The sequence below is a fragment of the Athene noctua genome, chromosome 1 (assembly GCF_965140245.1).
Source record: "Athene noctua chromosome 1, bAthNoc1.hap1.1, whole genome shotgun sequence".
In the NCBI taxonomy this organism is placed as follows: Eukaryota; Metazoa; Chordata; class Aves; order Strigiformes; family Strigidae; genus Athene; species Athene noctua.
Window position 1 is genome coordinate 39,679,227 of NC_134037.1, and position 521,916 is coordinate 40,201,142.

General features: G+C 39.6%; 6 protein-coding genes across 14 annotated transcripts; 3 read left to right on the forward strand and 3 right to left on the reverse strand.

The window, feature by feature from the left end:
* Positions 1–95,146: 95,146 nt before the first annotated feature.
* Positions 95,147–189,764, reverse strand: UBE3D (ubiquitin protein ligase E3D). Of its 2 annotated transcripts, XM_074922699.1 has the most exons (10): positions 189,664–189,764; positions 188,918–189,120; positions 186,701–186,791; positions 178,806–179,037; positions 173,388–173,457; positions 170,847–170,916; positions 169,905–170,013; positions 164,619–164,788; positions 133,599–133,737; positions 95,147–96,717 (listed from the first exon to the last, which is right to left on the reverse strand). In XM_074922699.1, the coding sequence occupies exons 1-10, from the start codon at positions 189,723–189,725 to the stop codon at positions 96,697–96,699; spliced, it is 1,167 nt and encodes a 388-aa protein (XP_074778800.1). In that variant the 5' UTR covers positions 189,726–189,764; the 3' UTR covers positions 95,147–96,696. The 2 variants fall into 2 exon arrangements, with proteins under 2 accessions (XP_074778800.1, XP_074778808.1); XM_074922707.1 differs by lacking the exon at positions 133,599–133,737.
* Positions 189,765–194,951: 5,187 nt separating this feature from the next.
* On the forward strand, positions 194,952–263,422 carry DOP1A (DOP1 leucine zipper like protein A). Its single transcript, XM_074895957.1, has 39 exons — positions 194,952–195,017; positions 207,440–207,631; positions 208,881–209,062; positions 211,257–211,427; positions 213,044–213,233; positions 213,795–213,893; positions 215,029–215,128; positions 217,729–217,811; positions 219,976–220,084; positions 221,692–221,812; positions 222,543–222,662; positions 226,636–226,750; positions 227,180–227,209; positions 227,602–227,835; positions 230,953–231,577; positions 234,594–234,868; positions 235,540–235,692; positions 239,546–239,646; positions 240,922–241,185; positions 241,905–243,890; positions 243,995–244,106; positions 245,056–245,235; positions 247,501–247,626; positions 247,965–248,099; positions 248,641–248,696; positions 249,206–249,310; positions 250,008–250,074; positions 250,388–250,532; positions 250,769–250,848; positions 251,409–251,518; positions 251,682–251,831; positions 253,088–253,149; positions 253,758–253,910; positions 254,727–254,863; positions 256,212–256,267; positions 257,122–257,286; positions 258,836–258,965; positions 260,898–260,957; positions 263,117–263,422. The coding sequence occupies exons 2-39, from the start codon at positions 207,494–207,496 to the stop codon at positions 263,420–263,422; spliced, it is 7,431 nt and encodes a 2,476-aa protein (XP_074752058.1). The 5' UTR covers positions 194,952–195,017; positions 207,440–207,493.
* PGM3 (phosphoglucomutase 3) lies at positions 257,287–275,479 on the reverse strand. 6 transcript variants are annotated; one of them, XM_074895966.1, is made up of 14 exons: positions 275,438–275,479; positions 274,523–274,728; positions 273,717–273,901; positions 273,140–273,207; positions 272,698–272,831; positions 272,346–272,541; positions 269,806–269,963; positions 268,718–268,801; positions 267,906–268,004; positions 267,474–267,590; positions 266,255–266,377; positions 265,274–265,447; positions 264,600–264,692; positions 257,287–257,804 (listed from the first exon to the last, which is right to left on the reverse strand). In XM_074895966.1, the coding sequence occupies exons 2-13, from the start codon at positions 274,724–274,726 to the stop codon at positions 264,606–264,608; spliced, it is 1,629 nt and encodes a 542-aa protein (XP_074752067.1). In that variant the 5' UTR covers positions 274,727–274,728; positions 275,438–275,479; the 3' UTR covers positions 257,287–257,804; positions 264,600–264,605. The 6 variants fall into 6 exon arrangements, with proteins under 6 accessions (XP_074752067.1, XP_074752066.1, XP_074752065.1 ...); XM_074895965.1 differs by lacking the exon at positions 257,287–257,804 and adding an exon at positions 257,830–258,369; XM_074895964.1 differs by lacking the exon at positions 257,287–257,804 and adding an exon at positions 258,814–258,947.
* Positions 275,480–276,189: 710 nt separating this feature from the next.
* RWDD2A (RWD domain containing 2A) lies at positions 276,190–280,777 on the forward strand. 2 transcript variants are annotated; one of them, XM_074922718.1, is made up of 2 exons: positions 276,190–276,878; positions 278,573–280,777. In XM_074922718.1, exons 1-2 carry the CDS (start codon positions 276,681–276,683, stop codon positions 279,248–279,250), a joined length of 876 nt encoding a protein of 291 aa, XP_074778819.1. In that variant the 5' UTR covers positions 276,190–276,680; the 3' UTR covers positions 279,251–280,777. The 2 variants fall into 2 exon arrangements, with proteins under 2 accessions (XP_074778819.1, XP_074778829.1); XM_074922728.1 differs by having other exon boundaries at positions 276,190–276,872.
* Positions 280,778–282,457: 1,680 nt separating this feature from the next.
* Positions 282,458–473,682, reverse strand: ME1 (malic enzyme 1). Of its 2 annotated transcripts, XM_074922748.1 has the most exons (15): positions 473,447–473,682; positions 473,009–473,207; positions 425,752–425,885; positions 418,570–418,719; positions 389,992–390,067; positions 388,629–388,790; positions 364,340–364,443; positions 323,374–323,483; positions 313,245–313,342; positions 311,412–311,525; positions 298,133–298,238; positions 295,004–295,146; positions 292,330–292,503; positions 284,975–285,073; positions 282,458–282,805 (listed from the first exon to the last, which is right to left on the reverse strand). In XM_074922748.1, exons 2-15 carry the CDS (start codon positions 473,108–473,110, stop codon positions 282,647–282,649), a joined length of 1,731 nt encoding a protein of 576 aa, XP_074778849.1. In that variant the 5' UTR covers positions 473,111–473,207; positions 473,447–473,682; the 3' UTR covers positions 282,458–282,646. The 2 variants fall into 2 exon arrangements, with proteins under 2 accessions (XP_074778849.1, XP_074778841.1); XM_074922740.1 differs by having other exon boundaries at positions 473,009–473,682.
* Positions 473,683–510,135: 36,453 nt separating this feature from the next.
* On the forward strand, positions 510,136–519,065 carry PRSS35 (serine protease 35). Its single transcript, XM_074895969.1, has 2 exons — positions 510,136–510,232; positions 516,161–519,065. The coding sequence occupies exon 2, from the start codon at positions 516,176–516,178 to the stop codon at positions 517,415–517,417; it is 1,242 nt and encodes a 413-aa protein (XP_074752070.1). The 5' UTR covers positions 510,136–510,232; positions 516,161–516,175; the 3' UTR covers positions 517,418–519,065.
* Positions 519,066–521,916: the final 2,851 nt, after the last annotated feature.

The following is a 521,916-nucleotide window of genomic DNA, read 5'->3' on the forward strand; positions in this document are numbered from 1 at the left end:
CACAAGACGCAGTGAAGAGAGAGTTATCGAATCAGAGCCTAATCGATGCCAGTGACCATAGTGTAGTTGGAGGCGGGATTTAATTCTCTAATAGGATTAAAAATATTATACAAGCAACTTTAGAGATACTTTCCACCTGTATTTCTCCTGAAATAAGGTATTACAAGATATTCTTACAAATCAGCAGCACATTGTACCAATAACAGTGTCATGTTAAATGAATTAAGATTGGATTAATTAGTAGATCAAAAGTAGCTGTCATTAAGAGACAGGCAATGTAACCAGCAGAGATGTTAGAAGTTCAGATTTGTACAGGACCTTTTCTGACAGTATAAAAGCTGCAATGACGATAAAGTTTGCTGCAAAAACCTCAACCACCTCTTCCAAATCACTGGACTACCCTTTCTCCCCAACTCGTCTTACAATACTGTCAGCACCAAGTTGCTGAACACAGCTGTTTCAGTTTCATATTTCAGTTTCTTTCTTCACTAAATATTTCACTGTTTCTCAGTGCAGCAATACATACCAGGGCTTCTGGGCATGGCTTTTTCTTTCTGGGATCTGCCTCTCTGTCCTCTCCATGCCCTGGCCACAGCTGGCACCCCAGGTGCTGCTTTCCAGAATTAGCTCTCCAAAATCTACTGCTCCAGAATCTGCTTCCAATCCCTTCTCTTTGACAAGCTGGACTTCTTTATCCTTGCTTAGTCACATAGCTTCACTTGATACAGAATTTGTCCCTTTTTTAGTCCAATTTATGTAGAAAACCAGTATTACACTGTTGCATTGGTCAGTGAGGGCATGCGATAGGGAAACATCAGCTGGTCAGTGGCTTGAATCCAAAATACTCAAACTTCATCTCACCTATTCTGTATTTAACCGGTTCCATCTCATTTCTCTAATGCTTAAGTTTCCATCAATAACAGTCTCAAGGTCTCCATGTAGCTCAGCTAAGATAAACAGGAGTTCATATTCTTTAGTCTTTAATATCTGTACTTTAGGCTGGAGCAGGGTGGAGGGTTTTTTTAAATACAGACCACAAACACACCAGGGGTGTTTCTCTGTTCAGAAAGGTCACCATTACCCAGGCATTTACTAAAAATTTGATCCACGGTTTCACAAAGCAGTGCCGCACACATTGTGTAGTCCTGCTACAGATATACTTGCAAAGACATATCTAAAACAAATCCATAGTGTGTTTATTGTATCCCCAGGCTGCATCTGAGAGCAGCAAAGATGACCTTCCACATAAATGTAGGTCTTTCTTTTCCATTTCTTTTTCTGGGAATTGACCAGCATACCTGATCTGATCCAGTTCTGGTTTAGTACCCATGGGCAGAATTGGGAGATGTGTGGGCGCGAAATGGACTAAAATGTTTCCATTTATATACCGTGTACATTTTTATCTCTCTTATACTGCATGGCAGAGTATAGTATGATGTCAAATGAAATAGGACTTTGCCCCCTCCCAATACAGAACAGCTGCAGAGAGGTTAATCTCATGCTAACACAGTACTGCTCCACCATTTAGAGTACACATGGACCCAACAGGAGTGGGTTCTGTTGCTATAGCATCATTCTCAGCTGTCCTGTATATGGCACAGAATTGGGTTTCCAGCCTAATTAATAGGTTATTGCATGGTGAGCAACCACCTCCAGGAGTAACACAGCTTTCTAGAGAACCCCTGGTCTGTATTGTAAGAGGTGATATAAGCAGGACACTAGGATTTTGGTAGAGAGGTGCAAGGATGAGTATGATGCACCAATGAACATTGACACAGTGCTGCCTAAGCTGCCAAAAACCTGTCACATTTAAGAAAGCACAGTCTGCAACTTGATGTTAAGCCACTTTTATTACATGAAGAAGACACCTGATATCCATATGAAACAGGTATGGTCACCACTGGCTGAGGTGCAGCAGGGAGAACTGTGGTTGGAGAACCATTTTACTGACATTTGCTGAGGTGCAAATACCATTAAAGAGCAGTGACAGGGGGCACCCTGGTGCTGAGTGGGTGCAGTTTTGTGTCTTCTGCCATCACAGACATTTGTCTGGTGTTTCTGTCCCTGTTCCTTCCCCCACCACACCACTATCAATGGCCTCCACCCCTTGACCTCCCTGTAATAAGCAAGGTCAGGCCTTTCAGTAGGTAGCCTGCTTAAACAATATTGGTAACTGTAAATATATCATTCCCAGGGCTCTTTCTTGTTTACTTTTAATGGATGAATATATATTTAATTTGTTCTATGAATCAGAAGACTTACTCCCTTCTACCATGGTAGGATGCACGCAGCATGGTATAACATTGTCCCTTTGAGTCATACAGTCTCTTCTAGAAACATATCTGCTATTATTTCAAACTCTTCTTTCATATTAATAACTCACCACATGCTAATTAATCTCATCTTCACCCCATTTCCAGTACAGTAATCATAATCTTTGATTTTATACATGGAGGAAATTGAGGTAACCCTGCCCTGTTTTTGCTACTCCTACCCATATCATTATTGCCACTTTCTCCCTTTCACAAGTCACACAGAGATACAAGAAGGAGAAAAGTGACCAAGACCAAAGCAATTACAATGCCCCCTGAAGCCTCTCTTGCCTTTTGTGGGGACACATCCCACAGAGTTACTCAGCCTTTTCCACACGGAGCAGACATGGTGTTTCAGGAATCTCTTTCCATCTACTCCATCAGCCCCTCTGAGCTCCAGCAGGGAGATTACCTCAGTATTCAAGCTGGTCCTTGTCCAGTGAAGAGAGAAATCTAATACATTTTCATTCATTCCTCACAAAAATTAAATTTTCCAGACATCTTAATTAAGAGCAAATTTAAACACAGAAAGTAAACTGAATTTTTTTCGCACCTTAATTTCTTATTGAAGTGCACGACTATGCAGCTGCTAGAAATCATTTGAAAGTGGTAAAAATAGATTCTCGGTTACTAATTTTAGCGGGATCATCATGATTTTTGCAGTCTGTCTCGCCCACTCTCAATCAGGAACACTAATTTCCTACTTAGTGTTCTCCCTGCTGATGGCTTGATTTATGGGAGGATTTGCAATCGTGAAGGACCTGGACACTTTTTCCACTCCAGGAGTGGCTGTTGGGTGCCAGTCTTTGGGGCTGGAGGGCCAGCCAAACCCCTGCCCCACACTGCCGCTGCTGACCTCAGTGCCACATTACAGAGATTCTCAACTGCCCGCTAAGGTAGCTTTGATTTACAAGTGTGCACGGCTTTTCTAGGGCACACAGTTATTCCTACTCATCTTCAAGCTTAACTCCTTCAAACCCACAGACTAAGGGTACTGCAGATTAACTTTGGTCTTTGCCCAACAATTTTTTTCCCTCACAATGTGAAAAGGTAAAAGTGCAATCTGTTGGCTGTGAATTGGGTGAGTTTCTCAGAGAGAAGACCCATTGGGTATTCCTGAAGCTGTGGGAGGCTTGATGACTGTGAAAATAACTGAGCTGTATTTAAAAGACACTTCATGTTCGGGACAGAAGACCTTTTTCTTAACCTGGAGGGGTGACTATTCCGGGTCAATGTTGAAAGCAGTTGACAGTCTGTAAATAGGCTCTCCTGTGACCCACACCATAGCTTATTACAGGATTAAAATGATTCAGTGTTTGGCACTCTCGGATTATACTCACAAACATTTATTTAATTGCTTCCTCTAGATATTCTCATTGTGTGAATGGAAAGACACATGTAAGAACATTGAAATATGAAGTTTTAAGATCATGGATCTGGACCTGTGCCCTGTGTCACTTCAACTTCTCTGCCTCTAGATCACACATAAGCTGTTCAGTTGCTCAATATATCATATCTAGTCTTAAAGTCTAGACTCACTGCTCCCCAACCTTTAATAGACCCTGTGAGAAATACAAGCACAACTTTACACTCCATCTCAGCTGTTTCCAAAACCCAAGAAACTGTTGCAATAAAGCGAGAAAAAATGAGTTTAAAAGAAGAAAATAAATTGAATATGTCAAACCAAATAGCAAGTGGGCTGGCTGGTTAGGTAAATAATTTTTATTGGCTTTTTCCAACTAATCTGCCTGCAGGATTTATTGGTCTCCTACTGTATCCTCAAATAAAGCAGCTGACTCTAGTTCCACTTTATGCTTTATCCATTAATAATTTTGTACATCCTAGAGAGCATTTATATTATTTATTAATTTTATCTAACCATAATTACAATCATTGCAGCTGTTTAATGAGAAGATACTCAAGGCCAACTTGCTAGAATTCAAATCACATTTTATCATTCTTACAGAGAGAGCTTTTGGGATATTTGGTTTTTAACCCAAGGGCTTCTCCCTGGCCAGAAAACATTATGAAGAGGGAATAACTAGAATAGGTTGTGCCCTGACCCCATGCAAAAGAATAACAGTGCCATGTCTTGTTATTCTATTAGCATAATTAAGTTAGAGTGCAACCACTCTAACCTGCACCATTCAGATTTGCACTGACATCCACACACACTTCTCACAATGCCAGAACCAGGGCAGAGAAGGAGAGAGGAGGCAGAGAGCCACTTCATATCTCTCACCTCTCTGGTTTCTGCAGTAACGCTGAGATCAAAGCTTCTGTTTTCAAGGCTATAGATGCACTCACATCTCCATGTTCTATGGTAATGAGCCAACAAGTACATCTTTATGCAGCCCACTTCTGGGTTGCTCCATCACTGTGAAAATGAGAAGATTGAGTTACATGAAAAGATGTCTTCTTTACTTCTCTCATAGTTTTCCTCTGTGGATCTGTCAGTTTGCTGAAGAGCAGACAATATGTGACTCTCAATATTCAGTCATTCCTTCACACTCTAGTTTTGTCCTTTCAAAGATCTAAGCACCTGCAAACCTTCAGCCACTGGAGGTGAGATGGCACTGAGTGAAATCTTTTATGTTGTTCATAAATCCTAGATTTCATTACTTTGAAGAGGGCAGAAAAAAGTTTTCTCCATCCATGTATGCCACAGGAAGGGTTTCAGTGAGTCAACACTTTGCAGAATAGAAATTACATCGCTGAAGACTACAGGGCAGGGACGAATCCATATGGTACTTTGGCTGCTTCTCCTTATTTCCTTATAAAAACTTACAAGTTGGCCAGACTATTAGGAAAGAAATCTGACCCAGCTTATCTAAATGCAGAGAATCTTCTTCAAAGAAGATCTCAAGGCATCTGTACATGCCAGGTTCAATGCTCCACGAATATCTTTCAGAGAGGAAATTTCCTACTAATAAAAGTCATATTAATCTATATAAGGTAACTAGATAGCATTAATACAAGATTATCTAACTCTATGCAAGTTAAATTCATATACCCCTTTGCTGTTGGTGAACAAGCTGACTTTCTGACCTTTGCCCATCCAAGACCTTAATGATTTCTTGCTTTTCAGTCAGCTGAGCTTTTACTTTTTCCAGCTTTTTAACTTGTATAAGTCCAGCATCAGTCTAAAGTGTTTCTATTCTTTAGTAGTAGCAGTAAGCTGTTCTCTATACTGTGGCCTCAAGATATTTCTAATTACTCATTTTCATACATTAAGGCTTATAGAATGAATTAAGTTTACATTTTAATTTTAATTTTAAATTTGGACCCTGAATTTTAAATTCATGTCTACAACCTTGAATGTTCAAACCAGGGACCTGGGCAAATCATTTATCTGGACTTCCCTCACACAAAACTTCTCAGGCACCAGGAGATGTCTGCTCAGGAGGCACGTGAAAACACTGCTCGCTCCCAAACCAAGGGGCTGGGAGAAGCTCTAGGATCCCAGTATTTCCACGTAACACTTCTCCAGGATCCCAGTGTTTCATCACAACACTTGATTTCATCAATTAAAGGCTGGAACCTTCTTCTGAGATACATAGAGAAGGCAGTCAGGCATTCAGCAGAGCCTAAAAAGGTTTGAAAATATTTGGGTAGGGTGTGCAAATTTAGACATTTGGAGAAAGCTGGAGGTAAGTAACAGACAAGGCCAAGGAAGAGGACAAATAAGGAAATAAACAGACATCAAAAGTGAGCAAACCACAGTGCCTGACCCGGCTGCTTGCAGCGAGATACAAGATTTTGTTGCTTGCTTTGAACTCCTGAGTGAGGGCCAGTGTTTCGGTGCAAGGCCCTGGGGATCGATCAGCTCAGCAGTCCTGCCTGTCCTCCAGGAGCAGGTGGTGATGCCAGCTGTATCCCACTGCTGGCAGCGCCACAGCCCAAACATGCAAGACAGACAGGGTGAGATGGCAAGCGGAGGTGCAAAGACTGAAGAGATTCCCTGCAAGGCAGTGACAGTTCAAGGAGCAGAAAACAAAGCATTCCTGTCCCAAGTATGATTCTATTTAGAAGATGCTGCAATCTGTCATTTTTATGCCCTATAAACCTTGAAATGTTTAGCTCAAGAACATGTGAGCTGTCACGGTAGGGGTATGTGTAGATCACTGTTGTATATCAAACAGCATAAACACAAGTCCTGGAAACTTTTGTATCTTAAGTGTACCTCACATTGCAGAGTAACTGACACCGTAAGGTTGGTGGCCATCTGCAGCTTCTGTGGTTTTGTGCCCCCATCCATCAAGGTGGGTTGTGATGGGACAGATCTTTGGGACTGCTCAGAATCATGGTCCAGGCACAACCACAGGCCAGAGAAATCACAGGACCAAAAGGGAAGAACAACACAGGTAGGATGGGAAAGTATATTATTTGGAAGAAGGAACATATTATGACAGGTTTATTCACCATTATCTTATTTTTCCTTTCAAGAAAATAAAAAAAAAAAGAAAATTATTAAGGATGCTGGTATTAAAATTGGAGAAAGAAAGAGATACTAGCATATGGAAAATAAAGCATATATAGAAATTATAACAAAGGTGCACAATTTCTGTAACATTTGTCAAGTTATAGTTACATTAATAAACAGTACTAAGAGCTTGAACAGAACACTGTAATTTGCTTGTGCTCTTAACTGCTTAGTTCTTTCTCACCTGTTTTAAAATTTGTTTCAGTAATATTTCAGTCATTCTGATGAAATCAACAGGATCAAGAGCACAATCCTGTCTGAAAAATACTACTTTTTTCACACAAGCACCCTGTATGAAAGTTGAGAAATTTAAAAATCAATATAGAATATACAAATGAATATGGTATATATTAACAAAAAATATAACAATATAAATTTCATAACGGCCATTGTACCCATAAGTAACTGTTTCACTAATGCAAACAAAAGCTTGCAAACTAGACATGATCTGAATACAGCTATAAAATGCTGTTAAAGCATTCAGACTCCATGCTTATTTACTCTACAAGGGAGAGAATCTTGGATGAGTAAGAGAGAAATCCTGGGACATCTGATAGCTAGCAAGAGGCAGAGAGAAAGAGGGAGAACAGGGCAGCTCTTATCAAGAAAAAGAAATAGCAGCTGACACAGCTGTGAACAGGCTTATATTATTTTATTTCCAATGTACAAATTACATGCTTAGCAAACATTTCTTGAGATTTGAGGGCTCTATCTGCCAAGCATCACAAGCAGGATGAGCATGGGTCCCCACCACCTCCCACTCCATCTCAAGGTTATTAAAAGAATGAAGATGTAGACATGGATTTAATGCCACTGGAGCCTGTTCAGTCCTCTGGACTGAATTGTATCTAGTCACAGCAAAACCTCTAATTTTTTGCTCAGGGACAGCCATTAAACTTCATTAGTTTGCAGGCTCTACTAACTTTCACCAAAGTCAGAGCTATGACCTGTCCTCAGAGACATCCAAGCCCTGGTGCAGGTGAGTGGCAGTTATTGCAACACAGCTCTGGTCTAAGCTTCTGGCTGTACTATTTCTGCAGTTTCAGTGATTCACATCAGGAGAAGACACTCCAAATTGAATCAATCACTAGAATTTGTCCATCTAAATCTGCTAACACAAAAGATCTGGAAACACTGCAGTCGGGACACAGGGAGTGTAACAAGAGGCGCTGCAGCAGGGCAACACCGCTGCTTCAAGCTGTATCATCACATTTACTATCCTTTGCGTAATTGCTGCCTGGAGTTACAAAGTTGAAATTCCTCCCAGAGGGAGACACTGTGCCAAGTCTGAGGCTAGCACAGTGGAGAAAGGCCAAGATCCTTCATGGACCCTCAATGACCCCTGCAGAAACCCATCAGCCAGCAGGCACATCACCGCCTGCTCGTGCCACCGCCTCTTGCAGTGCAGCAGGTTTTAATGCATGAAATCCATGAGAGACAGACACCCTTCCCGTGGAAGAGGGTTTAGGGTTCAGATTTGACTGACAGCCACAAGCATGGCTGAGGAACAAAGTAAAAGAAGGACCACAGCTAATCTCTTTCAGGTAGCTCTAACTATGAGTTTTGCTTTTCCAAAAAGCAGATGCTGAAACACTTAACTGATGAGAAAAGGACAAGATGTTTTTACTTCTCCAAACTGTATGCTTTTTTCTATTTGTCATACGGTCAGGAATCTCTGCTTGATTTTCTGTCTTTCCAGGAGAGACCAAGTACGCATCAGGAAGTTCACAATGAGAATGGCCATTTTAGTCTTTTAGATACCTCTCTTCACAATGGCCTGTATTATAACTTTGTCTTAAACTTGGCTGCTGCTCTCATTCTTCATATACGTCCTCACCTTCCCTTCTCTTCTGACAGACTGCTATCAAATCTTTCATTGCCCAGCCTTTCCTCCTGCAGGTTTTCCTGCCCTCTCTTCCATAGTGATTTTTCCAGTACTTTGAGTTTTTTCTGTCCCTTTTCCCTTTTCTTGTAGTTAGAGAGATACTCTACATATCTTTTTGCACAAGATTTTCCTCATTTCCTCTACTGCCACGACTCTTGTTCAGAGCCTCTTTCCTTGGTTCCCCATCAGTTTTCCCCCCATCACCCAGTTTGTGTGCTCTAATCTCACACCACACACTTAGCCTACTGCACAGCCCCACATTTATTGTAGGGCTGAACACATCCTTGCACTACTTAAACCCACATGTACAGTTCTGTTAAAACACTTCAAAGGACCTATAACAGCTTCTTTATCATGCACACCTGCAAACAGCCCACCCTCCCCCTCTCTTTGTTGAAATCACATGCTTTCTTCTTCTTTATCTAGCCTCTTTACTGTTTTCTTCACATCCTCCCTGATGATTTAATTTTTCATCTTTGTGTCTTGTCCTCTCACATAGTTTGGACTCTGCCTCTCTTCTCAAAGAAAACAAACTCAGAAAAAAAAAAAAAAAAGTGTTCCTGAAATCCATATTTCCCATTAGCATTTTACTGCATTTCTTTCCTAAGTCACAAAATTCGTTGAACCCTCAGCTGTTAGTTACCCTAGTCTGCAATTATCATTTCCAGCTTCAGCCTGGATCTCTTCCAAGATGCTTTTTATTTTCACCAGTCTTCATGAACCATGTGGAGTTTCTAGCCTCATCTTGGCTATATTCCAGGCCCTGAGCAGCCTCTTGATCTTTCTGCTTCTCCTGCACAGTCATATGTGGCTCCTTCAACCTGTGCTGCCTCCCTGCACCAGGCTGCCTACCACACAGCGTTTCATGGTATTAGTCTCTTCCATTGCTCTCCTCCCCCTTACCATTGACTCTAGTCATGGTACTGGCCAGTCTTCTTGGTTTTCTCCTTCCTTCTCCAGCTTTCTGAGTGATATAAATCACACACGAGGCCTCAGCATTGACATGTGTTCCAGGGAATTGCATTTCCATGTGGGGCTCCTTCGCCCCACTCTAAACCTCTCCATTATCTGTTTCTATTGACAAGCAGTGGGGAAGTTAGGGGAAATTAATGTAATACAAAGCAGACAGCAAATGCATGTAAAAACTGCTCTCTGCTCTGTCTGGGTTTCTTCAGCCTCACAAGGCTGATTAGAGTTCATGGGCCTTGCTGGGGCATCGACGGGCACTTATGGTTGAATAACAGCTTCTGACACAAGTAGAGAGAAACCTGGTGTCCAGAGTTAGGGACAGTATTGCACCCTGTCACTTCTGAAGAGGAAAAAATAGTGGTGATCTGGAATACTGTTTGGACAGCAGAATACACAAAATGACAATGCACATCACATCTTCTTTTCCTCTAGATGTAATCTAACACCAGAATAGGAGAGAAAACAGTTGATATGAGATACAAGTGAAAGCAACAGCATCCTTGGTCTCTGATAATATGTTATGCCAATATATCGGTGAGAGGGAAGGATTAGTTTATGGGAGAGAGCGTGCAATATGAATTCTGCTTCACCAGGAGAGTTTTGCTGTTGTGCTTAAAGGGAAGAATTGACATTTGCTTGTGGCACATCAGGCTGACAGGCATCAGGGTGTTCCTCAGGCATGACTCACAGCAGAACTCACAAAGTGGAAACCAGTGTTTTTCTTTTTGTTATGCAATGGATCCTTTTATTGTCAGGATTCTGGCAAGAATCTTCTGCAAAGACCAAAATGGCAGTGGAGGGCCAAAGGGGCAGTTCTACAGGAGCGGTCTATGGGGAATGTTTAAACTTAAGAAAAAAAGAAATAACAATTCTGTTCTTTTTTGACTCAAATGCAGAAAATACTGATAAACAGGATGGAAGGTTCTTTAAAAAAAAAAAAAAAAAAAAAAAGGCAACCATATTCCAGGAATATCTACATGATATCCTCTTTCCCCTCTTCTGGGAAAGGAGAAACACACCAGAGACTCATAAAAATAAAGATTATCCTACTTAAGTGTATTGGAGGTACCCTTTCCAAGAAGCTAGGAGGTAGCTGACACTATCTGGAGTTTAGATAATATTCATTAACATTACATATAAAAGGTCTAGAAGGAAGGAAAAGCCACAGTCAAATATTCAGCTTCTTGACTGAGTAACATTGATTCCCTCACCCTTTTCTTCCATTAAGTACACACTCTTCAATGACTGCAGCTTTTCCCCACAGCTTTTCCCTTGCTTATTTTAATGTGCCGGATGTCTGGTGCACTGTGATTTTGTAACCATTTCAATCATATTTTTACTTAAACTGCAGCCTTGTGGACCCATCTCAGGTCCAGGACTCATCCTGGATAAACTTTGGCACCATCTTCCTACACTCAGAGACACCATTCTCTTCCGACAGTCTGAAATTCCTACGCACTCTCATATTTGCCTTTGTCTGAGCAGAGGTGACCAAGCACAGATTTCCACGGGCAGCTGAAGAAGCTGTAGCCTGACCAGCTGCTCAGCTTGCACAGCATCTGCTCCCGTATCACAAGAGATGGTCACAATCACACAGAGGCCGTTCCTGCAGACACATGCTTGTGTATTGGAGTCTATGGTGATTCAACTATTTGCTTTCATAAATGAGCTTAGTGAACTAGTTAACTTTATTTTAAATGAAGCATGCCAAGTAAATCCACCAGCTTCTGTAAGTCTTAGTGATAATAGTATTTTCCCTTTATTCCCCTGGCTTATTATTAGTAAAAAATGACACAATTTGCTGACCGTATTCAGCTTAAAGTCCACAGATATGGTGTGGGGAGTTTCAGTCTGGATGGAAATTTTCCAAAGCTACAAGCACCTGAAAACAGGGTTTTATGATGTAACCAGAGTTGTAAGCAACATAACTATGATGCTTCTACAGTTATGCAGCCTGGAGACAACCATTCACGCAAAGTGCAGTGTTTTATATGTACCTTGCTCAGCCATAAATAATTCCATCTGTGGCTCAAAATCAGGAGACCTATTTCCACGATCAGTCCCCTAAACCATGTAGCATCCATGGGCAGGTACACTAGAGAGAAGGGAAGGTAAAGAATATTTACTTCCTTCATAATGTATCTTGATCATTACTGTGGGACTGATTCTGCAAGACGAAGATATCCTAGAGAAGTATCAGGGAAGCCCATGGGAGGAGCAGAGCGTCATTTGACACCGGGAACAGCAGCCACATTTTCCTAATGTGTCTTGAGTTACCGCTGTGATGCTCGAGCTGCTCCATTCCCTGAGGTGCAGGTGATATTTGTGTGGATGCAGATTTTAACCTTTTTAATCTTTACTTTGTTTCCATTTTCAAAAGGCCACAAGATTATTTGTATGATTAGTCAACCTGAGTAGAACAAAGAGAAGGCACACACCAAACAACAGGGAAAAACAAAGAGTTATCCTAGGGCCATTTCTGCCTCCCTGTAACACTGTACGATAGCAGAATATGGCAGAGGAAGGTGTAGGGAAATATTTCTTTCTGATAAGATTGCTACATTCCACAACAGTGAATTTTCCTTTGCAAAAGGAAGTAAAACACTAGTAAAGATAAATACATTCTCGCTAATCTTCCTCTGTGTGTCCTTGGTGCTAATTTCAGGAAAGCAAGCTGCTATGTGGATGCTTTCCTAACACCAGGCTGAACATAACCATGGTCGGATTAATACTGTTACAATGGTGGGTTTGCAAAGGGAAGTGGATTTTCCTGCAAAGATTCAGAATTTCTGTGTCTCTCCCATTATCAAAGAGTTCGTTACAGGGTATGTGCTGATATTACTCTCCAAGATCTTTCAGGCTTTTTAGCAGCATTTTATTTCTTTCAGTCTCTTTCTGGCATAAAAACTGTATCTATCAATAGTAGGTAACCCAAACACTTGATTCCTATGCAACACCTCCAGAAAGGCAGCATCTCCTACATAGTTTACCCTAAATCCCATTATCCACTTGATTCACTTTCCCCTTTTTTGATGTATTTGCATCTCAGATACCTGTCAGGGAATGGGATAGTCAGTCTCCTGCCCAGCACCATGAAGTAAGGGCTTTGTGCCTGGCTTTGTCTTGACCTGCCATCATCAGAAAGGCTTTCCAAACAGTAGGAATGGTACATACATGCTTTTGGTAGACAGGCTGGAAAACACTGGGTTGATGTGCACATTAACAGCTCTGCCTCAGAAACACAGCGGGGCAGGAGATCTTTGGCAGGTGGGATTACAAGTAAAGCACACACATTTGATGGTGGGACAAAGAAAATAATCCAAGGAACATTAATGTTCCTCTGATCTGTAACACTCAGAAATATATACTACCTTTCATGAATTAAGCATCTAAGGAACTACAGTTGCAGCCCTGTTTTGTCTTTTTTGGTCACCCTCAAATTATAGCAACCAGTGCTGCAGTTGAGATGTGTCACTCAGACTTGATGTAATGACCAAAATGCCCACAGGAGAGTGCAGACCGACACATCATGTTTTGCACAACTAGGACGTGTGAGATCATTGCCACCAGTCCTCAGTGCCAATGGGTAAGTAAATGTGGCTGCACTAGACTCAAATGCAAAGACTCACAAGATCACTCACATGGGAAACTCAAGTTTCAATGGCATTTATTCATATGCTTCAGTTTCTCTTCTAAAACCAATAGTTTTAAACTCTAAAGTGACAGGCAGCTAAAAACGAACGATATGCCTTAAAACAAAAGGATGCTTGAATCTGAGGCTCCCAGAGTAGTGGTGAATTTGCTGAAATGAAAACCATTAGGCTAGAGTAAATGAAGGTCTTTTAAGAAACTTCTGCAGGAGCTGTGATTTTTTTTCAAGTGACTCCTACTGAGGTTTTAGAAATGAAAATATGAAACCGCGGGCTGTCAAAACAGGAGATTAGGAATGCATAACCGTAAATCAGTTCTGTTTGGCTGATAAGTGGAACAGCAGGATTTCTACCCTTCCTCTTTTTTTTTTTTTTACACAACTCATAGCTGCGCACAGTAATTTAAATGCAGAGTTAATGCTACCTCTGCCAGGATGTAGTGATGGAGATGGATAACAGAATGATGGAGTGTTGATTCACTGGAGGTTTTTTACAATCCTGAACACCCAGCAAAATGGTCCTACTGAGTAATGGCACCAAACATTCCTCAATCCATATTCATTTAATTGTAAAGTTGACAGTTCTGTTCACATGTACTGTAGTACAAAGCCAGAATATACACAAGCCAAAAAATGCTGGTCTCTTGCATGGACCAGAATGGAGAAACAAATTTCCAGATTCCTACTGGCCTTATATCTCTTCTTTTCAATGGTAATGAGTTTGAGCATTGGCTTAAAAACATTGAACTCACAGACATTGTTCACTTTAGCTTTCTGTTAACTGTTCTAAACTTGACAAAACACATCTCATGCAACAGCTGCACATTCTTAACATTAAAAAGTAACAATAGCCAAAGGGCTTTTTTTTCCTCATCACCTCTCACTGAACTCACAGTGTGAAGTTAGAAACAGGACTGGTAGCAAATAACAGTCATTGTCACATACAGTGAAGTATATGTAACACACAACACAGAAATTATGCTTCTACTCTGTAATTCTGCATGTATATACAGCAATGAGTGTTGCTTCAGCCTGTCCCAATAGGGATACACAAGCTTTGTCTAAATACACTGTGACAGTCCCTGCAATTTCATTTCTTTGGCTGTGGATCAGTTTTCTGATGAGAACTGGGGATTCTCTCATAAGCATAGACTATAGGAACAAGTTTACTCAGTCAGAAGTCCATTAGGTTCAGTGTCTAGCATCTAAGATGTCGGCAAAGGAAAATGGCTGCAATATAAGAGTAGCAAGAAAAAAAAAAAAAAAAAAAGAAGCACATATATTATGTTCCCTCAGTGAAGCTCCAGGACTTCCAGCCCAGTTGCATTTGGTGTATCTATTCCATGATCTTGTCCCACTTTCATTGTAATTCCTTATTTTTCTTCTACAACTTGACTAACACAGAACCAGCTCATTAGTTTGTCTTGCTCCTAGCTCCTACTGGTTTCACCTGATTCCTCCTCATTCCTTATAGGGAGAGAAAACAATCAGTCCATCCTTATCCATTCACCCTCCACCAAGCCTCTTGCATTTTTACAGCCCTCTGTCATATTGCCCTTCAGCTGTCTGTTTTCCAGGTTGACAAGTCCTTGCTGACTTAGCTGCTTTTCATGCAGAAGCTGTGTTGATCACCCTCTTCTCGAGCACTTCCAGTCCCACTGCACCATTCCTGAGCTGGGGAGGATGAGGACAGCACATAGCACTGAAGACATACGTGGACCAGTGACACGGCGCTGTTCTCCCTTCATTATCCCCTCTCTAACCTAGCTGTGATTTAGCACATGTTTTGAAGTCTTTCACCCTGTTATTCTCTCCCCAGTTGTGCCCTTACCACAGTGTGAACATTTCTACTTGAAGTTTCAGTGCTTCTTCCTCCAGCACAAATGCTGTCAGCCCTTTGGTTATGTGGCTGGGGCAAGGTCTCCATCTTACTCTGTTGCTCAGGGCAGAACACTTCCAGGCTCAGGTCATGCTGCTGCCCTATAAATAGTATTTCCACACTTCAGAAGCTTAACGGTAGATAGGACAAACAGAGTTCATGAAGCATCCAATTCACCACTTTACAAAGCCATTCCTGCATTCCCTGCTCATAATGCACCATGATAAAAAAATTTTACAGCTGTTTTCTGAAAATTTGTCATGGCATCAATGTTCTAAGCTTTGGAGAGCAATTCAGGCCCACTGCTCAGGGCTGCCTGGAGTGGTTTTGCTATTCAGGGCCATATAGCAATTAAATATCTTTGTCTGGCAATGCAAAGCTACCTCTCTCCCTTGACTGCATCAGGGTCTGGCAGTCTGAGCTGCTCACTCCTCTCAGCTATGCACTGGCTGCCCAAGTCCACACCAGGCCCACGGGAAGCGATGCAAACCCACCCTTAGCCAAGAAAAGCGTCTCTCTACACCAAGACCATCATGTTTCCTCAGATGCAGTGCGAAGTTCGAGCAAGCTGAGACCTGAGCTCTTGTAAGCAGCAGTGCCCTGTTGTCATACTGCCACAAACTGCCTGTAAAGCATTTTAAATAAAAAATGAATGATGGTGTTAGTGCTCTGCACGAGTGATTCTGTGGACTCAGCGCTCTAATAAATCACGCGCGTGCAGGGTGAGGGCAACTTTCAGGATGTGGAGGGAGGTTTGTAGGTTGCGGAGCGAATGAGGTTTTCTGAGGTATTAAAGAGCACAAAATCCCTTTCTGGGAATGAAGGGGGGGGAAAAGGGGGAAAACAGGAAGAATTATTATAGGCCCTACATCTCTTTGATAAAGGAGGAGATTTTCAATATTTCAGCTACACTTGCGTTAATTAGAAACATATTGGTAGCGGAGAATTGAAGCAGGTTTGTAACCAACCAGTCAATGTAGGCATCATAGCATGAAATCATGCTACAAGCCCAAAAATGTGTTTTGCTAACCATCCATTAAATCTTAATCTCAAGTTTTGCAAGCCATTAAAATTGCAGAGAAACTTTCCACTACAGCCAAGTAAATAAGGAGCAATGCAGTTTCTGTATTTGCAGAAAAAACCCTAGGAGGGGCAATCAGCTCAGAAATTAACATAAGCTTCTCCTCACTTTTCAAGTCTCAGATTTGTATTTTTATTTTAATATGAATATAACTCTTATAAAAAGTGTTGGACTGGAAGAGCCAGAAACAAAGCTCAGAAGTAACTAAATGCTGGTTTCAGCTTTGCAGAATCTATTTATTAACTCCTCTCAAAAGGCCTTTGACCTGACATGAAATATCTAACAGTGCCTCGGACTGAAGTAACTCAGTTTTCTATCTTTCTTAAACCTTATTCTCTCTTCTGAGATTACTGATGTTTACCTTAATGCAGATGGACCAGACAGCTGGCAGAAAATGCAATGTTGGTTCTCACCAGTTAATGAGTCAAGGAAAAATATTCTGGCTTTTGGATAAAAATTCAGCCACTGAGATACTGAATAATTTCTGTCTTTGCTTTTGTGGAGAATCAGTAGAACTGGGCACCACAAGCTTACAAATGGTACTGGATGAATCGGTCTCAGAGAACAAGATTATTTCTTTTTAAAAGGTACCTAATGCCTCATCTGGGTGTGCATAAGTGACTGAATTTTTCCAAGTTCTGAACATCCAGCAGTTTCTGCAGAGCTGGGGGGTCTATGTTTTTAAGCACCCGTTTTTTAAAGCACTTGCCAAGAATCTGTTTCACACCCACCTCCATCGCCTTCAGTTAGCAAAGTGTGAGAACCTGACATGTAAATGACAACGGTGCCGAACTACGGCTGAAGTCGTTACTTTAATTCACTGACATTTCTGGGACAGTGAAACTAAAAATGTCTGAACATTTCAGAAGAAGAGTTTTTGTTTTGTACACTAATAGTTCCCCTTGTTCTGCTTATGCAATTGTCATTTATTCTGATTCCCAACCCAGCAGTTTGGGGTGTCAAGCGGACACCAGGGATGGTGTGGCTCACAAAGGCTGCTCTTTTTCCCTGATCTTAAAATAAAAAGAAACATATGCACTGGCTGCAGCCCCTCCAGTTCTCACCTCCCCAAACCAAGCACTCATTTCTGTTGATGCTGTGCTGACAAGGCCGCCAGCTTTCTGTGGTGAGCCTGTCACAGCAGAGAGAGGAGCTGAAGAGCAGGATGCCTGAGCAGGTCCCCTCTGCCAGCATCTCCTCGCTGTTGCTTACAGCACTCACGGGTCTTGCTGCAGTGATTCTTCCGAGTCATCTGTCACTGCTTCCCCTGCTGCATGTGGAAGTAAACTGACCTCTCTGTGGGGTTCAGATCCCATGATCCTACGAAGTTAGCTAAAGAAAAGAAAACCCAAACAGATGTGAACTGTTCCCCCAAAATCCAGTTGTGTGACTTTGCACATAAATGCAAAACAGTTCCAAAAGTTCAATGCAAAATGAGAAAATGGTAGGAAATGCTTCTAGAAATGTACAGCTTGCAGATGAAAAGGAAAAAAACTCAAAGATGTAATTTATAGTATATTTTAAATCTTACGTATGCTACAGGCACAGTGAAATAGGTGGGCAAGTTATAATAGGAGATATTCTTTTTCATGGAGAAGGCAGAGTTTACAGCATCTACCTTTCCAAACATGGAAATCATGCAGTTATGGATTTTGTGCAGGAATACCTTTTCCCATCCTTTGAGTTTATCCTGCTGGTGCTAAACAGGGAAGCTATTTGTCCCTTTTTCTTAAATGACAGAGTCACTTTCTACCAACACTCTCCAGCTTAAAGGCCTGGACTTTTGACTTTGCAGAGCCTTTCAGCTCCTCATATTCCTTGTAATTTTTTTGATAACACTATCTACTTTAGCCTGGACTAGTACGTTTTATTCAAGACCTTCATCACCCTGCACATAAATTCTCTCCTTCCCTTACTGAAACAGATGTCCCACCACCTGGTTCCCAGACTCTCACAGAACATCCAGTACCTGACTGCAACATGACAGGTGTGCAGAGAGCCATCATGGGCATGCACAGCATCGTAACTGCCCAGCCTCAGCACAGGATGCAATGCCTGCACCAGACCCTGGGTGCAGAGTGGGGCAGGATGCCCACAGTGAGCCCCACATGCCATGGCCAGCTGGCTGATATCCCCACCCAAGCCAGGCACTCTAATGCTACCTTGTGTATCAGCTTTATCTGTCGTAGTCACAACCTTTTGCCCTTCATCGCACAGTCATGGAATGCATGTGAAGCCAAAACTCAAGGATTTAGAGCAAAACAGGATCTCTTACTGAAGATGCTTTACTGCAGGTTTGACTTGCAACACATAGTTTAAAATGAGAACTCAACATTTCTCTCTGTCCCAAACACCTGAACGTGAGCAATGTGGAAACTAAAAATATTCCCAGATGCGCTTCAAGACCAGAGTAAATCAGAAGCAGGTTGATCCATGGGGTACAGCTGGCTCTGCACCAGCTCTGCCTGTGCTGTGGAGTCTCCCCAGACCTCACACCTTCCCACTCATGTCACAGAGCTGCAGAAGTAGCTCTGAGGCTTTCTCAAAGATAAATAATCTTTAATTGTCAATGACCATAGAACTTAATTTTCCTAAAGATGTTTGATTGTGGGGTGGAAATCAGTTACTCATTAACATCTGGATGCACCTTTTAGCCCATGTTCACAACTACTGCTAGAAATTTAGCATGCATCTGTGCTCCCACTGACAAAAATCTCAGATTTATTAGCAATTGTGGATCCTTTTCAGAGAGGGTCAGGAATGCTTTGCTCAATACTTATGAGAGAGATCCAGTAAAGGTGTAGTATAGCAAACACTTAAGGCTGTATGCCTGTCATGCCACAAGCACTAATAAATACAATTGACTTAAAATTGAAGAATTTATACTATTTCATGTACCATGCCACATTCGCACATGCATTACTGGCAATTCAGATGACCTGCTGCAGAGACTTTATAAAAGCATGTCCCCAGCTGCATCTGGGAGGTTGAGGTGAGGAATTAGAGGCATAGGATCGCTGCAGTAGAGGAAGCAGGATACGGGATCTGGGTTAGGAGTCTGCAGGGATAGAGAGAGGTACACTTTTATTTATGTTACTGAAGCACATGGCCCTTATTGTTGCTTTATCACTGAGTGAGGGTGTAGCTTGCAGACAACCTCCAGGGACTGCACATGAGAATAACAGGGGGAGTGTGTATATTTAGAAAGTGACCTGAAAAAACATAATTCATAGTTTCTGTTGTGCTAAAAGTAAACTGAACCAATGTAAATGCTTGTCCTCTCTTCCTTACTGCAGAGCAAGTGAATGTCTGACTCGTAGGGGCTGTTTTGCTGTATAGTTGCACAATTCTTTAAAAGTTCCAAGCTTATTACTTGCTTGAGCAAATCCCTTTAACAGACCTGAGACAATGGGTTGGTAGTTGAGTCATGTGAAATTTCATACCCGTTACACTTTTTGCCAAAGCAGTACTAGTTAAAGTCCCCTAACTGTGTCCCAGCACCCTGCCTTTGACAAAGGGTGACAGAAGATGTGCCCTGCTCCAGAAAACGGCTGCATCCTGCGCCACGGACTGCTCCAGGGCTTCCCCAGTTGACACCATCTGATCAGTTGACAACTAAGGAACATGCTTACCAGGTTACACAACACTTTATTTGCAAATGATGTTTAAAGATGTAAAATAATTAGTTTATTCTGCCATGGGAAAATATTAGACATTTAATTGGAATATTGGAAACAATTATTAAAGAAAAACATGGACACAAAGAAAAAAGAATGAGGAAATAAAAGAACCCTGTAGGGTATGCTTCTAAAACTTGGCCACTTCAAGCTTCATCACGCATCTTTCCCTTATAAAAGATGTCTGCTCTTTTTTGAGGGTAAGGGGAGGTAGCTAGCAGATGCAGACCCAGGGGCTCCAATTGCTTTTCTTCTCCCTTCCCAGGTTGGAAATAAATACTACCCTGTAGTATTTATCTTTTCTTTATGAGTGCCTACCTTCTTAGTCCCTTTGAACCAAGACAAGAACACTATATAGTAAAGGGAGAACAGGTTCCCATCCAGCAGAAATTAACCTCTCATTAGGGTCTCCTACTTGGCGTATCATCACAGTTGGCTTGGTTTTTCTTGCTGCATCTTTTGAAAAACATTGTGCAAAACCTTGCAAATCACAAAACGTGAGAAATAAGCCATTTTATTACCATTTTATATCACCATTTTAGAAGGCTAAAAATATTATTGCAAAAATATTTGCATCTGGTATATATGAAGTGTAGATTTTGCCCATTTGAAAACTTTTTATTTATCCACTAGGTTAGCAATGATGGAAATTCAGAAGTTATGATCAAGGGCTGCATTTCAAGATTAATACACAGGTAGCTATATTGAAGATAATGTGATCTGTGATTAAAAAAAAAAAAAAATCAAGTGAATTTATAAGGAATAAATCATGCCAGATATCTGACTATTGTGCTCAGTGGAATTATATAAAATAAATGGAAAATAAGAATAAGGTAGATAAGTTATTTTGATTGTGCAATGCATGTGGAAAAAGTAGTATGAAATCTACAAAAAGATTACATCAGGATTGACTAGAAGATGAACAAATGGTTTATGAAGAGATTAAAGAACTGTAACAAGGGATAACAAATAGTTTTCACGATAAAATATGTGATGAGATACAGAAAAAATTGCCGTTAGGTATGACAATATTTCCAAGAAACCATGAGTCCTTTGAAAGTCTAGATTTTTATCCTCTTTAGGGAGAAAAACCAAAGAAAATCTCAGGAGACACCTTTGAATCTTTAGGCATAATAATCACATTTCAAATCGAGTGGAATCAGAGCTGGCTTTGAGAAAGAAAATGCAGGAATTTAAAACTAATCAGAAAGTCAGTTAAATTTCCTAGGACACTCAGAAACCTCTGTAAATATTACCAAAGCCTTGTAAAGCATTTTCACTGGTGATCCAGAAAATGCATTACATGTATAGATAGTGCTAGGATGAGAGTCTCGTAAAACTATGCAATACTGAGATGATAATATAATGAGGATCAGAAAGATAATAGCATAAATATTAAACAAATGAAATCTACCTAGGAAAAAAATTGGGTTGCTTAAAGCAAGCAAGATAAAAAAATTATAAACTATACACAGAACTAAACAAACAGTGAACTAAAGCAGGAAAGGACTGCTATGAGCTGGGTCTGTTCATGCAGGTACACAGCTTGAGGTGGGCTGGGACAGTGCACACAAGATGTACAGTTCTGAAAGTCAGTATTTGAATAGTATCTGCAAGCACAATGAAGCCCTGGAAAGAGCAACAGAGGCAAGAATTTTAAAAGAATAAATAAAAACTACACAAAAGGAACCAAAACATAAGGTGGTGTCCATTGAAAGGCAGAAGGTATCTGCTTCCATCAGCCAACCATCTAACCCAGTTTGCCTCAAGGCACGGCTCCCTTTCTCCATTTTTTTTACTACTTTTATGTCCAGGCTACAAATACTTCCTTTATATCACTTGAGAAGTGTTTTAATGCTTTTACTTCCATTTCTTGCCCATAATGAGGGAATGCAGAAAAACAAAACAAAAATGGATGAGAAAAAGTTGACTGAATCTTCCCAAAAATGCAAGACAGGGTTCATCTGAGAAGAGAGCAAGGTTCTCACTATTTTTATTTTAGTTGGAAACATCTGCTTACCCTTAATTGTGATACTGATAAAAACAGACAAGCATGACCTGTTGAACACAATTGGCCCTATAGTATTTTCCAGGTCGTGCAATTAGTAGTATGTCAAACAATGGGATACTGGTGCATGAAGGGGAGATGCAAAAAATATTTCCACATAGTAAGTGACTGCCTACAGGCTGATTTGATTTACTGTACTGAGAGGATGACACTTGTCAAAACTTGTTCACAATTAGAATAACTTTTACCTAAATCATCAGAAAAAAAATCCTGTTCAATACAAAGAATGCCCCTAAGGCACAGACATAAAAATAATGGATATTATCTACTAGCACGCTGTCATGGGGTTTGGAGTTAAGTTAGGGCATTACCAGCACTCTTTTCAGAGAGAGGCAACAGGGTGTTTCACAGTCATAACTACATGAATGTGAGGAGAGTGGACACTTTTGTCGGGAGCAGAAGAGGAGACTGGGAAGATTGAGGAAGTACAAGACTGTCTGAAAGGTCAGATCGTCTGGATGGGATACCTGGTAAGCACAGGACTCGGGGGAGTCTTACCAATTCAAAGCCATATTGAAAGCATAACAGTTTCTCTTTTTTCTCAGTTCTCCTCACCTCGATATCTATTTTGCCACTCTTTTAATACAGAGAGAATATACTTCTATACTTATATATATACAAGTATATCGTATTAGCTCTGTAAAGACATTGATCAGTATTTATGGACACTAAAATATGGGCTGGAAGAATTACATGCAGTGTTTTTATCTCCCACACCTCAATACTTAAAATGCTCAGACCCTTTTTCTCAAGTCTCATTTCAGCCCCTGGATGCAAACATCTTTCATAACATGTAATGAGCCCAAGATCAGGGGGACATTTTGCTCACCCCAGTGACGACTGTCCCTCTGACTGTTGTATCTAAGAGTGTCACCAACTGCCACAGCCAACCACGGACACAATGTGCCCTTCTGCGTGTCATGAATCAGCTTCAGAGATAAGCTGGTATCTTGTCATGTCTTCTTTTCCTTCACTGGCAAAAGAGATGATTTTAAGTATCAGTCTCATATTGCCCTCACTAAACTGAACAGACTACTAAAACTCCTCTGCTCTCTGCCACATTGTAAACTGCTGGTCATTCTCTGCAGAGATTAGGAAAGCTGCGGATGCAGCAAGGAAGGTACCTTCACCTATGGCAAGAGTCATGAATCTCACTTCAGATCTACCTGAAGGTGTAAGCAGCACTTTGGTGGGACGTGAGGGTGAGTTTTATCTATTCTCTATAAAACATGAGAAGAAAGGGTTTTCCAGAAATGGCTGTTCACTTTCCATTGGAAACATACATGTATCTTCAACTAAAGGAGAAAGAGATGCTTGAATGACTAAAGGTGACATCAAGCTGTCCTCCTGAATCATGTGCCATATACATAAGTTGCACAGATATTTCTCAGCCAGACATTTTAAGTATCTTAGTGTTCAAAAGGATAATATGTACATTGCAGTTATTCATCAGCCTTTCTTGAAGAGAATGAGATGAGCCATGCAATAACTTTAACGTCTCACATGTAGATTCTGGGTATAGCAATGGGTTTGCCAGTTGTTTTTCACATAAATAAAAAAAAACATTGGCATAGTATCTTGGTTTGAGCTCACAGGGCAACTGAGCACCATGCAGACGTTCCTCCCCATCACTGGGAAGGAGAAAGTGAAGCAAAAGGCTTAGGAATCAAGATAAAGATGGGAAGGGGTAACTCACTTATTAAGGATGTGAGCAAAAGACAGACTTGCTAGGGGAAGAAAAAGAACACCACTTTAATTCAAACACTAACAAAAGCAACATTTAACAGAGTGGGACAGTGAAAAGTGTTACCACATCTTTAAAACACATCCACCCACTCCTCCCTTCTTCCTGATCTCAGTTTTGTTCTGGGTATCTCTATCTCCTACTCTCAGCAGCATAGGGGCAGAGAAGTGGGGGTTTTTGTTCAGTCACCACTCTTTCCTCCTGGTGGGGGGAAGCACTCCTCCCCATTTCTTCTCCTGCTCCACGTGACTCCCCTCTCACAGGAGACAGCCCTCCACAAACTTTCTCTGTCATGAGTTCTTCCCACGGGCTGCAACTGTTCCTGGGCTGCTCCACTGTGGGTCACTCCGCATGTTGCAGTCCTCCCAGTGATGAACTACGACAGTAGGGGCTTCTTCTTCCCTCAGAGACCTGGTCTCCTTTAATCACAGCTGCCTGCTCTAGTGTGGGGTCCTCACAGGCTTCAGGTCGGCATCATCTCCACTGGTGACCTCCATGGGTGGCAGGGTGGAGCTACCCTGCAGTCTCACCATGGGATACAGGGGGGGGGGTGTCTTTGCTCTGAAGCACCTCATCCCCCTCCTTCTCCTTCCTTCCACTGACCTCAGTGTTTGCATAAGTGTCCTTCTTGTAATACAACCTCACAAGTCTCAGCCCCCTGTCAGGTTCCCCTTCTTAAATATGTTATCACAGAGGCACAACCACCATCACTAATTGGCTCAGCCTTGGCTAGAGGCTGGTCTGAGTTGGAGCTGGGGGAGATTTTGAGAAGTTTCTCACGGGGGATCACCACTGTAGCTCCCTCCCTCACTACCAAAACCTTTCCCACACAAACCCAGCACAGTATAGCTTTGGAAAATTCTCAGAGTAAGCCTATTAACAAAAAAAATCACTAGGAAATAGACTTAGACTTGAAAAGTAAAGCTATATTTGTGCTACCAAATGCAGCATGCCATTTTCCAATTTTCACACCCCCTGGCATGGCATGGCCTATGTCTATGCTGATACTTCAGAACTAGGGGGTGCCTCTAACCTTCCTGTTGGGAATGATCCTTGGACTATGCTGACACCCCAAACATGTAACATGACATTATATACTGTATGGAAGATAAAAATATAATCTAAGAATTATCTCTAGCAAAATACTTTTCTGATATTTTTTTTTTAAGATTTTATAAATACAATTATCGTCAGGAAAGTTAAACTACATTAGTTCCTCCGTGACAAATGGCATCTTTCTATGCTAAAACACTGCCTGATTCCTTTATTTATTCTCCCTCTCAAATCTTCATAAATTTCTTTTGGGCCAAAAAAAGCTCCTAAAGTTCCAGTAATAATATATAGAAGTTCAATAATTATATTATCTATAGGATGATTCATATCAGTCAAACACTTATAAATCCTACTCTTAATGCCAATATATATAACAAGACTGTACATGTTTTATAGCGATATAGAGTTATAGATATGTACATAGATATGATGGCAGTATTCACAATAACACAGAGAAGGTAAGTCTAATATTTTACAGATCCAAGGGACCCATTAAATAATCTTGGCTTATTTCTCAAACAGCTGTTAATAAGAAGTACTTAACTTGTTAATTAAAAATTTGCCACTAATTACAGCTGCAGCTTCCTACCCAGCATGACTGAAATGACAACTGATAATTAATTATTTGAATGTGAAAACGACTACCGTGGTCATTCAGGAACACAGAAGGGTGCAGTGCCACTACTACTGATGTTTCTGCAGTTGGCCTTGGTGAAAAAGGTGAATGGCTGTGCTTCTTGACAGATTCATTCCCATCTGACAACACACACAGGACTTGATAACTGCAGTTTCAATTACTGCTCCTATCTCACCTGACCAGGCACTCTCCCCATCTCCTGCACCTGCCTGGGCAACAGCACTAGCCCTTTTTTAAACAAAGCACAACACAAGACAATGTTATTTTCATGTTAGGTTTTAAAGAAACTCTATATGGGTAAATCTTCTATTAGTTTATTTCTACTGGAGCTTTGCAGACACAGTCTAAGTGACATGATTAGAAAAGGCCACTGGAAAAGAACTGACTGATGAATAAATACTAGGCAGTAACAACATATCCTGTGTGTTTGACATGTGATCACATCCCCATCCATGAACTCTTCAATATGTGGAGGATTTTTTTTAAAAAAAAAAGACAGATGAGACTTAAAGAACAAAACTGTCTGTCTTTTAGATGTTATCAGAGATGGGGGAAACGTTCCTTTGGGGATAGAGGGAAACAGCTGAGTTGCACAAAAGCTGCTGTTATTCACATCACTTGTGACAGGTTCTGTTTCTTTGAAGACAAAGCAAGACAAAAACACACAAAAAGAGAACAGAAAAATCAACATCAAAGACAGAAAAACACATCTCCACATTGGACTGTTTCTCAGTCCTGAGGAAGAGTCACTGCTGGAGGAAGACGCGTCCAGGACTCAGCCTGTTGTACCTTCTGAGCCCAGACAAGTTCGTGTCAATAAGAGGACTTTTTGGGTTTGGGTTCTGCCTTAGTCATAAGGTTCACTGCAGTGTTGCAAAAATTACCAGACTGGTCAGATACACAAATAAAAAGCAAAGAAGATCTGGAGCTTGGCAAACAAAGGGAACTAAAGTCTCATTTGACAAACTGTCTTGAAGCTTTCATCCCCAACTTGGTGACTGTCACATAGATCCTTCTCTGGCTCAGAGACACCTCTTAAACGGGCTTTCAGGAGGAAGGGGAGATCCCATGGCATGGTTGACCAAGCAACCATGATGTTTCTTCTCACTTCTTCTGGGGTCAGTTCAGGGAGGTTGAGTTTCCTCTTGGTTTTGATTAATTGGTTAACACCTATGATGGGTTGACCCTGGCTGGAATTCAGGTGCCCACCAAGACACTCTATCACTCTCCTCCTCAACTGGACTGGTAGAGAAAAATAGACTGAAGGGCTGGTGGGTTGAGATAAGACAGGGAGATCACTTAGCAATTACCATCACAGGTAAAACAAAGTTTGACTTGACGAAATTAATTTAATTTATTGCCAGTCAGATCAGAGTAGCATGATTTTAAAAACAGCTTCCCTCCGACCTCTCCTTCCTTCACAGGCTCAACTTCACTCCCAATTTCTCTGCCTTCTCTCCCTGAGCATCACAAGGAGGGATAGGGAATAGGAGTTGCAGTCAGTTCATCACACATTGCTTCTGATGCTCCTTCCTCCTTAGGGGAAGGACTCCTCACACTCTTCCCCTGCTCTGGCGTGGGGTCCTCCCTGGGCTGCAGGAGGATCTCTGCTCCACCATTAACCTCCATGGGCTGCAGGGGCACAGCTGCCTCACCATGAGCTGCACCACGGGCTGCAGGGGAACCTCTGCTCCAGCACCTGGAGCACCTCCTGCCCTCCTTCTTCACTGACCTTGGTGTCTGTGGAGTTTCCTCTCATGTGTTCTCACTCCTCTCAGCAGCTGCAATTGCTCAGGTTTCTTTCCCCTTCTTAAACACATTATCACAGAGGTCCCACTACCATCACTGATGGGCTTAGCCTTGGCCAGTGGTGGGTCTGTCTTGTAGCTGATTGGCATTGTCTCCATTGGTCAAAGGAGAAGTTTCTAGCAGCTTCTCACAGAATCCACCCTTGTAGCCCCCCCACTACCAAAACCTTGCCACACAAGCCCAGTACAACACTGCATTTATTCATTTCTGTCTCCACACTCCCATTTACCAGGCACTTCAGCACAGTTCCCAAGTTCAGTGAAGATTGTTTTCTTCTTTGGACTCATTAGGTCTCATTTATTTAACTTCTTCTGAAATGCATTTTATGAAATGGGCAGAGCTACTTTCAACAAGTCAAGTGCAGATCTCCATCCAACCAATGACCTAAACTGAATATTCACAAGGAAGCAATTACCTAGAAACCTGATTGTGGTGTGGATGATTGCTGCTTACCAAAGAAACACTACTATGGGGGGGGGGGGGGGGAAATCTCAGGGTTGGGTTGTTTTGTTTGTTCCAAAATGAATGGCTTTCGTTTGTTCCTTTGGAGTGGCTATCTCCTTTCCTTTTCTCTGGCACCTGACAGAGCAGTCTTGAAAAGTGGAGGTCCCATTCTGAGGTAGGAAATTTACTGGGAAAAAGGAATGTCAGAAAAGCTCAGCTGCTTTAAAAATCTTGTTTTGCATATGGGCTTACTAGATTTCAGTGAGGAGAGCAAATAGTTATAGAGTAATTATAAGTGGGAATCACATATTCTAAGATGGCACAGGTAGAATATATTATTAAGTTGTACAGCAGCATAAACAGCCAGATGGGAACCCCTACTAAAAGTCCAGTTCTCAAGAGGCAAGTAAAGGCACAACCATAAGATAGACTCTCATACAAAGAAGGTATTGTGTTGTCCCCAGAAATTGTCTTTTGGGAAATACCATTTCATCACTGAATGGCCATTTTGCCTGATACTGTTCACTTTAATTAGTTGAAGCTATTACTGAAGTACTGTTATGGGAATTTTTATCTTAAAAAAGTGGTGATGAGTCACCTGGTCGATTTAGCACAAATGGGAATTCACTGGAGGCTTTCTGAATGGGTAATGCCTTCCTAAACTCAGAGCTCAATTAAGCAGCTAAAGAGTTATTTCCTTTAGGAGAGCTTAGGCATAGGAAGAAGTAAGAAACATGGTTTGAATAGGAAATTCCAGCCCAGAAATGGTATTGCTGATTTGGAGTTTAACAGGGAACTCTGACCAGCTGGGAGTAATTTGGTTTTATAAGCTGAAAATTAAAAGAAAGTTTCAACGTAATCTTCAGAGGCAAGCTCCACCTAGCAGAGCAAAGGTTTGGGCACCCAGCCTACTCACTGGTCTAGACACAGAGGGAGCTGCCTGTGGGGTCTTTGGGACTCTCCAAAAGTCCCACCAGGAAAGCTCCTGCCCATTACTGGGTTACATTGTTGTGAAGGGGTTTGGAAGTTCAGACACTCATCCTGCCTCACATGGGCCCATTGTTCTAAACCAGACCATTGCCTCCCCTGCCCGGACAAGTAGCTGAGGACACGCAGGGCATCATGCCAGGTGGTCTGGCTGTGCATGCCCACAGCTCCCCTGTGGTTACAGGCATAGGACAGGGAACTTCATCCTTCTGCATGAGGCCAGAAAACAGCTTTAATAGAGTTCCTGCAATTCCTTTCCCTGATTTCAATCTTCTGATGTTTCACCAGCAGCCAGCATAAGAGCAAAACCAGCGTCATGCTGCATCAATTCTTCCTGCACCAGCAACTACAACCTCTCATCTCTGCAGCACAGGTTTGCAGGCTCTCCTGAGAGCAGCTCTCACCAAGCTCTCACCCCCGTCACTGCTGCCTTTAGACAACTCAGAGCAGGGGACATCACACAAGAAGTTTCATGTCTTCCTTGCTAATAAATGCAGAGGCATGGGAGTATTTGTAATGTGCCCTCTCTAATTATGCAAAATCTTTTTTAAAGATTTTTTGAAGCATGGGCTTTTGTCTTCTAAATGGGCTGTGTTAAGGCTGTGGATGCCCATGTGAAATGTTTTGAGGACAACTAGATTTTAATCACATTTTGAAAGATACATTTATGCAATATTTTCTCACTAGTTTTTGGAAGCTTTATCAAACTTTCTAGCTTTAAGGATCCACATACAAAATTAACTTTCTTTTGCTTCTTATTTTCTTTGTTTATGTCACTTGGATGGAATCATACTGTCTATAAAATGTATTGACTGCTGCTATTTCCAAGCAGGGCACAGAGAACTTACAGAAAAAATCTGTTCTGGAGGTGCAAGAAGAGAACTAGCAGTTGGTTTACCAGATTAGCAGAAAAGTACCTTGCAGCTGAGAGGCCAACCTTAAAAAGCTGTCCTTGTTCTGCCAAAAAGTAGGCTGGATGTCAAAAGAGGCAAAGATCAAGACTGGAAAAGCAATTAATCCTTGACAGTTACCTTTCAGGAATAGCATATTCCCTGATGTCACTACCTTTGCATTTGGGTTGGTTTCTAAAAAGATTCAGTATTATTATCATACATTATCACTCTTGGAAAATGCTAAAACACGGTCTCGTAAGGGCTGCAGAACATGTGCCTGGTTCCATTTTGAAGAAGAGACTCTGGGCAGCCAGAGTGTGAATCTTAGACTTGAGGGACCACTTTGATGCCACTAACCTCGGGGGGGAATTGCATTCCCACAGTATTCATTAGATCTAATGGAAGTGGAAACATTGGTTAGAAAGAATGAAGAGACTAAAATAGGATGTGAGAATAGGGGGGTTATTTTTACATTCCAGTGCACATGGAGTGCCCATTAATTTTAATAGGAGCTTTGCACTGCAATTATTAATGGAAGAACGTGCCCTGTTGTATTCTTTTATGGGACTCTGGCCATATTCAGTGACATCGCAAAGGAAAGCTAAAAGTACTGTCGACATGAGGGGGAACGGAGAAAGAAGAATGAGGTGGCTATAGTAAAGAGGTTCATTCCTACAATTTGAAACAAGAATACTTAAGAAATGGGACTAGGGTTGAGGTCAGATGTGAGGAAGCCTCCGATGAGACACTGACCCTAAGGAGGAAAGGTCAGGGAAAGGGACTCTGCTGCTGCAAGTAACTGGAGAGTTCCAGCAACTTCTCTAGATATGCCAGATTAATACATCTAAAGAGATCTTCCAATTATTGAAACACTTAAACATTTCAGGCTGTCGCCAACCTGAGTACCTCGCTGTGTTCATTTGACATTAAGGCTGCTGGGAACATTCAGCAACCTCCAACAAAGGATTAATGGGTGTGCTGGTATGCAGTGCACCCGTGTCATGATGGATGCTTTGTGGCACAATCCAAGTCTCCATATAGGTCTCCTGGGAGGGTCAGCAGAGTCTCAGGAAGCAAAACTCTGCCCTTCTCTGAAGCCAGGAGATGCTCTCAGCTGTTACATTGGGAACCCACCTCACTCTGCCTTTGTTACATGTCCTGTGTATTACTATTACAGCTAATGTTTCTGGAGTGCCATGATGGCATGATCAGGGACTATAAAATTATAGAGCTACATGAAAAAAGCAATCTCAAAAAGCCGAAGATCTTGAATGAGTATAGACAAGATGATGTAAAGTACAAGTGAGCCAACATATCAGGCTGTAGTCATACCACACTGCTAACCTAACAGTTGTCGGTTGCCTTTCCTACATGTTATGAAACATTAACACATAATTTTAGAATCGTTTTTATTTTGTGGAGCTATTTTTCATTAAATTAAATGCTTACAAACATCAGTTTAATTTTGCTTCATTACAGACATTTTCCTTACTATAACAAAGACCTAAAGGAACATAAAAATGAAATTATTTCTAAAATCCTGGCCCTTTTATGCTCGTTAACATTGGCTTTTCTGACTCAAAGAGTAGAAGTTAAGATTTATTGAGTGACATCTGGTTAATTAAATGTCTATTTCCTATGGCATGTTAAAGGAATCATAATGCAGAAAGTCAACACTGAGAGAGTAATTAAAGTGCGCCTAAAGAGCAGAACCAACCTTGTAGTTCACTGTAATTAGAAACAAAATGGGAACAATATGTTTAGAGAATTACCTCCTTTATTAGGTTACCATCGACAGAAACCTGTTTATGTATTTGAAAGCTCATTCTGCAAGCTTCCATTTTACTTTTATCCATCTGTGCAACTTAATACCTCAGCATGGATGGCTATCTCAGGAGTATGCAGAGCTCAGTTCTGTTTTCAAGACATATGCTAGTCCAGGGGCACTGCAGTTACTTGAGTGCAGCATCTCTTTCTAGGTTTTCAGTACATTTTCTTTGGCAGCATTGGCCAGAAATTTAGAAAGTTAATAATAGTATTGCAGTTATTGGTAAATGCCTGCTAGAAAGTGTAAAGCTAACATATCGCCAAAATATACAATGGCTTTTTCCCTGAGTTTCTGTCAAGTTGTACTTGCAAAGCCTCAGCTGCTTTCTCAGAACAGCAAATTTCCAAGTGCATCTGGGTGTGAGGGCAGGGCACCTGAGGTAGTAGGGAAGAAATGAGGTCAAGCTGGTCAGGAGATTTTCTGTGGTGTTATAAAGCAATCATTTCCCTAAATTAAATAGGGACAGGTGATCTGTACAGATCATCAGGTCTCAGCCTTATTCAGTTTGCAGGTGTGAAGGTGGCCATCTAGCTCTTTCACATCAGGTCTCATTGCCCACCCAAGTCCTTGACTCAGAACAGTGTTCCCACTCACTTCCTCCTTTGACTGACACCTTCCTGCTAGCCCAGGGCACCAAATCCTCTGCCAGGGAGGGCAATCTGGACCATCATTTTCAGTATAGCTGGCCTGAAAGAATACAATGAAAATCTTCAGCTGAGATCCACCAAAGTACAAGGAGTGACTGAAGCAAAGTTATTCCAAGCACTCTGAGTCACAGATAGCTTATAATGTGCAAGAAATGGCCAGTGGGTAAATCATGTTTCAAAGCTTTGCTTTTAAAAAACTACTGTTCAAAGTAAAAAATTAAATTAAAAAATCACCTAAATCTAAAATCCATGAAACACTCTCAAGGTAAACTGTGAGCTACTTTGATTTTCTTTTCATCTATGAAGATACATTTATTAAAGGTGTTTGCTTTGAGCCTTCTATTTAGGCTACCTAATGTCATAATTCTCTTTGCCTTGTCAGGCTGTTTACAAAAGGAACTATTTAAGAATTGAAGAGCAGGATTGAGTAAACATTTATGTATACAAACTGCATTTTTATTCCAATGAATGGGAAGAATTTTATTTATAAAGAACATGATTATAACAAGCAAGATAATACAAGGCAGAGCTTGACGTGTGCATGGTGTATTAGGAAGTATTTCTTGCCAGAAGGGGTTGTTAGGCGTTGGAATGGGCTGCCCAGGGAGGTGGCGGAGTCCCCATCCCTGGAGGTGTTTAAGAGTAGAGCTGACATAGTGCTGAGGGATATGGTGTAGTTGGGAACTGTCAGTGTTAGGTTAATGGTTGGACTGGATGATCTTCAAGGTCTTTTCCAACCAAGATGATTCTGTGATTCTGTGTAACCTGGAGAAGTGAGTGTGATCAGGACTGGCACTGTATTGCTGGCAAGAGCTTCCATCTGGTGTGACTACCACAGACAGAATGATGACTGCAGGGGAGAAATACATGGAGCATCAACTTTAGAGCTCTGAGCTACATCTGGAAGATGAGAAATGCGACAAACACAAATCTCTCAACAGCCTAGACTCACCTAACTCCAGTGCCTGCCTACCTGAACAAATAAAATTCCTCAACCTGAAGGCAGTCAAGGTGGAGGCATTTTCCCTACTCCAGCTACCGCCAGCACAGCATGTGTTTGCTTACAAGAGCTCCAAGGATTCAGACACCATGTTTTGCTTCAGGAGAGCATCCATGCCTTTCTTTCTACCCTTTAATTTTACCTAAAAGTCTTGGTGACACTTCCTCCACCACTCTCTCACTGAGCCTCCTGTGCCAGTTGGAGGCCCTGAACTCACTGGAACCTAGGATTTACTATGTAAACTAATGCCATGTCATTAATTTTATATTACTGGTCTCAACTCATTTTTCCAGGTTGACTTGGTTCTTGATATGTACCAGCTTCAGGTTTTCCATGGTCTCTCTTTTCTGATGAAAATTTTGTCACTCACGAGATATTCCTTATTTTTAACAACCATTATGATATGTTAAAAACAAACAAACAAACCACACCCAACCCCCCCCCCCCCAAAATAAACAAACACACACCTACCCCCAACAAACAAACAACAGAGTATTTTGTCCCAGAACAGCAGAAGTGCCATGTGTTTGCTCACAACTGATACTAGGCTTGCAGGATCTATATGTGGAGGCTAAGTTATGGCCATATGCTCTTTAGCCATGCACACGTTGTCATTTCCTATTCTTCATTTTAACCTTGCAAAGCTCCTCTGTTGCCTTTGGAAGCAAATGTGCTAGTTGCTCACCCTAAATCAAGCTCCAAGTCAGCCCACACTACCAACTTCAAAGAGCTCTTTTAAATAAATTAGTCTCACAATAACTTTCTTTGTAAATCGTTAGCATTCCCATTTCAGGTAGAAGATAATATATGCAACACATTAATGCTCTTCGCAGAACCTTTGTGTTTCTTTTTAAACTGAACAGACCTAAGAATGCATCTAGTTTCCCCCCAACTCTTGCATTCTAATAACTTACTTAGCACACTATTACCATATTGTACATTACTTTTATATTACCTTTTTTTGCAATTTTGTTTTCAAAATTGCCATTCTGCCCTTTTCTCATTTCTCAGAAACGCTTTGCACTCTGGTAGGAATTTATTCAAGTAAACATTAAGATTGATCCAAGTATCTTTTTTTTTTTTCTTTTCTCTTTAGCAAGTATAGGGAAAAGCGTATGAAACTAATAAGTTTACTCTCAGTCTTTCAAATCTTTTCAAGCATAGCAGACTTTCTCGTCACCTCACAGCCCATCATAAAACAAGTATCTTGTAAGTTGCTCTGGCCCTGGACTCCATCCTGTCCTAATGCTTCACTAGTTATCCTCATTTACATCCCAACTTTTACATTTTCTGTAAAGCTGTTGTGATAATATACACAGGATATGAGAGATCTCAAGAGGCTTTTAACAGCTCCTTCATATCTAATCTCTTTCAGAATATCAGCAGCAGCACAGTGCCTCTGCTCTTCTCCATGGCAGAGCACTATGAAGAGTGGAAGAACCCATGAATCCATAAATCAGGTCTAAGAATGAGCTATTGCCTTGAACAGCTTCTGACTGGTCCCACGCAGTGAGTATTGGGGAGAGAACTCAAAGCCAGAGTGGTAAAATGAAGTCCTTATTCACGGCAATTGTACTCATTATTAACTAAAACTTCAGTTACAGTGCTCAGATCTGCTTAGATCATTTTGTGCTTACATGGCACAGCAACTTGAAGCATCAGGATCTGGAGCTCTTGGATGATTTCTTCCACACACAGAATATTTCTCTCCACACGATGCAGTCCCAATTTAAAGACTTGGAGTGGCACAAAATCCACCACATACTTAATGGCATTTGACTACGCAGCTACATTCCTCAACCTCCTTTACAGTCTGAGGTTATCTAGGTGTTGTTTCTACCCATTCTATGCTTTAGCTTGTTAAAGAGCTTTCTGCCGTAAGAAGTCTTTCCAGGGAGTGAGGACCCCAGTTGCACTGTGTTGGGTGACCACCAGCTTACAGTCACTCCTGCCTCCTCTGTTGTGGCTCTTCTTGAACAGCCAACAGTACTTTGATATGTGAGTATTACTCAATTCTTCTCTGTCCTATAGTCAAGTGAAGATTTATTAGACTTCAGAGTCCTTACCCAGGAGCCTGGTTCAGTCTGGTTTCTCAAACCACCCCTGGAAGGAAAACTTATTGACACCTTTGTGGTGACAAAATTATTTTGTTGAGAAACTGGGGAAATATTCTCACCTTAAAGCCAGATGAGTTTGGTCTGAGCCCCCAAAACTGTTTTCTGGCTTTTTAATCATGGTCTAATGTAAATGCATACACATCTTACCTACAGCTGTTTGCATCCCCTAATCATCTAATGATTGTAAGTAATGATTGCTCACATCTGCTTCTCCGCACTTGCCCCTTGACTATGGCATTTCCAGATGTGCAATGCTCCAAATGCCAGCAGAGTTTGAAAAGGTGCCTCACTCAGGATAAATTGGGAGAATCTAAGATGAAGACAGAGGTTCAGTCCTCCTTACAGGTTAAGTACTTCAGCTGCTGAGGTATTTTGCAAAAGACAGACAAGGATCTTGCCATAGTCATGTCTGCAAGTAACATATGTGACTTGTAAGCAAACTCCCAGATCAGGAGTGATTTAGGTGGCTTTGGCTCCATTTTGATATTCATCGGGTGCTTTCAGCAATAATATTTAAAATAAAACAAACATTTCTAATTCATTTAACTTTACAGTTTTATTTTCTTTCAGTATCAGATCTTGAAAACCAGACATGAAGTTTGGGGTGGGATGGGTGTTTTCACTTGATTCTTTCCCTGTTTTCTTTCTCTATTACCAAATGCCTGTTGTTCTAATTTCACTTCTTTTTCCCCAGCTCCACTGAACTTCTGAAAACTTTCTCAGGCTTGAATATCAGTTTCAGGAGTGCTAAAATGGCAATCAATCCCATCTCTAATTCTTCTCTTTCATTCTTCCTTCAAGACTTTCAGAGTGAAAGAAATCTAGAAAAGCTGAGAAATTAAAAAGAGGGTAAGAAAAAAAGAGGAAAATTTCTCTGAATCTAATTCATTTTATTGCACTCTGAAAAAAATGTACACACAGCTGGGAGATATGAAGGCTGAGATGGAGAGAAAGTAAAATAATATGGATTTTAAAAGGTCTGGTGGAAGAAAAGTATCACTTGGAAATAATTTAAACAAAAAGAAAAAATTGCAAAATTTTTTTGAAAGTTGTGTTTTTCACTTTGAACGATCTTCCAATGCTCTAGAGGAACTATATCTCAGTAGAAGGCATAAACAGAAACAAATATTCTGAAGTAATCCTTGAATTGTTCGTTTTAATCTGTATTTTGTGAAAAGAAGTCCTAAAGGGAACAAGAGTCACATAAACATCCATTCTGGGGAAAACAAACAAACAAAAAATCAACAGAAAAAAAGGGAAATAAGTGTGTATGCATGGTCACCAAGCCTCTGTCTTGGAGCTGTTATATTTCATCCATTTCAAGGTTTGCTTCTCTTTGCATTCCACTCAAATCATTACATTTTAGAGACAAGTCTACGTCTAAATGAGTAATCTTGTATTCTAAACACCTGCTAAAGTAAATGTCAAAGCAGGTTTCAGTTTACCAAAATACTCCAAATGAAAACTGGATGTGTCTACAAATATTGAAGTGACAGTACTACTACCTTTGCAGCTAGCAATATAGGAAAAAGCTGGAGTATAAATCCAGGGCATGAGAGTCAGTAGCTGAAGCAGACTGACTTTTGTAGTAGAAGGGAGGTTCTCCTTGCACAGGGTGCAAGCTATAGCATTTCGTCCGATGAACCCTTGTGCCAAGACAGTAAGCAACATTACAGACCCTACTGCAAAATTACAACACCAGGTTAGTACAACTGACAGCTACTCAGGAAAGAAGTTAATTGAATTTTGTTGATTTAAATCAACTTAAAGGAAAAAAAAATAAATTATTGCGATATCATAAGTAAAGGTTATTCTACTTACAAATCCCAGCGTTTGTTACAAATCTCTTCCTAGGAAGGAATTACATGAATCAAGAGGTGTTATGAGAAAAATACGGTGGTGCGAGGGTAACAATGAGTTAAACTGAAATCTCCTTAATGAGGAAGGCAAGCAGACTGCATGATAAATTGTTGCTACAATGTAAGATAGAAAGAGCAAGAAGCAAAGCAAATAAATGCAGGAGGAGCTCAGTGTGTATTATTTTTTAAATATGTGCAAGCTAAGAACACACATTGTATGCTTTAAAAATATTTTGCAACCTGTGAAACACACTCATCCATATAATTTCTCTGAAAGAGCTCTACTTATGTATGTGTTGTTCTTTGTAGTAGTCACAGAGCTAGGTGGAAGCCTTGCTTTTAGGCACCCTTTATGAATGGATGGTGTATGGTTGTAGCATCTTGTATTATTTATTTGTAATTGTGGGTGCATAATTTGCACTCAGCTTGAGGAGCTGTGTACCAATTGGCTAGTCTGGCTAATCTTGTTCTTACTGAATGCTGTCGTGCCCATGAAAACCTTGTATAACTGCTCACCAGGATAGGAGCATCCCTCAGATTCAGTGAAAGTCTTTCATTAACTTCAGTGGATGACAAAGCCCAATGAAAACAATGTCATATTCACACCACTACATGCTATGAGCAAAACCAATTACCATAGCACCAGCTGATAGATTACTCTTTCTCACTTAAACTTCTCTCTTCTTCCACTTTCAGAATATATAAATATCTCTATAATTTATCTAAATCAAATTAAGGAAACCAGTAACTTAATTAATTTATATACTTTAAGAGCAGAACGGACCTCTGTGTTTATGTATCCTGGTCTTCATAATGATGATGTGGAACATAATACAGTCACTATTATCAATGTCACAAGGCAATGACAGCACATGTCTTCTAGACAGATAGACACACAGGCTTGATTAAAGACTTCAGGCCATGGCAATCCACGGCATCTAAGGACACTGTGGACTCTGGCTGACTACAGCATGTCAAAAGGAATCATCTTATTTTCACTTGGAGTTTGTGCTGATTGAGCTCAAGGTGCTTTGTGAAATCTTTCACTGTCAAACTGAAGGGGTAACAAATTTTTTTTGCCAGTGTACAACGTTTTAGACTGTGATGAGATGGCCTCCTAAATAAAAAGAACAAGAAAAGACCTGTGTATTTCCAGAAGACAAAAATTAACATCTATAAACCCTAAATTAGAGGGACAAGTTAGTACAAACATTGTAATAGCTTGCATGAAGCCAAACTAACATTCCCTGCTACATTATAAGGGAAAAAATTCTTCTTCTATTTTGCATGAAACACCATTTGCTGAATATTAAAATACTTAGATGTTAAATTCTTATTCCCCCCACAAGGCATTATACAGTAATATATATGCAAAATATGAAAACAAAAATAGATTTGCCTACACATCAGCATTTCAAACGCTCATTAACGCCAGGACAAACAAAACACCATGTTCCAGTCCTCTCTACATCATCTGTCATTTGGATACACTAAGTATAATGAGGCAAAACCTTAATGTTTGTGGGGAAAAAAAGTTAGGTTTACTCTTTCATTTACAACAAACATGATATAAAGTCCATACGTGGGTTAGAAAGCAGAAATCCACATGTCTCGATAATGAGGACATAGATCCAGAACATAGATGCCTCCAAGAAGTTACTTTTTCCTTATACTTGCCAGAAGTTTCTAATGCTTCTGCCACTGTCACTGCTCCTTACTGTATTGTATTTTCTCATCTTGGCTTCAAACCAAGAGATCAGGGGATCTATTGTTCTTTAAGAGCTAACCTGAACAGATTTGTGTGGATGCTCCAGTACCAGAAAATGTACTTTTCAATACTACACACCAAATCTATTAATCTACTGCAACTACAGGTATGTAGACTGGGGCCAGTGGAGATCACCAGTTAGAGACTAGATTTATTCAGAGTGCAGCTTCGGGACATACAGTGTTATTAGATATATTGGGACAGTACACAACAGTGAAGACAAGCTGTGTTTCAAGTATTAGAATGCTCCACAACAGCATGGTTATTTTGTTTTCACACATGTCCAAATAACTTTTGTTATGCATATTTCCTAGAAAATATGTGGGGTTGGTCCCTTCACATGCACAGTCACAGTAATTAATAACTTTAGTAACTAATAATAATAATAATAGTGCTGGGCTGCCCACTACAAGAGAGACATGGAGCTACTGGAGAGAATCCAGCGAAGGACCACAAAAATGATGAAGGGAATGAGCATATCTCCTATAAGGAAAGGCTGAGAGAGCTGGGACTGTTCACCATGGAGAAGACTCGAGGGGCAATCTCAACACTGTATATACATACCTAAGGGGATAGCACAAAGAGCCAGGCAGTCAGGCTCTTTGTGGTGTCTTTCAGTGGTGCCCAGTGACAGGACCAGAGGCAGTGGGCACAAACTGAAACACAGAAGGTTCCCTCTGAACATCTCACTGTGAGTTTAACCAAGCACTGGCCCAGATTGCCCAGAGAGATTGTGGAGTCTCCACCCTTGGAGATACTCAAAAGCCATCTGGGTATGGTTCTGGGCAGCCTACTCTAGGTGACTCTGGGGGTCACCTCTGGGGTGAGCAGGGGGGCTGGACCAGACAACCTCCAGAGATCCCTTCCAACCTCAACCACTGTGGGATTCTGTGAATTTATTTTAAATAATGTACCCATTTAATAAGAAAAATGGATTAAGTATGTTTATGAAAAATAGAATTCACCAGTTCATTTCTCAAGCGTCTTAAGTATTCTGACTAATGACAGGTGAAAAAACTTAAAAAGCAGTAACACAATGTATGCTGACATTATTTCAGATTACTCTTTGTGAGGAAGTTTCAGATGGGACAAGATGGGATCAGAAGATAAAATGTTCCAGAAACTCTGATTCTAACAAATTATATATTTTGTGAGACTAGACATCACACCAAATAATCAATTCACTGCTGTCCTCATCTTTTCCAAAGTAATTCTCATAAGAGTTCTGTTATGACAAAATACTCTGTTGGAAAGGTGTGACATTTTCCATTTATTTTGTGTTAGAATAAACTACATTTAAAAAAAAAAAAATTAAGAAAAAATGAACAATGCTAGAACAGAAGTTTCCAACTGCAAAAGCAACCAACTAAAGATAACTCTCTGTAGAATATTATGGTAATTCACAGCAAATTAGTTTTAAAATATCTAGTTAAATCACCTTTTCTTACTTTTCAGAGATACCTGGTGTAATTTATGTGAAGTGTTTTATTTTTTTGATTCCTTTTTTGTGTTGTAAGAGTAAAATTTTTAATGCTGTCTCTTGATATAAGGAAAAAATTGAACAGAATAATTAGCCTTATAAAAATTTCAAGTCAATAATATATGCATTGGAAAGTTTTATATTCTTTATTTTCTTTCTTCACATAGATTTTGAGCAGCTTTTAAATCCTTTTGTTGTTTCCCTGTTTTTTCCCATTTCATCTATTTGAGAGATGAGAATCTGCTTTGAAATCTGAATGCCATCTGAAAGGTTCAGCAATATATTATCAATTTTCAAAATATATGTGTGCCATTGAGGCATTCTCCCACACAAGATGCCAAGCAGATGTGTATAAAACTGGAAGTTGAGGGTATATAGTTGCTGCTTTGATTTGTAACCTTTTCTTTATGCTTCATTCCTGTAAATCATTAAACAAGGTATAAGTCACCAGAAAAAATCACCACCTTCTTCTCAGATATTTGCCATTCTCCAAGCGCCATCAGCAGATGGTGTTTAACTCAAGACAGAACAATTTTTAACTCGCGGGCATGACAATATAATGATACAGGCATTAAAACAACCTGTTTCCCATAAGCACAGTAAAAAGTGACAGTCCTATATTGACTAACGTGCAGCTCTAGCAGTGGTCAAAGATGATATTCATATGTGTCAAAGATGTGCCGTAAGTGTAAGGGACAGCTGCGTTTGGCTGGTGCACCGCTGTTGCCCTGGGGGTATAGACAGAGATTTTTGAGACCTTACGATCATTTTTATCCAGAACTACTTTCCTTGTTGGCTATGCATGAGTGTCTCCCCTTTGTGTATACCCTAACCAAAATGTAGATGGTCTGTAAAGAACAAATCCCCTGAACTCACTATGCACCCATCTCATTCATGGTGAGACTCTGGGAAAGCACCAGCCTCCAAGGGTGCTTTGCAGCTCAAGCCCAGCTAAGCAGCAGTCATTGAAAGGATGTTTTTCTGGGTTTTACCCAGAAAGAACCCCACTGAATTCCATGCTGACATCATTGACCTTCATGGGAGTTTATTCCCCACATCAGTGCACCAATCTTCCTTGCGCTCTTGCAAAAAATCAAGGTGAGCCTCAGAGCAACAGGGGCTTCACTTTGCCGAGGGAGGCAGCCAAAGTCACCACCAGAACCACACTTCTGGGGGCGGCAGCACAGGAGGTTGGTGTCATTTGTTCTCACCAGCAGTTAAAGAATAGAGAATCACATTTAAGTAACATGCCATCAAAAAGCAAATTAAATACCACTCCCTTCATATTCTAGATGTTTTCAAATGCTTGTTGAAATAAGAAGCCTACTTTTCTCAAAACATCATCTTTCCTCCAGCACTGTTTCTTTTCTATCAAATAAGGCTAAGTGAGTTTGGTGTGTGGCTGATACTTTTATTGCCTGCCTCAACCATGGCAACAGAGTTTTATCACATCTCCTGATGGCTAGAAAATGCTTAAACCTGGTTCTTTCCCCAGGAAACCATTCAGCAAGGACAGTCCCATATTTCAGTTGATTTCTACACTGGTATCCTTGGGTTAAGAGTGATTAATGAAATCCTTGTCTTCATTAAGTGCACCTAGAGCCAGGGAATAAATGAGGAAGAGGGAGGTTGGTTCATTGATGGTGCCAATAACAAAGGCGAGGCAGGAAAGTAAGGGTACAGGAGGTCTTTACAGTCAGCTGCACAGCTGACTCTGCTCAACCACCAAGGAATATTTATTGTATAAATAGTTCCCAAATAATTTTTTGTGTAGGATAGGAGCTACAAGAGCAGTGCTGACTGGTTGTGCACATGCAAGTTCTGGAGAATTCTCAGATGTGGAATTCATCCCTGTGACAGCATTCTTCAGGCAGCTTTCATTAGAAAGGGCTTGTTTGCACTGTATGGCCTCTACTCACAGGAGTTACAACAGAAAGAAATAGACCATAGTTAGTGCAGAATATAAAATGCTAACACCTGATTAGCGTAACAAGGCCACTGAAATATTCATGGCTAACTAGAACAAATTCTACATGACAATAAGGATATGCTGTCAAACAGTAAGGAAAAGTCTCCTAGTTTAAAAGGAGTTTTTTTTCCTTTTTCTAATCTCTGAAGGAGGTAACATGATTTACAAAGACTTTAGCTTTTGCTTATGCAAAAAAATGTGTCTACCATGACACTTCTACTCTGTTCTCATGAGACCCCACTTGGAGTACTACATTCAGTTCTGGGGATCCCAATATAAGAAGGACATGGACTTCGAGCGAGTCCAGAGGAAGACCACGAAGATGATCAAGGGACTGGAGCACCTCCCCTTTGAGGACGGGCTGAGAGAGTTGGGGTTGTTCAGCCTGGAGAAGAGAAGGCTCTGGAGAGACCTTATGGCAGCCTTCCAGTACTTAAAGGGGCTACAGGAAAGATGGGGAGGGACTCTTTATCAGGGAGTGTAGTGATAGGACAAGGAGTAATGGCTTTAAAAGAAGGTAGATTTAGATTAGATGTAATGAAGACGTTCAATACTGTGAGGGTGGTGAGACACTGGCACAGGTTGCCCAGAGAAGCTGTGGCTGCCCCCTCCCTGGAAGTGTTCCAGGCCAGGCTGGACAAGGCTTTGAGCAACCTGGTCTAGAGGAAGGTGTCCCTGCCCATGGCAGGGGGGTGGAACTAGATGACATCTCAGGACCCCTCCAACCCAAACCATTCTATGATCCTATAATAACACATCTTATTTCTCTGGAAACTTTAAATATAATTTCCTTCTCTTTTTATCCATATGCTCCTCCACAGATTAATGGGGCCTAATATGAATAAGGATCAGGTCCTTGTTTGCCCTTTCACTGTGCAGTTCCTCAGTATCCCTCTTGCAGAATCAGGTAAAACCCACTACTTAACAAAGTCCTGGGGCACAGCACTGGGTCATTCAGTGACTTATTATAATGATACAGTTTTAGGTTAGAGACCTGATACCGCTTTAAATTTGAAAATCAAAACCTCTTTTAATAGAATAAGGCTACATCCACGAAAACTTGCATCATATAATTAGAATTTGTTCTCTAGGAACTGCAAACATAACAAACTGGGTCAAAGCAAGGGCAAATCTGTGGTCTGCTTGGGATAAAGCTGAACATGAACTTGTTTATGCCAGGCTGCAGGATGAATGGAATACAATATGACAAAACAACTATGCTGTTCTCACTTGGCAAGTGAAGACAATGAAGTTATTGCAGAGTTTTCAATGGTGGAGTTGGCAATATATTTCATTTTAATGAATTGTATTATATTAGACATTTAATGTGTGTAGAAAAAGTCAGGATTCAGTCCAGTGAGCTATATCATATACTTCTAACACCCAAGAACAGACAGTAGAAAACATTATAAATCTATAAACATATATACACACACATGCAGGTATACATCTGTACTTTACAGAAGAAGCAGTCAGCAGACAGTTGGGATGCCACCTTGAAATGCTGGGGTTTCAACCCCAAGCCCCAAATTAAAGTTGGCATATGGGTGATTCCCACAGCCCTTCACAAAGCGGGGGTGAGTTTGCCTTTAGGCTTCCCTCCAGGGTGGGGCCGGCCTGGCAGGGAGAGCCATTGGGTAAATGAGCCCCGGGTGTCTGCATTAAGTAAGCAAAGGTCAGGTGTCCCACTTGGGGATAAAAGCTGGGGCCACTTGCAGGCAGGGGCAGTGTCTGTCTGTGAGGTGGATGCACTTTGCAGAGTTCCCTGTTGGGGAAGGACCTCCTGTCTCCCTGGGACTGGGCTCCAGTCAGGTCTGGCCTTTGTCAATGTGGGCTGTGTAGAGATTCAGTATGTGGCTTCCTTGGTCTTATGTATTTGGTTCGTTGACTCGGTTGTCTCCCCTCCCTTCTATGGGAGACTGCATTTCACCATTTATTCCCCCCATTGTTGGTTGTGTGGTGTCGTTGTTGGGGTCAGTGGGATTGATGGCAATTATGTATAATCTGACTGACTTGTTTGTACTCCCAGCGCTCACCCATGTACTGACCTTTTTGTATTAAATATAAATTGGCTATTGGTTCATCTTTATGCTAGGCCTAATAATTGGCAAAACACATGTGTATGTGTATAGAAGCTTTCCTTCCACTCCTCCTTGCTTGTCATTCCGGCTTTCTGTCAAATCTTACTTCTGTACCACTTACTTATATAAGCTATGCTTTGTGTAGAAATTTATCTAGATGCCTTAATCCTTGGGATTCCAACTCTCTGTCAACTGCTGCTTTCGCTACTAAATAAACAGAAACTAATGTTGTTCAAGGCTATTGTTCACCTAACATTAATATCAAATATTCACAACATTTTCTGGTATTTGTTAATATGGCATATATAATGTGTGTATTCAGACCAGTATTAGGCACTCCATGTATAAATTTAACCCTGTACATGCATCAAAACAGTCACTTGTTGACAGGTCATGTCACTTGTCAGACGAAGTATTGAGTTTGGAAGTAGCCATGAAACAGATGTAACAGGGACATCAACAAATACACTAAATAGTCTAGCTGAGGTTGTAGAAAGCCAGATCTTCTCACCCACCCGTATGAGACAGGAGAAAGTCTCTAACAAGACAGAAAAAAGGAGGAAAACGTGTTATCTGCAAAGAAGATGTGCTTTTTATCTTGAGTAGGAGCAAGAATGGGAAATGGAGACAGGGCGACTAGAGTTTTCTGATACTTCACAAATCTTATTTGAAAATCCGCTGTTGCTGATACTGTTTCTGCTGTTTAAAGTATTAAGAGGAGAAATGAGTCTTGGTAGAAACACTGGAGCTACCTGCTTTGATTTCTTAAAGATAAATTTGTGACACTAAATTTTAGAAGCAATTCAGAAAAATAGGAGATAAATTAATACAACTCACTTTAAAAGCCTCATGCCATGTTACATTTACTTTTGAAACATTACAGCTGAATTTCTGACAGCATAAGACAATATGTATGCATTCCTGTATTTCCTAAGGAAAATTACTACCAAAAAGCTTCCCTTGAGGTTTGAAAAGCCTGGTGAAACAGTTCAGTATCGAGAGAGGGAAAATTTCTGGAACATAATTTTGTGACAACAAGCCAAAAAATGCCATTGATGGAACAAAGTGACTTCTGTCAATCATGAAAAATAAAATGAGTAAAAAAACTGGGCATATAGGGACCATCTTAGAGATTTGTTTGTTTCTTAAGCAATAACTTTTAGCATCAAAGTTTCTGATCCTCTAATACTTCTTGAGATTGTCTCCTTTCATTGTTTATTTTTATATGTGTGATAACAATAAAGACTGAGGGACTGGGGACTCAGTACACTAAGCCTAGACTTGAGATGCAAGAATCCCTGCTCAGACACATCTTTCTGTCATAGTTTAACCCCAGCCAGCAACTAAGCTCCAGATCGCCACTTGGTCACTCCACCCCAGTGAGATGGGGGAGACAGTCAAAAGGGTAAAAGTGAGGAAACACATGGACTGAGATAAATACAGTTTGATAGGTAAAGAAAAAGCTGCACGCATAAACAAAGCAAAACAGGGAATTCATTCACTATTTCCCATTGGCAGGCAGGTGTTCCAGGAAAGCGGGGCTCCATCACACGTGACAGTTACTTGGGAAGACAAACACCCTCACTCTGAACATCTTTACTTTCCTTCTTCCCCCAGCTTTATATGCTGAGCATGACATTATATGGTATGGAATATCCCTTTGATCTGTTTGGGTCAACTGTCCCATCTGTATCCTCTCCCAGGATCTTCTGCGCCCCCAGCCCACTCGCTCGTGGGGTGGAGTGAGGAGCAGTGAAAGCTCTGACTCTCTGTAAGTGCTGCTCAACAATAATGAAAGCACCTTCATGTTATCAACACCGCTTTCAGCACAACAAAAAACATATCCCCATACTAACTACTGTGAAGAAAATTAACTCTGTCCCACTAAAATCAGCATGCCTTCCCATACAGTCCAAAGCACATCCCACAGGCCTCCCCAGCATCCACTGCCTTGGCCCAGCAGCTGGCTTTGCAGAAGACATATACTGCCAACAAGCCATCAGACAAAGGCACTTTGGAGGTCTCACCTGGAACACCTCACAGGCTAGAAAAAAAGCACACTACACACCTCATCAGCACAATAGACAATCCCTTGCATGGAAAGCAAGAGGAGGGGGTGCACACTGTGCTCCTCATGAAATATTTGATGGGTCAAGAGAGCATGCAACTGTCAGAAGGGCTTGGTAGGGCATCATGGATGCTGGTGGCTGGTGTGGGTCCTCACACCTTGCTGAAAAAGCTCTGTATTTCCCAAGAGCCCCAACTGGATGGCCAGGCAGAAGCAGGACTAATTACTGCTCAGGGAGGAGCATGATAGAAATGTCTACATAACATAGTGTTTAACTTTCTTCTTTTTTAATAGTGGGGCTATTAAAAAAGATGCTTTGTACCTCATTGAGAGTTCCAACTCCACATCTGAGTTTCAGCTCAGTTTTCTGTTCAATTAGGGCTATTAAAGTAATCTTGACATTTGAGAAGCTAAGATGATCTACAGAATACATAAGTCTGAGCTCAGTAGATAAAAGAAGCTGTTTTTTCTTTGTGAGCCTTATGGATTTGATACTAAAAAAAAGGCAGTGTGTCCTACTCAAATACTCCCTGTTACAATGCCAGATGGGAATCTGGCACTAGAAGCTGGAGCTGGCAATAGGCAGGAGTCCTGATTTGTAATGTGAAAGGCTAAATGATACTCAGAAATAACTGTCAATCACTGATAGAGATGGAACCATTTTAGTAAAATGAAGTAGCACATCTGAATAATTTATTGTGGCAGCATAATCTGCAGATTTCAGCTGTGATTATAAGACTCTATTAAAGACTAAAAAGTACAGAGAATAAAGCTCAGAATAAATCAGAATTGTAAAGCCACTGTCAGCAAGAGAAGAGAAAAAGTTCTCAATAGAAACTGACTGGAGTTGTGTGCTGCTGAAGTCATTTCAGGAGTTGCTAGGAATTTGGTCCATGAATTCAGATTACAAGTGAGACATCTGACTAGCATTCTGTTTTTTTCAGAAAGATTTGAAATTCCTTAGGAAGTTAACGTAAATTTTGGGCATCAATATTTCTGATAATCCAAGCATTTAGGAATACAGCTCTCAATTTCACTTCCACAAAATTCAGTGCTCAGATATTGCCACAAAAAGCCTGGATGTTTCTGAGGAAAGTTGTCATCTTTACAGGTTGTTGGGTTTTTGACAGATGAGACTAATGCAGTAAACCTTACTCCTCACTTTTGCCTCTAAAATCTATTATCAGTATTAAATTAAGTTAGATACTAAATAAAATACTGAATACACTGGGCTTTATAAATGGAGAATAATCAGTCAGTTGGACTTAACCCCTTTTCATATCACAAGGAAAGAGAGTTCTACATTTTTACTTCAGCAATTACTTTATGGGATGAGCCCTAACTCACCCTAAAATGCTTTTTATGAATTGGAGAGCTGTATACAACACATTGGTTTTTTTCTCAGAGTTTTGAATGTACAACTGCCTTCAAGTCCACCCCCAAAATAGAACTTCGGAGACATAGCTGTCTCTTTCCTCTCACACAATGGGGCCTTGGTCAATGATAGTGTCTTCTGGGCAGTTTATGATGAGTAGAAAAAAAACGGAGGTTTCCGCACAGGCTCTGAGAAGCACAGGACTGAAGGAAAAATGAAAAAAGCAGGGGTTCAGATTAAAGCCTGATGGATAATGCAGCAGTGATGTTTGCACAGATGTCTCCCAGCGGAACCTGTCTTCAGTCTCTCCCTGTTAAGGTTGTGATGAATGACATGGAAGGAACAAAGACTGTGCTTTTGATCCAGCAAGGAGAAGATGTAAACTTACTTCAAAATTAAAGCAAAACCTAAAAATGTGCTTTCCTCAGCAAAAAGTGATAACTAGATTAAACCTCCCACTGAGAACAGCTGTAAGCAGAGGGAAAGGAGCTGTAAACAAAAGGGTTCTTGCAATTCTCTTCTGGCCATTGCTGAATCTCCAAACACTTCTAAAAGAGAAAGAAACAGATCCTGATATAGATGAAGGCAGCTGAGACAATGCAGACAAATCTGGGCACCTACTTTCAGGCTGCCTCAGCGGGTTTCTTAATTAGCCATATATGCTAAACATGTGAAGATAAAGGAAAACAAAAACAACAACAACAAAAATGTAATAAGAGACTCTATGTTGTAATTCACAGCAATAGAAACATACATGCAAAAATAGTGCATACAAGTAAAGAGCTGAACTTCAGAGTAACCCCCTACGTTTTTGGCAGTGTGTTTTTCTACTATATGTACTTTCAGACTTCTTTAAAAATCTCAGCTCTAATGCTGGTTGTTCCATTCCCTCCACCCTCCGCTCCATGGTGACATACCAAAGCTTTCTGTGCTGTCACCTCTGGCAGAACCAGCAGCTTTGTGTTTTCCATGTTTTAAGGACATAATGCACTGCCCAGTATTTGGTCTCAGCAGTGGCAATAGAAGCAGCTATGTACAGGAGCACAGGAACCTCAACACTTTCTTATACTTTTGTTTTATTAGATCCCTGCATATTCCTGTTACTATCTCTTTATATACTTGTTGGCCATAAATGTGCTTAATCCCTTTTTCAGCCTGCTGACACATCCTCAAGCATGTCCAGTGGTGCCAAGCTACAGAAGCTCACCACCTGCTTTCACAGCAAACTTTCTTGCATCTGTTTTAAACTGTTCTGGCTGTTTCAGTCAGTGGCTCTGTTTGGGGTATTTGATGACTACCGATACCACAGGCAGCACACCTGGGATCTCCATGTTTCTGAAAAAGCCAAGTTAAATTTCCCTTCAGCCTTCTCCTCCCCTACCCAAGGAAGTGACTTTCCAGGAGGTACCGCTGCTTTAAAAACACAGGTTTCATTAATCAAATGCTATTTGTCAAAACTGACAATGATTATATAGTAACGAGAGTCCTTGGAAAGTACAGCAGTCAGCGATGTGAAGTGGCACTTACCAACAATAATTACTATATTTCTATCCCTGTGCTTAGGTAAAGAAAATAGCTGTGACAATAGTTGGCAAATCAAGGCCTCATGATATATTCTATTCCACCAGAAAGCCTGTGCTTATTTTGGTTAGTTCCCTTGCCCTTGACTACACAGCACAAGTAAAACCTGCTCTAGTGTGTAGCAGTTTGTAATTTATCTATCAAAGGTACTTATAGAGCACTAGCCACCAGAGTATTCAGGCTATAGCCCCACTGACATGTTAAAAGAGAGGGAATAAGGCTTATTACAAGGAACTTTTTAAACATTTTTCTCCAGCAAAAGGCTTGGTGAAGCTGCTTGTATAGACCTTCCTTTGAAAAGCTGAAGGTTTTTAGGAAAATATTATTAAAGGAAAAGTTGCATCCTGAATGCAAAAGAACTGAAGAAGAGGAGGTATCCTAAGTTGTACAAAAATATTCTGTTTGAAGTAAAAATGTAAATAAGTTTCAGAAACCAAGAAATATTTTTATATGCTGCGAAAGTTATTTCATATTATTTCAGTTATTTCTGATAGTTCCATTACTGACTGAAGCACCAAGGTCATACGTATTAAAAATCATCCTGATCAATCAAAATCATGTTTTCATCAGTAACACTGGTTGTAAGGTGGGGTCTCCTACAATTGTGATGCAGGAAAATATCATGGAGATTGAAGTCTAGTGAGGAACATGAAGAGCCTTTAGGATTTCCCCCTTTCACAATGCCTTTTGCCTGTCATGCCCATATTCATCTCCTTTGAAAGAGCTGCAAAAGCAACAAGCATGCCAAACCACACAGGATGGAAAAACTCTGGTTTTAGACTTCTTGTGTCCAGCTGCAAGAAGATAAATGAAGAAATGGGTGTGATTTATGCACTGCTCAATACCTCTCTGAGTTCAAACTGACACTAGCAAAAATGGCTCAATGGGAGTCAAAGTCTAATTCAGACATGAGGTTAATGCTGTACATCAGCTCCATTAACACTCAGAAATATTCCATGCAAGAAAGATATATGAAGGCTGTTAGCTAAACTGCAAGGGCTGTGTCTACACATGGCAGGGTTTAAGCACCATCTTGGTACAGGGTGAAGAACTGCAGCAAGACAGCCCCAAGTTACTCCTTCTAGTGTATCAAGCCCATCCAAACAGCTGGAGACATTGCAAACAACCTCCTTCCCTCTTCCTTCTCTCTCCAGAGAGAATTGTCGAGAAGTCTTCCTGGAGGCATTTTAAAAGCAGATGAGATCAAGTGTGCATTTAAGAATAAATATATTTAAAACAACAAGCCCTCAAAAATTAAAATCCATCTGTTGCTGCAGCACATAAATTCAAATACCACTCATACACACTTTAACTCAGTGGTTTTGAGGGAAAAAAAAAAAAAAAAAAAGATTAAGTTGTTTGCTGATTTCTTTGGCAATGTTCATGTGACATCACTCCTTGGGACTAATAAACTGGCTATTTTTCATGGCTGCACAGCACAAAGTGATTCATTGTAAGGCAGGGTCTCCTATAACCAGTGAGGAAAGGGTGAAGGGTTTAAAGACTGGATGTTGAGGAACATTAGCAGGGAGAGACCCAAACAGCCTACAAGTCACGGTGCATGAAGAAGAGACAAAAAGCTATAATAGGATGGAATAAAACAAACAGCCCACAGACAGAAACTGGAGCTCCTTTAGAGAAAATTATATCCTCTAAGCTAGAAGGCCTTGTCTACTGACCAGAAGTGGGCAAGTGGACTCATGGCATCCTTACTCAGCCTTGCTGAATGAGGCAAACAGGACTTTACCTCTCACAGGTGAGAAGTGTGACGTGAAAGTGCCCAGTGTGGGTGCTGCATAACAGAGGATGGGGAAAGAGAGATGCTGGCTGTCCCATGGAGCCAGCTGTACACAGCAGGCAGGTCAGAAATCCGCATGACTTACCAAAGGCATTTTATCTATCATAGAATCATCATAGAATTATAAAATGGTTTGGGTTGGAAGGGACCTTAAAGATCATCGAGTTCTAAATCCCCTGCCATGGGCAGGGACACCTTCCTCTAGACCAGGTTGATCAAAGCCCCGTCCAACCCGGCCTTGAACACTGCCAGGGAGGGGGCAGCCACAGCTTCTCTAGGCAACCTGTTCCAGTGTCTCACCACCCTCACAGTGAAGAACTTCTTCCTTATATCTAAACTGAATCTACTCTCTTTCAGTTTAAAATCATTACCCTTTGTCCTATCATTACAAGAGTCATGTATCATTATTACACGAGTTCATGGTTTTTTTATATAAGAAGGGTCAGAAGGATGATCAGGGAAATTACAGGCCTGTCAGCTTGACTTCGGTGCCCAGGAAGCTGATGGAGCAGCTCATCCTGAGTACCATCACACAACACATGCGGGAAAACCAGATGATCAGGCCCAGTCAGCATGGGTTTATGAAAGGCAGGTCCTGCCTGACAAAGCTGATCTCCTTCTACAACAGGGTGACCCACTTATTGGATGAAGGAAAGGCTGTGGATGTTGTCTACCTTGACTTTAGTAAGACCTTTGACACCGTTTCCCACAGCATTCTCCTGGCAAAACTGGCTGCTCGTGGCTTGGATGGGCACACGCTTTGCTGGATAAAAATCTGTCCGGATGGCCGGGCCCAAAGAGTTGTGGTGAACGGAGTTAAATCCAGTTGGCGGCCGGTCACGAGTGGTGTCCCCCAGGGCTCGGTTTTGGGGCCATTCCTGTTTAACATCTTTATTGATGATCTAGACGAGGGGATCGAGTGCACCCTCAGTCAGTTTGCAGATGACACCAAGTTGGGTGGGAGTGTTGATCTGCTCGAGGGTAGGGAGGCTCTGCAGAGAGACCTGGACAGGCTGGAGCCATGGGCTGAGGCCAACTGGAGGAGTTTCAATGAGGCCAAATGCCAGGGGCTGCCCTTGGGCCACAACAACCCCCAGCAGCGCTACAGGCTTGGGGAGGAGTGGCTGGAGAGCTGCCAGTCAGAGAGGGACCTGGGGGTGTTGATTGACAGCCGGCTGAACAGGAGCCAGCAGTGTGCCCAGGGGGCCAAGAAGGCCAATGGCATCCTGGCTTGTGTCAGCAATAGCGTGGCCAGCAGGGACAGGGAAGGGATCTTACCCCTGTACTCGGCACTGGTGAGGCCGCCCCTCGATTCCTGTGTTCAGTTTTGGGCCCCTCACTCCAAAAAGGACATTGAATGACTCGAGCGTGTCCAGAGAAGGGCAACGAAGCTGGTGCAGGGTCTGGAGCACAGGTCGTAGGAGGAGCGGCTGAGGGAACTGGGGGTGTTTAGTCTGGAGAAGAGGAGGCTGAGGGGAGACCTCATCGCCCTCTACAACTCCCTGAAAGGAGGTTGCAGAGAGCTGGGGATGAGTCTCTTTAACCAAGTAACAAGCGACAGGACAAGACGTAATGGCCTCAAGTTGTGCCAGGGAAGGTTTAGACTAGATATTAGGAAGCATTTATTTCTGGAAGGGATTGTTAGCCGTTGGAATGGGCTACCCAGGGAGGTGGTGGAGTCCCCCTCCCTGGAGGTGTTTAAGAGTCGGGTCGACATAGAGCTGAGGGATATGGTGTAGTTGGGAACGGTCAGTGTTAGGTCAATGGTTGGACTGGATGATCTTCAAGGTCTTTTCCAACCTAAATGATTCTGTGAAGTGGTGATGATAGACAGTGTTACCTGCATCTGTAAACCCACCCTCTGCAATCAGTAGCCTTTGATCCTTTGTAGGTGCCTGCTGTCCTGCATACAGCAGCTGGCCATCAGCGTAATCTTACCACAGATCGGAGAGGGTCTGGGATGATTCCCATACTAAACCAGACTGGCTTCTCTCTCCTCCATAGCCAGAGAATGAGGGAGGTCCTTGATGGAGGCCCCGGGTCAGGTCAGCAGAGACCAAAGCTCCTGGATTTGCTCTTGTCTCCCCCTTTCTGGGCTGGTTACCTCCTGTCAACGTTGGTGCCAGTAGCAGCACGCTGGTGCTCAAGGACTGTCTCTTATTAATTTGATGTGATGCTGAGGCTTTCCAGAAGAGTACCAGTGAAAGAAAGGAACAGTAATTTTACAAACTGTACCTCAAATAATTATACATGAATTTTCACAGGCAGAAGTGGAGAGGAAAATACATTATCTACCCCAAGTACTTGTGTTCAGCTGATAATCTCAAAAACTTGACACAAACAATAGAGGGTGTTGGACTTTCTTCTAAAAAGTCTCAAAAGAGTTTTTATAATAGCACATAATACTCACCCTAAATATAGGGTTACTACTCACTTTCCTATAAAAAGGCAAGTATAACACAAGTGGTACCTGATCTGAAAAAATGGACTATTGAAACTGAATGTTCAAAAGAAGATTTCTCCCCCGTGATCTTTCTGTTTAGTTAATAGAAAGCAAAATATGAATGGACACTATGCTGGGCATTACTTTTGGTCAAACCACTTCCTACGGCTTCCTTTTCTTTCTTGCAAGCATTTTCTGGAGGAAAAAAAAAAAAAAAAAATCAAAACCACCCAAACCTGAATTAGAAAAACTCCCACAAGAAACCTTTGCAATGCAGGTCTTGGAAAAAAATCAGAAAGGACCAAGAAGGGCAGTAGTAATCCCAAGATTAAAAGTAATGGGTTATGAGAACAAGTTAGAAAACTTCTTTCATAAGTAGGGATTTAATAGAAGTGACCAAAATCATAAATAACTGAGATAACAGAAGCTTCTTTTTTAGCTTCAGTGCAGAAGGTTGGATAAGGAGAACACAAATGGAAGTTAAAGAAAAATAAATTTAAAGTAAGCATTAAAAAAATCACTTTTCATGTCTGATAGCAGTAAGCAGGTTAAATGACCTGCTGCTCAAAGTTGTGAGGTGGTGACCTTGGGATTACTCAGGACAGAGACTGGACTAGAGTGTTGTAAAAATAAGCAAACTGCACCAAGTGAAATAGCTGTTATTTGGTGGTTCCAAAGTGTTCTGTTTTCATAAAAAATTTTGCTTTAAATATCATCTACTTGTGCTGGTAAATCTAATATTCTTTGATTTTTCAAACTTGCAAAAATACTATGTATCTATTAGATCAAGAAAGTGACAAGTTTCTGTAAGGACTTGATACCTAAGTAACTTGATATTTAGGATGAGCAGCTAAGCATCATTCTTATGGTTTAGGTGCATGAGAAAACAAACACTGCATCATGATCTCTGAATACATAACAAATGCAATCATGCTAATGAACAGGAATCATAACACAATGTAAATGTTGAGAAACAGACCCATCATGTATATTCTATTTATGCTAAAAGGGAAGCTTTCTTCAAGCTAAAATCACTGTGTGAAAAGCTCCTCTATACTGTTAGCATTACATGAGAGCCTGGAAAGATCATCATGCATTAGCATCTCTTTGGTGTAATAGGAATCACCCACAACCTGCATGAAGAGGTCTGTCTATTTTTAGGTTTCCTGAAGAGTGGTTCTTCATGGCAGCCATGAACGACCAAAGGCAAGGCTGATTTTATTTAGCCCTTCCCCTTTCTTGCCTGCCATATTAATTTAAACTTAGATTCTAGCTCGCAACTTCAGGAAGGCACCCAGGAAGGCATGTTTGCAGTCCTGCTGAAATGAAGTCTGAGACACTGCTCCAGAGCCCAGAAAAATCAATGCCTGCATTGGATTTTGGATCAGAGCAATTTCTCAAGCAAAAGCTGGTGTGGTTTGTGTTTGGGTTTTTTTTTTTTCTACTTTTCCTCTATTATATTGCAGCAATCCATGGCCTAGCATCTGAAGTGGAACAAAAGAACCTGAGCAACTGGGGAAGAAGTAGACCAGAACTGACTCAGAAATTGGGAAGGAAGACCAAGTTTCTCTCTTGCCTTTAGCACTCAATCTGAACTCAGGCTGGTGTGATTCACAGCCCATCAGCTCCAGACTCTGAGGGCAGAGCAGTCCCTTGATGCTGTCAAACGGGAGTCAAAGTATATAAGCCTCTGTGGGAGAGGAACGTCCCTGTCAGGAGGACACGGGAGAAGCACACTGCCTATTGCAAGATGTTTTTAAAAGGAGGGAAAGGCTACTCTTTGTGGAGTCTATGTGATGGGTAGGAAAGACACCTCAAATGTTCATGGAAATGGAAAACTTGCAGTTGAATCCTAAGTGTATGAATCTCTCTCACACTGCAGTAGGGCTTTGGATCACAGTGTGCTGAAAGGGAATCCCAGAAGCACAAACACCTATTTCCCAAATACACACAATTCTCATTGTGTGGCTAAAGTAGTCTCAATGCTGGAATGGTGATAAATGTCCTTAGCAGATGGTCTATGATATCATCAGGGATTACTAGAAACAGTGTTACTGTAGTACTAACATGCCACAGACATGGTTTAGAAGTTCTTCATGAAGGGTGTTTTTACAAACATTGAATGAAAAAGCAGTCAATGCACCAGAATATTTGCTGTGCATAGACCAAAGCACTCATGTACACCATAAATGAACATAAGACTAGAAATACATTCCATGTCTGGATTAGTGAAAGACTTTCTTCATTATTTTTTCATGTCTATTGTAACACAACTTTTCATTATACTGAATTGACCATGCAGCAAGAATGGATAGGAGCTACTTATACAAAAGTTTTGCTTATCAGAAGAATCTAAATAATTAACCAACCCACTGGTGTAATATGCCACCACAAGAAAAAAAATGTCCATAGCACACAGTAAACACACTTCTAATAACTTTGATTTTTAGAACAGTTTTTTCTCAAAGCTATCTTATATACTAGGTCTTAAAAATGAAACGTGTGTTGAAACTGATCTCATAAAACCTGAGTAATCTTAGTTAGAGATTTATGAGAAATGTGTTTTTCACAAAATTAAGGGATGTTCCATTTTAATAATACTGCAAAGATTACTTATGTCATCTGCTCTGAATTGACTGCATCTTCTTTGGGCAGAGAATGAGACTTCTGTGATGAAGGGCAACACTACTAGCAGCTGCTCCACCAGCAGGGGCTCCCTTGCCCTTCTCTCCTCACCATCAGTTCCATCCAGGCGCCTTGATGTTCTTCACAAAGATTAGGCAAGTCACTCTCCCTTTTGAGCCATGTCTAGATGTTGCAGAAACTGAAGTAAGTGTCCTTTAGCCATGAGAGCTCACATGCACTAATGGGATTAAATCATGGCAATGATTTGATAACATGCATCAACATGAACCACTCTTCAAAACAGAAGGTGAATCAATACTGCCTGGTAAGTGAAGTTTGATTGTTATAATGCAATTCTCCAAGCAGAATAACCTTAAATGTGGCAAGTTCTTAAGATTTTTCCAGGTGTTTGAGGAGGATCTTTTGTTTATTTCTTTTTTTTTTGAGGGGGTGTTGTGTCTGTCTCATAATAGAGCTGGTTTAACTGAAACTAGTTTCCTCTCTCGCGCATTATTGCAATAGTAGGTACACATAGGTAGGAGTGTAGGTAAGAAGTACAGAGGTGATGGTGTCAAAGAGAACATCTCCTGTTGTGGACTTTGGCAAACACAACTTAAGATTTACTTTTCCATTGGGTTCTTTCACAATGACCTTAAAAAGTTTGAGATACTTAATCAAAGTCATTAGACTGACCTAGGAAAAAGCAAGATTTTTAGAGCAAGATTTAATCAGCCATCTCCTAAACCAGTGACAGACCTGTACTTAGGTTTGGGGTTATTTTACATTACTTTTCAATTGCACATCCCCAAAAGATTCTTTTTCAACAAACTTCTATCCACAGCTTTGATTTAATTATGCAGGTAATGAATGGTTGTGAAACAGAGTTACCTGTTCTTCCTTCGATCAACTATTAGAAGTGTATTTACAGTACTTTGATCATATATGTGAAAGTAAATTCAGGACATAAAGCATTTTAAAAAGGGAGGTCCATTGTATTTTCTTGAAACAGTCAAGATATCATCTATTAAATTTTTCTGTCATATAAAAAGTTTTTAAGACCCATTTATTAAACATAACTCAGACAGTTTCTGCTGTTAATATCAAGGAGAGGATAAGGTATCCAGATCAAGGTGCTGGCTCAGCACTTGTTCAGGTTCTTTGAATGACTCCTCAGAGATGCCTTCATCTTCCAACATGTAGAAATGCTGATGAATTTGCACTCCTGGTGTCCGTCCTTATCACTCCCTGGGAACAATGTGTAAAGGAGGAGAAGCACTCATCCATGGATATGGCCTTGCACAGAAAGGAGAAATGGAAGGGCAGCATTGTCCTCCCTATCCTGCACTCCCCACAAACTTATTCCACTAATTCTGTGTTTTAAGGGAAATTGGCTAGTAGAGACATGCAAGACCATGCACGACTCTTCTATGTGCCTCACTTGGTACATGGCTCTGTCTCAGGGTTTTTGAAAGTCCTTCTTTGACAGCTGGCACTCTCCTATTTTACATAGGAGAATTTTTGTTTAAAGAGTGACATGTGAGCAGTCCATGAAATTTCTCATTGTTTCAAACACGTTTTAGAATCTCCTAAAGAAATAATTACTGGTCCATAATTTCCAAAGCCATTATTATTGGGGTTTTTTGTTTGGGCTTTCTTTTTAAATGAATAAGTATTCAGCATTTGCCAGTCCCCTGGTGTGTAATATTAAAGTCTCTACAAACTTGCTAGGAAGATCCTTAAAGCTTGGATTAGCACAGTCTAGAAAATGGACAGAAAGTGTATGTCAAGTTCAATAGTTTGACAAGCACATCTTCTCTTGACATGTTTTATCTCTAAGAGTGAGTCTGTTCTTTCCATAAAGTAAAAGACTGGGCAAGCCTCTTCCTGGCATCTTCTGGTGACAATGGAGGTGAGGAAATCGCCTTGTTCCTGTGCTGTGCTAACATGGCATTTATCCCACTTGCTCTCATACTCTCCAGCTGATCTCATCATTCTTTGATTTCAGCCTCCAATTTTCATAAAAACGCTGTCCACTGAGGTAAACAGGAGAGACTGTAGCAAACTGTCTGTGCAGCTCTTAAAACCTGCAGTTTTACTATCACACCAAGGTGTTTAGAAAAATCAGCACTTTACACAGAGGATATAGTTACTAGTACACATTACTGCAGGCAAGCTACTTGAGAGGAAATTAAGGACATTTTCAGTTTATGCTTTGATTGTTAAAGCTTAAAAAACTATTAAACTCCAAATTAATATTCACCCTCACTGAAGTGACATCTGAATTGATTTTGCCTTGAATTTTGCAGACATGGAAATGCATACTTTTAGCAGCTTAGTCTTTAAACATGTAATGATGTAAAAGGTACTTCATGTTAGCTTGAAGGCTGTGTTACCAGTCTTGCCTGTTTGCTTAATGTTGATGTCAGTAGGGAAGGGTTGCTATGCTCTGCTTTCTGCCTTCTCAGGGACCACTCACTGCAGCTTCGCCAGCTGCATCTCCTTTGATCAAAGCCAACAAGTGCAGAAAGCACAGTCATCCCCTCATCTTTTCCTTCTCTCCTCCTCTTTCACATTTTTCAAGCTTGTTTTTACTGTTAAATGACTTTGGAATGATTGCAATAAAGACTGTTTCAGTGTTCTGTGGAATGGCTCAGCATCATGCTCATCTGTTCTGGGTCAAATTCCAAATTCCTCAGTCAGACAGGACACCTGTGACCTGAAATGTTTGTCCTGACCTCTGCAGCCCAAGACGGACACCTCCAAGGGATTGTCTTGACCTCGGTGTCTTGTCCAGAAGTCATGTATTGCATTTCCCTTTGCAACACATGCCCACCTGGGTACTGCTCTTCCCCTCTCTGCAGCAGAAGCAGAGGGCATCCCACTCCCCACCTTGCCACAGAGGTCACAGGACTTGCTCCACAGGGTGGATGCTGCCACCCCTTCTGCTGCAGGAGGGCAGAAGCTGGAGAATTGGGACAGATCGCCTCTGGACTTGCTCTTAGATCCACTCCCAAACGGCACGAACACAGATTTTTTTCACAAACAAGACTTAAGAAAGAGAAGGAAAGCAGTTCTCTCCCTGCCTCCGCTCCTCATCCATCCCCAGATTTATCCAGATTTTATTAAAACTTCTCCCCAAAGAGAGAGGAAGAAGGGCTGTGTATCTTCAGTCATCTGTGCCCTCAGTATTGTCATCTGCACAGAAATGGCAGAAAGAGTGAAAAGAGCATTAAGTCACACCTGTACCACTACACCTCCAAGAATCTGCATGTTTTAAAATTACAAGTTTAAATGAGAAACATCAAATATAAATTTGACAGATGCTTACTGTTTTCTTTATTCATCTGTATGAAAATACTATAAACACTTTGCTCTGATGGTTTTTTTCTTTTTTTTTTTTCCTGAAAAATGAACAGAGCTCTTCCTGTTTGTTCACAGCAATAAAGAAATTACATACATATACATAATTAGCAGTGATTTAAATATAGAAGCATATGGATACATGAAGGAAAATATTCCCATATGTGCCTATTTCTGTATTTCAGTGGGTGTTTAGGTTACTCTGATAGAATTACATTAGAAAGAGAGAACGTATATAGAATTTTGTCAATTCTAATGCAGTTATTTGACTTGTATAATGGTACATAATTATGTAATTGGGGTAAATATACTTAGTATTCACAATATGCAACTATCTGGCAAAATGTTCTTCAGAAATGCCAGCACATTGTAGTGGCATATACAGGCTAGCTGAAATAAGACAATTGCAAAAGTTCTCCTTTGTTCCATTTCTCACATGAAATTCCCATTTGCTAACTGCACTGCACCTTCACCCTTGCTCTTGCTGGCTTGCTTAGATTCATGTTTACATTTCTTTCATATTCACTGGCATCTTCGTATGTTTCATTACTAATAGTTTTCCTCTGTCAGGAAGTAAGACATCAGAAATTTTTTGGCATTTCTGATCTTATCTAACCACACACTGCTTATCTAACCATGCACAGCAAGCCTTTAATTTTCCAAAGGTTTCCATTAATTTTCTGGGTGACTGTCCAGCACGAGTTGAGAGACCAAAACCAGTGCTGACTTCTGGATTTGGTCCCAGTTCAATAAAGCACAAAAATTGCCTTTTCATTACAATGGCATTACATTGGGTGCAGGTGTCAAGGTGTTGGGGGCTGCAGAGATAGCTCCTGTGAGAAAGTGCCAGGCACAGACATTTCCAGCTGGAGAAAGGAACTCCAGAGAGGAGCAGTTACGGACAGACCGCAGTCCCCCATTCCACATCTCCCTGCACTGCTTGGGGGGTAGAGGACCAAGGGAGAAGCAGTGAAGTTCAGGAGGGAGGGAAGGTGGTGTTTTAATGTTTGTCATTTTGTTTCTCACTAATCTATTTTAATTGGCAATAAATTAAAACTAATTTTCCCCAGTCAAGTCTGTTTTACCCAAAACAGTAATTCGTATGCAATCTACCATCTTTATCTCAACCCATGAACTCTCTCATTCATATTTTTTTTCCTATTCTCTTCCCCCATCTCACTGGAGGTGGTGAAGTGAGCAGCGGGGTGGGAGTTTAGCTGTTAGCCACGGCTAAGCCGCTGCAAAAAAATTTTGTTTGGATGTTTGTGTTCTACATCTCTTAGACCTAAGAGACTTTCCATCAAGTCCAAAAATTTCAGAAATGAGACTTAAGCCTTGCCTAACCTCTGCTTTCGTTTATTCCAGTTCAGTCAAACATTCAGCAATCCATTTAGATGCATTTTAAGTTTTAACACAGTTTTTATTAAGCAAAGCACTTGAGCAGGATTTGGGCATTAGTGATTAGAAACCTTCGTTTCCACAGCTGAAATAAATACTGATTCAGTTCTCTTTCTGCCAGTTGCTGGAAGGTCTCCAGAAGTGTGCCACATTATTCTTACTTAGCTTTTTTCCTCAGAGCACTAAACTGGCCCATATTTCCAACTAATGCATAGCACTTTTTATCCCAGCACATTCCTTCAGATCCAAGCATTGCAAAAAATTCAAACTTGCATAAGACAGAGCCTGTTCTTTTCCCATCACAGAGCATAGTACCACAAAAAGTGCACCCATTCCAAATTCACATTTGAAATACTTCTTATATTTTCAGGAAAAAAAAAAAAAAAAAAAAAGATAATTTAGAGCACATCACAAGAGAGAATAAGGGACAGGCTAAGTGCCTTAGCAGCTGCAATCAACTGTTATGACATATATGAATTTGGTGATATGTTTTGAGACACCTGAGGTATGAAGGCTAATTTGGCTCTGAGTGTTCACAGTGTAACTCCCCCACTTCTCCTCCATATTGTAACTAGGCAGATGCCAGGGGACACACACAGGTGAGACACAGGGCACTGGGAGGGCAGTGTTATCTGCCTTACTCTCCTCCCAGATCTTCTCCAGGAATCTCTGAAGTAAGGAGGGAGATAGGCGAGTGCGCGCACACGCACGCACACATGAGAAATATACAGTGAGACATAATTATCCATCGAACAGCTGCTAATGGGAACCATTTACTGGAAGATTTAAGACTAGTTTTCACAAGCAAGAAATGCTACTGCTGCACTTCCAGGGACTGCTGCTGTTCTTGGAGATCTGGGCTCCCCGACCTCCAGTTTGGGGCCCTTAGTTCTAAAAAATTGTAGGTTTTATTTCAATACAGTATTCTGCGATTAATTAGGCATGTCATTAAGGGAAACAAGGCTTTGCTATCTAATATAATTTTTTAAAGAGTGTGCCATGTGACAGGCAGTAACTTCTTAAAGGGAACATGATCACCCTTGCTCTGAAACTCAGAAAGTTGCTCTTTAACATTGCAAGCACACAGAGAGAGCTAAAATTTATATTTTCTTATCTGCTTCTGCTGTGGACAATTCTGCACCTGCAGATTTTTACAATGTAATATATGAGTTTGCTCATTACTTTCCTAACTCAGAAGCCCCAGTGTCCTTTTAAGGTCTTGAAAGGATATCATTACCAAATCTGACAGGTTTGTGCAGTGAGCACGCTTTGAGTACATTTTAATACAAACATTATTAATTCGACTTTGTTAAATACAAATTATCATCAGGAAGAGGTACATGACGCAAGAAAGTAACTGTCATTTTAAATCAGCTTCATATTGTAGTTATAGATTTCTAATATCCATTTAATTATAGTGATTACAAGCCCTTATAATTTATCAGCTAGGTCTTTGGGAATATCACTCACTTTATTTCACTCTGCTTTAATTCATTGTTCCTAAATAGAGGACAATTATCATTTGCAGCCAGCTGCTCCTCAAACACACTGGAGAAAAGGGATTTGTTTCTGAAGCTCTTTCTCAGTTGTTTCTCCTTCTCTATTTTTTTATGCAAGCACATTTCATGTGCTTTCTCCTTTAGGCCAATGCATGGACGGACCAGTCTTATGGACTTCCAGGACTGGCCATCACAAACTTCTGAGTTTAGAAGGCCTTTTAATGGATGCCGGGGACATGCCCACGAGGACCTAGGTGGCCAGTAATGCCCTGGTCTCTGTCTGGACAACTGAACCCAAGTCTGCCCAGGATGGTAGCTGGAGAATGGGTCCCTGCCTCAGAAACTGTGAGATCCTTGCACTCACCCAGTCAAGCAGAAGGGGGCTTGCAACTGAGACAAGGGAAAAGTGAACAGGAATTAAATGAAATGGCAATGTGTCAGAGAGAGTCAAAAAGGAGTTATTTACTTGTCTTCGCTATTAGTCAGTCTTCTGGACTGTTCTGTTGTAATATAACAGAGAGTAATAACATATATATGTATGTATGTATTTAATCTGTTCCATATTTAGTTAAAAAGGAGAGCTTTAGGCCCAGAGTCTCAAAAGATGCCAAGTTGAACTGCAGAAAGTTCCTCTCCACAATTTTAGGTGACATGGCAGTATCATGGCCCCACCTGGGCCAAGAGCTGAGCACGGCACAAACAGCCTGAGCTGACAGGGCAATGCAAACCATGGCATGAGCCTTACGTGGGCCATGGACCAACACCTGACAGGAAAGCATACCTGAAATCATCACAGAGCTGTAGCAAGAGGTCATCATGGCCAGAGGGGCTGGCAGCCAGTGCTATACATGGTTATAATGACCCTCAAGGCCAGTGACGAGGGCAGCAGTGTCGCATGGATATCCAACACCACTTAGCATCCAAGCTGGCACCATCACATGCTGGAACCAAGCCACTGCCCAAAGCTCACCACTAGGACCACCTGGAAGGAGCATCACTAACTCATTGGAGAGATAAGAGGGACAGATCTTGGTTGATGGAGATGTCTGAGTGCATAAAAAACTGTCTCTGGCAGAGCCTGTCCCTTGCTTGGCCTGCTAAATTAGACTGAGCTTTGCAGCATCACATCATCTGGTGTTTCTCTTCCACCCCTTGGCATTAGGTAAAGCACGTCATAAAGATTTGCAAACTTGGAACATTCATTAGAAAAAGACCCGTGAATATTTTATCTTTGTCCTCATAATAACCCTAACAGAAAAAGCTCCTGAAAAGTTCTTATTACAATTTTAAACTTAAATCAGCATAAAGGAGCAGAAAGAAAGTTGAAATAGCTGTAGCTAAAAACTTATTTAGAAAAACAAGCCACAGTACAAGGAACACAGCTACCAGTCCCCCTCAGGGTAACAGGCAATGCTTTTCATGAAGTTTTGTTGACACAAACAGGACTGCTGTGAGTGAAATAAGGAGAGGGGTAATGAATCAAGCTTAATGTAGCTTTATAAATTTCAGTGCTCTGTAAGAATTAGAGTTAGGTAACAGATAGCAGGACTGTGACAGGTGTCTGTACGGCTCTCGTTAAAGATGCCTTTCTTTGCTAGAGGACAGATAAAAGAGCACTGTAAAATACTGCACTTTTAATGACGGATTAAAATCCATGGTTGCTTTGGGGCAGAACACTGTTACTTCCTTTTGCTTGCAACTGACGTTGGTCTGCTAACCGATGGACACTTGATTGAATTTATTCCTTTGTTAAATGCATAGGAAATTGCACAGACAACCCAAATGAACTTTATTAGCAGAGTCTTAATGATTCAGCCGTATATCAGGCAGAAGAGAGGAAGGTAGAAGGCATCATTTTTTCACAAATATACAAGATAATCATGCAGCAGAAAGCTGGGTTGACCCTTTTCCTTTAGTTTTTAATGCTCCCCCCACTCACTGCCCTTTTGCAAGTGGATATCTGAAACAATAGGTAGTAGAGCTACTGCTAAGGAAAAAAGCTAACCAGTTCAAGATGTTTTTTAATCTCAGGATCATACCTCTGAGACAATGGTCCTGTGATCCCTAGTGCTTATCAGTGTGCTATCAGGTTACTCAGTAGTAAAATATGATCCAGAGCAGGCACAGGCAAATGGTCATATTTCTGTTGAATAACCTCCACGACCAGCAGGGAATTTATTCCAGCTTTATGCAATCAGCAGCACTGGCTGCAGAGGAGAGCTGAAACTTGATCTTGTGTAAAGCTTCTCAGTACAAAGTTAGCCCAACTTGTCTGGAACAAATCTGAAACCTCAGGGTGAGTTCATACCATGTCACCCCACTGCATCATTTTGGGTCCAGTATCAGGGGCCCCGCAGCCAGATTTATCAGACCATACAACCACAACCTTGGATCCAAAGTCCAAGCAAGACCCTTCGCAGTCTCAGAAAGGTTAATTCACTCATGCATGGACTCTTTTGAAAGTGTGTTGGCTGTTGACTCCGGGCTAATTATATCAACACCAACTAAGGCTTAGTCAACAGTTTAAAAGGTTTCTAATATATTAGCACTAAAACAATCAAGGTTTCTGATGCACGTTATGCAGTATCAGTATTGCATGCAGTCCCGTCTGTATGTAACTAGCAACAACAGAAGGGACTTAATGGCCTGGGCAGAAACATGAGCTGTGACGTCCTCTGCATCCTCACACTGTGACCTCCAGGATGGAAGCACTGAATGACACAGCTCAGGTTGAGGTCTTGCAAGCCTCCACCATGGTTTCATTGCACGCTTGCTTGTGCATGCTGTTACATGTGGCAGTGTGCTGATACGGGGCTGGTGGCAGCAAGGGAAGCCACCACAGTTACCTGAGCCTAAAACTTCTAATGTTTAATTACAGTGTTTTAAGTAAACACCATTCTTGCTTTTGGTGGCCTTTCATGGACTTCTGCTTTTGGATTAGTAGCATGTATCTGAACTTCCCTTGGCCTTTTCACCACTGGATGATGCAAGTTTGCTTGAGCGATATATTCCGTTAGACTTGTACGCATCTGGGAAGAAATTCAGTTAGCACAATGCCTCAGAATCGCATATATTTCTCTATAACCCAACTTTGCTCATTTTAAGAGCAAAATAGAGACGTAAATACTACATTAACACCCATACCAGTGTGATTTTCATCACTCTCCCACAGATGATCTAAACTGTGCAGCAAGCATTTTGCAATGCACTTTAACAATAAACACAAGTGAGTTCTTTACATTTTGCCTTACTTACCTAGTTGCCTTCTTTCAGCAGGATTTTTCCTGGCTCCAGGGAGAGCAGAGATTAATAACACAAACCTAATATTAGAAACGTCTTCAGAAGAGAAGCATCCGTGGGTGTGCTCCTCAAATGCCATGTCCCCCCTGGCAGCAGGCAACAGCACCCAGAGCATGGTGCTGGCCCACCCACAGTTGTGCACCGGCAGATGTGAATGCCCTGGCACTCACTCTCTGCTTGTGATAACCGTATCCCTTGCAAGTAATTTGGAAGAAGGAGAGGGATATAATAATGTTTACATGATTACTTTCAGTCACTGGTATCTTAAGGGTAGATTAAAATTGTTCTCAGGTTTGAGAATAATATTTCTATACTGTTGCAAGGCCTAAGGAGCTACAGCAGCTTGAAAATAAGGTAGATATTACTTTTTCTTGAGTATTGGGCTCATCTGAAAGAGAGTAAACAAGTCTGACAATAGGAGGCTGCAGTTTGCTACATGACCATGGAATTGTATGGTTCTCATGGAAGATATTTTGAGCTGTAACATTACCAGCACTCTTATCTTACAGTACATGGTCAGGTACATATAGAATTTTGCAAGTTTAATATCCAGCCCCACAAATCACTGAGAGGAGACTTATGTTCCTGTCTACAGGCATTTCACTACTGCCAAGATCTAGAGAACGGCATTTTCAAGTAAGACTATTTGTTCATGAAATGTAAAAATGGCTAAAAATTTGTTTCTCTCACCTCTTGTTTCACAGCAGGAAAGACAGCATACAGTTTTGTAATAGCTATCTAATGCCATGACAAAACCAGTATCCAGATGTAGCAAGGTTATTTTTTAGTCTATTCAGTTTTCTGTGAGACATTATCTTCTGTCAAGACAGTTCTTAACTTCTTAGCAGCATAACATTCTCTTTGCACCTTGTTCAGCTCCACTTCCAATGCTTAAATATGATTTGATAAAAATAACTGTTTCAGAAACCACACAAATAGCATTTCAAATGGGTAATCCGTGTTTGACTTAAGGCCAAATGGCTAATAATATTATATCCAGTAGTGTCTGGTGACCAAAACCCAACCAAGAAAAGGGTTATCTCTTAGGGTGCTGGTCAGCGCAAACTATTGCCGCTTCCAGAGGAGGCTGGCAAGGATGGAGTACAAAAGTTTTCCCTTCGCATACACCAAATTTAATGCAAAATGCCAAGGATTTTCCATAGAGACCATTCAATATCTCTAATGCAGACAGTGGTGGATGGGGAAGGAAGTGGGTAAATCTAACCTCAAGTGTAACTTTCAAACTAAAATTGACATACGACTTACAAAAATAATGGGATCTGAGTTGTTTCTAAGAGTAGTACCTCCAGTTAGTGCAAGGTTACTGGCTGAAAAGTCATTTTCTAAAAAACAGATGCTAAGACTGGCAGGGAGTCCTAAAGAAAGTGGTGTAATGACAGTAGCCAATTCAGTGAAGAAAAAGAGGCTAAATCCTCCCTTCCCATTCCCTGTTTAATTTGAAGAAGTCAGGAATGACAGACAAGTTCAAAAAACTAAGACGCAATCAGAACAATCTCAAGGAAGACTGAATGGCCAATAAACCTACCATCCCATTAGCAGCATCCAGCACGAGACTGGATGAGTAAAGATGAAAAAAAAACAATAATATGTTTCAAGGTTATATAAGGTGAGAGGAGAAACCTCTATGAGACTGAAATCTGCACCTCCCTTATGTACAAGGAATGGGTATATTAATCTCAATTTACTCTATTTTTCCATCAGATACACAGAGGGTGGGGAAAATAGTGCCTTCTTTTCATAAATCAGATATCACCCAGTAGCGCAGGCAGAGCCTTGAAATACAGTGGAATGCATTTGATTTCCCAAATCTCTATTACATTTGCAATAAAATTACAGAGAGGCAGAACTGCTTTGTGCAAATAAATGCCTAGCAAAATTGGAAATCTTAAAAATGCATTTCTAAAATGCAGGAAATATACCCATGCTCACATTACCATCACCATTCAGGCATTTAAAGATTTGCTAGACACACTCACCACGCCTGCGTCCTTTTTTACCCAAATATAATCTCATTAAATGAACAGCAGGATAACATTTCTGCAATTACGCATAACAACACAGGGAAATATGTTACACCTGACTCTCAGGTTGTTATTCCCAGTGTAAATATTGTCCATCTTTGGTTTCTCATCTGTATTTTTAAGAGGATGGATAGGAAGACAAGACACAAAATAGATCTCTTTAAGTTCGCACACCTAAAACTATAATATAAGGACACAATATAAAACATACAACAGTACTGGAGTACAGTACAGATGGAGGCTGAGGGAGTCTTCCAGCTCAGGCAACACCTTTAGAAAAGGCTGCAGAGTAAACCAGGGGCCTTGCCCAAAAGACTAGCAGACTTGCCAAGAAGGAACAAATGGTGAGGGGCAAGTTGGAGGAGGACATTGCTAACAACCCTTGCCTGTGTCCCCACTGTAAAAAATCTGTCCCCCAGTCAGGCTGAGGGACCTGGTGGATGCTGGTCCAGTCTTAAGGGGTTTTCGGAGCTGGATGATCCCCAAGGTGCACTCCAACGTAGGCAACTCCGTACATCTAGGATGATGATCACTAACAGATCTTTTGTTACCATCTGGCTGGGTTTTGGAGAGGATGGGGTGTAAAGGAGAGGCGGGGTAAGTTTTGGGCCCTGGAATGGTCTGACAGGTAGCCGTAGGCAGAGAGGATCCCTTAATTCCACCAGCATCACTGGGCAGTGCCCTCTTTACCTGAGGCCAGAGTGCATTTTTCACCAGGGTTGGTCTGCCTATTACCATTTCTGGCCAGTCACTTGGGGACAGATATCTCTGTCAGACATACTGACACTGAAGTAAACATAACCTCAGCTGCAGAAGGGTGGCCATTTTCATTCCCTTTGCGCTGCTATTACTGTCTCAAAGAGCACTCTCTAGGAAAGGGATTCTCCCTCTGTCATCTTCTGGGCTGGGAGCCATGCCTGGGACCCGCAATGGCACTGCAAACACTGCATTCCTGAGATACAGCACATTATAATGTGATTTCAGAAAGCTTCACAGGGGAGAAATAATGCTTTTATTTTACAAACAGCATATAGAGGCATGGGAAAATGGCAGTCACATAGCAGATCCCAATTCTCCTGATTTCTAATTCACAGTTTTATCCAACTCACTTTCTTCAGCAAGATATTGTTCTAGTTTGCACTGTGCCAGAGACATCAACCCTTGAGGTCCCAGATCCTCAATAAAAAGTAATCTGCAGCCCAGAGACGCCCTCGAGCTTTAAACCATACAAGCTGAGCTCCCGACTCACCTGCTGGGAAACCTGCCAGTAATTGATCTGCAACACTTCATCTTGCAGAGAGATTCACTGACAACTTGGGATGTTACTGAATTCCTAATGATATTAAAGAGTTTATATTACCACCACTGTCGTCTTCTTTTTTTTTTTTTTTTCCTAATAGTTTCTTTAACTTTCAGAAAAATCACTTCTGCTAGAGAGAACATCATCATAACTGGCACAGGAAGGGAAATGAAGATGAAGATTAGCCAGCAGATAGCGTCTGTAGGTAGTTTCTATGGATGAGGAGGGGAACAGGGTCATTTCAATTCTGGAAGCAATTTGGTTACTGAGGCTTGTCTTCATTTACATTTAAGTGGTTATTGCATCCTGCTTATGCACTTATGTCTGTTGTTTAACTTCAGACTCCCAGATAGTCCATAGACAACCTTTATGCTTTTTTAATCAAAGACTTCTGGAACATTTTCCCTGTATTCTCTGTCCTATAACTTAAGCTTCAGTGATGCATATCAGTTCAGGAGACGTATTTTCTGCTGACTGGATTTTTTCAAGTATTTCTGCCACATCTTTATTCAGCTTTTCAAGAAAATGGCCAGCTTTCTTTTTACAGGGTTCTGAAATCCTTCATAGGAGTCCATAAAAGAGAGAGTTTCTCTCTTCTTTGCAGAACAAAAACTTTAGACATTTTCTTCAGTCTTCTGCAGGGTGAAGGTCCCGAAACAAATATAAAGTTATTTTCCTTAACAGCCTTACAAGACTAACATCAATGCTTTCTGTGGAACAGCTCTCACTGGAACAGATTTATGTAATCCCTGGGCCTCAAAAAGATATCTTGCAATTATGCCAAATCTTTTGTGAAAAACTCAGGAAGTTTTAGTGCATCGCTGAGCAGTTAACATCTGTGATTTCCTACTGAGTTCTGAGGTTTAAATCAATTAGCAGTAATTGGGACTGTTTACAGTGGCCTTTCATGTAGAACAAGCATATGCTGGAATTTTAAACTAAATATTTAAGTTCCTGCACCAAGTGGCCATACTGCAAATTCTAAAAAATATTTTGATCCTATGCTGTGCTGTTAGCTTAGTTAGCAACTTGTAGTTCTTAGCAGAAGCTATTTCTAGTCTTTTAAACAAAACTGAAATCATGATGTTTGGAGAAAAAAGTGATTTTCACTTTATGTTCTCCATTTCTCAACATCTAACTGTTTATGCTGCACTAAAATCACATGAACCTGAATTAATTAAATGTAACAAAACAGCTAATTTTGCATGGAGTGGTCTTGAAAACTTTCTCCTGCCTACTAAGGTAATAAACCTACCACATCAAATTACACTCAGAAGTGCTATATGCAGTTTTGGTAAGGGATCCAAGCCACTGGTAACAGTAGTTAGTTGTGCAGAATTACACTGCACAGTTTTAAATAAACTTGCTGATCTTTCAGTATGGAGAAGGTATCACATCAAGAAGTTAGCTGAGAGTTTGCTGTGGCAGTTCCCTGGTCACCTGGAAGCAAATTTCCCAATTAGTCCCTAGCTAGTGCATCACAAGGAGAGAAGGAGCAACACACATTCCCAAACTTTCCATGGTTGGGAGCTTTCCAAACCTTCAAATAAGAAAGAAAAGCAGGTTGATCTTTTAGAATCTGCAAGTTCTCGGTGTCTTTAAGTGTGTTTGCCCGTGCTAGCACTTCTGAAAACTGTCTTCATGGGTGAGATTGAAAGTAGGTGCCAATCCATTGCAGATGCCTCAACACCTTGCAGAGGAAAGGAGATGCACATTTGCACTAGTGATACAGAGGAGCTCTTTCTCCTTTACACTGAAGGGAAGGCTAGACAGTGGCTGTTGATGTAAAAATTACTATTGCATGTTAAAACTGAAGCAGAAATGATGAATACAAATGCTTATTTCTATACTGTTATGTTGCCAGGGAAATCTATAACAAATACAATCATTATTGGAGAAAGCCAGTTCAACGGAGAAATGCTTTTTAAAAAATTGAAAGTTGAAGGGAGACACAATTATATTCTGTTCAGGACAACAGGTACTTTCACTCAAGAGGACAATTATTGAATATCAAACAAGAAGATGCAAAGCCATCATTACTCTGTAATGAACCAAGCCTAGAGCTAGTTTAGCAGCTATAACCTGAGAACAGCACCATCAGCCATTTGCCAGTGATTTTTTAAAGCTAAATAAATGTTTACATGGAGAAAAGCAGTGAAGGGTCGAAGTGCACACAGCTTCTTTGCAAATACACATCTGAATTTTCAAAGAGTGCTCTCTGTCCCCATTGTTCCCTTTGCAAGTCTCCTTCCCTGGGGCCAGGAGTAGACACGAGGGCCTGGAAAGCCACCAGTCCCCACAATGCCTTTGCAAAAGGGGCAGTGCCAACAGCATGTTTACTCCTCTTCCAAAGACAGGAGCCTGCTAGTTGCCTTTTCCCCGTGTCTTCAGCCAAACGGCACTTGAACTCAGCCCTTCCTCATCTGGATGTTATTTATCCTGTTTCTCCCCCTCCTCTTCAGCCCTCTGCACCCATTGGCCATCCCAGAAGCACTCTTGCCTCTGCACCCTGCTTTGGGCCTCTTTGCCCTTGGCATTTTACAGTCAGAGCACACAGCCACAAAAGGTTTGTCCTGTTGAGCATGATGTCTGCAAGGTGAACAGTTCTTCTGGATTTGTCCAGGAGATAAATTCAGCAATGCTGTTACTCCAGCTGTAAAGGACTGTCCTCTCAGAATCAGAGTGGCTGAAGTTGGAAAAGACCTCTGGAGGTCACTTCATCCTAGATCCAGTGGCCCAGGACTGTGTCCAGACAGCTTCTGAGTATCTCTGCAATCTCCCTGGGCAACCTGTGTCAGTGTTTGTTCACCCTCACAGTAAAGAAACATTTCCTGATGTTCAGACGGAACCTCCTGCATTTCAGTCTGTGTCCATCACCTCTTGTCCCATCACTAGACACCACTGAAAAGAGCCTGGATCTGTCCTCTTTGCACCCTCTCTGCAGGTATTTATATATACAGGTAGATTCCCCCTAAGCCTTCTCTTCTCCAGGCTGAACATTCCCATCTCCGGTGAGATGCTCTGGTCCCTTCATCATTTTTATGGTCCTTTGTTGGACTCTCTTTAGTAGCTGCATGTCTCTCTTCTGTTGGGGAGCCCAGAATTGGACACACAGTGCAAGTGTGGTCTCACCAATGCTGAGTAAAGGGGAAGGATCACCACCCTTGACTTGCTGGCAATGTCCTGCCTAAGTAGCCTTCTTGGTGGCAGGGGCACATTGCTTGCTCATGGTCAACTTGGTGTCCACAAGGACTCCCAGGTCCTGTTCTGCCAAGTTGCTTTCCAGTTGAGCGGTCCGGTCTGTCCTGATGCCGGGGGTTGTTCCTCCCCAGAGGCAGGTCTTTGCACTTCCCTGTGCTGAGTTTCATGGCGTTCCTGTCAGCTCATTTCTCTTGCCTGTCCAGGTCCCTCCATATGGCAGCACAAACATTTGGCATATCAGCCACTCCACCAAGTTTCTTGTCATCTTCATTACTCCAACCCACCTCACCTGCAAGGGAAGCCCAGGAGCACAGCCAAAGCTGGGGTTCAGCCCGGAGCCCCACTCCCAGATCTGCCACGGGGAGCAGCCAGATGCCAGCAAACCCATCCTTCACTGCTGCTCGGTCTCTCTCCAAGCGGCCCTCCTGGTGCAGAGACGGCTGGAGGACACTCTCCTCCAGAAGGCCATGTCCCTGGCCCACCAGTGACCTGAGTGACTATTTATTTCACCCTGAGTAACTTGAACCATTTAAATCCTGCCTGCACTGCTCAGCATGTGAATGAATGCTGTTTGTGTAATTATCTTTCCATAACCTAATTCTGCAGAACGTGGTTCTCATCTACATCATGTCTCCTTTCCACTGCTCTGACATTGCATTGCTAAAAGGGACAGGCAGTTAAATCCGCATCAAGAATCTTTGATCCAACAAATACAGCAAAGCAAAGGAAAATGAGGCTTACAGGCTTCCAGAAGTCTGACTGCATGTATTTTCTTTAACTGCAGCAGACGTTCCTTGTTCTTTCTTCATTCACATTACCTTTGACTTTTTTTTTTTTTTAATCCTATCTGATCTCATATCGCTCTCCACGAGCTTTCTGGATATAAGACAGGTGATGCAAATTTAGAAATTTGTCCTTCCAAAATTTGTCACAGTTCAATTCTTTCACTTTGTTTTCCATTTCAAACCCAAAATATCTCTAATTTGGAGAGCTGAGTAGTCTGTAATGATTAGGGTGATGACAGACTAGGACAACTGATGGATTTTTTTGTCCTGACATTTCATCTCATTCTGATTTTTAAAAAAAGTTCAAATTGCCTTTAAATATATACTTTGATATTCAAGCTTCATTGTCTTTACATTAATATAGTGATATTGTAATGCTTTACAATCATTTATAGGTCTTTATTTTTCATTGAACAACACAGGCCTCATATTAAACAGTTTCAAGTGTATTTGAGAGACGAAAGGTGACAGAACTGGTAATTACCTCATTTCTCATTAAAGATGACTTAGTACCCCAGGGATCCATATTAGAATAAATATTCTATCTCCTGTTTATTAACCTTTGTTCTTTAAAATGGTGAATGAGTGCTGATAAAGCTATCATTATTGTGACTGCCTCAGGAGCTGATGATGTTTCCCCAGCTCCTAATATGATTTGGAGTCACCTTACCAAAAATAAACAGAACTTGACTCTATTATGCTTCAGACTGGCTGTATCTCTAACACATACTTTAAACCTAAATATACAGCCAATATCAGCTGATATCTCACTATCTAATATGAATGAAATCTACTATATAACTCTTGCATAGTTTTATATATGCTAAGCTGTAGTGAAGCAAGTGCAGAAATTCACAGAGTCCCTAAGTTTCCTTGGTCAATGTTTATTTTGGAGGGTGAGCTCTTTTTGGTAAGGAACACAAACTTTCTTATGTTGCATGAGAACTGGCATCTGCCTTGTTTCCAAGAGATAGTAGCCAGAGCAAGTTGCTTCAAAAGGAAGTTCTCAAAATCCTAAATTTGGCTGTTATAGAGCAACTTAACTGCTCAAACCCAAGATAAATGTCCTGAAGCAAGAGAGTTTATACCACTTCAATAACTGATAATTTTAGATCTGGCAATTTCCCCTTAATGCCAGCTCTAATGAAGTATTATTATTTCAACTGCAGAACCTTAAAAGAAACAGAACAATGAGGAAATAGAATAAGCTTTGATTAAATAACAAAACAGGACTGTGCCTTGATGGAGAATAGACAGCTGCGGTCAAGAAAAACAGTGGAATATCTTGGTGCTACCATGTCATTTTGGACAAACTGTGTAGGAATAAGACCAGTAAGTATAAGAAACAAGGTAACAGGAGTCAAGAGGACTAAACTTTCAATGGACCCAGTCACCATCTTCAGAGTAAAGTAACTTGGTAGCATTTATTATCCTTGTGTTTATTAATATTTTGGGGCTCAGTGACCAGAAAACAAAAAGATGTTCCTTCATAGTTCTATCATATTTGCATAAAACTTTTTTTTTTTTTCTTTTCCCAATTCAACAGAGCATCAAATTGGATGTCCTGTTAGGACTGAATTCAAACATCCTGCTATGGATGCTAGTCATGGGCACTGAAACTATTTTAGTCATTGCCTGTCTAATAAACCATGACCATGGACACCAGACTGAATGTCTGAATGCTCTGAATCACTCATTCAATTTCCAAACACTGCATGGGGGATGGACAGTATATGGTTCTCAAACACGCAGCCTCTACCAGCACTAATGGATTTGGACAAGAACAAGTTTTCACTAGCATTAAAAAATCTCTGGAGAAAAAAATCCAGCATTTATATAGCCTCTTTATTTTTTGCAATAAAGATCCCCAAGAACAATTACAACCATTTTTTATGAGAACTGGAAGATATACTTAAGACTCGGTTACACTGATTGCTTTGTTACCTTTTAGCTTCTCTGCCTGATGGTCACATTGAGAGGTTTGACACTTTATTTAGTGGGGATTGGTAGTAATACCTTCTTGGCTAGATGCTTGACACCTGCCTCGCCTTATTATTTTTTTGTGCATTTCCTCCAAGGGCCAATTCATTTCAGTAGCATTTGTTGCAAGCAGAACCCATTGGAGCACAAAGTGACAGATGAGAATATGAAGACTTTCAGTTATCCAGCTCAGCACTCATAAGTGATACAGGGAGCCATGCCAAAGGCAGGCAACCAGGACATTTACTCATGTTCCTCAAAACTGTATGTGTTATTGAGTTTGGAAGGGAACACTCAGCTTTCCTAGTTTACTTATTAATTGAAGATTATACAATGTGAATCAAAACACAATCAATCCTACATTTCTCTGCTTGAGAGACCTAGCCAATTCTCCTAGACTGCAGAATCTCAGTCTTACTGTATATGACAGGTATACCACTGAAATGAGCTCAGTGTGATTTCCAATGAAATAAAAAATACAGTGGTAAATACATGGCAAGAGAAGAGAGTCTCTTCTTTCAGTGGTCTTTTCTAGATGATCATCTCAACTACGAGCTGAATAGTCCTTCTCAAGCTCAGGAAATATTTTATAGTTCTGTGAGATGCTGAGCAGCTTCAACAGGTGAGATCATAAGTGGCACACCTGGGTCAGTCCAATCAGTCACTGATGCTCAAGGAAGGAGGTCCTCCTTTTCAGCACCTTTGTCTTCCTCTTTTTTTCCCCTTCCAGGAGAAACTAAACCAACAAAACCAAGGTGAATGTCTTCTGCTTAGTGAATTGTAGCAGTGTGCTCGTAAAGTCACCAGAGCTGGCATGAAGCAGAGGGCAGAACTGCATGGCTGGCACAGCAGAGCCACACCTGGCACTGAGCCACTAGATGACATCGCTGAGCCAGCCCCATATCTGGAAAGAGCCCTGCCTTAGATACCCCACGTCCTGGTCATGAGTCTATTCATCACACACTGATGGTCAGATCCCAGATATCATGCAATGTGGGATCTGAATCTACGTCTTCCACAGCCTAGATATGTGCTCTGCCCACTTGGTTGGCATTTAAAACTGGGACTTCTGCTTCTCCACTCCTGTTAAAAAGGAAGCCTAATATTCAACACTCATTTCATTCCCCCAAAAAAAGAAAGAGAATAGCACTTAACTACGGGAAAGGGTTCAGAGTTGTTGAGACGCAGGTGCCTGTCTCTTGAGCACCTCCCACTCACTAGCTTAGGTGGCTTCTTGCATTTTTCCTGTCCCTGTGACATCCCTGTACCAAGCCCTGTGCACAGCGTGGGCTTGATAATTCCACTGGGCTGCTCCACCAGTCCCACATGCCGCAGTGTCTTGCTTTCATTTGTCAAGCTCACTTGCAGCATGCCCTCAGCCTTAAAATGGTTGCTAGGGAGTGCTGCTTTTTGCTTGGGAAAACAAAAAGAGGAATGTGAAGAGAACTGGGTAAATACTTATGGGCATGTATTATTACATCTATGCCTTTGTCACCTTGCTGAAGAGATGGCAGAAATAATTCCCTTTGCTGCTTTTTGACTTAGAAGTGGGAGTATGATGCTGACAAATGTTCTGATGTGATTGCTGGTAAACTACTTGCACCCCCAGCAAACTAGGAGCTGCTCATGAACAAAGGAAGAAATGGAGAGAGACAAATTCACCTTAACATGGAGATTCTCTTTCAGAGAAGATTAAAAACACAGTATGACTCAAGTGCACTGGTGACAAATTCCCTCAGGAACACTGAGATACAGTTATGCTCACCAGCATCCTGCTAAGAGCCTCCGTAGCAATTCCTCACTGCAGGAAGAGGTGACTTCCTCTCCTCACCCCTAGGAGACCATCTCCCCGGTTGCCTATTAGGGCTGCAGCGGCCTTCAGCAAGGAACATCTTATTTGTAACCAAAAGTACTTTAACTCCAGCTGGGTTAAAGCAAAATCCAAGCAGGAATATTTATTTACAACATTCAAAATAGATACCACACTAACAAAGGGGCCTTAAAGCATAAAATAATCCGCTTACAAGAGAAAGTATAAAAGGTCCTTTTTAGTCAGTATCATGCTCATTTGCTGCAGATGCTCTCCTGACATGTCAGGGATGCTGTCTCCCTGTGTGTCACGTGTCTCAGGCTGCACTTGTTAGAGAGAAGCCTTTCCTCCACATCAACATCTATAACTAATCTCCTTTCCAGGGTCTCTGAGCAGATTTAATTTTTCCTCTTGAAACTTTCTTTCCATCTGAAAGTTACTTCCTTCTAACTTACTCAGCAGATGATCTTGACACTTCCCCAGTTAAATTAAGAAAGTCTCACTTCTCTGGAGATGCAAATGTCACTTTGTCAGACCAGCTGTCATCCCCTGTACTTTACTAGCCAACAAGCACCTTCTTGACAGAGTGCCTCTTTACCTGCTGAACCTCTCCTTCCCTGCTATGGTGACTCAATTGCTTTTAATGTGAAGGTGTCTCCAGGCACGGGAGTTTGTATTTAAAATCAGCTAGAATATTCATAAACACCCCTGGCACAAACATCTACTGCAACAAGTGAACGCAGTCATTATCATCCCCTGAATGAGATGGTAACGCTGGGCTTAAGGCAACTGAAGGACATAGAGAAGAAAACCTTTCTTCCAAATACGCCATGAAAATATCACAAAGCATTGACAACAGAATAGCCCTTAGCACTTATAACAGATATTTTCCTGAAAAATGTCATAGTTTCAACCCACATTAACTCTCTATGGAATGGGAGGCAAATCTAGTACAAATAACGATCGAAGGGAAGAGTCCAAGCTATTTTGCATGTACATTTGAATAAGGGTCAATTTTATTACAAGAGTCTGCTCTTGGGATGACCTGTTTCCTTTAAGGCTTTCTATGTGTTTCTGGATGGGATGACAAGCAAATAACAGTGGAGCTGACAGCTCTATTAGCTGCAGAAACAGGACAGGCGAAAGCTGCGTTGTATCACCTCTGGATAATGAGCTGGATTTTTGAATGCAGCCCAGATTCTTGAAGGACAAGCCACAATGTGACAGGTTAGTGGTAGATAAAGCAACAGAACCCAAGGACTTCTTTTATATCCAGGGCCTTTACTAACATACCTACTATATATAGTCCAAAGAAGGCAGGAAAAGTCCGACGTAAGAGATCTAGGCTCAGAAAGCAGATATTTGCAAAAGACTTGCCAGACAAACCTTTGAGCAGGATGCTATGGGTGTAATCATCCCAATGTTTTCCCCTGGCAGCTCTCCATCCTTACATGTCTACAGATCAAGTTGCTTAATCCTCACCTTTCCCTTCCCACATGCTCCATGGCTCAGGGGACCAGAGTCAGTGGCTGTAGGATTGCAGAGAGAGTCGTTGTCTGTTTCTACTCCAGGATCTTCCTGTTCTCTCACTGCAAATCAAGAAATGCAAGACAGGAGTCCTAGGAAGGAGCCAGGCTATGTTCCTATATCCTGGCATACTTCAGGGATGGGGGCAGATCTGTGTGTAAAGGCATTAGTGTGTGATGATCAAATGCATGTATACCACAGCATCTCCGTCAGAGGTGGTGTTTGCCTGCAGCCGGGAAGCTCTCTGTTTGGGAATTCCTGGTATTCAGTGCATTCAAACCAGTGTTGTTTTTCCCTTATTAAAACATGAGCTTGAATCATAACAAGCCATCCAGACATGGGCTGTTGCTAGGCTTGTCTGAAACATCGGCAGTTGTTCTTTTTTGTCTCAGCTTGCTTGATTAACTGTTGTAGAAACTTGCTTCTTCCAAGTTTTTCCCGAGAAATGCTTAACTGTGGAGAAATGTCTTCCCTCTTCTTCCCTTTGCCTGTGAAAAAACTTGTAAATAAGAAGGATTTAAAAGATGAGAAAGAAAAAATATTTTTTTAAAGAGCACACAAAACCCCCAAACACCAACATTTTTGTTTTGATTCCAAGTTGGTATTGAAAACACATTTACTGGGAAAAAAAGTGAAAAACATCTAAGAAAATTAACATATTCCAAGAGATATTTAGGCTATTATCTTTGTGGAATTTATTTTTTTTTTTGTGGAAAAGTTTTAAACCTCTTTTATTGGGTATTTAGTATATGGAAAAAGCCAAGAAAGGAACAGAAAAAAGCTTTCTATTATGTGGAAGCATAGAGACAGACACACAATAGGCATAGGGACAATATTTTTTGCTGTATTCCTAACTCAGATCCTTGTCAGTGCTGCAAGAGAGTGAAAATCCTTGTAGGATTCTTTACATTCTTTCATATAACATATCTCTCTGCACCCATCCTCTCCCTGCATTAACACTATTCACAACATGTTCAACCAAAAAAAAGTTAATTCCACTGTTTAGTTTATAACTTAAACCCAAAGACACAGAAGGGCCTCCATTTGTGAAGTGGTGGAAATAAATTTAATGGGGAAGCAGGAAGTGTTACTGGTTACATTTCAACTATTCTCATATTGGATGTACTAAATATATTTCTCAAACATACTTTCAGATGGAAAGTACTGGAATTGCTCTATCTCTGCAGAGAAAGAAGAGGGGGAAAAAAGCATGTTGATCTGAGAAAAGCAGATACGGAAGGTGATCCACAGGACTGAAGAGTGACAAGAAATTCAGAAACTGCAAGACATTAATGAGATGTATTGATTTAATTAGCCAGCATAACATCATTTATCATGCTAACTACAAGAGACGTGCCCATAAAAGCTGGTGTTTGAAGGTCACAGTCATATGTAACATACCTGCTATGCTACATGAATGTCCAGCTGGAGAGATCTGTTTTACTTAGACTTAGAAAAAAGTTATTGAAAGACAATTTTGAAAAGCCTCATATGAATAACACAGTGCTATACATTGTAATCAGGTCCATTTATTCTCTTAATAATCTGAAGTTTCTGGATTCCCAGTGTTTAGTGGATTTAAATATCAGAGGTAAACAATAAGGACTTACTTAAACAATGGTATCTGTAACAAAGTTGGAATCCTCAAGTTTCCGGACACTTCATTGTTTTATAACAGCAGGTTCATGCCTGCCAGTCTTTTCTCCCTACTGCCTCTGCCTGTTCATTATTCAGGAAAGAACTTAAATAATGATAAATCTCTGAAAGACTTCTCAGTAGCAAAAAGCTTCTTAAGGGCTCATTTATGGTCTCAGCTACATAGCGGTAAGACTCAAGTACCCTGACAAAGTGAAAAGAGTTCCTGGGGATACATGCCAGCATAAATGAGAGCTTAATTTGGCCCTAAATTAGAAACTCTCTGTCAGCTGGGGGCTCAGATGGCCTGCAGCATTCAGTGCTGTCTCTCTGACACTGGGTATTTTTCTAATTGGAATTTCCTTACCTTAGTGTGACGCTATTAATATTTTTAATTACATTTTTTATGCCATTTTTTATTTTGTTTCCTCACTTATAAAGTTTGTGAAAAGTGTTTTGCAAGTGTTTATATTTGTTTCAGGTTTAAGTAGTGCACGGAGCTGTTATGCTTTCCTAAGCATGTACTTCTTTAATTGAAACCCCTATTTTTAAAAAGGGCATAATAGGATCTATGTTTATTAATTTCCTCATCCACCTTCCCACTAGGAAGAATTAGAAAGGCACCCCCCAGCAGCATACACCTTCCACACCCTCTCAGTGACTTCTGCTTGCGCACATTTGGGATGCCTCAGAATTGAACAAGGATGTTGGAAATTAGGGCCTACTCACAACTTTTTAACTTTTTCAGTAAGTCCACTTCTGCTATATTTAAACTTCCTTTACAGTGGCTGCACAGGAGAGCCAGTCTGAAGGATGCTTTCTGCTACAGAGAGAAGGGGGGTTTATGTGGTTTTGGGTCTGTTACGTGCAGAAAACAGACAGCTGAAGTCTTAATATAGTTCTTATATTTCTTCTCTCTTTGACCCTTCACCCCAGCTTGTTACCTTTTAGTTTCCTTCAGGGTAATTTAAAACATATTTTTTAAAAATTAGTGCGGTACTAAAGGGCTATTTCTAGCACAAAATGGCCAAAGTAATTGCCCAGGGAAGCTGGTGTTACTTTCAGAGGTTAGCAGGTTATGTTCCTACTGACATTAAGAGATACAGGCTGCACAGACATAGGAGTACTCACATGGTGCATTAAAAGAATGAAAGGAAAAATCTTGTCTAGTAGGTTTTTAGTGAGAATGCAGCCAGTCATCAGGGCTCACTGAAAGAGTTCAGCCTTTACCCTTCTAGCCTGTTTAATGTAATATTTTCTTTAGGACCCTGCCTTACTCTTCGGGTGTTGTTTCTCTTGCAGGACATTCAAGTAGCAAGGGAACGACAGTAAATACGTGAATTTTTGTCTGATACTATCTGTATGAGGGACAGGGCATTTCTTTGCCTGCAACTCTGATAAACCTTCCTATATTACATACCCTTCTTAATGTCCCATAGGATGTTCAGCCCAGATAATACAATGAAACTCAAATTATACAAAGACAGCACATACTTGAGAAGTCACCTCTTACTCCTCAGTCAGTAGCAACAAGACAGCATCCCCCCTAGGTCTTAGCAGCTACCTGTAAAAGAAGGGACATCCTTGACAATTTATCTGAGCATCTGGAGTGCAGCTTTTCCACTTCAGAAAAGGGGCCTCCTAGAATCCCTTGCAAAGACAGGATTGTTCTCCCTTCGGCAAGACAAGCATTAAATCTGGATGGCAGAGGTGGAATTACATCTTTAAGGCTAATCCTTGCTCCTTTATCCAAGGCAGGAAATTCCAAATCTGTCATCAAAGCAACACACATAATGAGTAACCCATTTAACTTGTTTTTCAAACAGATGGATTAGAACAAAACAAGCAGTGCACGTTTTAAGAAGACTGGATACTATTAATGCCGACTCTGTGAGAGTATAAATAAGCTGCTGCGGTTTAACAGAAAGCAGAATTTCCTAGACTAGCATAAACTAATGGCTCATTGGCTAAAATAGATCTGCAGTCTCTGTTTGCTGTGGAAGCCCGGCTAGTCTGCTGATCTCGATGAAAGAATGATTACAACTACAATAAACACCCAGGATCTTGAAAAATATGGGAAGATATCAGCTGCTGTTAAACAGTGTAGAAATAACACAGTAGTGAAACTAATAAATAAATACAAACAGGTTTAAGGCATCTTCTTTAGAAACACTGTTCTATGGGTTAAAGTTCTGAAGATTTAGCTTTTAACAGTTCTGGCATACAAGGAACCCATCCTCTCCCCTGTGTAACTCCTTCAGTCCTTGTTCCTGGCTACATAAATCACAGGCAGGGTAAACACATTACAAGTTAAGAGAAGGAAATAATATGATCTCCTAGCAGACACTGGGAGCAACAGCTTCTCACATACGTGCCAAAATGCCATGCAACTATTAGTGTGGAACAAGATACACCCTCTTTTACAAACAGTCTACAGCAAATTCATATTTTATCTACTGAATCCTTGACAGCTTACCCAAAACTCACAGTCTTTAACAGGTTTCTCCTCATAACGTCTCTTTCAAGTCTAGACTCTGCTTTTCTCCTATTTTATAAGTGCAGATGAGAGACATAGCTAGAGACAGGTACAGATGCACAAAAAAGAACTCGGTGCCCAGATCCCAGAGTGCCAGCCACAAAGTCCAAGGATATCCAGTAACACGGGGCAAAAGCCATGGTGCTGAGCGATGAAAAAAGTCTCTGCTCTGATATAATTTGACAGTGAAGAAGAGTTGACAGAAACCATAGATGATCCTGACATATAACAACTCCCTCAGGATAGTGGATATGCCTGAAAGTGGGACACAAACAGATAATACAACACTGACCACATTGTCCACATTTTGTGATCACAAATCAGTTTTCTGTTGACAAGGCTCATTTTTCACAGCAGCATCTTCATCTCAGAGCCCTTGCCAAACAGTTATAACTTCATCAGTGCATCCGGGAATACATTTAACAAAATTGCCTTTTGCAGAAGTGAGATAGTACCAAAGCAATGAAATGCCGAAAAACAACAACACAGAGGGAAGGAGAAAAGCTATCTGGAAAAACTAGTGAAGATGGTCCTCAATTTCCTAATAAAACACCCCAGTGCATTGTTGCTTGCCTATTATTCTCTTTATGAATTACAGTAAAATGAAATTACCAGTTTTGCAATGTGTGCAACACCATTTCATTAGAAGGATAAGTCAAATTGTGCTTTATTATCAACAAACTATCTCAGTACGCAGACTGCTTATATGTGACCTTTAATCTCAAAGCCTTCATAAAATCAGATGCACAAGATATTATTATTTGAAGTAGTGAGCTCAGTCCCTGAAGTTGCATAGGAGACTGTGTCTAAACATGACAAGCTCAGAATTCCTTAATGCTTTCCTCCAAATAATCAAAAGACTTTTCATACACATCATCAGAAACTTAAACCCATGCTTAAATTATATGACAAAAAACTTCAAGGAAGAGAATACCAAATGTAAACTTGCATGTGTTCTTTTGTGCATTACTGTATCATCTTTGATTAGAGGATCATATTACATTAATAACTAATAATAGCCTGGGTTATCTTCTGCAGCTGTACATATGGTGTTGTTCCTGTGCATTTGTTGTGCGTGCATTAGGGTAATAAAGACCATGATATGTTTTAATATACAAAACACGTTGCTAATCAGACAAAAATTCCTGCAGAAACTCTACTCATTCATCCATCCTTCCCCTCATAAAGCCAAGCCACTACCATTAGTGGCCTTATGTTTGAACAACGCTAGCTTTGACATGAATTGATACTTGAAACAGACTTAAGCAAGACAAAACACTTCTAGTCGGTGGTGGTAGGCAGAGGAATGCAGAACACCATGGTAACAAACCAACCAGAGTGTGGCTGATCAACCTAGCCTGCATTTTAGAAACATTATTAGTGACATGGCGGAAATCATGCAATGTATGCTTAACAGACATTTTTAAACATAGTTTGATGAAAAAAAGTTCTTTCCAATTAAGTTTCAATAAAATATGTCAATGACCTTGCACTCGCTGTCTGTGCTGCTGTCTCATGGAGCTTTGAATCAAGCCCATGATCTCAAAGTCCTCTCTTGAAGATACCTGGAAACATGGACTCAGGACAGCTATTACACTTGCCACAAGAGGCAATTTTTTCACAGTGGCCTCTCCAGTTATAGAGGGACCTCACACAGAAACTCTGGACGGTGACAAAAGCAAACACCTTCTCCTCCGAGGCTTGCTTCTGTTGCTCACCTCTTCTAACAGATACACCAAGCAAGACATACATTTAAAACAAGAAAGTGACTGTTCCTTATGCACCCCATATCAAAACAACAGGCATATTGCACCTCCCCTCTGCAGCGAGGAAGGGTAAGTCACACTTGGGAGGTGCTATCTACCTTACGCAACACACAAAGCTGCTCTGACACTAGAGCGATGACAAACTCACAGCACTCAGAATGGCAGATCCAAAGAGTGTGCAGTTAAAAAAAGCTTATATAGGATATAGTGCATTATTATTAGCCTGGAATATAAATAACATTTTGCATGGAAAAACTAAAACACAGATCTGTCAAAAGTCTGTCAAACTTCTTTTTGAAAGTTTATACACTCAGTCAGAAAAAGTATGAATCTCCCAGGTCCTGCCTATAGTCACAAAGCTATCAAGGCTAAAACGTTGAGCATCCAAGCTCAGAGCAGCAATGCCTTCCATTAATGACTGCTGGAATTTGACCAGTGTCCTGCTCTTACTACTCTACGTTGGTCTCAATTTATCAACAGGCTGTTGTGTTTGGTATTCACAGTAGAAGCAAGGGAATATAACACTGATTTTGCAGAAGCATTTGGTCACTGGAAAGACATTCTCTTTGTACCAAACTGCTCCAGATTTTACTATGGACAAATAAAACAAACAAACAAAAAAAAAACAACAAACCAAAACACCTAATGTATCAGCTAAATAAAAACAAGATAATCTGCAATTTTTACCTAGTAGCTGAAATATGTAATTCACCAACACCTGCCTACCGCAGACAGGAGGACTCCATTCACTTGAGCATGCATCTTGCATGTATGGTCAGGAACTTCCAGTGGGTGTCCCTGGCACCTGAAGGGCAAATTTTGCTTGGTCAATCAGGACTGGCATGAGGCTTCGGATGACAGCATTGAGATCCTGACTCCTGCTGAGGTCTGAGTTGAACCCCCGAGTTTCAAGCTCTCAGTGGAAACCAGAAAGAGAGGCCAGAGGGAATAGTAGTTCTGTCTATGAACCAAACTTATGAAACATTTTCACTAGTGACTATGGCACAGTGGTATGGTCCACTAGAAATGTTTTAAGAACATTTGCTGATGTGGCAGTCAGAAGCATCACAAATAAAGATGTAGATCAGGAAACCTAAGGAAAGAATCAAACATACAAAGCACAGGGTCATGCACTTATAAAATAATGAGACTTTTCTGAGAAAGAATAATGGCATTCTTTGGGTCTCCACAGAAGGGAAGAAGAGCTGGGGTGTTTGCTATAACCCACCAGTATGCTGCAGACGTGAATAAAAGTGAAGCATTGGCTAACGCATGAATTGAGGTGTTCTCAAAAGCAGTAAGGAAGCATTAATGTCACTTTGCTATGATGCACATCTTGTGCACAATTTGTTCACCCCTGCACGAGGGAGATTAATTCAAAGCGGAACAGACACAGGACCTGAGAGAATGTAAAGTCTGTCTTTGGGAAAGAAACTATTAATAAAATGAGCTCCAAGGAGACAAGACTATTGCCTAAAGATGGAATGAGGTTTAAGAACCCAGGAAGAAAACTACCTACCTACATTAAACAATGCTGTTACCACAACAACAAACGGGTGTAAATTAGCCAGAGATACACTTACCCCAGAAATCAGAAGATTCCTATCAGAAGAGTGAAGCTCTGGGTCAGGTTTCCAGTAAGAACGGCAGGACAAAAAAAAAAAAAAAAAAAAAACAAACAAACAAACAAACAAAAACCACAACAAAACAAAGAAACTGATTAAATTTAGGGTGGATCAGGATATGAAAGGAGTCATATGAGACAGCACCATGTGGAAGAGTGCCAGCTGTAACAGGAGATTGGGTTTAAAGGATGGAAAAGTCTTACAGGTTCTGAATTCCAGCTCTTTCAAAAATACTTTATAATTATGTTCTGCAGCCCCAATAAAAATGATTAATACTAATAATGGAACACTTGTCTAGTAGAGTAAGAGACAAAAATCCACTTCAAAATGTGAAATAATACAAAACAAAACAAATAGCCCATGTGAGGCCGTTTTTACTTACTAGTCTTACGGTAACTATAACAACAAATTGCCACTGGTTTCTACTTTAAAGAATATTTTTCTAAATTTGGTCAAAGCTAATATACTCTTCTGTAAATGGTGACTCTTGCTGAGCAAGTGTCAAAATCTAGAAGAGGAGGAAGGTACAGATTGTAACACATGCCCTAGTAAATCCACAGATAATTAGAAATATTTGTAAAATAAATCAGCATTACTATAAGACAAAATGTTCTTTTGAGTTCATGTGGTCATTGAAAACTCCAACAGGCTAGGAAATACATTTTCATTTGCAAATTATGACGCCAATTCTAAAACCCCCAACCCACCAAGATGTTTCTTCATATGACTGTGGCAATATAAAGAGCACTTTTAAGGACAAGAAAAGATTTCCTTCAGGCACATTGTTAATATATTTTCCCTCTAAGCATCTTATAGAGCCTTCTGTTGTGCTATTCTCTCCGTCTTCTGCTGGGCTTGCTCATGCCTTGTTTACTCACCTATGGGGAGAACTGCCAGAGCTGGCAGAGCTGTGTTTGCTGGATTGGAACAGACAATGCTCTTTGTACTCTCGAGATAAGAGGTTGCAACAGTCAAGCCATGTTTGTGCATCTCAACTACAAAATATGATCTTAATAATTACTTGGAATCAACTAAAACAACTCGTATCTTCTTCTCAATAGCCTTTCATTTAAAAGGCACTCATAATTTAGTTCATTTTCATTTTGCTTCATGTGTTGGAGAATATTTATTCAAACAAATTTACAAAACCCCTTCTCAGCAACAAAGCACAAGCTGTAAATTGTCCCATACCTCAGTTTTCTTTCAAAGATCAAACAAAGGACTGTTCTTGCCCTTCTCTTATTAGGTCCACATAAATCAAAGCCTGGTAAAGGGCAAGTCTAATAATCTGAGCAAACAGCCTACACTAACTATATAACTGGATTGTTACATGTCATGCTTCCCATTAGTCACAGACAGAAACTTTTGACAAAAGTTTACAAAGAAGTTGAGAGCACAGCCTTTGCGTCACGGATAAACTCAATAGGCTTATTAATGTAGGACTACATCATGCAGAGCTGATAGAGCACTGACTGCATTTCTTTCTCCCCTCTTCTTGTTCTACAGTCAATGTCCTTCTACTGCATTTTTGCTTGTGAGCTGTGCTGAACACTCCCTTTTCGATGGCACAATGATGTCAACTGACTCCATGTCTGTCCGGACATGGTCTCAGGCCTTTCTCAGACATAGCCAGCCCTGTTTCTATACATGTGCCAACTCAATTCTGTATTCTGAAGTGGCACTGACAGGGGAAGACAAGAGACTTCATCTCCCTCCTGTCCACACTGCGCATCGTTGGCTGATGTAAATTGGCAATGGCTCCATTAAAGTCAGGACAGCTACGGCAGCTTTATCTCACTTGACGGTCTGTCCCTCATCGGTGTAACTCAGTTTATGGCCACACAGGACTTCTTTCCCAGATGCACCGCTGAGCAAATGACCTTGTCACTGATAGGAGGGTCATGACATACAGTCATAGTTTTAAAAGTCCAGAAACACATGCAAGTAAGAGACATGGCCAGCCAGTTGTGGTTGTAATTATCTGGTGTCAGTAATGAAGGTGTAATGTCTGTTTCACAAGCCCTGAGCTGATGGAGCTGCCAGTGACACAGACACATGGCAGAGCCCATCTGCAGCTCCGTCTTCCTGCCTGCACTACAGAAAACTCAGTTACCGCAGAAAAAGATAAGTAACAAAATAAAATGCTTTGCAAACTTGAGGAAGTGATTAAAAGCACATAAGTTAAAATGACATTTTGAAATAAAACAGCTTTCTATTGTTTACAGTGATAAACTGATACACATTTATATCATCGCTGAATACAAGCAGGTAGAAGCAGCATCTATCACTAAAGATGCAGTACACAGATCTGCACAATCCATGTGTAAGACAACTGGATGGGAACAAAGCATGTGCCACTGGACACAATATGGCAGTGAGACAACATTACTGCAGTGTTTAAGAGAACACCATCTGAACATACTGAACCACAGAACCATGGGATCTGAACACAGCACTTGCTCTCCACAGTAAGAAAAACACCACGCTTTCATGTCACAATCAGATATCGGAAGACATATGTTGCTACTGAGCCGTCAGCATGTGGACCTGCAAAATTCCTGATATTCTGTGAACACTGCCTAATGCTCCACAGCATCTGCTATGAGACAATTCAGCCTGCTCCAAAATAATAAACAAAAAAATCCAGTAAAGACAGAGCTGCTCAATGTTTCTATAATTTGTCCATCTGCAGATTTTGTAGTGCTTCTATGACAGTGATACAACAGTAGCAAGAAAACCTGTGGAGGAAAACTGAAAGGAATGAGGCTGATGAGCTAATGCAGTACCTCAAACAAGTTACCTGTCATTTATAATGGAGCACAGTTGGCTAGGAGAGAAATGAAAGGATGCAAAGTCTAAAATTGAAACCACAAAGTGATGTTCTGGAGGAATGAAAATGAAGGCAGCAAAACAGAAAGAAAATTACTGAAAAGCATTTGCATTTAAACCCAGAATGTTTGAGTGCCGAAACATCTATTGTAAATTTTAATTAAAGTTCCTGCTATATATAACAGTTTCTCTACACAGAAAAGTAAAACTAAAGTAAGCTAGAACTTTCCCTTCAACTCACAGGGTAATACCAATAGAGCTCCCTGATCAAACCATTTGTTAGCACTATTTAATTTATCCTAACCTACTCTAGCAGGGATTTAAACTAAGTTAGAAAACCACCTTAATTTTGGAATGAAAATAACCCCATTGGGACTCAATTTGGTATGCCAATTTAACTATCCCAGCTAAATGGCCAAACTTGTTTAAAATAAGTAACAAGCCCTACACTAATATAATCACCCTGTGACCCATTAATGACAGAAACAAAATCGTTCTCTGTTGTTGCTAATGGAGAGAACGGTACTGATTTGACAGATAGGCACGTCTCCTGCACCACACCAGTAGCCATCTTATAACCTGATAGCATATGAGAATTAAAGCTGACATTTTTAATATCTTCTTGTTGCCGTACACTATTTGGAAACCGCACATTAGGAAAGGATGCACATCCATCTCAGTTAATGTGAGTTGGGGACTTCTTAACGTCATTGCTGATTTATTATTATTACTTTAAGACTAACACTGTACTTGGTGCTATAGAAAGCAAAAATTAAGACACTTTCTGCAGTGAAAATTGCAGACTGTAATGGACAACAAATGCTGGGGAGGAAGGGCAAAGGATGAGAAGGACCAAACATGTTCTAAGAACACAGCTTCTAGGCCAACTATACTATCCTCGGGCAGGCTTTTCCATCTGCATGGACATACTGTCTGCACACTTCAAAACTAAACAAGCTTTCTGTTATGAATGTATCCCAACATGGTATTTAGACTAGACAAAAATGTACTGCTAACTCTGTATGCTAAGACAATAACACAGTAACTAATTCTACTTTGTACTTACACAACATTTCAAAATGCTGTTGTCAACAAGCAAATGGTGTCATGCTATTCACAGACAGAGAAATGGAGGCAAGAGCAGCGATAGACAAAGGTCAGGGAAAGAGCCTTGAGGGGAACTTAACAGGCTTTCTGAATCCAAGTCCACTGTTTATGAGAGCTCACAGTTCACTGCTAAAATAATCCTGAAAAAATAGCTAAGTTTCACTTTTATAAAGCAGTTAGAATGCAAAAAAGTATCAAATTAAGCTGCCACACACCAGATCCACTACTGCTCAGTAGGAAAGATCACATAAGAAATAGGAGGGCAAAAAAACCAAGCCGAGAAAGTTGTCTTTAAGAACCAAGAGTTCTGAATAATGCATTGCCTAGTGCCTGGGAAAGTATCAAAAACTTTTTTTGCAGAACAGGACCAAAGAAATCTATTTTCAAATGGAAATCTGTCCAAGACATTTATATATTATCATATGTGGTCTGATATTTTCCAGATAATGTTAACGGTTAAATGTTAACAGAGGTCTCAAAGCTAGAACCAAGGGAAGGGAAACATGATACTAAGTGTGTCAAATTGCCCAGCCCCTCCTACAGACACAGACAGGCAATTGTGGCCATCAGGAACCTGGGGAAGGAAAATGTCCCCACATGGGAGAGCAGCTGGACCAGAAAGATTTATTCTTTTTCTTTTGGGGACCTCAAAACATCTGCTTCAAACTATAGTAGGTCAACCCTGGCTAGCAGCTAAGCACCCACTCAGATGCTGACTCACCCCCTTCCCCCATTCCTCCACAGCATGATGAGGCAGAGAACAGAAAGAGGAAAAGCAAGAAAAATTATGGATCAAGAGAGTTTAATAAGTGAAGAGAAAAAACAAACAAACAAACAAACAACAAGCCCAAGTGATGCAAAGGCAATAACTCGTCACCTCCCGTATCACAGAATCATTTAGGTTGGAAAAGACCTTGAAGATCATCCAGTCCAACCATTAACCTCACACTGACAGTTCCCAACTACATCATGCGCCTAAGCACTATGTCGACCCGACTCTTAAACACCTCCAGGGATGGGAACTCCATCACATCCCTGGGCAGCTCATTCCAACGCCTAACAATCCCTTCTGGAAAGAAATGCTTCCTAATATCCAGTCTAAACCTTCCCTGGTGCAATTTGAGGCCATTACCTCTTGTCCTATCACTTGTTACTTGGTTAAAGAGACTCATCCCCAGCTCTCTGCAACCTCCTTTCAGGGAGCTGTAGAGGGCGATGAGGTCTCCCCTCAGCCTCCTCTTCTCCAGACTAAACACCCCCAGTTCCCTCAGCCGCTCCTCGTACGACCTGTGCTCCAGACCCTGCACCAGCTTCGTTGCCCTTCTCTGGACACGCTCGAGTCATTCAATGTCCTTTTTGGAGTGAGGGGCCCAAAACTGAACACAGGAATCGAGGGGCGGCCTCACCAGTGCCGAGTACAGGGGTAAGATCCCTTCCCTGTCCCTGCTGGCCACGCTATTGCTGACACAAGCCAGGATGCCATTGGCCTTCTTGGCCCCCTGGGCACACTGCTGGCTCCTGTTCAGCCGGCTGTCAATCAACACCCCCAGGTCCCTCTCTGACTGGCAGCTCTCCAGCCACTCCTCCCCAAGCCTGTAGCGCTGCTGGGGGTTGTTGTGGCCCAAGGGCAGCCCCGGCATTTGGCCTCATTGAAACTCCTCCAGTTGGCCTCAGCCCATGGCTCCAGCCTGTCCAGGTCTCTCTGCAGAGCCTCCCTACCCTCGAGCAGATCAACACTCCCACCCAACTTGGTGTCAGCTGCAAACTGACTGAGGGTGCACTCGATCCCCTTGTCTAGATCATCAATGAAGATGTTAAACAGGAGTGGCCCCAAAACCGAGCCCTGGGGGACACCACTCGTGACCGGCCGCCAACTGGATTTAACTCCGTTCACCACAACTCTTTGGGCCCGGCCATCCGGACAGATTTTTATCCAGCAAAGCGTGTGCCCATCCAAACCATGATCAGCCAGTTTCACCAGGAGAATGCTGTGGGAAACGGTGTCAAAGGCCTTACTAAAGTCAAGGTAGACAAGATCCACAGCCTTTCCCTCATCCAATAAGAAGGTCACCCAGTTGTAGAATGAGATCAGCTTTGTCAAGCAGGACCTGCCTTTCATAAACCCATGCTGACTGGGCTTGATCATCTGGTTTTCCCGCATGTGTTGTGTGATGGTACTCAGGATGAGCTGCTGCATCAGCTTCCTGGGCACCAAAGTCAAGCTGACAGGCCTGTAATTTCCCGGATCATCCTTCCAAGATTTCTTACATATGGGCGTCACATTGGCCAATTTCCAATCTGTTGGGACCTCCCCGGTCAGCCAGGACTGCTGGTACATGATGGAAAGCAGCTTGGCGAGCACCCCAGCCAGCTCCTTCAGCACCCTCGGGTGTATCCCATCCGGTCCCACAGACTTGTGTGTGTCTGTGTGATGCAGCAGGTCACTGACTGTCTCCTCCTGGATTGAGGGGGGGTCGTTCTCCCAGTCTCTGTCTTCTGGCTGAGGAGGCTGGATTCCCTCAGTACAACTGGTCTTGTTATTAAAGACTGAGGCAAAGAAGGCATTAAGCATCTTAGCCTCTTCCTCATCACTTGTTACCATGTTTCCTCCTGCGTCTAGCAGGGGATGGAGGCTCTCCCTGGTCTTTCTTTTGCTCTTGTCACACTTAATGAAACCTTTCTTCTTATCTTGACTGCTGAAGCCAGCTTTTCTAGCTGGGCTTTAAACCTCCTGATTTCCGTCCTGCATAGCCTCACAGCGTCTTTGTAATCATTGTGAGTGGCTAGCCCTTTCTTCCCAAGGTCATGAACTCTCCTTTTCTCCCTGAGTTCCAGCCAAAGCTCCCTGGTTAGCCAGGGTGGCCTTCTCTGCTGCCGGCTTCCCTTACAGCATGTGGGGACAGCCTGCTCCTGTGCCATCATGCCTTCTTTCTCAAAGAGCGTCTTGCCTTCCTGGACCCCTGGACCCTTCAGGACCATCTCCCAAGGGATTCTGTCAAGCAGGTCCTAAACAAGTCAAAGTCAGCCCTTGGGAAGTCCAGGATGACAGTTCTGCTGCCCCCTCTCCAAGAATATAGAACTCTAGTATTTCATGATCGCTGTGCCCTGGTTGGCCTCCATCCGCCACATCATCCACCAGTCCTTCTCTGTTCACAAAGAGGAGGTCCAGCAGGGCACATTCTCTGGTCAGTTCACTCACCAGCTGTGTCAGGAAGTTATCTCCCATGCATTCCAGGAATCTCTGGGACTGGTCCCGCTCTGCTGTGTTGTATTTCCAGCAGATGTCTGGGAAGTTAAAGTCTCCCACAAGAACAAGGACAAGCGATTGTGAGATTTCTCCTAAATGCCTATAGAATATTTCATCCACCTCTCTGTCCTGGTTAGGTGGCCTATAGTAGACTCCTACTACAACATCTGCCCTGTTGGCCTTCCCCCTGATTCTAACACAAAGACACTCCGCCCTGTCTTCACTACGTTTGTGCTCGAAGCAATCATAATAGTCCCTAACATACAGCATCACTCCACCACCTCTCCTTCCTTGCCGGTCCCTCCTAAAGAGCTTGTAGCCAGCAACTGGCACACTCCAGTCACGGCAGACATCCCAACATGTTTCTGTAACAGCCACTACATCATAATTTTCGTGCTGCATCATGGCTTCAATTCCTCCTGTTTGTTATCCATGCTGTGTGCATTGGTGTAGATGCACTTCAGATGGGCTGATGTCCCCAGCACCTTTTTGCATTCAGAGGTCCTAAGTCTGGCCTGACCTTTCACAGGTGTTACCACAGCGACTGATCCATCAATCTCCCTTGTATCTTTGTTGTGCTGCATGTCTCCATCCCTTGTCTCCACTGGGATGGCAGGGTGAGTGTCATCGCTGGCACAACAGCCCACAAGCTCTGGTAATCTACTCTGGGGCTTATGGCTAGGAGTTCCAGTTTTGTTCCCTTCCCCCTTCAAATCTAGTTTAAAGCTCTCTCAGTGAGTCCAGCTAACTCCTGCCCCAAGATCCTTTTCCCTCTCTGGGACAGGTGCATCCCATCTGATGCCAAAAGATCTGGCATCCTGTATACTGACCCATGATTGAAGTCCTGCTGGTAAAACCAGTGTCAGAGCCACAACTTCATTTGTTGAGTTCTCCTGAAATCTTCTTCATCTATTCCTGCAACTGAAGGGATGGAGGAGAACAGTACTTGTGTCCCAGACCCCTTAATCAGTTTCCCCAAGGTCCTGAGATCTCTTCATTGATTTAGGATTTTTCCTGGTAATGTCGTTGCTACCTACCTGAAAAATCAAGAGAGGGTAAAATGAACAATGCCCAGCTATTCTCTGAGCAACCACCACCTTGGAAGACACTCCTCTCCCCCTTTCGTCCTCTAACCCCAGTTTTTACTGCTGTGCCTGATGCTGTATGCTACGGCATATCCCTTTGGCCCATTCAGGACAGCAGTCCCCTCTGTATTCTTCCACTCCTAACTTCTTGCCCATCCTCAGCCTACTCACTGTGAGGAGGTGGAGGCAAATTGGGAAACAAAAGAGAAGGTTCAGCTGTAGTCGAACCATTGGTGTGCTACCAGCACTGTTGGAGCCACAAATCCATTGCACAATACAGGCCCCAGTCAGACCCAGTTCTCCAATGTATAGGGTAAAAAAGAACAAGGAAAACCTTTAAGCATATGTGGGCAGAGGACAAGCTCCTAAAAAGTAAAGTTTTAAGTGTACACACTGGGCTTTGCACTCTCTCAGGATTTGCTTCCTGAGCCAGCTGCAGTACTGCCATTGTAGTAGCATGACTGGAGCCACTAGCTCCTACAGGTGAGTGAGAGACCGGGCAGGTTGGGGTTGATTTGCATTTCATCTCTGGGAGGGTTTTTTTCCCCAAAAAATACTCCCAGTGAAATGTCTACACTCATCACTCTGAAACCATGTATGTTACCAGAGGCAGATTAACACTTTATGGCCACAGTACCAAATGAGGCAGGACATGACAGAGATTGAACCTCAAAAGCATAAATATTCTCTGGTTTAAGATTGCTCCATATGTGCAAAATCACAGAGGGGTCAGTAAAATAGATTGGAAAGGACATTAAAGTTGGAGTATTCCTGTGTGATACAAATGTCTTCCATCTGCAAATTGCTCAGTCATGTTCTGGAAGCTTAAACTGTCACAGAAATTAAGAGAACAAACAGTAATCTGATTTAGAAAATATATTTTATTCATAAAATGACTAAACATTGGTGCATAGACAAAATATCCTGGAGATAGATAACTTAGTCCATGAATACAAAACTCAGAATATTTTTGTTCTTCCTTCAATACTGAAAACTAAAATAATAACAGAAAAATAAGATTATACCCAGACTGGGTGCTGGGAGGCCTCAGCTACTTGTCTTTGGATGTGTAAACCCCACAGAAGGTGTCCAATACTTTGCAGGGTCACTTCCTACTTTATGATCATTTCGTGAGTAAAGGGCATGTTAAATTTCCTTGAAATTCAGGAATTTTCAAAGAACTCCTCTAACAAGAATATTCTCTTCAGAATCCATTCTCCCAATGGTGATGGACTTTGAAAAACCCAGCTGACATAAACAGGCTCTCTCCTTTTTTCTCGGGGTTTTGGTTTTTTTTTTCAGTTTGGATACCTTTTTGTATACCTTTTGAGGACACAAGAATTGTCACACTAGGTCATATGAACCATTCCAGTACCTGACTGATTTGCCAGAGCAGTTGTTTAACCAAAACTGCAGGTAAGTGAGGCAGATATGGGATAAGACCCTGGAGGGATGAGGGGTCCAAGAGAGATGGTTGATATTAAAGGATTACCTCCTTCTAGCTCAAGAGCAGTCCATCCCAATGAGCAGGAATTGAGGCAAAAATGCCACGAGGCAGCTTTGCTGCTCCCTAGCCTATGCACTTATACCATCCTGTTCTCCTGGACAAGGAAAAGGAAAAATTGATGTTAACTGAGCAATCCACTCTGAAACCGAAAATGGTAACAGTTTCGATGTTCCACAGAAATGCGCTATTGCTCCAGGGAAAGGCAGCTGAGCATCCACAACAGTTAACGACCCTTTAGGGTAGCTGCATTGACTTGCTACAAGCATATTCCTCCTCCAGCAGTTTCTGCAAGGTCAGCCTTCACACACCTGCTCTTTTTTTGGAGTTGAAGGAATAATTATTCCAAATAACCATAAAACCTTGATTCTCCAAAACATTATCAACTTAAAAAAATTCTATATGACTTGTAGGAATACAGAAACTGTCTTCCTTCTCTCTCAAGAAGGAAGGTAAACTTTAATGTGGAAACAATATATATGATAAACATGTAAATTTGACAAAAAACAGATTTTGTATTTTAAAGTTGGACCTCTTACTTTACCAGAATAAAGCAAGAACCTATGTTAGCATCCATGACATTAAATATTTTTAAACCTCTCTTTGCTACCGTTTGTGAATTTTCCTAAGGTCATACAGGTCACTATCAAACACTGTCTGATAAAGGTAGTACTAAGATACACAGATAATTTCCTTTTGGCAATGAAGAGATGGTAACAGTCATCCCAGCTGGATGTAACAGGAGTGGCAGGTAAGTCACTCTTAGAAAGACATCTAAGAATGTACTGGATGCAAAAGTTAACTCCGTCTTTGGTTTTGAAACACATCCAGATGTGAAGAATCACATACCACACCCTCATTTTGTTTTGTATTGCCAGTTGATTTTTTTCTGAAAGTTATCTGCTGAAAATGATTTTGAGAACAGTTTTCAACATGGATTATCTGCATTCTTCACATCTTCAAAAAGGCAACCTGTAAAAGGAAGCAAAACCAATACTATGATTAGTCTCAACACTGCAGGTAAAACAAAGATGTTTCATTGTATTAACTGAAATTACATATTATAATAATCTTTTAACTTAAAAAAACCCACACTAACATAATTAGAGAGCAGAGGCTATATTTGAGCAGTGTTACTTTCCCACCACTTTTCTACTTAACGTCTCCTAAAAATCCCCAAGCTTACTCTTTTTGCAAGCACTGCACCGCACTTGTTGATGAACGACATATGAAAAACTTTTTTTTTTTTTTTTTTTCCGAGAATAACAAAGCACAAGGTGTTTATCCTAACTTAAAAGGCTATTTGACAGTATTTTGAAACTAGCTTAGACTAAATCTTTGATGCATTCCCTGGTTTGCCCGAATATTAGACTGTCTGAACAGTGCTGCTGCTGTAAGTGAAATCCTGATTCCAAAGTTAGGATGAAAAATCCCAATGAAAAGTCCAAAGTCATAAAGAAAAAATGCCTTGCATTTTAAAATTACCACGAACCAAAATCCTGCCCTAGGGGAGAAGACAAATGCATATAATGAGAAGACAGCAAATGGGGTACCTCTTCTTTTAGTGCACTAAGTAGACTGTCAAGTCTAACATCTATTTAGAGGGAAGATGATCTATCAAATATAAGACACCTATAGGATTTCTGATGTCCCAGCTCATTTGTTCTTGGTCACACGCATGTGGCAGTTTCTCCTGCATGGTTTTGGTTTTGTTTAGCCTTCCTCAAAACCTGCAGGATGCTGACGCAGAAAGTTAAGTTTGCTGACTCAAAACACAACTGCATGCTCAGATTATCATGTGCCAAGGAGCTTACTTCAGATATCCAGTTGGGAACTTTGCCGATCACAAGGACAGAAAAAAAGATGGACAGATGCCACCAGAGAAGGACAAAAAGAAAAAAGAAGAAAAAAGATTACCAGGTTACATAACAGTCTTCTGAAAATATAATCTTTTTCTCCTATACCATGAAAAACACACAAGAAAAAAACATTTGAGACATACACGTCCCCTTTTTTCTCTCCAAGACCTTTCAACAGTCACTTAAGTGAAGATTCAAATTACCATGAATTACCACTTTTGATTTTCAGAGCTGACCCTCAATCACCACTCTACTTGATACTGTGACTAAAGAATGCATGAAGTATGATCAACCAGAAGGAATTGAATTAAAGCATAAAATATCACTGAGTATTCAGAGCAGAGGGAAAACCAGAGCAAAACATTTATTTTGGATCCTATGCCCAACGTTTAAGAGAGAGTTATGTCAGCTAGATAGGATGCAAAAAGTTATGCAAGTTTTAACAAATCTAAGAAGCTCAAATGCTGGGGTTTCAACCCCAAGCCCCAAATTAAAGTTGGCATATGGGTGATTCCCACAGCCCTTCACAAAGGGGGGGTGAGTTTGCCTTTAGGCTTCCCTCCAGGGTGGGGCCGGCCTGGCAGACAGAGCCATTGGGTAAATGAGCCCCGGGTGTCTGCATTAAGTAAGCAAAGGTCAGGTGTCCCACTTGGGGATAAAAGCTGGGACCACTTGCAGGCAGGGGCAGTGTCTGTCTGTGAGGTGGATGCACTTTGCAGAGTTCCCTGTTGGGGAAGGACCTCCTGCCTCCCTGGGACTGCGCTCCAGTCAGGTCTGGCTCTTATAAATGCAGGCAGTGTAGAGATTCAGTATGTGGCTTCCTTGGTCTTATGTATTTGTCTTGTTGACTCAGTTGTCTCCCCTCCCTTCTATGGGAGACTGCATTTCACCATTTATTCCCCCCATTATTGGTTGTGCGGTGGTGTTGTTGGGGTCGGTGGGATTGATGTTGCTTATGTATAATCTGATTTGTTTGTACCCCCAGTGCTCACCCATGTACTGACCCCTTTGTATCAAATACAGTTTGGTTATTGGTTCATCTTTATGCTGGCTGTGTATGCTAGGCCTGATAACTGCCAAAACAAAATTGGCAATGAGGATGGCCCTGTCTGAAGTTCCTGGTTGGGAAGATCCTGTGTATAGTTCACTGGCCCTTACATGGATTAAATTTGGGGGACTATGTGAACAGTGGGAGAAGTGTTTGGTGAAGGCTGAACTGCAGGATGTATTAGGAAATATTCAAAAATTCTCCAGTAAGGCACAGGATGCTGTAATCTTTAGGAGACAGGGATGGATCCTGTTAACAGCATTTAAGAAACAGCACCAGCAAAAAGATCACTTACTGGCTGAATGTTCCTGTATGCGAGCTCAGATTATGACATTAGAATCTGTAAACAAGCTCCTTACTGATAAACTAGACAGTTCTCAAACTGTACCTGAGAAGGATACAGTACAAGTTGCATGGTGTAAATGTGGGAAGAGATGGGGACAATGTAGTCATAAGGAGGTCCACTCAGAGGTTATACAGGTGGATGTACACTGTAATCCTGATGACTTGGATGATGATATCTGGTACCCTGCAGAGTCTGATGGGGCTGGTGCCTCAGATGACTCTGCAGATGTGAGACCAGTCATCAGGAGGAAGGTGGAATTTTCTGAGTGTGAGCCACCAGTAAATAGACCTACAATGGAAGATTTCACACAGCAAGAAATCAGTGATATTCTTAAACGGTTCAGTCAGAGGCCAGGAGAGCCCCTGCTTGCCTGGATGGTATGTTTATATGATCAGGGAGCATCAGGGGTTAGCCTGGATAATTTTGACTGCAGAAAGCTTGTAACTCTGAGTTCAGACTTTCTGGTGCAGGAAGCGTTTTGGACTAATGATGATGGTACTAATCTTTTGGCTTTAACCGCTGTGGGGTGCAAGGTAAAATACCCCCTAGAGAATTCCTGGCCATGTTCTGACCAGCCATGGTACACTCTGTGGGATGGTATACAGCAATTGAAGGAAGAAGGAATGAAACTGGCCATTCATGTAGGCCATGTTGATGTATTGATGCAGCTTTGATTGTCTGTGCCTATGAGAAATGTAAACATTAGAACTGCTCCACTGGCTTATAAGAATGTTCTTGTAACTCTCTTACTGAGTGAAACAGGAAATCCCATTAGAGATGTACTTGGGAAAATGCATCAGCTAGGTGACCTTGGAGAATGGACTCCTCAGGAGCGTCAGGGCTATTGAGATTTCCAACATCAATGGGGCCCCTGGGAGTATACACAGAACCGAGACACCTGATGTGGCAATAATACCAGACGTCAGCTGTCTCAAGGACTCTTGTTTAAAGCTTTACTGAAAGATGGCATACCTCTCGCTAAAATTAATGGTCTTGACACCAGTGAATTATGGAGGTTGTACAAACTGAGAGGGTTACAGAAACCCTGTAGAAAAGTGCAGAATTACCAAGCACACTGGTCAAACTGTTCAGCCTACAGCACCCCCTCTGGATCCTCAACAGGATCCAGCCTTTGCTCATGGTGGGCCCTCTGGGAGAAGTTTGGTTGTTCTGGGGAAGAACCACGAATGGCATCAGTATTCTGACCTGTACCCCTCAAGAGACAATAGGTACTGTAATCCATACTGAAATATTGGCCAAGCTCTGGTACATTGGGTGTGGGACGACTGATGACCCCATGTGGAGCTACAAATATTCTGGAAAAAATGGTCCTCTCAAATAGTAAAGGCTCTAGTAGATACCAGAGTGGAGGCCTCCTTGATTTATGGAAATCAAAAGAAATTTAAAGGTCAATCTGTGATTATTACAGGACTGGGTGGAAAACAAATTGAAGCAGTACAAACACAAATGGATGTGAAAATTGGAAGTCTTCTGAAATGACAATATACAGTCATGATTGTTCTGATCCCAGAGTATATAATTGGAATAGATATTCTAAAGGGATTTACTTTGAATCTTCTTGATGGTCATTATCAGTTTGGGGTAAAGAGTTATATCACTGAGTGGTTTTAGTAGGGAAGATAAAGATGCCTCTGGTTCAGATCCCAACTGCAACCAAGGTAGTAACCATGATACAGTGCAGGATTCCAGGCAGTCATGAAGAAATTTCCCAAACAATCAAAGATTTACTGGCTGTGGGAGTTTTAGCACCCCCCCTTGTGCGACAGCTGTACCTGATATGTTCACTTTAATAGCAAGAGTTCAGAGGCATCCTGGCACATGGTATGCTGTCACTGACCTGGCCAATGCATATTTTACGATTCCAATTGCAGAAGAGCATTGGGATCAATTTGCATTTACATGGCAAGGATGGCAGTACACCTTTACCAGGATGCCTTGAGGATGGGTGCATAGTCTGACTATTTGCCATAGAATAGTGGCTGAGCACGTGAATGAAGTACAGCTCCCTTCTCGTATGCAAATGATCCACTACATTGATGACATCCTGATTCAGGGGACCAATGAGGGTGACTTATAACAAATGCTCGAAGTGCTACTAACGCATATGAGGCAGAAAGGTTGGGAGATTAATCCTACTAAGATCCAAGGTCCATCTCAGACAGTTAAATTCCTAGGAATACACTGGAACTGTGGTCATCGAGAAATACTACCTAAAGCTCGGCAAAAGATTCTTGACTTTGCTATACCACAGAATAAGAAGGAGGCGCAGAGATTTATTGGGCTGTTTGGTTTCTGGAGACATATTCCACATTTAGGACAAATTCTGGCCCCATTATATAAGGTCAATCACAAGAAGCATGAATTCAAATGGGGAGATGAGCAGCAGGCTGCCTTTCAATTGGCAAAAGAGGCTATTCAAAGGGCTTTGGACTTATGGCCTGTGCAGGATGGTGAAGTAGAATTGAACGTACCTGCAAATGGGTCATATGCTAATTGGAGCCTCTGGCAGAAACAAGGGAAGAGAAGAGTCCCCTTAGGATTTTGGGGAAGAAGGTTACCAGAGGCAGGGCATAATTACATGCCCTTTGAGAAATAACTGTTAGCCTGTTATTGGGCCTTGATAGAAACCGAGCAGCTCATGATAGCCCACGAGGTGGTCCTGCGCCCTGAAAACTCTATTATGCATTGGGTTAAAAGCTCCCTGAAGACTCACTGAATAGGGCATGTGCAAGAATCAAGCATTATGAAATGGTACATCCGGGACAGAGCAAAAGTGGGACCTGGTGGTGTTGCTTCCCTCCATGAGCAAGTAGTGGCTGCCCCCATGCAGGATCAAGAGGTGAAGCCTGATCCTATAGCTGAACAGGAATCCCCTGTGCGATGGGGGAAGACTCTGGATCAGCTGCTACCTCTTAAAAGGGAACTTGCATAGTTTACAGATGGGTCAGCTAAATATATAGGAGGGAAAAGGTTTTGGAAGGCAGTGGCTTATCATCCTCATTCAGGGAAATTTCTGGACATCACAGGAGAAGGGGAAAGTAGCCAATATGCTGAGTTATATGCAGCATATATGGCTTTAAAACAAGAGGATTTAGGGGAATGTCACCTATACACTGATTCTTGGTCAGTGGCAAATGGATTGGCTACTTGGCTGCCAACATGGGTAGCCAACGATTGGAAAATTTATTCTAAAATGGTCTGGGGAAAGGCAATATGGAAAGATAAATGGGAATTGGTTCAAAGAACCAAGGTGACAGTATTCCATGTAGATGCTCATAGTAATATAAATTCACTTGAGTGTCTTTACAATTCCGTCACTGATAACCAAGCAAAGATTTCCCAAGCCGGACTGGAGTTCCCTCAGGCAGGAGACCATGAAGGCTTGGCAAAATGGGCACACAAGAAATGTGGGCATCTTGGGGAAAAGGCCACTTACAAGTGGGCCCAAGAGCGTAGTTATGTCACTGGATATGATAAAAACAATTATTGCCCAATGCCCTGTGTGCCAGCATACTCGTAAGTGCCTGGTACCAAATATCGTAAAAGTGAATTGGGAAGAGGGGAAATTGCCAGGACAAATCTGGCAGATGGACTATATCGGCCCTTTACCCCAGGACCGAGGGTGCAAATACATCTGCACTGCAGTTGACACATGTTCAGGATATTTGATTGCTTATCCCTGCAGAAAAGCCACACACCATAGTACTACCTCTACCATAGATATAATGATCCTATACTATAGCATCCCCTTACAAATACAAACTGATAATGGGTCCCACTTCCAAAATAAATTTGTACAGCAATATGCAGAGCAGCATAACATTCAGTGGATCTTTCATATCCCATACTATCCACAGGCTGCAGGATTAATTGAACAAATGAATGGGCTTTTAAAGGAGCAGTTAAAAAAGCTGGGAAATGGAAACCTATCCCGACGGAGCGCATCTGTGAGGTTAGATCTCCACACCCTCAACAATAGACACATCAGGGAGATGGAGACACCCTTGATGCATATGACTAGGCCCAAGCTGCAAATAAAGCCTCTAATGGTAACTGAAACTTTAACCTATGGGAAATGGTTCCAGGTGCAACGGCCCCCTACCAGGCTACTCCAGAGGCTGCTGGGCTAGATCTTTATGCATTAGAACTGGTAAAGATAAATTGAGGCCAGACAAGGGTTATTAACATCAGGATAGGAATCCAAATTCCCCCAAGACACTCTGGCTTAATAACTGCTCACTTAAACCTAGCCCTAAAAGTCATTCATATAATGAGAGGAGTGACCGATGCAGACTACCAGGGAGAGATCAAAGTAATCCTGCTGAATAATGGTGAACAAGATTTAGTTATTCAACCCAATGATAGAGTAGCACAGCTATTAATATTACCAATTTTGGAAAAAATGGTGAGGAAGGGGGACCCACCCCAAGTCACCACTGTTTGTGGAGACAAAGGATTTGGATCCACCACTTTAGTAATGGGGCAAAAGCATGGGTCCAAGGGCTGAGTGGCCCCCCTGAACCAGCTGAAGTAATAGCTGTAGGAAAAGATAACACCATCCTAATCATGAAGCCTGGACAGAAAAAATGGGAACATGTCCCTGCAAATAAGTGTTATTTGTGGGAATAATGATGGTCTAAGGTTTTGTCTTCTAGATCTTGTGTGGCACCACCGGGAATATGAAATCACTCCTGTGACAAATGTATTTGACCTGAATGGGCAGCATGCGGTCTGGAATACAAGTTGACGCTGAACTGTGCTGAGCAGATGACATCAGCTTCAGAGCCACAGTCACACTGATCTTCCAATGAAAAAGACCACAACAGTGAAGAATATGAAGAAACAGCTGAAATGATTGTGGCAGTGTCTGTAGCGAAATACAAGATAAAGATGTCACACTTAGAGATTGTGTGAGGAATGTGGTCCACCCATATGTCAAGGGGCTGAGTGAAATGCTAGGGTTTCAACCCCAAGCCCCAAATTAAGGTTGACATATGGGTGATTCCCACAGCCCTTCACAAAGGGGGGGTGAGTTTGCCTTTAGGCTTCCCTCCAGGGTGGGGCCGGCCTGGCAGGGAGAGCCATTGGGTAAATGAGCCCCGGGTGTCTGCAGTAAGTAAGCAAAGGTCAGGTGTCCCACTTGGGGATAAAAGCTGGGACCACTTGCAGGTAGGGGCAGTGTCTCTCTGTGAGGTGGATGCACTTTGCAGAGTTCCCTGTTGGGGAAGGACCTCCTGCCTCCCTGGGACTGGGCTCCAGTCAGGTCTGGCTCTTGTAAATGTGGGCTGTGTAGAGATTCAGTATGTGGCTTCCTTGGTCTTATGTATTTGACTGGTTGACTCGGTTGTCTCCCATCCCTTCTATGGGAGACTGCATTTCACCATTTATTCCCCCCATTATTGGTTGTGCGGTGGTGTTGTTGGGGTCGGTGGGATTGATGTCGATTATGTGTAATCTGACTTGTTTGTACCCCCAGTGCTCACCCATGTACTGACCCTTTTGTATCAAATACAATTTGGTTATTGGTTCATCTTTATGCTGGCTGTGTCCTTTATGCTAGGCCTAATAGTTGGCAAAACATAGGCTTCTCACAAAATCATTCATACAAAGGATTCAAGTCTAAAATAACATGACCATAAGGCATGAATGAGACAGGACAATAGCAATTCTCAGTTAGGAATGGGAAAAAAAAAGTAATCTCACTTCCTGAACACCTCTTTTCCTATTGCAACACTTACAGCAGTAACCTATTAGAAAGTTGCAATTTTACTACATGAACGGGTTTGTACAGACACTACAACTGAGATCCCCAAAAGCTTCTGCAATTCTCAATTGTGCTTTTCTTCCAAACTGCAACTAAAATTCAGAAACAAGAATTTTCATGTAGAATATACATTTTCAGAAGTGTCTGTAAGCAAAGCTAGCCAGCAAATAGCCAGCTGGCCAGGGTGTAAATCTGCTTGATTTCCCATGAAAATCTCATCACATGGACATATTCCCACTGAGTGTTTTCATTCAGTCCAATCAGTGTTTTCCAACAGTAAATTGCTACATGAAAAACTTTTCTGTCAGCTCAACCAAGGGGTGTTGTAAAAGCCACTCACCATGTAGGGAAATTTATCCACTAGGCCAAAGACCCCCACTCTCAAAGACATAAAATTAAAGGAAAATCAATATGCCTGTCACCTTTCTCATAATTTAGTCACTCAGATGAATAGAGACAGACTCATAATTAATAGCAAATGTAAAATCTTACCTATGTGGAAAAGTCGTAAGTAATGTAAGTTAGGGATGAAATCCTGGCACCAACTGAGTCAAAGACAATACACATTGACTTTAACAAGGTGAGAAATTTGTCCTTGCATTGCAAGGAATAAAAAGAAAAATCAAGAAAAGCAATGGCAATCTCAAAACACAAGATTTAAAATTTTAAGCAGATTTTTGTACCCAAGATTGCAGGTTCCTTTGATACACAATTCTGAGGTATTATTAGAGGGGATATGTTTGTTTAATTTGACTACTTGTTATATTTTATAATGTATGAAATACACATTTTCACTCCTTTGAGAGGATTATTTGCAACATAATGTTTCCCTAGACTGCCAGGCTCCCCTACTGCCCAATAAATTGAAAAACATCAAAAGGAATAATTTATCACTGTCTGTATTTATATTTACTACCAATGTGAATAGAAAGAGCACATTAGATCATCCCCATAGTTGACATAGCCAACAAAAAAAAAGGAATAACACATGGAACTAATAAGCTGTTGGAAAAACACCTGCAACACATGAAGATATTTGAGAACAACACCAACTGAAACTAAACCACTTAGGAAGTTCCATCTTATGCAAAGTTCAATACAAAGCATATGAAATATTTCTTTATCGTAACTGCTACTGTAGATGCTCCTGGATCTCTAAACAGCAGTAAACTATATACTCTACATAATAAATTAATTACTATAGGTTGAGAAAGTGGTACTAAATGGTTCTTCCCCAGTTCTCCATCTATTAGGATACTTCATCTGCAAGACAGAGAACTACTGGCCTCTTCCAGGTCTAGCAGCAGGTCTTTCAGCAAAGTCTGCATATCCAGTATATCACTGTTACTAGTGCACTTTGAGAGAAAAATAACATGCAGAACAGCTATCTGATCTACAAACTAAGGTTTATCACTAAATTCAGAATAAAAGTCAGCTCTCTAACCACTTTATTCAAGGATTTTTTACTGACCTTACCACAGCACACTCTCCCCTTCTTAAAGCAATCAGGATAACTAACATTAATCCATCATTAAGAACTGATTTTTGTACTCTAGCATCCTTACTTCTATGACAGGAGACATTGTTTCTTCATTTTCTCTCAATTATTTCAGAAGATAATAACCTTATTCTATCTCAGTGTATGAAGTGCAGCTCAGCACTCTACCCCATTAGTTTACGCAGAGCCAGAAGCGGCTAAGACCTCTGCATAATGAAAAAACACACACTCTGCATTCTCAAGCATTTTACTGATATCATGATATCATGATCATGATATCAATACAGAGGGAGCAGCAGAGCACCACAGATATACAAATGATGTATCTTACAGAATCTCTTTTCTGTAAACAATAAAGCAGCAACAATTTTGTTAAAAGCTTTCACAGCCAGGGCAAGTTAAGAAATCCAGGTTGTAATGTTCAGTCCTAGAAGATGTGCTCTCTTTTCCTAGGAAAATGGGAAAATGCAAAACGTCAAACTGTTAAGCATGCTCCAGACTACATAGGAATAGTACTAAGGATTAAGAAAAGCATCCTGATAGAGAGTTTACTTATGTGATTAAACTTTGCAACAGGTTGCCCAGAAAAGTTGTGCAATCTCCATCTGTCTTTTGTGTATTCCAGACCTGACTGGAGTCTGCCAGGGGCACCTGGCTCTGGCTGACCCTGCTTGAGCTGTGAGGTTGGATGGGGTGGTCTCCAGAGGTGCCCTCCAGCTTCAGCCATTCTGCAACTCCATGAACATTTTGTACATACAGACACACAGGCAAGTGAAACAGCAGCACTATGCTGGTGGAAACTCTGTAAGTTACAAAAACAGAGGCTGGCAATATTCTTTTCTCAGTAGGAAGAAGGTAGTTACGGAGTTACAGGTTTCAGTCTTTCTGAAACTTTCTAATAACCCTTTATTCTTATGAAGTGCTGGTTTAGATTGTACATAAGGAAGAATTTTTTTCTGATGAGGGTGGTGAGACACTGGCGCAGGTTGCCCAGAGAAGCTGTGGCTGCCCCCTCCCTGGCAGTGTTCAAGGCCGGGTTGGACGGGGCTTTGATCATCCTGGTCTAGAGGAAGGTGTCCCTGCCCATGGCAGGGGGTTAGACCAGATGATCTTTAAAGGTCACTTCCAACCCAAACCATTCTGTGGTTCTGTGGTTTCATCAAGCTGTGCCTCAAAGCATTTTCCTGACTTCATATGACTTTAAAATCTTGCAGAAAACAGAGGGGTAAGGGCATTTTCTACTGAAATGAGCCTCCAATCACAGAGTCAAACACTGAGGAGTAACAGGTGAAAGAAAAAAGTTGTAATTTCAGAAAATATTTGTAAAGCTATGGAAACCTAATCAACTAGGGAGATAGAAGAAGGCAGAAGCTCCTGGAAAGAAATCTCTTCTACCCAAGCAGTAACACTGGGTGAGCAGGCAGAGCAGATGACTGCTGTAAGAGAAGCAGAAGCATGACTAGAGGCAACTAAATAATATATTTTAAAGAAATGCAATCTGCAAATCCAGTCCATACAATCTGTCTTGTGAAGCTGACAACAGATAGAGGAAACACAGCATTAAGAGAAATTATTTTCTCAGCTAAGTAAAGGGAAAGCAGTTAAATCTTTCCATCAGCTGCAAGAACCAGAAAAGAAGCCAGATCCTTTTTTTCGACAAAAAAGGAAAACAACCTGCATGCCAAAAGATGCATTTCCATGCTCTAGCATAAACTTTTAGACTGATCTTATGTTCATATTCTCTTTAAAGACCAAGTGAATTGAGTACAAATAAAGATCTTTGGGTATGTCTCTCAAAGTTGAAGACATAGAATTTCTAATACTGACATCTCTCCCAGGAGCTAAACAAAAGTAGGCTCAAAACTGAAGCTTAAATGCATAAAAGACATTTTATTGCTTTTTTCTTTGAACATTAGACCAATTTTTAAATGCTACCACACAGAGTTCATAACGCTGCATTGTATTTTAGAAGAACACAACTTACACAGCAACTTAAATCTTAAATCACATCTACTGTAAACAGACAATCTGTACATAAAGATACCCATGCTTTAATCCTTCACACATGCTGGTGTGAAATCAGGCATGATTGAATGACTGCAGAGGAAATGTTGATTATATACCAATGAGGCTACAGCCTACAATCAATGTCAAATGCTTTATTCATTTCCACTCAAGGCTAACAGGTAATCAAGCAATACCATCCATGTGCTCAGGAAGAGAAAAACCTTCCCAAAAAGACATGGACAGCTCTGGGCAGACCTCTGCTTCTAGGTCCAGCTGCACTGGTGGAAGACAGTAACTTCACAGACTCAGTGGTATTCCTCTGCTGCAAGTTACTGTTCCTCTTTCCCCACAAAACACCATTTCAAGCTTTCTGCCTACTGTCTGGTGAAATCAGACTGGTATGCTAAACTCTGGTCTGCTCTAACCGGATTGATTTATCCTAGAAACAAGAAAGGGAATGCATGCACAAACAATTCTGCCCACAGATCACAGGGGAAAGACTAGGCTCTGGTGAAAACAAGAGTGAAAAGCTGAGATTAGTGGGGTTTTCCAAGTGGGCACATGGATTTGGAAGATAACATAGCCTCAAAGTCTGACCAAAGTCTAATTCACATGTAGGTTTGTATTGCCACAAAAGCTATGGTTAGTGCTGTGTTACGGTTTAAGCCTTAATAATTACAGCCTGTACAACTGCTTGGGTGGTTGTAATTATAGTGCAATCAAGATGCCTTGTACATAGAATACACCTCTACCTTGAAAAAATGAATAAGAGAAAACGGTATAAACATGTTTGTGTGAATATAATTGAGCCTACATGTAAACCCCCTGCTGTATTTAATAATGCACTGGCACAACTACAGCAACAACGTGCATACCACATAGAGAAGGCCATTATCCTGCCTGATACATTTCTCACTCCTGTAAAATAGAGACAGATCAAGGAGTGGGAGGATTAAAGCATCTGTACCACATCTAGGTCCCAACTCTATAAATATCTGATTTCCGATAAACTCTGCTTGAAGTTTGGTGTTCCCACAGCTGCTGATGAGGGATGAAGAGGCAGCGGAATCCTGCTTTCTCCAAGGTGCAACAGTGCTCTGCCCATTCCCGCACCACCACCAGAAGCAGCAACACCTTATAGCTGTTACCATTACTCTGCGCATTAGCAACAATTGGCAATGGCTGATTATAAATAGCCACATTAAAACTGTCTGCCTGCCTACCCATACTGCACAGTTTACATATTCACTCACACCTAACAGTCAGGGACCAAGTCTGCTGATGCACAAATAACCTGTTCCAGAAATACGTTTTGGCACCAGTGTGAATGAATGGACACAAAGCAGATGGCATTAGATGAGCAGAGATGTGAGAGAACATTAACTGCTATATTTACACTCGCCCCCACTGAATCCACAGACCCATAAAAAGGCAGCTGTCTCTTCCAGACTGAATGATACTAAGCTGTTGCATATTACCCCTACATTTCTGAGGCTGCTCCTGGGAAGTGCAAAGGCATTTTTAGAGGAAACTGGAGAAGAAAGCAGCATATTTATTACTACAAGAATGAGGGGAGCCAGAGATGTCCCTACCTTGATAGAGTAGGATTTACTTGCCTTAAGATGGCCTCCTGGTAGCCTGCAAACTCCCTGGCTGTGCTCCAGCTGCAAAGTTGCCCTCCATTACACTAATGATTAATTCTCTTTTTTTCCACACTTCATGCTCTTGGGATGATAGCTGAACATTACGTCACTGTATGCCCGTTTCCCTTATGCCGCAGAGGGCATGTAAGTAGATGTGGCTGCTCTAATATCCCCTCTATGGCCAATCAGTGGCAGTCACTTGTCACATGTCAAAAGTAATTGTTTCAGGTTCTCTCAAGATAGGTAGAGTTTCCCAGCATGCTTTAAATGCCATGTACTGAGAAGTCTGGTTTAAGTATGCATCAGAATGTGAAAAAGTGTTTATATAATAACCCTTCCTTGGCATATTTGGACTAAGCAAACCAATGAACCACCAGCCTGTGCACATAGCAGCAGAACTTAACACCACTAGGCTGGTAAGTCTTAAATACTTTACTATGGAAAATGAACAATTTCAAACAAAAATGTCACTAGAGGAATAGAAGCCTCTTGAAAAGGTCACTAAAACAATACTACAATACCACAGATTGAATGAACAGATCCAGTTAGATGAGCTGAGTTTCAAATATTTAATCAAATAAGAAGCTACAACACAGGGTCAGTATAAAAGCCTTCATGATTTTCACAATCATAGTTGAATTCCAATGGAGACAGAAACTAAAATATATCCAGAATATTCCCACAGTCAAACACAGCAGCAGCACTCTGTTGCACAGGACTATGTGGTGATGGCAATAATGACGTCAACAGAAGCACAGGTTGTGGAACTATGTTGTCCTGACAAACTAAAACCCTGTAAATTGGGTTGAAGAATAAGGCTATGTGGAATGGCAGCTTTGCAATCTGACCCACTAACGCCAACAGTGCTCTGATTTGGGTGTAGAGGAGAGGAGATTTTGTGAAGGACTCTTACCTCACACTACAGGAGTCAAGGTCATTCTTTAGCCTGTGTATCTGCAAGGAATTTCCTATCTCAAAGAGAAGCTGTTTCAAGCAGCTCTAAGGTCTTGTAGGAAACATATTTTTGGTCAGTGCCACACTACAACATAAACAGAGGAACACAGGTGGCAAGAAAAGCTGGGGAGAACTTGACTTCAGTAGACCTATGATCTAAACAGTCAAATTCCCCATCACTTCCAGGAGAAGGCTACAGAGAGGCAAGTCCTCTCCCATACAATGTGAAAGGCACTGTAGATCTGTGGGCTTTCCAGTCTCCACTGCAGGAAGAAACTTATTAGGAGAATGTCACTCTGATAAATCACTTTCTTCTTCTGTCCAAGCTAGGGAAGATATAAAATATAACCAAAACAACAGAGCAGAAAGAGAATTAGATTCCTTTCATTCAATTGCTAGTGGAACTAATTGTAACCAAAGCAAGGATTTATTTTTTTAAATATGACTTCTCAATCTGGTAATGCCCTTTCAGGATTTACAAAAGAAACCCATCATGCATTCTTTCAATTAATCCTTCCTAGAAGTATTAATTTCTTATAAGAATGAAGCTGGATTTGAAACGTGACAGAGATAGATGAGAAAAAGCAAGAGATTCCTCCAAAGTCCCAGGCTGTGCATGTGCAGTGCAAGCTATCTTTGCTAACGTAACAGTTGCACGCTGAAGCTTGCCCAAGCTTTAGAGGGAAAACTGTAAGAAGGTGCAAAACCAGCACAAAATAAATCTCCACAAGTTTTAATTTTATACGAAGACAACCTTTTTTTTTTTTTTTTTTTTAATAGTTCAGGTCAAGTAGTTCTCTGTGTGAAAAAGGAAAAAGGTTTTGGGGTTGGTTTTTTTTCAGGTTAAGTTAAGAATGCCATTAATCTTTTGTTTCTTTACACCTAGATATGAAAAGCCCCAAAACTTCACGGCTTTGTCTTTTGCCAAGCCTTCCTCATCAGCCTATACTACTTTTATTTCCACTGCAGATGTTACTTCTTGTGGTACCCATCATTAAGACAGGCACAGAAACAGCAGTATTATTTACCTTTATTAGTCCTAAATACAGTCTCTCTTGAATGCAAACCACAGTGGGGGATGGAGCTCAGTATTAATGTTGCATTGCAATTACTGATCCAAAGTGAACCAGGCTACAAAACCCAGGGAATTCAGGATTTTCTTGGACAACACCAGATGATGCTTTTTTTTTACTGTAGTAATTACCATGAAAAACTTCACACTAATCAGGCAGTCGAGCAGCACATATTTTTCTGCATCAAGCAGTTTTAAACTTCTGTAGAAAAGACATTTGTTTAAGCACATACATGTATAGGTAGTTGGGATACACATGTTAACCTAAACCAAACAAGGCAGTGCAAGCATGCTAGCTGCATCGTAAAGCTAGAGACACATGAAGAAATTAATTCTTGGCACACCAAACTGGAACATACGATGCAGCTCCTGAAAACTTTTTAGTTGCTCTGAAAGGTGTTGCACAAGGCAAGGGAAGGTTGTGTTTGCCACCTTTCCAAAGACAAGCACTCCAACGCACAGCTCGCCATTTCACACTTTCACACACACAGCCTGCTGTCACAGCAGGATTTGTTCTGGGCTGATTTCCTGAAAGTCATGTCAGTCTAAGGCTGTTGTATTTCTGCAGTTCTTGTACCACTAGATTTCTCTGCACTCGTGGGAATCTGTTTCAACTGACCAGCATCAACAATACCCATGCATGGCTGTATCTTCCCCAGAAAGGTCATGGAGTGACATACTGCTTCTGCTGTAGTATCCAGCAACTGTACCTCTTAGAGTATTTCAGCAATGAGAAAAATAACTGAAGAAAGCCCAGAACAAGGCACTATGAATAATCTCACGTCTTTTAAAAGAAAGCTTGAGAGAGAGATAGATATGAATTTATTTTGTTGATCATGAAGCAAGTAAACTGGATCTAATTCCAGGGGGAACAAATAAGGCCAACTAAGCAGCAACATAATCTCTCTTCAATACTGTCATCAAATCACCTCTCAAAAGTAAGCTGAGAAGGTATGGTGCATATCAGGTGTGAGACTGGAGATCAATCAGCACACTATGCATTTATTTCTTTGATGAGATACTAGCTTACCCACATGTGAGATGTTCTGGTCATTTGCATGGCTGTTGCTCTCAGTTGGATGCTCTTTGGTGGTATTCGTGGCAACATAACTTATGAAGCATCCTATCTCAACGAAATAACCCTGTTACTGTATTCCAATGCTATTATGACTTAAAGAGGGAAGCACTAACAAATGTGAAAGAAATGCACTGGTTTTAGGTCTTTACTACACAATAACACACCTGGATTCTAAGCTGGCAAATGTCTCCTTCCTTTCCCTCCTTCTCCTGTCCCTTTAGCCATGAAGTATTGTAACAAACTCTAAAACAGGAAGGTGACTTTCAAGTACTGCATCATCCAAACCAGAAAAATGTATAATATAGTCTTCTATTATCAGCTTATTTTCCAGCTGAAATGATCCCTTCACCATAAACTAACATTTTCTCTATTATTCTCTAGTATTGAACCATTCACCACTGATTCAAATCTTCTTTCTCCTATTTTTAACCACTACCGCTTTTAACTACATTTTTCTCCTCACACCAATCAATCCTTCTCCCCTAAACCCTCACAATACACCTTAAGTCAGATTTACCTCCAGCTGTGCCATGGCTCATATACTACAGCAGGAGACAAAGTCCCCATGAAGTCTTTCTCACACTGTTTTCATAAGAAAAGCAAGATTACCACAAAAATAATTATTTGTTTCCCAGCTGCAGCAGTAAAATCTGCAGAGCACACTGCGATGTCATGTTGAAACTGGTGGGATATCTTGTCACGTATGCAGTGTTGCCACAGTGTAAGACATGGCCATCTCCTGTGTGCACACTTGTTTCTGAGTATACTAAAGCCAAACACCACCTGAAGTACCATTAGAAATACCAAGAAGATGTGGGGAGGGGGCAGATGGAGCAAGACATAGAATGGATGCATTAGAGAACAACAGAAATAGAACAACAGAAATAAAAGATATCTTTTAAGGAAAGGTATTTGATTATGTGCTCACATTTACATGCAATTAATATGTCCCAAACAGTCAATTGACAATAGCTCAAAAGAACAAAGTAGAGGAGATTATAGGAGAACGTGGCACTGTTAACACTTTGAAACTAGATAGTTTGAACAGGTGTCTTCATTGGGTTATCTTTTGAAAACTTTATGGAAAAAAAGTAAATTTGCAAAATTAGCTGCTTAAATTCTCTCTCTTTGCTTCCTGGCAGTTAAAACTGGAATGAGAATAAATACCTCCCTGCATGAGGTATGAGGATTAATTTGTTTGTGTATATAAATGAGTATTTAACTATCAACTACTATTTTATTTTTAACACCTTATTGGGACTACTGCATTCCTACCCAAATTCAGCTTTTGGCAAGAGATTAGGATTGAGTTAAAATGGGAACCGGTGCTCGGAAGATTATATGGCTGTAATAAAAACACTAACCAAGAAGATGAAGGGGAAAATAATATAAATACGGCATTCATTTGTATCCTGTGAAATAGAGAGACACCCAAAAGATAACACAAAATCATGACTATGGAATATATAGGAAAATGTCTTTGCCTACTGTGATAATGCATTCACAGTCTGAGCAAGGCTGTCCTTTGGTCCCAGGTCATCCTGTTCTTGTACAGTCTCATGATGCCTGTTGAAAAGCCAGGCATTCAATAAGCAATAGTTTCACTGCTTAATGCTGGTTGGGAAATAAAACATTTGCAAAGCCTCAAAAGCATGTGGGAGTTTAAGGCCACTATCAGTGAGATTTAAGGTCCTAAATTACATCAGGTATTTTTACAGTGTGGATTTCTGGCCTCTAAGATACCTGCAGCCATTACTAGCTCAAACTGATTTTTATTTCTAGGGATTGAGCACATTCTTTTGCTAGCCGCAGTCAAAAGAAAAGCTAAAACAATCTGTTTCAAGGCTCAAATTCATGAAAACAGAAATTTTCTTAGTAAGAAGAGTTACTGACCTTGAAGCTTCAGAAGAAAATACAATATTCACCATTTTTAGGATATCTTTCCCTCAACAGTAAGATAATTGAAGATAAAAGCTTTCAAGTGTTTTTTTGAAAGCAGACTGTGCTCCAACCCCAGTTCTGCAAGTTAAACCTGTTCACATCAAGATGTACTATTAATTTCATACAATAGTAAAAAAGCAAATAAAGCAATGATTTTTAAAAGCAAAGGTTTATGGGGAAAGGTGTTGCAAGATGTATGGTGTTTATTATTACTTTGTTTATTGCCATATTCCATAATGGTTTCTTATGAGAGTAGGACATAATGTACAAAATAAAATTTAACTACGGAGATACGGGCAAGACTCTCCATGTGCAGCATGGGTCCTCAGCTGTGGGAACTCCCAGCATGGTTGACTCTCAAAAGTCAGAAGTTAGACTGAGAATATCAGAAGAAACTAAAATGGTTGTCTGGACTATACAGAAGTCCCTTAAGTCTTTCACTGTGAAAAGCTTTCCTGTGGCCTGTGGAACAACTGACTGAAGGATGTGGCAATGTAATTTCTATATGCTAGATGTTTATTTTGCTGGTATTAAATGATTTTTGCATTTTAAGAAGGTTTAATACAATTATCTTTGACTTCAGTACATTTAAGGTGCATCCTTTCTAAGTATTTCTTGTCAGTAGTCACCCATGAGAGACTCAGTCTATTAAATTAGCAAGACAGTAATAAAGGTTTTAAAATGACTGATGACAGAGGATTATCTCTTTGAAAACAAAACTGAAGAAAACAATTTTGACCTGAGACAAATTCACATATCCTTTTGATTCTAATGACTTCATCAACAAGAACATGGTTATTCAGAAGCTGAACTTGTCCCTGTATCATTGATTCTGTACACACATTTGAACAGCTCTGAGCAGCTCGATTTAACTCAATTGTCCAAGGAAGGCAATTATTCATGTGGTGAAGTGATTATGGGAGTCAAACTAGACTCATAAATGGCTTATGGATTCCCGCCCCTGAGAGGGATCAGACAACTCTAAATACTTACTCTCTGTTGGGACGTAATTGGAACATTTTGATGAATGCATCAGTTAATGATCATTTCTGAAGCCTCTGGAAGAAAATGAATTTGCCTTCCAAAAAGAAGGGTTGTACAAGGAGCCAAAGAGATTTTTAAGAGATGGACCTTGACTAATTGATGATACATGACATATTACCTGCAGTAGCAGGGGACTAAGTTTAATGAAACGCAAGAGTTCCATGTGATCCTAGATACAAACCACAGCAAATTACTGCAAGTCCATGGGGTAAAAACTGATCACAAAAGCTAGGAAAAACATCTTCCAGCATAGAATCCATAGCTAAACTGTTTCTGAAAGAGTCTTTTCATAACATTCCCATCCCAGCCTGCCAATAGAACAGCATCAGTGGGAAATGCAAGCTAATGCTCTGCAAGCAGAGGTCAGACGGACCCCACTCTCTCTGGCACCAAGACAGTAATCTCTGTCTGCAGGGGCAAGATTGAGCTTTTGAGACAATGACCTTTTAGAAATCCTAGCATCACCAGAAGATTCTGAAGCTCAGAACCTCGACATCCTTCCTCTCAATAAACCACCATTATCAAAAACAGGAAAAAATCCCACATACTCATTTAATAATTCAAAACCAAACCCCTCATTCCAAAGCACAGCCTTTTTTTCTCGCCAAATGAAATGTCAAAGGTTATACAAAGACCCTAGTAGCCTTCACTAATGTACTTATCCAGAGAAGTATGCATTTTTTTGGTGGCAGTTTAAGCACTAAGCAAATGCTCTTGCAATCTTCCCCCCCTGCTGTGTTGGCACAGCTCCATAGTCACGGGATAATTTGGAAGGAGCAGAGGAAAGAGACAAGGTGACATGAACAAAAGGCCAGGGGATATGGAAGGGCTACCTTATAGGTTGCTGCTGAATATAAAACCACCACCCTCAACACCACAGCAATGGGAGCTAATGTAGAGGTTATTAAATAGTCAAAATAAAGCTATAGGCAATGTCATGTGAATGAACACTGAATGGACATGGTATTAAAATGCCTGGAAATACACTCTGAAAGCACCGTGTCCTGTAGACAGCTTTTCAGGTCGTTCAGCCTTATCCAAAGAAGTCACATAAGCAATACAGAAGGCAGCTTTCTCTAGTATATCATATTCTGTTACTTTTGGAAGTTCCCTGACCTCCAAGTGACACTGCCTAGAAACCCCAGACCTTTGCTCACTTCAAGGATCTCCGTTATTTCTTCTAAATTGGGAAGGAAGAATTCACATCCTTTAAGATGTAAAATGTAAAAAAAGAAAAGCAAACAAATAGAAAAACGTCAGGCATTTACATACATTTAATCAAAACCACGAAACTCATCTCCCAAGAAAACCCTCAGAGGGTTGGATTTATGAAGTTGAGTGCAGGTTCATCTCTGCACCCTCTCTTCTTCCACCACTTGTACTTATCTACTTCACTGCAAATAAGAATGTAACAGCTCTGAAACTGAAGACTCTGTGTCCATCATCTACCACAGCATATACCTGCACTGTGATGGAACCAAAAGCTTCAACAAGAAAGAAATTACTGTGAATAATAGCCATCTCCCTTCACAAGACAATTTATGCAGCTCACAAACTGCTCCTCCAGTATTCATCTTCTGCATCCTCTCTTTCCTGTCCACTTTTGCCATGCTTTGATTTAAATTTTAAAATAATCTCCTTGGATCATGCACCGTGCTTTTAATTTTTCGGCCAAGTGCTACGCACAGCTTTTGTCTGTAATAGTAACAGATTGCCCAAGGACACACACAGTGAGTCATGGAAAGAGTCAGCATTTCCTGGCTCTTAATCCGATGCTCAGACAAGGCCTCTCATGTTTCCAATTTTCGGGGGCCTGCAGGTGGAGGGAAGAGAAAAGAAGAGAAAGGAAGGAAAAAAAGATGGAGAGAAGCTCTTTTAGATAAGCGAAATAGACAAACAGAAAAAACGAACACAAGCTGTTTCCCTTCTCAGTTTCAGATGACTGATGTAACAGTAATTGCAAAATCAGCTGAAGAACTTAAATCTGGTTTTAAAAAAATGTAATGGATAGAACAGAGGAAAAATATTGACAGGCAGCAAAAAGACACAAAAATTTGACATTTCCTAAAGCAGAAACAACAAAACCAGTTTGCTCAACAAGCCTGGAAACAGAAGAGAAAATAATTTACATGCTTTCAGGGCAAGGGAATTTGGAAAGCTTGCTCCCAAAAGGGCAGGGTAGGTAGCAGCATTAGTGAATGCCCAACCCATAACTGTAAAAAGTCTGAACGTTGTGAATATGCAAGTAGGTGACATGAATCAACTCTCACTTGAACACACTTCAAAACCACTCTGTCTGTTACACTAGTCTATTTAACTTAGGAAGCCAGTTCCCTCAAGACCACCTATAATTAGCAAGAAATGAGGAACATTCAAGGGACAAATATAGATCATGCAGAAGTGATGTATCAGCAGCCTGAAAATAATTAATAACCATCCTAGTAATGCCACCTACTCCAAAAGGCTGTGCAACAGTTTACAAGACCCATAATGTCACAAAGGAACAGGAAAATAATTTTTCATCCCCACAAAAGTAGGCCACCCATCATATTCTGAAAAGGGATCCAAGCAAAAAAACAAATGGAATTTGAGACAAGTTGTACTCATTTATCACTGCAAAACACAGCTCACACGTAGGTTTTGGCAGCACTCTGGCTAACTGGCTGAAATGAGACCCATTTCAAAATAAAATAGATGTTAAAACAGTGGTGCCAGTAAAAGACATTAACTGCAATTACACATATATGCACACATGTATGAGATATTTAGGGACTGCTTGTCTCAGTGGGCTGGGATAATGAGATTATTTAGAGACTACTGCCTCAGGATACAGGTAACACAAGGTTCATGCATTTTGTTACTATCTGTGTTACAGCAACAGAAAAACGTCTTGCTCTATTTATGAAGAATACTTGCACTCCCAACCTAACCCTCATTGTAGAGATCTAGAGCAATATCTAACAGATACAGTCAACCCTACATTGTGGGAATGGAGATGGCTTCTTTGGGTCCCTACTTATTCTCATTAAATGATTAACTGCAACAACAGCCATCACTAGGAACAGCAAACCATTTTAGCAGAGGATGAGAACCAAGTGAGTCAGGAGGTGGTTATTTTCAGATTGTCAATGAGACACAAGCAGTAAGTGGCACTGCATTAAGGTGTATTCCTCCACATGCCCTGCTGACAAAGGACACAGAAAGGCCAAAAGGACACAGAAATACCCTCTTCGCTTCAGTCTTTACTGGTATGACCAGCCTGCAGAAATCCCAGATATGTAATAAGATTTACCTTTGGTGAAGGAGGACCAGGTTATGGAACATTTAAAGTGGACATACATCTGCATTGAGAAAAGTGTTGCTAGCAAGTTTAGGGAGGTGATCCTTCACCTCAACTCAGCACTGGTAAGGTCACATCTGGAGTGCTGGGTCCAGATCCAGGCTCCCTGGTACAAGAAAGATATGGACTTAATGAAGCAAGGTAAGGGCTAACAAAGGGCTAACAAGGGGCCATGAAGATGACTAAGGGACTGGAGCATCTTTCATGTGAGGATAGGCTGAGAGCTGGGACTGTTCAAGCTCAGACTGGAGAAGAGACGATCCAGGGCGATCATATCAATTTGTATAAGTATCTGATGAGAGGGAGTGAACATGAGAGCGCAAGATCCTTCCCACTAACAGCGGTAGTACGCACTAACAGGACAAGAGGCAATGAGCACAAACTAAAGAGCATGAAATTCCTTCTGAACACAAGAAGATACTTTTTTACTGTGAAGATAGTAGAACACTGGCACAGGTTGCCCAAGGAGGTGGTGGAGTCTCCATCTTCGGAGATATTTAAAATCCAACTGGACATGGTCCCAGACAACCAGTTATAGCTGACTCTGCTTTAGCAGTGGGTTGGACTAGATGACACCAAAAGATTACCTCCAACATTAATGACACTGTGACTCTGTAAATACTCTATTTCTGTTGCATGCATTTTTGAAGTGAACAAGCTCATTTACAAAGATTGGTCATTAAGGCATCCTTCAAGACAAACCATTCCAATGTTTTGTAAAACCTCCAATCTGACTTTTTCCACTCTGCTCTTTTTTGGGGGTGTTAGATGCCATGCAAATTTCACACTCCCTCTTCAGTTTGCTCCTAAGCTTCCTTTTATGTATCAACTTCTTTCATTCATTTGAAAGATACTTTAGTCAAATACTGGACAGAAAATACTTCTAAATTAAACATTATCTTGCAGTTTTGGTTGACTCTTGTCCTTCTCTTGTCCTCCCTCTTCCTTCACACCCTCTTTTCTTTATATTACAATTTAGTATGAATCTGTCCTTCAGCTCATAGTTCTATGCAATCTGTATTATTCCCTCCAAGCTTCTTTTTTTCCTCTCTTTTTCTTTGGCTGTTTTTCAGCCATTGAACACTTTCCAGTTTCAGATGAAAATAACAATTAGGTTTTATTATTATGAGACCTTTTCTTGTACTGATAAAAATCTTATTATCCAAAATAAAGCTAGCACTATTTCTTTAACAATGAGATTTTCATGTTCATTTTTTATCTACTTTTTAGAAAACATTAATGACCTTCAAGGAGAAAAATTTTTCCAGCTTCTTTCCTTCTATTCTTTTTCTTATTTTTTAAATCTAATTTCACCATCAAGGACAAGTGTATATGAACAAATTATACACTGAAGTCATAGCTCCCTTGAGGTATCATTTCGGATTACTGAAGTATAATTATTATAGGGCATCGGTCTGCTCTAAGACTTCCAAAATACTGTTTAAGACTCCTTCTTTAGAGCAAGGCCACTAAAAAATATGCTGTTAAAACCTAATTACATGCATTCTAAAGAAATTTAGCACTTCAGAAAATTCAATGAATAATAAACTAGCATAAGTTAGTAGAAATGTAGACAGATGATAATCAAGAACACAGTTAGAAATGTGCAAGATCCAAAGTTGAGGATCACAGCATGACCTTAAGACCTGAATGAAATAACCTGATGTTACTCAAAATTTTATCAGCTTTGTAAGATAAACATCAAGAACTAGCACAGACTAAAACCAGGAACTTAACATTTCTGTGTCAAAACCTTTAATTCAGTTGTACTGAGTTAGTGAAAAAAAGAAAACTGAAAAAATGTTGCCTCAGGCTTTAAAAAGAATCATTCTCCTGGACTTCTCACACTAAACCCCTTATTGCTTAACAGACAATTTGAATAGATACTTTTTATTCACTTTGAACATTTTGTTCATTTTGTAGTCTGAATTCAAGCACTTTACACAAATTCCTATTGTATTGCACAGACAAATAGACTCAAGAAAGACTAAATCCCTTCTATTTCTTAGTAAGCCAAATTAAATTAGCATGGTTGTTTGCATGTGCAAGGACTACTTTTATAATGTAACTGATACTACCTACCTATTATTTAAAATCATTCATCTTCCTTTAGCTGACTTTTTAAAATAGGCTTTCTGGTCTTTAAATCTCAGAGATCATTCCAAATACCTAATTTTTCACATTATCTATTTTATGCACAGTCATAGATACATGACCATTGTGTTTTACACAAAGTCTGAGTAAAGAAAAAAAATGCTTTGCACTTTTCCTTTTGTTTTATTTCTCTGGCTGATCTTCTCTTCCCTACTATAAAACACAAACAGAGCCTGTTTAAAAGGCAGACAGACTGAAAGACAGAAGGAAAGAAAAGCACAGACTTTGAACAGCAGGAGCAAAATTAAATTAGTTAACTGCTAGAAGCATGAAGCATTAATGAAATAGAACTAGAGAATTTTCCCCTTATGAAGAACATTTATTCAGTGTTAATTAAATTCTTTTATTCAAAATCTATACTTACCCAAGCGTAAAAATATTACATCATATCAATAACTGCAGAGTGCAAGCAAGTACTACACTATAAGCATCTTTTTCCCCATCTAGTGGAGTGAAGCCTTTAAACCATTTATACCATTTTAAGTCTTCAAAGAAATGACAAAAATAAGAGAAAATCCTCTGAATGAACCAGCAGCCACAGTTATTAATTCACTTGTCTAACGAATACCTATCAGAGACTAGCTCCAAGCATCTGCTTGCAAAGTTCACATGCAATAGTATTAATGAGGAACTTTCAGAGAGTCTGCAATAATTATTTCTCCACAATATATCCAGCTGGCTGGTGTATTAATTTGCAGTCCAGTTCTGCACCATTGAAACCAAAGAGAGTTTTGACATTAACTTCAATAGGTTCAGGTCTTTGCCTGCAATGTTGAGCTATTATCACACATGCTTCAGGTGAATTTCTATAATACAACACAATTAAAGGAAAGCTGCAACTACTAAAGGACCATCTCTAGCATTTTTAAGCTTACAAGATGACAAACAGGCTCCTAAATCTTCAGGTGGACACCCTAAATAGATTGCTTGTCTTTCAAAAGGACTCACTATTCGTTCATTTGAATGAGAACTTTAGGTAATCCAAAGTACCGGCAATTTTTATCGGAATGGCCAAAAATGGCCTGGCAAGTCAATTTTGCATAAACAGAGCAGCATGTAAGACTCAGATAATGTCTTTAAATGAAATTCTTTTTCTTGTGACTTGCATCTTCTTCAAGACAATTACCTTGTAAAAAAACATTATGGAATGTTTTGAGAATTATTTTGGAAGATTTAATCAGGCACTCAGCTGTTTTGTAAATGATCTGAATGTAGGTTGGGAAAGAAGTATAATCCAAAAGCAACATTTTCAGGTGTTAGCATTTGCGTTTTATTAAGTATCAGTACCGTTGTAAGAGAGCCACACTTTATTTCTGCATTGTTTTGTATTGGGAATGCATGCTTTGCCTTGACAGGAAAGGATGACATAAAATTATTTGCTATTAAGTGTCTCCAGGGTTTTCTTCAGCATCTGAGCTACACTTAAAAATATGTAAACAGGGTCTCACTTCTGACAGTTTATTTTAACTATATCACAGGAGCACAGTAACTTCCAGGTGGAATTGGAGCTCCGCTTCATCTAAAACTGGTGTGCTGGATACAAACTTATTGAATGCTACAGTTCTCAGAAGATGGTCCAAAAACCAGGCAAATGGGAGAATGGTCTCCTCCCAAACTCCTCATGCAGGAGCGGCTTAAAAAATACATAGAACAAGATTCAGTATCTCGTTCAAAACTGATGTTAGCATTAAGCCATATAGCTCACCATTTCTTATTCACCTACATCAAAATTCTGTTTCCTGTCAAATCTTGGCAAATTTTGGCCTCACCACTATCCTGGCTCCTCCTAGGAGAATTCAGAGAAGCAGTATACTGCTGAAGCAGTGGAGTACTTCTCAAATTCCAGTTATCCAATAGCATCAGCACTTGAGCAGACTAAACTTTACCTGAAATTCATATTTACTTACACAGTTGAATTTCAACCCCTGAGGATTTATTAGCTACATGGGATGTCACATGGATTTAATTTTGTTTGCTGCTAAATTTCTTTTCAAAGAATTCTAGGCTGAACATTTCCAACTGAAAAAAATTCTTAACCTTGTTCACTGGTCCCAGTATTAAGTCCAGGTTTTAGAAATAACACTACACGAGAAGGCAAAAAATGGGTAGAAAATAAAGAGCAGAAGAGGCAAGTAAAAGCTTCCAGAACAGAATACAGTAAGTTTTACAGACAGCATTTAGTCACATTCTAAACATCACCTTAAAATAGAAAAAACACTCACTTAATGGAATATGTCCCCAGGATAATCATGCAGAATAGACATTTCTGATTAATTTAACCAGTCACTAGCTACTGCTCTATAAAAAATACAGCTGAAAATGCATTCCCTTTTTGTGGAAGCAGAGAACGCAACCTGAAATATGATTTCTGTGTGTTCAGCAGACTGGACTTTTTTTTAATAAGAAGTAAAGTTGAGTCTACTTTGTTACAAAGAAGATCATAAAACCCGGTTGCTCTCCTCCCACTCTCAGTTTTTCCACCTTACCTGAAAAGAGGCAAATACAACTAGATAACTTTAAGTACTAAAACGTTTCTAACCAGTGAAAAGGTGTAAGAGAATTACAGGGCTGTTGGCTCATAAATGGTCTGGAAACAAAGTAAATTGGTATCTAACAGACACAAGAAAGTAACATGGAAACTCATCAGTGCAGAAAATCCAAAGTGGTCAACAAAGAGGAAAACAAGGCAGTCATAGAGTTTAGTTTCTTAAAACCTGGCAGATGATGAGTGGAAAAGACTTTGTATGAAAACATGAACTAAAGAGCAAGCAGCAGGCTCTCCAGTGACTTAAAAACAGAAATGTGTTACCTAGTCACCCCCCCATCACACAATGATATTTTTTTTGATTTGGTGGGACATCTACATATGAAAACAGAAAATGTATCAAAGACTGAAGAATCAACAGCAAGAAAAACTTCTATCTAAAAACTGAATTATACAGGCAAATAGTTATTGAGAAGAACCAGAACTAGGGTTCACCAGAAAGTGAGCTGTTCAGATGTACAATGTTCAGTCATTTTCATCATACTTAGGAATGCCAGCCATTCTGGAAGAACTTGGAAGTGGACTGAGCAAACAAAATAGTAAGATTAGAATAACATCCTCACTTGTAACAAGTTTCAGGTAAGATCCTTTTTCATATAGCCAAGGTGTTTAATACTCATTTTTTCTTCTATTTTCCTTATAAAACTTAAGCTCACTAAAAGAAACAGAAGGAATATAGCTCCCTGATCTGTTTCATCAATTCACAATGCCACAGCTCACAAAAATAATGAAGACTGAGAAATGGCATTTTAAAATAGTTTCCTTCTATATAGACTATGCTTTTATAGTTTACGTTAGTGATATGGGAATAATATTTTTATATTCTTTTTCCATAAGGCAGAATCACTTCCTATTTTACTTGTCAAGCTGCCGGGAGACAGATAAAGAAACATTAACCAGAATACCTGGCGCAAATCCAAAGAGCAATCACATTCTGCCCACCCAACACTCTGTGATCTCACTCGGCTATGGCATCTTCAGATTTCTGCAAGTTTTTCTACATATTGTTAAATGGTTGCCAGGTATCACCTCAAGGCATAACAGCTTTCTGTTGAAGGCTAACTGGTCTCCTTATTCCAGTAGGTTGTGTTAATGCTTACACACCCTTCTGCCCCTCTCCTTCTTCCTGTAGGAGTATTCCAGATCTTATTTTAGGAGCACTATAGAATGCATACGCTGAGGTATCTCCTCACACACCCATGTGTAGACCAGCTTCCTTTAATTCAAAAGCAGTAGAACTATAGTACAAACAAATATTTGCACAACTGATCTTTTTTACTGGTCAAAGCAGCAAACAATTTAAGAGATGATGGAAATAATCCTACCCTCCTTATGGTCAGTCAGAACTGTGCTGGTGTATGTCACTGGGAACAGCACCAGCCTACTGAAGGTGGTCTATCTCATCTCTTAAACTTCTCTTCAAGTCTTTCCCAGTCTCTGCACAGACAGTGATCTGACCTGTTTCCCCACAACATGTTTCTGCCTATTCTAGCTTTCTGGAAACCCAAACCTAAAGTATTCTTCCTTAACAAGCAAGAGCTTTCAAGCAGTACAATTTGTCATCAGCCACCATCCCCAGATCAAAGACCTGAGATTTAGAGCACACTGCTCTTTTTACTGGTATCGCAACAGAATGATGGACTTCTACTTTCGAGGGAAGGCAAACTGTATGTTTCTCACTGGAGGCACTACTTTCTTTACCAAAAGATCCATTCCAGGCTCATTTTCAACTGACAATAAAAAAAGAAGAACTTAACAACCCTCTTCCCTTTTGTCCACCATGTACTTTATCATAGTCAAGACATCGATTCAATTATTATGCTCTGGCTTTGCAGCCAGACTTCTGTGTATTTGTCCATTTGTCTCCTTGAAGACATCATTACTGTTTCCAGTTCTTTAATACGTAACACTCCGGAGCTACTGAGTGCCTTGGCATGTTGCCCCATCTGCTCATACAGTGCTAGAATTCATTGACATCTTCCTTCAGGATCCCACAGAATTTTGTAATCTGTGATAACATCACACCTATTCCAGCCTACAGCTGAAATCCAATATGGTTGAATCCATCTATTTTTAAAGCACCTGTAAATCTAAGAAGCACCCATAAGCCTACTAAGAAGCACCCTTATACGTACATCTTTTTTCTGCAGAACTTTCTGGACTTCCTAAGTAGCTTCAAAGCTGCTATCCAGACTCTTAATGGAAATGAATAGCATTGTAGCTTCCCATAACAACACCCATTCACAAAGCATAACGACATGAATCTTTAAGGAAAAAATTCTATTATAGAATCATTGCTATCCAATGACCCCATATTATTTTCAAAGCAACAGCACACTATCTAGCTCTATGCAGCTGATAACCAGATTTCTGTACTTTGTTGGCTAGGAGGTTGAAACTTACTCCTCACATAAGTCAATCTATTAATTATGACCTGGATAGAGCTAAGATTAACTTGGAGAAACCAAGGTTTTGGAGGGAAGCAGTCCTCAAGAGATAAATTACCTACAAACGATGTCAAACATACAGCACAGGGACAAATATTTCTTCTGAACAGAGCCCACTTCTCAGTCACAAAGGCAACCCACAGTTAATAAACAGAAATAGAAGTTCTAAAAGTTTATCAGGTCACTCATAAGACTCTTCTTTATGTATAAATTCAGGTAAATAAAACACGGGTATTTGTCTGGTCTCTTTCTGTAACACACTCACAGTGTGGTGCCTGTTGATAAAGAACACAAACTCTCAGTTTGTATTTAATAGCACATTATGGACACAAGTACTGGATAATTAGGATATAACCGCTATACATTTAGATTTCAAAATTACTTGGGAAAAGCAGAACGTTCACAATAGAAGCAAACAGGAAATAAAATGAGTGGTATCAATCAGGCATTTTTATTCCCAGTTAGTTCTGTCTTCACCCCTTTCAAGCAGTTGATAACATGGGCTATACCAGGCTATCTAAACTAAATTTCTGAAATCAATCGTACATTCACATCTAAATGGTAAAAGACTGTATGGGTTTTGTGCGGCCAGGTTTTGATAATGGGGGTGGGGCTACAGGGGTGGCTTCTGTGAGAAGTTGCTAGAAGCTTCCCCTACGTCTGATAAAGCCAATGCCAGCCAGCTTCAAGACAGACCTACCACTGGCCAAGACCAAGCATATCAGCAATGGTGGTAGCATCTCTGTGATAACATATTTAAGAAGGGGAAAAAACTGCTGTGCAACAGCAGCCGGAGAAAGAAGCGAGAATATGTGAGAGAAGCAACTCTGCAGACACCAAGATCAGTGAAGAAGGAGATGGAGGAGGTGTTCGAGGCACCGGAGCAGAGATTCCCCTGCAGCCCATGGTGAAGACCATGATGAGGCAAGTTGTGCCCCTGCACCCATGGATGTCCATGGTGCAACAGAGATCCACCTGCAGCCCATGGAGGACCCCATGCTGGAATGCTCGAAGAAGGCTGTGACCCCATGGGAACCCCATGTTGGAGCAGGCACCTGGCAGGACCTCTGGACCCATGGGGAGAGAGGAGTCCACACTGGAGCACGTTTGCTGGCAGCACTTGTGACCCCACTGGGCACCCATGCTGGAGTAGCCTGTTCCTGAAGGACTGCACCCTGTGGAAGGGATTCTAGGCAGAGGGCATTGCAGGCAGAGGAGCTGGTTTCTCTAGCAGATCTCTCTCAAGCAGACTGTATTTCCAGAGGCAGCACTTGCCTCTGTGCTTCATGTATGCTGCTTCTCACTGGGAGCTCATGGGGTTTTTGTAGATAAATCTACTTCTGTTTAGGATATGCCCCAGTTCACTCTCTCTGACGACTTCTCTATTGCAGAACTGTCTTGGACAAAAAGAATCACTTAGCTCTTCTGAAAACTGATGACAAATGTTGAATCTCAGATTAGGACCACTGCTCTCAAGGTCCTGACTCTCTGTCACTGAGCACTGAACTAATAATAAAATTTTGTGCTTCCACAAGTAAACTCAGTCTGCATTTTTCCCATTCATAGCTTCAGTTTAGGTTTGCCTGTGGTTGACTTTGCTCTGTTTCAGGCCAATATAAATGGGCAGCTCCTTCCCATTAGAGGAAATGTAGCTATGCCACATATTAGATGAGTGAGATAATAACTTCCAATCAGCATCTCCAAAGCAGCACCAGGTTATCACAAAACCAGACTAGAAGAGAGAGCCTGTGCTGCAGATACAGATGAGTTATATATAGGACACATAAGGAGGTGCAGGACACTGCTCAATATGCTTCTCTGTTTGCAGAGCTGAACAGTTCTCAACTAGGAGACTTTATATTTTAATAAAGTTTATGCAGAACCAGTAGTATGAAACATTTTTGGTATAGGTTCAACAAAGACTTAAAAATACTAATTATAGTTCAATAAAAAAATTGTTCCGTTTCAGCTTGAGGCACCAAGAGCTAACAAAAGCGGATAGTCTCAGTGTTCAAGAAATACAACTGAACACTCTAGAGATACCTTTAAAAAGCAACACACAGTGAACAACAAGTAAGATAACCTGAATGGCATAATAAAAATCAACTTAATATAGGACAATTAAGTAGTAGACAAGAAAACCAAGACAATACTCTCTTAATTGAACCTAGATTTCTCTATCATTCTGCAAAGAAGTATTCAGATTTGTCTTTGAAACACTCTTTTAATATCACTTGGTCTCATCAGCATTTGTTCAATATGATTCTATAATTTTTTTACAAATTATTCTACAATGTTTTATTAAATGAAGACAAACACAAACAAACCCCCAAAATATACATATGCTATAACTTCTTTTACTTTAAAGTCAATGTAATATTTCTTTGTGTATTTTACAAAACCACATCTGCTTTCCTATATAAGGCTTGGGTACTTATTTACTATTTCAAATAAATTGTTTGAAATCAAACTTTAAAACTTCCACATAATCATCACAATAAACCAGAAAATTAATCCATTCTATGTCATCCTGGCAACCTATCCAAGTTAGTCAAAATTAGAAAAAGCACATAGCAGGCACTTTTATCTGCAAAAATCAAAACACTTTTAGTTTGGGGGAAATAGGAGTAGCCAAAAGAGGCTGACACTAACTATTCTTGGTTTCTTTGCTATAGTTTACATTTTTAAAAACCAGTCATTTAAGGGAAACAAAAATGACTGTATTTCAAGAGAGACTGCAGTGTATTTGCAGTGGTTTTTCCCTATTACTGTCAATGTTCATTTAGAATTTTCAGAGATGTGAGCAGTCCACAAGCTTCAGATAAATATTTTAAAAAAACGTGCCAAAAGCATCCTATGGCATTTTGGAATTCATTCATTGTCTGCAAAATATTACAGACTATACATATTTAAATCTATAATTCATTTTGCGGAGATCCTCAGTAAGCAAGTAATACAGAGCGTAATTTTTAAAAAAGTTTAAAAAGATAATAAGCTATTTTACTGCATAAATGGAATTCTTTATTTCTCCTTTCTGGGATAGTTTAATAAAAGACACAATACTTTGAAAGCCATTCCTCTTGATATTTTAATTTCTTATATCACTACTTCCCAAATAATTCTGAACCAGAGTAGCTCCTTGTCCTGTCTTTGCTGCTGTCTGATAGTGCTCCAAAGGAGTGGAGACCAACTTAAAAGAATCCGTGCGACTTCTACAACTTCAAATCCCCAGAATGGTCCAAAAAGAGGAGTTGAGCGGAGCAGACTTTTCTAAATTTTACTCAACTGTTTGCTTCAAAAAAGATTGTCAGAAAACAGAGGTGAATCTGCACTCCTCTGTCTTCAGCTAACTTTTTTGTGCAATAAACAAGTTTGAAAGTGATTTATATATATATATACAAACACTCATAAAAGTATCAATATTAAAAAACACTGAATATTAAGGCATACTTTAGTTCAGATCATGTGTAGACCTGTGAGACAGCTAGGAATGCTTACTGCAACAACAGAACTAACAATTTTTGTTTTTTCTTAAACCCTGGCTCTCTCTCTCTTAACCAAAGCAGACAGAATGCTGATAAGCTACCAGTGGTGGCATTGGGTGCACCAAAGAATATCAAGGGTTATTTCAAACAAAATTTGGCAGTTCTTAATCACAATCTTCTCTCAATTTCATGCAACTGTAAAAAGGAAAAATAAAACCTTGATCTATTTAACTCTGAGAACTCTTGCTGCAGTCTGTGGCCTTACGAATAGTGCCTTGAGACAGGAAGTAAAATGCCTGGTTTCCCATAATAACAGCAGTCAGAGAATGTGCTGAAGAGCCTCATGTATCATCATAAGCATTCAATATCCAGGACATTTTCTGTTCATTGTACTTGAATTCAGAGAAAGACGAGATAAGGTTAGCAAAACACAGCAGAGATTACTTGTCACTTTAAAGCATCCCCCCATGTAAACTGTTTTGTGTTGTAGGCTCTAAAGTACCAACACATCCTCCCAGATTGCGCTGAGGAGTAGCAGATGAACAGTTCACTGATAAAGGACGCGATAACTCAAGTGGGTGCCAGCTACAAGTACTTGCAAGTATTAACAATAATACACAAAGTCAAGCCCAACCATACCCAAAGCAAAGACCTGACAGCTCAGGTGGGTGAAGAGTCAGCTAGATCAAGAGTGCAATAAGGTAACAGAGGTTTCTGTACGGTGTAACGGACCTGAAGAGAGAGTGTCAAAACAATGCTCAGAGCAAAAGCAAACAAAAAAATACTTCAATCATTTCCAATAGTGAATTCTTACTGCTTTCTGCATTGCTCCAGGATAAATATCAAGCGCCTCAGTCAATCTTATTCCTTTGATCTGAGACATTCTTAGTATGGGTGAGGGATTACAAGCCTGGGAAGGTGCAAGTCAGGGCTGCAAATCCACGTTCTTCAGTAAACCCGGGGCCAGCCATCAACCAGCAAGAATTAGTCTATTCAGTTTAGTCCCTCAGAGTTTCCAGGCTCAAGCTTCCTAGGATTTAACTCTCTACAGTCCACCAGAACGTCAATGGAACTGCACAGGAAAAATCAGAGATGAGACAAAGGGAACCAAGTACCTAGGATCAGCAGCTTGGGAAGCTTAAAAGCCAGCTGCAGTGAGCACCTTAAACTCAGCAGAGAGCTATGTAACATAGTCTGCTGCTGCTCCTCTCTTCCAGGCTCCTCCGGTGACATAAATCACAGTCAAAGATCTTCACAGGGTCAAAATGGAATTGAAAAGTGATTTCAAATACTATGTTAATAAGTAGTAGCACACCACTGAAAAATAAAATGTAATTTATATCTCAGCACACATACAGAGTCTGCTGAACTAGTCCCAGAGAGCACAAAGAACAGAATTTAGTCCAGAGATGATTAGCAGCTAAGTACATTTCCTTCATGTGCTTTTTATAACCTAAACATCATCCAATGCATATGTATACCAACTAAAATTTTGGCTTGTCAACACTGCAATATTGTAATATAATAGGGAAAGAGGGTAAATACAGTCTTAAACACAGGGCGTGGGTGAGATAAATTTTGGCTACCTAATTAAAAAACAATTGGATTTTTTAAACCGTAACTTTTACATCGCTACATACACAGCTGCCTGTTAGATCCATTTTCAAATACTGTAGCAAAACATAAAGAAAAGCACCAGTGGAAACTTCAGCTCCACACCATGTGTTCAGTAGTGGGAACACTTAGGAAAGGAGAAAGCTCTGCACCTTCTGAGGTCATTTTCCTTCTAAGTCCCCCAGCATTCAGATGTCAGCATTCAGTTGCAAGAGTCTGGCCTCTTGCTGAACAAGACTGCCACATGTGGATAACAGGAAACCGCAAATTTTTTTTCAGTTTAAATACAAAGATTATTGCAATATAGAATTAAAATGTTTCCTTTTTTTTTTTTTTTTCTAGACTATTGTCAGATTTAGGTCTACCACAAAATAAAACAAAACTCGTTTTCATCATTTTGTCATTATTCCACTAAGACACATGAAACACCAGTTTTCAATTGAGTGCTGTTATTCCCTGTTCAACTCACAATCTTCACTGTTTTGGATGCTGAGGGATCTTACGCTCAGGCAACAGCACAATTTAATATCAGTCTCTGTACTAGTTGACAGTCATTTATCACTTCCTACCCAGGTATACACATCAAAGCAAATCCTAAATCCACAACCTGGGACTGGGTCCACGCAGAAACATGACAGGACATACAACAAGAGACTCCTATTTAACCTATCATGGGTTAAAAAGCAGAGGAGACTTTACCACAGATTACTGGCAATGTAACGGACAAGCAACACATTCTCGTTGACTAGACAACCAAAATGTTCACTTCTTAACAGGAAACATGGACTATTCAATTGCATGGATAACCAGTACTGTCCAGTCCTTGAAACTTGTAACTTTCGTGATCTCACTCTGTCGGCACCCAGGAGATACTTCAATTTTATGGCCTCTGAATGTACAACCCGGTAACAATTCTGACCTTGGCTATTAAAGTATTGTGTTGAAACAATCAATGGCTGCTGCTGCCATACCCAAGAGTTACTGTACACAGATCTCCTGTTTCCAACCTCACAAGATTCAAAGGGAGCAGACAATGTAGGTGCATATTTATTTCCTAACATATAGATGTGTTTTCAGCAGTTGTACATCAGTGTAACTCTATTAAAATCAATTACTTGATTTTGGTTTATGACCATGTTCTTCCTGATTCCAAAATTCCACAATAAGATTATTTTTCAGTAATTAAATGTGCCCTAACTACAAACTGGGAGTATGGACAAATAGAAGCTACAGGACTTTGTGCTATAAACTGTTTATGACACTTAGACCCAGTAAGATGATCATTCTTCTATAGCTGTCAAAACAAACACTGATTCACGTATGCTCATTGCTCAACAGCTGGCTATTTTAGATTTAGATCAATACACAACCGATGGGCTATGTAACTACAAGGGAAGACAGAAGCATTATAAAAAGGTTGAGTTGGTATGTCGTATCATCATGAATTGAGATGTCTCTGTATTTAATTTGTAAAAATTGTATGTCTTCAGACACATGATAAACACAAAGCACAATTTAATATGCTGCAAAATGTTTTCTTACGAAAATTTCTATGACTGCTGAGAATTTCAGCAGTAACATACAGGAAACACTGGACAAAACTGTGAATGCTTCACTCCCAATTTTGCAAGTTTTCACCCCTGGAAATATTGATTTTTAGCTGAGGATTTTTTTTTTTTTTTTAAGACAAGAGATTTTATACAATGATTCTAGCTACTCCAACCAAAGTTTGATAAAATATCTTTAAATATCTAATCTAATTTAAACAATAATTCACTGTTTAAAAATACAGTGACATTTCCTGCCTTGGTCCACATTTAATACAATTGAAAGAAACTGAGCACTACCAGTTCTCCATTGCTATATTTAATATAATGGAGAATCATGCAACTACAGTAGAGAAACTTCTACTCTGAAAGGGTTTATGGACCACAGTGATCTCTCTTTTTCCTAGAAGTAACACCTTTATACTGAAATAGCTGCTGTTCCTTACCTGAAAAGAGTTCATGAATCGAAGTGAAGGTGGCAGAGAGGTGGTACTCAAACCCAGTATCAGCAATAATTCCAAACATGTTTCTGATGGAAACTTTAGAGGATGAACTCCAATATCATTTTCCCATGCATCAGCAAGGCTATAAAGTTAAAAAAAAAAAAATCATTTTCATTCTCTTAAAATGTATCTAAAACTCGGGTTTCAATTAAGTATTATAATGTGTCATAGTATTGTGATAAAACATTTTCTTCACATCTTCCCTGTAAAAGTCACAGATAAGTGTGTTTTACCAGACATACAAGGTGCATTAAGAGTACATTTCCCGTATCACCAATCTTACAAAAGGATATGTTTCTAATTAAAAGTCTGATTATTTCTGAACCAAAGTTCATCTGCCACTGTCAATTTCCCATCACATGTTTTTACATATGAAGTATTCTATATAGAACATAATGCATCCACTTCTAATTTTGTTTCTAGAAAGAAAAGACAGGTCAGACACTTCCGAAAAGACAGGTCAGAAATCATTTTCAAAATTGATGTTTATAATGCTCTCGCTGGAACCTTACTAACAGTCTACACAAGGCAAAAACTCAATCCCCGTTCATTTTATACAGCTTCCTGCTTTAGATGTTATTAAAATAATTAAGATTTCTAGAGCTAGTCATAAAAACAACATTCTGAAAGCACATTTCCATAAACTGTTCCTGCTACCACATGCTGAAGAAAAAGATCAGCTCAACGAGATTAACTCAAAACACAGAAACGTTCCACTTCCTATTGTTCAGGCTTGTTTCTTCCTTAATGCACAAACTGATTGATCAGTGATGCAGTTAGTTTAATAACCTTATCTGAGCAGCTAGTACCAGACACTCCAGAGCAAGATGAATGGCGATTATTCTCAGCAGGTCCGAGAGCAACATTTTGGAAGACAATGCTTGCTACCCTACCATGTCCAAGACTTCACTATTTCAATAATTTTAGCATCAGCTCTCACTTTTAAATTCCTCCAACTCTTCTGGAAATATATTACTCTGACTGAACCACTGTTCATGAACATATAATCTTGTTTCAGTATCCCATCTAGAAATAGCTGCATTTTTTTAATCACCTAAAAGAGTAGGCATCACCATTCAGCATGGTGCAAACGCAGCAAATACTCTCTTCACAACATCTGTGTCCTTTTGGATGGTTCTCATTCTCTGAAGCCTCTCAAACCCACCAATTCTCTGTAAAGTCCTGCTTCTCAGATACAGGGTTGCATATACAGGTTTTGTACATACACTTCCACTATTAACTCTTCCTAGCACCTTCTTAGGAGACAAAGATGTTCTAATTAGCATAATCTACACATCTATCTTCAAAGAGTGGGTGTATTTTCACTTTCTTACCTCCATTTGTCTGAAACTGGCCTCTTGAATTTTAATATTTCTTTCTTTCTTAATCTTTACATTTTTTTCTTCCTACCTCATTTATCTATGGATATGTAAGAATCCACTTCTGCTTCAATACACAGAAACAAGACACATTAATGCACACAAGGTCAGAGGGGCTTCCATCTCCCTAAAAAAGGAGTGGTTTATCTCTTTTCTTCTTTTAAATCCACAATAAAAGACAAAGATAATTATACCACTCCTAAATTATCAAACGTACCATGTCTTTTCTCAACCCTCACCAAAGTGAGTGGGTCACTTTCACATTAGGAGGTCTAAACTGTACATGGAAAGAAGGAGGAAAGAAATCTGGGCCAGGCACCCTCTGGCACTTCTAATGGCAGTTGCATCACTTAAGGTCTCCACACATGGCTGAGACCATCCATACCAAAGCACAGAGGAAAAAACCTGCTGCCCATGAACAGCCTTTATAACATGGACACTTAAACTGAGCCAGATGGATCAGGAAAAGCTGCTTAAAGCTATCATAAAAAAGCCTGTCTGCTAGGACAGGAAGGTGAGCAGTTTAGAACTGGAGTATTTTCACTATTGAAAGGTATACACCTCTAATGAAGCCCCAAATACTTTGTCTAATTGAAAGGAAGCAGGATTCTTTCAAAAGACTATGCAAATGGACAAGCCCAGCAAAGGCAGCCTTAAGTGGTCCAGAGATTCTGTAAATGCTACAGGAGGAACATCTAGCCTTAGATGATAAGCACTGAGCAGCCAAGGAGTCTTGTTAACTGTAATCCAGAACTGAGTTTTATATTTCATTATAATTTGGTAACTGGATTTCCTCACATAATTAGAAACTTGCCTTTGTATGTTCCTTACTAGGTTTTGTTCTACGTTTTTTATAATCTTGTCTGGTGATACAGGCAAATTTAGGTGAAGCTAGCAAAATTGGGGTTTCAGTTTTTCAGAAATCAGCAAGTCTAAATAAAGCACTGTGCAGCACCTTCAAACACAGAGAGTTTGGAGACTGGGGGTGATATGTTAAGCATCTGGGTCTTGATGAGGTGTTTCCACAGAACAACATCCTCTCTGCAGAGAAACTTTTCAGAACTCCAAGCAATATTCAAAACATCACAACTTAGTTCAGTACTCTGATTCTATTCTTGTGTTTTGACTTGAGGATTTTTTGGAGCTGCCTCCTCATTTTAAAGTCCAACTCTTACAGCCCTGTCATGGCACTGGGGTGGGTTTTTTTTGTGGCTGTTGGCTTGTTTGGGGAAAGACTGTTTGCATAATGACATCTCGCCTAATTATACTGCAATTATTGTTTATTAATGGCTCAGTTACTAGCATTTCCTGAAACAATTCTAGTGTATTCCCTTATTACAAACAAACCATGTGTGTTCTAGCACTTACTGCTCCAGGAACTCATGTTAGGAATTAGTCTTTATGACTTGTCCTTTCATAGCATTTAACCATGTGCTTGTAGGAAGACACTGCTTCATTAGATCACGTCTCTTTGTTCTTCTTTACCCCTATTACTCTTGGGAGTATTTTTCTATAATCTTCATTGTGATGGAATGAAAGAAGAAAAACACCTATGCTTAAAACAAAAGCAAAACAAAACACAAATTCCGCCTGGTTTTCCACCTTAGTTTCACAGAACCTGTCTGTATAGAAGAGTTGTCTCACAGTACAGGAGAGAAGATTGTTTGCTTTCTGTTTACTGAAAGAGGCAGATTGGCTGATAGTGCTTCTCAGAAGAGTGAGCATCCATGGAGGACGTCTCAGCCCATCAGCTCAGTGCTTACTCCCAGACCAATTGCAAATGCCAACAGTCTGAGTTGGCCCAGAGTTTCTCAGACATGTAAACAAAACTGTGTTTTTCTCTCTTTTTTTCTTAAAAGAAAAAAAGAATAATTCAATTTGACATTAAGATAGGGTAAATTGTCAGAAGGAGTTTTTGGGAGGGCTGAGAAAGAAGATGGGAAAGAAACCAGTAGGACTCAAATATGTGCATGGTAACTCTGGATGTAGACAGGACTCTGCATTCATGTGCTTCCTTTCTCTGCTCCTTACTACCTCTACTCATCAATGAATTCTTGATTCTAAGCTTCCCTTGAGAGAAAGCAGGCTGGGACAAGCCTGTTCCTTTTGTGAGTAAAGGCAAGAGCCAGCATAATTCCCAGAGAGCATAGCACAGCTTGCTATGCTTGCTGAAAGGAATAAGGGGAAGGTAAAACAGATTAGCTGGAGGAAGGTGAGGTTAACAAGAGAAATAATGCTATTTTATGTTCTTCCTTCTGCAAACGTTCAACTTTTCCACACTTCAAAGAAGCCTTGAGATTCTGGACTTCCCAGTCTGACAGGAAAAAAAAAAAAATTACGACCCTCAGTATCAAATACAATTCATAAATTCTACACAGATTCCCCAAATCATCACAGGGTGCAAGACTGCATGTACTTTGGACTGACTTTATGACAGGTAAAATCTCACCACACATATTGACCTTGACAGTGTTTGAGGGAGATGTGAGTCAGCTTTAGAAACCAGGCTTTAAAACAGTAAGATGTAGTAAAACATACTCAGTAAAATGGTCTGAACTAGGAGCATGCTCTGAGTTAAGAAAAGGACATGTCAGAGTGAGTTTTTTCCCAGGACATTAAATCCACCTCTGTAAATCATCATCATCATCCAGTTTTGCCTGTCAGTCATCTCACCAACTAGAAACCCCAAATCATTCTAAGCATCCTGTCTGTCACTCTAGCCTTCCCATTTTCTCCCTCTTTTCTTTATCCCCTGCTTCCCCAGAACTTTTAAACTATTTCAACCATATTTTTTTAAGAAAGATCTCAAAAGGGGAAATTTCATGTTTTCCTGAAAATAGGTGTCTGAGTAGTGAGTAGTTACTTCACGGAGAAAAGCTGCTGCTGAAGCTCAGCAACACATATACCAAATGATCAAGTGATGCTTACCTGGAACAATATTGGCATAAACTCAGTAAGATAACATTTCTATCTAGCACAACCAACTACCACAAGCAAAGTAAACACATTCCTCATAGCCTACCATACTCCCTAAATGAGTGAGCCATATTGAAAGACTTGGTGCTTTTATTTAAGTGCACTCAATTTTTTGAGTTCAGAACAACTGGAAAAGAAAACCTCTTAAGTTTTGGGGCAGGAAGAAAGGTTGGTGATAATGGAACTGATTTCCCATAAGAACAAGAGTCAGAACTCTTGCCAGTGTTATCCAAACTTGAGATGAAGCCTCGGCAGATTAAAGTGACACCTCAAACTCACCCCTTCTGTTTCATCTACAAGATATACATTAGTCTCATCCATGAAAACACAATAAACAGACATAAGATTAAAAGATGTAATTAAAGCCTTCATAAAACTTTCATTTTGACAAAGACAGAACTGTATACGATGAATGCTAATCAAACTTTTTGTTTAATGTATTTCTGGCATACATTTCAGAACTGAAGTAGTACTGAAAGTGAACAGCGTAAAATTCTACTCAAAGGGCAAGATACTTGGCTACTGTGCACAATGCTGATACAAAGTAACTATGTGCTAAACTGTCAGAATGGAGCATTCAGAACAGATATGAAATAAAAATGGAAGGCTAGGACTATCTTCCCCCTTGTCCTTCTAAGAAATGTGTTGTTTGAAGGAGAAATCTAGAGCATGATATGGTTGTCAAGTTCCCATAACCAGTCTAAGAATTACAGCTAGGAAAAGTCCTATAGTAGTATGTGAAAGATATTTTAAAAAATGAAGTGGCATTTTCAAAGCTGTTTAGCTGTCAATAATGGGAAATCCAGGGAAATTTGGATTTTATTTTTTTTTTTAAAGCAAACATTATCTGAAATTCAACCAATTAATTCTGAAAGCAGAGATAATAAAAACTTGAAAACAACTACTCAGATAAGACTACAGATAAGACAATTACTTCTCCAGCAGAAGAAATTGATCACAACGTTTTCAGATAAGAACATTTGATTCATTGTGCATCAGAGAATGGTATTTCTCCACTGCTCCAATTGATCCCAATGAATTTTTAAAATGCCTACATAACAGCATTTGAAAATTGTGTCTTTAAAAGCAAAGTTTAAGACACCAAAATCATGCAACACATTTATTTAATAATTCCTTGATAACAGTACTAGCAAACAAACACAGTCATCCATCAGTTCACTAAACCGATCAATAATGTCCTACGTCTTCATAAAAACCTCAATATTCACAGCATTTCAGTGATGCAAGAGAAATCTTTGTATTTGAAAACCAGGAAAAAATTATAAGGATTCTCACAATATTTTGAAAAAGTGGGCCCAACTTCTCACTAGATTGCATTTCTTTCAAAAAAAGTCTCTTGCATCAGTGCCAAGGCCATTTTACCAGTAATAATTACCCTCCATTGTGCATGAGATTCACTTCAAAATACAACTGTCTCAGCAACAAAGTAAGTCTGCTTTTGAAGCGGAACAGGTAAGCCTTTTTAACCTTTATTTGCTTTCCAGAGCACCCCCATCACCACCTCTGATTTACCAGGCTAGTTCTAAAAATAAATACATTAAATAAATACATTAGTCTAAGGTAGTCTACAGCAATCAAAACTGGAAAACGAAAAAGCTCTTACTCAGAGTCCTACTCAGTGTTACTACCAAGGCACTGGATTAACTTGACTTGATTAGTTACGATCTAGACAAATGCGCTCTGCGTTTAGGGCTCCAAATGCTCTGAAACCCTTGAAGGGGATTACTATGTTAGGTATGGCTTCAGTGTTTTGCTGAATCAAGGCCATGCTGAAGAATCCAATATAAAAGCTGACAGAAGCTCAGCCCTGACTCTCAGAGTTCAATGAATGCTGTTAAAGCTGCCCTTTCTGTGAGCTACAACTCTGATATAAGTGACAGATGACTTTACTGAACCAAAGGACAAACCTGCTAAATTAAATAACTATTTGTAAAAATGATTTAATCTAAAACCAATTCTAAATTATGGTTGATGATGTGTCTATATACTTAATACACCGGGAGGCTAAGTTATTTATACTTTTAATTATCCTTGCAGTGATCTAAAAATGACACAAAAATCAATGCATGCTCATTAGCTACTAAACTCTTGCCAAAATTTGAATAATATGCAACACTAACAACTGCAGTGCTTCCACAGCCTACAGCAAATTCTTCTGGAAAAAAACTTTCTTTACAGAATGACTGCTTCCCTCCTAAAACAAACATCTGCAGTCTTGTTCTAATACCATTCATTATTCATCCTCGATAGCTGGGAGTGTCAAGTGTGAATTCTGAGCAAATCTTCCCTGAGATATTTACTAGTTGCATGGTATCCCAAACCAACAGGTATTAAGTCTCTCATAAGAGACAACAGAGGGAAGAACAGAAATTTAACCCACTGGTGTCCTTGAAAGGAAATGATTAAAAAAAAATAGGAATGTATCAAGGGAAGAAGACAAGAGAGCAGTGATCCAGGGACCTAAATGAGGAAGTGCCTTTTTACATTTTTTGCCATGGACAAAGTGTCCAACAACAGAAGCTGCATCTCTAACTTTTAAATCTTCATTTTTTCCAGTGCATCACTATGAAGGTTTCAGAGGATGAAGGTTTCACAGGATGAAGGTTTATCTAACTGAATTTCTTTCTATACATTCAAGTATTCTTAAATACTCTCTCCTGTAAAGCATTCTTACAAGCAAGTTACTGATATATAATCCTTATAATAAAGTTAATTCATATACATAGTATATAGTATATAGTATATAGTATATAGTATATAGTATATAGTATATAGTATATAGTACATATACTTTAATATTGTATATATAAGTATATAATTATTATAATTTATGATGATATACAATTATGCATATTTCAATACATTAATATAAATAGATATAATAGTTGTATACACAAACACAAAACCATTATTAACAGTCTTCTGTCTTTTTTCAAAGTAATACATACTTTGAATGAAAAATTAATGCGCTTCTGAAGTCTGGTCAAAAAGTTATCTAGAAACCCACTACAAAAACAATTTGGTGGGCTTAAAATACCTTGCCCTACAAAATGTAAGTCCTTCTTGAACTTTCTGTGTGTCACCATTTGAAAAGGACAAGTTATTTAATACTAACAAGAAAGGCTTATAATGAAAATTCAAATTTAACCTCACTAGAGAACTGTCTGCCCACTGCCATAATATTTTTCAGAAGGGCTGACTTGAGAAGTATCAATTGTTCCTGTAATATTTCAAAGGGCCTTTTAAGTTAAATTATGCTATTTACTCCAATGAAAGCTTTTGTGATTGAAAATCAATATTCCACATGCATTTCTCATTTCTAATTCTAGCATAGACTAAATAACTCATGCTAAAAGGTACACTAAAAGACAGCGGATTAAATGATTTTGTTTGCATTAGACAACTGCATATGAATCTCAATTACATCTATTTTTTTGTTTTACTTTAATTTTTATTATTATGTTACTACTTCTCAATATGTTTTGATTATTTTAAACTGTTTAAGTGAAGTCAGAGAGAGAAGGAAAAGCTGCCTATCTCAACCTGTAAGTACAGGTTGAATTCTCTTTCTTTTGTTTCACGTTACCCAACATTTTGACTAGACTCAACTGTTCTATATTGACATAAAAGTAACTACAATGGTTTTGATACAGTTATTAAAAAATGCCGTTAGCACAAATAAAGCCTGTGTATAGCCCATAGAATTCAAATTTTTTTAACCTCAAAGTGGTAAAGGGCTGTACTGGGTCTAGCTGAGCTGGAATTGGTTTTCTCTAGCAGCCCTCATGGAGCTGTGTTTTATGCTGGGAGCTGGCAGGGTGTTGATGGCACCCTGGTGGTGTGGCTACTGCTGAGCAGTGCTTACACAGCACCGAGGCTCTTTCCGACATTTCCCCCCAGTGGGACGGGGTGGGCAAGATCTTGGGAGGGGAGGACAGCTGACCCCAGCTGACCAAAGGGATATTCCAGACCATGTGACGTCTGCTCAGTATAAAGCTGGGAGAAAGGAGGAAGGGGGTGGGGTCACCCTTGGTCCTCCGAGGCAACCACTACGCGTATGGGAGCCCTGCTCCTGAGAAGGCCCGACAGCGCCTCTTCATGGGAAGGAGAAAATAAATCTGTTCTGTGTGCGGACCTTTGCTTCGCTTTGCTTATATTAAAACTGCTTTTGTTTTACCTGCAAGGGTTGGTCCATCTTATTTTCTTTCTCCTCTTTGCCCTGTTGAGAAAACAAGGGGAAAGGGGGGGAAGTGACAGAGCGACTTGGTGGATACCTGACATTTAGCCAAAGTCAAACCACCACAAGGGCAAAACCAGAAAACCAAACAACTGTGTTAGCATATTGTGCCAAGACAGACAAGTTTACAAGATTATTGATCTGAAGCAGAGAAAGTTACCTCAACATAATGCAACTTTTTGCATGGAAATAAATCTTGAGATTTTAATCCTGTCCAGGAGTAACTTTGCCTTGAAGCATGCAATTTCAAAGTAATGCTCAACATACTTCTCCAGACTAAAGATTTTTGGGTGTTCACCAACTGCTTTTCTACACTGCCTTCCCTTCTCCAGCTGGCTGCTATGCAATTTCAAAAGCATTAATTTTAAGTTGCAAACCTTATCACCCATAAAATATTTTCATTCCACTGCAAAACAGCACCAACTGCACAGTCTCTGAAGAAGACTTCAGCTGCAAGAATCACTGAAATAAAGTTTAAACATCTGAGGGAAGGATTAGCAGGTATTCATCTATTCTGCAACCTTTAAGTTGAAGATTCATAATATCTAAAATGAAGGCATGAAAAGCTAAACCAAGTGACAGTAAAGCACACATGTTCAATGGGACACCTAGATGTGCGGGTACACGAACACGTTGAAATGTACTAAACTTAAAATTCATTACAGTACTCAAACCATGCACAGATGGTCAATGAGTATAAGTAAGACATTATCCTCTTTATTTAGTTTCAGCACTAGGTAAGCAAAAATAGGCTGATTAAGGAATCAGGAGAAAAGTGAATTTTCATTTGGGGGGAACTGATCTTGGATATAAAGTCCCAAGCTTGCCAGGTGTCCTGGTTCAGCTAGGATAGGGTTAAGTTTCCGCAACGGAGAGGGGGAAGGGATCTCCAGCCAGGTTATTCATACCATGCTGACATCAGGTCTTTTTTCCTTTGTGGCTTTGGTCACGGGGAGCACGGGGCTGTCTGTAACCATTGCGGTATTTCTCTGTATATCTTTTGTCTTGTTCACTGTTATTACTGTTTATTGCTGTTATCATTGCTACTGTTGTTGTTCAGATTGTTTATTACACTGTTGGATTAAATTTCTTCTTATTTTAACCCGGGGTTTGTGCCCTACTTGTGTCTGAGGGTGGGGGAGGGACAACAGCAACATGGTCGGCAGTCCTGGCAGGGCCTAAACCAACACACCAGGTACTTCCCAGGATATGTCCTACCAGCAAAACCACAGTGAATAAAGGTACAGCAGCAGCAACTATATCCACAGAGTCAACCCATAATAGTAACTGCCTGTGCGGAGAGAAATTCTTTCTTCATTCATCTGCAAAATCAAGAGTTTGGGCAAAAGCCGAAGCTGTAAAAGCAGAAAACTACAACAAATTTTCATCAGTTACAATGAAGTTCTGCTTTAGAGCACTTGACAGAGGAATACAAGCTCATGGACAAAACGTCTCCTGATGGACTTGTGATGCTCAAACACATATAGAAATAGTAATAAGAAAACATGGCAAACAGAATTAAACAGATTCACAATATATTTCCTTGAATCTACTTTTTAAAATTCCCTACATCATTTTTGACTAGCTGGGTTCAAGAGCAAAACTCACACGTTAATTTAGAAGTTCTCCTAGAAACCCAAGAAACGCACAGGAGCTGAGCTCTTGCTGGGCGTTGCCTAAAGTCTGCTGCGACTGCTCTTGAACATCCACGTTACACAGAATTGCTGGCACAGCTCCAAAGTACAATGTAATTGCAAGACTTCTGAGCAACAAACCGACGTAGTCCCACTAAATGGAGAAGAAAAATTACTCTCGTGATAACTGCATGGCCAATGCTTTAGAATGTGCTTCTTCACTTTAATGGTTGTGTTAAGGCTTCAAGCTGCAGTTTTTGAATGTCTTAGTGCATCCCAGGTGGAAAGAATTCAAATAATTTTTCTGAAAACAGTAATGATCAGATTGCTGTAGCCAGATCACTGCTACTCCACCGTAGTGGAGGATGGCATTGCTGATGGCCATCACCATCTAGACTAGAAACAGTTCTACTATGACTCTAGATTGCAGCTTTCTTGGATATTCCTACAGCTCAGAATGAAGGGATAGCTTTGCCTGCTCCTTAAAATACTTTTCATCACCTTTAGCACTTCTTGATTCCTTCCTGGATACATCTTACTCTTAATTAGAACAGATGGTTCATAATTTCCCTAATGTATGGCAATAACTGCATACTACTGTGCTGGGGATGGATGCAGAGGACACAGAGTAGTGTGCTATTGACCTATTGCTAAAAGCCTGACTGGTGCCATCCTACTTACAGGGAATATCAAATGTGAGCACCAGCACCACTGACCTAAAAAGCCTCCCTTCCCAGCATGTATCAACCAAGTACTCAAATTCTGAGGTTACTTTTTTTTTTTTAAATCTCCCAACACTTCAGGTATGTAGAAAAATAAGGACCACTGCCCTGGCAAATAGAAGTAAGCCTCCTCTAATAACTCTCATTTCCTGAAGGGTAGAAGTGCACAGTAGGGCTGTATAAAAACAAAGTACTATGTAAAATCTCCTTCACAGCAACTGCTGACATCAATATGGTTGCCCTACAGTAAACGCAAAGTAATTCCAGACAGCTCATCCTTGAAAGATACCTCTAATTTTAAGGAAGCATTTCCACCTGCTCATGAGACTAGTGATGTCTGATGGACTGGCTGCATTCCTCAGCAGACTCTTCTTGCAACTGTTGTTTTCAACCTATAGGTTTTTCTCATCAGGGGCATTAAGGATGGTCTCCTCTATATAGCCACCTGTTTTACAGAAATTGTGGGAAAAGCATCATTCAGACCATTTCTCTCCAAAATTGTCCACTGTGTTCAAAAGTCAGAGGCAGGAGAAGGAGGGTGGGGATAAATGGAAAGGCAGACAGTCACACACACTTCATTTCCCCAGAGAAATAAATATTTGCCTCAGTGTGTTTCTTCCATAAACCAACATCAGGAACTTAAAAGACTCTTATCAAAGGACAATCTGCTGGTTACCTCTATTCACCCTCATCCTCTAGTGAAGCACCATAAACACAGAGGGCCTCCTTCTACTTGTGTGCACACTAGACAACATCTCCTGTACACAGCCTGCCTTCCCACGCAGCGGTGAGACAACAGGCTGTCTCTCAGCCCCTCCAGGAATCAACACTAGGCAGAAACCCCAAAGAAAACAGCAAATGTCTCAGCTTTCTCCTGGGCTATACTTCCACCAAACTCTCATACAAGAATGATTTTACAGACTCTTTTCTCCCTCCTTTCCCTCCCACAGGTTGGAAACCCCAATCAAAATACAGGATGAAGACTAAGGAAGAAGACATATTTATCAATATTGGCATGTTTTCAGTTTTGAATGCCCAGATGCTATCAATAGCACTACTCTCCTGAGGTGCCTTTACAACTCTTCATGAAACTATAACCATAAACTATGATAATTATTAGAAAGCCTTGATGAATGGGGACCTTTGCAAAGAAGAGGAAGTATATTTTCCCATTCACAGTTCCAAGAAAGGTTTCTGACACTGGCAACATAAAATTCACCTTTACTAGAGTACTTCTACCCTTAAAGATTACAGCAAATATGCAGAATTTTTCTTTTTGTGTGTGGGAATTTAAGTCTGAGGACAGAATACCCCACACAATAGGATCTGGACATGCCTGCAGAGTAAGTGAACTCAGTTTCATGAGATTGCAATGTCATTGTGTCTGATGCTTCCGTTGTGCCTCTGGATGATATACAGAACGGAAATCACATATTAAACTCTGAAATGCTGGCGGAGGAGCACTCTTACAGATTTGGTAAAAGAAAGTCAGAAGCAAAGCTTAATTCAAAACAGTAAACACTGGAAATGGCAGAAATTTACCCAAAGGAAAACTGAACGAAATAGTGTAGGTATTTATGAATGTATAATTCTCACAAAAGGAGGAATGAATAATTTCTTGAGAGAGAAAAGAACACATTTAAGTTTCTGGAAACACAGATTGCTCAGGATTTACAAAAGGAGTGAAAATGTCTAAAGCAACACTGTTGCTTTGAAAGTGTGTAACTTAAAACTTTCTAACCACACTATAGCCACTTGTAAAATATTTTTCCTAAAAATATTAGGTTCAATTTTTATCGTTTAATTAAATGGTCTAATTTTACATCACATTTTTCAGTTCTAAGCCCTCAGAAACACTTTCATTTCCTAATTACTGAAAGAAAACAAAAAGGGAGTTGAACATAAAGTATCTCATTAAATACATCCCATTTAATTCTCCTAGAGCTTCCTAGGAGAAGGCAGTAGGGAGATGCTAAACTGAGGTCCCAACAGAGGTATACATGAGTAAAAATTACCTCACAGAGACAGAACAGAGATTTGGGTGCTGAAGAACGAGGTTAAGAAATCAGATTAATTGTACAGGATAATTAATCCTCCTGCTAGGGAATGAGGCAGATCTTTTTCATCTTCTGTTTTTTTCTTCAGTGTTGCAAGTAGTTTCTTTCTAACACTGATAAAAGTTTTCCACTGCAGGTTCCTAGTACACTGAAATGGCCTTAAAATTCAAGAGGAGCCATCACTCCATTTTTCTTTTTGTATTAGTACTTAATAGTAACTTTGGCTTTGCGGTAAAGGGATACAGAGGAAAGAACCTTCATACTTCTCTCTATGATTTCAGTTTTGGGTTTATCAAATTCTCTTCATTTTTAAAGTGCATGGACTGTCTGAAGAGCAGCTTTGCTCTGCATGGCTAAACATAGAAAAGTTTTTGTCTTTAATAAGTCTTAGATAAATAATCCCAAATCCCAGTGGGCCTTGTTAAAGCAACATCATAAATTTTTTACACTTCCTTATGAGTTTGGAAAAAAATAAATTGTCTACATATCAGTCTGAGCTCATGCTGACTAATGTGGCCTTAGGGAAGGGACTGTTGAAATTCATGTGTCTAGCCAGTAGAAATGGATTTATAGATGCAATTATGATAAATCAATATAAGTTTATTAAGTAATGATTAATTTTTTAAAAAAAATTAGTAGCTACAGCTGAAAATGGAAGACATGCAGAACCAATGCTTAGACACTGCAAAGCTGATACGACCTGTTGGTTCTGTGCATTGTGAAAACACTGGGAGGTATTCGCATCACTCAGTTTAGGTACGCAGTGACCTCACTGATGAGCAGGGATGAGACAGTCGATGAAGATACCAGTCCCAGCTGTTGACCCTGCCTGGACATCTGAACTGCTTATCATTCATTTCCTAAACTGCCACGGTTCATGGTGCAGTGTCTTGAAGCAATCCAAAATTGGCAACAATTTACCTTCAACCATACGCTCTAAACTGCAGCAGTTGAGGACTTCACTGTCAAATGGCTCAGATGTCTGTGCTGCAAAAGCAGAGCAAACAGTTGGTACAGTAACCTCAGCTAAGACTGTGACTAAAAAGCAGGGTTGGCTTAAGCAAGACAATCTAAGTTCCTCATCTAGACTGTGCAGGGAGAGCAGTAGAGAGGTGGTATGCCCTATGGACTGGCACCAAACCCAGTAAGCAATGTGGTTTCTCCTTGTCTTGCTACTAGTGATCACACCACAGTCTCCAGTAAAGGCTCTAACCACACAAACCAAGGCAGCATGGCATTAGGCACTATGTAGAAAATACGGCCCATAACCACAGCTCACGGCTGATCTATCCATTATCCAGGACAGAGCTGCCTGCTGAAACTTATAGGCATATGATGTGAACTGTACTCATGTTAGACACCAGTATCTTCTCACCAGGTATCTCCGACTGCCTACTTCCCACTGCTCCTCACCACAGCTGTCGGATCAGCCAGCAGTGTCAATAGCAGCACCGAGTACCAGAGGGACGGTGTCTTTGATACCCTGTCCTAACAGTGTTGAAATACGTGTGCATTCAGGGCATTAGATTAGCAACAAATAGTAACACTTATTTCCTCAGCATAATCAACCAGGCAAGCAGTGAAGAAAAATTATTTTAAAAAAAAAGATCAAATGAAATTAAAGTTGAATGAACTGATGGTCTGTATGATCAGTGATGGCGCAGCACTGCTCCTGCCCTGTACCTAACGCCCTGGGATCCCTGGACACAGCATAAAGCCACTTCCCTGGATGTTCTCATCCAGGTTATTCCTACCAGCTGTGCCACATGAAGATTTGCATATGCTCCATAAACCTTAATTGCCTTTTAAAGATCTATTATACCAAGCAGGAGGCCATTTCTGAAGTTGAAATGGATTTTCAGCGCAACATAAAGATGAAAATGTTTCCTGGCCTCTGATTTTTAAACCTTCGGGTAAAACTAAATCACTTCCACAGTGCTGTTTATATTCCATGTAGAAGCATTCACAAATACCAGGCACTCCAGAACATTATGCCTGAATCCAAAGGGACAAGTTACCCTGCTGTACAAATAAAAGCTGTAATCACTGTTCACAGAAAGCTCTCAGTTTGATGCTTTAAAGCTTTTTTTTTTTTTTTCCCTGATGTACTGACTTCAGAAGAGAAGGAAATTCAGTATTTCAAGATGTAATTACACAAACCTGAAGCAAAGTAAGGAACACCACAAATCACAGAATTGGTTGATTGTGAGAACTCACTGACAGCAAAACGTATTATTTCCACTCATTCAATCCAAACATTGACAAACAAAAGCCTAATTACTAAAATTAGAACTTTACATATGCCATATTTTCCCTTTCTCACTGAAACCATAATTTTCCTGCAACAGTTTATTTTTATCATCATCTTCCCTCTTCACTGATAGGACTGTGGCAAAATTTGTACAGATCCTCCGTCTATGCAGGTATGACACAGCACTGACATTAAAATAACAGGTGTGGCTACAAATCAAATTTAACAAGCAATTAAATCCCAAATAAATAAATGAGTAAAACCAGCAGTCAATAACATAGCTTCCTCTCCGAAAAATAACTTTAAAGTTAATTCAAAAACATAAACTGGCATAGCAATATTTTAGACATAGGTCATAAATGCCCAAACTACCTGATTTTACCTCTTTGAAAACTCACAGCAGATTAATTGCCAATCTGGAAAGATTAGTTCTCCACTAGCTCCTTTTCCCTATCCTCAGCCAGTATGTGTCCTCACGCATCTGTCAGGTTCCCTCTGTGCATGGAAACACTCTTCCATAAATAACCCCTCCATCCTTCACAAAACTGTCCGTAGTTTTAGCACCTCCTCTCCTCAGAGCTAATGCCCAAGTTTTCCCTTTCAATTATTCTGAAGACTTCCCCCTTCTTTATAACTTAAACACGATCTGTATAATCTATGCACACTGATGGAGCCCTCCACAGCACTTACGCAGCTGTCCAGAGTCCGTCTATCCTGCTGCAGACACAGAGCACAACTGGAAGAATCACACAGGCCATCAGCCACCCTTCTGAGCCAGCACTGTGGGGCTGCGCTGCACACACACATACCTTGACACAGTCAGATCAGTTAAATACTTTGGCTCTTTAACTTCATTTTATAAGCTTTCTCAAAATTTTATGGATCAAGGAACAGCGAAACCTAGTCTCAGCATAGAAGCACAAAGAAAGGGAAGGGGAGACATACAGCCTGACAGCTGAGTTCTGGACATGAGCAAGAGCAGAAGAAAGGAAGAGAGAGCGGATTTAGATGGAAGATTAAATCTAGGTTTAGCCAAGTTACATCAATGCTGATGAAGGAGTTGATGCTACAGACATACTAAAGCACAGCTTTTAAAAAATAAAGTAGACATGGAAACACTGTCACAGACACCAGCTCAGTGAGAAGAGAAGCCTTTGAGCAGATGACCTCATTCAAAGAGGAGATGCAACAGTTGGAAGTAAGACAGCTTCAGATAAAGTACTATAAATCCTTTGCAAATAAAGTTAATTAGAATGGACTTCAGTTGCAGGAGAACACATCATAGGTAAAGAAATAATGCCACACTTGATAATTACTAAATTGTTGAATAGCAGCCCAGTAAAGACCATGGTACCACTGTGGCTCTAAACACACATGCAAACTTGTCATTCTGTAGAGACTTCAGAAAGCAAAAGAGGTAGGGTGAAGGTGAACTTGAAAGTCTTTTGGTAGGTCAGTGACAGAGCTGGAAAACTGAACTAGAAGACATTTCCTAACTAAAAAGGTCATCTCCCTGCAAGAACAGGCACTGTGTCGAAGCATTCCTTTTTGCAATTTTTACCATGCTTAACCTTAAAAGTAATTCTCTTCCTTTAAAATGTTATTCTTACTAGAAGGCTCTGCAGGAACCTCACTCTCTGATATTAGAAAAGTTCCAATGTCCAGTCTAAACTTCTTCATAATCAACTAAAACTGTATGTTGCCTCCAATTTCTACTGAAGACAATCAGTGAACATTACAGTTACCTGGTACACACTACTACACTATGTTCTTGAAGACATTTGCTAAGTTAAACTTGCATCAGATATAATTGGTGACACAAAAAACTCACCTGGACAACTGTGTTAAATTAACTATGTTAAAAAAAAGGTCCTACACAAAAAGGAGAGCTGCAGAGGTGCTAAAAGTGTCTGCAGAATTGTGATGTTGGGGGGCAAAAAACAGCTTCTCAGTAACTGATTTTTCATCAGTTTCAGAAGAATAAAATCTAGTTTTCAACAAGATCTCTCAACTCAGACAAGAGTATCAAGCCATGCTTGAAAACTTAGAGGCCTTAATAATATTAATGACATGCAGCCACTTCTGTTTGAAATACAACAGCTGAACAGCAGTTTGCAGCAATAATACGCAAACAGCTGAAAACAGGAGTAGAGAATATTGACAAAAAAATATTTTAGGCATGACTACAACCAGTAAAGCTCACATTTGATAACAGTATTAGATTCAAAATGCACTATATCTTTAAATATCTGATGTCACTTCTTAGAGTCCCATTAAGTCCCTTTTTCAGAAGATGATTCTTTGCATTACCAGCATTAATTCCAGCTGGTGAAAACTATGATGGATTCTTTTTCTTTTTACCAATTAAAAAACATTCCCCAATTTCTGGAGAAGTTTAAAATCTAGAAAAAAAAATAGTGTAAAAAATACTTAGAAATGCTTCATCAGAGTTCTCTGTAGGCCATATAATTGTTTCCATCAAAAGATATCAACTTTGGACAAAAACAAGGAAACACATTATATTGCTCAAGCATATCACTCTGAGAGACACAGGACAGTGGGGGAGCAAGTCAACAAGAAAAAAGAAGTACATAGGAAAGTGCAACTACTTCAGTATTTCCATACTAAAATAAAACAGTTTTGGAGGGTTCAGATAAATCAATGCCTACAGGGGAAAGACAGCAACATCAGGGCCCACATGAGCACTTCAGTGATTTCTGTATTCTTGCCTCCAGGACTACGGAGAACTCCCTAACATCAGAATCCAGCCAGTGTCACTACGGAGTCAGGAAAAATTTGAAGGCTTAACAGCTATTATGGCAATCTGTGCACTCTGACAAGAATGTAACCTAAATTTCATACTCTTTTAACCATATGTAGAGGGAAAATGGGCATGGTCAAGCCACAGCTCACTTTGAATAGATCTAAGAGTCCTGCCTTTAGCAATTATTTGACTGAAATTCTAAAATTCTGAAGCAAGGGAACACCTTCTACCTTTCCAGTCAGATCTCCTCTTCTTCCACAAACATTCATGTCCACATAGGTATCACTTATTATGCCTATTAGTTATCTAAATTATTTCATTTATAGCTTAAGGTCAGTATTCAGAGGAGCCAGCATGAGAATGGCTTGCTCTGTTTTGATGCTACAGCATTCAAAGTAAGCAACCCACAGCAATATCCTATTATTGCCACACACAAATGGAAATATCCAGAACAACTTCACAAAGAGCCTTCCTTGGTCTCAAGTCATACAGTCCCGATTTGTTTTAGACTTACCGATTTAAAAAATATTGCAAGTAAAATTAGCAACCTCAAATGATTTTATTAATCTAAGTATTACTAGTTTACACAGCCTGTCATGAAGACATATAGTACAAACAAGAAAAGCTAATTAATTTAAAACAGCCCAAGGTCCTCGAATTCAGTAAATCAAGTTTTGAGTTTAAGCAGTTCTTGTCAGCAATCTGTCCAACAGGCATTTGTAAGTTTAATTTTTTCACTCTTGGTTCGGTACAGGATTCCTGCCTGCTCAAATGGATCCTGTCATTTAAAAGGCATTATAGGAGTTGAATACTTACAGTTCCCAAGTGAACCCAACAGTCTTTATAAGTCTATGAGAAACAAACTGTAAGCCTTTAAGTGGAAAGCTGCTACAATCTGATGTATGATTATAAAATTATCCTCAAGGGACCATCACTATCGCATTTAGGCTATCTGGCTTTCAAAAAAAGCAGTGTTAGAAGGAAAGCAAAATGAATAGGATAGAGATATATACATGTCTTATAGTAAGACTTGTATAGATGTGACACTGCTGTTCCTCCAGTAAACTGGCCAGTAAATCTGACTCCTAATGTAATCAGCAGGAACACCGCACACTGTAATCCCAGTGTAAACTTTAGGAACCCCACAGCCATTTTGCAGTATGAATGCAGAATTGTTCGTTAAATCCCCAATTGTAGATCTAGAGGCAACTCACTGAAACTAGCAGGAGATCAGTAAAAGAGTACTACACAGCGGTAGTGAACTTCTGGAACTTGCTGTTACAAGAGACTGTAGAGGCAGACAACACCAGTAAGGTCAAAAAGTGTTTATTCAAATAGATGGTCAAAAAATGCATGAACAGATTGTAAAGGAAATAGGCAGGGCTCTAGCTTCTAACATCCTTAATACAACAACTACAGAGCTGAGCAGTACAAGGAAGTTCTGAGGCTCGTATGCTGTTCCAAAGAATGCCTCTGGATGTCCCAGGCAGGGTGCTCAGCTAGATGGTACACTGCTCTGGCCCAGCACAACATTTCTTACATTTTTATCATCCTATAAAAATGGAATTAACTACCTGACAATGCAGTTGTTTCAGATTATACATTTTAAATTAGTTTCAGATAGTCTTGCTGCTTTTAATTCACATTTTTTTCCATCTAACATCACATTTTTCTTATTGCCAACCCTGAGATTCCCCAGAGAGTTGAGCTACAGCAATATGAACTAGACAGACATGAAAACTACTAAAATTGTGCTTACCTGAATTATGTTTCACAAGTAAATATGAAGAAAAATATGGAAAAAAATATACAAACTTGAAATGTATTTTTTGTTCCACCATATTACTTAATCACAAATCCTGATTCAAAAGCGTATTAAATGTGATAGATCATAATAGCATATTTACCTATTTTTTCTAAAAAATTGGAACATAAGAAGTATCTAAGCAATAGCACTTAGAGCCAGTTTCTTATTTTTACATTGCCAATTACTATGTATATAGCATTTAACACTTCTAATGCAGAGTACAACAGCAGGATCTTGCAAGATGAGTAGTGACACATCAGCATCTTTCATGCTACACAAGAAGAAAGTCAGGCTATTGGTCGGATTAATAACAAACAGCTAAGTGATTTGGGACTGCAAATCCATTTTCAAAAAACCAGTCAGAACCCTACCTCTACCTCCTCTGACGTCAGTGCTAAATTTTGAAAGATGAGCTAAAAAGGCAACCTAAGCAACAAGCTCAGCTGGAATAGTAACAAGAGCAAAATTTTTGAGTAAAAATACATTTAGTAGACAAAGGGTTTATTCCAACATTTTTCTCTACTACAGTTAGTGTTACCAAGGTTATTTAAAATTGGAAAGATTAGATACCAAAAATATGACAGCTCTGAAGAGTTGGAAAGATGTATCAGATCTGTGTTTAGGAAAAAGAATGAAGTTCTTAAATAACTACCATAAAAGGATGCTGCACATGGCAGGTCTAGTTTCAATAAACAAGAAAGTCAGGATATTTCTCCTGAAAGTTATACTTAAAAGTTGCATACATCTTTTCCTAGAAGTGGGAAAGGACGTTACCAGTACTGAAGAAAAATCTCTAGCTAAAAATGATAGTTATTAGATGGAGCTTTCATCTCTTCCTCCTAGCTTCAGCCCAAGTTCAGAAGGCTTATAGCTTCCACACATGTCTATCAAACTCTGAAAAGTATTTCCTTCCCTCCTGCCCCAAAGCCCTCACTGGCATCAGACTGCATCTTTCAAAAATCTTTGCCCTATGCTCAGTCAGCTCTTTTAAGGCAGCCCACCCCACCTGTGGTATCAGTTCTCTTAACTTGATACCATGCAAGAATTCAAGAAGGGAACAGAAAAAAAATCTGAAACAGAACAGATCCTTCACACTACATTTACAATCACACCCACTCATTTAATCATTTCAGATACAGCAGAAGTTTATTATACTACAGAAATGACCTTAGAGAGCACAGAACAGCAAATCATTCATTGGTCACTCCTCCATCAGTGAGGTCTCTGTGCTCCCATGTGTTTCCTACAGGCAAGAGTTACTGAAACACTATGAAAAGGCATTCTATTACAGACATACAAAAATCAGTGAAATAGGACACAGTTTGGTGCTTTTATGAGAGGTGAATTACTCTAGAGTCATATACAGAATGAAAGCCATTCTTGGGACAAACAAACAACATTCTGGAATACATCAGCAACAGCTTCATAAACAGCTCACTATACATGGACTGTAATAAAAGCATTGGGACCCAATAACTCCAGGTTTTCAGCCACAAACTCAATTTTCTACCTTATTCTGCCTCTCTAAAGCTAATAAATCAAACAATTTCTGTAAGTCATTTTTCAACTCTCAAATTATAAACAGCAAATTCTTACATAGGAGAAGTCTTCTGCAAAAGTTGTAAACCATTCAGAGAAACTCTAGATACATATAAGAAATAAAAAGCTATCAATGACTTTTTGACAAAGCTTTGCCTAGCACGCTACTATAAAGGGAGAAGTGTAATTTTCCTCTAACTGTACCTTCACATATATTTTCTAAGATCAAGTTATGGTCAAACTTGAGTTATGCCATGTAACTGTATTTTCAATTTTCTTCATACATTTTTACAACACTCTTACTTCAGCAGTATTTACCATTATCACTCCCAGCAGTCAAGGTTGTTTGCATAAGGTGTTATTTGCCAAGAACCTGTTACTTGAAAGGAAGACCTCTTCTGTCTGCACAGCAGATTTGTAGGTGGAGAAAAGGAGCCTTGCTGAGAGAAAAGTGGAGGGAACCAACATAATCACATACACATCATCCATAAATATCTAAGTAAGAACAGAGCAGAAAATGCCATGAGGCATCCTTCTCTATGGGACTCAACTACACTCATAGCATACATAGATGAAAAGAAGAAAGGACAGCATATAATTTCAGCTAATTTGTTTTAGGATTGCTTATAAAGCTCACGCAAGGGCTGGAAGCCTAACTGTAGACAGACCTACCCAGAACTCGTGTTATCACACAGAAGACATACTTAAGTGTTTCTAGCTCTGTTTCTAACTAGAGTGAGATACAAATCCACAACACTTAAAGGCTACCATCAGAAACATTAGAGGAACAGCACTCTCTCTGAAAGGAGAAATGCCAAGAGCTACACTATAAATAGCATTTCTAGATATACCTAAATATGTCTTAACTTCACAGTACCTTAAAAGCTACTTGAACATTCTCAAGCAATGCAGTCTAATATACAGAGAGCACCCAGCAAACAACTGTTAATAATTCATTGCCAAAACAAAGGCATATGGAGAAAGGCTCCATATGATGTGTTCTTAGCTTGGTCCTATTCCATAACTCAGTCCATATAGGGATATATCCCTGAGCCTGGAACAAGAGAGATGCTTCTTTCATGCACAGGTGACATGAAGCTGGGAAGTGCCATCAGTACACCACATGCTGGAAATCAAAATGGCCATGGCCAACAAGGAAAAAGGTTACGAACAAAATTAGTATGTAATTTGACAACGGACAAGTGCACAAAAACAGAGAGGAAGGCTGCTTATTAGACAGCAATCTACTGGAAAGGACCTGATGGTCAACAGAGATCAACAAACTGAACGTGAACTGGCATGTTGTTAATAAAAATGCAGACACCACACAAAGGGTAATCACCTTCTCAGCAACGTTCAACCTAACTCAGAACACAATTTTTTATGCAGGTTTTGGGATCAGCCACCCCCAAACAGCTATCACTCCAAATGGGCTAATTATCATTGCGGCTGGTATCACTCAGCAGCCAGCAATGAACACAAAATGAACACAGCAATGAAGCATCAAAAAAACCCACGGCAAAACCGCAGGCCGAGAACACTGAGGTCCGGGGAACAGGGAGAGCCTCAAGCTGCCTCCCCCCTGAGCAGGAAGAATGAGCTGAGAATGGGGGCAGTGGGGACTCAGAGCGGGTGGAGCCTGGAGTGATGATGGCCAACGCCCCTCAGTACAAGAGCAGCCCCCAGGGAGCCCGAGTGACCAGGAGTGTGGCGAACAGGGCATGGCACGTCACTGTGCGTGGACAGGGCACAGTCCATCTCCTGGGTCTAGAACTTACTTGAGCTAGTTTCATCTTATCGTCCTCCACGAGTAGACTGAACCATGCTCTCCACTCAGGTCAAAACCACCACCAGAAAGAACGTGGTGACCCAGACAGAGCTGCCACACAAACATGCAGTGGTCCAGGTCCCGGGCTGCAGGGAGAGCCTGAGCCTGTCAATCCTGTTGGAGGGCAGCAGGGACAGCACCTGTGTGCGCTGCGATCAACTGGATGAACTACTCAGCCTGGAGACGGAACTCAAAGAAGAGGTTGAAAGATTAAGAGGACTTAGGGAGTGTGAAAGGGAAAATGATTGGTGGAGTAGCACCTTGACACCCCTGAAGCAACAGAAGCAAATGGAGGCTCCAAACGAGGCAGGTGATCCCTCACCCTCTTGCTAGAAGGCACAAAGAGGAGACCTAAGAGATGGGGGAGACTGGAAACAGTTCCCTACTCAGGGAGGCAGGAAAATCCTCTCCAAACCTCCTTCACCTTCCATGGTATCCCTTCACAATAGATACTGGGCTCTGGAATTTTTGAATGAAGTAGGAAAATACAAAGAAAATGAGCCAAAGAAGGAGGAAGATCAAGGTCCATCAAGGCCAGGTCGCTCTAGACCAGGTATTAAAACCAGTTTTAAAAAGAACCCCAAAAGGGTCATTGTCAAGAGTCATCAGACTCCATTCTGAGGGGGGTTGAAGGCCCAATATGCAGACTTGACCAGCTTCATAGGGAAGTCTGCTGCCTCTCTGGAGCCTGGGTAAAGGACCTCATGGCAAAACACACCACTCTAGTGAGATGCAAGGACTACTACCCTCTCTTGGTTTTTCAGGTAGGTAGCAAAGGTATAAGAAGTCCTAAATCAATGAAGAGAGATTTCAAGTCCTTGGGGAAACTGATTAAGGGGTCTGGGACACAAGTACTGTTCTCCTCCATCCCTTCAGTTGCAGGAATAGATGAAGAAGATTTCAGGAGAACTCAACAAATGAAGTTGTGGCTCTGACACTGGTTTTACCAGCAGGACTTCAATCATGGGTCAGTATACAGGATGCCAGATCTTTTGGCATCAGATGGGATGCACCTGTCCCAGAGAGGGAAAAGGATCTTGGGGCAGGAGTTAGCTGGACTCACTGAGAGAGCTTTAAACTAGATTTGAAGGGGGAAGGGAACAAAACTGGAACTCCTAGCCATAAGCCCCAGGGTAGATTACCAGAGCTTGTGGGCTGTTGTGCCAGCGATGACACTCACCCTGCCATCCCAGTGGAGACAAGGGATGGAGACATGCAGCACAACAAAGATACAAGGGAGATTGATGGATCAGTCACTGTGGTAACACCTCTGAAAGGTCAGGCCAGCCTTAGGACCTCTGAATGCAAAAAGATGCTGGGGACATCAGCCCATCTGAAGTGCATCTACACCAATGCACACAGCATGGATAACAAACAGGAGGATTTGAAGCCATGATGCAGCAGGAAAATTATGATGTAGTGGCTGTTACAGAAACATGTTGGGATGTCTGCCATGACTGCAGTGTGCCAGTTGATGGCTACAAGCTCTTTAGGAGGGACAGGCAAGGAAGGAGAGGTGGTGGAGTGATGCTGTATGTTAGGGACTGTTATGATTGCTTTGAGTACAAATGTAGTGAAGACAGGGTGGAGTGTCTTTGTGTTAGAATCAGGGGGAAGGCCAACAGGGCAGATGTTGTAGTAGGAGTCTACTATAGGCCACCTAACCAGGACAGAGAGGTGGATGAAATATTCTATAGGCATTTAGGAGAAATCTCACGATGGCTTGCCCTTGTTCTTGACTGGTGGATGATGTGGTGGTTGGAGGCCAACGAGTGCACAGCGATCATGAAATAACAGAGTTCTCTATTCTTAGAGAGGCCAGGAATGGTGGCAGCAGAACTGATATCCTGGACTTCCCAAGGGCTGACTTTGACTTGTTTAGGCCCTGCTTGACAGAATCCCTTGGGAGATGGTCCTGAAGGGTAGAGGGGTCCAGGAAGGCAAGACGCTCTTTGAGAAAGAAGGCATGATGGCACAGGAGCAGGCTGTCCCCACGTGCTGTAAGAGAAGCCGGCAGCAGAGAAGGCCACCCTGGCTAACCAGGGAGCTTTGGCTGGAACTCAGGGAGAAAAGGAGAGTTCATGACCTTGGGAAGAAAGGGCTAGTCACTCACAATGATTACAAAGAGGCTGTGAGGATATGCAGGACAGAAATCAGGAGGTTTAAAGCCCAGCTAGAAATTAATCTGGCTTCAGCAGTCAAGATAAGATGAAAGGTTTCAATAAGTGTGTCAAGAGCAAAAGAAAGACCAGGGAGAGCCTCCATCCCCTCCTAGATGCAGGAGGAAACATGGTAACAAGTAATGAGGAAGAGGCTGAGATGCTTAATGCCTTCTTTGCCTCAGTCTTTAATAACAAGACCAGTTGTACTGAGGGAATCCAGCCTCCTCAGCCAGAAGACAGAGACTGGGAGAACGACCCCCCCTCAATCCAGGAGGAGACAGTCAGTGACCTGCTGCATCACACAGACACACACAAGTCTGTGGGACCGGATGGGATACACCCGAGGGTGCTGAAGGAGCTGGCTGGGGTGCTCGCCAAGCCGCTTTCCATCATTTACCAGCAGTCCTGGCTGACCGGGGAGGTCCCAACAGATTGGAAATTGGCCAATGTGACACCCATATATAAGAACGGTTGGAAGGATGATCCGAGAAATTACAAGCCTGTCAGCTTGACCTCGGTGCCCGGGAAGCTGATGGAGCAGCTCATCCTGAGTACCACCACACAACACATGCAAGACAACCAGATGCTCAGGCCCAGTCAGCATGGGTTTATGAAAGGCAGGTCCTGCTTGACAAACCTGATCTCCTTCTACAGCTGGGAGACCCACTTATTGGATGAGGGAAAGGCTGTGGATGTTGTCTACCTTGACTTTAGTAAGACCTTTGACACCATTTCCCACAGCATTCTCCTGGCGAAACTGGCTGCTCATGGCTTGGATGGGCACACACTTTGCTGGGTAAAATCTGTCTGAATGGCCGGGCCCAAAGAGTTGTGGTGAACGGAGTTAAATCCAGTTGGCGCCAGTCACGAGTGGTGTCCCCCAGGGCTCGGTTTTGGGGCCACTCCTGTTTAACATCTTCATTGATGATCTAGACGAGGGGATCGAGTGCACCCTCAGTCAGTTTGCAGATGACACCAAGTTGGGTGGGAGTGTTGATCTGCTCGAGGGTAGGGAGGCTCTGCAGAGAGACCTGGACAGGCTGGAGCCATGGGCTGAGGCCAACTGGAGGAGTTTCAATGAGGCCAAATGCCGGGGGCTGCCCTTGGGCCACAACAACCCCCAGCAGCGCTACAGGCTTGGGGAGGAGTGGCTGGAGAGCTGCCAGTCAGAGAGGGACCTGGGGGTGTTGATTGACAGCCAGCTGAACAGGAGCCAGCAGTGTGCCCAGGTGGCCAAGAAGGCCAATGGCATCCTGGCTTGTGTCAGCAATAGCGTGGCCAGCAGGGACAGGGAAGGGATCTTACCCCTGTACTTGGCACTGGTGAGGCTGCCCCTCGATTCCTGTGTTCAGTTTTGGGCCCCTCACTCCAAAAAGGACATTGAATGACTCGAGCGTGTCCAGAGAAGGGCAACAAAGCTGGTGCAGGGTCTGGAGCACAGGTCGTACGAGGAGCAGCTGAGGGAACTGGGGGTGTTTAGTCTGGAGAAGAGGAGGCTGAGGGGAGACCTCATCGCCCTCTACAGCTCCCTGAAAGGAGGCTGCAGAGAGCTGGGGATGAGCCTCTTTAACCAAGTAATAAGCAATAGGACAAGAGGGAATGGCCTCAAGTGACACCAGGGAAAGTTTAGACTAGATAATAGGAAGCATTTCTTTCCAGGAGGGGTTGTTAGGCATTGGAATGGGCTGCCCAGGTAGGTGGTAGAGTCTCCATCCCTGGAGGTGTTCAAGAGTCGGGCTGACATAGCGCTGAGGGATATGGTGTAGTTGGGAACGGTCAGTGTTAGGTCAATGGTCGGACTAGATGATCTTCAAGACCTTTTCCAACCTAGATGATTCTGTGAACGACCAACAGTTATCCTACTCAAATGTTTGTTTCCTCTGCATTGTTAACATTTAGAGTAATACTGAATGTAAGGTACGAAATATATGACAGGGATTTACTGGAGGAAATAGAGTTCTGTTACTCACTGAACCACAGGGTTCACAAGACATAATTCCTAGTTTAAGGGGAAAAATACACTTCCATACCTGAGTAAGAGAAATAAGTATTATGTTAATTATGAATAATTGCAAAACTGTGCTCTGAATAAAGAAGGAATAAAATGAGTTTTGGAGTGAGACCGTAAATTTCTGCTGACACCCTACAGGTCTTGAAAAGAAAGATCGATTATAAAAGCTACTCCACTCCGAGAGAAATATTCAAGCATGTCCCAAAGAATCTGAACCTAGGGGTTATGTCAAAAAGGGGGTGCCTGAATGTGAATTATTAGGCAATCCAAGTTAGGCTCTCTCTAGCAGAGACAGCTTTCCGGGGGAGAATTTCACAAAGCCCGAGACCTAGACTGCTACCATGGAACTGTGTATTTAACTAGTCAGTAGATTTGTACTTGTGTAAGTAGACGAAGTGCAGTTTTTCTTCCATTTCTTCTGTTTACAATGTGTGACTATGCTATTATATTTACATATTACACATAAACGCTTTTATTTCTAAATTTCTCAAGCATCTTTTATTTATTATCTTACAGCTACCCAGCAGATTCTGCAGTGTCCACAGGTAAGAAAAGTGCTTCACAACATCTGATGTGACTCACAACAACTGAAGAGTCTCTCTGACATGCAACAGGATATTAGGGTGCATGCTTATCCCTTGCAGCTGTTGGGGTCTAGATCACAAGCAGACGTGCTGTGTGCTTCCTACACAAGAGGTATCCTTGCTTACTCCCCACTAACAGGGAGCAGACCATGGGCTGTGAAACCTTTGCATTATTTCAAAGGCAGGTGAAACAAGGAATTATAAATATTATCAGAATGTGGAACTTGCACTACTCAAGAAATCAGACATTTTGTTCAGAATTCTTGAAATCATATTTGAGATTAAATGCAAACACATTACATTAAATAAGTTGTACTGGTTTTGATATTTTTGCTTCTGCTGTGTTTACATTCCTCTTCAATACAGAAAGACTTCAGTCTTATTGCACAGATCCTGGCAGTACTTCAAGACAACTGATAACTGAGTTAGTGGAAACAGACTGAAGTGCTAATGTCCTTCTTAGTGACCTTTATTGGAAATATATAAATGAAAAACAATACTAAACCAATAGTTATTTTGGTTTCTGAACCTTAAAAAGACCCCTCTGTTCCTTCTCTTCCATTTTTGCATTTGTCCAGGGACTGGATAGGGGAGATGGCAATTACTGTCAGAGGAGAATTAAAACCTCAGCTCTGCTTTCTGCTCACTGCAAAATCCCAAAGATAAATACAAAGTAATCTTCAGAAACAAGTGATTTGTAACAGTTTGTGTGGGAAAATGGAAAGAACTAAATATAATCTCACAGAAAAATTTTGTGGCTGAGAACTCCATTCAAGAAGAGCATTTGTGAATGTTTTTCTAAGTAGATATGACTTTTATCTCAATAACATGTCAAAGTAACTGAATGTGTGCTAAGGTAATTAAATCTTCTCAGTGATAAAGAATTGAAACTTGAAAAGCAAAACTGTAAGTTACTTCTGTAAGACAAGCGTGGTAAGTGAAGTATCTTTCATTTTAGAGAAGGTAGTGTTTCTTGCAATATCTCCCATTCTAAGAATAAGTAGTTTAAATGATAATACTTCAGATGTATTTTGGATTGCTAAATAACATTTAGATCACAGAGGTTTTCCAATTACAACTTCTGAAGATACTACATTAATAAAGGTATTTTTTTCTCTTACACGAATAACATTAATAATCTAGTATGACCTTTTCTCTAAACATTAGAATTTTGCATTCTCTGCCTATGTCACAGTTTATTTCAGCTATTCAATATTAGATGCTTGAAAAATAAAAAGGATTCTCTTGGCAACTTTCAGGATAAACACTGTGATGAATCACACATTCTTGTAAGGTATGTATTTCTCCTATTAAAATATTTAAGTTCATAGCACATGTTTGTTTGTCTGAGACAACATTTTTGTGGCATTTTTATGAGGTCTTGGGATATAAATTAGTTGTATACTGACTGAATCTGGAGGGATTATCTTCTAAATTTTAAATACATCCATACCTCTTTAATTCTGTCATCTGGTTTCTAAGAATTTAAAGGAAAAACAACAAAACCAAATTACTATTTAAGTGCTTCTATCACTACAGAATCAAAAGCAGAAAATTATGCTAAAATCATATTCTATCATCTGCAAACACTGGAGACACTGTTTAATCAATATTCTCTTATTTCTGCTCTCCAACAGATAAAGACTTTAATAGGTTAGGCAGCATATGTTTTTCATAATGTAAATTTCAAAGCTTGCTGAAATCATGTTTCCTTTATGAGGGCCCCAGTAGATTTGGACACATCCAAGAAAAAAATTTATGTGGCATTGTACTCAATCACCTTCCTTGCCTCTTCTCTTTCCCCTTCTCTCAGGGCTCCGTTTCTTTTTGAAATAATGCCACCACTGGGCCAAAAGCAAGTTAAAAGTTAAACATGGAGAGGTTAATTCGATAACTCAATGAACTTCTGAATTGTATCAAGAAAGGACTACTTTTTGAGGATATGCTGTATGCTGAGTGTATGCCATTATGATAGAGTATTATTCGTATTATTCTGCTAGGCTACATGCATAGTTATCTTTTAACAGCGACACTGTTGGATGCACTGCCGTGTATACAGAGATGGTCATTACGCTAATTTATTGCAACCCATCAGACACCTCCTGGAATACTGACAATAACTTGACTTAAACAAATTCCAGTCCTGTGAACAGCTCTTTCTCTTGCAAAATAAAGCATATTTTTAAGGAAAAAACCATCAAGACTGAAGCTGGAACAGGCAGTTATCATTTGCTAAACTAGTAACTACCCACCTCTACCCTCCTGGCTTGCACCAAAGAGGTGCAAATTCTTTACCAGAGGAGTGCAGAGAGGGTCACTTGTGTAAGTAACCTGACAGATGAGATCAGATTTTCACACAAAACACAGAAATTGAAGGCAAAGAGGGACATCTGGCTAATTTTACACATCATCCAAGAGTCAGCCCATGCTCCTTATCTCCCCTCAATTTTTCCTCCTCCCTGAATTACATCACCTGGAGCTACAACTGCAGAGCAACATGTTTCTGAGACCATATGGACAGAACCCACTGACCCTCCATGAGATTCATGGCACCACCATCTTTCCAGCTTCTGCCTACAGAGCCAGAAAAATGACAAAGCTCTAGAAGTGCAGTGAGCTAACACAGGGAAAAACTGCATAAATAAAAAAGCACATTACTCTCCTGTATAACAGAGACAACTTCTATTTGAATCAATTATCTAAGTTATCTACATGTGCCCCTAGAAACACCATAACTTTTTGGTCTACATTTTATTATTACAGTGCAAAAATTTAACAACCAGATTCTCTCTGGCTGTAACAGAAACTAAATACTACTTCTCTGGCATTTTGCTTAAAAAACCCCTCAAATTAAAAAAAATGTATGTAATTTCAAAGAGATACATCTCTGAAATGAATGGACTGTCCAAAGAACCTCAAAGAAATATTGCTGTCCTGAAATGCAAAACAAATCAAAGATCAGAACATGAGGTGAGAAAAGACTGTACTTACTCCTTATTCTTGCTTTTAATGCATGGCTGGTAAAGGACTTTGACAGCATTCCAGGTCCCCACTGGTCCAGAGCTAGGCATGAAAATATCTCCAAACAACGTAAAAACACTGTGGGAGGAGGAATTTCCTAAAGACTCCACCAGCAATGTGTCAGAATTTAAAAGCCATATCTATAAAATGAAGAAATAATGTATGTTACTCTAGATTACAGGAATTTCAATTTCTCCCTTTACTCAGATCCTATATCTGCTGATAGCAAGCCACATTCTTACAAAGCTTCTAACAAAGTGTTAATAGACATAAATTGACATTTTATTATTCAGCACAGTCTGCACAGCTTCTAGTGGAGAAAAACAGGTTAATAAAATAAACCAATGCCTGATTTATCAGTCAATCTTAAAATCATCATTTCTGTGAAGCTGCATCTTTTTGTGGCTGCAGCACATTTCCTTTGATAGTAACAAAAGAAACAGTCCCAAGTCGTCCGTTTAAGTACCAAATGCATTACTTCTCTAATTTGATAGTTTTTTAGGAAATAGGCAAGCATATGGTGTTGAACTGAGTTCTAAAGACAGGGAACTGAAAGACTACCCACTGGAATTGCCAAAAATTAAGGATTTTTTAAAAAAACGTGATAGTTATGACTGGATGGAGTTAAAACATGCAAGGAAAATGGCAACAATTAATGTGATCTAAAAGGCAGGCTGGGATTTTCAAATGGCTGTAACAGATCCTTACTTGGAAAAAGGATCTTGATCAAATTTGGTAATGGGACTGGAATTCTACAGCATTACTTGCTCACAGCAGTTCATAGGATATTTACCAGGGAGAGTTTTGAGAAATCGGAAAAGTTTGCATCACATTATGGATATTATTTAATCTCTGTGTGATTGTGCATCACTGTTCCAACTTGAATTCAGGGCTTTCATGCTAAGCATTGTACAAAAAAGGCTTTTCCTTTATTCACAGCCTGCAGCAGTGATTTGAGTTACCAATGGAAATAATTTTTTACAAGTCCTGAGCTTGTATGAAATGTTTATATATTAAATATTTATCCTAGAAAACAGGATATACGCAGTGGTGCTCACTAGAGAGTAATCTTCTGCATCTCATGACTGAATGAGCTTCACGTAAAACAAGTTACATGATGTTAGGTAGCAGACATATAATACCCCCTGTGGAGGGAGAAAGCCACTGTTAACAGGACACATAGTATACGTCGTAATTGAATGTGACAGTCACAATTTAACAGAGCCCAAGGCTCAGAACATTACAGTGGAATCTTCATAAAGGAGGAATGAGATATATCGATAAAGATGTCTTGGGAGGGGATGGGAGGAGGAGAATCACTTTAGCATATGCACATAAATGATGACAAGCAACTGCACTTGGCTTAGCAAGTGGCTGTTCATCAGTTTTGCTCTGGTAACTCACTGTACACATTCATAGCCTAAACTGCAAAATACACTTCGTCAGCTAGGACCATTACACATGGTGCTTTCAGCCAAGTGTTAAGAGGTGTGGAGAAAAGGGGGAAAAAAACAGAAGTGACCTATACAGAGAGACCACTGCCAGCTTTGCTTTAACTAAACAGAGTTCCTTCCTTTCAAAATTATTAATATTTCCCTGTGTAGGAGCCTCTTGGGATGCTTTTTAGAAGGGGAATATCCTTCAAACTAGTCAAGGGAACAATGCAGCAACAGCTGTCTACTCCTTTCAGAATCCTTCTGCAATTGCTTTAGAGAAAGCAACCAAACCATTTCATTTGCAACACGGTCCATCTGAAAAGTACTACCTTCTATCTAAGTGTTGATATCATCTGACAATAATGTTCTACCCCTTGTTCAGAGTATGTCTTTGTCTCAACAGCAATGCAACAGATCTGTATCAATAATTTAGCACACAATACAGAGAAAGCAAATGAATCTTTGCGAACAGAAGGACACTTGGCCATGACTAAATCAACTTCTGAACTACATTTGCTTCTTCAGGCAATAATTTCCTTCTTTTCTTCATGCATGAATTATTTTTTGATCTTACTTTTGGTCTGAATGAGCAATCACTCACCAAGACTCTGTGTGTTGACTCAAAGCAGTTTATACGTGATATTTCTGGCTAACATAGTTTTCCATTTTGATCTGTGCTTTCATCTGTGTTACTCACAATGTACAATTTTTCCTTCCTCTCTACCACTTCGTACAGCAGAGCCTGCACAACCCAATTCCTTTCATATTAACTTCAGTAAGAAAAGAACCTTTACAGAAAGAAGAATATATAAAGTTTAGAATTCTTTCGTAGTGCAGATTGATGACTTCTTCTGAAATGACAGCATCAGAAGAAAGTGTTTGGTTTTTTGTTGGGTTTTTTTCATTGTTTTTGTTTTGTTTTGTTTTTTAAATCACCTTGTCAATAGGCTTCCAAGATGTTCCTAGGAGAAAAGCTGCAACAAATCTCAGTTATACTTTATGACATTTGGTTCAAACAGGTGAAATACCGCAATTTACATTCTGTGATCAGTTTCCTAAAATTTCAACCTGTGTCTCCAGCATCAATTTGCAGACAATTAGGCATCAATTCGAATTTAACATGGCTAAAAAAAAGCTGTTGTTCTTCCTTGCTAGTTCTTTCTTAGTTATTGCAGACATTACCATTACTTCCAACATCACATAGGTCAGTAATTCAAACATCTTCCATTACAGCTCCTTTGTCCTCACATTCAGACTGTTCAGGTAAAGATGTGGTTTCCTGATACTTCACAAAGAATAAAGCTCTCTAAGAGAGCTCGGTGGCTAAGTCTCAGCAAGGTACTCATCTCACATCTTGACCACTGCAATGTCCCCATCTCCAACCTCTGACAAATGCAAATTTGTTCTGCTCATGCTCTCCAAGCCATGGTCCAAGAATCAGTTTCTGATTTACAGGTCTCTCTCATCTTGTTACATATTTATTTTCTTGGGGTATCTTCTCATTCCCTATCTACTTGCTCCTGAAATACAAGCTGCCTTACTTCCAAAGCACTTTGCAGGCTAATGCCACTCCAAAAACCATCTTTCATTCAGTACTGAAAGACTGGAGTTGGTATTAAAACACTCCAAACTCTATCAAACACCTTTTGATTTTCACAGATATATCTTTTGGGGTTTTATCAGGTTGATCCCACCCATGGCATGAATTCCCTATCTATCCACAAAACTACTTATTTACCTCTTTCAAATCTATCCTTTTTACGGTACAAAAAAAAAATTACATCTATTAAGATGCTGCTATGCTGCCTAATAATGTACCATTTTGTTTGTGTTCTCCTATCTCACTATCCATTTGCTGTCTCCATCTTATTCTTAGCTTGTAAGCCATTCAACTTCAAGGTAAGGAACCCTTCATAAGAGGAACAAAGAGAGGAGGCAAGTGATTCATCTTCTAGAGAATGTGAAGAGGGCAGAGATATAGTTAGCATAAATAAGGAAATCTGTATACGCCACTTTTCTTTTTCCTGAGACAAAGAGACTTTTAATTATTGTCATCCTATAAAAAACCCCCAGACATAAGTAATATATAACTTGCAGGAACTTGGTTATCACCAACTCAGACAACAGAAATTCATATTATGGTATCTGCAAATACCATAACTGGTAATGCTGATACATGCAGAGGAAATAAGGAAAGTGAGTATACATTGTATTTGTGGTTTAAAAAAATAATTTAAAAAGACCTGTGAGAGATCTGAACTTTAATTATCACATACACAGCCTAAGCTGTGTGCATTCACATATATAAGCACAAACACTATGAATGAGAGTCTTTGGCTCATTGTCAAAACAAACAAGCGGGACAGCTGGTCCATGATGCATCAGTGATGAGACCACTTGTCTAGCCTGGCTGTGTACTACCAGCCTCAAGCACTTACATTTTTTACTCTTTAGCTGTTTGCAATCATTAATATAAACAGTGCTTACATTATGCTTGTGTCCACAAGTCCTCTGAGTCCTAAAACTTAACCCATGACTCCAGAACACCTGCTGGTCTGTACAGAGTACCTAGAACTTCACTCTGGACATGAGTAAGTGCTTTCTGATGTTAAACACACAAAAAAATACTAATAACTCACTAATAAAAAGGAAAGGATGCCAACCAGAAGCCAGTCCCTATGCTAATTCAGCCTGCTCCTCTACTCAACAGGTTGGCCAAAATGCAACTCAGAACTCAATCTGCTAAATATGGTGATTTTTCCTTTAGAAGATAACCAGTTTGTTTTATATAATCTACTAGACAAGCAACAGAGTATTAGGGAACTTGGAAACACATATCTACAAGGAAAAAAAATCACAACCATTTTTAATGACTCCTCAAATTATATATAGTAACAATTAAGGGTCTGCTCTTGAGAACTTACTTTATCACAGCAGAAAAAGTACTTCTCAGTGGTTGCATAAATGTTATCTTGGCACTAAAATTTATTTAAAAGCAACATATACACACTTACCTCAGATCCTGGATGTTCAGAAATTACAGAACTTGGACAATGTATATAGAAAACAGTTCATTTCATTAGATTGCCTACCTCAACAAAGTGCATCTATAAGTTTATCCAGGGTATTAATCTACAATCATGTATTTCTTTATCTTTGTGTCTATGAATTACTCGTACAAATTGCAAAATTATTAATTCTGTGCCCATATTTAGTTAATGAATAAAATTAAACATCCCAGGTTTTACCAAGTGTATGGTATCAAGATAATTCCAGATGAAAATTCCTATCCATCTTAAAATATGAGGAATTTAGCTGTCACTATTTAAATATCAAGCTTAACCAAGTTTAACAGCATTAGAACATTAAGTATAACTGGCAATTTTATTTTTGTTTGCAAGTAGTCTCTGCTGACTTAAAACAATATTTGTGAAAGATTCTACTCAATTTAATGAATTTCTGGTGATTAAAGATAAGCACTGGAGCAAGAAGATGAGATTTATGTTATAAAGTCAAAACTTAAGCTTTCCATATTTTCTGAATACATACAACAGTGTTATTTTTGTGCTACTTGTGGTGCATCTGTAGTACTTTTGTTACTGTATCAATAAAGAAAATTTACATATATACATCTACTTGGATTAAAAATGAGGGGAAATTTCTTACTTGAACAGAACTCTTCAGGACTATTTGAAGAATGTGAATTTGTTAATTTTCTTTAAACATACAATCATGAGCAACATAAATCATACATCTTGGGAGCTGAGATTCATAGGTTTGAACTTTTTCAGAAGGATAAAGATAAAAAAACCCACCTTACCAGAATATAGATTTTTCCATTGTCCCCTTTGACGGTGAATCTAAACGTGCTTTTAGCAGAGGACAATTCCACAAGACACTGAGCAACCATGCCCTGTATGAATTGAGACCTGTTTAAGAATGAACCAGATATTACATGTTTTCATGAGGACTACATGGGCAAAGTCATTCATATCGATGCAGTACAGATCCATACTGTCAGTTTCATTACTTCTTACAATCACTTTTTATTGAGATGGGGCTTCTTTATCTTTCTCTTCCTCAAAACCAGAGGACTTTACATTTCCTGCAACAGGATTTTTTTAATCGATCAGAAGTCTAAATTTCTCCACATCCTTTATTTTGACCAACACCAAATGCCGAATAACAGCCTTTCCCTATCATATTTTACATATATGAACACATACACATACATATATGATATTTCAAAGATAATTCACAAAAGGAAAGAACTGTGACTAAGGCATAGTACATGATACAAGACAGCTAGATTAAGTTCTGTTTCATCTTAGTCCGTAATTCAAGATGAATTACTTGAAAATTCAAAAATCTCACTTCCAATTAAACATTTCAAGCTTTATTTAACTTTATATAATGTAACTTTCAATTTCCACAATTAGTCACCAGACATCATGCAAACTTAAATAATTCAAAATAAATAAGTAATGTATTTTGGTTTATTACCTGGATAGTGAGACACTGTGACATTATACACAATCTCTCTCATGCATTACACACAAACACACACAAAAGACAAGTAAACAAAACTGTACGAGTGGTTCAGACTACATTACTGTTATAACACTTAATTCTGTGATGATTACATAAAATTTGACAGCACTATTATATGTAATTATTCAAGAAACTAAAATGGTAGTGCATTTCTAGCATTCTTTCTAAAACATAAACCTGAGCAAATCACCTGATTCTTTTTATTTGTTACCTTGGTGTTGGGCTGAAACTCTCCTCAGATGGTCGAATAATCACCTCGGTGACATAATACTTAATGGTATCTAAAATGACAAAAACATTTTTCAAGTACAACAGAACAACTAACTTGTTAAGAGTAGACTGTAAGCCACTGCATCACTATACTAATTAAACTTTTGTTCAGCATTCAATTAGGAGGTGCAGCAGATGGTCAAATTCTGCTTTGGTTTGTGGGAGGAGAAGCAACCAATTACAGAAAACATACATTGCCAGAAGAAAACTGCTCTGAGCTAATTACATGATCAGCAATTTCTCATTCATATTGATCCTTGTTTAACTCTGGGAACAATCAACTAGAAACGAAGCAAACAAGAGCTCAAGCCAAACCTGAAAGATGAATTGAAAGAACTTTCCGAAAGCACTGAGATCAGCATAGCTTACGTAAGTATTTTAGTACCCTCTGCTGCTCAGTAATGCTGCAGTGAATCACAGGAGACAGTTTTAATAACAGCACACACAGGGGAATAATTTTCTTCTTTGCTCAAAGAGCAGACTAGAACTTCTTTCCAAAAATTGCACTAACTCAACACTAATGCATATTCTGAGTTTCAATGTAAATGTTCCTCAAAAGCTCCACTAAGACAACCTTTAACACTAAACAGAAGGGTTTGAATACAGAATTTAATTCCGATCAATAAAGTCAGGACAAAGATAATAATATTGAAGCTCTGTGTCCATGCTACAAACACAGTCTAACCAGAGGGCCAGCAGAACAAGTTAAGCATATAGAGTAATAAATTCATCCCACTAAGCCTTAGCATTTGAACAACAGTAAGGATTCATCAGTTTCATGAATTTTGAGGGTGGAGGAGATTGTCTTATCTGTTCTCTGTCCACACACACACACCACTGAAACCGAGTAAAAGCAAGCATTTCAGGAAGACAATTTGTTTTAAAGATTCCAAAGGCTTGATAATCCCCCCCCCCCCTTCTCCAGATAAATACTACGTTTTTTAAATTATCCTCACTGTTAGGAAATTATATGTTACTTCTAAGTTTAATTTTAGTCTGTTCCACACTATGTCTAGTCCTGGGAGACAGCAGGAAAAGATGTCAGTTCACTGTAGCTGTTACCCTAAGAAAAGAATTGGTGCTACTGCTGCAAGGTCATTGGGAATTAAAGAGATGTTTGCTTGCAGAAAGACAGAAGGTGGGATTTCCCAAGAAAAAAGTCATATGAGAACGGGGGGATAGAATTAAGGGAACGAATAGCCAACAAAGGAATTTCAAAGCCAAACCTGGCCTCCACAGCTACACCACTCTAATCAAGTTTTATCCTCAAGGCTCAGGAAGAAGCACCAAAGCATGACAGTCAAGTCTGCTCTCTAGTTTCTCTTCAGAGAGATGGCTCTGTCTAGATTTATACCATACATCTCTGGTTCATTTTTTTGTCTGTTCTTTGAAGTCTACACAAATTTCTTACAATACTGAAGAAGCATGGTCAGAAGAAATTACAAACTTCAGTCATGTCCAGACCAAATCCCTGAACACCTACACAGTATTTGCCTCTTCCCATACCCACTGATCACATCAATTATTGGTTGCTACAACCTTCTGAAGGTTTAAGATTAGGGCATCCATTACTCACGATGATCTGTGAAGCTCTTTTCTAACCACTGCTTTCCTAAAGTCACAACCTGCTTTGTGGGCTTTCAAGCATCTCACCTCAAATGTAATTTTATTAAAGCTTGTACTGTTCAGATCCCTGTACAGGACAATTGGAACCTTCTGTAACAGAAGACTGTTTGTCTTGTGTCTCCTCAAGACATTTCTTAAACAGGCTTTACATTTTCTGAGAAGTTTTTATATTCTCCAGATCTCTGAGCCAGGCTCACAATGACTGATGCAGTGGAGTAAAGAGAGAATGAAAGAATGAATTCTGCTAGTAACAGCCTTATTGCTTCTCTCCTGTTAATAACTGCATTTTAAAAATCACCAGAGACTCATCTTTACACTATTCCAGGTAAACCCTGCTGATTCAATATAATGACAGCTTTTAAACCAATAATCTCATCATCTCAGTGTTGGATGATGATGAGAGATAACCTGTTTCTTTGATGAGGCTTCTTTTCAATGACACCAGCCTGGCTGTCAGCAACCATATCTTTAGCTTCTCGTTCTGTAACGATCAAGTTCTGAGTTAACTTTTCCATTATTCTCTAAGACTGACATCAAAACAACCAACCTGTAATTTCTCAGATCTCCTTTTTAACTGGGATTCCTAGTAAACTGGAATCATGCACTGAGTGTTCCAAAGTTTTGGAATTAGCTAAATACACCACAGAAACAAGGATGAAGAAAATCTCTGTCATTAAGTCACTTTCAAGGTCTAACAGTGGAAGCAACAACCTCATCTGTTTCAGAAGGGAATGAGACAAACACACAGGAATCAGCCCTGCACCTTACTGATAAACTGACTTTCCTCTAGAGTTTTTCACCTCCAGTTCTCAATGGCTGATGCAGTGAAGTCTAGTTTGGTTTGTACATCCCATACCTGATGATACTGTTTCTCCCAGCACTGTCTTGCAGCACTTACAAATTACTCTGGTATTTTCCTCTGATTTCTGTAGGACAAAAAAATATCATTTAAATGTCACTCAGTTATTCTGAAAAAGGAATGTATCATTTTAACACATTCTTCAGAGTAGATAGTGAACTTTGTACTTGTTTCTGTTCTCTTTATGTTTACATACACACAGATTTGCATCCACTACTTCAGGTTTCTACACTTCAACTTGCTTGCAAGTTTCATACTAGTTTTAAAAAACGGCAACAGATACTGACTACACAGCATAACCTGTAACAGCTGACAGGAGAATCTTGAAATATTGAGTGACTGGATGATAAAATGACAAGGTAAATTTGATTTTGATAAGGCAAAATAATGCACAGGAAAAGAAGTATTCCAAAATATATACATAAAATATTATGCTGCAATGTAACTACCATCACTCAGTAAAAAGTTCTAGTCACTGTGGACAGTATTACAGGAATACCAGTTCATTGTTCAGCAGAGAGCAGAAAATGTCCGCAAAGTATTTTGAATTACTAGAAAACAGCTGAAGAACACAACATAGCATGATATTTCAGAAAGGTTCTGTGCAGGCTTATTAACCTGGGTGTAGCACAGTACAGCTCTGGCCTGGAAGTAATATATATATGAAACCACAATGATGTTCCTGAGTTAGTAAACCCTTCTGGAGCTAGAAATCCTGGGAATGTAATGAGAAGACACCTAAATTGGATTTTTACATGTGGTCTTTGTATAATCACCTTTATAACTCTTCATCTTTATAATTGTCCATACAGTATACAATGCATAAAAATACCCATGTGTGATTAAACAACTACTGTTTTATTGGCTTGGTTTATAAGTCTAAACAAGTCACTATCAACTTGAGAAATCATATTGCAGTACACGCCTATCAATTGATCACATCAATTACTGGTTGCTACAACCTCCTGAAGGTTTAAGATTAGGGCATCCATTATTCACGATGATCTGTGAAGCTCTTTTCCAACCACTGCTTTCCTAAAGTCACAACCTGCTTTGTGGGCTTTCAAGCATCTTACCTCAAATTTAATTTTATTAAAGCTTGTACTGTTAGTATTATTTAGCATAAATTAAAACCTCCAAATTTATCTTTTTCTGAAACCTTTGTAAAAGCTGGTGACAGTTCCCATGGATTCCAAGTGAAGTGAACACAGATTCGCTCTTTGGGGAGCATAGTTTTCCTTCATCACCACTACCATACTCCTTAGTATTCAAATTTTAAAATGGATGGATGATGATGATGATGTGTCAGACTGATGTCCAGAACAAAAAATGATGCTCTGTGGCCTAACACATCACAAAATTATTTAAGAAAAAAACCCAAACCAGCATGAAGTAAATCCAATGGCCCTTGATGTGTCAGGTACACTCTTCATCTTACAAAGGTAAGGTTTGAGGTATGCATTACAGGCTGTCTTGAGAACCTGGATTGTGGAATTTCAGACTATGCAGATTTCCAGGTATAATTATCCTAATCAAAAATGGAATAATGCTTTGTTAATTGATTTATTCTAATTCAGGTGCCTTGAAGGATATGGGGTCTGTGATTAGACCAGTGATGAAACAGATTATAGACAAGTCAAGCAGACATGCTGGGCCAATTTTTTCAGTTGCTCTATGGAAAAGTGTAAGTATTTTCTGCTGCAATGATAGGGAAGGGGTAAACAAGAGAGACAGAGGAGTTATACACAACAGTCTGGATCATTAAGCAGGCTGTGCTTAGTCTAACAATCTGCACTAAAATATAGCCAAATGCCAGACCATATATTCAGGAAGAACAAAGCCAGTGATGATGAAATAAAGGAATACATAGTGGAAGAGAGCAAAAATCAAAAGAATTTCGATGATGGTAGCTAACCAAACCAGAGTTACTGATGAGGTGCTACAAAAGAAAGGGCAAATATGATCTCTGCATGCATGAACAACTGAATAGTTGATACAGATAAACAGAAAAATATAACATTTTCAGAATTAGAGAGATAATTATGGCAAAAATGTACCTATAAAGTATGTTAAAAATTTGGTAAATGATTTGGGAAACTGCTACAAAAATGATTTCTAGAAAATAAATACACCTTAGAGATAAAAAGAGATAGAGCCATGCAATTCTTAGTGTGCTTAATTTAATAAGGCAGCAGCAAAGAGTCAGGATGATTAACCACTGAAACAGCTTACCAAGGAATGTAATAAAAGTTTCTATCATCTGAAGTATTAAATCAATACCGGACATCTTTCTCAAAGCTATAGCTCAGACAGAACTGATGGATTTGATGCTGGAAATACCTAACAGATTTCTCTGGTCTGTACTATGCAAATAATAAAATGAAAAGAAGGAACCACTCTAGCTCCATGAAAAACAGAAAGCGTCCTACATGGAGCATGAACTTATGATCACGAAGTTCTGCTTGCTTCTCATAAACGAGGAATCAAACTAAAAGCCGCAGAGAGAGCCCAACAGCCTCTGTTAAAGCTTCAGAGAGCTAAGTTGGAAGTACAGTTATGGAGATCAGAAGAAACATCTGATTCATATACATGCAGTTATCCCCTTTCCCAATTCCTATCTTGCTACTCCTCTCAAACATGCACAATAAAATTACTTGCTTAACATGAAGAGCAAGGATAAGTAGACAGGGTTTTGTGAAAACCGGTTATTTGAGGTTGGTACAAATATTGCACAGTACAAGTATGTAATATACAGCACTTCCTTGAAAGCTACAACTTGAATGTTTTTTTCTGACTAGTTACAAGTGCTAGCTAAGAATCGTGCAGTACAGTACCTAAAAAACACCACTAACTTGTATCATGTTTTAATGGAAAAAGCAACAGTTTTAGCTACACTAATTAAATCAGTATATCTATTTGACAACTTGCAGCTGCTGGCAATCTGCAGATGGAGGTGGATCACCAGCCTAATATTTTCTGTTTCTACTCCTAAGGATCCCTGATACGGTGTTAAGGAAAATATTTTCCCTAAGAGATACTATTAGGATGCTGCAAGACCATGTGACATTTAAAGACTATGTTACACCGGAAGACTAATAGATGTGAAAAATATGTTTGCAATGGACGGATGCTGTCTTGGTCCCACCAGAGGGTGGAAAAGATTGTTTAAGCATCCCTGATACATTCCTGCTACTATTTTGGTCATAGGCAAACACTTTCCAAAGAACTGCAATGCAATTAAAACAGAACTTTCATATGGGGGCAGACTGAAACAATCTTTTCTGAAATGAAAGCATTTATGTCAATATCAATCTATCTTGCCTGTAAATTTCTATTAGTCATATTATGGAAGAATTTTCTGTTTTGGTATGAGGGTTTTTTTCCTCATTAGTCCAGTTTCTGTGGGATCTTATACTTTTGCTCATTTGCTTGGCAACCAAGTGATGCTGGAAATATGCAAACACAGAAATGAGAATTCATTGCAAGTGTGAAAGTGTAGAAGGAGGGATTTGACACAAACAAGGGAAGAATTCTCAACTTCAATGCAAGTTCAAGGAAGCAAACATGAAAATTCATCACACTAAACTACTATTGTATGCTTCTGACAGAAAACAGCCTCCTCCCTCATTCAAAAGTTCTGCAGTTATCCTGGTTTGACCCACATTTCAGTAATATCTTTGTCCCACATCCTTTTATCATGTCTCTGCCTCAAAAACAACCATTTTCTGGCAAACATTCTCTCTGACTGATTGAAGAAGTGTTGGCGGACTGCTCCTCTTTCTCCAGGCTGCAATACGAACTCCATGCACCCTGCCTCTTCCTATCTTTGTTCCCATTGTCCTAAGATCTCTTTTGAGACTACTGAAATGTGAGATAATTCATTTTGGGGGCCTCTGGCAGAAAGCATTGTCCTCTTGGAAATTCGGAATCTTCTGCTCAGCCTCCTTCTTAAGGATACTTGGAAGAAATAATTCCAATTGCCACTGAGTTAATCCAAAGTAATCTGCTTCTCCCATGCTGATATCCTTTCAGCGTATCAGTTCTTATTTTCCCCTCCCCACATTCTGCTTTTCAAAGAACAATGGAACAAGAAACCAAAGGGACCACAGCTGCAAGATTTGCAGATATGGACCGCAGGACAAAACTGCTCCCCAGGCAGATGGCTTGCTTGGATGCATTGCACCAGCAACCGCTGAAGTGCAAGAATCCTGGTGATTTAACTGGGGATAATACAAATCCCTACCGATGATAAGCAGCAGCAGCAGACGGGAATTAGGGTCTTTGGAGTTACTTCTCAACAGATTAAAAGTTTCATGTTGGGTACATAGCAAGTCATCAGCTGTTAGAAGCACAAGTTGCCAAGGCAGCAACGATTCCCATAACTGTAGAAGGATTTCAGTAATCAGGTTAACTACATGGTATTGGATGAAAAGATGGTATGTGCAGCTCCATCCTTTGTAAGCACAAATACAGACAAGTGGTAGATTAACAGAAAAGGCTTTATGGAACTGTAGGCTTTGGTGAACATAGTTCCTGGATGTTGTTCTGGTAGAAGAAAAGATTATTGCTTGAACTTTTATATAAGTGCTAAATTTCCAAGACGAGGAAAGCGTTGAATTTTTTTCTTCATGGGTTTTATCCCATCATTGAAACACCAGTATCCCTACAAATGTTTTTTACCTGAGCAACAATAAATTTTGATGTTTCTAAGGCAACCCATAGCTTTCTTCCTGGAGACTCAGCTGACTGATATATCCCCTCCTGGAACACCTCAGAGTATCAACATGAAGAGGTATTACCTGGGATGGCAGGTCCCTTTCTCTAAACAGAGCAGTCAGACAAACTCAACTTCCTTAGTATATTCAAAGAGTATAAGACAGCCACATCTGAACCCAAAACACACTCTGATTTTTCTAAGCCTTTCTAAAGCTAAAAAAAAAAAAAAAAAATCACATTTTCCTTTGATCATATTTATGGTTATGCATCCAGTCACAGTTCAAGAAAAAAGCCATTGTTACTCCAGTTTCCTCCTCATTTTTCACTACTCTACCCTTTGACAAACACCTAACCCATTACAGTTACTATCTCACTAAATGCTGATGTCCTTCACTCAGGATATATTTGAGGGAGATACCTGGGTTTACATAATTAAATACTTTCCAATTAAGTTTACAGGAAGATGTTCTTCTTGCATATCTAGGTCAATATCAAGACTATGGTGCATACTTTAGAAAATGTAAACCATAGCTTAGAATATTTTCTGGCTTCTGTAAAACTGAATGTCAATAACTCCCTGAGACCTTCAAAACAGCTCTGTAATACATACAAGTTAAATAAACTACTGACAAAAAAGTGTTTTACAATGAAAGCATCCAAATACATTCACTTATGAATTATTCAAACAAAATACTTTACCAAGTTGGAATCACTCTGAGAAGCATGGTGTCCACTCTCTGAGCAGCACACTGGAGATTCAGACACATGTGATTCATTTCCTGAATTCAACAGAAAAAAAGTGTCTCCAAGAAAACAGTCGTCATGCTGAGGGTGCAAAGTGCTTCTGGCAAAGGGGTTAGGGTGACAACACCACTCGTCAACTAAAGCAGTCCAGTTTTCACTTGGTAGAGGAAGAACTCTTCGAAATTTCCTAAGAGGGAAGAAGAATGAATTATTTCAATATATTATATTATTTTCTAAGACACTAGAAGAGAGCTTAGACTCCTTACCAAAAGGGGGGGGGGGGGATTATGGCATTTTCTCAAAAGGAAGTGCTTGACTCTCCTTTCAGTCAAAGGCATTTTCTTTGGATGAATTCTGAGAAAGCAGTTGCTGAGTGTTTCCTGCCAAGTTTGTGATGAAGCATTTCCCAAGGGTGAATCTCCAATGATTATAAGGCAGAACTTGGCATAAACCTCTCTTGAAATGAATCACATGGCAAAAATAAAACAGTTCTATCCAGGCATGAAAAACAGAACAATGGGCATTTTGCAATTAAATTTATTATTTCTTCTTGTAAAGTTCCTTGCACCAAATGCTGATATAAAACCAACAGAAACAGACTGCTGCCACAGCAAGGGAGAGCATGTCCTCCAAAGCTCCTCAAAGTCAGATATCAGACTTTGAAAAAGCTAAATCCTGACAAAAAACACCATAGTACAGCATCATTTAACAACAACAACAAAAAAGGATAATGCAATCTTAATTCAGATTCAACTTTCAGAAGTGACATACAAAACCACCCAAATCCCTTTCTCCTGAACAGCTGTATGGACCAAGGAGGTTGCTCCAGGCAACACCAGACTTTGCTTTCATTATCAGTGTTGTTTTTAACTTACTTTGGTTACACAGAGGATTTTATAAGCCAAGGGTTAGAATCACTGCTTTAAGTTGTAAAATATACTTCTAAAGCCAGAATATATACATGTGGCTATATAATGCTTGGTCATTATGAGTGAGTAGTCAGTAATTTCCTGCCTACAGTTCCTATATCCATTCTGTGGTCCCAAGTGGTTTTTTTAAGAATGTAGTAGAAGTATTGATGAATACTGTCCACATATTTACACTTCCTTTAATCTGTGTTTTCTACAAAACTATTGCACTGGGAAGAAATTCAGTCCCTTTACCAAAACAACAGGTGTTTTAATAGTGTGCACCTCTCCCAACAGTTTTCTAGATGTACTGCTTGTTACAGACCTGTGCTTTCTGCCCTCTGCCTAGTTTCCTCAAAGGCTTTCCTCTTGTTATCTTATTTCTTCTGCTGTTGCCTTAAAACTTCACATAAAATTTATTGATTCTACTTCTTACTTAAAACTTGCAAATACACTTTGCTTATGGTGCTACTTCATAAATAAACACACAGCTGCTAAGCCAACAGTTAGACACCCTCCCCTTCTTGCAGTTCACAGGCTATTAAGATGCCAGTTCTTCCCATTGTAGTTTCTTGTGCCTTTTGTAGTGTTGGGTGGGTGAAAGTAAAATATTTTATGAAAACTTCCTTCTTTCTAGATAGACCACACATTTTAAACTGTGCTTGCCCCACCTGCAGATGGAAGTTGGAATAACTCGTCCTCTGACCCAGCTTTACTGTAACTAAGATCACCTCTCGGCACTACCCATCACTGTCTTCACTCTCTGTGATCTTATATATTTATTGCCTGAGATACAATCACAATTCTGCCACGGTGGATGTTGGCCTAATGACTGATTATTCATCAGCCTTGTACAATTAGTTCCAATGCCTGGACTCACACTGAAAAAAGAAATCTTCATTCCTATGTATTGCTTTTTACAGCAACAAAAAGCTGGCATTGCTCAGCAATGTTTTTTCAAGTGTTACATACAGGGGGAAAAAAAGACAGAGATTACCTTAAGCTGCAGACTAATGCTGTCCAGTTTCATTACATTACCCTTTCTTAACCCTCACAGCCTAGAGCATCAAGATTGTGAATTCTTGCCCAACAAAAGCAGTTGCTCCAACCAGTAGGAATTTCCTAAACAGACCCCTCCTAACTTTGAGCTATACAGAAAATAGAACATTTTCACTATATTTTAAGCTTTTGACATTTATATGTGGTGTGTTGGGCTTGTGTATGATGAAGTTTTGGTAGCAGGGGAGGGGGCCACAGAGGTGGCTCCTGTAAGAAGCTTCTAGAAGGTCCCCTGGCTCCAAGCTGGACCTGCCTCTGGCCAAGGCCAGGCCAATTAACGACAGTGGCTGTGACTCTGTGATAACATATTTAAGAAGGGGAACCTGAAAGGAGGAGGGGTTGTGAGGGAAATACCTCTGCAAACACCAAGGTCAGTGACAGAAAGGAGGAGAAGTGGGAGAGGTACGCCAGAGCAGAGATTCCCCTGCAGCCCGTGGTGAGAGGGCAGGCTCTGCCCCTGCAGCCTGTGGAGGTCCATGGGGGAGCAGATGCCCACCTGCAGGACCCCACGCCAGAGCAGGTGGATGCGCCCAGAGAAGGCTGGGACTCTGAGGGGAGCCCGCCCTAGAGCAGTCTGTTGCTGGGAGTACTGCAGCCCATGGCAGGGACCCATGCTGGAGCAGTTTGTGAAGAGCTGCAGGCCATGGGAAGGACTCACACTGAAGAAATTCATGGAGGACTGTCTCCCATGAGAGGGACCCCATACTGAAGCAGGGGAAAAGCGTGAGTCCTCCTCCCTTGAGGAGGATGAAGCAGCAGAGTCAACGGGTGATGAACCACAACCCTATCTCCTACCCCCTGCACCACTCAGGAGGAAGAAGTAGAGAAATCAGGAACAAAGCTGAGCCTGGGAAGAAGGGAGGGGTGGGGTGAAGTTTTTTTTAAGATTTGTTTGTATTTCTCACTGTCCAACTCTGACTGATTGGTAAATTAAGTGGTGGTGGTGGTTTTCAAATTAAATTGATGTTCTGTCTCTTCCCCAATTGAGTCTGCCCCCATGACCATAATTGGTGAGTCATCCCTCCCCATCCTTGTCTCAATCACCGAACCTTTTGTTTTATTTTCTCCTCCCCAGCCCTCAGGGGGAAGGAGTGAGGGAGCAGCTTTGTGGTGCTCTGTTGTCCTCTGGGCTTAAACCATGACAGGCAGGAAGCCATATTCTGGATCACTAGAACTGGAAAAATGTAACACTAATAAAAACATAGCTTTACAGAAAAATCAACAAAAAAGAAATGAAGTTTAACGGATGCTGACTAACTTGAGGCTGCTAAATACAGTGATAAAAGCTAGCTAACAGGGGAACTTTCTCCCCAGTCTTGCTCCTAATAACAACTGAGTTTCTACTTTAAGATAGCCAGCTAGGCTACCTTCATAGTCAGAGAGCAACAAACAATTCTTAGGTTGGGACCTTTAAGAGAAACTTTCTCCTTCTGACAGTGTCCAATATAGTCAAGCTGAATGGCCTTCTGGAGATCTCTGTCTCCAAACAGAGGAAGCCTAGGTAATTAACTTATTTTTAAAAAGCTAGAAGTTAGGCACTAGTGTAAAAGAGTCCTGCATGACAACGTAATTCTTAGGTGCGCTTCCATGCTAAGGTATCTGGCTGTAAAGCTCCTTATAAGACTGAACTAAGAAAAATAATCTCTAATACCCAGGAACCCAGTAATATCATCCTATCTACTAAAAATTCTGAAAACTGGAAGTAAAATGGACTTTAGACTTTTAAACATATAAGCCTTCTGTTCCATCAAAGAAAGAAGAAAGACCCAGCTGAATTTCTTTAACAGCTGACTTCCTTATTTACTTACTAAAAAATCTTGGACAGCCCAGCTTGACAGTTAATTGCCATGCTATCTATGTAGAAGTGTAATTAGAAGATTTCCCCATCAGATTTTAAAAAGAATACTTATGTAGGACAAATTCATAATGCTTGGACTCATGAAAAGCTTTATTGCTTAAGAGTCAATTTGTAAAATTTATTTTTCACAACATTCAGCCTTCTATTGGGTTTCCGTGCCAAGGTTTTGATAGCAGGGAGCTACAGTCGTGGCTTCTGTGAGAAGCTGCTGGAAGCTTCCCCTATGTTCGACAGAGCCAATGCCAGCCAGCTTCAGGACAGGACTGCCACTCACCAAGACTGAGCCCATCAGCAACAGTAGCACCGCTATGATAACATATTTAAGAAGAGGAAAAAAAACCTGCACAAATGCAACCAGAGAGAGTGAGAATATGTGAGAAAAACAACCCCGCAGACACCAAGGTCAGTGAAGAAGGATGGGGAGGAAGTGCTCCAGGTGCTGGATCAGGCTGTGCCCCTGCAGCCCCTGGAGGAGCAGAGATCCACCTCCAGCCCATGGAGGACCCCACGCTGGAGCAAGTGGATGCTCAAAGGAGGCTGTGACCCTGTGGGAGGCCCACGCTGGAAGAGGCTTCTGGCAGGACCTGTGGACCCATGGAGAGAGAGGAGCCCACAGTGGAGCAGGCTTCCCGGCAGGACTTGTGACCCCATGGACTACCACACTGGAACAGTCTGCTCCTAGAGGACTACACCCCACAGGAGGGACCCACGCTGGAGCAGTTGGTGAAGATCTGCAGCCCATGGGAAAGGACCATGCTGGAGAAATTTGTGGAGGACTGTTGCCCATGGGAGAAACCCCACGCTGGAGCAGGGAAAGAGTGTGAGGAGTCCTCCCCTTGAGGAGGAATTTGCAGCAGGAGACAGTGTGTGATGAACTGACCGCAACCCCATTCCTGGTCCCTGCACTGCTCAGGGGGAGGAGGTAGAGAAGCTGGGAGTGAATTTGACCCCAGGAAGAAGAGGGGGAGGTGGTTCTAAGTTTCAGGTTTATTTCTCATTATGCTACTCTGACTTGATTAGCAATTAAATTTTTCCGAGTCAAGTCTGTTTTGCCTGTGATGGTAACTGGGGAGTGATCTCTTCCTGCCTTTATGTCAACCCATGAGCCTTTCACTTTATCTTCTCCCCTGTCCAGCTCAGCAGGGGGAATGATAGAGCAGCTTTGGTGGGCACCTGGTGTTCTGCCAATTATCAGGCCTAGCATAAAGGACACAGCCAGCATAAAGATGAACCAATAACCAAACTGTATTTGATACAAAGGGGTCAGTACATGGGTGAGCGCCGCAGGTACAAACAAGTCAGTCAGATTATACATAATTGACATCAATCCCACTGACCCCAACAATGACACCACACAACCAACAATGGGGGGAATAAATGGTGAAATGCAGTCTCCCATAGAAGGGATGGGAGACAACCGAATCAACAAGCCAAATATGTAAGACCAAGGAAGCCACATACTGAATCTCTACACAGCCCACATTTACAAAAGCCAGACCTGACTGGAGCCCAGTCCCAGGGAGACAGGAGGTCCTTCCCCAACAAAAAACTCTGCAAAGTGCATCCACCTCACAGACAGACACTGCCCCTGCCTGCAAGTGGTCCCAGCTTTTATCCCCAAGTGGGACACCTGACCTTTGCTTACTTACTGCAGACACCCGGGGCTCATTTACCCAATGGCTCTCCCTGCAAGGCCGGCCCCACCCTGGAGGGAAGCCTAAAGGCAAACTCACCCCCCCTTTGTGAAGGGCTGTTGGAATCACCCATATGTCAACCTTAATTTGGGGCTTGGTGTTGAAACCCCAGCATTTCACCTGGCATCCAGCCAGTCCACCCACCATAAGCCTTTAAGAGTTTCTTCATGACAGAAGTAAAGTCTTAAAGAATTATTTTATACATGAGCTACACTTAACCTAATTGGAAGGTGAGAAAGAAAAAAGAAAGTATCCCAAATCCTTTGCAGCTCTTAAATCATAGGAAAAAAAAAAAATCAAATCACTTCCTCTAATATGGGTAATGTGAGCTTAATGGAGAAGAACCAGTGAGCACAACGCTAAACTCTGAAAAGCTATCAGCTGCATGAAAGGAAACAGACTAAGCCAGAGGATTTTGTATAGAGTCCATTTTCTCGCATCAAGGTAGGATCACTTACATTTAAAACATTCCTAACATTTCTTAATCTAGTCTTTAAAATGATGGCTTTCTATGCAGTCTCTAACAGTAAAAAATAAGCTTTAGAATAGGTTTGGGTTTTTTTTTTCATTTTAAACTAAATTCCTCTTGCTTCAACTGAAGACTACTGCCACCTTCTCTGCAGCAACTTCTTACATATTGGAAGAGTCTCACATCTTCTCCACAGCCTTATCTAAATTAAATCCAATTTATTTCCATTTCTTCTCAAAGGTATAATTTTCTAGAACTCAAGTTTTTCTTATTACAGACCCTTCCCTAGTAATTCACACTTTAGTAAGTTCCTCCTCACACAGTTCTTTAACTTTCCTTCAATCCCACCGCCTGTGTTGCCATTACCATACTCTCCCTGGAGAGACCAACACACAAATTCTGTAGCTAAAAGTACTATGTTACTGTCTTCCTTTTGGAAGTGCTGGAACAGGTGTTGGATACACGGGCAGCTCCCCTCTTTTACCTTTGTCTTAAAATTTTTTTAGTGATAATATTCAAAGGGTTCAGAGGTTCCCTGCAAGGAGAAATGCCAAGCAAAGAGCCATGAACATGTCGGTTTTTTTCTTTCTCAAAAATTCTGACCGTATTATGTTATAGGATGCAGAACCAGAAGACGTAAACTCTATACATATGAATTTAGTGCACTGAAATTCAGGAAAACACCCACTCAGAGATGAAAATATAAAACTGCAATATGTTTTGAAATAAAATGTTACTGACTAGAAATTAGAAGTTTCGTTACTCTACAAATGTGTCAAAATAAGAGTTATTACTAGACTTTCTGATGAGGCATTTCAGAAGAGAAAGCTAGGCAATCCTCACTCACATTCAAGTCAGCCATATATCCATATGTATGTCAAGAAAGTAAAAGGAGTTTACAGAATATACCACATTCATATTACTATTTTGAGTAATAGGAGAGACACGGATCATAAAAGGCTACAAGTGCATCTCTAACAATTCTTATAAATCCAGATGAAGCTGTCAAAATTGTTCATCAGAAGAGCCAGAAAATGCAGCAGCTTTTTATTAAAATTCTCATTCACTCTGCAGACTTTGTAAGGAACAGAGAGGAAGGCCAAGTCACACAGCTAAGAAACATTTCCTCTGTTTCCAAAATTCAGCATCCTTGAACTATGTGGAGGTTGGCTTTGTTAACAGATAGAAGGGATCTGTGGTCAACCCCCCCATTCTGAACAGCCATTCTGTAACTATGGCATGATGACAGAAGGGAGTTCGTAAGAGACTGAGCGGAACTAAAGAGGATCCCTGAAATGTAGAGGAAGAAAGAAGTCTAGACTTCTTTCAGTTTTAATCCCTTCAACATAGCAAAGATGTCAACTACTGAGTATTTTTTAAATCAGTGAAAACTATGAACATTTGCAATATTTTCAGGCCAAAATGTTACAGCTTTTGTTTGTACAGCAAAACCAGAAGCTGTTATGATGCGTGCAAAGAGATTCTGTATGACCAAAAAGCACAGATCTCAAAGCAGAAACATGAGGAAGTCTAGCTACAAAAGGAAATGTCTCACTCAAAGCATAGCAGACAAGCAGGAAAAGAATCCAGATTTCCCAGCTTTCAGGGCAATGCACCAAACTTCCTTTGTAAAGTACTTCTACTCTCCAGCCAGACTGAAATCAAGAAGCAAATGAATAAAAACAGTAAAAAACTGTTTCAGGTGATCTTGCTTTTTAGTTACCCGTAGTGCTTCAAAAATGTTTTCATCTATCAATTTAAAAATAAATGCCTTTTAGCTGTCTCTCTAAGTACACAAAATAACACAAATATCAATCACTATGGCATTTATTGCTATAAATACAAGACACCGCAGTACTCACCGGTCTTTTACTATGATGTCACCACAGGATTGACAGTAAAAGACATAATTCTTCTGGGGTTTCAGGTTTTCCGACAAAGTAACCCCCAAATCTATAGATAAAGAAGACATATTAATCTTCAAAACTGTGTAAAATTTTCAGTCACCTGTACAGAAATGTCCTGCCAAATATCTCAAATCAAAAAAGATAAGCATCTAACAAACAAGGCAAATGCTGATACTTAAAACCTTAATTGAGTTACCTATAGAAGCCAAGTACTTAGATTTAAAAAAAAATTTGCCATCTCCACCTCATACCCTATATTGCTGAGTAGGAATTATATATGTGAATAATTATTTTAAAGGTGCAAATCCTCTCCACAGGGAGAGCTGAAATATTAATATCATTAGAGAGAGATTGTATAAATTAAAATACAGTGCCACTCTTTTGTAATGATATTTCTGCTAATCAGTGTTTCTGCAATATGAGGGTACATCCTAATATGTAACACAAAATAGTTGGGGGGGGAGGTAAGAGAGGGCACTAGTTTTAAATTTTCAGGCAGGTAAGATACCAGCCACTGTGGCACCACTCGAGGAATAGATAGTGAGCAATACCCTCTGCAGGCCAGCAAAGAAAAAGCAGTCTCACAAAAGCCAGCTCAGACAACTTTTCCATATTAGAAAAGAAGCTATAAAAGCCTCCACAAATTATCAAATAGCATTAAGAGGAAGAAAACTAAAACTGTAAGCTTAGCTCTGTGTATGAATATGTTTTGTATTGCCCACTTTCTCAGACTCAAGACTCAAAGTGTATTCTCAGCAGTGGCATTCAGTATTTAAGATTTAGGTTGCAACCACAAATGAAAAGTACTTTAAAGGATTCCAGAATTTCAAATAAGAGTTTTGCACACTAACATAAAACATTAAAGACTAACTAAGGTTATCCAATATATATGTCGATTACCATCTGGTTCACATATACGTTTTTCACTGGTACAACTTTCAAAGTTAAATTTTCAAAACTTCATCTTTGATCTTTTGAAGCATACCTCATTAATAAGACACACTAAATAATTTTTATATAATTGAATTGTCAAAGCATATAATTACAACATCAGCATAACATAAAATCAAGAGTATTCTAACACATTTCTGGTACTGAAGCCATTATTGCACATCATGTACTTTATCGGTCATTTCTACTTTAAAACCACAGAATAACAGGATTGTGTTATTTAATGTATCTTTCTGTGCCACACCCTGTTAAATGAATCTAAATACACTGATCCTGGATGCTAGAATAAAGCAGAGCACCAGCTATACTACCAGGCTTTCTAACTGTGCAATCACAACCTAGACCTGAATTATCATGATGGAAATAAAGAAGGTAACTTTACAGATGTTACCTGCAACACCAGCCTCTGCAAACTGACGCTGTGCGAACAAGCCCCAACACAGAATCACAACCCTTTATAACTAAGTGGTCAGTGACAACCTTACCGTGATAGCCTGGACAAATGATATTACCACATTTTCAGCTGCGAAACATGAAATAGGAGGGAAAGAAAACAATTTTGATGTAATATGGCAAAGCATGGGGGAGGAACTGAGAGCAGTTGTCAAACTCCTACACAAAACACGTCCTCAGCAACCACATTTCCCTTTCACTACACCACTCTGCACTTTGGATTTTTTAAACTGACAATTTTATTAAATCTCATCAGTTCTTGCTTGAGTCTTCAGTTCAGAGCTAAAGAGAGCCTTTTAGAAAAAGTGACAGCATATACACAGAATACACAGAATCATCTAGGTTGGAAAGGACCCTGGAGATCATCTAGTCCAACCGCTCGCCTAGCACAGTTCCCACCTACAGCATATCCTTAAGCTCTAAATCGACCCTACTCTTGAACACCTCCAGGGATGGGGACTCCACCACCTCCCCGGGCAGCCCATTCCAACACCTAACAACCCCTTCTGGAAAGAAATGCTTCCTAGTATCTAGTCTGAACTCTCCCTGGCACAACTTGAGGCCATTCCCTCTTGTCCTGTCGCTTTCTACTAGACTAACAATGCAAACCACGAACTTCCAGCTGTTTGGGGGTTTTGTGCTGGGTTTTTTTGTGCTGCGGAAAGTATCCTTTAAAGTCCCTGTCCGCACGTCACTTAAAACCGTAAGGTTTCAGGGCAGCCTGAGCGAAGCAGCCCGGTTCTGGAGCAAAGGTCCGCCCCGGCTTACCGGCGCGCGGCGGCGGCGGGCGGCGCAGGCGCATGCGCAGGTGCAGGCCCTCTCCGGGGAGGCGGCGCAGGCCGCGGCAGGAGGACGGGGCCAGCCTGACCCCTGCCGGCAGCGCCGCCGCCTCGCAGCTCCCGCCGCTTCTCGCTTCCAGGCGGTCGGCGGCCACCGAGACATCCACCGGCCGGCTCGGGAGGTCCGCCTCGCTGGGGACGCAAACGGACGGGTTTAACCTCCGAAAGGAGGCGTCAGGACGAGCCGCCGCTCTGTGCGCGCAGGCCACAGCGGGCCGAGCGGGACCTCGGCGCTGCGGCACAGGAGCCGGGCTGCGGCTCGCCCCACACGCTCAGCGCCCGCTGGAGACGCGACGCGAAGGCGGCGTGAGGGGGCGCGGGACGCCGAGCCCACGGCCCGGGTGGACCGAGCCCGGGACTGGCCTGCAGCTCCCCCGCGGCCCCGAGACCCCTGCGGTAAACCGGTGTCCCCAGCGGGCGTGGGGAGGAATCGAGCGAAATAAGCCACCGTTCTCAGGAAGCGTTTATTTGGACAGTAACTCGGGCTTTTCCGCGTTGCACGAGAAGGGAGGGACAAGGGAAGGCGCCGGTACGTGACCCGCTCCCGCCCCCGTTTAAGGCTAGGGAAGCTAAAAGCCAGACCCCCGCCCCAGCGCCGCGCCCTGCGCCTCCCCCGCCGGCACCGGCCGCTCCGCACGGCCCGAGCAGCGGAAGGCAGGCAGCGCCCCGCACTACCGGATAACCAGCAAGGCGCTCTGCGTCCCCCGCCTGATCTCCAGCAGGAACCCCCCCGCCATGCCGGGCCTGGCCGCACCGCCGCCGGCCAACGCGCAGGAAGCGACCGCTCTTCCGCCGGCGCAGGCGCGGTGCGGCCGCCCGCCACAGCGCCCCCTGCAGGTCGGCGCCGCGCGGTGGTCGCCGGCCTCTCCGCGCCCTGTCTGTGGCGTCGGGCCGGGGCGCTCAGGCCTGGGTCCCACCGGGTCCCGAAGCCCCGAGGTCGAGGCCCGCACAGTCCAAGGCTCGGCTGGCCTCACGGGCTTTTCTTAAGCCCAGCCTGAACCTCCTGGGTGTCAACAACTGCCTGTCGTTTCCTGTCCTCCTGCCACACCTCCACTGTGAGGATCCTGGGTCTGTCTTCTCAGGCACGTCCCCACAGGCGCTGGGGGCTGTGGTTGGGTCCCCTTCGAAGCCATCTCACCTCACAGTGCTCCAGCCCCAATCGTACTGTTAACAGACACTTTCCCTGCAAGGGGCATGGGGAGAAGACTGGGCACTGTCTCTAGGTGTGGCCTATCACATGCCAAGTAATGGGGCATAATCAGTCTCCTTGATCTATGGGTTCCGCTCCAGGACAGTGTTGGCCCTCGTTGCCGCCAGAGCCAGCTCAGCTCACTGCCCTGGAGACTTCCCCACACAGCTGCTCCCCAGCCAGGCACTCCTGGTCTCTACTGGTGCTGAGGGCTCATCCTTCCCAGGGGCAGCAGTCCCCATGATAACCAGGCTTTGTGACACAGAGACTCCCTTGGGTTGTATCAATAGACTTCATTCACTTTTTTTATCCTGACTGGGTGGTCTGTAATGCGCCCACCAAGGTGTCACCCTCACTGGCTTCTCTTCTGATCCTGACGGACAACCTTTGACCCAGCCTATTGCCCAGCCCATACAAGAGCTCCACATACCCAAGATGCTGCTTCACAGAGAGGACGGTATCATTGGTGCTCATGTGGACAAGCAGTCAGGGGTAGTAGGCTGAGGCATGGGCGAGCCTCAGCAGTGTTCTTGCAACGTGTTAGATCCAAGCTCCTAGCAAGCAAAAAACCCAGACAGCAAGTCAGGTTGGCAGACAGGGTCCTCCATCCCTCACAGCAGGGGATCTCCTTCATCACTCATTGCTCTCCTTCACCACTTTCTCTTGGAGGTGCTCCTGTGTGGTTCAGGCTTGACCAACTGTGATAAGCTTTTCTCCCATCATTTCTACCAGGGCATGGAGCCTATACTCCAGTTGCAGATCTGCAGATGGAGAAACAGCTGTCCTCCTGCTTCTAGATGTCACAAGCTTCCAGCCTTTCCCATCATGGGAAACCCTCAATTTCACTACATCCAACCACAGTCTCTAGCTGCCCCTTTTCTGTGCAGTTTGGGCTGTCACTTTTGCAGGGTCTCTGGGAAGACCCTGTCAAACTCTTTTTCATCTTCCCTGTTACTGCGCAGTCTGCTGGACTGCTCCTCAAGGTCCTTGGATTGGCAATGACTCCTCACCACTGCACGCATCCAGCAAGCAAGGGCACCACCTCTGCAGGGTGGCCCCTGCAGCCCCAGGCCCCTGAAGCTGTAGCCCCCCTACTAGGTCTGGCTGGGATGGAGTTTCCTCACAGCACCTCATATGATGCCATGCTTAGGATTTGTGGCCAAACAGCGTTGATAACACACAAATGTTTTAGCTGTTGCTGAGCAGCATTTGCACACTGTCATGGCCTTCTCAGTGTCTCACTCTACTCCCCCCAGCAAGCAGGGTGGAGGCAGGGAAGAGGCTCGGGAGAGGTAGGACAGCTGACTCAAATTGACCTGAGAGATATTCCAAAGCACATAACATCATGCTCAACAATAAAAACTGAGAGCATAGTCTTTCCAAAGTAGCCATTGCTCGGACACTGGCTGGGCATCAGCAGTCTGCCTGTGGGAGATGGTGAGTGATTGTATGGGGGTTTTTTTACCTTGTTCCTTCACTTAATAAACCATCATTATCTTGACCCACAATTTCTCTTGCTTTTGCTCTTCTGGTTGTCCCCCTGTGGAGCAGTGAGCTAGCAGCTGGCTGGGGTCAACTCACCATGCCTAAGAAGCTCTGCCTGAGCAGAGGCTTCTGGTGAACCAGGGGCAGGCTCAGTGCTGGGGACTGTCCTGTGGCATCTCACAGCACCACCACCCACTCCCTGCCTTGTGAACAACCACCTCTCCACCCCTTCTTGCAACATTACAAGTCTGTCTGAATTCCTCCCAATCCAAGTTCAACCAGCTCTTGACTGATGTCATTTTACACTCATACCAAAAGGGCTGTTGGCACAGGCATATGCTGCTTGGGGGTGAGGCTTCCTACTGCCTCTCAGGAGGTCTTTTATCAAGAGACTGTAAGCCCACCTTGATACCCCTGTGTGACTGCCCCTTAGCTCATGAGCACTGTCACTGCTGCATTCTTCATCCAGCATGCTGCCCTCACAGTATGAAAGAGGCTCTTGACGGTATGTATTCAAGGACACCAAGGAAAGAAGCTATTGTTTTGGAAAAAACAACTCTTTTGCAATGTTGTTTACTTTCTATCAAAGTCATAAGACCTCCTGTGATTGCAAAGATTTATTTTAAAACATGATCTGCAAAGCTTCAAACAAAAAGGCAGATTCGCATGTGTTAATTTTATAGGAATATACCATGTAAAACATGAATACATTGAAGTAATCTTAGTCCTTGGAGTTGGCAAGACCAAGCAGTTGTTTTAGGAGAGTCTCAAAAAAGCAGATATAGTAAGGTTAGATTTTGTGTGAAAAATATGGCAGACAATACTCAGCTAAACTGTCCCAATCAAGTATTTTTTTCTACAAAGTATGAATTTAATATTCTCTTATGCAGACTATGCTCACTATATGCTGTTCTGAGGGTGTTGTTTTGGGATTTTGTTGTTGTTTGGTTTTTTTAAGGAAGAAAATTATTTAGTCCACAGGGTGGCTTTCATTTCCAATTACTTCACAATTTACATATTACAGGTTAACTTGTTCTGAGCAAGCAGGTCACCCTTCAAACATAACATCTGTGTAATTATACAGGAATCCTCTCCTAGTAATAGTAAAAGGGCCTGGGGCCCTGACTTTACAAAAGCTTGCACAAGGCTACAAAGTTACAAGTAAGCTTAAGTATTTGCAGGGTGTGAGCTTCATTTATTCAGAATGGTCTATTACAGGCTTCGCACCATTTCTGCAGAGAAATCATTACACAGAAATTAAGGCAAATGTCCTACAGAGCAAGTGCACCTAGCATCAGTGGTGCATCTAGCCCAGTATTTTGAACATCAGTAAAGGAGATACTATTTAGGAAGAGCTTCCTAGTGTGGTCGCTTCCTGGTACTTCCCCTGCATCTCTCACTGTATTAGGGATGCTGGAGGGTAGATCTCTGCCCATTTCCTTCAGTGTCCACTTACGGATGTGTTTGACATCAATATGAATAATGCCTCCTTGAACCTATGGGGAGCATCCAACTCCCCAACCTCTGGTGGCAATACGTTCCAGAAGTTCACAATCTGCTTTGCAGCAAAGCATTTTCTTTACATGCCTCAAGAACGATCTTCCACTGTTTTCATGAGGTGCCTCCTCATTCTCATACTGTGGATTTAACAACAACTTTGTATCTTTCACGATTTCATAAATCTTGATCAATCTTCTCCCCTGCCTTCTCTCTCTACATTGAACACTCCCAGCCACTATGGCTCTCGCTGTGAGGCTGCGGCACCATCCCTCCTCTGCGCCTTCCCTAACCCCTCTGCAACCTTCCTGAGCCGTGAAGACAAGAACTGATGCAGTAATCAATCTGAGGCTGCGGCAGCATTTTATATAGCAACCAAACAACTACCTCTATCTTGTTCTCAATATTCTTCCTGATAAGGTACAATGTTTTGTGGGGGTTTTTTGATTGCCACTGCACATAAAGTTGAGACAATTTCAGAGAACTGTTTGAGAGCTCTGAGTTGTAACTGCCATTACTAAATTCAGCACAGGGAAAGCTTAGAAATCTAACTGCTTTACAGCACAGGAGCACGTGAAGTCATGTAGTTAGCCACCGAAAGTCCCACCACTTCTGTGAAGATCACTGATTTTAAAGAGCTTCAAAAGCACCACCAACCCTAGTTAAGAATTAAAATCTCAAATGAATTTTTAAGTATCTTCAAAGAAAAATAACTGCAAATGAATCATTTTAATTGGAAATACACGACCTGTACAGTCATACTCAATACCTCAGAAAACCAGTGGGAGTTGTCAGCTTTCCATAAAGTAACTGTTTCTCATCTACTGAATCCTGGAAGAGTTTAATGAGAAAAGGAACTGCATTTCCTCTTTATTGTTATCCCAAGTCTGGAGAATAAAATTAGACTTCATAAAATGTTGGCTGATAACATAAGTCACCAAGTAGAAGATTTATAAATATTATGAGATTTTCCTCTGGCAATATTTCAGAAATATTTACTTGTCTTCAGACAAAGTCTAAAAGATTTATTACAGAAGCTAAACACATTTTTTTTTTCCCAGTTGCTTAAGTCATTTATAACCATAATAAAAGTTTGCTACTATGAAGCCTGCTTAAATTTGAGCACCATAAGGATGACTTTGAAGCTAAGAGATTGCAGTCTAAGAACTGCACCCTTCATGCTGTGGAACTGGCCACTTGAACATCGCTCTTGCAGAAAAACAATTCCTCCAATATCGTCCATGTGGGCACCCAACACAGCTTTCTGTGTAGGAAGGACTCCAGCATACCAATCACAACCAATTTGAGAAAACTATATATACAACTACTACTACTAATATAATCAGTAGTATTTTCTAAAGTACCACCTTCCTTCTATTTTCCCTGCACTATATTTTGTGAACGATGTAAAGATTAGGCAAAATAAATACGTATGCACATATATAAGCCCCCTATTTTTACTTCCATCAGTGCGCATGTGCCCATTTCGCACGTTTTCTCCCTCTGTGGCACGACGAGGGCCCCATCGGCGAGGCCCGAGAACCTCCACACGCGGCGCCACCTCTTCCTCCGCACAACGCGCAGTGGACACCGGGCGGGCGGCTCCCGCGCCAGCGCAGGTGCGCACCTACCCGCGTACCTCAGCGCACCCCCAGGCGCCCCTGAAGGCCCCGGTTCCCGCCCCGAACCCAGGGCGGGTCCGTGCGGGGCCCCGCGCGCCTTTCGGCCGCGGCCCGCCAGGGGGCGCGGGGCGGCGGCGCGGGGCGGCGGGGGAGGCGCGCCGCAGTGCATGCCGGGAGCTGTCAGGGCGGTGCGGGGGTGCCGGTGGCGGTCGGGCTCTTCCGGCTGGGTCGCTCAGGTAACGCCGCTCGTCCCGGCGCCCCTTCCTCTGCCTCTTCCTTCTCCTCTTCCTCCTCCTCCTCATCGTCCTCCTCCCGGCGCGGCTCGGCTGCAGGGCCCGGTGGCAGCCGTTCCCCTCCTCCCTCCCCGCCGCTGCGCTTCTGTTGGGGAGGGCGCCGCAGCCGAGCGGGGTCCGCCCCTGGAGCCGAGCCGGCCCTCCCTCCTCTGCTCTGCTCTCCCCTCCCCACCCCTTACCAGGCCGCGGGCACCGTCAGGGAGGACGAGGGCCGGCCCGGGCCCGAGCTGGCCTGGGAGCGGGGGGCGGGTACCGAGGAGCCTGGATAGAGCGGTTAGCCTGTTAATTGCTCTGCATTAGTTAACCTGTGTGTGGCACCTGTCTCGGCTGCCTGTCGCTCCGCGGTCTGCCCGCTGCTCCCCCACCCCGTAGCGCAGAGCGGCCCCAGGTGGGATTCGAGGCTGCAGAGCCTCTTCCCCGCCCCTCCCGCCCCGGCACCCGCCGCGGGCGCTGCCGGATTTCGCCCTCCGTGGAGGGGCTTCCTTAGGGGACCCCTTCCCGCCTGGGAACAAGCTCGGCGTTGGGCTGCCAGAGCCGCCCTGCTTTAACCTTGAGCGTCTAAGGGCTGTGGGCCTCTTTTGGGTCGGATTCCTGGCTGGCTGGCTCGAGTTGGCTGGCTCCTGGTTGCTTGAGCTGCTGCGTGCGGTGTTTGGAAGGATACAGGGGGCATATGGCTGTCCGTGCAGCGCAGGGTTAAATTTAATCTGTTGATGCAGGGATGGCCTTAAGTCTTGTGATACTTGTGATATTTGAAAAGCATAAATACGTGACGGCTTCTAGTGTTAAATGTCTTTTAGAAGTAACATTTGCATACTTGTAATAATAACAACCAGAAAAGCCTGAACAATTTACCTCTTAAGTACCATAAAATGTACTGGAAATGGAGTGCAGGGTTTGATGAGCTTGTTCTGGGTGACTCAACCCTCGTATTTTCACTGCTGATTAGCAAGAACCCTTACAATCCTGAATCTTTCTATATGCAGCAGTAGTGAATGTGTTATGGTTCTCAGGTTAACTGTGTAATGTGATACCTGAATTCCAGCTATAGATGTGTGAAGTGGTGGGAAGACTCTAAATAGTAATGGGCTAGATGCTTGCAGGAAATAAGGGGCTGTAATATAAGGTTGAAGATCACAGTCTTTCATTTTGTTGCCAAGCCTCGGTCTGTCTGTGTTAAATCCTTATGCTGGCCTGGCTGTTAGATTTGCTTGCTTCTTTTTTTTTTTTTTTTTTTTTTTTTTTTTAAAAAAAAATACTGGTAACTTCAAAACCAGGCTGAAATACAGTAGGCCTTTTGCAGGTCTAATAATAGTGTCATGTCTAAATATTTTGATTATCCAAAATGTACGGTCATTTTTCTTGAACATGGGTGAATGTTATGTGGAGGAATATCTGTTTGAAAACAGGTAGAATGTCAACAGTATAATTCCTGGTTTTGTTTTAATTGAAATGAGAATAGGCACTTCCTAAGCAGCCTGTACATGAGAGATGGGGAAGGAGAAGCTGCCTTTAGAACTGACCGCATGTCCTACTCTCCCAACTTGTTGGTAGCACCTGTGACAGTAGAAGTTTAAACAACATCTTGCAAAGACAGGTTATCCTGTGTCTTCCCCATTAGTGGAGTGGCTGTGCATTCGAGTGAATGGTTATGTTCACAAGTTAGGCTGTGTTTATACTGGTAGTGCCTTTCTTGTGTGAAAATACTGTCATGCTGCACTGACCACTGGAAATACCGCACGCACAGCAAGCTACACGGATAAGAATGCGGTCTGTCTGGTAAGTGGGTTCAGCCTGTGTTCTTCTCCCATTGTTCTCCATTTGAATAAGGGGAGGACGCTTCCATGTGTTCATCACTGGCTTACTTCTCTTGGACAGAGTTACTGCTTTTCGGCTTTAGTGTCTTGCTTTGCTAGGAATGACTGCTTGGGCTGGGCTGACCAAAAATGCTGATTACTATTCTACTTTTGTTTTTTTTTTTTACTTTGATGGAGCCATATTATATTAAATATGCATTCTGTAGAGAACAGAACAGAAGAAGAGGTATGAAGTATGTTGTAAAAAAAACCTGTTTTGAACATTGTTGAGAAAAAATGGAGATAGAAAAGAAACCAAACTAAATGATAACAGCTAAAGCATGAAATAAAAAAAGGAAGTAATTTATTTGTATGCACATAAATTGTCTTTCAGATTAATAATTGTGTTGCCCTGAGTTGTAGCTGAAAATAAGTTGAATGATAGATAGAAGTGGTAAGCAATACGTTTCCCTCCGAGAGCCTGGGAAGAGGTTAACATTGAAGGATCAAACATTTTCCCCCAATAACTGAAACAAGAAATGAGAAGAAGGCACCAAAGAGACTCAGTAAATAATTTCACTAATCAAGACATCCCTGTTTTTATAAGAAACTTGTACTTCTTCAATATAAGCATAAAAAAATTACGTAAAGCCGAGGAATGGTGCTTTGCCTAATTTGGTTTCTATTATCATTTGCAAAAATCAAAGAGAATTATACCTTTTATTTATGTCTTTTCTGGCTTGCTTCTGAGGATATGGAGAGTGAACAAGTTTTGGTCCAGCCGCTGTTTTCAGATCAGTCAGAAAATGATTCTACTTTACAAATACCTTTGAAATCCATCTGCAGAAAATGTGGAATTCAACACATCACAAAATATAGCCAAAATCTAGATAATGCATAGGTATATGTATGATATGTGACACTATTTCAGAATTAAAATCAGAATAAAGTGATAGAAATGAGCTGAAATTTGAAATGAGTGAATTAGTAGTATCTCAGGACCTCAGGGTATAGTAAAAAAGGAAGTTAGACAAAGTCTTGCCCAAATGCATTGTTTTAAAAGTTACACAATAAGGCAAGGATAAGGTTATGAGAACTTCTGACGTGTTTCTGTTTGGAGACAGAATGTTAAACTTGCCTGAAGCTACATATTATTAGAACGATGCGTATGAATGAATAAAAGGTTCATCTAAATCTTCAATTTTAAAGTTACTGTGAGCAAAGAATAAATAAATAAATTATCAGGTCACTTTTAAAAAAAAAAAAAAAATTGGTAGATTCTGTGTTAAACCATGTATTGGAATATTTAGAGATGTCACAATATGGAGGTGTAGCATTACCCTGGAAGCAAGGCTTCTCTCTCACTACAGGAGAGTTCTGCAACCATAACGTAAGACAGTGAAACTCATGTAGGTCGTTTTTCTGTCAACCAAGTTGAAAAGTATTTGGAAGTTGGCAAACTCTCTTTTAAAACAAAGTGTAGTACAAATCTAGGTTTAAACGCAATCATACTGGTTTGAGTTGGTTTCATTTTTATGTTTGCTATGGCTTTTTTGTTTAACAGTTACTATATTAATTGGATTGACCTGTTTGCCGAGAGTCAAAAGTAAACAAGAAAGAAAAAGAATACCTCAAGATAAGTTTTCCTTCAGTAAGTGCTTGGAAAAGATCAGAAGAGTGCCACATAGTTAAAAAGGAATTGTTTTCAGAGAGCGACCATTTGAAGGCATGAAGCTGAAACATGCACAAGTTAAAATAAATTGCAGTTTATTTTAGAAAGCTTGCCTTGTTACTGTGCTCAGACACCTGGAGAGAACTATCTGAAATCGTGTACTTGCTGATCGATCTTTCCTTAAGAGAGAGGGCAGTAGCCTCAAAGCCTAGTTGGTGTGCAGGAGATGGTCAGTTCCACTGCAAAGCGTGTGGTGCTGGCAGGAGGTACAGAAGCCATGGGGAGGGTGCAGTTGCACTCACACCAGAACATGTTCATTTTCTCTTTGCTAATGATTTTTCCAACCCACCCATCTTTTGTGGTTACCACAGATCTAGCTATGCTGGATACATACCTTTACATATTCTGTTTAGAGTAATCCAAACAACCTTATTTCTAATGTGCAGTCTCAGGATCTTTTTACGAAGGTGGGGAAACTGCTAACTGTGTGTGATATTCAGGTTTAATTGTGGATAGCTGAAAAAGGCCTTACCAGCCCAGGGTACAAGTCAACCTTTTTCAGCATGGCAACAGTTTGTTTTGGTTCAGGGAACAGTATGTGATACACTATATACAATCTTATACTTAATTTCTGAGTAAGGATTTTGTGGTTTTGTTTGGCTTTGCATTGTCAAAGTGAATGGTTGACTCCAGGAGGTTACCTTTCTTTTATTAAAAAAAACCCACAAACAAACCCAAGCCCAAAACACAAATGTTATATTCTGCATTTGGGATTGTTGAGATGTCATCCTGGAGACTGAAATGAAGATTATTAAAAAAATGCCTTTACCCAGCTTGTTTACATTTCTTTGACATATTCATTGCTGCTATAATTTAAATTGGGTATAAAGATGGTAACTCTGTGAGCTGAGATGAAGTAAAGTTTGAGGAAACCTTCTGCGAACATGTCAAAAGAGTGCAGGTTAAATTCTAGGTGGTGTGATTTGATTTTTGTTTTCCTTCAAATGTATCATTTGAATAAGAAGGAAATAGTGACCAGTTCTAGATCTAGGTTGAAATATTGGTTGTTCAAAGACAGTGATCAACAAAGGGAAGGAGGAGACAATAAAAGTACTTGTAAGTGGGCACTGAAGGATAACCATAAATTCCAGGAAGCATGTCCCTATTTTTCTCTCTGTTGTGTTATTCTGACTTAAATTGCCATTAGCTTTTTAATAAAACCTGATATTTTGCATAATTTAAAATAAAAGTGGATATCTGGAGTTTTGTTGAATATTTTATTAGATGTAAAATACATGCTGATCAAGTTATAGTAGATAACTCAGGAATAGTTTGTTGCTAGAAAGAGAAGAACATGGGAAAATATTATTTCAGGAAGAAAATATTTTCAGTTAATGGTTGACCTGAGTTACAATAAAGAAGATGCAAATCATAGTTTTTCATTTACTGAGTGACATAATTTCATATCTGTTAAATCTGAATTATTTGATTTCAAGAAGAATATGATATTTTAAAAGTCGAAACTTTAGTGTAAGTAAGATTTTAGCACTGCTGTAGTGCAAGAGGACTTAACTCTAGAAAAGATGATGTCTGTTAAAATATTACATTGTTACTTGAGCAGCTGTTGTATGCCACTACAGTGCTTTCATTGGCTAATACATTTTTAGTTTGCTTTATTCAGATTTTTTAAATTAATTTTTAACTGTTAGATGTGGTTAGAATAATTACTTGGCATTAAGCCGAAGTTTATTTGAACAGAGAAAACCTTTTATCGCTTTATTACAGCAATGCTTTGAGATCCTTGTATTGAACAGGGCTGCTTTTTTCCTTGTGCTTTGCCACAAACAGTAGGACAGTCCTGAGTAGCATGCGGGCACAGTGCACAAGGGCTGAAAGAAAAGAATCAGTAGAATTCTGTTGGTGGATCTGGGCCCAAAATCAAAATTTGTCTGGTATATCAAACTGTTTTGTAGTTCACCTATTAACTGTTGAAAAGATGTAATAAAATAGGAGTAGAGGGATTAAAATGTCACCCTAGTCTCTAAGAGGCAATTGAAAGAGACGAGTATTTACCAACAAGAGCTGGTAAACTTCTTTCTCCTCCCCTCCAATAAACAGATAGACATGGATTTGATACTTTTTTTACTTCTGAAAAATTATGTTCTAAAGCAAATACTGTAGAGATTGTTCATAATTATAAATTTGTTTTCTTAAACAGTGACAAGAGAAGTTGATTACTGAGACAGCTTGTTGTATGTTCCTTATGAATTTTTAAGCTTGTTGCTTATTCGTCTTTATGAACTCATGTCTGGAATACCGTAAAGCAGCCATAGCAGAAAGAACATTCTGTATTTCTGTCAGACTATGCTCAGTGGTAGACTTGCAGTTTTATTCCAGTCGTCTATCTTCTGTGACTTTCTGCATATGCAAAAGAAGAAAAATTGTACTTAGTTTCTTTTTACTGACAATTTGATTTTTGTGTAATAATAAACATAGTTTGTATATTCTAAAGCCAGGAGGGAGTGCATTCAGTTGGGTGCCTAATCTAACATCTATAGTACAAGCCATAGGTTTTCTCTCATTTAATTTTGTTCGAGTGAGAATCAATCTCAGGAAAACGTCTCGTGTTGATTTAGAAGTTGCCAGTATGGGTAATGCACAGATTGTTATGCTGATTTAATTTAATTTTGTCATGGAAAGGATTTTGAACACTTAAAGCAGTGTTGTTTTTCCTGTCAAAAAATATAATAAGCTGTTTCCACTTGTGAATTTTGACTGGGTAGAAAAGTGTTCTGGAAAGTTATTAATCACAATATTAAATCTTATTAAATGCTGTATACTGTTGCAGGATATTAAGGAGACCATGCTTAATTATAGTTAATTATACGGTCTGGGTTGTTTTTTTTGTCTTGTTCATTTGGATAATAAGGGGTTTTTTGCATCTTTCACTACTGTACTGAATAGCATTTCACCAGAATAACAAGCTCAAATGGTTTGTATTCTTCAGAAGACATTAGAGATGCCTCTTCTTGAAAAATTCTGAAATAAGAGGACTCTGTAGAAAGTCAAGTTAGAAAGAGAGTAATTAGCTGTAACTGGAAAATCTTTATCTTTGGTGATAGTGTATTTCCAACATTTGATTTTTATCTTAACAGACTAGCCTGGGATTTGTAGTATTTATTTTGCTATTCATGCTCTTAAATACTTCTGAGAGGAAGCAAGGCATAATAAATTACCAAATGACAAGGCTTCTGTTTTCCATGTATTCAAATCTGTGTTTGTATTAAGTCTATTTAAATAAAAATGTGTTTCTGCAGTTACCAGCTTGGTATGTGGGCACTGCACACAACTTAAAAAGCAATAGCTCAGTACTGTGAAATTTGATATTTTTCTCAGCTGTTTTCTAATTATCTATTAGTTCTTTTACTGTACATCCCATAGCCACAGTAGAAACAGTAAACAATTTACAAAAGCCTTGAAATATTGCAAAGCTGAAACTCTGAGGAATTCAAAGGGAGCAAGTTTATGAGCTCAGGTTCTTACAGGGGACAGATATTGAAAATTCTTGAAGTGACACAATATACGCAGATTTGTGTTCTATAGCAATCAGCCCCTTGACCTGTACCAGAAAGTGACCGTTTCAGTACTGCAGATTGCTGCGAAGAAGCCAAATAGAGCAATTTTGTGAGGTTTGAAAAATGTAAGAGTGGAGCAGTAACAAACCAAACCTGAAGAGGAGCTTTGGGGTACAACAGATACTTGAGAGATTATGAATCGTTGGGAAGTCTTATAATCTTGTGATTAAGTCGAGACAGAATCTAGATGAAAGCTGCTTTTATTAAGTGTTGATGAAGCTGTTGTTCTTCTTAATCAAGTTTCTTTAGCCTCAGTGAAAAACATTTGGAACCTCTTAAACAGGTTTGGTGTTGATGTGAAACAGAAGGCTCTTAGGCACATGAGTTGTGAAGGATGAGCATTTGCTGTGGAAAACACCACTGTAGCACTATCATCTTGACATAACTCAGAGGAAAACTAGTACCGCCTCATTGATGAAGGGAACTGAAGGCTTCTCTGTGAACATGCTATACACAACGCCCAGCAAAAGGAGATCCACAGCCCCTGGTGACTTCATTCCTTGTCAGAGTTGTTACTTGAAGACTCTACAGGTGTCCTGGTTTTGGCTGGGATAGAGTTAATTTGCCTTTAGTAGCTGGTACAGTGTGTTTTTCATTTAGTGTGGGAATAATGCTGATAGCACATGGATGTTTTAGTTGTTGCTAAGTAATGCTTATTCCAATTTAGAGATTTTTTTTTCAGTTTCCCATCCTGTGCCAGCAAGCAGGTGCACCAGAAGCTGGGAGGGAGCACGGCCAGGACAGCTGAGCTGAACTAGCCAAAGGGATATTCCATACCACAGAATGTCATACTCTGCATATAAACTGGGGGGGGTTGGCCAGGAGGGGCTGATCACTGCTCGGGGGCTGTGGGTATTGGGCAGTGGGTGGTGAGTAATTGTGTCACTTGTTTGGTTTTTTTCCCTTCAGTTTTATTTCTCTCTCTTTTTTTGTTATATCCCTTTTCATTGCTCTTATTGTTGTTGTTATTAAATTTTATTATTGTTATATTTTTTATTATCGTTGTTATTATATTTTATTTACTAAACTGTTCTCATCTCAGCCCACGAGTTTTACTTTCTTTTTTTCCTATTCTCACTCAAATGAGAGAGTGGCTGTGTGGTGTTTAGTCACTGGCTAGGCCTAAATCACAACTATAGGCATCCAGGTATATCCTGAATTCTGCAGCGTCTATTTTTTAGACCCCATGAGAAGATGAAGTGGAAGGCAGTAAGCATCGAGACCTAATTCTGCAATCACGCATGAGTTAAATATGGTTTTATGAAATAGTTTGAAAATGTATAGCACTTCTTGGGTAGTTTCTTCCTCATTCATAATAAGCTTTCTGCTCAGACACCCCCATTTGCTTTTTGTCATCCATTAAAAAGAGGCATGGTTATGTAACAGGTCAATGATTACCTATGTCCAGACTCATGAGAGTGGCTGAACCTTCAGTCTGAGAGGCTTGTCTCATCTCTTTAGGTATACCAAAAGGCAAAAAAACCCAACACAAGCAAAGAATGGTGCGCTTCATGTATTTCGATAAATAAAGGTCTTCCAGGGAGAGTTGGCCCTCATGCTAAATGATGATTGTGGAATGGTAAAATTAATTTTTTTATCCTTTGGGCTGTTTGATGGTGTGGCAGAAAATGCTATTTTTCAATTATTTTGATCTATCATATTTTATTATTTATCTCATTTTCAAAGTAGTAAACCATGAAAAAATGAGATAGACATTGCTAAGCTTTAACATCGTATTCAAATATCAGTTTAATTACAGATGGAAAGGAAAGTATCATTAAGAATACATGATACAAACAAGAGAAGATTAAAAACTATATTTTGGGAAGTCTTCATTCTACACAAAAAGTAAGCTTTGTAGGACAAGTATATTTTTATGTATGAGAGCTAGTAAAAATGGGTGTTCCTGTAGTTTCAATGATCTTAGAATAAAAATAGTACCAGGTTTATAAAAATAATACTTAATATTTACATAGTATCTTCTCTGCATCTCTGTGTTATTATGGCTACTGATATGATTTGGAAGATACATTGTTTAAAATAGAGATTCTTCACTGTGGGGAAAAATATGCAAGAAATTAATTCTTTTTCTGTAACCTCAAAGTATATAAAACTTTTAAAGAAAGAAAAATGAGACCATAACGATAGAGTAGTAAGAAAACAATATATTTTTACTTCTCTATACAAAACTTCATAATGATTAAATTTACTGATAACATATGGATATATGTAAATATCAATGAAATGATTAATTTCATTAGTATTAGCTGGTGTGCAATAGACTTTTCTAAATGTATAAGTTATTCAAAGTTGTTAATGTTTTTGTTTTTAAAAGGAAGAGAATATTCTGATAAGTTAGTAAGCCCCCCCCCAAGCTACCTGTTTATTCCTGTCTTCCTGCTGGTTTTGTCTAACCTTTGGTAATCCTGAATTAGTCCTCTCTCAGTTTTTGGGTTTTTCAAGCACTTGAGTAAGACAGAGCCCTGTTTTCCACTCAGCCATAAGTGGTTGCATTTATGCTTCAGCTGCATAACAAAAGGATGCTGATGCTTTCTTCACTCAGAAAGCATTATTTGCTGTGTCAGATTCTGTCTCTGTCCTTTGTGCCTGGAAAAATGAGATTTGTGCTGCTTTTGTATGTTCCTTCTTTCTTCTTTTTTATTCGTAATACTTTATTTTACTTTTGGAGATCAGACATTGGTGGTTGTGCAGCTGTCTCTGAGAAATCTGTTGGCATTCTACAGCTTTTTCAAAGCAAACCTGATCTTTTTCTGGACTTAATCCAAAGAAAGATGGTTATTATAGAATGAAACCATATATAATACTTTTTTTAAATAAAAAGTGAGATCTAAGTTCTTTATGCCAGTGGGGTATCACAAAATCTATCAATTTGGCACCCAGAATATGTTTTTTAAGTAATGGTTTGCACTTCTGTTCTGCCTGGGAGACAATCTGTCATTATTAGTCTGCCATCAGAGTCAAGAGTGCAAAAGGTTTGTAATTCTTGGCCTTTTTATTCACTCCTGCTATCCCAGCTCTTTTTCTGCCCCTTTGTCCATCCCTTTTTTGTTTTTCTACTTTCTTGAAACTTTCCTTACAATGTTGAGAAACCAGGAGATGAGCAATATGAGAGATAGTAATAAGAATAAAAAAAATTATTAATTGTGGAATTTTGATTGTTCTGTAGAAGAAAAGATAAATGTGATGGCAGAAGAGAGATTTGTTTGGCACCTTATGTGTACCCACGCATGAAAGGTGAGGGGTGAGAGGGTTCTTGAGGGTCCCTTTCCACAACCCAGAGTGGCAGTGAACTGTCTCTGACTGAAGCAACACTTTAAAAATGTTCTTCTAGCACTAAAAATAATGAAGCTTGGGAGGATTAAAGATGGGCTCTTAACAATTTGTCCTCAGAAGCACCTGATAATTAAAGGAACAAAAAGAAGGGAGCAAAAATCTACCAGGGCATTCTGTGATAAACTTGTTGAGATTATGATCATGAAATTTTGAGCCTGATTTGCTACTGTCATAATTTGGAGATATTGGAGTACAGCCTCCTTCATGTTACCTTTTAGAATGCTGAAAAGGTAAAACAGTGCTAATAGTGATGTAGTTCATAGATTTTGGGGCTGTTTCAAGAACATGTCAAAGAGCTGTCCTTCAGGTAGCTGAAAATAGTGGCTAACCAGTCATGGGGTTTTATGTTGTTCAGTTGGTGGTAACTTACTATGAGAACTGTTGACAAAGTTATTAAATAGCAGCCTCATAGCCATTTTGGGAAGAACACTATTTGAAGGAAGGGATGGATATAGTACAAATCAAATAGATTTTTGTGTCCATATAAAACATTTTAAATTGATCTTATATCATAAAAGACAGAAAAGTGTTTATGGTTTTGATCTATCTTGCACAACTGGAGTGTGTTTATTACATGAAGTAATACAAGTTGAATTGTTAGTCTTTCCTGACAGGTCTAAAACCAGTTTAAATTCTGCTCAGCATAAAGTTTAAGATAAGTGGTTTTATTATATCCACCAGCTATAGAACCACCAGAAAGAAATCAGTATGTCACTTTTTATTTCTGCTAATTCTTCTGGTCTATTATTTCATAGGCTCTTTTCATTTCAAACTGTCCTGCTATTTTCTCATATTGCTGCTCACTGGGAATAGGGGCCCACAAGTCATGTTTTCCAGTTGTTTTGGAAGGACTCACTGAAGCTGCTGTTTTCAGCCTGACTCTTATTTATTCTACCTGGTAGACAGTTTGATGAATACAGCTTCTTTATCCCCGTTCCATGGTTTGTTTGGGTGTTTTTGTCTACATGCTTCAGCCTGAGCTTCTTCACACAATTTTCTTCCCATTTTCCTTTGATGAAGACAGAAGAGAGAGCACCTGCTGAGTGTGAAGTCTTCTGAAGCCAAGTATCAGAGAGAACTCCCAAAAGACCCCAGTTAAAAGGGGCACAAAAGCTGCTGTTTTCATAGACATGCTACAGTGGGATTGTTTGAGTTGTAATTGCCTGGGATTAAAGTAGCTTTAAAAACATACTTCTTTTTAACAGAGATTGAATTTCAGGAAATAAATAGTGTATGGCCTATAAAAGTATGAGGAACTAGAGTCTGTTAATTATTTGGTGTAGACTGACTACCATGTAATGAAAATATATAGAGCAAATTGCAAGAGCTTCTGATTGCAGAACACTAGTAAACATATTGTGCGTAGATGATAATAATATAAAAACAAGTAGAGTTCATTGCTGAATTAGAATAGCATGTCTTGTAAAAGGAAATATCGATGCATGAAAGTACTCTTGAATAGTGTGTGACTATTGTGTGTCCTTCATTCTGGTCTTCTGCCTGGGAGTGATTCAGAAAGATGAGTGTCTTCTGTTTTCAGAAGAGATGATTTGTGGAAAGGTGGGTTTTTCTGGTGATGGATACAGGCAAGGAAAAAAAGAAAAAAAAAAAATCCCTTTGTTGCATTGCTTAGAATAAAGAGTGCTTTTGGGAGGGCATTAATTTTTCAGGGATTTTTGTTTGGGGATTTGTTTGGGTTTTTTTAAACAGGACTGGATTACAAATAAACTGTTTTGGACATGTGTTAAATATTTGTGTGCAATTAGCTTTTGTTTAGGATATGCTGTACACTGATTTCAGATTGATATTTTGTAATGTCTTTGAGGAAAATGTAGCGCTCTATACAAAATTGTTTTAATAAGTATTTGGAAACAATAGTTTTGGGGGTTTTTTATTTTTTGTTTTGAACAGGTAATGTCTGTACATGAATTGCAAGCTAGTCTCTAGTGGGGACACTGTGGGAGGATGAACACAGAGGAGCTGGAGCTACTGACTGATTCCAAGTACAGAAACTATGTAGCAGCTGTTGACAAAGCACTGAAGAACTTTGAATATTCCAGTGAATGGGCAGATTTAATATCAGCACTTGGAAAGCTAAACAAGGTACGTCTGGCAGGTGCTCTTGGAAAAGATTCAGGAACTGACAAAGGGAACTACTGTAAAAATACAGAAATGCAATGTAAGATTCTTGCAAATATTTAACAGTCTAAACCAAATGTTGGTTGTGTGCAAGGAGCAAACAAATCAAACAGATGCCTTTGAGACTTACAGTTGAACACTTTGTAATTCTAAGTAAAAGGAAAAGTTATTTACATTTCTAGTGGAAATAAATGCAACATCTTTTTTATTACTAACATTTACTTCTAATGTCATTCAATCTTATTGAAATAATGTGAAAAATAGTAGCTAGTATAAATGTCAGCAATATTTTATGAAGCATGAGTTATAAAATGGGGCTTGGATAATTCATTGACCAGAGAATGTTATCATTCTGATTTAAGAGTTAATAAGTTGAATGTGTAGTATCATTGTCATTTTTAATATCAGTTTACAAATGAGTACAGATTTTGATATCCATAAAAATCTTGTTCTAATCAGTCCTTTTTGTTTCTAGGGATCTCCAGTCAGGGTCATAGTTTCCTTTACACACACACATTTTACCAATGTGAGGCTTTGCAGAATTTGGCATAGAAAATGACAGGTCTAAAGCATTTAGATTCCATCCTTTAAACTTTGTGGAAAGTCAAGAATGCATTATAGTTGGCAATGTCAATGACATCATGTCTTTGTGTTAACTGCCATTATTTCTTTCATTTTTTTGATTGTAACAGTTCTTGCTGTACATGTATACAAAGTGAAGGCTATGATATTAGGAAATAAAAACCTAAAGATGTAAATGCAACTCTTAACGTTCCAGTCCTGAAGTGATTGTATGGTTTCAGGCAGTGGTAAAGTTTTGTATGTTGTCTCACTCTGTGACTGTTTCTTAAAGTTGTCCTGTGCTCACCACCCACAGTTTAATAGTCCTCCTCTTTGAGCTACTGGCAGTTGATTTTAACAAATGGAGATAGCAATTTTTGTCCTCAAAAGGATGAATAAAATGAAACGGATAAGCTGGTAATTAAGGAGCCCATTACAAGTCAAGTTTTAAATGTGGCAATTCCATCTATAGCAAGTGTACAAGTGAAAGGCATTGCAAAGAAAAAGCTCCATGGTGAATCTTGAAAGTTTTTTTTCTTGTGTTGTAACTTAGGTATGTGCTGTGTCTTAGGGACCATGTTCGTGTTAATAAAATATGCATTGGATGTTTGACTTGTTTTGTGCTGTTTTTCTTAATGTGTTGATTTATCAGGTACTACAGAACAACGCGAAGTACCAGGTAGTACCAAAAAAGTTGACGATAGGCAAGCGTTTAGCACAATGTCTGCATCCAGCTCTGCCAGGGGGGGTTCATCGGAAGGCACTTGAAACATACGAGATCATTTTCAAAATCATTGGACCCAAGCGTCTGGCCAAAGATCTTTTCCTCTACAGGTACAGTAGTTCAAACAACTCCCTTCCAAAGGAAGAGTTGAGATGCTTTTGGTTTCCTGCATTTTATATTCATAATATTGCTTTGTTACATAGCAAGAATCAATCCGTTTTTCCCTTGTGTTACTGGTGCTTGTGTGGTACTGTCTTCCCGAGTATTGTATATGAGAAGATAAACAGATCACCAGAACTTTTGTTAGGGACCAACTTTGGTGCTAGAAAAGCTGGAATTTATTATTTCTTCATTGAAATAAATAAAGTTTTGTGAATATATATACAGTATGTACAGTAATTGAAGTGTTAACACTTATTTCAGTCTAATCACATTACATTTTCTATTGTTGTTTAAGTGATATTGGAAAAAAATTTGAGTATATTTTCTCTTTTGGAGAAGCAATCAGATCAACAGAACAGATTGTCTGTTTTGTTCAAATGGGAGACAAGTACAAAATTTTTCTCACTGTCAGTCTCTAGAACTGATGATAATGAAAAGGAAGGATGATCTTGAAAAAGTAAACATAGTGAAAATATGCTGATTCCTAAACCTCCAATAGGTGTTTGGTTGGGTGGGGTGAGCAGACATGAAGCTTTTTATTATATAATGCACAGAGGAATGTGTGCATATATGTAGACACATAGTCACACATGGGTCTTAATCTTTAGCTATCCCTGGAGTTTAAAATTTCATCAGTTTGAGAAACAGTGGGATAAAACAGTATTCTGTTCAGGTAGCAAAGGTGTGTATTAATGCTTGCAAAGAAATTGTATGCCTTAACATCAACTATTCTGTCTCACATTGTCAAGATGTTTATATATAGTTACATTTTGTGATGAGGGAGTGTCTGTTTTGTGTTTCCATATGTTTTTAAAGATTCTGTGAACTCATAGCTCACATCTTTTGCTTGTGCAATGATTCAGTAGCTGAAATAACTCATTAACACTAAGTTCTAGGATAGTGGAAGATGCTATCTTGTGTAATGTAACTAAAAGTTATTGTTACTGATGCTTGGGAGAAGACTGACATTCACTTTAAGGCATTATCAGAGATTCCAGTATTTTTCATGAAAGCAGAATGACAGTGTCTGAACATCAGATCTTGAAGGATGAGTAGTAGCCTTACAAAGAGAGACTGTCGGGTAGTGTGCTGGTTATTGAACAAAAAGACATTTTCTGCAGAAAAAAGAAACCTATTGACAGTGGCAAAACAGTAATTCTTCTACATAGATAAAAGCAAAAATAATTAACATTTTTGAACTTTGGAAATATTTTTTCCTCTGGTAATGTTGTATCCACAATGACTGTTTTTTTAATAGTAGATTTGTAGGTGTATATTTTAAGACCCTTGTCTCAAACTTACCCTTCTTACAGTTCTTTCCTTTTCTTCCTCATGTGTCAAAGGTCTTCTGACCTGAGCCCTCAGTGATTTTGAAAATTGCAGTTGTGCTCATATGCTTTTGATTATTAGTACTGTTTGTAATGATTTATGATATTTAGTAGCAATAGCAAAAATGGTTTTAGTATGTAGGTAACTTCTCCTTAGCTGATCACACTTATAACTTCCATGAACTTACATCCATAGTAAACTCAAAGCATACTTCCAATGTTTTCAATCCTTTAAATGCTACATGATGAACAGTGGGTTTATTGCTAGTTTAAGAATCTGTTTTCAGACTGTTTCTGAAGTAAATATGTACTTTGTTGCTACTTAACATTATAAATGTCTTAAATTTTATCTTTAAGCTATCTTAGTGAAGTAAAGCACAATTATCTTTTCTTACAGAAAAGTATTTCTGTAAATTTCCTCAGATGTTCTCATCCATTTTTAAGTGCAAAGACAATGTATTTTTAAATTTTCCTTTGTGATGTAGTTCAATGTGGGCAAAATTAACATTTTTGTCTTGCAGAGATGCTTTGAGTTTGTCATATTTATTTTATTGGTGAAAGACACAGTCATCGCAGGGCCTTCAGTGCTTGCTATCACAATACTAATAAAGCTCATAATATTTAATCTTGACATACCAACCTGGCAATCTCTAAGGCAGTCGTACTGTGTGGTGATCTATGACTATGCAAAATTCTAAGATAAAAACCTGATACTTATAACTACACTGGACATGCCTGTAACAGTCTTATGATATCAGTGAAATCGTTTCACATGAGAAGCTTCCTAAAAAAAGATAAAATTTATTTTTCACAGTTCTGGACTGTTTCCACTCCTTGCCAATGCCGCTATGTCTGTCAAGCCAACATTGTTGAGTCTGTATGAGATTTATTACCTCCCTTTGGGGAAAACATTGAAGCCAGGACTGCAAGGACTGTTAACTGGGATTCTGCCTGGGTTAGAGGAGGGGTCAGAGTATTATGAAAGGTAAGGATATTTATGTTAATAAAATTATATTCTTGATTTGTGGGGGGGTTTTGCTGCAACTTTTCATTAAATACTTGTATGTGGATTTTTTTTTTTTAAATAGGTGGTATTTATTTTCATTCAGTCATTAATTGCAATGGAGTAGTATGATAGAAGATTCTTAGCATTAATTATGAAAAATTAAGTCAGTTGTTCCTGTTAATGCAAGGTAATTAACATTAAGTGGACTTAGTGTTATATGTTGGTCTCTTCTCCGAAGTAACAAGCGATAGTACAAGAAGAGATGGCCTCAAGTTGCCCCAGGGGAGGTTTAGATTGGATATTAGGAAAAATTTCTTCACCATAAGGGTTGTCAAGCATTGGCGCAGGCTTCTCAGGGAAGTAGTTGAGTCACAATCCCTGGAGGTATTTAACAGACACGTAGATGTGCTTAGGGACATGGTTTAGTGGTGGACTTGGCAGTGTTAGGTTAATGGTTGGACTTGATATTAAGGGTTTCTTCCAACCGGAATGATTCCATGATTCTTGTTATGGATTGGGATATGCAACATGTTAGGAACATGCTGCTTGTTTTCTTTCCATGGGTTTCCTCTAAGATAGTACTGCCATATTATTCCTGGTCTAAAATACATACCTTAACTGAATTTAAGACAAAAAACAAGGCTTCCATCATTAAGATTTACTTATTATGATATCTAAATTGTCACTAAACTACCTATGTAAGCGACAGCAATAATCTACCTGTCTTTGTAGGTTATTACTCTTATTTCTAGCAGAGTGGCTTGAGAGGTAAAAGCTCTTATTATCCAGCAAGCCTAAGACCCAGTTGAGTTATCTTGACCATGGTGTCTGGGGTGCTGGGTTAGAATCTTGATATATTAGAGGATGAAGTTGCCGTCCAAGGCTTTGAGTTGTTGGAATTGTTCATATACTTACATATTCTTTATATTTCTGACTTCAGAAGCTAGAATTTTCACGACTTGTATGTGAAGAGCAATTTAACACTTCTTCTATTTACATGTAGGTAGATAAACACAGTGTAGTTGGCATCACTACAACAGGGAACAAGGGCTACTCAGCTTGCCTCCCAGCATCTGCTATAGGGTGTAGAGGTGCTGCCACACAAGTGGGGAGAATTGAGGACAGGGGAAGGGATGGCTTGTAACTTCAAGAAAAAAAGAATTGTGACATTTTTATGCCCTGTTATTGCCAAAAGTGCTCAGTGCAGGGACTGAGAAGGCAAAAGCCATTTGCTTGATTCTTTCCTTCAGTAGCTATACTTCCCTGCTGTCTCTCTGAAACATCTGTCTGTAGCAACACTTGGCTTTAAGTAGCAGATGAGAAAGTTATTTGGCTCTTTGAACACAAGAAGTACATAAGGAGAAGCTGTGGGCAGGCAGAAGCATTTTGCAAGCCAGGCTGGCCCACAGGCTTGCTAGCTGGATCACTGTTCAGGCTCTATTATAAGGTTCATTGTGTAACTGGGGCTTGTCTTGGCCTTTCAGAAGAAAGCTTTGACCTTCCTGTAACAATTTATTTTTGTGTTTTCTAAAACTGGGGGCAGGGGCAAGGGCTGTGATACATGCCCTAATTAAACTGACTTGATTTTACTGCAGAACGAACACACTGTTGGAGAAGGTTGCCTCGGCTGTGGATCAGTCGGCGTTCTACAGTGCTCTCTGGGGTAGCCTCCTCACAAGCCCTGCAGTTCGCTTGCCTGGGATCACTTATGTCCTCTCCCATTTGAACAGGAAGCTTTCAATGGAGGATCAACTCTACATAATTGGCAGTGACATTGAATTAATGGTAATGTTTTGTTGGAACAATGAAGACATCAGTGTTACTTATATAAGTAATAATATACTTCCCAGGGTTTAGATGTCTTCTCTGTCTTTGAAAATAGCCTTTGAAGAGATAAAAGTGCATGCTTATTTTTATAGCTCCGGTTAAGCTTATGGGTTTTGTGCATGATAAAGATGATGCAGTGCTGAGTTAATGTTTCAGAACTGCTTAGGTTTTGTATAAAACTTTACATTCATGACACGCTTCAGTTAAAAGTTATTGAATTTTGTTGTATTTTTTGAAAAATACATAGACTATTATTTTGTCTTAAGATATTCATTCCTAATATAAAAAAGCAAAAGCTTAATGTTTGTATAGTTCATGGAATTTGTGTTGATTATGTGTTTCTGCAGTGATGAAACTTTTTTTTACTGTTTTGTCTTGTTTCATTATTCAAAATTTTTAAATAACTTCATACATATTACTATTTATAAAAAACTGTTCTTATTTTGTGAGTATTCTTATATCGATCCTCTTAAAATAATACAGTAGATAACTATTTCGGGGGGTCTGTTGTTACTTCAGGTGGAAGCAGTAAGCACATCAGTGCAAGATACCAGTGTTTTAGTGCAGAGGAGCACATTGGACCTTATCCTTTTTTGTTTCCCTTTCCACATGAGCCAGGTAGGTTATTAACATAAAAGATGACAAACTCCTGAATGTACTCCACTTAAGTCAGTAGCAGGATTTAGTTGGTCTTCATTAATGATTTTCTCCAAGCTTGAATGAGTCATATGTAAGAGTTTCTCTGATAGGCTTGGCAGTTCTCATGTTGTGATCTCTGCCCTTCTGCTTTTTAACTTGATGTGTTAACTTTGAAGTTAACTTTAACTCTGTATATGCAAACTCAGTATAAATTATGATATTCAATCTCTGCAGAAGCTTTTAATTTGCACTGATTTGATGAGAAAACAGATTATCTGTTTGTGTGCAGGTTTCCAATTCTCGGTGTTCAAAAGCAGCAAAAGTTAATCCTCTTAGCATAACTGATTCAAAACACTAGAGAATTGAAAATGATTATTGGTTTGGGGTGAGTAGTTAGCTCTAGAAATAGTGGGAGATAGACCTTAGAACTTCTAGATAGTTCTTTTTTTACTGCATTTATTGTTAGTCACTTTCTGGTTTTAAATGATCCATTATTTATTTTACTCCCGGAGGAAAACTTATACTAGGTTGATTCTCACCTTGCTAGAAATTATGGAAAACCTGCACTTTCCTGTAAAGAGCTGTGTTCTTGCTTGTGAAAGTAGTTTATTCATATTTATCAGTTGTTATAGGAATATTTGGAGTGTCTCTGTTTAGGTGCTAGAATGGTGAAATTATCAATGTAGCATTTTTTAAATAGTAACACAAATATTTAAAGTAATAAGAGATGGAAAAGTATATAAAACACTTCAGGGTTTTTTGGGTGTTCTTTTTTGTTTGTTTGTTTGGGTTTTTTTACAATTAGAATTTTTACAATTTAGTTGAATTTGCTTCCAAAGCTTTTGCCTAATAAACAGAATGAGATGTGTTGTAACAAAAATGAGCTATTAATGGAGTCAGGTATTTTTGCTGTTGGTAAAGGGTGCATACTGTTACAGTGTCTGTTCCAAATAATCCTATTTTGGTTTCCTAAAAGCAAGATCATGTTTTCTTGCATTATGCCAAATTCAGAAATGTCAGAACACAGAATTAACTATGTTTTAGTGCACATCAAACTGCTAGCAAAGAACAAGTGTTGCTTTTAATAGTTTAATTGTCTTTGTACATTCTTCAGGCAACACGTCCAGACATGATCAGAATTTTGTCAGCAGCCCTTCATGTGGTACTGCGCAGGGATATGTCACTCAACCGAAGGCTTTATGCATGGCTTCTAGGTAGGTTTGCATTTAATTGCATTGTTCACTAAAAGTGGGGAAATGATCTTGCTCATTAGCTGTATTTTGCCATACTGTGGAGAAGAGTTCTTGGAAAAATTAAATACTTGATTTGTATCATAAGGAAGGAAGGGACTATCTCTATCCATGACAGAAAAGATGAAGAATGTCATGCTGGAACTCTTTCCTGTCATATAAATTATTAGTGCACTTTCCTATAGCAGAAATTATGGGCCACATTCAGGGGTAGAACCTGGTGCACTAGGCCCATGTAAAGAGATACTGAAAGGCAACTTTTGTCTCTCTAAAAACTTAAAATGGAGTAACCAGAGAACAGGCATTATAGAGTGTAAATGGCAGTGGGAACACAACAGCATAGAAGGGATGAAAATAAGACAATGTTGAAAAATGTTGATATTATAATGATGGATGCTTGAGTATGAAGACTTCAAGCTTCATTAGATATTTGCATGGTTGAATTAACAAATCACCGATCACTTATGTTCTCCATGCTACTAGAACATTATTTCAGTGCCTTTCTGGGGTAAAGATTGATCAATGACAGGATGCACGCTTTTACTTCTACCAAGTGGCAGAATATCAATATGCATTTAATTTTTGCATGTGAAACCAGTGTGTAATTAGAAGATGGTTGCAGAGAATTAGAAGACTAACTGTTTAGGGAATATTTAGAAAACTAGGAATTAGAAAATTTTAGAAGACATTTACTGTTATTCAGCCTTGTTATTTTAAAGAAATGAAAATTGTGGTCACATGAAACTAGTCTGTTACTTTTTAAAACCACTTTCAGCACACTTTGAGAGAAATCAGGATCTCTCAAGAGTTACTAAGAGTGTCAAGAAACTGGAGACAGAATAGAAAGACAAAGTGGTTTCTCTGCTTGAGGGGAAGACTGTTTTACAGCCTGCTTTAAGCTGTTTGGCTTCCCAGCTCACAAGCAAGCACGTATGTGCTTCTCAGGCTATCCAGGACCCTTCCCAACAGCTCTTGCATCTTTCCCAGATGATAAGACATCAGAGGCAGGTAGCCTGTGGGTGACTGGGGAGCAAGGAAGTAAGTAGTCAAGAGATGTGAGAGAGAGAGAACTGAAGTTATGAAGAGAGGTAGAAAGTTAGTAACAGTGTTTTGCGTGAGGGGATTGGTTTTGTTGCTGTAGGATTTGCAGGGATTTAGAAGATAAATATGAAAAAAGATCAGCTTCTTGAGTTAATAATTTCTCAAGACACTGACTTCTAAATTACCTTTTAAAGAAAGACAGTGAAATGCACTGTCATGCTCCATACCTACATCTTCCAATTTAGGGAAAAAACAATTTTTGGATTAAACACTCCACTAATGTTTCATCTAAATTTGGTGGGTTAGATGTATCTTTTTCTGTCATTGAAAAAGACCTTTTGTTTAAAGATGTGTTTAAAATAACATGCTGGTTTTTTAGTCGTGGAACCTTCTTTTATAACTATTTCATGAGCATAGTCTCCACTGAACGTAACATAACTTCAGAAGTAGTTTTACAGTGACTATTCCTGGTCCTGTTCTATGAATAACTCCATTTGCTATATATTTGGACAGACCTTCTGGCAATATCGCTTTTTTTGCTTGTTTTTCTTTTGACGCTGTGCTGCAGTTATATTATTACGATATTCTACTCCTAATATGAAACATTGGGGGAGGGAAGTCAGTTATGTTCAAAGAGTCTCTGAAGCCTGATGTTCTGTATGGCATTATTTAATTCCAGTGTTAGCTATTCCTTCCTATTGTTTTATAGTTGGGAGTGGTCTATTAACATTCTTTAGGCATAAAAATCACATTACATCTCTTTAGATTCAGATTAGTTTAACCATTGTTAACAGTGGGTGTTTTAAGTTGCTGCTAAAGGGCGTGCAGCTTCTCAGGCTTTCCTTCTATTTTTGTAACTTCAGGACAAAAACTGTGGAAAATGCTTCTGTGGAACAGTGTGATATCCTGATGACTACTTGTTCTGGGTGTTTTTAAATTTTTTTTTCCTTAAGCCTGTTTTTTTGTAGAATAAAAAATTTACTTGGCAAAAGAAAGAAGCAGACTTACAAAACAAAGTTCTATCTCCTTCATGTCATTTTGAATAACAAATTGATTTTGTGTAACATGCCTGATATTCTCTGAGTGCTTTGGTCATGTCAGTGTGTTTTGGTGATCATCTCTTTATATTTAAAATAATGAATTTCATTTTCTTATAATATTAATATTGAAATTTTTTTGTGGGGCAGGTTTTTTGCTAGGACTATGTGGTTCGTGCAGTGTTTGTGAGCATTTGTTTCTTTTGTACAAGAAGTGATTTGGTTAATAACATTGCATAAACCTAAAGTTCGTAATTTGTGTGCACACTGCTTGCATGGAAGTATCACTTAGTTTCCTGTATTAAACTCTGTAAAATCATCTTTCTCTTGCCAACATTACTTGGACTTCATCTTGGTAAGTTATCAGTGCTAGTGTGTTGATTTCTAGTTTAAAGAAATTGGCAAAATATTCTCTTAAGAGACAAATAGTTATTTCCTGTGTCTTTTGTTTGCTTGAAGGTTTTGATAATAATGGTGCCCTTATAGGACCCAGAAGTACAAGGCACAGCAATCCTGAGGAGCATGCCACTTACTATTTCAACACCTTCTCTAAAGAGATGTTAGTCCAGGTAGCTATATGATGTTTTATTGTGGCATATATCTTCATAAATGGATGCTGATCAAAGTTGCTGTATCTTTTATCTTTTGACTTGCCATTTCAATGTGACTGTCTAATTTATGTCTTTGTGGTACTGTGTCCTACTCTTCTAAAACCATCTCAGGTAAAATTAAGACATGGGATAATGTGTTTCTTCAGAATAACAATATGATCAGGACAAACACTAGATTTCTCTCTTTTCCCCAATAAATATAGCATACATGAAAGATAATTTGATTATGAACCCAGCACCCTGGAGCCTGTTCTTCCATAAAATGGAATTGGAGAATTCTCTTCTATTTCTGTAAATATGGAAACTGCTCTGTGTCTTGGGAATCAGAAAAAAATTGATCAGATAGTACTACTCAGAAGGTCAGAGTAAGAAGAGTCTTCCTCCACTCTCTAGCCAAGGGGAACATCTTTTCTGCTGTCTCTTGGCAGTCAGTAACAGTTGAGCAAATTGGCAGTAATACTATTTGACCCTTAAAGCTTTGCCAAGTCAGCTGAGATCACCTGGCCTCAAGAACTGTGTTCCTTCTCTCACAGTAATTAAAGCATACAGATGTCTTTCAAGATGCTGTGAGTCTAATCTTGAGATCAAGAAGACATTTTATCATTAAGGCAAATTGATCAGGAATTTTATGATATTCAGACAGGATTGTGGTGCTACATATGGGAATGAGAGTGGGGATTCCAATATTAGTAGCTGGCAGAAGAATGTTCAGCTCATCATAACTTAAAGCTGATATCCAGCACAGAGGTAGCATTTTCAGTTTTATTTGAAGGTAATGAGATCTGCTGTTCTACTGGTTAGAAGGAGATCCCAGAATGCCAATGCAGCAAGGGCCTCAGTGGCACTCTTTCACCCTTCTCTTGTCACACCCTTCTGCCTCACAGCAGATGATACAGAAATTATCCAAGTGCAGAGGAGAGGTCTGAATGAGATTGTTTTGCACGTGCCCTCTGTACTCAGCTTTTAGCAACAGTTAGGCATTTGTTAACAGGTTGTGGTCTTCCTTTTAAATCTGTCCATCTTCCTAGCTTAATCAGGCTCATTAAAGCTTTTCTGTCTGTAAAAGTGTAGAGTTTATATAGTCTGTTTGCTACAGTAGAATGGAGAGTGGCCATTTTTTATAATGTGCATAATTCACTTGACTTCGGCTTTAAAATTTTTTTATGGACATTCAAATCAGTGGCTTGCTCTACGTAATACAAATTGCAAATGCATTCTGAAACCATTTGCTGTCTTTTGAAAGATTTTAAAAGCATTGCTCTCTTCTGCCTTCTTCCCTAGCAGTCTCTTTGTGTGTTCTTTTATCTTGTCTACCCCTGTCTTACTCATTGATACAATGTACTGAAAATTCTGACCTTCTAAAGGCACATTCAAGTACAGAAGCTTTTTCTTTCAGGGAACTGGCTGATAATACTTCATTTATAGCAGATAACAAGGTCAAACCTGTTTTCCTGCCTCTCTTCTTTCCCATCACTCTTGTTTCTCTTCTTTGTCCTCCTTTTTTAGAAGCTGTAAAAGAAATAAACTAGTTTTGACTCAAACAGCGAAGCCAGCACAGAGAAAAAAACTGAGCAAGATCTGTGACAGTTTCCTTGGGCTTTTTTTAATTCCACAGCTTGTGCCCTAAACTGCTTCTGTATAGAAACTCAGTTTTCCCATTTGTTTTGAAGTTGTCATTGTTATTTAGTCAACTTGGTCAAGAAAGCTTTCCTTTGAATAGGTGGGTGTATCCTAGATGGACAGATTATTAAGCCCTTAATATCTACATGACTTACCTTCTCAAACAATTTCTTCATCGCTTTTCATGTTTTCCCTTTTATTCTTATGAGATTTTGAGTTGGCATCTCTTTGTAATATTATATTTTGTCTTTATGTATATACAAATTATACAAATACCAAGTATTTGTATAATTATGTATGTACATATTATACAAATACCAAGTTCTGTTTCATAGAAATATCCTCATAAGCAAAGTTGAGAGACTGCTTAGGTATGGAATGAGCTGCAGTGAAATCTAGTACTGGTCTCTACTACTGAGAATTTTCCCTTTATATAGCTTTTATTGCCTCTTTGTTTCAAAAACTGTTTTTTGTTTTCCTGATATGCTTTTGCTCTTTGTAGGCAATGGTTGGAATATTACAAGTTAATGGGCATGGAGAAGAAAGCACCTTAATGCAAGACTTAAAGCCTTTTCGAATTCTTATCAGTTTGCTGGATAAGCCTGAACTAGGTAATTTTCATATTACTTCTAGTCTTTAATTTGTTTTATGTGGTTTTACTTTGAGAATTTTTCTCTCCTGTTGATCAAATTGAAAAAGCTGTATTCTTAGTACTGCCAGCTTAGCTAGAATTCTTAGTTCTTCCAAGCTAATAATTTAATGTATTCATTAGATTTACCTTTTATCAAATGCAATTTCTTCTGCTTTCAACACAGGAAATAAGTTAATGTCATAGGGAGAACTGACTGCATTTTGGAAGAAATGCAGATTGGATCTTTTCCATTTCTATAATCAAATAGTGACTTTCACTATTTCAAATGTTCAGCTGTTGCTTTTGGGAATAATCTGCTCTTTCTTCTAATATACACATAAAGTTGAGAGATACTAAGAAAACAGTTTTTTATCACAAGAATTTATTCAGAGGAAGCAAGTATTTATTTTGTGGGTGTTTGGTTTTTTTTAATTTCCCTTTCCCCCTTTTAAAGTGTTTAAATGCACTTTTTAGCAGGTGAGTGGAGAGGACTATGGGACTAAAGTAGATGAAGCAAAAGTATTTACAACAATTAAGTGTAAACCTTTTCCTTTTTCATTGGAGTAACAGTTTGGAGGTGACTGAAAAAATCAAAATAGTTTTTGAAGTCTATTCTAAGATTTGGGGGCGACACATTAAAAATGTAAAAGTACACTAATTAAAGAGTAGAACTTGAAAGGATATGGTTAAGATAGACCACAAAGAACAAAATATCTGACAAGAGTTTGTCATCTTCATGGTAATTGGATTTCTGGGGATCAGTTTAAATTTTCAGAGGCAATGTGTGTTAAGATTTCATGAACTAAGCAGAGCTGTGAGGATTCTTTCAGCAAACTGAGATGGAAAAAGCTAATAAGATTTCTACTTAACTTAGTGAGCACACTCTCACTGAAGGCAGCTCAGGGTAGGAGAAAACATGAAAAAGCACAGGGTATTTCAAGCACTTTGTGAACTCATTTCAAAATGAGTTTGTGATGTTGGGGTTTTTTTCTAACTTGAGATTTAGCTTAAATATGAAAGAGATTGCTATTTCAAAAGGAATCCTGCAGACTGTATCCGGAATTAAAGAAAACCTGCTTCAAAAGAAAAGGAAGATGCTAAAAATATTTTGACTCATATTTGCATTTAAATATTTGAGTATATTTTCCATATAATAATAGTATGAGCTAGCTTATGGGTGGGCATTTGAAACTGTTTGGCTGAAAACTATCTTTGATAAGGAATCTGTGTAGTCACATTAGCTGGGCTAATAATCCCTCAAAGAGTGTATGTTGGCTTGAACATGGGCTATACTGACGTGACTGCATAGCTTTTGAGCTAGGTGTGTCTATATCCAGCCATCACTGTACACACATCGTATGGGAAAAGAACTCCACTTGTGCTGTATATATTCCCAGGCTTTACAATTGCCTGTGTGTATTTCTGGAATGCAAAGGAACTTCTAAAAATGAGGTAGTTCATGAAATTGAACAGAAGGAATTTTATGGTTTTGGTGTGAGCAAAGCTACCTAATGATTTGGATAGTTTTGAGATGTGGACTGTTAGTGGTGTTATAATGCATGACTGATTGCTGATATTTCTCCCTAGGTCCTGCCATCCTAGAGGATGTATTGATTGAAGTTTTTCGAACGCTGTATACACAGTGCAAAGCAGAACTGGAGCTTCAGGCAGAACCTTCTTTCAACAAAGACCACACACAGCTAAGCAGGTGAATAATGAGTATAATGTATTTTGTATTAAATAATATATCTTTTTGTGGCTGAAACCATGACAGTGAAGTCTGTGGGACTGTGGCCTGGTTTCTTCATGGTACACAATCTGTTGACATTAATTGCAACTTCTGTGCTCAATGCAAAAGTCTGAAGGGCTATGGCTTTATTTATTTTTTTAATATTTAGCATATGTTTTATTCTTTATCCATAACAAAAATGCTTGATGCAGCTGGAAATAAGTAGGTCAATGGTACAGATTAGTTGTGGCATTCTTTACATCTGTGTTCTTCCCCCCCCCCCCAAAAAAAAAAAAGTGGACTGATGAGCTTTTTTTGTGGAGTAAAAATGAAGAGTGCCAGAAGACAGCCAGAGAGGGGGATAAAAAGAGTTTCAAGTTTTAAGGTGAATATCTTTAAAGGTGGAGAGAAGAGTGAAGTTCAAAGCCATGAGGGAGAAGCAGCTGTAGGAATGATCATGGGGAAACAGATCTATTAAAAATGTGGTTAGAAGGCAAATACTAAAGAAAGAATGGAGAAGAAACCTAGCAACTGTGAAAAGACATTGATATGAGTAGCCTGACAATATACTGAACCCTAGAGCAACACCCGCTGTAGGGATGAGGGGAGGATAATTTGTCAGTGTTAACTGGCAGTGGGTAAACTCGATGTGATAGTTACATAATTCAGAAATGAAGTGTAAAAATATAAAATGTTCTTTTTCTTTCAGCAAACTTAGAGAAAACAAGAAAACAGCAGAATTGATTAAAACTGCCAATCTTCTTTTTAATTCATTTGAGCCTTATTATATGTGGGATTACATTGCTCGTTGGTTTGAAGAATGCTGCAGGTAGGTTAAAATACGTAATCTGTGTATGTGTAAAGTTGAAGTTGGCTTTTGTTTTAAGCTTTTTTCCTTAAAAAAAGTTAGTCTAATGTGATCATGTTGTCTGTAAGTCTTTTTCTTCCCCAGCCCTTTAACTTTGTTCTTTGGCCAGTTTCAACCAAACGTGATTGGTGGTCTCAACAATGCGAGTTCTCACAAACTCAGTGTCGAGGTAAAATCAAGAGTCAGAATTATCACCTCTTTTCAAGGAAAGACTCAAGAGTGATCTTAAAACTAGTTTGTTTTGTTCTGTCTGTCCAGTACAGGATTACTCATTGAGTGTCTAGAAAATCCATCAACTTCAGCAAAAGTGACTTGTGGAATCTGTTATCTTTTGCCCTGATCTTTTAGGAAAGAAAAAAGTGTGGGAGTCCTGTACATGGCAAGGAGGGTTATGGGAGGAAACATAGTAAATAAGGGAGAACTGAAAATATTAATGGGAGGGAGAGGAACCAAGGGCCCACAGGAGAGCTCAGGGGTTGTTGCTGTGGATAGATGATGTAGGGGTTTCAAATGGAATTTATGTACATTTTTTCCCCCCGTTGCTAATGGAATAGCTTAATAATGTATTATTATATTATATTTGGACACTAAGTTGTCTATGAGCCAGCAGTGTACTGTTATAAGTAAAGAAAATAGTGTCTTTGGGCTGCATTAGGGGGAGCATGGTCAGCAGGTGAAAGGAAGTTATTTTTCCTTTCACTTAGTGTTTCTAAGGTCACATGTGGAATATCATGTCCAGCTTTGGGCACTCTGCATGAGGAGGCGTGTTGAGAAACTGAAGAGGCTCTAATAGAGGACTGCTAAGATGGTCAGTCATAGGATGCTCTATGGGAGGTTGAGGTAGTTGAGTTTGGTTTGGCCTGGCCAAGAGGGGGCTCGAATAGCAGCCTATGACTTCCTGAAGGGCATTTACAAAGTTGATACAGCCATACTTTTGGTAATGGGTGATAATAAAACAAGGGACAGCAACAAGTGTTGGCTCAGGAGTTCAGGTTGGACTTTTGGAAAAGTTTTGCTAGGAACATAGTGCAGCAGTGGAACAGGTTATCCAGGAAGGCTGTGGAGCTTTCCTGGGAGATTTCCATGACTTTGCTAGACAAAATTATGGATGAATTTATCTAGTATTGTTAACAGTCCTGCTCCATGTGAGAGGTCAGACTAGATGAAATCCCTTCCAGCATGCCTGTGACTTAATTTTTATGTACTGGACTGAATTGCAAAAGTAAAGAAAGCAGCTAACAAACAAGTGAGGATTGAGATGATCTGAGATGTTACATGTCGATGTTACTGTAAGCATGGATACCAGATTGCCTTATTAATAAATAAATGGAATCTGGAAAACATTGGTTGTGGGTTTTTTGTCTACATGAGGTGCTGTGTTATGTAAGTTCTTGTCTTCCTGTTTAAAAAGATACATTATTAAGTGGAAACACAACCATTTGATTTTAAACCATGAATTTGTAAGTTGTCTTTATATCATCTAGTCTCATTGCTAAATCACAGTTATTACTTTTAAAGTGATTTACATATCCCTCTGAATTTGTCTTGGGCTTTTTCTTATGATTTTCCCCCACTGAAAATTAAAAATATAATTTCTTGTATCTAGTGTTTTCTCCCATCTAAGTGTTGCTTACTGCTATTGATCCTTCCCTCAAAGCTATTTTTTTGATGAGGGTCTTAGTGAGTTGAATTCAAGTCATCCTTTATGAGGTATTACAGTTGAAAAAAATCTGTAATTTATTAAATGGTAGGTCTTTCTGGGTAGGAATTTACAGAAAGGGACCATTTCACTGAACTGTAAAATAGGCTGCTAGTTCTACGAAGAGAATTATCTTAGAGATGCTGTAACCCCATGGAGGTGTGGGTAATGTAGAGTGCTACTTCTTAAACGTAGATTACCGACAGAATGCAATTCAAATATGATTTTTAAAATATTTTTTTAAATCTTTTGATTAGTTATTTAACATCACTGTTTCAGACTTGGTTTCTGTAATGCTTATTGGATGAGGGAAAGGCTGTGGATGTTGTCTACCTTGACTTTAGCAAGGCCTTTGACACCGTTTCCCACAGCATTCTCCTGGTGAAACTGGCTGCTCATGGCTTGGATGGGCACACGCTTTGCTGGATGGCCAGGCCCAAAGAGTTGAGGCGAATGGAGTTAAATCTGGTTGGTGGCCGGTCACGAGTGGTGTCCCCCAGGGCTCGGTGTTGGGGCCACTCCTGTTTAACATCTTCGTTGATGATCGAGATGACGGAATGGAGTGCACCCTCAGTCAGTTTGCAGCTGACACCAAGTTGGGTGGGAGTGTTGATCTGCTCGAGGGTAGGGAGGCTCTGCAGAGAGACCTGGACAGGCTGGAGTCATGGGCTGAGGCCAACTGGAGGAGTTTCAATGAGGCCAAATGCCGGGGGCTGCCCTTGGGCCACAACAACCCCCAGCAGCGCTACAGGCTTGGGGAGGAGTGGCTGGAGAGCTGCCAGTCAGAGAGGGACCTGGGATGTTGCTTGACAGCCGGCTAAACAGGAGCCAGCAGTGTGCCCAGGGGGCCAAGAAGGCCAATGGCATCCTGGCTTGTGTCAGCAATCGCGTGGCCAGCAGGGACAGGGAAGGGATCTGACCCCTGTCCTCAGCACTGGTGAGGCCGCCCCTCGATTCCTGTGTTCAGTTTTGGGCCCCTCACTCCAAAAAGGACATTGAATGACTCGAGCGTGTCCAGAGAAGGGCAACGGAGCTGGTGCAGGGTCTGGAGCACAGGTCGTAGGAGGAGCGGCTGAGGGAACTGGGGGTGTTTAGTCTGGAGAAGAGGAGGCTGAGGGGAGACCTCATCGCCCTCTACAGCTCCCTGAAAGGAGGTTGCAGAGAGCTGGGGATGAGTCTCTTTAACCAGGTAACAAGTGATAGGACAAGAGGGAATGGCCTCAAATTGTGCCAGGGAAGGTTTAGACTGGATGTTAGGAAGCATTTCTTTCCAGGAGGGGTTGTTAGGTGTTGGAATGGGCTGCCCAGGGAGGTGTTGGAGTCCCCATCCCTGGAGGTGTTTAAGAGTCGGGTCGACATAGCGCTGAGGGATATGGTGTAGCTGGGAACTGTCAATTTAGGTTAACAGTTGGACTGGATGATCTTCAAGGTCCTTTCCAACCTAAGCTGATTCTGTGTGATTCTGTTTCAAATATATCCTTTTTTCCGTCCTAGCATATATGTTCATGAACACTTCCAAAACAGAGGGATTAGAATAAATAACTATTGCTGAAAATGTGATAGTGCCCTCATCCCTCCCCCAAACTCCCCTGCACCCTAGCAGAATAAATTAATTGGAGAAACAAAATATTATTCCTTTATTCGTATCCTTTGCTTATAATATTGTCAGATTGAAGCATGATTTCACAGGGACTTTGTGTTCTGTCTTATTTCAGTGAGCAATAAAAGTCACTAAATACTCAATTCTTGTCAATAGTAAAATGATGCAGTCAGCTGAAATTGGAGTGGACATTTAGAAGAGTCTGTTCTGTTTTCCTCTGGCACAGCTTTAAAGCTTCATGGGCTTTTTATTTCACTTTTGGTTGTCTTTTATCTCAAGTGCCTAATGCCTTAGGTTTAAATCTCTTCAAAATTACTGTGCTTCCAGTAACACTATCCCTTAATTCTGTTATTGGTGCCTATGCTCATATTAGTAAATATTGCTGTATATGGTGGAGTCACAAATGCAGTTTTCTGTAGCCTAAATTTCTTGATTTTTATGAATGAAGACTGGTTTACAGTTAAAGGCTGGTTGCTGCTTTTTCTGAAAGCATGCAATGGTGCCAGATTTGCTTCTTAACAGTAAAATGAGAGATTGTTTATTTGTTTATAGGGATTATCCCTGATGTGTAGAGCTTTGCATTAAGTTACAGAAATATGGTCTATATATCATGAAACCCTATTTGAATTTTGCAGGAGGACATTACATGCCAGACTTCAAACTGGGCCTGGAGGTGGTAGCGAGCAATCTGAATTACCCCTGACAAATTTCTGCTTGTTAGTGGATTTTTTGTTGGATATAGTTTCTTTGGTAAGAATTGCTTTATTTGTTGCTAAAACTGGGATTCTGTATATTTATAGTCTGTATCTGCTTTATTAATTGTTTTCCTGAAAATATATTGCCATAAATTGGTGGACACCCTTAGGAGAAGTTTTGGGTTCATTTTATGATTCTTGATAGACTGGTTGGGTATAACCAAAGTGTTTTTTATAATGCTTATACCTGAAAATATTTTTCTGTCCTCAATTTCTCTAAATTTACAGAGTATTTGTAGATGAGTATAGTCTTTTGTAGCTTGATATGCTAGTTTAGATGTACAGCTTTCTTTTAATGCTCTTTTAAATGTCACGATATGGTGTATCTTCTTTTTCTGTTGGCATTGCTTAATGTAGCAAAGACTGTTGGAACTGTTTTTTCTATACCTGTCTTTCCTCAATTCTTTGCTTTCTCATTTCAAAGCCTACTAGAAGTATGAGAGTGCTGTGTCAGGTATGGCAATCAGCCTGTTTTCCCTTTAGTTCTTAACTTTATCTTTCATTCTTAAACTTTTATATTAAGGTTATTAAAATAATAGTAGCAGCATTCTTTAGTCTTATGTTTTGTAATGTGTTTGTGTAATGAATAAGATGTAAAAGTCCGAAAAAGAGCTAAATGTATTTCTATTTGTTGGTTGCCCAACTGTAAAATTAATTTTGTATATTTTTTTTGTAAGTAAAGCATGTATTTCTTATTCTTGGATATTAAGATACTGATTTTCCTTTTTCCATGTTCCATATGTTTAGAACACAGTTAAGCAAATGATACGTACCACTGGTACAGAAGATAACTTTCAGGGTGGAATTTGGGGTTACAATTAATGAGATTTACTATTACTTTATTAGGAGACTTACATTGAAATACAGACAGAACACTTGCCTCAGCTGTTGCTCAGGATGATTTCTGCGTTGACAAGCCATCTTCATACTTTGCACTTGTCTGAGCTTACTGATTCTCTCAGACTCTGCTCGAAGATCCTTAGTAAGGTTCAACCTCCTCTGCTATCTGCTGGTACAGATGGTATTCTGCAGCTTCCTAGTGGACACAGTGGCTCCATCAAAGAATGGGAAAATAAAAAGGTAACTGATTATGTTTTACAGCATCTTGGAAAAATACTTTTTGTGTGGAAAGGAAAAGTGGGGTTTCTAAGTCTGTGTTGAACCACCTACAAGTCTTCTGGTTCGATTTAGTTTAATATACAATATATGTGAAACTTGGATCATCAAAAGAAATATTCTAAGTGTGCACTTCCCTGTGGTAAAAGGTCTTTATTCTTAAGGGGTTTTATCTAGGTTTAAAATTATACATGTATAAATTACTTCAGATTCATGACCTAAGAATGAACTAATGAACTAATCAACTGAGAGCTGAACGCACTTCAGAAGCCTGATCACGTAGAATAACTTCACTCAAAAGAATTCTTCATTTTGTTTACATATCAGGCATATGTAAATTCTCCTCTCACCCAATTTATATGCATCAGATTAATACCCATCAGTTATCTTACTGTAACTGTTAAGTTCTTAAAATCATTTAATAAAGAAATAGAAGGACCAAACCAGCCAGCAGCTTTCACTTTTTCTTTTAATATTGTCTAGTTTGGTCTATACAACCACAGCTCTGTAAGGTATGTTAAAGTGACATGCTCTGAAATATTTGTTCTCCAGCTGAAGAAACTAGAGGAGCATCATAGAATAATTTAGGTTGGAAGTGACAGTTGCAGGTCAAAGCAGGGCTGACTTTAAAGTTAGATTCTACTTTAAAGCTAGGTCAGGTCACTTGGGATCATATCCAACTTTGTGATGACTGTCTCTAAGGATGAAGATTCTACAACTTCTCTGTACATCTTATACAGTACTGTGCCATTTAATCAGATTTTCCGTTGTTGCAGCTTGTGTTTGTTGCCTCTTGTTCTTTCACTGTGGGTTTCTGAGTGTGCCTCCATCTTTTCAGCTACCTAATGGGAAGTCACAGATAACAATGAAGACAACTTCTCCCCCTCCACAACTCTTAGCTTTCTTAAGACTGAGCAAATCCAGCTTTCTGAGCTTTTGTTCTATGTCCTTTGATGTGGTGGCCCTCCACATTACTTAGTACATCAATGTTTGTTTTGTAGTAATGAATGCAAACTTGGACACAGTATTGCAGATGTGATCTTAAAACTGCTGAGCAGAGGGAACCAATCACTTCCCTTGACTTGCTGGCTCTACATTTTACTAATACAGTCTTGTATGTGGTTGGCTTTCTGCACCAGAAGGATCCTCTGCTGTCTCTCATTCACCTTATCCATTAGGACTTCCAATGTCTTTTATGCAGGATCCTATCCTTATTCTTTCTAGCCAGGTGATACCTGCCTGATTTTGTTCTTTTGCCTTTTTTTGGATAAAGTCTGTTTTGATTGAATGATGCTGCCTTTTGAACCTTCAGTGGCTTTTTTCTTTCTATTACAACTGACTTGTAGGTGGCCATGGCTTCTGTTAAGGGATAGAGTGAAAATAATTACCATGTTTCTGACCTCTTTTATGTTGTATTTTATGAAACAATGTTGCCCTTTATATCTTTCCAAGCTTTTTAGTACATATTAACACGGGAGATAGTGAAAGTTGTCTCAAACAAATTTTCATTTTCATTCATCTCTGGTAAAGCAAGATGTAATCCACCACATATAATGACGTCTCTGTTTTTATTTATTCATGAAAACGTTATACAGATTTATGGATTATGCTCAAATTCTGTATTTAAGACAGCCAGTGATTAGGATGGCAGACAGCAAGACAGTTTCTGGGCCTGTTAGAGCAACATCTGCCATCACCAGTAAGACAGCTAGATGAGAAGTATGTGGGCATGTTCTTTCCATGCATTTACTCCCACTTACCAATGCAATTCTGTTTAAGTTGCTTCCCTGTTCGCCTCACAGGAAGCAGACACTGTACTGCAAGTTACCAACAAGACTATAGGGGGTTAGAGCAGCCCAGAAAGCTGCTATGGGTTATTTCTGAGTAGAAATCATTCATCAGATTTGTGCATATTCTGAACTGAGGAGGAATTAAGATGCACAATGAGCCAAGAAGAACTGTTGTTGCTGGAGCAACCTTTCTTTCTTGTTTCTAGGAGATGATTTTTTTATTTTTAGTTGCAAATGGTTACTAGCTTTTAAATGAAAGCTTATTTCTTTTTTTATAATTTTAACATTGGATTTGAAAGAAATCTTCAACTTCTAAATCTTGGGAGTTGTATATAAAAAAAAAAAGATGCTAGTTAAAGTTGTACCATACATACATCTATGAATTAAGATTCCATCCACATTTAATAGACAATTTCTTAAGTCAGAGCATAAATTTTACTGAGAAATTGAGCTGACTTTATTGGTATACATGTGGAAGTGGGAAAAATTGGGTTTTTTTTAGATTATGAAAGATTTTATTTTTCATTTACCGCTCCACAGTTCACTTTTTTAAGGTGTTTTGACAACATTACAGTTGTAATGTTAAATGGCACTGATCCTGCCTTCCTAATGAGACAAAACCTTAACAGTTGTGATTCTTCTATCAGTAGTGTATCTGGACAGTTACTACGTAAAAATAACAACTAATGAGTTTATTTGCTTGTATAGTGGGAACTTCAAAAGCGTGATGGGAGAAGTGTTGTATACTTTTTCCTACTCTCGCAAGTCTTCCCATTCTTCTTGGCTGACATCTTTTTGTTTCTTTGCCTGCAGGCATTTTTACTCCTGTGTGACTGCAGCAGTTTCTGATTAACACATAAATATCTTGTCCTTTTGTAGAACATTAAAAGAATCTTGCTAGCCAAAGTGACCATAAGTAACGTAGTTCAATGTCCTGCCTCCTGCAGGAAGTGAGGGGTTTTCTTTCATGTATGAATATTTTGGTTTATGATGCTGTATAAAATAATAGCTGTGCCTATGCATTTCAGCATCCTTTCATAAAAAAAGGACATGATTGCGATATGAAGAAAATGTTAAAGGCAATAATAAAGTGTTTTACTTGGTAAACAATGCTCTTTTTTTACATGACAAGCTTACTGAAACACCATCACTTTCCATAAAATGTATTTATATGAATGGATTTAAAACTGTTGAATAAATTTGTTACTTTCCAATGGAGACGCAAATAAATATTTTCTCTCTAGGACCTAAATAATCCATTCTGAATAATCATTAAATGTTTATCTCTCAGGTGCCGTCAGTTTCACTTGAAAATCCCAGTGATGTGTTTGAAGATGGTGAAAATCCTCCCAGCAGTCGATCATCAGAAAGTGGATTCACTGAATTTGTACAATACCAGGCAGATACAACTGATGACATTGATAGAGCACTGAATGAAGGTCACGGTCCGTCTGGCATTCCTATTATTGGTAGCACATCCTCGGAGACTGAGACAGCATCAACTGTGGGATCTGAGGAAACCATTGTACAACCTCCTTCCATAATGACACAGGGAACAGCAACTCGAAGTGGGAAAACGATCCAAAAGACTGCAATGCAGTGCTGTTTGGAGTATGTCCAACAGTTTTTAACCAGATTTATCAACCTTTATATCATTCAGAATAATTCCTTGTCTCAGCCCTTTGGGGCAGAGCTTCCGGTCGACCCCACTAGAGAGCAAGGACAGACCACAAAATGGGACAGAGAATCACAAGTTGATGCTAAGGTGAAGAAAACAAGCAAGAAAAAAACACCAAAAGAATACCTTCCTGCCTTTATTGCTGCTTGTCAGCTGTATCTTGAATGTTCGAGCTTTCCGGTTTACATTGCTGAAGGAAACCGTACTTCGGAATTACATCCTGGGAAGCCTGAAGTCGGTAAGATGCTGTCTTCTTTGCTTTTAAAATATTTTTTTTTTTCAAAATTTTTTTAAAGTAATAGTATTCATGCTTTGTGTGTGTTGCTGTTTGCTGTTCCTCTCAGAAATGTAAGTTTCCTTCTGTATCAATTGCTTTGCTTCTTGGAAACTAAACTATTTTCTCATTGATTTTAAGAACATTGCTGGCATGGGATTTGACACTAATCAATATTAGGTTGACAAATATAAATTATGCAAACTGAAGCCTAAGAGTAGAATCTAGATTTTCAGATGTTCCTTTTTACTGTATGGTTCCATGATGTTTTCTTTGTCATATTTTTGTAATAGCCACAGTTGACATCAAATATGTTTTTAGCTTCATTTTATAAAGTTTGGATTGATGTGCACATCGATCACTTTATGCACTACAAGGAAATTGTAGGCTTCTGTCCAATAAAAATAATACCAGATAAGAAATTAATTTTACTTTGCTCCTATTAAAGTAACAGTTCTTGCATAAGAACTACAATTACAGTTACATTAGAAAGCAAAATAAAAATGCTGGGTTTTGTGAAGTGTGAATGTATTCAGATAGGTGAACACATTGAGATACAGATACAGACATGTGATTATAATTTTTACAGTTTGTAAAGTCATCAATTTGGAGTTCTAATTTTGGTTCCATTTCTGGTCTGTAGCTTGAGGGTTGCCTTAAAATGGTATCATGGTGGATATGCTTGGAGCATGCAAGAAATAGATACAATAATTTTGGCTTCTATCACCGTCATTCTTCTGTGATTTAATTTTTCTAGGAAACTTCATGGTTGCAGTTTTTTATTCTTAACCACATCTTTGAAAATCTATTAAAGCTAAGTGGTGAACACTGCTTGGAGTTTAAGAGTTTTTTGACTTTCTGGAAAAAAACATGTTAAACGAACATGACTGCTTCTTCTATTCCTGTAGTCTTCAATATGTTTTGTGTATGTCTTCATTATACAGTCAGGAACAGAGTGTATCTTTGACTTTGTGAGATCTGGACATATCAAATATTTGTGTCAGTTGAAGGCAACTTTGCTACAGCTGTTTATTAGTTAAGGTTATGGCAGTGCTACAAGGGTGCTACCTTTTGTAAAAGATCTAGCACAGGATATTTGTGCTTCTATAGCATGACCTTGAAAAATGTGATTTTTTTTTTTTTTTTTTTTTCTCACCAAATACTAGCAGCCTACAAATGAGTGTTATGGGAGAAGAATAAAAATATTTTAAGTCATCTGTTTACTTATTACTTTTGTGTGGATATAGTACTTTTCATTATGGCTGCCTTGTAAACTCTAAAGTAGAATGCCTGTAGAGCTTGAGTAGTAGTCCGTTGTATGAAGGCAGTGATTCTAGAAATGTTTTTCACTTTGTTAAATGTCTTGGATTTGCTTTGCTCAATCATCATCTGAACCTTCCCATTGGTGATGTTGCGTTTGCAGTTTATTAAAAGGTGTGACTTTGAGGAATAAGCATAAATTGTAGGTGAGTGAAATCAATGGAACAGATTTTGTTTCAGATGTAAACATCTGTTGTACAGAATGGTGGGGTGGGTGGGAATAGTAATGGGAATGGGGCTGCATAGCTATCCCAGGAGTCCTGCTTTCTGTAACAGAGAATGATGGTGGAACAGAGAAGGGGAAAAGGTAATTACCATAATTCATGCACCAGCCTTTTCTTCATCTGTTGATATGTTTTTTCTACTGCAGAAGAGGCTGTTTTTATTGAAAGGCTCCTAAATTTAGATCATGTTTTTGATGGGTTGCATTACTGATGTGACCCAATTGCCTCTAATCAGTGGTGAGAGTCATCAGTCTGTTTATTTGAAGGAGCCAAATTAATCTGATATTGATAGAACATAATTTGCTTAAATTTTGCTGTATGCTTAATTTCTCAGATAAATGTATGCTATTTTTAATTGAAGAAATAAAAAACCAGAACGGAATCAAGCTCAGAATAATGTTTATATCTGTAAACTGTAGAACTTTGTCGAATTGTTAGGTATAATTAGGTTCTAGTTTATGTTGCAGAATTAACTATTGTGGATATAAATCAGAAATTACATCATCCTTCTCTTCAATCTAAATAGGTGCTGTAATTGTGCCTATTAAATAATACTTCTTTTACTTGTGTCGGATTCTAGAAGCATTTGCCTATTTTAGGAATGTGATCAATAGAATCCTTTTGAAGTTTTAAGAAAAATTACTTTAGGATCTCTGAAATAAAAGGGTGCATTATTTTCTTGGAGAGTTGACTGCACTTGAGAAAGACACTTGCATTATCAGGCTAGTGTATGGTATTAAGTGAGGGGATGGTAAGAAACTGAAAACAATCACCTACAGTGAAAGCAGAGTATGAACTAATAGGATCAAGTTTCTGCTACCCAAAACGTCAGTTTTCACAGATACTTTTAAAGTGTTGCCAGGGAAATATTTTTTTCTTTGTCAGTTTAACTTAGTTTATATATCATATAAATAGTATATGTCAATGATTCTGTATGTATGTGTATTATAATATCTATATAATGTAGCATTTGTATATTAAAATAATATTTTATATATGTAAAATACTACAGAATTATTCCACACTACAAACTGTAATGTTAAGACTTGATTGCTGGTCAAGAATTTACTGAAGGAGGAAAGTGAGTGAAAGGATATGCAAACTACTGGAAGTCCAGTTCTGTGTAAAACGTGAAATGTTGTGGATGCATTTCCATAAAATTTATTTTTCTGTTCCTTATTCAAATTTTCCTAGTTTTTTTGGTTACTAGATGTTTGAAGTGATACAGTATTGCATTCTTAATTAGATTATTTTTAAGATAGAGGTACATCAAGAAGTATCTTTCTCCTGCATACATTTTTCTAAACCCATACAAGAGGCAGCTTGAAATATGGAAGGTAAAGAACAATTGTGCTTATGGTTATAGGATATAAGAGGAAAAAATTGTAGTATTTAAGATTCTTAAATGAATGTATCCTCTGTGATTTTTATTTCAGACTGTGAACAAGTACAGCCTCCACTGTGGCTACAGACTTTAATGAACGCTTGCAAGCAAGCAAGTGATTTCAGTGTTCAGGGTGTTACTATTTCCCTTGTGATGGACTTGGTTGGATTGACTCAGTCTGTTGCTCTCGTCACGGGAGAAAATCTGAACAGTGTGGAAACTGCTCAGCCTCTTAGCCCTAACCAGGGAAGAGTGGCTGTGGTCATCAGACCTCCTCTTTCTCAAGGCAATCTGAGATATATGGCTGAAAAGACAGATTTCTTCAAGGTAAAATGCAGTATCTCGTTGCTGTTTTCTTTAGACTTTTTTCCTGGCTGGTGAAGACTGACAGTTTTGGTCATTTTATCATCCTTGGTATGGTAAACCAAATTTTCTTGCCAAGTATTTTGGTAATGATTGTAATGTGTGTTAGACTTTAAATTAAAATACATAGTAAGTTTTCCCACTGTGATTGTCTTATTGACTGCTTGGGTAAAAATTCTTGTTTGAATGAATATTTTAAAAGTATAAATAAAACCTGATTGAATAGCATCATTAATTAGCAAAGGTATGAAACAGGGATGTGCATAATGTAGGACTCTGGTAAACCACAGTCTGCGTTTGTGTAATTTATGTCAGAAATCATTTACAAAAGACAATCATCAGCAGGGTATATTACATAGTTAATTATATTTCAATTAAGATTTATTTCTGGAGATGCCTGTGAGTTCTGACTCCTAACAGAATTTTTTTATGTAGTAAGTTATTTCAGTGTTTCAAACTGTTCATACGAACATAAGGAACCAAAAAGAACAGTCTCTATAGATTGCCTGTTGGTCATATGGTGTCATCAGGTATACTGTCTCCCACCACTGCATAGAGCTCAGTGTAGTCTAGAGCAAAACAAGGCATGATGCTCATTTACTTCTCTCTCTCTACTTTTATTTTTATGTACAAAGCATATAGCTTTAACTCTTTGGGACCAGCTGGGTGATGGAACTCCTCAGCATCACCAGAAGAGTGTGGAGCTCTTCTACCAGCTGCACAACCTCGTTCCGTCTTCCAGCATTTGTGAAGATGTTATTAGTCAGCAGCTGACTCACAGAGACAAGGCAAGTTGTTCATATAGTTACTAAAAGATGAGTTAAGTATGTAACTATAGAAATATACTTAGAAAAAGGACTTGGTGCTTCAGATGAGGGCATAAACAACTTAAGGAACCACCTTTTTCAATATTTAAGTTAATTGTTTTAAGCATTAAAAATATTCTTATCTTTTACTTGCATGCAGAATGTCAGATTTGTCCAGCCTCTGACACTCTTACTCTTTCCTGTATTACCACTCACAAGAAACCTTAATCTTATGTCTGTAGTAGTTGAATCCTGCTTTCATGATGTCTTGGTGTTTCACAAACCTATAAAAAGTGTTTGAAATGGTACTAATTGAATATAGATTTTCTATATTCCGGTCCAGTTGTCCCAACCACTCTTCTTTCCCTGTACAGCTCCATCGAATTAAAGCACATTTTCTTATGCTGTGTCCTAACCAACAGTAGTTCAGGCCTCTGGTGTGCTCCCTCTTACTTCATCTAATACTTGAATCTTGTCTAGTAATTGGTCCTAATATAGCATCTAGACTTTCTGCTTCCTTTCCTCCACAGAACTTGGAGAAGGAGCAACAGCCAGGTTATTGTCATCACCATGTCTCTGTTGCTCATCTTGATAGTGGGGTTGGATTGCTGCTTTCTTAAGACAGTCATATGTGGTTCCCTTTATCTTTCTAGCCTTCTGCTTTCACTTTCTCTCAGCTGAGGTGTCCCTACTGCCATTCTCTTTGTGTCACCACCTTCTTTTTACAGTTTGAGGTCTGGTTTTAATTCCTTTCCCTTTCTGTGAGACATCTGTATATGAGTCTGATGGATTTGATATTAGTATTATGCTTCAGCCTGAATTCCCTTTCTCTTTTAAGCAACAGCGAGTTGTGGTGTTTTTGTCCTTCTGACCATCTTTATATATAATATGACTCTGGCTCTTCTTGTAAGAGTTAATGTAAATCTAAGAGAAAAGGGCAGCTTGTAATTAGTAAGATTTTATTTCCAGGTCCCAAGAGCTGTGCTATATTTTTGAGCTCCACCTTCTGACACTTGTCTCAGTTAATTATTTCCAGCTAAAGTGTTTCTGTGAGATTCTTTTCCCCTGTTGGGAAGCGGAGGAATTGCAATAACTAGATACTTTGAATGAAGAAGCATCTGTACAGTTCTTCTCTAATCTTATACAGCCCCTCTCATCTCTAGTTCTTTGTCCTTAAAAGATTTGAATTCTTATTCTGCCATGTTTGCTAGTTCTAGAGGGCAACGGATGAACTGCTCTAACTGTAATTGCCAGTTTTCTGTGCATCTGCGTCTTTGTGGGAAATGCGTTTGCCTACGCTGGCTGACGTGGCAGCTGGGTTGTGAGTTGTCTGTGCATTTCTTTGTAGTATGCCGCTGAGGCTGCTCTTTTCTTGAAGGTCTTTACTTTCTATCTCTGTCTCATGTCAAAAGCCATGGATTATAATTTGAGCAGAACCTCTTGAGTTATCAGAGAGCGAGCTGCTGCTTTGTCTCTGATAACACTGTTTGGTTTCTTGTTATTACTTTGTCACTTGTCCTGTCTCCTGTTCTGATACCACAGGTTATAATGTTTGCTTATGACACAACTTGGTGGATTTCTCCCATTCTTCATTGACGCTCAAAGGTTGCTGGCTGGTTTTTTAGAAGTGATCTTTGCTATTAGTTTTGTCTAATGCAATTAAAGTAGTATTTTCAAAATCTCTTGAAACTGGCAGATACACGGATTGTTGACAGTGTTTTTCGGTCTGTGACAAGCCTCTGTAGTTTCATGCTGGACAAAGGGGGATTTTCAGCAGTCAACAACACTTATGTAGAAGAGTTTATCATTTATCAAAACTTATGCTCTGCTTCCCGATATATAAAAAACATGCTTTTTACTATCGCTGGTAGGAGTTCTATTTGTCACGACAGGTACTCCATATATTTTTTTTTTTCTCCCCTCCTCTAGAAATTTGTTTCAGATAGAAGCTGTCAATTTGACATTTGAGTTGAAGCCTTTGCAGTGCTTTAAATTTTAGATATATGAATTGTTTTCATATCCTCAGCAGAATTAATGATGGGGTACTACTTGCTTAGACACTCTGGCAACTCATGGTTGTGTGACTTCAGAAGCAGTTACTTTTTTGTCTTTCTACTAGAGAGTAACCAGGTCAACAACACTGAATGTGAGCCAGTCTGCCAATCAATGCAGTTCACAGCTTGGCATATTGATAAAACTGCTGATGATTTATAGTTTCACTTATTAGACTGGTCTGTGAACTGCTGTGACTGTGGATGTGGTACTTGCTCATTTCTGCCAGCCTTACTGTGAAAACAGTAATTTCTTAGATCTTCACAGCATGGATTGCAAGGGCTTACATGGAGTCATCTGTATGTGTTTGAAAATTGGTGGTTTTAATCTTTATTCAGCAGATGTTAGTGAATTTTTAATTGTGTTACACAATTGTTTACTGTGTAACTATATATTTTGCACTGGTGTGTGTTTTGTTTGGTTTTTTTTTTCTGAGAAACATTTTTTCTAAATGTTACTTCCTTTATAGAATGCTGTTCTTTCTCTTGGATGGGTGTGTTGTGGGGTTTTTTTAGTTTGTCTGATGTGATCTGTCTTGTGTCCTTTCTGTAATTTTTCACTTTTTATAGCTTTTACTAAAATTTTCATTATTATAGCAGATATTGGTTGTGTTAGCTGTTGTAAAGCTTCTTAAGCTGTATGTTGTAAAGTAAGTCTAGAAGTATGCCAGATTGTCACAGTGGCATTAATTGTCCATTAATGGTCCACATTGGTCCCATTTTGATTAGAGGTAAATATACCTACAGTTCATTACCTAGAGCATGTATTTTAAGAACAAACAAATTAAAATCTATGTCCTCTTGTCTCTGCTTATCAGCTAGTAATTTAGTTTAAGGTCTGGTTGTATTTAAAAGTAATTTTGATGTTTTATTCAGTATATAACCATCCTGATTGCTGTGCTTTGTTTGTTCCCCTCTACAACTGCTTAGTAGCTTCCTTGTCTCTTGGTAAAGAGACTAGGTAAAGCTGGTTTTAATACAGGTACCCTTGTATTCATATCATGCCATGGCATTTGCTGTTGTTTACAGCCTTGCTGGAATAATTATTTGCCTTAGTCAGCCAAAGTAAAGAGATAAAGGCATAAAATTTGTTACTTTAATACCATATTCACCATTTAATATTCTGCATATTATTACTAGTCATTAAAAGCCCTTTGGACAGTAAGCATGTCCCATTTGTCCAAATAAAACTCTTTTAAGTTCTAGAGTTAAATTTGGCATGTTAGTGATGAACTCTACATCGTATCTAGCTAGAAAATTATTATGTCTCTTTCTAGTCAATTTATTTTGATTCTAGTCAATTTATTTCCATGGATACTGTGTTTAATCCTATCATTCTAGACTCAGTCTCTAAAAATGTCTCCTCTTTCTCTGCCTCTTCTCTCTGCCTCTATATGCTTGAGTTTTCATATTGAAAAGCTTGCATGTTTCTTTCTGCTCTCTTCATAATCTCTTCTAGTACCTTGATACATACAAACTCACTGAAAACAGACCTGTGCAACTTGGGAGAGTAAAAGAAGTATTGTTCAAGCTATCACATTAAGTATCTAACACTTTTTGAAGCTAAACTGAAACTAAGGCAGTCAAGATCAAGATGGTGGAGAATCTTTCACACTACTAAATTGTTTGCAGAGACATATTGTTGCCTATTAGTGCTTTTAATGTTAGAAAATAGGATTTGAATGCATAGTCAAAAAAGTTAGTTTTAATCATTTCATTTTTTTTTTTCAGTTCTTCAGAAGCTGTTGTATTTTGATAGTTCTAACTTATAATTTGATCCACAGAAAGTAAGAATGGAAGCTCACGCGAAGTTTGCAGTGCTGTGGCATCTCACCCGTGACCTCCATATTAACAAGTCTTCTTCCTTTGGCCGTACCTTTGACAGGTTAGTGATTGCAAGCATGATGCTGTTGAAATACTTTTCCTTCAGAATCTTTAACAACATTATACTGGTAGCGTAGAGTGTTCAGAAATTGGGGAACTACAGTGTAACTGTGAGAGCAATGAAGGAGGAGAAGAAATTAATTTGTTTTAGACAAAATTTTTTTCACGATGACAATTATGTAAGCTGTAATTTTTTCTGGTAGCTGTAAAGAGTAGGACAGGAATGGTCACATGATTCACTGGCTGTCACTGGTTAAAATATTTGTGTATATTGAACATAGTATCTTGAGTTCTTGCTGTGATTTGGTAGAAACAAAAGCAGGAGAGAAAAGTCAACCAAGAAGTTTATTATATGAAAATGGAAAGTAACAGTAAAGCTAAGAAAACAAAATTGCAAGCAAGGACTAAGATATGAAATTTATTTTGTTTAATCTGTGTGGTTTGTGTAAGATGTTATTTATGGTAAGCAGCACCAGATTCCATTCTGGTATCAGACTACCTTCTTAAAAAAACCTGAATGATCCAGACTCTGAACTAGTCTTGTTTTCCTCAGCTAGCACAAATGTTGTAGAAAAGTGCTTATTTAAATTTCCTAATGTATACTTAGCTGTAGGAAGTGGATTTAAAAGATTGTTATTTCTCTGGCTTGATAACTGTCACTCATTGCAGAAGTGGTGATAAATTCTGTATGTTCAGCTAAGTGCTTATGAACGTGTACTACTGGAGGATGTAAAACAGTTGGTAAAATTCAGAGTCCAATATATATATATTGTTCTTCCCAAAGTCTGAAAAGGATTCTAGAGTCTAAAACTATTAACAGAAGAAAATAATGACAGTAGGAAGTGCTGAATCATCAGGTGTGTTTCTCCTCTCTGTTCTTGATGAGATCTTGAATAGTTATCTTCTCTCTTCTGGGCATCTGTGCAAAATGGTTTTTAAAGTTTTGTCTTTCTGTATTGCATTTAGTAGACAACCAAACCTCTTTATGCTAGTAGCTGTACAAATACTTGAATTAAATATACAACTGCAACTATTAGAGTGACTTTCTTAACTTACTTTATTACTAGTTCTTCCTGGCCATTTCTTCATTAGGCTAGACTAAAATATAAAACCTCAGATTTTGCAAAGTTTGGATTCTAAAGAAAATACTGGTTTATATGGAGAAAATATTGGAGTATGTACTGACATGTTGAAATTTATCATACAGCAGATTAAAATGGAATTATTGTGTGAGTAGTGTAGAATTTGTGCTAGGTTGTTCTTCTTTCTATTCTAGATCTTTGTTTATCATGCTGGACAGCCTTAATAGCTTGGATGGTTCTACATGGTCAGTGGGACAAGCCTGGTTAAATCAAGTGCTTCAAAGACATGATATTGCAAGGGTTCTTGAACCTTTGCTCCTGTTGCTTCTCCATCCAAAAACTCAGCGAGTTTCTGTTCAGCGAGTACAGGCTGAATGTTACTGGACTAAATCATCCTATCACCCTGAAGAAGAAAATGAAAAGCACTTTATGCAGAAGTTTAGTTGTGCTGATGGTACGTGCACAAGAATACTGTAGGAAATTTTTTATTTCATTTCTTTATTGATTATTTGAATGCAACATTAAAAACTGAGTAGAAGTTTTTGAGGGTAACTCACAAAACAAAGTTCTGGAATAGGTACTGCTTATATGTGCATTTGTGTGTGTTTTTCTAATTCAAGTTTGGGTGTCTCAAGTATTGTTAAAGTCTTATTGTTCTCCAGTTAGGATGACATGCAAGTATTTTAATGCAGAACATTTTCTTATGTCTTACTGAACTTCAGTAGAACTTAAGAATATGGCTTGAAGCTTAACCAAGAAAGGAAATGCTTTTATGAATTAGGACCACTGATGTGGGGCTGGTTGAAAACATACTGATAAGGTTTGAAGGTGTTTGCATGTATTGTGTAATTTTAGTAACATACTAATAATTCTTTTTAATGAAAACACAAGCAGATAAGACTGCATAAGCTTTCATAGTAGAATTGTGTTGTTTTGCTGAGATCTACTGCTAAAGTAATCTTGCTCTGGTTATGTGGATGTGTGTTGTTTGCATATTAACATTTTTTTTTCTACTCTGAAGTAGAAAGATGCTATTTACCATGCCTTTATAATTTGAAGTGTCAATAATAGTTTAAATTCTAACTTTTAATTCTGAATTCTTACTCTGAAGAATAAAATATTATGTGTATAAATTTTTTTGTGTTTTTCTTTAAGCATTTTCCCATGTGCCTGTAAGTCAAGGACAACTTATTATACCTAAAGAAGGCAATGAAAAACAACTTGCTATGGATGAAATGGAGAACTTCAGCCTGACTGTCAACCCTCTGAGTGACAGGCTTTCCTTGTTAAGTACCAGCAGTGAGACCATACCAATGGTTGTGTCTGATTTTGACCTTCCTGACCATCAAGTTGAAATACTGCAGAGTTCTGACTCTGGCTGCTCTCAGTCATCTACTGGAGACAACATAAGTTATGAAGTGGAAACAGAAAGTCTGAGTGCTCAAGATAGCTCTCAGACTCTGAGAGAAGACTCACCTGATGAAATTGTGCAACAGGTGGTTACAGATCTTATATGCAAAGTTGTAAGTGGTCTCGGAGAAGAGCCTGAACCAATTAAACATAGTCTACGCTCTGAGGATACTTCATGTAAATTCAGTCCTTTGGATAACTCTGTAGAGGTAACAAAAAATGAAGATCAAAATATTCAAAGTAGCCAGAGTAGTTTGCTTAGTAATGACAGCTCCCAATTGCTATCAGCCTCAACTGAGACTGGACTTGAGAGCTTGAGAGATGAAATTTCAAGAAATAACTCTTCGCCCTGCATTGCAGAAAGCCAGCAATCCCTTTCTGACCTCACTCTTGCTTCCACCGAATCGAAGTCCAGAAAGCGAAGCCACAGCAGTATTCAGTTCAGCTTTAAAGGAAAGCTACCAGAAAAAGTATCAGAAAAAGAAACAATTGTTAAAGAGGCAGGTAAGCAACCAGGTGCAAAACCTAAGGTGAAAATAGCCAAAAAGAAAGATGAAGAGAAAAAGAAAGCACAAACAGAAAAGCTTAAGCAAACAAATGTCTTCTTTAGTGATGGTCTTGATTTAGAAAACTGGTACAGTTGTGGAGAAGGAGAAATTTCAGAAATAGAAAGTGATGTGGGGTCCCCAGGAATGCGAAAATCTCCCAACTTTAATATCCATCCATTGTATCAACATGTGCTGCTCTATCTCCAGCTGTATGACTCTTCAAGGACATTGTATGCTTTCTCTGCAATAAAAGCAATTCTGAAAACAAACCCTTCAGCTTTTGTAAGTGCTATCTCCACTACCAGTGTCAACAATGCATACACTCCTCAGCTTTCATTGCTTCAGAATCTTCTAGCCAGGCACCGAATATCTGTTATGGGCAAGGATTTCTACAGTCACATCCCAGTTGATTCCAACCATAACTTTCGAAGCTCTATGTACATAGAAATTCTTATCTCCTTATGTTTATACTATATGCGGAGCCACTATCCAACCCATGTTAAAGTAACCTCACAAGATCTAATAGGAAACCGTAATATGCAAATGATGAGTATCGAAATTCTGACACTTCTCTTTGCTGAGCTGGCGAAAGTGATAGAAAGCTCTGCAAAGGGCTTTCCTAGTTTTATTTCGGACATGTTGTCCAAGTGCAAGGTTCAGAAAGTAATCTTGCACTGTCTGCTATCTTCTATCTTCAGTGCACAGAAATGGCACAGTGAAAAGATGGCTGGAAAAAATATAGTGGCTGTAGAAGAAGGTTTCTCTGAAGACAGCCTTATAAATTTTTCTGAAGATGAATTTGACAACGGTAGTACTCTGCAGTCACAGCTTTTAAAAGTACTTCAACGTCTGATTGTGCTGGAACACAGAGTAATGACTGTGCCTGAGGAAAATGAAACAGGCTTTGACTTTGTCATAACAGACTTGGAGCACATTGGTCCCCAGCAGCCGATGACTTCTCTTCAGTACTTACATTCCCAGCCAATAACCTGCCAAGGCATGTTTCTCTGCGCAGTGATACGAGCTTTACACCAGCACTGTGCCTGTAAAATGCATCCCCAGTGGATTGGCCTTATCACTTCTACGTTGCCTTACATGGGAAAAGTTCTTCAAAGGGTGGTTGTTTCAGTGACTCTTCAGCTCTGCAGAAACTTGGATAATTTAATTCAGCAGTATAAATATGAAACAGGATTATCTGATAATAGGTATGTGTATGTAGACATGTATAATCTTTTTAAGCAGATTTGATTGTGTTGAATTACGTTACAACCAGATTAACCCATTTAAAAAAAAAAATCTATTATTTTAGGCCTCTCTGGATGGCATCAGTCACTCCCCCAGATATGGTTCTTACTTTATTAGAAGGGATAACAACAATAATTCATTATTGCCTCCTGGATCCATCTACGCAGTATCATCAGGTAAACTTATCTGGGTGTCTGAGAGGTTCCTATGCAGAGCATATCAAATTAAGGACTGTGTTTATGTTAGCAGATATGAAGAGCTGAGTGGGAAAAATGCCAAATGTGTTGTCTTAGCTATAAGTATGGTTTTTGTTGGTAATATACCCATCTCAAACAGAGTAACAATTTTCTACTAAATATACTTTTAAGAGAATAGTCTTTGACTTGTTTGGTTTTGGTTTGGATTTGGGGTTTTTTTGTTACCTTGAAATAACTAAAGTAGGAATTCCTTAACGTTCAGACCTCAAAAATGCCACTTTTTAGAGCTGGCTTTGTTTTGTGGAACTTCCCAGACTGCCTATCCTGCTACTTTCTGGCTGGACTGTGTTCATCTTGCAATATGTCAAAACATTCTCTTTCTGCTCCTCCAGTATATTCACAACTTCTCTTCTTAGTCAAGCAGTATTTTTAGATCTGATATTCTGAGTGTAATCTCTGTTAAGAATTTGGCCCAGATTCTGCAAGAAAATTTTTCTTGTTCTCTCTGCAGTCTTGGTTTTGCTTTTTTTCTTACACCCCTTTGCCTTCCATTCGTTTAGAAGTAACTGAAAAGTGTTTATTGTCTGTGCAAGTAAAAAATTTTGGTTTAAAGTATTAGTTACACTTAAAATACTGAAATAATTGTTTTGCAAAGGTGTAGGCAGATGATACAAAATTGATGGCTGTAGACATGAGGCCTCACGTGTTCAGAATTTATTTGATACTGTACAACTGAGTTAAGAATAACATTTAAAGAATATTTTAATAGACTCAAAACCTGTACATACTATAAGAATTATTGAAAAACTATTTGGAAAAAGAGTTAAGGTTGAAAGCTTCCGTGTCCATTAAGTCTCAATTTACACTATTTTACTTATGCTGTTTATGTAGATATTTAATCTTCCTCTCTCCCCTTCAAATCCACTAGCTTTTGGTTAATGTAGATCAGAAGCACTTGATTGAAGCACGCAATGGGATCCTATCTATCTTGCATATGATCATGTCTTCTGTGACTTTGCTGTGGAGCATCCTTCACCTTGCAGATTCTTCAGAGAAAACTACTGCTGCTGCTGCATCTATTACCACTATCAATCTTGGATCAACAAAGGTCAGAATATCAGGGATAATATTATTTAAGTTGTACCTTAATACCTTTGTCAAACCAAATCCAATTCCATTTCCCGAAATGTAAATTGAGTTTTAATACCTTTGTACTCATCTACACACCCGCCCCACAAACAAGGCTTTTATAAATGGGTATGGAAACTGCTTTTCAATTTGAGTGTATCAATTCAAGACAACAATGTCTCACCTCTTTGCTTTCTACAAAGAAAAGGAAATCCATCCGTGAAAAAATTTGTCAGCCTTTTGTGCCTCAAAAGATAAAAAAATTAATGTAAAATCCTAACAAAAGAGAACTTTCCTCTTAAAATATCTAGTACTCAGACACTTATGAACTAATTCCTTTATTCATTCAATTCCCATACAGTGATGTCACTGTGCACAGGGAAATGTCATAGCAGATAGTGAGCCAATGATCATAAAGGACCTGAGAAGGGGTCAAATAGAACTATACTGAGAATGCTGCCTAGCCCTCTTATTGCAAGCAGTTCAAACTTCTTATACTTCATATTATTATATAGGAAACAATCATTTAAATTTGAAATGTTTTAAAATAAGACTTCCTCAGTTGAGTACTTTCAGATACAATTTGTGATGATGCTGTGCTACATCCTTTTCAACTTTTGTCATTCCGATCGAAGGAATTAAAAATAACTTATCTAAGACTCCATGTCTTTGCACAGACAGCATCTATGCTCACATTTGTGCAGCCTGTAAGGCTTCCTACTCACTGAAAGGAAGGGGGTATGTACTTGTTAATGGCCTATAATATTATGCTGCTTCTGTGAAAAAAGGATAAGTTTTTTCACTCTGGTTAAACATTAACTGTTCTGTACATCCCAGATTTTCTTTAATTTGCCTGAATCCATAGTATTCAAAAGAGCATTCAACATGTCCTATATATGAAAAAGCCCAATTTGAATTCAGCTTGTTCAGTGTAACATGAAGACAGGTTATTTTAATTTTCACCTCATTGCTTTTGGGTAGTTCTTTTGTAGCTGCCTTGTATTTGGTGGATGTGGTTAAAAACACGTGTAACTGTGGAACTCTATGGAATTGTGTGTCTAAAGTATAAACAACCTTTTTAAGCTTCAGTACAACTAGGTTGCTTTGGCAACCACACTGTTGGTAAGTGTATAAAGTATATAGTCAAGCTTTGGGATCATATATAGCAGTTTCCTGCAAGCTTAGACAATTCCTACTGGAATATCTCTGATCAAGGTAAAAATGGCTTTCAGAAAACAGGTAGAAAGTGCATTTTTGTCTGAAATCCTCCTGTCATAGAACACAGGTCAAAAAGACAGCTCAGGAAATACATTTTCTGACCCAAGTGTGCCTCAATAACTTCTGACATGCTTAAAAACCACATTCCTAAGAGTTTCAACAGCAAATATTCCAGTCTCCCAGAGTAACATGTTCCTTCTTTTAGGATTTCCCCACCACCCCTACTTCTTTATCTCGCTTGCTACAAAGCAAGTCCATCACTATCTGTGACAGACGTGAACATCATCTTCCTTCTTCGTAATTACCTTGTACACATTTGATAATAACTGTTATCTCTCCACTTACATGTTTTTCTCCTGACTATATACAAACCCATTTCAGCCCCTTCTTGTAAGTCATATTCCATAGCACTAATCTTTCTTTTTATAGTTTGAGTTCCGTTCAGCTTGTGGTACGTTTCTTGAAGTAAGGTGTCCAAAACTAGACATGGTATGTGGTATCTTCTGTCAAGGGAAATACTTACTGTCTTTCACGAGGTGTTGCTCTTTATGAATGCTCTTTTCCCCTTCCTTGCAAAGTCATCAAGGTGAGTGTGTGATCCACTATAATCCCAAGACTTTCTCCTATAGCACCACTATATAAATAGTTTCTCATTCTGAATTGCCAAAGTTGCTTATCCCCACCTTTACATGCAAAGATCAAGCCTATATTGCAGCTTTTTTCCAAGGTGCTTTTTGAGTTTGTGAGATCATTTTTAGTTCTGTACCTTTCTATCGGTTGCTTCCCACTTCATTACCATTTGAAAATTTAACATGTGTATTTTTATCTTCCCTTGTTTAGTCATGAATAAAATGATTGAAGTGTACCAGACGTAGAATAGAGCTTTATGAACCCTCTGAGTGCGTGCTTCCATTTTTATAAAAGTCAGTGGTAGCTACCATCCAAGTATGGCTTTATAGCTGGCTGTTCTAAACATAATGCTGAGGTGCTTACCTAAAGGTGTATGTGTTCTGCTTCTGCATTTCAGAATTTGAGGCAGCAGATTCTTGAACTTTTGGGTCCAATTTCAATGAATCATGGTGTTCACTTCATGGCTGCTATTGCATTTGTATGGAATGAAAGGAGGCCAAACAAAAATACTTCTAGGACAAAGGTATGTTTATCTGAAGTGGTCTCTTCAAGTAGTGGTAATAGCTTTAAGTGATTTAGAAGCAGTAAGGGGAAAATTCAGACATTCCAGGGAAAAAAAATACATAGTATAAAATATGGAGAACTTATGTTTCTAATTAGCAACTGTACCATTAGGGAGCTACCAGTTTATTTTAGAATGGGATAATCTTCCTGAATTCTTCAGGAAAAGAGTAAGTGATTCCAAGTCTCTGGATGAACTGTTAGTTACTAACATTTCAATTCCATGAGACCAGCTGCCTTACTTTTGGCATGGGCATTGTCTGTGATGATAATCTGTGACATACATTTGATTCTTTTTAGGTTATTCCTACAGCAGGTGAAGAACAACTTCTACTGGTTGAGCTAGTTCGCTCTATCAGTGTTATGAGAACAGAGACTGTTATACAAACAGTGAAAGAAGTGTTGAAGCAACCTCCAGCCATAGCAAAGGACAAGGTATGAAAACTGTTGAGAGCCTATTGATTTTTATTTTTTTTTATGTCCTCATACTGAATCTTAAAATGCTGATAATATGAATACTTCATTCACAAAGCTGAGCAGTACAGTGTGAAAATTTTCACAATATCTAACAGAGGGATGAACTTCTGGAGGGAAGTCATACTTCTTCAAGTCATTACCATTTCCTGAACAGCTCTAGAATCCTGTTTACTGCTTCTGTACAAGACACTTTTGTGGGGATAGGCTCCTTACGTTAGGGAAACAGATGCATACTAGCATCAGGTTGGGTTTTTTTGAGTTGGAAGTGAAAGTGGGGAAAAGAGGGAATAAGAGAGAAAACAGAAAAAAAAAAAAAGGATAAGAATAACTTTAGAGAGAGATGTTTGAATAGTTGTTCATAATATTCTGTTACTGAATTAATCAATATCTTCAAACACTGCAGTAACATTATAGCATTGTCAGTTTTGCCCTGGCAAGGGAGGGGGAAAAAAAGTCACTTTTTTCTTCCTGATGACACAGGTTTCATATCTCTTTCTAGAAACATCTTTCCCTGGAAGTCTGCATGTTGCAGTTTTTCTATGCTTATACTCAAAGGTAAGACAAGAAGCTAAATTTTATTTCTGTCATCAAGAAGTGATTGGACAATTTGAATATTTTTACATCTGTTGTTAATCCTTAGGATGAGAATTAACCTGTGTAATATGAATCATGAAGAATGGTTTCGAACTGTAGGTGTCATAAAAAAGAAAGGGACTTTATTTTACTAGGAAACTGAGTTTCCTAGTTCTGCATCATCTTTCTTCCCTCACCTAAAAGTCCTGCAGGAAATCTGTCCCCTGCCCAAGGAAAGCTGATCTTAATTGTGCTGTAACTCATTGGTAGCACTCCAACCTTGGACTGAAATGCATGTCTCTTGAGTACTGGTCTTCTGCCTGCCTTCTTTTCTTAAGGATTTGATGTAGCCACCTAATATTCAGTGAAGAACTAAACAACCTGTATAAATGTTGATTCAACAATACCTGACAGGAAAATTGTGAGATAGAAAGAAAATGGGGAATATGAGGGAGATGATGCTGTTTTCATTGCTGTTGCTGCTCTCTTAGGATTCCAGTGACCAGCTTAGTAGATAGCTGGGCAGCCCTGCTGCTTCTGTTGAAAGATTCCATCCAGGTTGGTCTTCCAGCTCCGGGACAATTCCTTATACTTGGGTAAGTGCTCTTGGTATTCACAATTTCCAAATAAACTCAGATGTATGTGAAATCATACTGAAGTGTTTAGTGTTTTCAAATCTCTATCACTTATTTTTGAGTGATAGAACTATTGCCTGAGTTCTGTGGGTTTTATTAAATTAGTTTCTTCTCTGAGGAATGGTTACATATATTAAATTTTATATTATAATATGATATTAGCTATGATTTTATCTTACTGATTATTTGAGTGATTCAGGATCTTTAAACAGCATGTTTAATTTTCTGATTTTTCTTAGAAAATAACTACAGTGTGTATTTCTTGGGTATGTATAGTTTTGCAGCTCACTGGGAAGGATTCATTCCCAGCATGAGAACTGTTTGTGGAGTGTTAGAAATAAGATGTTGAATATGATTTTCTATATAAAGATTCAAGGACCATTTTCTTTACTTCCTGGAATTTATCTTCCCTAGTAAACTGTCTCAAAAGATACTTCTGTGTATAGTCTAATAAAGCATGTTCTTGATAAACTATTATGGTGTGATCAAAATAAACTTGAAGCGATGTTTACTAGAATATTGATAAATAGCAATGACTGAAGGTTTAGTAAATAAGTATTGCACATGTAAATTTCTCCAGGTTTGTCTTAGTTCTTAATGTTACTGAATAATGTATTGTGAGAAGAAAATCCATATCTACTTCTATATTTTTTTTCAGTGTTCTTAATGAGTTCATTATGAAAAACCCAAGTCTGGAAAATAAGAAAGATCAAAGAGATCTTCAGGTAAGAAATTTTTTGTATGTATGTCTCTTTTTTGAAAATATTAAACCATAAATACTTGAATGTACTAGAATTATCTGATATCAGTTCTGTAGTCTGAAATGACTCATTAGTATCTTCTACTAGTACTGTTTATAATCTGTTGAAAAAGATCTTATTTTCTGTGAGGTTATTAATCACTAATAATATAGAAGTGATTTGAAAGCAGTTCTACACTTAATCAGTTATACAGATCTTTCTACAAATAGAAATCAGGACAACAAATACAGCCCTTCTGCACAGGGTTCTTAGAATACTTGGGTTTTTTCCTGCCCAGGATGTAACGCACAAGATCGTGGATGCCATTGGGGCAATTGCTGGTTCTTCCTTGGAACAGACTACTTGGCTAAGACGAAATTTAGAGGTTAAGCCTTCTCCCAAGATTATCGTTGATGGAAACAACTTAGAATCAGATGTTGAAGGTAGTTTCATTTTCATCTTTATTTTAAACAAAACATTAATTATCAGGCCAAAATTAACAAGGACGACAGCTTTACTATACTTGAATACATTAAAAATGCTTCAGGCATTAGTATCTTACACAGTGTATCTGTCAAAGTCTGTACATCTTCAAAATACATGCTAATGAATATGCTTGTAAGGTAAATAATGGCTTAAGAAAACTAACTGTGGACATTTTTTTATTATCTTCATTTAGATATGTTGTCTCCAGCAATGGAAACTTCAAACATAACTCCATCTGTTTATAGTGTCCATGCATTGACCTTACTTTCTGAGGTAAAAGTCTCCTCAGATATAATAAATACTGTCTTAAACTTTTATATTGTGAAGAGCTTTGGACTAGAAGCTTGGAGAAAGAGATCTGATGGGAAATACTGATGTAAATGTATTCTAGGTCCTGTCATGTAACAATATGTAAAAGATTGTTACTAACCCAGTTTTAAAGATTCAGTGAGATGGATGAGGTGTAAAGCATGGCCTCTCAGGTGTGTAGCACAGGAAACTTTTGGTAGCAACCTTTGTGTGTTATTAGTAGTATGTGTTATTTACTACTGGTAATTGCAGTCAGTCTTTTTGTTTGTTTGTTTTTTGGTTTTTTTCATAGCTTATTCTGTAGAATGCTTTGCCCAGGAGCATATATTTCTGTGTTTTTACCTTAGTTTGTTTTAAAAATGATGGGATCTTTATACTCTGGGTTTTGTAGAGTACCTGAAATTTGATCACTTCTGTCATAAACTTGAACGTTCAGTAAAAGACATTATGCAAAAAAAATGCTAAATAATAGAGAAAAAACAATTTGAGAGTGCCTGATAACATATCTTCCTCTCCTTTTATAGGTTTTGGCTCATCTGTTGGATATGGTTTTCTACAGTGATGAAAAAGAGAGGGTTATTCCTTTGCTTGTAAATATTATGCACTATGTTGTTCCCTACCTCCGTAATCACAGGTATTTTTACAATTTATTTAATTGATGTAATCTCTACAGCCAATTAAAATTTGGTGGGTGCCACTTAAATTGAAACAGGCATGATAAGGGTTACATGTCTGTCAAACTTTCTATAAAGCAATAATTCAAAGTTGTTGCATGTTGACTTTATTTTTTTCTTTAGTGCTCACAATGCGTCCAGCTATCGAGCCTGTGTCCAGTTATTAAGCAGTCTTAGTGGGTATCAATATACAAGGAGAGCATGGAAAAAGGAAGCATTTGACCTCTTCATGGATTCCAGTTTCTTCCAGATGGATGCTTCTTGTGTTAACCAGTAAGACTTTGTCCTGCTTTTATCGATGGCTGTTACAAATTTTATATATACCATTACACTAGAGTAGGTATAATGTTGGACCTAACTTTCATGACAGCTCTCTGAGACAAATACTTTATTATGGGATGTTTTCTGTTTTAGATTACCATGTGAAATGTTAAACTTGTTTGTCTACGGTGTATTTCTATGCACAAGACTGTTTTTTTCAATGTCAAGATTATTTTATTTTTCTATGAGGAAAAAGTGGTTTCTGTGATTTTGTAGAATCAGAATGGGTTGGGATAAAGATCATCTAGTTCCACCCCCCTTCCCCCCCCACCCCTGCCATAGGCAGGGACATCTTCCTCTAGACCAGGTTGCTCAAAGCCCCGTCCAACCTGGCCTTGAACACTGCCAGGGAGGGGGCAGCCACAGCTTCTCTGGGCAACCTGTGCCAGTGTCTCACCATTCTCAGAGTAAATAATTGCTTCCTAATATCTAATCTAAATCTGTCCTCTTTCAGTTTAAAACCATTAATCCTTGTCCTATCCTTACACTCCCTGATAAAGAGTCCCTCCCCATCTTTCCCCTTAAGTACTGGAAGGCTGCTATAAGGTCTCCCCAGAGCCTTCTCTTCTCCAGGCTGAACAACCCCAACTCTCTCAGCCTGTCCTCACAGGGGAGGTGCTCCAGCCCCCTGATCATCTTCGTGGCCTCCTCTGGACCTGCTCCAACAGGTCCATATACTTACTGTGCTGAAGTCTGCAAAGCTGGACACAGTACCCCAGGTGGGGTCTCACAAGAGCAGAGTAGAGGGGGTGAGTCATCTCCCTCAACCTGCTGGCCACACTTCTCTTGATGCAGCCTAGGATACAATTGGCTTTCTGGGCTGCGAGCTCACATTTTTCCATCCACTCATACCCCAAGTCCTTCTCTGCAGGGCCACTCTAAATCCACTCATTGCCCAGCCTATATCCATGTTTGGGATTGCTCTGACCCATGTGCAGGACCCTGCTGAACTTCCTGTGAGGCCCACCTCTCTAGGCTGTCAAGGTCCCTCTGGATGGTATCCCTTATTTTCCTTTGAGAAGGGGGTTTGAGAAATATTATAGATTCAGATCAAATTCACCTAATATATAGTACCTTTGTAGCAGAGAGCTTGGATTGGAAGCCTTAGCCTGAATTAAAAGAGCAGAAAAAGCTCTGTAAATATTCCTGTAAATTCCTGATGGTTTTTTTCTTGCTTTTCTGATTTGTGTACAATCTTCCTGTTTTAGTTGGAGAGCTATTATGGATAATTTGATGACACATGACAAAACTACATTCAGAGATTTGATGAGTAAGTATTTAATAAGATATAGTAGTGACTTTTCTCCAAGAGAAATACCAAAATAAGGGAAAACAAATGTCTTGAAAACATTTTTTTCAGCATTTATTCCAATCTGATTTATTCAATGTTTTTCATGTTTTCTTCAACTACTTGAGATCCATAAATAATATAACTTGAACTGAGAGAATTTGGGACCATCCTGGCACACAGTGAATTTTGCCTATATGGCAAAGTTGATTAAGCAAAGCAGGTGGGGGTGGTTTTTGTTGTGGGTGTTTTGAGATTTATTTTTTTTTTTAGATCTGACACTAACTGCTTAAGGAGAAATTGATTCTGGACATTCCAAAATTCTGAGCATTTATACCTGCAAATTGTGTTTTGGGAAAAAGTTAAGCTTTTTTTTTTTTAAAGCCCCCAAACTCAGCTTGTGTATACTTACAAGTTTTCTTTCAACATGTATTTTAAATTGCTGTGGTTGAAAATACAAATTGTAAAACATGCATCTTTTTAACATCTGCTTTTGAACTACATTAATGCAGTCAGAGTTATTTGTGCCTTAACGGGAAACAGAAGGGAATTCTGAAGTTCGTCTCTGCACTATGCATTTTCTCTTTCAGCACGAGTGGCTGTGGCTCAGAGCAGTTCACTCAACCTGTTTGCTAATCGAGATGCAGAGCTGGAACAGCGTGCTATGCTCCTGAAGAGACTGGCTTTCGCAATTTTTAGTAGTGAGATAGACCAATACCAGAAATACCTTCCAGACATACAAGGTGAGTAAAAAATGCATCATCTGGTGGACTTCTGGACTCTGAAGTTAACTGAGAAATATTTCTATGACAGGGTAACAGCAGGTAAATTTGTCTCCTGGAATATTGGTGTGCAATACCATTTCCTCGGCTGGATGCAAAGTTTCTTTTTTGTCTTTTAGTGCTACCAAGGTGGACATTTTGGTCTCTTCCTCCATATGGAAAGTCAATTGCATCATCTTTCTTGTTTCATTTGTTCTTTGATTATTTTTTTTTTCCCCAGTCAAATCAGTAGCTGGATTTACTATATTCAAGATATCAGGTTGGTTTACTGGTCTGAACTGCTAAGTGCATGTGTTGGTTTGAAAAAAATATTTATGTATCTGCCTCTGTATATGTTGAATGCTTAGAGGTGGTTATGGTTAAATAAGAGCGTATCATCCCTGTGTAAGATCCCATGTACTGTGATGGTGCAGCCTTTTAGTAATAATATATCCTATCTGTTCAGGCTGTTGTTGTATTATTTGGAATCTGTTAACTCCTCTTTTTGTAATGGGCAAAACTGCATAAGGTGAGTGAAACTCCCAGATGCACTACTGCATTTATATGGAGAACTTTAGGCAAATTATGCAACTGCACTGTTTTGCAGTTTCTTGCTTTTGTTCATTGCTTGTTGAAAGTGGTTATTTTTTACACTGACAGAATAAAACTGGCAAAGTACTGAAACAGTAATGTTGCAGATGCTTTAAAAAAGTAAAAATTGAGAGTAAATGAGAGAAGGAGAAAACACTAGTTGGAGTTATTCTGAACTGAGGAAACCTTCTTGGCTTTTTGTTTCAGAAAGGCTGGTAGAAAGTCTCCGTTTGCCACAGGTGCCCACCCTTCATTCCCAAGTGTTCCTGTTTTTCAGAGTATTGCTTTTAAGAATGTCTCCACAGCACCTTACCTCGCTTTGGCCAACCATGATCACTGAACTGGTGAGTTGCAGTTAACGTTCATGATTTGGAAGGCTGGTGCAAATGTGAGGCACCACCTCATTCCTCTTCAACATTTTTAAGAAAACCTCTTCTAGATATTGTGCATGTAAATGTACAATGGACACAAATTAACAGCTGATTTATTTTCATAGTCCTGATGTCTATTTTTCTGCAACCAGGGTATCTGTTGGCTTATGCTTTTTAAGCTGTTCAGATGTCTCCTAAATTAAATTTGCGTTTGCCCTCATTGTTCCCTACAAACTCCTATTTCAGTGTCTGCCTATGTGCACACTCTTCACCATTCCCGCTCCTGCTCTTCTCAGTGCTCCCTGTTTCTACTTTCCTTGTCATTCAGCCTTCTTCCTCCAGCAATAAGGATGAGAATCGACAGAAAGGAGGAGTCAGAATCCAGGTTGTATTGGCAGTTGATGGTCATTCAAATCAAATTGTGACTGAAATTTTATAACCAGATTTATACAAGGCTTGATTTAGCTTTCTTCTTTCTCTTCTCTGTTTTACTCTGCATAACAAGACAGGATAAACATCTGTTTTCAGAGCTGCTACCTGTGAAGTCTCCAATGCTGACTGTTTGCCGCAGTCTTTTGGATTTCAGATTTGGCAGTGGGAATGGAGGAGAGTGCTTAGTGCATCCTGTGGTCTGTTTAGCCTGTTAGCCAAGGAATTCCCAAGGGACTGGCTACACAGCAAATCAGAATCACTGCCGTGACGGGTTTTTTTTCATTTGTAGGCACCTAACCTAGCCCTTAGTTAACCACAGATCTAAGTAATAGAAGGAGAAAAACTATATAAAGTATTTTAAAGATCAAGTGCATTGTTTTAGCAATAGATGCATTTAATTTTGAGCCTGTGAATAGTGTAAATACTAGGAAACTCATTCTACTCAGTGTGGTCCTCCAGTTCCTGTGCTGTCCCCTGGCCTTTACACAGGCCACCACAGTCCTGAATCTACTTTCAGTGGACAGGACTGTGTTACTTCTGTCAATTCACACCTGAGCTTGGCTGCTCTTCTATATGATTCTTTATTCTAATTTTGTTTAGGTCTTGATTTCTTTTTAAGTAGTGGAGGGGATTATCCTCTGTGAGCTTTCATGGCCATAAAAGAGCCAGTTTCTTATGGTCCAAGTAGCACAAGGGCTATATATAAGCGATGAAAGAGCTTTAGGGTGCCAGTGTCCACTCATAGTTCAGGAGGTTATTTCATCATCCAGGAAGGGAAATAAAGTTCCAAACAGTCTCTCTAAGGCTTATTACTCAGGCCTCCCTACAGCATTTTCCTGAGTCACAGTCCATTAAAAAATGGTATTAAAATGCAGCATTTGATCTTCAGGTACAAGTGTTTTTATTGATGGAACAGGAGCTCACTGCTGATGAAGACATTTCCAGGTAAACTTATAAACTTCCCATTTGGATAAATTGATAAGTCTCCTAGCATGCTGATGGGCAGTTGAGTCATTCTTTAGAATAATTTGTCTTAGAATTGACAAGCTCATATGAAGGACAAGTAAAGGGTAGTTCAGTCTGACTGCAGTACCAGAGATGTACTGTTCAGGACAAAACAAAAAATAAAATCCCACTGTCAGATTGTTCATAAACCACTAAGATAAATTATGCAATTCAAGTGTGTTCTTACAGTGTCTTCCTGGCTAAAATGACACTGCTTCTGCAATTAAAGTATGCATGGCATGACTTTATAGATTTTCTGTATCATACACGTATTTAGAATAAGACTGATGCACTTTTCAAAATGTGGTTTCTTCTAGTGTTAGAAAGACATAAAGATGAGGTAGATAATTTTTCTTGTGTTGTCCATTTTTATCCAGTTTCAGTCGGTGCCATCAGTAGAGGCAGGTGTCTCAACAGAACAGGAGAAATCTGCCAAAATCTTGTTCTTCACTTTTTTCTAGATTCTCTTTGTTCTTTTGAAGAATATTTCCCTAAAATAAAGTAATATTGACATGACTGGCAATTTTAAACTTTCTCTGAACTTGGATGTTGGATGGGAATGAGATACAGCATAACATGTTTATTATATATTAACATTTTATCATATCTATACATAGATAAATGATACAGAACTCCACCCATAGCACAGACTTACAATGTTCAGGTTTGTCTTACAGATTGAGGATTAAGTTGATAAATAGAGTTGTGTGTTTGTAAAGGCAAGTAAGAAATATTATGTTCCCATAGTGGCAGAAGGCTATTATAACTCACCTGCCTGCTACAATTGATTTTAGAACTTCTGGCCCATCTGTTGCTGGTCTGGAGACAACATACACAGGCGGCAATGGTTTCTCCACATCCTACAATAGCCAGAGATGGTTGAACCTGTACTTGTCTGCTTGCAAATTTCTGGACTTGGCCCTAGCTTTACCATCTGAAAACCTGCCTCAGTTTCAGATGTGAGTAGAAGACACTGTCATTTAAGTTTTTGGTTGTTTGTCCAAGCCTCTTGGTAAGATTTTAGTGTACAAAAATCTTTGGTTTTCTATTTCCTTTCCTTTTCTGGCCTTCACCCACAGCAGTCCACAGTTCATTTCCTCCCAGTATCAGAGAGGCCCCCAGAGCAAGTGATGCTACACACCAAATGAGTTCAAGCTGGTTTGATTTAGCCTGTGGCAAGAGATTCTCCACACTTGTGAGCTAATCAGTAATAGTAATTTATTCAAGTATTTTATTTTTAAAGTATTTAGTTGCAGTAATGTCTAAGAACTCAAAATACACCCACACGTCTCAGTGACTAATGCATGAGATCAGACAACTGTATGTCATCTCAGCATGACTCACTTAAATTACTCCTGCATGATCTGTCTGGAAGGTGTTGCAACAAACCTGCTTGTGAAGGTGACCCCATAGATTTTTCTTGGTCGGTAGTATTAATGCGTGCAGACTACTTCCTCAGTGCCTCTGTAACTCTGTTCTGTTGGAAAAAAATGAATACAAAACAACTGGCACTTGCTGAAGAACCTAGAAATGAGAGGCCACCAAGGACAAAAAGTATCTTGTCTCTTCCTTTAGAATGCACAGTAGTGACCATGTCAGAGCTGCTGTCCTGGCACAGCTCTGTAGACATTTGGTCGCCTCTAATCTGTTATTTAAAAGATGCTTGTGTGGGTTAGAGGGTGGAAGGACTGGCATAGACGGTGTCAGTTTGTGCCCTGTAGTGTTTCTAAATCGAAAGCTAATCTTGAAGGTTCCTTCCTTCATTTTATTTTCTGGGGATTTGGCTCCTAATTCTTGTTCAGTTCTCTAAGCTGTTCTAATCACCATTATTAGCCAACCTAGTTTTAGTTAGGTTATTACTGTGCATTTCTGGAAGAACAATAGTCATGCTGAATCACACTGTCTTTTATGGCATTCTCATGGAGTCTTGGACTAAAGGTTTAAGGACAGAAACCTTAATTTCCTTTATAATGCAAGTAGCCTGTCCTTGCAGTGCAGCAAGGTTGGGGAAAGGAGGGAATGGTCCACTTGGTCTTGTTGGCCTATGAACAGGTAAAATAAATAGATTTGTTATGAACATGGTATATCAAGAACATTTTGTGTATTATAGTAAACACTGCAAATGTGCCACCAAATGTTTTAATTAACTTACATAATTTATAATTCAGAATTGTTTTCAGTTCACTTGCACCTATTGAAGATGTGAATACTACTGGCTTTAGCTTCTCTGCCTTATCTGGCTCTTGGCATCCTTAAATACTTTAAGAACTCTAAAGGAAAAAGGCAATGCCACATTCTCAGCCATGTTAGTTCCTGCTTTTCAGAACGTGCCTTTCCTCTTCTTTCTTGTCAGGCTAATGTGTTTTGTATGGGTTGGTTTTGCACTTTTTACCCCTGCCTCTTTTTTTGATACTTAACTAGGTTTCTCATCCACTCATATTTTTAGATCTAGCAGAAAAGCCTGCATGTTCTTTAAGGATAATGTCTGCTTGTGTTATCTCATGACAGGTATCGTTGGGCTTTTATTCCAGAAGCATCAGATGATTCAGGCTTGGAAGTACGAAGGCAGGGTACACATCAGAGGGAATTCAAACCGTATGTGGTGCGTCTAGCAAAACTGCTGCGAAAAAAAGCAAAGGTATGTCGCTTCCTTCCAGTTTTGCCTTTCATTGAAAACTTTCATGTACAGTACTGGTTAGTTTTGAATATTTATTTATTTTTAAAAAACAAAGAATGGAAAGGAGTTTATCTGATGTGGAAGATTCCCACTGGAGTAATCTCAAGTCAGCATCAGGCAAAAAACACATGTAGGTATATAAAACAAACAATCAAAAAATAAAACAAAACAAACAACAAAAAAATCCCCAAACCTGCTATGGTAATAAAAAGACTAAGGTCAGTGAGTTTGGAGTTTCCCTTTAAAAGTATTATTTGAGTAAAAAGTAAAATATGCTTCAGTGTGTAATATATTTTAATGTAAAATCACTTTCAGATAGACAGTCATGTATGTAGGTACCAGGTATAGCTAAATACCTTTTGAAGTAGAAGAGCATTTTTGTTAATAATCACATTTAAATATTTAGAAAACTGCTGCATTCCTAAGAATTATAGAACCAAGAGTTTTGAGACTGTGCTGAGCCAGAGAGGGCTGGGTTTCTTCCCTGAAGCAGTTATGATGAATGGAAGAAAGCAGAGAGCAGTAGAAACAGTTCTGGGAAATCTTGCCTGCAGTTTGTAGAGTTACTATGTTGGTACATGAGGTATATTAAAACTCTAGTTTGGGTGGGGTGGAGGCCAGATCCACCCATGAAACTGCTGTAAGCTGGCCGAGCCATGTCCTGGGGAGTTTCCTTCTGCTGCCGTAAAGAAAGAAAAATGCTGGCACATACTTTGCTGTTGCTGCTGTGAGGCCAGAGCCCCCCTGGGCAGGCACTTCACTGGGAAAGGTTGCTGCGTGGGCCAGGGAAACAGGGAGGAAGCTTGAAGCCACATGGGAGAAAGCTTTGACATTTCATTCTTGGTTTTCCCTCCAAATAGATGGCATTGTCAGGGCTGTAACACTGGCAGCTTGCTGCAGCTACTGCATTTACAATTTCTAATCAGTGTTTTCACTGAGTAAAGAAACTCCTGCTGCCATAAAAATGGCTACATAAAATTTAGGGATAACTTAACTGCAGGCAGATCTGAACTATTCAAGCCAAGGCTATAGGGTGTATAGGGGATAAAACAAGTATCTGAAGCACATCTGCATTTTATTGGTTTTGAACCATGAAGATGAGATGACATTTCTCACATGTATAAAGGAATAATCAATTTTAACTGATTGCTAATCAGGCATAGCCTCTAACCCTGATGTTCAGTGTAGTGAACTATACCTGTTAGAAAGTTGTCATACTCCAGATAATCTTTCTGCATGAATTATAATTTACATATGATGTATAAAATACAGACTGGTAAGTACTGTATGTCCAGATAGATGCCTGAAGTCGGGACTTCCGCAGTATGCTTCAGGAATATAGAAAAATTTCTGGAATTTCTGGAACCCCCTAGTCCTGGCAGCAGTTGCACACTGTGAACCATAGCTAGGGCTGTGATGGTGAGATAAACATGAGATAATGAATATTGACTTCCAGGCCATTTCTTCTTTGTGCAGAGGAGAATACTGTTGCTTATAGCTGTGGGTTTTTCTTAAAAAAATGAAGTGTTTCTGAGCAAAATGTTCCAGTGGATCCTAATTTTCCTTCAGGACACTCTGATGCTCAGATTCATGTAGTATGGTGTTGCTCAGGCTGTGTTGTCTGAAGGAAACATGCTTAAAAACCTCCTTCAGCACTGCTGGCAATAAACAGAAGAACAAACCAGAAGTGCCGTTATTAGTTCTGGTGCTGTCACAGTGTCCTGGCCTTGCTAGCTCCAGAGTCTGCCGTTTCTGGACCATGGACTCTTCGGGGTGGGTGATTTTTTCTAGCTGAATCTGAGCACCCAACCAAGCAACTGCACGGCCTTCACGGCAAAGTATTATTTTGATATATGAAATGCAGTCTGAAAGTTCTCCTCTTTCCTTCCACAGGACAAACAGGAGGACTTTAAGACGGTGGTTTTGGAGGGAATGGAGATGGCCAAGCATCAGGTGAGGGTGGCCTTTGATGCTTGAGTTGTGAAAAAAGCTTGCCATAATAATACTGTCACCTCAAGGCCCTGGGCAGTATATAGCCTTCAGTAAGAACTAAGAGATCAGTCTTGTTAGAGGACAAAGTTGAGAGATTTTTGAAGTGAAAGAATCATGAAGGCCCTTTTAGAAATAATTTAAGTTGGTTTCCTACATGAAATACATTACAAAAAGTTAATGTTTTTAGAAGAATTATGATTGCAAATCATTATAAAATTGAATAATAAAATAATTTTTGCCAAATGGCAGGTGTGAAACACACAATCCCTAATCGTTCTCTGTCAAATTATCTGTTGTTTTAAGTATCCAATAAATGAATTAGTGGTGTTTGCTTAGCAGATACTGCCGTGAGGAAATGGCTTGGATGGTTTGTATTTCATTGCTCAGAGAGAATTAGTATTTGCATGTGCACCCTGTTTGGCTGCTGTGTAACACTGACGCTTGTTGCATGCTGGAGGTAGTCCGTGCTTACCGCTGGGGAGTGCTTAAGCACAGCAGAGAACCTCTCTGAACTGAAAAGCCTCTCTTCTGGGAATCCAGTGTGAAGTTTTTGAAGGGGAAACTTTAAAAACTAGTAGCTTCACTAAAAGTAGGGGACATCAACAACTCCGTTGGAATTCAGTCTTCCCTTTGTTCTAGTTTATTATGAGCCTGCCTTTCCTTGAGACTGGTAGGGCTAGAATAGTAGTGTCTGGTGACAGGGAGCCAAACCACCACACTAATATACTAAATAAATTTATATTTAATTTTAACCTAATTGGTTTTTGTGAAACAGATGTCCTGTAGGCTCCTGAATTGCAAGACAGTTGCTTCATTTAAAGGGCAAAAATTGTATTTGCTAAAGTATCATCTCTTGAAGAAAAACTGTTTGCTCAAAGGCTGTGCAGTCAGTAATCCTTCCCTTATACTGTGTTCTCACTGCTCTTCTTTCCCCTTTGTTCTCCTTGTGTTACAAAGCCTGCTCCTCAGGAGCTGTGCAGCCTCGAGGGGTCTCAGTGCCCCGCCTTGGCCAAGGCACTGCCAGGGCAGTGGGAGACAGGCACTGGTCAGAGCTGGACTGGGATGTGGCTTTCCTCAATGTGGCCTTTGTGCTTCTTTTCCCTCCCTCACAGAATAAAAACCAGTATTGCTGGAACTCTACTTCTCATACTCATGGTTTGTCAGTAACAGTTCAAACAAGGTGTTTTTGGCAGTGATACCACCTTATTGTCTAGATCTGAATGCTATTTTGACTCAAAGGAAGAAACGGAAATGAGTGAAGAGTACCATATAAGCAGCTGAATGTTAGTGCTCAGGTATTTTGGTATGCAGATATTTAAGGCAACCTGAAACAGGTTAACAGCAGTGTTCTGACACTGCCTGTGAGCATCGGGTGTGTGACTGCTGCCTTTGCTGGTGAGGTTCCTGAAATTCTCTCCCTTGAAATTCTCCCCACAAAATGGAAGGTGCATAACCAAGGCCTTCTGAGAAGGCACAACGAGTAACTGAACTGTTTCCTTTGAGGACAACGTCATTTGCTGAGAGCCTCCATGTGCATTATTCTTCAGACTAAAGACAGCGCTGCTTTTGCTCTTCCTGAAAACTCTGAACTCTAGCTTCAAAGTAAAAAATGCTTTGTTTCTATTCTAACTTCCTCTAGGGTTAGTTGTCCCCAATGCTGGCAGTAGGGTGAAGCACAAGCATTACCAGAGACCAGCCTGCTTTGGAAAGCAGCTGAAGTATCACACACCTTCCCCAGGCAGCTGCAACACCGGCTATCACCAGCCTGGGGGGCTTACATTAGCCAGTGGGCCGCTGCACCAGGGGCAGCTCTCGGTGCCAGGGCTGGGGGTGGCCTTGCTTCGGGGCAGCCCGGTGCTGAGGCAGTGGACTTCGGTGCCCAACAGCTCTCCCGTTAGCGTTGGGCTCCCAGCCCTTTCCCCTCACCGCTGCGGCAGAGCGTGGTGAGGGGACGAGCGGGAGATCTGCTTCGAAAGCTGCACTCCAGCATGTGTGTATTTTAGTGATAGGACAAATTTTTTGGAATATAGAAAAATACTTTATTTGGCATTAGTATTTAATTTTTACCTGTGCTTTTTCTGTTTTGTCCTGTATTATTTCCTATTTCTCTGTATTTACAGAAAAACCCAGAGGAGGACAGCTCAGGGAAAACACTAAGTTGGGAACCAGGTCACTTGCTTTTAACCATCTACACTGTTCGCAGCATTGAGCAGCTTTTGCCTTTCTTCAATGTACTCAGCCAAGTTTTTAACAGCAAAGTCACAAGCAGATGTGTTGGACACTCAGGGAGCCCTGTCCTTTACCCCAACTGTTTTCCAAGTAAGGACATAAAAATGGAGAACCTCAAGACCTTCTCCAGCAAAGCAAGACAAAAGATAGAAGAAATGGTTGAGAAAGATTTTCTTGAAGGCGTCATAAAAACATGAACCAAACTGGTACTACTCAGCTTATATGTAGTGTAACTATTTAAATGAAATACTGTATCTTTCCCAGTTGTATAGTATTCTTTTCTTACTTTGTATGTAATGAAATACTTAATGTTGTATTTAAGTTAAATATTTGTAAATAAGAGAAAAGTTCTGGATGTGGCCTGAATCAAGTTTAAGTATTGGTGGCTCATATTGATTATGGTGCCTACTCTTTACAGTACATGTTTTGTTGTCTTGAGTTCTGTCTTTAAAAAATCCTGAAAAATACAAGGTGCACATTTTTTCAATTTGTTTCCAGTTTATTTTGTCTTTTTTTTATCCATTGGAAGTTGTGCTTATTTAGCAATCTGGAAAATGCCATTATCCCTGGAGTTAATACAGGACTACAGTAAAAAATACATTTGTTGGAGGTAGATACCCTGGATTGAAAAATGTGGAGGAGGATACTTGTGTATCAAAAACATTACATCCCATTGGCCCTGCCCTTCACACTGCTGGGGGGGTAGTAAGGGCCACAGAAAGTGAACTTGTCTCTGTCCCTTCTCTCTTAAAAGTGATTATATTACTGCAGATTGCTTTCTAAGCAATAATTTCATAAAAGTATCTAATGAAGATGATATTATTGCAATAATACATGATTATTAGCAAATGCTCTTTCATTGTTGTTTCCCCCTTGAACAGCAGTGACCTGAATCTGAGGACCAGTGCCAGCCTCTGCCTCGCACTGTCTGTCTGCAAATGACGTGGTTGCTGGGGGAAGGCAGGGATGATGTTTCCGCAGCAGTGCGCTGTGCTGCAGCTACTGTGAGTGCACTGAGGGTGGGGGAGATGGACTTCAGGCACAAGGTGACAATAACCTCTGAAAGAAGATGGGTGGGGAGCAGAATTCCTTCTGGGCATTCCTTCAGTCAAGAAGTGAGTCACCTCTAAGTCACTTCAGCTCCAGATGTTAGACAAACTCAGGGGGTGGGGGGTGAGGTGGAAGCATTCAGCAGCAAGGTGAGCAGCAAGAGCATCTCGTCAAGAAGTTGCTAACAGAGGTAAAGAGGTAAAGCTCAGTTCTGATTAATCCTTGCTTCTCTCAGGAGGGGTTAGGTATGTCCATGCTAGCAATTAGTAAAGAAAATAATATTAAAAAATAAGTCAAGTTATAAACTTTTAACTGCAGGTGTACCATTTGTTATATAGGCTGGGGTGGTGCTCCTTTTCCACCAGCGAGGTGGTAAACAGCCAGGCTTACTTCATGGGCGAGGGCATCTGCATTCTCCTGTGGAACGTTTTAAAAGATATTACAGTGGTGTCAGCATGAGGAGGTTAGAGCAAATATGTGGTATTTCCTGCAAATGCTGTGTTCCCTATATTGCTCTGTCACCCCAAGGAACCTTCTGCCTCTGTGGTCGTGCTGGCAAGAAGAAGCAGGCAGGAACATGTGAACAGGGAAGAGCAGGACCACTGCTTTTGCTATCAACTTTAAGTTCACATGTGGACTAAACATTTGACTGCTGTTATTTGTTTTATTTTGCCTCTTAAGAAACCATGCCCTTACAGGCTGCTTTGGAAACTTTCTTAACCCTGAGTTCTCAGAAGGCTGACTTTCTTTTCAAAATAATCTAGTGTCAAATCTGCCTTTATAAACATTTAACTTTTAAACATAAACATTGAGAACATTAAACATTACTTCTATAAATAAAAGAAAATCCAAAGACTTTGTGATTACTAAGTTTTTGTCCAAATTTAGCATCTGTTAAGTGTGAATAAATGATCATGTAAACACACTTCTCCATCACCTACTGCTAAGCAGAAGATTAACATAAATACCCTTCATACACAAGTTGTTTAAGCTCTGACCTGTGTGTCTGCTTCAGCGTATATTCTAACGACATCTTCTGTTCCTGATGGACGGACAAATGCTCGGGACAATTTGTAGTTCTTTACAAGTGCATCGATTTTCTCCTGTAGTCCTGGAGGTGTAACCGCACGCCTTTCTGCATCTGTTGTGTCAATCACTCGCCTGTCTGCAACCTGCAGCATCAGAAACAGCCAATTTATTTGTGTGCTGGAGCTGTATGATGAGAGCAGAATGAAAAAGGTTGCATGTAAGACAGAACTTTGGGTTTTGATGTGTTGTGCTGCCTGAAGAAGAGCTCAATTTGGAAGTTCTCTGCTTAGGGAGCCCAAAGTGTTTAGATTAAGATCCCTACTCAGCTACTGCTTGGCACCTGTAACCAAGAAGTCCCGACAGGGCTCAGCTGCTTGATTTGGAAAAAGGGTCAGTTCTGTACCTGCCTCCTTGGTCAGCCTCTGAACTGAAGCTGCAGCTTCTCCCTGTAGATGAGGAAGCTTAAACTCTTGCCTCTGGTGAATTTAGAGCTCAGAGCTCCCTTACTGTGTCTAATAGAATGCTACCACATGGGACCCTGTTCTCTTGAAGCTCTTATCTGAATATTTGAGAAGATAAAGAAGTAAGGACCTGAATATTCAAGTTACACAAAGTGGCACAGCAAGAAAGGGGCCTTAAAAAAATCCTATTTTTCTAATTTGAAAGTTAAGACAGAAATTCTAAGTTAAAATGTGAACTGTTTTGGACAGGTTTTTCCATTAAACATAGTTGGCTATTATTTTATCATTTCTGTAAGTCATATTTTAGTTCAAGTGACATTCTGGTCCCTCCTCTGGGTTGTTTCATGGCTTGCTTGGCCTACTTCTGCCTTTAATGGGCTTTTTCAGCTCTAAAATAGAGCTTATTTAAGCACATATGCAGGCAAGAGATGCTCACAGCGGGGCCCCAAGAGCCTGCTGTAGCCTGAGCCAGCGTGGCATGCAACTCACCTGAACTTTGAGCAGCCGATTCGGAAGGTCAGTGTAGATGGCATCCCACTGTTGCACAGTCAGACCTTTCAAAGCCAGGATTGCTTCGATAACCAACATGTCTGAGATAGCATCACCAACTGTCTGTTAAGAGGAAGGGAAGAAACACTGAGGCAGTCAACAGTGAAGAAACAAAGGCATGATTTGATCAGCAAGCTCCCCGCTGAAGGGAGGGACAGCGCAGCCAGGCTGACTTGTCTCCATTGGGGTAGCTGAGGGTGGTTAGCTGGTTGTGGGGGTGGTGGTCTGACCCTGTGGTAAGGAGAACAGCAGCGTACTCGTACAGCTCTGCCAAGGTGTGTTGGTTTAGGCCCTGCCGGGACCAGAGACCACGTTGCCATTGTCCCTTCCCCACCCTTGGACACAAGTAGGGCACAAACCCCAGGTTGAAATAAGAAGAAATTTAATACAACGGTGTAATAAACAATCTGAACAACAACAGTAGCAATGATAACAACAGTAAACAGTAATAACAGTGAACAAGACAAAAGATATACCGAGAAATACCGCAATGGTTACAGACAGCCCCGTGCTCCTTGCGACCAAAGCCACAAAGGAAAAAGTTCCCGCGCTCCCGTGCCCGGACCTGACATCAGCATGGTATGAATAACCTGGCTGGAGATCCCTTCCCCCTCTCTGCTGGGGAAACTTACCAACACAAGGGCAAGTGCTAGTCCTCGCCTCTCCTAAGGAGGACTGGCACCTCACCTCTGTTCTGGGGTCAGGATGCTTAAAGCTGGCCTGTGGAGTATGATGTGGCACAACCCCAGATGAGTAACGGCTGTGCTAAGCCAGGGAGTCCCAGGGCTGTGTGGACATGGGCACTGGGACACCCCATACTCCCGTACTGTGTAAGTTAGTGAAACAACTCAGATGAAAGTTTACTTGCTGTTGAATCATGACCAAGTCCCATCGCATCGCTAGTTTCCCATGCCGTCCCCCTCCCTCTTTGGGTCCTGAAGCCAGGAGACTGCACCAGATAAAAGCATTCTACATCCACTCATGTGAAAGTACTGCATCTTTCTAAAGAAGGCAGTTCTTGTCCTTTTCTTGTTGGCCCCATCTATCACAGCACCCTGCTTCCTGCTCCAGCAGTCCCTGGCAGTAGCCTGACAGGTACTCACAAGCGGGGTTAGCGCCATGACTGTCAACTTGGTGATTTGTTTCTCTCAGTTTTTACCTGATTAATCAAGTGAATCATGTTTTCAAGCACCTTCGCTGCTTCTCTTTTTTCATCCTCTTTCTCCTCTTTTGCCAGTTGTCTTATTTTAGTTTCAGCAGCTTTACTAAATAATACCTAGAGTAAAAAGATGAGAGCTTGTCAGGATCAGCCCACATCACAAACTAGGTTATGTGCAGCACTGAGGAAGAACTTTTAACATTTAACCCCAAATAACCATCATTAATGTTTTCCACCATGAAGTCCCATCCTCACATAAAACACGGAGGATATGCTAAAGACAGAAGGGGGAAACCAGTCTGTTCTCTAACAAGGTGAGAAAAGCCTTGTTTATAAATGCAAGCAGAGAAGGAAAAGACCTCCTTCTCCAGCTAATGCAACTAAAATTTTGTACATATTAGCTGATCTCACGCATTACATGCTCGTACTTACTGTACCATGTCCATTTGCCTCAAAATAAACACCAACATCAAACTCCTGGGCCTTGTGATGCAAGTGTTTCACTCCTGTTTTGACGCAGTGCACAGGTACCTGCAGCCCAAGGATATGCAGAGAATGTTGAACAGTGTTACAGACTCCTCTCAGTAGACAGGAACTTCAGGTGAAGAGCCACGAACTCAGCACCAACTCTGGTAGACTGTTACAAACTAACCTGGATTTTACAACTACTGACTTCCCAGAGCTAAAATTATTCACTATTTCTGCAGACCCGATTAAAAAGATTTCATTTATTCAAGTGGAAATACAGGCTGAATTAAATAAATAAATTAATAAACAAAGCCCCAAACCAAGAAGAACCTAATTCATTTTCTGCTTTCAGGGAACATACCAGATTTCTATCCAAACCAAAAAACCACAAAACCTTAGCTCAATTTCCATTTTGAACAACATTTAGCCTGTTGAGAAAATTAAACAACCAGGGTCAGAGTATCAAGAAGCCTTTACCAACACACTTCACTGCAAAGCCATAAAGTTCTCAACTTGTTCCAGAAATAACAAGGGATTTTGTTTAGCTTTTGCCAGCCTTTTTTAAAACCAGTAAAAGCTGACTAGAACTTCTTCAGCTTTGCTCTTTTCCATCTCTTTAACTACCATTAATTTAGTCACTCCTGCAGGTTTGAAATTTATTTTAGCCCAGTTTAAATTTTCCTAGCCATCATACTACAGTAGCATTTTTTTTAAATTAAACAAATTTGCAGTAAACAACATTTTCGTAAAACTAACAGGAAAAAAAAACAGAATACCTTCAGTGTTTCTTCAAGGTAGCGTGTTGAACTCCCATTGGCATATGCTGTTTGCACCACTGCCATCTTTAAGGTCTGACCCACCTGAGCAAACAAAGCAGCAAAGTGCTTTACTGTCCAATAGGCACATAGCCAGATGAATAGGATAAATAGAAGGATAATCAGCATTATTAAACATACATTCTGCTACAGACACTTAAAACTCCTGCACATCAGAGAAAGGCACCAGCTCAGAGAACATCTATATGTTTAAGACAACGTGAATTCTGTTCAGGTCTTTGGATGTCATGTTTTTTGTGGCTGACTTGAAGCAGCTCTCCAAGCTTGGGCTTTCCAAACCCCTTTTTCGGATTCAGGAAGCTCAGTGCACTGGCCAGACACAGGGCATTACGTGAGGCCGTATACACAAGCAGTACGGTCAGAGCTTCCAGTGCAAAGCAAACAAGGCTGGTGGCAAGCACAAGTTCTCCTCACTGGCCAGCTTCTCTGCCACAGTGTAAGAAATTAGCTAATCTCTAAGAACAAAACCAGGATACCTTGTCTAGGTTTAATATCATAGACACCAAGTCTAACAGGACTTGTGAAAAAGAAAAGGTTTTTCTCCCCCTCCCTTGTGAGGAGAGGATGTTATGAGGCAGAGAGTGTTTTGGAATGATAACATACAAACCCTTGGACTGCTACAACCAAGTCCTCATGCAAATGGAATGCCCAACCTTCATAAAGCTTCACAGAAACGCTGAGGGAAGGACTGAACCAAAAATAATGAAAACTTAATGAAAGATACCAAAATAAAGAGAATGGATATCAATACTTTGTATACCAAAACTGGAAAAGTTCTCTCTCAGTAAGAAAAGGTTCCAGGTTAAAATATCAGTGCTTAGATTTCTGTTTGGTGTGTGGAATTCACACCTTTGTAAAAACAACATTTTGGCCATATCCATGAGGTGCAGGACTGATTTCTTTTTAAACTGGGTTCACTTTAAGTAGATATGGAGAGACCACATACGTACAAACTAACACAGCTTCCGTAGACAATTTTACACATCACAAATAAAAGTGTCAACATTCATTTCATACATTAGAGTTACCTTGGCAAGAAGTTCTTTAAGGAAGATACTAATTAAAGTTGCTATTTTATCTCCATCAATTAGGTGAAAATGGCCACTTGTGTCCTTATAGTAATAGACAATTCTATCTGCATCGCCATCAAATGAGCAGCATCTCTCATTGGGCTTCATGTCTAACCCTAGTGCACACAGAGTTACAAAGTTGCAACTTAGAGGTAGAAAAAGATACAAAATGTTTCAATTAGTCCCACTGTGGATCTCATGCCTAAATCAGCTCTGTGCAGTCACACACGCAAAACTAGTGCCCTGAAACCAGACACTGCTTTTCCTAAGAGGCTTGCAACAGGGAAGCTGTATTGAATGGCAACTGAAAATTTCATATTCAGATCAAAAATATAAATACTAATATAAAAAATGCAGGTTCTCTAAACATTTATTATGCTACACCTTCTCCCCAGATGTGTACAAAAATGAGTCCCAGAACTACTGTGTGTAGTCACATCTCTAAATTTTGGAAACAAGCGCTGAATGTCAGTCACAGCACATGGTTAAAAACCTTGCAGCAGAAGAACACCCACCCCTTTTCTCACGTCCTTGGCCAGCACAGAGCACACGGACTCACACACATCACCCACGGACAGAGGCAGATGGGACAGGGGCAGATCGCCTCCCCCCGCCGCGCAGCTGAGTGAGCCAGTGTTTGCCGAGTGACAGCCGGGGGCCTGCCGGGCACCGGGGCACTCACTCAGCCCTCCCTTACCACTCGTGGGAGTGGGGCCACGACATGTTGCACACTGAGGCGGAGGGCTGCAGAGCCATGTCACCTACATTTCCTGGCACACCACAGGTCCACTGCGCACTCTTGGTGTAACACTACTATGTGCTTCACCCTCCAAGACACATGGGAATTCTTTTTCCCTTGCATCAAAAATGCTTTTCTTCAGGAAATATTTCAGGTTTGTTTAATTTTATTCCATTCTCACCTAACAGATCTGCATCTCTTTGCTTCCTTTCACAGCAGACAGACACACTTTCCTAACACAAGACAAGCGTGTACCCCCATGCCAGCAAAGCCATCACTGAAGTGGCACGTAAATCTTACCATTGAAAAAACAACCCCGCTCACTCTAAAGCAACCATCACCAAGATCTCACATTGCTGCACAAAAACCACACAAGTAGATATGCTGGCTCATGTTTATTTTGCTTGACGTTCAGTTTATACAACAATGTACATAATGCATAAGGAGTACCTGCCTCAGCAACTTGTCAGGTGTAATGCCCACAGGAAACAGCTAGGAAGCAGTCACCACTCGACAGCAATGCCACAAAAACAAACTGCTCTTTTATTAAGGTACATCTTTCTTTTCTTTAAGATGCTGGCCACATTAACCTCAGGGTCCATTTCTCAGAAACTACAGCTGGCTGCTCCCTAGGCTCATTTCAGAGTCCCTCAGGAACTCAGCAGGGAGCTCCAAAGGACACGCTGCATACTGTAAACCCTTCTTGGAAAAAAACGTTTTAGTACAGAATCAGACAAGAAAACTGGCCCATGTCGCTGATACCGCATCCTTCAGAGCACAGGAAACTATACCCCAAAATTTGCCTGTTTCTTCTCCTGCATGCCTACACTCATACAGGGCAATACATCCCACGGCTGTTGAGGTCCTCAAGCTAACACATGAGGTAATGGCAACTGCAACGTTTAACAGGTTGAGATTCCCTATGACTTTGAACAGGAAGTTGGTCATTTAGTTCAGTGAATGACTAAGAAAACACATTTTCTTTTCAGAACACATCCCTGCAATGGCAACAACCAAGGAGTTTCCCCTCAATCCCCATTACAGCTGGGATCCAGACATGACACACAAGCACCCATCCCGGCAGGGATGCCCGCATTGCTGCCCCTCTTTCTACATTTCTCCAGCAGGCAGGCAGCATGGCTAGGGGGAAACGACACTGTGCCTTGGTGTTCAGATTTGGCTAGCAGCTGCAGTGAGGGTGCAGTTGTCAAACAGAGAACCCAGTTTAGCCTCAAATAACCTAATATCCAAACTAGCCTGCTCCTCCCGTTCAGGGATTTTCTTTTACACACCTTGCAGGAAATTGGTTGAAATAATTTTCCTCACTGGTTTATGTCAGTCAGTCACTCTGCTGGCACCAAGCTGCTCATTATCCCACCTCGTCCTCAGGAACCCAGAAAAGTGTCTGCAACCCCAACCCCCGATGTAAATGTTTCTTGATAATACAAAGGGAAGTCAATAACAGTAAGCCAGTCTTGACTGATCTTTGGACTCCACCAGCTTAACATTCAGACTGGATTGTCAAACATATTTCAGCCAGTCAGAGACACACTGTATTCCTACAATTCAGAAGAATATAAACCAGGGACATGCCAAACCCAGTCATACGATTCTCTTTCCATGGCACAAGCAAAACCATTCATGCAGTCACTTAACAAACAGGGAGCTCAGCTTATCCGAAGATGACACACCATTGCTAGACCCTGCAATTTCAGATCTGGAGAAGAGGTAAAAGGATATCAAATTAATGACTACATACCTCTAGGGGGTTTTTGGTGAACTTTCACAAAATCTGCACCACATAAGTGATTGAGTTTCTCCTTGGTTCCATCATTATACAGGTGAATTAGCACCTCCTCTGGAAAGTAGGACTTCATTTCTGATAGTTTCAGGGCTCCTATTCCATTGGCACAGTCAATCTTCAGGTGCCTCTGACTCTCGCCAGAGCTGGGAGACTTAGCACAAGGGAAGAAGGGGCAAAGTGAACTCATACTCTAGTGAAATCACACCTAGAGGCATAATGAATTTGAAACTTCAGACCCAAACTGGCTAACAAACAGAAGATACTAACTTTGTACATTTGCACGAGGAAGACAACACCTACTACTCACCTGTTTTATCAGTTCCGTAAAAGCTCTGGATAGTTTTTCGTAATAACCTTCAAGTGTTGCTTTCCCATACTGGCCTTGGGTGTTTTGACAGCAGACCATGTAATGTAGCTGTGGTGTTGTCACCAGACCATAGTCTAGCATAAAAGGCACAATATTCAGAAACAGAATACTAAATTAATTCCTCCTTAAAAGTTGTACTGTATTTGCTATTCTACAATGAACAGATAAATACAGTGTAGGGAACCCATATGAAATTTTTCAAGTTCTGTTATGAAAAGATGAAAACCCCCACCTTACACTAAAGCCATACTACTGCCCTGAAAGAAGATGATTATAAACAAAAATGGAAATGGTGTCTGGGCTACTGCTTTAGATCTACATAACAGAATCACATTTACATAAAAACCTGAAATCAGACTAGAATCGCAAAAGTTTAACATACCATGGTACTGGCCACCCAGAACAGAGATACCATCTATTACTGACTGGGAAAGTTTCTTGCTGCTTGGCCTGGAACACAACAAATACAATTGATTACCTTTGCAGAAGAAATTTATGTATGGACTTGGGAAGGAAGCACACATGGAAGAAGACTCTACAAACTTCCTGCCAGTAGACTTCAATTCAATATGAAGAAATCCATACCTTTTTGTATTGTAGGTGCCTCCCAATAAAGAAATTTGAAAGCCACCACCCCAGAGAATCACAAAGACAAGTAAACTGCTGAACACACATGGATGTTACACAGTACTCACAAAAAAAAACAAACCCACAATAAAGCATCCTGTTCAGAAGCAGTGCTAGGAAGGTCTCATAACTATCAGGGAAGCTAATACTGGAACAGCATTGGAAAACTTTTGTTTATTACTATAATCATAAATTAACAGGTAGAAGACTAGGCACACACACACAAAAAAAGCATAATCTGGCTGTGGAGGGCTAAAAATCCAAAAGCGCCCACAGATAAAACATTAGCACCTCCATAAAAGCAGCATACTTCAACAACATTCTGTAATTACCTTGTGTCTCTACCAATAAAAACTGAAGCATCTTTGTGATGGTTCAGTGCTGCTTTTTGGCAGATCTCTGTTATTACTGTCTGTAATTCTCCCTCCTCTGCATTTGCTAGTTGTGTAGCATACTCTTCCCAGGAAGGGTGCAGCATTTCTCCAAGAGGGTCAACCAGCTTTACGCCATTATCTTCCTTAAAGAAAACAGAAAAAAAATTAGTAAGCCCAGAAGTGGCCTAATAAAATCTCTTTGAAGAGAGCTGACACATGGGTCAATCACATTGCTGCTTTAAACACGGCGCATTTCTGGGAAACAATTGCTTAGCTGTTTATTTAAACCACCACCAAGACCAAAAAAGTAACATAACCAGCATACTGCGTAACCGACTTTTCCCCTCTTACAATGTTAGTATGAAATGCATTTGATATTACAATGACATAAGGGGAGATTCTAATAATCTAGAATGTTATCTAGCAGCAGAAGTCTAAATGCCTGATTTGTAATTGCCGCATCTCTATTTTTCAAACTTGCAGATTTTGCTCAAAGGTTCATCTCTACTCAAGGGTACTCCCAGCTTGCCAGCATACAAGTCTCCTACATTACAGCATTTCCACATGAGAGAAAATGACGCTTGTGTATACAGGGAAAAGTAACTTCAAAGATGACAGGGATCATATTTACAGGGAGCAGGCTAAACACATGCTTTAAGCAAGCCCAAGTGCCGTCAGGATCTGGTCTGTCGATACCATGAAAGGCTTTGGTTGCACTGAACTGGTCTCATCTACTTTCTTTTTAAGGAAAAGCTTGTTCTTACTTCAGGATTGTGAGATGCCGTAACCATGACGCCAATAGTAGATATCACAGCTTTGGACCTGAGAACTGCCAGCAAGCCCATGCGGAACATGACGTGATCAAGCTGGTCAGCCTTGGTGCGAAATCCAGCAGTGCCATACTGAAGAGTAAGTCCAGCAGGTTTAGGGTGTAATGCTGAGTATTTTTTAAGGGCTTCAGAATCCATTTCTAGAGAAGGAAGTAACACAGATACAAGTGAGAGAAGTCATTATAAATAGTTTCACATTTTGCACTTTAATTTTGAAGCCCACAGATACCTTAAACCGTTCACATCAAATCCCTTGGCGGGACTGCGAGGGGGACCACTGCCAGAGCAACGCATGAAGCAGCCTCTACATTCCCAGTACTGCACTAGACAAACAGAACTCGACCAGGTTTCACCAGATGACGAAGGGATGATGTGATTTGGGTGGGGACAGGCACAATTCTCAGTCGGCTGAATACAGGGATCCTAACAAAGTTATTGCGATGGGCTGGCCATTTCTCATGGTGACATCATCCCCTCAGTGCGCTCGGCCACGTCTCCACATATTAACTTTGACTCCAGAAGCAGACTGTCCTCCCTCTTCAAGGCCTCGCAGCCGCAGGGAAGCCGCCAGCAGCATCGCCAGGATGTTTTGCTCGGATCGCGGCTCCGCTAAGGTGCCCTGCATGGACCCCACGCGCACCCACCCCGCCCCAGGCACCTGAGCTCAGCGCGGCCGGCCACAGGGCCGGGCCGGGGAGGGCAGGGTAGGGAGGCCAGGCGGGCGCACGCCACCACGGGCGGCTCCAGCAGCCGCCGCCCTGCAGGCAGAGCGCCTCGGGGCCCAGGCAGCGGGGCCACCCGGGGCCACCCCCGGGGAACAGGGCCCCACCGCAGCCCCGCAACACCCACCTGCGCCCGCCGCGCTCCCCCGGCAGCCGGAGCGGCCACGCCCCCCAGCAGCGCTCGCCCAATGGCAGCACGGCGGGCGGGCACGCAGCCGTCACGTAGCGCGAGGGCCACGCCCAGTCGCCAGTCAGGGCTGGGGGCGGGGCCGGGCACCGCCCCGGGCCGCGCGGCGCCGCCGTGGCGCGGGGGAAGCGGCGCGGCAAGGCCGGGAGGAGCGAGCGGAACGGATTAAGCTCTCGGTCACACCAAGTCTTGCACAACCTCACTGACGCCACCACGGACTTCCAACTGCCACCCCAGACACCAGCCCACGGACATAAAACGTTCCGTCTCCATTTTTGTGCTCTTTGGTGCCGGCGCGGCAGCAAGCACGGCTCTGCCTGAGTCTGTGGGGAAGCAGGCGGTGCCACCGCCCCCAGAGGGAGGCCTGCCGTCATTTTATTCCTCCCCTCAGCCACGCCCGCCCTTCCCAAGGCTGCCCAGCGCCCCCCACCGCCGAGTTTCCCCGCCAGGCTTTCGGGAGAGGCTGCGCTGAGAGAGCTGAATTCAGGCGGGAGCTTCAGCTTCGGACTCACGCCTCGACCGCAGGACTTAAAACGGAGCGGGCGAGTAGCGGAGAACGGCGGCTCTGCCGCTGCGCCCAAGCTCCCTGCGAACGAGCGGGGCCCGAGGGGGCGGAGCGGGCCGGGCCGCGCCTCTTCCTGGCCCCGCCCCGCCGCGTGCGCACGCGCGCCTCAGCCCGCCGGCGGCTCGCGCCGCGGCGGCTCGGGGGCCGGCGCGAGGGCGGCGGTGGCGGCGCGGGCTCGGGGGTTGTGCGCGGCTCCCTCGCCTCAGCGGCCCCCGCCGGGGAGGCGGCGGCACAAAGAGCCGTATCGCCCCCCTCCGGTCCGGGTGGTGGCGGTGGCGGTGGCGGCGGCTCTCCTCTGCCGTGGCGGCTGAGACCCGTCCGGCCCAGGTGAGGCTGCCGGCGCGCATGCGCGGCCTGGCGCTGCCGGCGGCCGCTCGCTGGCCGCGGTGCCACATCGCCTTCCCTTGTGCAGCTTGGCTGTGGAGCACGCCTGTAAGGGACTAGCTTCCCCGCGTTTTGTACCTTGCCGTGCTTAATCAAATTCTGCCCTTAAAAGACAGCGGGGTGTCCCGGCGGAGGCCGGCTTGCTCGGTCGCGCGTCGTCTGCTAAACCTGCGTGTTAAACCCCGGGGTTTGACTCCAGGCCTCTTGTTCCGGGTGTGTGCAGAGTACAGTGCAATGGCTGTCGCAGTAAAAGAATGCCTGGAGCTCCAGCTGCTGGAAGTGGAAATGCTCCTTTCAATGTTTCCCAAAAAAGGTGAAATAAATCTGGATGAGGATGCTGTGCCCAGCGTGCAGCGCTACCTGAGAAACACTGATGGAGCTCTGCCCCCGCAGCTCGAATATTCAATCGCTATTGATGTAGGGGAGGCAAAGGTGAGAACTTCCACGTGTTCGTATGTGTTGTTTTCTTTACCCTCTGGTCACACACTTAAAAACTCTGCCCTGAAAAAAGTAGAAAAAACACCCAGTTTCTGTTTGTTGTTTGAAAAGTCAACACTAGCAAAGAAGTCTTGTTTTCTTGTTATTTATTTGAGTCTTAACTTTGGGCAAGAAAGGCTAATAGAACTGCTGATGGGAATAGGCAGCCAGCATCAGTGGCACATACAGCATTCCCAAGGGCTTAGCTAGGGCTGTGCTTACATGAGGGTTGTTAAGTTTACTGGTTTTACAGTGAGTTGTGTGTTACAAAGACAATGCTCCCTGCATGGGAATACATATGTTGGACTTTAAATTATTCTAGCAAAATTGCCCTATTATATCTCCCTCCTACCCCTCATTGATTTGTCTTTACACAGTAATGTAAAAATAGCCCTAAACGGCAGAATACTGTTAATAGTCACACACACTAAAACAAAACCAGCCTATAAATGGGGAAACAAAACTTACAGGGTAAGGTGTTTCGGTAGTATAACCAGTTGAAGAAAAGGTTACACGTGACAACTAATGATGTAAATACTTGCATGGAGAACATAGGTCTGAGTGTATAATAATGCACTGACTGGAAATTGAGAACAAACTCAACCTAGAAGCCATTTTCGTCAGAGTAAGGATAATTAAACATCAGAACAATTTACTGGTAATGAAGTGGCCTCGTGATTATTTGTAAACTTAGGCACAAGCTTAGATATCTTTCTAAAGTGCACCCTTTCACCAGCCTCCAGAGAGAAGTTTTATGAACCGTGTAGCGAGGGCTTGTGCGGGAAGATTTTTTGTTTCATGGCAGATTGTCAAGGGACTTGGAAAGATAGTCATACCACGATTCACTTCTCTCTGCAGGACAAATCATATGATTGTATACTGTAGTGAAAGTCCCCTAATGGTATACAGCAGCCTCAAGCACTGAAGACACATGAATCCTTTTGGGTTCCTGGACCAGAGATAGGCTTCAGTATCCAAAGAACTGGTGCTCCATTTTAAGACATTTTAGGAATAAACAAGAGAAATTCAACAGCCCATGGTTGCATATCAGGCAAGATAATCTAGAGGTTTCCCTGGCCTAAAATGCACATAAATCTTTTTATCCCCTATAATCGTGAGAATGCTACCTCTGTTCAGGTGAATACTTGCTTAAAATAATATTAATGCTTTACATACAATATTTACAGTTTACTGTTTGCTATAACTCTTGGCCTTGTTTTCCTAAGGTAGATCCAGCAACTGGGCTGAGTTCATTGATGAGATGTGGGTTTGGTCAGGGACGAGACTCTCAAAAGCCACTTGACTCTGGGAGACTGGTAGTTAATTGCTGTAGCAACACTGAGCATGTGCTTAGAACATGCACTAGAAATATCTCGGGGGGTAACTGGGTACCTTTTTTCAAGCCAAGGCATTATTTCTGTAAACAGCAGAAGAGAGCAGCCTTGATAACATTAGATATGTTGCAAAAGTCAGCATGGTGCAACAAAAGAAGAGCAGGCAAAAGAATGGGTTACAGGGACAAAAGGAAAGGGGAAGTAATTCCAGTCATCTCCTCGTAATCTGCCTTTGACAGGGAAGAAGAATCTACCATGTCTTTCAATAGATGCAGGATTCATTTTCTGTTTGTGTGTGTGTATTCTGTTTTTAAGGTGAAAGTGGAATTGCAGGTACTGCTGCCTCATATGTATCCTCAGGTAGCTCCTGAGCTTTTTGCAAGGTCAAACGCACTGCACAGACAGCAACAGCTGCAGCTCAACACTGGTCTCACTTCTCACATCAGCTCTCTGGATTCAGGTGAACTGTGTATATATGAAGCTGTGCAATGGGTGAAAGACAACAGCCTGCCTTACTTGGAAAATGGTCAGATCTGTTCTGAAAGTGCTTCAGAAGAAGCCGTAGTTAAAGAAACGTTGCATCGCATGTGGATCTACAGCCATCATATATATAGGCAAGAATTGAGGAAGAAAATTTTTGACTGTGCAAAGAAATTAAATCTGACTGGCTTCTGCCTAACAGGGAAACCTGGTGTCATCTGTGTGGAGGGACTCCGAGAAAACTGTGAGGAGTTCTGGCGTGTTATTAGGTATCCCAACTGGAAGCATATTTCATGCAAGCATGTGGAGAATATAGAAACGGAAGGAAATGTCGATAATCTTCGTCTCTTTCATGCTTTTGAAGACCTACAGTTTCAGGCACATGGTGATTATGGCCTGAGGAATGACTATCACATGGATCTTGGCCAGTTCCTGGAATTCCTGAAACAACATCAAAGTGGACATATTTTTCAGATTTTATTTGGTGTCGAAGGCAAACTTTCAGACAAATAAGAGAAACTGTGTAAGGAGTTCTCATTTTGGACAGCAAGAGATGACACTAACATTGAAATATTGTGCCTGGTAGCTACTGTGAAAAGGGAACCTTTAACATATGACAAGAATGGTTCAAGTAGTTAATCTTAGGTTCTGTTCTGAACTGCCACGTATTTTTAAGAGGCGTTTACTTATTTTCTGAGACACTAAAATTGGCGTTTGTCACTATGAGCCATGCCTCAAAGTGCTTGCAAGGTGATACACATCCCACACTGTAGTATCCTGAATTACACACTTCTGTCTCCTCATCTATACTGTGCTGTGTGTCACTAAGCTGCAGCACAGATCTGTAGTTAACTTCTACGTACAGCTGTGGGATACCAAAGTGGCTGCAGTCACAGATTAATGTAGTTTCCAATACAAAAGCACACCCAGCTCAAGGAAATCTCCCCACTACATTCATGAGTTAGTGCATGCAGTGCTTTTCACTGCTTCACAAAGCAACTGCTCTCACTTGATTGAATTAATCCATGAAATGCAAAGACTTGTGTGTCCAACCACAGGACCAAGTTTTACTTTTAAATAAAGGGCAGGGGGAAGGAGAAAGAAGCCTATATCACCCTATCCACTGTATGCTTTGGGTAGTACCTATACAATTATATTGTTAGTACTACAATTTTTGCAGTCCTCTTACTATCATTTCATTACTGTCTGGTTATGTTAACTTTTCAGCTGCTCAACTCATGGCATATTTACATTGTTAGGCCAAGCACCTTGGAAATTAAAATGTGTAAGATGACACAGAGTTTAGTGTTTCCTCTGGTTTATCCCCTACGTTACATAAGGAAATGCATGTAAAATACAGAAAAATGGAAAAACTGTATTTTAAATAAAAATAATTTTACCAGTCTTTTCTATGTCAGATTAGTACTGAGAAACAATTTTCCAGCAGCTTGTAACAGGAAGTGATATTAATGGCTCATGAGGCAGCGCTTTCCTGTGGGGTCATGTGCTGAGTGTGTATTTAGGTCGTGAATTGCAATTCAGTCGTCCAGTTTATAATGGATTATCATATTTAAAGTCATCAATATAATATGCAAATGAAGACTGCAGAGCCCCCAGTAGCTGTGCCTTCAGAACCAGCAGTTTACCACCTTCCACTTTGTCACTGAGCACCCTAATACGAAAACTGGAACCAAGCAAATAAAGCAGTCTTACTGTTGAGCTGGAGAGGTTTGGCTGTTGGAATCCAAAAACGAGGCCATTTCAACCGCAGCTATTTAAAGACTGTGTTTCAGTACACTCAGCTGACAATTACAAAAATAACAGATATTATTGCAAATGAAACACAAGTGTTTTAATACTCTTCTCATAATAGCAATATATTGAAATACAGAGGATGGCAGTGTCTCTGGTTGCCCAGAATGATGATTAACACACATTCTTTCACTATGGTAAGTATATTGTTTGTATGATCCTAACTGTGGCCAGAAGCACAGTAGGGCACAAAATGCTGACAGGTTCCCATTATGCAATGAAGGAGAAAGTGCCTCTCCTCTTTCTGAATGCAGGACCTACAGTCTGCAGCTGTGGCAGAACTGAGGGGCTGGGCAAGTAAAGTTAATTTTTGGTTTTGTAAAGATAATCTCTACAGCATGATAGTAGAAAAAAAGTTTATGTTCACTTTGTTTCCAGAACTGTCCAGAAAGTGTATTACATTTTTCTTGGAGTGGTAATTCTGTAACAACTAATAAATCTTAAGGGGTTTTTTTAGAACATTGATGTATGAGTGCAATCATGACTCAAAAACAGTTAAACAATTTGCATTCAGTCCTGTTGGGAAGTTGCCAAGTGATAAACTTTTTCCTTTAAAGCAGCAAAACAAACCGGTTTAGAAAACAGGCCTTATCCATGAGATTTCAACCAGAAGGAAATGCAAAAGGAACCACCGGCACAGGTCAGAGAGTCTGTGCAGGAGGATGGTCAGTTCAGAGTTAGAGCTGTCTAAAGCTTTATTCTGAGCACAAGCTTTGTTTGTTCATTTTTTCTAAAGGAAGAAACACCAATAGTAAAATCCAATCGTGTATCCTCTAAGGAAAACTGCAGACCCATGACTTTTATTTCTGGAAATGCTAATTATGAATCCAGAATAATGCAGGTCCCTGGATGCTTCCGGTGAGGTTTGCAGAGGGAATCACTTTTTTGTAGAAGATAAGGGTCACTGCCAGGTGTCACATTTGATAACACGTTGAGAGATTAGAAAGGGTTAAAAAAAAGTAAGAATATATCTTGAAATTATGTGTGTAGATGAACATATTCAGCATGCTGAATTATGAATGGAAGTTGTAAAAACTATTTTAAAGACCATAATGAAGAAACTGAGCTAACCAGACTGTTCAAATAGTAGTAAGCAAGGGAAATAATCCATTAATATAAAAAAAATAATAAAATGTGTTTGCTCCCCCCATAATAGTTACTCATTTGGTAGATGTCAGATGGGTGACTTGGGAGTTTGTTATAAAGAATAATAGTTTTTCACATACAATGTGTGTTTAAAAATACGTTGCCCTCAAATACTATAGGAATTCATTAGGTTTAATAATAAAAAACCCTACCACTAGCCAAGTAACTGATATTTCTAAGAAAATAGTCAAAAAGAAGCCTATTCATAACATTCTGATACTCCCCTTTTGTCAAGAACACGGAGTCCAAGCACTTCTGTGAACTTTAGGCCAAACAATTGCAGCGTATCAGAACAACAGTTATTTTGGTTGGGGAATGAAATCTTCACTCATTTACAGACCTTCAGCTTAGGTAAGTAATATTAAAATATTCTAATTAGATGTGAACAAGAGGTTCTGCAGTTCAGTTCTTGTTAGAAAATTTCCATTGCTTCACACAGGAGTGAGCAGTAAGGCTTTTCGTTGGAGGAAAATATTCTAACCTTACTGTTGTTTAAAGTTTTGGAATTTTTTTTAAATAGTAGCTTGACAATTTATGCAAATTACATTGTGACCTGTAATGGATTTAAGAGTCATTGTAAGCATTTCTTAACTTTCCATGGTACCGTTTGTCTGAAGTTCTCACTGACAGTTTTGGCAAAATTCTCAACTCAAAATACAACCACTTATTTCAATAACAGAAAGATCTGTCAAACTATAGTGTCAGATATCTCAATTAAAATAACAATCAAAATAACCAAACAACACAAATATATTTCTCAGATTAATTTTTATTTTCTGATGAATAGTTAATAATGATTTCTTGATCCGAGTTTCTAACCAAATATTGTAATTTAGAAAAAGTTTTCTGCATCTTAAAAAATCAGCTATTCTTAGGCTTCCTAGGCAGAAATGTTGTGAATATTTTAATGCTTTTTAAGTGCTGCTAGTTTGTTCATTCTTCATTAAATATTTACAGTTTCACTTTCATGGCTTCTTCAGGCCAGGTATAGGAGTCAGCCACAAAGCTGTTATAATCAGTACTGTAAACCTGAGAGCGGATGAAGGCTTCTAGGTCCTTGGGCTGAGGATAGGTGGAGGCAGTGTTATTCCTGTAGGCTGCTTCTGCGATCTAGAAATATGCATTAAAATCCTAATTAGTGCTGGTAAACTATTTGAATACATTTAACAGGATTTAAAATTAGGAATTAGTTCAAAAATCAAGGTAAGACTTCATCTTCTGGGGTGCTGACAGTCACCTATTTGCACACTGGATCTGGGCTACTATGCAGTGAACAAGGCTATAAACAGGCTGATGTTTTGCATTTAAGTGAGTCGCTGTTACAAATACAGTGCTCCTCCTCACCTAGTAATATCTTAGCTTTTACTGTGCAGTGGTGGATAAAATATTCCACAAGCCCCAAGCACTGAGATGCAATATCTGCTTTTCCATCATCAGGTTACCCTGGTTTACCATCTTCTTCAAAGCACAGGAAGAAAAGTGTGATTTGTTCAAAGCATCCATGCTCCCTGCACAGTACATAAGTTTATTATTTGCCATAGTTTGATAATATAATTCTTAAGGTAAACTCATGAGAAAAAATCAGTCCTAGGCAATGCAGAGGTTTAATTCTGGAGATTGTTGAGGAAAATACAAATATCTGCTTGCTTTTTCCTCACCCAGACCATACCTAAGTGAATCAATTATGCATCACAAGTATAGTTGCAACAAAAATGAAGTTTAGAAGAGGCTGGAGCCCACTCAACACATCAAAGTAGCCTCTCACATCTGAAGAACACCTACTTGAGAAATGTGTATCTTTAGACTGGACATTCATCTATGAAACAAAAGAATTTTGACAGACTGCTTTTATGCAGCAGCACTCTGGGAAGATCTGCTTCAAGCTGTATTTGGCAAATTGACAAACACTCCTACTTTGAATAAAAACAAGACAGTCTCCTTCCTGCTCTCCTTAGTTCTCCCCCTTTAAAACACAAATGTTTAGCTTGGTGAGAAGCTGAGAGAGACCCCAAGTTACCAGATTTAGACTTCCTTTCTAGGATTAATCTAAAGTCCAAATGGATTTGACTGAAAAGCACTTTGGGTGCTTGGGTCTGTCTGTGTGATTAATTATCATGGTTGAATGAGGTCTGAATTTATATTCCACGTTTGGTATTCAAAAATATGTTGACAGTGTTCCTCCCCTGGAAAAGGCAGAGGCTGCCGCTAAACCTCTTGGGCTGTACCAGCCAGAACAGGTATTTGCAGGAATAAAGTTTCAACAGAGATCAGGCAGAAAGAATCATTGGGAAACATTCTCCTTTTTTGTATTTTATATAACACACACAAGCAGAGGAGGAATTTCTATCACTGTGTTTCTGCCAAACACAGTTTGATTTAGCCTGAGGAATCTACGTAACATTTTGACATCCACAGAACTGAGTTACTACTTGCCTAAGAAGACATGAAATGTGATAAGGATTTTTTTTTTCTTTTTTTAAATATACAGAATGAGTGAAGCTAGGGGAACTGTTTCACACATGAGGACTCCCTCTTATTCTTTCATAAGAATATGCATTAAGTGGAATTATTCACAGTAAGGTGACCAAGAGAGAAAACAGTAATTAGATCAAAAAAGGTCACAGAAGACCAGCAAAATAACCTCCTAAAATGCTGAAAAAAGTAACTAAAAAAACAGAACAAGGGAGGAACTGGGATAAATACATTATTTGAAAGCATCCTCCTCTTCTCTCCAGGGCAGCCAGATTTCCTGGGAAACTGCAGGTTTATGTCAGTTCCTGAAAATCCATCTGCATCAGTTCTGTATTTGCCAGTAAAACCCAACCACTCAGGCAACCCGTAACCCAAACCTGACCCACAAACAAAAAGCATCCCCTGTAGTTAGTTATTTTGATAGGCCAGAGTAAGGATGGGAACAAAAGGGAATAGTGCCTGGACACAGGGGGCAACATTTACCTTCTTGACACAGAACCGATAATCATGAAGGGCCAAAAGCCTTCAGCTGCGCAGCTCGCATGGCTGTAAGCCTGGGGATCTGCTCCTAACTGATGGACAGTACAGTTTGGGCTCTATGATATAAACACTTGCTATAGTTCCATATCTTCTTGTATTTGGATTACATTTACATTTATGAATTTAATTTTAAAACTGCTACTTGGCCAAGATTGATTGATGCAAACCAGCTTCAGCTTGCATGAAGGTGCGTTAGTTGACCAAGTCAAACGCTCAATTATGTAGATAGTGTAGGAAGAAAAGCCACAAAAGACTGAAATGACTTACCCTCACAGCAATTTTCAGCGACACGTGCTGTATAGTGACTAATGGAGGGTACAGACGACCTTCCTGTAAATTCTCATCTGAAACTTGCTGAGCTATTACCTAGAAATAAAGCAGACATGTTTAACTTGAAATGCAGATGCAGCTGTAGCTTTATTAGACAGTGATCTACACTTAAACAAAGAAATCACAGAATCATCAAAGTTGGAAAAGACCTTAAAGATCAGCCAGTCCAACCATTAACCTCACACTGACAGTTCTCAACTACACCATATCCCTCAGCACTGGGTCAACCCGACTCTTAAACACCTCCAGGGATGGGGACTCCACCACCTCCTTGGACAGCCCATTCCAACAACCCCTTCTGGAAAGAAATACTTACTAATATCCAGTATAACCCTGCCCTTGTGCAGCTTGAGGCCATTACCTCTTGTCCTATCACTTGTTACTTGGTTAAAGAGACTCATCCCCAGCTCTCTGCAACCTCCTTTCAGGGAGCTGTAGAGGGCGATGAGGTCTCCCCTCAGCCTCCTCTTCTCCAGACTAAACACCCCCAGTTCCCTCAGCCGCTCCTCTGTACGACCTGTGCTCCAGACCCTGCACCAGCTTCGTTGCCCTTCTCTGGACACGCCCGAGTCATTCAATGTCCTTTTTGGAGTGAGGGGCCCAAAACTGAACACAGGAATCGAGGTGCGGCCTCACCAGTGCCGAGTACAGGGGTAAGATCCCTTCCCTGTCCCTGCTGGCCACGCTACTGCTGACACAAGCCAGGATGCCATTGGCCTTCTTGGCCACCTGGGCACACTGCTGGCTTGTTCTGCCTCAAAAAATCACGCAGATACTGCTTAATCCACCTAGGCAGTGTTTTTTAAAGTCAGCTTTATCATTAGGAGTAGCTACACAAGAACTAGAAATTTTGGGTGTTATGCCCTTTTCTCACTCGGACAATAAGACTTTTCAAGTCTTGAATAAGTCCATGACACACATAAACTAGCAAATAGTTTACTGTGAGATATAAATCCCAGCCATCAACTGTTGTTAGGGTCAAAGACTTCTAAGATTAAAGAAGCACCTGTTACTCTAACAGTTGTCAAGTCATCCTGTGCAGTGAACAGAGCTGAAACCCTTAAGTGTAAAATACTGTGAACAAAATTACTGGTGTCTGAGCAGGTTTGTTGTATATCCAGCTCATATATCTAGCCTGTATGAGATCATAAAAATACATATGGTCAACCACAGAAGTTGTTTACTGTTTAACTCATTGGCCATTTGAAAAACCTTCTATTACCATGAGATGTGAGGACATTCCCTGCAGAGTGAGGAGAGGAACTGCTTGCAATGTCTGCTTATGGGCTTACTTCATAAACTTTCTCTGTTCCTGCAACAGATACCTTTTAAGAAGCAAAGGGTGCTGGGGCTGCCTTTGGGTCTAATGATATTTCTGCTATCATTAGCTAAAATTTATTTGTCATTTGGGGATCTGAAATAGAAAATAATCTTTCAGGGTGATCCAGATTGGGATTTGCTGAACCTGAGAATCTGCTGATGCCAGTTCACTAACCTGTCTTCTACCTTGTAATCTCTTTGGTAGACTTGAAGGTTTCATTTCTTTAACTGCCCACCTTTCTATCTTCTAGGGAGCTGCTAGTTAGAACCAAATCTAAATACCTTCTAAGCAAACTAAGCATAAAATTCATACATTAAAAATGGTCTGACTTTATTCAGTTTTTAATAGCTGCCTTCACTAACATTCTCAACTACGATTTTCAAAACAAATTATCAAAAAAACATTAAGAGATCTGCATCAGCAGAATCCAAATTTCAAAATTCTCTATCTTGCTTTGGGACAGAAAGGAAATTACTCTGGGGAGGGGATGTCACTTGCCCTTTAAACAGCTAGGAACATGTAAGAGTCACAAGGAAAGGAGGTTCTTTGTACACTGCAAGCTCATACTTCTGAAATTTATTACAGTTTATAAGCAGTTTCCATTGATATTTAGTACATTAGGCTTGCTCCTAGAGTGTATCCTTCTGTTTAGTTTCATCCAAAAGGAAACTAGTCCCCCTTTCCTCCCAAGACCATGACACACTGTGGACCAAGAAGGGATGCCAGGGAGATGTGTTCCAAAAGACCATTCTGATGCAAAATAGAAGAGCAATGTAGCAACATACTTAGTGTTCCCATCCGGAGAAATGATATATTTTTGTGCAATTAGAGCTTAGATAACAAAAGATTAGAACCAAATCACTGACTGATGCAGAAGTGCAGGGATGCTACTGCATGATGTGACCTGTAGGGGTACTCTGTGGATGGAAGGAAAATTCTGGTCTGGATAGCATCTGGTGGAGCCATGTATCACCCAGGAAGAGGTTCTGAAAACACCAGGTAAGTCCAGAAAACACTGTGAAATGAAACTGATAACATGGTCCAAAGAGAAAGCAAGAAGTGCAGTTTTGAGGGAACATACTAGGAAGATACTTGAAAGAGCACAAACTGCTTCCTGCAGTTCCTGTAGCATGTGGGAAATAGGACCATGTGTAGACTGCTTGCAGACAACTAGGACTGCATCAGAAGAGATGCCTGGCTTTCATCCTTTCTGGTAGAAGTATGTAAATAGTTTGAATTACAGAGCAAACACTGTAATAACTTCAGGTTCAGAAACAATGTTCTGCAACCTACCCAGCATGCTGGTAGGTGTAGTTAAGTTTTTCCATTTGGAGTGGAAATTCTAAAAAGACCAACAAGAGATTAAACTCTTGTTGAGCATAAAGAGTAAAGGAAAATTATTTCTTTATATTTCAATCTCATACTGAGAAATACAGCAGAGATAAAAACCCACTAGGGGGAGCTAAGACAACGTGAAATCTAGTTTTTGCTTTCTATGATAGCAACCAGGTTGTTTTAAAATTACATGCAGCCCTTTGATATAACAAGATGTGCATCTGAATGTGTAAAGAGGAGCTTACAACATGAGATTTCTGCTACTAACAGTTTAATGGGGCTCTGCAGGAAAGATGAAATCTGAAGAAATGAAAAGCAAGTTGCTGTTAGTGTAATGCATCACAAAAAAAAAAAAAAAAAGGTTAGGAGTAGAATACTTCCGTTTTGTGATGGGGTTGATAGAAAGCAAGCCACAAAACATTTGGGCAGTGCTTGAAGTGGGAGAGGAAGCAAGCTTAACTATATAGATGCCATGCTATTCCTCCTAACATATTCCTGTAACAGAATTAAAAACTATGAAACCAGAAATAAGCATTTTCAAAGAGAATGACATCTTCTCCATGTGGTCTCTGAAAAACGCTCCTTGAGAACATCAGTTCGGTGGCAGAGGAAAAACTAATGAATCAACATTTGGAATTATTAAGAAAGTAAGGGACAACACAGAAAATGTAATTATACCAATGTATAAATCCACAATGTAACCCTGCTTTGAAGAGTATGCATTTTTGCTCCACCTAAGTCAAACAAGAATGGGATAGAGTCATGAGGGGTATAAAGGATATCAAGGATCATTATTTTTTGTACAAGGAGACAAAAAATAATAAATAGATTTGTGAGAAAAAAAGAGAGAAGACTGACAGAAAATACAAAAGACAACTGAAGGTGAACGTTTCTCATGGCACTATAGGGAACCCAAATCATCAGACAGCAGGAAATCACAGAAGAGTTTCTTTTCCCACAGAACTCATAATTAAATTGTGACACCAATTGCCAAAAGATGCTCAAATGTATAAACATGTTTAAAAAGCCACTAGGCTCATTTATGAAAGAAAAATCCATGCAGGGATAAAATTTCCATCACAGGAAGGCCATAGAGTACAGGCTGCCAGAAGCTGAAAAGCCATCTGTATTCTCCCCTTATTTATCCTCTGTTTCTCAGCTTCTGGTACTGATTACTTTCACAGGGAGATACTGAGCTGTTTGGATCTTATGTCCAACCCAGTATGGCTATTTTAATGTTTTTAATTCTAATTAATTCAAATTTTAATAGAGAAATTAGCTAAGCCTTATTGCAGAACCTAAATGAAAGGCAGTCAAGACAGGACAAATGGCATAAAGCAAGTGGGGGCATTTTGGCTTTTGGAGGATGTATTCTCTATAATTAAATAATTTAACAGATTATTTCTGGCGTAACTTAACTGCAGGTCACACATGCCAAGAATATTTCATTAGTTCGTAATTCTCTTGTCCCTTTTGTTGTGTTTTGTAGGACTTAGAAGAGTAGGTAATGTCTCTTGTCATCACAGAGCAATTGCCTGCAATTAAGAGGTATTACAACTTACAGTACCTTAGATTTATTGTCCAAAATCAAAGTTACATTCTATTTTACTTGGCAGGAAGAAAAGGACACTGAAAGTAGAATTTGTTGTACTTACAATAAGCTATTTGTGACTTTTATCAGATTTAATTGGGGATGTGGCAAAGAAAGAAGACAGGAGTCGCAGGCATGCAGCCTGGGCTGCTTTTTCTTTTTACCTTCTTTTTTCAGGTAAGCTACTGCTACAATCTGCGACGGTGCCTCTGTCTAAAATGCATGGGTTTGGTGCTTTAAATTTTGCAGCATCTTGGGTGCTTCCTTTTCAAATGGAGAATACTAATCACTGTTCTAAAACCCACATGAAACTATTTTGATTTTATCTTTCCATTTAAAAAGCCAAGGAAACAAAACAAAAAGCACATTTGCCTTTCCTCTGTCCTGTAATTTCAGCTAAGGGCCTACGCAGCCCTCCTGGCCTTCACACTCCTGACACTTCTGCTGGCAAAGACTCCTCTGAAATCCATCAGCTGTGGCCTTGCTCAGTAACTGGCTGCTGCTCACCCAAGCCCCAGTCACACACTGCCTCTCACACAAGTAGGGAGACCAGATGTGACTGCTCTTAGCTCCAGCTGTTAAGGTGAGTAGCTATCCACTGATCTTGCTGCCAACATGGACTTTCTATGCAAGAAAAAATACATTTTTACATGTCAAACTTTTCTAGGCATTTTACTAGAGGATAGCAATTATGTAGCAAAACTGTTACCAAAAAAAGTCAGGAGAAAACCTCTACCTCAAGATTTAAAAGCTTCATCACAATTTCTGATACCATTTTACTTCTCTGTTACGTTTCTTTGTTCAGAACAGATTTTTTTTTTCTGACTTAGTGGACTGCCACTTGAAAAATCATTCAATCCATATATGTGTCACCTTTAATCCATCAGCACTCTATATATAGGAGCCATTTCACCCAAACCAAAATGAACCAACTTCTAGAATGCAATAAGACAGCTGTTTAACACAGCAGTTTAGACCAGCAAGTGAGGGATCACCATATCCAACTGAAATTACAGGGAAGGATTTAAAGGGAGGATATAATTATCCAAAGACTTATGAGATGGATCATTGCCCTCCTAAGATGGTTAAAGCCAGTGGAGACAGTCTGGCCTTTTTACTAATTTTAAAGATGGAAATTGTGAATATCTTTCTTATAGAGGGCAAGCTGCTGGCAAACTTTTTTAAAGATGCCACAGTATGCACCTTAAAAAAAGCTTTTAGAAACCTAGCAAGGGCAGTGTGCAAGTGCTCACCCTTTATGAAAGCTTCATATCACATACTGCCAATCACGTTGCCTTTGAGTGACAGTGAAGGGCCATTTTCTTCCCTTTAATCCATGAAGAGGACAGAAGGAGTGTGAATCCTGGAATGCAATATACCTTAGAGAAGCTGCAAGAGTTGAGTCAGGCAGACATTCTCACTTCTGCTAATTAGGGCAACTTTTCTCTTTCTTTTTTAATTGTTCCATAATAGTTGCTAATTGCATTGCTTTGAGGCTTCCTCTGTGTGACCTACGCTACCCAAGCATGCTTACACAGTTTCTTTAAAGATTAGGATGCTGCATTTTTATAAAGTTCTGTGGATTGGAATTTATATGAACTGGACTAGGTAGAAATTACCACTGAAGAGCATCTAGGTTAATTAGAATTAACTTGATAAACTGAACCTGGCCTTCTTCCTTATTTCCATATCCTAAAAGCAACAGGCTTTTAATGACTTTGCACAGACATGGGCAGACCATCATGTACTGCTTAGGGCTCTCTAATCACTGTCTGTACTGAGCCTTGGCTCTCTCTGAGCAGGATGGGCTTGGAAGCACATTCCTGGGAGCAGAGTAGCCAGGAGCTTGAACATCACTGGATATCACATCACTCAGCAGAAGGAAGCTGAGTCCTGTCAGACTCATTACATTGCTCTTGGTGCCAGCCAAGGGCAGAACCAACAGAGGCAATGAAGGAGACAGAAAATGCAGGACAGGGTCAGAAGGAGGTGAGATGGAAAGGGTCAGAGGAAGGAGTGGTAAGGGTGCTATGATGCCATAGCAGATGAGGAGCAAAGATAGTGGACCCAGAAAAGCACAGAAAGTTACAATTTTCTTAAGTGAGAAAGAGCTACAAGAAGACTGACTTACTGTTTTGTAAAAAAATAATAAATTAAAAATGGTGCTAACCATTTCATTTCAACCACTGCTGGTAATTTATTTTGTTTGAATAAGGGATTCTAAAATAATGAAGGCCAGATTCTTCTCCCATACATGTTGAAGGTACAATCCTGTGCATTTACATGTCTTACTGTAAGACAGTGGATGTCAGATTTTGAACAATCACTGGAAGTAGGCGGTGAATGATTCCTAGAATCAAAGTATTTCCTCTCTGTTCATTTCTTGCCCACTGAGCGGAGATAAAGAAGGAAAGATCACATGTCGCATAACGTCACAAAAAAACTGCCTGAAGAAAGAAAAGAATCGATGCAGAAAAGGATAAAAAAGAAAAGGGGAAGAATAATATGGCAACTGTGCCAAACTGTGGTGCAAAGTACTACAAGGCAATGGAACATTTTTGCTGTTGACAAGATAAGTCCACAAAAAATGATGCCAACAGCTTTACTCAAAAAAAAGCAAAAAAGCTAAAAAGCCTAAAGAAATTAAAATAATTTTTTCAAGAAAAACACCCACAAAAGTCACCCCAAAGCTACCAACATCAAAATATAGTTCTTTTCAATCTAAAATCAAACCTATGTGCACATGTACCCAAATTGTACATATGTGCATTCACCTGTGATAATACAATACTGAAATCCTTCTCTTTTTTCCTTGCCAACAAAAAGTGAAGTTTATGTCAGATGACCTTTGGACCAAGTATTACCTTTTAAAAAATAACTTGTTCAAATGGAATTTATAAAAACCAACATACTTTGAAGATAAAGACCTTACACAGAAAGCACTATTTTTCAAATTTAAAAGATAATGTTTAAATATTTCTGTTTAACTGTTCATTATTACCAAGTTACTAAATTAAGGAATTGAAATCATTTTTAATACAGTACCTCAGCAGTTGTGAGGAACACGTCCTCACCAATATGTTTCAGTCCACATGAAATAACGCCAAGAGCAACTCCTGGGAACACGTAGGAATTGTTACCCTGTCCTGGATAGAGAGTTTGTCCGCTTGGAAGAGTGACGGGATCAAAAGGACTTCCACTGGCAAAAATGCCACGTCCCTGAATTATAACAAGAAAGCCAAAGAAAGCATGTTAGTTATGAGGATGCTGTTGAAGCATTTCACACATCCCTTTAAATATCTACCACTGTGGAAACTGGGTTACATTCATTTGCTGTCTCTTCTGAGAAGGTGTTAGAGCTACTTAACTGGTTATGTCTCAAGAGCATCAGGATGATGATCCTAGAGATCACTGTCAATGCTCTGTAACTATCTCATGTCAGAGAGTAACAGCTGGCTTATTCAGGGGTAAAAGCTACCAGCACAATTTAGAGGAGGAGAGAGTGAAAGCCATCACTCCTTATTCACTCTGTGTGTCCATGCCAGCAGAAAGGCACATGGGAAGAAGGTATATACCTGGAGCTGTAACTCTTTAACGTGGACAATACTGTCATGGTAACAACAGGTGATGCTGGATTTTTTTCCCAACAGCAGATCATCCAAAAAAATGACAGGCCACTAAATGTTACACTTTTGGATGTGGCAATTTCTGAGGAGCTATGGGGACAGGCAGAACTCTCTGTTCGTCCCAGTCTTTTCAGGCCCCTGTGCCCAATCCAGCTCAACAGAATGACAGAGGTACAAGCGTTGTCCCAGGAACATCATCTCACGGTACAATCTATAGCGTAACTTGGTGATAGGACCTCCTCTTCTGGGACCTTGTGGCTCCCCTCACTGTCATATACTGAGCAGGGTGAGAGCACCAACTCAGGCCACTGGTGTGGGATCATCCAACACTGCTAAACCACTAGGATGTTTCCCAGCAGATTTTGGGGTAGTGTCAAGTAGCACTGTTGCCACCAGAGCCCAGGCACCATGCACAGACTGGTCCCAGCAGGCAGTACGGAAGTGCCAGCCTGCTTTGGGGAATTAGAGAATTGAGCTGTACAGATAGATACAAGTTATACCATATCACTCGTCCTGAGGACAAGAGAACTGGCTCTAACTCATTTTATGTTGCAGTTTACATGGACCTCTAAATCTCTTCCCAGGACTCAGACACAAGTGTAGCTCCATGCTGGCACACATCAGGCAGCTGTGGGGAGGAACTGAAGCCCGTGGGGTGACCCAGAACTGGCAACAGGGCTCATGTTGCTAATGGCTTAACGTCAGCTAAGCAGAATATTAGGCCTGGTGTCATTCAGTTACATGCACGTTCAGAGTTGCGATACCACTGGAGTACCAAGAGACGGGCTGCAAGGGAGCTGCAAGTCTGATGGAGTCTCACCGTTCCCCTGGGATGAGGAACACCTCGATGTGAACAGATGCTGGCACCATCGAGTGCCAGCACTACTACCCAGGTTCTCCCCAGATCATTCCTGATTCACAGGAAGAGAGAATTAATTTCTACAGCAGGCACAGCAGTCTTGGACTAATGAGGGGAGTGACATTGCACATTGCAGCCCAAAGGCTGGCTTTTCCTTGCTGGGGATGGAGCACACTCAAATTTAAGCAGTAAATTTAGGTGGGGAAGAAAAGCCAGCCTCTATTTCTGCTAGCACTGCTGAAGTGATAAATGTCACTGTTAAATACTTCAGAGGCGCTTTGTATCAGAAATATCTATGCCTATTTTAAAGAACTGGAAACATGCATTGTAAAATACACCACTGTTGCTATTCAGCTTTTCAGAAGAATATTCTGTTTGGTTTGGTGTCATTCAGTATTATCATGGCCAGTTTATTACATGTTTTGGTGACAGATCAAATAGTTCAGTGTGTCTTTTGCTCTGCCTACCAGATGTCACTGCGCACTATAACCAACCTTCACGTAGGCCGCTTCCCTGGCTCTCGCACTGAGCTGTAATTGTGTACTGGGCAGTGGGGAACGGGCATGCTAAATTTGTCTTTTAAACACTGTGAAACTCATTCAAGCTGCCCTGTATTTGAAAAGAAATCCAAACACAATCCTCTATGAAACACATACAGTCAAGTACTCATACATTTAAAATTCTAGACTGAATTACAGGATAATGTGTTCATTAGCACTATAATGCAATAATAAGCAAGCACAGTTCTCTTAATTTTCACCTATGTTTCCATAATAAAAATCTTTGTAAAAGGCATCAATTATCCCAGTTCTTAATAAAGAATTATTTTAAAGATTCTATTTCCTGTACTGAGGTATTATCTTACCCTAAATAGTTATTTATAAAATCTCAAATGAAAAGCATTCCACTGTGTGTATATATTACACAAAGTTCAAAATCAGGAATAAGGCTTTAATGATTGATGGTTACTGATGCTTCAGTTATAATAAAGACTATGAGTCTTGCTTGACACCAATAAAAGCTATTAAATGTTTTTATGAGGGCATAAGCATGTACTGACTTCAGTTAAATTGTCTTGATAAAATCTGAAAAATCTGTTACTTAACTCATTTTACCTACACAGAGAGACATGAATAGTACTTGCTACTCCACCCTCTTTCTTCCTCCCATTTTAAATTTAATTGCAGATTTACTTTTCACCATGTGCACTGGAGAGATGTTAATCTTTGATTACCTCTGTATATTTGTAGCACTGCTCAGCAGTGCATTCTGCTTTGCTGGTAGGATTGCTGAGAGCAAAAATAATAGGACGTTTGTTTAAAGCAGCCATATCCTGAAGAATTTGTTTAGTAAAAGCACCACCAATTGCAGCAACTCCTAAAGAAGAAAAACACACATAACAAGCAGAAAAATGCAATCAGTTCAAGGTAACATATGCTCTTTTAAAAGAACAGAGCTCCTTCTACTGCATACCTGTGTCTTTAAAATGGAATTCAACCTTTTTCCTAACATGGTTAAAATAAAGTTTTGTATAAAAGGTTTTGCAAGAGTGAAACTGCAGCATTATCCCTAACATAAGGTATAAACTATTTACTCTTGTACTTTGGTGAATTTCTCACTTTGCTTTTCTCAGGCCTTTTATATAAAATAGAAATGTATCACCTAACCTGCAGGTAAGTCTGATAAGGAGCAGAAAGGTACAACTCTGTCTCCTAAAGTCTCATGCAACAGACTGGATAGTTTCTCCCAAATCCAGTGTGTCAGATTTCTGACATAACAAATCTCTGACTTCTACAGCTGATCATTCTATCATTTCCAGCTTTAGGTGATGAATAATCCAAATTTTCAGTCTAAGGGTTCCCTGATAGCAACAAATTTTTTTAAGACATCCCTTTCCATCCCATCAGAGATGCTTTTACGTTCTTCACACTGTACTCACAACCAAAAAGGGGTGTGTGTGATGGTTTTAAGATGCTAATACACCTGTATTTCTGCCTAAACTACAAGAGTTGGGAATCCAAGGATCAGATCCTTGTTCTCCACACCTTCAGTGAAAAACAGACAAACAGACCTTGGAGTAAACCTAATGATCTTCATGTCCAGTGAAGACCCTATTACTTGGCTTGTAGAGAAGGAAGCCTCCTTCTTGCTCCGAGTCCCCAGTGCCTGGCTCCCTGTACTGCTTTCCACGTAGCATCAGAGTTTCAACAGCAGGAAAAAAGCTGTTGTTCCCTCTCCTGGGGGAGTCGGAATCTCCCCCAGGAGAGGGTCTCTCTTGGGTCAGTACTCCAACACCTAACCTTTTGGCACTTGTGCACAAATGAACATCCCAACATTGCTCACTCTAAAAAGACAGCTTGTTGTCTGCCTGAGGAGAGCACAAGGTACTTGGAGGGAGGTAAAAGGGGTCCTCACCTCGCACAGCTGTCTAGAAGTTCATACACGCTCCAGGACTAACACTTCTTAAAGGTGTCTCAGAGTATTTTCTGACCGCTTCTACATGAAGCATGGTATCATCTAACAGAGACATTTTCAAGCACAGCCTATGCCCTCAATATGAAGAAGTGGGTGCCCCACTGAAATTCCCTGAACAGTTTTAAATTGAGCTTTCCAAGAGGCCTACTGAAAGCCCAAGCACCCTGTGACAGGTTCTTTAGGTACTCTTTAGGTGCTTAATGTGGGCCAAATAACAACTAAGAACCATTTGATTTTGCAGCTGGCCAAATCTCCTTTATTCTGATCCCTTGGTAACAAGTAAATCAGTGACTTCTCTCAAAGTTTAAACAACTCTTGCTCAAACATTTCCATCACACACTACTATTTTTTTGCAAATCTGAGCTCTCCGTACTTCACCTTCTATGAATGGACAAGGATGCAAAAGCTCTGCTAGACCAGCTGGGTCACTGTGTTTGATGAACAGTTATGGCAGTCATGATTTTGACCCACTTGTATAAAGAGCCTGTTATACACTTTGTTTATGTTTAAGTCTGCAGTTGGCAAATGTTTAATGCCTTCTAAAACTGCTTCTGGACAGCCAATAGTAAGAATGACAACTATCTTCAGATATAGTTAAAACAAAATGCTCTGAACAACCTGACTATTTTTTGGTTTTAATTTTAAAATTGCATTTTCTTACATTTGGTCAAGCTAAATTAAGGCTTTTTCTTGAGCCATCGCAAGTGATAAAATGTATATGAAGATTCACTGAGACGGAGTTAAGTAAAACACTGGGAGGAGTATCAGCACATTTCCCCATGACTCCTGTTGCCCAGGGAAAGATACCGAATGACTAGTCCTCCAAGCCAAAGAGCACCCAATATTTATTTTCATTGTTGTTTCTGTTGGAAGAGCCTTCATTAAGCAACATGGATACAAGAAAGTGATTTTGAGGGAATACAGTAAACATCCATATTTCATGACAGCAGACATTCCCCAAGCATCCACATGCCTTTAGATAAATATCACAGATCATTCAATCTAGTCTTCTGTTCCACTAGCTTTTTCAGCCTTGTATTCCACTAAACAAATTCTTCAGACTACTTGGTCTCTCTCTTGCAGTCATATCTTTATGGTAGCTTAGATAAAGATAAGCTTTATTTGCTTCATTCATGATCATTATCAAGAGCAGATTTTACTGAACAAGGACCACATGGCCCTAGGCATAGTCAAAAAGGTACTCTTAAAATGCAGGATAACTTTCACTGTGGCATTCCAGATTTTTCAGATCTGATGAATGATTTTACTAGCCAGATAAATAACTTTTTTAATATGTAAGACTTGAAAATTCATATAAGAGTACTTGCAGTTCATTCCTGAAACTGACACTGAAATATAATAACCATACTGTAGAGACCAGATCAATCCTTTACTGATATCCCAAATCCTGCAGCTTTTATAAAAGAAAAAGTCTTTGTAAAATCTGTGGTTTGATCTGCACAAAGGACTGGTGGCTAAGGACCTAAATATGAGGGAAAAGTAAATTCAGCTACAGCATGCTTATATTTGCACAGCTTTACATGTGCTTAGCTCAGTTTTCTCAGACTGTTTGAGGTTATTTGTATTACACCATCCACATTAAATCAGAAGTAATTTAGGAAGGTGATAAGGTTCTCCATCAGATGTTTAAACCAAGTCGGATTATTCCCCTTGTGAAATGGATGGCTTGGAGTGAAAGCAGTGTTACATGCCTGGATAGTTACTATTTGTTCAGTCGCCTAATAGAGTCCATTATGCACCCAGTGTTTTCTAAAAACACACAAAGGTAAACTGTTCTGAGGAACTTGATCTTGTCTTCAGACAAAGCCACATCCCCATTTTTTTCCAACAAAGAATAAGGTCATTGCTTAAAAGTAAAAGAAATTACCTATTAGCACAGATGGTTTTATGTCTTTAACAATATCTTCTAGATTTTTCATTTCACCATGTTCATGGGCAAAACGTTGTTTCTCAGATGTTAATGAGGCACGTCCCTGAGTAAGGAAAAAAAAAGAAAAATATATTTATTGTAAGTTTAATGGAACCTAATATCCTGGGATAATCAGTTTACAAAGTATCTGGTTTAACATGTCCTATTTTCATTTCTACTTTTGCATCTGTCACCAAATACCATACCAAAGTTACACTGTGTACAGCTAACACGCTTAGGATAATTTAGGACTAATCTATTTCTATAAGCAGTAGGTAAATTAAATATTTTTACTTTTAAATTCATAACAGCTGTAGAATACCCCTGTATTAACAATTATATGAAAGCATCATTAGTTTCTTCTTTGAAGCATTCTTAAAGTTGTTTTACCTGTTAACATTTGGTCAAATGCTTAAAGGTACTAACAATAAGGCATAAATATATTTATATACCAAACATATGGATGCACAGGAGGAGTGATTTAGCAAAACAAAAATAGGTTCTTCTAGCTTTTTCAGCTTTGCTCTTTTCTAAAAGTATAGTCACTATGTGAGGGGAGTATATAGACTAGGGGAGCCTATATTTTGCTCTACATTTTTCATATTTAGGTTACTCATTCTTAAGGATGGAATAAAAATAATTCTAACCAGATGTCTGATGCACCGTTTTTGCATCAACAAAATTGACTCAGCTGTGAAACAACTTTTGCCCTGATCTACACCAGCAATTTCCACCCATCAATGCCCAAGAGAGTTTCCAAATGGAATATGATTGATGCAGGAAAAAGGGCTATAGAGTATCACATTGACTGGGCTACAAAGAGGACTTGAGTTCAGTGTTAGTAAAGTGGAGTGCAGGGAAAGAAGGGGTCAGAGTTTGTGAAAATTATATTAGTTGTTTAAATGTAAGGACCTCTGTCTGTACACAGGCATCTGAAAATTTCAGCAGATGACTTTAAAATTCGTACACCTCCACCCCTCGTTTTCTTCTCATGCCTGCAGAAAATATCACTGCAAAGGCACTTTTCAAACACAAATCTAGAAGATGGTGCCAGCCCCTCAAACATCTTACAATTTCAGACAGCAAGAAGCAGATTATACAGATAAATATATACACAGATATCTAGGGAAGTATATGAGGAAAACAGAACTCTAAATGCAATTTTTACCAAACAGACAGAACAGATATATATCATCTCCCCAGCCACATCTTTTCCCACTGATAAGATGAAAGTTTCCTCAATCTTTGCAAGTTAATGAAGACTATACTGAAGTACTGGAACAGAATTAATTCCATGATTCTACAAAAGTCTATAAATTTGACAATTTTGGCTCAATCTAGGGCTGCGCACACTACTGGATTCAAGATGGGATTAATTTTTTAATGGCATTTTTGCTTAATTTTAAGAAAAGCAAGCAATCCAATGCTACATTTCAGAACCCAATTCTGCTATGTGGCAACATGTGGCTGTGCCAGTCCTATCACTGAAGACTTCTGCTGGTCCTCATATGGCCACTGCAAGAGCTGGTAGACAGGAGAGAAGACCATTTTTCATTTCCAGCTGCAAGAAAAGCGTTCTCATCCCAAGGGTACCACGGGAAGCCGCAGAAGGCTGTTATGTGGTTGGGGCTGACTGAGCTGGTCTGCCTCGCAGGACGTCAGCTTCTCTTGGCTCACCCATGATTACAAGGAATCTTCAGAGATTTCTTCTACACATTTTTTTACATGACCAAAATACAGTTTTTAAATTAATAGGGTTATGTCTGGATGTGCTTATATGGGTCTTAAGTGTTCTCCTATTGTGATCAGCACGCAAATACTGTGACACAGGCACCTGGTTTCCTTTGTGGGTAAAATGTGAAATTCTCAGCCTCGAGAGAATGCCGCAATATTAACAATTTTTGGCATGTTGACACTCAAATCATTCCACAGTTTGAAGTCTGCCATTTCCCAGCACCCCAGCAGGTGTCCCCACAGTCTACATGCATGGTTTAGATGCATTTCATTTTAAAGGAGAAATTTTCCGTAATATTTTCAGGGAAGAAATACAAAGTTTTCTTTTTAGTCACCGAAGGAAAAAAAAAATCATTTATGACTTTCAGGCCAAAAGCTTCTTGCTAGAAATAACTGAAAATGCTATAATAAAAGCCACTTTTAATTCTAATTGGCTGGTTGGTTGAAATCAAAATGTTCGATGGAACACTTGGAGGCAGGTTTCCTGGAGAGCTGGGAACGGGTGCCATGGGCAACCATCCGATCCCACGTTGCTTCTTCAGTTCATTCCTTAATATCTTATCAGGCTGCTATTGAGGGGTTTTGTTCCTTAATAGCTTATCAGGCTGCAGTTTTCAATCTGGTCTTAAAATCCAGCCACAAGGAGACTGCCCTGGGCTAGCAAGAAAAAAGAAATCACCTCCAAGAGCTATGACCAGCTCATTCTTCAAGGCTATGGCAGGCTGGTAGCTCTGAGCACCTCCAGGATCTGCAGATCTGGGCAGATCTCTTGGGAAAAGTGACCTCTGATTTTTTCCACAGGGCATAACAACTTAGACTCCAGGCTGATATCTTAGTGGAGAAAAATGTTGATAATCTTTCATTTTCATTTTTGATCAAAACAAATAACCAAAATCTTGCATGAAACAGAGTTACTTCTTTATACACTTTTACCCTTGATTGGCTTTTGAGGAGGTACTTCAACATTTTATAATTAAGATAATGGCAGGCTGTTAAAACACTTATTGATGAAACACCAAGGATTCAAAGCCCCATCTCCTACTGACATTGACAATCAGCTGTCACTGAATTAGCTACAATGGAGTACCCAAACAGTACTCTGGATGCAATCCACTGCAACCCCTTCCGGGCCACTGACTAGTGAGACTACTTCTAGCTGGATGGGCCAGTTTAGGTTGGATTTGCTTCTGCCCTACCTTAATTTCTATCTGCCCGTAATTTCACACATGGCATTCTACCATTCTAAAAAAAAAAAAAAAAAAAAAAAAAATCCAACCAAAAAACCCCCACAACCAAAAAAAAACCCCAAAAGGAAACAACCAAAAAGCCAAAACCCAAAACCAAACCCCAAATAACTTAAAATATATAAAATATATTTCTTTATTCAGCTTTGGTCTGAATTAGCTTGGTCCCATTAGTCAGAATGAATCATGTCTCCAAGTAAATATTTTTCTAGTATATTAACTAAGAATGAAATATTAAATTCTGTGGCTTAGCAAAAATAACAACAGCTATGTACATAGAGATCTCTGCTTGGAAAATGCTTGTAAAAGAAATTCTACAGTGAGTAGGGGTTTTTTTTAATATATATTTTTAAACAGATTGTCAGAAATGTATTTTAATTCTTAATTCAGTGATCCTAAAGGAGCTACAAAACACCTCCCTAAAATCTGTGCCAGAGATTTAAAGACCAGCCAGTCGATATGGTTACAGAACTCAGATAATTTAGAGAACAGTGCTTTAGACAGATAGTATTTTTTTCTCCCCAAATTGTCAAATTCTTAAGATCTGCTTCCCACAAAGTAGAGAGGAGGCAGCAAGAGCACGGCTAGCCTTCTTCTGTGCCCTGCCAACAGGGTAAGCAATGACACTTGCAGGAAGGAAGAAACAATTCAGTTTTGTGCATGCTTAACCTCAAACTAAGGGGTTGCCAGTCCATTTAGTACAAGCTTCCAGACATCCGCCCCTGAATGCCTATGGCCAGAATAAGAAATCACAGAGTTTTTGTCAGTCAGCAGAGAGAAGAGGACACAGTCAAAATGCAGAAGTCTCAATTCTGGTTCTGTGTGGTTTTCTGTCTTGTCTGCCTCCTGACACTGGAGACATGCAAAGTGGATAGACCTGTCAGTGCAGAGCTGCTCTGACTAAAAGATGACTTCCAGAAGTGCAGAGCCCATCTTCTGTCATTTCCATTTCCAACCCTGGCTTTTGTACTCTATCTGCTGCTAGGAAATGAGCTGTAGAGGATCAACACAAGGCAGCATAAATCAGAAATTGCTCTGATCTGCTTGTGTCTCCACAATCCTAAGATACTTAAATGGCACACAGCTCACTGATATTTCCCTTCTTCTAATAGAAAAAGGAAAAATTTTAAATACTCCATACTAAGAAAAAATTTGAATGTGCTGTGTGGTTCTGTGTATGAAGCTCTGAGTCTTTTAAGTAGAAACATAATTTTCAGTCACATTCATATTTGTCTTCTAAGTCTTGCTCTTTTAGCATTATAAAAAATTCAATGAAAAGAGCTCAGAAAACACAGCAATCTAAAAATGTGTCCCTTTCAGGATGCCAAGCCTCAATACAGCCTCACTGTTTCACTGAAGAACTTCAATGCTTGCCATGCAAAGGAGAAATTTTTCCAGGGGTTCACACCAAAGGATGTTATTGCATCATTCTTCAAATAGCAGTATGAAGGCTCATCTAGGCCAGACAGCAGCTGTCTTAAGTTTCAGTGTTTTCTATGATGTATAACAACCACCTTTCCTGTATCAAGTGACACTCCCTAAATCCAAAAAGAAAGTCTTTCACACTGAAATCCACGGATGAGCAGACTTGACATGAGCTATTCAGAGGGGAAGATACAAACTCACAAACTCTTTCAATAGAAGGAGGAAGGTAAAGTCAGAAGAAGAGGCTACATATCCTTCCTGCTTTTAACTTCCCAAATGTATTCAGCATCCCAAGAAAGAAATAAGGAAAAGCAGCATCATTCCGTGATATAAATTTTTGCTATGCTATGCATTAGTTCCTTACCTTTTTTTAGAATAAGTAATTTGTTAGGGGCGTTATAAAAAGTTTGCTTGAATAAAAAACAAACCCAAAAAACTACATGGTAAAATACCAGGAAGACAACCGTAGCGTCTTTAATACATATTCAGGCTGCCTGAATAAACTATTCAATACATCTTCACTGGTGAAGAATATTAAACGCACTCAAAAAGATTAATAAACCTTAAGTCCAGAGACTCAGTGAAAATGTCAGAAATTACTTTGGAGAGGAAAAATACTGCCTCTATCACAGTAATATTTTTTACCAAGAAACCTATGGGTTATTTTGGATTTGAACAAAAGAGAACAAAACAACCTGAAAACAGATATGTTGCTATATTAGAAGTCACAGTGGTATCTCAGATGGAAAGTAATACAAGCTAAATTCTTTATTAGCAAATGAGTTACAATGTGGACTGTGTTAAGTCAGCAGATGAAGTACGGAGATAAAGAAACAATAGCAGCATTCTCTGATGGTGACATTATGTATTAAAGATCTTGGCAGTCCTAAAATGTCTATACTCCCTAATGGATGAGAGTCATTGGCATTATATATTAATACAAATAGTAAAACATAGTCACTTGGACACCAGGACATTTTAATTCAAGAAGCAAAAGGAAATAACAGGACTCAGTAGTTAATAGTTCTATGAAAAACTGTATTTTGGTTTTGAACTGTAAGCAGTTCTGAGTTTTAGGGAGGATTCTTAAGTTTTTAGTTTTAGCAGCTGATGAACAGCACAAGAACCAAAGAGGATACTGAGATCAGGCTTCAAGTAAATGTACATCACAGTTTCTACAGAAAGTTACTCATATCATCATATTATAGAACCAAATTGAGGCTCAGATAACAAACAAAAATGACCCATCAATAAAACCCTGAGAAAATTCATAGAAAACAGCTGTAAAAACAGGAGACCAGACTGCACAGCAGACATCTATGTGGGATATTACAAAACAGGAGACAAATCTTACAAATACCACCAATGTGAAGCCTAATGCCATGGCCTGTTTGAGCTGGTCCTGCCGGGCCTGCCCCATGAACCAGGGCTGAAGAGCAGAGCAGCTTTATGTCAGTGAGGTGGGAGAGGCAGGGCTGGAAGCTCTCCAAGATATGCTCTTTCCATCAGCTGGGAGGCAGCTGAGAATAAGCCTGAGGACCCTGATGACTGCACTGTCCCACATTAGAGGCAGCGCTGGCACTTATCCCGTCTCAAAACCAGGGAGGCACAAATCTATTTATATGAACACTCGCCTCCATTTGACTGTGTCAACTGTGGCTTATTTAAACAAGAGAACAGAGATCAGTACACAGATAAATCAATAAATTCATCAGAGGTTCTTAAATACTGAAGACATGAGAACCACAAAAGACATGAGAACTGCAGACCAGAGAGCAAAGCAGTGCATTATTAAGTAGAGTATTTCCAACTGCAAATGTTTTGGTTTTACTTGCATTTTTCTAGTGTTTCCCATTGCAGAGTTAAGAGCAAAACAAACAAAAAAGCAGTTAAAGCATCGAGGAAGAAACAGGAGAAAAAGGGTATTGTTAAGACTCATGGGAGAAGGTGGTGAAACATCTCCCTGTTGGGAGAGTATCTCTACATGGCTTCTTATCTCTTTTATCACAAGTAAATCCCTGATCTAAAGCTTGTTGATGAACCATCTGGAGGGCTTTAGGCAGGCCCTGCAGACAGCACTGGGAGCTGAGGGACCTCTCTGTGAAGTTCCCCAAAAGCATGAAAGGGAAGGGACACGAGAGGCACAAAGAGCGTGCTAGGAGGGGACAGATCAGGGGCTGCCCTCCCTAGCCAGAACTCTGGGAGAGTACTGGTTACAAGTTGCAAAATGCCAAAAAAAAAAAAAAAAAAAGTGGAGGTATGGATATGGACACACTGGTCAGGGGTTACTGAAGCCCAAGGGCTTCCTGTGCTACCTCATTTAGGAACCAAAAAGCAAGACAAGCAAGCCCTCCCAAATTCCGATACTGAGGCCCTAATTATAAAGTGACTGTGCCTCCTCATCAGGCCCATCACCTAACACCTGAAGGTGAAGAGAGGAGATTAAAACTAGATGAGGCAACTTGGGCACAGAATTAAGAAACAGGTTGTTGCCAACTATGTGAAAAACCACAACATTTTCAGGAGATAATGTCGTAATTGTTGGCAGCAGAATACACAATTTAGGTAAGAACTGTAATTCTGGTGTTGACCTTAAAACACATTGTTAGAAGATATGGGCTGTTTATTTAAGTCCCGTAAAATTTATAAAATACCCTTTCCGTGTAAATAAGCACACATGGTTAACAGGCAGGACAAAATTTATAAAGACGATTATTTCAAGAAGATCCAAGAGGCAGAGCAAGTCAGGAACCCACAGAACAACAGAAACAAAATGGAGCAAAACAAACATTCATTTAAATAACAGAGCATGAGCAAAAGAAATAATAAACTATGCAAATTAGGTCATCATCTCATCAGTACATCGATGTACACAATGTCAAATAGGAAGTTACATGCTAACAAATCTAACACTCAAATGCTTGGTGGTGTCTCTTTTAGAGAAAATAATGTGTGTATTCCTTGAGGCCACCAGTCATCCTTTTGCCTTGTCCTCATTTTTTTCTTATATTACTATGAGTAGTGCCACAAGTGTTCAAAGACATATTAATGTTTCCTTTCTGCAAAACTTTATATACAACATGATAAATGTAAGATGAAACTGCACAGATTAATTCTCCAGAATAACTGACAAAGCAAACTTTGTTGGGATAGTACATGAGTAAAAATAAAGCAGAAACTGCTTGAAGTGACTGGCGGTACGTTGGATACCCAAGACACTGCATCTTTGCTAAGATGCAAATCAGGCTTTTCGCTCAAAAAGTCCTAGCCAGTTGCAGTCAGCTATAAATGAACTGATCAAGGACAAAATAATTGTGTGTTGATAAAAAGAAAGCTAGAAATAATTAAAAGTTAGCAGAAGAGGCTGACATAATATTAAGTGGCATATAAAAGTCAACATTAAAACCATTATCACCATCTGGAATGAAATCCAAACTTTTTCCAGAAGTTATTATTGCTAAAATATAATAAAATTCAGTAACAATCAGACAGTCTGGATAGGATTCAGTTCATTATTAAGGTACTTGACTATGAGCTCTAAAGGTTCTTTCACGTGTTATATGAGCTCTGCTGACTGTAATGGAAGTGACCGCATCTATACAGTACTGAAATTCTGGTATCAGTCCCAAATGTCCCCCTTTCTTTTCCGTCATTCTCTAAGGAAAGATTGTACTAAAATCAGAATTAAAGATGAGTCCCAACTGCTTATGCATAATCTCCAAGTGCACAAGAGTGAAAAAGCAACTTTTAAATTGTCTTATTAAACATTAAAACTTTCATCTGAATACACTGGAATACCCAAAACAGGCAAATTATGATCTGCAAACTTTCCTCATCCACCTTTGGAGAAGAACTAGTTTCAAAAGGTAAAAGCATGCCGAAGAAATTTTAAAAAAACAAACCACCCCAAACTGATATGAAAAACATTATAAGGTCTTTAGAATGAAGTAGAGAACACAACTATAAACAGTATAACAAACATATCGTTCATCACCAGCTTCTTCACCACAACATAGCAGAAAGGTTGGTCATCTAACTTGGTTTAATGAAAAAAGATGGTTCCCGGGGGAGAAAAAAAAAAAAAAGATATTAACAGGAAAATGAAAACACAGCTGCACTTGAACTAAAATTTAAAAACCCACAAAGGAAAAAATCAGCTATGAAAGCCTGATAAGTGACTTCGTGGCAGCTTTTGGGGGTGGGGGAAGAAGAAAAAGGTGGAAACTCTTTGCAGTCAGGTCAACAAAAGTTCCAAGGTTATTTTTCTTTGGCTTGCACTGGTTGAAATGTTACAGAAAATAGATGAAAAGAGAATCAATATTTAATAAATCTATAATCATGCACTGCAAAATTAATGATCAAAGGACATATAGAATAAAAATGTTGTAAAAATTATTCAGTTGGACAAAGTAATCACTGAGTCTTCAGAGATTCTGTTATTTCTTATACTGCTAAAGCGGATCAGAATATTTCTAGGACTGAAAAGGTGTCCCTGCTTCAAGTAAAACTCTTTTATCAAGCAGGTTTTGGTGAGGCAAATTTTAAGGGACTCTCATTGAACAGGTTTTCACTGATACACCTCCTAAATAGTAAGAAATGAAAGTCAGTTTAGTTTATGCAAAAGTTGGTTAACTGGTGATCTATGCTGTGGCTTGCCAAATCTTATCTATGCAATTATGAAATTATTTCTAACAACAGAGTCCTTCCCATTGGACAGTTTTCTCACAAATCTTCCTAATTTTATTTATTTCTAAAACTTTGGAAAGTCCAAGTCTTGAAGCACTTTTCTGAAATCCGCTAAAGCCAAACTAATTTCTTAAGTGGGCCTTCTCTCTCAGGACAGAAAAAAGGAACCAGAAATACCTTAATTATTTACCTGTTGTATGTATGACTTCTCAGCAGTTAAATGTATCCTGACCAAGAGGAAGTTGGGTAAGACCACCAGGAGGCCTGCATGGATGAACAAGGAGCTCTGGACAAGATCAAACACCCTACAGAGGGTGGAAGCAAGGACAGGTAGCCTGGCAGGAATATGGAGAAACTATCTGAGCAGCCAGGAATCAGGTTAGGAAGGCCAAAGCCCTGACAGAGTTAAATCTAGCCAGGGATGTCAAGGGCAACAAGAAAAGCTTCTATAGGTACATCAGTGATAAAAGCAAGACTAGGAAAAATGTGGGCCCTCTCCGGACGGAAATAGAAGACCTGGTTTCTGGGGATATGAAGAAGGCTGAGGTACTCAGCAACTTTTTTGCATCAGTCTTCACCAGCAAGTGCACCAGCCACACTGTCCAAGTTGCAGAAGGGAAAGGCAGGGGCTGGGAGAATGAAGAGCTGCCCACAGTAGGAAATGATCAGGTCTGAGACTAAGGAACCTGAAGGTGCACAAGTCCATGGAACCTGGTGAGATGGATCTGTGGGTCCTGAGGGAACTGGTGGATGAAGTTGCTAAGTCACTCTCCATCATATTTGAGAAGTCATGGCAGTCTGGTGAAGTTTCCATTGACTGGAAAAGGGGAAACATAACCCCCATTTTTAAAAAGGAAAAAAAGGAAGACATGGGGAACTGCATACCAGTCAGTCTTACCTCTGTGCCCATCAAGATCATGGAGCAGATCCTCCTGGAAACTGTGATAGGGCACATGGAAAATAAGGAGGTGGTTGGTGACAGCCAAAATGGCTTCACTAAGAGCAAATTGTGCCTGACAAATTTTGGGCTTCTACGATGGGATTAAGCATTAGTGGACAAGGGAAGAGCAACTGATGTCATCTACCTGGACTTGGGCAAAGCATCTGACACTTTTTCACGTGACATCCTTGTTTCTAAATAGGAGAGGCATGGATCTGACAGATGGACTATTCAATGGATAAGGAATTGGCTGGATGGTCACAGCCAAAGAGTTGCAGTCAACGGCTCAATGTCCAAGTGGAGAGCAGTGACAAATGGCGTTCCTCGGGGGTCAGTGTTGGGAGCAGTGCTGTTTAGTATCTTTGTTGTCAACATGGACAGTGGGATTGAGTGCACCCTCAGCAAGTGTGCCCACAGCACCAAGCTGTGTGGTGTGGTTGACATGCTGGAGGCAGGAATGGGCCATCCAGAGGGACCTGGACAGGCTGGAGAGGTGGGTCTGTGCAAACCTCATGAAGTTCAACAAGGCCAAGTGCAAGGTCCTGCACATGGGTCAGGGCAATCCCAAGCACAAATACAGGCTGGGGGATGAGTGCATTGAGAGCAGCCCTGAGAAGGACCTGGGGGTATTAATGGATAGAAAACTTACTATTAGCTAGCAGTGTGTGCTCGCAATCCAGAAAGCCAACCATATCCTGGGCTGCATCAAAAGAAGTGTGGACTGTATCAAGGAAGGTGATTTTCTCCCTCTACTGTGCTCTCATGAGACCCCACCTGGAGTACCACGTCCAGCTCTGGGGCCCCCAGTGTAAGAAGGCCATGAACCTGCTCAAGTAGGTGCAGAGGAGGCCACGAAGATGATCAGAGGGCTGGAGCACCTCCCCTGTGAGGACAGGCTGAGAGAGTTGGGGTTGTTCAGCCTGGAGAAGAGAAGGCTCCAGGGAGACCTTATAGTGGCCTTCCAGTACTTAAGGGGGATTACAGAAAAGATGGGGAGGGACTTATTATCAGGAAGCGTAGTCATAGGACAAGGATTAACAGTTTTAAACTGAAAGAGAGTAGATTCAGATTAGATTATTAGGAAGCAACTATTTACTGTGAGGGTGGTGAGACACTGGAACAGGTTGCCCAGAGCACTGGTGGATGTCCCCTCCCTGGCAGTGTTCCAGGCCAGGTTGGACGGGGCTTTGAGCAACCTGGTCTAGTGGAAGGTGTCCCTGCCCATGGCAGGGGGTTGGAACTTCACTGAAGTATCTTCAGCTTCTAGGTCAAGCGGGCTCTGCACTCAAACACAATGCAGCACTAAGCACCCACCCATTCTCAGGCTCCCCAGGACAGAAGACTGGTGCTCTCAGGTCTTCCAGGAACACCAGCAATGACCTGAAACGTGCACCAACGGCGCCTGCTGCCTGCGTCGACATCTGGCGACAAATTCAGCCCTGATCTATCTCAGACAGCTGTTATGTCTGGCTATCACAAACAGTTCACAAATATACTCCAGGCAGGACATGAAATTCAGTGGACTGCTTTTTGGACAAAACACAAATTAAAGTCCACCAAGAAGAATAAGCAAAGGAAATGAACTTCAAGGATGTGTGAGAAGCTCATTGGTTTTGGCACTGCTTGAGAGCACTGAAGCTAGAAGGTGGTGAGGAAAGTATACAGTCACCAAGTCACTAAAAATTTAGAAACTGTGAAAGGAATGAGTCACTGCGTACCCAGAGCAACAACCTGGCTTCTCGGCTGACTAACAAATTAGCAGTGAGAGGTGTAAAAGAAGCAGGAAGAAACAATGAGCAGGAAGAGAAGAAAGGCTGGTTAACCACCTTGGCTCAACAGACATGCAGCCAAGACCTGTTTTACTGCTTTAAGGCTGTGAAGTTCCTATACTTCTGCTCCTGCCAGCTTGTTTCCTTAATGCCACCAGGAGGTGATTTTAGTTCAAATGTATTATTTGATAAACCCAGTCTCTATGGTGGAGGAAATTGTGCAACACACCATTCTTCTTAGGCAACCTCTAGGTTTCAACAGCCACAGAAGATACACAGGTCTTCAGTCATCTGTGTTGGGACACAAAAGCACTTTAAGATTATTAGATGAAAACCAAAAGGATTAAAAACATTCATTAAAACAAAGAAACACACACCAGGAAAAAATCTGCCTTAACAGCAAATACCAGCATTTTTCTGTACCTGATCAGGCTACTTTTGTGCTTTCTGGCAAGGGATGTCCAAGAAGACCTTAGTAATACTCTCCCATCTCAATGTCTATGATCCTACTATTTACCCTCTAACAGTATGAGTGAAAGGTACTGTGATGCTGTTCAATAAACCAACACAGATACTGACTGCAGAATGCAGGCTCCTGATGCAAAGATACGTGATCTACAAAAGATCTTAAATATCAGACAGCTAAAGAACACTGTGCAAGAGTTCAGTACCGACAAAGATGACCATAAACGCTGCTAACCAACAGGCAAGGTGAAAAAGCAAAGCCAACTGGCCTCTCATCCATTTCTTTTAAGTAGCTCACAAACTATTAAATACATAACCACATTTTAAAACATACCAGTTTCTTTATTCTGGCACATGGAATTCATATCTTTCTTTATTTTGGCACATAGAAGAAATGAGGTAAGGGTGACTGATGAAGTCTCTCAGCAGCTTCAAATTCTGACCAGTGTTGATAGCACTGCAGACCACAACATCTGAAATATGAACTATATCACTGTGCATAGAAGCTATTTGGTGCAATATATCTCAGTTTTTGCAGAAGGATGACAGGCTTGCAATACCAGGAAAATACTCTCTTCAAACTTTTAAAAAATCCTTGAATCCTATCCTTATAGTGTATAAATCTTTTTGCAAGACTGTGCTAACAAATAACAGTCACATTAACATAGGAAATACTAAACCCACAAGTTGAACATTTCTTTCCTTATACATTTTTTAATGAACTGCTGAAAAATTCCCTTCATTATGTCTCATCCCTAATAGAAATAGAGCAGGAACTCCAAGCATAATCACTCCCACCCCTGAAGTAACATGGGAGTCTGTCATTCAGTTAATACACTTTAGAAAAGAAAAACAGCATGCTATGTCAAAAGAGATAAATTGTTGTAGTTGCTTTCACAGAGTATGTTCTTGCCTTCATCTACAGACTGCAAATAACTATCGTGATATTTAAACAAACCAGAAAATTGTATTACCTTTACTATTAATCCCTTTGAGTCAACCATCCATATCCTTTTGATAGCTGCATCTTTAGATACCCCTTCTTTTTCCATAGCCATAACAATGAGGTTTGCTATCCCCAATGCAGCCTGAAGAGAAGAAAAGTAGTATATGAAAATAGAACTGAAAGAAATCCCCTGCTCACTTGTTTCCTCTACCCACTATTTTAGATAAGTTTCTTAATTTTATTTAACAATAAAATGGAATCATTATTTTTATAAACACTAATGAACTGTTGCTAATTGGGTAATTAGAAACCATAATGCAGAAAAACAGTATAGATAAATCTTAAATATCAATAAATCATAGTATAGATAAATCTTAAGATGGCATTTAAAGTGTGGAGAGCATAATAAATGCTTATGCTCTAATAAAAAATGCTAAAACTAATATTTATTCTACATAATCATCTCAGAATATATTAAATATTTTTTCTTCTTTGAAATTCTATTTTGTTCATTAGGGGTTTTTTTTTTGTAACACACTCTGCATGCCAGAAAGTAAAATGGAGTCCTAAATGATTTTTTACTCTTATCTTTTTTTTAAACGTCCATCAAGAAAGTAAGTCTCCTTTTACCCACTATTCATGTGTTTTGTAACTCTAGACTTGGCTGTGCTCCCAGTGAAAGCAGGGGCAAGAAAAATTCACTTATCAATATTTTGCTGAAACGTGTACCATTCTCACTGGATTTTATAATATTTCAACCAACAGATCAAATGTCATAAGGGTACAGATTGAAAAACAGGCAACAAAATGAGCCAAGAGACCACTCAGTACTTCTGATTACAAACTCATATACGTATTTATGGGGTTGACTGTGTTTCTTGTTCTTTATTATTCAGTTTCATGGAGAAGCAAGTGAGATTCCTCTTTTATAGTTAAGAAATAAGTAGTTTTATTAGGAATGAGCTCCCACAGCAGGGATGGTATCTACTGTTACCTCTTTGCAGCAACAGGCACACTGACAATGCAAAAAAAAAAAAAAAAAATAAAAAAAAAATTAGACCACAGATTCATGTGTCGGTTGAACACTGAGCAAAACCAGGGGAAGTAACTTCAGAGATGGACAGTGGTGTTGACATGCCAGACATGGATGCAAGTCATTCTGAAAACTATAAACCTGGTTTCAGTAGTACCAAATATTGAATCAAATTAAAGATATCTGGACTACACAAAGCTGGATTAGTATACTGCACCTTTAGGGGAGTTTGGCGACCATGAATAATGTTTTTCAGAGGTCTGAGTGGGGTTGTAGACTTCATACAAGAGATGACAGCTAGTCACACTGTTGGTAAGTACAACCTTCACCCATGTGTCAGTGGCTGAGAAATTTATACTGAAAAATTAGTATCAAAAAATACTGTGCATAAAAACCTTCAGAAATGGATGATCTTGACAAGCAGAATACTTAAAAACTATAATGATGGGAAAAATCAAAGGAACACTGCTTCTTTCTAAGTAACACTGGTAAATGTGTTTCATTTAATTTCTCTTTGGTGGCCTGATATATTTCCAAAATATTTTATTTCTTCATATTGAGAGTAGGTCAATAATTTACAGATAAAGCTAAAAACTAAAGTTTTAAAAAGAGAACAGATCTCTGCAAAATGTCTTATGAAAAATATGAGGCTTAACCAGATGATCAGAGATTTTTCTGAAAATTTACATTTGAATTAACCAACTTTCAGCAGGTGTTAGTGATCATTCTACCCATTCAATCTTCTTGTTAACTGGATACACGTAACTTGATTAACCATTAAGAAAAATCTTCACAGTACAACTTTTCCTAATGCGTAAAAATACATACCTCTCCAGCACCCTGGAACAACACTGTGTGATCTGATAACCTGTTCTTGGTGATACGCAAAGCTGCAAGAAGACCTGCAACAGCCACAGATGCAGTTCCTCAAATAAAAAAAAAAAAAGTACATATTTGGTTATTCTGGAAAAATTAAAAAGCATTGCATTTTAAATAACTCCACAGCATCTTTTGGCTAAAAGATACAAGTACTTAGCGCAGTAACAAAAAGTTCAGTGGAACTCGAGTTTGCTCTACTTTATTATGAAAGTTAAATGTAAGTGGGAATATCTTCAGAGTAACATTAAATGAAATATGATTGATTGACTCTGCTGAATGGGAATAATGGCTGGGGCATTCAAATTATTACAAAAAATTCTGGTTATGACCTTTTTCAGATGGAAAAGGTGTGAGAACCCAGACAGAAGTATTCTGAAAGACTCCAGATACTGAAAATTAAGATACTGTTCTCATTCTTCGAATAGATATACTTCAAACAAAGTAACATAAAGGATTAAAATAACTCTTTATTTTTCATGGGAAAGTTGTCAGAGTAGAAGAGCAAACTGTGAACATTTAGAGAAAAGCTAAGCTAGCTGAAAGAGTAAGGCCAGTTATTTAAGACACCGACTGTCCTACTGTGTCAGAAAGCCCTCTTGACACCAGTCCACTGTGAAAGAGGTTCCAGTTTACTAGCACTTAAAACATTGGATGTACCTGTTAAATCCACCTTTGAGCTATGCCACACTGGGAAAAAGGCTAACATTTAGTTTTATGATTTAGTCTGTGGAGGCCTTTCTTCGCCAAATCAGAGCACAAAGATTAAGATACCTGGTCTGTCTTTAAATGGAAAGATTTTGGTCCGCATCATGAGAAACACCTATTAATAAAAAGCAGGGCAATAAAGGAATATCAAGCAGACATCTAACCCAAACCTGTTCACCACGGCAGGATTAACCATGCCTCTGTGATTTCTGACTGATCTTTGTCTAACTTGTTCCTAACATCTTCTTTTGAATACTTCTATGATCTCCTCAGCAAGCTATTTCACTGGCTTTAGTATACTTTTTGTTGAAAATTTCAAATCAAATGTTTTTTCTTCTATTTCGTCCTCTTGTCGTATCTACCCCTGGAAAATCTGTTATTTTCTCTTTGCAACAAGACATGTATTGTATTTGAAGGCTAAGGGTGTCCCGACCTCCTTTTCTTGCATAGAACAATCCCAATTCTTCCACTCTTTCAGACAGTTCAGAAAGTTATGTTTCCTAAAACATCATCGTCACTAAAGCCCAGGCACAAGCTGGACCAAAAAAGGACAGTCAGACTTCATTCCTGCAAGGAACTTGGATCCATTAAATACTGGAAAAAAGTCTGAGAAAGTGCATCAGTTTTCAACAAGTACACAAAACCCATAAAGACATCCTGTGGACAAGTATGGTAGCGAGGTGGATGATGCCAGCAGAAAAGTTGTTCTCTGTGTCTTTTTAGAGGAGATTCCAAAGAACTGATAGTGGACAACATTGTTTTCATCAGGACTGAAAAAACTGTATCAATCACTAACGATTAGGTATTGAAAGTGGAAAAATGGGTTTCAGCAGTCTTTAAAGATTTATGATGCCTATCTGATTCAGACAGAGCTGAACCACAGCGAGACAAATACAGACCCTGAGATGTGTCCCTTGTTCAGTTCTGGGAATAAGAACCGAATTCTTCCTTCTCCAGGCAGCAGCTGCCATTGACTGACCCAAGGAAACCAAAGATGAGGCCACAGATTATTTTGAGTAGTCTGCAAGAACTTAGAAGGAGATCTGTTGGCTACTACAGTTTTGTTTCTAGTCACTACAGACCTAAATGCAATTGTCTACAAGCCACCTGGTTGCTTTTGAGGGGAGAATTCACATTGCTACTGATATTTTCTTCAGAAAAAGCATGAAATTGGTTATCTCCAGCCCTCCAAAAGCACTTGGCCCAGAATCTGCACACTGGACATTTGCCCTCAACATGTAGCTCCCCTGAAGGACATGCTTTTGCTATTCACAAGCCTACTTGCTCATGAGCAAGGCAAAGTTTAAAGCTGAGATAGCAGTAATCTCTATATTAAACTCAAGGAGATGCTCTAAACATGTATTCATATTGCAAACACACAGACCATTAAGTTTCAAATACATGTAGCTAAGGAACTAAAAGAACAGAAGTAGTAAGAAGCCTGGTAAGCCTCTCCTCAAAAGACATCACTTGTGTGTTGAAGACTGGCTTTGAATCCGTGGTTTATAGATATGATCATCTGAGTTTCATGAATAGTTACTTTTTTCAAAAATAAAAGGTAATGCTTAGCAAAATTTAAGAACACATTTTAAAGTTAGAAAGTCCCTTAGAAAGTCACTTTTTGAAGTAAATCCACCCAGCTCAACATTTCAAACAGTTCAAAAATGTGTCTTTAGAACTAAAAAGTTTGTTACGTGCTTTTCATTATGTCTTTTCCCTTCAATCACCAGAAATACAGGACACCTTGTTCTCAGCCCACTTAATGTTTAGACCATACAAATTTGTCATTTTTAGTTATTTAGTCATTTTTTATGACTTGTTCTGCGAGCTGAGATCATTTACTCTCTTCTCCCTCACTTCTAAATAAAAAAAATTTAAAAAACAGTTCCTCTGAGGCATCACTTCAGGAACAACCACCATTGGGCTGAGACACTTCCACCAACAATCATCGGGCTGAGACACTTCCACGACACAGTATCCAAGAGCTAGCTTGTTTCTTTCCCAGGTGAAATTAAGTCTTCCTGGGGCAAGTGCCAAATTGGCAAAACCCCAAAATGGCAAAAGACAGAAGCTAGACTGCATTCTCAGTTTCCCTTGGTACTCTACCAAACAATCCTCATAACCGGTAATAAAAAAATCCCATCCTCTCGCTGGATGCCAAATTCTTTCTTATATTTTATGTTACACAGCTGTGCTTGCAGGGGAGGAGGAGGAAGCCTACATAACATGCCTCATTCCTAAGACTATCAATCTGGTCTCCTGAAAAGGAAAGCTGAGCTGGAGCACTGTAAGGTCCTGTTTCCAGACCTTGAAGACAGAAGCTGTGGCCACCACAGCACCCTGCCCTCATCAGAGAGCTGGGAAAGCTGGTCTTCAAGCCACTTTCTGGTGACAGAGTCAAAATTAAACACTAAATTTCTAAAGCATGGAAAGGCTGGGATCCTGTTTATCTTCATGGCTGATGTACTGTTGCTAAGTTTGCTAGCCAGAAAAATGGACTACAATTAAGTATATTACCAGTTGGGGTACTTTTACAAGCTCTATTGCAATACCATCTTCTGTTTTAAGGAAAAAGAAAAGAAATATGAAACATGAACAAACTACTACATGGAATGTCTATAACATTTTACATTGATTATTTACGTGGAATGTGAGTTATCATTATCTGTATGTTCCTTAATGAGGGCGATTCAGAACAAAGGTTATAATAGCAATATATAAAGGCCTAAAACACTGCATTTCTCAAAAATCATGATTTGCAAAGAACTGCTCTAAAAATAGTATTTAAAAAGTACTCCACATCAGTTTTATTCAGCCATTTGACTCTAAAAAGCATAATAACCCAGTTTATTAGATTACTGAACCCACTATCACTGCTGCTGGCAGTGGCTGTCATCACTCCTCGTCAGCAGCTTCCCTTATTCCTTCCTATTGAAAGGGGGGCACCGTCAGCGTGAATAGCAGATCTGTTTAACCGGAACTGCTCTTACTAACGGCATGACCTTAAATTTCACCCTGAATACTGACCTGAGTTTTTGAAAAGAATCAAAATTCAATTCACATGCATCTGCCAAGGCCTAACCACTTCTTGCGGACATTACGAAGCAGAAACAGAACTTTGCTGCTTTCCCGACTGTCATCACTATAGGAAGGAGAGAAACGGCTTCACCTCCCTCTCCCACAGAGCACAGGTTAAATCCCTTGTGTGCGGAATAAGATAGACATTGTTCACAGACATGATTTTTGAAAACCAATTCTATTCTCCCCAAATTTCTAAAATAACCACAGCAAGTTTAACAAAGGGTATTTTTCTAAAGCAGTGCCAGCTGCTGTGACAGCAAACACTTCATTATAGTTTTCCAGGAAAGTGAGTCATATCTTATAAAAATACGGTAGATGTGAAATTTCAAAGTATGCTATTCTTTATCAAGTCTCTGTTTTGTTTTCTGTCCAAGATTCTTTAGCCGTACTTGTTACTGCAAACTGTACAATTGATCATGAACATGTCAAAGGAAATCCTAGAGACCACGGCCTTTTGGGGTTGTCACATTATAAATGCTTTGAAGCATAGAATCTTCTTTCAGCAGATACAGCAATTAAAGAAAAAGAAGGGGGGAAAAAAGCCCCAAAACATAAGGAATGAGAACTTCATTTTTATTGGATGCAGTTTAATTTAAATTAGCAAGAAATGGCTTATGTCACTGAAGCATTTGTCTATTTAAAATTTAAAAAAAGAAAGCTTGTACTCAAGTATTAGCAGTTCCTTTATGTCATCTTCCCTACCTCATCTTAAAAAGCTAGGAAACAAGAAGAGGGGAGAAATTCCTGCAGCACATACTAAAATCTGAGCTATTCATTCTGGACTAAAAGATTAGGAAGTGGTAAAAGTAAAATTCACATTTTTCAATACACAGCATAATAGAAATCACATGTTAACATGGATAGTCTTCCAAATACTGCACAGAGTGCCAGGAAAAAAATAATCCCTCTCTTGCACTTACTGGGAAAAAAGGTGAGAGTAAAGATCCTACCTAAAAGGTGTAATCTCAGCTGCTAGTGAGGCAAATGCTATGGCTGTGGGTAGTTCAAAAGGACCCTCTTTTAAGAGATGGCAGCTCCTTCTCCTTGACATGAATGGGTTTTTTCAAAGCTTTGTACGTGCACTGCCCCACTCTTCAGCTGCAGCAGGCAGGCAGTGCAAAGAGGGGGAAAGGCCCTAGTGAAGGAGAAATGAAGTCTTTTCACAAAAGCAACCATTTGGTGTATTTGAAAAGGGAAACAGAGTCACAGAAGCACGGCGTGGCTGAGGCTGGGAGGTCATCTGATGCAACCCCCCTGCTCAAGCAGGGCCACCTGGAGCTGGTTGCCTAGGATCATGGTGAGAATGGATTTCTTTTTTTAACCTATAATGAGCAAAAAATGAAACAGAGGAATACTTACTTCTACATACATGTACATACCTGTATATACACATGAAAAAAGTATACAAAAGCTACAGTTTGGGATTTACTTGAAAGCATACTGATTTCAATGTAAATTTGCCACTGAGTAACAGAGATGTGATATCCTGAGTATACTGGAAGAAAATATACTTCATATAATCCTACAGTGTCTTAATAGGATTTATTATTTTATTTTAAAAATCCCAATGTCTGTTTTACCTGGAAGTAAATGCCACTTCATATTATGAAAGAGGTTTTCTACAGTTCGCACATAATATCAGAATTTGAGATATATATCAACTTATGACCTATTACATGTCATTCAACATCGCATTTTTCAAAATCTTTGTCAGAGAATTAATTGAAAGCCCCACGCCCATCACAACCAAAACAACAAACCCCAAACCTTCTTTACAATTTGATTTCAAGAACTGGAATTTCCAGGTACCAAGTGTATCATTTCTGATGTTAATGTTAAAAATAATTAAATCTTAAAAATATGAATGCTTGTGATAGAGAAATTCTGATTTCTGAGAACTGCACTGACTTAACGTTAAATTGGTCATTACATAAGTTCCAGGTATAATTTTCCTAGTTATTCAAATGGCAGTCTGCTGAACATTTAGAACATATTTTAAATCAAACCACACAGGTAAGATGGAATAATAATCTTAAATTATATATGCTCTACATTTTTACTTTATGTCTGTTTCTTTTAATAAAATTTTGATGCAATTAAACAACACAGTTGTTAAAAAGTAATGACATCTAAGGTCATGATGGATACCAAAGTTAATTCCAATCTAGTGCAATGTCTCCATGTAAATATTTTTGTCGGCATAAAATACAGGCTCTGTGTCCATAATGGAGGAAAGCCTTGCAACTGTGGGCACAGTGAAATAGAGCTATCGCACTAGAATAAAACCAGTATTATACTACATAGAAAAACATTTATTTTATGTAGATTGGCTTATACTTCAGAAGTTTGTTATTGGCAACTGAGAGAATTTGAAAGTACAGGGGTGGGGAAAAAATTACAATTATTTAAATAATTGACCTGCATAGAGGCAGCAAGGCTAGAGAAATTTATGACACTATTTCAAATCTATCCAGGTCAGCAATGGCTATAACCAGCTACCATGTGATAGGCACTGAGAGATCCATGTAAAACAAATGCACGGCTCCCAGGATGTGGAAACTTGCCTTAAGCCACTGACTGTGCTTGAATAGCAAAAACTCTTTCAACAGACACACCAAGACCAAGATGGGTGTGGAAATGGAGCACTGCAGGTACCCTGCTCTGCCCCAGCGGGGTTTGACAAAGGGCAGGCAGGTATGGCCCAGGCCAATCCCACCCATCAGCAAGATTTCATACTCTGGACTTGTACCTAGGACTTCTTTAACTGATCTTAAGAGATTTCTTCAACATCCCCGCAGCAGGGAAGGGAACAGATTAGTTTCTCCAAGGGGATTTTCAATCTCCTAAACCACAAATCCCAACCCTGTCCCCTTTCAGGGGTAATCAAGCAGAGAATTGTCTTCCACCCTCATAAACAGCTCTGTTTGGCAACACAAGCCCCAGTTCTTCTTCTGGCATTGGTCCATTCCCAGGCAGGGGTTGGAGAGGAAAAAAAAAAAACAACAAAACAACAAATGTCTCATATCTTGAAGAAAATTCCACCCTGTCCTTATGACTCCTCCTTCCTAAATATATTGGAGATGAGCAAAGATAGCAACCTGATCTAATTCAGGTATTTCTAAATATTGTGAAGCTTGACAATACAATATTAATTAATATTTCTCCCATATAGGAAATTATGATCAAAACCCCCTCAATTTTGGAAAATGCTCTTAAATAGTTAGAAAGAAATGGATTAAAGTATTTGTTTTGAACCCAAGGCTTTCACTGATTTTCACTTCCAAAAATCATATTCTATACGTTCCAGAGAGGAAAAACAAAAAACAAACAAACAACAAAAAAAAAACAGGAAGCCAATTTGTGGCCAGAATAAAAACCAAAAAGAATCCAAGGAAAAAAGTGATTATTTTCTCCCTAAAGCAACTTTATTGATACTGTGTTTGTAAAAAAATATTTAGAAAATATGAAGAAATTATCATAATCACAGAGAGAAAAAAAATTCACCACCCATCCAAATACAAAGATGCTTTCTAGACTGATAAAATAAGAGCATTTTTATTATTCCAATACAGACTTACAGCAGCTGGTCCGAATCCTGTTCACCCTTGTTCCCCAATTCCTGGAGGGCAGAGAGGGGACGCAGAAAAAGTTACAAAGCTTTTTCCAAAGTAAAGGATCCGACCATGCTGTAGCTGGGATGGAGACAAAACTGTTTCCAGGAATTCTTGATATCTACAGGTGACCCTTAATGACCAATCTTTAGTAGTTTTATAAGATCAGTGTTTCGGGAGATACTTTTTTCCAAATGATCTGCAATGGCATCAGTTAGGGGCATGCTGACACCCTGAAATAGCCGTGAGCTAACAGAAGGCAACTGCATTTCTCCAAGTTACTACTTGCAAATGGGTATTCAGCTTCCCACATTTTCTATAACTTTTATAGTGTCTGGCAGGAGTCAGGATCGTGTATTAGTTTTTTTTATATTTGAGGTACTTAAAGGTCCTCATTGCATCACTAAGATATATAGGAATCCTTTGTCTGGATATCCTATGGCAGTGTAAAAAGCCTCAAGCCCTTCCATGAAACATATTAATAATTTCTTTCTGTCCTTAAGTAGCTTTGGCTTGACAAATAGTTGGACCAGGAGGAACTATGTTTGAATTATCATGTAAGCACTATCTTCAGAAGATGATGGCAAATCAGATACAATGTTGTTTGTTTGCTTTTATTGGCCTGACACTACTTGTCAGCTCTAGGAGTAGAAAACACAACTTGCATGCAGAGAAGGCCACTCTTTCAAGTAGCCTGGAAAAAATCCTGCCACTTAGAAAGTGAAAATCTCTAAGGATTGCTAAAGAAGTTAGCACCATCTATCCTCATTAAAGTTGTCAGGTGAAAGATCCTTAGTGTTTCTGAAGCTGGAATAGAAAGAGGGAGTAAAGATCACTAGATCTATTTGGGGTGTGGCTAGTCTTACTGCCATGTTATAGGGGAAGATGACATCCTACAGCAACAGATACTGAAAGTATTTATGGGCATATTATGACAAACAACAGAGATCAGAGAAGACTAAATGCATCCGCTTTCACCTCTTGGAAGCTATATAAGCATTAAGGATGCAGATCACCCAAAAGTCCCAGACATCATTTATGAAAATACCAAAACACCTACAAACACAAATTAGATTGCAGAAGCTGAATAAATTAAAAGACTGAACATAGCTGTACTTCTAAGGAAGACTGACAGCCGCTACAGCAACTCAGCCAAAAGTCAAACAGATATCTTCCAACAGTTTTGAATGTGAAGTCACCTCCTTCTAGGGTGCATGAATACAGTGGTTTTAAAATGCATCTAGAGACAGAAGACTCTCAGCTTAGTTTACCCATATCTGGTATGCTGTTCCTGAAAAACTTCCCTTCAAACTACCTTTTAGTTGAGTCTCTTTGTGACTTCGGGCGAGGACCTTCATCCTGCAAGGAAGGAGAATTCCCTGTGGGAGCTGGGTGTCTGAACAAGTAGGGAAACATCCAGATGCTGTTTGGTCTGCTGTATTGGACTGCTGTAGCCATAGCTACACTGAGACCCTACAGGGTAAGAAGCAACATGCTTTTTACAAAGGCAAATGACATTTCATAATTAGTTTATTTCCCATCTGGGAATTTGTCCTCCATAATCTGTTTCAGATGCAGGAACTCAGCCAGGCTTGTAACAGAAATCCAAATCCCTAACATCAGAAAGACACAGGCTATTTGAATCCACCATCATGCGCTGAGTCCCTGAAATAAGACCCAGGTCCCAAGAATGACTCAAGAATGACTTCTGGAAAACTCAAGCTCCTAATGCTTGGTTTAAAGTGTCACTGCAAACCGTTAGAAATGAAGACAGTTAAACATCCATTTTTGATCCCGTCACTGCTGAGGTTCTCCATCTACCCAAGGAAACATGAAGGGGTGAGAGGCAGGTGGGTGCCCAGGGTCCTCCTTGGGCATCTCTTCAACAGTTTGTCTGACTTTAGTCTCCTCGCAAGGATGGAGCCAGTGCACTTACTGCCCTAGGGAAAGTTATTTTCCAGTGCTCTTTTCCTGACAGGAAAGAAGGCAATCCAAGCAGCACCATCCACCACTTCAGGCCTGCTTGTCTTTCTTCTCAGGAGGGAACGGACAAGATGCTCATCTAGCTTGAGTGCCAGGGGTATCCCCCTTGCTGACATTTCCCATCCTAGATCTTTTCCTTTTGCCAGCTGCTACAAATGATTCAGATGGGAAAGCAGAGTCAGGAGGATAATTTCCCTCTAAAATTGAATGCAGCCCTGAGACTGCAAGGAAAATTAGAAGGCTATTTAACTGAGTTGTCAGTTTAAGAACTGAAATACAGTTTGACATTTACCAAGCAAGCTCCGTCGCATGGAAGAACAGTGGAGCAGTTGTCACTGCAGTGACAAAAAAACTGAGGGAAGTATAGTCCAGGCTTGAGCTTTGACATTTGCCCAGAGATCTTAAGTTAATCATTCATATGGGGAAGCCATTCACACTCTAAACTATTAAAAAAACTCCTGAAGAGAGAACATCTAAATAAAGCATGAGGCATAAATGAAAAGGGAAAGGTTAAGAGCAAAGACAGCTCACCAGAAACACATGCTGAGGAAAACCAAGGCAAAATGTGACCCGTACTGAACATCTTCAAATATCACAAGAAAACTGATACACTTTTTTCCCTGTGGTACATCAGTTAAGACTCATTTTTCTGGCTTGTGTGCATCACAAGAGCAAAGAGAAGAGAAAGAGTCTGTTACCTTGAATGTCATCATTGAAAGTGCAATACTTGTTACGGTACTTATGCAGGAGACGGAATGCGTTAGTATTAGCAAAATCCTCAAACTGAATGAGGCAGTTCATGCCATACCTAGAAAGACAAAAAAAATGTGCATTACATTAAAAATAATACATAACTGTATATTAAAAAGCTATTAAGGTTTGCAGTCAGATTTTGAATACAAGTATGATTTATACATCCACTAATAAGTTTGTTATATTCTGTATCTTTATATTCATATAAACTGTCTAGAAGGCATAATTAGACTACTAATATGCTTTATTCAGTTCTAAGATAAGAATAAAAGATCAGGGGAAAAGGCCTTCATCTCTCTGCAGACAGTCTTCACTGAGCAATTCTGGTAGTGAGCAGAAAAAAAATGGCCCCGTAAGGAAGGTAGTAAAAAGCTAACAGACTCAGAACATCGATTTTATTTTATTGTCATGATGCAGGTCAGCAGAATGACAACACTGACAATGCAATGCTCAACCGTTCTTATTATAAAAGAGGTATTGATCAGAAAATCTAGAGAAATTATAAGCATGTGAGAACACTTTAAGGAAGTAAACTGATAGCTGCAAATTCGAATCAAGTTACACTTGACTAACATACACTAGAACTTTAGGTACATGCAGAAATTAGGTTATCTACATTTCTTAAATCTACTGTTTCACTGGATTGTCAAAACTGATTTTCTGATATGAATACTAGATGTTTCTTAAACAGTAAGCTGAGAAACAATGTTATCATCCATTTCAATGTTTTCTCATCCGTGTAGCTAATGAAACAATTCAAACTGACATTTCCTATAGTACTTCAAAATCTCTATATAATGTTTTGAAAATATAGCATGCAGTTGCATCAGATGAACAATTTCTATCATTTAGCTGATGTGGCTATCAAAGTCAGTTGAACAGCATAGGTAAGTAACTTTTGATGAACCTTAAGTTAATGCCAGTCACTAAATTTCTTGGAAACAATTTACTGTGTTACCTTGATGCCTTGGACCCACTGCGTACCAAGGCTGCACTACCAGCAAGGAGCGAACAGCAGCATTTTTCTAGTATGGGTAGGTGCCTGTGTGACTTCAATAGGCAAAAGGCATCTCAAATACAGCTAAAAATTATTGAACAGAGGAACACAGGAGTATTTTTCTTAAAAAATTAAGGAAACCCTAGACTCCTGGCAATAGATTCATACGCCACTACCTAATAAGTAAGAAATTGCCCTGGTGTGCCAATATAGTTGCTCCTAAAATGAAAGTTAATAAAAAGTTAAATTAATTAATATTACTATTATGTTTCCTCCAGTCTTTAGATGCATTTCATAATAGTACTATCTCTGGGTTGCTTGCTTAACATTCCCATATGGCATTTTCAAATACTTTCTTAAAACAACAAAAAAAAAAACAAAACAAACACAAAACCCCAGAAAACACTGAAGACATTTCTAGACAAAAAGTATGTAAAGATTGAATTCAAGCTCACAGCATGTTGGCAACAGGGAAAAAAAAAAACAAAAACACAACTTGACTACTGTCAATCTCACATGGAGAAAAAAAGTAGAACATCAAAATGTAAAGTATAGGGTTAGTACTAAAACTGTCTGTGTAAGTTTGGATCTGGAAATACCACATAAACATTATCCCACTGTGGAATAATATTACTAGAAAAGTTCTTTTAAAAAGTATTTTAAGCTTATATAAACCTAATGGCAATTTGCACAGACTAAGGAATGATTTGATCAAAATTGCATTAAGGTGTTGCTATGCAATTGTTACCACTAGGGTCTAAGAGGGCAAGATCTCAACAGCACATGTCCTGTTTGAGCTAAAGGAGGTTCTTCCTTATCTGCTAACAGCACAAATCCAAGAGAGACAGTCAAGGAGTTCCTGCTCCATCCAGAAAAGCACTTCATATGTATACTGAGCAGATCAGTAAAAATAACCTACTCTAATGTTAATCGAGCTTTTCTTTAAACCATACATGTGTTTGGCAACCACGTCAAGCAAACCCATCAATATATAAAAACGGGACAAAAATTCCTGTGACTAAATTAATTTCCATGGAAATCACATATTTACAGCCATATTACAATTAGCCAAGACTACTGGGATTCCACTGGCAGGAATGGTAATTCCTGCTGAAAATAAATACAACCTCAGGTTTTATGGAAAACCCTGGACTTCTTCAGCAGCATAATGACAGGCAACTAAAAGAGAATTTGGCAAGTCAGTAATTCAGTACAGTAAATCATAACCAAGTTCAAATAAGAAACTGGAGCTACTTTTCAATAAATAATTTAAATTTCTAGTCTGATTCAGTATCTGACATGAATTTCTGTGATACCATAAGGGTCCAGGAGCTACAGTTGGATAACAATATTAAACTAATGAGATTAACACTCTGGAATCCTGGAGCTTGGTTAGAAGTGTTTCTTGGATGTCATTAAGCCAATGTCTGTTTCTTTATTTTACCATATATTACATTCCATTTTCTCATCTGCATTTGATTTTTCTCCATTTTCTTACCCATTGACTTTGTAGACATGGATCAAAACTCCCTGTGAATTATATTAAATCAGTGTCTCTGTAGAAAATACTCATAACCCCAGTTTAGTGGGCATACTATCCACACTAATCACGGCTGTTTAATTAAAATGGAAAAAATGCAAGCAGTCTAACTCTGTGCCTCTGAGATTTTGGTATTATAGCAGAAAAAATTGTAAGCAGCGATCTTTTTCATTGTAAGTGTTATATGTGACACCCAGGTAAAAACCTGAGACTTCAGTGCTGCCCATGACCAGTAGTACCTCATAAGATTCCTGATGTTTGAGGTTTGTACCCTCAAAAATGTCTAATCAAATCCAGTCACTGGGTACACGATAGACAAGAAAATGACACAGTGTTTCTCTGCCTGTATTCCCATTGTCAAAACCAGTAACAGATGAGACATACAGATGAAGCAATACAGAATAGTTAACCTCTGGCGTTCCAGAAAATCCTCTTGAAGTAATGAATTGGCTACACAGGTGCCACATGGTTCTGGAAGCAGCGAACATACCAAAACAGCCAATTCTTCTATGACTTTCAACTCTTACTATCGCGATCACTTGACAGCAGGAAGTTGAGCCAAAACCTACAACGATGTTCACAGTCAACAGCTCAGTTCTGCTCGCTCTTCCGTATCACTCTGCAATAACCTTCCACCCCTATTGCCCTCTGAGGGACAGTTTTAGGTTGTGGTTTCTCCACTATAAAGGGAAACTGTTTGAATCAGCCCTCGTGAAAGCAAAATGTCTCTATACCTCATACTCTATTGTCACTGCACATTTTCAGGTTGGAACTGCACCTCTTCATAGGTGGATATGATAGACAAGTGACTGCTGGATGAGAAGGGAACCAAGCACTTTATTGCTTGTCTGTGTCCAGTCATCAAATCCTGCTGTGCCTTTCAAACCACTCAAATTCCAGCAACTGTGGGCCACTACAGTGCTGTAATTCATATTATGTTTCAAACATTATGGAAAGAGAAAACAAAGTGTACAGTTATCCTAAAATGTGACAATCTTAACATCAGTACTTTATACAGATACAGCACAGGTTCACTTCATTGAGTTTCATCTGATGACACTGATCGGGTAGGTCTAGAAGCAAGTAACTGAGATCTGCTATAAACAAACCATCATATTTAAAACCACCAGTGAATGGTTGTGGTTGACTGTTACAGGGGGCATGTGAAAAGCAAAAGGCCTGCAGTTGAGTGCAGCAGCTGCAGGCTGGACACGAAGATTAGGAGGCAAATTTACAAGGAACTGTCACGATAGAAAATACTGCAAGAGATATTCTTCCATATTTTATAAGGGTGAAATAAGGGTGTTAACCTGTGTCCTGTTTATATAAGCAGTTAAACTTGATCATCATATACCTTAGGAGAATTTCACTTTCCTATTTGAAATGTTAAGGCACATACATTTAAAATGTAACCTAAAATCCTTTTAATTTGAATGTGTCAACAACAACAGTCACAGGACTATGTGGTTACAATGCTGCAAACATGAGTCACACACAACATATCTTTGCTTGCCCAAAACAGAGACAACATTTCTCCAGCTATCACTGCTCTTGACCCCAGGATACATAGGTGATAACTGGGGAAATGGAGAAACACATAGTTAACATGCATCGTCATACTGAAAGGTGGTACAAATAAATGGAAGAGAGAACCCATCCAGTGGGCATCAACTGTCTTAACCAGAACATTTGAAGAAATGATGGATCTAGTCCTAGATTATACAAAAATGAGAAAACAAATTAAAATCTAGGAGACGTTCTTCCTCAGCGTGCAACCATAAGAACTGCCCTAGTGAATTCTTAACTATTTTCTTGCTCTGGAAAACAATTCTCTAATGGCAATAGCTTGGCTTGAATAGCCTGGCTAGGACTGCTGGATTCTTGCAGGGAAGTGTTTTGTAGCTGTGAATTCCTCTCTTCTGCCTGTTTGGGATCTCTCACTGTGGTAGCTGATTAAATGTACATAAAATCATCCCTAAAAAGTGATAATCCAGATCACTGTTCCTCCTTACAAATCCTGTTTTGTCACCCATGTCTTTCTGTATATTTAGATCTTAGTCTCCTGCTCCAAGTCATACAGGCAGTCTGAATCAGGATCCAACTGGACAGAAGTTCAAAGCCATCTTTCCTTCTTCTGTTATGGACAGAAAATATTGACAAGAGTGGTGGCAAGCATACAACATCAGATTTGTCAAGTATGGGAGGCAAACACTGGACGATGAATTAAAAATAACCGTCTCACTGAATAATGCGTTGTTGTGAGAAAACACCGTTTCCAAAACTTCTCCCAATTTGGGACGTATTTTGTGTGACAGTCTTAGCTTAGGTTTCCCCATTTATAAATAAATTTATATTCAATTGTCTGTGACAACAATTTTAATCTTTCAGATCATTCTACAGATTATATCTTTTATGCAACAGACGGGAGAAAAATGTCCACAGCTCTTTAACCATCTCAAATATACAGTACTAGCATTTTGGCAACCTGATGCTCTTAAGAACCTCAAACAGGGAAAACCCTCAAGAATCCAGTGGGAGCTATAGAAGTTTGGGCATCATTTTGAATTCAAACCATATGATCAGTAAAATCCATGCTTACTTGTACAGCTAAGAAATTTTTCTGGAAATATATTTGGATCATTTGTTCTTACTGCCAGCCATTGTTTGGGAAACCTTCCTAAAGGAACAAGTGGTTGCTTTTTAAGTTTTTAGAGTTTCCAAAATCCTATTTGACTATTTGCTTTCTTCATATGGACCTGGAACTGAAAAAGCCTTAGGAACCATCAGAAGTGGCTGCTGCCACCCATTCCTAAGCAGGAGCAAGACCAAAATGATAGCAACGTTGGCGTTCTCTCCCTTACCTCGTGCGTCACACACCCGATCCACCAGCCAGAACCATTTATAGTGCACCAAAACGGTGTGGAAATCCATCATCTTCCTCCTCACTCCAAATGCTAGAAGCTTGTTCATTTCCATACATCCCACTGCTCAAAATAGATTTAAAGCATAATGGCCACTGCTGTGAACTCCTCTTTGTGCCTTTCAGCTTTCATGAAAGGATGCCTTTCCACCTTCCCTCCTGACAGCTCTTACATCATGGATGCCTTCTTTTTCTGCTCTCCCCCAAGTTACCTTTAACTTCATTTCATAAAGCAACTAAACTGCTGCAGTGAGGTCACAGATCCAACCCAGCACCTCTTCCACCACAATTTTAACCTGCCGGTCAAGTTCAACCAAATTTGACCAACAGCAATCGAGTTTTCCACAATAACTGCTACATATATGTTCTGTGAAAAAAGGTGGCCAAGATGAAAAACCCTCCAGCAAGCACTGCAGCCACTCTGAAGCAGATGGTACTATTCATGCTGCCTGTCTAACACCCTGATGTGCTACAGCTATACAGGACAGAAATCTGTCCAAGCTGTACTCAGCTCCACTCAGTGCTACAATGTAAATACCTTCTCAGAAGAGATATAATTAAATTACAGATAACTTTCTCTCTCTGTCCTGAAGTGGATCAGAAAGTTGGAGACAGAACACTCTTCACAGGAAGGTATTTTTTAAAGAACTTAATAGAAACTGTCAGCATCTCTGCTTTCCACATGAATGGCCCTGGTTTTTTTTTCCCCCCTGCAGGCAGACATTGTTTTTATTTTATCTACAGAAAACACTTTCTTAGGAGTATTTTTCATAGCTATTTTCTGTTTCCAAACCAATCCTTGTCCCGATGAGCTCAGTACATATTCAGACTAGGCATGGGAGTAGGAAAGACAGCAGCATTTAGAACCCACCCTAGCACCAGCAGCAGACCCTTTATTCACATTCTCCTTAAGGAAACATAATCCTACAAAAAGTTTCCATGTTACTATTTCCTGGCACAACCACAGTGCTGCAGTGTCAGCAGTGCAGCCTTGCTTTGCACCAGTGCTTCTAACACTCCTCTGCTTGCTCCTTCCCTCTCCAGAACAGGTTTGGTGTTCATCTCTACGGCCTTTCTATCCCAGGAGTAGTGAGGAGAATGGTCTGGAAACGGCTCATAATTTCCCCTTTTTTTTAGCTACAGCCAACAGCACTGCTGTTGGATTTTGCAGGCCTTGGGAATAGCAAGGCTTAGGAGCAGAGCAGTGCTGAATTAGGAAGGTCTTTGTGGTTGGTGATCCTAGAAGTTGTTGCTTGTAAGCAGAGAAGCAAAACCAGCTCTGTCCACTATTTACTAAAGGTCTTCTCTTAGGCGAAAAGGTGATTAAATAGAAAGGTTTTTTGTGGTATACTAACATAAACAATTACTACAAGAAAAGGATGGTCTTTTTTTTTTTAAAACTTAATTTTTAATCACTTTGGTTGCATCACACTCTGTAGCGAGGTCTAATATCTCTTTAAATTGAAGTATTAGAAGTCCATCCTACTGAATGTTTAAGTTGAAAACACTTCTAAACATACCCTGTCTAATTTTTTGTCCATTTTCAGAGTACTGTTAAAGGATTAATATTGACGGTCACTAGAGAACCTGAACTAGATTTCTTCTACTTCAATAGCTTATTGAACTATCAGATGTCTCAGGGCTGTAAAATAGAGAGGCTGCGAAATAATTAATTGTAAGTTACCACTGTTGTAAAGATTCATTTATTCTTGTTCCAAAAATATTCATATTTTATTTTGGATTTAGTTATTTGTTCTCAAAGGCTGGTATGAATGAAAATGTATGCACTACTAAAGCAGCAGTAAAACAAAGGTGAAAACAGTGGCACACACATGGATAACAAAGAACAAAATTAACTGCAGGAAAATTACAAAGTCTCATTTATATCAAGACAATCAGGCCTGAGCTCTGGCAAGGCCACAGCACAGCCAACTCCTGGACCAGGACCCTGCACCTTGACAAAAGCAGAAGAGTAACAATAGCAATACACTATCACAGCATATCACATACGCCACTCCTTATCCTATGGGCACAGCAAGAAGTCATATTACAGGCTGAAGAAATTCAGTACGAGGACACACACACAAATGGACAACAGACTTGCCTAAAATTCATGGAGGCTGGAGTAAGCAAAATCCTGGGGCGAAATAATCATGCCAGCATAGCTGTTGGATCCTAAAAGCATAAAAGATCCATATCAAATCAAGTTTATCACCACTCATCACCAGGATACCAGGAAAAGTACCAGGACTTGAGAGCCAGGGCCTTTTTGCCTTCAGTGTCACACACGATCCATCCTAGTCAGACCACATGAACACACGCTGATGCTTTGAGTTCACAGGTGTGAGACTGACTGAGTAAAATAAACTCATTTAGAGATTTTGTAACATAAACCCACCTCTCTCTTCCATAAGTTTTTGCACTGAGTGCTGTAAAATTTATTTCCTGTGGTAGACTGCATCAAGTTGCCTCCTCTCCACTATGAAACAGTCCCCTCAGCAGAAACGTGGCCAGATGACACAGTACTGAGATACAGTATAACGAGAGTTATACAAATAAATTATACTTTTGAAATTTCACAAAGTCAGACACAAGTCAAAGTCTTACACTCAGTTCCTGACATACACAAACATCAGTCCCAGCAGACTAGATCGCTGTCATGAAAAAAACATACCACACAAAAACTTCCACAAATGCAGAGGTATGCAGGCTTGGCTAACACTCAGGCTAAATCTGAAGAGGAAGCAAATTGTATTGTAAATTTTTGGTAGCTTTCCTCCTTAAAAATAAACATTCCATGTGGATTTGAAGTAAACAACAAACTGAATTAGTGTGATGTTTTCTCATTAATTTGTATTGGTTCACTTGTTACCTGATCCTGACCCCACATAAGTCAAAAGTAAAACTTCAGGAGCCTGAAAATGTAATTCTACCCCTCTGAGCTATTCTACTGCTTTTTCCAGTGTTAGCACTTAGCTGCTTTAACTGTGACTTAGACCAAAGAACAATCTCAAATTACCTTCAGTTTTATATTCACTTAAAGGAGATGAGTGCAGATTTGAGACAGATGATCTGAGACTTTTTTTTTTTTGTTTTTCAGCCTCTTCAGGTCTTTAGAGACTTGGCACTGTGACACTTTTGGCTGAGGGAGGGAAGGGTACTGAACAGATGGATTGGTCAAGTGTCTGAGCAGGCTAAATCAGAAAAACAGAGAATCAAGAAAGAAATCCATCTCAGATGGAAATAGTGAGTAGCTTTATCCCTCATTAATCTTTACCTGTAGCTAAAGGTGTGCGTCACATCTTGCCCTCCCAAAATATAGAGGGGTCCTCAGCAAGCCCTTTGAGCTTACTTTTTTATTTTAATTAAACAGCTTTACACTAAACCAAAAAAGAACTGCTGTTATCAAAAAACCCATATAAAATACATTACACTATAATAAGTCACCCTACACAGCTTAAATCATATGAATATGGTTTCAAATTAGTATCTCTTGGTCACTTCATGACTATAATCTTTAAACATTTGTTAAAAAGTCTATGATTATTACTATCTGGTTTAGACGGTCAGGAATTTTACTTTGTCAAGAAAAGCATCAGAAAGGTTTTCCCTGTGTTGGCACGCACTTGCGCATTTTACAAATAACACTTTTGATGTTCTGAATTTTGACAAAAGTTATCAAAAAGAAATAAATACAGCAGCACTTGAACAGTGGTCAACAATAGCATAGGGCTGTCACAGGGGAGTCCTCTATAGATCTTCTAGGATGGTGTATATATATCGCTATTCATAATTACTGTGATTAGTGGAGCCATCTATTCCAAGAAGCCTGGATTCCTAAGTCTGGACATGAAATGTTTCTCTGGGCAAGTTCTCTGATTTCTGTATTAAAATGAGAGCTGCACTTGGAAAAGGTAAAAGTTCCCATTTGACTGCACAAGTTAGACTTTCATTGACTGCGTGTACTTTAAGTTGGCATTTTGCTTATACAATCTGCATCTTATTTTCTTGAGAATGAACCTTCATATCTTCACTGCCCAGACACTAATTTTCCCCACTTTCCAGTTCTACCCCAGAAAGTTTCATAATAATTTTTCAACTGTATTTATTTAACTATGTCTAATAGCATTTAAAAATATTTCAATTAAGGCTAATTTATTAAGGTATTTAACTTAAAAATATGAGAATTCCAGCATGGATCAAAAGGATTATTCCTTTGCTTTAACTGAAGTGCATATTTTGACGCCTTACTGAATCAGGCCTGAGTGATTTATAGCAAATGGAATGCCTTTTTAGAAAAGATACTGTATCTTTTGCCAGATCCTAAAGATTATTAAGTGGCTTTAGGAGGTTAAAACAAGATGCTTGCATTTGCTTATATTTGTATGAGTTTATAGATATTATCCCTAAAATAAAAGATGTTGTACAGCCAAATTATTCCAAAGCCTGGGGCAGTACATCTGCTCTTTTCCCCTGCTACTTAAGGTATAATGAACAGATGGAAATCTTGCTTCTACCACTGACAGCCTTCACCTTGACCGTTAAAAGGCAGAAATGTGAAAGGGAGGCCGGTAACAGGAATACTTAAAGTATTTCTGACAGATTAAATACAATCCATAATCTTTGTACTGTTTGGTCATTTATGAAACATGCTTCTCCCTCCCCAAATTCTTGATGGTGTTTTTAAGACATTAAAGGATCTTACGAACCTGCAACACCAATTACACTCGAGAAAAGAAGCATACTGGAGGTTAGACAAAAGAAACAGAGAATGTACAATTTAAGGAAGAAGGATCTTACTATTTTCAAAACATTATTTTGACAGCATGCTGTTTGACTTGAAGGACTGAATATTACAACAAAATATTATAGAATCACAGAATGATTGAGGCTGGCAGGCACCTCTGAAGGTCATCTCATCCACCCCACCACACAAGCAGGGTAAGCAGGCTATACAGTACCACGTCCAGACAGCTTTTGGATATCTTCAGAGACAGAGACTTCACAACCTCTCTGGACAACCTGTGTCAGTGCTCCGTCACCCTCACAGTAAAAAGCTTTTTCTTAAGATTAAACTACTCTTACATTTAAGCAACATTTCTATCTATTTTCTCTTGTCTTGTCACTGGGTACCACTTATAAACAGCCTGGCTTTGTTTTCTTTACACCCTCCCTTCCAATATTTGTACACAGCAATGAGATCCCTCTGAGCTGCTGCTTCTCTGGGCTACACAGACCCAGATCTCAGTCTCTCCTCATAGAAGTGCTCCAGTCCATCATCTTAGTGGTCTTTTGTTAGTCACTCTCCCCTATGTCTCTCCTGTACTGGGGAAGGCAGAACTGCATACAGCACTCTAGGTGAATATGGATGATAAAATTTAACTACACAATGTATAGAGAATTAATTATTTGACATAATACAAAGACCTATTCCTTCTCCAATTATGCAAGGCAAATTTTGCAGTGTGACAATTTATATGTAAATAATGAGACAGTGAAAACAAGGACAGAATAGGGTAGTATTTGGCTAGGTTTTCAGTGTCAAACTCACTTTCATTTACATTAATGTCTTTAGAACTATATCTAGGTGATCCATACTATAATTATGAAGAACGCCCTTTACGGTACACAAAATCAGTAAGTCCATTACACCTAAACTTGATGCTGGTCTTTACTCAATATGACTAACCGAAGGGGGGAAAAGGAGGTTTCTTCTGTATACATGTAAGCCAGAAGTTACATTTCTAATTCTTCAGCTTTCCCCCCTTTCTGGATTACAGCAACTTCACTGGTTCTCTATGCCAAACTGTGAGGGGTTGAGTGCTTTTAAATCTTGCAGATGTCTCAAGTTAGAGGTACCTGACATGTTGGGTTGGATTTGAAGAACAGACTTATTTCTTCCACAGTGGTTCCACAGCGAATATGGCACGCTATGCTGTTTTGACACTGTAATCTAAGTTATATATAAAACCTCAAACTGGAAACCCCTGTACTTCACAATGAAACCATTATTCCATTGTGCAGCAAAGATTTACCTTCATTACATTTAATGGAGAATTGCCAGGATCAGACAAAATCCTGGGACTTCAGGAAGGATATCTGAGAAGCCATTTGGGACTAGATACTCTCATGGTACTTGAAGGTAAAGAAACTGGTTCTTTAAGTCTCTCCTCTTATCTCCCCAAGACTGGGAGAAAGTAGGTTACAAGATAATTTTTTTCTAGGTTTTACAATTACTGATTTTAATTTCAAGTTTCTACAACTGAAAACATGAAAAATTGCAGTTTACCTTGGACACATCAGAGATTTTTTCCAAAACAGGTAAATGGTGATGGGTAATGTTATGAGCTATGTGAAAATTATTCTACACCCCTAACTAAATAGCATAGTATAACCCTTAGGTCAATCCTTATTTTCCTTAAGCATTTCTTGGAAGAGAGGAAAGCATATAACAGAAATGTATCTCAAGCATCCAGAAAGAAGAGCTGGGAGTTCTGAGTGCCCCAGCTACAACTGAATTCTGTAATATGTCCCACCCCAGCCATTGGTAGCCAATATATTCTAGCAACGATAATTTATGCTAGAAAATCTTTTTACTACACAGCCATTTCAAAACTGGGCAAGTAAAAAAAGCTCAAAATTAATTTGGAATCACTTCAGTCCAAACCAATGCTCCAAAGAACGGACTTTGACCTGTTTAGGCACCTGCTTGACAGAATCCTTTGGGAGATGGTCCTGAAGGGTACAGAGGTCCAGGAAGGCTGGGAGCTCTTTGAGAAGGAAGGCATGATGGCACAGGAGCAGGTGGTCACCAGGTGCTGTAAGAGAAGTCCGCGACAGAGAAAACCACCCTGGCTGAACAGGGAGCTTTGGCTGGAACTCAGGGAGGTAAGGAGAGTTCATGACCTTGGGAAGAAGGGGCTAGCCACTCACAATGATTACAAAGATGCTGTGAGGCTATGCAGGGCAGAAATCAGGAGGTCTAAAGACCAGCTAGAAATCAATCTGGCTTCAGCAGTCAAGAATAACAGGAAATGTTTCTGTAAATATGTCAACAGCAAAAGAAAGACCAGGGAGAGCCTCCATCCCCTGCTAGATGCAGGGCGAAACATGACAATGAGTGATGAAGAAAAGGCTGAGGTGCTTAATGCCTTCTTTGCCTCAGTCTTTAATAACAAGACCAGTTGTACTGAGGGAATCCAGACTCCTCAGCCAGAAGACAGAGACTGGTAGAAAGACCCCCCCTCAATCCAGGAGGAGACAGTCAGTGACCTGCTGCATCACACAGACACACACAAGTCGATGGGACCGGATGGGATACAACCGAGGGTGCTGAAGGAGCTGGCTGGGGTGCTCGCCAAGCCGCTTTCCATCATTTACCAGCAGTCCTGGCTAACCGGGGAGGTCCCGACATATTGGAAATTGGCCAATGTGACACCCATCTATAAGAAGGGTCAGAAGGATGATCTGGGAAATTACAAGCCTGTCAGCTTGACTTCGGTGCCAGGGAAGCTGATGGAGCAGCTCATCCTAAGTACCATCACACAACCATGTGGGACAACCAGATGCTCAGGCCCAGTCAGCATGGGTTTATGAAAGGCAGGTCCTGCTTGACAAACCTGATCTCCTTCTACAGCTGGGAGACCCACTTATTGGATGAGGGAAAGGCTGTGGATGTTGTCTACCTTGACTTTAGTAAGACCTTTGACACCATTTCCCACAGCATTCTCCTGGCAAAACTGGCTGCTCATGGCTTGGATAGGCACACGCTTTGCTGGGTAAAATCTGTCTGGATGGCCGGGCCCAAAAAGTTGTGGTGAACGGAGTTAAATCCAGTTGGCGGCCGGTCACGAGTGGTGTCCCCCAGGGCTCGGTGTTGGGGCCACTCCTGTTTAACATCTTCATTGATGATCTAGACGAGGGGATCGAGTGCACCCTCAGTCAGTTTGCAGATGACACCCAGTTGGGTGGGAGTGTTGATCTGCTCGAGGGTAGGGAGGCTCTGCAGAGACCTGGACAGGCTGGAGCCGTGGGCTGAGGCCAACTGGAGGAGTTTCAATGAGGCCAAATGCCGGGGGCTGCCCTTGGGCCACAACAACCCCCAGCAGCGCTACAGGCTTGGGGAGAAGTGGCTGGAGAGCTGCCAATCAGAGAGGGACCTGGGGTGTTGATTGACAGCCGGCTGAACAGGAGCCAGCAGTGTGCCCAGGTGGCCAAGAAGGCCAATGGCATTCTGGCTTGTGTCAGCAATAGCGTGGCCAGCAGGGACAGGGAAGGGATCTTACCCCTGTACTCAGCACTGGTGAGGCCGCCCCTCGATTTCTGTGTTCAGTTTTGGGCCCCTCACTCCAAAAAGGACATTGAATGACTCGAGCGTGTCCAGAGAAGGGCAACGAAGCTGGTGCAGGGTCTGGAGCACAGGTCGTAGAAGCAGCGGCTGAGGGAACTGGGAGTGTTTAGTCTGGAGAAGAGGAGGCTGAGGGGAGACCTCATCACCCTCTACAGTTCCCTGAAAGGAGGTTGCAGAGAGATGGGGATGAGTCTCTTTAACCAAGTAACAAGTGATAGGACAAGGGTTGATGACCTCAAGTTGTGCCAGAGAAGGTTTAGACTGGTTATTAGGAAGCATTTCTTTACAGAAGGGGTTGTTAGGCGTTGGAATGGGCTGCCCAGGGAGGTGGTTGAGTCCCCATCCCTGGAGGTGTTTAAGAGTCGGGTTGACATAGCACTGAGGGATATGGTGTAGTTGGGAACTGTCAGTGTTAGGTCAATGATTGGACTGGATGATTTACAAGGTCTTTTCCAACCTTGATGATTCTGTGATTTTACTGACTCATGAAGAGAGGCTTAGGCATATGAAGTAATTTTCCTAGATGGGTAAATTCATGCGTTGAGTTATAAGTGAGCAAGAAAAGATGGACAAGGGCTGAAAGTGTCACGTCTAAGCACTCTGCAACAGAATTGCATCTTATGACTGGGGTGAACACCATAGTCTTAGGCACTGTGGAATGAATGCCCTTGCAACCATACACAGGGAGAGAAAACCAGCATTATCTTCAGATGCTAGTTGTGCTCCTATGGACTTCTGTATTTTGGACAGAAATATGACAGCCTGGTCTCTCGTGACACACTTTTCTTCCAAAGTCAGTCTATAGGATGCCTGCTTAACAGAGTATTCTCTCAGAGCCCTACAAAGAAGAGGAACTTCAGCTTCTAATCATCATGCTTAGAGATGATGCTGAAAAAGCAAGTCTCAGGCAACTGGCAAAATCTCCATGTCTGTGGTTTACCAGGTTCCCTCTTATGCAGGTCAGCAATGTCGAAGACTAGAGCCCAGAAACATGAGATTCCTAGGAAAACCAGTATGTCCTTGAGCACAGTGAACCTTATAAGTTTTCTGATCCTAAAAAGGAAGGGAAGATGACCCATTCCAGGCAGCTCTTCAGTTCCACTCTGACTCGAGAAAGAAAAAAGCATGGAACATCTGTTACGTTGGTATCAAGATAGTTTATGTGGTTTATGCCCAGCACTGCATTAGGAAAAGAAGTCTGCCCAGTCAAAATCCGAATTTATCCTGTGTAATTTTAATTCTTCATAAACATGCTCTGATGAAGCAGTTTTTGCCATCTTCCTCGTCAGAGATTATTTACTTCGCCTGAAGTCAATCTCCCTGTTTTTAGAGATGGCATTACTCCAGAAAACACAAAATCAGTGTGCCACAACTCTTCTGTAGTTTAAATCTTGAGTGAGATACAGACCCAAAGGCCACCCCAACTTCCAATTTCTCTTTTGACTCTTTTCCAAGAACACCATCTACATGGGCTCTAAGATGTTTTTCTGCAATGTATCTTAAGCATTTGAACTTTTTTCCCTTCCACTCTACTTGCATTCTTAAGATCATTCAGATAATTAAACTATATGACTAAATCTCTGCTCTCCATTACATACAATCTAAATGTCATGGTAAGACAGGTCTAGGGGAAACAAAAGAAAATTGAGACGAAGAAAGAGAAAGCACCATTTATCCCTCCACTGAGCCCTGTAGGAAGTAATGCTTAGGCACAATGTTATTAAATATTTGTAACAACAAAAATATGAGGAAAAAAAATCATTACTAAGAAAGTTTACACATGACACGAAGATTGAGGCCGTCATAAATTATGAAACAGTACTATCTTTTAAGCTGGATAAAGACAGAAATATATTTATTTCGATATGGCCAAATGTAAATTTATAAAGAAAGGACCAAAAGTGAATAACTCTATTCTGGAAAGATATATTTCAAAGAAAGGTATAGGTAATGGACACATACCATTGCTCAGCAAATATCAAAGCCAAAAAGGTTAACAGAAATAAGGGCTGTACTGATAAGAGACTATCAAATAATGATGGAGTAATCTCACCTTTATATTTGGCATATTATAACCAGTGCTATAGTCCTCTGACTACTTCTGATGTCTATGTCTACAATTCAAGAATTAAGTATCAACTGACTCTAGTCAAATTCCCCATTTTTTGCAGAAAGTCAAACTAGTTTACAAAAATGTTTTCCGGTTTTACAAACTTCCAGTACACTGAACATGTCTAGAATAATGCTTAAATAACGCACAATTCCAAACATTCAGTTATGGCAACACACTTAGTGCTCTGCAAGATAGCTGAAAGGACTTCCAAAAGGTAGGTTTTGAACATCAATCTGAAGGAAGCAAAAAAAAAGTTTGTGCTGCAGATGTTAACAGGGGAAGGCATTCCTCATTAAAGATGAAAAAAAATTCCTCCTAAGGAAAAAAATGAAAAAAACCTCAACCAACAATGTGGTGGGTAAAGCAGAGATGAGATAGGGGTAGCAATAAACCTTTCATGGTGCAGAACCATGAAAGAACAAAAACTATTTTGGTGTAGTAAAGCAATGCACAGCCTGTGAGGACACTGTCTAACAAGAAGTGTGAACAACACGCAGGAGAGGAAGGAGAGTTTGGCAGCAGACTAAGGACTGCCTGGAAGGAAACCAGATATGTATCACGAAGGCCAGAAATTACTGTAATCCACAAAGGAGATTATCCAAGATTATAAATGTTTTGAAATCTTTTCTAATAAAAGATAAGCATAGAGAAGAACTATGCCCAGGGAAAGACATGAGATTCATCTTACGCATCCTAGTGAGATTGAGAGCACTGTAACTTCCCTTGCAGAAGCTGGATGGGTTCCAAGCAGCATTGCTAGTGCAATTTAATTTTTCAGCTCAGTGCCATTCAGTAGAAATTAAACAGCAACAAAAATAGGGAACATTACCAGAGCACATCACACAGAAGGTACCCCAAACCAGAAAACATTATTAAAAGAAATGTAAGTATGTGTTCAGCCACACTCTTTAGTTCCTGGGAATGGTGACTTGCTGTTCCTCAGACAGCATCCTTCCTTCTTTCTGTGCTTCCCTGAGCAGTTATATAAAACAGTGAGAATCCAGATTACAGCTTCCATACCATGCCTTATCGTAAGAGGATCATGGATTGTCTGAAGATAGATGCACCAGGCACTTTTGGGTCATGCCAGAAGACTACCATTCTGTATTAATAAAAGCTTTGCCAATCAGCTCTGCAAGTGAAACAGCAACCCAAGTTAATAAATCTACATTTAATCTGCAGGTTGGCACTAGCAAGCTAAAGTAAATCATTATCTTTCAGAAGAAAACAGAAATTAATACAAGTTCAAAAGAGCTGCAAGGGCTCTACGTAGTTGCTTTTAAGAAAAATTCTCCTAGACTCGTGACAGTTGGTCTAAAACCTGAGCACTTCTCATTCAAATATAAAGCATTTTGCATCTCAGCACACATGGTGTTCTGACCAATCACACCAACATTACAAAACCGGGTTGCAACCATTTGGTTGCTCTCTGATTTCACATGTGATGGATGACTCTGTTTTTTCTGGACCAGGAAAGGAGGAGCTCACAAGGGAAAAAAAACCCACATTCTTAGACCAGTGATCACAGAAAATTAGGTCAGAAGTATATCACAAGTTTTCAAACAAAACTTTGCACTGATGGGATTCAGTATTACATGTTTAAAGATAAGAAAGGAAACAAACTGGAGAGAATACTTTTCCAAAGTACTCAAGTAATTAACTCTTTTGAAAATATTAGCCAGAATTTAAGGGAAACTCACACTTTATTACTACCAACTATACAAATTTTTTCTACAGCTTTACTAATGTGGTTTATATACGTCACAATGTTCAAAGGTCTACACAAAGAGTAAGCCTTCAAAGACTAACAAAATCCCTTTTCATGGCTCTTTGATACCACAAAACTTGCCACCACTATTAATATTTAAATTAAGTCAAGACTTCACGTATTAACTTCAAAAATCACTCCTGATTGTACTTGTATTTGGGAAAAATTGGAGGAATGTTTATAAACTTTGCCATAGAAGTGGAATACTCAAGCTCAATAAAATGGTATATTTATAGGAGTAATGTTTTTTCCAGAAGTCATCATAAAGAAATAATAGTCACTCTTGCTTTCATTGCAGAAACAGGAGCTTTCTGAAATCCCTAGAGAGAAAGGGAAAGTATGAAGATTGTATTTTACCCTGAAAAACTGGCAATGCTTTCAGCTGACCTAAACTGGATGTATTAATGCAGCCTGTGCTATGGCTATGGTTGTGTTTTATCATCATGAATTTAGCTTTCTTAAAAATTGCCTTTGAAGCAAGTTCAAAATTTTTGGTCCAAACTGTCTCACTGGTAAACTTATATTCAGATATTTATTAATAATGACTGGAAAAAAGGTTAATTGGAGACAAAATTAAGGTCCCAGAAGTGTTTTAACTCTATTTTAACATTTTAAACAGGTGGTCAGAAGTTTTAGATGGCTCCTCCTCATAGTCTCCTCCAATATTCAAGATCCTGGTGATTATATCAGTGATCTCAAAAGACTAAGGTATAAAATTATAGCTCTTATAATTGGGGACTAGGTGAGAAAAGAAAGTGGCTGCATACTCCTCAGAACTGTTTATAATCCTCCACTAAGCCCAATGCTATCTATCCTTTTCACAGTATTATTTAGGCCTCCCTCAGGGAACCTCAGATGTGTACCAAATGGTCTCCCAAGTTCTGGCACAGAGTGAGGTAAGAAATCAATTTAATCATGTTATTCTGGATTTTAGAGGCAGCAAACTAATAAGATGCAGTTTTTACCTGATTTTATTTCAGGTCATTTAGAAACTAATGATTCATGCACACTAGGATGCCTGGATGCTACTGTAGTATATAAACTTTGCAGAGTATGCGTGCACTTCAAATTAGCTGTCTCAGATACCACCTTCAGTGTACTAAGAAAGTAGGATGTACCAGACAGTTAAAAAGAATATTTTAAAATGTTCTTTCTAAATTCTATTTCTATCTATATTATTTGCCTTTTTGCACATAACTCACTTATTTCTTGGATTTCTGCAAAGTAATCCAGCAAAAAAGCTTTTCAGTGGACATGGTAAATTGGTTTTTCAGAGATGGGCTGCTGGAACTCTTACTGGATTCAACCACTGCTGAAGATGCACAGTCTTTCTGAAACTCGATCCAGGCCACACTTTTTTGGAAGGATTGGGGGAAATCATGAAGGAAAGAAATTTATACCAATTCCAGATTCTCTTATTTTTGTGTTCAAAGTAAAAACCTTTCTGTTAGTTGTAATTACTGGTGAATTCTATTACTAATCAAAGTTATTAACCCACATGTATTCCAATGACTTTAGAGAACTGGATTGTTTTAATAGGTACATTCAGCATATCTTGACTAAAAAAGTACATCTCACTCACTTCCGTAAGTTTAAGTCCCCTGTTCATCATTTATTGATTAGAGATCCATCTGCCTTTTAAGATTAGTTAATAATCCTTCTTCTTACTAGCCAACAATCTGATTTCTTGTTCTTTGTTGTCCTGGTCAGTATTAAAATGTTCACATCCATAGTTAGAATTGCTTGGTCTACTTGAGTACTCATTATGTGAGTGCATTGCATGCATAACAGCATAGCACCTCCTGAGATTGGTCTTACTGGAGCAGTTTAAGAACGCCAGTTGACAAAACTTACCCTTCTTTACCATTACTCATTCACAAAACTATAGAGTGGGATTCCCAGACTCCTAAGACCACCTTGCATCCCAAAGAACAAATCACAGAACAAATTAAAGAATTTTGTTTGCATAGATGAATCATTCTGTCACCTCAAGCCAGCCAGAAACTTAACTTCTGGAGTAAGGAAAAGATATTTAATAGGTTCTGCAGATAAGAATTGTGGATGTGGGAAAAATATGGCAAAATATTCCACTCCTGTTCAATGTCTACACCATATAATTGAGCCCATAATAAAGAAAATCAAAGTAAAAGTTGGTTTTTTCTGTAGTGCCTTCTTGAGAATAAACAAGTTCAGCTTGAGCTTCCTTAGCATGGCAATAATTATTATTACACAGCATAAAGCAGAACACCTGAATTGTCTGTGTACTTCCTATGACTGAGTTTTCTGAAAGAGGTCTGATAACATCTTCATGATATTAAATTACGTACGCTAAAAAAGTTATCAAAGGTTAATTACGCTTATTCTATAATATTTTATCTATTTCTTTCAACTACCTTTCTGAAAGCTATTTTCCCTGTCACTCACCTAATTTACATAATCTTTTTAAAGGCTACCAACCCGTTACCTGTTGGGATGACAGCAAACACAGAACATCCACAAAAGCACTGTATGATCTAACACCTTAACGGGTGCCTGTAAATGAGTGAACCTGCTCACCCTACTCCATCTTCAGCAGTAACACTGGATAATTCTCAAGATACTTATTTTTGCAGAAATGTGGGGAGGAAGTAAGTGGAAGATGCTAAAAAAATTTTGATCTGGACCCCCTTAATGAAGAGTTACTGATCATTTTTTTCTTACGCAAAACAGCTTAGGGCTTGACATCTATATTTCTCCTTGGCCCCTAAGTCTCCAAATTCCATATCTTTGTGAGTTAAAGACAGAGCTAAAACTTAGTTTGATTAATTGCTGGTAGACTTTTGTAGCCAAAAAATATAAAAGGGGTCAGAGTGATTATATCATGAGATTTGTTCACACTGGCAAGATCATCTGTACTTTAAAATAAAAAATGTAAATAGGGAGTAAATAGCAAATGTCTCACTGCCAGTAAACAAAACCTTCAGAACCATGTATCATATTCAGTAATATATGCTCAAGCAATACAAAAGGTAATGAAGAGACCATTGCTTCTACTTCAAGAAGTACTACTCCTTCTACTTATGAAAAAGGCTGACTAAAACATAAGAATGGTACAAGAGAGAGTGTTATACTTTGAAACTGCCTATTTGTTTACAATTGCAATGTTCCTTTTCATAGATTAAAAGGAAAGCTCATATAAGAGAAAATGGTTGGGAATATCAGACTGTCCATCTATCCTACCATTAAAGTACCTTTTATTTTCATAATTTATTTTTGTGCTCTGTAATAATCAGCAAAAATTATGATTTATGTGACATATTAATGAAAATGATAAATTGCAAAATGTATTTTTCACAAGCTTTGGGAAAGGTGCCATCTGACCCTAACCATTTAGTGAAAGGACGACCACCAAACACGAAGACTGCAGTTGGTAAGGGATAACACCACTACTGAACATCCTCCTTCAGGATTCTGGAGGAAACTCCTCTAGAATTCAGGAAAATTTCTTCTTACACAGAAATCCAGCCAATTTCTTTTTGTTTTCATTCGTCTCAGGGCTCTGACAGGCAATGATAAACTGAACTCAGCTGAAAATTAGGATCAGATGGTGAACCAAGATTAGTTCTGTAATCTTCTCACAACTTGACAGTGCTAGCAGAAGAAAGTCTCCCCTCATTCTACATCTCTCCCCTATATGATTTAGGAGACTAGATCATCTGGACCAAGCCATTAGCTACTGTAATCAGGGGGGTTTTTTGTTGAATTTATTTAGTTTCTCATCCAAAGACATTGACACTGGGACAGATTTTTGGTCAGGAAACACATATCCATTACACTGCTTCCCTCCCCCCACTTCCCTCAAAAAGGCCAGGAGATATGTACAGTAACTATAGTTGTCTGCAAAGTCTCTTCCCTAGAGATGGGAATAATGAGCTCTTGGAAATGTTTAAAGTCTACTAAATAAGAAAAGCATCTAGCAATGATCTGGTAAAACAGTTTTAATGCCATGAGATTCCACTCAGTATCTCCAGTACTATTATTTTTAACCGAAAAACTAGGACTACTGCCAATTTTATCAAACAAGAATTCCAGAAGTATAAATTTATACATATATACACACATGTATCTTTTATAATGTCTACATTTCCTGGCATTCAGTGTAGACAGTTAGTGCTTCAAATCTTGACAAAATTCAGCCAAATAATCAAGTCTCCACCCATCTCCAAATATTTAAAGTATAGATGTGTCCAAAATATTTTAGTTTTCTTTCCCTTTGAGCTATTGAGTGGCACATTAAGATTTTGCAGATTCATCAATATTATATCATTCATGGGATAACAACTCAGAAGAGTGAGAAGAGACTGTCTCTAGGGATTCTTCCATGAAGTTCCTTGTTGGGAACACGGACAATGCTGTGAAAGTAGTCACAACATTTACGTAAAGTGAAGAGAACTCAGCTTATGAGCTACTGTGTAGCATAAAGACTAACAGTCCCCACACAAAGAAAACCTACAAATAACAGCTCTGGATGTCCATTTGTCAACTTCCAGATGTTGTTTCTTATCCTTCAATCATCAACAGAGGCTAGAAGCGTCACAAAAGCTAGCATGCACTAGTCGAACATGCCCAGAGTTGGGCTCTTAAGTGTAGCACTCAGCAGCTAAAATTTTTCAAAGCTTGGCTCAAGTCTACAGCAAAAATTCCAGAAGACTTCTTAAGTCATGAGCAATAATGCCATGACCTGAGCTCCAATGGAATCTCCTCTCTGTGAGGAATAGTGACACTGTGGCTTTCACGCTATCCTACAAAAATCCCCTCATTAGCTCTCAGCTTTCATCTCTAGTCCAAGAAAATCTTTACTGCTCTTTTCGTAGTTTCAAAGTACTTTGAAGAACTTCTTAATTGATCAAAGTGGTTTTTAGATGCTGGAATCTCATCTTTTTCCAGATATTCTTGCAGTGTTTGTTAGATATACAAATTTGAACATCTATCGAGTAAGTGTTGCTGTTAGGGACAGCCTTATCTTTGTGACAAGAGACAGACAACTTACTCTTGTAGAAGTACAGGCTATACCCTAACCAGGACTATCTGGACAACAGCTGATGTCTGAAAAAACAACAATTTTTCAAACTGTAACACTACAAACAAACTAGAGAATTCATGTTTACATTAGCACTGAGGCCAACTCCCCACCATACTACAGCATACAAAGTGAAAAATACATACTTCTCTCAAAGCTAAAACTCAAAGAAAGTAGAAAAGTTCCAAATAGAAAGGGCCTACAATGATCACCTAGTCCAACTGACCACCTCAGGGCTGACCAAAAGACAAGGCATATTATTAAGTGTATCGCCCAAAAGCCTCTTAAACACTGACATTCTATTTTTCTCTTTGGTCCGAGGGACCGCTAGGAAAAAGGAGCATGTTAGTGCAGAAGTAAGGCTGCACAAAGTCCAATGTTTAGCTGGATCCTTTTAAACACATTAGGTTTTCATGTCATTACTTGACTAGAGCAGACCTAACTGGGAGAGATCTAGCAAGCTCTGAAAAAGGAGGGCTGCATCCTAGACATTAAGACCAGATGGTTGTGACATGGAAAACAGGCGAGATCTGTCACTGGGAAGGAGCAGCTACAAATACAAAAAGAGGAAAAAAGGCATGTGGAGCAAACCTGACTTTCTTAAATATATTCACATCGATTTACAGTACAACTCACTGATAATGACCATATGCTTTTAACTATAATTTTATGTTGCAGCATCAATGTCCAAGTAATACTATATATTTACTATATAAATTGCTCCTCAGGTTTTCACTTTTTAGTTTTGTTTAGTAGTAGGGTATGTGACTACAAATATTTTAAAACTAAGTATGTCAGATTTGGAATTTTACCAGCAAAATTAAAAGTAGTGTAGGAGCAGTCCTTGGGACAGTAGGATATGTGGCAAAAGTCCTAAGTCAGTATTCACCACACAATCTTTTTTTTGATATTTTGCAAAGTTTAAATCATAAACAGATGTTTGTGGAAAGAAATCCTGTCTCCTCTTTCTTACATACAATGTATTAATCACTCTAAAATAAGACTATAAAGATAAGATCTTGCCGAGTCCTCAGTACTTAGCAAGGTTACTAAATACTTTATTTACATCCTATTTGGGACAAAGCTTAAGGAGCAAAATTTGAGATGCTTCAGTGATCTATAAAAACAGTTATAAGAACTATTTAAGTATTTATACTCGAGGCTGACAAAAAGAACTGATTCCCCACCATGTTGGATGGTGGCAGAAGACAGAATCTCTGCCTTCAAGGGCTACAAAGAAAAGAAACCATCCTGTGTCCTTCCTGGGACTGAATATACAAGCAAATTAGTTTGAGAAAGAATGAACACAATTTAATTACGTTATGGCATTCCTTTCTTATTTTAATTGGGGACAGGGCGGGACCTGTGCTGTGCTATGACAGAGCCAGCCAAGGAACCAAGGCTGTGGGACAAACCACAGCCACCAAGAGCATGACAGAGACAGCAGAAGTTAGAAGATCCTGTAATGAAGTAATTAAATAACAAAAACGATACTTTTAGAAAAACCTCCGATTCAGAATCACGAATCAACAGCCCAGAAGGATATGAAGGAGGGAACAGCTGTGACATAGAAGGATTAGATATAGGTAAGAACAAAAATGGGTAAAAACACAGGTAGGGTTAGGATTGAACAAACCTCACCAGAGAGAAGCAGGCAATAAAGGAGGAAGCAGAGTTGGAATTTACAAAGTCCATCAGGAAGAAAAGGCAACAGGCTGAGATATCACTGGTAGGAGGCAGCTATAGGAGGTAAGCAAAAACAGAAATATAAACAGACAAAAAATGTGGAATGAGTGAGTCAGTGAAAAGTTGCAGACTGTTACTACATGCAAGCAAGCATTTCAGAACCCTTAAGTATGATTTCCACACCAGCTTAAAGCTCAAGCACTGCTCAAGACTGTGAAGCTGCACAATATTTTGCTTTAACCAGCTGCAGTAGATGGTCTGCTGCAGACAGCATGAGGGTTCATTTTCTCATTTACCAGTGAGGTAGGGATGCTGTGATGTTAAGAATGTCCAAGCCACATCACACCAGACAAGGTTACTGTCTTTAACAGCTTCTACATCCACCCCACCCCCCAGGAAGGAAAAATTCAAGCAGACCACAAATAATTGTGCCATGACATTCAAAACCTAACTAAGGTCTACACCATATTAGGGGAAAAAATATGCAATTGGTCATTCTGCCATCAGTGCTGGATCAGGAATGCTTAAACCCACAAAATCTGGCAATTTTTTTTTTTTTTTTTTTGATGCCATCACTATTCTCAATCCCCAGCATTGCTGTGATAGAAGCTGCAGTCCTTTAGTGGTGGTGTAGTTTGTTCACTCACAATGGTTGCAACAGTCAGGGATCTCAGCTACCATTTAACAGCACAAAAAGTATAACCCACCAGTGGTCCTCTCACACATCACAAGAAGAACAAAGCATAGAGAAAGGAAACACCTAATTTTGCCCAGCCAAGGACCATCTCCTCTGGTACTATCACATCCTTCTTTTGAGGATAAAACAGTCATGCCTGCATTAGAGACTCCAAGTAGCACCTCTGAGCAGCACAATGCTGGACTTAATTACCTAATAGCTAAATGGGAATAAAGAAACACAAACATTAAGCTTATTATAAATGAAGGAACAGTTTCCTATAAATGTGTTATTTAAACAAAGTCTTCAACCACAGACACAATCAGCATCCAAGCATCAGGTGATGTAAATGACAAGTGTCCCTAGTACAGGTGGTAGTTATGACTGCTATAAACTGAATGACATTTCACAATGATAAAAGCAATCTAAACCAGGTCTATTTTTGTAGCATCAGCACTGCTCAAAACTTCAAAATTAATTCATAGCACTGTCTTACTTCATAACTGACAAATGGGTAACATGCTAGCACTTGTTTTCTACCTCCTACTTCTCCCAAAAGTCAGTCCCTTTTACATTTGTAACTATATATATTAAAAAAGCCTAAAACTAAGACCATTTTCTTTTTTTGTTAACATAGTTACAATACAAATGGAATTGCTTTTCATTCCAGCCATTCTTATCCAAAGGAAATATTTACCAATATTTGTAAATTTGATTCTAAGCAAACCTCATTTATATATGCTGTAATATTGCTAGTCTTCATGTACAATCATCATCAAGTCAGCTTCTCTGGGCCTATGTTAAAAGCATCTATACATCCATATTTGACTTCTGAAGTTGAACACAGGAGTGGAATTTAATGCCTTCTCTAAAACCCCCACTTTTTTCTTTGGGAATAAGCACAAGATAGCCTTGGCTATTTCTCTTAGAACAATTCAACAGCTCCAAAGTCACTTCTGTAACCCCAGAGAAAACATGCAGTGGAAAACACCTAAAGCCTGTGCTAATTAAACTTAATTATTCTTTATTTTTCATTTTTAAGTTTTATCTTATAGAACTAGGCATTTGTTTAAATCTCTTCAAATTTTTGTTATATATTTAGCACCTTCCTTAGTTTATATCAGTGCAGTTAAATTACATACCCGGAACCCCACTAAAACGCTTATATGCAAACAATGGTTTCAATCCCATCAATACTAAGGCACAGCACATTATGTAAAAACCCCAGCCCCAGAAGCAATATCACTATGTTTATCAGCCAAAAAAAGTAACTAAGGTGGATTTTCCCTTTTTTTTTTTTTTTTTTTTTGCAGTCACAGCAGGATTTCTAACAAAGCAAGAAGGCAAAGTGACAAAAATGAGATAACATTCAAAAACTTCTATAGTACAGTGTGGCAGTACTTACTGAAGCTGAAACTAGTTTAGTGGATTCCTTTGGAGCGCAGGCTATGTTCTTTGTCAAGAATCTGTTTAGTCCCATGTTCTGTAAAGTCGTCATTTGACATTGCCTCTGCTCCTTAAGCTAAACCTGCTGCCAAGAAGTCTCAACTGAGAAAACACTATAGCCCCAGTAACCTTTTCAACTGCTTAAGTGCATATTAACTCCTTGTTCTCAACCATCTGACCTCCTGCCCCCAAACAGAGAGTAGAAAAACCTGTTTTAGCACCTAATTCTAAAACATGTTGTGTAGACCCTTGAGGCCCAGGAAATACAGCCATTTCCTTGTCTTCTGCTCTGAACTTCTCTCTATAACATGCTTTTGAAACAACAGCTGCAATTACAAACTCCTAAGCAGAACGATGCTACAACACATCCTGTGGAAGAAGAGGTTTTCCACCAATGCTGAGTATTTCCAGAAAGCACTTTGAGTTCAGTGAGGGCATATGGGGATTGACTCCAAGAAAAGTATGACAAGATTTTCTTACGAAATCACTGTAAAAGGAATATTGTTGAGTATAATTTCAGGAGAAAGTATAGCAATTTCTTTCCGGGGGGGGGGGGGGGGGGAGAAAAAAAAGGTAGTCCCTTGGAAGTCTACATAAACACGAAAATAGGGTTTGCTCAAGACCTGGGCAAACTCAAAGTGATTCTTTGCAAAACCTCTTTTATAGGTTTTATAGAGGTTTAAGCAAACCTCTTTTATATATGCTGTAATGTTGCTAGTCTTCATATACAAAATTTAGTGTGTTCCCATAATATTTAATATATATTTTAAAATAAACCAAGAAATGTTACACTATGTTTTGATATTGATCAAACCTACCTTTCAAAAATTTCCAATTTATTAAAGTTTGTGTTTAATATTAAGGAAAATTAATAATTTTAATACAGATTATTAATAATTCTTAACATGTGTTATAAAATATAATAATTAATAATTATTAATATATGATATTGAATTCTATTTAGCCCTACAAAAACCCTGTGATACTTATTAAACACAAAAATTTCATTCAGACCCAACTTGGCCCCAAGTGTAAATCAAAGACCTTAAGAATGCACTGTTCACTGCAGCCCTGTGTTTGAATTCTACTAACAGTCCAATCTAGATCTCTTAATTTGTTTGTCAGCCCCTCTGCTGAAAAGGCAGCTCTTATTTAAAAAGCATGTATCCCACACTCCCAGCAAATTAACAATAACAACAGCAAAGGCATGTAGCACGCCACTTCCCACCTCCATCCCAGTTTTCCCTCCTGTGCCAAAGACCAGCACCAAAGTATACCTGCCTACAGAGCTCAAACAACAAGGCATCTGGGACAAGAGCAAAGTGGTGCCAGTTCTTACATCCAGAGACCAACACACAGGAGCTGCCTGCTCAGACGGTGGTGTCTGCTAATGCAATCGAACAGCACAGCTGTGAGTAACTTGATTAATTCAGGTAGAAAGCTTATTGAAAATACACAGAGGATGCTATAAACCATGATCCCCTCATTGTTTATTTTCGATTTTGGCAAATAAGTCACTCAAATGTCTTTAGGATACGGGTCCACAGCATTTGAAAGTGGTGCTCCTACTAGGTGGGGATACTTTGCAACTGACATCAAGATCGTATCCAATATTCCTCATATATAATATTTCAAAAATGGCCACCATGCGACAACCAGCATATGCTGGCATTTTAGCTAAGTGCAACAGATGAGCAGCTGGTTCCCATTTTGAAATCTGATTTAGAAAATATACCAAACCAGCTGCATTCAGTTCCCTTAACCTGAAAATACTGTTCTTTAAAAATATTTTCCATATATAATTTACAGATTCTATACTTTTCTGGCAAAGAAAAGAAAATAAATCCTAACACTGTGTAGTCTGGCTTAAACTGAAAAATCACTTTTTTTTCTACAAATTTAGAATCATTAACAAATTTAATCAAGCACTTCTTTGTAACTGTTACGACATTCTTAAATCAGCTGGTATAAATGTGAAGGATCAATTATTTAACTAGCTTTTTTTCCACTATAAATTCAGTAGAACCTTAGCAATCCCACAGCTGAAGAAATGTAGTATTCCAGAAGTTAAACACATGCTCTGATCATCATCAATTTTTCAGAAGAAAAGACTAATCAAACCCTTTTTAATAAAAACTCAATACTGTAAAAAGATCTCTAAATGTCTGGACTATTATGCCTGGCCACAGAAATGGACTCCATAGGTTTTCAGATGACTCCAGGGCTGACAAATGCAAAACTAACAAGGCAGGCTTTCTTTTCTGCATCTACTGAAAGAAGGTTAAAAAAACCCTAATCCATTCATTTTAATGGTGCAGGACCAAAGCAAGTGGACTTAAATATTATTGCTAAATTTGAGGATTCTCATAGTTCGTCAAAGCATGTGAGATACGAGATTACTGTGAGAATTGTAGTATTTCAGAGACTTGCACCACAAGTGTTTTCTAGCCTTAAGTATAGAACCACAAACCCAGATGACATCTAGGCAAAAAATAAACTGGTTAAACATTTTCAAAGCTTGTACAGAACCTAAAATTAGTACGAGGTAAGTTTAGTTATATGTGGCACCTCATGGCTTATTAAGAGAGTACTATTTTTTGGCTGCATTTTTCTCAATATGCTTTCAGATTTGCAGACTTTTCATTAATAACTATTATTACAACATTTCAGTTTATCTAACATACACAAATAAGCTTGCCTCTATTCATATGTTTTGTAAAAGGAAAAATAACCCCTGTGCGTGTTTTCTAGATCAGAGCTCTATCTTGAGCAAGAGCAATGATTCCAAATATTTGTTCCATTAAGGTCTTTAAAAAAATGGAAACAAACAAAAAAAGAGAATAAATTTACATTTAGTAATATAAATTAATTACAAAGCAAGCATAATAAGATTAATTTTATAGTATCATTTAACTATTTGCAGAAATAATAAATTCTATGATTCTACAAAGCAGGCTTACCTTTTTCTAGCAGTATTTAACTCCATTTTTATTAAAATCTGTGTAGTTCATTTTCAGCAATCCCTGCCAGCAATCTCTTTCCAGTAGCCATTTAGGCTTCCTACTGACCAGCAAGTAGATGAATGATTAACTTTGACGGTAAAATCCTCCAAATTCTAAAATAAAGTTAGCCAATTAAGTGATACTTCTCTAGCTGTTTCCAAAGCATAATGTTTGAAACAGATAACTGTCTGGTTTTGTACTAAGCTAAATCCCATTTATAGGAGAAGAAATATCAAAGTAACACTGTGCTGGAGATAAAACAGTAAAGAATTACCTTCTGCAAGAGCCAATGCAGGGAGAGCAGTAGGAATTCTTCCTCCTAATTATTAGCAAGATCTAAAGGAGTAAGGGATTAGGAGAAAAGGATCTTTCAATCACTGAAACTCCCAACTATTTTTCAAAATGGGATTCTTTTTTCTCTCACATACACCCTTAGCTATAGAAAGATGACCAGATAACAGTTATCTGCTTCTGGGTACACAATCAGCATCCTTTAGAACTCCAGAAATCCAGTTATTCAAATAAACTCAATTATAAAATCACAAAGAACTTCTGTAATTTTCTAACTAAACAAACACATTAGCAAAGCAGATTACATGATTTATTCAGACATTGTTAGCACCGGCACCACTGTGGGCGTCAATGAAGTGTCAGTTAACTGCACTTACATATGGTAGCGGGTCTGAAGTGTCGTATTGCATTTTTCAGCCATTTCCAGGCTAATATTTTTTACAGCAGTGTATAAACACTAGTGATTGTTAATGCAGAAATAAGATGTATATCTGAAATTTCCAAAAAGCATCAAAAATTCTGCAGATACCAAATACTGTATCCTTACTTCTAGAGTAAATAAAAATACAGTGAATCAGTAGAATAAATAAATTGCACAATCTTGCAATTTGAAGCAGCTCTCAGTATGCCTTATTGGCAAGAAACCAGTATAGAGAGTGCAGGATTAGAAAGAGAGGCACTTCTAAGTATCTAAAATAAGTCAAATGCAAAATCTGCATGCAACCTCTAATTTTAATTAAACTACATCCATATGAGAAGTTGGTCAGGAATAGCTGTATAGGTGGAAAGCTACCCCACAGGATATTTAGAGTCCTCCTCTATCTGCTATATTCTTCCTGTGCAACACTAGGAAGGTCACTCAGAGAGAGTGTGTGAAAGTCTTCAAGCCACAAAGATACAGACATTGGGGCTTGATATAGATCTTCAAACACAGGGACATAGTGCCATCCGAAACACTCCAGGGTATCCACAACACCACACAGAGCTGGCAGGTATGATTGAGGACATGTAGGACAAGTAAGGTACCTGTACCAGCAACTGGAGGACTGATAGGGTATAACACTGGACCCTCATGTTTAGCAACAGGATTGTGCCCAAGACAACACATAAATCCAATTTTGTCATATAATGCTCTAGTTCCTATGTGTAAAAGTGGAAAAACTTTACTCTGCAACAGCTTTAAGGACTATAAAGACGCCAGACTGATGGAGAATGCAATAATAGACACCAGGTATGTTTATTACACTGAAAAGACACAGAAGAAGTCTGTAAGTAGGATGGTTTTGACATAAAAGATACTTAATTTAAGGTATTCTACTTACTGATAATGTGTACAACTCTAGAACTGAATTCTGATATGCTTTCTGATCCTAGTGCCAAAGCCCTGGCTGACAGTTCATATCACCAGGTTTGCATGGCTGAAAGACTAACGTGGCCATAATCTCAGATTACTCTTAAATACTTGCATTTTACAAGTCAGCATTTAAATCCACAGTTAAGCACCAAAAAAAGAAGTATCCTGATTTTCAGAAGTGCCGTATGTCCACACTTCAGTAGGCTATATTGCTGTGTAAGGACATACAGATTACTATTGCAGATTCTATGATGGACCAGGAAGCCACTGAAGTTTCCATCGTAATTTCCTGGGAAGACTGTACAAAAACTTGTTTGTGAGCCTTTGATCCTAGCAGGTACTCTTTCTTACAACAATCAAAAGAAGCAGAGATGATTCTGGGAATACTATGGTTTGTCTAATCTGGGAGTATAGCTGTTTGTCTAATGTCACTATCGATTTTTAATACGGTGTTGACAATGCTTAGAAGAAGAAATTTGATACTCAGGTATGAAGAGATCTAAAATAATTTACTTCAGTTCTAGGATAACCACTGAAGTTCCATGGCAATGTATCTATTCTCTCATGTTAGATTTTGTTAAAAAAGCGTACAACTATGGTGAAAAACAGTATAAAAATACAGTTATACAACAAATTTCAAGTATCTGACAGACCAAACAATGAGCCATGAGGATAAAGTAACAAATGCATCTTAGATTGAAATAAATATTTGAGCATATAGGATATGTAGTCAGAAACAAGTGATACACAAACACCACAGTAGCGTCCGAAATCTAAAAGCATACCGTATGAAAAACATGAGATGTTGATACTATCATTTGTTTTCGTGAGCCTCAGGACAGAAATGCGTGAGGGAAAGGCCTGTGCTGAGTTGGGGGCTGCCCAAGCTGTGGAGACAGAGTAAGTTCCCCTCAGGGTCACCTCCTGGTGTAGACACTACCATGGAATGAAATTCCTCAGGAACATCTTGATGCTCAAGGACATTTCCCCCTGCCCCAGTTCTGTATAACTGGGATGCAAGATGTTAGTAAAAGAGGTCCTTGTCTCCAGTTAGAGCTCCCTATCCCATGCCAAAAGGTTTAAAAAATAGTGGACAACATATTGATACCAAAACATTTACTGTGTTACAATATTTTTCCTCCCCATTTTGTACCATCTGAATCTTTTAGGTTCACTCACTGATGTTGTCCACCGTTAATGACAACAGCAGGACATGACTGTATTTATTTCATCAGCACAGAAGCAGGTTTACTCAGTAAATCAGCAAAGGAACGGAGAAGGTATCATGGACTCTCTACTGGGAACAAAATAAGTGAGAATGAGTCTGGCAGAGCCTGTGCTGGGCTGTTACTTTGCCAGGTGCGAGTGATAAGGGATCATTTAAAAATAACTAAGAACAAGGTATTTTCTATTCTCTGTGTAAATTCTAAACAAAGAAATAGAAAGTAGGTAATAGCCCAGATTATATAAAAAAAATATTTTCAAACTTACGCCTGCTGATTTATGGTTTTCCAGCATTTCTGTTCAGAATTAGGGCCAAACGAACAGAGGCTCTAAAGATGCAATTCCTTTAATCTGCCACTCACCACTAATAACTTCCCTCTACTACACTTATATACTTGATTCAAATTGTCTATCAGGTGTATGAATTATTACATTTTAGCTTAGTTCAGTCAATTTAACAAAGTGATGTGTTAATAACTGAAAATAATAATTCTGGTTTGCTGCTAAATCAGCCAGTAGCAAAAGAAGTTAGTAGTATACAAATGATAAATATATTGGGTCAGTGGTATTTAGTAATGGCTTATTATCTGTAGACTACTGGGCACCAACGATGTTTACAATCCACAGCAGACATAAAACAAGGGAATTATTCTTATGATACACTACACAATTGCATTGCTCCAGACAACAAATGACACTTGGGTGGTGATGGTGGTTTTTAGATCCCACCAAACTCGTGGACAGGCATTTACACATTCTGGATCTGGTCAGATCGCATGCCCTCCTGAGCAGTGGATCAGCTGTGCTTAACCAAAATGTAGTGGCCCCATCAGTCCCCGCTTCTGCAGCAATGACTTCACCATATCCCCTATACCCTCTTAAACATTTTGTGTTCTATAGTCTACATTTTATCAGATAAATGCTGTTTCCTTTAAAAGGAAAACTGACCTAGACCCTGACATAAGTGTTTTGTATTACAGAAACTGCACTGCCTGGAACACTTTTCTGTCATGAAGCACAATGGAGAAAAATATCTTCAGTCTCAGAAGCCTGGGCAGGATTGCAACATTCAAGTTTCCTTCTTACCCCTGTGATACTTACTCTGTGACATAATAAGCAAATTTAACTCTAAAAGTTGTACTCAAGCAGGAGATCAGGAAATTCAGACTACCAGCTGTTTGATTTCTGTCATCTACCCAGTGTGGTCAACAAGCCATATGTTAAAACTTCCCGTAACTGGCACAAATGCCTCAGAGGTTACAGGGAAAGGAGAGATCCAAGTCTTTCCTGAGTGGGAGATGACCACGGCCTTCACCTGGTCCAGGTTCTCTCATGCAGGGCAGGACTGGTTTGGGCAGGGTAGGATATCTCGGTCAGTCCAGGAGGACACCATTGACTCTGGTCGCAGCAGTTATCTGCTGCCTTCTACCCTCCTGCAGCAGGGCTTTACTTTACCAGCAAATCTCAGGCTACCAACATCCAGCTGCTGCCGCGATTTGAGAGATGGGACACAGCTTGATGCAAGCAGAGAGTCAGAGAGTTTATTGCAGAAAACACTCATTTATGTAAAAAAATCAGAAGAAATCAGAAGATGCGTGTTTTACATTGATTGGTTGCTATGCTTCAACATTCTTATCAGTGCTCATTGATTGGCAGCCAATTAAACTCTAGCAACTGGACTTTTTACAACTAAGCTGTTTTGCAGAGACTCTAAGTTTTCTTTCCCTCGAGCACCGCATGACTCACAAGGGCAGTAACTCTTCCCCGTATCAGCACTTCTCTATTCCCCTTATCAGGCTTCCCAAGGTTTATGGCCTACAAGTTCCAGCACGTCCCTTTCTAACAACAGTGAAGCAGTGCTTGCCGTCCTGTCTGATTCTTTCAAGTCCAGTCCCACATGCTGCTGTTGGCACCCTGCAGCCCCAGCCTGTGAGGCGTAGCTGAGGAACCCACAGACACAGGCTGATCTGCAGCCATGGATCAGGAATCTCAGGTGGGAGCAGGTGTAGTTTGGGTGGGATACTCTGAGTAAAGCACAGCAGTGTCATTGTGTTATAGGGTAAAGTGAGGGATGAAGCACTGAGATACCAAATCCCATTAGCCTGATCAACAGTGAATTAAAGTTTTCCTGAGGGGTGGAATCTAGGTAGAAGTAATTCTTGACTTTTAATGGGAGAGAGACAGAGCCAGGATAAGAGAGACAGGCATCTTACTGCATTCTGATGTGAACTGCAGCCAAAAATTTGATATTTTACTTTACTAGAGTTTCCAAGGGAAAAAAATAAATTAAGATTCTGATGACCTGGAAAACTACTATACTTCTGTAACAACAATATAAACCTTGTTAAAATACTACACTTGCACAAATTATTCAAATAAATCAACATTCACTCCATTTACAATACAGCTGCACCAGCTAACTTCTGTTGAGAATCCTGCCCACCATTTGCTGGAGCTATAAAAGAGGAAGAAAAGTAACCGAGATTACCCAGGCCTTTTCCATTTGAAAAATCCCTTCTTAAAATAGTTTGGAGAAGAAAAGCCTGAGAACAGCATGTTCTTCACTTGTTGGGTTTAGAATGACTGCAGCAAGTCTGGGACATAGCTGAGCATTATTAGAACATGGATACATCCAATTCTGAGCTCTAAGTTTTGGTACAAGAGGCATACTAAAAATACTAAAAACATTCCCCCACTCTCTTTATCTTATACCACAAAACCAAAACAACAGCCTTCTCCCTCAATACTGTGTTTGAGGATTTAATTACTTTTTGTTTTCTTTAAGGGATGAATGAGGTTTTATTTCTTCAAAGCTGCTCTGCTGATCTTCGAATTTCTCTAAGGTCTCACATTACAGACAATAATAGGACTCTTTCTACAAATAAACTTGATGTGATTAGGGTCTGTCTATCCTGCTATGATTTTGCTTCACAGACAGATCCACTTTTCCTTATGCCACTTACCGCATCTGAGAAGTTTGTAAAGCATGCATTCATAACATTTCCAGCAATCAGATGCTATTTAACCACCAAGTGAATCAGCAAGAAAGGGAAGAAGAGGAGTACAAGGCACCAAATAACAGAAAGAACGATTGTTTATCTATGTTCTTTCTTCTGTGATGTATTGTTTATAAGGATATTCATACTGGGATTGAATTAATTAACCTGCTCCCCCTTACCTAATGGCTTATATAGAACTAGATGCCTTCCACCCAGTCTTCTTACCTTCATCTCAGAGTCCCTTGGATTTAGCAACCAAAGGAACAGCAAACATGCACACAAACATCTCATCTCACAAAACATACTACAGCTAAATTACTTCTCTTTTTTTATCCCCTACATATGCAGGCAAGGACAATTCCAAGCAGGGCACTTCACTAAGCCCTACATCTTAGTAAAGGGTTCCGAATTCCTAGAGGTGGTATCACCTGTTGAGAATTTAAATGTTGCAAGTGATAACAGTTACAAATCATGATGGTTAATCACAACATTTGAAGATTTTCCTCAGGCAAACCATCACGGCTGCTTGAACTAGAATAAAAAATAAACCCTGCTTATCAAACTGTTTGAGCTTTCCTCTTCCACAAGACTCTCCACTATACAAAGCAAAATTCCCTGGTTTAAAACCACAATATTTTTGAGTTTGAGGGCCTATTTTTAATTGGCAAACAACCTCCTGAACGGTTCTACCCTGTCAGTAGAAAAACAAAGTTCACCTGGGAGTCCAGGTGAGCAAGGAAACTTGAGGCCTAGGACCAAGCAGTTTCAGGAAGAACACAAACCCATCAGTGTACTGGAAATGACCCTCAAATATAACCACAAGAAAGAACTGAGGGTAGGTTCAAAGAACAATTGTAACTAGTCAAGGTAGTGTATGGGCTTCTGCCTAAGGACCTACCTTTCTCCTATCCTGGTCCACAGTGATCTTCACTGGGAAGGCAATGTTCATTGAACAATGGAAAGAGCAGGTAGTCATAGACTTGAAAAATTGCCTCGAAGAGCCTAAGTCCCACTGAGGGACAAAACATCTAAACAGAAAGATCTTCATCAAGTCTGCCGTAGGAGGGAGTTGTTGCAGCAGGAATTCTATCTGCATGCTTTCTGACACCAGCTTTAACTTGAACAATATGGGAACACATAGGTATGACATGTCTTGGTCTTGCACCACCACAGAGCAAACGAGGACTGAGGCATCAATATTGTTGTACTCACAACCTGTGCTTGAACATACTGTCAGAACCATTGTGCAGTCCAACCATTTCCTTAATGATGCACAGCTATAAGAACCTTTTATGTTGACTTCTTGCCAGTATATTCTTTTTCCAAAAGTAAAGGCTGTTTGAATTAAATTATTCACAAATTGAATTATATTCTAATATAATCTACTGAAGACATCTATTAAAATATTTGTGTATTTTTATTTTGTAGGTATATTGCTTCTACAGTTGTTCTCAAAGTTAGATAAACCATACTTACCATAAAACACTGTTTTAAAGTAACACATGATTTGAAATGAAACCCTGCTACCATCTGTGAATAATGTAATCAGGCAAACGGGGAATAATGACTACATCATGGTAATTTAGGACAGAACATACTGAATTACAATTGTCAGCAGCTTGGTTTATAACTCTCAAACTTGAGAAAAGCACAGCATATAAAAAGAGTGGGGAAGGATTTAATTAAGATATGATTACAAAAGAGAACATAATGACATGTGATATTACTTTTCAAGGCTCCACCACTATTATTTGCATTTTGAAGTGAAACTGAAAAATCACCATCACACACACAGAGAAAGATAAGGGTTGCTTTTACACACCATAAATCCATGGGGTTTATTTTATGACAGAATAATAATTCCACCCAACTCTTTGGGATTACGGTAGGTGGGCAAGTGAATAACCTATGGGAATTATACCATATTCTCGTAGTTTTCTACAAGTTTCCTATTTGTTCACAGACCAGAGGTGCAAATCAGTATTGTCCCTTCCCCGTGTACAGTGCCTTCCATCGGGGATGGTCTGCAGCAGAAAGCAAGCTGGTAGGATGCTGTTCTTCCCTGCTCTGGCATTTTTTGAAGGGGTTCAAGGTGAAGTTATCTTTAGCAGATTTGTGAAAATGAAGTGTCCTTCAAAATAAGGAAAAAATTTCCAGACCCTTTAAATCCACTTTTTGCATCAGACAAGGAAATTCAAGTCCTATTTAAAAGATGCTTTTTTCCTGTCCCTTCATTTCTTGTTCCGTATCTCCATGCTACATATTTTCCTCTCAAGCATTTCCATCCCTTAACTGCTGTACATTAATACCTCCTGGCTATTGATATATTTCTCTTTGCATCATTGCAGGCAAGTAGGGAAGAAATAGGAATTGAAATAAAAAGATAAGAGTTATTTTCTCTGGTTACACAGGAAGCCTTGGTGGATCAACCCCAAGTCTTGTTTAGCAGTCCCTCCTCTCAGAATTTCCTCTGTAAACACAGATATTTAAGAACAACTTGTTATTTGGAAAAATTTACTTCTCTGTATAAAATGTTTATGAGCCACTTCTCCATAGGGCAGAAACTTAAAAAATGTTTTGAAATTCCAGTTTGATATATGTTCTTCAGTGAGGAAGATAACTGTCCATTTTTTCTCATGTTATAAAACATTCCTTCCATTTAGAATATTCCTGTTGCCCCAAATTACTGCACCAACACAAAAGCAAGAAATGCCTGTAATGTCCAGATAAATTATAGCACCTGCCCTCAGAGAGGGCAGCTGCTGGCACTGGTAATAAATAAATAAACAGATAAATGTATACATATGTAAATAAATAAAAGCTGTTCACTGCATTTATGTCAACAGAAATCTAGACACTTTCCATATGCTTCTGTCTTCCCACATGTGGGAAAAATCACATTGTATTAGTTCCAGTCTGCCATGATAGCACACTGGATACTGTACCAAAATCTTTTGGTAATGGATGGTTTAAGTTGTGGGGTTTTTTTTAAAATCCTGACTCTTTCATAAATAATTTTGTTTCATAAGAAGAAATTCTGGGTGGTGAATAGCAGAGGCTGAGAACAGGAAAGTATTGCATTTGATGAAACTATACCTTCATATGACATATTTCTTTATAAAGCATTTTCTTTATTATGCATCACAACATTTACTGTATAAAGGTGATGTTTCAACATGACACATTATAAATGATGCTGCATCAGCTTATAAAAATCTAATTTTCAAAATGTAACAATAAATTAAGATAATGTACACATCTAGGAAGATTCCTGGGAAGCCAATGAAAAGCCTGTACAAATTGCCCTGCCCTGTAGAGTTGCATACTCCTGCTTGTTTCCCAGGCAGTGCTGCTAAAATCTGGCTCTCATTTCTATTAGTATTTGGCTTCTCTGGAGAATTAGGAGGGTGAAAAGGATCTAAAATAGGTATTTAATATAGTTTTCCAACTTGAAATTATTTGTCATCACCTTAAAAGCCTGTCTTTAAATTTGGCTTATTAAAAATACATGACAGCCTAAGATGTTCATGGTTATGTATGTCTTGGAGATGAATGCTCCGTGGTACTGAAAACACAACAAAAGATTTCCCCACAACTTCTCCCATTCTCAGAATTGATTGGGCAATGCTAAATAAGGCAGCCTCCTCTGGAATACCATGGTGATAACTAACAATAAATACAACTAACCTAAAATGTAACAGACCAAATATACTTCTAAGATCAGCAAAGCATACTCCAGAAAGATAAGAAAAGTGAAAAGAGGAAAAACATAAGAGAATCTTTCACAACGAAAAGATAACTAGCATTTAATCAAAGTATACAATTACCTAACTCACCACAATGGCTGGCAAGGGAAAGTAATACACAGTTAAGCAAACCATGACCTGCATCTTTAACATTCAGACCCACCACACTAGAATCAGCCACAGGTGCGGAGTCTGCCAGCAGCATGCTAAACACAAATTTGAGTTTAGGAACATATGAAATTATTGAACAAATGGACTTGATTTTTACTTTAGTGACATCACTTTTCCCTTCACCTTAGCAAATGCGTATCATAATGAACACAGATGTGACACTACAGCCAAAAGAATTCACAAGTAAACCATGCAAAGTTTGAATTATAATTTGTAAGTACTCCACTTTAAGCATGAAATAAATTACACCATTGTAGACCACGACAGATTTAGCTGAGAATGAAGTGATCTTTCAGGAGGTCAAGCAAACACAAATTGCTCAAAATTGCTCAGAATTATAGTTTTAAAGATGTTTAAGTAAGAAGAGCATGTCAACCAGACCTTCAAACTTTATTGAGATAATCTTCGACTTGACTCTGACAATTTCCTTCACTATGAAGAACTGTGGCTGATTTTAAACAAAGGATGAGTTAGGGAATGCATTAAGTTAGGGATTCTCAAAACGTGGTCCACAGAGCAATTTCTAGTGCTCTGAACCGTCTATTAGGAAGGTGAAAAGGTGAAAATGTATTACTTTTGTCTGAAAGGGAATACTCAGAAGAGAGGTAGAGCCAAACCAGCAACTTCCATAGCAAGATTATGAACAAGGAAGTGGCAGGCAACTTGGGGTGATGGGAAGAGTATAGTAACACATGAGGAAATCGTTTCCATGCTTTAGGCATGGAAATCAAAACTACCAGCTTGCCCAAGTTTCTTTTGCACAGGAACCATGTGCATGTCCAGGTAAGGTCTCAACATGGAGTCAAAACACAGATGGGGCACAAGACAAGACTGAGGAGCTGGAAAGTATTTCCAGGTCCTACTCACTGCTCAGCCCCAGCTTTAGGATGCAGATGCAGAAAATACGTTCGGCTAAGAGTCCTGACACTTGGGTTATTTTAGGTATACACACTGAATGCAGAGCTAGAACTTGAAATATTTTAACAAACAAGGAAAACATGAGCAAAAGTGTTATTTGACATGTGAGATTTTATGCATCATGTTCTAATAAATTTAAGTACTTTCTGTACAGGAAAAAAAAGCAGCAAGAAAAAGAGCTGACTTGGTATAGGGCCATACCATGACATTTACAACGAAAACGTTGAAAGCTTAGTCTTGTTGCGTTTTGGTGGGGGCAGAGGCAGGGGTTGCCAAGTATGATAGCTTCTTTCAGGCTGCTGACATCTCACACATGAAATTACAGAGACAGAGAAAATCACGTAGGCATAGCACTAGGCATAGAAAATCATTAGGCAAATACTTAACAATCCAAATCTCAGAAAAAAGTTTGAAAAACGAGTTTACTCATCTCCAGATGAATTTTACCACTCATGCAGTGAACTCATAAAACTACAATATTAAAGGCAAGTAGTTCAAGCAGTTATAAACTTATACAATACTGTGCTCACAATAAAAATGATCAGAAACCTAATAATTCTGTCTTCCTTTCATAAGCTACTGACCTTTATTTCTCCCAAGATGAAGTTCACAGTGGAATTCACCAATGAATAGCACCGATATATCACATACCTTGAAGACACAGCTTCCATAAATTCATCAAGAAGATCATCGTAGGCTTGACCTCTGATTCTTTTGTGTCTCAGCCCAATATACAAAGGATCTTTCAGCAATGCCTGTTAAAAAAAATGTTTCAACTATTATATGAGCAAGTTACACTAGTACACTCTAAGTTAAAAAAAAGGGGACAACAATACAGTGTTTGAGGATTAACTCAAGCATATGAAGTACATATCCATTTATCCACCTCTATATAAAGACTGAAGAAACGCAACAAAGAGACTAAAGAAACACTCTTTTGTATCAAGGAAAAGGGACACCTAGTCTCAAAGGAAGTGTATTGTTTCCAAGTGAAAAAGCACAAGTTTATTCTGGGAAGTCAGGTTTCAAAAGTACCTTTTAAAACTTTAGTTAGTACTTTTCTCTTTTTCCTTTACATCCTGACAGTGCTCTGACATTCTAAAAAAGCCATTTTCTTTTATCATTATGTTTCACAAATCTCTCCCAGAGTCCATAATTTCAACTATGTTGACGAGCTGATATTCAGAAAATGTGCTGCTTTCTAAAATTCAGTATGCCAGAACATAACCAAGCCTTTGACCTTTTCCTTCCAAGCTACTAGAAGGTCTTGTTTTGGTCTGATATATTTCCAAATTATAACTTATGAATTACTAAATGTGTTCAAAGTGGTTTTGCAATCACTTTTGGCAATTCGCTCCAGCTACAGCAATTCGCCAGTCTCAACACCTTCACTGGTTCTCCCAGGAACCCTCATATAAAGGCAGTCTTTGCTATTATTTTTCATGAGCCTCTGAAAATGAATAAACTAATTTCTCCAATGTATCTAGCGTGCAATCCTCCCACACATCTGCCCAAACAGCTTGCAGAATAGGTCAGGAGCTTGACTAAACATTTTTCATCCAAAACCAATTTGCAAAACCAGCATGGCTGCAGTACTTGTACATCAGCTTCAATTAGGAAAATATACTAAAGAAAAATACAGACCACCTCTCTTTCCAGGAGAGAGCCTTCAATATACAACAAGAAGTAACAAGGCTGGAAAGCTTGATCAGCCCGCTTCAGGTTGGGAATCAGAAATCTGATTTCTGTATTTTAGAAAAGTGCCTAAATTCCCTTCACAGCTCTTCTATGCTGTAGAACTGAAAAATCCTTTGGATCACAAGTCCCATTCGGAGACTGATTTGGATCAGTAACAAACTTAAAACCTTTGGTGGTAGATTGTTTTCCCTGCGAGTATCCTGGTGCAGACCTACATATAGAAGTGTTTGCCTCTCCCTCACTTTTCTATCTACTTCCATAAAAATTATAGATATCAGATTAGTATGTTTAAAGAATCAATACAAAAATTCAGCTGATTTTTCTAAAATTGTTGTTAAATTCATCACCACTTGAAAACAAACTATTTTCATACGTCACTTACAGACTTTCAGAAGTTGTTACTTAAACTGCTTGAATCGGAGAACAAATAAAGCTCAAAATTAAAATTACTTTGTAAATGAAAGTGAAGTCATTATATTGTAAGCGTTTTATTTGTTCCCTTCCCCAATTCTATGTAGCATTCATGTTTAAATAGCATATTATTTGGCTGAAATAATTTTACCTGTGTATTTACATTATTCTAGGTATTGTAGCACCGAATCAAAATCATAATTATGTACCTATTCCAGATACTACAGGAAAAACTGGCAAGAGCTTGATGTCAGGTACTTTCCAAATTCATTCTCTCTTTTTCATGCTCTTCTTTGTTTTATATTATCATTTCTAATTTTGTAGTCAAGAACTATTTCTGGAATTATTTTTTCATTTCGATTTTGAGTTTGCCTCATTATTTAAAATGACCTCTGGAAAATCTGATAAATCAAGCATAATTTTATTTCTCTGGGAGATAAAATCACAGGAATGGCAAATGAACTGCTTAGCAATGTGATATCTAAAGACAAGTTTGGAAACCCCTTGAGAGTTGTCTCCAGCTTCCCACCAGACGGAGCACACACAGTTGGAAAGCAGAACTGCTGAGTGACAGGAGCGTCTTTCAGGAACATCATGGTAAGACTCAGAAACTACAATCTCATTTCTAATATCCCATTGCCACAGCTTTCCATGACAGTAGGCTTCTGCTACTCCATGTCCTGTGCAAGTATACCACATGCTCCACGGTCCAATTCAGCATAAGTAATTTAACTCCTTTCCAGCTCCTGTAACTCTTCTTCCTAAATTAATTTGTTCTTTTAACATACTTCCACAAGCTTTTTATTAAGCATGGTCCATTTTCTCATTCTGTAAAAAATACTTTAAATGAAAAAAAAAAAAAAAATCTTTGGTCCCTTTATTTTTTAAATTCTGAAGACATATTTCCTAAACACTTTGTGGCCAGACTGAGTCATGCTGATTCCTTCAAGACGACAGCTTAAGTTGGGCAGTGATTTTGTGAAAATTCAAGAGAAGTAGGCATTCACAGTTATGCTCTTAAAAAGTGCTAAACAAGCCATGGGTCTGCCTTGAAATACAGGCTCTTAGAGTCCATTTGCTACTTTTGCATCTTTCATGTCTGTGAGCATTTAAATCTATAGCCAATGCTAAAACTCAGAACTCTGAAACAGCTCCATTTTTAAGAGCACTACTTGAATTTATTCACATATCTTTGATGTTGAAATTTAATACAGAATATTTAAAACAATTAATACAGTGTTTCTGGGGTATGTTTAAAATTCCAGCCTGGGAAGTCTCGTAAGCAGAGACAACTAATTCAGAGACACATCTCTGATGAAAAGCTTGGCCAGTTATATACCCAGAGTCCAAAATTCCTTTACAGCTCAGTGCATTCTGCTTCACAAGTGTTACAGTTTGACAAGAAATACGCCCAAAAAGTTCCTTTATAGTCCTCTTTGGAACAACGTATGAAGAAACCCGGGGCGGAGACAAAAGAATGAAACATTCAGCAAGTGAAAAGAACAGTGGTCACGTCTGAGCCCCGAGTGGCAAACCATTGTGGAGCAGCTCCCTTTGCAAAGGGCACTGAAGAATGAATAAGCTGCTTAAGCACATTATCCCCTTATTCAGGTCAACACCATGCAAACCGGGTCCACGGTGCTTGTTTTTTTCAGAGGGTTCACACATCTTGAGAGATTAACATTTGCTATCAACTATTTCATGGCTTTCAAAACAGATTATCGAAAAGAAAGTTCCATCCTACAATTGAGTATGTCAAGCTGACATGATGATTAGGTACTTTTCCTCAATGACTTGGGTTTCTTTTGTTCCCCAGCTTGTTGTCAAAGCTTAAACTTTGTTTTGTTCTTTTGAAAACTGAATCTCCTTCAAAACATAACTCTGCTTTTTTCAGATTAGTCAGTTTGTTATGCATATTAAATGATACTGAAAAAGTTAACGCCAGTTTATTTTTAGACACATTTACTCTAGGCTAAAAAAAAAAAAAGTTCTAAAACACTCAGGTTTAGCAATGTGGTACAGTCAAGCCTTAACAAATAAGGTTTTACAAGAATAAAGGATTTAATTGAGGTTCTGGTACTGGAAATATCATTTAGATCTACTTAGAATTAGCTGTGTAAAATAACAAAGAGTTCTTTGAAGCACCACCTGAGCATATTAAAACTGTAATGACCTTTGGGGTTTTAAGAAAAAGGCAAGCCATTTATACCGTCTTACTTGTGCACACTTATAGTAAAGAGATCAGCAAACCATCAAAGTTCAAGCAAGGCTTGAGCTGTACACCTGGCCCTAATTTAGCTACAAAAGCCAAACGAGCAAGAAACAGAAAATTGCACACATATATTTCATCAGTTGAGAACAAACATGCTGAAATGTCATCTATTCTCAATATTGGCACTGTGACATTTCTTTGGAATAGATATATATTTTAGTGAACCGCTCCATGGAAAATTGGAGATGAAGTACTGCGAGATACTGAGCCTTTCCACTCACAAAGACAGCAGCAGAGAGCGTCCAGAACCTCTCAGTGTCACCTAGAAAGTGTTTGGTGTACAGTAATGCTTTAGAGCAGCAACTCCCCTCATGCCATTAAAACGTCAAAAAACATCCAACAGTTCACAATGCAAAACAATTTGCATTAGAGCTACAATTATAAAATTAAAAGATAACTACATTTGTATGGGACATCAGAAACTCTGAGACAAAGACATGCCATGTGCCAGAAATGAAACACATGAAACACCAGAGTATGATTGGTCTAAGAGGGCACACAGTTACCAAGAAAACTGGGGGAATGCTGCTGCTTTTTCAAGTGTTCATATTTTCTTACATTAATACACTGTAAATTCTTTCTGTAAACTTCTTCTCTCACTTTTCACAGGTTGGGGAAGGGATGGTGAGCACAGGGGAATTTCTGTTCTTCAGGAAAGTCAAGACATTTTAAACTCTTTTTTTGGTTCCACAGGATTAAAATTTCACTTGATGTGAAACTTATTCCAATAAAAGAGTTAGCCAGTCAGAAACAACGTCAACATCTTGGACTTAACTTCAGCTTCTATCAATACTAATTACCCAGTAATCAATCTGCGTTCATTTAAATTCGTTTGCAAGCACTAACATGCTGAATCACAATTTTCTGTCCTGCAAGAACTGCTTACAGCTGCAAAGTGTTTTTTATGGCATTAGGAAGAATGTATAAGATTTCAATTTATATTAGACTACGAAGCCTTTTTTTCTTTGCATAAGCTTATTTTGAAGTCTGAAATACAGAATGATGCCCTTAAAACTGTAACAGATTCTGTGTTTCCAAATGCTAACTGAATTTCAGATGTGCTGAATGCTGCAAGTAACACTGATGCTAATTGGGTTTGATGATGCATAATACTTTGCAAAAAGAAGTTTCATAACCAGAGAGCTAAAGATTTTTTTAAAATTTTGTTTTCTCTGAACTACACTGGCCCCATGAAGAGATCATGGCCTCTCCTACCTAAAGACTAGACCTCTGTCAACACATATGAAAACTGCAATGGGCCTCCTGAACAAGAGAAAAAAAGGGGTCAATTTTTCTCTGTTTCTCCCCAGAAGGAGACCTCATCTTTGGGAGTCTCAGATAACACTTTATCTGGACATCCCCACAGGCAGGTACTGGCATACAGAGTATCACCTCTCTTTGCACCTCAGTTTCCTCCAGGGGATTCCCCATAGGACAGGATGATCCCAAAACATGAGGCCAAAAAAGGGGTGTCACAATGGGTTGTTCTAGGTATAAATAAGGAGGAAAAACCCCACACATTGGACATAAGTTTAAAAAGTTGAGTCCAACCTTGCTAGACTTTCTAAACCCAAGTGGCTGCCAGTACTTGAGAGTCAAAGACACTGTGTATGCAGATAACAGTTATACTATAATTAACATTTTTCCATCTGTAACCCTAAAAACATCACTGAAGACTGCCCATTGTCTGTCCAGACAAAATTATAGACCGGAGACAGTCAAGAATTTAAAAGATAATACATTCACAATGTTCCTTTGACATCAGTCCTAAATAAAGTGCTAGAAGGGAACAATTGCTGTGGAAAAAAATTAATAGCAAAGAATATTATTATTTTTGAGACAGTTCAAAATATAAATATTTATTAATACTCTAATAAAGCAATATCCTAATGTAACAGAAAAGAAGTTACAGTATTTCAAATTCTGTTTAAAGTAATTTAAGATTGTGCTAAAAAATAAAGAGAAAATGTTCTCTTCCATATGTGCATAGTTATATCCTATAGTTTTTCACAGCTACATCAGGTGTTTTCAGTTATTTCTCCTTAAAGACAAGCTTCACTTATCCAGTCCAACTTGTTCTTTCCTTTCATAAGGTTGTTTATCTGTCAATTTGACCTTTACATCCTTTGCTTGCTGCCTTCTCAGGAAGCATACTTATTTCTTAACCTGAAGAGAAATTACCAGTTGTAGTTTTGAATGCACACTGAACACCACTGCTTATATTCTAGTTATTTTCTTATGCATGCAGATATCTTTACCCAGCTGAAAAACTGTTAGCTCCAGCAAACTTCAATTTAACAAGAAAATAATAAAAAAAACCAATCACTCTAATGGCTGGAAAGAATGCTTCAGGAAGGAATCTTGTAATACACTATGAAATTACCACAGCCTCTCTCCAAGCAAGAGGCTGCACAAAGCCAAGCTGTGCCAAGGACATTCTGTGGGCTGCTTCTGGCACATGTATGTGGCACTGAATAAAGGCCCCAGTGTGCAAGGGCTGCAGGCAGATGGCAGGCTGCATGCCGAGTGGGCACCATCCCTTCAGCCCTCTTGCATGGCACAATCCACCTGCATCGCTCCTTCCCTTGTCGTGGGTACCAGAAGGGCTCTCCCAGGAAGTCAAATTAATTCCCTTGCACTAGCATGCAAAGCCAAAGACCATTCAGTCCAGTAATGGTAACATTTATAAACATACATAAAATATACAAAATAGCGCAAGCTATGTGAGCCATCGTTAGGGAGGGAGCACCAACCGCAAAATCCAAAGAGAAAAAGTTGCTGCAGCAAGAGGCAAAAGCACCAGATTTTTCAAGAGGCTGTTGTGCTCTCAGCTCTTCGACTCGCACAGTGTGTTGGCATTTGTGTGCACAAGTCAGTTTGTAGAATCAAGTGATGGACTCAAGGCTGTTGAGGGTACAGGGGCGGGTAGCAATGATGCCTACTGGTTTGAGTCTGTCAGGTACATCTGAGACACTCTGCTAGCTTCCCTTCAAAATATTGGAAATTATAAAAAAGGTTTTAGACATCAAAAGTTTACCTCAAGGTTTTTAGGTGTAATTCAAGATTTCTCTGTGATTGAAACTCACAATACTGGTTACAGCCAGGTGCCCATCAATGATGCATACTCCTAAGGAAATTCTTTTCTAGACTGACATTTCCATTCCCAACCACCTGGGATTCACAGGGACACATGAACTCTTCTGGATTGGCTCTGAAAGTTACAAGTAATACACAGTATAGCTTCACTATGTATTTTGCCATATTTTATATTGAATAGTAAAAATACATTTTTTTAGAGGCAATAATATATCAGACATCCGATGAATTATACCTTTTTCAGAGCAACTAGGCTTTTGTTCCACCTGTTCACCTTTCTGGTACACAGTGTAAGAGATTCACACAAAAATGATAAAGCTTTTCCAGCAAGTCTCCACTGATATTAAAAAAATTTCTTGCCGTAAAATTAATCGGAGAATCTAGCAAAAACTGTTCTGAACACCTTGTTCTTTATGGCAGTTTCCAATTAGGAGACACCTGGGAATACAGATGAGTGGTGAAGCATACTCCAGGCTATATCTTTGTTAGCCAACGGATAAAACAAAAAATAATTGTCTTTCCCTGAAATTTAAATGTCAGTGGAACTTTTTTCAGATAAAACAGCTTACATTGATGCTTTTCAACCAGCTTAACTTCTAGAAAGCATTAGAAGCAAATATCATGTAACTGCCATCACTGAATCTGCAGCACAAGCCACATGCTGTTCCTAAGGAGAAAAACAGGTGTTTTATTCAGGACTGGATTAGATGTTGTTTATGAAAGTACTGTAATTGAAAAAAACCCACTGCATTCAAAGCCAGCAAGTTAGTTTTCAATTTTTCATACTAGAAAATGAAAAACTAAAGTGGTTTTCAATCAGAAACATACAATTTTGCCAACATCTGTTAACTGAAAGTTAGCTTCAATACTAAAATCATAAAGTCCTTGTTAGGCTGACCTTTCCAGCACTAGAGTTCTTTTCCTAGTACCATGCTTGTGTACCACCACCACCACATGGATGCATCAGGTCCTTCCTTTAAATCTACATTTAACTTCTAGACCAAGTAGCCACTATGCCAAGCAGGTCATTACCAAGAGACTTGATTACCAGGAGGAAGGGGAAACAAGTTCTAATCTTGGAATTTCCTTAATTTATACAAAAGAAAAAGTATATAAAGATCCATTTTCTGTGCAACTTGTGCCAATCTGAAAATAATGGCATGCTTTGTACAAACAGGGCACTGTCTCCATGGGTGGAATACAGAGATGGTTGTATTTCAGGTATGAGCACTAAGTGGAGACAAGCAACATATCTACAGTGACACACTTCAATGATCATTTAATTTGCTCTTTACTGCAAAACTCTTAAGAAGTTCTGAATTTACACCTCCCAGCAGATGCCTGAAAGTTTTGCAGGGACAACCAGCACAAAACCTCCCTGAAATTTTCATTTTATCCTTGTTTATTGTTTGAAGGACCCTAGATAAATTTAAGTAACATTCACCAGAGGTTTTCTAATTCTGCTTCTTCATCATCATCTGACTATAACCTGTCTTTTTCTCCATAGACAGAAGTCTGTGATTGCACATAAACAGTTACAGGTGTTATTTCAATGCATATTTTCTGGTTGTGCTACTAAGCTAAAAAAAATCTCCCAGTTCCTCAGCTTGACAATTACTTCTTGAAAAAGTTTTATAAATGAAATAAGAGAAAAAACCCTCATCTCTCATGTAACAGGATAAAGTCAAGAGTGGCTAAAATATGCCCTGGGCTGAGGAAGCACTGAAGAGGAGTCACTAGTCCTAACTAGCCATGAGAAAACTCCATTCTGGGCAATTCTGACAAGCCCTGAAAAGCACAGGTTCCCACTAACAGAGCTCATACAACAGCCTGCTCCTCTCCCTACAAATTTTTCTCTTTTTCTTAGACATGACACATTAGCCCCACTGAATACTGCTTTCTGCCTCTTCCTCAGGAGGTTACAAATGATTTTGCAACAAAAGAGCATCACCACACTGTCTAAGGTGGTACTGTGGCACTAGTTGGCTAGCATGTTGCCAGAACTGTACCTAGCTGAGTTAGTAAGGAGATCAGAGAGTGTGCGTTTTAAGAAAAATAAAATAAACAGCAAGATAAGTACTCTGCAATATGTTTAACAGTCTCAGAGAACTCTCCTTATGTTAACATCTGTCTGAAGGAATAGGGACAATGCCAATTCCACAAATTTGAGTTGGAACTTGGAAGACACTCCGACCATGGGTCTGGAGCAACATTTTATCAGACACAATTTGAGGATGTATAACTCTTACACAGTAAAACTGAAAACAAAGAGTTGTCTGCATGACAGTGGCATTTCTTGAAAAACTTAATCCTTTGCCTATTAAGTAAACAATAGTCCTGAAAAATCCAACATAATTTAGGACTTTAGCAGATCATGCTCCACATAATTATTAATATTTTAACATATAAATAATAATCAGAAAACAAAGTAATCTGACAAGTCTTTTTTATTTTATCTATGCTTTTCAGACCATGTAACAAATCTCCTGTGCTGAACCTGACACCTGCTTTCTACAAAAGCTTTTACAGAATCCCAGAAAAGGCTCAGACCAACCATTAAGCTCTCCACACAACTGACCTTCAACAGCCCCCATACAGTTAATGACTACCATTTCTTCTTCATGAGCCCCAGCAACTAACGGCCAAAACCTCAATTTGCATGTCTTGACACAGATCAAGGAACATTTAACGATACCCTCCATATTACATTTTGAAATACAGCTGATGGATAACAGAAACTGGAAGAAGAAATAAATTACCTCAACCGAACTTCCAAAGTTTACTGCTCTCAAAAACATGAGGGAGGACACAGATCTCCACCCCAAAATGCTGACAGAATGTACCTACTTGAGGGTCCAGCAGTAAGTGCTTATAATATATCACAGAAGGTGGCCAAACAATAATATTTAAGAGGGCCAAAATAGTACCCACAGTAGCTTATACAGTACCCTAAAATCAAGTATAGCCTCAGTGAAACTTTTTATACAAGCTCTTTTTTTTTTTTTTTTTTTTTCTGCAAAGTTACCATGAGTGTAGCTATCTTAATAGATTACCTTCTTCAGGTTAATCAGGAGAGTATGACAAGATACAGCTGCTTGAGGTGGTACAACTACTTTGAATAAATCAAACTTTCCTGCACCTTTTCTGCAAAGCAACCAGCACACATCACTCCATTTTCATTCACTGACATTTCCAGTTTTTGCTTGGGACAGGCAGCTGAAATGTCTGAATATAATGAGTCATCTTGTTTTCAAAACCAGACAAAAAAAAGAAAAAATTAGAATAAAAAATCACAACAAACCACCACCAACAAAGTGAATCAAAGAGCAAAACTTTTTTTAAAAAGGATATCAGTAAAGTTTTGTTATTTAGTAATAATATTCAGAACTCCATCTTACTAATTTTGCTTCACCTGGTAAATGACAGTGATAGCATAAACTTTAAAAAATCTTAAAGATCTCATTTTCATTCATCTTTAATATTCTATTAATAAAAAGAGGTTTACTAACATAATCTTTTGATGTGTGAAACACACATACTGTTGTATCAGCTCAAACATTTTGACAGCATACAAAGTGTGTCTTGAGTCCACCACATAGTTAACTGAACAGAATTCTAACAAATCAGCAAATACACCATTTATAAAACTGAAAATCTTGTTTGATAGTATCAGTACATCTTATGTCTATATCAACAGTTCTGATACTTTGGTTTGATTTTATTTTGCATTCACACCTAACTATAAATCTCCATCACTTGTTGCAGGCTCTTCTCAGTTCTATTATGCCTATTTATTTCATTTAATTCCATAAGCTACTCCCACACAGTCCTTCACCTAGATACCTTTGACTCTGACATCCCTGTCCCCTGTGCTGACACTCAGCCATTTTCTTTACTAGAGCTAAATGGATTGGCCTCTTCCTACACAAACAAATCACATCAGCAATGTCCCTTTGACTGACTGGCAATTATTAGACAAGTCTGGTGATATTATTTCAGTGCTGGCATCTCAGCTGTTGACTATATATCTGTCCTAGCACCAGAAGAAAAAAGGGAAAATTAGTTCTGTGCACAAAATAGATCTGCTAGTGCAAGGCCAACATCTGTAAGAGAGCCTTTACGGTCAACAGGTGACACGTTTTGTCCCAGACACTAGGCCAACTTCTGTGGAGGCACAAATGATGCATCTTATCCCAACTTTTGTGATAATAGCTACATTTATGGCTTATTCCCTCTCTTGTCTTCTTCACTGCCTGTCAAACTGCTGAGGAGGCAGATAGCTAGCAGTTACTATTTCAGAAAGAATGGAAGCCAACCAAAACAAACACTATCTGTTGCTGTCTTCTGAGTATGAAGAGTTGGAAATGTCTAATGTATATTGAAATAAAGTCTGCCATCAGTTTGGTCTATGGATATTCATGCGTGCTATCCAAAATAAGCATTTCCAGATATTCATTTCTGTCCTCTTTTATAGAACCCCTTGTGCTGAAAAGTGAAGTAAGAAGAAATGAAATGGATTGACAGAACTGCAGGTAACATTGGTACACAGCTCATTCTTTCTAAAGTCAGTTGAAACTGAGACTTAAATCCCATGTCACCCTTTATGTTCTTTCCGCTAAAAGCCTCCCCTCTTAAAAATCATTGCTGATATGCTGTTTGGTAAATGTGAAATCTGAAGCACCACCTGGCTTCATGACATTCTCCATGGTCTAATAAAATAGAATATGTCACAAAAGAAATATTCATAAATAGCATATTTCATAAAAATAAATTAACAGTCTCAGAAAAAGAATACAATCTATTCCTAGCCAAAATGGCAAAGTTAAAAAAATTACATTGGATCAAAAGTAACAGACAATTGCTGAGGTCTTCTCACACACTAAGCAGTAAAAGTCATTTCTCAAAGATGCAAAATATTTGTTTAATAAGAGGTTGACATAAGTTCAAAAACAAGTTGTAGTTTGTAAAAGCCTCCTGAGCCACACAGCAACAACATGTCAGATGCAGAGAGAGGCATATCAAGTGCAAACTGAGTATGAAACTCATGTTATCTAACTTAAGAGCCTATAGCAGATATTTCAATATCTAATCTAGCCTAAGCTCTTATTATAGTCAACAGACAAAAAAAGATAGTTTTAAAATACAATTCATCTGATCAATTTGAGACAGCTACAAGATTCTTCTACAAGAAGAATCATCTGCTCCTCTTCATAAAATTAGCCTAGGATGATCACCTCAGGTTCAGGTGATTCTCAGGCTCCACATCTCTTTCTCAGTCATTCGGAACTTACCTATTTTGGTGATGGGGTTCCAGATTCTCAAGACTAATAATTCAAACACAAGTTTATAATTGTCCATTCCATTGAATCTTAAGTATGGGAAAGACAGAAGCAGAAATATTACTGCCTATGTGGGTATACCAGAAAAGTTTAGATTTGGGTTCAGTACACAGGCAACATAGAAAGGCTAGATGGTTACAAGAAGATGGCAAACACTAATCTCTAGCATTTTATGAAAGTATAAGAAGACTTTAAGCAGAGGCAATACAGGATGATGGTAGATGTAACTCTGGCACTGAAATATACAATAATATATTATTTTATACAACATGGATATTAAAAAGATAATATGAACTTGAAAGTCTCCTTTAATTGTACTAGAACTATTGGATGAGTTTTAAAAATTGCAGTAACCTTTAGTTGTACAATGACAACAGTAATCCCCCAGTGAAAAAAAAAATAGGACTCTGTTTAAAAGGACTGTAAGTATATTTGCTACTGAAAAGAAATGTAGATCAAGATATTTTTCATGCCCGTATTAGGGTAAAAGGCGATGAGCGTTATAGTAGTAGTAAGCTAAACAGAGTATCTTTCTACTATTATACTAAAGAAACAAGTGAATGCAGCACCAAACAAAATGCTGATAGCATGCATATTATGAAACTGAGAAATATGTTTAAAGATTAAGTCCTTTTATATTTCAGTTTTATTGGTAAAACTGCTAGTACTCATAGCTGCTGAGCTATGCCTAAGAAAATACGAGAAAAGCATCTAAATGAAAACAAGGGAGGTGATGCAATACATTCCCCTGGGAATGCCATGGTATATAGCAAATTATTTATATTTGTAAATAAGTCAAGACAGTTAACATGGTGCGAAATGCTGCTCCCCTTTGTACACAATTATTTCATAAAAGCGGTAGGCAACATTTTCTATTTCAGATCTTTTAATACATCATTAGTAGAGTGAATCCCTTAGGAAGTTATACATAGTCTTCTACTGAAGATTTAATACAACCAAGGAAATACATAGTAAGGCAGAAGATACAGAAGAAATAGTAATTAAAAAAAAATAATTGCAGATTACTATAGACAAAATAGAAGACAAACTCAGATTCTTCAAATTGCAGTCTTCAAAATACTGAACACACTGTAAAACTCAGTATCTTTGGTTAATTTAGACTCAAGATTTCCCTGTAACCTCATCTCAACAATACGCTGCAGTCATTTCAGGCAAGGGTTTTAGGCCATAGAGGGTAAAAAAACCTTCCTGACTAAAGCTGTATGCAGTTTTAGGAAATTTACTATTTGAGTATTTAGTAAAAAATTAACATCTGATCCTTAGATTTTTAATTGCGGAAGTGAATTCTGAAAAAAAGCAACATCCACTCTTAAAACCAATGAAAATAATTGTGTAAAATACACCATCAGCAAATTACTGATTTCTTGCAAGAAAATCATGATCCAAGAGGTCTCTTTAAATGTTATGGACCTGTATTTTTAAGGCTACCTAACAGATAACATTAACTACTAGCATCAGTTTCCTTGGCATTAACTCAAAACTGAGGTCAACCTCAGCGGGACTTTGAGCTCTTACTGGTTCAAGAAGAAAAGCCAACAGGGAAGAATGAGCCATTTTCCTTTCCTCAGACTAAAGACAGCAACTGTTTGGCTAGTAGGCTTTTAAGTCCTTTCCTTCATTTTTCTTTCTTGCTGTTATTATCCCTTACTCTCCATGAGCATTATTTGATGCATCTTGTCAGTGAGCATGCCTGGACACATCACATTTGCATATGTTTGGTAAAAAAAGAGAGTGTGTGAAAATTGATTATAGCTCTCAGAATAAATCTGGAAAGAAGGCAAAGAAACATATGGAGAAAAAAAAGCACAGACAAAAGTCAGATGCAAGCTACCATGCAGACTGACACATTTAACAAGATTAAAACAGGAAATGTGGTTTCCAAATAAAACAACAGTATTCCAAAATATGCAATATTCTGTGCAAGAAAGGCCTCTCCATCCAGTAACAATTTACCATTTCTGTTGATGACAGGGCCCTGTGAAAATACAGAATTTTCTAACAGCCCAGATATATTAACTCTATGTATGATGTAATGGACGTAACTGTGTGTGAACAAACACGTCCACACAAATGAATGCCAAGTCTGAATATGCACCTATAGTTAGACTGAGATAGGAATAACTAACATTTACCATGATTATTGAAATAAAGATAGATAAATACAGCCGAATTCTTTATTACTTCATTCCTCCTCTCATCACGTATCCTGTAGATTTACATTAGATATAAAGAAGAAATTCTTTACTGTGAGAGTGGTGAGGCACTGGAACAGGCTGCCCAGAGCACTGGTGGATGCCCCCTCCCTGGCAGTGTTCAAGACCAGACTGGACGGGGCTTTAAGCAACCTGGTCTAATGCAAGGTGTCCCTGCCCATGGCAGGGGGGTTGGAACTAGATGATCTTTAAGGTCCCTTCCAACCCAAACCATTCTATTAATCTATGATTCTATGATTATTCTACAGAAAAAATAAAATTAAGTTTATAATATCCTGTGAAGTACTTGCCTCATGTCTACAACAAACAGAAAACTATTCAGGAAATGAAAATATTAATGAGACAAAACCAGCAGTGATAACATATGACTTACAAAGGCCAACATGACATTTTAAATATTGAAGAATAGTGAAGAAAATACAGAAATGATGAAATGTATAAAAGCCCAAAGAAGACTCGAGGGATGTTAGCATTCACCAATGATATGCTTCTAATGTGCAACAGATAAACCACTAATATCGAGCTAAAACTCCTCTGCAATTAATAAAAATAATAAAATTGAAAACTCCTCCATAATAATAAAAATGCCACTCCATTTGAATATTTAAATATAATACAGGTGGTTTCCTTCTTTTTTTTTTCCATTAATTACATTTCCAGTATGTATACTTCATGGCTGCATTGAATATGCCACCTAAAAACTATTATCCAGAATCTGAAGCATTTTTGGCAGCAATCAAACTTTTATATTAAAAAGTAAATGCCTTCATGATAAATAGTAAATATGTTTTGTCACCATATTACACTCATTTTAAATAACTGTATGTTCAATAGCATGTATAAAACCTGTGCAAACTATCCTCTCGTTCTGATAAAACTTAACAATCTCGATCGATATTTCCTTCTAAGAGTAGACTAGTCTTGTCAAGCTATTTCTTTGGATATGTAATGTACCACAAGATCACATAAATAAACCTTTATTTTTCAATTTATTTCAAGCTTCCCTTGAAGGAAGCTTATTTGATATAATTTCTTGTCTGTTGCCTAAAGCCTGTGACTTCATTTACTCTTCCTCATCTGTTTTATTACTTTCTGTGTGTTCTACTGACAATCCAACCTGGCAAGCTTACAAGACTCAACACCTGAGAAACAGAAAGCTAGGAATTTATGGAACAGACTCATGTAAAATAATGTTTTTGGACAGGAAAAGGAGCTGCAACTTAGTCAAAAGACTGAGTTCAACCTGCGTCAATAACAAATCAGCAGTGTACAGCAGAAACATATTCAAGTGATAAATCTAGATTTATTATTACACTTACTATTTCTCAAACATGCCTTAGTTAATACCGAGTCAAAATAACTTTTGAAGCTTTCAAGTTGTGAACGCATTACCAGACATACTGTAACTATTCATTAAGAGAACATTAAAGAGCAAGAAAAGGAAAGTGCTCCAAAAAATTACCAAAAAGCATCAGCTTCTGATAAATTCAAGCACATCATTTAATGCCCCCTTGCACTAAGGGGAAATGGTGGCTCTCATAAGTATCATCCCTTCCCCAGATCAATTTTTAGGTTTGCAAGTCTAATACAGACATCGGCACAGTTTCAGGTGTCCCTTTTGTTTAAATAAAGCATGTTTAGGAGAGATGAGTGATGCCATATTTAGTTTAGAGGTAGCATCTTCTGAAACACAGTGGAAAGATTACTCTAAACCCCCCAGTTTTAGAAGACACATCTATAGAAACAGACTGTACTTGTACATTCCCTCCTCTAATGCATATTCAAATAACTGAATAGATTTAAAAGGAGACTACCAATTCCTCCAAATTAAAAAAAATAGGAGTTTTTTTCTTCTGCACAATGGACTAGACAGAATTGTAATTCAGAAATTACTTTACTTTTCAGGACTTCTGAAGGCTGAAAAGAGAAAAGAAAAAATTATTCATGACAATGACTGTAAGAAAAGTAATATCCTACCACAATATTTTCTTGCCAACTGGAAGTGGGGAAAGGGAAGGAAAAAGGAATATCGATGCATTTTCTCCTTTGTCCAAGTTCTGGCAATGTACTACCAGGGGAGGATCTAAAAGCAAGATCTAAGGGGGAAAAAAAATTTCACTTGTACAAGAGAACTTAACTTGTGAAGGAGAGTGCAATTATCTACTACCAGAATGGCACAGACAGACAGACAGAAGCTGACTCACAAGAAAAAACACAGAAGACTGATTCCATCAATAATTCTACAAATTTTCATGCCTGGAATTCAGCACCGTAGGGCCACAGCATTATCTTTCAGCACCTTCCTCAGTGTGACTGTTTTCTGGAACATGAGAAAAAGCCTCTCTGAGTCAACGAGGTTAATTTGGTCACTGACATTTTAACATAGCTAAATGAAGTTTTGATCACGCATAGTGTCATTTCTATTTCAGAAATACTCAAAACTACTAGGGAACACACTGGATAATATAACCTAGAAACGAAATTCCCATATATGCACCAGATGATACAAAAATAGATCCTTTTTATAGAGACAGAAGCAATCTCTATTCATAGAGTTCAGGAAATGCTACTACTATTTTACGGGAAAATATCACTGAAATGCTGTCTCCAGTTTGAACAACCATCATTCAAGGGGAAAGCAAATGGACCTCTTTAAATTCAGAAAGCATAAGCATTCCATAATACATTTACTACACAAACAACTGCATAAAAGTGCCACTCATCTACCTATGAATGCCAATTTTGGCTGTCTTTTATTTAGAAATCCCTACAGCTGTACATAATTTACATGATTTGATATATTTATATCTTTAGATTGATAAAATATGAAATTTCAGGTTTCCTCTATACTTAGCTTTATTCTGTCCAGGTTTCTATTGGTTGGAATATGAATAATAAAAACGGGGGGGTTCTGTTTTCTCGTTTCCATTTGCACATACATAGGTAGGTATTTTTCAATAACATGAATCTTGGAAGGCTGGTACCAGTTCTTATGATAATTGGAAGTAATTTGGGGAAATGTAGAAAGCTAACTAACCCAAATTGAAGAACTGAGCTTGAATTTGCACCTCAGTTTTTCTGGATTCAGTCTTTCACGACGGATGCCTGTCATTCCTCCAGAACAGATGGAACTGCCAGCCCAGTCATGCTCATTGACCTATTTAGGGCAACTGTGAGAACTGTAACATTCCTGTGTTTAAACATTTCTAGTCAGTTAAGGGGAAAAAATATTCCTAAGTAAGCATGCAGGAAATAACTTGAAATAGCAGCCCACAAGTCCCTGAAGTGTGGCAGATGAAGAAGGAGTAGCTGCCCTAGAAGCTGCCCAGCATGTTTCTCTCTCTTGTGCACTGCTCAATACTTAGACTTCTGTATTTGACAGTTATACAAATAAAGAACTGCTTCAGATACACATTTGCAAAAAGTGATCTGACTGTCATGATTTATCTGTACATTACAGAATCACAGAATCATAGAATGGTTTGGGTTGGAAGGGACCTTAAAGATCATCTAGTTCCAACCCCCCTGCCACTAGACCAGGTTGCTTAAAGCCCCATCCAGCCTGGTCTTGAATGTTTCCAGGGAGGGGGCATCCACAATCTCTCTGGGCAACCTGTTCCAGTGTCTCACCACTCTCACAGTGAAGAATTTCTTCCTTACATCTTAATCTAAATCTCCCCTCTTTCAGTTTAAAACCATTACCACTCCTATCACTACACTCCCCAATAAAGGGTCCCTCCCCATCTTTCCTGTAGCCCCCTTTAAGTACTGGAAGGCTGCTACAAGGTCTCCCCAGAGCCTTCTCTTCTCTAGGCTGAACAACACAAACTTTCTCAGCCTGTCCTCATAGGGAAAGTGCTCCAGACTCTGATCATCTTCGTGGCCTCCTCTGGACCCACTTGAGCAGGCCCATGGCCTTCTTATGTTGGGGGCCCCAGAGCTGGATGCACTACTCAAGGTGGGATCTCACCAGAGCAGAGTAGAGCAGGAGAATCACCTTCTTCTGGCCACACTTCTCTTGATGCAGCCCAGGACACAGTTGGCTTTCTGGGCTGTGAGCACACATTGCTGCCTCCTATTCAGTTTTTCATCCACCAATACCCCCAAAGCCCTTCTCCACAGGCCTGCTCACTTATCCCCCAGCCTGTATTTGTGCTTGGGATTGCCTCAACCCATGTGCAGGACCTTGCACTTGGCCTTGTTGAACTTCATGAGGTTTGCACAGACCCACCTCTCAAACCTGTTCAGGTCCCTCTGGATGACATCCCTTCCCTCTAGTGTGTCAACCACACCACACAGCTTAGTATTGTTGGCAAACTTGCTGAGGGTGTACTCAATCCCACTGTCCATGTTGATGACAGAGATGCTAAACAGCACTGCTCCCAACACTGACCCCTGAGGTACAAACAGTCATCACTGCTCTCTAATTGGACTCTAAGCCATTGACTGCAATTCTCTGAGTGTGACCATCCAGGCAATTTCTTATTCACAGAGTGGTGCATCCATCCAGTCCATGTGTCTCCAATGTACAGAAAAGTATGTCATGCGGGACAGTGTGAAAAGCTTTGCACAAGTCCAGGTAGATTACATCAATTAATGGCGTGCATATATATATATATATATACACACACATATATTTACAGCATATATATATATATATATATATATATGACCAGACAGCTATTTAACTTTGTCTACCCAGGGTAAGAGAAGGTATGCCTGTCCAGCTTCTTTGAAGCCATACAGGTGCAGCTGCAGTGACTTCTGACACCTGAGCAATCCTGATAGCTGGCATGTGGCCATTGTCCCAGCTCTCAAGAAACTCCAGGACACGAAGATGCTTTCTGCTGGAAACTGCCTGTGTAAAATGTTCTTCCAATACCAGCTGTATCGGTTTTTCCATGTTGTGTGAAAGTATTGTTTAAAAGAGTTGAATGCTTTCTACCTTAGGTGAAATTTATGGTTGTTTACATTTCAGTGATAACACACAATTAATCTTTCCAAAGTTCACACAATGGGCCATCGCCAGTATTGAATTTACACATGTAGTCGTTCCAGGATTGCTCTGGCAGCCCTGAACTTGTCAGGGCTTCTCTTGTAAGGTACCAAATAAACTCATTTCTCATTCTTCTGTTAAGTGTCCATTATTAGATTAAGAATTTTATGGTCAGAAGAAACCCTTTCACCACTGGTTTGACTTCTATATGACATAAACCATCTGTCTTTCCAGATTTAATTCCTGCTCTGGCTGGATAATAGTACTTTAACTAATCCATGGCTCATTGATGACCCTTGGACACTAAAAATACTTCCAACAAGTTATTGATAAATATATTAAACATTGCAGGGCAGGGAAAAAAACCCAGCTGAAATACTATAAAATCACAAGTATGTTATTATTCCTCACAGAAGTGTATGTTTTAAATAGCATTTTCTCTACTAACACAGGAGGCCTGCTTGGTATTTTCATTGGTCCAGTTTCCTAAAAGGAACAGGATAAATTCAAATGTGTTACTTCAGGTAAAAAATAAGAGTCAACTAAAAAACTGTAAAGTCACTTTAACATTAGATTAAATTTGTTTTTAATAAGCCCATACTAATCAGCAATAGTTATTTTACCCTCAATTCTTGATTACTCAAACTTTCTGATTTTACTCAATTCTTTATCTAAGGTTAGAGCAACCAGGACTACTGTATTTTAATTAAGAGCCTTAATTTTCATCCAATCTTCCTGAACTTCTCAGTTCATCCCAGGTATATTTAAAAAGCCCCAGTACTTCTTCCCCAGCCAGTTCATCATGGTCCAGAAAGCTTTTACCAGTTGTTTTTTTTTTTAAGAACTGGCCAAAGCATTATTTGGAAATTTTTATGTAAGGATCTTGACAAATTTTTAAAGCTTTTGTTTAATACATTCACTTGCTGTTAATAAAATAGAAAGTAAGACGTCTCACCAACATAGATAAAACTGAGATTTTAAAAATATCTACCATACTTATACTGATAATCTGATATTTCTAAAAGTACCACAATTAAAGTAAAGCATCAAGACCAACTGTTCATAATTGATATAGATTATTTTTCTTTACTGTCTTTTGCTTTTTTATTGCCTATAAGCCCATTTTTTGAACTTGGTTTCCATAATTGGGGTTTGTTGTTTTTTTGGCTTTTTTAAACTGCCAGTTTTCACATCCCTGTAAGCCAGGCTGATTTTTAACCAACAGGCTTGCCTCAACACTTTTTCTTTTGTGAGAGTTTAATAACATGTTTTAAGTAGCAATCATTCACATTTTAATGTTTAAATGTTTTCCCTTGATTCAGCTTGATTACTTCTATCCTCCTTAAACCATCCCACTTACAGTGCTGAGTACATGTGTTTCAGGAAGGTCTCCATTGAGATGTAGTTGTGCTTGGACCTTGACAACTATTACTTCTTCTGCAGTCTGTTTCTTTAACCATTTCAAGGTGATTAACATATACCTCTATAACGTTAGATGAATGCCAGAATCCAAAAATCACATCACTTCAGGATTTGATATCAGTACTGAGACTGATGCCTGAGTATGTTTTACTTGGACTGAAATCCCACCTGAGAAGCACCATCCTCACACCTGCAAAATACATGGCTACTGGGTAAGGCAGAACTTGTAGTGAGGTTGTCATTGTCTGTAGTAAATAACTAATAGTCCAAATAATGTTCTAAATGCTTTGGATAAAAATGTCTTCTCAGCGACTACTTGCCTCCAATTTGTCAACAACTTATGAAACAGGCATATTATTTTTGGCAGTGGTCAACTACACTTCTTTTGGACACTCAGTCCCATACTGACTACATGGAGTAATTTACTAGTTTGGTCATGCAAGCCTTTGTACTATGTCAATTTTTACTCATAAGTAAGTAGTTTTCATTTCTCTTGCTTATCATCTAGGTAATTGTATAAAAATGCTTTATTTGCCTCTCTTCTCTTTCCTTGTTTTTATGAATAGCAGGATAATACCCCAGCTAAAAACACCTCTGCTAAAGCTAGCAGTAACAAGGTTTTTAATTATCATCAGAAATTGAGTGAGTTGTCCCTCAGAGTTACTGCTCTGGGTCCTGTACACAACAAAACAATACAGGATGAGAATTTGTGAAGTTTTTCTTGCAATCTGCTTTAGAGTAAGATTTAATCTTTCTGGAGGATTTTCAGGTTGCGCACGACTGCAATACAGTTGCCAAAAATACATATTTTAAAGCACTGAGGCCCCCACAGAAAGGGAAAAGGAACTAATCTAAATAGAAAACATCTGCACATTTCAAAAAACATGTTCAGCATAATTAATATTTATATGTGCTCAAGTTATGAAAGTGATTTCTATTGTGTCTTATTATGGAAAATACTGGCTAGAGTAAGAAAATATAGCATAAAAATGCAGTTATTTGTCCAAGAGTTTTAGATTTTAAGATAAGGAATTGCAGTGCAATTCCACAGCAGCTTGACCTAATATAACCAGCTTAGCCAGCAAAATGTGATTGCTTTTTCAGCCATTTCAGTTCTCTGCAGCGGCTCACCACCTGGTTAAAGAAACACCAGTGTTAGGGAGGGAACAGGGATATGCTGCTGGGGGAAAGGGAGGGTGTTAGAGGGAAGAAATTAAGGGTGCTGGTGCCCCAGGATCCCTGACTTTCAATTAGCCAGAGAAATGCACCCAAGCTCAAACTAATGAATGTCACTAGGCCCATTCATTGCCTTCAGACAGGGTGTACACCAATACAGTCCTACCTATTCATAACCCACCAGCAGAATTCAGAGGTTTCATTCCCAGTTACAGCTACTGATGCTTAAACATCAGCAACCAGTCCCCATGGGAAAAAGCCACCAAACTTCTACACTTTGAAGTGTAGTCTAGCTCAATCCTGAAAGCAGTTGTGCTGCCTTTAGAATTGACCATAACCCAACCATGATTCCCAGCCTTGATTTTTCTCATGCTGCTGATTTCTCACCCCTGCAAAAACTCAGATGAGCATAAACGGCACTGAGCTGTAAAATAACATAATTCCTTGCATCTGCTACAGCACTGAAAAAAACCAACAAGAATAACTCTTTACCAAACCTCCCATTCATTCAAACTTAGTTTAAGGTCTCTTGTATCAGTAAATTGGCTGGGGATTTTAGACTCTTGGGCAGTGTGTGCATGTTTGAGCTTGACATAGACATAGGCAGGAACAAAAAGCTCCCCTACAGAAGCAGTCCTGTCCTGTGCTGCTAACCACCGTGCTGGCTGGGGACTAAAACACACTCAGCCTCTCATTGCACTGTACGACTAAACTGAAGCAGTTCATAATATGGTCCTAAAATAAGAATCCATATTCCAAAGTGAAACAACAAAAGACATCCTCCTGATCAGAAGGTGAATATCTGAAAGCACCAGCAAACCACAGCTTGCACAATTTTTGTGCATCTTGTAATAATTTAGGTTTGCAACTCTTTCATATGCATTGAACTGATTGTTTAGTCACAAGAACAGTGACATGAAAGTTGAGCTACTGGTATGTGTAAGATTGTTTTGCTATTTGTGTGTGTGTACATACATATGTTTGATATCTTTCAGGACAATAATACTCTATGAAAAATTTAAAATTACAATGAAACTCAAACATAAAACCAAAATGTAAATCCTGATGCAGTGTCAGAAGTAGCTGATGCAATTAACTGCCTAGAAACATTCAATAATAGATTAGATAACTGGCCCAGTTGCTCAAACCAGGAATAAAAACTTTTTATAGCGAAGGAGACTTACTGTATGTGATTTGATATGGCTACGTGCTACAGTGTTCAGATACATCTCACAAGTAAGTCAGTCTGCTTTCAGAGGGGGTTCTTGGGGGACCGAGAGAGGGCAGCAAGCTATTTCTCATTTCAATAATGCTTTCATGATGTATTGTCTAAATTATCCCAGTGGGACAGGGGTGGAGGTGTGTATATAAAGCTGAAAACGCACACACCCAACACAATAATGTAGAAGTCCCAGCTAGATTTACTGGTACAGGAATGTTTTATTTACCTATAATACACATAAATCACTGATACATTTATCATGCATAGAGTTGTAACACTTGCATTACCTATAGTATAACATTTGTTTACTTCTGCTAAAGCATAATAATATTGATGGTGATATCTAATTTGACACCATTGAGTCAAGGTTTTTTTTCAGAAAAAAAAGGAAGAACAGGGCCCAAGTAATTAACTAGTAAGCCTTGGGAGATACTGCAAATATCAGAACCCTGGAGCCCTGGAAATAACAGAGTCAAATTTCAATAACTTTAAACCTCTGCACTTCACACAAATGGGAAGCCAAGTTAAAGAGGGTAAGGTCCACTTACTTGAAGCACTAGGACCTCATTTGCGGAAAATTCGTAACATTACAGTCTATCTATAGTGAAAGTCAATGTACAACTGAAGTACGTAGACATGCATTCCCAGCACAGATCAGGCTATAGCTTCAAGCTGTTCACCAAAACGAGGGGCACAGTCAGAATTCACATCTGAAATCACTGGAGAGAAATTCTGCATCACAAGTGGAAAAAGAATGCTCTCTTAAACTGTATTTTTTATTGTCCCCCTCTTCTTGAGATCCCATACCACTTTTTAACATGCATGATGTATGTGGCACATTTTTACAGACAACAGTGTCCTTATTTACTTGAGCCTTACAAAACAGTCTACACTGTGCATTAGGATGGGTGTATCTACACTGTGTATTAGGATGAGACTTTGCCCATAGGAATTGTCAGTTTGCACATAATCAAAGCCAGTATCATAACAAAGAAACCCAACGTTTTACAATTCAACTTTTATATAGTTTCCTTCAAACAGCTAATACCCACTCCACCTCAGAAAGGAATTTACCTCATTATCTGTTCCCACATCCAACATCACTGGTAGACACTCATGAGGTTTTACTCCTCCACATGCTGTATAAAGTGCCAATTTACCAACTGGGATGCCCATTCCATAACAGCCAAGATCTCCAAGACCAAGAATACGTTCTCCGTCTGTCACCACAATAGCCTAGAGGAAGAAATAAAAGCACTGTCAAAATCACTTCTTTGGTCATATGTACTAAGTATTCCATTATCTTCTTACCATCATTTTTTAATTTTCATGTACAAATTCTAACAGGTACAAAAAAAATCAATAGTTTGTATTCTGACAGGTACAAACATAATTCTAATAGGTACAAACAAAATAAGGCCAAGAATTGTTTTATTGTATTCCACTGTGGTTTCATTACATTATTTTAGACTCTTCCTCCACTGTAAATGAGACTTTCATATAAAACTTTTAAGAACACACAAGAGATATTTAGTATTACAAGTGAACTGTTTCAGAAACAGAAACTTACGTTTTTCTGTCAACAGTATGAAGACAGAATATGAAAGGAAATAAAATTATCCACAGAAAAAGAAGAACCCCAGACTCCTGGGTTTTATCATGGCTGTTTTTAGCAGAACCAGAGCCAGCTACTCCTGCTGGCCTTTGACAGAGCTGTCTACAGTCACCTGGTTCTTACCCTTCAAAGATTAATCTCTTCTTCCCTTAAGCAAATAACACACTCCATCATACTTATACATATGAGGAAGTATGTGTTTTCGTTGATAGAAATACAGTAACTCCATAAACCCCACAAAATTGCCTGCACTAAAAAGGGACATTTTTCACAGTAAAGGATGATGTGCTCAGTATGGCAAGCGGCTGAAAACACAATAATTTCCTTGTCATGCTCTGTGACAAGCCATTTCAGTTGGAAATCTAATATATTTTGTGAAAGAGTTCATCAGAAATTATATGTGGAGAACTATTAACCCAAATGGTAGAAGGGGCTGCCAAGAGATCTCGTGGGGAGATACTCAAAACCCACAGCATGGACACAGCCCTGAGTAACCTGCACCCTGGCTGACTTCTCCAGAGGTGTCTTCCTACCTCAACTGCTCTCTGATTCCCTGAAATGCTGAAAAAGCATTCAGGCTTTTTTTTTTGATGCGTAACATCCAATGTTATTGACCAATTAATCAGTAAAGGATGGCTATAGCTAAACAAGTAAGTGTTTAAAAGCCTCAAACTTTGGTTGTAACATCATTGTTTCTATGTAAAAAATGAGCTAAGAAATCACTGAAATCTAATTGATAAAAAGCTTATAAAAATAACTTAACCAAGTAACTTCGGGTGCAAAACAATGTCAGCTTTGTCATGCAACTACAACTGAATTTACCTTGATGATATTTTCTGGCCAAGATTCAAGCATTTTAGCAATGTGTCCCCGGTCATGGATAGTAATAAAAAGACCTCTGCAAAGAAAAAAAATCTTCCATATAAACAAGCAATTAAATACTTCAGTAGAAACCAATAAAATAATAAAATAACTCTATGCAAATGTGTTTCTAACATACATAGATTCAGTTCCATGAGTGTTCAATTTTGTATGAATAAATTAAATGTCTACATTTAGCCAAAGTCAGAGAACATGTAATTCAGTAAAGCTTCACTAAGCAGTGAGAACATGTAAAAGTCATTTCAGAAAGCTGCTAAATTTGATTTTAAAGCTCACCGAGCACTTGATCTGCTCAAATATGTTCATTAATTGTCCCAGACCACAAAATACGTTTATCATATGACAGTGATCACTAGTACCCCAGCACCCCTAAACATCTGCAGATAAGAACAGGACAAAGTTTTAATCTATGAACAAAACCTGAAATAAGTTCATTGAGGTGTTTAGAAAACAGTCTGCCTATTTAATCAGATTGCCCCTTTGACCCCTACAAAAGTGAGAAATTATCTTCTCTATATGAAAATCTCTTTGATTTGAAAGTGTGTAACACATCCTACAGTGCGGAGCATGCCGAATTTTTACTTTGAAGAGTGTTTGTAAATTGGCCTTTAGTTCCACCACTACAGAAGAGTATAAAACAAGATCACAGAAAAGTGTAATTCTCATTTTATTTTGCATTTATTATAGAAGCAAAATCGATCTATTTATTATCTTATCCTACTCTTCAGCATTTTATTCTTCATTTATTTTACTTGACATGCAGATATACAGACAGGTCCACTCAGACTTAATCTAATTCCAGTTCTTATCTACTTCTCTCATGTGAGACAGTGGAATAAAATTCCCCCACTAAATTCAATCTTTAAAAAAACATGTAGAAAATATCAGGGAAGAAGTACATGCCAAAGATGCCTTCTTATAATTAAACTGTATTAGTAAGTATAAGGAGTTATCTTCTGGAGTTATTCTAAAGCATTTCACCCCCCTAATATAAAAATTATGAAGAAAAAATTAGAGATAGGTATTGAAAAATAATTTAAATTGTCTTCTACAATATCTCCGCATTCATAAAAGTAGGTCCATGCCCACGTGGGTCTAAATAAAACTAGTAACTCAGGGAAACACTTGTAAGATATGACTGCAAGTATTCCAAGCCAAGCAAAAGATTTCCTGCAGTGTTGAAAAGTATATTTGTCAAGACATTAAAATGAGTCTAAACATTATATTTCATATGTTTATATATTTCATACATATTAATTACATACATTTATAGATAAATTATCTATCTGTTATATTGAATTTCATATTTCATGTTTGTCTTCATATTCTTTCCTTCTTTGATGTCAAAAATATACAACTGAAATTGTTTATTAGTTTGGACAAAAGGCAGTGTAAGACACATTGCAATTAACCAAAGTATTTCTTAATCTTAAAGCTAATGATTCAGAAACAGAAACTACAACCTCAAGTAGCAAATTAAATGAAAAACAACATGTTCTAAAAGAAAAATATATATGCACTGCATAAAGGAAAAAAAAAAAAAACAATCAGCCACTTCCGGTTAGATATTTTTAACTGTTTAAATTTCATTTTATGCATTTCCCCCTAGAACTGGGAATTCTCTGATCCTGGCATTCCCAATTAATTCCCCTTCTGTGTCCATTTCCCAGGCTGGGAACAAATGCATTAGGCTGGATGATTATGTCTATCGGTTGTTTCTTAACAAGAAACACCTGTCAGCAGATTAATTCCTCCACCCCAGTGGAAGCAACAGTCTTCAGAGGCAGAAGGGTTAATATTTACAGCACTTTTCAGAAGTTGTGGTATTTACAGCAGACAAACATTTGTATTTGTGAGCCAGCTACCCAAAAAAAAGATGGCCCTAACAGTGAAACACCATAAAGCAGCAAAGCAAAATGAATGTGGATACTTATTTTCTGAGCTATTGTACAAAGTCATTTCATAAAACACTGTGTAAACTGTTAAATCATAAAATATGGCTTATCGGAACTGCTAGCCTCAGAGACAGTCAGTTGTGAGACATAAGTGTGCAAAAGGAAAAGAAGAGTGCAGGCGGAAAGCTATCTGGAGGCATCAACCCTCTCCTTGTCCCCCCCTTCAATTTACACCAACCGGATAGATTCATGTTAAATGAAGCAAGATTTTGTATTGATTTTTTTAAGAGCCCAGTGTGGTTAAATGACCTCTTCCTTGCAAACTAGGGAGAGAGGTCTCCATGGAATAAATTCCCTGTCAGAGGAAAATAATGGCAGGGTGGCTGCTCCAGAAGGAATTTTGTTAGAACATTTGTAAAGACCTTTGAATAAGTATTCAGAGTGTATTTCAGAAACCTGTCCAAGCAGGATCACATTCAAACAACAATAGAAAATAGGAGATGAAGTGTAAACACAGTCATGTCAAAAGCATTTCACTCCCCCCTCCTTCTCCCCTTCCCTCCATTCTTTCTGTAGATTAGTAAAACATTTCTGGACACATTGGCCTGACTGAGAAGATACCTCTACTTTTAAGGGCACAGAATAAGAGATAAGAATCTTTTATTCTTTTATCTGGATCTGCTTACCTCACCCTTCTTTTATTTAGTTAAAGCGCTTTTCTCCTTTAAGGTGCCCTCCACAAGAAGCTACACCAGATTTCAAAAGGAACCCCAGCTTGCAACAGTGTGAGCCACAAGAATATTCAACCTACATTACTGGGAGAATAACTTTCTGGCAATTCTACTTGCAGGCAAAAATGTAGCATTATGTATTTTTTTCTTTTCCATGAGGTCATGCTATGTCTTGGAAAAGCACCGACTGCATAAGGTTATTACAAGTGGGATAGGGTGACACAAGCTGACAAGGTAGCCAACTATTGGGCTACCTAGCAGGCATTATAGTTATTTTCTGGCTGTCACAGCACAGCCACGAGAAGAATCAAGAAAGGGGCAAGCTACACACTTAAACTGGATTAAATTATATATGTATTTCAGTCCAGAGTCCCTTCCAAGCTGGTATTCTATAAATAAGATAGAATTATCCATTCGAGTACAACCTTAATAATAATAATAATAATTATTATTATTACTGTCATGTCAGTGACGCACACCCTGCTCTGCTGGATGCAGAGCAAGAGACAGCCCATGTGATGTGCATTTGTCTGACACAGCACTTCAGGATGGGGCTGCTACAGCAGATGGGTAAGTAACACATTTCAGCACATGGAGAAAGAAGCAAGATACATAAAAAAATTGCTTAAGGATAAAGTTCTGGGGGGGAAAAAAAAAAAAAAAGAAAAAATATGCAGCTTGGTTTTCAGCCTACACGTATTCACATATCTAACAAGAAAAGCATCTCACAGGGAAGTAGGCTTAAGTTCTCCTGTACACACTTTCAGAGCACCCCAGGTTGGCAAGCTCACTGTAGAAGCAAGTGTAGGTTTTATGACACGGTATAGTCCTTTCTGTTTGAACTGACATCTCAATTACACATACTATCTTTTCTTGCAAGGCAACAAATTGAGACCTGCTGAGGCTTAAAAGGCCAGTCAGCAACACTGTGACTTAAAACTGACTTGAAGCCTGTGGCAGCAGATTAGTCTTCAAATTAATGTGTTCATTTTGAACGTGGCACAAGGCAGATCTAGGTGGAACTCGTCTTAGCTCATATACAGACGGGCTCATCTTCAGTCAGCCTTCAGCTCAGCACTGGTTTATACCAGTCTAGCCAAAGGGATCACTTCTACTTATGCCCACTTCAGACAGCCAGATGATATATGAAACTACAGTGGAGGAATAATTATGCAAAGAAGTAATTATGTCTCTTTTCTTCTTGTCACACCACCAGCAAGACCAGAATGCTGAAGAGTGAGGGGGGGAACCCATGCTAGGACTTCAGAATCCACTCAAAAAAGGGTCGATCTGTTTTGGGTCACTGATCTCACTACATGGTAGCAGATTTTACCAGTTATGTGGAGGTCATTCTACATCACATAATCTGGCTCTGATTTATTAGAACTCTATAAGAACAAACTAAACAGAATTAAATGGAGTATTTGTTTATTATGCTTCAAGGAAGCAATGTTCCACCGGCAATGCATTTGGCTATTTTCTGTTAAAGAACACTTTAGAAAAATGTGTCATAATAACAGAATTATCCTTTCTTTCCTCTTATAATAACAGAAGGCAATCTAACATGTCTCAGAAAATGCCAAACATTTTTAAATTAAAAAGTTCAAACTTTTCTCACAACCCTACATGTTCAAAACTGGTGTTTGAATTATGAACTGTACATAGAATTATAGTAGAGGTGACTTCACTTTCCCAGGCAGCCTAAATCAACAAGATTCATAATACTAATACTAATAATAATCTTGGGGACAAGCCTCAGTTTATTTCTGAGGCTAGATTTTCCCAAATTACTGCACTTTGCAAGTAAGAGGTAAATTACTTCCCTAGTCCCTGCTGAAATTCCCTTCTCTTTTTGTTCAAGATTATGAAAAGTGGTACACTACAAACATTGTACTAGAAACTAAGAGTACATATGTCCCCCCCAAAGAACAAGCTGGTCTTTTTTCACCAATAATAACATTTCCCACTGTTACTCTTAAATGTGGTGTCCCATCATCATATAAAGTGTACTCAAACTTTTTAATTACATCTTACCTTCCCGGGTTACTTTGCATAGTAACATTTGTTCCAAGACCTCTGAGGCCTAATAAATACAACTGATTAACTGATTTAAGAAATGCAGCGGTTCACAGATTTATTTTTTCACCTTTCACTCTGTACAGGGGTGACTTTCATTACTTACAATGCAGAGGTATTTCTTTCTATAAATAAAATAGTTGATGATGAAACTGCAGCTGCTACTGACCTTCATCCTGAATTAATCAGCATTAAAGAAACCTGGGCTTTACATTTTCTAGATGTAGTATACTCAAACCATATTTAAACAGAAAAGTTTGTAAGAAGAAAAAAAAAGACTAAATAAAAAACCAACATCAGAAATAGGACAGGAGCATTAAGAGAACAGTACATACTGTTAACACCCCTGAGAGCCTGGAGCTGTACATGAATAAGATACAGTTCATAAAACAGATAAGTACTAGAAGTGTATGAAAGACAATGGAGAATAAATTACTAATCCAGAAAAGACACAAAGTTTGTAAATATTACGTGTTATTTCACGCTTGGCACATGGTTTTCTAAATGATTGATTATAAATAGTTATTTTTTAGAAGAAGGTGACTTCAAGTATTCTGAAAGACAGATGTTAACACCTGCAAACTCCAGTTAGCTATACTTACAAGAATAATGGAAGGCTCATTATAAATTTTTATGGCGACTCAAAAGTCCAATTTGGCACAGGAGTGCAGGAAAATAGTTAAAATGGAGAAAAATGAGTGTTCATAATCACTGTAAACAGGAAATGCTAATGTCAAGGGGTCTAAACAGTCAATCTTCAGCTATAGGAGCAAAGCAATATTTAGTCTTATTTCAAGACACTCTTCTGAAAATGCTGTTTCGTGGAACACTTTATCCAGCGATGGCAGCCTGTGTAGCGCTCTTTCACGTGCCCAAGTCCATCAAAGCTGCTTATCAATTCCTGTTAGTAAATACAGTGCTTTAACAGTTACTACAGTTAAAAATAACATCTACATAGGAGAGACAAGTAAGTTCAGAACACTTAAAGAACAGGACAGTCTACAACATGAATTAGCCTTAAGAACAGAAAAGTGGTGAAACTAACCTGAAAGACAGCAGCTGTAAGTCTGGCATTTGAAAATATGACCTCGGGAATAAGGTGTCAGAAAAGAAAGTATAGAGTTTGGAGGAGTAGAAAGCACATAACTCTAGTGACACAAAGATTCAGATGCTGTGGGATGTTTTAATATAGATGATAAAACATTATTTAAAAACAAATAATAATGACGATGATTGTAATTAAAAAAAAAAAAAAAGGACAACTGGTGTAGGTAGCTACTTAAGATTATAATTTTTCTTGTGCTAGCCTCAGCAAGCTGCAATGCCCCAGATGCTGCACATCCAAGAACAAAAGTAAATAAGAGTATATACACTATGCTCAGGCCTGCCCAAGAGCTTTGAGCAGAGTCCATGACTCTGCCTTGCCTCTTTGGTGATGGACACTGTGTGCTTCAAAGAGACTCATCCAGGTAGCACTACAGTCAGAAGAGTTGGTTCAAACAACCCTTTTGGTTGCAGGAACTTCCAGATGGACTCCCTTTGCCTGCACCTTGTTTTACTTCCAGCAACCTTAGTTGGCAAAATATCACAACCCAGTTGGACTGGGTGCATTTTCAAATACAGCTGCCCAGAGACCCAGTTTCAGGTCTCAGCACATTCCTTCTTCTACCCCACGTGGAAATAGGGAAGCAGGGAACCAGGGGCTGCTGTTCAATAACTTGCAAAACAGTGAGCCACAACACACCTGATCCATCTCCAGGCAAGGGACAGATCACACAGACATTGCCCCATCTGCCCTTCTGCATCTGAAACAGGCTCCAGAGTTTGCATAGAGTATATAGTTTATAAATTGTAACACAACAAAGGCAGAACCTCGATTGCTGTGTGGGCCACTCACTCCAAAAACGACATTGAATGACTTGAGCGTGTCCAGAGAAGGGCAACGAAGCTGGTGCAGGGTCTGGAGCACAGGTCGTACGAGGAGCGGCTGAGGGAACTGGGGGTGTTTAGTCTGGAGAAGAGGAGGCTGAGGGGAGACCTCATCGCCCTCTACAGCTCCCTGAAAGGAGGTTGCAGAGAGCTGGGCATGAGTCTCTTTAACAAGGGATAGGACAAGAGGTAATGGCCTCAAGTTGTGCTAGGGAGGGTTTAGACTGGATATCAGCAAGTATTTCTTGACAGAACAGATTGTTAGGCATTGGAATGGGCTGCCCAGGGCAGTGGTGGAGTCCCCATCCCTGGAGGTGTTTAAGAGTTGGGTCGACATAGCGCTGAGGGATATGGTGTAGTTGGGAACTGTCAGTGTTAGGTTAATGGTTGGACTGGATGATCTTCAAGGTCTTTTCCAACCTAGATGATTCTGTGATTCTGAACAGAGCTGGGGAAAGTAAAAAAAGGGACAAGTTGCCCACAGCAGTACAGACTGAAGGTAAATGAAAAAGGGGAAGAGAAAAAACCTGTACGTGGATGCTGTCCAATTACTTTTCTGCAGCAAGTCTGGACTCTCCCAGTCCTCTGAGAGCCTGATTCTTGCTACCAGACCATGTAATCTCTTCACTGCTACTTTGAGTATGTATAAAGACTTTTGCAAAAGGAACCTTTTTTGCTTGAAGCATTCTGCTTTCACTTTGTCAGAATGCCAACTGGGTAAATTCAGGCTCCTGAAATGAGCAAAGAAGTCAGACCTGTGTATAATAAAAAACAACCCAATTAAGTTAATTCCTCAACTGCTCTCATTCAACACAAAAAACATTACATTGTTAAAATAATCTGAGCAAAACATTACAAGCCTTAAACAACAAAACTTTAAAACCAATTCTATGTGGTACATAAAGCAATTATAGTCGTTTCACTAATAATCCAAAAGTCTCTATTTTGTTTTGGAAACCATAACATATACCTCAAAGTATTTCAGATTAAAAGTAATACCTCATAGTAAAAGTAACATTTCATGGACTTGTCACTGCAGACTTTTTGCATCAATTATATAAAATACTCATCATTGCATAACACTGTTTTTTAACTAGTGCCTTGCCTCCTTTACTTACAAAAGCAAACAGCACAGCATTTTGTGATCTAAATATTCAGACTGTAACGATGCATCCTGTTCATACAGCAACAGAGTAGATCAAATCATACCTTCTTTATATTCACTTCTTAAAACATGAAGTTGATTTAACTATATTCCTAAAGTATCATTCATCTAGACAATCAGCTTTTATGTATTGTTGCTTAACCACGTAATGGCAGCTCAATGGGATGAGCTTGTTTGAAAAGGAGAAGGCAGACTTTGAGAAATACTGTGTTTTAAGAGACAGAGATGTGTTGCTCCAGAAGCTACTTAAATTCTTCTGACAGTTGCTCAATAAATAACTTAATTACTTACACTTGAATAGACACAAATAGAACTATTTGAAGACTGTGAATGAGAGAATGGTTTACCAGAGCCAGACCCATTCATTTTTAGACAAAAAATAACCCACTGTTCTGCTTCAATAGCTATGATGTTTGTATTATTTTATGCTAATATTAACTGCATAAAGAACTATCAGCAAACAACATCAACCAAGTACCTACTGGGAATCTTGCAATGCTAATGATGTTTTTTTAAAAAAACTTTTAAAATGTTATTTAACTGTGAAGTACTCAAACAAGGGAGATCACTGTTCTATTTACTACAACTTGTGCTGCCCTGGCTCATTGGAACATGGAAAATTTCCAGTATTTAGACAATAGCGTCCTTTAAGCCAGTTTTCATTGACCTTTAAATCACCATTATTTGCTCTCAATAACCATTAACAAGGACAAAAGTGAAGACTTATTAAAAACGCTGCCTCTTACGGCATATCCTACTCAATTTCCACTTTAATGAAGAAGTCACATCTGAAAGAAGACACTATCTTCCATTTGTAGAGCTAACCTTATCTGGTGAAAAGGAGCCAAGGAAACCGCTCAATTTATGTCACAGTGGCAGAGCAGTTCCTAATGCAAGGAGCTGTGATGCTAAGAGGTAGCAAGTCAGAAGGCAGGCAGGCTGATGTGAAAGCATCCAGGTTAAATCTGTCATACAAGATTGCCAGCGAGCATCTGGGGATAGAGCAGAGCTGTTCCACCCAGGCTTGAGCTGTCTGTGTATGGCATTTGGCAATCTCTGAGACCCACATCCCAAGGGTACAGACGTCACAGCATCATTGAGGTTATCTGGGACCACTGGAGATCACCCTATCCAAGCCCCCTTCCCAAGCAGGGTCAGCTAGAGCAGTAATTTTGCTTTGGCTTCCCCTGAGGTAAAAATCTGGTAGAGTCTGAATTTTCCCTAGCTTTCAGTAAGGAGTGTTAGCAGTAAAAAGAAAACAGCTGCTCTAGCGTAGTTTGCTGTTCCTAAGATCAAATGCTTTTTGGATGGTGCTCCACCCCAAACATATGCGGAAACCTATTCCTGCTTTCAGTGGAAACTGGATCAGCAGATAGTGATTGAAACTAAGTCTCCAGCATTTTAGCACATAAAGGTGGGCATAACACTCTGAAAAAGTGCAGATGATAATTCACCATCTGCACATTTTAAGATAAACTCAAACTACTTAATCTTAGAACAAAATCAAAAAAGCTTTCACATCATAAGCATTACTTGGAGGGAGAGGAGTAAAAGACAGCAAAGAAGTTATTGGCACCATCTTTAAATCCTTACAAAATGAAAATTTTCTTCCTCAGAAACTTTTACTTTTAATAGAACTGAATATAGGTATAGCATGAGTATTGTGCCCTACAATTAGTAAAATAGTAGAAGAGATTAAAAATAATGCAGTTTGGGTTTAAAAGCAAGCAATTATTCAATCTCAGTTATTTCATAGACTATTCTCCTATCATTCACAGAAATTACATTCAAATCATTTTCTGCTTAAATTTTAATTTTAGTATTTGACTCAGTTACAAACTTCTTATTCAGACAAAAAAAAAAAAAAAAAAAAAAAAGATGGGCTTGAGTTTATTGCCTGCTAGAGCATGCAACATCATCTTCAAGATCTCACAGTGAATCAGTGATCTCTCAGAGCATCATCTGACAGAGAAGTATGAAGTCTTGCTAAAGCAAAATAATCCATATGATTGGATTCTCATACACCCACAGTGTTTTTAGTATTCCTGCAAGTTATTTGTTGCAGTGATTAATATGGCTGGCTTATGTGTGCTTTAACTCACCATTATACAGGGTAAGGGCAAGCACAGCACAGAGACACCTGCAGAGAAGGTAATACCTGAGAGACACAGCTGGAGGCACAAAGGGTACCTGCGCTGGTGTTCAAAAACCACTTGGGTCTGAAATCAAGTGCTATTTTAAACAGACGAGTCCATCAGCACCGACCAAACTACCTAAGTGCAGCACTGATTGCAGGATCAGGTGCTAGGAAGAGAGTGAGAAGATCCCAGCGAAGTCTGTATGTATCTACCTCCTGTTCTGCCCCTATCCGGTTTTGGGCCTCCAACCTTCCTCATGCAAGACCCTGGGCTCAGCCTTGCTGGAACTGAGCCACTGCTGAATGGCCTGGAAACCAAAAGTACTGCAAAATGGGATTCTGAGGAGAGAGAAGAGAGTTCCCATCAGATGTCATTTTGTTCAGCCTCCCACACCCCAAGAATGCAAGCCCTGGCACACTGGGGCACTCTCACCTGATTCAAAGGAGGTGAGGGCATACACATCCACATATACCCTCCTTGCTCATGTTTTCAGCCAGCTGCTCACCTGCTTCTACATTACCCATATCTTGGCCACAAGAAAAAATATAAATTTTCAGTTTATTGTGATAAATAATGGTAAAATTGATCAAGATGTACAGCTTGAAGCTTTTAGGTAGCTATTTGCACAAAGGATGAACATTTAAAAGCAAAACATTTGTTATAAAAAGGTGATAAATTAATTTTCAAATAAACACTCTGTTGTGTTGACTATAACCATTTTCTTTCTACTGGAATCAGCAACATGGAAAGAACAAGCATTTACTCCTGATCCTAAACAAAATGTGTCCAACTCTTAAAATGGCATTTAAATAGCATCTGTTACATGTTCACTAACTACAGAACCTATTCCACTTGTGCATGACAATTTCTTCTGTTGTTCTGCCATCATAACCAACAAGTTGGCACTGGGAAACACAAGAAGCTTTAACAGCAGATAGGAAATTCAACAAAAGTTTCTCCGCTAACAAGTAATCCTATCGCAGAACTGATTTCTCATGTTAGCAGGTTTTTTTTCACCACATGAAAATATAAGGCTATTGTTTATAAATTCATATGCAAAATATATAAACCATTGTCTAGTGCAATGAGACTAGTTTTGCATTAAATTTCAATTATTGAGAATATCGAATTATTCTCACCATAAGAAGCTAGTCATTATGATTCTTTTAATTGCTATTTTGCACATTTCCCTTTTGTTCTTATTTTAGTGGTTAGGATCATTGAATAGCTTGATAATGTCATTTGATAAATTCCTTACTAACTTGAAAACTGAAATAGCTTTGATGTTAATGTTTTAATTAGGCTATACATACCCATAAAAACTTTCTAAAGCCTGACTACATTCCAAACCAAACTGACTTATTGAGACACTCATCTTTAAAAAGCATATAATAAATCTCCCACATTAGAGTCTTAGTTAAAATCTGAGTATTTTTTAAACACAGATCTTAAACAGGTTAGCTTTAGAGAATTCATTGGAATGTTACAAGAACTGATCAAAATACAGATCAATTTAGTTTGAACTCCAAAAAAGTGCTGCGAGAGTAGGTCCTTGGCATAAGAAGGGTTCCACTGTACATCCTTCATACCCAGTTTTTCTGTTTTTCTTTTCACCTCTCAATTTTAACCAATTCGTTAGTGTATCTATAGCAAAGCTACAATAATTTCCATCATTTGACATCCATAATTTCTATTTTCAAAAATATAAGCCTTAAAAATAGAAAAATGCAAACAACCTGATCAGCAGCACTATTTCTGCTCTTATTTCCTGTTAAATTTACAACATGCATGAATGCAGGAGATACACACAAGTTTTAGGACTGTCTCCAACAACAGCTTTTAACGTGGGAAAAAAGCTGCAGGTCCAGCTCATATGCCATGAGGCATACATGATTATTTTTGTTATCTGATGTTAACAAAGTTCCAACATATCAGTTCTCTGAAATTCACTCATGGAAAAAGCGAGTATTAAAAATTTTACCAGCAAACCCCAGGAAATATATATTTATATTGTCTATATAATGTGTATTTAATTATAGGGAATTTAATATATTTAAGAATAAACTAGTGATTTTCTGACTCCATTAAAAATTAGTAGAAGCCTTTATTGTAAAATTTGAGAAAAAAAATGTACTAGATGGAACCCTAAGGTAACATTTTAAGCATTAAACATCTGGAATGTATCTGGCTCACTGTAATAAAAATTAACCTCAACCATTAGAGGCAAATGGTCTTGTACCTTCCCTCATTTTTATATAAATTCAGTCATGACCCCATCTAAAGTTTTTCATTTCATAAAGTCAGTATCAACATTTTTGGGAAAAACGCAGCATGCAATTATACTGGCTAACACAAATGGCTCTTATAGCCTTTACTATATACCTACATGAAACAAAGCAGCACAGGATATGGATGGACATAGAGAGGACTCATAGAAGCAGTCTTAAGGGTTGATGGAGGTATTCAAAAAGCCTATCTAGCAGTCACAGAAGTGTTTCTAAAACGTTATTTGTGAGCTTCCTACCTGTTCAAGGACTTGAAGATTCAAGTCCAATATAAAAAAGGGGCATAGGCTTTTCTGAGGGTATTGCCACTGAAAGTCTATAGGCCATACTTTAAGGCATCTTTCAAATATAACATGTTTCACACTACAGCTTGAAGGCAATGTACCAACCACGCATGAATATACAACCATCCACAAGAAGAATCTCATTTCAGTGCATGCACTGGAGTATTTTTACATTCTATGTGAAGTTGCAAACTCGAAATAGAAATAGGTACATTGCTTGCAGCAAACGGAAGCAGGGCAGAATTGAAATCTTTGGAGATATGCTATTTATTTGATAATCATAAATCCCCCATACGCATATTCTACTTATTTATGAAAAAAACATTCATTGAACAGAAAATGAACTGTGTTCTGTGTTTTCATTTTCAGAATCAAACATCACATGTCATGTTTAAGGAGCTCTTTCTGGATTGGCAAAGGAAACCCCAAAGACACAGTGTTGCCTAAAACAGGCAGCATGAACAACCTGCCACTCAACATACAGTGCAGCAAACTTGTAAATTTATATGTGCTTATGATAAATCTAAAGAAGAACTCCAGAAGGTAAGTTAAAACAAACAAAAAACCACCCACTAATATAAAAAAGCTGCCATAATACGGTGAACTTCTGTAAATGAAAATGTGCTGCTGTGTCTCTGTAAGCTACATTAGAGCTTCATCTCAAAAATAGTAAGCTGCTCCCTTAGATGGAACACTCCACCAAAAAGCCCAAAACAGCAGTTCATTTCTTTATTCTAGAGTACACAAAAAAAATTTTCTAAGTTCTCCTAAATTCCCTTTTTCCTTAAGACTTAACAGAAATTCAAGTTAAATGTAGTTGCTTTGGGAACAAAGAGGCAAAAATGAAAATGGCTTTTGATGAAATGGCTTTTGACCATCTTTGTGCCAAAGGCTTAGGTTCTCATTGAGCACAAACAGAAGCTTGCTTTCCTTTTTCGTATTTCTCAGTAAATGGTTCCCTGGAGTCCATCCCATATTTCTGCCAATTTATTTATACCTTCCTTATTGAAGTCTGCCTCTGGCTAGAAGTCCTTGCTTTCCTTACAAGAATTACTTGCTTAGTTTGGTTCATATGCATTCTTACCATTTCATCTGTTTGATCCCAGCAATCTCTTGTACACTTACAGGTATTTCTAAAAAAACGTGGTTTTCCTGCAGGTGATTTAATGACTTAATAGTTATTAGCAGAAGAAGGTCCTTATACAATACAGAATTGACTTGCAATTAACTCAGACAGCAGTGGTCAAGAAGACAGATGCCTCGCTAACCTTGCTTCACCCAACTGCAAATTACACTATGTTAATAACAATACTCTGTGACAGATTCGGTAAAGTTATTATGACCTCGGTTTTTTATGTTTAAGTTTATTGTAAGTCACACTGCTGACACTTTTTATTGAACAACACACATAAGAAAGCAGTTGTATAAAGCTATAAAACTTTGCTAAAAAGGATGAAAATGCCATGCAAGAAATAAAAATGTTCATTGCTATCCCAATACTTCTGTCTCTTGCCTTTTTCAGAAGCCTCATATCATCAGCATACAGCTGTCTCAAAAGCAGTGTGTAAAAATCTCCCAGACCAAAAGCATCTAGCCATAAATACAGAGAAATACAAGATATACTAAAACACACAATCATCCCATTGTTATGCTCTTAAAGGCTGAAAATCTTTACGCGTTCTCTACACATTCAGTTTTCCATTTTAAGACCTGACTGTTTACCCTATCTGTTTAGAAAGCTTCTAGTCAGAGACAGAAAACTATGATCATGGAATATCCAAGCTACTACAAAGTTAGAGTGATTTCACTGAGGTTCTTCCTTCCTCTTTTGGACCTCATCAAATACAGTTATAGGAATAACTGGGGTTTTTTAAAAAAGCTACTATATCTTGTATGGGAAATGTAATAATGAGACAATGTTGGACTGCTGAGTAATGAGAGTATTTTGAACAGAGAAGCTGCTGAATGTGTAAGCAGGGGATTTGGGTGGTGCCAAAGGACGTGCAACAAATGTACAGAAAATGAGAGCTGGAGAAACTCCTAAAGGAAAATATCCTCTGGGCATGGGCTGGGATATATACAGAATGAGCTAATAAAGCATTGTAATGTTTCTAAGTCACTGGTGTCTCATCTGAAGTACTACTGGTACCTCATTTTGCAACATCAAGAGATAGCAGTGGGAATTACTGGGGACCTGGAAAAAACTCTGCATAAAAAGAGAGAGTAGGACTTCTCTATCTCTAATAAGATCCTAATATTTAAAAAAAGAAAAAAAGAAAAAAAAAAAAAAAGCAAAAACACTGCTAAATGCTTATCAGTCACCAGTAACAGTTCTTTTCTATATGCTCCTGTTGCCAATGCATACAGTCCTACTGTTGGTAATACCTATTTGTAACACAACATGCCATAATACGAGTTCTTTTTTATCCCACTGATATCTGGAACGAAACCCTTTCCCTTCCATGGCATAGCCCTAGGAAGGGAGAAAAAATACACACTTTTTTCCTAGTACCTCCCAAGAAATGAACTGCAAGTTGAAATAGCACATGGATAGGCAAGAGGATAGCCTGTGAGTGCACACATTTCACAGCTCTGAGAACAGCTAACAGCTACAAAAAAGCAGCAGATCTTCTTCAAGTGCTCCTCCATATGTAAATGCATCCTACTAGGAGGGTTTCGGAATAGATGCTTTTATAAAAGCTGAAGGACTGCCATCCAAAATGCAAACAACTCTGTATCTCCTCAGCAAGTTCAACATAAATGTTAAATCACCAGTGTCCAGTATAGAAACACTCAGCAAAGTCACAGCTGCTGCTTGAGAACCAGAAGCTGACTCCAGTTGTGCAGTGAATGACACTTATTGACAGAAAACAATTTCATTTTAACTGCTTCAGAGCATCTATGCAATTGCTTTCTGCCTCTTTGAGAGTCCCTTATATGTTGCAGCACACCACAAGATACGTCTTCAAAAAGGATCTTTTATTGTCAGTCTAAAAGCATGCCTGGCATTGAATATGTGCACAACAGCCTCAATAAACAAGCTGTGGCTTCTCCTCCGTTCCTAACCTCTTTTCACCAAAAACTAGACCATTTATTCTCCATAGACAAAGTAGTTTCTAACTTTACAGTTTCTGGCAGTATTTGGCTGGACTGAAAGATTTACCTCACCTCCTGCAGCAATTCAGTTGCATTGCTCTAGAGAGAAACTAGGAGTAAACTAGCCGTAACTAGGAGTAAACTAGCAGGAGCTAGGAGTAAACTAGCATATATGTCATAGGTACTGATATGGTGGCCAGAGCCCTGGAGCAAAATACACGGCAACTGAGACTGACAGCAGAAACATATTTACCATTACTAAGTATGCTCCTAAAGATTAAAATGAATCTGTTCTTGCTCTGAAAGCCACCCTAAATGTGCAAGTTTGAGACATTTTGGTGCAAAGCTGACATCAATATACTGAAGATCACTAATTGCAAAAAAGTTCAAATCCCTGAGACAAGGGATTCAGATCTTAAAACCAAAATTATTACCTGTTAGTGCTGTGTCTCGCTTTACTTTGAGCACTGTCTTAGAGGATCTGACATTACTAGGATCATCCACAAAGGAATTCACACTCTCTGGGTAAGAGAATCTGAAAATTCAAGTTCCTGTTCCACAGGCTGATCAGACACCTGAAAAAACCTAGGAGCATCCTGTCCGTTCATATGGCACAAGCTGTCACTTGTCTGTATGGTCCTAAATGAGTGCTAGGGTAGTGCAGAATTTCAGTCCACTGAAACAGATACAATATGGAAAATACTGACAACTGCAGGCCACAATTTCAGTGCTGTCCGAATACCACCAGTCCAGAAGGGAGGCAACTATAACACTTTGCACAAGAGGTAAAGATGAAGTAACAACCATTTGCAGACATTGCATGGGATTTGATAGTCTGTCCTTGAAAAGTCATTGAACTAAGGAAAGTTATGGCTCTCTTATTAGGTTCAAAGGCTTGCTTTGGGGGCCAAATGATGTTGACAATCAGGGAGCTGTATAAATCTGGCAGGTTGACAGAGGATGTTTCATGAGGGGAAAATTTTGGTAGATAAATATTGCTTGAAGAGAGTAGGACAGAGCCAGTGAGTAGACCTCTCCTGTACTGTACTACCTGATACTTTAGTGTAGCTCACAAGTCTTTGGCCAAGTTGAGGTGTGAAAACTAAATAAAATCTCTGCCCTTAAAATACATTTCATTAAAGAATGTAGTACTTCAAGAAATCTGGAAGCCTGTAACTAGAAGGCAGTATTGTGGTCTGGCGTAGCGTCAAAATCTCTCTAAAAGTTCAGGAAAAAAGGAAGACATTGCTTCTCTCCCACAGTAACGTGCTTGTATATTGGTACGAGTCCCAATTATTGATATGAAACCATAACTTGCCAAAAGAATATCGCTATTTTAAAAATTCAGTTATATAGTTTATTTGTTGAAAAGGCTATAGCCTACCTTTTATGTGGCGTTGGCATTAGAGAGTCAGAGTAAAGACATTTCACTTGGGGTCATGTACTTTCTGTCCAGTCTTTTGCACGTAGATCCACAAGATGACTTTCAACAAACCAAATGAGAAGGATCTAATAAGCACTGCATTAATAACTGTGGTGAAAAACATCAGTAAGAAATGTCTTTGTTTCAGAGGAATTTCTCAGTAGGATGCACTGTGAGGAAGATAATTATCATATGCCAAAACACATAGAAGTGTAAGTTCTCATTGGCTCAGACTGCAGTGAGCCCCTGAAAAGATAAATTTGAGTCCTCCAAATTTATGGAGGAGGGAGAACTTTCTGTTCTAACCTCACAAAAGATAGTAGAAATGTGTAAAAAATAACAGTACAAACCAAATGAGGACAAAGATCCCCTGGAAATATACAGAACTGTGTGAAGGAAATGGACAAGGAAACAGAGACAGGCATGGCCAGTACTTTCATTTTGGCAATCTTGCACAAAAGATGTCTGTAGAAGAGCTCTGAGGCTTGATAGCTGTCTTCCTCAGAAGACTGTTCTAAGAGGGGAAAGAAATGACCAAACATTGACTGCTGCCAAACATTTTGAGAATCATGTTTTGAGTAGGGATGGCCTCATTTCCTCCTGCTCACAGCCCAGATGTACTCCCTCCAGAAAAAACAGAGCAATGCACCAAGAGGTACGAACTTGAGTCTGAAAGCCAGAAATTCCATGCTTGTGGTGTGTGTCAAGACAAAGCTTTTATGAGCATGATGAAAAGCCCCTAGAAGGTTACCTGCATAAAAAATCATGTATGCAGCTTATGAGAGTAGGAAGAGGCTAATAATAGGTAAAGCTCCAACTCAGACAAGACTAAATGAAAGAATAGCTCAAAGCATGTCTTCTGTAAATACCATCCCCTTCCACTAATGCTGTAGGTAATACCTACATGCAAGCACCAAGAACATACAAAAAATAACACCACATGGAGGACATCATATTTCATTATGTTAGGTCAGGCCTACGCACTCTCAATTTAGCATGGGCTAAGCATTCATTACTTTTTTCTAGGGTGCAAGTGTAATAAAAAGAGAAAAATTCATGCTATAAGTAAATGGTCAAGCCTATTGCCAGAAGTCATGAATTTAACACAGTTCACAAGAGAGACCAGATGACTGCACACATATAACCTAAATGGTTAGGCTAAAAAAACCCTAAAGTTTTCAAAAATCAAGACATAATTTATTTTTTTCATTCAACTATTTCTTAGAATGAAAAATTGGCTTAACATTTATAGAGCACTCTTAAGACCAAATTGAGGCCAACTGACATCTTCTGTGCAAGATTCTCACACCTTCCCCTACAGCAGCATTACTAGCTGCTGACAGATCAAGTTGAATACACCTTCAGCACAATCCAGCATAGTGTGTTTGTAGAAGACAGTCTACGAGAAGAGAGGAATTTAACATCTCACACCGTGCCAATTCTCCTTTTCCAACTTTTCAGAGCAGGGAAAATGTTATGTTATGAGAATCTATTAACTTTAAATTTTAGCTTGATGAAGATAACAGAAGCAGATCAGAATCATCCCAAAGAGCAAAATTACTGGGTGTCATGAGATGTCATGGTGCTTGAATTCAGTGGAAAGGCTATACAAAAAACAAAGACAAAATGCTGCCTGGAAAGTGTCAATCATTGTCATCTTCACAAGAGACAAAAGTGAAAATTACAAACCAACATATATTTCAAAAATGCTTGGTGGGGACTGCAACTGCCCTCATCACCAGGCTTTTGAAGTCAATAAGAGAAAGATTCTCTACAATTAGAAGAAACGCTATAGCTATGCTAGTTCTCTGTAGTATTGTTACAGAATAATTTGCCACCTGAGTCATGTTGTTAATACACACAACCTACAAGAGTGCCTGCTTCAGAATGAAACTCCAACAGAGTATTTTCAATGAAGCATTTTGCTGTATTTTATGTATTTATTGCAAAACATTTTGATATCAAACATTTCCCTGATGATCAATCCCTTAAAAGAGCTCACTTGAGAAACATCTGCACTTTCTTTTTTTTCCTTCCAGATGAAAATTCTGCATAGTTTCCAGAAAAAAATACTAGGAAAAATAACTGCAACTATTGCTTTGTTCTATCGTTTAATATAATTTTATGTTACACAATAATAATTTTTAACTAAATGAAGATACTAAGATAATTATCCATAGTAACCATCAGATTAATAAAGTCTCTAAATATATATATATGTTTTGCCTGGGAAAAAACATGCAGATGTACTGAAAAAATCTAAGGGGGCAATTATAGTAGTGAAGTTGGGTCAACTGAATACAGACCTTCTGGTCTCAACCAAGAAAATAACACGTTATCTGAGGGTGAGACAGTCACAAAGAAGCACCAGGAACTGAACTTTCTTGGCTCATGTGATCCAGGAGTACTTTACAAGTTTTTGGCCTCCTGTAAGTCAGATCTGGTTTCTCAAGAGACATGGATGTCAAAGGCATCCAATGGAATTAAGAAAAAGATAAATCCAGAATCCGATGTAAGTATCATTAAAAAACACCCAAAAAGTTATGAAATGAACCACAGTGATGGCAAACAGACTGCAACTTCTACTGTCAGAGTCTAACATTTTGTAAGTTCTGTCACAGGAAATAAATATTTCCCTATTCTCTAATTCATTTTCTTTATTAAAAAGTGATGCTGTTTTGCAGCTAACAGTCAATATGTAAACATTACTATGTCAACGAAGGAAAAACTCACACTTGCAGTACTTGCATTCACTACAGTGCATCTGAACCACTGTAAATGTTGATGCATACAATAAATGTAAATAAATCCATTCCCTTTGAGGAATAAGAGGAAAGGAACTCAAATTTGTATATGCTGAGAGTCAGTCACACTTCAGTGAGGATGCAATCTGGTGTAATATCAGCAATTACAAACTGAATATTTAGCATGATAAACTGCCTTCTGAAAAGCTGGTACTAAAGACTGTTAATAACATTCCAAGCGCTCTATAAAATATTAAAAGAGCTAAATCAAACACATTTTTTAAATAAGTATTAAAAGTAGTATAAATTCAAAATTTAATCTTGCTTAGACTTGGGGCAAATAAGAGACCTCTAGATACGCTATGTCTAGTAATTTCTGAGGAAGGAAAACAAGACAAAAAAGAGTTGAAAGAGTTATTGCAGAAGAAAACTTCTGTGACTACAGTTTGCTGAACAAGATCTGCTTCTATGTGTTTTTAAAAAAAAAAAAAAGAAAAAATAACTTCAAAGCTAAGGCTGACATACTTCTCCTTTTTAAGAGATTGCATCTGTATGTTCAATATGCAGCATCAGATTCAATGTAGCTGCTTTAAAAATTATTCCTTGTCAACTTGACAGCATGTGACTGCATTGGGAAGTTATTTCAGAGGAACTTTGCAATGCCTGCGTGGCTGCAGTAGTTACCAGGGCTTTCTCTGTTCATATTCTGTTTCAAATGGCTTTTCCTTCTAGGAATGGAAATACATAAACAGTCACCTAACATTTTAACAACATCCAAAGTCTTCAGCAGAGCAAAACTTGGCAATTTTTCCACCCCTTTCCGAATGCGGAGTTACACAAGAACCTTAAACTCCTGGGTGTTCCCTGTACGATGTAAAAAGTTGATTTTGGATTCTTAGAGGAAATTTCCATTAAACTTTCCCATCTTTCTTCTTTTGGGATGAATAAAGCAACTGAAAGAACTGTTATATTTCAGAAATACATTTACAGAAATAGATTGTTTCGTGGCAAGTCAGCAAAAGTTGTCATATGTATGCACACACTTTGTGCAGCTGAAGAATTTTTTACCTTAAGAATTTATTTTTAAAAGATGGATAGAAACTCTGCACCAAGAAGTGACCTGGGTAGAGATTCTGAGATAATGCTCCTAATGATAGCATGATAACTACAATAAAACCACAACTCCATTACACTCTCATCATAAGTCTTTATAAATTTTATCTGTACAGGTCCAAAGTCAAAGAATCACAGAATCATCTAGGTTCAAAAAGAAATTGAAGATCATCCAGTCCAACCATTAACCTAACACTGCCAGTTCCCAACTACACCATATCCCTCAGTGCTATGTCAACCCGACTCTTAAACACCTCCAGGGATGGGGACTCCACCAACTCCCTGGGCAGCCCATTCCAACACCTAACAACCCCTTCTGGAAAGAAATGCTTCCTAATATCCAGTCTAAACCTTCCCTGGCACAACTTGAGACCATTACCTCTTGTCCTATCATTTGTTAAAGAGACTCATGCCCAGCTCTCTGCAACCTCCTTTCAGGTAGCTGTAGAGGGCGATGAGGTCTCCCCTCAGCCTCCTCTTCTCCAGACTAAACACCCCCAGTTCCCTCAGCCGCTCCTCCTACGACCTGTGCTCCAGACCCTGCACCAGCTTCGTTGCCCTTCTCTGGACACGCTCGAGTCATTCAATGTCCTTTTTGGAGTGAGGGGCCCAAAACTGAACACAGGAATCGAGGGGCGGCCTCACCAGTGCCGAGGACAGGGGTCAGATCCCTTCCCTGTCCCTGCTGGCCACGCTATTGCTGACACAAGCCAGGATGCCATTGGCCTTCTTGGCCACCTGCGCACACTGCTGGCTCCTGTTCAGCCGGCTGTCAATCAACACTCCTGGTCCCTCTCTGACTGGCAGCTCTCCAGCCACTCCTCCCCAAGCCTGTAGCGCTGCTGGGGGTTGTTGTGGCCCAAGGGCAGCCCCCGGCATTTGGCCTTATGGAAACTCCTCCAGTTGGCCTCAGCCCATGGCTCCAGCCTGTCCAGGTCTCTCTGCAGAGCCTCCCTACCCTCGAGCAGATCAACACTCCCACCCAACTTGGTGTCAGCTGCAAACTGACTGAGGGTGCACTCGATCCCCTCGTCTAGATCATCAATAAAGATGTTAAACAGGAGTGGCCCCAACACCGAGCCCTGGGGGACACCACTCGTGACCGGCTGCCAACTGGATTTAACTCCGTTCACCACAACTCTCTGGGCCCGGCCATCCAGACAGATTCTACCCAGCAAAGCGTGTGCCCATCCAAGCCATGAGCAGCCAGTTTCACCAGGAGAATGCTGTGGGAAACGGTGTCACAGGCCTTGCTAAAGTCAAGGTAGACAACATCCACAGCCTTTCCCTCATCCAATAAGCAGGTCACCCTGTTGTAGGAGATCAGGTTTGTCAAGCAGGACCTGCCTTTCATAAACCCATGCTGACTGGGCCTGAGCATCTGGTTGTCCCGCACATGTTGTGTGATGGTACTCAGGATGAGCTGCTTCATCAGCTTCCCTGGCACCGAAGTCAAGCTGACAGGCCTGTAATTTCCCAGATCATCCTTCCGACCCTTCTTATATATGGGTGTCACATTGGCCAATTTCCAATCTGTCGGGACCTCCCCGGTCAGCCAGGACTGCTGGTAAATGATGGAAAGCGGCTTGGCGAGCACCCCAGCCAGCTCCTTCAGCACCCTCGGGTGTATCCCATCCGGTCCCATAGACTTGTGTGTGTCTGTGTGATGCAGCAGGTCACTGACTGTCTCCTCCTGGACTGAAGAGGAACTGTTCTCCTGGTCTCTGTCTTCTGGCTGAGGAGGCTGGATTCCCTCAGTACAACTGGTCTTGTTATTAAAGACTGAGGCAAAGAAGGCATTAAGCATCTCAGCCTTTTCCTCATCACTCATTACCATGTTTCCTCCTGAATGTAGAAGGGGATGGAGGCCTTCCCTGATCTTTCTTTTGCTCTTGAGACACTTATTGAAACCTTTCTTCTTATCTTGACTGCTGAAGCCAGATTAATTTCTAGCTGGGCTTTAGACCTCCTGATTTCCGTCCTGCATAGCCTCACAGCGTCTTTGTAATCATTGTGAGGGTCTAGCCCCTTCTTCCCAAGGTCATGAACTCTCCTTTTCTCCCTGAGTTCCAGCCAAAGCTCCCTGTTTAGCCAGGGTGGTCTTCTCTGCTGCCAGCTTCTTTTACAGCACATGGGGACAGCCTGCTCCTGTGCTATCATGCCTTCCTTCTCAAACAGTGTCCAGACTTCCTGGACCCCTGTACCCTTCACCCCTATACATCTCCCAAAAGATTCTGTCAAGCAGGTGCCTAAACAAGTCAAAGTCAGCTCTGTGAAAGTCCAGGATATCAGTTCTGCTGTCACATCTCCTGGCCTCTCTAAGAATAGAGAACTCTTATTTCATGATCGCTGTGCCCTAGTCAGCCTCCAACCGCCACATCATCCACCAGTCCTTCTCTGTTCACAAAGAGGAGGTCCAGCAGGGCACCTTCTCTGCTCAGTTCACTCACCAGCTGTGTCAGGAAGTTATCTCCCATGCATTCCAGGAATCTCTGGGACTGGTCCTGCTCTGCTGCATTTATTTCCAGCAGATGTCTGGGAAGTTAAAGTCTCCCAGAAGAACAAGGACAAGCGATTGTGAGATTTCTCCTAAATGCCTATAGAATATTTCATCCACCTCTGTGTCCTGGGTGGGTGGCCTATAGTAGACTCCCACTACAGCATCTGCCCTGTTGGCCTTCTCCCAATTCTAACGCAAAGACACTCCACCCCGTCTTCACTACGTTTGTACTCAAAGCAATCATAACAGTCCCTAACATACAGCATCACTCCGCCACCTCTCCTTCCTTTTCTATCCCTCCTAAAGAGCTTGTAGTCAGCAACTGGCACACTCCAGTCATGGCAGACATCCCAACATGTTTCTGTAACAGCCACCACATCAAAATTTTCTTGCTGCATCATGGCTTCAACTCCTCCTGTTTGTTAGCCATGCTGTGTGCATTTGTGTAGATGCACTTCAGATGGGCTGATGTCCCCAGCACCTTTTTGCATTCAGAGGTCCTAAGTCTGGCCTGACCTTTCAGAGGTGTTACCACAGTGACTGATCCATCAATCTCCCTTGTATCTTTGTTGTGCTGCATGTCTCCATCCCTTGTCTCCACTGGGATGGCAGGGTGAGGGTCATTGCTGGCACAACAGCCCGAAAGCTCTGGTAATCTACCCTGGGACTTATATCTGGGAGTTCCAGTTTTGTCCCCTTCCCGCTTCTCCTGGAGGAGCCTCTTTCTTCCCTCATCCTCTGCAAAGGTTGTGAGGAAGACCAGAGACACTGATCTTCTAAATTATATTTCTGTAACTATGTGGTGTAGGTAGGTGCATGTTACAGATCTGCTATCAGCTCTGTACTGTTTATTTCTACAATAATGCTCTTATTTATTAAACTGGTGGATTTTAATCTGAATATTCAGAGCTAGTAAAGCAATCTTGAGTTGAGTTTGAATTTTACAAACAAATATCAATTATCCAGAGAAGCTTCAAATCAGTGAGTCATGTTACTTTGCAGCTGGTTCTCTTGAGAAATGTTGCTTAATCAGACAGTCAGCTGGTCAGCCATGAATGTTTATTCTACAATTGCAAAATACTGCTTCAGGATGAAAAACATCTTGCCTGAGCCACAGTGTCCTTCTATAACTGTAAGCACATCATATGAGCCCATACAATCTTGTAAGGGAGTCACAGATGATCTCATTTAATGATCCCATCAGACACCTATCTTTTTAAACTCTAAATTAATTTCAGTTATTCCTTGCCTGAAGACATAACTCATGAGTCAGGGGCTTCCAACTCACTTCACAACATAAAGAAATCTACCTGAATATAAATAAACCCTTAATATTTAAACTGAATAATGAGACATTGCCTTGCAACTTCCAGTGTGATCAATATAATCTGCAGTAATTGGGTATTTTTTAACTTATTTACCTAAATAAATAAATCTGTGTCTAACAGGATCTTTGCTTAACTATAAAATATAAAACATTTTCTGAGCTGTGGGAAGAGACAGTAATAAAAATATTCTGAAATAAAAATCATTCTGAAAGAAAAACATTCATTTATCAGTAAAGACAACATTTAGATATGAGTCAGCATGAAACAGACACACACAGTTCTTACAGGTAAGAGCTTTTTTTTAAGGTATAATAAGAACATACCTTTTTCCTGAACTGTAACAACTGAAAAAAATCAACAAATAAAAAACAGGAGAATGTATAGACTGGACTGTTTTATATCTTTTACTCATTTTTTCCTTTTGTATGTTAAATTAAATGTTTAGTTTTTCTTCCCTGTGAGCTCATGAAGTATGCCGTTTATGAGGGATGTTGGTGTATAATGCTTAACACTAAGTAAGTTGCACTCTACAATATAATTTCAAACCAAATGAAGTTGATTGCTTTGCACAGTTGGTTTTGGAATAATTTAGAAAAGGTTTTCTTCAGAAAAAAAACAGCTTTCTGTAACAGAGCGCACAGAAGCTCACAAAGTATAGGTATTTCTTAAGCAGCAAAGAGGAAACTCCCTCCTGTTAAAGAGGAAACTCTTTACAGTACTTTCCTCTCAAGCCTCTAATGAACACTGGCATAGCTGTTTCGTATGGGAAGATGAGAGCAGGTAGTGAGATAACGTGAACATAACAGTTGGGAATTTTACAGGGAACAGTAAACATCTGACTTGGCAGATGATATTTTGCTCTTCAGAAAAAAAAAAATCATGAGATCCTGATTAGGCAGTAGATTGTACATGTTTTCCAGCCACCTTTACTTAAATCAGTCATTAAAACACTTATTTGAAAGTAGTGAGGCAATTCAGCAGGACTAGAAATAAAAAAGATTTTTATAAATGCCTTAGCGTCTCCCCAGCCAGTCAGTCACATACATAAAGCACACATATAGTTGGGTAAGCAGCAGACAGCTGACTAGAGCCAAGGCTGACTTCAGTAATGCAAGAATACAACAACTGAATACAAAAAGACACACCAGTTAAAACATGACTTAATATTGTTTAAAACATCGTTCATTCATTAGCAGATCAACTGCAGTGAAAAACACAACGTGAAATACAAAATTATGGAATGTCCTATAAAGGTGTATGTTTTAAAGTTATATTATAAAGGATAGAAAATCTAAGTAGTATAATCTGCCTTGAATTTGCTCATTTTCAATAAAAAAAATGAACTCTCTTATGGAAGAAAAAAAAAAAATCAGACTTCATTCCAATATTGGTAAATACAGTCATACAAGAACATACAAGTATCAGAAAGCTCAATGAGAACTCAGATCACCACTGTCACTGTCCAGAATACCTAAATACATAATCAGAATAGAATTTCACTATCCATGTGCCAGAATAACAAGGTTTTTAAAACAAAATAGAGGAAAATCCATGGGGAACACAGAAAGTTAGTACAGTGTTATTTATATGCACTGGTAGTTTTATACTGCAGTCATTTGCCGAGTTGAGCAAGTTCAGCTTGCTATTCCAAAGCCTGCACAATGTATGTATTACTGCTATAATACCTTGCTTGTGAAAGCTTTTAAAAACGTATCTGAAACTAAAAGGAAAATAAAATGTAAGATTGTGGTGACGTACATTAATGATTCAAACAAATCCATAAAGTTTTACAGTCTACTCAATTCTCATTACAGTAGAGGCTGAAGAGTAGCTTAGCTGCATAGTGGAGAACTCAGAACTTGTTTCCCAGTTTATCTGTGCTAAGTGCATGTCTATAGCATAATTTGCTTAAAGTTAACTACACAGATGCATAAATTTATTAGTGACAGAGATATGTGAACCAGGATTTTAGTCTTAATCACGGAATGGTTTCAGCTGGAAGGGACCTTAAAGATCACCTAGTTCCACGCCCACGGCCATGAGCAGGGACACCTTCCTCTACACCAGGTTGCTCAAAGCCCCATCCAACACTTCCAGGGAGGGGGCAGCCCCAGCTTCTCTGAGCAAACTACCACCCACACAGTGAAGAATTTCTTCCTTACATTTAAATCTTTCAGTTTAAAACTGTTATCACTTGTTCTACCACTACACGCCCTTGTAAAATATCTAGAGGAGAAAGATTTAGAGCATCTTTCTATGTCCTCTGCATATAAAAATTCCACTGCATTAAGGAAAAAAAAAAAAAAAAAAGAGGCAAAAAGTTGAAATGTTTCCTCTCCCTGTCCCTATCTCCCAAATCAGGTTTTTTTTTTCCCCCATGTCTTGAATGTGCTTAGGATCAGTCTGAAGAATGTAGTTCAGGAGTCTGAAAATCTCTAAAGGGGTGGCTTGTTTCAATTGCTGTTGCAAGCTGTGTCTCACCAGTTGCAGACTGACACTCAGTTGAACTGTTGTCTAATTTAACAGGGGTTTTTTTCTCCACAGATGCTCCACAGGTCTGGGAAGAAAATGAAAAGTATATGCATGGGCAGAAGTGTTCCTTGTGAAATATCTTAATTAAATATCAAAAAAGGGGCAATGAGACTAGTTTACACAAAGACTTAATTTCCAGACATTTAGCGCTTCCCTGGCAGGCCAATAAAATCACCACAGTGGTAAATACTGAGGGGAAAAAAGGAGATGACTTCTTTTGCTAGGGGAGGCACCTAAAAGCCACATATCATTAAACAGGTTTAAGTAAGCATTCCTGAGGTCTTTTTGAACTTTTTAATGTGTACAGAAGTGGGAATTCTTTTCTTCTGCAGTTGGCCAGATGGTCCTGACTCATTCTGTCAGTCACAAGGCCAAAATGATTTTTACATTAACAACAACAAAACCTTGAAGCCATAAGTCTCCCTCAAATACCTCCTGCTGAAGAATTTGTGAGCAGTCGTTCTGTTTAATCTTGCAAGCTGCTTTCTTTTTGATCAATGCCTTGACTGTAAAAACCCTATTTCTGCTAACAGAGCTATGCACATACAGCTCATTTATCTCTTCATTTGCCAGAAAATTGTATAGAAGGCTCCAAAGTGATGTTCCAGTTTGCACTTGAAGGCACTGGTATACACAGGGTTCTCAAACAGCAACCACCATAAATCTCAGCTCTGTGGGCTGATGTTCAAGGGGCAGAGTGAAACAGAAGCATCTGTACTTCTGTCATGTGACTTCCTCATCACTCTGTGAATACAGATACTGGAGCACTTTTATTCTGTATACAGTAACCAAGCTGTGAAACAACAAATTATTAAGTGGTGAGACAGGCCCTTTGATAATTATTGATTATTTTTAAGATGTCTGTAGGTACATATATAATGCATCCTTAGCTTGTATACATATTATTTTTATATATGTATGTATAAAATACCTGTAATACAAATATTTATATAGGTAAAAGTCTACGGTCTTCACGTTGCTAAGACAAATCTAAGACTAAGGATCCATTCTTCTCTGGTCTTGTAACATTCAGCTAGGATTCCAAAAAAGCCAGTTAATGAGATTTAAAATGTACCCATGTTTTAATATAATTAAAACAACCATTTGCCCTCTTAATGCAATACAAATTATTGTTTAATATAGGCCAAAAGTGTAGTTTGAATTATCTCAATTATTGCAGTTTTGGCTTACATTCAGCTATGTAAGAAAACCTCTGCAGAAAGCTGCCAAGAGGAAAATAAGATAGAATTACTTTTATTTGAAGTACAAACTTACATACCTTGGCCTCCGAAATGCTAAACCATATTGTTGGCAAGCCAGTCCCACAGTGGGAGTATAAACAATAGGCATGAACCTTTCGATGTCAGAAGTCAGCACTTTATAGAAAAGCTTTTCATTTCGATCCTGAAGACTCATAAGTAGAATGTATCTGTGGAGAATTACATATAATTAGACAGACATCAAGTGAACATATGAAGTAAGTTTTGAAATACAAAGGTGTTTAGATAAGTAATTAAAGCTATGTTTGTTCTATAACAGCCTCTTTCTTGTTGAGCGTATTTAAATGCTTCCTTGTCTTCAAAGCACAAATGATTCAGATACAAAGGATAACAAACTGCTTGAGACAGAGAGAAGCTGAAACCATCATAAAGTTGACAAACTCTACATACTCAGGAAGCTAATCCCTCCCGGGTGTAAAACACTATGCTGCAATTGAGTATTTGGTCTGTCAGAACCTAATCTTTACCTATCAGTCATACCACCTGAAATGAGAATATCATTAAATAAAACTTAAAACAAGCTTACTCTTGCCTCAAAAAACTTAAACTAAAAATGTTAGCTTTCTCTGCTTTTGCCTCGAGAGAAATTTCTTTTAAATCCAGAATAATACTTCAAATAAATACTTCACCTGAATACTGTAGGACAAAGCTTTCAAAAAGAAAGCATACACATATGGCCCTTCGTCCCTGAAGTTTATGTCTGTAACAAAATCTGCAGTGTTTTATCTCCTAATGGATAGCAATTTTTTTTTTGCATTTGAATGTTTTATATTTTTTAAAAAAGAAAACCAATGAGAAAAAAAAAATGAGAGTGAAAAAAAGTTCATGCTTAGCTTGATCTCCTTTGTCTCTGATGCTGAATAAAAACACTACTACTCCAAGATCCTAAGAGTCCAAATTTCACTCCTTAGTATGAAAGATGATATGAGTCTATGAGTGACTTCAAATTATACTAGTTCACACAGGTATGACTGGTCACTTTGTGAACACTTAATATTTAGGAATCTGATGATTCTAAACCTCACTTCTTTAGCTTGATTTAACCTCACCACTTTAACTTATGTATACAATTTATGCAGGTCGGGGTTTTTTTGATTTACAATAAATTACTAATTACTTATACTCAAAAAGTTTAATATGCCCATCATTTTACTAGGCAAGTGTTGAAGAAATGTATACAACACATTCATTCCAAAAGCCTGTAGGCTTGTGTGCTTGAATGATTCACATGAACTTTCCTTCAGCATACTTATGCATCACATGCACCAATAAAATCTAATTCATACTTTCGGAAGACACAAATATTGTCAGTTAACTATCTAACTAAGAACAGTTTAGTAAAGCTGCATTTGTTTCATTCAACCTTAGCTTGTATATTCCTTTATATCAGGGAATCGTTTCTTTCACAATCTGCTATATAAACCTTTAAAAAGCATTGTAGGAAAGGGTAGTGCAGGCAGTGTGGCAGCCAATGATTATAACGAGGTGACAGAAGTGAGGCAAAACAGTGTTCCTTCCCTTTTGTCACTAAGGGTACTTTAGACCCTAAACAAAGATCTAGAAACCAAAGAGTTGAAGATGTACTCTAAATACCATCACCATGTGGCACCCTGAACCCCACCTTCTGTCACATACATGAGTTTCAAACGTTCTCCAAGGTTAAATTAGACCCTGCACTTGTAGTTCTCAGCTACAAATGTTCATATATACTAATTTTCATTCATATCATTACATTTCCCTACTAACCTTTCATTTTCCCAGTATTCCATTATGATAATAGCATATCTTTCAGTGTCCTTGAATTCTTGGAGCATTTTCTTTAAGAAAACCTTTCTCCTGGGGATGATTATCCCAACATTTACCTTGAAATAGAATCTTATTCACATATAGTTATGAATACATTTGAAGACATTCCTTTGTTTCCAGAGGATCTCAAAAGTGATGTTAGATAATATCATGCGTACTCTGGCCTGCTGTATACCAGAGACTGCAAGCATCCATGCAAGCCACATCACTGTTTCAAAGCAGTTGCCAGTGTATTTTTTTTCTTTTTATCACTTTCATTTAAAATGAGATGTGGCTACTTAAGACTTTACTTTAAAATAATACCTTTTCATCATCCCTTCGTATTACTCAGGTCAAGCCTGGATTTTAAATGGGGTGAAGAAATCTTTTACAAAAGAAAATAAAAGTTTAGCAAAATTTTAGCAAAAGCAAAAAACTCTCCTATAGCATTAAGTTGGGGTTTTATTTCCTTATTTGCGTTTATCATGCCACTGTTATCTTCAGGATATGCTAAAGAATTTGTGAAGATTATAACTGCATACTACTTAATCATATTTTCAAATATTATATACTTGGCCATATCCAAATCAGCATAAGAAATATCCCTATAAAGTGAAAAATATTTATAGAGAAGTGCAATTTTGATCAGAAAGCTACTTTTCAGTGGCAGGTATAAAATACCTCTTCTTTCTCAGCACATAACTTGCTTAGGGATATCAACTTTCTCAAAAATTCATTCTTAAAGAGAAAACCAAAAATGCTTCATCCTCAATGTGGCATTGGTTATAATGCATCAGACAACAAGTATGCATCTTTTAGCAACATCCAACTAATCTACACAACTAAAAGCATGAAATGTTTTTTTCAGCACTGTGTTGTAGAAGGAGATATAATTAAAATGCAGTCTTTAATGGAATCTTTTACTGAAGGCCACATTTAATTGAAAACATAGTGAAAACAAGCAATAAAATACTGAGAACAACCATTTGTGCTATAAAAAGGGATAAAAATATAATCTGTCCTCAGACAAGGAGTTGAATGAAAATTTCAGATAAGAGTTTCTGAGGATGAAAACCAAGGCCTGGCAAGTAAGAGAGGGCATTGCCAAACATTCAAATTTTAGTATGTTACTTTACCCTCCCGCCTTTACCAAAGAACTTTTCATGCTAATCTGCTATTATGAAGGGAATGAAATGCAGTAGCAACAAAAGGATATAAACCAAACATCATCCAAAACCCAAAAGAAAACTGATATAACTACCAGAAAATTGTTGATGATTTCTTAGGATAACTGGCCCTACTATCACTGGCATGCATTTTACATGGCAAAATGGAATGGCTAAAAAAAACCAAACCCGGAATATGTTTGCTCTTATCTTGCAAAACATGAGAGCACATAAAGGAAAGTGGAAGGAAATTATTTTAACCTGCTAAGATACTTAGCTTCATTACTTTGCAGCATCAGTATCTATACAGAAATGCTATTAAAGACTTAGAACTTTAAGAAAAAACAAAATAACAGTGTTCTCAGGAAAAGTGATTTGATGGCACCTAATGTTCACACATCTAGTATAACATTTTACCAGTGTGACTCTTAGAAGAAAGAAAAGCCCAGGGAGGAAAAAAAAAAAAAAAATTACTTGCAGAATCCATCACAGCTTTTCCAAATTAAGTCAGAGGAATAGAATTATTTCCTGTTATTGGCTTCCTTTTTGCCAAGCATACCACGAATACATTTGCTGCTGTTTCACATTCATTTTTTGTATGAACTCTTGGTATTTCAGAGCACAGCAATTCCATGCTGCAAGTCAGCAAAGGAGTTTCAGCGATGCCAAAATATGTCATGCCATGGTACTATCAGCTTCACTTTATGAATTTACATACACTCTCTTTTCAATCAAAACCAAGCTACAATCCTGCCAGTGTAAGATGCTGTCATGTACAGCATTAATGTTTCATCAGAAAATACCCTCTGTTTAAAGTATTTAACAGCTTCCACTTCTGCAATATTCAAATGCATGTATTTAATCTTTTGCATTTGGATATAAAATGCACAGGTATACACTCACTATCAAATCCAAGCTCTAGGAGGAAAACAACAGCTTCCCTTTACCTCTTTTCAATCACTGCTCCTATGGGAGCAAAGACTATGTCAGATGCATACTGGAAGAAATGTGTTTTTTCTAGAATTACTACATTTACATTCAATAGAAGGCAATAGCTCATGCTCTTACGCCAGGTTGTCCTTGAGCACCTGCCTGTATAGGGAGCACTTGAGATTTTGTTTCAAGTTCCAATTAAAACAGTTAACGTCTTCTGGCATTCTCCATCACTGAAGGTATTCAAAGAGCAACTGCAGCAGGATCACAGTCACTTTTCCTTTTAAAATGCTTCAATATGAGTATAAGTACAGGAGACCAGAGTTTGCATTTTACCTTGAAGGACTTAGCTCACGCACATGTAATGCACGTGTTCTCAGAGCAGGATCTCTATTGACATACTCCATTAAAATTGTCAGACACTTGACTTATAAACATAGCTGCAAATCACATTTTGCATGTGCAAGTTTTTGCACACTGAATTCACACAGGCATTTTATCTCTGCAAAGGAGCCCAAGATGTCGTGGTTGACAGTCATCAAAGGAAGTATCTTCTGCATGCAAATGTTACCAAGTCTTTCAATCAATGGTCTTAAATATAAACCTGCACATTTTATTTGGCTAAAAACTGGAGAAAACACCACAGCAATATAATGCCCCACTAATATAAGAGGAAAATATCTTTTTAACAAAGCATAGCATTACACAAATAGTCAATTTAGGACTGGTGGGTGTTCGCACAAAATACAAATATGATTCCTTAAAGAAACAATTTCATTTGGAGGGGACTCATGGATATATAATTTTAAGTGCTTAAGGGCCAGCCTGATTTAATTTACACAAATTTGCATTGATCCAAGATCACCCCTGAAAGCTTACTTCTTAACTGCTATGGACCTGCATTATGAAATCACAGAGTAGCCAAGGTGGGGAAGGGACCTCTGGAAATCATCTCATCCAGTCCCCTGCTCAAAGCAGAGTCAGATAAAGCAAGTTGCCCAGGACCATTTTCAGTCAGGTTTTTAATATATCCAAGGATGAAGGCTCCAGTCCAGGTCATCCAGCATTATAAATGGAGCCAAACTATTTATTCAGACTATAAGAGGAAGGAGAAGATACAACTACCTGGATCAAAAATTATGGTTAAGAAAATACCACTGCCACACGCCATATAATATGATTGGGTAATAAATACAGCTTTTAATTTGTTTTATTATGTTACTTACTAAATTCTTAATTGAGGTATTTCGACTAGTGATCATGTTAGTGAGAAAAAAGCCCAATATTTAATAGTTTCTAGTTTCAAGTGAACCAGAGACTTACAAGTTTTCTCAGCTGAAGTACATCACTAAAACCCTATTAACATCAGCAAATTTGTTCTGCAAAGCTGCACAGTACAATATAATGTTTATACTAAAAAAGGCATTATACTAAAAACTGGGTTTACGGTATAAAATGGCAAGCTACAGTCTAATGCTCAAGACACATGGATGTAATATTGTAATGTTTGCAATTCTGTTAAAAGAATGTCTGGTCACAGGAGCAGGAAACAAATTTCTTCCTTATCCAACCATTTATTTGGAAGAGAAAATGCAAAAGAAGACTCACAGGTGGGAAATAATTATATTGAGGTTTTGTTTAATTATATATGGACATTAAGCTTAACAAGGACAGATTTGGATAACAATTATCTGAAGCAAAAGGCTTTTGAAAAGCCTTTTATTTAAATTTCTTTATAATAATATTTATATTTATTTATACTTGTGTATTATTTGTCTATCATATGTGGATTAAGTATCCTTAAAAAAAAAAAATTCCTTTCCTCCCTGATCCCCAAGACAGACTTTTCTTTCTTTTAACATGGCAAAGCAAGTTTTCTGCAAAGTATTCCCACAATACTTGGAGACAGTTAATTTTATTTGATGATTCCCATTGTGATCAAAACATCAATATATGGTATTTTATTGTGGTTCAAATAGCATAGAATTCAAACTTTTAATACTCTGTCATTTAAAACTGATAGATTATTTCTTTTTCCTTTTCCTGCAGAAATTTTTCATTTTGGCTAAGAGCCACTTAAATTTCCACATTTTTTTTTCTAAAAACTAATTAAGATTTGGAAATACTGCTACTCTCCTCTTGAATTTCAGATAGCTAGACCTGTAACTTTCAATCTGTGATGTTTTGAGAAACACAAGTCCTTTTCTCCCATGACCTGAGGTAGGAGCAAAATTGTTTTGCTGGTTGAGAAACACATACAACAATGGGGCAAAAGGCCTTTTTGGCTTCCTGCTTATAAGTTACAGGTGAATAGAAGTTCCTGCAATTCAAGTAGAAATAAACTGAAACAGACTTAGTCTTAAGTGTCCTGAATCATATGAAAGGGCAAGCTGTATCACAAAGGGACTACTTCAGGGCAGAGTTAAGGAGGAGACAGGGACAGAAGGACAGAGAATGTTTTCTCTTATGGTAATGTCAGCAGTTGAAGCAGGGGTCTCCATGAAATTTTATGCTTTGCTACACACAGGGACTCAGACTAAAACATTCTAGCCTGGGAAGCTACTACTCTGTAATAACTGGTAATGCCCTCCCTGAGAGCACTGGAGGATAGTTAACCTAGAAAAGACCACAATCATGAGCTCTTCACTTACAAGGAAGGCCACGTTCATCCTATTCTGCCTCCATAAAAAACAAAGCTTACGGCAACTTCAAATTATAAAACAGCCTTGCTACCAACAGACAGGTATCTAAAAGCTGTGTATTACATACAGATGACAAGACAACCCACCACAGATAAAAGCAAGGCACAGGGGAAAAAATAAAGGAATGGTGTTTTGTTCTAGGGCCTACAAAACACTTAGAAAAAACAAACCATTTGAGTATTCATAAAAGTCTAAAGCCCTCCCCAGCTTCTTCCTTAAAAAAAAAAACCAACAACATATTACATATTTATTTTATATTTTATAAATGTTATGTATTTGTTTTAATGCATATATATCCTACATATGTAAAGACATTACTGACTTTTAGCTTCACATGAGTTCATCTACTTCTGATGACCTTTGTATCATTTGGTTATCAAACAGCACTGGAATATTACAATTTAAAATTAGGAGTTGATTTTTTTGAAGAAAGCATTCTAGCAAAAGTACATATATTTAGCTTAATAATTCCCAATCATCAACACCACAGCTTGAAAAAAACCACAAAACTTCACCTGTATTACCATTAAAAAAAAAAAAAAAAAAAGGACTCAGGGTTTGATAACTAGGATAAAGTTTCATAGACATACTTTACCTGTCTAGGTCAGATGTCAGCCTTTCAAAATTCTTAAGAATACTGTAAACCTGGGCATCTTGACCAAGAAAGCAAGGTGGCAGTAACCCATGAATATTCAACTGTTGCCTCTCCTCCAAAGTAAAAGCCATGCCCTAAAAAAAGAAAAATAAAAAACATACATACATATATATGAGAGATACTTCTTTTAAGAAAATTCTGAAGCAAAATATTGCACAGATAAATTCAGCATCAGAAAAACTATTTAATGTTAAACAGAATTAACAAATATGCAATGATTTTGGAAAAAGTTGTAAGAGAACAGGCCTGTACAGTACAGTAACTCCATCCCAGCACAGAATGAGTTAAGGTCTTCTGACACTGCAAGACTATTACCTAGAAAATTATTAAGTTACAGCTGAAGAAGAGAGCAGCAGTATATTCTCACTCACTCATTTGTTTGGTTATCTTCTAAACACAAAGCATGGATAACATTTATTTTCAGTGTAAACATTATGCTCTTAATATCTGAAAATTTTTCAAGATCTTGGTTATCTCAGATCCGAATTTTTAACAGAACTCTGTGGTACAATAAAGTCATCACTATCATTTTACAGTCAAAGAGCCTGGTCCAGCACCTAATGAAGTCAGTCAATAGAAACATGGCCATAGCGAGTTCAATGCAAACTTACTTTCTTTTCCAAAGTCCCATCCATTTACAGTAAGAAAAAAGCGGTACAGACTTACTGGATTTCCTTATTGCATCCAGAAAAGACATTTAAAAATATTTAGTATGTGACGTGGACAGTCACAGAATGTTTAACACTTAAATCCAGCTTGTGAATTGGCAGAGACTGCCAAATAGCTTCTAAAAGAGGTCTGTATGTCTAAAACATCTACAGAAATTACCTAAGCTGTTTTAAGAAAGAAGATGCCTTTACAACAAAAACATGACCATGGGTTTAGCACACTAATATCAAGTACTCTGACCACTGAAGTTTTATTTTGCTGGGGTAATTACTGACGGACAGGATCAGACCTTTGATAGTTTTAGGGGATAAAAAAGAATGTCAGAGGAGTTTCTTCATATATGACCTATGAAATCTACGCATTTGTTTCACACTATAGCCACTGTCTGGTGGCTCCACAAGACATGTTACAACTCCCCTTTAGCACCATGCCTGCACTGCTTCCCCTCCAGAATCAGTATCAGCAGATCTGCAACTGTCTTTGAGGTCTCTCTTAGGTTAACACCAAAAATGTCTATAATCTTTGCAACAGGCACATCATGTAGCTTAAAGATACTCAAAAGTTGAAGTACTAGAACTTAGATAGCATTTATTACTCTACCAAGAGCTAAACAAACCATTAGTTGCCTAATATTCTACACCTATTGTATAACTATATATAAAATACTTTGTTTCTTATGAAAAAAAATATTTGAGAAAACACCTTGGGAGATATGAAAGAGGAAAATATGGCAATGTAATCCTTCTGCAGTTACTCTCCTGTGGAAAATAAATACTACCAAGATACTTGCACAACTACCTCTAAAAATAGACTTTGATACCATTAGAATTAGCTGGGTCAACAAATGACAGGAAAAAACAGGTAAAGGAAGAGCACAAATACAAAAGACATCCTTCAGCGTACATTTGCACTACTGCCTTTTCAATAGAACAAATTCTCAGTTCTTTACACGATGCCATCACTGCCCTTCACACAACACCTAGTGAGTGATACAACATGATCAATTCATACCAGTTAGTTTGATTACCTGGACAGGCTCCATTTTTTTTTCAGAAATACTCACCTCACAGGACTTATTCTTAGAGGTCAAAAATATACTATAAAATCTTCCTGTCTCTTACCAATCTATACTTCTTACACCACTTTTAATCTAAATAATTTTCAAGTTATTACGTCATTGTTGCTTGAAAAAGTAGAAAAAATATCCTTAAGGCAACCCCACCATGCTATCTGCACTAAAATGCCATTAATCAAGTTGTTACCCTTAAATGAAATGATGATCCCAAAAAAAGAAAACAAATATTTCATAACGAACACTTTACAGAACATCAAACATTTCCAGAACATGCTTCTCTCACACAGAGAAATGCACGGAAACCAAGTTTAATAAAGGTCAGTAACTGTTTTGCTGTAGTTTTCCATGCACGCAAGATTTCAAAGGTTTCTAAAAGCACACATAAACACTGTTTTTTCTTGTTCCTACATGAATTTTCTCTGGCCAGATTTGACATGAGTGTCTTCAGGTACTATCACATTTTGAAAGACCATGGAAGAAGGGAGAGACAACACTCCTCATGACTTTATTCAAAGTTGATCCCTCTTATTTCCCATAGAATTTTTTTAGCTTAAAAAAAAAACACATAAAAGCCCTTCATGTGTGCTCACATGGACATACACTTCAGAATCACTTCCAAATGGACTTTAGGGAGTTGCATAGTTTTAGTGGATCTCTGAGTGCTGGCAATAAAGTCATAATCAAATTATTCTCTTCATCTCTCCCTTCTCATGCTTCTATTAGTCAAATTTTCTGAAAGAAAAAAATTCAAAAAATCTGTGTTTGCCTTCACTTTAAGAATAAAATATGAACGTTAATTACTATGATAGGATTTCTCCTTTTACTGGAACATATATTTTATTTTAAAACAGACACATGAAAAGTTGATACATCTTGTCAAGTGCCTTTTTAAAAAAGTACTTTGTCTTGGAAGAGTATATTTTCCACATATCACTACAGCTCTTACAGTAAGTGTTAATTTCTTTTGGACATTACTACAAAAATACAGCACACATCTACACCTCCTATGCTATACATGGTTTTACAATTCTTTACTTGCATAGTCTTCTTTGACACAGATATTATGAATTTTTCAAATTTCTAAGATGGAATGTTAGTTCCTTCTTTCCTTTGAGATACTGTATATGCTCAAAAGAAAACAATTATTAAAACATATCGCCTGATGATTTAATAAGAGAAGGCCATTTTATGCTATTTCATCCGTTTGTAACAGGAAGAGCTCAACTACATAAATTTTGTGGCTTATGTCTAGATTTCTTGCACTAGTTTCTCTGATTCTCTTTTCTACGTCAGAATTTTTTTCTGTTTGAAGTGTTGTTTCCCAGCCATCCAGCAGAGAGGGCTCTAGGTCCAGCTTGGTTTACACACTCCTTTCACTTCCTGAGAGCCGCATTTTGTTCACACCTGGATGGGACAGACTTCTATCATCTAAAGTGCACCCCAACTACAATAAAAGATGTGGACATTTTTATTTTACACTCTGTATTACAAATAAATTGTCCAAAAGAACAAAAGCATGTGCCAATCTAAAAGCAGCACAAGGACAAGTGATCACAACGATAAGTATTAACCATTGACATAAATCATTTTGATTTATTCACTGCTTTATGCCTTCAAAAGAAAACATATACACCACTGAAATGAAACTTACAGTTATTATTAAGCCTCCCAGGTAAGACTTTGCAGTTCTTCAAGGATTTTGTTTCATATGCTTCTTTACAAGCTCTGGTTTTGGTAAAACTACGTCGTTCTTCAGCCACCTCATTACCTTTCTTTCTCATAAACCTTTTGGTGGAACTGTTGGGTTGGGTTTTTTTATTGCTCCTTTGACACAAATGCCCTCTCATATTCTCAACTGTACAGAAAGCTCTCTGAGTCTTTTTTTTGCTTTCAAGAAGGTCAGTTCATTGCAAATACATCTAATTCTAAATTCATCTCTCCATTTGTAATGTTGTGAAGTTTGGTAATTGTAGCAGTGATTTCTGCTACTACACATTGCTTAATATTCTTTCATTATTTAATCTCGATCGGTTTATCAACTCAGCTCTTAACTGTATGTCCTCTGCCCAGCCTCTCTCTTTTCCTGCAACAGCCCTCAACTACAAGGTTGTTTTAGTGCAGTTACATTTACATCAATTCTCTCGCTCAGTTGCAGTACTGAAAAGCCATAAAACAGGATAAACAGCACAACATCATCTTGTATCAGATAACCTTTTGCACTGGCTTTCAACTGAATTCTCAAGCATTGCTTGAGAAGACAGAGAGCATATTCAAAATATTTCAAGTGCTGTCTCAGCCTCTGTTCACAGTCAACAGAGACAAGTCTTCTCTCAATATAAATTAGATTGCATTGACATAGTTTTTGTTAAGATATCATATCAGAAGGTCAGCTAATTGCTAAGTTCATATAAACTTCTTAAGAAAAAGAGAGTGCACTAAAGTAGTGTATGCATCTTGTCTATGCACTAATGAGATTCAGCTTCACTAAGGGGTAGCCAGAACCATCTCCAAACAGTATTCATTGCAGGGATCCTCCTCCAACTTCTTTCAAGACCTAGACCTCTTTTGTTCTAGTAGAAAGCTCATTTCCTTATGTTGCCTCACTGCAGGTATGCTGCAAAGCTATTAGCATGACAGCATGCAGAAGGAGGCTGGCTTAGAAGAGGAAACCAAGTCCACATCTCTGACTCAGTGACTCTTTCCTCAGCCCCTTGTAGGAGAAGATGAAGGCCTGTAAGATTTCGGGTCATCCCTGGGACTCAGGAGACAACCATCAATACCAACATCCAAACTCAAGTACCTGCATGTATATTTGAGCTGACTGGATCTGTGGAGGGGAGAAGGAAGAAATGAAGATGAAGGTAAAAAGGTGTAGCAAGGAAGTATATCTAGAAGTACCATCTAAGATACTACTAGAGAAAAATCACAGTCTTTGGGGACAACAGACAAGTAGGTTCATCATTGTTTCAGAGTCTATCAAAAAGTAAAAATATTCTCCATTTAAAACTCATTCTGCATATCTAAATCATAGAAGTGCAGTGAACCAATTTCAACAATATTGTGAAAGAACCACCCAAATCTGAGGGACTCAGATGAGCACAATATCTGCTGCTGTGGCTTCAAGGAGGATAGATGGCTCTACGCCACCTCTTGCAGCCTCCCGCTGCAGTAGTTGGTAACCCTGAGCAGAGTAAAAGAGAACAGGGAGTGCTCCGCCAGACAAAGCTCTGAGAAAATCCCACAGCTGCCTGAGCTACAAGTCTGCTCAAAATCCAAACAAATTATTTGAAGAAACAGTTTCAGGCACCTAAAATATCATGAGCCCCTTTAAGATCAGAATATTTTAAAACAAAAAACAAACAAAAACCCCCAACCAAAACCCAAAACAAAACCCTGCAAAATTTTACATGTTCAAATAAATTTTTATAAAATCTCTCTAAAAATATGGCACACATGAAACTTCAGGTGTTTTGAGATCCATTTAAGAGTTTAATGATCTGCAGATCCCTTTAAGATATTTTACATAATTTGTATTTTTTTTAAATCACCTTACAAACAGGCAAAAATAAAGTTTTACAAGCATTTCCCCTTCATTTTGCATTTTTATTATCTGGGTATGACTTCACAGAAACCAGATAAATAGTTTAAATACTCCATGTCCAACACTCATTTCAAGGCACAATATCCCAGGAAATAGTTAGAATAACTAATCTGAGCACATGCTGCATAATAAACTCATTCTGCTGAAAACAAATGTGGTTCATGGCAAGGCACTGGAGTTGGAGCACTACATATGGCTAAAGATGTTAGTGCTAATTTCTCTACCCATTCTTGTCATGACTGCCATCATGACTGCCAAAAAATATTACAAGTACAAGGAACTAATGCAGCTATCTGGATGAACATCTCTTCCGCAAGCAGTGCTTTAGGCCAGGCTGGTCACACAAAGTACCCCTGTAGGTAAGGAGAGGGAGTAATTTTTTTAATGATGCAAAATGACACACAGCTTTCTGTCATCAGGGGTCTTCTTTTGGACATGAGGAAAAAAAAAAGCTCCACAAACCATCAATCTACATTAACTTAGAGCTCCACATTTCTTCTTACGAGTAATTTATTGTAAAAACTATGCAAAAGAAGGGCTTGAATAGCAGACTCCAATTTTGATTTTAAAAAATCAGGATTATTAAAATTTTAGAGAAAAAAAATAATGTTTTTAAATGGTACTGATAAGACAAGGGAGAAAGATGACAAATACAATTACAAGTTGGTATGAGGAAAGGATACGATAACCAGCAGAAAGTTATCAGTTTGAAGATGTGTAGCATGGAGTTAAGAAATGAAAACTGAACATGAAAATACATACTTTCTGTTGCAACCCTCTGGCAACTCACACAGAAAAAAGCTCAATGAATTTTTAGAAGCAAAGAAGATTGGTAACCATTTGTAAGGCAGACATTATCTGAGGTATTATTAGACTGCAAATAGAAAAGTCACTGGTGAAACAGAACTGCCGTCTTTCAGAAAGTACGGCTATTTTCCCCCCAAACTATGCTCAGACCCCCATTTGGGCATTTAGTGAGGCACATCTGGATTATGCATCTTGGATTAAGATCTAAAAAGCAGTATACAAAATGGTAAGATTCCATTAGCTTCTGTGGCAGAGGCACTGTGGTTTTGTTGTCTTTATACAGTACCTAGCACCCAGGTACCTTGGCTTACAGCTGAGATCCCTGAAACAGCTGTGAATCCTGCTACTAAGCACCTGCACTGGCTGGGATGATGAAGGAGAATACCAGAAAAGGAGGACTGGTGAAGTGTAAACAGCAGAACCCAGTTTAGATAAGGCATTTATGTTCCTTTTAACAAGCCCTTGTGCACAGGCATGCATCAGGACTTGTGAGACTGCAAGGCATGCTGAAGGTAAATGAAAAAATGATGGTGACAGCACTAACCATACAAGAAAAGAAGAAACTGTCCTAGATTCAGCTATGAAACGCCAAAAGGCACAGGTTTGGTTTTATGTACATCTTTTCAACACAGCTTTTTAACAAGTATTTAAATTGAAGAACTATACCCTGACATTTGGCATTTGTAATTTGTTTTTCTAGAGTCATGATAAATCTGCTACAGCATGTTAAACACACAATTTTTCAATATTTTTCAGGAAAGCTGAGAGACCTGAAGTATATTCACAGGCCATAGGATTTTCAGAAGCAAACTTAAGAAGTTAACAGGGAAAACTGAAACAAAAGTCAAAACCAGCTTCCAACCAAAAAAAAAAAAAAAAAAAAAAAAAAAGCACAAATAAATACAGTAGCTAATAAACACACCCAGGGACTTATGACTCAAAACAAACGCAGATGGCCAGAAAGAGAGCAGACTTCTCTTGGCAAATTCATCATGGGAACGTGTGGGCAGCTTGGCAGCCTTGCAGTGAGCTGATACGACGATTGCATACAAGCGTGATTCAGACCAGCACATTAGAAATGACGCATCACAGCATTCTTATTTTAGCAATCTTCCTTTAACCTACTGTAAACAATTATCTTAAAGTAAGCAAGTAAAATTATTTTAAGAAACTTTTTGTAGATAGTTCTTTTATTATACATATACACAGTGAAATCTTCTGCATTGCATAATCTCTCCTCACCTTAAGCTTTTGAAGGCTGTCTTACACAAACAGCAGACAATAACAAGCTCAACAGTAAAAGAAGTCACCAAGATAATATATAAAAATACGTGTTATAATGTAGGATGGGACTGAGTCTAGTTAGACACTAAATTTAGGTGTTCATATGCAATCTAGGTACCTATCCTCCCATGATTACAGGATATATAACACTGATTAAAACAAAAAGCCTAAAGAAAGACCCAGGTCACCCTGGAATAGATACCCTGAAGTCAGTAATACAAATTGCTGTAATGACTACATTGACTATAGACCAAATTCAGATTTGCACACATAAGTACCTACTGTCAACTGAGAGGCTTGGAGGTATTGAGAAATCAACATTGCATAGCTCATTATGGCAATGATATCAACTATATATCAACTGCACAGGAGACCTACACAGTGACAGATGAAAGCCAGGCACAATACTCTGTTGCATCTCAAGGGGCACTAGTTGCCTGTATGTGGGCTGCTACATCAAGTCCCGATTGTCCTTTTTGGCTCCTCAATCCACGTGTCCCATTAAAAATCACCTTACCCTGAATCCTTCACATTATTACAGTAATTTTTAATCTCAAACCAACCAAAAAATTGCTAGAGCTGCATTTGTATGCTTTCAATCACAGCTGTTTCCCTTAAAAGATTTAATGTAATCTAAAGGCATAAAAACATGATGAAGTGCAACACATCAGGGGACAGAAAGGCCCAGCACCCCATCTCCCAGACTAATAGACCTGTACATCTTACAGCACCTGTCACTGAAATTCTTAAGATGCTCAGGGAGAGTTGTGTTAGAGTAAGATCCGCTGACAAGCTGAGCCTCTCACTTTTCATGCGAGAATAACAATTCTGCAGTTTAGCAGGCACAAGCCAGTGTGAATGGAGAAATAGTTTCCAGAACACAGGAGGCAACATTGTGCCTACTGAGAGACACGATGTGAAGTCTCACAAGATCTTCAGAGCTCCAGAGTCTGGTTGTGCTGTGGCCTCCAAGAGAATCGATAACTCATCACACTGAGAGTCACCAGGTCTGCACGAGACCCCCAGCACACACTCCCCTCAAGCTGCGCAACTCAGAGCACATCCAGAAAGGCAGTGGCTGCAGACAACGACTGCAGAGAGATACCTGACAAAACAAGGGGTCCTCAGGGACTTTACAAAATGCAGCTCAGAGGTGCATCAGTACAAGCCTCTGCTTCCCAACAAAGTGCAACATGCCCTCCCCACTGCTGCTGCCACCTGGGAGCTACAATAGATGTGGGGGGGGGAGAACTGAGAGCTGGCTCAAAGGGCATAGTTATCTGCTCTTAACTAAGAATCACAGAATCGTCTAGGTTGGAAAGGACCTTAAAGATCATCTAGTCCAACCATTAACCTAACACTGACAGTTCCCAACTACACCATATCCCTCAGCGCTATGTCAGCTCTACTCATAAACATCTCCAGGGATGGGGACTCCACCACTGCCCTGGGCAGCCCATTCCAACACCTAACAACCCATTCTGTAAAGAAATGCTTCCTAATATCTAGTCTAAAACTTCCCTGGAACAATTTGAGACCATTCACTCTTGTCCTATCATTAAACACACCCAGTTCCCTCAGCCGCTCCTCGTACGACCTGTGCTCCAGACCCTGCACCAGCTTCGTTGCCCTTCTCTGGACACGCTCGAGTCATTCAATGTCCTTTTTGGAGTGAGGGGCCCAAAACTGAACACAGGAATCGAGGGGCGGCCTCACCAGTGCTGAGTACAGGGGTAAGATCCCTTCCCTGTCCCTGCTGGCCACGCTATTGCTGACACAAGCCAGGATACCATTGGCCTTCTTGGCCACCTGGGCACACTGCTGGCTCCTGTTCAGCTGGCTGTCAATCAACACCCCCAGGTCCCTCTCTGACTGGCAGCTCTCCAGCCACTCCTCCCCAAGCCTGTAGCGCTGCTGGGGGTTGTTGTGGCCCAAGGGCAGCCCCTGGCATTTGGCCTCATTGAAACTCCTCCAGTTGGCCTCAGCCCATGGCTCCAGCCTGTCCAGGTCTCTCTGCAGAGCCTCCCTACCCTCGAGCAGATCAACACTCCCACCCAACTTGGTGTCAGCTGCAAACTGACTGAGGGTGCACTCGATCCCCTCGTCTAGATCATCAATAAAGATGTTAAACAGGAGCGGCCCCAAAACCGAGCCCTGGGGGACACCACTTGTGACCGGCTGCCAACTGGATTTAACTCTGTTCACCACAACTCTTTGGGCCCGGCCATCCAGACAGATTCTACCCAGCAAAGCGTGTGCCCATCCAAGCCATGAGCAGCCAGTTTCACCAGGAGAATGCTGTGGGAAATGGAGTCAAAGGTCTTGCTAAAGTCAAGGTAGACAACATCCACAGCCTTTCCCTCATCCAATAAGCAGGTCACCCTGTTGTAGGAGATCAGGTTTGTCAAGCAGGACCTGCCTTTCATAAACCCATGCTGACTGGGCCTGAGCATCTGGTTGTCCCGCACATGTTGTGTGATGGTACTCAGGATGAGCTGCTTCATCAGCTTCCCGGGCACCGAAGTCAAGCTGACAGGCCTGTAATTTCCCAGATCATCCTTCTGACCCTTCTTATATATGGGTGTCACATTGGCCAATTTCCAATCTGTCGGGACCTCCCCGGTCAGCCAGGACTGCTGGTAAATGATAGAAAGCAGCTTGGCGAGCACCCCAGCCAGCTCCTTCAGCACCCTCGAGTGTATCCCATCCGGTCCCACAGACTTATGTGTGTCTGTGTGATGCAGCAGGTCACTGACTGTCTCCTCCTGGACTGAAGAGGAACCGTTCTCCCAGTCTCTGTCTTCTGGCTGAGGAGGCTGGATTCCCTCAGTACAACTGATCTTGTTATTAAAGACTGAGGCAAAAGAGGCATTAAGGACGTCAGCCTTCTCCTCATCACTTATTACCATGTTTCCTCCTGCATCTAGCAGGGGATGGAGACTCTCCCTGGTCTTTCTTTTGCTCTTGACATACTTATAGAAACATTTCCTGTTATCCTTGACTGCTGAAGCCAGATTAATTTTTAGCTGGGCTTTAGACCTCCTGATTTCCACCATACATAGCCTCACAGCATCTTTGTAATCATTGTGAGTGACTAGCCCTTTCTTCCCAACGTCATGAACTCTCCTTTTCTCCCTGAGTTCCAGCCAAAGCTCTCTGTTTAGCCAGGGTGGTCTTCTCTGTCACTGGCCTCTCTTACAGCACCTGGGGACCGTCTGCTCCTGAGCCATTAAGACTTCCTTCTTAAAGAGTGCCCATCCTTCCTGGGCCCCTATACCCTTCAGGATCGTCTCCCAAGGGATCCTGTCAAGCAGGTGCCCAAAAAAGACAAAGTCATCCCTCTGGAAGTCCAGGATGTCAGTTATGCTTAGCCCTTTCCTGGCCTCTCTAAGAATAGAGAATACTATTATTTTGTGATTGCTGTGCCCTAGTTGTCCTCCAACTGCCACATCATCCACCAGTCCTTCTCTGTCCACAAAGAGGAGGTCCAGCAGGGCACCTTCTCTGGTCGGTTCTCCCACCAGCTGCGTCAGAAAGTTGTCTCCCACACATTCCAGGAATCTCCGGGACTGGTCCCGCTCTGCTGTGTTGTTATTTCCAGCAGATGTCTGGGAAGTTAAAGTCTCCCACAAGAACAAGGACAAGCAATCATGAGATTTCTCCTAAATGCCTATAGAATATTTCATCCACCTCTCTGTCCTGGGTGGGTGGCCTATGGTAGACTCTTACTACAACATCGGCCAGCTTGGTTCTATAGTAGTAACAGCTAAATTAGTAAGAGACTTACTAACAAATAGTGGTTGTGATCTCTGCCTCCCCTGACTCAGTTCCCTAGCAGGGACAACATCACACCCACACAGAGACACCTGTCTCGGCTCTCTTTGCTGTTACTGGCAGAGAAGACCAAATAGCATCAAGAAACACAGCTTAAACTGTAGAGCCAAAGAAGCTGAACAAATATTCGGGGGGGGGGGATTTGTCCCTGGCAATTTCTGAGATATTTTTATTATTTTAAAACTTCCTTGGGATGTATTGACCCTCGAAGACCCCTACTGAGGAACACTGGCTATGGGAACCATTCTGCTAAGAGACAGCAGCAGTTTACAACACCGCTTTCAAACTTGTTGACCATGTTCTTATGACAGATGTCAAACACAACTTACCTACACTATAGATTAAAACCACTGGTTGTAGGGCACTTTAGAGCTCTAACCCCCTGGATGAATCATGGTAACAAAATTAATCTTGTTAATTACTGCCTCTGTCAATACTATCTGTCTTCTACAGATGTATCAATGTCCAGGTGTATGCTTAGATATATAATTTATAGCAACAGGAATTAAAAATTTAATGCATGATAGTGATTTTTTAAAAATAAACATGTCATATCTGAAATTCTATTTAAGAAATTAATTCATTTGTGTAGTAGATGCTTTGAGTCAATACTGGTACACCTCTAATCAAGAATGCCTGTGATGCTATCAGTGGAATAACTAACATGGAAATCCCTATTTATGAAGGGAATTTAGATGAGCACAGTATCAGCTGATGTGCAATATATTGCTAACCAGAATGATTCCAAATAAAATGCCAAATAAAAGCTAACTGTAATAATTTTACAAATAAAGTACAGTCTCCAAGTATGCAATCTCCAATATGCCATATTTACATTTGCAAAATCATATATTATTTGACAGTCAGTCATGATTTCCATGTAGGTAGAAGAGGAATTTCAGTTACTGCCAAAAATTCCATCTGTCTAAAATAAGTACTTAACCAAATACAGGTTAGTAAACCCTGAAATCCTGAGGGGGATTTGATAAACCTGATATGCTTAACAGATTTTATTGTTGCCTTTCATAGACTAAACTGATTACCAACGCTTTTGATAAGACTAAGCAACAAATTTCACTAGCATGATAAATAATTAACACAAACATTTTAAATCCTGTAACATAGAGTTGCTTAGAGGAAGGCAGAGGCTAATTTCAATACTATGGTCTTCACTTCTGGTGCTACAGTGGTATAAATTAAATCTAAAGAAACAGCCTAAAATAATGCAACAAAAAAGGACGTGAGTAGAAAATAATGGTAGATATTAATGATAGGATTAAGGCGCAATTAATTTCTTCAGCATTACCTTAAAAAGGAATAAATCTGGCTGGGAACAGATGGGAATTGTTGTATGCTCGTGACCTTCCCACTCCCCAGTATCTGAGAAGAGAAGCTAGGCAAGCAGCACGCTTCCCCTTTCAGCTCCACAAATGGGACTGGGATGAACTGGGAAGCACAGAGGTGGTGTAGAAGTATTCTTCAGCCTCCAGGGATGATAACTGCTTCATTTGCCACCACCTCAAAATGGATCTTTTACTGACAATTCCCTGAATTTCTGTGTTCCCTTGAGCTTTCAGGTATATGGTTTACATTTAGCTGTAATAAAAAGCACTAGTCAAACAGCTACAATCTAAATAACCATCCTGTCATGGTTATAGACATGAGTTTTCAGATGTTACAAGAACAAGCCAGTATTTCTAACATTTTCACTCCACATAACTGATGTTATCCATGTTAAGATTCAGCTCCCAGATTGAAACACCTAAACTGAGGTGTCTACTGAAGATCTAAGGTATCTAAACTCCCATCCATTATAGTCAAAGGAAATTAAGGCTATAAAAATCAGTTGAGCTTAAGTACTCTGTTTTAGCTCACTCTGAAGTATAGACATCTAGGGGACAGTGCTTCAATACATTTGAGATGCCACAAGGGTATCCTGTCTGGCCTCCAGCCACCACTCCAGAAACATAGGTCCAGTGTCATGTATATCAGCTCCATGAAGATTTCTCAGATACCTTCTAGAGTATCTAAAATGGTTTTACAATCTACAGTCTGAAAAAGTATCTAAGTTCCTATTCATATACCAAAGTTTAGATGTCTTGCTCTGTAAACCGAATCCTAGCCTACATTACTTCTAGTCAACAACAGATGCAAGGGCCAACTAAGAACCTTCCCAACATATCCAACCCCAAATTCCTACTTATAGCAAAGTTGTCAGTTTTTCTATAAACTGATTTATTCTTGCAATAAAAATAATGTGTCGTGCCAACGCACATTTTAGTTTTATTCGACAAATATATATTTTGTAACCAGGATTTCTATAAAAGTCTCATCAAATTGGTACCCAGCCTCTAAAAGTAAGATCAGTTTTCTGTATAACCCAGATGACTTATTTTCCTAATACCAGTACTGAATTGGATGTAACACCAACATTTTCTTGCTGGAACTTCCCTCATGTGAAGCATGTCTCCAGGGTATGCAACTCACTAGAAGAAACGGCCGGCTCCAGTGACAAGCACGTGGAAAGCTAACATCAAATACCAAAAATTTTAAAAATGTATGTACAACTGTTTTTTGGGATAAGCAACAGCACAACATCACCTACCATAAAAATGAAAATAAACTCTAAGCAAGCAGTGCAGCCTTGCAGACTAGGAACACAAGGGAATAGCTCTTTAGTAACCAAACTATCCTAATCTCTAAAATAACCACCCACAGACAGATGTAATTCCATCATTGACAATGCGTATTTCTCAGTATTGGAAAATGTAAAGTGTTCTCAATAACACTGCAGTTTCTACCCCCCCAAATAAAATAAAAGTGCATATGCACAATTGTAGACCTCTCCTTGAAACTGTAATCACCAATCTTTTGCTTCCCCATTCAGTGTCCCTAGAATTTTTTGATGCTGCCAGACTGAAAAGCAACTTTTTCCTCCCTCCTTCTCAGGCATCCCCAGCTGAAAGCAGCTTTGTATTATAACTATGAAGAGAGAAACAAATCTTGCTGTAATTAAGGCATACAGAAATTAGAGATAAGCATATGATGATACACTGAATAATCTTGGAAAGAATGTAAGAGATTAATGATATAGAATGCAGCTGTAGTAGTGAACCGCTCTACTGAACAACTGACTTTACACTACCTTGACATCGTTAAGTCCAAGCAACCAGCCAGGCCTTGCAACCTGCAGAACAAACTCTGGCTAACAATCTAACCAGCTGGTTTTGGATCAGTGTCGTGCAGCCATTAATTTTTCTTTTCTTAAAGGCAGTATCACATAACCAATAACTGCAAACAATAAATGGCACTGCTTTCTTCATTAAATAAGTAGAAATGTTAGACAACTTAATTGGCTTAATATAGAATTAATAAAAAATATGGTGAAAGATTATATTATTAGGTCATTATACTTTACTATCTGATAAACTATACTAGACAGACTTATATTACCTAAATTGTCATTTAATTTCCATGGCCTCAACCCTTATTTTCCAGACTATGTCAAATGGCTACTCAAGAATGTAGAAAAGAAATCTATGTGGATATTAATTGTGAATGTTTTTAATCACATTTAATGCAAGAAAACCCTGAACTTCACTGCAAATCTTTGCCAAACATTGAATCCTTCAGAGCTTTATGAAATTTTGGGAGGCTATCCTACCACTCTTTTTCCTTTACTAAGTGGAATATAGCGTAAGTATAAAAGCAGATTGCTATTGTAGTCAAGAACTGAAATATTAAGAAAAAAAAAAATTCTTCACATAACAGATCCATTCCTATCACCTCTGAAAAGGAGCATCATCAGGTGCCCCACAGGATCCTGACCATGCACAAATCAAAGCATTCACAAATGAAACAATCCTTTTTTGAAGCAAGAAATTAGTCTTTCTAGCCAAAGAACATACATATAATCAATAGCATTCTTTACATACATTATCTGTCAGTTCTCCTAAGTACATAGCAATGGAGCATTTATTTCACAACAGGGTCTGTTTCTCCATTTTGAATTCTTAAACACTCAGAGGAGCCATCAGTAGCCACTCTCATTACTAGAGCCACAGGCAAAGACTATCACAACATCAGAAACAGGAGTTAAGGGATAGAAGAGTGTACATAACTTTGTCATACAGTTAGTATTTATATATCTTCCTGAAAATGAGAAGCTTATCTGAACTTTGCTATAGAGACTAAATACTAAGATTTTGGTTTGTTCTATCCATTTAGTTAAGATATGAGGAAAACCATCAAGGACTGGACTGCCTACAAAAGCAAACTCCTAAAACATACACTCAACAGGAAAAAACAAGATACAGTGAGCCCAAAGTCTTAGTGTGAGTTCTGGTTTTGTTACTAAAACTATCATTTAACCAGTTACAGAGAGAAAGCAAAGTTATGCAACAGCCTTCCAGAGTATGGAAAAAGTTTATCGAAGGAAGAAGAGTTCTACTGATGACAGAGTAATTCCATTTAAAAATGCTGTACCTGATGGATTCATACAGCTCTGCCTTTGCCAAAACACAACCTATATATCAATTGTATTTGCTTAGAATCTGAATAGGAAAGATCAGACAAATAAATCACAGAAGAAGCTGTGATAAAATACAGTATATCACTTTTCTTTTTATTTGACTGCTCTCCAAGAAGAGCTAGACTCATCAAAGAAAATACTAGATTAAAGAAAATTGAACATTATGGAAATAAAATCTGAATGGTAGTTAAGGAAACCAGCCAATATAAAACCATCTGAGTTTGCTATCAGGGACTCAAGAGTTCTACTTGAAAGACAGAAAATTCATGAAGGTGAAAAAATGCCAAGAATCCCCTCCTAGTAGACCTGATTCATTTCAAGTTGCTACTGTTTTCAAAGCAAACCAGGGATTTTGTTGCCTTTAATCCATCCGTGCCACTCACAGAAACTCAAGTCTAAAACAACAAAAAAACAAAACCGGGAAAAATACATTAACCTAAGCAAACCATTTCCTGTGCTGACACTGAAAAACATATCCTGACATTAAACACAAGCACAGCTGATCGAACCTGAAGAAAATGTTGCCCCTCCATTCCCACCTTTCACATTTTCTACTATCTAGTTAAGCAGACCCATTAAAAGCTTTTTCTAGCTACCTAACTGCCATTTTTCCTGAAAGAAACTATGCCAAATCTATTACTTGTACAAAATGGGAACAAATCTTGTTTAAACCTGATTAATCTCAAATCGGCACTAACCACTGCCCTTGATGTAAGGCTGCTGGACACACTGAGCTAGCAAACCTATAAACACAGTGTCCACACAAGATAGATAGTACAGAGCAATCGGTAACACAAAAGAGGAAGTAGTTTTGAGACAAACTGGACAAACACAACATTTTCAGGATAATAGCTAAGACATTTCCCCAGAACAAAACATTTATGCAATGAAGTCAAACTATAAGACTGTGACAGATCTAAGGAAATATTCCTAAAATGGGGTCCCCTTAAGCTTAAGATACCTATTTGCAGCATATTTTAGGCAACAGTGAGAGACCTACTCAAGCTTAGAAAGATGACAGATCATCAATTTTCTTCAGTTTCATAACCAGTTAACTACAAAAAAAAAGTCTGTCCACATTTTGAAACACTTCAACAATTCACAGTAATGTGAACCAGACCAGTAACACCAAAATAAGTCCTTTTCAAGCAAAACTGAACAAAAACAACCAACTCAGAAAGACATTTATGTTCTATTTTTATTGACCCCACATTACAAATTAGAACACTAAACTTATTTTATTAGTTCCTAAAGTTCACATGGCATATTCTCATTACTCATTGCATTAGATGGAAACATGCAAAAGGGTCCATAAATAATGAGGGCTATATAAAAAAGCAATCCTCTCCAACAAAGTCCTAGCTGAAATCCAAGATGCAGTGGATCCACAGGACTCAAGCAAGCATTACTGCTAGCCTGTTTAACCTCCTTGAACACCCCAGGGAAAGCTTCCTTTGGGGTGCATTACCTTTCTGGACATTGTTACGCAAAACTTTTGGGGATTTGCTTGAAAAGTGCAGCCCTTTCTTTTCCATTCTTACTAAACAAAGTAGTACCTAATGGCTGGCAGACCAGCTGATGAAGAAAGGGAAAGTGCAGTACAGAAGTACACTGTACTTCTCCTTCATCTAGCACACACAATACAGCTGAAGCCATTACTGGGGATTTTATGAGTTTTACTATTTCCACACATATTTGAGAGCATATCTTACTTTAAGTCTGGCAGTAGATAATCTTCAAATGTATTTGTTGCACACTATTATGGGAACTCTCACATATGTTAAGGATCTGCACTGTCTTCAAGGGCAAAAAATAGGGAGATAAGAAAAGAAATGGAAACAAAAAAACCAAACATAGACATATTTTGACACCAAGGCAAAATTTTCCCTACCTGAGTGTCAAGCTTTTTCTCTAAAAGATGAAAGGATCACAATAAAAAGTCTCAAAAATTAAACAACAAAATAGACATATTTATTTTTTCAACTCAAACAGCAAAAGAAATTGAACCAAAAGTGCTTCAAAGAGTAGAAAACCTGCTCTAGCTTCAGTCACCCAAACTGTCTTTCTGGGGTTAGACAGCTTATGGTAGAAACTTTAAATGGAAAAATGGACCCCATTCATGGTGTTTGTCTGTGCCTTGACTACCTATACTGTAGTAATATTGTCAGACACTATTCAGACCATTTCACAGGAAGGTATAGGAGCCTTCAGATGTTCACAATCTCTCCCAATGACTAGGTACCTGGAGCTTGATGGCAATCTAAGAATCTTCTGTTATTTTGCCATTAGCCCTGTTTTGCCAAATGTACCACTGCTTGCTGCCTGAAGTAAGAGTGGCAGTCTTCCAAACCAGCATGATTGGTTTTGAGAGGTAACTAGTCTAGCTGTCCTTCTCCAAAAGGGTTGGTCTGAAAAGTAGTGTCGGGTGTTGTACAGAAGCATCAGTTTTAAGTCTCAGCATAGCAAAGTAATCCTTGAAAGGAACAGATTTCTTTCATCAGTATTGGCACTCAAAATAAGACCATATGTCTAAGCTATAATATGCAAAATTTTCCAACGACAGCTTATTTTTCTAGTAGGAAATGTGATTTACATAGATTGAACTTTAGGATCCATTTACAGATTCATGAGAAAAACTGGTTTCCTTATAGTAAAAAAACCACTTCTCACTGCTCACAGGAGGCAAGCTTTAATACTGCAAAGTCACTAGCCTTCCTGGGGACCCAATTTAGTTATGTCTATCTGCCTCTCAGCAACCAAAAGAAGTAGCTGACTTTTCTAGAAAAATGTAAAAACAGGAAGGGCACAATAAGGACTTGCTGGGAGCTGCTAGAAGAGCACAACAGAAAGCAGAGAAAGCAGAACTGAAATGATGTGACTGAAAGCAATGGAAATGGAAGAGTTAAGCAGAAGGCGCAAACAGATAGGGAATGAAAAGCAAGCCAAGCAAGTGAAACAGTAACAGGATTTTTTTTCTATGGGTAACTGAAAGGGAGCTCAACAGACAATATAGAGCAAATCCAACCTGTGCATGGAAACACTAAGTTTAGGGAACAGGCATGAATGCATATGTGAAGGATGAAGAAATAGAGCTCAGAAGAATACAAGAATGAAAAAAATAGGTCCTGCAAGTAATTGTACCAGAAGAGCTTTGGGCTGCTACAACCTGATTCACATACAACACACACACACACAAAGCACTTTGCTGTTTGCTCTTAACTATGCCTGGATGGAAAGCTTAAATCACACTGAAAAAGGTAACATTTCCTTTCCCAGGCAGGGGTGGGCAGCCTCAACAGCGCAGGGATGGGCACTGAGTTGGGGGGGGGGCTCTCAAGCAGCGCTGAGACACTATAACCTGGTGAGAGTGCTTACAGTTATTATGGACATTCACTAGTACTGGCCTTGAACAAGTTACTTGTTCTCACCTAGTAATCAGGATCTAAGCTCTAAATTCACCAGTATCACCATCTCCAAACTTTTGTCACATAACTTGACAGAAAAAGTATTCATGTACAACTTTCATTTTACACCTATTACATGCACCCGTCCAGGCTCTCTCCATCACAAGGAACTGAAACGGCACATTTATGTCCCCCTCTTCTTCCACTGGGCAACACAAAGCACATCTACTGACTCCTGCCCCAAGAGCAGCATCCCTGATTTATCAACATGGGAAAAGCAACTACTTTCTGAAAAAGCACTGCAGAAACAATTCTAACGTGTTGCACTATCCCACTGGAATTTCACAAGGATGAATCCTGAGTCCCAGTTGGGTTTCAGAAGGAATCACACACTTAGAGGGGGAATACAAGGGTCCCTCAGACAAAGCCGATACCCAAAACATGTCCTCTACTAGGAAAGCATGTCCCAGCTTGGCAAGTTTTTAAAGCTGGAATCTTTAAATTACTGTGTTGAACCAGAACTATTTACTAGTCTTCTGCAAAATGAATGCTTTTGTTTAAGGGCTTAAACAAGTCTATTATTAATAGTACCATAGAAAACAATAAAAAAACCCCTACTAGATACTTGTAATTTCTCCCACATGTGGGAGAATGAAATGAGCAGCATTTAGATTTCTAACCTTTTATATTCTAAAGTAAGGACACAAGTTGTGAAAGGTACATATGCAACTCCAATAAACACAGATAATTAGAAAATTCTGGACTGTGTGCAAGGAGTACACAACATTTATCCTGTTACACATACAGACATATTCTTAACAAACTAGGTAGCTTCCTCCATAGACTATACAATTTGCCAAAGAAGAAACATCTTCTAATACAAACAACAAAAGGCAAAATGCAGCTTTAATGTAAAAGTAATTAAATCCCAAACCTTTTGTTTGGATTATTACATATGATACTATAGTATTTCATATGATACTATGGTACTTAATGTCTGTCATTTCTAAGTGTCAGTGACAGCCTGTTACCTAAAAGTAGGTCAGGAGAACCTCTTGGCTGGGCTCGCGTAGCTCAGTCCTTCTTCCCATTTTCTTTCCCAGTGGATCTCGTACTCACAACTGTGTCAAGTTTGAATGTCTTTTCATTCTTTGCTATCAGTTACACTGTTAAGGAAATCTGCCTATTCAAAACCAAAAAACAGACAACACCTCCCTCTAAGAGGAATTCTACATTACAGGAAATTCAGTCTTTCACAAATAAAACATTTTTATTTGTTTGTTTGTTTGTTTCAGATGAACATTGCATGAAAATACACCACATTGGCAGAAGTTCACCAAAAAAATCCTAAAGACTTCAGCATACTCTAACCCATTAAAGCAAAACTTTTATCTAATTAGGTATCTTTTCACACACTTCAGACAAATACACAACAGTACTATAAGTCACCATTGTTTATTCAGTTTAAGAAATAACACATTTCTTTCTGCTCTTTGCTTTCCATAAGCTTCCTAAGCATTTGTACTGATTTTAGATGTATGGTCTGATTTTAGGGGTTTTTTTAAATAAAGAAAATCATTGGTAGATTCCGTAAGTAATACTGCAGGCAGCCAGGATAAAACAGAATCCCAGTAACAAAATCACATCATTATAAAAGACTCCCTCCCCCCACCGCCTTGCAAACCCAACCACATGCTGGGCTCTGAAATGACAGACCAGATATTGATAATATCTGCTTAGGTTTGCACTATTTAATAGATAATTATCACTGGAGAGGGAGCGGGTCTAGACTGATTTCTATTGTTTGTTTTTTCTTCTGTTTTTTTCCTTCTAAAGAGAGGAAACCACATAAATACATTCCGAGCTTTCTTCAAAATTGGATGCCAAAAAGCTCACATGCCAACATTAGACAGTTTTAAAGGGCCACAGTTCACATACCCTACATATGCTTGTTCTTGCAGGCATATATATTAACTGGAAAAAAAAAACACTTGTTTCCCTCTTTGAGAAGAGCACTCAAAAAATGTTTTACTTACAACTTTGTAGTTGTAACGAACTCTCACATCACTCAATGTTTTCCTGGCAGCTTAAGTCCACGGTAATTAGAAGCTTCACTTCTAAAACATTTGATTAGAAAAACTGCTTGTGAAGCTTCAAGTTGATAAAATGACCATGAGACACATAAACACATGGATGCCAAAACTTTAAACTAGTCCTCCAATAACATTTGTAAAAACAGACAGAAATACACTATTGAGTCATAAGATGAAAGGCAGGGCTACTGATAGGAAAAAATGGGACTTCTTGGGTTAATTTTCCCTTGTAGCATCTAATCCTGCACATATATGGCACTTTGACTGTATAAAAGTGGAAAGAAAGTTGGGTTTAGTCAGATAATTTACAGTCCTATGTTCTCACTCATAAAACCAGCAAGTGCATACCCAACAGTCTGAACCATCCTTAACTATTTAGATCAGTTTTCATAGATTCCTAGAAGTCAGATGTCACTATTATAAAGCAATTTGAGCAAAGTTTTTTTAAAAAATACTGAAAAACAGTTAATGGGACATTATTTTAAGAGAACAAAATTTTATAATCTAGTTAGCAATGAAATCCAAACCATTACTGCATGCATATAATTCATGATAACCAAAAATAAAAGAGAAACATGCAGGTTGGAAAGGACTTAAGGAGGTTCCCTGGCCCAGCCCCTTCTCAGAGCAGGTTCAGTGGGGCCAGGCTGCTCAGGGTCATCTCCAGGTGAGTACTGAGTCTCTCCAAGAATGGAGATTCCAGTTCTGGCCAGGCAACCTCCCACTGCACTTGATCATCCACAAAGTAAAAAAATTTTTCTTCATAACTATTTCAAATTTCCCATATTCCAACTTGCCTTTCTTGCCTCTGACCCTGTCACCATTTTCTCTGCACCATCCTGCTAGGTACTTGTACACAGCAGTGAGGTCCCCCCAGGCCTTCTCCAGTCTGAACAAACCCAGTTACCTCAGCCCCTCCTCATACATCCCATGCTCCAGTCCTCTGACCATGTTGGTGGCCACCCACTGGACTAGCTCCAGCATGTCCATGTCTTGTAGTGGAGAGTCCCAATCTGGATGCCATACTCCAGATGTGGTCTCACAAGTGCTGTGTGGAGGGGAGGAAGCACTTGCCTTGATGCGCCAGCTACACTCTTGCTAACCAGTTCCATTTGCAGTTGGCCACCTTTGCTGGAAGGGCACACTGGTAACTCATCTTCAACTTGGTGAACAAGTCACCCAGGCCTTTTTCTACTGAGTGGCTTTCTCTCCACCTGTTTCCCAGCCTGTACTGTTGCACACAGTTATTCCATCCTAATCATAGAGCTGCTCAACTGCATGGAGTTCCTGTCAGCCCATTTTTCCAGTGTTTCTAGATCACTCTGAAAAGCAGCCTGCCTTCTAACATGTATAGTCCTCAGACTTGCAGATAGTGCAGTCTGTCTTATCATACAGCTTATTAATACAGATGCTAAATTGTTCAGCCCACATATTGTTTTAACCACAATATTGTATTAATTTAAGTAATAATTTTGTTCTACTTTCCAGTGGAGCAGGAAACTTGAATTTAAGTAGAGCATTGCTCCTAAGTCTCCTCTCATACAAGTAAAAGTCAGAACAAGCCATGTGCAGTGCACTCCACTGTGATACACGGGTGAGAGTCTCACCCAGGATCACCAGCAAGTATAACATTTTTTTTCAGCCAGGAACTCTATGAAAATGCTGTAGCTTACATTTTATTGCACTAGGAAATAAGTATTACCAATCCTCCATCCAACAGCAAAGTAATGTTATACTACTGTAATTTAACCTTTAGAAAAACAAATTACTACACGGTCCATCTTAAAATGCTGCCTCTAAACTCCACCATCTTTTTTTAATTTGGATTTTGAGTGGGTTTTTAGCTTTTCAAAATCTATGTGGTCTCCCAAACTAGTTGTTTATTCTATTTTATCTACCAATAAATGAGAAAAATTGTAATTTTCACTTTCTCTCTGTAGGCTTTTCTCATTTTGTTGAAACCTGTTTTCTTCCCTTATCTTCCCTGGACTTAGTTCATCCTTCCTTCAACCTCTACTCCCCCATGGTCCTTGACAGGATTTTCTGGATCATGCGGTTTTTTGGGGGTTTGGGTTTGAATTTTTTCTAAATACAGATATTTAGAAATTGAAAGGATCAGTCTGCAATAATTCTTCAAAAAGGCAAACAGACAAAAATGTTGCAGAAATACTTCTCCAAAGACAACTGTACTTATTTTCACATTTTCGTTTTAGAAAATGAGTAAGGTTCTAACAAATGCTTGCTCTTCTAGCTTCACATTTTTCTGAACAGAATCTAGCATCTGTTTCTCTGTTCAAGGGGTGAACACTCTGCAACAAAAGAAAGAATAATAAATATCTGCTAATACTTTAGCAGCTTTTCTGTTTACTTGAACCCATTTTTTTCATTTTAAGACCAATTCTTATAGCAGAATCTACTGGTTTTCCATTGGAAACTTTCAGTTGAGATTATGACAGGTGGGAAGATTAATCTAACCTCATTTTCTCTTAATTAACAGCCTCATTTTATCCATGGTTTAATGCAAATGACTAATGGCTGGAAGATAGTAATCTGTTTTTCTTTGGAATGTCCTAAACACAGTTAATATGCTTCTAAATGAGATCATAGAACTATTTATAGCACCAATTTGACTTTTTTGTTTCACCATAGCACATGTAATTAGAGACAAATTTTTTTTATCATTATTTCTGTTGTGTTTACTCATCTTACACTATTTGGCAATTTAGAAACAAAATCTAAAGTCCAACCTTGTTAAGACAGACATTGCTGGAGTTTTTTAGGTGAATTCTCACCCTTGGACAGTTCTTACTAGAAGAAAAAAAAAAACACATTAAAAAACTTGCTGCAACATTATACTGATTCCAAGAAGATTATCAAAATCACAAATATTCTGTTGTTAAACAGCTGGATTTTTCACAGTTTAACGATAATTTCTTACACTATCTGTTAATTGATTAATATATTTCTGAGGTACACTAAAGAGATGAATTCCAGAAGGGACCATTTTCATTCACGTGCAGAAAAGTAATTAAGAATGTAATAAAATTTTTTTTTTTTTTTAAACACTACCAATAGTAAGGAGTTTCAGCAGTGGGGAAGGAGAGAGAACCCTCTCACATTGTTTCAGCTTGAGCTCTGCTGATACCAAGACCTGGAGGACCTCTATGCAATGCTCTTGTCCAACACAGGACCAGTTCACACTAAGCCATGGGATGGTTGTGTTAGGCTGGATTGCATGGAGGAAGTCACAAACTCTAGCCAAGTAGTTATGTGAGCAACAGCCCTGACGTATGTGCCAGCAGAAGAATGCTTTTGGAAGATCAGTTCGTGTCGCCTAAAACAGTAGCAAAGCTACACTGACAGAACTTCCTCCTGGAGGCATACATCCCACCTCCATGAGAGGGCTCTACCGACACGCCTGCATCAGCAGAAGCTCTGTTGCAGCCCTCCACAAAATCACAGGCCATCCCTCCCCCAGAGAGCCTTCAAGAACAACTCTTCACATCACTGCCTAAAAAAAAAAAAAGTAGGTCTGGTTAAATAATTTTGATATGAGCAGCTTGTTTCTGCTGAACAGCGTGTGCAAGCAGCCTTTAACACATACACACCCCAAAAACTGCTTCAATCTGATCACTCATTTGTAACAAGATTTGTACCAAATGAAATGGAAACTAATATATAACCCTGGTTAATGCATTACCGTGACTGAAATTAAAAGCATTGTTATTCTCCTTGCTGAGGGAGAGCAGACGGCAAGGTCACACGGGTCATTTCTGAAGCAGGGAAGGGGAAACGGATCATCAGTCCGGATACTTTTCAAGTAGAACATATTTACAAAACCTGAAGCGTTCCAGCTCCTTGAATGAGGTGATTCTTGCATGCACTTCATCAACTTTCTCTTGCAGAAATACAAAAGAAAACATAACTACTCTTGCAATAAGAAAACTTTCTGGAACCCTTTCAGGCTGTAACACATTAGGAATGCTGTAGTACATGATTATATTCTGCCTTGGTTTTGAAATCTACATCAAACCCCCTATCTAGACCTGCTCTATATCCTACAAATGAACCTTTTAATTTTGTCAAGGATTAGTGTCTAGCCAAAATTACATAACCATCAAAAAGAATTTTTCCAGGTGATACTCCTATATACAATTTTTTAACTCTGGGAGGAGTTATCTCCTAGGTATAGACAGACACATCAGTGAACCAAAATAAGAATCAGGGGATACATCACCAATATTAATGAATACAAATACTATCAAATGTTCTTTCCAATATTTTCTAGGAGAATTAATGGAAAAGCTGCCCTGCGGATGGTCTCACAGTCTATCAGAAGATGCTTTACCTACCTTCTTCATTTCCACAGTGTGCTAAAACAAGCTCTAATTATCCCTTTGGTAATTTGGTTTATGGGTTTTGTGCCTTGAATGAATATGCAGAAAAATGTATAAATGGGAGGGGCTGCAAATCTTTTTGAAAGTCAGTGGAGTTTGGGAATTAAATTGATGTATATGCCTGCCAGCATGAGGAGTTGCAGACAGAATAGCATCCTGGCAGCAGGTCAGCAACAGGTGAATAAGGCTGGGAGAATCTCCCCCATTTGAACTGTAGTTCAGATTCAACTGTTTTCATCTTAAATCAGCACCAAGCAATAGCAAGAGAGAACTTACAATAAGAACCTACTCGCTTAACAGCATAAAGGGAATCAGCTGTATTATTCTTTATATTATCTCATATAAAATAGCGCTTTTTTTAAGACTTTACATGGGAAGATAGCAGTAGCCAAACAACAGTAGTAACAGACACAGGAATTTCAACACTAGGCTTTGTTACTGTATGTTATTATATGTACTTCTACTTTGGTTTTTTCCTCCAAATATGGTTGGAGTAAACACACAAAAACAGACCCAACGACTATCCAAAGTGATTAGATAAGAACCAAGGAAAGGAATTTGAAAAAACGCTTGCTAAGGGTTTAATACACACAGTGTACAAAACCTTTTGTCAGGAAGGAAAGAGAATAGAACAGCTAGCTCTGCTTTTCTTGAAGCTGAAAAGAAACACAGGAGGGATAGCTGGCACTACCAATCTCTAACCCAGTTATGGATCCTTAGGATTCAATGTAATAGCTATGCACCGGACCCCACTTAATTTTTAGAACATCAAGTAAAGCAAGTGCAAGAGAAACATTTTCATCAGTCTGACTCAAGAGAGCAAAACTTTCTTAATGGCTATTAAGAACTAGACCCTATCTTCATATCCACACACACAGAGTAAGCACTGTTCCCAACCCAGAATGTTCTCCCTAAGCGATTTCTATAAGTAAGTGGAAAGACACAAAAGCATATTGTACATAAATAGGTCTACATGTCAATTTTTTCACTCTCTCACTAATACATTCTATAAATACATTTTCCCTCTTTCAATAATACATTCTATTTCTCTCAACTACAGCAAACTATCTGTAGGTAGCTACCCAGTAGTATATTAAGTTGCCTTTGCTAACTTTAACAATTCACTCAACTGGAACTGATGACAGCTTGAAAAGGAAATGACAAGACACTCCCAGGAAAGTGCTGCCTGCATTTTGGTACATGTCTAATCTCACTGATCTTATTTTATAAATTTATAGGTGAAATTCTCTCACTTCTTTGTTATGGGAAGGATGAAAAAAAGAGTAGATCAGCACTAATTGTGAGCCACAGCAATTTCATATATTGTGTCTGACAAACAAGTGAAATTCTCAGAAAAGCTATTGTCTTCTCTTGCATGAATTTGAACCATATAGCATGTATCTATATACATTTAAAATACCCTATTAAACATTTTTACTGCACTAAAAGTTGTTGGGACCTATAGAAATACTTAAGCCCAGACACTTAAAGGTTTTGAACCCCTTATTTATTAATTCTATATATTAGGTGAATGCACATTATGTTTTTTGTTTGAATGAGATGCAGGGTTTTGAATCAAGTTTTCTGATTGTCACCACTCACTGTATTTGGCTTATATTGGACAGTCACAGAGCACTTGAAGTAAATTCTTTTTGGATAAAAAGTAATTAGAAGATATATTCCAGGAGTTCACCTAATATGCCCGAGTTGTAAGCACACATTCAGTCTACAGGATCAGACTACAGTTAGCCCAAAAGTAAAAAACCAAAAAACCAAAAAAACCCCCAAATCTTCAGCTCCCTAACAAAGAAACAAAACAAAAATCAAACACCAAACAAATAAAACCCAGATTTAAAAAAAACTTTTTTTTAAATCCACCTCCCCCCAAAAAATTAAAATACATTTTTAAATAGCTCCAAGTCTCAAGACTCTCCTAAAAAAATCCTTGACGCTGTATACTGTGGGCATCTGGTGTACAGATCAATCATATTTGCTACTAGAAGCACGGGCCATAAAGGGCCTGTTTATTGCTTGCATACAGTTTGCAAATCTATGTATCTAAGAACATTAATTAAAATGTAGGAGATTGGTGTGGAAACTATTCTACCATGAGCATGGGGTACTGCAAGTGCTCTGTTCTTCTCTTCAACATAATACAGAAGAGAAAAACGTCACATTGGTTTTTATGGTGTACTTGTTATATTTCCACTGACACGTTAATATAAGCAAGAATAACATGATTAAATTATTCTGAATTGTGCAGTCATAAAGAATTACACATGACTCAGAATAACTGCCAATTGAAAACACAAGCCTACAATTCCAAGAGGCGCAACAGCAGCTGATTTTGGCTTTCTCCCTAAAAAGAGGTTCCTGGTCAGTGGAGATTCTGACTCACCCAGATGTTTTGTGCTATTTCTACCCCATTATCATTGATTAGGTCAAGTGCAGCCCCAATATGTCTTCCTTATTGTTAGCCAAACTTTATGGTTTATTCCTATCTCTTGTAAGCTCCATAGCTAGCATAGCTCTAGAAGATGAGTTTCTTCTCCAGTCGCTGAGATTACTGAGCCTGTAGAGCTGCAGCCTATTCGAGAAGGCTAAAACTACAACCAGGAAGGTGGTCAGTTAGCTAGTCAATGCCATGGAGGTTGCTTTAAACCTGCTTTGAAGTAGACAGCACATTCAGCATGGTTTCTGTGCAATGGAACAAGCTTTTCTCAGGAACCCAAAGGTAATAGCACACAGGCATCTCCATTTCCTGTACGCTATAGGTCCACCAGACTCCATTTGATCTGGTTTTGTTCCATTCACACATGCTGCAGTATTTTAAAGTTGTCCCTGCTTTGAGCAAAGAACTGGATCATGTAAGCTCCATGGATCCCTTCCAACTTAGATTATTCTGTGATCCTGGGTCTCAGTTTCTAGGCTGCTATTAGGGCATCCAGAAACCACTGAGAATCCAAACAAACCTCAAAGCTGTAAAACAACTTTAAAGAAAGGTAACTGGCATCAGAACAGCTGACAGCTGAAAATGGACAGGAAAAAAAGAACAAAAGATTCCAAAAATCAGAGACAGAAATCTAGCAAGATGAATATGTATTGCCCCCTTTTCCAAGTGAGCAAAACCAGTTATGACAGAAAGACAGACCATCCTTTCTATTGTACCTGGCTTGAACTCTCAACTACAGCAACCTATTTATAGGTAGCTAGCCAGTAGACTTTCAAGCTGCCTTTGCTAGCTTTCATAGCAGTTTTAGTAACAGAGGTAGGACCTACTTTAACAACTCACTCAACTGGAGAAGATGACAGCTTGAAACAGTTGGGGTGGAGGCTTTTCAAACCTTTCATTTATATTTCTCCTCTGCAGCACACTTGGACTGTGGCTTGCTGTTTAATTTCCATGCACCAAAGCCTTTGAGAGATCTAAACAAGCTGAGCTAAGTGAAACCAACTGGGGTATGGGGGGGGAGATCATCACAGTCGATTTGCTCTGTAGACCCAGATGGAAGGTTTTCAACCTGAGATTTACATTTCTTTAGTGATGATGGGATTATCCACTCTGTCTTTATTAGAATTCCTTGAAATTAATATTAACAATTTTGCCTTAGAAACAGCCCCAGATGGCCTTCTCTCAGGCCAGAGCAGAATGTGATGAGAACTACAGGGTTCTGCTACATCCTTCCCCTGCAACTTATGCAAAGAGAAAAAAGTTCTAAACAGAAAGCACTGACTTGGGTTTGCCTGAATAAATATTTCCCAGCTTCTCAAGGAGCTGCTCGAGTTGCACTATATTTCCTTTACAGAAGTGTTGATAGCTCTTTGAAAATTCCACAGATAGCAGCAGAGGAACCAGAGGCACAATAGCTTCTCTTTTTTTATAGTATTCCAAAACTTGTATGATATTGCCAAGAGACTTGTATTCAACAGAATTTACAAGTTTGACAGAGAGGTCATGCACATGTGCTATACGTATTCAGGTATTTCTTCCTCCTCCTGCTATTTATTTTTTAGGGAGAACAAATGCTTAGCTGAGTAACTGAAATCTCTAACTCCAGTAGATACCAACAAAATATCAGGCTGGCAAACTGTCCTTGTTTCTTGGGTACCTACAAGTTGAGTCCCTAGATCACAGGCCCCTGTTTTTATGGTACTTTCATCATCTTCACTTCTGCTGGAACAGAAACATGACAGGCCACAAACAATCCAGGTGATTACTGGAGAGTCTGAGTGATGATACAGGAGATAATGGGTGACCCAGCTAGGGGTGATGCAAAGCTAGACTGGCTCTTCACACATAAAGACCTGTCTGGGGATATAATAATCAATGTCAACCTTGGATAAAGTGACCATGGCTAGTACAGTTCAAGATCCTAAGGGTATGGAGGAAGGCAACTAGAACATTACAGACTGGATTTAAGCCAAGGGTAAATCATTCCTGATCAGCCTGACTGCCTTCTATGGTAAAATCACTGGATTTATGGACAAGGGGAGACAGAGGATGTCATTTATCACACCTTAAGCAAGGCTTTCAAAACTGGCTCCCAAAAAATCCCTAAATTGGGATATTACAGTCTAGATGGGTGGACAACCAGCTAGGTAAAAAACTGTTGGATGATGGGACTCAAAAGGAAACAGTTAATGAGTTATACTCAACCTGCAGGCCAGTAAGAAGTGGAGTGCTGCAGGAGTCTGTAATGGGACCTGTCCTGTTTAGCATCTTTATCAATGACATGGAGAAGGCAACTGAGCGTACTCTGATCAGGTTTGCAGATGACACCCAATAGGGGAAACCGTGGATACAACTAAGAGCAGGGCTGCCATCTAAAGGAACTCAGCCTGGAGGAACAGGCTGACAGGAACATTATGAAATCCAACAAGGACAAATGCAAAGTTCTGCAACCTGGAAAGGAAACAATACAGGCTGCAATGATTCAGGCTGGTGACAGACTGACTGGCTGAGGAGGAGCAGGTCTGTTGAAAAGGACCTGGTGGACAGCAAACTGAGCAGAAGCCACCAGTGTGCACAGGCAACAAAGGCAGCCAACAGTATCCTGGGCTACATTAGAAGCAGCATAGCATACTACCAGGAGCATAGATTGAGGGAAACTAATCATACCACTTTACTTGGCGCTCATTAGACTGCATTTATGGTAAGAGTCCATTGGGTCCCCAATACAAGAAAGATATCAGTAAACTGGAGTGAGTTCAGTAAAGGGACACCAAGATGATCAGGGGCTGAAGGACATCCCCTATTAGGGAATGGGGTTCGTTCAGCCTGGAGATGACAAGGTTTTGGGGGGACCTAATAGCAGCCTTCCAGCACCTATGCTGAGGCTATCTAGGCCCTCCACAGCAGAACACAGCAGAAGGACAACAGGCATAAGATGAGAGGCTCACACTGGATATAAGGAAAAAAAAAATTCCTCCCACGAGCACAAACACATACGGAGGTTACACAGACAAGCTGTATAGTCTCTGTCCTTAGAGGTTTTCAAGACCTGACAGAATACAGCAGTGAGCAACCTGTTCTCTTTCCATACCTGACCCTGCTTTGAGTAGGAGGTTGGACCAGAGACCTCCTGAGATCCCTTCTGACAGGAATTACCCTATGATTTTATAATAATATTCCACTCACATTTCCCATGTTGATATTACAAGCTTCTTCCACTAAGTAGATTCAGACAGTGATCTTCATAGTTTTAGGAAAAAAAAGATCGAAGCACTGCAGTTTTTACAGACACTGCAAATAACTAACTTCATGTTGAGGAATGCTAGGTATTTTCAATTACTTTGTATCATTATTGTTGCTGATGATACCCCTTGAGTCAGGCAGGGGGACAAAATGAACACACATACACACACACTGGTTTCACACATCGGTGTAAGCCAGCTGAATCTGGGCCAAAGCACTGGAAAGACTTATTGTGATAGGCCAACTGCACTGCAATAAACATACACACAAAAAATTATTCCCCAAAATTAAACTAACAAGCTTGACAAAACCTACTTGACAAGATAAAATGTTAGAGCAAGGACTAAATTGGGTAGGTTAAGCCATGGAAAAGGCTTATAAAAATACCCTCTTTACAAGTTCCTTATCATGAAAAACTACAGGAGGGTGGAGTAATTTTGTTTAGAAGGTATTCTTTTACAACACAGGACATGCTGTTGCAATTACTTCCAGTACTTCAGTCCATATGCCACACTGACAAAACCACTCAATTGTTAACTTGCATTTTCCTTTAAATACTCATTTCAAGGCAGAGTGGAATAGCAGCATACATGATCTAGAGACACTGAAGCTCTCTTCACGCGATGACTCAAGAGTTTCCAGCCAGGACAGGTTCTGCTCCTGCAAACATGTATTTGGTGTTGCAAACAGAAATTAATTTCCCTACAACCGCATATATTGTCAACTGAAGAAAGGACAGGACAGGTTAGGAGAAGTCCTGTTCAAGTCATACCACTTCAACCAAAGCTAGATTTCTCACAGTCAGTGCTAGTACTTGGGTTCCAACACCTACAGCACCAAAATAAGATTAATGAGGTTTCTATTATAAATAATAATCACCTCATTATTGTTATATTTGCCAAAGATAAGAGATTCACAGAATGGAGAGCAGATTCACCATAACGGATCCAGCTTCAGTTTTCTACAGCTGTATGTCTAACTACTATATTGCTTTGATCTCCACATAGCAGCTTCACCTATGTAAAGTAATGAAGTCTAAGTAAGAGGCCAGTACAAAATAAATGGGGCTTTTATGCATGTGCCACATTTCTTTATAATATCTGAAAGATTGTTTCTATGTATATAAGTAAATAGATGCATGTAAATATTTTCAGGCCAAAAAAAAAAAATGCTTATTATCATTGTATGCTTTGAGAGTTGCACTACTGGCAATCTGGAGCACAGCCAGACAAGCATTATCATTCTGTAGCTACTTATACAATTATTTTTGGGATTAGGTTCACAGATATTAATTCATCATGTAGGCTGTCTGGTCACTGCTAAAATCCCATAATAGAAAACAAGAATTTATTTTAAAATAACAAATTATTACAGAATGTGGGAGGATTAAGATATAGTTCAATACTTTGACATGAAAATAGATTTACTTTGCTAACTGTTAAACCTTCATCAAGTTATTTTTCAAATAAAATCTTATTGAGCTGGGTATTTACATTACAGAAGCATAATTTCTAAGAATGTCATAACAATTCATATGTAAAGAAAATGTGTATCTTTAGAGGACACACACATGCACATTTTAGAAAAGCAAAATTCTAAAAAGATATGTTTGATGGCAATAGGTGGCTCCACTATATAAGTTACGGCAGGAGGTTTATTCAGCCTTTACACATTTTCTTTGCAGGACATTTCCTCTAGGGAATCAACATCAGAATCCTAAGTGTGGGAGAAGAGTTAATTTCAAATTTGTATCACCTCTGCCTAACCAATAGCTAGCGAAGTCTTCAGATAGCTAAATATACCCTGAGAAAGTCAGCCTTCATTCAGATCATCACATGAATTTAAGTCCTGGAGGCATGAAATCTAGCTTCTTGAAGAAATGAAGTTTCACTGAGTTAAAAGCTACCGAGTAGTAGCTAGGTGAAAGCTGAAATACCTTTTCTTGCAGGAATTATTAACCTCAGCTTCCTCAGACTGATAAATACTGAACACTTGCTCACCTCTTCTCCCCACTCAGCTGGAATGGATGCAACTCTGTGCTGCCCAGGACCAGGAGGCTTAAAGGAGGCAGCCAAGGGTCAGCTACCACTTCATCTAATTGGAACTAATCTGCATGTGGTACAGCATGGCCTGAAGCCAAGGGCAGGTTTAGCTACACAGATGGATGATTTCTTCCTGCCTATTCAGATCTTCCTTTCCCCCCCAGCACTGAGCACTGGCCATAATTTGCAGTCCTGTCTAATGGATTTTCATGGATCTAGGAAACTGTATATGCAGGAGACTGAACATCCACTAATACCCTCTCTATTTGTAATTGCAATACAGCAGAAGGTAGAAGGACATGAACAAAATACGTCAGGACTATACAGATTAGACATGGGTCTACTTAGATGTGACTTTAAAAGAAACAGCAGCCTGCTGAGTGGTTACTGCAATAACTAGAAGATGATTCCCTCCACCAAGGAAAGAAAATTTTAATAGAAACTAGATAATAGCAGTACAAAAACAACATAGCAGAACACTATCTAAAAAGACTAAGTATACAAGACCAAGTACTTTATACTAGTTTTCATCCTCTGAATTTCTCAAATGTTGCTTGCCTTGTCAGATGAGAAAACTAAATGACTAAGATTTAATAATCACAAGTGCATGACCTAGTTTCCAGTCCAGTGCCCAATCTACTTCATTATTTTGTCTCTCTTGTTGAAGTAGAGCTCACTAATTAAAGTGAGAAAAATGTGTGTACTCATTACATAGTTCTGAAGCAAGACAAAGAAAGCTTCAATCATATGTTTAAAGATCTGTGAAGTGTACCTCAAAGCAAACCAGAAAGGGTGTCTGTTAGTCACACACCCTGTTTAAATTGCCAGTGGAACATTATGACAACTGTAATTTCCTATATTCATGTATTATTCTTACCTGGCTATGTTTTACCAGCTACAACCTTACTGCAGAATAAAGTTAGAGGTCTCAGTATCTACAAAACCAGAAGAAAGTTATTTCTTGCCATAAAGTACACGAAAGTAAGAAGTTAAGGAAATAACGTTAGTTTGAAGGTGTGTTTATTTATCCTACAGATTTATTTTTTTTTTTCCTAAGAATTACACTTCAGAAGGAAGCACTCAGTTTTTATTTTCTATTTTGAGTTTATCCATGTACTCCAAGAAGCACAAGAGCTGGGTACCTCAAACAGCCTGGCAGGAGAGCAGAGGCTCCAGTTTCATGCAGACTCCTGACCTGGAACACTTTTGCTTTTCTGGCAAACACAAGGCCAGTGGCTAAGAGACAGAGCCAGACCGGTTATGTTTCCCCCAGGTAAGATGCAAAGTGAGATGTTCTACTTTTCCTGAGCTTAGATAAAGTGTTCCTTTCAAGCAGCTGCTGAGGGCATGTGGGGAAAGTCACCGTCAATGCAGAAAAAAAGCAGTACAGAGAGTAAGACACCTTTTCTGACACCTGTTTACACAGACTCACCTACATTTATTTATTTATTCTCACCTATAATTAATGTATTTAGTTCAACTACTGCAGTGTTCTAAAGAATGTGTATGCTCTATACACAGTAAAAAAAAAAAAAAAAATCAGAATTATCAAGCTATTTAAGAAACATTTCTTATTTCTTTACCTGACCCTTGACTGACCTAATAAAGACCGCCATGCCAAATCCCCTATCACATGAGCAAGAGGAAGGTTTTGTCCAGCCTCCTCTTAGAGAAAGTAATGCAATTGGTAAGCCTCATCCTTAGAGAATTTTAACAAAAAAGCAACAACACATAAAAAGATAAACCACCCACTTTTATGCTCTCCTAAGACCATAAAAATCATATGCCTTAAAGACATAAATCTATATGCCTTAAAAGACAAACAGCAGACATCTTCACATGTAGAACTCTGTTAAAAATTCTATTACCTCAAGCTTGTTGTTACACATAAACTATACATAGAAATAATACAACAACGCTCACTGACTTCATGAATAGATGTTTGTACACACAAGCTCTAGTAAATCTTTTCAAAGCACTTCAGTGAATACCCTGTGTAGAGGAAATGCTTTGAAGCATAGCAGGGAACCAGCTCTCCTTCACCAGGCCTGAAAGCTTTAGATGAAGATTGTAAAATGACATCTACACTTAGCAGCAGCCTGAAAAAACAAGGACTCCAGTGAGAAGAAGGTGAAAAGGGGGTGTCACTGAGCTTCAAAACGCTCCTGGGATAGAGGCAACTTGAAACATCCCAAGCCAGAGTTGTGTTGGAATCAGAAAGACAAGTATCCTACCTGGGCTCTGGACAAGAGCAAGGTCGGAATTTCAGGGAAACCTTGGGAATAAAGATGTCAAGCAGTCACCTCCAACATATGATCTGAGGAAGACTGAAAAGCCCAGACAGAGGAAGGAATGAACTGCTGCAAGATTTTACTCCTGCAGGAGATCCAGGAGCCTGAATCCCAATCCCCTGGCAGAAGGCCCTTCATTCCTCTCCCAGCACTTGCTCCTAACAGCAGCTTACTCCTGGGCAAAACCAAAGCTGCGTAAACCTTAGGAAATTACTCCAACTACTGCTACAACACAAAATCAAGAGTTAGAAATGTATTTTCATAACTTCCATTTGCCTATAAATAGCAGCAGATAAATTTACCTTTAATAGTCAGTATATTGAAATCCAACAAGGATATTATTCCATATATTTATCATGGACTAAAATTGCTGAACATGTCAGCATTAGGTTTCAATATTCTGAAAGTATCTTAAAATGTTTCTTCAGCTATTAAATTACTCTTCTACTTTACATAAAGAAATTCAGTTGTAATTTTAACACATTTAACAATGCCAAAAAGGTTCATAATCAGCCATCAGCTGGTGAAGTACTGCATTTTAACACCCCATCCAAACTTTATAAACTAGATAGACTCTTCAGATCTTAAACAGAGACAGAGTGAAGAAGTGCATGTAAGAAGCAAAGATGCAGGAGCATCATCAAACCCTCCAAAAAACCATCATACAAGGTTAGAAGAGATTCAAGCCAAATCAAACCACCATTAAGCGTTTCACAGACTCAGTTATTCATTTTACTTTAGCAATACAGTGTTCTTCTATTCTGACTTCTATCTGTAACTATTGAGCTCTTTTGTACTATTTAGGTAAAGAGGCTTTACTGCCTTTTTCATAGATACACCTCCACACATAAATCTGCTTTCTAAAGTCAGGTATCTGGAGGAAGAAATCCACTAAGCTAGACACTAGTACTGAAAATGTTGTAACATGCTTCGTCATCACCACTATGCACTCATCTCCAGGACAGATGTAAGGCAAAGATTTTTTTAAGTCATTAGGTAAAAGCCAAAATTATTTTTGCCTTTGTGAAAAAGGAATGATGTATTTAATAACAATTGATATTGTTCTCTTGCAAAACAGTGATTCTGTACTATCCAATCTCCATGCCAAAAGTAAACTTAGAAGTGTATCACAAAGAGGGGACAAGAGGAAGAAAGCTAAACTGTGATATCCCATCTGAACTGGATGCCAAAATCATTTAATACCTCATAGCACCTACTCTGTTCCAAAGCTACACACAATTCATTAACAAGACAGATGAATCTAAAACACTAACTCAAGACTGAAGACTGAGTTTGTTTAAGCAAAGTTACATTGAACCAAAGGTGGTGTAATTTTTCAAACCACTTGTAGGTATATTTATTTTATGAATCTACAACAAGAAGAGGCAGAACAGTGACTTTAGTTTTAATATTAAATTTAGTTACTAGAGAAAAAATTTTTCCTAAGCCAGAAACAGGTAACAATTGCTACTTGAACAATAAATTAAGTAAAAGCCTAAGCATAAACATGCAAGGATAAAATGCACTGCTGCTCTATGCCTCGTTTATATTTTAAGAGCAAAACAGTGGTGAATTTGCTTTCTGAACTCATACCAGACAAGTACATCCTGATGTATTTCAGCATTTTTGGCTGAAAAACACAAGTATTCAAAGTGTAAGATTATGATGCACTTTTTTTTTCAGTTCCACGTTATATATTCTTTATGTATATAAAAAGTGTTCACTCCACACTTCCTCTTCTTCCTCTACACCATAAACAACCTCAAGTCCTGCACGGAGTATTGTATTTCACACAGGAATAGGCACTAACAGTATCCAAGTAAACTACAAGACACTGATTTCAACAGAAAGCACACAGTGCCTGCAAAGAACTGCCTCCAGGGTGCCCTGTGACCTCCTTCCTCTAAATCAGGATTTTTGTGCTTCCTGAATTATGCAACAAATTTTATTAGCAAAGCTTAATCTTTGATAAGACCAAAACTCATTTTCTTATGCATGCAATTAGGGTTTTTTTGAATTACCTCCTAAAAAAAAAAAAACCTATACCAAGGAATATGCATAAAATAATTCTCATACAAAATTAACTTAGAGATCTGTTTTTAACAGAAACACATTTACCTTTTTCCACAGCATCTTTTTGACTCAGAGATCACTCAAAGATTTCAACTATATAAAGTCATCTTAATTAATCAAAAAATGAGATACTATAATATTCCTCATTTTAGATAAAATTAGACTAGTCTCAGAAAGGTCAGACTAGCCAAAGACATCTATCTTGCACACTGTGAATTATTTCAATGTTTCCTTCTAAATAGGCCACTAGAAATCAAGTTTTATAAGTCTGTGGATGTTAAAGGCACTCAAACTCTCCAGATGACAAAGGAGTTTATTTTTTTAAAGGATTAACGCACCAGTGCTAATTTCATGTGAGTTTTGCAGCAGCTTCCCCTCATGGATCCCTCTACCATTAATTTACTCTCAGATTACACTACTAAAACCAGTATCGGAATCAGGTCCTTAGTCCTTTCTCTAGTATCACCCTACACAAATTTATCATTCTCATAAAAGCCATGAGCTTATTTGTGATTATGAGATTCCCCACGGCTATGTATCATGGCAGTCCTGGCTCCTGGAGGTGTCTGTCAAGTGCATCATACTGACAATCCTTTGAGGCAGTCTTAAAATTCCTACTATCTTGCTACATGTCATGAAATCATGAAAATTAGTCCAAATGATAACCCAATACGTTATAACTACACAGCAATTTTCCTACTTCTCTGAAAGCGTATCATTATTCTACTATTGGCTGTAGAAAAAAAGGAAACCTGAAATATTTCTAAAATGTGAATTCATGGAGTTCAATATGCTTCACAGCAATCATTTACTTCTCAGTTAAAGGTATAATGCTACTTATAAAATTGCTATTAATGGGGAGAAAGGGGAAGGTAAAGAAACGAGTGACTAACAAAAGTTCAACCTATGCAGGCTACATAGGGTGAATGTTAACAAAACAAATTCAACTATATTTCAAAACTTTCTTAAAGTAACTATTAGAGGGTTTCCCCTACGTTGCTTGACTTCACCCACTACTTTGACTTTTTTCTGAAGATGAACAGATATACAGCACATTCCACAGCAAACCTGCACAGTTGCAATTTCAGAACCGTAAGTCAATTCATAGTAATTGAGGACACCCACAATAAATATCACATCTTAATATATCAATTGCATAAGGTACATTTCTCATGTCTGCAAGCCCTGCTAGGAAGCAGTGCTGCTGACTGTGCACAATACCCTTCTCCATGAATAATAAGGCAGAATATTCTAGTGTCAAGCCAAATTCATCCTCCACCTCTGACTAGAAACCATCAGCATCTTTATTTAAAGATTTGGATTCCTATGTCAGGCAAAACACTGGAAGCACCAAAGCCTTTGCCTAGTCTCTGATAAGCTAATGCACAGTCTTGCTGCTTCTACCTGTCCATTAGGAAGTTTATTCCAAGTCCCACCCATCCCAGTTTTGGAGTCACACAGCTACTGTTTCAAGTTTGTCTTCAGCTTTGCTGTACAAAACTCTGGCTACCCTGTATTACAAACTGGTAATTCTATAACATTTTATTGCCTTTTGCCTATATCAGATTTAGCTCCTTGATGTTGCTGTAAACCAGACAATGGAGATAATTACCATAAAACTATTCCCAGACATGGGACCGGCCTGCACTGTCCAGGCATAAAATACAGACGAAGATCATGTGTGTGTGCCAGCATGATCAAATATAGCACTACTCATTAAATCCAATGGATCCTTAATTTATACCCATTTAAGATCTAATTAATTGATGCTTGAAACATCTCAGTACTACTGTGATATGACAGGAACCACGCAAGCTAAAATACACACAATTCTTCAAATTCAGTTCCATGCACTAAAGCCTTGTTGGTAAGCACATACACACATCTCTGGGTCAGAAGTTCACGGGTACCTGTCTCAGTGGGAGAGGCTTCACTCACTGCTGAATGAAGACAATGAATGCATGAAGATGAATAGACATCCATTACTCCCCAGCTGGCACTTAACAAGTAGCAGGTCCTTCCTGACACTGCACCTGTGCACAGCAAATTGAATTGGTCTGCTCGCTCTGTTTTTTTTTTTAAGCATCCCACCCTGTTCAACATCATCATTAAAGGAGGAGGAAAAAAAAACAAAACGCAACACTCGAGGTGTTAAATGTCCCACTCCTATTAATGTTCACAGAACACAATTTCTTCTTTCTTTGTTTTGGGTACTTGGAGTGAACAGACTACCCTGCACATCTCATGACACAGGCACAAACCCAAGAGTGTTCTTATTTCTGTTCTTTTCTCCCCTTTCCATGCTACTCTTCCAGCCACAATGAGCCACAGAGCTCTCAGGCAACCACTGTACATTTGGTTCGTCTAGCTTTGGGAGAGGACAAAGGACACCTTACAAGAGCTCTTCACATTTGCAGGGAGCGCAAACCACTTGCTACTGTGGCTGAAATCTCAGAATCATGTCCCTCCAGCAAATGATGTTTCTGACACTTCTTCAAAACAGCTGGTCCACTGTAAAATTCTCTAATATATACTGGAAGAACCTAACTGAAGGACCTAATTGAAGAGTATTAATACTCTGTTTCAGACCTCCATCAGTAATGTATTTAGCACAACAGCAGTGGGCCACTTAGCCATCAGAGCCTGGAGCAATGGAGCTGCATCAACCCCTGCGAGCCTGGGCTATAGCACCCACAAGCAAGTCATGCACCAAATACACAGCTCACCTGAGCAGGCAAGGAAGGAAAAGGAAAGGCATGACCAAGCAAAGATGGCACACTTTAACTTGGGGTCACGGTTTAATGAGGAACATTGCTGTCACACACATTTCACTTCTTCCTCCCTTCGGAGAGGGAAGCAGGGCCAGAGGGAGAGAAGTTTCTGCCTGCTGTAGCCGCAACTTCTTTCTTTTCCAGAGACAGCTCAGTACAACAGACTGATTCAGCAGAATCAGACATATAAAGAATGCAACAACAAGAACTTCTGTACTCTGAGATATGCTTTCCACACAAAGTAAAAATATTCTCTGCAGTTTATTTTACCTAGATGTAAGTACAACTGCTCAGTGAGCTCTTATCCTACTTGTTGTCAGCATCCATCAGTAAGATAAAAAAACAGCACCCAAGATCTGTGGCCAGCATCTCTATAAAACCTAGTGTGGAAAAGCACATTTAACTTGTTCTAAATGCACAAATCCTGTTTGCAAGGTGCTCTGTGCCACGATTACTGAATGCTAATCAAGTAGCATTCCTCAGTCTAAAGTAGTAGTAGGAAGGCATAGGATTCCTCAGTCTAAAGAAAAAATGTCAACTTTGTTTGTGTTCCAATTACTGAAGTTCACAAGAAACTTACACAACTGTAAAGTGTTTTTAATACCTGAAAGAGCTTCACACCAACACAATTCTAGGTTTCAGCTTCTTGTAACAACTCATACCACTGTTCAGTTGCTATTACACTATATAGCTTACTACATAATTTGTCTCCTTCATTTTATTTGCTTTTAATTCAGGTCACAAAACTTTGTTCCCAACTCGCTGTCTCAGCACTCTTTTTTTCCTAAAGGCAAGCAAAGAACTGGAGACCAACAGGAAGAAAAGAATGTAACACCAACTGCAGCAACTTACCTACGAGGTCAGGAACAAAGTAGTAGGAGGCAGTGAACGCTACAAGCTGTATACATAAAATAGAAGATGGTGGTAAAACAATCTGATTGAAATACTTTGTCCTTTTCCCAAGACTTACTCTTATTAATAATCTGCAGGTTAAACCTGCCTTAAACTAAGAAAGGTGGGAAAAAGCACAGAATTAATTTTTAAAGGCCCTTCACACATACTGTAAATAAAAGCACTCATACAAAAAACATCCTGCATTGCAACTCCTCCCTCACACCTCAAGAAGGTGCTTTCAAGAAGGGAGAATACACTGGCAATGTGAGAACCTCCTCACTCAGCCCTGCAGTACCACTGGTGAACCACGGCTGAGCTCACGCCCTTGCCCAAAACCCAAGCGTACAAGGTAGCTGCAGTTGTGCCGGTCTGCAATTTATGGTCCTGATCGTTAAAAGAGCAAACAGCTCTGGTATGAACCAACCCCAGACTTGAAGAACCTCCTATTCTAGGTTGCCATTTCACAAAACAACAACTCCAGTGTGGGAGACTCCAGTAATAGAACAAAAATGCAATGCTTGCCAAACACACTGGCAAAATCTATACAAGTTCACTCTAAAAGGTTTCAGAGAAAGGCCACATCGATTTGCTTTCTATGTGAGCAAAACCACTATACATTTACTCTTGTCAAAGACCAGAAAAATAGCATGTGCTTATCCCCATCAAGATGAGAACTGCTCTGCTAGGTGATCTGATTGGGATAACAACCAGGAAATATTACTGTTAAAAACCACAAAGTTGTAAAGGGCAAGAAGGAGTTAGAAGACAGTGAGTGACCAGCAACTATATCTCAAAAAAATTTCCTCAAATTATATCTTTATTTCCATGTAAAGCTGGCCATCTTCCTCTCTAAAAGATGCTATCACATCTACTACCACTTAATATGAAATAATACATTGCAATATCAAATAACCTTCAGAAAACCTATTTTATAAATGAATATAGATACTTCTAATATCCCATTTTAAGGCGTGCCTTCCTTTTGCAGCCCCAGTTTCATAATTTTTTTCCCCAAAATATCTACCTACAGCTAAGGCAAAAGCAACACTCAGTGAGCACTGGCCACTCCAGAAGACCCAATCAAGGCACACACAAGTTTAAGATGTGAAAATATAAACATTCAATGGAAGGAAAAAAGACTTCTACTGTTTGGTATTTGATGAACAGATTTATTTAGAGGAGCTTCTTAAAAGTTTCTTCTCTTTTACCTATCAGATAGAAAAAATATCGCTGAAATGCTTCTAATTTTTTACGGAGGTCTGGGTTTTCTGAGGCCTATTACAGGGTCAACAGTCAAAGACCTAAGAACTTTTTTATATGTCTCCCACACAAGTCATGGGAATAAACTTTCTCAAATCAGATTTTACTTTAGTGAAGCAACTACCTGTATACAGAACAAAATATATCTGTATTTCACAAGCATTCTCCTCCCACTGTCTGAAATGCAGGGGCAAAATGGGAAGACCATGCTTCTCTCTAGCTCAGATAATGATTTCAATTGAATTAAGAAGTTTGCAGTTGTTTTTTAGTAAACTAGTAGACATAGCATGTGTAATCTGATAGGAAAGACAAGCATTCATATCTTAATAACCCCTAATAAACTGCTCATTCCCTCATCCTGGAATTGATTATTCTGAGAAAGTATCACTAAAGGCATCCTTCACTCTTTTACTCCTCCTGAGGGATATAGTTTAGCCACTGTCAGAAATAAGACATTGGGATAAATGGACCTTTGGTCTGTTCCAGTATAGTTACTGCATAGTAAATCAAAGGACCCACAGCCAACTTCAGCCTACAACTAATTCCACTGCTTAGTTGAGAACCTACTGAGATGCAGGGGCATCACATACAGATGTGGTAAGGATAAAATATTATACCAATGACATTGCAGGTGGGATTGGAAGCATTTGGATATTCAGCAGCCCCATCAAAACAGTCTGTTCTGAAATTTTCCAGTTCTTTAGTGCAACTTGAATAAAGGGAAAGAAAAAAGAGGGACCAACAGTTTATAAGCACGCTACATTCAGCAATGATGACAGCAGTCACAGAGGGGTTAAAATTAAGCAGCTGAGGAGGGAGAGAGCCCTCCAGCACTTAGATAAGAATCACTTATTTCCTGCTCACTGAATCACTCTGCAAGAATATGAAAGCAGCCTGCAAGGAAAGCAGTCCTGCAATGGCAAAGTTTCTCAGTCAGGGAAGTATTTAGACTTGGCAATTAATACTGGCTATTGGAAAACTTTGCTATTGAAATACACATTTGCATATCTTCACATCAAGATTCTGAAAATAAGCAGTTTACAGGAAACTATGATTTGATTAAACAATATCAAGAGGTAAAAGAATGAAAGATGAAAGTTTAGCGTTAAACGATTTGTGTGCTTTAAAATTGTGAACTTGTACACTGAATAAAGCATAAATGAGATTTAGAGTAGGAATAGAGCAAATTGCTTTCACACTTCAGTAACTCATTCGCTTAAGGAGCATACAACTCCCAGCCAAAGGTTTTAAATGCAATCTATTTCAGTGAAAAGAAGTGAAGCTGTGTTTGTTTGCCTTGTAATTGCTATTTACAATGTGTTTAGTTGCCTGAGGAGAAAAGACAATTACCAAAAAGTTTCTAAATATACTTTTAAACACTTCAGACAATAAACTGAATCACCATTACTGTCCACAAACTTGGACATGTGTCCTCAAGTAATTAAACTCTGTGCATTATGATCTTCTGTTCCTCATGATTTTTGATGCATCACTGCTGTTGAGATAGGGCAGACCACTCAGTGACCTTGTAAAAGAAGCAATGGTTTCTCATGTAGGCAAAATATCTGATTGTGGAGAAAAAAAAAAACAACAAGCAAACACAAACCCACCATTTTTATCAAGCTTTTCCTTAGTGAAGTTTGTACATGTTTGTGAATTACTTACAAAGTAAAACATAAAAGATTTAAAAATTACATTGCCTAGGGCTTCAACATATTTCTGTGCTTATTATGTTTTGGAAATTTTGCCATCCAGGTAGAAATAGAGGGCAAGTGGAAAAGAAGAAATTTGGGTGTTACCCTCGCATTCCCACAGCCCTTTCTCCCACCTCTCGCCAACCATCAAGGTTAAGTATAAAAAGTGATGTATGCACTGAGTGTGCAGAAATCGGTTTTACTGTTGCATGAGTAGGGCAGTAAATGGAGACTGATATTTTTTTTAAAATTTAGCTCCTTATTTCTTCTTAGATCTATTTTTAAAGATGTCCAAGTATAAATTTCCTGTAAAATTTTCCTTTCAATTTGTCTGAGGAAAGGAATGCATTATTTGAGGACACAAGCCCCAAGCTTCCACATATTGCAGCATACTTCAGCTTTACCTGTTTGACAGGTCAGCTGTCTTGGCTTAAGAGACCCTGAAAACATACTTTGTCTTGTTTTTCTACAAGTCACTTCTAGATACCACTACCCAGTACTTACAGTCTACTTTTGCCAAGTATATACAAATAGGACTATTAAAACTGGAACCGTATCCAAAAGAAAGTGCTGATACTGAACAATTGCAGCTCTTCGACAGGGCCCAGGAGATAGCAGAAAGTTCTGGCACTTCTGCAGAACTGCAAACAATCCCTGTACTTTAGAATCATTAAAGGAGATATTTTATCTACTTCAAATTGAATTCTCTGCAATCTGATGCTTGTTTAACAGCCTGGGCAACAGAAAGTGAACGAGAAGTACCAGCTCCCATGCATGCAGGCAGGCCACAACCTATCAAACTGGCAACCACATTGGCAGTCCTCAATTATTTGATTTTATTGCTCATATGTATGTATTTGGCAATAAAATATATATGTATAAAGGGATGTGTGTGTGTGTATATATATATAGTAGGGTGTAATACATCCACACCCACCAAAAATCACCCCTCTCGGTCAGAAAACTGGCTTACCCATTTCTCCACCAGACCAGGACCAGACTCTCCTCACATGCATAAAGACCGGATTTTTCAGCTGATCTTTTCTAATGCCAAACTCTGCATTAGCTAGGTAGATGTGGCTGGTAATGAACAACTACTTTTTGCTGCATCTCTGCTGTACGGTACATACGTGCTACACCACAGCTGAAGGGAAAGGGAAGAATAAAGTCTAAGCCAGGAAATAAAGCAAGACCCTTCCTCTTTAGTACCTCACCTCCAGGCATGCTTTTCAGAGGCAAGAATATGATGTTTGAGGGCAAAAAGGTAGCAATGAGCCTGCTTTGCCTCTGACTGCCTTTTGTTCAACACATTTTAGAATAAGCCACATTTTACTGCTTAACACAAGGTGGGTTTTTTGTTGGGTTGGCTTTCCAGGTTATTCTGAATCAGACTTTTTCCACGAATACTGCAGCTGCTTAAAAGCAATCCCAAGTGAAACAGCCTCTCCTTAGTTTCTGCTTGGTAGTTTTATATTCTGGTTAATTTTCCTTTCACCTGACCTCGGGAGACCTTGTCAGGCCTACACACACACACACAGACATAAGAGAGCCTCTGAGAAAACTTTGCAGTCAAGCACCAAGACTAATAAAAGCACCATTCATCTAACTAATACATGGAGCTTTTACTGATGAGTCAACCTATCCAATAAGACTAGACACATAGTTTTTCTCATTTTATACAACTCAGCAATAAGGAAAATGACTAAGACATTCTAATGCAGAGGTACAAGTCAGAGCACCATTAAAAGTAATGTGCAAAAACAAGTTGGGGCTAAGGACTTGATCAAGGCTTCATGTGCTAGGTGCGGTTTATGATCTACCTTTGACTTTACCCATTTCTCATTTTAGCAGCAAATCCTGGGTCTGTCACACCAATAAAGTATTTTACTAGGTGAACTTTGCATCTTTATCAGAGCTATGCAAACACTTACTTACTCAGCTTTATTTTTTCCAGATTAGTTTGAAGTATTTAGAAAGTTTTATCAAGCAGAATTACCATGCTTAAGTGAATTAGAGATGTGACAAAAAGGTTTTGCTGTGCCACGGCATCTCTTAAAAGCTGACATCATTGGAGCAAGGGGAAAACTGTAGTTGAATTTTACAGCTGCAAGTGGAATAACGGTGATAAAATGCCTTTTCCACCTGCCAGGGGATAAAAGATAGGACAGCACGAACAGCCAGCCTCGCCCGCAGGAAACAAGGTGGGGCACCCGTGGGAAAGGGGGCTGGAAAAGAAGGAGGGTACCGGAAAAACACAGTCACGGCAGCGGGAACTCGCAGCGGAGCGGCACAACTTTGAGCAGCATCCTCCCCAGGCGAGGGCTGCTGCCGCCGCTTCTCTTCTCCGGCAGACAGAGAGGGGATGGCGCCTGGCGCCGCGGCCCGCTCCGCGCCCCGGGGCCGAGGCAGGCGGGGTCGGGGGCCGGCAGGGCGCTCGCCGCCGCCCGCGGGCCCCCCGCCGCCCCCGAAGGAAGAGGAAGCGCCGCCCGGGCCGCAGGAAGTACCGCTGCCCCGCCGCCGCCCCGGCTCGGCCCGGCCCGGCCCGGCTCGGCGGCCGCTGCGCGGTGGCGGGCCGGGCGCCCCCCGGGCGCTGCGCCGCGACAGGTGGCGGCGGCCAGAGGCCGCCCGGCGCCCCGCGGGCCCGGCTCCGGCCGCACAGGCAGCGCCCGGCCGCGGCCGGTCCCTCCGCTCCCCGCGGGCGGGCGGGGGCCGGGGCGAGGGAGGGGGCTCCCGCCCTCAGCGGCCCGGGCCGCCGCGGCGCACCTGCCCCGCCCGCCCCTACCTTGTTGAGGTGGGGGTCGCGGAGCACCTCGTAGCCCCTCTTCATGGTGACCTGCAGGCGCCGGCCGGTGTCCCGGCTCTCGGCTGCCTTCCCTGCTTGCATGGCGAGGCGAGGCGCGCTGCCGTCAGGTCGCTGCGGGAGCGGAGGCAAAGCGGCGGCTCCTCCTGCTGAGGTGACCGCCCGGCGGGGTGGGATGATCCTGCCGGGAGGGAGGGAAGGAGGGAGGGGGCAGAGCCGCGGCACGGCTCCGCCGCCGCCGGGAGGGGGGTCAGCGGGGCGCCGCCGCCGCTGAGTCACCGGCAGCTCCGCGCACCCCGGGCGGGCGCCCAGGTGCGGGGGGGCGGGCGGAGCTGCGGGCCTGCAGCCCTCCCCGCGGCCGGGAGCGGCCCGCAGCAGCCTCGCCCCGGGCCCCGCGTTTGCAGGGGCGTTTAGACCGACCTCCCGCTTCCGAGGCCCCTCCAGGGCGCTCCGTGCCCGTTGGAAACAGGCCGGTCCCTCTTCACCTGGTGAGCGGAGATGGCACCGGCGGTTCTGCCTCGTCACGGCGGGTCTTACACGGGACCTGGCGTTACCCAGCGCAGGGAGCGCCGCCGCTGAAGGCCAGCGAGCACCGCGGTGTGACACTGCTCATGGACCTGCCAGCACGGGCCCTCGGGGACACCCCGTGTCCCACCGGAATCCCCGGGGCTCGGCCCCGCGCAGAAGCTGGGCCTGTCGCTTTAGTAACGGCCCCGTCTCACTTTCCTCCTGCTGTTAAGTGACTCTGAAATCCAGACTTTCCCGAAGTGGGTGGGCTGAATGGCTTTGTATAGCCAGGAGCTCGTGTTTGGTGGATTTAGCTCTGTTTTGGGGGGCAAGGAGCAGTGTGCTGGCTTCAGCTGTAATGTTTGGGGTTACGCCTGGGAGGGGGACAGAGTATTAGGTCAGAGCAGGTGTTCAGCTCGTTTGTGCCACTATCCCTTGACGTTTGTTTGCAATATGTTCTGAAATTGTTTGCATACAATCCATTGTGTACTGTATGACTGTGTCTTTATTCCTCTAAATTCATGTATGTAAGCAAAAGTAATTTCTATGTGAATCATAGAATGGTTTTGGTTGGAAGGGACCTTAAAGATCATCTAGTTCCAACCCCCTGCCATGGGCAGGGACACCTTCCTCTAGACCAGGTTGCTCAAAGCCCCGTCCAGCCTGGCCTTGAACACTGCCAGGGAGGGGGCAGCCACAGCTTCTCTGCGCAACCTTCACAGTGAAGAATTTCTTCCTTGTATCTAATCTAAATCTACCCTCTTTCAGTTTAAGACATTACCCCTTATCCTATCAGTACACTCTCTTATAAAGAATCCTTTCCCATCTTTCCTGTATCTTCACGCCTTCCTGGAAGGCCACTGTAAAATCTCCCTGGAGCCTTCTCCAGGCTGAACAACCCCAGCTCTCCCAGCCTGTCCTCTTAAGGGAGGTGCTTCAGACCCCTGATCATCTTTGTGGCCTCTGGACCCACTTGAGCAGGTCTGTGTCCTTTTTATGTTGGGGGCCCTAGAGCTGGACACAGTACTCCAGGATACCATAGTTCTCCTAGAGAATTTACACAGCTTGAAATGTGTGGTGGCTACATAAATACTTAAGGATGTGAGTTTTGCTATCTGTTGGCAAGCAGCAGCAAACAGATCAAAGTGTTGCAGCTCTTTTAAACTTTTCATGTTTAGTCTGTAGGTCTTGTATCCATTCTACTACCTCATATTTTATAAAAAAAAAAAAAAAAAAAACAAAAAAACTCCCACAGAATCTGGCCTTTCTGGAATTTCATATTAAGTAGCTCCAAAAAGTTCATTTGGGGTTAATTAACAAAGGAAAGTTGCAAGGGTTCCAAGCCTCTATTTCTAGAAACTTGATTAGCAAGTCAGCACAAAATTCAGTAAATAAACTTCTCCCTTGCTCTGCCATCTAATTAAGTATTATGGAAAGCAGTATTAATAAAAAGTTTTGAACAAACTTTAAACCTGGAGTCTTTGTGACTAATTATCCAGCCTTCCTTGGATTTGTCCAGATAAGCTGAGTATCTACCTACCCAAGTCCTGACTGTCACCTTCAATAGGTATCAGGGATATCAGGGTAGCATTTCAGGCCTTTCTTAGTCATGATAAAAATAAAAAGCAATATAGAGTCATGATAAAAAGCAACAGAGAAACATCATTTTCGCTTTCTATGTGGGTACACTGAAACCGTTGTGATAGAATGCTAACCTAAATGCAGTATTTTTGTCCAAGAGAAAGCAACGTTTACTGATCCAATTTTTATCTTCATGTCGCAACACTGTCTATAAAAAAAACCTCTTTGATTTATGCCAAAAGTCTCTGCAATCACAATGAGTGCCTGTCCTGAGGTCTGACCCCTGCTAAGGACTTGTCCTGACTCACCTCACTCTAGTTATAAAAGGTATGTAATGAAATAGCAAATTCAGGTGAAGTTCATTTCACTATAATTTTTTTTTTTATGTAATCAGACTTCAGAAACCATTTACTACTGTGTTTTAAGTACAAATTTACGCTTTCCTGTCTTCCTAAAAATAGAATTTGTTTGTTATATTCAAACATTATTAAAAACAAAATCATAACTATTTGTTAGAATAAATGTGTCCCTGAGTTGTAAGAATGGCAACAGACCTTTTCAGCTCAAAAGGAAGACCAAAGAAACTAAGAAAACCTGTCACCTGTAGAAGTTCTCCACTTGAGGACTGGAACATTTTAGCATTTAATGGTATTACTAGGGATTTATTTGTCTGAGTCTGCTGCTAGTGATTGCTTTCCTTGCTAGCATTTATAACTTCCTGCGAATTTTGTCGTGTATTCGTATTACCTTTGTATAGTATCTTTGACCAAGATGAGTTTTAGAGTGACTCTTCCAGGACCTCACAATATATGAACCACAAAAATAGTTTAAAATGTGCCAAAGGGGTAACATTCAGCACTTACATGTGCAGTCATCGGTTATTCCAAAAGAGGACTGCATTGTACAGTAAAGCTGTATTACGAGAATACAAATAAAGCCTTTTTAAGTGGCCAAATTCTTTTGTTATGGCTGTGTACATAATACAGATATTTTTGCAAATGTTAGCCCACATTCAGATTAACGATTAGTGAGCATCATACATTATCAAGATGTTTCTGACAGAAACTACAGTGGCTTTGCCCTTCTGGTAGGCACCTAATTCTGACACTCAAATGGTTTCTCTATGGTACACTTTTAAAACTCCTACTCACGATTTTTCATACCTACCTATATTTATGTTTCCTCTCACCCTCTACACTTCTCATCGCCCAAATCTACCCAGATGTACTATGGATATATGAAAAACTCTACTTGAAATATTTGTAGAAAAAAGAGATTAGAAGGCACATTGGTCATCTAGTGTACCTTTGTATCTCAACATAGTGTTAAAAAGCTCCAATAAATGAGACTTCACAACCTGCTTTGGTAACAATAAGGAGAAATAGCACAGGAAAGAATATTTCCTTGTTGCTGAAGTAGTTAGTGAAGATGACTGACTCAGTTTAAATAGTTAAGAATGGAATTTGGGAAATGTCCACGTGTCAGGCTATGACTGATCAGAGGATTTGGACCCCCTCAAACCACTATTTGAAATGCTGTTGAGTGTGGGATCTCCATATCCTGCTGTGGGACTGGGCAGGGGGTTAGCTTCCAGGGCTACTGGTTTGGAAGAAGAGAAAGGAAACCCCTATGTGCTGATGAAAACATCCAATTCACTGCTTTTTTAGGGTGGTACTTGTATTTCTTGTCTGACTTACCCCATCAAGATCTGTAGTCGATCTATTACCAACTGATAGTAACTGTTGGATGCTCACGAGGGCCATGGTACTCCAGCCAAGACCTCGCCAGCCCTGAATCAGCTGAGGGGTTTATTTCACATATTTTACTGATGGCAATTCCCTTTATACTTCTCAGCACAATGTTTGCTTTATTTGCAATAGTGCAATACTATTAACTCATGCTGAGTTTCTGATCCAAAATAACCCCATGTCCTTTCCTGCAGGGATGCAGGCTGAATGAGTTGGCAATATCACGTCAAATTTGGCAGAGACACAAGGTTAGCTTTAAAAGGTGAATTGTTTAATGATTTAAAAATAGAACTGAAACATTTTAAAGACTCTATTACGTAAACATTTTACACTAGCATTAGCAATCCTGACTTGTGCTTGGTAATTTGAAAATTAAGTTCATTTTTTGATCCTTGGGAAGCATGTTTTTAGCTAGTTAAGCTGAAGGAGAAGCAAAAATTAAACAGCATAACAAGTACGAGGTTATTGCTTAATTGTGATAATTTTTTATTATCTAAAAGTATTGTTTCTAACACAAAGGTGGTTTTTTTCAAATTTTTTACTTTAAACTGGACAATGCACTCCTGAAGAAGAATCTAATGGTAGTTTGAAACGCCCAAAATGCCAGCACTTCAAGGTCACTGCCAACCCTGCCTGTCCCTGCCCACCTTCCCAGGGCTTCCCCGACCCTGCCCATGTCTCAGGACCCCATTTCAGCCCCCCAGAGCCATCGGTCACTGCCCCAGTGATGCTGCAGCAGTGCCGGTCCCCAGCTGCACCACAGCCATGCCTGTGCCTGGCCATGAACCCCGCTGGCCTGGACCTTGACCACCCGCGGGCTGACTTCCCAGCCTGGCCTCAGCTGGCCTCCTTGCTGTGGACTCACTCAGTGGTCACAGGGCTGTATCTGATGCCGGTTACCCTCACCAAGCCTGGCCCTGCTTCATTTTCCCAGCTCAACCTCCGACCAGCCTCAGCACCGGAGCGGAGCTGGATGGAGGCCGCCGCCAGCTGCCCCTCCTCCTTCAATGGGGGTGGTGGGGCGAGCCCTGGCCGGTGACACCCTGCCATGCTGGCCCACATGGGGAGCCCCTGGCCCTCACTGCACCCTGGCATGGCAAACAGGGACTAAGAAGGCTGAGCCAGCTTTTTTCACAGATGAGGAGTGCAATGCCAAGAGGCAGCAGTAGCAAGGTGCACCTGGAGAATGTCCAGTCGGGCCCAAGCATGACATTTTCCACCAGAAGGGTGGTGAGCACCAGAGCAGGCTGCCTAGAGAGGTTGAGGAGTTTCATGCCTGGAGATTTTCAAAACCTGTCAAGACAAGGCCCTGAGCAACCCCATATGGCTTTGACATTTAGCCTGTTTTGAACAGGAGGTTGGGCGGGATGAACTTCAGACATACTTTCCAGCCTAGATTGTTATGTGATTCTGGGGGTAGTACACCACTGAGAATGACAAATTGTCTGAACATACAGGCATTTCTACAGGAATTTCATCACAGCCACAAAAGGCTGTTTCTCCTTGTGATCCTGATCCTGCATTTCTGTCTCTTTATCTGCTTAGGCATGTATCTGTTTGGCCAGTGGGATTTTTACCCAGAACTGTCTTTGTACCCCTCACACATCACTCTTTTCTTACAAGGGTTTTATCCTACGTGCCTTAAGTCTAATTGAACTGTTTAACTTCAACACTTGGTGGTAAATACCTTAAGACTCCACAATTTTGGAACCTGCCTCCAGATTCATAGAAATACTAAAATTATTTTGGTATAACTTATACATAAAATATATATAAATATAATAAAACAATAAAAATGTTTGCTGCAGTTTTTATTAGTTGCATTGCATAGTCTAGGCATTGCAGAAAAAAAGCAGTACCTGGCCAACACATCTTGTTGGATGTGTTGAAGCACTGTGAAGAAATATCCACATGTACATGGTACCATTAGCAACTTCCATAGCAACTTCCATAGAAGTAGTCGCACGCCTATGTGGCTGTTCATTTGTGCTGCACAATACACCTGGGGAAGAATGAGAGTTTAATTCTTCCATTTCCCATTGTTACTGTTCTGACTTGTAGACCATATCCTTCTTATAGTAAATCTAGCACAAGGCAAATAAAAGATATATATGCTACAATGAAGCATGTTCTCTCAACATATTAAATAATGCTCAAAATAAGCATCCAAACTTTTTTCAGTATTTGTCTAAATAGTGCAAAGTTTCCTAAGGATTTTCCCATTTCTACCAAAAAAAAATCCAGTTTGAATGAGGCCTAACTATTCACTGCTTTAGTTGTCACTTAATCACACAAGAACAGACCTAATGTAAGCAGTTGTAGATTTGCAAAGGTGATCTAAACTGTTTCTAATTTGAATATATAGACACTGTGGAGTGACTTCAATGACCTACATAATGGCATTCCTTCTCTTCAAACTATACAAAACGCTTGAAGCAAATCTTCCTTGAAATATCCTTTTTTAATTAATTTCCTGAATTGGCTGGTGATGAGGAATGTAAAATATTTCTAGATTCCCAAGCCTGCTTATCTGAAAGATGAAATCTTGATAGTGCTATCTTACCATCACTAATGCAAATGCCTTCATTTAACACTACACATAGTTTTAGAAATTTAGATGTGCACACATAATTCCATCTCATATATTTTAGAGATAATACATGGAAGAATGTTTCAGATTACTAGAATTAAAATTTTTTAGACTGTTTGGTTAAGTGTGCCGCAACAAATTTTTCTTGGCTTCATTTTAGTTGCGCTAACAATGAATTTGGAGCTGAGGATTGTTCAACGCCCAAGTGAAATTACTATGACTTTATGGTATGATTTGTATCTTAATAGTGGGAGTTCACTGTCTCACTAGAAATAATAGGATTTAGAAAAAGCCCCCAAACAGCATTTTTACTTAAATTACCATATCATATGTATGTTCCAGCAATAAGTGATAACTGTGCAAGACTCCTTCCATTGTTTATAAAAATGGGGTGAATTCTTTCCACTCTGCCAATTACAGACATAATTCCAAACAACTTCAACACCTTTAGGATAGTTTCGGAATAGTTTTAGAGGGCACTTTCGTTGTTTGCTTTCATGGTTATGTCTGGCACAGTAATTTTAGTGGTTTAGCAACCGACAGAGTCTGCTCAGAAATTTTGCTCTTTTAACTACTTCCTCTCCTATACAAGGGCAGATGATTTGGGGAGCCTGTGAAGGGCTTTTTCTTTTCCATGTGCTAATTACCATAAATATTTTGGATCATTCTACAAACTCCATTTTGTTTTCCAAATCATTAGCAATGTTAAAAACAAGCCTTCTGACAAAAATGTTGGCAGAAGCTCAAGCACAATTCCTAGTTCATCAGAAACCCTTCCTTATGCAAAGGAAGCTGTGTGGGGTCCATTACATGCAGTTCACTTGCCAAAGCACAGGAGGTTTAGTGCATGAGATTCCAGCTGTGCTTAGGTTTTTTATGTACAAATCGTTTAGACAAGACCAATTAAAAGCTAAAATCAGATAAATCAGCAGGGAAGAAGATTGAGGCAATTTTTTTTGAGATAATTGCTACCACTCTGCTTTAACAGGAGTATGTAGACTATGTACAAGGAATCATGGGCGCTGATGGCTGTGATGCCTGATTTGTAAATCTCTGTAAAAGACCTAGACAGCTTCAGCATGAGTACAGAACATAAGGAGAAAATAATATTGTATATCATTTTATGAAGCTTAGCACCTAAAAGAGAACACTTAAGTAAGGGCTTGTGAGTAGTCCCCAGAGATTATTCTTTTCAATTTGCACTTCACTAGAGGATAAAGAAGAGCATTTCTCTCCAACCACTTTTGAAGTCATTCTCAGCCTCGTGATTACTCAGGTAGCAGCAGTCAATTTCCCATTAATTTATTCACTGACACATCTGTTCACTTTGTCATCCAAAGAGCCATTCTATACAGCTCTATAGAGGCCCTCAGAGGTCTGGATACTATAGCTTTTATGCGGTGGTTATGCATACCCAGAATTCTTAATAAGAAGCTAACAAGTGTGTAACAAAGATAAACAAAGCTGTATTCCTACACAGATAACAATAACTTGCCATACCAAAAATCCAAAAGGATGCTGTATTTCTAAGACAATATTTCAAAGATGAACTAACCCGGTCATTTTGAGTTTTGACAATATTTTCCAAATAGCATTGTGTCCTTTTACAATTTTAAGATTATTTCTTCTGAAACTTAATTTGTAAAAATGTCTAATATTGTTTTCTGTCATGCCAAAGAAAGGAAATAAAAGAGATTTTGTTTAAGCAGAAAATTTTCTGATTTAAAGTGGTCATGCACAAGATAGTTCACCATTACTGTGGTTTTTCAATTACAGGACAATAATGACAGGGTTTCAGAAATAATGTGGCCTTGTTGCCTCTGCATAGCAATTAGTTAGTGGCCTAGTTCAGATGAGAGTTTCAGTGTTTTATAAAATGTCCAAAGAATAGCTGTCCCAGTTAACATAATTAACTGCAAGGGACAGCTGAAGGGCACAGTTTATTTATTTCAGGAAACACTCAAAAATTAAATAAGTTTGAGCTATAAATAAGCTCTAGGGAAATTCTAGGTAAAGTACATGGAGTGGACTGGTAAAAACATCGCTATACAGCACTAGATATATCACCTGACAAATAATCAGATGTCTTCTTGTTTAAGTTTGTGAGCTGTTTTATTGATTCATACTTGTAAGAAGCAAGATTTCCTGAAGAAAAACATTACTCAAAACATGTTTAAGAGTATTTATGTAAAATTAAAAAAAAATATTAAAACCCCTAAAATGTTTTAATCCTATCAGGAGAGAACAGTATGTCCCAATAAAGCTACATAGCACTACTAGTTACTCTATCCTACTATTACTGCTTGTAGAGTCCTCATAACTAACTCTTCAAGGAATGTTCATACCAAGGATTTCCCATGTCATTACCCAAACCCTCTAAATCTCCATTAAAAACAGAATGTTATTCAGCAAATCCCACCTCTGTATAGCCCATGCAGTCTGTGCTGCAACATGCCTCAAAAGGCAGGCACTGCTAGGGGAAAGAGAACAGCACGGGTACAGCTGAAACAGAGTACCTACCTTTAAGAGTACACTTTAAGCTCCCACATCATTATATGCCAATATTTAAGAATCTTATTGTCCTCCATCATTTTGTGTTGCTAGAATTTAAGTACAGAAAGCATCTTTTCATTATTAATTAATTAATGGGCTCAGCCTAGCTGGGAGCATAATATTAGGTCTACAGCCACAGAACCACAGCATGCAAAACCACTTGTAATTAGCCTTGCATAGGTGTAAGGCCACAATTATATGGACAATATTAACCACAGTGATCAGTATCCAATTATCCTGTGGGCAATCAAATCCTACATACAGTTTGACTAATGTACAAGAGTACATACTCTTTACAACTGTTAAAATATAGAGAAATGTGTTTTCTCTTACTGCAGTAGTTTCTTTTCCAAACTGAAGTCTTAAACTATTTAAATCTTTCTTTTGTACCTCAGCCCACCCTCTATACTTTTTCTAGTTTTTGTTAAAACCCTTTGGAGTTGAGATGACCACTAATGCAGACAGTGTCTGAGATGCAAGTGTACTATGTATGACTTTATACAACATCACGGTCATTGTCTCTCTTTCATTTTCAGTTTTGGTGTAAAAATAGTAATAGTTTCTGAAACTGTATCCACATTTTTTAATGCCTCTAAAATTCTGTGCCAGTTTTCAGAGATTTATCCACAGTGACTCAGTGGCCTCTTTCCTAAGTTGTCTTAAGTAAGTTGGAGTAAATCATTGTGTGTGTGTAATATTTGCATTAAATATAATCTGCCATTTTGTTACCCATTCACTTGGTATTGCAAGGACTTTTGAAACTGCATCTCAGTCCGCCTCCCCCCTGCAGCTGTGAGCAAACTGTCAGACTGTTTTTTGCCAATCTCTCTGACATAAGGACGTTGTTTCATGAGTCAGAAAAGACAAGACCTTCTCAAAATCCTGATATCATGCATCTTTTCTGCAGTTCTTGGAATGGTTCTCATGAACTTGCCCTGATCGGTGTACAAATGCTGCAGGTGGCATTGTCTGTGGTAACTGAACTATGGGTACAAATATAACAATCCTTGTTCCCTACAAAGTGTGAGCTCCCCATTCTCTGAAAGCCAGAACTTGTCCTATTTCTGATGTCCATAAACTTTGGTCAAACCACAAAATCTCCATTGCCACAACTGTTTTAATGGAGCTTTGGCCAACACTGATCAGGATTTCAGGAGATGTACACAGTTTGCACATAGCTATACTTTGGAGAACAGTGGCAACTTACCTCTGCACTAATCAGCTGCTCAAACACTTATCAATTAACTAGTCATTTAAAGTCAGTGTAACGATGATCCCACTGTATTACGCTACTTCTGTTGTATTCGAAGTACTGGCCTACAGAGGGGCAGTTATGAATTCATTGTGACTATTCAGCATGCCATGAAGAAATAGTTACCATTTTCAAGCCCTGTATGTTGTTGTCTCACTAGGCGCTTATTCCACCATAAGTTTATAAGCAGGAATAGATCACAACCATTTACTAGTTTATACCCTAGTAGAAAATGACTGAAGCAAATAGAAAACTGAACATGAAGGATTTTGACAAATACCTACAAACACATCTGCATGAAGCATGAGAAAGGGCAACAGACTTCTTGCAATGCAGACCAGTCCCAAAGCAAGCCCAGGTAGCATGGCACAATAAATGTGTGCTGTGTTCACAGAAATCGTAGTGTAGCTGAGGTGCCATGGGTATAAGCTTTAGTGTGTACTTATCCTTGGTAATACAGAGTCCAGGTGGTAGATTTGGATATAAGGAAACCAAAAGAAGATATAGGTGGTACTCTTAACATATGTTAAAGAGAAATGTCAGTATTCTTTATCACATGAAATAGTGCTTCTCCATGATAAGGTGGACTGAGAAGGAGTTTTGCCGAAGGCAGGAGGTCACAGTCCATGCAGTGCATCTATAAAATAGATAACTGTGTAGGCAGCATCTTTGTAATTATTATTCTTGTAGCTGATTATTGATTTTTCCTTGTAACGAAGTTATACTACATACTTGCTTTGACTTCTCTGATCATGCATGCCTCAAAACTGAGCTAATTTGATTTTTTTCCTACTAGAAATACATTTATTCCAACTGAATGAGAATCCAGTGTGTGTTTTAGACTTGGATCCCCAAAGGAATTGTTTGTTCCAAGAATCAGCTACGTGGGATGTGCAATGAGTCCCAACTTGGGGCTTTGAACAAATTGTTCAGCTAAAAGGGGGAGGATAACTTTCCTGTATTAGGAGGTGTTGATTTTAACTGCTCAATAAATAATATCTCAATTCAAATGGTATAAAGTGATTGCTCTCAGGCCAGATGTTGGTATGTCCAGTTTTAGCTGTAAGGACATTTTATGGTTCAATCAGGAACAGAAGTTACCAGAAACGCAATCGCCACCTCAGGAGAGCACCACTGTAATTACTGTGTCCTAATGAGCATGACAGTGCATAGATGCAATGAGAGCACATTTTAGTAACACGTAGCCTTTGCACAACGTTTAACCTCTAAACTATTTTGTGAAGACCAAGTGAATAATCTCCATGTCACCGATCTGGAAACATGTAGCTGCATTTTGTCTACTTTCATTTTACAGAACATTATACCGACTAAATAAGTGCACATCATACAAAGTGCTGAGCACCATGAATTTCTTTTGGTTTCCAAAATGACCCTATGGCTTTTCTAGAACTGTGCCTTTAAATGATTTAGCATCTTTCACAGGGAATATTTTGATGACTGTTCAGTTATTATTTAATTTTCTGTAGGACCCTGATCTAGAGTCCGGAGGTGCTAGTATATACTGAAAGACATAATCCCTGTCCCCCTAAATTTTAAAACTGAGATCCTGATCCAGCAAACATTTGTATTATATTTTTATATGTGCGAGAGGTTCCCATTAAACTTCCACTGGGAAAAAGTTACAGAAAGACCACACCTGCTGAGCTTCAGCGTTCTGGCAAGTGCGCTATAGAGGCCTAATGGGAATTCACAGAGAAGAAAGGTTGCCTGCATTTAAAAAGGGTGTGAACCTTCCAAGCTCTCAGGCTATGTGCAAGTTTATATTTGGATAACCCAACATCTATGCATATAAATTGTCAGGGAAAATTAATGAATGGTGCATGTGCAGTATATCAAACGTCTTGGTGTCTCAACCAATATTTTCATATGCACCAAAGTGCACATTCCTTACTGAGGGTTATATACAATGAGACATGTTTAAAGTTTAAAAAGCCATATTATTTGAGTGTATCTGCATGCAGAAACCAGTGACCCACTTTCTTTAATAACTGGAAAGCACTTTTTGTGTTCCGTCATGGATTGCTAAAGAAAGTAAAGGTGCTTGTGATCAAGCAATCCTGTCAGAGTTCATACTAGAATTTAATTACAAAATAAAATTAAAAGTTTAAAAGAAATAAAATGCAAGTGCTATCTCAGCCATGGCTTCAGTTTCTAATTTGTTTCCTTTGGCCACATTTTTTTTCAATGAATCTACTGTAATGTATTTTTAAGAAGATATGCAGTGTTTTATTTATGAAAAACATTATGAATTAAGTATATATCCTTTATCTTGCCCATGAGTACCACACTACAACTGTAAATCTCACATTTCTTCTCTATTATTTATTTCTGATGACTGATATTAATCTCTTCATACTGGCTTTGGCATGGTAGGTATTATTTATGTCCTAAAGTTGTTAGCAGTTGTCTCAATGAGACCTGAATTCTCTACAGCTCTTGACAGCCCTGCAGTGGCTCTCAGTCCTCCCTTTCCCTTCCCACCCCAAGCTCCTTGATAGGTCTATTATTTCATTTAGGATTAAGGTACAGCATGTCTCATAGGTTTAGCTTCTGAATCTTCTCCTTTACACCTATAGGTGGCATTCCTTTCAATTTGTAGCGTGAGCCTTCCCTGTAGTTTTTAAAAATTTGTTTGATGTCTCAAAATAATTTATCTCAAATGACAATCCAGATTCCTGGGCACCATAGGTTTTCTTCAAGATATATTAAAAAGACTGCATGAAGTGAAAACTTTGAACCTGGCTTTATATTCAGCATTTTTTCCCCTGTTATCTGAAATGCCTATTTTAGCAGCTTGCTAATTTCTGAGAGCAGTGATCCCATCTCCTGCAGAGACTGCCTCACTTCAAACTCCCTCCTGAGAGGTGCTAAGAGGTCTGGCCCTCATTCATTAAAGTCTTTAGATACTTAGATGCTGGACTAAGATCAGTGTCTAACACTTTTCAGGATAAATCTTTGCTTCAAGAAGAATCGTTCATTCCTTGCTCCTGTCAGCAGATGTGTCCTAAATAAAGAAGTTAATCTATTCTTCCTGGTTTGGTTGACTGGCAGGAGAGAGACTATTATGCTATACTGGAGGACCCTAAAATTAGCTCAATTTACAATATCCCATCTGTTTTGCTCTGTAATTACTCTAAGTTTATTATAAGCTGTATATATCTGTGTAAAAGTTAATAACAAAAAAATTAATACCTAAAATAATCAAAAATGGTTTAACTTTATTATTATTTCAGCATGCAATAATGAACTGGGAATTTGGCCCAGTATACTAAAAATATAGCTATTAAATCTGACATTATTTTTTAATTAAGGACACAGAATTACGTAGACTGTACATAAAAACAGTGAAAAAATTGATTCATACACAGTTACTATAGCATAACAATAAAAGCAAATCTTGTCCTGGAAGATAGTACAACTTTGAGTTAGGACATGCACAGCAACTTAATCCAGAAACTGAGAGGAGAACAGCAATCAATTTCAAATGTAAGGGGACATGTTCTTCAGGAAAGGCAAAGTTTTGGATCATCCAACTCGCACTGATATTTATAACACATTTTAGTTTGAAAAAGGAAAATAAATTTTAAATGTGACCTTCTTTCTTTAAGAAATATAAAAGGGCCCTCCTTACATAATACATAAAGCTTGCCTCACTTTAGCCAAATGAAGTAAAGGTTTAAAGCCTGAGCCATTTCAGGCAACCTGCGAAGAGGAAGAGGAGCCTCTTACCTGTGCTTCATTCTCCATTCTCCGCTTAGGTCAGGATCTCTAAGTGCTTTCTTGTGGAAGACCAGAAAACCTCAGCTTTCACTCCAGCACCCATTGCAGTACTGTTGTCAATCTCAAGAGAATGAATTTATTCTCCACAGCCATGCCATCTTGTAAATTGTTACCACAAGACTAACCGCTGATGTCTTTTCTCAACCCAGGGAGTGAACGTTACATTCTGTTGATAACATCTAGAAGTTATCTATTTCTGTAAGTATAAGTATATACTTAAATAAGGATGGACACAAAGCAGTGTGCAGTACATGCACTGACTATAGTCACTAAAGCCATGGTTTGGTGTCTGGTGGTGCCACACCTAGTCACTCGCTTCCACAGCACCTTGGTGCTGGTGTAGCTTTGTGGAGGCAGCACAGTAAAGTGGATCAGCAGCTCAATTCGTTTAACTATTTTCCGCTGACTTTTTCCTAACTGAAGTAATTATCCACACTTTGTATGACCCACATAGAGCTATATACCAGCATGTGGAAATGATGCAAAAAGGCTGGGGCAGGGGCAGGGAATTTGGTAGTGGCACTGAAAAACTGCATGATATACTTGTCCCTGAGTTACCGGTGGAAACCTGTGAATTTGTTTTCAGTGTAAATGGAAAACAAGTATTAAGGAGATCCTTTCTAGGTAGAAGAGCTTTGTAGTTCAGACTCTGAAAAGAATTTGAACTTCTGCCAGAGAACCTGCCTGTGGACATGAGTGATCTTGCAGTTACTGGCTGTTCCACTTTGTCTGCAAGGCCCTTTGTACAGGATGTTGCAAAGATAAATTTCTTAAGTCTGTAAAGTACTCACCTGAGGACAGCCAGACAGACAAGAGGGGCTGGAATGAAAAGCAAAAACATTCAAAAAGCATTGAAGTTATTGAGGTATAACATGCTGTATAAGGTTTTGTTTCTTAGTAAGAGACTTAAAGGTGTTTGCAAATATTATTTACTATGCTGCAGTGATGGTACATGTCCCTTAACTAACTCATTTCACTTTTTATTTCAGTTTAATTTTGGTTATCCAATTGGAAAATAAGGTCCAGAGCCAGTGTGCTGGGTTTGCACAGCAAGGTTTTGATAGCAGGGGTGTGCTACATGGTTGATTTCTTGAGAAGTTGCTAGAAGATTATCCTATGTCCAACAGAGCCGATGCCAGCCAGCGCCTTGCCACTGGCCAAGGCCGAGCCGCTCAGCAACAGTGAGTGCCTCTGTGATAACATGTTTAAGAAGGTGAAAAAGTTGCTGTGCAACAGCAACTGCAACCAGAGAGAAGTGTGAGAATATGTGAAAGGAACATCCCTGCAGACACCAAGGTCAGTGAAGAAGGAGGGGATGAGGTGCGCCAGGTGCTGGAGCAGAGGTTCCCCTGCAGCCTGTGGTGCAGCTCACGGTGAGGCAGCTGTGCCCCTGCAGCCCATGAAAGTCCATGGTGGAGCAGAGACCCACCTGCAGCCCAGGGAGGACCCCACGCTGGAGCAGGTGGGTGCATGAAGGAGGCTGTCACTCCATGAGATGCTCACCTTGGAGCAGGCTCCTGGCAGGACCTGTGGTCCCGTGGAGAGAGAGAAGCCCATGCTGGAGCAGGTTTGTTGGCAGCACTTGTGACCCTGTGGGGGACTCACGCTGGAGCAGCCCGTTCCTGGAGGGCTGCACCCCGTGGAAGGGATCCACGCTGGAGCAGTTCCTCAAGAACTGCAGCCCGTGGGAAGGACATGTTGGGGAAGTTTGTGAAAGTTGTCTCCCATGGGAGGGACCCCACACCAGAGGAGGGAAAGACCACGAGGAGGAAGGAGCAGCAGAGACTACGTGTGATGAACTGACCACAATTCCTATTCCCCATACCCCTGCACCACTGGAGGAGAAGAGGTAGAGAAATCGGGAATGAAGTTGAGCCTGGGAAGAAGGGAAAGGTGGGGCAAAGTTGTTTTTAGATTTGTTCTTGTTTCCCATTATCCTAGTCTGAATTCATTGGCAATAATTTAAATTATTTTCCCTATGCTGAGTTCTGTGGATGGTAATTTCTGAGTGATATCTCCCTGTCCTTATCTTGACCCATGAGCCTTTCATTATGTTTTCTCTCCCCATCCACCTGAGGAGGGGAGTGATAGAGTGGCTTTGGTGGGCACCTGGCTTCCAGCCAGGGTCAACCCACCACAGCCACTAAAAAGACATTTTGTAAGTGCAATCTTTGGCCACATGACAAGACAGCATTTGTAATGTTATCCTGATAATCTGTAGTGATTTGAAATCCTATTGTAATTTCTGTATCACTAGTTTTATTATTTGATTAAAGTCCAGCAGAGCATTAAGGATTACATTTGACTGAGGATGAATGATTTACAATTAGTTAGAAAAAATAAAGGTATTAAAGAATGTGCCAGGTTCATTTATTTGACAAATGAGTGAAAAGCTACTTACAAAACCACTTCAGAATGTAGCAGAACCTGGACTGTAATGTATTTTGTAGAAGCAGTGGAAAAAGTAATTAGTTTGAGAACTGTGAAAACAATGCCAGGAGGTATAGCTAAGAACCTAGCTCACTAGCAATGCTGGCGCTGGCTTCCACCACAGTTGTGCTGGGTCCCCCCCATGACTGACCCAGTGGTGACAGTCAGCAGGCTGAGGAATCCACACACAGGGGAAATAGAAGGGCATGCTATACTTGGGAGTTAGGGCATGGTTTGGTGGTATCCAGCCTGGGGTTTGTACAAGAGGATCATTGTAATTAATTTGTGTTATAATAGTTGCTAAAATCCTCAACCACATTTGATGCTTTTGGATGGAAAGAGCAAAACACGTAAGATACAGTCCCATGAAGAAAAGATCTGTTGTGTGAAGGCACTTCTTCATGTTCCAGTGACTTACTGGATTTAACCCTTAAACTTGAAATAATATCAATTTTCTCAAATGCTGAAAAGGTAATTTTTAATTCTCACAGCTTTTTGACAAAGAGTCTTTGCAACAGAAAAGAGTCTAAAATTAACCAGGAAGTGCAATGCTGACTTTCTGAAATGCAAGTGAAAATTCATGCCATGAGCATTCATCCTACATCAACTACTGCATTGCTATACTACGTAAGGATTGAATTAAGGAATTGATGGTTTGAAACTGATGGATTGCAAATGCAAAGCTTTTAGTATTTTCCAGTTCAATGTCAATAATGCTACAGTAATATTGACATCTAGCTTTTTAAAACACTATGCTTTCTTAATTTGTTTATATTGGCAACATTTGTTATTTCACAGTAGTGTAGGAAACGCCTAGTGGTGACTGATTTAAGCCACTTGCTGTCTGTTTTAATTTGATAATGATATTGTGTCAACAGGATTAACAACATAATGTGCAGCATTGCAAATGTAAAGAAACAAACTGTTCCAAAAAGTCTAATTATGCAGATTTATGTCTGTAGATATTTGTTAACTTAAGTTGTTGAGTTCAAGTGTTATGAAGTGTTCATGTAATCCATATCTATTACACAGTTCACATAGATATTGTATTCCATATATTTTCGCAGTCCTAAGCATTTTAGTTAAACGTCTAAACTTTGAAGAAGAGTTACTGCTAGGCTGCTGGCCACACTGAAGTGGGAACTCAAAGAGAAAAGAACCCTTACACCTGATAATATTGGATCATTTCTAGTTTCCATTAAGGACAACATAGCTTTCCCATTGACTTCTTCAGCATAAAGACTGTTACCCCTATATCTGGGATTTTTTCAAGTATCTTCTTAGTGGATAGGAAAGACATGCAGAATATGGGAAAGGCAGTATAAATGGAAAGTAAATCAGTTCTTCAGCTCATCTGACAAATAAACAAACCATCATTTCTCCATAGAAACCACGCAGGCAATCTCTGCACTGATGCTACTTTTATTCAGTGAGGCATTTTTCGGACACAGGGTCTGAATCCCTGCTTCTCTTTGTGGGCCTTGGGGCTGCGTGATGGTATTTGTTATGGGTCCCTAAAGAAGGTAGCACTTCCCTTTGCAGTCCTTGACTCTACTGGGAGTTGAGTTTACCACAAGGAGCAGAAACACCTTTTTTGTTACAAGAGCAGTGCCCAGCTAAGAACATATCCAGACACTGGCCAGGTAACTTCCGCTGAGAGATCTTTGTTGGGTGTTTTTATTTATTTCCCTAATCTTTCTTTTATAATTCTCATTATTAAAAAAGATAACATGATAGAGGACTTCAGCTAATCAGACTCATCATCAAAAGCAGACATGAATTGAGGGAAGCCAAGGTCTTAATCTGCAGTCTGACTCCAACTTCCCACAGTCAGCTTTTGCCTGAACTGGCAGAAGCTCCCCATTACATTGGAAAAAGGCACAGGATGGTTTCTGGCCTCTCCCAGAACTACACCTCTCTGTCCCTGGGGGTAGTGAGGGGAAGTTCGGGAGGATGCAATGAGCCATTCTTCTGCTTGAGTCTTCTGAGTCCACTCAGACCTACAGATACGGGTGCTCCTAAAATGTAATTTTAGACACTATTTTGCATGTTGCTAATACTCCCCATCCACATAATATCCTAATGGTTACAGCAGGTACCGAGTAATTGGGAGCCTTGGGCTCATCTTCCTTCTCAGCCTGGTGTGGTTTGATGGCCTTGGTATCTTCCATGTCTCACAAGAGTGCTTGACTAGCTGGGCTGGAGCTACTGAAACTGAGCTGCAAATAGGGCCAGGGAAGGCACAGGATACTTTTGTGTTCCTTCAAGGTCAGGTACCACAGAAGAGGGTTCAAGTGGACCTCAAGTGGGCAGGATTCTTCCATCTACAGCTTGATCTAACTCACTCAAAAAATTAGGTGAGCTGACTAGGTTTTTCCAAGTTGAATTACGTGAGAAGTAAATCCTTTAACCTAAGACTGGACCCTATCACATAGAGAGCACTTCAATAAATAAAACTATTAAAAGAACTGTACTGGGTCAAACCAGAGACCCACTTATCTCTAAACTTAGTCTCCAAATGTGCATACTGAACACATTAAATACTTGATGAGTGGACAGTTTCCTGCAGCTCATGAGGATGAACAAAATGAAGAACAAGAAATAAGCACTGGTGTTCAGCTGACATGCTAGCCTGCACCCCTCAGAGAAGCATACCTTGTGAGGACTGGTGGCAAAGAGCCAGAACTGCTGGAGACAATTCCCCATGAATTCATGCCATAGTATAAGTTAAAAAAATAAAGCCTTCTTTATGACAAATCTTCTGTTGGAGCTGCATCTTCAAGATTCACAAGATCTCATCAGCTAATGTGCTTTCTGTAGAAAAAAGACATGCCCTCTCCTTTTGGAGTGCCCAGAGCTGGTCATTCTTCACAGCTTGTTCCATTTTTGAGAAAATCAGTGGAGACTATCTGTCTCAGTTCTCATGTCTCCATTGGGGGAGATGGTTTTATGTCTAAAATATGTCAACAGACATCTTCCACTGTAAGGAAAACTGTGCTGTCTCTCTTCTGCTGCCAGCAAAAGTCAAACCAGGTTAAATATCCAAAGCAATGGCTACTAGCAAGCATTGTAGCGAGACTTCCCAGAGTGCTCTCATGAGTGAATTCTGGCTCGGGAGCTAAATGATCTAGAAGAGCATTTGAGCTAGAGGAGGTGCATTTACATTAAAAGCCTGGAACAGATTTTACTTCCGTGAGTTTGTCCAAACCACTTTTGATTTATGTGAACTTTTAGTGTCCACAACATTACATGGCAAGGAGATGCACAGGTTAATTATGTATGCATGTAAAAGTACTTCCTTTGTTTATTTTGAGTTTGTTACCTGCTCGTTTCATTTGATGTTGCTCCTATTGGAAAAGACAGTGAAAAATCACTCCCTATTTCCTATCTCCATGCCACATAGGATTTTATAAACATTTATCTTTTCCTTATAGCTCAACTGTTTTCCAGAACAAGTTTTCCATTTTCTCATATTGAACCTGTTTGCATCCTCTTTGTTGATCATTCCCTTGTTTTATTATATAATTTCTGAGACAGATGAAGAGAACTGCCCACAGTATTCAAGATGTGGGGATATCTTGAATTTATTTCATTGTAGCATGTAGTACTGTTTTTAATTTTTTTTCTCTATTTCTTCCTAATAATTCCTAATTTTTTGTCTGCTTTGACAGCTGCTCAACACTGAGGTGATATTTTCATAGACATAACTGTGCACATGGCATGATTTCAGACCATAATGGTAATCATCTACTCTGGGTCCACCACTGTGTATATTAAGCTGAAATTGTTTCTTCCCATACATATCCCTTTACAGTAATCTCTACTGGATTTCATCTGCCATTTTATTACCTGGACATTCAGTGAGTATCAGTCACATCACACTTATATCCTTTTGCAGCTCTTCATAATGGCCATTAATTTTAATTTACTTAAGTGACTGAGTGCACCTGCAAACATTGTCTGTTGTACCTACTCTGTTCCTGAAGGCCTTTCTTGGATTTAGCTTATGTTGTAAGAATTTGAAAGAAAAGGGTGTAATGAGAGTGGAAATCAAGAAACTCCTGCTCACGGAAGGAAAATGTTCCCCTTCCTTCCCTTTCCACACTGGGCTTTGGCTACTTTTAGAAACAGAGATGTCACAAAGCTCCGAGGAGGATGCTTGGGTACCAGTGGTAACCTTTCCCATTTCTTCCCTAGGTAGTCAGATCTCTTCTGCAGTCAGAGACATCTAATACCTCAGTCTTCATATATCATCTCCGTGAGCTAAATTGCCAGGAATGTTTATGATCTAACTTCAGAAAAATTCCCTGAGAAAACAAATCATTTATTTTCCCAGATGCCCGAACCTGAGAAGGCAGAATGCAATATTCAGGATAGATAGGCAAAAACCTAAAGGCAAAGGTAATATATAATTAAATGGGATTTTGACTGTATTCTCTAATGAATGACAAAATGCAGTGATGAGCCTTGGGAATGACACCCTCTCCCAAGAAGGCACAAGGGTGTTGGAGTGCTCTCTTTCTCGTCCAACATTCAGGTTCCCTGGCTCGCTCTTTACCCTCTGTACCAGCCTTCTCAGCCCTTTCCCCTTCTGGCATGGAATTAATGCTGACCTTGTACAGAGAAGCTAATTCCTCACATCTCTTCCTTCCTTATCCATTGAGCCCTGCCACATCTAACCCTAAAACAGCATGACAAAGATTTCCAATACTAGAAGTCCTCTTTCTTGTGGGGACAGGAGCCAAAGGGGAATTTTCTACCTCTTCATCTCAAGCAGGCATGGCTTCTCCTCATGGGCTTTAGCCTTTACTAATCCTGTCCATACTCTCGGTCACAGTTTCCCAGACTCATGAGTTTTCTCTGGCTCCCTTCTGACAAGCTGAGCTCCATTCAGTGCATGATCCAGTATCTAATTTCACTAGCCACAGTTTTTCTTGGCAAAACTGTAAAGGGTCTTAATTTGCTGATGTCATTTGTCTTTCTAATTATTGTATTTTTATTTTTCCCTATGAGTGATGTCTCTGCCAGAATTGCTATAGCTATCAACAGAGCTGTGGTTAGTTCATTAAAATAAAAAAAATATTGAAATTTGTTGCAGTATTCTTCTTTTGTCCTTAATTATTAAAGTATTTTACATAACTTCAAATGATTTATTACTATGTGAGAAGTTTGATAGCCAGATACAGTAAGAATTCCAAATTCAGATCAAAACCAATGCTGTCTTCATTTGAAACATGAAATTGCAAGTCTAATTTTGTCAGGAAATATTGACCCACACAGACTGCTGAAGGAACAGTTACTGTGTAAAACACTTATGTGATTAAAGCAGCTCATTAAATTCCCTGTACGTATTCATTTTGTGTCTTGTTATCAGCTACAATGTATGTGTTCTATCACAAAGATCTCACAGTTATGAGTCAAGTCTTAGTACTGATGAAATGGCAAAAAGAAGAGTCCTTTCCCCTAGGTAGAATTTGAGGTAGGATATCTTGCAGATTTCCTTATTTAGTCCTTATACCACTCATTTCTGTAAAAACAGGTCAAACATGAATGATATTTATGTGTATTTTTTGCATTCTCCAAAATCATGAGATGACAGCAAAGGCCTATAAACTAAAGATTGCTGTTTAATTTTCTTTTTGTTAGCATCTGGACGTTACAACATTTCTGAAGTTTATATAGACCTTTCACAGTTCACAGTGTAACATCTGCAAAAGTCACAAGATCATGTGCAGCCTTACTCTTGTTTTCCTTTTGTGCATAGCATTATCTTGTACTGGAATTCCAGAACAGTGGGAAACAGAAGGAAGCAAAAGAAATACAAAGCTAGCATGAGAAATATTGGATAAAAAGATGGAAAGAAAGAAAGAAAAACTGTTATTTCTGCTAAGCTAAAAAATATGAAAGCTCAGAATTCAATGTTCTTGCAATGAATTTGTATACCTTGCTCAATAAGGAGTATGACAGCACAGAACACCGATATCTCACTTTTCTCTGTAATTGATATAGTGGAGAGAGGAATTTGTGTAAACAACCACCTCTCAAATACTGGAATTTTTCTCCTCTCAATCTTCTCTGTCTTTCAGAGAAATGTAAGCAGTGGCATGGGAAAACAGAATGATAAAGTTTTAAGTGCATTTATTGTGACAGATCTAGTCTCAAGATACAATCTCTGCTACATATTTTGAAAAACATAGAACAACGTGGATCCAGTCTTCCCATAAAAGACAAAACTCTGGAAATCATGGAGAGACAGATTCTACTTTACATAAAGATCTGGTTTACAGTTCCCATTTACAGAAATATTTCATGATTAAAATATGTTAAAAAATAACAAAGGAGACATTAGGAGCACAAAACCTGAGCTTTCAGACGTTAGTCCAAAAATCTTTGGAATTTAATCCTTTAATTAGGGATTCACGGTAATTTCCCCATAAGACCACAAGTATCTCGAATGATGAATAATCTGAAAAATTACTATTACTTTGCTGCTTTGTTTTTATTTATTTTCTTTAAATCTATGAGAAATATTTATTCTTTAATGAACATTCAAATTCTAAATTAACGTTGATATAATTTTTTAAAGAAAGTACATTTCAAAATTATCCTCAATTATATTTATTCATAACCGTGATCCAGAAAAAAAAAAGTATTCTCTAATTTTCATCAGTGGGAGACAGTTGCTGTAAAATAAGTGCACCGCTGAACTGACACCATATTGAGAATGGTATTTACCTCATCTAAATTTAGCCATCTAAGAGTCTGACATCTATGAGATATTCCAAAAAGGTAACTTTAGCTATTCAAGCTAATCTTTCTAGGTTCCCTCTATAGTTTTCTACAGATTCAGAGCCAAAAAGCCTAATTGCTCTGCATTGACCCTTGAAAGCCTTAATAAATGCCTCTCCTTTGTCCCAGATGCCTTACTAGCCCTTCTTGTCTTTAATTTAGTCATAAAATTTCCTTTGATAGCTCCTAGAGACAAAAAACATCTCACCCTAAAACAGATGGAGTAGACAAAGCTACAGAATATTGTGAACTTGTAGCTTGAGTTGCTTTTTTGCCTCCATTGCTAAACACAATTTCTGGAGAAAATCCAGAGGAAGCTGATTAACTTACTGAAAGATACAGAAAGTTTGTGTCAGAGGTATTGAAAGTCTTGAAGTAGGAGTAGTCTATGTCTCTGAGAAAGAAATCCAAATTGAATACCTGGAATATACTGAAGAAAATGGTTTGTAATTACTTGTCCTGGGTCCTGTCTTACCTGAAATAAATATACAAATGAATATGTAACAGGTTTAAGCTGAACACTTAGTTTGGACTGAACTAATTGACTGTAAACAATGACTGGAATGAACAATAATACCAGTGAGGTGTCTCATTCTGGTAGTGCTTATTCCCATACAGTGATACTGATACAATGACTGCATTAAAGTGGTATGAAAACAGTCAACAAAATGGGGAGAGATATCTGTCATTAATTTTTAAATGAAGGCCACTGCACACAATTTATTTTATTATATTCTTTTTAAAGAAACTCATTATGAATAGTATTGGCTGAGTTATTTTAGCGTTTTTTATGGAAACTGATTTATGACACCCTGTAGCTGTATAAATTCTATAGGCTCTTATTCTTTGATGCTAGAATTACTATGATGTCAATCCATGTGCAATTTCATTTCTAAAGAATGCATTGGAAAACTGACAGCTATGATAACAATGGGCTATGGCAGAAATATCTCAAATTATAATTTTTCCTTGGCATATACTTTAATGATTTAATATTATATGGAGCTTACATTGATAAAATGTAAAAGCAGATCTTTGCTATTAGTTCTTTCTTATTAATCGGGTATAAACCATACAGTGTAAATACTAATGAGGGTCCATTTATTCTCCCTTAGCTTTTATGCCTGGTGCTGTGATGGGGCTATTGATAGTGGGTTTGTTCAGCTGATTTCCAGTATGTTCAGGGAACATAAGATGCTTTTGGGGTGAATGAATGACTTAACAATGAGGCTTGCAGCTATTTCTATGATCTTGCAAAGGCCCAAACCAAGCATAAATGCCCAGAGTAGTTCATATGGCCATCACCTATTTATTGACAACAAGAGGCCTTTTTCTGTAGAGGCAGCCCTAGACTTCCTCCTTCCACTTTTTCACCATATGACTGCAGTAGTAACCATCCCATAGAAGTCATCCTCAGAAGGACTTTTAAACTTTTCTGTCTTCAGGAGAAATTACAATCTCTAACTTGCCTTTATGAAATTATTCTGCCCATAAATAAGGACCTGAATACTCTCTTTATCAATCAGCAATGCCTGAAACATGCAGACTTTTCATCAAGTGCAATACAAGTTTCAACCAGTAAAACACCTGAGGAAGACGAAGACGTGCCTGTGGTGAGAGAGGATGAAAGCCCAGTGTGCTCTCGATCAAAAGCACAAAGCTTAATTTTGCCATTGTTTAATAACATTGAAACTGAAATGTAAGAAACTAAGACCAGCTAAATTGACTTTACCACTTCAGTTAATATCTGTAATTAGGGCCTAGAATCAACATGAGTAGAAAGATCCTCTACCAACTATTTCAATTTCATTGTTGTGTGCTGGGAATGAAAGAGGAATAAGGTTTCAATTAAACCGATTTAATTTTCTTTGATCATCTAATACAGGGTTAATAAGAAAGAATTCTTTGCTGCTTTAATTTCTGTGATTTGATTGCCTTCTTTCTAAATTGGGTGATCTGGCCAAACAATGACTTTAGCATCTAGCATTTTTAACCCACTGAACTTCTGATTCAATATCAGTTTAAACTTTCATTTAAAAAATTATCTTAATTCCTACATAGGCTATTGACATTTAGTACTTTAAGTCTTAGCAATATTGTCAGTTTTGTAATGTTTGAATATTGTCAGTTTTGTAATGTTTGAATATTGTCAGTTTTGTAATGTTTGCTTATTACAAAGCAATGGAATTTGCTTTTTGCAAACGCTACCAGAACTGATTTATTTTTTTATTTTTTTGGATAGCAGAATGGGCTTGGGGGGGGGGGGGGGGGGGAAGGTAAGTTAGCCAAGGTACATTAGTTTGGCCCACTCTGCAAATTAAAACCTTTATCCAATAGTATTTCACACTTTTAGTTATTCACAGCAGTAATTCATTAATCTTATCTCTTTCTAGAATTATATGTCAGAAGTCAAAACAAATCTTTTACTGAAGAAAAATAGGAACATTTCCTAAAAGGAGAACTTTTCTTGGAGTCATCTCAAAAAAGATCCATTCTAAAATTAATAAATGAGACCAACCTCTTGCAATTCTGTATGTTTTACTGAGTCAGTGGAACTGAATCCAGTGTTTCCAATTCTTTCTGGCAAGTGAAAGAATAAAGAAGCAAAAAATGAAGTTAGGATCATACTTTGGGAATACCATCATATTTTTCTAATGAATCCTATTCAAGAAAATCTTAACTGAATATTTTAGAGTTAAGATAATAATGCTACTAAGCAGTAATGCAATTTGCTGAAGTCAACAAAGCATGACTGTGCTAATGTCCGTACAAAAAAGTATTCTGTGCTTTAGTTTTTAACCTCGGAGTCATATTCATGCATTATTAAATCACTAACAACTGTTGTTTAAAAACCTTGGCGTTCTGTAGCCCAGTGAATAATCTGGATGAGCAGTCTACCTCCCTAGAGGAATGAATTTTCCTATGCGGAAGCTGGTGTGATCTCCACTCAAACAGTTTGCACACATAATTGCATTTGTGATGGGCTCTGCTTGTACATATAGTTGAAAATAATCAGAGGGTTGTAGTGAATTTTGTCTGTAAGTATGACCCAGTACATATGCTTCTTTAGTTTTATATCACTCATGTAAGTAAGTACATAATGCATTTTTGTGCCATGGGATACTCAAAATAATCAAATAATTAAATTTAAATTATGGACTTGACATTCTTACAGATAGCATGTGCCTGCATTATTTGGCCTTCTTTGCAATCGTACACATATGTATTGTATGCCACACATATGTATGGTTATGCCAACATGAGAACAGTGGTTATTATATTCTAGGCTTGTGTGACCACACAGCTTGGAAATTTTGAATAAATGGTTGAATAAACCTCAACGGGATTAAATTTATGAGGTTTACACAGGGCAGATAACCCTTTTCTAAATATCTCTAGCTGCCACTTCCACATTCAGACCTTCAGCATGTTCCAGGTAGCAATGCAAACACATTAGTCCTAAGCCAAATGTACCCAACTGTGGAAAATTTTGGCATCTACCAATCTCTGGTCATGTACTAATTCCAAGCCAAACCAGCCAGCCTGAATCTTTCCTTTTTAACTCCTCCCCTGTGATCTGACAGATCTTGCAGGAAAAGTGCAGAAGAGTTGATGGAGACACTAACAGCTCTGTAGCTTCACTCAGCCATTCTGAGGTTCATACAGCCCATCACAGGCTGTTGCAAGCATCTACACATTGTGTAGACACCTATACAACCTTCCCAAGGTTGAGAAAAAGGGTAAAAACCTTGAACAAGGAATTACAAACAAACCTATGGAGAATCTCATGGACTTGGGACCCTCATTGTCTGGAAGAGTTTTACATTGTCCTAGAGGACTCCCTTTATTGTGCTGTTAGCAACTGGGAAGCCTTTCTCCTGGCTGGGTGCTTGTTTAACTTGGAAGACCAATGCCATTTTGTTCTGTAGTAAGTCTGTAAATTAGGCATATAGTCTTCATCATGTATTGCCAAAGTAAATCAAGGGACTGGGCATTTCCATATGTTTTTTGGCATGCTATAGATCTTTCTCTAATCTATGTGACTGCAGCCAGTGGCTTCCTACTGTGACTCAGAACTGACTGTCAAAGGGCAAGGAAGTACAAAGCTAATACATGGTAAAATAGTTATTTTTTTAAAAAAGCTTGTATTAGAGATAACCGAAATGCAGAACAATGTCATCAAAATCAGTGCTGGACGTGGAAAAATGGAAGACTGGAAGAATGCTTTCTGCAACAGCAAAGGTATCTTTTGTGTTCTTAGATAAAACTGCTGAACTAAATAGTTTTAAACAGAAACTGCTTCTAGACTGTAGCTTGAATGCCAATTTTCAAATGAGGATATATTTTTAGATGCAGTTCATGAATTGCTAAAACTGAGATTTTCAAGTGGAAGTGCAGAGCTGTTGCTGCAACAGTGCTGTCAATAATTGTGATTAAAACAGAATAGGTACTGGCACAAGCAGAGCAACTGAATCTATTTAGATCTCTTCCAAAACCAGTATTGTGGCAACTGAAATAATGTATATGCATATGTATTTCTTCCCATGCTGCAAAAATTTATTATTTGTGCTGTTATTGCTTATAAAATCCCCATCCTAAAACAGGACTCTACAGTCTTCTGCTGATACATCTTGTAAATGGGACACAGACAGAAAGGAGACCACAGAAAGATAATAAAATTATAACGGTCTGTGTGCTTGGTTTCTGCCCATCAATAGCCTATGTGTGGTAAGTATTCTCTAGGTGTCACAGAAAGGGAGAGCTTTAAGGAAGGATTTGAAGAGGCATCATAAAAGAGAAGCTTCTTTTGAAGTGAAATGGAGAGCAGAGAGCCAACACCAGAAGTAGGCGAAGCATGATGGTGTTTGCTTGGACACATAGTGAGTGGAAAATACTGGATGATGCTACGGGCAGCAAGAGGAGTTGGCACCACAATAATAAGCAGCATCTTGATGAAAATGAAATGGAGGAGCACAAGCCACAGATGAAGGCAAATAGCTTACATTTGCTGTGATAGAAAAGGATTATCCAGTGAGTAGTCTCCCAACTTCTGGTAATAATCTGAATGTGTATAAAGGTTTGCCTCTGCAGAAAACGAGGTGAGGCTTGTACAAATACAAGAGGCAGGCAAACCCCACCTCAGGGAGTTTTGACAAAACATACCGTTAATGAGGATTTGGTAACTGAGTTATATGCAGTTGTTAGTTTAAAAATCTTGGCTGAGTAGAGGTATGTGGATGGGTGATAATTCTTAAGATGAGTATCAGTTTTCCATTACAAGTTGGGGCTATAATTTTCTATTTATTTTAACTTGTATGAAATACATTCTAAAGTCAATCTTTGCACATCTGTTATATTTTAGTAGTTAAACTATGCAAGGAGACTAGGGGCTAGAGAGTTAATCAGAAGCAAAAATTGTAATGGGTTGAGGAAGAGAATCTATGTGGTTATTGAATCTCCACCATCATTTTTCTCTCTTGAGACCTGATACAAAGGCCTGAGAAGTGAAAAAACCCCTTTCACTATCTTGCTTGGGCTTTGGGTTTGTCTCCCATACCTTATCAGTTGTACCAGCAAGCAGACCAAATAAATCAATGTGGATGAATAATAAATCCATGGGTATCAAATAATCTATAGAGTTGTGGAAGATGCCACCAAAGATGAACTCTGCAGCATCTTTAATCCCAAAAGTAATTCAAAATTTAAAGTGTGAATATGCTGGGGTAATAAATAAACCAATATGCTACTATTGGTTTGATGATACCTCTGAAAGTACTGCTCTGATATAAACTCCTTCCAAGTGTTACTAGTGTCCTGCACTGCATTGCTTGATTGCATGTTTCATTGGGAGCATTATAGCTTGACAACCTGTTAGAGAGTTTTGAGGCAGGAATGAACAGAAGCAGAACTTTCTCTCCAGAAAATTCAGCTCACATCATGGTTAACCCAGCTCTTGTTTTTCCAGCTACCCTCCAGACTTACCCCCGGATTTACAGTTTTCCCACGCAATATCTGAAAAAGACAACAGTAGCATGTTTTCTAATTTCTTTTTGGTAAGGGCAATTAACATATTTTATTAATTTGCCTGCCATGGAGGGAAATGGTGCAGCTTGGTCCTCTCTTTGTCACAGTACTTCTCCTCTGAGAGAGGCCCCAGTGAGATTCTTTGTCACTTCGTGAGGATGCATTTTGCCTGAACCTGGGAGCATAATGAGTAACAGTGAAAGAGGATGGGTTGCTGGACAATCTTAGGACATGTCTTTACTAAGATAAAGGTCAAATTTTAGGTCAGGCTTTAAAAAAAAAAAAAAAAAAAAAAGGCGCTAAATCATCCCTCAATATCTATGGGTTCCCTTTGAGGACACTTCTGCATGTAACCCCTTGAGAATGATGCTAGACTTTCAGAAATCCTTAGGGCACTAGCACAGTCAGAAAGGCAGACAGGAGGTGTGATTCTGTGCAAATACTACTGCAGAAATCGATACTGCGAAAGTGCAAAGGGGTGTCTGATTAGGGCAAATCGTTTCTGCCTTCCCTGTCCTTACTGAACTATTATTCACTTGGTTGTTAGCATGTGGAAATGATTCCAGCAGCAAGCTGACAACCTACAGACAGCTTTAAAACTATTAGAAATATGCAGGGACTCTGAGAGCCAAGAGGAACAGTTATGAGTATTAACTTCAATCTCCTGCATAGTATCACCCACAAAAAAGATCTCCCGCTACTTTAGCTGCAGCTGTACTTCTCCTCAGTTACCAGTGTGACTGAATCCTGCCTAACGCAGTGCAGGTCAGTGAGAATACATGAACAGGAGACACAGGAGACAGCTATGTGGGGTGCAAAACATAAGATGGAAGATTGCATTAAAAATGTATCCTGGATGTTGTTTTGTCCTAGTTTCTCCTGACAGCTTTGGAGACCTGAAGATATTGTATGCTTAAGGTGCTCTGGATGACAACAAGGCATACTTGGCAACCCTAATACTGTATTCACCATGGGGTTTGGCACTAAATATAATGTTGTTTTCCTAATAGTAATTAGGGCTCTGAGAGGTATAAAATGCCTGAGTTCATTTCAGTGGAATATTAAGTCTGAAGACTAAAGTGAAACCTTAAAAATTCCAACATTAGTAGCTATTACACTGCTAATAATTTTAGCAGAAACGTCCAGCTATTTCAGGGTTGTGAATGGAATTTTAAAATGGTATCACCAGGTTTTCTTCAGATCTGACTTCATACCTTCAGTTTACTAAAAATAAACAAAAAAGATTTGTCTTTTGATGGAATACTATTCTGGAATGTGGTTAAGTAAACGGTTCTTTTAAGGTGTGTTTTTTCCCTCAGGTTTGTATTCAATTTATAAGTCATGCAGCCATAGCTGAAAAATTAACCTTGTACTCTCCTGGACATCTTTGCGATGGCAGTAGATGGTTTATGGTCACCTTCAGTTAACAGTGACAATAAAGACAATATTCCTTACTACCCATGAATTAAGGGCAACATCCCCCCTCCTTTTTTTTTTTTTTTTTGAGCTTGTGAAAATGCAATTTGTGTTACTGCACCTTTTCTTACTTTGTCCAGACTTCTAGAGGAAGATTGCTTTGATACGCTGTTTGGAAGTACCACAGGCACTCAATTTTATGCCAAAAGTCACGTTTTCTCTGGTAACACTGCTGTTAATTCCTCTGATTTCCCAGACTTTTTAAGATGTGCATTTCACTGTCACTGACCCCTTGCTGGTTTGAATAGCAAGATTAGGCACCATGTCCCTTGCTGGTTCATCTTTCTCTGGAATCTCTTTGCCCTCTGTTGGGTCAATCATGCTGATGGTAGCTAAAATCTTATTTTATCTAACATGTCAGCATCACTCTATTAACTTTCCTCTGTGGTATGTTGTTTCCATTATATGAATTTAGAGGCTTGGGGAGGGAATGAATATTCAGCTTAAGACAGGCAAAGTCAGGGTTTTTTTTCCCCAAAGCTTCTCAGAGTCTCTGGTCATGCACTTCTTTCCTCCTCGCATCAAAATGTTTTTATTCACATCATAGTACGCTGTATTACCATCTACAGTCCACTGATTTTCCAGTAAAGCTGCTGGTGTGCTGAGTACAATGGGAATGCCAGTTGGAGGAAACAGTTTCTTTCAAATTAGTACACACACAAAAATGGTGTGGAGTTTTTTTTTCCTTAACAGTACCTGCCTGCAACCTGCCAACCCATCATGTGTATAAAAATATTTGCCATCTGACACATCTCCAGAAGCACCTCTCCTTGTGGAAATTTTTCTTGAGGAAAATGTTCACTTTATATATATGTATATAATGTTTATGATGCTACATGTCAGGTAAGAATTGTAGGGTTTGCTCTTTTAGCAATGATGAGTGAACAATTGACTCTGCTTTTCTACTAAACATATGAATGCCAGAACAATGAGCTGGTCCAGCTTCGTTTTCAACTGCTGTTCTAGGGGGAGACAAAAATGATAAAAGGAAGGAGTTGGGTGGTGGCTAGGCCATTCTGCACAGTTAGAAGAGCCTCTCTCCTATGGGTCATATGCTTAGACATATCCACATTTATTTTTGCTTGCTGCCTCGCTCATCACTGAAGTGACCATAAGCTTGACATAGCTTTAACTCAGAAATGGGACTTCATCTGTTTGTACTACTACAAAGGTTTTTTTTTCAAGTCTATTGTTTACCCATATATCTAGTTCATAAACTCATATTGTGGAAATCAGGTCACAACTGGATGCCTCAAGTTTCACATCCCTCCTTTTTGTCAGCTGTAAGCTCTTGTGTTACTGACATTGCACTCATTGCTAATATCCTTGTTTCTGGCACCATACTCCCTTGTACACCAAATTTAAAATTAATAACTGCCTTGCCAGCCTGTATTGCGATAGTCTATGCAGAATCCTCCTGAGCTAGTGATGCTGTTGTCATCCTCTTTGTTCTCACTGTGCATACTCTTAAAAAATGATGTGATTTATTACTGTTCTTGCATCTTTTCCAAGTCCTCAAAGCCAGGGTCTCTAACAGAGGTCTGCTTCATTCAGTTTTAGTCTAACTGGTCAGCATTGTGTCACAGGAACCTCTGAATGGCACAATAACCAACCCCAACTGGTCCACAAAACAAAAGGGCTTCTGTGGCAACAAGCTGCCACAGAAGAGACACTGCCATGGAGACCATTCTTGATCCTGTAAGAAAGATCCATTGTATTTCACATCCCTTTGTTCTGAAAGCAGTAGGAATTATCTCATGTCCATTCATCATGAGCCAATGAGTTATCCCAAGTTTAGTATTTGGGGACTGGAAAAGTGTTAAAGCTCATAAAAATAGTCTTCCTGGGACAAGAAAAGTAGAAAGGAAGTGGAACATATGGTATCAGCTGAGCTGGAAGAGTATCCAGATGCATCTTGAGAATTAAAGTGTGAAGGAAAGGGAACTACCTGCACTACCCAAGTAATCACTAGGTTTGGAATAAAGTACATGTGTACGTGTATACATGAGCACAGGAAGGACTGAAGAGAAGAAAGGAAGAGATTAAAGCAGACTACTTGTGGGTTATGGCTAGGGACTACGCATGAACTTTTAATTTGGTTATAGTCATTTGCATTCTTTTTGACATCTATGAACCTTGTTTTGGGTTTCCTGAGTTGTACCTGCCTGTTTTCTCTTCCCATAAGTCATATGTCAAAAAATATTTTGTGGGTAGGCATATCTGCCTGTTGAGACACAATGCACTACATGGAATACAATTCAGAGATTGCAGACAAGGCACGTTGTTGCTATGATCACACATTTTTTGCATATGTGCAAGACCCACATGAGAGCAGAGTGTGTTTCTCCAGCCGCATAAGGCCAAGTGACATTCCAGGGGTGGCTACAGAGCCAGTAGGTTCATGCTCAGCATATGTTGCCCACAGGGAAAGTTAAAGGTCCTGTCTCAAATTTCTACCTGAAAAAATCAACATGAATCTTACTTGGAAAAATTTTGTAGCTCATTTTATGGATTATCTACCCTGTGAATTCACTCAAATCCAGGGTACAAATCTGATGGTAAAATCTTCCTATTTTTTCTTTATCTTCTTTGTAGATAGACAGGAAGAATTTTGGCAGAAGTCAGTACATTCCTGATGTTAATGCAGATTTGCTTTTAGTTTTTTCTCTGATACTTTTTTAAAAATAAAATTTTAGGTATTAGTCTTTCAAATCTCAGTTCCAAGTGAACATCTCTCAGTTGGTATATGATGTCAAACTTATTTTTGGAACATGTAGAAATACCACAAGGGCTCACTAATCTTCTAATGAGATAAAATTACTTCTGAAGGATAAAATTAGCATGCTGGAATTTTTCCAGCAATTCTGTTTTTACAGCCCTATCGTGTATATTATACAGTGTGTTTCCAAAGAATCAGTATTCTGAAATATATATCCCTTTTGTCTTTTGCAAAGTATTTTGAGGAATTTTTTTACGTGATAATCTTTTGTTCAAAAACCCCTAAATTTTTATGAATTATCCAATACATATAATCTTATTATTGCAAGAAATAAAATCCTAGTAATGAAACAAGATTCAAGAAAAAGTGGTTTTAAATAATTAAAAAACATAAATATGTTAGGCTCGTAAAAGTATTCTGATTTTTCTAAAACAATTTTTCACAATGTTCATTTAGCTTAAGAGATTTCAATGAGTGTCGTCTGAGAAGAGAGAGGAGTGTGAAAACAGAAGGCAGCTCTCTTATTATTAGCCAGTCTTACAGAATTCAACTTTATGATTATTAGACAGTCTTCCAGGTAAAAAAAGGAAAATATGACATAAATGACCCAGCCCAAATTCCAAAATCAGGAGCGAGTGGAGTGATACAGCAGAATCACACTGATCCCATCACCCAGAATTCAGTAACCAGAAATGAAGCTCCGCTAGCCTAATTTTCTGGAAGACAGGAAGCAAAATAGAGGACTATGGAATCAGTTCTTGTAGGGATGATAGGTTACCAATAACAATCTGCTCTGCCCTGCACTACTCAGCGTATTCATAAATGATCTGAAAAAGCGATGAGTAGTCAGGTCACAAAGTCTGACGAGGCTATCAAGTTGTTTAGGTTAATAAAGGTTAGACAACCCTGAAGATCTGCAGATCTGGAATGGAGTGACTGAGTGATCAAGTGGCATATGGAGTCCAATGCAGATAAATGCAAAGTGATGCACAAGGGGAAAATGGTCCTTACTTCAGGTATGAAAAGGCAGATTCTGATCTGGTCATTACTTCTCAGAAGAGAGTTCTGGAGTTATGAAAATGGCTCCATGGGAACATCAACCTAATGCTCAACAGCTGCCAAAAAATAAAAAATACTAGGAAGTTAAGAAATCAGTAGAGAACAGAACAAATAATATCTTTTTGCTGACACAGAAATCCATATTTTGCATCTTCTGTATAGGTAAAGAATCATAGAAATACTGGTTGAGGGGGACCTCTGAAGGTCATCCAGCCCAACCTTCCACTTGAAGCAGGACTACTGCCAATATTAGATCAGGTCAGCTGTGGGTTTGTCTAGCTGAGTGTTGGAAACCACCAAGGATGGAGATTCCACAGCCTGTCTCAGCAATTTATTCCAGTGTCACGTGTTCCTCTTGATGAAGAAATTTTTCCTGACGTCCACTCTGAACCTCCCAAGCTGCAGTTGTTGTTGCTCAACACAGCTGCCCAATGTAAGTAGCTATCGCTCCTTGTTTTCTACTTGCCACTGCCAAGAAGTGTTTGGCCACATTATCCTTCGGATGCTGTTCTGGTCCCTGCATGTCAGCAGTAGGACAGAAAACAGGAACATCTTTCATGTAAAATACAGTTAACTTAGCTAGAATCCTCCAAGGTGGGAGAGGGCCTACAGGGTTATGATAAAGAACTAATGGCATCAAATGAAGCTAGCAGTAGCCAGGTTGAAAAGACACAAAAGGAGATGGGTTTTTGCATAACACATGGTTGAACTGTGGAACTTGTCACCACAGCAGGTTGTAGATGCTACAGATCTACATAGGCTTAAGGGAAGATGGGCAAGTGCCTGACGGAGAAATCTAGTGAAGGTTACTGACGTCATAGAAACTACATCTGCCTCAGAAAATCTCAAGAGTTTGAAATATTGGTGGCAGGGAAAGTGCTGGAGAGAACTATTGCATGACCTTGCCCTTTACTATTGCAACACGATATTGGTCAAGCAAAGCCCTTGGTCTGATCCAGGATGGAAGTTCTTATGTTCAAGAAATTGCCTGTAAAATGCAACTACCTTTCACTCATTTCTCTCTTGCCTTGTTAAACTGGGAATTCTTCAGATCATTTTCTCATGAATGATTATTATTATGCTTCGGTTTTAAGTTGTACATGCAAAAAAACAACAAGAGAAACAGAACTGCAAACAAAATTTACATTTTCAGCCTCAGTCTTTGAAAGGAAACTGCAAGATGCAGTTGCTGGCCAAAGCCTTATTTCCAACCTATTCCATGAAATTTCAGAAGTCTTTTAAAAGAAGGAGATGCTTATGATAAGGACAATGAAACAGCACTCTGGGGATCTCCATGTGATCTCTAGCAATGTCACTAATCTCCTGCCTGTTTTGGCAAATTGGTGGGTCCTCATCTAACGTGAGATGAGTTTTCAGCAGATGAGCTCATTGGACCTACTGGAGTTAAGCACTTGCAAAAGTGCTTCGTGAATGAGCTTTTCACGTTGTACATTTATGTACCAGTGGAAAGCTTTGGGGAGGACGTTGTTATAGTGCAAGGGGCTGATCCACAGAGCAGAGACTCACCACCCAAAGCTTTCTGCCTTGGGAGGGGAGACGAAAGGGACACCAAGGGAAGCGCAAGGCAGAAAGAGAGGGGTTAAGAGCAATGAGAAAAGGAGAGATGTGCTTCCCACCTGGCCTCTGAGGGCCTGAGGAGCAGGGCTGGGGAGGGGCTGGGTGCCCCTGAGTAGTGGGACCAGGAGGGTCCCTGAGGAGCGGGGCACCCCAGAGGAGCAGGGCTGGACGGGTGTCTGAGGGGCAGGGCGCCCCAGAGGAGCGGGGATGGAAGGGTTCCTGAGGAGCGGGGATGGAAGGAAGGGCTCCTGAGGAGCGGGGCACTGGTGGAGGGGCCACGAGGGTCCCTAAGGAGCGGGATGCCCCAGAGGAGCAGGGCCAGGAGGGTCCCTGAGGAGTGGGCCAGGAGGGTCCCTGAGGAGCGGGGCCAGGAGGGTCCCTGAGGAGCGGGGTGCCCCAGGGGAGCGGGGCCGCGAAGGCGGGTGGCCGGGACGCCCCTGAGGGGCGCGGGCAGCGAGGCGCGGACAGGCCCCGGTGGGGGAACGCCAGTCCCCGCAGCCGCAAGCCTCATCTCGGCACCAGCAGCCTCCTGTGGGGTCGGCAGCCGCTCCTCGCCGTCCCCGGGAGCCCTAGGGCGGGTCAGGGCGGAGCGGCCCTCCCCGCCGCCACTGCCGCCGCCCGGCCCCGTCGTGCCCGGCAGCCCCGGCCCCGCCACGCAGGTGTCGCGGTGCGGCGCCCTCCCGCCATTCCCCCGGGACGGGGTCCCTCCGCCTCCCCGCTTGTCTCCGCCTCCCGCCCCGTTCCTGCGCGGGTCACCCCGGCTCTCCGCCCGGCGCCGAGGGAAAGCCTCTCCCGGGGGGATGCGCCTCCCCGCCCCGCAGGCAGAGCCCCTTCTTCCCTTCCCATCCGAGGAGATACCGGGATCTGCCTCCGCTCCCCTCGGCCCTCCCCCTCTCGCCCTCCCGGCCTCCTCCCTCTCGTCTCCTTGTTTTTTTCTAACTTTTTCCATCCCCTCCCCCGCCTGGGAAGACCTGGCCGCTCCCCTCGCCCCGTCCTCAGTAGCCGCGGGCGCTGGGCGGCGGGCGGGCGGCGCGGAGCGGGGAGCCTGCGCCCCGGGGCTGTGGCCGCCTTCCCCTCCGTTCGTCCTGCGGGGTGCCAGGTATGAAAGAAACCCTTCCCGACGGCGGCCGCGGGACGAGAGGCTGCCCCGAGAGACCTGGTCGGGGCAGCGCAGGGTGGGCAGGCTGGGAGCTGGGGATGGGGACGGAGGGTGGCTGCCCGGCGCCGGGGACAGGGCAGCCCGGGGACGGGCGGTCCGAGGTGAGGGGACCACCGGGCAGTCCCAGGTAAGGACCGTAAGGTGATCTTTTTTTTTTGCGATGTCGTTCTTCCTACACGGGTCGTTTTGAAAAATGATGAGGCTGAGCGATGTCAGTGCCTTGGGCTTTTACAGCTGAAGGGGTTCATATAAAGCTCCTTACCTCTTTAGCCCGACATATATATTTCTGATAGGATTAAAACACTTTTCTTTGGTCCTTTTTTTTTTTTTTTTTTTTTAAATTCTTTGAACTAGTCTCACAAGACATCTAACGGGACGGAAGCAAGGGGCATATTTATTGGGCTTTCCGGGGTTTGTCTCTGTGCTGTGTCTTCTGCGGGGAGCAGGCAAGGATCCTCTTCACCCTCCAAAACAACCTCTCCTTTAATTCTGATTCATCCCCTCAGTATTCGCTCTACCATCCCCGAGCATTTCTGGAATTGACACTAATTTTATCCAGATTCGTCACTGCTGCAAGCAGATTTATGTTGGAATGGCAACACCCCCAACACCCCCCCCCCCCCAAACCAACAAACAAACCCCAACAAAACCTGTGCCAAGGTATTTAACTTGCAGTCTCTGGAGAAAGGGAACTCCTTTGGATCAGGCGCGGAAAAGCGGAGCGTCCCGCGGAATACAGGACCAGGGGATGGCTAAAGAGCCATCTCTTTAGCCGTAGAGTTAAAGCCTTCCTCTCCAAACCCTCGGCTTCTTCCAGGAAAACCTTGGGCTACAACGCGTAGGAGCGGCCGGCAGAAGCGGAGCGGGCAGCGGAAAAGCGGCCACCCCAGCAAAGCCCCCCCGTCCCCGCCGTTCCTCCGGCTGCTCCCCGGCCGGTGCCCGCTCTCCGGGGCCGCCCCGCCTGGCAGGGCGCGACCCCCGGAGCCGCTCAGCGGCGGGGACGCGACCTCCTCCCCCGCCCGCCTCCCTCCGGCCCCGGCGGGGAGGCTGGGGAGGAGCGGGGGCTGCCGCGGGGCCAGCCCGGGACCCGGGGGCTGGCGGGCGGGGGGTGAGGCCGGGCCGCCGGCTGTCCGGGCGCGCCACCCCGCGGCCGCGGCGGGGCCGGCCGGGAGCGGGAGAACCCCGTGGGAGGTGAAGCCCCGTCCCCATCGCCGCTCATCCTCCCTTGCGTTATTTCCCCCTGCCTGCGTGACTTCAGAAACGAGCCGTCACGTCTGCCGCGTAAAATGTGTTCTTCTGCCTGCTGAAATTTTGTGAGAGCCAGGAGTCGCAGTGAGGCTTTCTCCATCAGGCAGGGCGAAATCTGCGCACCAGTATATAAAGTGAGCACACCCGGAGGAGTGAAGGGGGCGGTGGTGGATAAGGTTAGGGTAACGGCTTCTTCCAGGGAGGGGGAGGCTTCCAAAATTTATTCTCGATTTTGCTTTGTCAGTGTAGAACCGTGAATTCCAACTTTCAGGCCATTTCAAGAATAAGGCCAAAAGCTGTTAAAGGTGCTGGCTAGCATAGCAGCCTCTAATATTTTATGGTCTGAAAATTGCATTTAAAATTATGTAAGCTTAGTTTGAGATGTGCTGACTTTCCTACAATAAGGAAAGCCCAGACCAGAGGCTGCACTGAACAGACCAAGATAAAACGCTGCCAGGTAGCTGGACACAACTTTTCTTCCGTCTGAGCTACACTGACATACATATTCACTCAGGGGTAGCCTGAAGAGAAATGTATTCTAGTTCTGCTTGACTATAAGCCTTCCCCCGAGCATTTGAGATGCACTATGCTGGAGTATGATAAGTTATACTGACAAAATATTTGCAGGATATCCTGAAAAGTTAGGACATGGATAGGTTTTCTCTTCTGAATGCAGAAAGTTTTGATGTTGGAAGCAAGAAGTAAGAAGAACTGAAAATACTTTTAATTGTATACATATGCCTGGCAGCTGGCATGCTACCAAACAGGGAATCCTCACCGTTACCAGCTGTGTTTGAAAACTGGAGGAAGGATTTCAACATTTTCATGGAGCTGGGGATCTCTCTCTCGCTTTCTAGTTTCCATCTTCTTCTGTCTTCTCTGGAGCAATTAATTCTACCATAAAGACAGAGCTGTCTCAAGGCTTCTAATTACTGTAAGCTAACCCAAAATTTGTATGGGAAAGGAGCAAAGGAAAGGAGAGGGTAGAGCAGCTTGGGGTTTGGAGGAAAAGTGGAGAACAGCGTGGCAGAAAGCGTGAGTGAGTTGTTGAGGATGTTTTCTTGCCTCCAGCTTGCAGCCTTCTCATGGCCTTTCTTCCTTCCTCTGGAGGCTGTATTCTCTCTCCTCTCACCCTGCAAAGGTGTCTTTGCAGCCATCTACACATTTTCATCCTCATCATCTGGCAAGAGGGACCCCTGTGTTCCCCCCTTGCTGGCAACCTGTATTGGGCCATGGCAACTGCTGACATTGCCAGTGCTTGAAGTTAGCTTTGCTTAAACAGTGAAGATTGGGTTAGTAAACAGAGCTTAAGTGCATGGATGTAAATAACAGTGCTGCCTACTAGGACCACTTCTCTGGACTTTAATGAGAATTACCATTTTCATCAAGTTCCTTGGCTTGGACTTCTTCCAGTTCTGCTGAAGGGTAGTCAGTTTATTACGAGCAACAAGTGGTTCATTATAAATTATGAAAATCTTGGCTTCCAAGTCTGCTTTTGTAAGCAGTGACCACTTCAGTATAGTATTTCAAATGGGAGGCTCCAATGCATCTATTGAGCGTTGTGTGTTTTGGTTTTTTCTTTTTAAAGAGTGGCAAAAGGGAGCTGTAGTACTCCACCCATTTGCTTGCAGAAACTCTCTCTGTAAAGAGAAGTTAGTTATGGGTCCAGCTGGGAAGAATTCAGCCATCGCAGTGGAATGACATCAACCCAGGCACCTCTAAGACTTCTATATGAACTAGCAGTTGTGAATGAACTTTTCTTGGGGATCACAAAATTCAGCTACAGAGAAATATCAAAACACCCAGACCCTGAGGAAGGGCTAAGCAAGGGAGGAGTTTTCTCGGAAAGAACAGGTGTTCTCGAGCCTGACAGAAGAACTGGGTTTCTTAACACCTTGTATCTGCTCAACAGCTATATTGGGGCAAAGCAAATTAAAGCCAGCTTTTCTGCATTAATAACACATTATTTATCACCAAACCATGCTAGTTTGTGACAGGCTGAAAATAAAGAAAAGGAGATGTTTCCTCATACAACATGTAGTTAAGCTGTGGAACATCCTGAGGCAGAACATTGTGAATTTTTCAAGGGTTCAAGGTTAGAAGACTGGGCACCTATGGATGAGAAATCCACTGAGGTTGCTTCACACTACAGATACTGCCTCTGGTTTAAAGTCCAGGAGGTGCAACTGGTTGTAAGGGAAGAGACTATGAGGGACATACATGGTTGCCCTATTCTTGTGCTCTACCCTAGGCATCCACATTTGGCCAGTGTCAGAAGCAGGATTTTAGGCAAGGTGGACCTTTGGTCAGTCCAGGAAAGCTATTCGTGTGTTCTCATCATAGTATTTGTTTATTTCGACACCTTATCATTTATCCATAGATTTGTAAAATTATCATTCCTCTTCAAATTTAGTACTGATTGAGTAATAACCCAAACAATACTCTGAAGGTAACTTTGTATATAAAGGTTAATGTTTAAATATGTGCCTTCTGCTATACCAGTAACCCAGTCTGGTATGGTCAGCTGGTGTCTCTCTGCAAAATCTTGCACGTGGGATGACTCTGCTCTGTTTTCAAAACCTTCAGATATCTTTCAGTATGACTGCATACACCACAGAGCTTAGGCCTGTGACTCACTGTAATTTCCATATGTCTTATGAAAGTCCACACATCTTCTCCAAAACCTGAGTTAGCTACTTTAAAGCCAGGGTAGGTATCTTTATACTGTATTGTAAAATGTGGTTTACGTATATCCTAGTAAGTCAGCTCCATGTCAAAGTTGGTGTTCCATGCAGGCAAAGGGGAAAAGTGTCAAAGACTATGTTAAAACAAAACCACCCTTTGAATCTGGCATCAGAAGCAACAAGCTGTGTTTGAACTGTAGTGCTTAGTTAGCTAAAAAGTGATAGCTGTTACCTCTCATAGACAAGAACTATGTCTATATGGTGAAGATGCCTCAAAATTATAGGAGTCATTGGTCCATTATGTAGTTTTTAAAGTGATGTTACCACTTCCTTTCCCATGTTGCACACATACTTCTGTTTTTTCATGCTAGATCTTTAGCTAGCTTGTAACCAGGCTGTTTCACTGGATAGCATACTTATATTCAAAACTAAGCTCAGGAAAAGGAAAGCAGTTCTCTTTGTCCTGGTTTACACTGCCATTACAGTGTAAACCAGAGAGCTTAACCACATACATATCCTTGAATTGCTTGGCTTTTAAAGTTTAATGATAGGCCCTTTCTTTCTGCACAGCTGAGGTTTCCATGTAATTGGAATGAAGGATATATGAACGGAGCACAACTTTCCCAATGGCAGCAGCCAGTGGTTAGTTAATGCCACTGACATCACTCCTGCCAAAGGAGAAAAATGGCCTTTTCAGTAATGTTTTGAGCACAGAATCAAGTCTTCTGGGTTCAGTTTCTGGCTCTGTCACAGACTTCTAACAATTTTGCATTCTTTCTGCGTGTTTCCCAACTACAGATGGGAATAATAGTGCTTTTTGTTAAAGCACAGTTAAGTATTAGCTCTTTGTGTGGTGCATCACCCCATCTAGGTGGGGCCTTGCACATGTGACCATAAGGCGCAGACAGCACAGTTCCTGCAGCCTTTGTGGGATCCTGCAGGAAAAAGACATGTGATGAGCCAGTGGACTTGTCCCTCCTACTTGGCTGGGTTTCCTGCATGTATGTAACCAGGAGACTCCTCTGGACCAGCAACCTTCTATTTTCTCATTCATCTGTCCCCTTCAACCATGGATTTTTAAATTCTCTGACATCCTGAGGGAAATTCAGACACTCACCCATAGGAAACAAGTGAGGTTTTGGTGGTCGTGGCACAAAGGGCAACGCAGGATCTGCAGGAGGCCCATGCATTTCAGAGTAGCCGAAGCTGAAATAGGACTTGCCACCTTGTTTAGGTGCCCAAATTGCTCCACCTGTCACATACAGACAACATAAATTTTGAGAGGGGAAAAGAGATCTTTCTAGGTTGGTTCCTTGGGAGAGCAATTAGCAAAGTGCCATTTTCCATAGCAGGCAGATTCACAAGTCTTAGCTGGGTGGGTAATGCAGAACCATTGGTGACTTGTAGGTCACTTAAAGCTGTCACTTTTTGGCCATTACAAGAAAGAATTGATCCGGTTTCCTAAGGGTTTCTAAGTCTCATGAGTATAGTCTGTCTGTCCCCCTCTACCTGGATCCCAACTTTTGAATGTGACTTTTGAATACATTGGTGGTTTTCAGTCATGTTCTGCCTACAACCGGTAGCTAAAACGCAATTGCATTCCTACATGATAAATAAAAACAGAGCACTGTACAGAGTGGAATGACTCAGACTACTGCCCCACTGAGGGAAAAGCAGGTAAAATTCAGCTGTTTCCACCTTCCAGTTGGTAGCTCAGCATGGATGCTGGCTGACTCGTCTGCGCCCATCTTTCTAGAGACTGTTGGAAGCTTCAGAGGCAATACAGGGAATATCTGAGGCACTTCTATTCTGAGCAGAGTGTTAAATTCTGTTCCACTGATGTCAGTGCTAATATTGCATGATTATACTTTGAAGATACTAAGATAACTGTGTATATTTCCAATGCATATTTTCAAATCTCTCTTTCTTGTTTTAGAAAAAAATAAATAAAATGGAACACATGTTACTGCTATTCATATTTTTCATACCTATGTTGGGTCTCACCAATGGAACAGAAACTGAGCAAGATTTTACTTGGCACTTAAAGAAAATTCCCCAGATTGTGAGCGAAAGAACTTTCTCCCTTGACAGCCCTAAATTTGAAGCAAAAACCAAATTAGAGCTGAACAGTGTATGTGGAATTGAATGTCAAAGAAAATTGCCGGTGCCAAACTTGTCTGACTTGAAGGACCTTTTATCCTATGAGACTGTTTTTGAAAACGGCACACGGACCCTGACTGAAGTGAATGTCCTTGGACTAGGGCTTGACCCAGCTGGAAACACAACCGCACGAAAGTCCTTGAGAAAGAAGAGGCAGATATATGGAACAGACAGTAGGTTCAGCATCTATGACAAGCGGTTTATGACCAACTTTCCGTTCAACACAGCTGTGAAGATCTCCACTGGCTGTAGTGGCATTCTCATCTCCCCCAAGCACGTGTTGACAGCTGCCCACTGTCTGCACAATGGCAAGGATTATGTTAAGGGCAGCAAAAGACTGAGGGTGGGCCTGATGAAGGCAAAATCCAGAGGTGAAGGCAGGAAACGCAAAGGTGCTAAAAGAAGTAGGAGAGAAGTTTCTACGGCCCAAGAGGATCCCGAAGTTGCCACAGAACTAAGGCGACAGTCCAAAGGTGGTGGGAGAAAGCAGAGGAGATCTGGGAGGAAGCAGGGGACCTCAGATGGCATGCCCTCCTTCCAGTGGACCAGGGTGAAGAGTACCCACATCCCGAAAGGCTGGTTTAAGAGTGTCTCTGGGGATATTGCCCTGGATTATGATTATGCTGTTCTTGAGCTCAAGCGTCCACACAAAAGGAAATACATGGAGCTGGGAATCAGCCCAACAATCAAAATGATGCCTGGGAGCATGATCCACTTCTCAGGTTTTGACAATGATAGGTCTGGGCAGCTGGTCTATAGATTTTGTAGCATTTCTGATGAGTCCAACGATCTCTTCTATCAGTACTGTGATGCTGAGCCTGGTTCCACTGGATCTGGTGTCTATCTCCGTCTTAAAGAGCCGAACAAAAAGAAGTGGAAACGCAAGATCATCGCTGTTTACTCAGGCCATCAGTGGGTGGATGTCAATGGTGAACAGCAGGATTACAATGTAGCAGTAAGAATTACTCCTCTCAAATATGCCCAGATTTGCTTCTGGATACATGGGAATGATGAGAATTGCACACAAGGCTGAAGAGAGCTGAACCTGACTCGTTTAGCACCCGTATTACCATAGAGTGAAAGTCTGCCGCAGCAGTTACGGGAAGAACATCACTCCACGTCAGGATGTTTTCGAACTCAAAGCTTGAGGAATGCTGAATTGCTGAGGGATGGGTAGAATTGTCAAACAAAATATTTCTAATTGTAATCAACCCTAGATATGCACTTAAAATCCCAAACTATATTTATGTTTGCAATTGTGCTAAATTCAAATCATTCACATTAGAAAAAAAAAAAATGACACCTGTTCATCTCTTTTTTTTACCAAGGGAAGGATTGAAACATCTCAAACTGGTATTATTAGACAATACCTATTTTTCCAATGGATTTGCTTTTCTCAGGGTTCTGTTCCAATTCTTCAAATGCAGGTTGTGCATACAGCACATTACTGTATGTGCAGAATGATCCAGAGAACTGCATGAGACCAAGACATTATTTTGGCATTCTCTAAAGACCACAGCTCCATGTTGAGAAGCAGTAGTCTAGTTCATGCTTGTTAGTTTGGAAAACTTGCTCCTCTGGTTGCTGCAGGAACACTACCATGGAAATCCCAAATTTCTGTAGCTGAGGGTTAGACCTTAAAGACAAGTTTCACTTCATTGCTCAGTAAACCCAGCAAAAATAAATTAATGAATATAGAAGTTTCCATGTTTGGAAGAAGAAGAAACATCAGGATATAATTTAATGCATTTAAATCTTATTTGAGAAGCTATAGAAGTCTTAAACACATGCATTTGCATTCCAATTAGTATTTGGAGAGCTGTAGGTTTAGTTTCTAGTCAAATGTTTAGCTTTATCATTGGGAGAAGTCACTGACTTCTGTAGTGACTATCTGACAATCATTTAGAGCTTCACAGATGATCGAATATTTGGGTGCTAACCGTTTTTGCAGATTTTATAAATTACTTTTATATGAGTTCAGCTTCATAGATAGGATAGTATGTATTATACTGGGAGTTGGATAGCAGTATTTTAGTTTGGCTTTATATGGTTTTGCAAAATGGGTAGTTTTAATCATGCCATATTCAGACTCCACCTCAATGCGAGTTACAAGGTTAAACTAAAAATTTCTCCCAACTAACTTATACCACCTTCTGAATGGTAGAACTATCCTGTAGATTATAACAGGTATCTTGTTAGGTAGCAGCAGTAGTTAGCAAGTAATTTGGTTCCATATGTTTGCTGAACCATATATTTAATGAAAGCACAAAGTGAGCTTCACTTTTACACACCTTTAAACACAAATCACCTTTTTAAAAAATGTTGATTGCTACACAAGTCTGTATCTTTAATTTTATATCAAAATTTTGAAGCACACAGGATTGTTATGGTGCTACATTAATCTAATAACATAAAATGATACTGTGTATTTCTGATCATACCCTTCGGGTTTCAATACTTTTAAGGTTATTCACCACCACAATATTTAATTTTTTTGATCGTAAGTTTATGCTGACCAAAATACATTTTCTTCCTGTGCAGAAGAAAAAGTATAGCAAGATTTAAAAATACTATTTGTTTGTTGGTATTTTTTAAATATACTTGTAATATCTTTTGATGAAATAAGATCATTGTTAATAACCCACTTTTTGTAGACAATTAAAATCATAAACCTGACACTTTGAATGTGCAGGCTTTCTGTCATATTATCACCAAAGCATAAAAATATAAGGCTTGCTTCCATAACATAACTCTAACAATATTTTGTTAATTGGAAGAGATCTCACTTTAAAAGAAACTTTTAACGTCAGCATTTCCAGGGAACACTTAACTTTTTCTTTTTTTTTAAATTTTGTGTGATTGTTTGCAGAAAACTAATAATAATTTTTAAAGTTTAGAAATTAATGTCTAAGATTTTAAGGTTAATTATTTTTTATTGTTCTTAACATCTCTATTAAGACGTATGGCTTCGCTGACAGTAATTTTAAATCACCTCAGTCCAGTATTTAATACTATCACTCTATGCAACAGGCCCGCAATGCTCTTTAGTTGGCTCTGTAATCTTTGTCTTAAGTGCCTTTTTCCATAGTTACTGTGACAAATAAGGTACCACATCATTAATCCAAAGGTACCAAAACATTAATCGTTAAACCGAGGTCCATGGATTTTGTAGCAGTTATTCTCATTGTTGATTTGGGTCCAAAACTGATCAAGATAAGGTGGCTTAGTAATTTCCTTGTTTTAGTGAGTCTTATTTAGGTGTACTCCTTAGGAGCAGAAATACAATCTATCTCTTTATTAGTTTGGGAATCAGGGACAAGGTAGGAATGACAAATGTTGATGTCAGCTTTCAAATGGTCTTTTTATAATAATCATCCACTATAAATACCTCAGTCATGACCTGAAGTTCTCAATACCAGGCTGATAACAAATGTTTATCCCCAGAGGATAAATATTAGATGCTCAGTGCCTCATTTTATGATACTAAGAGATTAAAGAGGTCGACCAGAGCAACACAAAAATGAATCAAAACTATATATATATATTCAAGCCTCTGTGTCTGAGTGCACATGCACAAACACATGCAAATGTAGGGGCTCATAGACCGTGTGCCGTTTAGAGTGGGTCAGCACCCTCAGGTGCAAGAAGACATGGGCAAGATGCTGGGCAACATTTCAGTCTGTCACTTGGCCTAATAGAGAAGGAAATGCTTTATGTAGGCATTGTGACTGCTTACTACAGGGACTTCTGAAATAGTTCATAAATTGAGTACTTACACACAACCCCAGGAGGTCAATGACCCACCTAGAGCCCTTGGTACCAGCCACTGCAAATGGGACAAGAATTTCTGAGCTGTGATCATCTCAGATTTCCTTAAAAAACCTGCAGTTAGTATCTAGTTATCAATGAGAAAATAGGAGGAGGGGGTGTTCTTAGTAGATCAGATCTGCTGTTGTCTAAGACACCAGCATCAAGGCTGGTTCCCAGCCCAGAAGGGGACAGAGCCCTTGTGATATTTCCCAAAGGATTTTTCCTTCTTTCAAGTACCAGGCTGTACATTTGTTTTCATCAGTACTGATGCTTTTCCATAAGGGTTGCTATAATAGATCTTTTTCTTTAACTGTATTCCTGGCTTTAGGAAAAAACAAACTCAGTCAAATCCCCTTTCTGCTAGGGGGCTGTTGGCAATTTGTAAAGTTCAGAAGCGAGTTTTTCCCAGGCCAAAGATAATCCTCATATACAGACCATTAACACACCCAGACCAGCTTCTGCAAGGCATTTGTGCATGAATTTAATTTAGGGCTCTGAGATATATGATGGAAGTCAAGGGGACTATCTGCAATGTGAAAAATTAAGTCTAAATTTGTATTATCTTAAAAGAAAAACAAATTTGTATTATCTTAAAAACACAATATTAGGTAACAAAATTGTTTCTGTTATATGAGGTATAGAGTACCCAATGCTTTAAAAATTGCTTAAAGAAACTCCTTGACTCAATTTATAATTTACCATCCAAATTTTGCAGATTTATGAGTCTGTCTGGAGTATGAATCAGCACAGAATACGGCTTAAGTAAAAAAAATAATGTATCTACATGCAGAGGAGAGAAGCAACTGGGAAGTTCCTCCTATTCTACTGATAAGGGATGACCAGACAGCAAACAGCAATCAATACAGAAAGAGAGAGCAAGAGAAGTAGAGGGTATGGAAGACCAGGAAGATGGAAGTAGTATGCAAGGGATAAAGAAAGTGTGAAAAGTAACAGATGAAATGGCTGCAGAGGGACCTATTGTAAGACAGAGTAGGCAGCTAGTAAAAGGCATAACAGTATAAATTAAGATGTAAAAATCACAAGTGACATGAAGAGTATCATTTCACTGTTAAAGAAGAGGCTGTTCTTACCAGCCAACAGCACCAAGGAAAGGCCTGTGAGAGGGCTCAGGTTCTAGCCGGCAGGGGATTTTGACCCTGATCTACAATCCCTGCCCCGAATCACAGGGATTACACTTGTGCTTTTTTAGGGTGCTTGGGAAGCAACAGGTCTGTGTCCTGGCCAAAAGGCTTGGCAGCATGAACCTCCCAACACACCGGGTCACCAAGATTTTAGTGAATCAAGGAAGTTTCTTTCACTTGAAAGTTTCTCAAACCTGACATTTTGTTGGGATTCCTGTAAAGGCTGTTACTCATTGGAAAAAAACCCAAACTCCTCCTCCCCCAAAAACCTCATCAAACAAAAAAAATCTCAGACTTGAAGCATTTAAATGTTGGTTCTATTTTTTGCATGTACCTACATTCTAGCCAATAAATTTTTTCAAATACCTTGCGCTTGTGTTTGGTCTCTGTAGAAATTTGATCAACTGCTTCTAATTTTAAAGCACAGAATATTGCAGATACTTCCATCTACAAATTCCTGGATTAAAGAATGAATGGGGAAAAAATAATAAAGAATATTTTTAAATCGAAAGCTTAAAATTGCACACTAATCTCAAAGGATTTGGAAGTATATTTGATCCCTGTTGCACCAGCTTTTTGC

Excerpts from the sequence above, each read along its gene's own strand:
- UBE3D (XM_074922699.1), bottom strand. The coding sequence starts at position 189,725 with ATGGCGGGGGGGTTCCTGCTGGAGATCAGGCGGGGGACGCAGAGCGCC. Across the intron at positions 186,792-188,917 it reads CCCGCCGCCGCCGCGCGCCG|ATTTGGGGGTTACTTTGTCG; the intron begins GTAAGCCGGGGC and ends CTTTATCTATAG. Across the intron at positions 96,718-133,598 it reads GATTCATGAACTCTTTTCAG|GTTGCCTTTTTGAAGATGTG; the intron begins GTAAGGAACAGC and ends TTCCTTTTACAG.
- DOP1A (XM_074895957.1), top strand. The coding sequence starts at position 207,494 with ATGAACACAGAGGAGCTGGAGCTACTGACTGATTCCAAGTACAGAAAC. Across the intron at positions 253,150-253,757 it reads TACATTCAGAGATTTGATGA|CACGAGTGGCTGTGGCTCAG; the intron begins GTAAGTATTTAA and ends TTTCTCTTTCAG. Across the intron at positions 260,958-263,116 it reads TGGAGATGGCCAAGCATCAG|AAAAACCCAGAGGAGGACAG; the intron begins GTGAGGGTGGCC and ends CTGTATTTACAG.
- PGM3 (XM_074895966.1), bottom strand. The coding sequence starts at position 274,726 with ATGGATTCTGAAGCCCTTAAAAAATACTCAGCATTACACCCTAAACCT. Across the intron at positions 269,964-272,345 it reads TCACCAAAAACCCCCTAGAG|GGTTAGACATGAAGCCCAAT; the intron begins GTATGTAGTCAT and ends TGTGTGCACTAG. Across the intron at positions 266,378-267,473 it reads TGATTCACTTGATTAATCAG|ACAGTTGGTGATGCTATCTC; the intron begins GTAAAAACTGAG and ends TCCTCTTAACAG.
- RWDD2A (XM_074922718.1), top strand. The coding sequence starts at position 276,681 with ATGGCTGTCGCAGTAAAAGAATGCCTGGAGCTCCAGCTGCTGGAAGTG. Across the intron at positions 276,879-278,572 it reads TTGATGTAGGGGAGGCAAAG|GTGAAAGTGGAATTGCAGGT; the intron begins GTGAGAACTTCC and ends TCTGTTTTTAAG.
- ME1 (XM_074922748.1), bottom strand. The coding sequence starts at position 473,110 with ATGCAAGCAGGGAAGGCAGCCGAGAGCCGGGACACCGGCCGGCGCCTG. Across the intron at positions 418,720-425,751 it reads CTGACATCTGACCTAGACAG|ATACATTCTACTTATGAGTC; the intron begins GTAAAGTATGTC and ends AATTCTCCACAG. Across the intron at positions 292,504-295,003 it reads AGTGCTACAAATATACAGAG|GGACGTGGCATTTTTGCCAG; the intron begins GTAATCAAAGAT and ends GTTATAATTCAG.
- PRSS35 (XM_074895969.1), top strand. The coding sequence starts at position 516,176 with ATGGAACACATGTTACTGCTATTCATATTTTTCATACCTATGTTGGGT.